The sequence below is a fragment of the Ochotona curzoniae genome, unplaced genomic scaffold (genome assembly GCF_017591425.1).
Source record: "Ochotona curzoniae isolate NIBS_2020 unplaced genomic scaffold, NIBS_Ocur_1.0 contig_64, whole genome shotgun sequence".
NCBI classification, from domain to species: Eukaryota; Metazoa; Chordata; class Mammalia; order Lagomorpha; family Ochotonidae; genus Ochotona; species Ochotona curzoniae.
The window spans coordinates 9,245,382-9,822,097 of record NW_024466502.1 but is presented as its reverse complement, the minus strand read 5'-3'; the positions used below and the strand labels follow the sequence as shown (position 1 = coordinate 9,822,097).

The following is a 576,716-nucleotide window of genomic DNA, read 5'->3' as shown; positions in this document are numbered from 1 at the left end:
CTGAAGGAGCCACTGTTACCGTAGTCCCAGGGCTTGGCTCAGAACCCTCTAAGCATGCAGACTACCACAGAGCAATGCCACATCTCCCAGTCAGTCACAAGCCAATTGACACTGTTTACACTGACTCGTTCACCATCAGCACGCTTAGGGAGGGGTAAGGGGAGAAGAGAATTCTCTCTTAGTCCCTGCTGGACCTCTACCCAGAATGCTCCCCAGAAATGCCCCCACCATGCCATGTGGCACGCTTAGGGAGGGGTAAGGGGGACCTCTACCCAGAATGCTCCCCAGAAATGCCCCCACCATGCCATGTGGCACCTCGCTGCTGTTCCACACAAACCCTGCTTTGCCTACATCATCCTGAGCTGCAAACCTCACATTCTGTGAAACCATACTCACAGCTCCGTCCCAAGGTCACCTGGAAACCAATGTCCCTGCTGCCTCCAATACCTGCCAGCATCAACAGGAAGATGCCATATACCCCTCTCCTAGCCTGCCAGACCCCAAAACACTGCCGCCTGGGCTACAGTGCTTGGCAGACAAGGGCTCCCAGCAGAGCCTCAGAGAGTAGCAACAAGCGGTGGGGGTGCTTCACACAGCCTCAGTCCTCAACCCCATGTTCCCAGACAGCCATCCCAGGCTGCTGGGAGCAGGGGGAAGGCAGGGGATGACAGCCACACCCAACACTGGACACTCTGCCATCCCAGCACACACATAGCGCCGCAGAGCCACATCTCAAGGAGCGTGCAAATCAGTGTTATAAAATTTATTTGTGTAAGCATTCAGACATTTTAGGTGGCAGAGATGATATGCAGATTCTACTGCAAGGTGCAACAGAAAATCGTACTGGAAAAGACAGCACATCTGGCGCAGGCCGGCAATAGCCTAACCAAACGAGTGTTAGACGAGAGCGCGTCGTCCAGGAGAAAGGTGAAATAATAATAATTTAAAGCTCCATGAGACAAGATAGGTTCTGATTTAAAACACTAAGAAATCATAGTACCATCCATGAGACAGGAAATCAACGTCTAAGTGTACCAAGGGGACGTGGGCCTGTGCTGAGGTACAAAGAGAAGTGTTCCCTACAAGGGGTGTTAATTATTATTCATGGCAAACCCTGCAAGTACAAAATAAAACCCAAATCACTGCTCACAGAATTCAAAATTTACATGTAATAAAGGCAAGGCAATAGACTCAAGTTATGGCCTGTCAAATATTTACTCCACTGACATTATCTACAGAAGCACTTGGCCAGTGTGTGCACAGTGACTCCTTATGCACGCCCAAAGGGGTTCCGTAAAAATGACACTATATACAGATCTGTACACCGACCCGCCAGAGCGATTCTCCGTCTCCCAGGGGAGCTGTCAACTTAAAGCAGGATACCTGAGGTTTCATGTCTGTAGTTGCCTTCTCATAATCCCAAATATACACTTTCAGGTGTGTGTGTGTGTGTGTTGTGTGTGTGTGTGTTTAAAGACACTTTCCTTGAATATGTGCACTATGGTGAAAAGTAAAACAGGAATAATAAAACGATCGCTTGCAGGGGCTGGCCCTCCCACCCCATCTATCCAAGAGACTTCATCTGGCCGGCACAGCGAGGGCCAGGCACCGGCGGCTAGGGGATGGCTCCTCAGTGGCGCATCTGCTCAGCAGCCAGCAGAGGCTCTCCTTGACTTTGAGAAAGGAGGATGAAGAAGAAGAAAGAAAAACCCCAAACCCATAATGCCACGGCGTTTCAGTGGGATGAGGTTCCTCCACCACTCAGAGAGTATCTGGAGAGAAGAGAAGAAACAGGGTGAGTGGCACATTTTGAGGCCCCGCACAAAGATTCCAAAGACAACAAAAACCCAGGCCACAGGAAACAGATCAAGGGCTTCAACATAAAAATGAAGACCATCATGATTGCAACAGGAAAACAACTTCATGGCACATGGCAGTGAGGGGCCAGTGTTTGACCTTACTGGAGAGAAATTGGGAATAAAACTGGAAATGACCCCATGTGCTCTTCCGTCTCCAATGTTGAAAATGGAGGAGACCCAGTGCTTCAGTAAAGTGGTTGGGATGCACAGCCATGGCTGGTCGGAGGCCACGTGCAGGCCACCACCTCCAGTCACAAAAACACTGATGCAACCCAATTTGCCTGCTGCGTCAAATGGTCCCAGAAAGCCATACGAACATCAAGCCATGCAGTTAGACAAAGACTCGGGAATCTTCTGTGACCATAATAAATGCAGAAACATGCCTCCTGCCCAATAGCAGTTAAGTCAATTATGCAAACAGACTTCTAATGATCTGGATCTATGTGACATGAAAAATACACCCAAGTGAGAAAGTGTCCTGTACAAGAGCAGGACGTGCACGGTACTTCTCCTGAGTGATTGCAGGTGCTGTCCAAGAAGCCTGCGCCCGCTCACCTCGGACCACCGAGTGCACCAACAGCTGCGCAGCAAGGGAAGGCAGAGCCGGTGACACTGGGGGGCTAGCGGGCATGCCTTCTGTTTCCCACTGTTCTCTGCTGCTGGCTTCCTTTACTGTGAAACGCGCCTGGGGCCCATCCTCGGCCCAGCTCCCAGCTGACCTATTGGATCAGCACTGGCCAAGGTCGCGTAAGGTGCTTATCTCAGCCCTTTGAGCCTGGAGCGCCTCTTGGAAGGCACAGGAAATACTCAGTGCTATTGCAGACCACAAGTGCTTATGTCCAATCACTTCACAGCACGTCCCAGCTACAGATCCTGCAACTCCAGGCTCCAGGCCTTCTAAGACTAGATCATGGGACAAGCTGACATCAGACAAAAAATCTCCACAAAACTCAACTCAAGCAGAATAGTTTTGGAATGTGTCACACTCGATCCATTCTCAGTTCTGAGGAGACCCCCCTGAAGGGAACATGTCGAAGCCAGAGTGAGGCCGAGCCACTGATGCTGTTAATTCTCGGTACCACAGCAGGTGCATTTCTGGAGCGTGCGAGCACGTCAGGCTGTGGGTGCTCGTTCTCTGGTTAGTAACTGGGACTGTGCCCAGAGGAGGGGGCAGCTATTCTGGCATCATCCTTTCCTTCTGTGACAAAAGCTACAAAGGCACCGAGTCCCGTGGTCCTGACCAGAATCCTGTCATTGACTCTCCTGACTTACACAGAACTGGGGTGAAGTCTTCCCTAACTAGATCTGCCCTGACCTTGTGGCCTGGAAGACAATGGATGGAAATAGCACCGGCACGTTACCTCTGCAGCCGCTGCACCAGCTGGGCCACCATGGTGTCGGAGATCCCGGGGCAGGCCTCCTCTGCCAGGTAAATGGCGCCACGTAGCTCCTCAATGGAACCCACGCTCCCGCCGCACGCCTGGCTCTTCTCTTTCAACTGCAATAGCACAGGAACACAGCAGTGAGGGAGGGCACGGGAGGACTAGCAGCACGGCCGCTAGTGGCCCCGTGCCAGTGACTCCCTCGGTGGAGTGTGGAAAGCAGGCAGCAGGGACCCATAGCTGCCCATGTCCCCTCCAGCTCTGATGGTGATGCCACTGTCCTTGCTGGCTCCAACCAACGTAGCAAAAAAGGTACTTCAAATCAGTTCAGAAACTACTCTCGTTTCAACAATACAGCCAAATGCTGGGTCCTAGAAGTTAGTTCCTAATGTTCTGAACACTTCCAACCCAGAGGAAGCACTTCTCAAGTGCCCAAAGTCACAGCCCTAGACTCCAGGAACCCATGACGCCCAGACACTGCCCCAGGCAGAACCCTCAGTGGAAAGCCAGCTCAGCCTCCAAGTGGGGTGCATGTGATGCCCGCCGTGTGAAAGCGAGAGCTGCCCAAGTCTGAGCACAGGGCACCAGAGGCTGCTGTAGCCACTGCTGGGGAACAGACACCTGCCACTTCCTGGAGGCCCCACTTTTCTTTTTCCTATTTTTTAATCTTTTATTATTATTATCAGCATCATCATTTTATGATACAGCTCCATCGGCCCCTGGGCTTCCCTTATCCTCTCCTTATCCTCCATACCCGAGTTCCCCTATATCATTACTATAGTTCTTCATATAGTCATATGTCCATTATTGTAGGCATAGACAATGACAGAGTCCACCATCCTATTGTCATATAGTAAACAGTTTCACTGGGAGTCCATCTTTGTCTGGAAGCAGAGATGCATACTGCATTGTATCCTCACATCTGGAAACGTGGGTCTCCACTTCACAGACTGTACATCCCTCTATTCCATCATTTTGATTCTTGGGCCCCACCTTCACGGAACAGCTCAGAACCACTCCACTGTAGCCTTGAGGGCTGCTGTGAACATGCGCTGTCACTTCTAGAAGCTGGTCTCACCCCCAAAACAACAGCTTCTCTCTCTACTCTGAGAGGGACTAACAGCAGGCCTGGGAGGGGCTGCCTTTGCGGGTGACCAGGCCCCAATGTACAACCCACCCCACCCCACACAATGCAGACCGCCCAGTCCCAGCCCAGCAGCCCTCAGTCCAGGCCTTCCTGGGGAGGTGAACGGCCCGACAGTGAGCTCAGGGAGTGGCAGCTCAGCACCGCCCAGTGCATCCTTGGAACGGGAGGCTGTGGATGGGTACCAGTGATGTAAGCATGCAAGAGAACCAGCTGGGACTCAACCTGCCAGTTAGCCAGGAACATCCCAGATACACTGTCTTTGGGGTAAACCCTGAACAGTAATTTTGGTACTTCCTTCAAGGGCCTCATGACAAACCAACAGCCTCAGGAAAATGATGTAACTCAGGTATTTTTCAATGCTTGAGCCTAGGGAGAGCAGACACCCCAGGAGATGGCCGTGACAGAGTCCTACAATAACTCACCCAATCCCGGAGTCTAGTGGGCCCAGGCTACACTGCGGGGGAAGCTTCAGGCCCAATCCGCGCCACCCTCATGCGTGGCTGTGACCTTGGGCAGCCATGTCCCCAGAAGGTAATAACCAGGGAGGAAGCAATTGAGTGTGCTAAGGAAGGGCACTGCCAAGCTGAGCAGGAGGCAAGGAAAGGGGGTGGGCAAGAGCCTGCATGTCACATCACGCCCTACACACACCCCACCTCCAATTTTTGTCCCAGGACCCTGCAATGCAGCTGCTGCACAAAGTGGCCCAGAAGCCTCAGTGACCACACACAGAGGCACTCGCTCAGGACCATCTTCAAGCCAGCCAGGGGACCAGGGCCTGGAAGGGGCCTGACTCAGGGAGGAGGGCATGGCAGGCAACACAGGGACAGCTCCCACTCAGACGGCCACAGCAGGAGCTGAATGACACCAAGAACGTTGCCCCAGCCTTCCAGCCTGTGCAGTGCAGGAGTCGTCACCCGGGGTAGGCGGGCAGGGTGGGTCGGGGTGCACATGGACAGCAACACCTGGTGCCAGCGCTGCCACGAGGCACTGTGCAGACCTGCCACCCACAGGGTTGAGTTCACTGCTACCCCTCACTTCCCCCCAGCTCCGGCAAGAGTTTCTTACCTCTGCAAACAGAGGAGAAATTATTGTAGATAAACACTGGGAGAAAGGCCTCTTTGGGATGTCTGTCATCTAAGGAGAAACAGAAGGTCATCAGAAAGAGCTAGCACACCTGCGGCAGTGCACGGGGCGCGTCCACACACAGCGCACAGGCTGCCAACCCAGCCCAGGAAGCGCTCTCCGCTCCCTGTAGGAGACCCGCCCCAGTCCTACAAAGCCTCAGTGTGCAGTGAGAGGCAAAGCCACGCAACCTGGGAACACAGAAGGCAACTTGTTAACTACCATGGAGACACTGCTGTACATACGTAGAAGTAATTAACTGAACCAGACGAAGCTGGTTTCCTCAGTGGCCATCCCAAGACATGCCTCCCTTCTACATGTGTGACTCTGTGAGTGCATCCGCTTACAAGGCAGCTCACAGGGACAGCCACCGGTCACAGCGCCTGAGCAAAACTACACTCCTGCACTAAGGGACTGACACTGCAGAGAAGCCACCAGCTGCAACAGACATTCCACATGCGGGCTGGTTTCAGTCTCGGCTGCTCCACTTCCAACTTAGCTGCCTGCTAATGCACCTGGGCAGAGCGGACAAAGGCCCAAGAATGCGGGGTCCTGCCATCCATGCGGGAGACCTAGGTGGAACCCCTGGCTCCCAGCATCCACCTGGCCCAGCCCCAGCTAGCTATTGTGGTCATTTGGGGAGTGAACCAGCAGGTAAAAGATCTTGCTCTTTTACTCTGCCTTTCAAGTAAATAAATAATAAATCTTATCTTTATAAAAAGACTGACAATAAAGTTTTCCATCCATTTACACAGGCATTTAAAACATTTCATCAAAATTAGGTTTCAAATTCAATCACACCATCTGGAGCATCGCAGGAGTAACTCCATTAGCCAAACAGACAACGTCTAGTGAGGAGAGCTGCGAGGTCACTCCGTACTGAACCCCTGCCCACTGCCTGCTCACAGCACAGGGCCAGTATGTGGCAGCCGACGGGGAGGGCACTGCTGGGGACAGAACTCAGTCCCATGGAGCAGCCGGTGCCCGAGGCACAGTTCTGGATCTCTAGAAGCCCCGGGAGGAAGAACCCTCCCCACTCCACCAACCCACCACAGCAAACATCCTGGACAAGCAAACACACATTTCTTTCTTTCTTTCTTTTCTTTCTTTCTTTCTTTCCTTTCTTTCTTTCCTTCTTTCCTTCCTTCCCTCCTTCCCTCCCTTCCTCCCTTCCTTCCTTCCTTCCTTCCTTCCTTTCTTTCTTTCTTTCTTTCTTTCTTTTCGAGGCAAAAAAAATTTTTTTTATTGATTACATTGCATTATGTGACACAGTTTTATAGGCTCTGGGATTCCCCCACCTCTCCCCAAACCCCGCCCCCATGGTGGATTCCTCCACCTTGTTGCATTACCACAGTTCAAATTCAGTTGAGATTCTTTCAGAAACGCACCTTATTTCTTTCCAGATCGCCTGGTGGAAGAGCCCCGTTCTCCAGATTCTTGGGGTCCTTCTCTCGGATGGTGAAGATCCAGTCTCCCGAGTCACTACCTCCAGCGGCCTGGCCATCTGTTTCCCTTAACACAGAAGCAGGCAGGGTCCACCGAGGCACGGCCACTCACCCTTGCCCCATGCCCTCGCGACTCCCAGTTCCCCCGCCCAGTCCCTTAGGGAGTTTCTGCAAAGGACAGCAAGCGTCAGCCAACCGTGACAGCAGTGACAGCAACTTTCACCCTAACGGGGAGGGGCTGGATCCACTCCCAAAGCCCTGCCCCCGCCCCAGCAGCTCTCAGTGCCTCAGCCACACTCAGGTGTGCCACCTGCACTCACTCCCTGTTTGTTGCCACTCACCACCCAAAACCTACCTGTGTCCCTACACAGACTCCCATCCAGGGCCCCTGGTCACCCTCACTAAGAGACATCTGTCCAGATAACTTATCCTGCTAGAACCTCATCTACAAAGCTCCTGGCTGCCTTCCATCTCCCTCAGGCACCAGCTGCACCTGCTGGATCTCCCACACAGGTGCTGTTCCCCTTTCACTGGTTTCCCTGGCGCCAGGGCCTCCAGCTCTTCTCACTCCACATACTTGCTGCGAGATGGCGCATGTCCTTAAGGCTCTACGACCTAAATTTGTACACGTTCCACTGTTTTGCCTGACCACCACACCCAATGTCACTTCCTGTAACAAAGCCTGGACATCCTCTCCTCCCCCATTCAAATCCACCCTCTGTCCTGAGTCAGCACTTGTTCCCACACTGTCCACCCTGCTGCTGCCGCCACCCTGGCCATCCAGCAGTCACCATGGCTGGTGATCTCATTCTGGGTCTCACGGAGGCATCACCTGGCATCACATGCCAAGCCTCATGCCAGGAGCTCTCCTCAGTCTGCAAGCCAATGGTCAACGCCAGGCTCTGGCTGAGGAGTGTGGGAGCAGCAGGCATGGAAGCCCAGCTATCTACCAGGAGGTGCCCGTTCTCCCACCTGTTCAAGGATCACTTAGGCCAGCTCCCTGACCTCCCTCGGAAAGCACGCTGGGCCCGTAGCCGCCTCAGCCAACAGGATGCCGACAGCTGCACTGGACACCAGGGTCCCTCACAACACAGGATCACAAACACTTGTGCAAACATCCTTTCCAATCTATATCTAATGTAACTCCACCTGATCGGTCTCTCAGAACAGGACACATAAAGCTAGACAGGAAGCACGCCAAGTCAAACCTGCTGTTCTACCACAGGGAAGAGCTTTGGTGGCAACACCAAAGGGCCAGGCAGCTGCCAGAGCCCCGCAGCATCCAACACAACAATTCTTCCATAAAAAGAAAAACCTGCCAATGTGAGACAAGCCTCGAGTGACCCCGCACACGCCCGTCCTCGCCAACTCACGCATCCGAGTCTTCGGAGCTGGAGTCCTCGTGGCTCTGCTCAGCCTTCCACCTCTTGTACCTGTCTATGAGCTCGGTCAGGTAGGACGTCTTCTTGGCATTGCGGAGTATAAACTTGTGCTTCAGCAGCTCCTTAGCTGTGGGTCTCTGGCAAACACACAGGGGGAGATGAAGGTCACTCTTCATAGCATTTCATCCCATTCCACCTTCACACACAGAGATGGGGTTCTACCTCAAGGCTTCCCTCAGTCTCTAAACACCCCTCCCTAGGCCCCCACGGGGCTCCGCAGACAGGGTGGACATGACGTTTAAAAAGTCGTGGCCTGGGCCCAGTGCAGTAACCTAGTGGCTAAAATCCTCTCCTTGCTTGTTCTGGGATCCCATATGGGCATTGGTCAATATCAGGACAGTCCCACTTCCCTTCCAGTTCCCTGCTTGTGACGTGGGAAAGCAGTTGAGGACGGCCCAAAGCCTTGAGACCCCACACCCATGTGGAAGAACCAGAAGCTTCTGGTTTTGGATTGGCTCAGCTCCAGCTGTTGTGGCCATTTGTGAACCATCAGACAGAAGAACTTCATCTCTCCTCTCTGTAATGTGACTTTCCAATAAGAAAACAAATCTTTACGAAAGAAGGAGGGAGGGAGGGAAAGAAAAAGGAAAAAAAGAAGAAAAACAGAAAGAACGAAAAAGAAAAAGAGCTCCCCCACAAGGCCTGGGGATGGCCCCAGCAAAAGGCACAGACACAGATAACTGCATAGAAGCCACACACGGACCGTGTGTGCCAGTGCCGGTACCCTAGCTTTACAGAACACTCGATGGACAAATGTTGATGCTTTGTTATGACAAATATGTCACTTTGCTAACTTTCTACACAAATACATGGCTGCAGCCAAAAAAAAAAAAAAAAATGATGAATGTTCATTGGCAAGCATGTAAAGGAATTCAGAAAGGAGCCAGGAAAGCCCTCTGCTCCATAAAGAGCATGTGGGTCCGTGCCACCATGCAGGGACAGCCCCCTGGGGACGAAGGTCAGGCCTTCACCTCGCCCCGGTCTCAGCAGCCTGCTTTTCCCCAGGGCTGACACAAGTAGGGGTGTGCTTCCTCAGGAAACCAGCACAGTCCAGGCCAGATGGACAGCAGGGAACCCAGCAATGACAAACAAGCCACACCACGCACCCACCAGCTCCAAATGACAGGAGCTCAGTCCTGCCCTTCTCCCTGAGCAGGACTGCACCACAGCGCAGGTGGAGAGGTGTGTGCTGGGGACAGAGACCATACAAGGGACCTGTCTCCCATGGCATGAGTCAGTGTGCTGAACCTAGTCAGCGTCACAATGAGAAACTAAGGGAGACGCTCACTGCCTGTGATGCCTGACCTGCCAACCCAATGCCCACTTGCTGACCTGTGGCCAGCATCCCAGAGGCACTCAGAAACACTACTTTGCTTTACCCAGAGCAGGTACTGTACCAGGATCTAGGGAGCACCCACAGAACTCACCCCCCGCCCCAGTGCTAAGTCAGAGCTCATGAAAATGGGATTCTACTAACTCTGCAGAGCTGGTGCCATGCTTCCACTGAAAGCAGGAGAGGCGAGAGGGCGTCAATCTGTCTCCTAGAACAGGCGGACTATAGAAACTCAGCCAGCCCATGTTTTCCAGGCCAGCCTTTGCCATTACCAAAATGCCTACAGCTGCATCTCCTCTAGACATTAAAATCATACGAGCACATACAGCAGGAAGAATATTCAGGCTTCAGGAAGCACAAGATGCTAGGAAGCCCCAAACACACTTGGCAGATTTTCTTAAATCCTCAAAAGGTGAAATACCAATTCAAACAGATCTGTGATTCAAAGACACTCAGCACACTCGTTCAGAAAAAGACAGGAGTGGACATGGGGCAGACATAAGACGGTCGGGGAACTGCAGGGGCAGGCAGGCCTGGCCAACTCACGAAGCTGGGCTCCTTGTTGAGACAGGCCTCCACGAACTCCTTGAGCGGCTTGCTGTAGTTGCCCTCCAACGTGGGCGGGTTGTTCTTTGGGATGAGGAACAAGACTTTCATGGGGTGTAGCTCTGAGTGAGGGGGCTCCCCCTTGGCCAGCTCGATGGCGGTGATGCCCAGGGACCAGATGTCTGCCTGCAACAAGAGCAGCACTATTAGCACCTGCTCAAAGAACATATGCAGATGCCCACACCTGGGGGCAGGGTGATGCACCTGCTGAATGTTTCCCTAAGATTTGGGGAAAGTTTATTATTGATAACTAAACATATTCAACCACTAGCAAAGGAAAGAATTCCTAACAGAACTTCAAGGTGGGCAGCAACAGAACAACACTGCACAACCCAAGTATTACTAACCTACTACTGAAGAGTAGTAAGTGCCCCCAGTTAGCCCTCGGCAACACTGAGAACTGAGACCCACTATAAGAGAACTGGGTGAGAATGCCAGCTCCATGCCCCCTACCTAGTCAGACAAGACAGAAGAGTCAACTGTGAGCTGGTGTCCCTGTCTGGGCAAGAGGTACAGCACTCTGTCAGGGCTGGCCCGTGCTGGTTTAGGGCCAGGCAACAAACCTGCGGGGAGTTTGCACCCTCTTTCAGTGCCCATGCACCTGATGCCCAGGAAGTTAGCCAGGAAGGGAGCCCAGGACAGCCTCATCAACAAAGCAGGTCACCCCCCGCCCAAGCAGCCCTGCAAGTTGGGGCCCTTCCGGACCCTCCTGCATGCATACACTGTGAGAGCGGCTCCTGAACTCCCAGTGCCCTGGCATCCCCTCCCCACCTCCTGTCCCTCACAGCTGTACCCTCTCCACAGACTGGACTTCAGCCAACAGCTGCCAACTGGTGTGGAAGTCAGAAGTCACAAAACACCCAGCCTCCTAGCCACCGCTGAACACCATGTCTGGGCATCTACTCTAAACCAAAGTCGGGTGCTCCAAAATGCAGACACTGTAAGCATATGAGCAGAACCAGCCCCGGGCACTCACTGCCAGGTGCATGCTGGCGAGCGAGCACACGGAATCAGTGCTGATGCTCAGGGACTGCCCCAGCCAGGAGGTGAGAGGGAGTAGCATCCAGCAGCCTCCTGAATCCTGGCAGCCACCAACCATGCAAAAATCAGACACAACACAGTTTACACAACACAGCAACTGCAGACAGCAAGCAAGTCTATAAGGAACCACAATCAATCTCCTATAATCAAGGCAAAGAAAACACAGATGAACCAAATTCACAATTTAACCAGTGACAAAAAAATACAAAAAAAAATTAATATAAGCTCTTAATCAAGTGTGATACTTTATAAGCACATTTATTACATGGCACTGAAGCGTGTAAGAGCTTATGACCTCAAGCAGTCCCCACATCACTCAGCTAACACAAGGCCACAATCAGCTGCCTCCCTCCAGGGCTCACTGCCACCGGCCGGGCTGTGAACGAGTCCTGCAGTGTAGATGGGGAACAGGCAGGTGAATGCACAGGTTCCAGCAGCCAGCAGGTAATCCAGCCAGGTGTATTCATCTTTCACAGTGTTATTTACCCCATCAGTACATCACCTATTTCCATCTTCACCATGGCTGGACTGCCAACAGCTATTTCAGGAACGACTGAACACCTGAAGAACTTGGTTCGGACTCAGCAGCAGGCAACCATCTTCCAGATCACCACTGAAGAATGTAGACACTGCTCCCGAGGCCAGCAGTGGGGAGGCTGGCAAGCAAATACTGACACCAGCTGACACCAGCCCTCAGGGAGACATTCCAGTATCTTTGGCCTCACTGGCCACAACTTATAGTTCAAACACAATTGTCTGCCCTTCCCCAACACATCCTCCATCTTTCTCCTCATCCTAGGGTACTGAAATACAATCACTGAGGCCATCTGCAGCTCTCTCCAACCTTCCCTCACTGGGCCCCGGGGCCCCATGTCCCTGGTGGGGCAGTGACGTGACTCCTGCTCACTGCAGAGGCACAGTACTCAGCACAGCCATGACTAAGTCCAGTGAAAGGGACATGAATTAGGAAATGTCTATACCCAATCTCAACCCGCTTACTAACAGGACATCATGATCTCATGAAGACGAAAGACTCCAGCAGAACCAATGCTCTCACACGGAAGAGCACGGACACCCACCTCCCTAATCCACCCTGGAAACACTAACCAGGAGGAAGAGTCCAAGGCACGCAGCAGTCAGGACCCAGCAATGCTCCTCTCAGAGCAGAAACAGACTCCCAAGCAGCCCTGTGCACACAAACCATTCAAACAGCTGAGCAGCCCAGATCAGCGACAAGGAGTGAGAAAGGGGCTTTGATGATAGAGAAGGTTCCAGACTCAGAGACGTCAACCAGGAGAAGCTGTGTACCCCTGTCCTTCCAGAAACAGCAGTGGACACATGCAATCCTCCACTCTGACACAGTCCAGTCACCCCGGGTGAGGCTCTCCATCTGACCCAGACGAGGAGTGAGGCAGACACCCACAGTGTACACACATAAGAGGGCAGGCAGACTTGGAGGGAAGCCGGTCTGTGTGTCAGGAGGCAGAGCAGCCAAGAGCATCAATTGCCCCAGCAGACACTGGACATTAGGACAGTGACTAAACACTGAGAACATTTCCATTTTAATAGACAGAATAGAGTGGGTGTTCGGTACAGCAGTTAAGATGCTGCTGGGTCGCCTGCATCTGAGTGCCAGGGTTTGAGTCCTGGCTCTGCTCCTGGTCCCAGCATCCAGCTAGTGAGCACCCTGAGAAGTAGTGGTGATGGCTCAAGTACTTGGGTCACTGCCACCCATGTGGGAGATCTGGAGGAAGATCCAGGCTCCTGGCCTCAGCATGGCCCATCCCTGGCTGTTGTGGGTATTTGGGGAGTATATAAGTAGGGAGAAGGGTAGATGAAAGGGAAGGTGGGTGTGTGCCTGCCTGCCTTTAGATAAATAAATATACACGGCCCCCAAGATAAGATGTTAAAATAATAACATTCACGAGAGGCAGTGTTTGACCTATACACCCACCTGAAGTTAAGCATTTGCTAGAAACTCCTGGCTTAGAAAAGCCAATTCTTTGGATCATGCAATATTTTCACTGTGTATGGGCTGCTTGTAAGAGCAGGTGATGGAAAATTATGGTCAATCAGAGACCCTGGCAGCAGGCAGCGCCCAGGACTTTGGATCTGCCCTAAAAGGCTTACACACCAGGAATGCAGAGAACATGAGAAAGTGAGAGAGGACAAACAGCCACAGTGGCCAGACGGAAGCACAGCCGCCTGGCGTGAGGGCCTCAGCAGTCACCAAGGTATGGCTCGCTCCCAGCTCGGCCCTGTGGCTCTGTAGCCATCCCATCTTACAGGCCCCTCTTCACACGGGCCTTAACACTCAAAGAGCCCTGTCCATGGCCTCACCCGCTCCACTCAGCCCTCAAAGCCACCTGTACCCTCTGTGGACCAGGCCTCCATAGACACCAGGCTGGCATTTCAGAGGCCGGCAGTGCACATTCTCGCAACCCCTAGCCCCAGATACCAGTCACCATCACACATGCTCTGTCTGGTATCCCACCACCCTCAAACTCACACTGCCCATGCTACATAGCCCAGTCCAGGGCACACAGCACACCGAGAGGGGGCAGGAGAAAAGTGGCACAGTCCTGGTCAAAGAACCACCCTTTGCAATCTGACCAGAGGGGAACGCCAGTCTTGGCACCTGCCTGGGGCTTGGCCCTTACCTTTGAGTCATAAGCTGACTGCTTGATCACCTCAGGTGCCATCCAGAAGGGGGTGCCCACAAAGGTGTTCCTTTTGATCTGGGTGTCTGTCAGCTGGCCCGCCACTCCAAAATCAGCCAGTTTCACAGCCCCATGTTCAGACAGCAGGACGTTGGCCGCTGTGAAGAACCAAGGAAGAATGACATCCTTGACAACAGCAAAAGGACAGCACATGTGCACCCCTGTCCCACCCACTCCCCACTGGAGCCTGTGCTCTGTCAGAGCCCCCTGACACCAACCCAATGTGCACAGGTGCAGGGTGAGCCCTGGCAGCCCGGCCCCAGGGCAGGAGGATGGGCGGCACACCCACCTTTGATGTCTCTGTGGATCTTCTTCTCTGAGTGCAGGTAGTCGAGCCCTTTCAGGATCTCCCTTAGGATGGTGGCAATCTGAGTCTCGTCCAATGGGCCAGGCTCTAACTGACAAGAGAGGCAGACACCACTGTTACTTACATGGTCACCCTCCTTGGGCCAGGTGACAATGATACAACAGAGGCAATGTGGACAAGGAAACATAAAACAGGAAAACATCTTGCTTACAACAATTCAAATCTATTAAAGACCCCCTAAAAGAACCATTTGCTGGAAAAGCAGTCTGAGAACCACCATGGGTCAAAGCATACTCCGTTTGAGTGCTGACCCTCCACGTGGCACCTGCAGATGTGACAGTGACAGCCAGCCCAGCCCTCACTCACACAATGTGGGGGGCAGAGGCAGAACCTCAGGAAGTTCCCTGGAGAGTGTTCAACACGAAGTCAGCTTGCTCTAAACTACAAGGAATGAAAATGCAGGTGCTCCACTTGGGGGCGCTGTGATTGACTCACACCCACTTCTTGGAGAGACATGAAGAGCCTTCCTTGTATGTCTCAGGAATTCCAGGGTGACACCCAGAAGGGTTAGTGGGGCCCACTGCTGGGGTGGGACGGAAGGTGAAAGGCTCCCCAGATGCCTGCAACTGCAGCCTGCCTCACACCACACTGTTTCCTGGTTCACCATCAGCAGGCTGTGCTGTCTCCACGGTCAGACCCACTGCTGTCTACACCACAATCCTCAAACTGTGGGTAAGGGGAGCACTTGCCTCCTCTGACACTGGACTGTCACTGTCACCAGGACTGGACACTCCAAGGCCCAAGCTGGGGATCCCTGGCATTCCTCCCACTTGCAGAACAGGTACAAGAGCTGGCACCGGCTGTTCTAGTCTGATTTCCTATTAGCTGCTCAGATGGTGACAATCACCTGGAGCCACCACCTTGCTGGGAGCTACCTCAAAGCCTAGGCATGAGCCACCCCGAGACTGACAGCATGAGGACACTGTCACCCAGAACCAGTGTCTGCCAGAGCTTTCCTCCAAGTTTTACTCTCAAGAAATACAATAGGGAGAACCCCACCTTGCAACCATTCAGCTTTTCCCAATGTGTTGGGAGCCACAGACTTAATGGGCCTTAGTCTTGGCCTACCTGACAGCCTGTTGCATTGCAAAGCCTGCCTTGGGCAAGCAGGGCCACAGTAAGCAGGATCTTAGGCCAGAACATCCTGTGTAAAGCAAGCGAAATAGAACCTCCACCCTTGTTCCTGTTCAAATAATTAGTTCCTCCCGTTTCAATATAGGTGATTAGTTCCTTCCCTGCTTCAATGAAGATAATTACTTCCAGGAAACCCGTCCCCTTCTCCCCCTCCCCTAGAGAAGAAGGTATATATATGGGGAGTAAAGTAAAGAGCATGAGGCACTCTTTTCCACCAACTGCGTGTGTCTGTGTGTTTCCTGGGCCTGCAGCCCAGCATTCCCAGTCCACCCTCAGGGTTTGAGTGTCGTCTCCTGCAGGTCCGGACACCAATGTGCATTTTTCAGTGTGCACGAAAGGTAGAAATTCTAGTTCTCTCAATAAGGAAAACACAAGTTTCTCACCACCTAAAGGACAAAAGGAAGAAGAGAGGACAGAGCCTTTGTGCTTATTCACAGTGCCTCACTCAAAAATCAAGTCACAGGGCCGTGTCTATCACCAGATTCCTAAGGGGGAAAACACTGAGCCAGCAGCACTGCCTGGTGTTAGCACCAGGGGGGATGGGCGGGAGCCAAGGGAGCTGGCATTGTGCAAAACCAGCTCACGTCCTGACTGCTCCACTTCCAATCCAGCATCCTGAGCGTGGCCTGGCAAAGGCAGCAGAAAATGGTCCAAGCACCTGTGCCCCTGCCTCCCATGTGGGAGACCAGATGAAGCTTTCAGCTCCTGTTTTCACCCATGCCCACCTCTAGACATTGAGGCCATGTGGAGAGCAACCAGAGATTCAGTCTCTCAGTCTCTCTCTCTCTCTCTCTCTCTCTCTCTCTCTCTCTCTCTCTTCCTCCCTCCCTCCCTCCCTCCCTCCTCCCCCCTCTAAAGCCAAGAAAAAACGGACTTCAGACTCTTACCCTGGACAATTAAGAGCTGTCTCCACAATGAACAGACGTATGGTTACACCTTCTGAAACCTGTCTGGCACTGAGTCCACTACTGACTGACATGCCATCAGAGAGGGTGGGATAAAAAAACACACTATTTGGTGCTTACAGCAGCTAACACGCCACAGCAGGGCCAGCATCTCATCTGTTGTGTTTGGGAGGGTTTCCCAAAAAGACTGGCATTTGAACACTAGACCAACAAAGCCAGGTCCAGCCTCACCCAACACAGTGGGCGCCATCCAGTAAGTTGGCCCATGTCTGGATGGAAAGCAAGCCACAGGCAAGGGCTTCTCCCTCCGGACTTGGGACTGCCTCCTCCCCTGACCATGGGCATCAGAACTCCAGGTGCTCTGGTCTCCAGGTTCACAGACTTGCGCCTGCAATCCCCCAGGCACTTTGGCCTTCAGACCTGGAGTTGGCTCGGTCTACAATTTGCACACAGCCTGTTGTGGGACTCAGCCTCCATGATGACCTGAGCCCATTGCCCCGGAAAGCCTCCTGTGTGCCCCTGCCCGTCTCCTAATGTTCCCGACTCTGACAGCCCCACAACTGGGTGTCAGATTCACTGAGAGGCATCAGCTGTTCTACATACCACAGTGTTCCTCCCTAGCAGGCCACACTGGGCTGAGCCGTGTTCTCCGAGTCACACACCAGTATTCTATCACTGCTGAGCCTTTCTTCACCTGCCCCCCCCCGCCCCTCTGTGTGTGTGAGAGCGCAGGTGAGCAAGTGACAACACACTGGCCAGCTTCCATCCACCTGCTCCTCAGATCTTCCCAACCGCCGGCTGAAGCCAGGAGCTTTACCTGGATCCCCCTGCACATGCGCTCTGGAGCCCATGCATTCAGGCCAGGTCCCACTGCTTCCCCAGGTGCATGAGCAGAGAGCTGCTTCGGAGAGGAGCAGCCAAGACTGGAATGAGCAGCAGCTCTAACCCACTGTGCCACAGTGATGGCCCTCACTGCCATTTCTAACCAGCATAAACATGGAAGACTCTCTCATTAAGAAGACCATGAACTTTTCACATTGAGGATTAAAAGAGAGCTGCCAGAAAACAAGAGTATGTCGTCATCTGTAGGTGTCTTCCGGGCTCCTCTGCTCTGCGTACCATCAGGCAGAGGCACCCACCCCGGGCACAGACCACATGCCCAGGCTCTGCAGTAGTAAGCTGGGGCAGGTGATGGAGCTCTTGATACAGAACCTAGCAACAGGACACACAATCTTTCCTGGTCTTGGCTTTGAAATACTGGTAGCTTACTGTGACAATGGCTACAGATCACAGAAGCCAACAGCTACAGATGTCAGAGCCACCAGTACAGTCCCATGGCAAGGGCGAGGGAATATTGTCCTGCAAGTAGAAAGAAATCAACCTTGAACTTGTATGAGACAGGCACCACAGCAACAGCAACTTGACCTAAGTAATGTTGGAAACACCACTTCGCTGTGCAAAACTCAGGTGTGTACTCCTAAGTTTGTCAAACATCTCTGCCTGGGTGTAAAAGGCACAGCTCCTTCTTAATTAGATTCCAAGGTCGGCCCTGGCAATGCTAACTGATATTCAACCTACTAATCCTGCCAGTGTCAGGTGCTCTGCCCCTCTCCTCAGGCCTGGCTTTATCCTCCACCGGGCACTTCTCGTACACAGGGCACAAGGGACTGACTGTGTGTCCTCCCCAAAGGGGGCAGCCTGCGAGAACACAACGCTCTCCACTCTGTTCTATATGGCAAGAGCCCCAAGCCCAGCGCAGCTCCTGGGGCGGAACGGGCACACAGCAACACCATCTAGTGCTTTGCTCATTAGGCAACAAAAATGTAAGGTCCCAGGACTAGAAGGGTCCTCCTAGAAGTAACGGAGCTGGGGAAAAACTCATGCAGTGCTTTTCAACAGCACTCAGGTTCCCTCAGAGGGGCTCATTTAAAGTATCATAGCATTTACAGTTTAAAAACCAGCAACAATCTAAGTGGACTCCAATGTGTACACTGAAAGTATGACGCATGCTCTAACAACGTGCTCTCGACAACTACTCTTACTCTTTAGAGCAGACACAGAACTGCACTTCACCGAATCAGGACGGCGCAGCACCAGGGGCTAGAAGGGCAGGCTCCTAAAGGACACCGCTTGGCGTACTTGCAAGCATGCTCAGCAACCAGGGCCATGGATGACCAGCATCTCAACACCTACCCAAGCAGAAAATGCCACCCCCTCCCAAACCCACAGGAGGCAAGCCAGAGAGGTCAGAAGGCCTGGCCTGCTCTGAGGCGGCCCACCTGCTCCTCAGGGCAAGGCCACAGCCCTCAAGGCCCACCTGGGAATCTGCAGAACAAGGAAAAATTTGCATTTTCCATTCTCCTCATCCCTGATCTGTCGCCAGCAGATGGCACAAGTTCAGCAGCGTGGACATGAGAGAGAAGTAAGAACCCTGACAGTGGACAGCTCCCAGGCCAACATCCCGGCAGTTCTCTCCATTCCACAGCCATCAGACATCCTCATGCCAGACTCTCACATGTGCTCCAAAGACAAGCCTGGAGGACTAAAGCTGCCTGCATCCCACATCTGCAGACCTGGGTTCGAGTCCCAGCTCTACTCCTAACTCGAGTTTCCTGGGACGCAACAGCTGATGGTTCAGGTACTTAGTGTTACAGAAAGACAGTCTGAGATGGGAGTAAACTGCACCAGCCTTGAATAAAAAGAATGAATTCAGAGAAATGAGGAACAAGCCAGTAAGACCGTTACACAGCAGGGATGGTAGAGTCTGCCACCTGAACAAGATACACAGAGCCCTCACCCCTGCTCACCACGGAGCACACAGAGCCCTCGCCTCTGCTCAGCACGAAGCACACAGAGCCCTCACCCCTGCTCACCACGGAGTACACAGAGGCCTCGCCCCTGCTCACCACGGAGCCTAACAGTTCCCTGAGTGCAGCTCCTGCTTTGGGTTTCAGCTCCCTGCTACTGCAGCCTGGACGCCAGGAGGCAGCAGTGACAGTTCAGCTAACTGGGTTCTTGATGCCCATGTGAGAGCTGGCACTGTATCCCCAGCTACCAGCTTCAGCCCCACTCTGGCAATGAAACAGTTAACCAGGAAGTGACAGCTCTCCCTCATCTGTCTCTCAAATAAACCTTATTTTAAATATTGATTAAACAATTATGGAAGTATTTCTTTATTTTATTTTTATTGGAAAGGCAGATATGCAGAGAGGAGAGACAGAGAGGAAGATCTTCCGTCCGATGATTCACTCCCCAAGTGAGCACAATGGCCGATGCTATGCCGATCCAAAGCCAGGAGCCTCTTCCGGGTCTCCCACGCGGGTGCAGGGTCCCAAAGCTTTGGGCCGTCCTCGACTGCTTTCCCAGGCCACAGGCAGGGAGCTGGATGGGAAGCGGGACTGCCGGGATTAGAACCAGCGCCCATATGGGATCCAGGCACATTCAAGGTGATGACTTTAACTGCTACGCTATCACGCTGGACCCTCTTTCTTTCTTTCTTCCTTCCTTCCTTCCTTCCTTCCTCCCTCCCTCCCTCCCTCCCTTCTTCCTTCCTTCCTTCCTTCCTTCCTTCCTTCCTTCCTTCCTTCCTTCCTTCCTTCCTTCCTTTCTTTCTTTCTTTCTTTCTTTCTTTCTTTCTTTCTTTCTTTCTTTCTTTCTTTCTTTCTTTCTTTCTTTCTTTCTTTCTTTCCTAGTCAAGTGGGAAGGGAGAAGAGAGAGAAAGAAGCAAAGCGGAAGGCAAGGGTGGGTATTTGGCCTAAAGATTAAGGTGCCCACACCCCATGGCAGGGCCTGTGTTGAAGGCACTACTCTTCTCTCGATTCCAGCTTCTTGCACGGGCCAGGGGAGGCAGCAGGACATCACTCCACACCTGGGTGTCAGCCACTCCCCAAGGGGACCAGGGGAGGCAGCAGGACATCACTCCACATCAGGGGGACCAGGGGAGGCAGCAGGACATCACTCCACACCTGGGTGTCAGCCTCTCCCCAAGGGGACCAGGGGAGGCAGCAGGACATCACTCCACACCTGGGAGTCGGCCACTCTCCAAGGGGACCAGGGGAGGCAGCAGGACATCACTCCACATCTGGGGGACCAGGGGAGGCAGCAGGACATCACTCCACACCTGGGTGTCAGCCACTCCCCAAGGGGACCAGGGTCAGCTCCCGTCTCACGGCTTCAGTGCCCGCACTGGAGGCCAGCTGAGTAAAGCAGGGGATTCTCCCTCTCCAGCTTTCCAATAAACAGGTGTAAACAGTGAACAACAAACATCCTTAAGGGTAGGACACCACAGGCTCAGGGTGTACCCCTGGATCTGCGGTGGGCGTGGGGAGGTCAGCCAGGCTCTCGCTGCGGAGCTGGCACACCAGCCTCAGGCTCCCTCCCTGAGGTCAGCAGAGGACCAGGACAGGCACCCCAGCACGGCTGGCTCGGGTCACGAGAGCGCTTTATGCTGCAGCTAGATGGGATTTGCTGGGGCTTGCACACTGTATAGTAGTTTTCCAATGGTGAGTCCTGCACTTGCTCTAGTAAAGCATAACATTTCAGACTACTGCAAAGCTCCACCAGACCACAGAATGACCATAGCAACAGACTGCATACACCTGCATTTAGACAAGAAATGCCACTCTTAAGTATTCAACATCAGAAGAGAAACCCCTGTAAATGATCCCACACACAAAAACTCACTTAAGCCCCACTCACTCTAGCCATGCCCATAAGGTGATTTACCATTTCCCTGCAGCGTACCCCAGAGCGGTATGTGCTTCTATACTCACGGAAAGGAGCAGGGCAGAACATACAAGTTACCCAAATATTTTGTTTTCCCTGGGTCAATTAAAACTTTTTTAAAGTTTGTTTTTTGTTTTTTGTTTTTAATTTGGAAGGCAGAGTTCCACAGACAAAAGGAGTGACACAGAAAGAGATCTTCCAAATGCTGGTTAATTCCCCAAGTGGCTACAATGGCCCGAGCTGAGCTAATCCTAACCCAGGTCTCCCACGTGGGTTCAGGACTTAAGACTCTGAGCCATCCCAGGATTTTCCTGGCTAGAAACAGGGAGCTAACTGGAAGTGGGGTGGGATATAAACTGGTGCCCATATGGATACTGGCACCACAGGGTGCCTACCATGCCACAGTGCTGGCCCCCAGGTTAATTTTTTACACAACATCCATTTTTGTCCTGAAATCTTACATCTTGATACCATGGTTTATGATAGCTTGTCATGCCCTGAATCAGGTATACGAGCCGCCTCAAGGTTGAGAGCCCCCTACTCAAAATGCTGGGAACTGGGCGAGTCTCACATCTCCAGTCTTATGGAACTTGGGGATGTCTGCCTACTTATGATGGGCCATCTTGGGAATCGGCCCCAACAGCTTCAAGGACATGTTCAACGTATTAGCTGCAGGCAACAGCACAGGATTTGTAACAAGGCTGCACTTCTGGTGTGACCCGCCACACAAGCCAGTGTGGGATATTTTATGGTGGTATTCCACTATGCTCCACTCTGGAGCACCACGGACACCAAACCTTGAGATCAGGGACATTCAGTCTGTATCACTGTGAGCTAGAGGCGAGCCCTCCCTTACAGAGAGCAACTCTGCACTCTTAACTGCTGCAAACCACATGTCCTTCCGCTCAGCCACACAACTTTTCACAGGCAAGACCCATTCACTCATCTACACGAAAGTGATAGGCTGCCTCGGGATTCACTGCTTGCATAAGAGCCTAATTGTTACAGGAAGGGCTGTTAAGGAAAGCTGATGACATGAGCATTCCTGCACAGGCGGAGCAAGGACACCATGTCAGGGCTGAACAACGGTGTGAGCGCCTTAAAAACACAGCCTGTGTCTCAGGGATGACATCATATGTACTCAATACTGCGAGGCTTCCAATCCAGCACAATTAAAGTCAAGTTTTAAATGAGTGTTTACTGTGTGTGCTGCCTGCATGCGTGCTACTCCACATGCACAGTGTGAGCCTCCCTGTGTGTGCACTGCCCTGTATATACTGGCTACAAAGCCCTGCGTGTGTTCAGCCCTGCGTATGAACTACCCTGTTTAACTACTGTGTGTGTGCTGCGTGCACTGCCCTGTTTACACTACTGTGTGTGCTGTGTGCACTGCCCTGTTTACACTACTGTGTGTGCTGTGTGCACTGCCCTGTTTACACTACTCTGTGTGTGCTGTGTGCACTGCCCTGTTTACACTACTGTGTGTGCTGTGTGTACTTCCCTGTTTACACTACTGTGTGTGCGCTGTGTGCCCTGCCCTGTTTACACTGTGTGTGTGCTGTGTGCACTGCCCTGTTTACACTACTGTGTGTGCTGTGTGCACTGCCCTGTTTACACTACTGTGTGTGCTGTGTGCCCTGCCCTGTTTACACTACTGTGTGTGTGCACTGCCCTGTTTACACTACTGTGTGCGCTGTGTGCACTGCCCTGTTTACACTATTGTGTGTGTGTGTGTGCATGGCTTAGATCTGGTCCTGTTCTAGCCAGTTATAAGCCATTTTGGGAGCAAACCAGTGGATGGAAGATCTATGTTTCTCCCCCTCAAACTTTTTTAAAACACAAAAAATATCACTTTTATCAACATGAATACAATACTAAGCAAAAATCTTCCATTATTTCCAGTATTCATTAAATTCCCAGAAACCAAAACCTAAAAAGCGGTCTCAAAATTAAGTTGATGATTTTCAATAATAATAACAAAAATATAAAAGAAATAACTGGGCTCCTTTTCCTTATAGTTTAAGAGGGAAGTTGATGCAGGCATGCAGCGTCCTGCCAAGGCCTTGGCACCTGCATGCCAGCATGCCACTCACCAGGTCCAGGGCCGAGCCTCCGCCAAGGTACTCCATGATAATCCACAGCTTCGTGTCCTGGAGAAACACAACGAAAACACAGGCAACTCCTTAAAATCAAATAAAATCAGGAAAAAATATTTTAAAGAACCAGAAGGCATTTTCACTATTGCTTTTTTTAAAAAAGATTTATTTATTTTACCACAAAGTCAGATATAGAGAGAGAAAGATCTTTCATCCAAGGATTCACTCCCCAGGCAGTCGCAACAGCCAGTGCTTTGCCGATAAGAAGCCAGGAGCCAGGAACCTCCTCCAGCTCTCCCTCGCAGGTGCAGGGTCCCAACGCTTTGGGCCGTCCTCGACTGCTTTCCCAGGCCACAAGCAGGGAGCTGGATGGAAAGTGGAGCTGCCGGGATCAGAACCGGTGCCCACATGGGATCCCAGTGCATTCACTGTGAGGACTTTAGCCGCTAAGCCATGGCGCCAGGCCCTCACTGTTGCTTTTGAAGTGGGAATTCTATAAACACATATGAGCCAGGAAGATTGGGCTGAAGGTACCCAGGCGAGGGTCAGGCAGGATGCACATCCCATGCCCTCAGGCTCAGATGTTCAGGGTTGAGGGATCGAGGTGCCACTGTTGGGCACTAGAAGGTGGGAACCCGACCCTGCCAGGGTCACACTGCTCTGGCAGGAGCATGAGGTATCCCCTGGGCTTGGACTTGATCTGTACGTGGAGGGGGATCGCAGAGGGCAGCGTGCAGGTGATGCCTTCTGCGGCTGCCAACCTCCCAACATCTATGGCTGCTGCCAAGTCCCCAAGCTTCAGCAGGCCCGGACCCACCCAATACCATGTCCATGTCCCTTCAGCCCAGGCCCACCACAGGGCCCCGATCTCATGGCTTTCCTCCTTCCCCGCCACCTCTCTTGAAGCCACCATCAGCCCTGACTGCCAGAGCTATTTAAAACAAATCCTGAAGCACCACTGCCTCAGCAGCAAACAGGCCAGCCAACACCACCACTGTGCAAGGGGTCCAGAGCTGGGCCTAGAGATGAACCCTGTGAATCATCTCGTTTCAGCTTCAGAAGCGTCTGGCCTGTGGTCAGCCTTCATTGAGACAGCTGGTAGCACATGTCCCAGTCACGGTGGACAGCTGGTTCTGTGTGTCTACAGGCTCTGCACAGGCCAGCCAGCCAAGAGGGAAGCACCACATGTGTCCTGAACATGCTCAGATTTTTTCTTCATATTCCATGAATGATACAGTTCTTCAACAATCTCTGTAGCCCCTGCCTCAGGGCAGGGACTTGCAAATAACCTGCAGATGCTTTGCAGGACAGGTCAAGGGGGCTTCCCGCAAGGCAGTAGACTCCTTTTGCCTCTCGGGAAGCCTGCAGCCCCCTGCCAGCATGCAGCCGGGAGGCAGCAAGGACGGCTTGGGGCCATGCAGCCTACCAGGGACAGCCACACAGTTCTTGCCTCCTGGTTTTGGCCTGGCTTAGTCCTGTCTGTCGCAGGTATTTGGAGAATGATCCAACAAATGAAAGATCTCTCCCTTTCCCTCCTGTGCAAATAAAATACTGCTGTGAAGTGACAATATTGCAAAAAAAAAAAAAACAAAACAAAACAAAAAAAAAACTTTAAGGGGACAGAGTCTAGCACGCCACAGCTCAGGAATGCCCCCAGTGGCCCTTGGCCACCAGGCATGGACACTCAGGCTGTCTGCCCTTCCACCTGCAGGGGCACTGCTGTCCACACAGGATGTGTAAGAAAAAATGCCTCTCCAGTTCAAACTGAGCTCTCCCCTTTATAGTCGATTCTGAGACAGTCCAAATAAGCAGCCCAAGAATTGATGGAGACAGAACACTTTCTCTAGCTTCTATTCGACCCGGGTTACTAACATAGAAAGGAGGCACGGTCAGTCTGGGTTGGACAAGGCACAGAGGACTCCTGACGTGCCTCAGGTCTGCCCCACAACTCTGTCCCCCATTCAGTAACTACTCCCCTTGGGCAGCTGCCTTGCAAAGGCTCTGCTGGGTCCCCCTCAGAGAGAGTTCCTGAGCCCAGCACCTTCTTCCAAATGCACACAGGGGGGGGCATAGACACGCCCACACCTGCCCTGTTCTTCCTGGACAGCCTACAAGCACCCTGTCTGACTACAGGGAAAGCCCATGACCTTTCTGGGCAACAGGGGAGTGTAAGCTACTGTCGGCATCGGGACCTGGGACCCTTTTACCACCACACCCCTTTCAGGGCAGCGGTCTCCCTCCACCACCACCCCTCATCCCTGGCAGCAGGGTGGGCTCTGGCAGTCTCTCTGCTCTGCAGCCCGCCAAGCAACAAAATACCCAGGAAGGAAGCAACTTCCTGTGCACACTCTCCACCAGGGCGGGCAGCCTCTCCCTACCAGCCTTGAGTCGTGTTAGCTTTTCCTGCTAGGGAGTGCTACAGGTCACACTGTCCTGCTCTCCTGTATCTCCTGGTTCCTGCAGCCGTGGAAACAACCACAAGGCGCTCTCCAGCTGCACGGCTACAAGCCCGTCCTCTCCTTTCTGGACAGGAAGATGGGTAACGAGACCAGAGCTGCCCTTTTCTGCCCAGCTCACCCAGGCAGTAGATGGGGTGGTAGTGGGGAAGGTGGGGGCCTCAAGTACACACAAGGTCCACTGAGTTCAAGGACTTGGCAAGATGTTTTATACCCTCCCCGAGGTCACTGTTCCTTAGACCCCTTGGCTAGGTCCTAGTACTAACATATGGGTGTGTCTTTGTCCTCACTCCCTCAAGGTGTCACCAGGGAATTGGACATCACATTACACAAAGTTCTACACCCAAGTGAAAACAAGTGGAACTTGCCTAGCAACCTCACTCCCTGGCAGCTAAGTCACCCTGGGAAGCTGGATGGAGCCCTGCAGTCCCAGGCAGCGCCTCTGCGGCCACCTGCAGTCCTAGGCTCTCCCCCAGACCCTCAGCACACCAAGCAACCAACCAGTGAAGATCATGGATAGCTCACAACTGCCTCAGAGGGACAGCAGGGGTGGCCCGTGGCCTACAGGAAAGCAGCAGAGAAGGCTGACCTCACAGCCCACTGTCACCCTTAAAGGCAGAGGGCATCCCAAGAGCCCAACAGGAGCCCTAGAGCTGTGGGTCCCTACTTCCCAACCCCACACACATACTGTCAACCAGCACAATCAAACTGCTTGGCTGCCCATCTTTTATGGCTGAATTGCACTTCCATTACCACATGCATAACTGGGAGTCCTAAAGCCCGGTACTTCAGAATGGGACTATTTAGAGCTTGAAAGAGGTAATTAGGCAAAAATGAGGTCATTGAATCCAGCAAGACTGGTATCTGTGTAAGAGGAAGAAATTAAGACACGGCCACCCACAGAGGGAAGATCTCTGGTGTGCACACAGGGTGGAGTCAAGGGCCAGCCCAGGAGTGAGTCCACAGAACAAATGGCCCAGCCAGCACAGTGAGAAACTAGAGCTCTGTTCAAGCCAGAAATGTGAAAACGTATCAGAACTGCTTAGGACCAGAGGGTTTTAGATTTGGGGGTTTGGAATGTATTTGTGCAACTTATACCCAATAAGAGATTAAAGATTGAACCCAAGTCTACATACTAAAAGTATGTATGTTCAGATACATCTTAACCACATCGCTCAAAGGCAGTTTTACAAAGCACATTGAATGTGTTTACATTTATCTCCTAAGACAAGGTGTGGAATTTTCCTACTTGTGCAATGCTGGTGTTCAGAAAGTTACAGATCTGGGGGCATTTTGGATTCTTGGGAATGCTCAACCTGTACTTGACGTGGCTGCCCCAGTAAACTAAGACAGCAACCACTGGTGACGGAAGGGGCGCCGCTGCACGTCACACAGTGCACACCTCCTTGGCTTATGCCCTTGTGTCCACCCTCCCACTGAGCACCAACCTCCTCCAGAAGCAGAAGCTTTTAACGTATCAGGGAGGCGACTCCTCTGCAGCTGAGCTGCCAACACAGCACTCCCCCCATCTACACTAGCCTGGCTGCTTTTGTTTGCAAAAATTAATCTAATGCAGAGTAGAGTAACAGTAATGCTTACAAGCAAACATACCCTCACTGTGTGGAAGCACTTTTCCGAGAATGGAGGAGACCAGTAGAAGCCAGGATTTCCCACCATTAACAAAGGGGCTCAGGGAGGGTGACAGGCTATTTAAAAAAAAAAGAAGAAGAAGAAGAAGAGAGAGAAAGAACCAAGAGGCAGATTACCCACCCTTGACAGCTGGGCAGTATGTAACACACCCTTGACGGCGGGCGTATTTCTCACCTTTGCCGTTGGGGAGTATTTCATGGCAAAACTTCAAAGTGGGGAAAGTAGGGTGCTGCTCTGCTCCTGCTGCACATTCAGGGGCCTTAACTGACATACAAGGCTGAGACCCAAAGGACAAGTCACACCAGAGGTGTCCTTAGAACCACCTCGGGGCCCAGACCCCTGAAGTTACGGCTGTTTCAGTTCTGTGTTTGAAGTTCCTTCCTGCTCATCTGACACAAGGTGCTCAGAACCCTGCCTGGGCTCCTGCCAGCTCCTTGAACATCCCTAGGGGAGCCCTCAGTCATACCCAGCCTGAAGTTAAGAGCATCCAGACTCAGGGCTGACATGATGGCACAATAGGCTAATACTTCAGCTGCAAGTGCTGGCATCCATATGGGTACTGATTTGTGTCCAGCTGCACCACTTCTGATCCAGCTCTCTGCTTATGGTCTGGAAAGAGCAGCACAGGATGGCCCAAAACCTTGGCATCCTGTGCCCATGTAGGAATCCTGGAAGAAGTCCCTGGTTTTGCATCAGCTTAGCTCCGGCCATTGTGGCCACTAGGAGAATGAACCAGTAGATAGAAGATCTTTCTTTCTGTGTCTCCTCTCTGTAAATCTGCCTTTCGAATTAAAATAATTTTAAAAAACAAGAGCATTGGCTCAGGGAATTGTTGGGAACACACACACACACACACACACACACACACACACACACACACACACACACACACACAGAGTACATCCATGCCCTCCAACTATAACACTAGGCTGAGGGTCCCCTTCAAAGGCCAAGCCTGTGGGGGCCCGTGACTGAGAGCCACACGGCCCCCCTCCCCAGGCCCTCTGTCCTCAGGGGGTGGAACACCGTCCCTGATCTCCCAGAGCCTACCTGCTGCCCCTCTCAGTGAGTCGCCAAGGACACAGCATAGCTACCACACAGTGTCTCAAAGGGAAACGACTACAGCTGGGCTCTGCCTACGGACAACAGGGAAGGGAGCAAACAGCATAGCCAGCCAGTGGAGCGTCCCAGGAAGAGACCTGCACCACTGGGGCCAGCATGAGGAGCTGGGGTGACAGCTGTGTATGGGAAGAGAAGTGGCTGGAAGTGGCCCTGTTCAGCTAATGAGCAGGAGATACCTTTGGGGTATCAACTGATACAATGAAAACATTTAAGTAAGCCACAGGGAATCACCAGAAGTGTTGCTCTTAGGGCCAGTAGCCATCCACAACACATCTGACAGAGTGAAGGGGAGAGGAAGCAAGGCAGAAGAGCCAGCAGAGCAGCAGAGAGGGGCAGGTGTGTGGCAACCACATGGGTTATCACACTGCTGTGTTCACAGCCCCAGCTGCCTGCTGGTGCCACCATGGGAGGCAGCAGGTACGGGCTCAAGTACTTGGGCCCCTGCCACCCACCTGGGAGATCAGATGGAGCGCGAGGCTCCTGACCTCATCCTGGCCCAGCTCCAGCTATTGTGGACATTTGCGGAGTGAACCAGTACATGGAAAAAGCTCTCTTCCTCTGCCTCTTGACCTTTCACAAAAAAAATGAAACAGGCATCTAGAAAAAAAGAAAGAAAAACAAAGCAGGCGAGGACAAGACCAGAGACACCCTGCAAGCAACACTGCGGAGCACTCAGGGGAGAGCAGTCACAGCCAGACATCTCAGTGTCCAAGCCCAGGACCAGAGGGCCAGGACAAGTTCATGCAGTCAGCGGGGAGGCAGGGTGTGGGATGTGTTCTATAGACCAGCAAAGTTTTGGGATTCAACAACTAAGCACAGCTGGCCAAGTTCTAGAGATAAAGACACCACATTCAACAAAGGGGTAGGGGGTCCTACCACTCTGTAACCCACTGCACAGAGGTAACAACACACCCTGCACAAATCCCGCCGACATGTGGCAGTCAGCTGCACAGCAGCCACTTGCTCTTCCCTTGGCCTCAAAAGCGCAGCACTGCTGATCTCCACGTCCGTCAGCAGCAGCCCGCGAGTGTGTGGCGCCTTCCAGTTCCACCTGAGGTCTGTGGCATTTCTCTCCAGATCATCAGTATGGCTACTCAGATCACCAGTTCTACCCATGACAAATCTGACGTTCAACTGCATCTACTCCAAGGTCGCGGGTTGGTCTCAGCCATCTCCTTAGTTCCCAGCTTGGTGGCGACATCTCAGACCCACACCAAGCATTCTGGCAGGTGCACCTGGGTGCAAGTTGGACACGTGATTTCTGAAGGTCAAGAGAGAGGCTGGCACCAGCCAAGGTGCTCTGTGCATGAGGTGTCGTGCTCAAAACTCTACAGGTTACTGTTTTAATATGAAGACACTGAGATTCAGCAGATGCAGAGAGCAACCTCCTGGAAGTTTTCCTTTTGTGACTCAAGAAGGAGATTCCCCTCCCTTCTTCAGGGATTCCTAAAGCCCAGAGGACCGTGGACAGACCACTCACCCCTGTGCACACATCATCACAGGCTCTTCCTAAAGAAATTTCTTTGTTCCTAACAGCCTTTTCTTCCCGACCTTTCCAAGTGAAGCCATTTCTGTGCTGGTCTCCATCATTTCAAAGTGCAGGAAAATGTACCCACTTCCCCTAGGACAGGTTAGTTACACTTGGGGCCACTGTTCAACGGCAGGGGCAGGCAGAGGCTCCTGTGACATCATTCACAGAGATTTAGGGATCTCCCGCTCTGGCTTCACCACGCACTCCTACCGTGTGCTCCCACTGCACAGTGCCAGACCGACGGAGTCGCAGCAGAGCCCACACTTGCACACAAGCAATCCTTTGGCAGCTGCGCTCCCAGGGGGCCACCAACAGGGACCCGCAACTCAGCAGGGTGAGCTCCTGACAGTGCCACGGCAACACCAGGATCAGGAAGGTGGGAGGCAGGTTCACCCTCATGCTGTTCTTTGCCACACCCAACGGGGCACGCAGTCAGGGTAGCTCCCAGCCGTGGACAGAGAGAGGACTCACCATTACAAAGACCGAAACTGTGTAGTCAATCAAGACTGTCAAGCCCTGAAGGGGCAGGATGGATAAAGAGGAAGGGAGCACGCAAGGTCACCGTCACATGCACAGGAGGAAGGTGCGGTTCCTACAACCCAGGACTCACTTGGCTGGGCCAGAGAGGGAGCTACCGGTGGCTCAGTACCTGTCTGATGTCAGGCCGGGGAGTAAGAGAGGGACAAAGGCCTCGTGGCCATCTCACCCGCCCTCCGGGCTCCCAGGGCTATAGGTGGAGTGCTGGGGTCCATGCAGTAGATGTGGGGGACATGAGGGGGTGAAGAGTGTTCCATTGCAGGCAGTGCCGCGAGGAACTTCCTGCTGATCGGCAGGGCCCATCCAGCGGATGTCTCTACAACCACCAGAATGCAACTCCACCTTCTTTTGCATGGACACTGGAGCGCCCTGGGGAAGAATTCTAATCCATCCTGACATTTGCTACTGCGAGGTTAACCTTTTGCTCAGCCTGAACTTGGAGGTCAATGTCTTGCAAATGGGGCCTTTTGTCATTCCTATTATCTTAACTGTCCCCATTGAACCTATGCTAATCAAGGGACCTGTATTTAGGCTTTCATTCTTTCCTTGACCTTTAAGTTCTCCTTCTTTGTGATACAAGATTGAGTTGTAGGATAAGAATCCTAGCAGGAACTTCTATTGTTTCTAAGTAAAACTAATGGCAGAATTATCCTTAGAAATATCCATTTGTTCATGACGTAAAAAGTCTGAGCCAGAATTTGACTGATTTTGTATAAATAAAGCGGACAGCTTTCCTGCATTGTCCATTATGATCATGAAGTCCTAGTGGTCCGTCTCTTTCTTTCCTCTTTGCGCCTCATCCACGCACCCTTCTCGAGTTCCGAACTCAGCTGGAGCTGGACTCCGGCAAGTGGCGCCCAACGTGAGGGCTCGACGAAGGTAAGTCTTTTCTTTCTCTTTGCGGCGTGGATAGGACTTCACCCAGGGTGCTGCAGGCCCACTGACAGAAGGTCAGGTTAGGAGGGGTGAATAGTCAGAACTTATATTGAGAAGTTGTGTACCCTCTGTGCTGTAAAAATGGGCCAGAGCGATTCTAGTGAAAGAAGTTTATATGCTGATATTATTAAACATACCTTACATAGGAAGGGCATTAAAGTTAGCAAGAAGCAATTATTAGAGTTTTTACAATTTGTACAAAAAGTTAGTCCGTGGTTCATTGAGCAGGGCACTTTAGAATTAAACACATGGGACCAGGTAGGAAATGATATGAAAAGGTGGTATCGGAGTAATGGACGAGTGGGCATGCCATCCTCTGCATATGCCATTTGGAACGTTTTACGGCAGGCACTAGATGTGGGACCTGAGCCTTATCCCGCGCCTTCAGCTCAGCAGGGAGAACATACTCTTCTTCTTGATCCTCAGAAGGGAGGCTTAGGCCTTAGTTATAGCTCAATGGAAAGTGTCTGTCCTGAAGATAATGTAAAATATTGTAAAACTGATCATGGAGGTTTAACAGATGAGGAAGAAGATTTTTTAAAACCAGAAATATTCAGATCAGGAGTTAGAGATTGTGAAAAGGGGCAAATGGCTGAGTTACATGATAAGCCTTCAAGGTATTCTGCTAAGCCTTGTGAGCCGCTTCCAGCAAGACCAGATTCAGCAAAGGTTGGCTTTAGAGGGGCAATGCAGCAGGCACATAAGGAAGGTGATTTTTTCTGTTTTCCTGTTGTTTATGAATGGGATGAACCTGAGTGGGAGCCGTTGCCTTATAAGCTTATTAAAGAACTTAAGCATGCTGTCTCTGACTACGGGCCAAACTCCCCGTACACTATGGCAATGGTGGAGGGACTAGCTGCAAAGTGGATGACTCCATATGATTGGTTTCAGATTGCCAAGGCTTTCCTCACAGGAGGAAACTTCCTTTTGTGGAAAATGGAATATGAGGAATTGGCTAAGGCAGAAGTAAAGTCTCAGGGATCTGTGAGGCGTGGCAAACCTTCTTTTACCTTAGACATGCTTTTAGGACAGGGCACTCATCTTGGCGTTTCAGAACAACTTACTCTGCCTAAGGAGACATTACAGCTTATCTCCTGCCTGGCACTAGGAGCATGGAGACGCCTGCCATCTCCAGATCAAAAGTCTCCAAATTTTGTAAATGTTAAGCAGAAGCCTAAGGAGCCTTTTGAAGAGTTTGTAGCTAGACTCACCGAGGCAGTGAGCCGGACAGTAATTGACAATACAGCTACAGATCTCATAGTTAAACAGCTAGCTTTTGAAAATGCTACTCCAACTTGCCAGACCTTAATTCAGCCAGTGAGAAGGACAGGAGATTTGTCAGACTATGTTCGAGCTTGTGCTAAAGTAACTCCATCTTACATACAAGGGTTAACTAGCAGAATCCCCAGGGAAAACCGTTGGAGCCTGGGGCTGACCCAGCTGTCAAGCAAGTATGACAAGGTAGCAGATACCAGCTTCTCCTTGTCACCACCCTGACCCTTGGCATGCTCAGAGCTGCTCTGAGGGGGAGGTCATACCCAAGGTGCACGATTAAAGCAAGTCAGATTAAAGCAAGTCACAATTCTGGGAAATACTGCCTCCTACAGCTCCCCAGGAGCACCCAAAGCCCTGAAGGTTTGCACAGATACCTACTGAGCCCAACAAGTCCTAACTCCCTTGGTCAGCAAGGAGCCACGTGGATCCTGCAGGATGGACTCAGCTACAGACAGGCCACCAGAGGGGGAGCGCAGCCATGATGGCCCAGCAACTCAACCCAAGGCGCCTCCCCCTGACACCTGTCCACTGCCATGCAGTTGTGCAGCCCGGCCCTAAGTGGAGCTCACGTGTTGTCATCACATACCGGGCCCACCTTTTCTTATAACATCCAATGTGTAAAACAAGCACATCCATCAAAGGTAACCAACTCAACCTCTGTCTCAGAGCCAATCTGCTCAAGCATGTGATTGCTTCAACTCTGAAATGAAGATACAAGACAGACAAAAACAGAAAAGGAACCACAGCAGAGAGTTCCAGCAATATTTATATCACATTCTTCACACCTCTCATGTGTGGCTTCAGACGCTGGAGTCTGTAATTATCCAAAGTGACTATAAACAGTTGAGTTTTCAGGAACCCAATTGGGGTTGCCACGCAGCTTCACTGTGGGGCTCTGGAGCAGGCTGCCAGGCAGCCCTGAGATGTGCTGGACACCTCCAAAACCTCTGGTCCACACAGCCCTGGGGAAGCCCTGAGGGGACAGCCAAGAGGGACAGTGGGAGAAGCAGGACCCAGGAGGTTGTACCCATGTCTGTCAAACTCTCAGGATAAGGAGGTTTTGGGCGAAACGTCAATCCGTCTGCCTGTGTCCGAGTTGGAGCTCAACTTACAAAGAGAAATGCAGGTCCGCCAGGGGGCACAGGGGGTGAGGAAAAGGCAGGCTTCTGCTGCAGCTAGGCACGGCATGCCCCTCAGAGCCCTCCCTCAGAGAAGACTCTCCTGCCAACTCCTGCTTTTGAAGCACCAATGTTTGCTATCAAACAGTGCCACATAAACCAAATCTACACCTCAGCACACTTGCTTAACAACTTGAAAATCCTTCCCACCCTCCATCAACCCCGTCTGAAAGCTTGAGAAAAGGCCTGTGTGCAAGTACGAGCTGCAGACAATGGGTGGCTCCGAGTAGCAGGGGGACAGCAGGAAGCCCAAGCACAGCACAGACGCAGAGCCCACCTCCCACTAGGGCAGTGGGGCATAATGCAGATTCAGCAACTAAGCCAAGGGCCTAATCCACAACAGCGTATGGTTTGCCTAACAGCCACCAACGTCAAATGCATCCACACCTCCGTAGTCACTGCACACCTAGAAAACCCACTTGTGACCAGTCCCTGGTGTGTCACTTGTCTTCCTTCTCTCAGACAGGAGCTGCCTGCAGGTATGTGCCTGCCTCCGCGCCTGTGGGAAGATCTGTGGACAGCTCCCCATGCGTCACACAGAGCGACCACAGAATCTTACTCATCAGAGTCCAGTGAGGGTGAGTGGCTCTACGTAAAGGGTGGGTTCAAACACCTGTCCTAGATAGCCAATCAAAAAGAAAGACAAAAACCATCACCCACAGATTAACTTCTCCAAAGAGAAGCATCACAACAGGGGCAAAAGGACTCTCAAGAATGTGCATAAAATCCCTAAGGCTCAAGATTTCAACATACAAAATCCTAACTCAGTAATCCCTATCTGGGGGAAAGAAAAGGAACTAATTCCATCCTCATCAGCCCACCCAAAAAAAGAGCTCAGTAAAGAGAGGCAAGGCAGCTCAGGAGTTGCTTTCTAGGCAAACACAAGGACCAGCCAGCCACAGGAGATGAATATAGCATCGTCTTGATCAAGACCAAAGCGAACAGATTAGAAACCACTGAATTGTTAACATCTAAATGAAAATACAAACTATAGCTCACTAAATTTTCTTTTAAAAACAAATGAAACAAAACAAAACATAGAGAGAGAACACAACCCACCCACTGTGCCCTCCCCAAAACACTCCTGTGTGCTGGGAGCATGAACTGGTCAGGCCGAGGCACCAACCAGACAGTATTTATCTGGGCTGAAAACCCTTCCCAGAGGGAGAGCAAGGCATTCCAGTGTAGCACAGAAATAGTCAAGGCCTTATGGGAAGTTCTGTACACTCCAACTCACCATGGACACACAAAACTACAATGAAATGCCAGTGCACACTCACTGAACTAGCCAAAAAGTACTGCCAATCCCAGTATTAGTGATAACATCACAGGACACAGCTGCCCTGGAGGTGGATCTGAGCAATTCCACCTGTTAGCATTCACACTCCAGAAATGAAGACCTCACACGCCCATGGAAACAGTATAGGAATGCTGGTAGTAGCAGAGACCACTGTCGAACTCCTGGCACAACCCAGCATCTCAGTAAGTCAACGTGCTTTGTCTAAGTCCGTAGTCCAACTGTGCACCTGCCACAGTGAAAAGCAGCAAACGACACAGGCCAACCCAGGGCACCAGTCCCAGACACAGCACAATAACCCGCAGGAAGCAGTACATGCTGCCCACTCTGACTCCAGGGTGGGGGCTGTCTTGGGAATTCAGCGAGAGCTTGACCTGTTCTGCAGCCTATGAGTGGTACTATTTATAAGACTCTACACACACGTCAAAACACACAAAACTGATCACTCAGAGGTGGCTTTTACTGCATATAAACTTTATAAATAATTATGCAGTAGGGAAAAATAAACCCACACGCAGTACACCAAACTTAACCTCCTGTGAACAAACACATTGCAGCAGAAGGATCTTCCAGAGAGATGACTCCATGAACCACAAAAGCTGAACAGCAACACTCACCAAGAGCCCATAAAAGGGAAGTTGTTAAATGACCAACAACAGAAAAGACCAAAACTGACCTGAAGGAGTAAAACAAATCCTTCTGTTGGCTGAGCAGCTCACCCGAAGCTCAGAGGGGAATCAGTAAGAAGGGGTCCCTGCTTTCATCTAAGAACAGCACATCATGCCATGGCTGCTCCACCACTGACCCAGCTCCCTGCCCGTGGCCTGGGAAAGCAGTAGGAAAGGCCAAGGCCTTGGGACCCTGCACCTGCATGCGAGACCCAGTAGCTCCTGCCTCTTCCCTTTAGACCCACCTAGCTCCATTTATGGTTTCCATTTGGAGAGAGAACCAAGATGGAAGATCTGTTTTTCCCTTTCCCTTTGTAACTCTACCTTTCAAATAAATTGTAAAAAGGAAGAAAAGGGCAGTGCAAAGAAAAGAAAGATTGAAAATCAAGTAATTACTTCTGACATTGGTCATCAAGTATGCCAGAAAACAGATCCAGGTCCACTTCTCTACTCCTGGAATCAAAACCCACCTGTAAGTATTAAAGTTTAGGGCAGGAATACAGGGTTTAAGGGAGAACCAAGAACTGCCCATACTGAGAATGTGCAGGGAGGGGCTGTCTCTCCCATCAGAGCATACTGCATTCTGGGAATACACAAGGCCACGTCTAGCACCAGCCCAGATACAGCCTCTAGTGGGACACAGGGCTACATCCAGGTCCAGCCCCAGCCCAGACACAGCCTCTAGTGGGACACAGGGCTACATCCAGGTCCAGCCCCAGCCCAGACACAGCCTCTAGTGGGACACAGGGCTGAGTCCAGCAAGAACATGGGCACAGGGCCACATCCAGGTCCAGCACCAGCTCAGATATGCCAATAATCCCTGCTGTCAACACCAGAACAGAGGTGACCAAAAGCTTCCGGATGCTGCCACCTCCACGTGCTGTTGGAAACTTTGCTTCCCAGCCTGTGTGCGCGGGCTGCCTTTGCAATAATCACTGAGCCTACATAAAATCTCGCTGGGCGTGATGTGGTTCAAAGGGTCCTTTAGGGTGGTTACAGAATCCCATGTACCACCCAGCAATGTCATCTAGCCTCCTGGGCCCAGCATGGCCCCTCAGCCCACAGGGCAGTTTCTTTTCTTTTTTTTTTTTTTAGATTTATTTTTATTGCAAAGTCAGATATACAGACAGGAGGAAAGACAGAGAGGAAGATCCTCCATCCACCAATTCACTCCCCAAGTGGTCATAATGACTGGAGCTGAGCCAATCAGAAGCTAGGAGTTTCTTCCAGGTCTCCCACATGGGTACAGGGTGCCAGAGCTTTGGGCTGTCCTCAACTGCTTTCCCAGGCCAAAAGCAGGAAGCTGGATGGGATGTGGGGCCGCAGGGATTAGAACCAGCACCCATATAAGATCCTAATGTGTGCGAGGTGAGGACTTTTAGCAACTAGGCTACCACGCTGGGCCCATAGGGCACTTTCTTAAAAATGGCCCTACTGACACATGGGAGGGTCAATTCTCAGCCACAGCTGCCTTGTGTGCTAGTGGACAGCCCAGGCCACCCCCTCATGAGTAGCGACACTCAGACCGTTAGTGAGGGAAGGTACAGGTTGTGTAGCCAGCACGAGTTAGGGGGTCTTGTTCTCTACTACATCCATCACTCCAGACCCTCTTCTCTGGGCAGCACGGTCCTTCTCTAGTGCTTTGAACTGGGCTTGGTGATTCCAATGCAAATACAGTCCAAATCATATGTCTAAATATACAATATTAAAACAGCATCTCACATTATCCACCTCAGTGAAAATACTGCTGAGACTCTGGTGAAGGCAAAGTATAAATGAAAGAGAAGTCCCTTTTTGTAAGCAAGTGAGGCATACAACACTCCAGATACAGCAGGCACATATATGAATTAAAATGTTTATGGAGGAACCAGTGTTACAGCACGGCAGCTTAAAGTCACTGCTTCTAACTCTGGCATCCCAAATGAGCTCCAGTTCAAGTCCCAGCCACTCCACTCCACTTCAAATCCAGCTCCCTGATAATATGCCTGGGAAAGCAGCAGAAGATGGCCCAAGTGCTTGGGTCCTTACCCCTCGTGTGGAGACTGGGATGGAGCGCCAGGCTCCTGGCCTTGGCCTGGCCCAGCCATCCGCAGCCATTTGGGGAGTGAATCAGTAGATAAAAGAACTCTTTCTGTCCCTCTTTCTCCCTGGCCCTCTGCACTCTTAGAAATAAATTCTGTTTTAAGAAGATGCTTTCAGAAACGAGAAATCAGCTGAAATTCTACAGAGGTTGAGACTGGAAATCATTGAAGAAGGTGCTGGGAGAAAGGATTAGCAGTGAACACTCCTTCCAGCAAGATGAGTTCACTGCCACGCAGCTAAGCTAGGCCAGGATTTCCTTTCTGAGACAGTCAGAGATCACGACACTGTATATAACACAATACATACTGGCCCAGGTAGAGCATCCTCATCCGCGAGTTTTTCTGGCAATAACACACAGAAGGCTCTCGCTCATCACTGTCTGAACAAGACTGTGTCACAAAGCCAACGGTGCCCATCAAGCCAGGCTGGGCCCAGAGCAGGTGCATGCACCCACACGGCAGCCTGGTTCAGAGACTGGGCAGCCACATGCACCAGCAAGCCTTTGACTCTCTCCCCAGGGAGAAAATGTCTGGGTTTCCTATTTCAACCAGAGCCACTGTTTTCCAAGAAAAGATGAGGGACAAATGACAAATCAGAAGGTGCCAAGCACATCACTTGGAAAAATTTCTCTGAGATGACTGTAGATCTGTAATGTTACCACACAACCTCTACTCCACAGCAGAGTAACTCAATGTGGGAGAGTACATGACTTTTAAAATTCTTCAAGGGAACTGCTGACCTCAGCTTGCTGTAGAACTGAATAGGTCAAAACTGCCCTGACCAATTTAAGGATCTGAAAAAAAAACCTGCTCATGAGTCAGGAAATGCACCATGAACACACATCTCCCTACTAACAACATACAGCCATGACACCACTGCTAGCCAAAATCGGAAAAGCAGACCTTTTATCTTCTAGCCTAGTATCTGATTTTCTTTGGTTAAACCAGCTTTCTGCTTGAGAATATTGAACAGTATATTCAACTTTAACATGTTAATCTGGTTTTCGGACACAAGAATTTTGAGTCAGTTTGAGAGCATGGATAACCTTCCCTTTATTAAATTTGCTACAGCTCTCTGACATGCCAGGCACCTTACACGCACACCCATCACCTTAGCAGCCCTGCATGGTTTTGCCATGTTGCTGTGGGGGCCCACTGCCCACGAGCACCCAGACAGTACAGAAACCACGGCAAGTGAGGAGAGACGCTGGACCGCAAGTCCAAGACGACTACAATGTGGCCATCCCGATGGGCTGGCAACCTCAAATCAAAAATATCCAGGGATTTACACTGATGATGAAAACAAGCAAAACTTGAGAATTGCTGCATAAGAAAAAGCAGGCATAAATACCCGCACTGCACCACAGTGTTCTGTTTCTATAATTCATTTATTTGAAAGGCAGAGAGAGAGCAACAGAGTGAGAGCATACTCTCTCATCCACTGGCTCACTCCCCATTGGCTACAAAAGGAAGGTCTGGGCAAGGCCAAAACCTACAGTGTCCCCTGTGGGCCGAATGGACCCAGATCCCGAGGTACCATCAGCTCTCCCCCTGGGATAGGCAGCAGCAGGAAGCTCAGATCTGGAGCAGAACTGCAACCTGAACCCCGACACTGAGCCATAGGATGTAGGTGTCCCCTAGAGCACCAAGTGGCCCCGGCCCCACAATGTCCCTTCAAACGCTCTTAAGAGCTTTGAGTCTAATTTTAAAAGAAAACCAAAGAAGTGATCTCTCCTGTACACTACCCTACAGAGCTTCATTCTGACCCTGTGGGTGGCATTTCTGTGGTAGAAAACTTCAATGGTGTGTGACAACTGGGACGTGGTAGCTTGTAAGTAGTCAAACATTCTGGCTGATTTAACTTCCCCCAAATCAAATTACAATGAAGGAGCATGATCATTTCTAGATCTTTCTGCCCACATATCAGTCAATACAAACATGGACTGCCTTGTTGCACTGTTCCTTCTCCCCTCTCCCTCCCGCAGCCACCACTCAGTTGTTACTCACAGTTTTGTTCTTCATCTTGGGATGGAAAATATGTGGCAAAGCAATACTGTGATCACAGTCACATGATCAAAATTAGCTCTCCCCTTTTCCCGATCCTCGGCAGCGGCCAGCACACTGTTGTGGCCAAGCCCCTTCTCTAGACCAGATGAAGGCAACACAAACAAAATGAGGCCCGTGAATGCTGACCCAAACAGTGAGGAAGCCCGTTTCTGGTAATCTCCCCTCAGCCGGGGCTGCTGCGGACCGTCCTTAGCCCAGGTGACACCCTAGGGCCTTCCCCAGTCTCCTCCCACAGGACTGCACACGCTCCGCGAAACACTTCCAAAAGGCAATGGAGATCACATTGGACACAATTATTTCAAACTTCTGGTCAAAGGTTCGTCTGAGAATTTAGCATGTCTCACTTGGCAGCTGATTTTAGCTTCCTGAGCCTTTCTGCCTGATGAGCAGTCTCTGCCCTGTCAGATGGCAGAGGGCCGAGGGTCCTGGGCCACTCTTGAGGAACCTCTCGGAATTCCAGTGCACAAGCGTGCAGGCCTGCCTGCACCACGGCCTCACCCCATGCCATGCAGTGGGGCAATGGATAGCTTTACATGTTCAAGAGATCAACAGCAGCCGTCCACAGTGGTGATGCTATTCCTGACATTCCTATAACACTCACATTTCCAAAAGGACAATGTAATCTGCCCAGGAAAACATACGAAGCACTTTAGAGAAATTCACAAACCTGTTCGTGTGAAGGGAAGGCAGGCAATGGAGAAAATGAGGCCCACATGACTCCATGTGCTCACAGAGCAAGGGCGCTGGGCAGACCGGCCAGCTGGATGCCAGGCCCATTTCCGCCACCCAGGGAGAACCAAACCAAGGATATCCCCAGGCTGAACATGGTCACCTGATGGAGCTCTGGCTGGGTGGCATGGACAGAGATAAGGGGGAACATTCTAGGCCTGGGCATGTGGAACGTCCCCCTACAGGAGACTCCAATTTCCCCGCACACTGACCTATGACCTAAGGCCAAGCAGGTCTGCGTGTGGAGACAAAGAATGACAACACGGAAGGGCCTGAGTTCCCAACAGAGTGCTGCTCAGAACCATCTCCAGTCAGCGAGAGCCAGGCTGCCCACGGGCTTCAGGACAGCAGCTGGGCTGCAGGGCCAAGCTTCACCAGGGAGCCCTCAATGAAAGCCCTCTGGATCTGGAACCTGATGTTCTAGAAGGAAAGACTCGGGCAGGATGAAAGCTCTAGCTGGGTGCGGTCAAAGTAACACTATTCTTGGCCACAACTGAGCTATTCAAGCTGAGATCTCTGAGTCACTGACGACAGGTGTAAGTCAGCAAAAACCCAGGAGGCTCGGCCACATCTCCTGTCCCTGAAATTGTAATTCAAAGTGGTAAAGAAGCATGAGCACAGCGCATGGACAGCAGCTGGGAATCCACTGGAGCCTGGTGCTGAGACCACTTCCCAGAGCACACCGACAGAGTGGATGGCCCAAGCTTCGTCAGCTAACTGTTCCTCACCAGCCCATCTTGGCATTCCTTGGGGAAGTACTATATGCTCGACAGTGCGTCCCCCCTGCCCTGTGAAGATGCAAACTGACTCCTCACCATAGCAACACTTCTTACTACTGGCAGTCTTCCTCTTCCTCATCCCTTCCTTCACACATCACTGGGTGTTACAATCCAGCCTGATCCTGACCACCACACATTCGGCCCTCACAGAAACCAGTGGGAGCTGCAGCCTAGTCAGGGTGACTCCCAAAAACCCCCACCAGGTCCACCCCCTGCCCTGGTTCCTGTGCTTGCCAGTATGCACGGCAGACTCACCCAGTCTGTCACATATCCCATTTAGCTCTTGTACATGTCAATGGGTACTGAAGCCTAGTTCAACCCAACCTGCCTCACTATCCAGCCCACACACATGCTGGTGGGTGTCATTCTGTTTAGCCATTCTGTCCCAGTCCTGGTTTTCATGATCTCCTGTGGGAGTGGTAACTCAAGAGGGAGGTGCCCACTATTTCCCTCCTGGGCCCACTCCTGGATCATGAGCTTTCCAGGTGGTTCTGCAATTTAGCTTGACAGAATTAGCACCCAGTGCCAGCATCTGCCAGCTCATGCTGTGGCATAGTCCAACCAACCCTCACCCACTCTGATCTATGCTTGCTGTCAATCCAGCCTGGCTTTTCCCTGATCTAGTTCACATGAGGCACACAGGTGTTGCAGCCTTGCCCAATCTGGTCTGCCCCCATCCCAGTTCATGCTTTCCAGTGGGAGTGACGTTTCAACAGGGGAGCCCTCTACATTTCCCCTACCCCCGGGTCTTACATGTGTTGGTTGGGTGCTGTATCCTGGTCTGCCATGGCCCACCTCACCTTAGCTTTTGCCAGTGGGTGCTGTAGCCTGGCCCAGCCCAGTGCACCCCCAATTCCAGCTCAGGTTGGTGGAGGCTAAAGGCTAGCCCAGCCCAGCTGGCACCCAGTAGAAGCCCTCATGTGTACTGGTGTGTCAAAACAGTATTTTCAAGTCCAGTGAAACCAGCCCTCATCAAGGCCTAAAAACCTAAGAGACATTTTCAATTTTCTCTGTGGTACAGAAGGATCACCCTACATCTAAAATGGCAAAAACATTTTCGTGTAGGGCAAGAAAGCTGTTTGATTATTAAATCTATTAAAAACAACTGAGTGACGGTATGGGAGTTAGGCCTAACAGCCAAATAGCAAAACCCCACTCAAAGCTGAGTTTCAATTGCCAGCACCAGTTCCCTTGCCAATACAGACCCAGGAATGATTCAACTAGTTGGGTTCCTGCCTCAACTGCGTTCTCATCCCCCCGCCCGGCCCGGCCCGGCCCGGCCCCGGTGTGAATACTGAGGGAACAAACTAAAAGGTAGGAGGGGCTTCCTCTGTTCTACCCCATCTGTGCTTCTCAAAAAAGCAAGCCAAAAGCAAATCTTTCTTTTAAGAACTGCTTCAAGGTCAAAGGCAATCTGTGGTGCCTTATCAACTATAACTGCTACTTTACTGGTGATTATTTATTTAGTTTTCTCAAGATTTTTCAGATACATTCATCATTTGTCAGCAGCAATTTCTAAAAAGAGCATCAAATTAAACCATGTTGATGACTTTTCCCACCAATCATAAATTATCCTAGAATCACACACTGATTTAATAAGAAACTAGTTTTGGCGACCAAGTCTTACTCAGAAATACTTCATCATATGAAAAATAATTTCAACATCACATGTTTTCATCAAAAAAACATTCCCATAGACATTTCAGATGACAGAACTGAAGCCATATCCCAGCATCTCTCCTTCTTCCAATAACGTGCTAGTCCTTCGCGGGCACCAGTCAGGACGTGGTCCAGCACAGCATCACGGGAAGCAGGCGCAGTGTCTTTAAGCCTACCTTCAGATAAGATCCGTAGTACTTGGTTACGTAGGGACTGTCGCACTGACTCAGCACGGTGATCTCTTGCTGGATGTCCTCTATCTCATCTTCTGCTTCTTCCAGATCAATGATTTTTATGGCAACTACTTTCTGAGTCCGATTGTCAATGCCCTTGAACACCTCACCGAAAGAGCCCTTCCCAATTTTCTCCAGTTTTGTGAAAAGCTCCTCTGGGTCTGCTTTCAGATTCTGCAGAAGAGAAAGAGAAGAGGAATTGAACACTTTTAGAGTCATGGGTAATGTTGCGAACGTCACAGCCCACCGTCTCCCCAGGACAATGTGCTACGTGGGTCATGGGCCAGCCTGGTGTGAGCATGGTGCTTCAGGCTTGCCCGTGGGGTTCCTGGGCCTTGCCCACTGTGTCACAGACAACAATGAACACCCATCTAGTTAGAAAAACTGGAAAACTCTCCAACTTCTCTACAAGGCAAATAAAAATCTAAATGTTTATTTGAATTTGTTAGGACAGATTTATGAGTTTATCTTTAAAAATACATTCTTTTCTGAAGTCCTCTTTTCTCCCCTACTGTATCTCCATATTTTCCTCAACTCCACTGGGTATTTATTAAGCCATGGCCTGTCTTATATAAAACACTATGTAACAGGATAAAAAGGCATAGCCTATATCATTTCATGGCTGGCCATGTCTTAAAGCTCACTCGAAACAGACAGCCCTGTAGCAGCAGTCCCACCACATCTCAGGGAACAGCAGAGGCCTCTTTAAGTGTCACACAAATGCTGTGCCCCTGAAACAGCTTCTGAGGACTCCTCGCCATCAATATGATCAGGCCAAACACACCTGTCAACACCTGTGGTTCCACCTGCAATATTCACTACCAAGAACATCAACACACCATCCCAAGGACCCTAGCAGCTCGTGGAGATTCAAGCACCCATCCTGAGCTCTGCAGGCAGTCCAAGTGGCCTGCAGGGATGATGGAAGGGGCTTCCTGTCACCAAACTGAGGCTGGGCCCCAGGAGGCCACCCACCTGTGACAACCTGGCACCCACAGGACAAGGCAGGCTCAGAGCCACCAACCCCAACACACTCCTCAGAACTATGCTCACAGAAGAGGCTGCTGGGCCAACTTGCCAAAATCTGTCACTCCTCCAAAGAAATGGAAATAAAAAGGGACACGAAGAGAGGAAAGAAAGACAGCCATGAGGAGCAGGAAAGCACGGGGTTGTCCCCAGAGCGGTGACCCAGCTGGGTCACAGGCACAGCATTCTGGCAGCCATTCAAGGCCCCATGAGTGACATGAGCTAAGCCCTTGCTGGCGCTCCCAGGGCTCCCGGAAGTCAGGCAGCCCATTTCTCACGGGAGACCCTGCTGCGCTTTCTGCACTCCTGGACCCCCACAGACAGGACACCATGTCAGGCCATGCATGAAAACCACATTCATGAAACCTACCATCCCTCTCTAAACACAAGCAGGGAAATATGCCTAGGGCTTGACAGGAAGAAAGGATCCCTAAGACAGTCTGTCCCTCAGGGGAAGGGGGCAGCCCTGCAACACATACCCTCACAGGCAGCCAAGGACCACAGTACCGCAGTCTTACTTGGCCTTGACCCTCCGTCACTTAGCTCCTAAGAAACTAAACAAGCAACCACTGAGTTAAAAATGAAACTGTTGACCTTTATTCATACTTGAAGTACTGCACTACAAACATCAACTGGGTGATTTTTCTGAGCCATTGTTAAACCACTCCCTGTTGTGGAGTTGAGTTTCAAATGTTTTTTTTACCAGCATACTCAGGAAGGTTGAACGGCTACTCCAAACCATAAGACACCATCCAAGCCCCTGGCCAGGACAGTGAACAGCCAGCAGCCAGAGCCCAGGGTTATTATCTCCAGTGAAGACTGTTCATGAAGTTGTGGGCAGCCCTAAAATGCTCTCTGTCTTCAAGCTTCCTGAATACACCTGCTGAGCACTCTTCAAAGTCACACTGGGAATGTCTGCAAAGGATGCCAGAGAATCCCGGGTGGAAGCCTCAGATCCCACTCAACCTGCACACCCCTGGAATGTGTACCTGCATCCTGCTCTCCAATGACAGCTGCTGGAAGGAAAAGATGCCAGGGACACCCCATTCACCCCCTTTTTCAAAGGTAATGATAAAGGTAGTAAGCAGCTGCTGTCCATTTTCAGCAGCTGTGAACTTGGCAGTCCTGCACCCTTCCCTCACCACCTCCCCTCCCTCCAACCGGAGGCAGGGTGGGCCTCCTTTTCTTCAAGGTCAATCCCAAAAGCTAGGCTTTGGCACTCATTCTTCTCTCCTCCATGAGCAGCCTCTCCTCAGCTCCCTCTCCTTGCGCCCCAGCAACATGCTAGGTTTCTCCCATCTTGCCCTGCTGGACCCGACAGCCCCGCTTCGCCACAATCCCCTCCCTTGGCGCACCTGCCTGAACCTCCCTGAGCTGCAGTCCAGCTCTGTTCTGCCTCTGGCCACTAGCAGGGCAGAGCCATCCCTGTGCATTTCAATCTCAACCACGCCTCCCACCTCCTGGCAACCTTCTAGCACTCTGGCATCCACAAGACCAGCTTTCAGCTCCTCTTCTCCCATCACTTAAGAATCTCCACGCAGACTCTCCCCAGGTCAGCCTTTAACACAGGACATGCCCCCAGGGTTCCTTCTAGGCTCCCGCCCCTCTACTCAGGAGCAACAGCCAGGCCAACACCAGGGACAGTTCCCAGTCATGCCCAGGGCAGACCCGGACCAAGAGCCACCTGCCCTTAGGGAAAACATGAGTGTCATAACTGCCAAACCACTGGCTCCAGCCCTGCCAGAGATGGGCTGCAGTCAAGCATTGTCACTTCTCCAGCCCAAGGTCAATGAACAGAATTCACCCTTCATCTGCTGCCCCTGCCCCAGGACAAACTGCAGCGCTGTGAGAAGCAGGTCCTGCTCACCTCTGCAGCCTTGCACCTGGGCACAGCGGACAGCATGCAACTGATGGGCAGTGTCCGGAGTGAGAGGAAAATGCTACACTGACAGCAACAGACAGGACTCCGGTCCAATTCTGCAAGCTGAGCATCCTCAGAATCTCAAACACTTCTGGCCCCAAGCACTTCAGCTAAGGACAGTCACCTTGTACAGAGCACACCCTAACTCAGAGCTCCCGAGGCCTGGAAAGGCGCACTCAGGGTAAGGACTGGTTCCAACCTGGTGAGCAGCAGAATCCCCAACAAGGCCTGCTGCGCCCCAATCACCCAGCTGCACCCCAACTCCTGACTCACTCCATCTGCTGTGGGGGATAAGGATTAGACAGCTCCTGAGCAATGCACCCCCGCTCCAGGGCCCAGGCCCATCCCTGGAGAGCCACTCACTAAAGAGCAGCACCACGAGGGAGGTGGGACAGTCCTGCCCAGGCCCCACCAACCACCCTACCCCCAGGACCTTCACGAGCCAATAACAGAAGAAACTGGCGGGAGTTTAGCTGATCTCTTTCACCATAGAAGCGGACAATGGCAGTGGCAAATGCAGAGCTCAACTCCCCAAACGCTAGGGCCTGTGACTGCACAGCCCCATTCCTCCCTCTCTGAAAGTCAGCACCTAGGCAGGGTTCTCTTCCTGCTTGTTGCTGCTGGCTGAGGTGGTAGCATTTTCAGGGTACAGTTCTCCTAGGGAGAGAGGCCAGCCAAGTCCCTGGCAGCTCCTCCACATCCAGTCCTGATGCAGGCAGACTGGCCCAGGAGGACAGGCAGACTGTGAGAGAGCAACACATCTCACAGGAGGTGGGCAGGGGTGGAGGGGGCTCCAGCATGTACCCCACCCCTGTGCCACACCCCTTTCAACTGTGCCTGCCGCTTCGAGCAGGAAGCAGAGTCTAACTTGCCTTCCTTCCAGGCTGGCTGGCCAGGCCTGAGAGCTCCTGTGATGTCATACGTTTCCAAGGCTGAGCCTCAAGAGACCCCAGTTTTCACTTACAGCCTTGTAATGCTCCCGTCGACAAGCCTACTGGGCAGGCCACATGGGAGAAGCACCAAGGCCTATTCAACCCCTGGCCAGCTGCAAGACGTAGAGAAGTGTCCCACTGTCCTAGCTCTGCCCAGAAAACCCAGGCCTGGGCCCTCCTACCCATCACAGCCACATGAAAGGGCCAGGAACACTGTGAAATCCCAAATCACCGCGGCTGAAGATTACTGCATGAGGGACTTCTTGCCCCCACCATGGTAACAGGGTTCAACAGAGCCCACGGCAGCAGGGAAGTCCCGGCTCGGGGAGGGTGGTGCTAACAGGCATGCTTGGGAGAAGCACTGGCTGGCTCATGAACTGCCTCTTTCCCTTCCCCCTGGTCTAAGCTCAGAAAAACAGCAATTTTCAGTCTTTCGCTATCTCCCCAGAAGGCTGCCACCTGCACAGTTAGTGGTCACACTGTGGTCTCCCATGCACAGTTGCAAAGCTAGCAGATGTTCCTACAAGAAGGCAGGCACCTGCCATGAGCAGGTCACCAGGGCACTACACACACCCCCTGGCAGTGCTTCAGAAGCTCCTGATCGCTGTGCCACCCTGAGGCCAGCAGGAAACCAACGCCAGGGAACGCCCACTTCCAAAAGGGACCTCCAGTCTCCACCACCGGACTCTGCTCTCAGAGGTGACAGATCGCTTGGCAGCAAGGGTGCTGCTCCACCAGTCATGGGTTCTCCAGAAAACTCCACGCTGAAACAAAGCACTGGCCTCAGTCTCAGGTTACAATCCTCCCACCCCAGCCCAGGGCCACTGCTCCCAAGGGGACAGCCTCCTGTGATACAGGGAAGCCAGGCCACATCCAACTCCCTTCCAGAGACTCACTTCTCGTAGAGCAACAACCCTGGGGTGAAGAACATGGAGATGTTAGTGGTTTGGGGGCCCTGGCTTCACACTGAACAAGTCACCTACTAGTCGTTTGCAAGGTACAGCTGGGGGATATTACCTCTCCCACCAAGGAAGGGCAGCAAAAAAAAAAAAAAAAAAAGTTGGTTCAGCTGTGGGGGGGAAGGAAAGCATGAACCCCAGGTGACCTTAAAAGCCGCTTCCAACTCTAAGGGAAGGTCTGTGATAGAAAGTGGAAACAATTAAAATTTCTAAAATAGTGTCTAACCAGGTGAAAGGCAACCAGAAGTTGAAAATCTCATTCCTGGCACAGAGTTCCCTGGCACAGCCAGTGCCAACAGGAAGCAGCACCTGCTTCTGACGAGGCAGAAGGTTCTCAGCACGGCACTGGCACGAGAGGGGCGCCCCCCATGAGGCCCCACCCTGAGACGGGTCAGGGGGCCACTGCTGTTACTGGGGGGGCTCCTGCCAGAAGCAGGGGTTCAGCTACCTGCCTGCCCTTCAGCACGGAAGCCCCACCCATGCCAGCGCCACGCTCCTGGACATCTCCAGAGTGGTGAGGCTCAATTCATTTCTAAGCTAGTCTGTGCTACTGTTGGAGGAGCCGAAAATGGAGTCAGGCAGCACCCAAATACACAATTCCACCAAGGCCATCCCCCCTCCATTCTAAGGAACACCCCACCCTGCATATGGGCAGAGCTGGGGTCATGAAAAGTGCCGGGCAGGGGTGCCCACTGTAACCCTGCACATCCTCCTCACACTTTTCATCACACCCCTGTAAATTTTAGTTGGCTAAATTCTGAGACTTCCTACGTACTCAGAGTTTGTTTCTAATTGTAAGATTTGGAAAAACCATACTTAATCAAAGCTAAGTTCAGGATACTAAATAGTGGACAGAATGGGCACTTCCCCGGGGGCGAGCCTGCACTTGGCTCCCTCTACCTCTCCAGGGCACCCGTGAAAACCTGCCCTGGCCTTGAGCACCCAAGGGAGAGCCCACTCAGCTCCTCCCCGCGGCAGCCCGACCATGGGAAGGCAACATCCAGGGCCCCTGGCTCAGCACCCTCAAGCTCTTCACACAAGGCTACCTGCAGAGAATGGGCTCTGAACTCCAACACAAGCTCCGAGGAAAAACAACATCACCCATCGATCGACTCTGAGGCTGAGAAATCAGACTCAAACGACAACTTCAATGGACCAAATTCTCATGTGACATGTGCTGCTTCTACTTTGTTTAACCCTGTGTCTGCTTCATTGAGCACAGAAACCAGCCCTCTAATTTTTAGATGGCTTTTCTGAATAGCCGGCCGCTTCTTGCGGGCAGTGACACCTGCATCCAGACAAGGTGGTGATGAACCATAAAAAGATGCTAATGAAAACCACAAGGCAAACCTCCCCACTCCAGTCTTGGCAGATGCAGGTGACAGTGACACAAACAGCAGGAGAGGCCACAGCAATCACCCTGCAGACACGCAAGAAGGACAAGGGGGCCCTCAGAAGGGCCGTGGATTTCAACAAGGCAGCAGCATCAGCTGGCACCACCTACCCCACCCACATCAGTACCACATCTGTGCCCGGGAAGCCACCCATGCAACATTCCCATCAAAGCTCCCAAATCCAGGTGGAGAGAGGAAAAGGAATTCACCCACCCAGTAAAAGCACATAATCGAAATTACTTAGGAAAAAAACATTTAGGGACCATCACAGCCACACAGTAGGTTTAAACCCCAGCCTGAGTTGACAGCACTCCACAAGGGCACCAGTTCGAGTCCTGGCTACTCCACTTCTCATCAAGCTCCCTGCTAATGACCTGGGAAAGCAGTGAAAGATGGCCTAAGTCCTTGGACCTCTACACCGATGCAGGAGCCCTGGAAGAAGCCACAGGCCCCTGGCTTCAATCTGGCCCAGTAATCTGGCTGATTTACTGTGGAATAAATCAGCAGATGAAAAGTATCTCTTGGACCCGGCGCTGTGGCCTAGCAGTTAAAGTCCTCACCTTGAATGCACCAGGAACCCATATGGGCACAGGTTCTAATCTCAGCAGCTCCACTTCCCATCCAGCTCCCTGCCTGTGGCCTGGGGAAATGGTCGAGGATGGCCCAAAGCCTTGGGACCCTGAACCCACGTGTGAGAACCAGAAGAGATCCTGGCTCCTGGCTTCGGATCGGCACAGCATCGGTCATTGCGCTTGCTTGGGGAGTGAATCATCGGATGGAAGATCTTCCTCTCTGTTTCTCCTCCTCTCTGTATATCTGACCCTGTCACGGCCTCTGTGGCAGCATTCACCATTCACCTCAGCCACCATAGCTCTCAGAGATGTTACACGAGACCTGCGATTTGTTATGGCAAACTATTTCCTCGCAGTGTGCAGTTTAAATTCCACCCGAAAAAATATTATCATCTAAGAGAAAATCTGAAGAAACATTGTAATGTATTTGACAAAACACAAAAACTGGGGCAAACAGATGTCAACTGCTATACATTTCAACACCCAGGTCACCGTTTCCAACCAAGGACAACTTCTTAGCGTTCTCTTTCTTAATAGTTAGAGGAATCTTAAAAGCAGCATCTATTACTACCTTTAAATGAATGTTTCAGATAGAAACTGCTGGGGCTAACAAGAAATACATAAATTACCTATTTTTAAAAACATCAAAAATCAAAGAAAAAGTTCCTACACCATACCATTTAGGTGAACCTACTGCCCTGGACCAGCAGCATCTGATGCACCTGCATGTACACAGCCCACTCCCAGGCCTCAAGAAGCCCTGGCCGGAAGCACTGCGAGGTCAGAGTTCAGGGAAATGTGACCCTGGACTTTATGGAGACAGGACAGCCACATGGCTCTGCCTCAACAGCACGGACGCTGGCCAAGCCCGTCCAGGTGGGCGGCCCCCAGGACCCACCGGGTGCCACACTTTTCCTTGGCACCACACAGAGTGGACAAAACGCGTGTCGGTTCCCAGAGTCCTCGCACCAACAGGCCTGGCCCTCTGCCCGGTCATCTCAGCCACACACAGCTTCATCTTGAGAGTGCAGTCCCAAGGAACCAGGCGTCCTCGCAGCACAGCCCCAAAGCTCAGGGCACGTCCCAGTCCAGCCTGAGTGCCTCCCCTGGGCTCCAAGTGACCACTGCAGCCTTTGTTCAATGAAAGCTCCTGAAGGGCTGACAGATGAAGCCCAGGCTCCTGTGAGGTAATGAATAGGGCAGCTTTCTCAGTGGGAACCCTTGAAAAACGCACAATGTGTTCCACATAAATCACACACTGTGCTAGGAAATGAATACTGGCACCTCCTTTATCAAAACCAAAAACACAAGAAGCCAAGGAGAACATTCTGGCCCGTACCACAGGGACAATGTGCACAAACCAACATTTGCAGCTCCCGGTTCCAAAGCTCCACACCCTCCAAGAACGCAGCAGGTCAGGCCGCAGGTCTCACAGCAGCTCCGTGTGACAGAAAACCAAGTTTCACAACAGAGCCAAGCAAAAGTGGGTACAAGTCCTATACAAGACGCCCATAGTCAGCAGGGGGGGGCTGTGCAGACCCATGTCTGTCCGTGCACTGTGGGGCTAGCCCCTGGAAATGAAGGTATGCCAAAGCTACAGGTACCTAACAGGCAAGGCTCACCCTGGTTACCACACTGGAACACCATAACCAGCAGATCAAAATCTGACATGGCCTCTGACTCACGGCAGGTGCACCTACCCAGCCCCATTAGTATCTCCAATAACAAGTGTGAGTTATCAGGAAACTGTGACCATCCTAGGAATCCATTCTAATCAGGTTTCAGTCAATAAATTTTGTTTCCTGAAAATCACAGGCTTTGAGAGGCTGACACAGAAACGCAAAGGTCATGGACAAAAGTGAAGTGCCAGACATTATCCTGCCCAGAGGAAAAAGAAAACCATCATCCAGTATTCCTTCCTCCTGAGGGGGTCCCGCTTCCCACAAGCCCTGCATGCTCCAGGACACGCAGGTCCCGCGGCAGCTGTCCTGTGCCCACAGCATGGTGACCAGCAGGGCAGTTCACAAGCCCGAGTCCTAGCTGGATATTCTCTCAAGTCTTTCAAAAATCTAAAAACCACTCTTACCTCACAAGCACAGCCCTTAGCTTAGACTGTCAAAAAGACCGTGCACTAACCCTGTGTGCATAGCCCGCAAAGCTGGTGACAGGCCCAGCATGACTCCCCAAGCTCCCCCCAAGGACACAGGGCGGCTTCTCAGTGTCGGCAACATGCCTCCTCCTCCTCCTCGGTCACAAATGGAGACACCCAGGCTCCCTCTCCCACCCCCAGCTGTCCAACATGACCACATGGGCACCTGAACGTCACATCAAGGGCACCCTTCCTCAACAACTCAGCCAGTCCTCGGCAGAAGCTACTGAGCAGGAGAAACAGAGAGAGGCTCACTGGGGTGGCAGAACAGGTCGGTGGCCTCCCTGCTTTCCATTGAGGCCAGAGTCCCAGCATGACGTGGAGAGAGGAGGGAAGGACAGGCTATCCCCCAGGATGTGGGTTCTTACCGTCCTTGGCAGGCAGCACACTAGGAAGGCTGCAGATAGGGAGCCCCTGCTTGTCCCCAGGCAGTGGCTGCTAACACCCACAACAGGCACCCAGAGGATGCCCTCAGGCCTGAACTTGCCCTGCCCTCATGTTTCCTGCTACACAGCAGCTCTGCCAGGGGGCTGTAAGCCAAGCACAGCAGTGAGAGGAGGCCTCCCCTGGGGCAGTGAGCAGCCAACACTGCCAGTGCCTGAGGGCTGGCCTTGCTGCCTGCAGGGGGCAATGCACAGACACACCTCCCACACCAACAGCTAGAAAGCAGCAAGCAGGCAGCCTGGGCACTTTTAGGTCAGCAGTGCTGGCCAGAAGCCACACCAGGCAAGGACATTCCTATTTGTCTTCACTGTCTGCATTTCTACCAGCTGGACCACCTGGCAAGTCACTCCACCTCTATTCCTTGGTCACCACCATCTGCCAAAGGGTCCCTGTGTGGCAGTGAGGATGGAAGGAGTGATCAGGTACCCTGCTCATGCGGGGTCAGCTTGAGGTCAGAGGCAGCTGGCCCTGGATGGTGGTTTGCCCCTGGTTTCCCATCAGCATAACTGACACATGCTCTCAACTGCTCTTCATTAACTCCACTAATCCACAGAAACCCTCACCAAATGCTCATCTCTTCCAGAACACTCCTCCTAAGGATGACAGAAACTTCAAGCGCAGTGCTGCTCTACAGCCTACCCTGACCGCTTTCCCTGACCCTTCTCTCACCACTCTCCGGTCTGCAGCTGCCTGGCTTCCCCCGCCTCCCTCCTGCACCCACAGCAGCACTGCAGACCCTCGTGCAGAGCGTCACCTCCCCACATTCAGCCATGGGACCCCTTTCTGGCTCCCAAGGAGAGAGCAATCCAAGTGGAAGGAATGTGGAAACCACATAAGGGATGAAACCTGTCACCACTGCTGGGCAACATCAGGGATGGGGGCAGAGAAAAAAGATTAGCAGTACACACGAGGGTCATTCTACAGGTCCCAGCACAGCAGGCTGCTGCCCGCTTGGCACACTGCTCCTCCGTGGCCAGGTGAGCCAGCCTGCCCTGCCTCCCACCAGGCATGGTGGCATCTCCTGCTCTCCAGTGCCGTGGTCCCCTTTCTCATACTAATACAGGAACACAGGCGTTAGGCAACAGTGTTAGGGCAGAGATGAAAACCACACACTGTCCCCTCCATACTCTCTTCCTCTCCTCAGTGTCCTCAGAGGCTGTGGAAATAATGCTACAATAGGAAATGCATAAAACATAAAGGGGAGAGGGGAAGGACATGAGGCCTGGCTTGGCGGGCTCGCCCAGCACCACGGGGCACAGCCACGACAGCCACACTGTGCCAGACTATGTTTAAGTCCCACAAGGAGAACCTTCCTAAGTGGTTACAGACACATTTTAAAAAATACAGCCACTTCAGAAGGTGGCTTGGCAACTCCTCATCAACACAAAACCACCATGGGACCCAGCAATCCCACCCCCCAAGATGCATACTCCTTGTTCACAGGCGTGGCATCACACGGAAGCCAGTTACTACAAGTCACTTGAATGTACCCCTGAAATGAGCCAGCCTGATGACTCGGAAAACACATCTCAACAAGACCATTTATAAGAAACACACACACCGTAATCTTTACACATCTGTCCCCCCCTCAAATGACTGCAAGGGTTTCAGCATGAAGACGTTGCAGTTCATCTCCCCAACAGGGCACAAAGTGAGGGCTGAAATGTCCAGTGGATAGAAGCAACAAAAAGGAAACACGTGGCTCTCAGTCCACAGCTTCAGCACGTCCCTCTGCCTCCCAGCCATGTCCCCCAGTCAGCGCCCCACACCAACCGGGAAAGCCACAACACGCTGGCCACGGGGCTTCAGGCTGACCAACTGTGTCCCAAGTTTAAAGAAAGGCATGTCCTCCTATTAGCAATACTACGAAAACCCTGGGGTGGCTGAGTGAAGAGTAAGGAGAATCATGATACGGATACATACACACACACACACACACATACACACATATAAGTATCAGCAGGTGTGTGTGTGTGAGAGAGGGAGAGAGAATTCAATAATTTCATTGTTACCTCTCCAGAGATAAAGAAACTATTCTGCAGACAGATGAGCCACCAAGGTCACAGAGCAAAGCTGCTGCTGGGCAAGATCTGCGTGCACGCACATGAACACACGCATGACACCTTTACCACGAGGACATGTCCCTCCTGGAACAGACACAGGTGCTGCGGACCCAGCAGGAAATGGTGTGTGGAAGGTATTTTCTGCTCACACCTTCATTACCACCGCTGCCATTCTAGCTAAGAAAACAAAACCCAGCATCCCAAGGCAAGATTTCTGTAGCTCAGGTACCAAGTGTGGTCTAACACAGCTTTTTCAGCAGCCCCCAGGAGCCAGAAGATGCAGGTGCCAGCTAGCGAAGCTCTCCTCGCCTCGTCCACACACCCACAGTGCCTGGGATCCACACAGGTGCTGGGTGCTGGCCCAGGGCACAGCTTCCTATTCCTGTTCCCAGTGGGAGAAAGGAGGCTGATCTGGGTGGATCGCCAGCTCTCAGGACATCAGGATTTCCTTGGCCCCACAGTCCCAGAGCTGCCTGGCACCTGGACCAAATGGAAGCACTTAGAGCAGCAATTTAAACAGGCAGCCTTTGGGAAGGTGTGCAGCACTAAATAAGCACACTGAGTAAGGGCTGGGGGACAAAGGACCAAGGATGGACGGAGAACAATGCCTTCACCCTTTTTGCACACGCTCCTCCTCAGCACCTGCCTGAATGCCTGACAGACAGGAATGAAGACAGAGCAAGCGCAGCCCTGGGGTTCAATGCCAAGGGCAAGAGGATCCCACACACCCCCACAGTACCCTCTGCATGGCTCCGACACACAGCCTGCATAGGAGCTCCTCCACTCCAGACTGAGCAACAGGCATGTTACAGATCCCATGCCTGGGCCAACAACACGTGTGTCCATGACAAGGACTGGTCCTAATTCCCTGAACCACCCCCACTCTGGGGCGGGGCGGTAACCCAGCGCCCCTGGGAGCACTGTCCCTGGGGTCACTCTCCTCAGGACTTATCTTTCACTGCCTCTTCTACCTACATGCCCAGGAAGGCACAGCAACTCAGTTTCAATCCAGACCCCACAACTCAGGATGCAAACACAGAAGCTGACAGGATGGGTGTGTGGAGACAAACACCACATAAACCATGTTGCTAACACAGCAAAGCTATTTCACTTTGGGGCCCTACCTGACCCCACAAGTGGCAAGACTTACAAGTAGGAATAACCTCACTCCAACTGAAAAACTCCTCAGAGACCTGCAGTCACGGGCCACTCTCTTCTAATACACTCCGAAACCAACAGAACAAGAATGAGGAGAATAGCCCACCACAACAACACACAAGGACAGAGTCCCAAACCCAAAGCTCAAGAGACAGCCATCATCCCTGGGCTGGGGGCGGGTGGAGTCAGCTCCACACCTCATGGCCTAGTTGGGTCTGCTGAGCACACTGCACCTGGGTCATCCTTCACCGAGGGCAGCACCAGGGGAGGTGCCCAGAGGGCAGCCATGTCTCTGGGCCAGTCCTGCTCCTCCAGGAATGGCTGAAAAGCCACAGGCAAGCAGGGAGCCTGGGAAGGGTCCGGGGACGGGGCAAAAGGGCAGCCTCCATTGCAAAGCGTGAACGGCAGAACTCCCGAGAGAGGAAAACCTGTCACATAAAGGCTTCTCCGTCCTCTGGAAGTGAGCCACTCTCCACTGCTTCCTTCAAAGGTCTCCAAAGCGTTAGCACAGTAGAGATAGAAACCGTAACAATCATCACCAACATAAGCACGTTAATTAAAAGCAACAGGGAAAAAACAGAAAAGGATAAACACTACTGAAAATAGTGACATAAAGAAAGGTGAGGATGGGCACCACCCAGGACACTCCCACCCCATCCTGGGTGCTTCCCATCCAGTTTCCTACTAACGCATCCCTGGGAGGCAGCAGGTGCTGGAGGAGCCCCTGGCTCCTTATCTCCTACACCAAAGTCTCAGGTTCTTGACTTCACCTGGCACAGTCCTGGGGCTCATGTGCTGGGGAGAAGGGAGTAAGGGGGAGAGGAGACCAGTACAGAAGCTCTCTACCTCACTGTCTTCCAAACAAAATGCAACTAAATTACAATTTCTAAAAAAGAAAACACAGGCTACAGCCCCGAGGCATAGGAAGTAAAACTGCTGCAAGCTGTGATGCCAACACCCCACACTGTGCTCCTGCCCATGGCAGCTGCTCCTCTTCTGGCCCAACTCCCCGCTAGGCCTAGAAAAAGCAGCGCAAGTTGGTCCAAGTGCTAGGACCTCAGCTACTCCACGTGGGAGACCTGAACAAGCGTCTGGCTTCACCTGGCCCAAACCTGGCAATGCAGCCATTTGGGGAATGAACTAGGAAATGCAAGATCTCCTTTACGCCCCTTGCCCACTCTTTAAATTAATTAATTAATCTTATTTTTTAAAAAAAGCTCATGCAAGGGGTCAGTGCCATGGTGTAGTAAGCTAAGCTTTTCACCTGTGGTGCCAACATCCCTTATGGGGGCTGGTTTAAGTCTTCTTATGGCCTGGGAAGGCAGCAGAAGAAGGTCAAAGCCTTTGGCCCCTGCACCCAAGCAGAAGACCTGGCAGACGACCCTGGCTCTTCTAGGAGGATGGAAGATCCTTCTCTCTGTAAATCTGCCTTTCAAATAAAAATAAATAAATAGTTTTTCTTTAAATCTTGGGTAAAACTATATGTATCTATCTATCCATCTATCTATATGACTATATATAAAAGAAACTATAAGGGCAGGTACTGTGGCATGGCAAGCTTAGCAGCCATCTGCAGAACCGGCATCCCAGAGGCACACCAATTCAAGTTCCAGCTGCTCCAGTTCTAATCCAATTCCCTGCTAACAAGTGTGGGAAAGCATCAGAGAATGGCCCACCTGGGAAAGCATCAGAGAATGGCCCAAGTGCTTGGGCCCTCCATCCTGTGGAGAGCTAGAAGAAGACCCCGACTCCTCACTTTGGGGTGTGTCTCTCCCTGTCTTTGCCTTTGAAACATATCTTTAAAGAGAAAGAAACCAGAAAGATGTTAGCTGGAAGCAAGACGCTGTGTACACCTGTCTACTGCACCTGAAAATGAAGCTAACAGAAAAACTTCCGCCTGCAGAGGTTTAAGGACGATGACAAGGCTCATCAGTTAAATTTCCGTGGTTTCTGAAAGCCTGGAGCTATCTGGGCAGCCATCAGTGCAGGACACATCACAAGAACTGAGTCACTTTGCGCCACTCAGACACTAAGACCAGGAGTGAACTCCCAGTTTATCTCTGCTGCCTTCTTATCCTGTCCCAACTGCAGAGAGCCCATTTTACACCTGTGAACTTCAAGAAGAGCAGAGCTCGCTAATGACCCCCAACCCCCCCCACACACACCCTCCACAGAAACCTCAGAGGAGGCCAGCCTTGACTTCAGGAAGGCTTCAGGCTGCCGCGTGGAGCCAGCCACCTGGGCTGCACACGCTGGTTACTGAACAGCCCGAACCCGTTCCTCTCAGTCACCCTTGGGAAGAGTGAAGAAGCTAGGGCAGCAACTGGCTTTCTGCAGCGGAAGCTGGAGTCCATCAAACTTGCACTGCTGCACTGCTTCTAAATACCTCTCCACAGAGAAATCAACAAAGTAATAAACACACTAAAAATCATCTGAAAACTTCAGGAAACAAGTATGTTTAACCCCATTAAAAACGGTGGGAGTGCAGGCTAGTACAACCACAATGGAAATCAGTATGGAGAGTGCTTAGAGAATTGCAAATAAACCTGCCATATGATCCAGCTATATGGCTCCCAGGAATATACCCAAAAGAAATGAAAACTGCATATGAGAAGGGGATCTGCAATCCTGTATTTACAGCACTAAAATCTACAATAGCAAAGACACGGAAACAATCCAGACGCCCATCCAAAAAGCAGTGGCTAAAGAAACTGCGGCACATCTACTCCATGGAATATTTATTATTCAACCATTAAAAAGAATGAAACTATACCATTTGCAACTAGATGGTCCCAACTAGAGATAATTACGCTCAGTGAAATAAGTCAATCCCCAAAAGACAAAAACCACATGTTCTAATATAAAGAAACCATATGCAAATTGAAATATCTAGTGATGGAGTAATGGAGACTACCATATCCAGATGTGAAGACACAATGCAACATGCATCCCTTCTTCCAAATAAGATGGACTCCCAATGAAACTGTTGGATATATCTAGACAATGGGATGCTGGACTGTCTGACATTGTCTGTACCAGCGATGTCCAGGCACACTTAAATAACAGACTGATGTAATTATAACTCCTTATGGAAGACTACACTATTGTAACAATATAGGGAAAATCAGTCGGGGGGGGTGGAAAATTGGGGGTGGGGGTAGAGTCCCAGACTTTACAGAATTGTATCATAAAATACAAAGTTCAAAACAAAAAAAAAATTTTTAAATGTTATTCTGAAGCTGAAAGAGAAACAGGAAAATTTAAAGAAACAGATCATGAGAATGTCTTTAGAAATGGAAATAGGGCCCAGTGCGATGACTCTATTGCCTAATGCTCCCCTCTTCAAGTGCCAGGATCCCATATGGGTGCTGGTTCATGTCCCAGCTGCTCCACTTCCCGATCAGCACCCTGATTGTGGTCAAGGTAAGCAGTAGAGGACGGCCCAAGGCCTTGGGACTCTGCACCCATGTGGGAGACCCAGAAGGAGCTCCTGGCTCCTGGCTTCGGATTGGCTCAGCTCTGGCCATTGCAGCCATTTGGGGAATGAACCAGCAGACGGAAGACTTTTCTCTGTCTCTCTTTTTCTCTGTAAATCTGATATGCCTTTCCAATAAAATATATAAATCTTAAAAAAAAAAAAAAGAAGAAGAAGAAGAAATGGATATAATACTACTCATCAAATCTCTGATGGTCTGGGTTTAACTGAAGTAAGCTAAGAGACAGAAACAGCTGACATACGAAGCTGTTCCATGTGAAACGCAGTCTATAAGGTGTTCGGCTTGGCCAGGCTGGGGCAGCAACAGGCAGGCTGAGCGTCATGGTGACAGTGGAGGAGGTGGAGTCAGACCCAGGGACACTGCAAACCACCCACCCATTAAAGAGACCCCAGTCCCAGGCCCTGCCTTCATAAAGGCCCACTTATGTTCTAGACACTAAGTTAGTAAGAAATAAGAGACCAAGTAACTCATTTTAACTCTTTTGTATTTCTAGTTTCATTTTTCTTTATGATACAACTATCAGAGCAGACACCCACAGAACAAGCACTCCTTGGTACAGGGACCCAGCTGTGCTAAGACCACAGGGAGCCGTGCCCTGACAGCCCAGGAGCTCCTCACAGCTGCCTGGCCAGCACCAGTCACCCTCTCCTGCCTGGTCTCCAGCTCAACCAAAGACCAGCAGGCCAGCCTCTCTCTCCACGCATCCCTGCAACAGGCCTTAGCTCCAATACCACAGTCCAGGAGAGGTGACCAAAGACACAACACCAAATTCCCATTTCCCACTTCCCACTTTCAAAAAGGTGTTAGCCAGCAGACAGCAGGCTCAGAGCCAAGGTGAGCTTCTCACTCACAGAGAACATTCCAAGATCCCTTCCAGTTACTCCACACCAAAGGCCCTCCAAAGTCCAACACTCCCCTGCCCTGTCTTGCTCTAATTGTTTCAAAGTGTAACTGCCTGTTTAAGAAGGACTTAAAAGATGGTGCAGCTTAACCTCCCGTGTTTGTTCCGAGTTTATGTTGACAGCTCTTGCACACACCAGGTCTGAGTGCTATGGGGAGGGAGACAAGGCAGCTCCCAACTCCAGCGGGCAGCCAGCACCAACCCCAGGAAGTGGCGCTGGCTGAGTGGGCTCCTGCCACCCTGTGAACCACCAGGGCTGAGTTCCTAACTGCCAGCCTAGGCCCTGGCTACCACGGGCTTTATGCACTGGAGCCAGCAGATGAGGAAGCCCTTGCTAGCTCTCACCTCTCAGATTAAAAAAGGACGAGGAAACACAGTAGAAGAACAAGACTCCAAGTCTCTGAAAAATGACAGTTTTTCTAAGTCCTCTGGAGACAAGACTTGAACTGATCTAAAACCGCTTGGCAGCTAAGGCTAAGGTGACACAGGGCGACCACAGCCTAATGGCGAAAAGGCGCAGTGGCCGGCCCCAGCCCAGACCTGGTGCATCTTAGACACATCCACTGAGCCTCACCTCCACTCACAGAAGCACACATTCCAGGAGGAAGGAAGAAACGTGGCAGGTCTTAGTTCAGTGCTACCACCCTGCCACCCAAGAAGCCAGGTTCCTTTCAGCAGTAACTGTTCATTCCCAAGTCAGGGTGCTTCACCTTCTGCAGCCCTGCAGATTTCCCCTGCATCTGAAACACTCAACTAAATCAAAAGCATACACACAAAACAGGAGACATCTTAATACACAATCCATTTGAAGGACAATTTAAAAACACAACTCAGGGGCCCGGCACCGTGGCCTGGTGGCTAAAGTCCTCACCTTGTATGTGTCGGGATCCCATATGGGCACCGGTTCTGGTCCCGGCAGCTCCACTTCCCATCCAGCTCCCTGCTTGTGGCCTGGGAGGGCAGTCAAGGATGGCCCAAAGCCTTGGGACCCTGTACCTGTGTGGGAGACCTGGAAGAAGTTCCTGGTCCCCAGCTTCGGATCGGCACAGCACCGGCCATTGTGGTCACTTGGGGAGTGAATCATTGGACGGAAGATCTTCCTCTCTGTCTCTCCTCCTCTCTGTATATCTGCCTTTCCAATAAAAATAAATAAACAAATAAATTAAAAAAAAAAAAAAACAACTCAGAGGCCCAGTGCAATGGCCCAGTGGCTAAATCCTCACCTTGCATGCGCCAGGATCCCATTTGGGCACAGGTTTATGTTCCAGCTACTCCACTTCCCATCCAGCTCCCTGATTATGAACTGGGACAGCATTAGAGGATGGCCCAAAGCTTCAGATCAGCTCACATCCAGCCACTGCAGCCATGTGGGGAGTAAACCAGCAGATGGAAGATCTTTCTCTGTCTCTCCTTCTCTCTGTAAATCTGATCTGTTTTTCTAATAAAAATAGGCAGATCAGATTTATGGAGAGGAGAAATAAAATTTCCATCCGCTTGCAAGGTGAAGATTAGTTAAATGGGTCATTGGGCCAGGCCCTACAAAATATATTTAGAGAAAAATACACAATTCAGGCAGTCAGAATTCCAGGGGTCTACGTTCCTCTAGTCTCTGCATGTGCTTCAAAGTCAGCAGAGCCTCCAGGCAGCTGAGAAAGGAGAGTGGTTTGGTTCCTGTCCACACACACACACTCACACTTGCTACACTGCACAGACACAATCACAAACACACACATTCACCTACTCATACTCACACTCATTTACCACACTCACTCCCACCACATATACAAATCACACATGTTCATATACACTCACACCTACTCATATACATACTCACTCATTTACCACACCACATAAACACACATCACACACTCATACACCCACACTTGTATACATACATACTCATACAAATATTAATATGCAAATTCACTACACATACACACTCACTCACACACACACATGCACACATACTCACCCCCACACAGGAGGGCCCAGGTTCCATGCACTGGCCAGCACCAATGGGCGGCACCACTGGGCACCTGCCTTGCAGATGTTGGCACAGCAATTAACCACAGAGGATTACGGCAGGAAGGTAAAGCTTGCCAAAACACTACTAGGCAAGCAGGAAGGATTTTTTTTCTTTCTCCAAAGATAAAAACAGCACAGGCAAACAGGGATGTGCTCCTACCTAGAACACATCTGTCCTAAATACAAGACAGCTGTGCTTTTAAAGGAGGCACGGCCAGGTAGAACATAAGAACAACCTCCCCAGGGTGAATGCTGTGGTGCAGGGGGTTAAGGCGACACCTGAATGCTCACATCCCATGAGCACTGTTTCAACTCCTGGCTGTCTTGCCTTTCACACAGCCACCTGCAAAAGCAGTGCAAGGTGGTCCAGGGCTTGAATCCTTGTCCCCACATAGGAGACCTGGAGTTCAAGGCTCCGGCTTCAGCTTGGTCCAGCCCTCAGCCTTCTGGAGAATGAACCAGTGGAAGGAAGATCTCAAACTCTGCCTCTCAAATAGTAAATAAAGCCTTATATGATAAATAACCTCACAAAAAGTGGGTAGAGTATAGGACAAGATTTATGACACAATTTGCGATGAAAAACATGAAAAGACCTACAATATCATGCAATGAAAGATAATACAAATATGCACATGCAGACAGGTGGAAAATAAGCAAAACAGAAAAAGGTAAATTCGAAAAATGGCATTAGAGACACTGCTGCTTTAAAAGTCATGCAAGGGGGACTGGAAGATGGGGTGAGCACGGGATGGGGGAGTCCTGCTTCTGGGCCCATCGTGGATTCAGAGTGTCCCGTTACTTTTTCATGACCCAGGCGCAGCCAGCAGGGCCAGGGCAGGAAGCAGCTCTCAGTCTGTAGCAGATAAGCAGCTGCCCACCCCTCACCCAGTTTTCAAAGAGCTGCGTTATCACTGCCCCTCCAGCAGAAACCAACAGAATTTCTGCTGCCCTGCCACTAAAAGCAAGATGCAAGGAGGGTCATGCTCACAGACTTTCCAAGGCGGACTCATCTTACTGCTCTTGGTAACACATCAGAAAACAACCTCTACAGTGTGCCGTACGTAAAACTGTGTGGCGGAGGGAGTGTTCTTTTTTAAATGCTTAAAATACTGCATCATGTGAAGTAACTTTCACTCTATTTATTGGGATGCTGAGGGTAAACTCCTACCCACACGTATGTTTATGATACGCATTTTCCACACATGTTCTGCAGGGGCTTCCCCAGCTGCACTCAGGAGACCATCCACCGCACACATGCAGCACTGGGACGCACACATGCAGCACTGGGATGGCGCATGACCGCAACAGCACTGTCAACTCAGCACGGCTCTCAGGGCTTTGGCCCTTGGAACCTACAGCGCTACTCGGCGACTCCAGGGAAATGACATGCCGCCTGTGACACCTACACGCACATCCCCAACAGGCCACATGTTACCCCACGCAGGGCATGGCCGCAGTCAGCCCAGCCACATCCTTGCTGCCACTGAAGGGGGCTCCCCACCAGAAACAGCACCAAGATGCGGCTTCTGAAGAGCCCCGATGATGCTGGGAGAGACGATGACAATGATGGTTGAAGGAATATGTATGGGGGGCAGGGAGTGGACTGGAGGGAATCCTGAAAACACCAACACCACTATCTGCCCTGACCAGCTAGCTGGGTGCACAATTTGGTGTCAAGAATGGGTGGGGAGTGTTAAAGTCCTCACCTTAAATGGCCTTGAATGTGCCAGGATCCCATATGCGTGCCAGTTCATATCCCAGTAGCTCCACTTCTCTTCCAACTCCCTGCTTGTGGCCTGGGAAGGCAGTTGAAGACTGCCCAATGCCTTGGGACCCTGTACCCGTGTAGGAGACCCAGAAGAGGATCTGGGCTCCTGACTTTGGATTGGCTCAGCTCCAGCCATTGTGGCCACTTGGGGAGGGAATCATCGGACGGAAGATCTTCCTCTCTGTATATCCTCCACTCTGTATATCCACCTTTCCAATAAAAGTAAAATAAATAAATCTTAAAAAAAAAAGAAAGAAAGAAAGAAAGAAAAATATCAGTTTTGGGGGCAGCGGTGGTGCAGGTGAGACAGAGCTGCCACCTGGATGGAGACCTGCATCCCACACTGGAGGGCTGCTCGAAGACCTGTTTCTCCTGACTCAGCATCCTGCTAACATGTCCTGGGAGGCACGCAGTGATGGCTCAAGTGTTTGGGCCCATGAGGAGATGCCAAGGCTCCTGGCTTCGGCCCTCCCAGCCTTGGCTTCACAGCCCTGCTGGAGGAGGGGAACGGGGGTGGGGCGGAGGTGCTGTGAACCAGTGCACAGAAGATTCTCTCCCTTTCTGTCACTCTACCAAACAGGTGAAAATAATTTTTTTTTAATTTTTCTCTTTTTTAAAGCAAGAACTGGAACAGCAATATAAACAAATGTGCTTGCTTTAGCGAGGGAAGCTGGGAAGCCCACCACCAGGGACGGACACTGGTTGCTGTGTCACCCAGGCAGAAGGCGTCACCTGAGCCTGTCACCTCAGCTCTCCGCATCCATCAGAGCCCCAGCCCCACGGCCGCTTCTATCCCCAGAAAGGTCTTGGAGGAACTCGGGGCAAAGCCCCACACACGATCTTCAAGGGAGGCATTCAAGCCACTGCAGAAGCACCTCTCAGCCACAAGAATAGCAGAGTGCTAACCCCGATGCAGGAACTTGCAGCACCATGTAGCTCAGCAGCCGTCAGCCAAAGCAACTGGGGTCCTTTAAAGAAGGGCTAACAGCCAGGTCACTGTCCTACTCTTTGCCACCAGGTAACAGTCCCCCAGCCTCTCCTGGTCAAGGAGACAACTAAAGGGGCACTGCACTGTGGCAGAGGGAAAAGTCAATGCTGCTGATGCCAGCCTTCCACTTGGGCACCAGCTGGTGTTCTGACTGCCCCATTTCCAATCCAGCGTCCCTGCTCCTGGCCTGGGAAGAGCAGCAGGAGGTGGCTCAAAGGACATGGATCCCTGTCACCCACACAGGAGAACCAGCTGAAGCTCCTGGCTCAACCCTGGCAGGTGTAGCCATCTGAGGAGTGATCCAGCAGACAAAAATCTGTCTTTCCCCCCCTTTGTAAACTCTGATTTTCAAGATAATTGGGGTGGGGATGACGGCAAAAGGGAGAAAACGTTACAAGCAGCTGACAGCCGCTTGCCCGCTGCCCTGTGCAATAGGAATCCTGGCCACGAGCACGGAGCTGTACTTGTGCCACCAGAGGGCTTGAGGCTGTACCCTGCTACGAGTGCACAGGGCAGGGTGCTCCCTGCCACAAAGGATGGAGACCAAACCCAGCAAGGGGAATCACGCGTGGGCAAGGAGAGCAGTGACTTCTCCAGAGCCGAGAACACCTCAACAAAGAATTACCAAGGAGCCAGGTGCTGTTGAAGTCGCCATGTTTTTCTCTTTCCCTAAACATTTGGCCCTGGGACTTTTAATACATTCCATGGGGGAGGATGGCGGGACAGGACTGAATAATAGGAAATGAGGGCGAGCTGAGACCAAGGGCAGAGGCCGGTCCCACTGAGTCTCACAGGGCTAACAGGGGGCAACTTCTATTTCCTGCACTCAGTCCTGCTACAAATATTCCAGTAATGAGAATCAAGCCGAGCTACAGGACTAAAAAAAGCCACACAAGAGTGGACAGGGTGTGGACCACTTCCTGCAGGTATGGAGTTTCCAAACGGGCAACTCTGAATCACAGGGAGAAGTTTCCCAAAAGCAGAGAGCTCAGTGCCATGTTTCTGAAGAAACCAGCAGACGTGAGCATTGGAGTGTGTGTGCCTGTAAAAACACACCAGAGAAATACCGTCCCGGCCTGACTCCTCCCACTGCCTCTTCCACCAAGGACTTCAAAAACACTGGCCAGCGACAGGTGTTTGCCGCGGCAATTTTGACACTACTTAGCAGGCCCGCATCCCATTCCTGTTCAAGTCCCAGCTCTATCTGGATTACAGTTGCTTATGTACACCCTGGGAGGTAGCAGGTGCCTGACCCAACAAGTGCTTAAATTCTTAACACCCAAGTGGCAGTCCTGAATCAAGGTCCCAGCTCCCATCTGATCCTGGCCCAGCCCAGCTGTTACAATCATTTGGGACAGCAAACCAGTGGACAGAAGGTCTATGTGTCTTTCTCTGCCTTTTAAATTAAAATACTGCCCAACTGACCATCCATGTCACCTGCATTAAATGAGGCAACCCAGGTCCACGCATTAGCTCAGCGGCTCCAACACCACCACACACAGTTCAGCAGTGAGGTTAGCAACGCTGCGTTTGCAGCACTGAGCTGCCTCAGCAATCAGGAATCTCACGGGGAACTCGGCGCCATAGCTCTGTGGCTAAATTTTCACCTTACAACCACCAAGATCCCAAATGGGTGCCAGGTTTATGTGTCTGCTGCTCCACAGCTCCCTGCCTGTGGCCTGGGAATGCAGTAGAAGATGACCCAGAGGATGGCTTGGGACCCTGCACCCCCATGGGACACTGAGAGGACGCTCCTAGCTTCGGATCAATTCAGCTCTGGATGTTGTGACCACTTGGGGAGTGAGCCAGCAGATGGAAGATCTTTCTGTCTCCCTCCTGTCTCGGTAAATCTGCCTTTCCAATAAAAATAAATCTTTTAAGAAATTATCTAAAAAAGAAAAAAAATTTTTTTAATTAAAAGAAATCTCATTGTACCAGGTTCAGCTTGAAGGTCGCTTGGTCCTAAGTGAAACACTATTAAGAATATCCCAAGATCTGGGATTAGCAACACCATGTCCCAGACTCCCCCAAAAAGTTATCTCTAATTGAAAAAAATTTTTTTCTGGTCGTCCCCATTCCAAAAAATGAGAGAAGCAAAGTAAAAACAAAGTCTTAGCATAGCTACACCTAGTGCTAGAGGAAGGGGAGAGACAAGCATGAAAGCAGCAGCGGGCACTGCAGACGTGGGTCAGTCCTGTCAGCGGCACAGAGCAGCAGAAGGGACAGGATGCAGGCGGGAGGGCAGTGTGTGAGCACAGAGTATAACGTGTTCACTGAGAGTTCAAGTCAGAGGGGCGTGAACCTGCTAAAAACCGCACCTCGGCTACCCAGTGACATCTGAGCCTCCTCCACTCAGTCAGCCCGGGCTGCTTCTCGCCAAGCACGAGGGCAGAATCCAATGCTTTCCCTTCTCCCATCACCTCCACCCGAGCAAGCCAGGGGCCACAGCACACGATGCCCACCTGCTCAGCAGTGTGCCCTGTGTCCAGCTACCGCCCCCACTGGAACTCTACATCTGCAGCCTTGCTCAGCCACTACCACCTTCTCCAGGCCACTTGCCCTACCACACTGCCCACCCCCATGGCCGGGCCTCTGGGGGAGCCCTCTCTGCTGCAGCTTCAGAAAGTGGGGGACAGCACTCGGTGGTTCAGCCCTTCTGCTCCAGGTGGCCTGGAAACTTAAACCTCACAGCTGTGCCGAGTGTCCACTCGCTCTGTCAGCTGACCTTCCCCTGAAGGGAACAGCTGGTAACCGGGGAAACTTGGGCAGGCACCTCCCAGGCAGGCGGCAAACACTGTGAAAGTGTGACGCAACAAAAAAAAAGGTCCCAGAGTCTATGCCACAATCTGTTGCAGCCGCCCTGTGATTGTGTCCATTCCCCACACTTCTAGAGCACCCAGCTTTCCCCAGGGTGCTTACAGTCCTGGGGGAAAAGTTCTGTCCACCACAGGGGGCAGAGGGCACTCCCAGCAAAAGGCCATTTCCCAGGCCGCTGGTATAATGGAGGGGAAGGAAGGGCAGAGATGAGGTCAGCAAGTAGAAGCTAGACTGAAAGTTCTTCCATCATCTGTACAACAACCTCAGAACATGTTAAAGTAACTTGGGCCCCACATTACACCATTTAAGGCAACTCAGTCTGTTCCAACTGTGGCTGACAAGCGAGGGACTGTGCAATCCATCCAGTGTCGTAACCAACAACCCAGGGACACACACCCCAGCAGAGCAAGCTGGAAGGATCATCAATGTCTCCTCAAACTCCTGTGCCAGGGTTGCAGGCCTGCCACGGATCAGCATCCCACAAAGTTTTCCAAGTGACTGCCAAAATTTCATAACAAATTCCTAAGTAAAAACCCTCATTCGTTTACCATCACCATAACATGAGCTCAAAGCTGACAGGTGCTCTGTTCTGCCAGCCGGAACTTGCCTTGCCTTCCACCTGAATTAAACCGAGGGGGCCAGTGGGTGTGCGGGGAGCCCCAGGTCCTGGTGGCCACAAAGCAGCTGGGCTTTCTAATCATTATAGCTGCTCCACTCAGCTCACCAGTTCCACTTTTTCCTCAAAAACGGGGCTGAGGTGGAAGACCCCCCACACACACACACTTTCACTGTGTATTTGCTGGAAACAGTAACAAGGTTTAGTTAGCCATCAACCTCTCACCTAGGGCCTAAGGGTTGCTGGGTCAGTGAATAAAACAAAGAGGGCATATTTTCTAATTGTGAAAGGAAGCCAACTTGAAGCTCTGCAAGAGTAACAGTGAAAGCAGGAGGCAGCAGGGTGGGGAGGAGTGTGCCCCTGCCCCCAGCAAGGAGCGGGTCTGCATCCCAAGCTCACCCAGGGACACACCATCTCACCAGGGTCAGCTTAATCACACTACACAACAACCCCTGCCCCAAGCACAAAGAATTATGGGGCATCCAAGGGGGAAAAAATGCCAGACATTGAAAAACATTGTTTTTACTAAAATGTTCATTCATCTGGGTTTTTCTCCCCCTCCCCCCCTTTTTTCTTCCTTTTTAAAAAAGCAAGCTTGCCTACACTACGAAAACTCATCCCCCACAATTGCACAGAAATTGTTAAGCCAACTGTTTGCAACCCCTGGTTGGACGCAAGGACAAACAACAAGACAAGGGGCTGCCCAGGCGGGGTGCACAGGTGTCCCCACCAACAGTGAGAGCCAGGTGTGCCTTATGGGGTCCTCAGCCACCTTCCAGAGTAGCCCAGCCGCAGCTAATTCCAGAAAATAACCACGTTTCTTGTGGTCCTCTGGGGGAAGGGAGAGGCAAGGAATGTGCTTCCCCAAATGGCGTCCTGAAAATCAACTTCAGCCGGCAGATGCACCTCAGGCAGGGATGACGGTCCCAAGCCACTGTCGCACCCCGAAACTGAAACCCACCCCTGAAACTGAAACATGGGGAACCATAGCCAGAAAAATCATCATACTGAGACACCTGTGGGCATGATGTATCTTGATTACAGCCTAGTTAGCACTGTGAAACAACCCAAAGGAAATACTAATAGATTTTCTAAAAAATCATTACAAGAAGCCCTTCTTACTCTACTAAGAAGAAACCCTTTTTGGCCCAGTTCACTCTGACCTTGATGGTTGTGAAGTTCAAACCAAAGCTTCAAACCAAACCAAAAAGATACATATCTACTTTCTAACTAGTGGCCAACACACTTAGAGGCTGTAAATTTAAGTTAAACAGATTTGGGGAGAGGCACCCTGGCCACCTTCCCATCCTAAGATACTGCTGCTCCTTCAAAAAAGAATAATAATTCGAGCTGCCACTGAAGTGGTCAGTTTGAGCTCCCTGTCTGCCAGATTTTAAACCTGAAAAACGAAATCGAGGTTTCTTTTTATGGTTGGGTGTGGGGGTGGGTAATGGGGAGGTGAATGGGGTGACTTCCCACGGAGGGACGGGGGAGAGGCCCAGGCTGAGAAGCTGAGATCCTCAGCCCTTGATGTCTACAAAACAACAAAACCCATTTGCATGTTTCTGGCTGATTTCTGGAAGCTCCTGCATTCGCTCCGCTCTTCCGGGAGAAAACAAAACTTGAATGCCACACTCTACGGTAACGTGCGGCTTTAACCCTATCGTCACCATCTCTATAGTGTTTGCAGACACTCCAAGTCAGCCCAGAATGGTGGTTTTGTTTTCCTCCACGAAGTGGGGGGAAAAAAACTTTCACACATTCATATACAGCTGAAACCCAACTTCCCTCCCGCCCCCCGCTCCGACCCCGGCCCAGAAAGTGACCGCTAGGCCCTATAGCCACAAAGCACCGACGGCGGGGTCCTCGGCGAAGAAACTAAATTTCACGAAGTCTCCAAGCTAAGCTCCACAGCGCCGGGCCGCCCTCCCAGGCCAAGTAAGGGCGCGCACTTTGCCCCGCGGCCGGGCCCGGGAAAAGGGGCGGCTGGGCGCTCGCTCGGCGACCCGGGCTCCGCGCGCTCACCTTCCTGCACCGCGCCCAGCCCGGGCGCCCAGCCGGGACGGGTCAGGGCGCGCTCCCCGCGCCCCTCCCTCCACCCGCCGGCCCGGGGCCCTCCACAGCCCCGGGCTCGGAGACCAGGCAAGGCCTCCAAGGGCACGTCTTCGCCTCCTTTCTCCCTGGGCCTGCACAGCTCGGTGGGACTTGGGGGCGAAGCGCCGGCGCCCCACATCCGGACCCAGGCCGCGGTGCTCCCCACCACCACACATCCCTTAGCCGGCCTCCGTGGGCAGCCAGCAGCCCCGGAGCTGGGGCCCGACCCCCCGGCCGAGCGGGGAGCTGGGTCGTGCGGCTGCGGCGCGACCCCGGAAGGGAGAGCGTGTCGGGGGAAGGGGGGCCGTGTTTACACCGCCAAGTTGCCCGCTTCCGCCCCAGCCCGCGCGGCCCGCTGCTGCCTACCTGCATGCCGGGCAGGCCCGACTGCACCGGGGAGTGAGCCATGGCGCTCAGGACGTCCACTTCCTGGGACGGGACGGCCGGGTCGCGGCGATCCGCGCGGGCGAGCAGGCCCGCGGGCCGCGCCGGATCCCGAGGCCACCCCAGCCCCGGCGGGTCCCGGCGGGCGGCGGGGCTCAGCGACAGGCGGCGGGCCGCGTCTCCATGCACGGCGCCCAGAAGCGGAGCGGGGCGGGGAGGAGGGGTCCGAGCGAGAGCCGCTGCCACCGCCGCCGCCGCCGCCGCTTCTCGGAGGGAGCCAGGCGGCCTTGGGCCCGTACGCTCTAGCCGCCCGGACCTGGAGTGGGCGCGCACAACCGGCGGAGCCCGCGAGCGGCGCGAGCGCCCCGCCCCGGCCCGGCCCCCGCGCCCGCCCCCGCGGCCCGGCCGGGGACCCCGCCCCGCGCTTCCGGGAGGAGGAGGCGGAGGAGGAGGCCCGGCGGCCGCCCGGGCGCCCTAGGCCGCAGGCGCCGCGCCGCCGCCTGCCGGCCGGGCCTGCGTCCCAGCGGCTCCCGCGGGCGGCTGAGGCGGCGCGGCGCGGCGGGGGCCTGCGCTGAGGCGGGAGGGCGGGACGTCGCGGGAGCCGCGCTTGGCCGAGCGCCTGACGGGCCGGGACCGGAGCGGCTGGGCAGCCTTCCTGCCGGTCCCCCTTTGGCGCGGAGGGGACGGGAGCCCCGGGCGGCTGTCCAGGACAGGGGCTCGGCCCGGAGCCTCCGTCGTAGGGCCTGCTCCTGGAGACCGAGGCGGAGCGGCTTCTGGCGTCTGAGGAAGTTTCAGACCGACCCGAAGGGGGAACCCGAACGGGGAGAGCACTAGTGGCCTGACGCTTTTTTGCTGACGGAACACAGCGCCGCTTGGACGGCCGGGCGCCCAAGACCTCGGCTGCGAAAGCCAGAGGTGACCCCCGCGTCCGCGCGGGGCCGGGAGGAAGGGAGGACAATCGGAGGAAGCGGCGTCTAGACTTTGACCGCTCCCTGCCTCGGGCACCGCCATCGACTGCCACTGGGCGCCGGAGGATGGAGGGACCATTTTATTTGCAAATGCAAACAGCCTAGCCTCTGGAAGTCCGCGGGGCTCGCTCATCCCAGGCACCTCCCTTCATCTCCTTGAGGCCTTTCCAGAGGGAGCTAAGTGGAGTCTAAAGTGTCAGCTATGTGACCCCAGTAACTTGGCCGCTCTCGGGTGGGGGTCCTAACACCCAGTCTCTGCTTTTTCTTTGGGAGGAACACGGTGTTTTGCACAGAGGTCCCCGGGGAGACCTTCGGCTGCCTTCTTGGCTGTCACACTAACAGAGATGCCTTCGGTGACACTGAAGAGCATGTGACAGATACAAATTAGAAAAGCAGCGGCTCTCAGTGCTACATCAATTTTGTGTCCCTGAAAGCAAAACTAAACAAAACACGGACCTAACGAAAAGACAAGTACGAACGCGACTCTTTCCAGGGCCTGTGGTCTTCAACGCCGGCATTCTATCCAAAGTCACACACCCAAAGGATCCAACTAGGAAGGTCCTGAAGAATATAGACTAAAAGATACAGCAGAGTGACATTTATAATCACAGGGAATTTACAACGGAAAAGCGTTCACAGATTCAATAAACAGTGTTTTCATTACACACTCCTGCTTAAAAAAAAAAATGCAGCGACTAGAACAACACACAGGTGCTTCACAAAGTTTATGGAAAATGCATGTAGCCCTTGACCCTTTGTGCCATAATCAACTAAATAAAGATTATCAAAGTAAAATAATAATGATAATAAGTAAATCCTTAAAGAAAGAAAGAAAAAGTTTATGGAAAATGGAATTCAGGGGTAACTATGTCGCAAAAATTACAGAAATCCAGGCAGTTTTTCACAAGATACATTATCTGTGAACTTCTTAAAGAGCCTGTATAGATAAAATTTGAACTCAAGCTACTGTGTATTTGTGAAGAGATACAGATCTCCAGATATGTTAGAGGACAGCCTAGACGTGTATACACCAACATTTAGTAGTCTGAAATTAAAGATGATTTTTCAGTCACTAATCAGAGCTGGAGGAGACCAGCATACTACGAGACACAAGTGGGCTGTAGCCTTTGGGGACTGACCTGAGGCAATGCCATGGCAAGTGCTGACAGAGTGCTCTGCAGTGGACCAGTGTCCAGCAAATAAACTCCTGGAGGATGGAACATGACAAGAATGGGACACTGGAGCATAATATTCTGGGTATAAAAATAATCAGCATCACATTTATATCCCATAGCTAGTGAGGCCAAGAACATGCGGTGGCCCGCAGGACGTGACATGTCTGGACATACATTCTTTGGCTGATCTATTTTCTGTTCTCTGTTCCCTGTTTATCTGCATTCCTTTCATTGACCTGGTTCATGATAGCGAGTGTTGTTCTCACTAAAGAAGAGCAAGAGGCAAGCTGTGCTCGGTCCTACGCAGGCATCACTCAGCATGCCCAGGGCAGTGGGTCTCTCCCTTCTTTGTTTTCCCAGCACACGGATGAATAACAAGGACTGAGCTAGGAGCAGATCCTGTGTGGTTTTGCATATATGCATGGCACGTTTTTGAGTGCCAACTGCATTCAGACATCAGTCCAGTGTAGGGCGTCTACACAGGACCCCAGGTGCCTATGATGCCATCCCAGGGACCATGTCTTCCACAGTTGTAACTGGAATTTTACAGCACCATAATTGATGACACTCAGAGTGACAATAGATCGCTTCGGCAGGGAAAGGAAAGGACCATCCTTTCACTCATCCTCTTCACTTTCCCTCCGCCACCACTATGCAATTACAACCCATCTTTACTACTGACATTGCAGAAAGACACAAGCTGAGGGTCTCCATAGAGATCATGCATTTTCTTGTCTCCATGGAGATACTAATCTGATGAATTATTTTCATCCCCTGGCCCTCTGTCTTTGTGTTTGCTTACAGGACATGGATTGGGTAATGAATTGTGCCCTGACATGTATTCTGGACCACAAAAGACACTTGTGTGTCCCTACATGGAACCCCTCTAACCAGAGAGCCACTATGAGTTGACTTGCCCAGAGCCACTTGCTAGTCTGAGCTGAGCTCAAAGCGCTCAAAGCGTACAGCAGAAAACAAGAATGCAACAATCAGTCCCTTTACTTCTCTGTCTCTGAGTTGAAAAGATAAACACCCCCAAATGCCACTTGATAAAGAACAGCTAGACAAGTAGCACATTTGCAATTTAAATTTGCAGATTAAAGAAAGGGACTTGCATGGTGAACTTTAAAGAGAAATATGAGTAGCTTGGGTAAGTAACAGAAGGCTTGACGAATTTCTACACATGTTTAGTAGGTGAAGACAAATTATTAACATCGGCATAGAGAGGCATGTCAAGGAGTCGTCAGATGACATGACAGTGAAAGGCCTAGGGAGCTGTCCTAGCACGATAAGAAACGGTGTGTGCAGTGTGTTGTTCTGGCAGTATGGAGCTCACAGGGCAGGCTCTCCTGGAGCTCTCGCTCGAAGGCAGCCTTCGGTGGCATTCTGCTTGCTAGAGTGGCCTTTACAGAGACCCACAGCCTGGGTATTTAGAACCACAAAAGTGAACTTCCTGTCATTTGCAGAAGCTAGAAATGTGAGGTCAAGTGTCAGCAGGCCCGCCTCACTGAGCCCACTCCCCCTGGCTTGTGGTCACTGTCTCTGCACTTGGTCTTCCCTCTGCTGTCTCTGTCCTGTCCCCCTCTTCACAGGAGGACTCCAGTCATACTGGGTGAGAACTTGAGCACTGCTTCAGAGTCCCTGTGTCCAAGCACAGTCACGTTGGAGGTACTCGGGGTTAGGACTTCCATGTAGCAATTCAAGTGAGGGATCCGGCGGAGGCCTTACACGCTAGTTCTCTGTGGTTTGAGTTCTGGCCACCCCCATCATTTATGCCTCCAGGACTGCGAGCTGCCTTCTGCCCTCCCAGGCCCATAGGACTTTCTACACACTTCACACTGTACATTTTTGCACAACAGGCATTTCTTTATATTTCCTTGGGTGTGTCCCTACACCATATATTGCACAGAAACCAGAGCAGTAATCTGCAGTTACTGGATACCTAAAGCAGAAACAAGGAATCTATGGGTGTTTGCCTGATATTTCTAATTAAGAAAAATCGCCTGGCATGCATACCAAAATCTGCCAGGAAGAGCTCAGAGGATTGCACAGGTCTGTACACACTCATCTCAAGAAAAGGATGGCTGGAGTAAGATGCCTCTCCCTCCTGCGTCCTTCACCCAAGCATCTATGTGTAGGTGCAATTTGCCAGGAGACCTGGAGTCTGAGTCTCCAACCAGCCAGGGGGCTCCTGGTTGTGTAGTGGACTATGGAAGTTCTGCTGGCTCAATACCACCAGGGAACTTCAGGCTATTTAGAACAAGCTCACTAGAACTTCTCATGTGTGATTTGGCTTGGCAGAGAGCCGGTGAACAGGGCCTGGAGCCTGCTGGCCAGCGGCCACTTGACCCTACCAATCAGCCTTTACAGGCTGCCGTATGCAGGGCCTCATCAAGGATCTTCCTGCTTCCTCAGGCTCCACTGGCTTTCTGCTGCGTCTAGAAAGGGCACAAATGAGATCATCTCCAGACAGCTGATGTCACCCATCCTACAGTCGCAGAGCTGCAGCGTGGTTCTTAAAAGCTCTTGGTCCTGTTTTCTGACATGGAAGACAGATGATGGAAAATGATTTTGATTTTCACTTGCAGCAGATTCAGGGGATGATGTGCTTAAAGAACATTGTATAACCACTGAAGGTTAGATGGTGCTGTCAGCGGGAAACAGTGTTCCAGAAGGCGTGTGACTTAATAAGCTCAGAATCCTCTTGAAAATGCTGGTCCAAGTACTACAGTCAAGGATTCAACTGCTTAAAGAATAAGCAGGTAGGGTCCTGCGCAATAGCCTAGTGGCTTAAGTCCTGGCCTTGCATATGCCAGGTTCTCATATGGACCCTTCACATACTTATTATGGAGGAGAAAATGTTTGAAAACTACCTCCGATTTCAAAGAGGAAGGGAACCCAGCAGTTATAACTGTTAGTCTGTAACCTGAGTTGATGCCCTCCTGCAAGATGAGGCAGGAGAGGTACACGGATCAGGGCCTGCACTTAGTTCTGTCCTTTGGGAAATGCTCCCTTCCCTGGGCTGCTTTTTTTTTTTTTTTAAGATTCATTTATTTTTATTACAAAGTCAGATATACAGAGAGGAGGAGAAACAGAGAGGAAGATCTTCCCTCTGATGATTCACTCCCCAAGTGACCGCAATGGCCGGTGCTGCCAGGAACCAGGAACCTCTATCGGGTCTCCCACATGGGTGCAGAGTCCCAAGGTTTTGGGCCGTCTTCGACTGCTTTCCCAGGCCACAAGCAGGGAACAGGATGGGAAGTGGAGCTGCCAGGATTAGAACTGGCACCCATACGGGGCAAGGACTTTAGTCGCTAGGCCACGGTGCCAGGGCCCCCCTGGGCTGCTTTGTAACTAGCCAGGCCAGAAGCCTGGGTCACAGTGGCCTGTGTGGAGGCTGCAGCTCTATGCCAGCCTTTGGTGAAGATTTGGGACCAAGTGAGGGGTTGTCCTGATATTCAGGCCCCCAAACTTTCTCCTTAGTAGCACCTTTATGTTTCAACCATTTTTTCCCTCAGAGCATCCCAGGGCCAAATGAAACACCAAATAGGCCAATTAATTAAGAAGCAAGGCATAAACATCTCAATATGTCCTTCTGTCTTTATAACCTAGGAGCCACCCGAAGAAATCTGTAAATCTTTAAAGAGTTCGGTTTTGTTCTTAAGTCATCACAGTGACTAATGGGACACGTGTTCCCGTGGAACATTGGGCAACTTCCAGCCTTAGACTGGACGCTCCATCTTCATTTCTTCTTCCACCTTGACTTCTGATTTTTACCACAGCAGCTGCCAAAAATGTAAGCAACTGCTTTGCAAATAATATGACATCATTGGAAAGAATCAAGCATGATCTAACGTTTAAAGTGAACCGCTCATCCATGTAGTGCTGACAGAGGTTCAACCCTGCTCCTTTTCCTTGAAGATGTGAAATACTGTACTTCTGTGAATTCTCTGCAATAGCCAAGGGCACCTTGGGGTAGAGTGTGGGAACCAGAGTTTAGGAGATTAAACACACCAGTTTATGATTGCCCTGGTGACATAACTCCTGCAAACAGTGCAAACCAGAGCCCTAAACCTGTTGAAGCAGTCCTTGAATCTAAACCCTGTCGTTGAAAGTAAGACTCTTGGTTTACTCTCTGTATGGTTCTCTGCCTCTGAATGAAGTGGTAGGCAGGGTTAATCTGACCTTTGTGCCCGGATGGATCGGTGACTGGCAGTGGAGAAGACCACGCCGCTGCCAGGAGGGCAGGCCCTGCAGGCTGAGGGAGCATCCTGCCGGTGTTGAGGAAGCCTGGAGAATCTGGGTCACTTGGTGTTTTGACTTCTCTTAAGTCTCAGGCAAGAGTGGCAATTTGCCAACGCACGATGAAAATGGAGCATTTCTTGTTCAAAATGTATCAAGAGTTTCAAGACAAAGTCAGTCAATAAAGCAAACACAGGGCCCTGGTAAGCGTAGGACCATGTGGAAATGCACACGCTACCGGATCAAGCCAGCCTGGGCCCAGCTTTCTTCCTGGCTGACTTGCCATCACCGGCTTTAACCAGGGAGAGTTAATACAACTTTTGCATCCTCTTCCTGCTGGCACAGGCTGGAAGGATCTCCTTTAAAGTGGCTTTCATCCAAGACTGCATTGTTTCCTGATGGGCCAAGTTGGCTGAAGTTTGTCTGTTTCTTCTTGCAAGTTACTGAAATCCACAAAAGTAGCCAGCACACTTGGGCTGACCTTTCCAGTTTAAGAGCTTCCCAAGCGTGTGGCACACACCAGGATGGCAGATGTCCAGCCTTAGTCCTAGGCAGCTGGGCAGCGCCAGAGTTACCCAGAGCCCAAGGGCAATTGCCTCTGGCAGGGAACAGCCTCAGCTATTTAGATCATCATGCCTTGCGAAGACCATGCTCTCTGAGTGGCTCTGGGTCCAAAGGTACAAGAGAACAGCCCGGCAGCTTTGGCTCAGGATCAACAACCTCCCGAGACAGATTCCTGCTGCCTGCCACCCAGCCCTGTCCTTGATGAGCACTCGCTCGCATTTTCCCCTGGCACCTTTCACTCCTGGTCCCAGTTTTCATATTTGTCTGCACTCTTACTTTCATGCAATAGAAGCCCTTTCAACACAACTTTAATTTACTATCTCGTGGGACTGAGAGACCTGGTCTTTACGATTCAAACTGCAAAAGGGAAAGGAAGCTTCTAGCAGCTCAGTCCAGGGGTTCAAGCAAGGTCTTGGATTCGTGGGCTTCTCACTCTGTCGGCTCACCGGCCACTGCCCGCATTCCAATGGGCTCTTTCTAAAGGGGAGCAGGATGTTGGTGTCAGCCTGGCGCCTTCATCGTCCTCACAGGCTGGAAGCCCAAGTTCAAGGGCACCATCGTTCATGACAAAGCTGCCAGAGTCACAAAGTAGACTCTGATTAGCCTGAGATATGGGAGTGGGCAGATTCCTCTCTTCTGAATCCAGGCATGAAAGATGAGTTCTTTGAGAGAAAGGAGCAGTGCACCCGAAATGAAGTGACACTGAGCAGACAAGGACCTCCTGAAACGGGGGAGCCGGGGTCTTCGTCAGTGCAACTGCTTCATCTGGCAATGGGCTAATTTTTTTAAGTTCAAAATGTTTATAAAAAAAAAAACTAGAATTTTTTTGTTTGCTTGTTTGTTTTTTGGGTTTTAAAAAAGATTTATTGGGCCCGGCGCGATGGCGCAAGTGGTTAAGATCCTCGCCTAGCACGCCCGGGATCCCATATGGGCGCCGGTTCTAATCCCGGCAGCCCCGCTTCCCTTCCAGCTCCCTGCCTGTGGCCTGGGAAAGCAGTAGAGGACGGCCCAAAGCTTTGGGAACCTGCACCCGCGTGGGAGACCCGGAAGAGGCTCCTGGCTTCGGATCGGCATAGCATCGACCGTTGCGCTCACTTGGGGAGTGAAACATCGGATGGAAGATCTTCCTCTCTGTCTCTCCTCTCTGTATATCTGCCTTTCCAATGAAAAAATAATAAAAATAAATCTTTAAAAAAAAAAGATTTATTTTATTTTTATTGCAAAGTCAGATATACAAAGAAGAGGAGAGACAGAGAGGAAGATCTTCCATCCGATGTTCATTCCCCAAGTGAGCGTAACAGCTGGTGCTGCGCTAATCCAAATCTAGCAACCAGGAACTTCCTCCTCTGGATCTCCCACATGGGTGCAAGGTCCCAAGGCTTTGGGCCGTCCTTGACTGCTTTCCCAGGCCACAGGCAAGGAGCTGGATGGGAAGCAGGGCTGCCAGGATTAGAACCGATGCCCATATGGGATCCCAGCAAGTTCAAAGCGAGGACTTTAGCCACTAGGCCACTATACCGGGCCCCAAAGTTCAAATTGTTCTTAAAGGAATTGTGAGAGTGGCCAGCCTTCAGACTAGATATTGCAGTTTTTCTGTCATGGGCCAGATGGTAAACACTTTAGAAGCCATGGCCCATGCGATCTCTGTGGCAATTACACAGTTTCATTGTTGTGATGCCAAAGCAGCCATAAGCAACACAGATACAAATAAACGTGCTCCTGTGGAATGCCATTTTTCACAAGCAGGTGGCAAATCAGATTTGTACCAGGGGCTGTAGTCTGTTGACTTGTGACCCAAGTGCAAGATCTGGGTTGTTGACTTATTAGTCACGACTACCAAACAGAGTTCAAGCAGGCTGGGTTTCAGGAAGTACACAGAGGAAGAAAGCAGTCACCCCGTAGAAATACGCAGAGTCAGCCCCAAGGCCAAGGTGCCGTCCTGCATTATGGGTTGTTACTAGGCCCGGACTACATAACTGAAGTTAGGGGCAGGACCAAACGCCTACATAAGCGCTGGGACGTAGGGAGGCAAACATCCACACAGAGGATTCAGGATTACCATGAACGTTCATCGTTCAAGGGAGTCATAAAGGCATAAAGACCAGGAGTCATGAACTTGACGAGGGCAGGGTCCAAGTTTAGACTCTTTCCTTGTGACGTCTGGAGTGTTCCCAGTAAGTGGAAACTCAACAGTCATTTAGTCAACCCATGCTATTTGTGAGTTAGAAGAAGCAAGCACCCAAATTACAATTCTATTATTTAGAAAATGTTTAGAAATAGAAGCAAACTGGCACTTAGATACACCACTGATGGAAATGTAAACTGTATGATTTTCCTAGCGGGACCTTTAGAAATACAGCAAAAACCTTCAAGTGTTCATGCTTTCTGATCATATATTTTTATTTCAAAATATTCGGCTGAGGAAATAATTACAACTTCCCTGGAGAGTATATAAGAAGATGAGATTATAACATTGTTAATGCAAGAAAAAAAGGAACAGATGAAATCTGCAATTATAAGCATGATGTACTCACAGGATGGTATGAATTTTACATGGCAGTTTTAAATAAGTATGCAAATTAATATTGACGTTATTATTAAAGATGTATATGAATAAGTGAGACAACTGAGTTTAGGAAAGTATATGTTTTTTTTGATTGAAATAGTGTATAAATCTGTCTCTGGCAATGGCTGATATATCTGAGCATCCTATAACCAGAGGAGCAGGCCTTGAGGGACAGTTATGACACGACTTCAGGCACTGGCAGTCAGATGGGAGGGCCTGCATTCAAATTCCAGCTCCACTTAGGAGCCACCTACCTGCCAGTGTGCACCCAGGGAGGCTCAAGTACATGGGTCCCTGGCGTGACATCTGAACTCCTTCCTTCAGCCTGGCCCAGTCCACTTGTTGTGGGCATTTGAGTGATCCAGTGGATGGAAGATATCTCTGTCCATGGCTCAATCTCTGCCAATAAAAACAGCTTTTTAAAAAATGGCTGGAAAGGCGAAATGAAATAATTAACAAGGGATGGGGGAGGGATGAAAGCCTATGTGTTTGAAGCCATCAGAGACATAGCAAGGCAATCTGTGGAGCAAAGAGCCGCAGTGAAGCTAGAGCCTGGGACTGGGGTAGTTTTTCTCCTTGAACCAGCAGCTAATTAGAAAAGAACAGCTGGGCCTGGCGCCATGGCCTAGCAGCTAAAGTCCTCACATTGAACATGCCGGGATCCCATATGGGCGCCGGTTCTAATCCCAGCAGCTCCACTTCCCATCCAGCTCCCGGGTTGTGGCCTGGGAAAGCAGTCAAGGACGGCCCAAAGCTTTGGGACCCTGCACCCGCGTGGGACCCCAGGAAGAAGCGCAGCACCAGCCGTTGCGCTTACTTAGGGAATAAATCGTTGGATGGAAGATCTTCCTCTCTGTTTCTCCTCCTCTCTGTATATCTGACTTTGTATTAAAAATAAATAAATCTTAAAAAAAAAAAAAAAGAAAGAAAAGAACAACTAAGTTGCAAAATAAATAAATAAATAAATAAAATGAAGAGTTGACGTTTTGACGGGACCAGGTGAGCTAAGTTTAGATTCCAGTGTCCTCTATGGACAAGATCTGGGTGGCCTGTACTATGACACAGCAGGTTCTGGTGTCCCATGTGGGTGCTGGTTTGAGTCTCAGTTGCTTCACCTGGAGAAGCAGCTGAAGATGGACTGGGTTCTTGGACCCTATACCCACAGGGGAGAGCTAAAAGAAGTTCTTGGCTTCTGCCTGGCCTGGCCTCAGCTGTTGCAGTCATTTGGAGCATTAAACAGTGTGTAGGAGATCTCTCTCTCTCTCTCTTTAATTTTTACCTTCTTTCTATAACTGTCTTTCAAATTAAAAAAAAAAAGAATCTTTTTAAAAGCTGTGCTCTTAAAAATAATAAATTCCATTTGACAGCAAAATAAAAGGAAATGGAGCTGGGTCCAGTGCAGTAGCCTAGTGGTAAAAGTCTTGCCTTGCACTCACTGGGATCCCATATGGGGGCTAGTTCTTTGTCTCGGCAGTCCCACTTCCCATCCAGCTCCCTGCTTGTGGCTCGGGAAAGCAGTTGAGGATGACCCAAAGCTTTGGGATCCTGTACCACATGGGAGACCCTAAAAAAGTTCCTGGCTCCTGGCTCTGGATCAGTGCAGCTCAGGCTGTTGCACTCACTTGGGGAGTGAATCATCGGATAGAAGATCTTCCTCTCTCTCTCTCCTGCTCTCTGTATATCTGACTTTCTAACAAAAGTAAATAAAATCTTTTAAAAAGGAAATGGAGCTTACAGGTGGATTAAAAGTTGTTCAATAGAGACACCAGTGGATTATTCTTCCCCAGTAACCTTCAAAACAGTAATCGGAAGTTCTTCACCTCTAGTGTGGCTGTCGACCAGGAGACATACAATTCAATTTACATCTGTGACCCTGTAGTGTTTTGTTTTGTTGTTAGGTTTTATTGGGAAGACAGAGAGGAAGAAAGAGAGGAAGATCTTCCATCCATTGATTCACTCCCCAAGCGTTAGAGTTGATGTGCCTTCCGAGCAGTATTCTCGGGCTGGGAGATCACATAGTCTATCTCATTCCTATGATATAGATAAAAGGTAATAAAGTGAAATAAATGTCACTCATTAACAATTATGAACTGTACCATGAGTCAGATTCTGACTGAGGGGTTGGCATGTAGCAGCAAACAAAACCAAACCCATGTTTCCCTGAAGTGTTGGCCTGGGTAACACACAAGCACATGACTCACCGTACGGGGACAAGCTCAAGGAGAAACAAGGCAAATGAACCAGAAGGATTGCTGGTCGGGTCGACTGTGCAGGTTGAGCTGTTTGACAAACAGGGAGAGACGGGCAGGCCTCCGTATTTGTGGACATTAGGCACCACCTAAAGAAGAGGGCTAATCCCTGTGGCTTTGTAGACTTGAGTAGTCCAGGAAAAGAGAGGATTCTGGAACATTCCCAAAGTAGTACAGAGGCCAGTATTGCTGCAGCAGTGTCAGCAGGCAAGAGAGAATGAAAGAATAAGGTGGTGTTGGGGCCACACCGGCCGAGATCCACTGGAGGATTCTGACCTTTACTGTTGGGAGATGGAACCACGGGGCCTTCGGGCAGAGGCAGGAGACAGCCTGAATGAGGTCTGGGTTGTGCCACACAGCCTGCTAGCGGAGAAGGGGCAGCTGTGGCTGTCAGACCACCAAGAAGGCCCAGGCCCTTCCAACGGCGAGACTTGCTGGTAAACTGGAGCACAGAAACTCTGCAGGGGTTTTGATCATGACTTTAGACATAACATCTTCCATTCCACCTGTTTTTAGTGTACAGACCATTGGTATTACGTCTGTTCACCTTGCTGTGCAACCAGTCACCATTAAGGTATTTGTTTATTTACTTGAAAGGCAGAGTGAAGAGAGGGAAAAGCAACACGAGAGAATCTTCCATCCACCGAGTCAGTTCCCCAAAGGCCTCAAAAGCCAAGGCCGAGCCAGGCTGAAGGCAGGAGTCCAGAGCCCCACGCAGGTCCCTCAGAGGCGCAGTGGAGCTCCAATGATCTGGGCACCAGCCAGTGCCTCCTTAGGCACATGAGCACGGTCCTGCATCCCAAGTGCAGCAGCAGGGACTCGGTTAGGCACCTGGATATGGTGTAGGCTTAACCCACTGCGCTGCAGAGCTCCTTTCCCAGATGGAACGCTGCTGTCACAGTTCTCTGTGTGTCTGACTTTGACCACTGTGGAGATCTCATGTACTAAATTTCAAAACCTGTTTGCTGGGACTGCTGTTGTGCTAAAGCAAGTTCAGCAGCTGCCTGTGATGCTGGAATCCCATGTGCATACCAGGTCAAGTTCTGGCTGCTCCACTTTCAATCAAGTTCCTTGTTAAAGCACCTGGGAAAGGAACAGAAAATGGTCCAAGTGACTGAGCCCTTCCAACCACGTGGGAAGCGCAGGTGGAGTTCCGGGCTCCTAGAGTCAGCCTGGCCAGCCCCAGGTATCGCAGCCATTTGCAGATGAACCAGCAGATGGAAGATCTCTCTGTCTCTGTGTAACTGTCTTCCAAACACATAAAGACACTTCTTTATTTTTTTAAATTGTTTTATGATGAAACACTGGGGTCTCCCTTCCCCCTCCCCACTGTTCTCCCCTCCAGTCTTACAATGGGTGTCTCTTTGTGAATTTTCACAAGTCCGTCATGCTGCCACTGAGCCATCTTCCAACAATGCAGGAGATTATTGTGAGTCCGTCCTTGTAGTGCATGTATGGGGACATATTTTTCTGTTTCCACCTATGAGCATATTAAGTTCCTCTCCAGTTCCGTTTATAAAAAACTACTTGTTATCAATCTCAAATTGTTTTTCATTTTTAAAAAATATTTTATTGTGGCCAGCATGTGGTACAGGTTAGGCCACCCACGTGCAATGCCAGCTGTTCCACTTCCAGTCCAGCTCCCCGCTAATGCCCCTGGGAAAGCAGCAGAACAAGGGCTAAGTACCTGGACCCCTTCACCCGTCTGAGACCTGGATGAAGCTCACGACTTTGACCTGGCCACTGCAGCTCTTCGCATAATGAACCAGTGGATGGAAGATCCTCTCTCTAACTCTGCCTTTCAAGTAAAATAGACAAACCTTTTTTTAAAAGCTCCATTTCACTAGGGTCGCCGCTAAAGCAAACCATAATCGCTTAACTCACACTCATCTTCCCCCTGGCCTTTCTTCTCCTTCATTTTCAGCCCCTCCCTCCCAGAAGGTACCACCCCTTCCAGAAAGATCTCTCTTGCATCTTTACACTATCATACTTCACTTATTTATTTGAAAGGCAGAGAGAGACAGAGACAGAGAGAGATATTTTCCATTTGCTGGTTCACTCTCCAAATGCTGGCATCCATGCCTCGGTGAAGTCATGGTCAAGAGCCAGAAACTCCATTCAGAAACTCCATTCCCACGTAGGTGGAAGAGAGGGATCACCTGCTGTCCCCCAGAGTACGTGCTAACAAGAAGCTAAACTTGAGAATGGAGCCAGGACTGCAACCCAGGCACTCCCAGTAACCAAGCAGCACCTTAACTGCTACACCCAACGCCCTCTCTCTCACATTCCTTCCCCCAAACCCTTTATCAAGTCTCCATTTCTCTGACTCCCTAAGTAGAGAGGTACATATTCCATATCTCAAGAATATTGGAAAGGGAGGAAGGAAAGCAGGGATGGAAGGCAGGGGAGAGGGGTCTGTAATACATGTTTTCTTCATTACGTGGAGATGACTGGGTTGTAACAGGGCAATGTTGGTTCAGTTCATTCCTGATCCATTGGGCCAAAGGAGAGACGGATATTTTAGAGATGTTTCAGATGTGATTAATTGAAAAATTACTGTTACATGATGACTTCTCTAAGCATCTTAAGATCATGTCACTATTGGGCCCAGTGCCATGGCGTACCAGCTAAAGTCCTCGCCTGGAATGTGCTGGTATCCCGTATGGGTGCCGGTTCTAATCCTGGTAGCCCCGTTTCCACCCAGATCCTGCCTGTAGCCTGGGAAAGCACTTGAGGACAGCCCAAAGCCTTGGGACCCTGCACCTACGTGGGAGATCTGGAAGAGCTCCTGGTTCCTGGTTACGGATCAGTGCAGCTCTGGCCATCGCAGTCACTTGGGGAGTGAGTCATCAAACAGAAGATCTTCCTCTCTGTCTCTCCTCCTCTCTGTAGATATTACCATCCAATAAAAAAATATAAATCTTAAAAAAAAATCATCCCACTATTGCAATTGTTCCAAGGCCGGACTTACAGACCACAATTGTCCATGGAAACCATACTCAGTAAAGAAGCCTGTAGCCAATATGGCTCTTGAACACTTGAAATGAGACTTGTGTTGCTGAGAACTGAACTTTTAATTTGATCTAATTTTCATGAAATGAAATTTAAATTTAAGTAGCCATTTTGCCTATTGGCAGTCATTTGGATAGTTTTGTTTCAGGGGTTTCATAACAGAAGTCACATTTTCTAATTTGCTCACTTACATAAGACATTCTGCCGTGTTCTTTGTCCAACTTCTTGTTCTCCTTTTTAAAAGTCATTTATTTATTTTTATTGTAAAGGCAGATCATACTTATGGAGAGTAGGAGAGACAGAAATCTTCCAGCTGTTGGTTCATTCCCCAAATAGCCACAATCACCAGAGCTGAGTCCGTCCGAAGCCAGGAGCCAGGAGCTTCCCCTGGGGCTCCCACATGGGTGCAGGCTTCCAAAACCAGGCCGTCCTGTGCCGCCTTCCCGAACCATAAGCAGGGGGCTGGAAGGGAAGTGGAGTCACAGAGACTCAAACCAGGCACCCATTTGGGATCCTGACACTCGCAGCGTTAGGGTTTAACTACTGAGTCATCATGCCAGGCCCCTTTGCCCAACTTCTTAATTCGTTGTACTAAAACATATTTTTAAAATTTTGTCAGCACTCATTCCTAAGGTGATCTTTATGTTGAAATAAGCTTTCAGAGAACAACCCAAATGTAATTCTTACACAATAATCACAGTAATAAGCCACACTAAAAATAAAAGCAACCTTAAGTGCAAGTGTATTTAGAAAAATATGATTTTCCCAATAAGTCTTCTTAAAAATTATTATGATCATGTAAAATTACATACCATGTCTCATCTAATTATTACTTCTCATTTTGTGAGCCTCAGAATTAGGAGCCTATAACCTTAACCTAGTGGCAAACTGAATGCCTGAACAAAGAACCCAATTTTGGAGACTTTACATTCTCACCTAAATAGTAATGAAATGGAGACAAATAACATAACTGAAAAATGACTGAACACAGAAAACAAATGTCACTTCTACTTCCTAAAATACCCTCACATTTGTATGAGTCCAGTTCAAGGGGGGATGGAGTTGTGTTCCAGGGTGGCAGTGGTCAGGCAGGGGCAGGGAAGGTCTTCTCTCTGATGTCAACATAGTTCTCAGGAGTATACCATGTGCCTGGCCCCACAGCCCACAGAACACTGAGCAACTCCAGTGGAGCTCTAATTCCTATTGTACAAGAAGCACGTCCCCCGAGGAATTCCCAACCCTCGTGGATTGACTGTCCAACCCCTGCCTTCTCTCCCCGGGCAGCTGAGCACCAGCAGACAACGCCTCTGCAAGGCTGATCAACTGTAGATTTGAGGTCAGTGGCCTCCCACGGGCCCTGCACACCACCGGCAGCTGCGTCTGCTATTCCTTGCGGTCATTGTCTGCACTCTCCTTGTGGCCCAACACTCCCACCCCATCGCTCTCAGCAGTGACCTCCGCCTCTGCTTTGTTCACAACAGGAGCCATTCGAGGACTCTGGGCATCTCACCACACCTACAAAGGTAGCGAGGGGGCGCCCAGACCCCTCTTCCCGTTAAAGCTGGTTGGTCCGCTTGCATCTGAGTCTACTTCCTCCACCCCTCGTCTCCTTTCAGTGACCTGCTCTCTCTGGTTTCCCATTACTTCTCCATCTTCCATCTCCAATTTTGACTTCATCTTTCCATCAGCATTTACACTTGCTTGTGTCCCTTCTATTTTCAAAGAAATAAAATCATGAGGCCCTTCATCTACCACCACAAATCTCTCCTTCTGTTGCCAGCCATATCTGTATATACTGGTTACATGCCGTACCCAAAATGGCGCCGGCCAGAGAGGCTAGATCTTGGTGCCTGGTGGATAGTCACGTAGCTTTGGCAGTACCACGCATGCGCCTAACGCATGCGCAGTGAGCTGCGGCGCGGCAGGCACGTAAACACTGGGACTGACGAATCCAGTCGCCCAGAACCCTGCGTAATCATGACGCCGACCTATCATCGGCGGAGGCGGGGCCAGACAGCACATAAGAGTAGAAGCCTGCCGGGATTCACGCTTCCTTCCTCATGTTAGTGTGCACAATAAATTTTACCGCAGGAGACTTCACACGCGTCTGCGTCTTATTGCTGGGCGGTAAGACACGTGGGCGCGACAACTGGTGCCGAGAACCCGGGACCTGGAGGGAGCCTCCCGTTCAAAACGGGACGGAGTCAGAACTGCGGCCATAAAACAGGTAAGGAGCTCTGAGAGGGAGAACTTTCGGGTGACTAGGAGCATAAATCGGAGGTATATGAGCCGCCGCTTCTGGTTATAGACATGGGCGCACAGGTCTCTCTGGTGAAATTTTTGCAGATGGTTTATGCCCCGCATAAGGGAGCGGTCAGAGAGAGTGACGAAGCCCTTCAGTCTGCCCAGGATAGTCTCTCAGAAACAGAGCGGGAGAGGAGAACCGGTTTGAAGCAAAAAATAAAGGTGAAACTTAAAGCAGTATCTTCCTCATCAAGTTCGGAGACTTCCGACGCTGAGGAAGGGTATAAGTGGGATAGGCGCTTAGAACGTAAACCTGCAGGAAATAGACAAGGATTAGAAAAGGAGAAGAAAGATAATGACGGTGCTACTGCGCTGGCCACGCGTGGCCCATGGCCTCAGGACTCTGGAGCCATTTCATCAATGGCTCCTCCTCCTGTGACGCCATCTGCCCCGCCCATGAGTTATGGCGCCGGCTCTTCCTTCATCGATGCAGCCGCGCGCCGGGAACTTCAAGATATGTTCCCCGTCTTAGAAGAAGAAAGGGAAAGAGTTCACAGACAGGTAGATGCAGCATTAGTGCGAGAATTGGCCATGTCTGTAAAGCAATACGGTCTTCATGCCAATTACACTTTGTCCCTGTTAGAACGTATGGGGGGAATGAATATGACTCCCTCTGATTGGCAATTTGTGGTGAAGGCTGTTCTCTCTAATATCGGATCATATCTAAATTGGAAGAGCCTATGGCAAGAGCTTTTGGCTGAGACCGCCCGCGCAAATCAGCAGCGTGGCGGTGATGCTTTGACCTGGACTTATAATATGCTTTCCGGACAAGGCCAATACTCTGATGATCAAAATAGATATCCATGGCCAGTGTATACCCAGATCTCTGCTGCAGCTATAAAGGCTTGGAAGGCCCTTTCACTTAAAGGGCAAGAGAAACTGGGCATTACACAGGTTAAGCAGGAGCCAGATGAGCCCTTTGCTGATTTTGTGGCACGCGTAATGCAGGCCGTGGAAAGGACCTTTGGAGAGGGAGATCAGAAATCAGCCTTTTGAGCTATGTGTATTGCCTACAGAAGTTTTCCCCACTGCTGTATTATGGCAACAGGGCCCGTTACTTTGGATTCATTCTCAGGTTTCTCAGATTAAGTCTATTCAATGGTATCCATCTGCGATCGCGTCAATAGTGTTTAAAGGATTAAAATTAGCCTTAATTCATTTTGGGCGTCATCCGGACCGCATAATAGTCCCCTATACTGTTCAGCAATTACAAGTGCTGAGTGGGTGTAGCAATGAGTGGTCCATCTTAATGTTTATCTATCAGGGAATTTTTGATAATCATTTTCCAAGGCATCCATTACTACAATTTTTACAGCGACATCCTGTGGTTTTTCCGATAAGAACCAGTGCCTGTCCTCTCCCTGGTGCTCTTACAATTTTTACTGATGGTTCCTCGACAGGAGCCGGAGCCTTAGTTGCCGGAGATACTGTGATAAAAAAGACCTTTGCGACGGTTTCTCCTCAGAGGGTAGAATGCCATATGGTGCTTTTTGCCTTACAAACCTTTCTAGAACCTTTGAATATTGTTTCTGATTCTCAATATGTAGTTAATGCAGTGAATGTTTTGGAGGCCGCTGGCTCTATTTCAGGGTCCGGCCCAGTGGCGGATCTCTTTAAACAAATTCAACAGGCCATCTGGCATAGAAGCCACCCCTTTTATATAACCCATATCCGAGCTCATTCAGGTTTACCAGGGCCATTAGCTCGAGGGAATGCTCTTGCCGATGCCGCCACCAGAACCCAAATCATGATTATGATGGTGTCTCCACCATCCTCAGGGGAGAAAGCCCGCCAGTTTCATTCACAATTTCATGTTTCAGCCCAGACCCTCAGACTCCGATTTGGGATCACTAGAAAGGAAGCGCGCCAGATAGTTCTTGATTGCCCTGCCTGCTGCGAATTTAGACCTGCTTCACATGAGGGGGTCAATCCCAGGGGATTGAGACCCAATCAATTGTGGCAGATGGATGTGACGCACGTCCCATCCTTTGGGAGGAACCAATTTGTTCATGTATCCGTGGACTCCTTTTCTGGTGTGCTCTTTGCATCAGTTCTAACTGGGGAGAAGGCCATCCATGTAATCCAACATTGCTTAGAAGCATGGGCCGCATGGGGTAAACCTGAGTGTATTAAGACTGATAATGGCCCCGCCTATACTTCAGCCAAATTTCGTGATTTTTGCATGAAGATGGGCGTTAAATTAGTGACTGGCATCCCTTATAATCCACAAGGTCAGGGGATAATCGAACGTGCTCATCGCTCTATTAAGGAATTGTTGCAAAAACAAAAAACCACCTGGGAATCGCTTGGCCTCGCCAGTCAGAGCCCTCGGGCCACTCTAGCCCTGGCTCTCTTCACCATCAATTTTTTACAGCTGGATGAGAAAGGCCTCAGTGCTGCAGATCGTCATTCCCTCAAGACGGCGCAAGAGCAATCTTGGGTCAAGTGGAAGGATGTTCTGGAGTCCAAATGGAAGGGCCCAGACCCAGTTATTAGGCAGGCTCGAGGAGCCATTTGTGTGTTTCCACAGGACGCCCCAGTTCCGGTTTGGGTTCCAGCTCGATTGACTCGTTCCTGTCCATCACCGCCTTCTGACGTTTCCGCAACCGCTGGAGCGCATGCACGAGGATCTGACTTGGGGAAGATTCATGCAGACCCGCAATCAGAAACTCCTCCTACAATCCCACAGGACAGTGGTGCCCCGCCCAGTGCAGACACGGCTGATGGTGCAACTAATGGTCTGTATGGCGCTTGTGAGGATCGTGATTGCTGAACCACGATGAGGAGTTTTGAGTGTTTTTCCACGACCCTTACCGGTCGCCCACTCAGCCCGAGTGTTTCCTTGATTTTTCCTTCTTTGGATTTGCCTTTTCTCCCTTATGATGATATTAAGGAGAATGTGAGTAATTTTTTATTCTCCCTACAGGACACGCTTTGTTTTCAAGCGTCTCCTGAGAATTTTAGTGTCAAGGTTTATGTGTTATTCCTTTTCAAAATGTTTCAATGACTGCTAATCTTTCTTGCCAGCTTTCTTCCTATCTTTTAGGAAATTGGACGAGAGAATTTGATATTTTACAGTCGGAGTTGAGAATTGCCATTGTCCAGATTAATTCTACACGGGTGGATCCTGTTGTTGCTGAAACCCTGGCTACTTGGATTTGGAACATCACTTCCCATATTAAGGAATGGGTGGGAATGGTTGTGCTAATTCTGCTCTTATGTGCAGGCTGTGCCTTATGCCTTTTTTGCCTGTGTCGTTTGAGACACCGCGCTCAGCGAGATTGTGTGACAATACATCAAGCCCTACTAGCCATGCAGTATGGTGACTCCCCCATGGTATGGTTGAGCATGCTTCAACAGGCTAAGTTAAGAGCATGGACATCATGGCTCCTGCACCTCAGGTCATTATGGCATTGCACTGAGTTCGAGCATGATGCATAATGCACCTGACTAGCCCTTGCACCTCGCAGGTCTTATCCATTGCACGCGAGAGGGTAGTCAATCTTATAACTAACTTGTCGAGACATTGCTCTTTACAACCACCGCGGTTGTAGCCCATGACGGGTAAGATAGACCCAGACAATTATCGGTCTAAGACAGGGACTACGTCAAGCCACGCAGCCTCCCTATGACGGATCGTGCGCCTTGAGTCTACAACCTAAGACAGGCCCATACCAGTTTATTTTTCTATTGTATAAGAAGGAGGGAGATGTTGCCAGCCATATCTGTATATACTGGTTACATGCCGTACCCAAAATGGCGCCGGCCAGAGAGGCTAGATCTTGGTGCCTGGTGGATAGTCACGTAGCTTTGGCAGTACCACGCATGCGCCTAACGCATGCGCAGTGAGCTGCGGCGCGGCAGGCACGTAAACACTGGGACTGACGAATCCAGTCGCCCAGAACCCTGCGTAATCATGACGCCGACCTATCATCGGCGGAGGCGGGGCCAGACAGCACATAAGAGTAGAAGCCTGCCGGGATTCACGCTTCCTTCCTCATGTTAGTGTGCACAATCAATTTTACCGCAGGAGACTTCACACGCGTCTGCGTCTTATTGCTGGGCGGTAAGACACGTGGGCGCGACATCCTTCCCTCTCTGGATGAAGACTCCTCTACCCAATCTTTCTCTCTCAGTCCTCTCCAGCTTTCTGCACACTCAGCATGCTGCAGAACTATGCTCAACTCAATGATGACCGAGGTAGGTTGCATGGGCAGGTTGCAGCCCTCCGTTTTTCATGTTGGCACCTGACATGGCTGACAGAGCTATCTTCTTGACATATCCTCCCCTGTTGGGCTGCTCCAATAGAAAACTCAAGATGCAGTAGTTGATAAACAAGAGATTAATTTCTGATAGCTCTGGAGGTTGGAAAGTTCCAGGCCAGGGTGCCACGTGATGAGGACCCGCTTGCTACATCCTCAAAAGGCAGAAAAGCAAAAGAAAGCAAAGTCCCTCCACAATGGAATCCCATTTACGATGAAGGCACCCACCTGACCCAATAGCCCTGAGAAGTCCCCACCCCTTGGCAACACCTGAACGTTTCAGGGCATGTCAAACCACAGCACCACCTATATTATAACACTCTCCTGCCTTCTTCTTATCTTGTAGGTTTCTCCTTTATTGTGTCCCCAGAGAGCATGGCCTACCTTACCCAACTATTAAACACCACAAGCATGCAGGTCCAGTGCCAGGCCCCTCACCCTCACACACCTCTGCTCCCTTGGGTCCTCTATACCAGTTAATTATCCTCCTAACTCCCAATGGATACATCTCTAGCTCTGTCTGTTGAACTCCAATGTGTCAATCCAACCCTCTCCCTGAATCTCCACTTGGATGCTACCCAAGGCCAACACTTCCCACCTGCAAGCTTCCCTCTCTTCTCATGTTCTCTGATCTTGTGTCCAACTGATCAGACTACACGGAGCCGGGACACCTGCTTGGCCTATGCTTCTGCTTCATTCAAGCACGGGAATCCATTCACTCTCTCCATCTGTGTTGTTACTTCCCTACTCTCAGCCCTATTTAAGGGTGGTTCACAACCATACTGTAATGTTCACCCAGGAGCTTGCTAAAAATACACTCTATTAGTCTGTAACCCAAACCTACTAAGTAAGAATCCACATTTAATTCTGTCAAGTCCTCTGGCTAGCTCACACAAGTTTAAGCTTAAGTGCAAGCATGAAGCACTCTAACCCACTGCTATTTTTCCATCTGGTCTCCCTCCCTCTGCTCTTACCCCTCCAGCAGAACCTTCACACAGCTAACCAGATCATGTCATTCACACACTAGAAGCCTTTCAGTAGCCTCCCAGCTTCTGTAAAATCCATTCTGTATAGTTTTCTTTCTATATGCTAGTGATAAAAGATACTTTCGTCCTTCATCTAACTTTTATCTTTCCTTAATCTCTTTTAGGACAAAAAAATTACAGCTTTAATTTTTAAAAAGAATCTTAAGAGATGTTTCAATTTTGTTCATTTTGTACAAACGTTATACTTACTCTGCAAAGGGTCTGGCTCTCAGTTCCTATACGTCATACAATCAATGTAACAGAAGTCACTCAATTATTAAAGAAGTGGTTTTCTTTGGAAAACCTGATAAACTGTGTTTTGATGGACAGGATTAAAGTTTAATGACTCAAATTTTATTTCTTATGAAGGTATGACATAGCCACTTTATCTTTTTAAATGCTTATTTATGGAGTTAGCACAGTGATATAGTAGGTTAAACCACTGCCTATGGTACCAGCACCCTGAAATGGGCATTAATTTAAGTCCTGGTGATTCCACTTCCAATTCAGCTCCCTGCTAATGCACTTGGGAGAGCAGCTGAGGAAGGACTAAGTGCTTAAGCCCTCGCAGCCATATAGGAGAGACTCAGAGGAAGCTTCTGGCCCCTGGCTTTGACCTGGCTCAGCCCCAGTTATTGCAGCCATCTTGAGGATTGAGCTAGTGGATAGAAAAATAATTCTCTCTCTGAATTTCAAATAAAATCAATAAATCTTTTTAGTATATGTGCTGCCAAAGCAAGCACAAAAATAAATAAATGTTTTTTAAAAATCAGATGTTATTAAATAGATACATAAATAGAATTAGGTGTTTATTTATGTTTTCATACATTTGAAAGGCAAAGTAATAGGAGAGAGGGAGGGGAATGGAGAGACACAGAGATGGATCTTCCATCTGCTGGCTCACTCCTCAAATGCTCACAACTTCCAGGGCTGAAGCCAGCACCCTGGAACTCCACAGGGGTCTCTGCTGTGGGCGCAGGCACCTAAGCCTTAAAGCCATCTTCCATTGCTTTACCAGGCACATTAGCAGGGAGCTGGATCAGAAATAGAACAGTCAGGACTCAAAATAACGGAAAACCATTTTTTTTGCTCAAACAAAAACACCAACCCTGGATCGAATAAAAGTAAATCTTTAAAGTAGTACAATAGATGCTTACAGGAAGTAGGAGAGGCTGGGCCTGGCATGATGGCTCAGCAGTAAATCCCTGCTTTGCAAGCACTCAGATCCCATATGGGTGCTAGTTTGTGTCCCAGCTGCTCCACTTCCCTTCCAGCTCCCTGCTTGTGGCATGGGAAAGCAGCTGAGGGCCTTGGGACCTGCACCCACGTGGGAGACCCTGAGGAAGAGGCTCCTGGTTCTTGGCTTTGGACTGGCTCAGCTTCCACTGTTGCGACCACTTGGGGAGTGAACCAGCATATGGAAGATCTGTCTGTCTCCCCTTCTCTTTGTAAATATACCTTTTTAATAAAGAAAACAAACCTTTTTAAAAATGGAGAAGGCTGCCTCCAGAATCAGAAGCTTGTTTAATGCGTTGGGTGGCCAGCTCTGGGACCAGGAGAGGAGAGACCCCGGCACAACGGGCTCCCCCAGGATAGCTCCATGGGAAAGGCAGTTGGCTCTGCGAAGTGGGAAGCAAAGGGGCTGAACCTTGGGAATGGATGTGAAGAGACAAAACTTGGGAGAAAGAGGAGGATCAAAAGTACCCCAAACCCCTAAACCAAAGAAGCCAGTCACAAAAGGACCACATAGCATATGATTCCCTGTTCAGAAAACATTCAGAACAGGCAAATTCACAGAGCCATAAAACAGGGCAGTAGGGGAGGAATGCAGACTGGCTGTGGACTAAATGCAGGTTTCTTATGTCATGAAAACGCCCTGCATGTGGGTATAATGATGATGACCCGAGTCAGAAAGCACTGAGTTGTGAACTCTAAACCAAGGGTGAGAAGCCTTTTCTGGCCTCCAGGGGCATTCGATGAGTTATAGCATCATCTGCAGGTCATAAAGAAATATCAACCTAAAGATTAGCCTACTAGATTTGGTCAACCATTTCATTATCTCACCCATGTGATGGCTGGAACTGCTTCTCTTTGGTGAGGTGAGTGATGTCAGCTGATATGGATGCTGCAACTGTTCACAACAGCTTTTCTGGGTCATACGAGCCAGGGGAAGCACAGTCAGCTCATTGCAATGATAAGGTTTTTGTTTTTTATTTAAAAGGCAGAGTTACAGTGAGACAGAGGGCACAAGAGAGAGAAAAATCTTCTATCTCCTGGTTCACTTCCCAAAAGGTCACAGTGACCAGAACTGGGCCAGGATGTAGCTAAGAGCTTCATCCAGGTCTCTCATATGGGTACAGGGGCCGTTCTCCACTGCTTTCCCAGGCCCTCAGCAGCGAGCTGGGTGGGAAGTGTGCAGCCCAGAGTCCAGCCAGCGTTCATGTGGGATTCTGCAGGTGCAGGTTGTGGCTTTTCCTGTTATGCCAGTGCTGGCCCAGAGAGACTTGTTTTACCCACAAAAAACTTGAGCAAACATTTTGAGTGGGGAGAGGGGGAGGAAGGAGCTGTGATTACAAGCAGGACCTGGCAGCACCTGTGAGTCCCTGGCTGGGGAGGGTAGCAGCGGTGGGCAACCTGGCCAGGGGCAGGGGGGTGGGGTGGGCAGGGCAGTTGGTGTCTCAGTCTTGATCCAAATGATTTCGTTATGTTCCATTGCATCACACGCGAAGACCTAGAAGGAATACCTAAAAGCAGCTCCTGGATGCTGGGTCTCGGCTGTGGAGCAGCCCAGTTCTGGCCTTGTGGAGTTAGGGAGTGAACCAATTGATGGAGGATCTTTCTCCCCCTCTGCAATTCTATCCTTCAAGTAACAAATAAACTTAAAAACAAACAAACAAAATCAAGTTTCTCAAACAGTCCCTCACCTTTTGTAGCATCATGCCTGGTCTCCAAGACAGCAGCTGATATGGCAGCTGATTCTCGTGTTTTAAGGTCTGTACTCATCCTGTGGATGGCCATGGCCAGGTGAGCAGCATTTGCTGTCTCCACACAAACCAGAGAGGAACATCAGAAGCTGCGTGCATCACCCTTCGTGGGATTGGCAGGATCTTGTGCCGAGTCATTAAGCCAGTTTGCGATGGTTCTGTCCAAGCTAACTAGCCCTCTACGGCGGCTGTGCTTCGGTGCCAACGCCTCACTGCAGCCTGCATGGCCTCTCCCACATGCGATGTCAGCCTCTTACAGCACAGCTCATCCAGAACGCTGTCTTTGTCGCGTGAGGCCTGCTGGGATTCCCAGCTCCGTCGAAGAACCTTGCTTTTATCCAAATGCTCTGGCCTTACTAACTCATTGGGTTTAGCATGTTTGAATCGCAAAGATGCTTCAGATTGGCTTTTTTTTTTTTAAGATTTATTTATTGTTATTGCAAAGTCAGATCTACAGAGAGGAGGAGAGAGAGAGAGAGATGAAGATCTTCCATCCCCAAGTAGGTGTAATGGCTGGAGCTAAACCAATCCAAAGCCAAGAGCCAGGAGCTTCTTCCAGGTCTCCCACACGGTTGCAGGGTCCCAAGCTTTAGGCTGTCCTTAACTGCTTTCCCAGGCCACATTCAGGGAGCTGGATGGAAAGTGGGGCTGGATGGGACATGAACCAGCACCCATATAGGATCCTGGTGCATGCAAGGTGAGGACTTTAGCTGCTAGGCTACGACGCTGCACCCCAGATTGGCTTTTGTTCATTACTGATAACGGGTCACTACCAACAAGGCACATGAGTTTGTCTTTGACTTTAACAATAGCAAAAAATAACCACCGTACATTTCTGCTGGAAAGATCGACCTTCTGCGTCAACTTTTTGCTTGCTTTGGAGTTGCCCTTTGTAGGATGTTGCACCATTTAAGCTTTGTTAACGATCCAGTATGTGCCACCATTATTTTGCTTTAATCGCTGCTCCAATCCTGAATCTTGTATAGGGAGCATACACATGCTTGTCTCTGACTCTTGAGATCTTTTCTGTGTACAATGATTTCCCTGATCTTCACCCGAGATTTGGTTTATGTGAGGAATGTTGATGGTGGATGTGCAGCTAAAGGTTGGATTGGAATCACTGTCTGTGTTCACAAGAAGTCAGCACGACAGCTGTCAATCATCAGAGGCGAGGCCACCAACATCCCAAGGAACCTCACGCCTTTGGTCTCATCATCACTAATCATGTTGTTTCACCACAGGCTGTGAACACTTTGGCGAGGTGCACACCTCTGAGTCGCCGTACCACGTGGATGGAATGTGGGGCAGGTGACAGGAAGGACACAGGCTTGTCCCATCACATATTCAGATGTGTCCTGCCTGACCCATTAGACACCCCTTCTTTGTCCCTTGAAATCCATGTTACTTTTGAGTCCCACTTACTACAAAAGGATGTTTCTGTATAAGAAGCTCCTAAATGTTTTGAATTTTTCTGCCTGTGATTGCCATGGCAGAACCAGACCAAGTGACTTCACAGCATTCATATGGTCCCAGGCTGCTCTAAACCTGTGAGCTGTGATGTATATGAATTATGCCTCAATATACCTATTGCAAAATAAAAACTCAAATTTTTAAATACTCCATCTTGGACTTCTTCCTTTGCTGCAATAAAAAACCCTGAAGCTGGGTACTTCATAAACAAGAGGTTAGTTCAGTCCGCAGTTCTGGAGGCTGAACAGCATGGCTCCAGCAACGGCAAGAGCTCCCTGCTTGCTAGGTAAGACCAGGGAGGACGCCGTGGTGGGTGGGTGTGCACAGGAGAAGTTGTGGAGTGACAATGGCAGGGACCAGGCTTGCTCTTTTTATAGCAACATGTCTTCCTAGGAAGTCCGTGGGTCCCTGAAATGACCTGAGCCCCTTCTGAGGCTGGTGCTCTCAATGACCCATGACAGATCCTCCCTGGCCAGCACTGCCACACTGTGGACTAAGCCTCCAGCATGTGACAGTGAGGGGACAGACCACATGCAAACTCTAGTGAGCAATCATTGACCCCCTGCCATGTAGGATGAAGCTTCTTACACATGTCCATCCCCTTGTGCTACCCCCAAATGCACACGCACACACACACACACACACACTCTCCCTTGGCCCACCATCCTCCCACTAGAGCTGATTTAATTTTGGGTAGGATCGATAGTAAGTATTGCTGACTTTCCAGTTTACATCTCCAGCAGAGTTCATTCTAGACTCTGGACCATACCCAAGTGCTTTAACACCAACAGGCCCCTCAAGCTTCAGTCTCCAAAACGGAGCTCTTGATCGTGCCCTACAGCTGCTGCTTTCCTGACCTTTCCTGAATCAGAAGCAGCATGGCCTCTCCCAGGGGTTCCAGCCAAATGCCTCAGAGGCATCTTTGGCAGTGCCACCTGGCAGCAAACTCATTTAGCTCGCCCTTCAACATACATTCAGATCCTGGCACTTTTTCTTTGCAAGACACCATCACCCCCACACCTCTCTCCTGCATCGCTGCCTGGGTCCTGGGTCTCCCTCAGGGATCCAGGAGAAGACGCTCCATCAGGCCACTTGCCTGCTTCAGAGGCTTGCAAACACCGGCTGGCTCACCCCCAGCCACTCCCTGCGCCCTCTCCCACACTCCCCTGCCCAGGTTCTTCTCACAGTCACTGCTCAACAGGCCTCAGACACTCAAGGAACGGGCAAGGTGACTCTGCAACAGGGCGAGAATCTTGCTAACAACTACCCATACTTCCTGACGCAAATGTGACCTTGGAGAGATTTCTCCTGGTGACCAGATGTGAAACTGTGACCACCACTCCCAGGTTCTCAGTCCCCTCCTGCTTGATTTTTCTTTTAGTGCCATAGTGTATATTAGGCACATGCAGATATACAGGAATATATATATGCACATATATATATATGCTTTAACTGTCTCATTTATTTTCTGTGTACTGGAATAGAAGCTATCTGGGGGGCCTGGTGCAATAGCAGAGTGGTTAAAGTCCTCGCCTTGAATGCACCAGGATCTCAGATGGATGCCAGTTCTAATTCCAGCGGCCCAGCTTCCCATCCCTGCTTGTAGCCTGGGAAAGCGGTAGAGGATGGCCTAAAGCTTTGGGACCCTGCACTCGTGTGGGAGATCCGGGCTCCTGGCTTTGGATTGGCTCAGCTCTGGCTGTTGTGGCCACTTGGGGAGTGAATCATCGGACAAAAGATCTTCCTTTCTGTCTCTCCTGCTCTCTGCATATCTTATTTCCCAATAAAAATAAATAAATCTTTTTTTAAAAAAAGAAGCAGCTCTTTGGGAAACCCACTATCTGTCCAGTGCATGAGGCAAAGTACATCCTTAACTAACAGCTGTTAGTAAACAAGAAAAAGTTGTTAGTGAATTTTTGCATTAAGATGATTATAAGTATGATTTTGAATGTGTTTCCAAATCCTTATTATGAGCATATTAATACTATTTGTCTTTTTTACGATTTACTTGGTATTTATATGAAAGGCAGAGTTGGAAAGAGCAAGGCGTTCCATCCACTGGTTCGTTGTCCACACGGCCATGGTGGCCAGGGCCGGTCCGTGCCGAAGCCAAGAGCTTGGAATCCCACGCAGGTGTCCCTTGTGGCCCCATGCTCTTGGACCGACCCTCGCTGCTTTCTCAGCTGCATCAGCAGGGAGCTGGACCAGGAGTGGAGCAGCTGGGCCTCCTATGTGGTGCCAGTGCTGCACAAGGTAGCCTAAAAACTACAATGCCGGCCCTGGACCATACATCTGTATTGCTTGGCTTATTCCGCTTGATCAGCAACTCCTTGGGAAGCCTCCTGAGAAAGTGTTAAGACTTTGAATATCTGACAATGCCCCCGATGTCTTCTCTCTGTTGATGATTTGAGCACATCTCCCACCCCCAGAATTTTAAAGGCAGCCCTTTGATGGCTCCTAGCTTCCCCTGCTGAAGTTAGGAATCCAATGCTGCTCAGCGTCCAGAGCCTTTGTACTTTCCGTGTGTGTGTGTGTGTGTGTGTGTGTGTGTGTGTGTGTGTGTGTGTGTGTGTGTGTGTGTGTGTGTGTGTGTCTCCTTCTGGGATCTGTCAGTCTTTTCTCTGGCTCAGTGCTCTGAGCCTTCATGCTCATAGGCCTTGGTCTAGATCCTGGCTCCCATCTGTAACGCTGGTCACACCATGACTTGGCTGATCTCAGGAGTTGTCTTTGATGATATCTCTGGTAATTTCTCTCCACCTGCTCGCAGCCTCTCCCCCGGAACTTCTGAGATCTGCAGTTGGCACTTTCTGTTTGGATCCTCTCTTGACCTCTCCAGTTTCTGTTCTGTTTCCTGGGAAGGTGTCCTGCATTTTGTCTCCTCAGCTGGCTGCTGGGCTTTTGAGTTCTGTTACCAGATTTTTCTCCCCAAGAGTTATTTCTGGCTCACTCTGTGTTCATTTTGTCCTTTCCTTTTAGTTCTGAAACAATCTCAAACACAGAAAAATCACATAAGAACAGTACAAAGAATATTCTTTTCCAGAACTGCTTGAGAGCAAGTTGCTGTCAGGGTGCCCTATTATCCGAAAATTATTTTAATATAAATGTTCTACAGGCAAGGACATTCAGAACATTAGCATTAATATTTTACAACTGTTAAATCCTCAGACCCTCTCAGGCCTGGCCAGTTGTCCCATTAGCATCCTCTTTTAAAAAAGCATTCAGTCCAGTATGGCACCATTTCGTTGCCATGGTTAACTGGTTGTCAACAATCTGGAAGAGGTTCTTGCAGCATCTTAGGGTGTTCATACTGGCTGAATCTGTTCATGAGAGCATCTCAGACGAGAGACCATCTACATCCTTTGAGAGGGCAGTGTCCACCCAGAGCTCCTAAAGGAATACCTTGCTGTGGAGTTAACTTTCTCCTCATAAACATTTTGTGAGACTTTAAAATTATAAAAACATAAGTCTATCAAACTTTCCATTTATTCTTTGATTTCTTTTAGCATGAATTCCTATTTTTTCATTAGGAATAATGCTTTGTAATTAATTAGGGGCCCATGCTGTGGTGCATCAGGGTTAGCTACTGCCTGGAAAAACTGGCATCTGGGCACTGGTCCCGTCCTAGCGGCTCCGCTTCCATCCAGCTCCCTGCTAAAGCACCCAAGGAAGCCCCTGCCACCTGTGTGGAAGACGCAATGGAGTCCCAAGCTCCTGGCTTTGCATATGTTTTGGGAGCAATCCAGCAGTTAAGTAAGCTCCCTTAGTAATTTAACTTTCAAATAAATAAACTTAAATAAGAAATCCTTTTGCTGTCACGTGAGCCATGCCTTAGGAGTAAGGGAAGGAACGGTATATTCACTCTGAAGTTAGTGCTTCACAAAGAGCCCTTCATACAGTTTCATCTTCCATATGTGCAGGAGCTCCTATCCAGTCTGTGTGTCACAGTCCTTCCTGGTGGCGTCACTTGTCGTGGAGTTCTAGGCTGAGACTGAGCAAAGAGGTGTTCTGCCTTCCTGCCCCAGATTCTATAAAAGGAGCCCTTTCCCCCAGTCTCCTTGGGTGATGTGCTCTGCAGTGGTCCCAGACACAGTGCAGGAGGACCATCAGTGCCCTTGACCCCAGTTAAGTTTCAAAACATCATGGGATAGGCTTCACTGAGGCATGGGCCGCGGTGCTGCTGGCTTCAAGTTCAGTGTGAGCGAGTCAACAGAGGGAATGAAATAGTGTGTCCCTACCCAGAAGCACGTGACAAACAAGGTCACGTCTGGATCGCCTGACAAGAATGTTGTGGACAGAGGCTCCCTGGATGCATGGGTTCAGGATTTGCTATGTTCAGTGTCTGTATATCTCCTTGAATTACAAGCACCAAATGCATACTTTTAACATTCTGATGCTGATTTCATGTAACTCATTCATTCATTCACTGGTTCTCTTCTCTCCACACCTTTGTTCAAATGTCTGGCACACACAGAAAGTGCAGCATTTGATACGCTGACATAGACCTACACGTGGGAAACCATCACTAGAATCAACATAATAAATGGATCTGCCACCTCCAAAAGTGTTTGGCTTGGTAACCCCTGCCTAAAGCAACCGCTGAGCTGGTTCTATCACTGTGGATAATGCGCTTCGGTTACTGTAAACCCTAACCAAGACGGACTTAGCCTACCTGATAGAGAGCGCATGACTTCTTAGCTGGATTGTAACTCAGCAACATGTTCACTACAGAGAGGATGTTGCTAGCAAAATATGTGGTCAGACTATCTCAGCAGTGTCCTGGGTTCCCTGAGAAACTCGATCCTATTCCAGGAAGCCATGGGCGCTGCTCTCTTCCCATCTTCCTTTGATTAACATGATGGTTTTTAGATTCATCCATTTTGTGGTGTGTATCAATGATTGATTTCCTTTTTTTATTGGTGGCATTTCAGGGTATGACAATTTGATGACCCATTCACAGCGGATGGACTTTTGATACATTTCCTGCTTTAGGGGGAGGTGGTAGTGTTAAAAATAAAACAAGGCTGACAATTGGCTGGGTAACTAAGACCCTGGTGAGGACGCCCAGAGCGCCTGGCCTTGACACCTTGATCAGTTTTTGAATCCAATTTCCTGCTGATGTGGACAGCAGGAATCAGCAAAGATGGCTCCAGGAGTTGGGTCCCTGCCACCATGACACTAGGAATCTGCTCTGGGTTCCCAGCTTCAGGTCAGGCAGTGGCTACTATGGACATCTGGGGACTGTATCCACAGATGGAAACTTTCTTCCCACTTTCTCTCTGATAAACAATCTCATAGGAGGTGCTCTAAGCATCCATATATGAGTTTGTGTATGATACACACTCATTTCTTTTAGGTAAGTATCTTTTTTTTTTTTTCATAACACAAGTGTTTTATTTGCTATTCATTCCTTCATTTGAAAGGACATTTAAAACATTCCTGTTTCAGCATTTAACACTGCAAATATCCACAGCTCTAACCCCAAACTTCCTGGACTCCTCTTCTTTCAGGTAAATATCTAAGAGAAGACTTGCAACTGATGGTATATTTTTGCTTAACATTCTAAAAACTAAAATGTGTTTTGAAAAATACTTATAACTTTTTTTAAAAATTAGCTTTTGTTTTATTTGAAAGGGGGAAAGAGATTGAAATCGGTTTTCCATCTCCTGGATCACTCTCCAAATGCCAGCAACAGTCGAAGCTTGCCCAGGAGTGTCGATTTTGTTTTTAACATTTACTATTATTATTACTATTATTATTGAAAAGGCAAATTTACAAAGAGAATGAGAGAAAAAGAGCTCTGTCCACTGGCTCACTCCCCAAAGGGCTGCAACTACCAGAGCTGAACTGATCCAAAACCAGGAGCCAGGAGCTTCCTCCAGGTCTCCCTCGTGGGTGCAGGGTCCCAAGGCCTTGAGCCATCCTCCACTGTTTCTTAGACCATAAGCAGGGAGCTGGATGGGAAGTGGGCAGCCGGGACTTGAACCAGGTGCCCACAGGGGATTGAGCAGTCACACTAGGCCAGAGTGTGGATTTCAGTCGAGATTTCTCACATGCATGACAGGGACCCAAGGACTCAACACATCATCTGTTGCCTCCCAGATACGCATCAAAGGAAAGCTAGAATCAGGAAGAAAGATGGCAGTTGAACTCAGCCGTATGATGTCATATTCTCACCAACATTAAGTATGATCAGTCATTTCAATCTGAGTTATTCCAATGGTTCTGTGGTAGATGTAACTGTGATTTTATTCCACATTTCCTTGATGGTTAAGAACATTGAATAGGGTCCAGTGTGGTGGCCTAGCAGCTAAAGTTCTCACCTAGCACACATGGGGATCCTATATGGGTGCTGGTTCATGTCCCGGCCATTCTGCTTCCCATCCAGCTCTCTGCTTGTAGCCTGGGAAAGCAGTAGAGGACGGCCCAAAGCCTTGGGAGCCTGCACCCATGTGGGAGATCTGGAAGAGGCTCTGGGCTCCTGGCTTTGAATTGGCTCAGCTCTGGCCTTTGTGGCCACTTGGGGAGTGAATCATCGGACAAAAGATCTTCCTTTCTGTCTCTCCTGCTCTCTGTAAATCTGACTTTCCAATAAAAATAAATAAAGCTTAAAAAAAACTTCTATTCTAAAAAAATTGTACATGTTTTCTTGTGCTTGTCAATGACCTAACTTCTTTAATGAGTTGTCTATTCAAATCTTCTCTTCCTTTGAAGACTTTCTTATGCTGTTTTCAAAGTGTCTTCTATCTTCTGAATACAAATCCTTTGTCAGATTTATTCTTTGTAACTATTTTCTCTCACTATATGTCTTGTTAATAATGTCTTCCAAAGTACAGAGGTCTAATTTTGGTAAAATCCAATCTACAACGTTTTTCTTTTATGGATCATCATTTTGGTATCATAGCTAAGAAATCTTTACTTTACCCAAGTTGTGAAGATGTTCAAAGTTTTATATAGGTCTGTGGTCCATATTGACTTAATTTTACATAAAGCTCAAGGTTTATAACAAAATTCACATGGTTTATATGTAGATACCCAATCTTTTCCACACCGATGATTGAAAGCCATTTCCTTTTTGCTCTGAATTATCACTGCACCTTTGTTGAAAATGAGTTTTTCATTGAGAGGTAGCCCATTTTATTGATCCATTTGCCCATGTTTATACCAACACCACAGGGTCTTGATGACTGCAGTTACCATTTAGTCTTAAGATCAAATTACTTTGTCACTGGAGATGGCTGGATCAGAGGCGCCTGTCTTTCTGTAAGGAAGGCACTTCAGATACGAGACAGGGATGGGCAGTGAGCAAGCCGGTGAAATTCAAGGAAGAAAATGCACTGGTAGGCCAGGCGGACATCTCAGTGAAGAACCGAGAGCCCGGGCTGGGGTTGTACGGGAAGAGACCACAGTTTCTCCTCCCCATTTCCTCCCCACGTCCTCCCCACTTCCTCCCCATGTCCTCTCTACTTCCTCCCTGTCTGAGATATTGCTGGATAGAGAGCTTTCTAGTAGAATGTATACAGTTCCTCCTAGGACTTTATTAGCATAATGTTGTTAGACCCAATGCCCCCCACCCTGCAAGGCATGGGAGATTTCCCCTAAGATGGGAAGCTGAGACCAAGCCAACAAGGCTAAAGGACTCATTCAACCACACAGAATCCCTGTTGTTCTTGGACTGTTCTGCATATCGGCTAATGGCTATCTTCCTACCTAAAGAAGTTGGCTTGGCTGTTCCTTTGCATGCCTTCATGAATATCAGAAACCAGCTTTCATGCTCCACGGAGGAGCCTGCTGGAGTTTTGACTAGGATTTCAACGATGGGCACTTTTGAAAGATGGAGTTTCTGTGGTAGGACAGGAAGCAGCTCCAGGATTCACTTCCTGGTCATCTGTGGGGAACAGGCCCAGTGCTCCATGGCCTGGCAATGTGAGGCCTCCATTGTACAACCAGCTTGTATGCAAAGCAGTGTGCAGCCAGGTCTTGTCCTGTTCCTTGTCCTGGCTTAGCCCACACCCTAGATCTCTGCCTAGGCAAGGGGCACGTCCAGCTCATTCACTGGCTGGATGGGATTCGCCAGTGCCCATGCCAAACAGCAATCTGCTAGATGTCAGGCAGATAATCAGACAAAAGGGAGGGAGAGAGGCCACAGACCCTCCTTAAGGAGTGAAACCAAGCACTTTGAATCTTACCAAACCCACCAGGATCACCCACTTTGCAGTTTAACCTGTGATTAAAGCATCCTGATAGAATGGAAGCTCAGCTAAACCGGAAAAGCCCAGGTTACAGTCACATGCTCAGGGAGCCCGAAGCCACGTGCCTCCAAGGCGCCAGCACAAATGCCAATCATGAGTGCCATGGCCACATTACCACTCAGCACCCTTAAGCTTTAGGGAGGCAAGTCCCAAACCAGGAAGAAAGGGCGCCTCTTTCCCTCCCTCACTCCTCCCTTGGCCACACACTTTAACCAGCTGCTTTGCCAGCCGTGTATCTGACTCTCTGAGCTGTAATTCATTACTCCAATGATGGAAAAAGAACCGAAGCAAGCCAAGCTGGCCACCACCAGCAACAAAGACATTTGTCAACGTAATGAACACAAGTCTGCATATTGCCCTGAACATGGGACAAGGACTGGGGGACAAGTCAAAACGCTCTGAAGCAAATTTAGCTCTGATGGCCTTAAATGGGGCACAGGACAGACAGCACTCCCTACACCCTAGGGGTCCTCCTTTCCTGAGCCACCACACAGAGCATCCACAGCCTTCCAGGGTCCTAACTCAGGCTCCACAAGGAACTCTGCGGCGTCAGGGTCAGGGACCCATCTATTGAAGCCATTCTCTGGACGTCTCGGTTCTTGATTCCTTCTATTTGTAGAAGGCCTGACCCTGATCATCACACCTGACGTTCTTGATCCTTCTACTGTTCTATTCATCCACACTGGTTGTCTTACTCTGGGAACTCCAATTTGGTTAGACAGGATGTAGGAGCTGGGAGATCGGGTTTCTCCCAGGGATCAGAGCAAAGTGGCTGGAAGCTGGAAGCATGGTTACAGAAATAATCTTCAGCTTTCTTTCTTCCTCTGAAATGACGGGAGGGGGAGAGTGCACCGATCTCCCTCGTGTGCAGGGGCACTGGTCTCTTCTCCCTCGTGTGCAGGGGAAGCGCCTGCTCAGACCTGCTGCCGGTAAAGATACTTCCCGGTCCCCAGGCTGCTCTTCATCCAGCTCCTGGTATTCATTCACACTCTAGACTCAGCCTTTTCTTTTTAACGTGCTTTTATTGATTGATTGATTGATTGAACTGGTCCACGGCAAGTGCCTATGCACGGAGTACAGCGTGCCACTGCTCTACGTGTGTGCAACGTGCAGTGGTCAGGTCAGAGAGATTAGCATAAATGTCACCTCAGACGCTTACTGTTTCTTTATATCGTGAATATTCAAAATCCTCTGATCAAAATAGATCTTCAAAATCTATTTTGAAATAGACAGTTGGCAACCAAAGTTACCCTGCTGTGAGTTAGAACATCGCCCTCCACACCCAGCTGACCCTGTACCATTAATTATCTCTGCTCCACGGCTTCTCCCCCACGCCCTTCCGAGTCCGCTAACCGCTGTTCTATTTGACACTTTTAGGAGATCAACTTTTTAGCTTCTACATAAAAGTTGGAGCATGCAGTTCTGTGCCTGACTTATTTCACTTAATGTCCTGCAGTCCCAACCGATGTCCAAGTGAGAGGGAAAGAGGCCCGCTGGTGTTGTCCTTCAACCCTTCCAGCTTCCACCTCTGCTCACAGCCTGGTGCTCCTGAGTCACTTGCAAGCTGTTCCTCTTTTGCTGGATTCCTCCAGCAGCACAGTCTGAGACAGGGCTTTCACAGGACAGGTTACTGGGGCTAGAGGTCCCAGGGAACTGGGGGGACGGGGAGGAACTGGGCAGAAGGAAGAGCCAGGGGAGTGCACTTGGCAAAGCAGTTGAGACTCTGCTTTGGATGCCTGCATTCCACACAGCAGTGCCTAATTTGAGACCCAGCTCCACTTCTGATTCCCTCTTCGTGCCAGTGCACACCCTGGAAGGCAGAAGTCTCAGGCTTAATTTCTTCTGCCACAATACTGGTGGCAAAGCAAATTACTTAAACTTTTTTCAACCGTTTAAACTTTTTTTTTTTGCACCCAAATAAGCTTATCTTTTGAGCCTCTTTTTCCGTGAACTTCCTGAAATATTCTTATGCCAGTAATGCTTTGGGTCCCAAACATTTACATCTGACACTCCCAAAGTTCACTCTGGTTAAACGCCAACCACAAGTCTAGAGGACTTTCTCCATAGCACCTGCAGGAACTCAGCTTGCTAAACTCAGGAAATGGTTGCTAAACGGATGGCAGGAAGCAGAGAAAACACACAGAAGTCTTAATTCAGTTACCGCAAGAATTCCAGGAGGGAGGTGTTATTGACTTCAATCCTCACAGTGGATAATATGCATTTCCTACTGTCATCTCAGAACCTAACACGACGTACAGGCTTCATCTTTTTCTAATCAATACTTGGCAGGAAGCGGCACCCTGCATTTGTCTGCTTGTGTGTACGCCTGCTTGGTCACTGCTGTTAACATTCACGTTTTGACTCTGTTCTGAGCACGGCTGGGACCACAGGTACCCAGCCTGACGCTTTATTAGAGGTTCTCAAAAACACTGCACTGTCACCCAGCATTACGGTGAAGTGTTAGAGTTCAGCAAAGCAGAAACAGCTGGAGATGTGGAGTTGCCTGCAACCACCACCACAGGCCTTCACGGACTCAGAGAAGGAAAAAGAACCTGTCAGGGTCACCGCTGGTTACCAAGATGTGTGTCCTAGGGCAGATAACGCAACAGCAGGCAGAAGTTGCCAGATTGCTGGTATCAAAGCAGGTGTTGGGGCAGCAGCTAGGACACCACGGTCCTACCTGAGACCCAGTTCAGCAGTCCAGGACGGCCCAAAGCCTTGGGACCCTGCACCTGTGTAGGAGACCCAGAAGAGCACCTGGTTTCTGGCTTCGGATTGGTGCGGCACCAGCCATTGCGATCACTTGGGGAGTGAATCATCAGACGGAAGATATTTCTCTCTGTCTCTCCTCCTCTCTATATATATCTAACTTTGCCATAAAAATAAATAAATCTTTAAAAAAAATCCATGGGCCCAGTGTGATAGCCTAGTGGCTAAGTACCTGCCTGGTGGCTGCATAGATCCGCTGTTCCACAGGCCATCTGTAGCCAGCTCCATCCATGCCCACCTGGCCCCATTCCTATTGGGATCTGGGCACACAGATATGTTCTTGCTGCCCAGGTCTTCCTCAGCTTGATTTAAGTGGAAGAATCTTCTAAGCACTCTATTTAAAAATTATAAGCGATATTTTAATAGCTGAAGATATTTCATTCAAGAATTTCAAAATCAGACCTCGCCACTGGCTATGTTGTGCCCAGAGATTCAGCGTTACAAGCAAAGTACGCAGTGGGAAGAGGATGGGTGAGAGGGAACCCGCGGGGCTTCGGCCTGCACCTGCGCCCAGAGCCTTCATGTGGTTTGGGATGAGCTGTCCCGGTGGTGGGCCAGGCAGGGAGTTGCTGAGGGACAAAGGAGCTGGAAGGATCCAGAAGTCTCTGTTCCGGAAGTCCTGTATTTCTTAAAAACCCAACCCATTTTCCACAGCACACCCAGTCTCCCACCTCAGATTTGTCCAGAGGCTCACAGAGGATGCTGCCAAGGCTTCAGCCCGGCGAGGACCAACAGAGCATGCGTGACAACGGAGGCATCTACATAAAGGCATACACAAAACACGATGCCATTTCTACAAACCAGATTTTTCCCCCTGAAACAAGTGGCTCTTCACTAAAACGACATCACATTTCTCACACTGTTAATACATAGTTGGTAGTGTTACTGAATTTTTCATGTAAAGAAGCCAAGGCACAGAGGGTCCTCGTGCTCAGAAATGATAAAGATGAGACGCAACCTACATTTGCTTCCTCTTTGGTACAGCTCACTTTTGACTACACGTCACAGACCTGGAGCCCTAACTCTTACAGCACAGGAAATGAAATTAAAAATCCCCCCTGGGGGCCGGCAAGGTGACACAGCAGGCTAGCCTCCACTCTGCGGCACTGGCATTCCATGTGGGTGCTGGTTCCATATGCTGGCTGCTGCACTGCTGCTCCAACCCCCTGCTCACACGCCAGGAGATGGCTCAAGTGCGTGGGACCCTGCAGCCAGGTGGAGATGCAGAAGCCCCTGGCTCCCAACTTGGCATCAGCTCAGCTCGGCCTTTGTGGCCATTTGGGGAGTAAGTTGGCAGATGGAGGACCTCTTTCCTTCTCTCTGCTCTCTGTCAAACCTGCCTTCCAAATAAAACAGATACAGCTTTAAAACACATAGAAAAATCTAAAATAAATCCCTCGTGAAAATGTGACCAAGCTTCCTGTCTTGGTTCAGCTCCTGCTGCTCAGCCAGTAGGACAAAGATGGAGTCATTTATAAAGGGCAGACACCTGCTCCTCACAGTCCTGGGAGCTGGCAAGTCCGGCAGCAAGGAGTTGGTGTCTGCTGAGGGTCTCCTGGCCACTGCCAGCATGACAGAGGAGGGTTGCTGTCCCTGGTTTCTCTCCTCCTTTTAAAGCCACTAATCCCATCACAGGGTTCACACCCCATGACCTCATCTGAGCCTGTTTACCACTACATAGCAGCAACTTCGAAACTGACATGAAGTTTCTAGAACATCAGCTCTGGGCACATAGTCAAACTCCGACCCTTCCCTGCTAAGGTGCAGGGTTCACCTTGCCCTCGGCTCCATGGAGGCACCTGGAGGGCAGGGCCGTGACAAAAAGCCACCCCAATTCCAGGAACCGGGAGGCCCAGGGCTCCTGCCCAGTCCTACCATCCACTCTTTGTGCTTCCTGGCAGAAAAGCCATGTTACCTGGGCCGCAGCTGGCATATCTGCCCAGTGATAACACTGGCTGATACCTAAGGTCACATCTTGTTGAAAGTTTGGTTGTCAGGTGGAGTGTTACAAACATGAGGAATCAAAGCGTCCAGTCTCACTCAAGCTCCTCTCCCACGAACAAAGCTACGGCAGGGCCAAGTGTCGCCACGGGGCAGCCGTGGTCACCTTCTCTCACAAAATAGTCTCGTACACTGACTGAAAGGACCCTTCGGACATGCGGTCGCCCACAAACCTTGACCAAAAGCCAGATGGGATTTGAAGTTGGCCTATTCCAGAATTTTCTGTTTGTGTGGTGAGTGACTGGAAGATGACCAAAACTTAAAGATCATCTGATTTGGGGAGTGGGTGGGAGGCCTGAGGGTAGAGCTTTGATTTTGTGCCTAGTAATAACATCATCAACAATGGAAAAACACACACACACACACACACACACACACGCACGCACGCACACACACATCCTCAAAAGCCAAACCAAAGCAAAGTGCCTTGTGATATCCTGCTGGTGACTCTGGCATTGAGGCTCTGGCTCTGGGAGCCTGGAAGAGCAGAGCCTCAATCTGAATCCCTGATGAGTTGAAGCTAGCAGAGGCGAGGCTGCTGCAGGGGCCGTGAAACTGCCGGAACCCACCAATGTGCGTGTTTCTGTGCAGAGCAGGGGTCACGCCCCGCTGCACAAACAAGGTCTGGGGGCACAGATGCCATGGGCAGGAACAGTCCTGCTTACACACTCATATTGTCCTTCACCCCACCTGCACCCACACAGTTGGAGGCCCCACGGCACACCTCCCTGCCTCCCAGCCCCACATCTCCATTCTCTAAAAGCGCAATCCTTGGACCTTAGCACCCAACCATGAGCCTTCCCCTCCCCCACGAGGGTCATTTGCAAGGGTCTGGAGGTATCTGGGGACACCGTAGGCCCAGACGAATTTTTGATCATGGCATCTGAAGGGGAGAGGCCAGGGGTGTTTTGAACTGTCCTACTAGGGGCAGCTGCCCACAGTAAGAATTACCCAGCACCCCATGTCCATAGCACCAATTCCCCGACACCCCACTCTACAGCTAAGAGAAGCCAAGCCGGGGTGGAGGCGTCTCCTCGAGTCCCTGGGGTGGTGGCTTCTTCCGAAGGGCACCGCAGGTCAGCAGGGGACAAGGCAGAGGCCGGTCTGGCAGGGCTGCCCCATGACATCACCAGCCCTGCCTGGTGCCCACGAGCTCTGCCACAGGAAGACTGACCTTACCACAGTCGGCTCCACCCAGGGACACAGGGAGCTGCCCTTTGCCCCGGAACGTCCAATGACACACACTCCTGCCTCCCCATCCCTGCCCGCCCTCTGCCTTCTACAGCAGGCTTCCCACAAAACCAGTTCCTCAGGCTCACTCTTCCCACGCAGTTTACAAATCACCTCTTCTCACGGGGCTCCAGAGGACATTCTAGGCCAAGGAGGCCCAGGTTTTAGGGAGGCGAAGTTGGCATAACGCCCAAGGAGAGACGTCATCAGGAGTGGCCACGAAACAGGTTGCCAGGATGCAGTAGAGCAGATACTGGCCAGAGAAGACAGCAACACTCCTACAGCCAGCAGGTGCACCAGGTCTACCTGGAGCACCACAGGGGGCACAATGAGCAGAAAGGAGCCAGTCAGAGACACAGGGCGCAGAGAGAAGGTCTCAGAAAGCAGGCGACATTGCCATCCGCCTCCTGCTAGCAGGCCAGCTGAATGTATGTGCCAGCTGCAGCTTAGCACAAATGCCCAGTTTGTTACAGCACCTGGCTGCTTCGACTTTGACTCCGCGTTTGCCAGGGATCCCCGAGTTCAGAGTGGTCCTCTAAGGTCATGATGCTCTGCTGATCTGCCGACATCCAGATCTAATAGCATCTTAGTGCCAGGGTAGCCGTCCACCGCCTGGCTTTGTTGAATCCCGCCTATGTAAATGGCCTGTTGGCCTTCAAGTGAGGGGGGGGAATCATGGTACTGACCCGGGAAGGGTTCTAGAAATAGGTGGAAACCTCTGGCAACCTCCCCAGCTATGGGATGAGGGGCTGTATCCTGTCAACAGGAAAGTCCCATCAAAGGAAAATAAATGGCTGGGTCCCTTGATGGAAGGTTCTATTTCTTCCAACATATCTCAAGCCCTTACCTGAGATCAATAAGACCGGAGAAAGAGTCTGAGCTGGCGTGGCTAGGAGAATACTCCCTGCTGTCCCCACCCCGTACTGTGACAAGTGGAATACCAAGATGCATGGAAGCACAGGCCTACAGAGCACAGGAAAGATGCCCATGAAAACAGGGCTTGGTCAAACAGGCAGGTATGTGCACAAAGCCAGCATCACAACCTGACACAGGGACAACGCTACCCAACTACCAGACCCCTAACCACACTTCTGCTGAACTGGAACATTATAGCTCAGGAACTCAAACTTCAAACTTCCAGGATACCTTTGTCCTCCAAAGAAGAAACAGCATGTAAAGAACTGTAGGCTCAGGCCATATTACCGCACGCAGGAGCTGCCATGCCAGAATAAAGAGCTGAGGGAGTTGGCCTCTTCCACAGGCTCCACGGCTCCTATTGCCTTTACAAAACAAAACAAAATAGAATAAAAATTCTACTTGTACAATTAAATGTGAGTTAAAAGAGAAGCAACGTGTACAAGTTAGAAATAAGGAGATATAAATACAAAGGAGGAAAGATTGAGGCCAGTGCAGTAGCTCAGCAGGCTAATTCTCAGTCCTGTGGTGTTGGCATTCTGTACAGGCACCGGTTTGTGACCCAGCTGCTCCACTTCCAATCCAGCTCTTTGCTTAGAGCCTGGGAAAACAATGGAAGATGACCCAGGTCCTTGGGCCCTTGCATCCAGGTCCCTGACTTTAGATTGGCTCAGCTCTGGCCATTCTGGCTATTTGGCGAGTGAATCACACGTGCCACACAGCTCCAGGGGAACTGGCTCCTGCAACTGGAGCTTGGGTTTACCAGCAGATAGATCATCTGGGCCCGTCCCTCTCCTGCCACCTGCTGGCATCAGGGTTGCTTGCAGCTCATCTAACCTGCAGGCTTTCAAACCTGGCTGTTAAACTTGGAGAATGACAAGGGGAGGTGGTGGGCAGGAAAGAGCCCCCGAACTGGTTCGCACATGCACCTGGCATCCTGAGGAAGCCTGCAGACTTTGCCCTGCTTTTGTCTCCTGATGTGTCCAATGGAGACTCCCATGATTGTTAAGACATTTCCCCATTTGCACACAAGTCCAGAACTGGGTCATCTCCAGAAAGTCAGTGGCAAAACTGACCCAGGCATGCGCAGGTGTCTTCCACACCACAACTGTCCTGAACACCGTTCCCGGCACCTGCGCCAACAGATGTGCTGGGGGTGAGATCGGAACGCTCCTAACAGGGTACATCTCTCCAGATCTGTTATACGCACAGGTATATTTGAAAGTAGATAAATATTTCTCTTTTTAAGGCCGGGTTATATGCTCCTTTTTGATGGCTACTAGGCACATGAAATTCACAAGTCAGGCCCTTACCTCTAGGCCCAGGGATGCCCGGCTTCAGGCCAGCCTGTCAGGTGACTGGGGTCACAGGTCTGTGTGCTGAGGCGCACTGGTGACACGGGACGCGAGGTCACAGCACCTTGGCCTCCCTGAAGCTCCCATTTCCAGAAGACTTTGCCTCTGCTTTCTGGTGTCTGGGGGACATCCTGAGATGGTTCTGCAGTCCCAGGACAGTGAGGGCAGGGGGCAGCTGAGGGCTGGGAGCTCCCACAGCCTTGGTCTGACCACAAGGAGCTGTGCAGAGGCCATGAGGTAGTGAAGTCTTGGTGGGACTTCTGGCTTAAGTCTCCGGGTGCAGTGGGAGTACCTGGAGCCTGATCAAGCCCAGCCCACTGCACATGTGCAGAGCTGCTGACTCAGCCATGGGCAGGATGAGAGCAGGTGTAGTCTCACCAGGACACTTTGCCAACCAGAGGACCAGGCACAGCCACCATCACTTGGTCTTGTGATTCCAACAGTGACGTGGAGCCTGCCGCACACCTGGCCTGGCACTTGGGCTCCCATGCTCCTGGGACACACAGGAGGGTTTGTGCACACTGCAGAGGGTCAGTGCCCAGGCTGCTCTCTGAGCCACAGTTCTGTGTCCACATGTTGCAGGCCACAGAAAGCACCTTCCTCACTCGTGGACACTTGGTTCAAGCGGGCAGCAGAGCCCAGGTTAGGCACGGTTCACCATGACCCCACACACAACTCCCTGAGCTTCTCCCCAGCTTGCCCATGGGTCAAATGGGCTCCAGTGAACTTTTCCAGAACACAGGAGAAAATAATGTGGACTGAGCCTTAGAGTGGCTCTTTTTACCAAAGAGAAAAGCTGTACTTACTCTTCTCAATGAAGCATATCCCAGACCACCGGCTCTTTGACGGGCGACCTGGTTTCATCACAGTGTTGTTGGAGGCCATGGTGAGTGTGGAAGGCACCAGAATCCGCATGGAAGGCAGCTCCAAGCCTTCACTCCGAGCCCCGCTGAGCCTGGGGGCAAGATGGGGGCATCTCCATTGGCAAACACATTCCTGTATTCTTCCTCCTCTTCTCCAAGATTTACTTATTTGTTTGAAATGCAGAGTTACAGGGAATGAGGATGGACACACACACTTGCATCCACTGCTTCACTCAGGGAATGAATGCAAAAGCCAAGGCCAGGCCAGGCTCTAGCCAGCAGCCTGGAACTCCAGCTGGGTTTCCCACATAGGGGAGGGTCTCAAGCACTTGGGCCGCCCCCAGCTGCTTGCCCGGGCGCACTGACAAGGAGCTGGATTGGGATTGGAAGTGGAGCCACCCATACGTTGACCCGGGCTGGTATGGGCTACCAGCGTCACAAGTGAGTTTAATCCGCTGTGCCCCTTTTCTTCCTAGTGGAGTTCCAATTGCATTGAGGACGGTGTTGGCTACAAGGCTCAGCAATAGACGGGAAGTAACAAGAGGCCTAAGCGAGGAAAAACTCAAACGTGGGGCCTGACAGGGCCAGGAAAGGGTGCTGGGGTCCATGCAGTGGGTGTGGATGACACAAAGGTGTGAAGAGAACAGCTCCCCTGTGTGGCAAGGCCCGGGGGAGCTTCCAGCTGTTAGGTGGAAGTCTCTCTGACCTCCTTGATGCTGTTTCACCCCCTGGCTGCATGGACACTCAAGCACCCCGCTAAGAATGCTGTAATTATTGAGGCATTGCTGTTTGCCCCTGTGAGATGGGTTTTTGCAACCGAGGAGAGCTTGAGAGTTAATGGCACTGATAATGTCTTGGTGAGAGGGCCTTTGACAATTTACACACAGGAGCACAATGAAACCCATGCCATTTCTGGACACCTTATTGTGTGCTAACTATTGCCTCAGAACCTGTGCCTACAGCACACCCTCTGGGAAGGGGCTTGATATACATGTCTCAAATACTAATGCAAGTGATGGGAGTGAGAGCTGAAACTGCAATGCCAATAAATATAGTTATTGTTATCTCAAAGGCTAGCTTGTCTTTGCAATTTTCAGGAGTGTAGAAAATGTAATTGTTTTAGCCACTTTTATAATTTTTAGCTAGAGGAATTAAGGATGCTTTCATTAAAGAAAAATGCTTTTGATTATTGCTTTATTGTTTATAGTTGTAGGGGAATTTAATATTTGAAACTTTTGTCTTGGATTTTAGGCTTTTCCCTTGTAACCTATTTTCCCATCAAATAATGGGTGAATTGTAGAAATAGAAATGTGGTAGGAATATAATACTGATTAGCAGATGATCGCATGAGCCTTGGCCTTGCAGTCCTGGCTGTCGCTCCATGGCTACTACTGAAGAATGAATAATGGCTTGCTTTGAAGAATATGAATACAGTATTTTGCAGAATTATCTTTAGGGGCACCTGCTTAGCCCTGAAGTGCAGACGGAGTGACCAAATGTCTGTACCTGCCCCCTTAGTCTTGAAGTAAAAATAGAATAATTAGTTGTTTGTGTAGAGGTTTGTAATGTGTCTGAGTAAATAAAAAGGACAGTTTTTTCCTGAGCTGTGGCGAGAACACACTAAGCGTCTGTGTCCGTGTCTTTCTTTATCGCCGACTCCACACACTCTTCCCGAGCTCCGAACTCGGCTGGAGCTGGACTCGGGCAAAAGGGAGCTTCCTGGTGCCGGTAAATGGGCTCTGATACAGCACCCCGGAAAGGGCTTGGGAGCCCAACAGGAACCACCCTCGGCTCCTCTCCTCGCAGTCATGCACACGTTCTCCCTAAGTCCACAGAGGCCCAAAGAGGGCAAAACCTCGGCGTTCATGTGGCGGTGCGTTCACGGAGCACCCCGCGGCCGGCCACACCACACCGTCAAGGCCCCGTCTCAGTGTCTGCCCCCTGTCCTTGGCTCTGCCGACTCCTTTGTCCCTGTCCCTGCCCTTCCACTGCGTGAGACCTTCTGTGGACAGCCAGGAAGACAGACATAAATGAAGGATGACCCTGGGGCTGGCAAGGGCATCGGAGTCTCCACGGGTAAGGACAGGTGGGGGTCAGGCTGTGGGGGCGTTTCTCTGTACCCCAGATCATCCCACGCAGCTGACCACTTGCACTCTGCATATCTGGGAACCTCAGAGCCTGTTTTCTGTGCAATGCGCAAGCTCAGTCTCTCCCGAAAGGTGCTGTGCACAGCATGCCCACAGAGCCGATGGCACCATTGTTGCCCGGACTCCTGCCCAGACCCTGCCTGCACAGGAGGTGGCCTGGTGGGTATCTGGGGTAAGCGGACTTTCAGACCAGCAGCCAGCCCTGGGGGAACTCCTCTCCAGGGGACAGAACGGGGATCCAGGTCAATACCACGAAGAGCAAGCAGGGTGCCCTTTAGAAGTGACCTTGACCCCACCCAACCTCTTCTCCATGCCCTCCCCCAGAAGCCCTGTAGCAGACACAGGAGGGACAGTGCCTGCATTGCCTACCAGGTGACTCTGTGCCTGCCAGAGCCAGCTTTGGGCTCTGACCTGGAACGACACAGGGTGGGGAGTGGCTCCATGCTCAGGGAGGGCCTCTCTCATTCAGGGGTGGCTGTGATGACAGGACAGCCAGAGCTCCCTGGGGTGGCACAATTCAAGGAGTGTCTCCATCCCCATGTAGAACCCAGCAACAATTCTCCCTGTTCACCTGTGTGGTTCTCTTCCTGTAGCTAGAGGCTCCGCACTGTCCCCCTCATCAGGATGCTCTACCCACGATGCTAACTCTGTGGCTAGGAACCTGGGAGAGAAGCCATGGGGTACCACTCCCCACCCCTGTCCCCTTATCCCCATCAATCCTAAGTTATAAGCAAGGACCTTGTGTCACCCTCCTTGGCTTTGGGGAAATAGAAGTAGACACAAAACTTCTCCCCAGGGTACAGAGGCCACAAAAGCCCTGAAGTCACCATGTGGCAAGTGCCATAGCAGCCACCTGCTGCAATGGCTCTGACCCCTCCATGGGGCAGGCGTGCAACGTGTCCCGGGGGTTTCCTCCCAGTGCCCCAGGAGATGGGGGATCCTACTTCCTGGACTGTCCCATTGCAAAGAAGGTGCTCCCAGGCCTGACAGGAAGGATTCCCCACTGGGTGAGCCTGGCAAGGGGCTGGTCTCACCACCGAAGAGACACAGTTCAGAGGCAGAAATCCTGGAAGAACAGGTCGGCGGATGGAAGGGGGAAGAGTTGGTTCCATTCTTTGCCTCTAGGGGGAGATTTTTGCCTCTCAACCTGAGTGGCCATCGCCCTGGCACCGTGCAGGTGTGGCTTTGGGATCAGCACTGGGTCACGCAAGCCCCACCTGACTCCCCAGAGCATTCCAGGCTACCTGCCTCAGATGCTGCCGGGAGCCCGGGCGGGCACCGGAACAGCCTCTTTAACAAGGGGCTTTGCATCGTCAGGCTGTGTGCCCTGTCAAGGTGTCTCTGCTAGCACGGCAGCCACGCTTCCAATCCAGCCCGTGGTAATGCCCTAGGAAGACAGTGGAGATGGTGCAAGCGCCTGCGCCCTTGCCACCCACAGGGGAGGGAGACAGGAGGAGTTGCAGGCTCCTGGCTTCAGTTTGGGTCAGCCGCAGCTATTATGGCCATCTGGAGAAATAATGGAAGAGTCTGTAAATTCGTCTTTTAAATAACTAATGAGGGCCTGGCGCCGTGGCCTAGCAGCTAAGGTCCTCGCCTTGAATGCACCAGGATCCCATATGGGCACAAGTTCTAATACCGGCAGCTCCACTTCCCATCCAGCTTCCTGCTTGTGGCCTGGGAAAGCAGTCGAGGATGGCCCAAAGCCTTGGGACCCTGCACCTGTGTGGGAGATCTGGAATAAGCTTCTGGCTCCTGGCTTCGGAATGGTACAGCACTGGCTGTTGTACTCACTTGGGGAATGAATCATTGAATGAAAAATCTTCCTGTCTTTCTTCCTCTCTGCCTTTCCAATAAAAATAAAATAAATATATATATATATATATTTTTTAAAGAGAGTCAAGTCCAAATTCAGGGCAGGATGACCACCCGGGGCCCAGAGCAGTGTCCATGTCACGGCTCAAGTTTGAAGGCCATCTGGGGGAGCTCAGCCTGAAAAAGTCCTTACTGTGATGTTTCAAAATGGAAAATTTTCCAACTGTATTTTGCTTCCACATTACTAACTTTTGAAAGTCAAAATGGTGGATAAGGTTAAATTCTCCTTTCACTTGCCTCCAGTGGTGTGTGTGTGTATAAAATTTTGATATGTGTATTTCTGTATTTAAAAAGCAGATTTATTTATTTTACTTGAAAGAGTTACAGAGAGAGCGAGAGAATCTTCAACCTGCTAGTTTGCTTCCCAAACAGCTGCAACAGCCAGAGCTGGGCCTGTCAGAGGCCAGGAGCCAGGGTCTTCTCCCGGCACTCCCACATGGGTGTGGGCAGCCAAGGCTTTGGGTCTTCCTGTCATTTTCCAGACAATTAGCATGCAGCTGGATCAGAAGTATAGTAGCTGGGATTTATCCTGTGTCCATTTGGGATGCCAACACAGCAGCTGGAGGATTAGCCTGGACTATCCCAGCCCCTACGTGTCCCACTTTTAAAATACTTAAATCTTTGCTTCATCTGGAACTTATTCTGAGCACTGCATAACATATGGAGCCAAATTGACTTTTCCATGGAAAACTACCTAATTTTCTATTACCATTTGTTGAGACATTCATGTTTTCTCCCATTTGAAAAAAAAACAACCTTATCAAGTTCTAAATTCCCACGTGACCTGGGCCTATCCCCATCTTGTTCCCTGTGCCTTTCCTTGCCCCTGCGTTCACAGAGGCTGTGTAACAGGCTGGCTCCCCGGTCAGGGACGGTGCCATGTGTCTGTCTGGCATTTCTTTAAGAGCTGAGGATGCCTTTGTCCTCCATGACCTTTGCATGGGTGTGCGCACGGCCAGCAGCCCTGGAAGCTGCAGAAACCCAGGACAGGCACGTGACCGCCTGGAACAAAAGATGCGGGCTCCTCCCTCTGCGTGTGACCCACAGAGCATGCCGTGCTCACGTGGCCCTCTTCATGTCACCGTGTGGGAATCGGAGCCTGGAGGATCCACCCCAGCTCTCGCATGGCCTCGGGAGCTCCTGTGTGCTAGCAGCATCCCGGGACCCAAGCAGCAGGACTCAGCCCAGGCTGTACTCAATCCTTCCCACTGTTCTGTAGACAAGCCCCTCCTCACTACTCTTGGATGATTCCTTAATATTCTTACAGGATGTTTATTCGTCTTTGTAACTTTGGAATTGACTAGACTCAATTGAACCACAAAACATCTGTTATTTTTATGTTGCGTTAACTTTTTCAGATCAGTGAGGGGGAATGTATAATCTCGTCTTCAAATATTCCTCTTTTCTACGCTCATGGTCGGTTTCGTAATCCAGCTCCTTGTGAATTTACACTGGAAGTAAAGCCTCATTTTAAAATTAAAATTTTAATTAAAATAGAGGGAGGGATGGAGGGAAGGAGGAAGTGGTAGAGACAGAGAGAGAACAAAGCAGCACAGGAGCCTGCCCAGAGGCAGGACCAAAGGGATCTGCCACCAGCTGCATAACTGCCCAAGTGGCCGCCGTGGCCAGGGCTGTGCAGCAAAAAGCCATGAGCCTGATCTACACCTGGGTTCTGTACATGGATGCAGGGGTCCGAGTGGGCCATCTCCGCTGCTCTCCCTGGCGCCTTAGCAGGGAGCTAGATCAGAAGTGGAGCAGCCAGGACCCGAGTCTGTGGCACTCTTACGGGCGCCAGTGTTGCGGGCGGCACCAGGATAGCCACTGTCAAGTAAGATCTTGGATTTTGTTTTCAAATTGGCGAAAAGAGCCAATGCAAATGTCAGGACGGGAGTGTTCACAGCGGAAGAGCGGCTTGTCGCATGGAGCCTGGGACCCGTCTGTAAAAGGAGTCGCAGGGCTGAGCCCATAAAGCTTGCTGGGAAAGTTCAGTGAGTTCCCACCCGGGGGCCAGCATGGTAAGAGCTCAGCACACGACACTAGTTAGTATCAGAACGTGCTTCCTTGTTCTAATTGTGATCCCTCCTCTTATTTGGCCCTGAACATCCAAAGTCTGTGCAAATCTGCATGGGGGGCATCCGGGATAATTCTCACAGTATGGGTGATTTATTGAATACCTCTTGAACAAGGACTCATCAACTTGACTAACAAGGTGGTTGTTATCTAAATAAAATTCTCTCCTTTTAAACCTCTCCTTGAAAAACCAGTGGTCTGGCACAATAGCCTACTGGCTAAGGTCCTTGCCTTGAAGGTGCCAGGATCCCATGTGGGCACTGGTTCTAATCCCGGCAGCTCCACTTCCCATCCAGCTCCCTGCTTGTGGCCTGGGAAAGCAGTCAAGGACGGCCCAAAGCTTTGGGACCCTGCACCCATGTGGGAGACCCAGAAGAAGTTCCTGGATCCTGGCTTCGGATCAGCACAACTCTAGCCGTTTGATGCCAATTGGGGAGTGACTAATCGGACAGAAGATCTTCCTCTCTGTCTCTCCTCCTCTCTGTATATCTGACTTGACAATAGAAATAAATCTTAAAGAAAGAAAGAAAAAAGAAACCTGGTTCACAAACAGAGATATACACAGACTAAAAGTGAGAGGTTGGGAAAAGATGCAGTAGACAAATGGGCCCCCAAAGCCAGTAGGCACAGCTGTGCGAAGAGCAGATAAAACAGACTTTATACCAAAAAGCCATAAAAGATACAAAGAAGGACATCATATTTTGATAAATGGTTTAATTCAGCAAAGAGACATAAATAATCATAAACATATATGCGCCCACACCCAGAAACACATACAGCACATGGTACTAGACCCAAGGTGGGAGTTACACTCTAATACAGTAATAGTGATTTCAAGAATCTACTGTCATCAGACAGGAAGTTGATAAAGATACACTGGGGCTGAAGCCACCACTGAACAAAGGGACCCAGCGGACACGCGCAGGGCGCTGTGCACAACGGCTGCAGACCACGCGTTCTCTGCATCAGCACAGGGAGCGTTTCCCGAGTACACCATAAACGAAGCCACAAATCAGTTTCCTGAACATTTAGAAAGATTGAAATCATACTATGTATCTTATCAGACCATAAAGGAATAAAAAATTAATAAGAACAATAAAACACTCATAAATACTTGGAAATTAAACAGCATGTTACTGATTCAATGGGTCATTGAAGAACTTAAAAAGGAAATCCAAAGATTTTTTAAAACAAATGAAAATGAAAAAACAACATAGCAAAATCTGTGAGATACAGCTAAAGCAGTATTAAGAGGGAAGTTTATAGCATTAAGTGTTTACATTTTAAAAAGTCTCAGCTTAAAGATGTAACAGTAATAATGACCAAGAACACAAAAAGTTGGATTTCTTGAGAAGATACATAAAACAAATTAAACATCTAGCCAGACTAACAAAGAACAAAAAACCTAAAATACATAAAATTAGAAATGGAAAAGGAGACATTACAATTGACATCCAGAAATACAAAGGATCCTAAGAAACTGCTATGAAAACTATGCTAATAAACTAGAAAACACAAATGGATAAATCTCTGGGTTCACAAACCTACCAAAACGACAACAAGTGGATGCATCTAGACCGAGCCGTAACATTGAGGCAGAGAGCCAGAGTCTTCCATGAAGGCAACTACAGGCCTCATGGCTTTACCACTGAGTTCTCCAAAACAAAGGGCAACCAAGTCCACACTCGTCCAACTAGTCCAAGATGAGGCCCGTATGGCTTGGATAGCAAACTAAAGACACGACACCAAAAGCCAGCTGCAGGCCTGCATCCTTAACGAAGGCAGATGCAAAGATTCTCAGCAAGATACAGATTGCAGCCCAAGCCACTAAAATCAGATCCCGCACCATGATCAAGTGGGATCGATCCCAGAAATGCAAGGGTGGCTCAACATCCACACATCAGCTCACAACCACATCACCACAAAGAAGAACAAAAGTACTTGACCACGTCAGTGGATGCAGAGAAAGCTTTGGACAAGATTCGACACCTCCTCCTGATAAAAACATCCTCTCGTTAGGGACCGTTAACCATCAGATGAATGGACAGAGAAATGTGGACTAGATACACAATGGGCTAGTACTCAGCCATAAAAAAAAATTCTTCCATTTGCAGCAAAATGAATGCAAGAGGGGGACAACACATAAGCCAGACCCAGAGGGGCAGACAGGAGGGGCTCCCCTTACATGTGGGAATCAAGTGTTTTTTCTGTATCAGTGTTGCTACAAATACAACTTTGTGCTACTTTTATATCTTTGTCAAGCCAAAGGCTAGCAGTGTTTGACTACTGTAGTTGTTTATTATTGTTGTTGTTGTTGTTGTTATATGTCCTATGATACAGCTTTGTAGGTAGAGGGATTCCTCCTCCCCACTTCTCCCCACACTATCACAGTAGTATAGTCCATTAATAACAGGTACTACCACAGTTTTAATCATTTGCATTATAAATGGCTCACGGAGGCTTCCCTAGAGTGAATGAAGACCCCAACCTTAACCATGAACAGTCAGTCACTGGACAAGATCCACCGTTTGAAAAACATGCTAAGAAATCAGCAAATTGGAGGAAAAAGGCCAGACTGGGAGAAAAAAACTTGGAAATTCTTTCAGCAAAAGTGAAGAGAAGGTGGCAGAAGCATGTCGTGTAGGTTGCACACGGAAGCACACTGCCTCTCGGAACACTGGAAGAGCCCAGGACTCCAGATCGGACAGCAGACACCGAGAATACGAGAGACTATGGAACACCAGCGGGGCACCCTCCAAAGGAGCAACAAAAAGAAGAAAATTAAAGAGCCTGGCAAGGAGGACTAGCGGAAGGACAGTAGGAGTGATGGAGAGCAGAGGATATGGAAGGGACAAAATGAAAAGCAAGCTGCGTGAGAATGTTCTGGAATCGGACCATGGGGTTTTCACCTGAGTAGTCAGTGTGACGGGAACACCAGGCTCTGAGCACTAACATTCTTTTTAAAAGATTTATGAATTTATTTGAAAGGCAGAGTTACAAAGAGAGGGAAAGGAAAAGGCAGGAAGGGATGGGGAGAGATGGGGAGGGAGGGTGAGAGAGAGAGAGGGAGGGAGGGAGGGAGGGAGAGAGAGAGAGAGGGAGGGAGGGAGAGAGAGAGAGGGAGAGAGAGAGAGGAAGGGAGAGAGAGGGAGAGAGAGAGAGGGAGGGAAGGAGGGAGAGAGAGAGGGAGGGAGGGAGAGAGAGGGAGGGAAGGAGAGAGAGAGAGGGAGGGAGAGAGAGCAGAGGGAGGGAGATCTTCCACTGGTTTATTTCTTCCCCAAGTGGCTGCAACAGCTGAGGCTGGGCCAGGCTGAAGCCAGGAGCCTGGAACTCCGGCTGCATCTCCTGTGGAGGTGGCAGGGCCCCAAGCACTCGGACCATCCTCTGCTGCTTCCCAGGTACATTAGCAGGGTCCTGGATCAGAAATGGAGCCGCTGGGACTCAAAGCCAGCACCCATGTGGGATGGTGGTAGCCCAGGCTATGCTGTGCTACAACTCTGGTCCCAAGTAATCACTAAATTTCAGAACAGATCAAATACACCCAATCTGAGTTCTGAAATGTACCCAAATCTGAAACTTTGACTCCAGACATAGAAAATTCCATCCCTGAACTCCTAGGACAGGTCAGAGTCAGACCACAGGTGTGCCACAAACAGTGCAGAAAATTGCTTCCAGCTATCTGTGTGAGGGTCTATGCAACACATGTGAGTTTAATGTGCAGACTTGGGCCCCGCCCGAAAAACATCCCATTGTATATATATATAACTTTCAAAACTCTGGTCCCAAGCGTCTCTGATAAGGGCTAGTCCAGCTGTCCTGCACACCAAGACTTGCTCCTACTCTCCTGGAGAGGAAAAGAAAAAGCATTCTTAGCCAAAGAGCACCAAACTGAATGGCTGGGCCTCTCCAGATTGGCACTCAAGAGCAAAGCAGTAGAGTAACACTGTCAAAATCCCCAGGGAAAGCGGTCTACAGCTGGAATGCCACACCCAGCCAACGCTCAGTCAAACGGTAGGAGAGAACAAAGACACGGTCGGATATGCAGGACCCTAGGAAAAACGTGCCTGCTGCGTTCCATCTCCCAGGAACCACTACTAGGGCAGGTGTGTGGCACAGTGGTTAGGTCGCCTCTTGGGATGCTGCATCCCGTGCTGGGGTGTCCAGCAACTCTGCTTGTTATCCAGCCCACCTGGGAAGGCTGCAGAAGAGGGCCCACGGACTTGGGTTCCTGCTGTCCACGTGGCAGACCAGGTTGCAGTTCTGGGCTGGCTTCAGCTTGGCACAGATCCAGCTGTTATGGGCACTTGGGAAGTGATCCAGTAGATAGATGATTTCTCTTCATCTCTCTGTCTTAAAATATAGATAGATAGATAGATAGAGCGAGCCATGAAAGAAGGGCAGTAAACCAAGAAAAGATGACATAGGCCACAGGATACAGACGCTGAGAAAAAGGAGAGGTGCATCCCAAGACCCCTGTAAATGGGTTTCTTTGGAACTCTATTCATTGCACATCAGGCCTCTAGGTTGGAGTCCTCCAGAATATTCCAGAAGGGGCAGGAGCTGTGGCATATCAGCTCACAGCGCGGCCTGCAAGGCCGGTGTTCCTTACGGGAGCTTTGGCTGGATCCTGGCTGCTCCACGCCCAGTGTAGCTCCTCGCTAACGCTGCCGGAGACAGCAGGTGAAGTGTGGCCCACATGGAAGACCAGACGGACTCCCTGGTTCCTGTTTCGGGCTTGGTCCTGCCCAACTGTTACAGCCTCTTTGGGAATGAATCAGCCAATGGGAGAAGATAAAAAATTTTAAAAGAAATTGGTAAAAGTATAAATAAGATATTAATGTTGGCAGGCGTTCGCCTTACGTGACGTCACATTATACGTCATTCCTCCCAGCTCTACTTAACAGTTATCAACACCTGCCAGTGTGTGTGACCCATGCCAATAGTAATGCTTGGTGAATATGTGTATTTCTTTTTAAATGTTTATTCATTTTTTTTTATTGGAAAGACAGATATACAGAGAGCAGGAGAGACAGAGAGGAAGATCCTCTGTCTGTGGATTCACTCCCCAAGTGGCTGCAATGGTCGGAGCTGAGCTGATCCAAAGCCAGGAGCCCAGAGCCTCCTCCAGGTCTCCCATGCAGGTGCAGGGTCCCAAGGCACTGGGCCATTCTTGACTGCTTTCCCAGGCCACAAGCAGGGAGCTGGATGGGAAGTGGAGTAGCCAGAATTAGAATCGGTGCCCAGATGGGATCCTGGCGCATTCAAGGCTAGGACTTTAGCCAGGCTAGGCTACCATGCCAGGCTCAAGTATGTACACTTCGATACAGCTCTGTGCTAACGAGCCTGGAAATGCAGCAGAGGGTGACCCCTGCACCTGCATGAGAGACCTAGACAACACTCCTGGCTCTTGGCTTCAGACTGGCCCAGCTCCAGCTGTTGTGGCCATTTGTGGAGTGAACCCTGTCCCTCTCTGGTCTCCCTCTTTCTTTCTGTAACTCCGTCTTTCAAGTGAATAAAAAATTTTAAATAAATCATTTAGGGCCCGGCGGTGTGGCCTAGCGGCTAAAGTCCTCGCCTTGAACGTTCCAGGATTCCATATGGGCGCCGGTTCTAATCCCGGCAGCTCCACCTCCCATCCAGCTCCCTGCTTGTGGCCTGGGAAAGCAGCCGAGGACAGCCCAAAGCCTTGGGACCCTGAACCTGAGTGAGAGACCCGGAAGAGCTCCTGGCTCCTGGCTTCAGATCAGCGTAGCACTGGTAATTGTGGTCACTTGGGGAGTGAATCATCGGACGGAAGATCTTCCTCTCTGTCTCTCCTTCTCTCTGTATATCTGACTTTGTAATAAAAGAAATAAATCTTTTAAAATATATATATCTTTTTAAAAGAAGTCCAGAGCCATTAAAAAAAAAAAGAAAGAAAAAGAAAAAAAACTTCCTCAATACAAGTCAAGTCAGCAGCTGCTATGATCCTGTCCTGAGGAACAGAGACACCTGCTGACGTCTCTGCCTGAATGCAGACAGATTAGAGGCACATGACAGCCAGTCCAAAATGGAAACATCTAGAAATACAGACAGTAGGTATCTAAAGCTAAATCCCTTTAAGGTGTTTCTGGCATTTACAAAAGTCCTTTTTGTTTCACAGGTTGCACAACAATGTACTCTTCTGCCATCTTGTGGCCAACCTGAGGAACTTCCAGGCAGTCCAAGGAGGGCAGCTGGGTGGGCCCAGCCAGAGCAACTCGGCAAAAACACCGGTGGACTTTTGACACCTCAGTTCCCCAGCCTCCCACCTTTTTTTTTTTTTTTTCTGCACACAGCCCCCGAGGCCATGAACCCACGGATGGACTGGGGGCTTTGTAAAGGCCTGGGAACTGCACAAGGGCCGTGTGCAGTCCACTTTGTGCCCCAGGGCACCACACGCCAGCAGCACACAGTAGCAGGTTAGCAAAGCCTGCTGTCTACTTGCAGACCCCAAGCACTAGCCGCACCTTCTGTTCCCCAGTTAAAGTGACAGCCTCGGCCCAGTGAGCCCAGGGCTGTCCTGGGAATGCCCTGAGCCGCAGACAAGAGAACGCCAGGCTGCTCACGTTAAATCCCCGCCAGGCCTCCATGATGCTGACACTCCCAGGAGCCCCGAGTTTCAGACCAGCACCCTCAGGATGCTCCCAGCTGGTCCACCAGCACGGGCTCCTGGGAGCGGAGGTCCTTGTACACAAATCTCAGGTTCCCCTCCTTCCGGAAGGCCTCCTGGGCAGCTGCCGGGCCTCGCTCGGCTTCTCAGAAGCTGAGCCTCTCGCCAGGTGCTGCACGTGGAAGCCACAGCCTCTCGCCAGGTGCCGCCCGTGGAAGCCACAGCCGTGTCGTGCTCACCCACGCTCGGACGCACCCGGACCAACTCCCGGAAGACACCGGACACAACCCGCGTCCTGCCTTCATGTGGCTGTCCCTCACAGCCTGGTTCTAGGTCCTTGACTCTGTGGCCAAACAGGCTTTCCGCGCTTCCTCCAGGCCGCCTCCCCTGAAGGCTCTCCGGCCTCCCCAGCTGCGCCCCACAGCACTGCCACACCTTCCCCGGGATACACGGTACCCACACCCCCCAATTTTCACACCCAACGCCCAGGGCCGCCTCCTGCCCACCACTCGGCTGGGAGTGCACGGCCCACGATCCCACACAGTGCCTCCAGCCTTGAGTCGCTGCCCCCTCCCTTGTCTCTAGCCTCTGCCTGCAGGCCAAGTCCACCCCCGAACCACCCACTGGATACCTTTGTCTTGCTCTCCAGAGCTCCACCTGCCCCAAACCCCTCCTTCAGCCCCCTCCAAGCGCAAGGAACTCCGCTGAGGCTGCAGAGTGGCACTTACTCAGCCTCACTGTCCCGTCGTCCCTCTAGCTCCATCTTTCCCGCAGGCTCTTGGGGGGAAAGTGGGCGTGTGCGCCCCAGGCTCCTCCCGGCAGGAAGGGTTATGGGACACACCTGCGAGTGCCTGCCAGCCCCTAAGCCTGATCATTACACATTTCCCCCAGGTGTGCACTCAAGCCAAGCACTCCTACACCACTGGACACTGGACTCCAGCCTGAGCAGCCGGGTGCATGTGGCTGACCCAGCACTCGCCCAAGGGCACTGCTTGGGGAAGGGGCTCCAGCGCCCTTGGTTGACCTCCAAAGCCACGGGCTGTGCACACCAGGTGCTGAGATGCGTGGCTGCTTTCACCTGTCTCTTGCGGGCCGCGCACTGGGCGAGCAAAACTTGCAAAGTGGGAAGTGTGGGGTCCAGCCGCAAGGCTAGGTGGCTCCTAGGCAGGGAAGCCACCATCTTCTCCAGTTCCCACACGGTGGGTTCCCCGCGGGCCTCCAGAACATTCTGCCTGAAAGATTGAGTGACTCTTGATTCTAGCCGCCCCACCCCTTCCACCGCTCCTGACTGTCGTCACCTGCTGGCTCTGGTTCTCATTCTGGATCTTTAAATGCAGCGTGGCGTCCTCACAGACGCACAAAACATCAAATAAAAACCCAGGCGGCTGCTCGAGCTGCCCGTTCGAGGCCAGCAGGATGAGGGGGATCAGAGGCCAGCAGGATGAGAGGGATCAGCACTCCTCCCGGGTGCTTGCCAGTGGCCAGAGAGCCCTGCGGCCTGGGCCTCTCCCTCTTGGCTGCCCTGCACCGGGTCTGAGACACAGGTCCTATCTCCGGAAAGCCCGCAGGCCCGCTGAGAATTCTGTAACTTACTCAGGCATTGGTCACTGCTTCAGGAGTTGGTGTTTATTATCAATGTGGAAGTTGATGTTGCTGATAACGGCCTTTTACAATTCCTGCCCCATTGACCTTACACTAATCAAGGGATCTCCGCTTAGGGTTCTTTCACTCTTTCCTTGATCTTTAGGTCCTTCCTTCTTGCATTTCTTCCCTTAACTGATTCAAGATTAAGTTGTAGCATGAGGATTGCATAGGAATGTTACTGATTGATATGCACCGTCTATTGAGAGTTTTAAGGTGAAACAAATGGCAGAATCCATGGAAACATCCACTTGATCCCGTGCCAGAGCTTGTGACTGCTTCTGTATAAATAAGGGGGACAGTTTTCTTGCATTGTCCATTATGATCATCAAATCGTAGCGGTCCATTTCTTTCCTCTTCACGCCTAGTCCGCACACCCTTCTCGAGTTCTGAACTCAGCTGGAGCTGGACTCCGGCACGGCTGTGAGGTGCCAGTCACCGGTGCTGTCTCTTCCACAGGAGAGGAAGTGAGCTCCGGGAGATGGAGAGCTGCTCACGGTTGCCCCGGATCGGGGTGTTTCGTGAGGGTTGTGGTTAGTGCTGTTTGTGCACTGCGTGGAGTGAAGCAGCATAGATGCAGTGCTGGTGTTTGAAATGCCATCTCAGGAGGCAGAAGTCTGTCCTTCCACTGGAGTGGGGAATCAGCCTTCCACTGGAGTAGGGAGTCATACTTGGAGTCACTGCCAATCGTTTATTCAGTTTTTTGCTCCTCCCAGCTCACTCTTTGCAGCCCAAGAGGTTCCAACCATCTACTGAGAGGCAACCACAAACTGGAGGGTGGGACATGAGACAGGATGCTTGCAGAGTTCTCAGGCTTGGAAAACCAGACACTGTGGTAGGCCAAGGTGGAGCAGCGGGAGATTGCTAGGTTATGAGAGCTTGGAGCTGGGGTACAGCCTCATGGGGTAGGGAGTGTGGATGGGAGAATTCTTGGGACAAGGGGCCAGAGAATGAAGAGCAGTTAGCCAAGGGGAGGGCTGGAGGCAGTATTCAGGGCTGGAGTGTCTTAGAGTCTGATTTGTGTTTGAACGTGTTGCGTGGCAGCCGTGAGAAGAAGCTCGGTGCTGGTGGGTTGCGACTGGGTGCGAAGGAAATGAATCCAAGGCAAAAAAAAAAAACCAAAAAAACAAAAACCGAATGCACTGAGTGATTTCTGACTTGAAGCAGAGGCTAGAGAATGCGCTGAGCCAAGACTGATCACCCTGGGGGACTTTTGCTATCCCCCTTCAGAGCAGCCTCCACCGTGTGATGCTGAGATTTGCACCCTAAGCTGTCCCTCCTAGCACAGGGCCAGTGTTAATCCTCACAGCTGTGTAGGAAGAGGCTGGAACTGCCGCATGGTGGAGTCTGGCTGGGTCTGACACCTGCAGTGGTTAAATGATGACCTAGAGATGGGCGCATCCCCACGTCACACATGTGTGCGTTTCAGTGCCAGCTCCACACCTGGTGATGGTCTCCCTTCCCGAGTCCCTGCCACACACACGAGGTCTGGATTAAATTCCTAAGCCCTGGCGGTGGCCTGCTCCACCCCAGTCATTGAAAACCTCTGGAAAATAAACCAGCAGAAGCGATCTCCCTCTGTTCCTGTCTCAAATAAATACAAAAATGTCTAATATGCACAGAATGAATTAGGCTGTAGGTGCTTACAATGTTTTAGAAGGCCCTTTTCCTCAAGCAGAGAAGAGCTTACACACACGGAGGAAACACCCCGAGCTGGTACGCAGACCTACCCACAGAATAAAAGAAATCTTTCCCTGGGAAAAATAAAACCAAGAAACACACTTTGGTGTTTCGTGTCCTTGGCATTTATCACATATGGACGCCACTTTTGTTAATGTTTCTGTCAGAGGAAAGCTGCGTGAGCAGGTGCTGATTTTGTGGCCGAACAGCAGGTCAAGGAGCTTATACTCTACTCCAAGACATAGAGACACTCTCAAGAACACATTTGATTTTATTCCATCAAAACTGCAACCAACAAACACATACAATTCTTTACTGGCCTTTATCCAAGTGGTCCCGTTGAGTTATACACAATTCACAGACAGGGGTGGAAAAATCAAAACAAAACCTCAAAGTCAAGGTTATTGGTACCATTCTAACACCTGGAAATTCAACTTTTTTCTTGTCTTCAAGATTTAATTTTTATTGTAAAGTCAGATATACAGAGAGGAGGAGAGACAGAGAGGAAGATCCTCTGTATGTCGATTCACTCCCCAAGCGGCCGCAATGGCCAGAGCTGTGCCGATTCGAAGCCAGGAGCCATGAGCGTCCTCTGGATCTCCCACATGGGTGCAGGATCCCAAGGCTTTGGGCCATCCTTGACTGCTTTCCCAGGCCACAGGCAGGGAGCTGGATAGGAAGTGGGGCTGCTGGGATCAGAACCAGCACCCATATGGGATCCTGACACATTCAAGACGAGGACTTTAGCCCCTAGGTTACTGTGCTGGGCCCAGAAATTCAACTTTGGTATTGCCTCCTGGCTAAATTAACATTGTCCTTATGAGTGCTAGAACACAAATGCAGAGCTTTGTTCAAAATTAAGTTAGCCCAAAATGACATCATTTGTAGGATGGAGAAGGAGTTAGATGAGGCGTGCGCTGTCAATGTTGTAAGATGTATGTGTTTTAAACAAGACTTTAAACCAGATTTCAGAGTTTGGATTTGTGAATGGCTGTCTAGAACAGTTTTCTTGGTTTAGTTCACAGTTCTGGAGTCTTCCCCTTTGGAGGCCATCCAGGGGATGTCCTGCACGCCAGCACCACGGTCAGAGGGCACACTGGGCGCCGTCCATCCTCTGCTGGCGCCCCAAGCCTCAGAATGGTGTCTGGGAGACGGACTCCAGCGTGGAATGGAGCTCGTTGTTTTCTAGATGCTTTTTCTTTTCATCCTTATCAAACTGCGCCTCCACCTCGGCAGGATTGACGTACGTATAGAAGCGAGCCATGATGGCGAATATGACACAGACCACCAGCAGCAAGGCAGCGAAGAGCACGTACTCGGCCCACTTAGGAGTCGGAGTTGGTGCAAGGACAGAAACAAGAAAGGGTGTGTTAGGGGCCAGCTTGCACGTGTGCTTGCTTGCTAGGTCCAGACAGAAGGTACTTTGAACTTAAACTTGTGTGGCATGTTGGTGGGCCAACACACAGCGTTCCCTGCATCTCCAAGTCAACAATAGACAGATAACCTTACACCCCCCCCCCCCCCGCCAACAGTACTGGGGTTTACCAATATCAGACTTTTGGAAAAAGGCAATTTCTGAAAAGTCCAAGCCACAGGACACATTGCTGGTCCTTAGGGTAAGGGGGCCAGGAGAATGCTAAGCCATACTCTAGAAGGGGAAAGAATGTGCTGGATGTGGCCAAGACAAGACCCCTTGAGTTCATGAGCATGAAGTCTATCCTCCAAGGGCACCTGTTGCAGGAAATGACGGAGCCGATGGTACCACCAGCCTTTCCCAGGGTCACCCAGGCCACGGTGCTGAGGAAGGAGTGGCTGGAAGGCCGTCATTTAATTGTAGATAGAATGATTGATCGCACCCACCTCCAGAATGATTTGTACTTCAGGTGTTATGGAAGTTTCTGGATAACGGGCTTGGTTTGGTGCTGTTAAGCTGCATCCATTGATGTAAGCCACGTTAGGATATGTGTGTGTTAACCCAGTCTCACTACTTCATTTGTCAGTTGCCCACCGAATGTCACCAAGTAGAAATAAGCAGAGTCAGTCACACCTCCCTGACCCGCCTGTCCCCACTGACCATGTCAAGGGCTGACAGGGAAGACAGAGGTGCACACAGATCCTCACCTGTTCGTTGATCTGGCCTGCCCCTGCCACGATAAGCACAATGATGTTGCCAACGGCCACAGTGAACTGCCAGCCAGCCTGCAGCACCGACTTCATGTTGGAAGGAGCCTGAAGGAGCGAAGCACAGTGCATCCCAGGAACTCTGTGCTCAGCGCTCTACTCTCAAAACGCTGTGTCAAGTCAGGTCAGTCTCAACACCCAAGGGTCGTCATGGGGTACCAAGACCCCCAGAGACACATGTTGCATGCACAAGACATGCGTCTGCACAAACATGCAGCTCTTGGGCTTGCCCTCCGGAGCTCGCAGCTGTCCTCTCTGCTAAGTGCATGCAAGGATTCTGTGTGCAGGGAAGGCGCTCGGCAGCACCACGCACGCAGCATGTCCTTCTGCCACAGGGAGGCGCCAGCTGGCCTGCAAGCTTCTGCCCCACAACCGGGCATCCCATCATCTACTCTTCCTAGACAGTGAGTTCATCTCAGAAATGGATCACCCGGTTCTCCTTTGCTTTCTTTACCCCCAAAGTGGGAGGTGCTTACCATCACTGGGGAACAAATGTAACTACAGTTCTGACAAGGTTGTGCAGAAAGTGCATTTGGCCATCAACACAAGCTGCCTTGTGAATACACTTAAAGCAGTAACACTTTTGAACTGATCCTCCAGGCAGGCTCTGCTGTGTGTTCTGGAGCTACCTGAGAGCTAACGAGACACAGACACATCCTGCACAAGAGCCCTTGTGAGCAGCTGGCACAATGGGGTTGTTTAGGAATGGGCTTCTTCTGGCCCAGAAGACCAGAGGTGATCATGAACACAGCCTGCATAGGATCTGAAATCTCTAGTGTGTGGATCGTAGGGCCGCAGTCACAGCTGCCTACGAGCAGACAGAGCCACATTTGGTGGAGATGGTGGATCTCAAAGGGGGTGTTCTGCAGAAGATGCAGAATGTTCTCTGGAATTCTCTAAAGCCACAGGGGTGCCACGATCCCGGATTTCCACAGAGCTCCCGCGGTATTTTAGGAAGGCAGGGGTAGAGCCAAGGGGCAGCTGGAACGACAGAGATACCTGCGAGTAGGAGAACTCCAGCCCCGTGATGGAAAAGACCACCTCGCCGGCGGTGATGAGGAAGTACTGGGGGATCTGCCAGGCTATGTTGACCGTGTTGGGGGCGATGTCCTCAAAGTGCGTCACGTGGGGACAGCCGTCTGCCTACACCCACAGGGCAGAAGGGGGAGAAGCTGAAAAGCTCAAGCTGAGACGGCGTAACCAGCAATCGTTCAAAGCAGATCAGGTTTCACCTTGTAGGATTCTATCCATCACGCGAGTGCATACTTTACCTGCAGATACACTCGCAATGGGATGGCTTGGGGAATGTGCATACACCAGAATTTTCCTCTTAAATAACAGAGTAGATTGGAAATCGAATTTGTTTAAAATATCACCATCTTTTTAAGTGATAAGGTCTTAAAGTCTAAGTTAGTAATCTCTAAGAAAGCACCTGATACTGGCCAACATTTAGTCTGAGTAAGTCAGCCTGTTTAATTTTAAATTCTAGCAGTTCACTTGAATCTGATGTTAAAGACTGAGCGAACAGTCAGATGAATTCCCATCGTGTTTAAAATAAAGCTTCGGCAGAATGTATACTAAAACTCAGCTACTAGGACTAGTCTAGTTAGAGCGTAGGTGTGTCCTGGGGGGGCGCTGTGAGGCTGGAGAAGACTGAGAGCCACTGACCTGCTCGGTGATGAGGTAGGTATAGGCACTGCCGTACCCCAGGGAAGGTGATTCAAAGTCACGGTTGCATTGCTCGTTGATGCCCGGAGAGTATATGGTGAAGGTTTTTCTGTTACAAGAGACCATCACAGGTTAACGATCCTGGTATTTAAAAAGCCACACTGCGTTTTTTCACAAAAAGAACTTGGAACTCTTGAGCATTGGAGCCATGTGTCTGGTAAAAATACTCACCGGCCCGAGGTAAAAAAGTAATACTCGCTGGCATTGTGGCTGTTGATGTTTTCATAAACGCTCCCACTCATGGTGACACTGATGGTGTCATTGTAACCGTTTACAAACCTGAAACAGAAAGCCATGTGTCTTGTCAGTGGGCAGTATAATAGTTTGTGCAAGGCCACAGAGCACGCATGTGAGGCTGGTCTGTGCTCTCTCCCGGAGGGATTGGAAGATGCCCCCAGAAGGTTTCTAGAGCAAAGTTAGGAACCCTAAGATTGCCCTTCAATCTCATCAGAATCCAGCTGAAGACAACTGATTCAACACGTGTACATGCCAAGTACTGTTCTAAATACTTCACAAGTACTATCTAGCTTGATCACATTTGATCTCGTCTCTGGTCTCTATGGTAAGTCACAGCCCTCAGGGGGTAGAGATCTGTGTGACCCCAGAGTACTAAGTGACCAGCACCCTACTAGGCCCTGGCAAGGTTCCTGAGTATGTCTGGGACCTAGGTCCCAAGGCTTCCATTCTTGGCCAAGGCCCCTTGGCATGGACAGGTGTGGAGAGTGCGGGCAATTAGAGACCTGATTCTCACATCTTTCAGGTCATGGAAGATCCCAACTCTTATACTTTCCTGGGGGAAAATGAGGGTGTTGCCCAAAATAAGATTCTTTCTTATCCAATGAGTGAGGGCTTATAGCAAAGAATCCAACTTAGGAACAAGAATTCTAATGTGTACATTTAAGTAGCATGAAGAATAATTTAACATTTACATTCAACATGTGGTCAAGTTTTATCAGCTTTGTGGCAACATGTTACATTGGTCAAATTCTAGCTATTAGGGGGAAATCTCTAGGAACAGATTCAAGTTCAGAAGTCCCAGAGCACTGCCTGCTGCAGTGTGATGGTGATTAATGCCGAAAAGGAAACTTGACTTGGGTCAATTCAAGCTTAAATATTCATGTCTATTTAATACTCACAGTTCTCCAAGTTGTAAGAGTTGCCTTTGTCAAACATTCAGATCACTCACTCAAAAGGAGTTGAGCAGGCACAGAATGAGATTAGATAAAAGATTAGTAATCCTAGGGCCTGGCTTTATAACTCAGAAGGTGCAGACTGCAAATGCCTCCTGCTGTAACACCTGGAGACCACTCCATCTCAGGGCTGGTGGGTGAGGAAAACAGACAGAATCATCTGCACGCTGTACCCACGGGCCGCGTTTCAAAGGAACACAGAAGCAGCACTCACACTGCAGGAGTTCCGGAAGATGAAGACAGCAACTCGTCTACCACCTTCTCATGAGACCATGAGATCAGGGGCAGGAGCCCCAGGATTGAAGGCCAAGGTGACTCAGAGGGCGAAGGCAGGAGAGGGGCAGGACAGAGCCAGCTCTTCAGAGACCGACAAATGCCAGGAACTCGTAGCCCTTCTCCATCTTTGAAGAGCGGCTTTATCCTGCTCCACTTATGTGTTCCACCCACTTAAAAAGCATGCAGTTCAGTGAGTGTAGCATATCCACAGTGTGCCCATCTCAGCAATCTAATTCTCACCACTCCAAAAGCAAACATCACACCATTAACAGTCACCTCCATTCCTTTCTCCCCTCCAGCCCATAGCAGTCAACAACCTGCCTTCTGTCTCTTACGACTTGCCTGCTATTTCATTTAAATGCAAGCATCGTCCAGGTCTCCTCCTAGGCAGCAGGGATCCAACCATTACCCACCACCTGATGCTTCTGGGGTGCTGGGATCAGAAGTGCATCTACCAGCCAAACCCAAGCACTCCATCATCAGATGCGGACACGCCAAGCAGGGCCTCGGCTGCTGCCCCTCAGCTTCCCCCAGCATGCTGTTCTTGAGGTCTGTTCATACAGACCACTTTTCTCCACATTTTGTGTTTGTAATGTCACCATGAGCATCCACATTCAAGCTTTAGTGTGGACACAAGCCTTCATTTCTTTTGCTCTTGCTGAGTTATATGGTGTCAGCACTTTAAGAAACTTTTTCCAAGTAGCTGTTCCATGTTTTAATTCCTCCAGCAGTGTGCATTATAAAAATTCTAATTTATTTCCATCCTCAACAATATATGGAACTCTCTCTCTCTTTCTCTCTTTTTAATGTTAGTACCCAGTAAGTATGCTTTTTATTTTCTTTCAGTTTCTATTTCCATCAATGCAACAATGAGTGCCTTTCCATGTTTTGGACAATTTGTGTCCTTTCTGAGGGGGAGAAAATTCCTTCTATTCCTAGTTTGCTGAGGGTTCTTATTAAGAATAAATGGTGAAATTTCATCAACTATTTCTTCTGCACCAAGTAATAAGATAAAGTGGATTTTCTCCTTTAGTTTATCAAAATGATGGAATCTATTATTGTTTTTGTTTTAACAGTGAACCAGCCTTACAATCTTAGGACAAACCCAGATTCTCATTCACGCCCGCGTTGCTGCTGGACTTCCAAGAGAAGCTGGCATGACTGACGTGTGGAGAAGTGCACCTACCTGATTCCATTTTCTCCTCTGTCTGGCTTCTGGATGAGGCCATCATTGACCTGAGAGAGGAAAGAGTCTTGTAAAAGATTTGCAGCATCAGCTTGGCAGGACTGGATCCAACATTTATGCCTTTTGAAGTCAGTGCTGCTGACACCTGTCCTGACAGCTGGGGCACAACGACCACGTTGGGACAGCTCCACGTCCTCGGCCCTGAGGCTCCTTTGATTCTCCATGGACTTATCAAGCAGCGCTCTCCAAGAATGAGAACAAGCCACACAAGCTCCCTGGGGAGGCGCTCGCAGCAGCCTTCCTGGCATCCTGCAGTTCTGTAGCCACTCACTTCATCTCATTTTACGACTCTGATGTTTGGTTTAACTTCACCCCCGGAGCCTCTTTTTTGTACAGATGTATTTATTTGTTTGGAAGTTAGAGTTACAGAGAGAAGCAGGGGCAGAGAGGAGAGGGAGAATCTTGCATCTGCTGGCTCACTCCCCACATGGCCTCAACAGCCAGGGTTGCTAGACCACAGCCAGGAGCCAGCAGCTTCTGTTGATCTCTCAGGGAATTATAGGGGGGATTATAGGGGTCCAAGGTCATGGATTATCTTCTGCCACTATTCCAGGCCTTTGGCAGGGAGCTGGATGGGGAATGGAGCAGCCAGGACTCAAACTGGCATTCATTTGGGATGTCGGTGTCGTAGCAGCTTTACCTACTGTACCACATGCTGGTTGCCTCAGAATGTCTTTATGTGCCAAGTGGCATATGCAGATAACAATATTTTGTCTTAAGACATTTAATATGTATTTTATGGCTTTCATCTGATATATCCAGTATATATATTTTAAAGTACTCTAATTTTTCAATTACCCAGTACAAATTTTTTAAATTAACATAACTAAAGATATATTTAAAGCCTGTCATAAAGTGTCTGAGAATGCACACATGTGATACATGCATGGAGTGTGCATACACACACACCACAACATATAGAGAATTTTAATAGTATAGGTGGGCCCAGCACAGTAGCCTAGCGGCTGAAGTCCTCGCCTTGAATGTGCCAGGATCCCATACAGGCACCGGTTCTAATCCCAGCAGCTCTACTTCCCATCCAGCTCCCTGCTTGTGGCCTAGGAAAGCAGTCGAGGATGACCCAGAGCATTGGGATCCTGCGCCCCCGTGTGAGAAGCAGAAGAGTTCCTGGCTCCTGGCTTCGGATCGGCATAGCTCCGGCTGTTGTAGTCACATGGGGAGTGAATCAACAGATGGAAGATCTTCTTCTCTGTCTCTCCTCCTCTCTCTATATATATATCTGACTTTACAATAAAAACAAATAAATCTTAAAAAAAATAGTTTAGGATCCAGAGTTGTGGCATAGCAAATTAAGCCACCACCCATGAGGCCAGCATCCCTTATGGATGCTGGTTCTAGTCCTGGCAGGTGTACTTCCAATCCAGCTCCTGCCATAACCTAGGAAAGCAGCTGAGAATGGCACAAGAACCCACGTGAGAGACCTATGACACTCCTGGCTCCTCGCTGGCCCGGCCTTGGCTACTGTGGCTATTTAGGGAATGATTCAGTGAATGAAGATTCTTTCTTTCTCTCTCATCTTCTCTCCAAAGCTCTGTCTTTCATATAAAGAAATGAATTTTTTTAAAAGTTTAATGAATGGTAACTATTCTTACCAATTACTGGAAATCAAATGACTTACATTGTTCAAGAAGGAAAAAACTGAGGATTATGTATAATGTCAGACGACACAGTAGTAAAATAAAGTCATACAAGAAAAAAGCATCCCAAATAGCCAAGAGCCACCTACGGGTGCTCAGCCACTTACCACTATAGAGTTATTGGGGGCCCACACCAGGAGAGTGTGGCGCTGGCCTGGCTCGAAGTCATGTTTTACTGTGCTGTCTTGTGATCCATAAGAAATGTTTATGCTTGTCAGCGTGTTTGCATCGAAAGTCATAAACTCTCTTGTCTATGGAGGGAAAGAGACACAGTTAACACCAGAGGCTTGTGCTGCACTGTGCGTGCACTTGAACCTTACATGATGCTCCGAGTTTTCAAGTTTATGTTCGCTCACATCCCACAATGCCTTGGTGTAACTTGGCATTTGTTTGCCTGAGCTCAACACCCACCTGCTGGGCTTTGTCATTAACTTTTTCATATGACTCCCAGAATGAAACTCTTCAAGGGTTTTTGCTTTTATTTAGTTTTATGAAGAGAAGCGTTTTGGAAATGATTTCCAACATGGGCAAAGCAATATCCCTGATGCAGATTAACACTGGTTTCAGTCTGGTGAGCTCTAAGGTAGTGGTTCTCAGCCATGGCTGAACCAGTTAAATCCAAGCATCGGTTGTGGGATCCGGTTATCAGAATTTGCAAAGTCCTCCAGATGATTCCGGTGTGGACATCAAGCGAGAACCAATACTCCAGAACAGTGGCCACCCACAACAGGGCTTTCTGCTCTTGGTACTGTGATGTTTGGGCCGGATAACTGTTGAGCAAGGCTGTACCCCAGCATCCCTGGCTTTTGGAGCTACCACATACTCCGAGTTATAAAAACATCATTTTTCTGGAGAATGCCAAATGCCCCTTGTGGGCAACAAACCTATGAGCGTGGTTCGCACGCATTCGACAGCTTTCCAGACCTGCTGAGGCCCAGCCTGCCTCTTAGCAAACTCCTCGGGTGACCTGCAGGCCTGGGGAAGCTGCACACCACACTAGTAAAGAGAGTGAGACCAGGGGCCAGCATTGGTGACACAGAGGATCAAGATGCCCCCTCGGAACACTGGCATCTCGTAGCGGCAGCAATTTGTGTCCCAGCTGCTCCACTTCTGGGTTTGGGAAAAGCATTGGAAGATGGTCCCTGTCTCCCACATGGAAGGCTCATATGAAACTCCTGGCTCCTGGATTTACTCTGGCTCAGCTTTGGCTGTCACAGCCAACTAGGGAATGAACCAGCAAATGGAAGAGCTTTCTGTCTTTCCTTGTCTCTGTAACTTTGCCTTCCAAATAAACAAATAAATCTTTTTAAGTGAGTCAGGGAGACAGAACAAAGCCCTCCACGGTCAGGCTGGTCTTGGATAGACGCAAGGAACAAATAATCTGCTTCTCCAAACGCACTTCTAATTCAGATCAGAAGACAGACGGGAAGGCGGCACTTCCTGCTACTCACTTGAGACATCTGGCCGAGTGACACCGTTTCTCCAGGAAAAGATACTGTCATGTCTCCAGTTCCTATATTCAAAACCTTAATTTGGACTTCATTGGCTTTGGGGAACACTGGCAGAGTTTTCTGAGTGAAAGGAAAGTGACAATGAGTCCTTCGGCATGGCGATGAGTCAACCTGCCCCAGGCCCTGGAGTCACTTTCTCTCAGGCCACCAAAAGCTGTGAGGGTGGAGCAATGACCCCCGCTGTGCAGCCCTGCTCCCACCCCATACCTCAGGATCACTTACATCGTGCAAGCCACGGGAAAAGCTACTGGTGCAGAAATGGAAGTCATCGGAAAGAAGTGCCCTTGCGCTTATGTAGCTGGCCCTTCTCCAAGGCAAAGAAAGCTAGAATAGGAAGCTCGGGGCCTGAGAGGGTCAAGGCTACCCACAGCCCACCTGAGCGACTCCAGTGCCTGAGCCCTGGACCTGGGGCTCCACCCAGCCCTTCCCCAGTGCTCCAGTGCTCCATCTGCCTCCCTCCCATGCTTGCCTTAGGTCTGCCTGTCTCTCAAACCCAGTGCCTCGGGGGCTGTCTGCATCTCCTTTGATATATAATCCCCCTTTCCTCAAATTTGGCCTGGCACAAGACAGAGCGGGCACATGCTCATGCCCAGGTTTGGTCACAATGGCCAGGTGTTTGTGGACAAATTCCCAAACAACCTGTGGTTGGTCCATTCAAGGGAGGGAGCTTCTGGATCCTGGCTCCGATTGGTTGAACTCCAGCTGCTGCGGCCATTTGGGCTGTGAACCAGTGGATGGAAGATCTGTCTCTGTCTCTCCTCTCTGTATAGCTGACTTTCCAATAAAATAAATAAATAAATCTTATGAACATTCACTTGTGAAATTCAAGGACAACAAGCTGAGTGAAATAAGTCAGACACACAAACACTCCATGATTCCATTTCCGCGGGTTGTCTAGGATAGTCACATCCACAGAAGCAGGAAGTAAACTGGGGGTGCCCAGGGCTTGGGGGTGAGATGGGGAGCTGATGTGTAAGCAGAGCAAAGACTCCTTTAACACAGTGGAAATTCTGGACACGTTGACGTAACAACGTGCATACGTTGAACACTACCTTTACAAGTGGTTAAAATGGAAAAGCCTGGGCCCAGTGCGATAGCATAGTAGTTAAAAGTCCTAGCCTTGAACACACCAGGATCCCATATGGGCACCGGTTCTAATCCCAGCAGCCCCACTTCCATCCATCTCCCTGCCTGTGGCCTGGGAAAGCAGTCGAGGACGGCCCAAAACCTTGGAACCCTGGCTCCTGGCTTCAGATTGGCTCAGCTCCAGCCCTTGCGGCTGCTTGGGGAGTGAACCATTGGACAGAAGATCTTCCTCTCTGTCTCTCCTCCTCTCGAATAAAAATAAATAAACCTTTTTATAAAAAATGGAAAAGCCTGTGTTACATCTATGGTGAGAGCTAGACATTTGGAAAATGTAAGAAAATTAAAAGAGGGGGTGGGTGGTTAGAGAGATAAAGAAAAGAAAGACAAGGAGGGAGAAAGACAGGAAGGGAAAGAGCCTGAGGTTCTCACTCTCACCTGCCCCCTGCTCACCTCCTGTCCCACGCTCGCCTCCTGCCCCCGTGCTCGCCTCCTGCCCCACTCTCACCTCCTGCCCCACGCTCGCCTCCTGCCCCACTCTCGCCTCCTGCCCCCATGCTCGCCTCCTGCCCCACTCTCACCTCCTGCCCCCATGCTCGCCTCCTGCCCCACTCTCGCCTCCTGCCCCACTCTCGCCTCCTGCCCCACGCTCGCCTCCTGCCCCACTCTCGCCTCCTGCCCCACGCTCGCCTCCTGCCCCACTCTTACCTCCTGCCACATTCTCAGCTCCTTCCTGACTTTCAGCTCCTATTCTGTTTCTAGGATCTGGTTTGGTCTCAGACTGGCAGCATTCGGAGTCTGACTTATCCCACTGCAGGTTCCACAGTGAACTAGCATGCGAGCAATGGAATTTAAACGCGTTTTCCCACTCCAAAAGACAAGTTGTGCCTTTCTAATCAATGTTAGTTTGTGAGTGATCTAACCCTTCATCACATTTCCCAGGAGTCCAAATGCAAAAGAACCAAGTTTCTAAACTGCACCCACATTGCAAGCATGGGGTTGTGATTGCAAGCTATTTATGGCACCTTGCTCTCCCAGGGAGGCCTACCCATTGCCCCTGTTCCCCATCACACCCGAGTGGCTGTTGGCAACATGGGAGCCTCTTGGTCTTTGGCTCACGCTGTCACAGGGGTGGCCTGGCCTTCGCTCTTCTCAGTGTCACAGAGAACTATACATGCTGCACCTGCACCCGCCCTGAGCCAACCCTGGAGGGACGGGGGAACTCACATCAATTTCCACCTGCACGATGGTAGCTGCCACAAAGGCCATGGAAGCCAGGAACATGCCCACTGTCATCTTCTTCAGGGAGCTGAGAGGGATGTGGGGAGAGCTCCATCAGTCTCCCCAGGGACTCATGCCTCCTGCCCCCGCCCCGACCAGAACCAGCTGCCTGCACACACACAGACGTGAAGGTGTCTCCAGCACTGAAACTCGACAAAGACGGAGGGGGCTGAGTGGAACGGAGCTTCATGTTTGCATTTGTGTATTTCATTTCTAGAAGCCACAGCTACCTTGGACGGCAGCTGACATCTATGTGTTCAAGCTTTTTCTCAGAGAGGCCTTTCTAGACGACCATGAACAGCACTTTTGTCTTGGCCCGTAAACATTCGTCCAGTATATTTCTTCCAACACTGCCCCTTCCTGCAGGTGGTGCTGTGTGCAGTCGAAGGCATGAACTCACTGGCAAAGCCCTAGGGGGTCAAGGGAGCAGCACCCCATCCCCAGCCCCGACCCACAGGTCACCTACGTGAATTTCAAACCGCATTTTGCAATCAGAGGGTACACCAAAGTATCCACGATGGGGACCAGGATAATAATCAGGATGGTGTTCACCGTCTGTGGATGGAGCAGAGGCCACATGACAATGTCTCCAAGGGACCTTGAGCTCAGAAAGCAACTTAAAGATTTCCCCCTACCTGCATCTGATCTGGCTGGATCTCAAGGGCTCCCTAGAACAGAAGCAAAGGAACCTGCTTAAAACAGGAAGAGGAGAAAAGGACTAAAAGCAGCTGGGAGAGACCCAGAAGGGAAAACACCCCAACCTCCCCAACTTACAATTTTCCCGTTCATGGTCGTTGCTTGCAGTGTCCATCTGGAACCCTATAAAACAAGAAAGCCTCCTCCATCATCCGGGAATGGGGGCTTCCCAGATTTACAAGTCAGTGGTGAGTCCTTCGCAATCAGGAATGAAGTCAGAAATGTCACGGGATTCAAATATCTCTCAAACCATCAGTCGCCCAGCTCCATTATAATACTGGGTTCAATGCCAGATTATGCAGTAGGTAAAAAGCAGCAACACGAGGTGAATGCTAGGTAGGAACAAACAAGTAGTGTTTCTCTGGCTCCTGGAGCACCAGACAGGACCAGGCACTCTCAGGGATGCGCAAGGCAACGCAAAACCCAACTGAGAACAGCTGCAAAGCACAACCGGGCCTGCCAGGGGACAGTGGTCTCCTGTCCCCTAAGGGACTGAGTGTCCGTGGGCTTCACCGTTTCCATACACTTGATACAGACCCGGCTGCCAGGCTAGGAGGGCCTGAAAGGGACTGTCTCAGAGAGAGTGATGGTTTGAAATGCGGGTAGCCCACTGCAGGCAGCCTATTTCAGGGTAAAGCTGAGCCAGGCAAGAGCTTGGGTCACTGCACATTTTCATGCAGATGAAGCCACCCTACCTGGTGGACATTCCCAGAGATTCACCACTGTCTGAGTCTGTAATATCCAACAGCTGTTGAGTGCTGGGGCTAGGTTCACTACAGGCTGGATACGGGTTCTGAGGACGCCCGCAAAGGGTTAAGAGTTACTACCAAGTCACCCAGCTACTCAGAGTTAACTAGCCCAAAGCATCAACACAAAAAATTTTGAAGTACTCTTGTAAGTTCAGTGTTATCCAGAAACCACATTAGTGACCATAAAGAGGAAGCTGGAAGAGACTGCTATGAGGAGCTTCATCCAGAGGAAGGCCTAGGACACAGTCCTCCCCATGTGTGCTTGCACGGTGTCTCCTGGTACCTGCTGATCGAACAAGGCCCAGAACATGGGCAGCGGGATGAACAGGAACAGAACCTTCGTCACCATCTTCACCTGCGTGATAAGGCGCTCCTGCAATTGGAATAACGGAGACCCACATCAGCCCCACTCCTGTCCCCCACAGCTTTCCATCCAGGGCCACGCTGGAGAGGACAGGCTACTACCAAGCATTTCTTAAAAAAAAGAAAAAAAAAAAACCCCAGATATTTCCAGGCTACTTAAAGCATGACTGGGAACATGTGTGTAAGAGGTAAAGGACTTGAGTTTCACTAAAGGTTAAGTAGCACTAAGTGCAAATCCCACTGTTGCCACCACTATCACCCAAACCATCTGTCTTCAACATTATAGGATCCCAATTACAGGTAAGCTAATCGCAGACTTTATGGAAATGATGAAAAGTTATGAGAAAGTTACACTGTTTCCCAGATAAATTAGACAAGTTGTTTACCAAGTTCTTTACAATTTCGAAAAAAACACACCCCCACACAGTGTATTTCACAAGCTAAGCCTGGCCAGGAGGCGACAGCTGTGCAGATAGGCTTGGCACTCTGCCATGAGATGTGGCAGGGCACCAAGTGTGGCGGCTGTGCCAGGAACAGTGACTTACATCGTATTTCTCCTTGGCCCAGTCCAGCCAGTGCTCCCTCTTTGGATACTGCTTACTGCGGTGCCGAAACCTGTTTTTGATGGCAAACTAAAGGAAGGAAGAACGACATTCACACAGAATCAACTGCTTCATCAGGAAAACATATTTCAATCAAATCACCTATCCTGGGAAAATGCATTTGGGAGAAAAACAAAATATAAAATGGTAAAAACTAACATCATGGGAACACCTGGAGGGTATAACTAAAGTTTTCACTTCTAGTCTCTACAAGCGATTGAGTTTGGGTAAACTGAGTCACCACCTTACTTTTTAAAAGATTTATTTTACTTTTTTAATTGGAAAGGCAGATACACAGAGAAGAGAGAAAGATCTTTGTTCGCTGGTTCACTCCCGATGGCTGCAACCGCCAGAGCTGAGCCAATCCAAGGGGACCAGGAGCGGCTTCCGGTTTTCCCACATTGGTGAAAGGTCACGAGGCTGTCCTTGACTGCTTTCCCAGGCCATAAGGAGGAAGCTGGATGGGAAATGGAGCAGCTTCATGGTGTTATAAATTTCCATTTTTCTTCCTGTTGTTGATTTTGTATTGCGATTTTTTCAGTTAAGAGGATGTATGGTGACTGTGTAATGGAGACTATCACGTCCAGATGTGAGGATGCAGTGCATCTCTACCTCCAGATCACAGCTGGAGTACTAATGAAACTCTCAGCTGTATCTTGACAATAGCACACTGGACTCTCTGCCATTGTCCATGCCCACAATGGTGAACATGCGACTGTTTATGAAGAGCTATGCTATAGTAATAATATAGGGGAATTTGGTGGGAGGAAGGGCTTGGGAGAGGGGACTTGGGAAATCCCAGGGCTTATGGAATTGTATCAGAGAATGATAATAATAATTTAAAAAGAAGTTGAAATAAAACAAAATTAAAACAAGCAAAAAAGAAAGGGGAGCAGCCAGGATATGAATCAGCGCCCATATGGGATCCCGGCACATGCAAGGTGAAGAGTTAGCCACTAGGCTACTGCTCCGAGCCCACTCTCTAGATTAATTAATTAATTAATTAATTTGTTTATTTTCTTTTTCTGTATAGACTGGGACTGCCCCCCAAACTCCCACCCCCGACAGATTTTCCCATCTGGTAATTCATAAGGAATCATAATTCCATCAGTCTTATTTAAGTGCACCCTGACATTGCTGGTACAGACAATGAAAGACAGTCCAGCATCCCATTGTCTACACATTTCCAGCAGTTTCATTGGGAATCCACCTTTAGTCTGGAAGCAGGGATACATGTTACATTGTATCCCCACATCTGGATATGACAGACCCCAGTACTCCACCACTATACATTTCCGCAATTGAGAAGCCATGAAACAAGGTCAACAACTGTTATGAGTCAGAACAACAGCCTCAACAACAACAACAACAAATTACAGCACCATGACAAAACATGCCACTGAGTAGCCAACACATGGGTGACAAAAAGGAAACACAAAAGTGTCTAGGAAAAAACTGATGCCACCGTGTAATCTGAGACCCAGTGATGAATTCAACAAGAGAAAAGAAAGTATTTGGAATAAATAAAACTGAAATAAAAAACATCAAAATATACGGGATGCAGGGAAAAAAAAGCAGTATGTATCGAATTATACAAGTTACACTTTCCATGTTGGTTTTCTTATATAAGAGAAAATATATGGTATTTGTTTGTTTGTTTTTGTGATTGACTCATTTCACCTAACTTAATGGTCTCTAGGTGGGACCACCTAGATATAAGTAGTATAACTTAATTCTTCTTAATAGCTGAATAATATTCCATGGAGTAGATGTACATTTTCTTTAACCACTCTACTTTGGATACACATCTGGATTGATTCCATGTCTTTGCTATTGTAGATTGTGCTTCTGCAAACACAGGATTACAGATCCCCTCCTCATGTGCAATTTCATTTCTACTGGGTATGTTTGTAGGAGTGGGATAGCTGGGTCATATGACAGATTTATTTGCAATTCTCTAAACACTCCCCATACTGATTTCCACAGTGGTTGTACTAGCCTGCACTGCCACCAGCACATCCATGCCAGCAGGTGTTGTTAGTTAAGTTCTGAAAGTAGGCCAGTCTAACTGGAGTTAGGTGGTACCTCAACGTGGTTTTCATTTATATCTCTCTGATGGTTAAGGAGCCTAAGCATCTTTTCATAAGTCTGTTAACCATTTGAATCTGTTCTTCTGAAAAATGTCTGTTCATTTCATTTGCCTAATTTGTTACTTTTTTTTTCCTGTCTCTGGGTTTCTGAATCTCTTTGTAAATCCTGGATATTAGTCCCCTATCACTTGCATAGTGTGCCAAAATTTTCTCCCATTCTGTTGGTTGCTTCTTCACTTTGTTAATTGTCTCTTTTGCTGTACAGAAGTGTTCTAGTTTGATGTAGTCCCGTTTGTTCATTTTGGCTTTGATTGCCTTTGCTTTTGGCATCTTTTCTAAGAAATCCTTCCCTGTTCCGAGATCTTGGAGTGTGCTTCCTATGTTTTCCTTTAATAGTTTAATGGTTTCTGGGTATAGATTTGGGTCCTTGATCCATTTATGCGGGGTCAGCCCCACAGATGCTTCTAGCACCCCGTTGTTGGAGGTGGTGGGCCTGCTGCCCACCACCCAGTCTCTCAGCATGTGAGAGACAGATGCGACAGGGGTTTCATCTAAGCAGTTCCAATTTATTTGGGAAATTCAGTTTCTTATATAGGGAAGTGAATAGCCTCAGGCCAGGAATCCCAGGAATTCCAGGAGGGGAGAACTAGGAGCCAATTGTTACCTACATGACTGTGGAAATCACCTCCCGTAGGCCAAGGGTAGGTGAGCAAAATGGCCCTGGGAAATCAGTCTTTCTTTAAAACAACTTGACCCCCCCCCACCCCCCCCACCCCCCGGTTCAAGCCTACACTCCCACCATTGGCCTCTACCGTTGGCCACCATCTTGTTCACCATGTGTTAACACAGTGACCTTGACTGTTAGACACCATCATATTGAATCAGTGACCCATTTGCCCTTTGAGGCCCACACATTTAGAGCTGATTTTCATATAATTTGACATTTGTGGGTCTTGCTTCTTAATTCTGCAAGCTGCTATCCAGTTGTTCCAACAGCATTTGTTGAACAGACCAGGATTTTTGCCTAGATTGTTTTCAGTTTTCTTGTCAAAGATTAGTCGACTATACATGTGTGGGCTCCCTTCTGGTGTTTCTATTCTGTTTCACTGATCTTCTTCTCTGTTTCTGTATCAGTACCAGATTGTTTTGATAACCAGTGCTCTGTAGTATGTCCTGAGGTCTAGAATTGTGATTCCTCCAGCTTGATTTCTATTTTTCAGGATAGCTTTGGCTATTCATGGTCTTTCGCGATTCCAGATGAACTTTTGTGTCATCTTTTCTGTTTCTGAAAAGAGTGTTGTTGGGATTTTGATTGGGATTGCATCGAATCTGAATAGTACTTTTGGAAATATGGTAATTTTGATTATGTTGGTCCTGCCAATCCAGGAACATGGTAAGCTTCTCCATTTTTCAAGGTCTTCTTCTATTTTCTTTTAAAATGTTTTATAGTTTTTGTCACAGAGGTCTTCTACATATTTAGTTAGCTTAATTCCCAGGTATTTAAGATTCCTCTCCTCTATTTTAAAGGGGACTGCACTTACAATTTCTTTCTCACCCATGTAATTATTTGTGTACACTAGTGCCATTGACTTGTGTTCATTAATTTTGTATTCTGCTACTCTGCCAAAGTCTTCTATGGGTTTCGATAGTCTTTTAACTGAGTCTTTTGGTTCTCCTATGTAGAGAATCATGTTGTCTGCAAATAGAGATACTTTCATTTCCTCTTTTCCAACTTGGATTCCTTTAATTCTTTTTTCTTGCCTAATAGCTCTGGCAAGGACTTCCAATACTACATTGAAGAGGAGTGGTGACAATGAACATCCCTGTCTAGTTCCAGATTTTAGTGGGAAGGCTTCCAATCTTTCTCCATTTAGTATAATGCTAGCATTAGGTTTTTCATAAATTGCTTTGTGTTGTAGAATGTTCCTTCTATGCCTATCTTGCTTAGGGTTTTCAGCATGAAGTAGTGTTGGATTTTATTAAATGCCTTCTCTGCATCTATTGAGAGGATTGTATGGTTTTTATTTTTCAATTTGCTGATGTGATGTATCACATTTATTGATTTGCAGATGTTGAACCATCCCTGCATGCCTGGAATTAATCCCATCTAGTCTGGGTGAATGATCTGCCTGATGTGTTGTTGGATCCTGTTGGCTAGTATTTTTAACGATCTTTGCATCTATGTTCATAAAGGATATCGATCTGTAGTTCTCCTTTTCTGCTGTTTCTCTAATTTTGGTATTAAGGTGATATTAGCTTCATAGAAAGACTTTGGAAGGATTGTCTCTCTATTGTTTGGAAAAGCTTGTGTGGGATTGGGGTAAGTTCCTCTTGAAATGTTTGGTAGAATTCAACAGTGAAGACATCTGGTCCAGGACTTTTCTTAGTTGGGAGAGCTTTAATTACTGATTCAATATCAGTGCATGTTTTTAGTCTATTTAGATTGTTAATTGCTTCTTGATTCAATTTTGGTGGATTGTATGTGTCCAAAAATCTATCCACCTCTTCTAAGTCTTCTGATTTGTTCACATACATTTGCTTCTAATAGTTCCTGATGATTCTTTGTATTTCCATGGTATCTGTTGTTATATCTCCTTTCTCATCTCTGATACTATTGATGTGTATTTTCTCCCTCCTTTTTTGATGATATGGGCTAATGGGAAGTCTATTTTGTTGATTTTCTCAAAGAACCAGCTCTTTGATTCATTGATCTTATGTACTGTTCTCTTGGACTCTATTTGGTTTATATCCTCCCTTATTTTGATAATTTCTTTTTTCCTACTAATCTTGGTACTGCTTTGGTGTTGTTTTTCTAGTTCCTTCAGCTGTAAGGTTACCTGATTTACTTGATGCTTTTTTAGTTTCTTGATACAAGCATTGATCAAAATATACCTTCTTCTTAGCACCGCCTTGATTGTGTCCCATAAGTTTTGATATGTTGTGTTGATGCCTTCATTTGTTTCAAGCAATCTTTTAATTTCCCCTTTGATTTCCTCTCTAACCCATTGCACATTTAGTAACATTTTATTCAGTCTCCATGTCTTTGCAATTCTTCCTTGGTGTTTTGACTTCTTGGTCTCTAGCTTCACTCCATGATGGTCTGAGAAGATGCTTGGTATGATTTCCACTTTTTTTAATTTGCTGAGGCTTGTTTTGTGGTCTATAAAATGGTCAATTATGGAGAAGATTTCATGTATTGATGAAAAAAGTGTATTCTCTGTCTGTAGGATGAAAGGTTCAATAGATGTCAACTAAGTCCATTTGCTCTAGAGTTTGGGTGAGATCTGTTGTTTCTTTGCTGAGTTTCTGGTTTTTTGATCTGTCCATTGATGTTAATGGGGTATTAAGGTCTCCCACTATGACTGTACTGGAGTCTGTTTCTCCCTTTAAACCCATTAATATTTGTTTCATGTAGCTAGATGCTTTGGCATTTAGCGCATATACCTTTATTGTGATGATCCCTTCTTGCTGAATGGATCCTTTTATCATTATTTGGTGTCCTTCTTCATCTCTTTTGATGTTCTTCACATCAAAGTTTATATCATCTGATATAAGAATGGCTACACTTGCACGTTTTTCCTTATCATTTGCTTGGAATATCTTTTTCCATCCTTTCACTTTCAATTTCCTCTGGTCTTTGTTGGTGAGACGTGAGACGTGTCTCTTGTAAGTAGCAGATAGCTGGTCTTGTTTTTTGATCCAGTCCTCTAATCTATGACATTTGACTGATGAGTTTAAGCTGTTCACATTCAGAGTTATTATGGATAAGGGGCAGTTTGGTCCTGTCTCCAGATTCTTTTTTTTTTTTTTTTAGCCACTAGACCACCACACCAGGCCCCAGATTCTTGAGAAGCAAGGTTAATATAAATATAATACAAGGGTTCAGCGCAGTAGCATAAAAAGCTAATCCTCCACTTGTGCTGGCATCGCAAATAGATACTGGGTTCAAGTCATAGCTTCTCCACTTTTGATCTAGCTCCCTGCTAATGCTCTAGGAAAGCAGCAAAAGATGGCCCAAGTGCTTGGGCCCCTCTGCACCTATGTGGGATACTCAGAAGAAGCTTCTGGCTCCCAGCTCAAATGGCTCAGCTCTGGCCATTGTGGACATTTAGGCAGTGAACCCTACAGATGGAAGATGTCTCTTTCTGTCTCTCTCTCCCTCTGTGTAACTCTAACTTTCTAGTAAAATAACGCAATCTTTGTGTAAAAAAAGAACTATAGCACAAGACACGCTTGCAATTTCAGTCTTCTTATAGCCATTTAAAAATAGAAAAACAATCAGGACTGCCTTGGTGGCACTGTAGGCTAGTCCACCTCTTGCAGTGCTGCCATTCCACATGAATACCCGTTTGTGTCCTGGCTGCTCCCCTTCTAATCCAGCTCCCTGCTCATGACCTCAGAAGACAGAACAGGATGACTCAAGTCCTTGTGCCCCGTACCTACATAGGAGATCTGGAGAAAGCTACAAGGCTCCTGGTTTTGACCAATTCAGCTCTGGCCACTGCAGCCATCTAAACGGTGAACAAGTGACTGGAAGATATCTCTGACTCTCCTATCTCTGTAAAAACATGCCTTTCCAATTATGAGGACTTTTATATTCTTTTTTCATGCCGAGTCTTTGACACATTATCCAGAAAGCATGTTATACTTATGATATAACTCAGTTGGAAAAAAAAGTGAGGCGGAGACAGACAGAAGAGTTCCCATATGTTTGTTCCCCAAATATCTGAAAACATGGCACCCCAGGCCAAAGCCAGGGTTTCTTGAAGGAGTGGCAAGGTCCAAACGCCACCCAAGGTACTCCTTAGTAGGAAATAGGGAATGGGGCTGGAGCTGGGAATTAAACCCAGGTACTCCCATAGGGGACTCAGCACCTGTCCCAAAGATCTCAGTCCAGTGCTAAACATCTGATTTTCTTCTTGTTTACATAAAGTTTGTGCCTAAAAACTAGATTCTTATACTCAGTTATTCCAAATGAGAGCTTTCCAAGAACTGAGTTGAGGATCAGTGTTTAAATTTAAGGATGAGAACCCACTACATGCAAAATCATGTAGGAGAAAATAAAAGTTATAGTTAAATGTAACACCAATCAGAAAAACATACTGGCCCATCTATGGTGAAATGAAAGGCTATGAAGATTCCTGGGTCCTGCTGTTTAGAAGTGACTTTCAGAGCAAGCAAATCGTGTTTACAGGAAGTGGCAGCAGAGGGGTCATCACAGCTGGGGTCATGCTTATGACCGAAAGGAAAGAACTCAAGGCTGATTTGGTCAAATTGGGCATTATGCTTCTTATGGCTATATAACAAAGTAATTTTTATAGAGTTTGAGCAAAATTGTCAGTTACTTATTAATGGGGAACTTGGGGTGACTCCCTCTTTGATTCAGTGGGACAGATTTAAAGTTACAGAGAAGGGGAAGAGTTTTACCTAAAGGAAGTTTTTTTCTCATAGGGAGAGAGTACATTTGTTTCATAAAGCAAATACATAACCCATGGTACTAAGCCAGCTCAAGAGACAGCAAGAGACCGATAGTTACATTATGGTTGCCTTAGCTTCCAAAAGGTTATTCAATTGGCTTCAAACAAGAGCCACATTCTCCCTGGTTATACTGTACAACACTGATGCTCACTAACATAGGAAAAACACACAAAGGAGAGTTTCATCTGATTCTGTTTCATAAATGTTCTTACTCTCACTTATTTTTGCTTATCAATGAACCTGCATGTATGCATGCCAGCTAGGTGCAGAGAAGAAAACAAACTCTGCACATTCCTATTGCCAAATATCCAATGAAAACCATACTTCTGCTGGCTGCTTAACAACAAAGATGGCACTGTATGTTGAGCGCTGCTTTCCTCTTTTTAGCAATGAAATAGATGCACATTTTTGCTGTTAAAAACATTACAGGCTATGTTTGGTGAAGCTGTGTTCATTTCTAAGGATCATTTTCTCAGCCTTAATTTCTGAAATTGGCATTACTGACCCCAAACATCTGAACGCTTCCGGTTCCTACTACACGAGGCTGGCCAAGCCCCAGTGCCACTTGGACTTGCTCTTCTTCTATCACTGGTCTTTGTAAACTCTGAGCCTTTTCCATTCTTCCTTCTTAGAATTCTGTTTGTATCTTTTCCCATTAAATGACTTTTATCAGAAACTTCAACTTATCAAAATGAAAGACACAAAATTTTGTTTAAAGCAAAGTCAAGACTTAATTTGCACTTTCATAAGGCGGTAGAAGGTTCTGGGATGATTCAATGTCATGAGAGAGTTACTGAGATACTCACGCCAATGCACTTGGCCACCTTACTGATGATGTTACCTTGTGGCTTCACCTTCTTGTACATCCTGCTGCCAATGACAAATACGACTAAATGGGGGAAAAGAAAATATGTCAACACGTTTGCTGCCCATGGCCTTGAGGGACATGCATTTGGGTTATGGCTTTGCTTCAGGAACAAGTGGATTACCTGTAGAATGAGTTTACCTACCTACCTCCCAATTCAGAAAGCACTTCCATGTCTAACACACACCGAGTCTCTGAGTGATAGTATATTGTGTCCTAAGACACAAATGCTTCCATGTCACACCAGCAACTCCCAGAACTGGGGGCGGCTCAGACACACTTAGCACTAATATTTAAGCACAGTGCCATCTCTATCCAAATGAACACAAGGAATAAATGCCTTCACATGAATGTGCTATTCCACAAAGACCATCCATATAGCTTTTATTTTCTGGCGGCAGTGGCAGGGGAAGTCTCCCTCCGCTTCTTAACACCCAGAAAGAAGAGAATCAACCTGTAGAAACCTTGACTTAACTCTTGACTTAACTATATGTGGTAGTCTGTCTGGGTTTTTTTTTTTTTTTTTTTTTTTTTTTTTTAGTCACTATGCTGAAAGGCAGTTGTGATCAATTACATCAACAATTAGGGATTTTACAAAAATGTTAGGAACAACCTTGAAAAAACACCAACCTTCCAGAGACCTTCTTAGCAAAAAGTGTGCTATGAAGATAGGAAACAGCAACAAACAACAACGGGCAATTCTGCAAGAGGCTCTAGAAACACAACCCCTATGGCAGGCATTCTGACCAATCATAATTTAATCATCTGAAGATGACAATGCATAGCTTGAAATGAATTTGCTCTTGTGATTTGACAAGCATGTGCTAGCTCTCCAAATATGTGCCTGTACCAAGGATGCCCTTTACAGCAACGAAAGAGACACCTGCTCGTATTCTTGCTCAGGGCAGGCCTGGGAGGAAAAGACAATCAGTAGACTGAATCTCCAACAATACTCCAACAATCTTTGAGCTTCTAGTTTAGTGAAGTTTAATGCAAGCACAGAAAACTCCAGAACTTGTTTATAGCATTCTCAATTCCTCCAAAAGAGAAAGTCCAATTTATGATATATGAATGACTTATATAGACCAAAAGCGAATTCATCGAGACTTTGTGAAGTGTTCTGTATCCAAACCAGAATTAGCGAGAAAGCATCAATGAGTCTTTTAAAGGATGGTAGCAAAATTTGAAGCTTCATAGGGGGAACAGCCACATTAAAAATTAGAGACTACCAATGTAGTACTTATAAGTGAAAGGACAAAGCTAAATTGCTAAAACATGGACAGAAGGGGTGGAAAGGGGTGGTAGTGGGAAGAATTGAAGAAACAAACCCAAACCAGAGCCAGTGATGTCATTGCCGGAGTGCAAAGCTGACAGCTATCCCAGCTGAGCAGGAGAAAAGGCCCTGAGGAGCGACCTGCTTCCTGCCTGTCATACTACCCCGAGGAGAAAACACCACGTCTTCTAGCAACCAATGCCAGGAACGCATGCACAAATGTAAGCTTGTACACATGTGTACCTTCTAGAGAGAGGGAATTCTAGTCAAAATATTAGGGATGAAGATATTGGACAATCAGGTGTTCATGGCACAACTGAACCAGGTTGTCATGTCCTCAAGCAGATCATAGATAAGCACATGTTGACAAGGACAGCTTTCACCCATGGGTTCAGGCTAATCTAGCAGCTTATCACCCTCGCTCCCAACTGCCTAAAGTATCAAATTCCTCAGTGTCCTATAAGTTGCTTTCTTATCTTTCAAGCCTTCTTTGGGATCCTATCCCTACTGACACAAGCTGCCCACTCAGAGTGCTCAGAGTCAGGGTGACATGTGGTGACAATTCTTCATGCTGCAGTCTGGTGTATCTTGTCTCATGAATCTTCAAAAATGAGGCACAGTAATTCAACCAGAGCCTGACCTGGTCATCAGCTCAAATTAATGTAACCGATTTCTACTTACTCAGGGAGACAGCCATGAGGATAGCAGGAATCCCAAAAGCCAGTGGGTAGCAAGCCTGTCGAACATGAATCCCACACTGTTGAACTGGGAAAAGAGCAAGATAAAACATTCATTCTGGCATTGGTCATGTGCAGAGAGCACCCCTCTCCAGCAGCCCTTCACTGCCTGCTTCCTGTTTTCACCTGACATCACAGACCTGTGCATTGGGTTTGAAGATGTTACTGGCGGCTGAGCAAAGCCGCACCGCAGCAGAGGGCAGAAGGTAGAGACAAGTTCTAACCTCAGCCCCTTAAATTCAAGCATGCCTGATACACAGGCCAGCAGAACCCAGAGGTGGCCAAGATCAGAGACCACAAGAAGAAAAAGGATGGCATTTTTATACAAAACAGCTTGTGATGGGGTTTAGCTGTCATCTTCAAAATACTCTATGCAGAAATACACGTATCTGCCAAAAATATATTATTTCATCATTAATCAAAGTGTGGACACCACAGTTTTGTTCATGCGTGCCTACTAACTCCAGATGCTCCATTCATGTGGGAGTCCACCCCATCACCACAGCCGCGGTGGACACAAACATCTGTTGGTGTCAGACACATGGTCTCATTCCCATCTTGGGGCATTTCTTTCAGAAACACTTGAGATGAAGGAGAAGAAGCAAATCCCAAAGGCTTCCCCCAATATATTCTTCCTAAATCCCCAAAACTTCAATGGGCAGCAAAGCCTGACAGCTGAGACATCAAGCACAGCCCACCCCACACCTGCCCAGAGAGCTTCCTTTCACTGGTATCGCTCACCTTGAATCAGGACTTCGCAGACAGAATGAATGAAGGAGACCGACGCCTATGCTAAAAGCTGATGACAGTGACTCTTCAAGACAAGGGATGGAATGAGTTGGAAAAGGAGGGAAAGCTGGAAAGAAAAGAAGCTTGCCTTCTGGACTTCAGTGTCCATCTCAACCTGTGTCTGGTGGCTAAAGTAAAGAGAACAGAGGGAGAAGACAAAGCAAGAACAATGTCTTTTGGCCTGACTGCTTTCCTCACCATTGAACAGAGATAAACAGAACCCTTCCAGGCATTGCTCACCTCGGACCATGGGGGTGATGATGGTGGACAGCAAACTTCCAGCATTAATGGCCAAGTAAAAGATGGAAAAAAACCGGTTTCTTTGCTTCTCCTGTCATGGGATGATAGAGATGGTTAACTGTTCGGTCACGGAGCTGACAGGCCAACGCACCCCCAACTCAGGTTAGCTAGGAGTTTCCTCCCAGGCACATTTGACAGGACTCCGACAGGGAATGGACTTGATAGTCCACAGCCTGTGGTTCTTGCATGTGCACTTAGGAGCGTGGTCCCCAGGCAGGTCACTGCTCTTACCTGGTTCTCCTCAAACTGATCGCCACCGAAGGCTGACACACAGGGCTTGATGCCGCCCGTGCCGAATGCTATCAGGAGCAGGCCGATCAAGCACACCGCCCTAGAGGGACACGCGCATTTAGGGCTTCTGGCAGCAGAGGTCTTCTCTACCCAGGTCCTTCAGAGGGACTCAACCCTTTACAGGAGTGAGAGCTCAGGGCACATGGGAGCTCATGGGCCTTCAAATTCCTCCCACTCTCTAATTATTTGCTATCTAGAAAATGAAAACAGCTGGAAAGTGGAACTTAGATTCATGCATAGATTTCTTATCTCCTTATCATCAGCCAGGCTGTGCTCCAGGGGCTTCACCTGGCCTAAAGGACAGCAGTGGTGTGGCTGCTGCTCCCACAGGTGTGACAGTGGAGGCCCCAAGGTGAAGGAACTGTTGTGAGTGGCCACGATAATGAAGGCTCACAGGCGGGATATGAGGCTGGCCTGGGCTCTGAAATCCAAGTTCTAGAAGTGGTGTAACCGGTTAGGAGACTGAGGCGCGGAGCAGACAACCCGGGCCCGTCCTGTGGCTGTGGAAGAGCTGGGGGAGGGGACAGAGCAGCCTGTGCACAGGGAACTGAGCTGTGGAGCAGAATGACAGCTGGGCACCCGTCTGGCCACCATCCCAGCCATGGACAGCCAAGCCAGACACACGCGGATGTAGATACCATCATGATTCCCCATGTTATTTCCTAGCACGTGAGGTGCTTTATGCATGGATCCATGGACTGCGGCATGGAAACAGGGAACAAAAAGATGTTTACAAGTAGTCCACATAGGGTCTGATGCAATGGCTCAATGGTTAAATTTTCACCTTGCAAGCACTGGGGTCCCATATGGGTGCCAGTTCTTGTTCCGGATGCTTTACTTCCCACCCAGCTCCCGGTTAATGGCCCGAGAAAGCAGTAGAGGAAGGCCCAAAGCCTTGGGACCCTGCACCTGCGTGGGAGACCTGGAGGAGGCTCTGGGCTCCTGGCTTTGGATCAGCTCAGCTCTGGCTGTTGCAGCCATTTGAGAAGTGAATCATCAGACAGAAGATTTTTGTCCCTGTCTTTCCTTCTCTCTGTAGTTCTGATCTCCTTTCCAATAAAAAAAAAATTAAATAAATCTAAAAAAACAGAATAACTTCACATGTTGTCTGCTCGGCAGGGTTATGGGAAAGAGGGGAGGAACCCAGAGGAGAGACTGGCTGTCAGTCACACTGAACCCAGGAAGAGATGAGGGGAGGGACTGCCAAAGGAGCAGCAGCATGTCGGAGGTCAGGGGGTCAGAGGTCAACGTTAACCAGGGGGTTAACGTTCCAGTTTCAATGCAAATTGGGTCCTAAAACATCAAGATGGATGACAACACCTGCCTCCCGACTGCACCTGTGTGGAAGTGGTGACTGGAGACACACAGGTCCCAGGGTATACTGCTTCCCAACAACCAACAGGGGGCAGCTGACCACAGACCCCACCCCTAGACCACCAGCTGCTGCTGAGGGTGGAAAAGCCTCCTCTCACTTGGGGTGAAATTCAAGGGGAAAGAGGAAGCCAGGAGGGCTGGGGAAAGGCTCAGCGGCAGGACCACCCACTCACACATGCGCAGCAATGTTGTCAGGGGTCCCGTCGTGGTTGTTGTCTGTGAGTTCATTGATGGAGCTGATAGAGGTGATTACTTGTCCAATGGTGTAGACAACAGACAGCCACACAATTGTCCTGTGTTTGGAAGGGGTAAGAGACCGCGAGTGAGCCCCACATTCCCCTCCCCGACACACCTTCTCCTTTCAGTCATAACCTGTGGGAGCCCAGTCCTGGACAGGCCCAAGTGAGGCTGACACCTCCTCCCTAAGAGCTTAGGGCAGTTTCAACCAGAAGGACAAGACTCACTGTCTCCATTCTTTGTGAAAACTCCAGGTGTCTGTTCTACCTAACCTTGGAAATTGTCCCAACAAGAAGAGTCACTTATCTTGTGACAATATTTGGCTGTTGGTTATTTTTGCAGAGCTCACTGGGGATGGGGAATACGCTTGCTACAGTCATGACACTGATTCCTTTGGCCTGGAAGAGCCTCCATTTTTCTGTTAAGTGCTGAGAAACTTGGCAACAATAACAAGGCAACCACTCACTTGAATTTGCCGAGCCATGAGTCAGCAATAATGGCTCCAAGGATTGGAGTCAGGTAGCAGAGGGCGACAAAGGTGTGGTAGATGACCGTGGACAGGTTGTCGTTCCAGCCGATGAAGTTTCTGAAGTACAGAATCAGGAGTGCTTTTTGCAGAGGGCAGGGGGAGGGGGAACAGAGTTATGACTGGCCATGGTGCCCACCTTCTGTCTCCCCTCCCACCCCCACACAGGCCAAGGGTGGTGCAAATACCTCTCATGCCATAGTAGGAGAACCTTTCACAAAACTCATTGACCACAATGAAGAAGATGCTCAAGGGGTATCCGAAGCAACTCTGTCAAAAGGGAGCAGCAGAGTCAACATTTGACCCTCGCTTGTCTTGGGTCACAAAGCTGGTAACAGCGTCGAGGGGGAGGCGGGTAGCTGATATCTATTTAGCCACTCATCAGCAATTGCAAAATGCCCATCATTCCACAGAGAACAAGGATTTGCTGCTGGTCTGGGAAGCACTTAGCGCAGCATCAGCACCTCCCAGGTGCTGGCAGCAAAGTACCCACTGGTCCAAAGTACCCACTGGGATGAGGCACAGGTATGAGCATGTGGGAATATAACAGACTGTAAACTTGACAGAAATGAAGACGCATGGTGAAGGGAAACGGATGCTCACCTTGGACTTGGATGTTCCTGAAAGAAAAGTAAAGTATCCATGTTAAGGTTGAGTCATTCCAGTATCGCTTGCTGTGTGCAAACTCACACCCTCTGCTAGTGTCGGCAGCCAGCAGCATGACCACCAACCACGGAAGCGTGCTCCAGCCCCCTCCAGCCCCCTCCAAGCCAGAGTCTAGCCTCCCAATGTAAGAAGCTCCCGGGAGCAATTCTCGGCCAGGGCTTCAGAGAAGGAGGCCAAAGCCACTTCCTCCTTCAAACACCTCAAAGGCAGCCAGACACTATGACCTCCCCAGGTCACTGGGCTTTTGACAAACAAAGTGCTTGTGGGGGTGCCTGACACACTAGCAAGGATTCACCCCTTCCCTCCCCTGGCCCCTGGACTGGCCTTCCCTCCCAGCTCTTCTCCCCAGAGGGGTCCTGCAACAGCCAAGTGGGGAAACTTGGCAACAACAAGTCTGTAACACACGCGGCTGCAGCCACCTCCCACACCTGCTCCTTTCAAAGCACCTCTCCAGGCGTAGCACCCAAAGCCATCTCTAGCCTTCCTCCATGAGCAAGGTGCAATTATGGCACGTTCCTATCTTTGTCCCCTTTCTAGACGAAACGTCTTCCGCGGAAGAATTGTGTGCTACCTGTCACGGCAGCATCTCCACGTCCCAACATCTGTGTACAGTACCACTAGTAGAAGGGCAAGGAGACACAGCATGAGTCCAGTGGGCTCTGCTGTCTACCTCTGGGCAATGCCCTTTCATGCCCATCCTCCCATCAGCTCTGGCTTTCAACAAGCACTGACCCTGAGGCCAACACACTGCCCTGTGCTCTGCCTGTTCCCATGGGGAATCCGTCCCCTCCCACTCTCAGCCCCTGGTGATCTCAGAGTTCTTCCTTGCCAGGGCTCCTGGGCATGTTCTGCCTCCCTTGAGCATCAGGAACCTGACAGCAGTTGTCTCGAATGTGAGCATGCTTCAGGGTGACCAGAGGGCTTGGGAGCGAGCACAGATCCCTGGGCCCCACTCCCAGAGCTGCCGACGCTGGACATTTGAATTTGCATTTCCAACAAGTTCCCTGTGGCTGTTGAAGCTGCTGCTAGTCTAGGCAGCAAGCTTTGAGAACCACTGCACTGGAGAATTAGAATAATCCGTAAATCCCAGTAAGTTAGTCACATGTTGCTCACTGCAGCGGAGACAACTATTTGCAAAGCAGCCCAGGGGAGCCAACGCTGACTTCTCTGCATCCCAGGGTCCCACGGTCATGACCACTCCTGCTTGTCCAGGGGCCACACCGGCTGCATTGTTTTGGTTGATGGGTCTCCATTAGGAAGCTGTGCCCGCAAGCCTGGACAAGAAGTAAATGCAGAGATCAGGTGGCACGCCCAAGTCTCTACCTCGGCTCCCTGTCTGCATCCCTTACCCTGTTCCCTCTTTTCCTATTTGTCACCTAGTGTTTTCATTATGTGCACATCTAGGGCTCCGCCCCACAACACAGAAAGCCACACAATGTTACGACAGATACTCGCTGTCTGAGCCAGACTCTGCTCCTCCCACTGCATTCACACTCTGCGTGAGCAGGTGCTGTCCTGCCTGGTCCTTGTCACACAGGCCTGGGGACATTTCTGCCTCTCAGCAGGTGACCTTGCATGTTTGCCCACTTGGAAGTGTTTTAGATATTGTTTGCTTCCTTGTCCTAAGGAGCAAAGGAAGCTGTCCTGGTCTCTTAGGACCCCCGTTGCCAGCTCCTCCTGTTATTCAGATTCTGGGTGAAGATACCTGAATTCTTATGCGTGGTTTCTCCCCAGGTAGACTTCCTCACATGAAGGGGCAGGACATGGCAAATGAGGGCAAAGACCCACAACTAACTTAGCTCTGCCATCTGCCAGCTGTGACACGGACAAACATATCTTTCTTCCAAAAAGCCCGAAAACCCACAAGATGCCCCCTGCACCCCCAAGCCCAGCTTCCTCCAAGAAGGGCTGCAATGGGTCACATGAACGCTGTCTGGAGCTGGACAAGTCTGAGTGGGGAGAGACCCCACCGTCTCAGAACCATGAGCTCCCTGCCTGTGCTGGCCGTGCAGTGCCAACTACATGTTTGCTGAGTGTCCACCAGATCAATTGCATCAGGCACTGAGTACAAGGTTCAGTTCTCAGCTTCTACTCCCTTCTGCCCCTCTCCAAGCCCAGGTGAACTCTTTCAGCCCCACACAGCTGGCATGACCATGTACTTCAGCCATGTCTTCAGGTCCTGCTGCCCTGGTAACCACTGTGTTTGGCCAAAGCAGAGCCCTGGGGAGAGCAGGGGGCAGTGTGGGAAAAACAGGGTCTTTGTTTTGCTGGTGCCCTCCCTGACCGAGCCATCTGATTCCTAAGTAGTAGCCAAAGCTCCTTGTTGGCTGACCCTGACTATGGGAGTCTCTCTCTCTCTCTCGACCCCCTTTATTCTGCAGTAACAGCGAAGCCTCTCTCTGATTCCCACCCCAACTCTGGTCTGAACAAACTCTCCTTTGCAGAGGGCCCCATGCTTGCTGGCAGGGAGTGGGAGGCTGAGCACCCATTGCAGATGCTCACCAGCACCAACTGGGATGAATTCCTGTTGCAAGAGAAATAGAAAGGACCCACCAGGTGCACTGGGTTTTTTAAAGCTGGGTGCCAAATGATGCTGTTGGTACAGCTTGAACATCCCTGGTCCAAAGTGCCCAGGGCTGAATATGTTTCAGATCTCAGGGCTTTGAGATTTGGGGATATCTGCAGAACTGAAAATCCAAAATCCTAAAATGCTTTGAAACCCTCCATTTGTTACCAGCCTGCTTCAAAAGAACATGGAGATGCTTATCCTGAAAGATACATGGGGTTACCAATCTCTTGCACCAAGGTAAACCTTCCTTGTAATGACCTTTGGACACCACAAGTAACAGTCTTGCAAAATGACAGTTTCCCACACACTTTTGGTAGTCCCCTCGTATCAGTCAAAGCCCTGTCCCCTGGCAGTGGTGTGTCCCAGACTGGAGAACGTGGCAGTGCCATGGGATGCCCTGCCTGAGATGAGACGCTGGGGCCTTGCTTGGCCTCACACACACCAAGTAAGGATTGAGGTCCACATTGATCTCATGGTATAGTAGCTTGGGAAAAGCAGGTATGAGGGCAGAAAACCAGCCACCACCAGGGTGTCCTGGGCTTCCCTGTAACCATGCCCTCCTGCCCTCCTCAGCACTATGGTTGACAGTCAGCCACGTCATCTTTCTAGGCTGACTGCCGACATTTGCCTGCTGTGGCTGGCATCTAAATGATGATTGCTCAGGTTTCATTTGCTTCAAACACAAATGAGGTCAGAGACCTAACTCAGAACTGAATTTCAATAGTCACAAGTGTCTAGGCCCTGACACAGTTATGCTGCTAGCCAGTGTCCTGATTGCAAATATAATCGGCATGTCTGAGTGACTGGATGTCCCAGCATTACTCTAGGGTCACCTGGATTTAACTGCTGATCAATCAAGCCTAGCTTTGGATTCACATCTTGCCATCTAGCAAGCCTAGCCAGGGCCCTTACATTTGATCACTCACAGAATGGTGTTCTGGTTTTTTGTTGTTTAGTATTTTAATTCTTTATTTGAAAGGTAGAGTGACATGGGGAGGAGAGGGGAAAACAAAGAGGATGTCCATCTGCTGGGTCACTTCCCAAATGGACACAAAGTGACCTGGAGCCCCATCTGGGTCTCTATCTGGATTCTTGGGCCATCTTGTGCTACTTTGCCATGTCCATTAAACTGGACCAGAAGCAAAGCAGAAGGGGGTCAGTACTGTAGTAAAGTCAGCTCCTACAGCACCAGCGTCCCATAGGGACACCGGTTCGAGTCCCGACTGCTCCATTTCCAATCCATCACCCCACTAGCAACCTGGGAAAAGTAGCAAAATGACCCATGTGTTTGGGCCCCTGCTGCCCACATGGGAGATCTACATGAAACTCCTGGCTTCAGCCTGGCTCAGACTGGCCATTGCAGCCACATGGGGAATGAACCAGAGGACGGAAAATTTCTTTCTCTCTGTCCCTCTCTGTAACTCTGACATTCAAAACAAAACAGTGGAGCATGGGACTCGAACTGGGCACCTTGCAGAATGTTGGTAACTCAAGTGGCAGTTTCAGTCACTATCCCACAGTGCATGCCCCTCCTACTGTTATCCCAAGCTGAGCAGTGGGTTTTTTTTCTTTCAGTTAAATAATTTAACAGTAGATGTATTTTATACATGTCTATGATTATTGACTTGGGGTATCAATGGCAGGGTACACAGGGAGAACAGGAAAACACAAGAGACTACATTTAATGAAATCTCACTAATTTCATATGGATACAACGCATGTTTCATATTTTGAATCAATTAGGGATGGAAACTCAAAATTTTATTTTCTTATGATATAGAAATTAATAGTCATGAGCTGGCATTGAGATGTAGCTAAAGAGCTGCAACCAAAGACACTAGAATCCCATATGGACACTCCACATTAGATCCAGTGCCCTATTAATGGCCTGAAAAGACAGTGGAGAATGGCCTAAGTGATTGGCCCCTGCCACACAGCTAGGAGACCCATGGAAGCTCCTGGTTCTAGGCTTGGGTCTGGCTGTTGCAGCCATCTTTGGTAAACAAAGGTCTCTTTCTGTCTCCATCATTCCCTGTAACTCATTCAAATAAACAAATCTTTTTTTAAACAGCCACCCATCACTTAATGAGGCTACATTGCATGAGATACTTCCGTTGGGGGATTCTGTTATCACATGGACATCACACAATCCCACAACCCTAAACAGGATGACAGGCTGCCCACCCCTCGAGGCTGTGTGACAATCTAGTGGGACCACATGAGCTATGCGATCCTCCTGCTGTGATGCCCTCAGCAACATAGGGGTGGGGAAGAGCGAGAATATGTAACACATGCCCAGGATGTGCACTTCTAAAGTTGAAAGGAAGGAGGCATTTCTCTGAGGTCTAAGAGAGATTGCTCTCACCTTCCCAGATGCAGGTCTTACTTGGGAAAATGTCATTTTTGTTCTTTTTTCCCCTAAGCTTTATTTTTTCCTCCCCGAGGCTTGCAGCCCCTGTTTTCTCATTGGATCCTGCAGAACCTAGCCTGGGTGCTTAGTGCATCCCTCCCAAAGACTCCAGACCCTTCCCTGCTCAGCATGCCTGGTGGCCATGGTGCTCAGAGGAGGGCTGCCCTCAAGCAAAGCAGAAAGCGAATGGGACTGACAAAGTAGATCTCCGCAGTGTCCTGCGGCAAGGAGGGGCCTCCAGACATAGCCTGGCCAAGCGGTTTTGGGTAAAGGAGAGAACCTCCTTCCCATTGCCTGTATCCACAGTCAAGAGGTTGAATCTGGGCATGGCTTGGGCACAGAACTTGTTATATGGGCTGCCATTTCCCCAACTAGGGCTGCTGCCAGCCCCAGTGCAAGTTAGTTAAGACAGAGCCAAATGCAGACTGTCATTTCCTGTGGTGCCACAGGTTGGCTCCAAAGTGATGCTAACAAAGTGACATGCTGGGGGCGGGCACTGGCAGGTGGTGAGACACCTGCCCAGCCATCACCTCGTCCACTCTTCATGTCTGTTCTCCTGGTTCCACCTCATCACCCATCCCTACCCCGTCTGCCTCCACACTATCATTCAAGCAGCTGCCGTCGTCCCCACAGCACGGCCAGTGGCATGGGAGTCCTTGCAGAAGGAAGAAAGTCAACACAGCCCTGAGAGCTCGAAGACGCTGGCGAAAGGCGAGGACGTGGGTGCTAAGGAGAGGGTGGGGCCTTTTTACACGACTTTGGGCTGAAGTCACTGTCCTGGGGACCTCACCTCTGTGCAAACAGACCACCACGGGAAGGCTCGTCCTGTGCTCCAGAATATGAGAGGAGGGGAGGTCTGAGAGGAGCTTTGTCACTGCCACTGGGGTCCCACCCAGCATCTAAAAGAGAAAACAGAACATCCCTGCCCGACGGGTCCCTCCCACCTCCTTTTGCTGCCATTAGCCCCATGGGCCTGGTGGCATCCCCTCTGTTGAGTGAGGCATATTCTCCCTGAATCTTTCTCATCTAATCAGGCCATGTAGTGCTGGGTGCAAGGCTCCTACCACCCATGACACCAACATCCCATTAACAGAGCACCAGTTCAAGTCCTGGCTGCTTCACTTTTGATCCAACTCCCAGCTAATGCACCTGGGAAAACATTAGGAGGATGACTGAAGGATTTCTACCCCTGCCACCCACAGAGGAGACCCAAGTGGAGCTCCAGGCTCTCGTCCTGGGCCAGGCCAAGAACCAGTGATTATGGGCACTTGGAGAGTAAAACCAGCATATGCAGGACCTTCCTCTACATGTTGCCTTGCAAATAAATAAATAAACAAACATTTTAAAAATATAACTACTCCAGGCCCAGCACAACAGTATAGTGGCTAAAGTCCTCACCTTGCATGTGCTAGGATCCCATATGGGCACCATTTGAATGCTAGCTGCCCCATTTCCCATCTAGCTCCCTGCTTATGGCCTGGGAAAGCAGTTGAGGATGGCCCAAAGCCTCGGGACCCTGCACCATGTGGGAGACCTGGAAGAAGCTCCTGGCTCTGGCTCCTGGCTTCGGGCTGGCTCAGCTCTGGCTGTTGCAGCCACTTGGGGAATGAACCAGTGGACAGAAGATCTTTCTGTCTCTCCTTCCCTCTGTAAATTTTCATATAATACATATAAAACTTCTTCACCCTTATTTAGTGTTGCTCAGGTATGGGGTGAGAGCAGGCAGTTAATGGCCAGTGTATTGGTCTTCCAGGACTGTTAGGCTAAGTACCTCCCCCAGACATGCCTTAAAATTAGGGAATATTTATTATCTCACACTTCTCAGGTCAGAAGTCTGGTTGCTTCTAAGCCTCTGAGGAGAGCGGGGAGGACTCTGTCCCTGGCTTCTGCCTGGTTTCCAGCCACCTTTTGTGTCCCTGGATTTGAAAAGTATCACTTCCATCCCAGCCTCCATCTGCACCCAGCAGTATATCCGGGCACAAGCCCACATCAAATGTCCTCAGTTTAAAAAGAGAATGTCATATGGAACCAGGATGACCACAACTTACAGAATGATTTCTGCAATTCCCCTATTTCCATGTAAGGCCACATCTGGAGGTTGGAGGTTCAGACTGCGAACATGTGAATTTCCGGGCTCCACAACAACCTGTAGCAGCAGCAGCAGCCAGAGCCATCTGCAATGCACAGCTTTCTGTTGCAGGCCACAGACATCATCTGCCTTTCAGCAAGGGGCCCACACGCAACTGCCCATCATCTTTGGCTTCAGGGGTGCAGGACGGCCACCTTCTGTGCATTTTCTGTTCCTGCGACTTACAGCATCTTGTCTCCCTCACTACAGATGTGTCACTCTGCACACCACTCCAGTTTTCTTCCAGAAAGAAATGATCTCCCCGGGTCCTGGGAGCCAAGTACCTTTGGACAGTGCCCAGACACTGTTTATCTCCATTCCACTTTTGGCCAAGAGAGCCTCAGAGTTAATGTGTAGCAAGATGCAAAGATCTTGGCCACAGCCCAAGTTCTGTGCTATGGGGCACACCAGGAACAGGTTCTCAGACGAAATGATTTTCCTCATGCTAAAACACCAACTCTCGTGCTCCAAATTACTTCTTAATTTCTATTGGAGAAGAGCACATTTTGTTTAAAACTTAGGGGCAGGCACTCTTGATGCACCTGACTGCTGAACATCAAAAGCCAATTGCATCCTCGGGTAGAAGAGACTGGAAAGCCATTCTCCAAGCAGATGGAGGACAGGGCCCGGCGCAGTGGCCTGGTGGCTAAAGTCCTCGCCTTGAATGTGCCAGGATCCCATATGGGCGCTGGTTCTAATCCTGGCAGTTCCACTTCTCATCTAGCTCCCTGCCTGTGGCCTGGAAAAGCAGTCGAGGACAGCCCAAAGCCTTGGGACCCTTCACCTGCGTGGGAGACCTGCAGGAGGCTCCTAGCTCCTGGCTTCGGATCAGTGCAGCACCTTTGCCGTCACTTGGGGAGTGAGTCATTGGATGGAAGATCTTCCTCCTTGTCTCTCCTCCTCTCTGTATCTCTGACTTTGCAATAAAAATAAATAAATCTTTTAAAAAAAGAGCGAGATGGGGACAGACATGAAGGGACAGTGCCCTCACCCTCCTCATGCAGTGGCACTTTCCCAGCAGGCATCAGAAACCAGTATATTATTAGCATCAGTATTAGTACAGACAGCATATCTAATCAACACAGGATGACACTGCATATTCTCACAGGATAACACAATGATAAAGACCCGGAAATGGCACCAGATTAAAAGGAATCAATACTGTGGTGTTTAGGGACAGTTTAGTTACAAGCGATTAAGGTACAGATGCCGCCTTTATAAGACCTTTCACTCTTACACGGTAAATCATTGATACAAAAAAATTTATTTATGATCACATTAGTACGGAGTTAGGCTATAGAAATACATACAGAACACACACTGAATAGTGCTGTCTCGATGGCATGTGCCTCCATCCTATAATCACAAATACGCATAAGCAAAGTTCTAGAAGCAGAATGTTGGTAAAATACCATGTGTCTTGTAGATTTTATTAGCTGTTATATTAAACTCTGCATACAAGTATTAGTAACGTGTTATTTCAGTTGTTACTGAAAATTTTGGATGGCAAAGAGGAACGGCTGGATCAAAAAAATCAATAAGAGGGCCCAACATGGTAGCCTAATGGCTAAAGTCCTCGTCTTGCATGCACTGGTATCCCATATGAACACCGGTTCTAATCCAGGAGGCTCGCTTCCCATCCAGCTCCCGGCTTGTGGCCTAGGAAAGCAGTTAAGGGTGGCCCAAAGCCTTGGGACCCTGAACCCGCGTGGCAGAACCGAGAGAGGCTCCTGGCTCCTGGCTTCGGATCAGCTCAGCACCAGCCATTGCGGACACTTCGGGAGTGAATCAGTACACAGAAGATCTTCCTCTCTGTCTCTCCTCCTCTGTTTACCTGCCTTTCCAATAAAAATAAAATAAATATTTTTTTAAAAGTCGTAAGAGTAGGAAAAGTTTAATGCTATGTGTAGAAAGATGCCTGGAAACTGTATCCACAGATGCATGGGCTAATATCAACGGAGAAAGAGCATTTTCTTTCTCTGATTGGAGGTAAGTTTACAGTCTGCCATGTCATGCTGAGTGTTTCTGACTATACCAATAGCTGAGAGCCTGATCTGCTATGCAAACAGGCTCATTGTGGATGAGGTCATATGGGGTAGGACACCCAGCAGAAGCAGCCTGAGAACAGGAGGAGAGGAGATAGGTGCACGAACAGGGAATGCCACGTGGGGATGGAGGCAACAACGCACCTGCAAGCCAAGAAATGCCAAGGCCTGCAGGAACCCTGGACGTGAAAAGAAAGCATAGAACTGCCTTTCCCAGGGGGCCTTCGTGGAGAGCCTGGCCCCAAGTCAGCTTTCCATGTTCACATACTCTACTTTCATGAATCCAACCACAAAGCAAAAACACTTCAAAACTACAGCACCTGTACCAAACATATGCAGAATTTTCCCCATGTCATTATTTCCCCCAAATAACCCAGCACAACCAGGTATGCAGTATTTGTCTCAAGCTGTATTTACCTACGATCAAGAGATGGCTTAAGGTAGACAACAGAATGTGTGTAGGTCACACACGATCACCATGTACCTTCTGCTGAAGACTGACACCTGCAGCTTTGATCTCTGCAGGGTCCTAGAACCATCCCCTCTAGATTCTGGGGGACAACTCCGTCTGGATTTTGGATTGTGAAAACACATTTCTGTGGCTTTAAGATGTCATAGGAAATGAATGGATTGTGTACCTCCGTGGGTTTTGGGCGAATGGGAAAGTTGGTTCCCTCAGAACGTATCAACTGTGCATCATGAAATAACAGGCCTGGTATGAGGGACTCCATTTTGAGCTAGCTCCACCTTATGTGAGGTACCTTCTCTTCACTGCTTGGAAGAAAGCTTGAGCCCTTAGCTGGGTTTTTCAAGCATGATTAGGAGAATCATGAGTTTCATCTGGAACAGCAACAAAAGCTTCAAAGTGAGTACTTTTCATTCCGTTCCACATTAGCCAGTTCCCCTGAACTCCTCACAGTTTGTAGTTTTGACTTTATAAACCCCACTGTTCTGCAATGCAGGATCAAGAGCCCAGTTTAAGGACCTTGAATGGACTTTCTTATGTCAGTACCTTTGATGAATTTGTTAGCATTCACTGTGATTCCTGAGTCAAAATTTCCTTGAGGGCATCTGCTTGCTGTCATAAACTCTCCATGCTGACTGGATGGCTCCAAACAGCTTTCCGATGAGAAACTGCTTCTGGCAGTCTGGGTGTGTTGGACAGTGGTGAGCCTTGGTAGTTTCCGGTATAGATCCCTGGGAGGAACTAGACCTTTCTCCTTCCGACTTCTCTGTGGAAGACTTTGTCCCTTTTGCACTCAGCTATGGCACTTTCCAGCTCATGGATTCTCTCTTAACCCTGTACCACCTGCTGATGTTAGCTGCACTTGTAAACCAGGGGACAGAGTTACAAAACAGTGACCCCCTGGCTCTCTGTGTTGCAATCCCAGTTTTATGAGGCAATTATGTCAACTCATCTCCTAATAATATTGCTTCTTTCCTTGTCACCACACAAGAATGTGCAGATGTTCCTCAGACCTCACCCTTGTTTTTATTTCCTTATCAGCTCACCTGGGACACCCACCCACCTTCTCTCTTGCAAGCAGCAGCATCATCATAAGACAGCTGCATTATAAGACACGGCATACAGCTGACTGGGGAGACTCAGCTCCAAGGTCCTCTGTCACTAGGACCTGTACCCTAGGTGCTGTCCATTTCACTAGGGCAGTCTCCTAGGAGCTTGTCCTTAGCTAGTAACTGAACAAGTCCTGTATCTGATTTTATTCTACCTGAGATGATTCAGGAACTTGAAAGGCAGTAGGAAAATTCTTAATGAAGAAACGCCAGGGATCAGAAAATGGAACGATTCTACCCAGGACATTCCTGGAGGTGAAGGGTCTCATACACACACACAAAATGTAACATGAGGATAGCAAATGCTCTGACTCTAAAAGACAATACCAGCCACTGTTTTTACTGGCTTCATGGAATGCAGTTGTAACTCAAAGTGGCCTTGTGTTTCTGGGCTTCAGCTCTTGCCCACTGAGGACCAGTGTCTCTTGCAGACAGGATTGTGTCTTAGGTAAATAAATACCTTCATAAATTTAAATGATTTAGGCTCACCCCTTCTGTCTTTATGGGGCCACCTTTGTTCTTCACTCCCATTCATTTTCGCCTTCCACCATCCTTCGGATAGTATCTATAGGTTGACTTCCAAAACTTACCAATGAATGTGCCTTGGCCTTGGACTGGTAGGCTTCGCTACATCATCCTAGGATCTAAATTTTGGGCATAACAGTAACATCTGTACATGGGGAAAAGTCAGGAAAGAAAGTCCTGTGGTTGACAGGGACTTGGTGCTTTGGTTCTCCAAGTGTGGTCCTTGGACTGGCAGCATCAGCATCACTGGGGGACCTTGTCTAAATGGGCATCCTTGAGTTCCCCCAAGTTGAGCCAGAGACTCAAGCAGTCTGCTAGAACAAGCCCCAACCAGGCCAGTTTCAAAGCCATCAACTTAGAGCAACAGCAGCTGAAGGAAGCCAACTGTGTAAGTTTCCCTCCTCCCACTGCCAGCCAGAAAAAAATGGTCCCTTTAGACCACTTTAGAGATCAAGTTTAGAGATCAAAGTCCCCTCCCCAGCACCGGCCCTTTAGCATATAGGGAGCTCATCTCTAGCATGCAGCAGTGACACCAGCTCTCCTGACCCATCACCACTGTGCTTTGGTTGACCCAAGAGCTTCCAGGAAGAGGAAGACTGTGGAGGGGATTCTAAGTGGCCAGCTGTGAGGCTTCTTCACAGCTCTGGTCCATCATTCCATACTTGGGCAAGGGTCAGAGTGGGAAAATCCCTCAGAAACACACACTTGGCAAAGGGGAACAGAAGCTTGTTTTCCAGATCCTGCAGCCTCCTACCTAATGCCCAAATAACTGGCAAAGAAAATAAAGGAGCCAAGGTCTTCCAAGGTCAAAGCATGAGATGTACCGTGTAAGTGCAGGAGATGCAATGTAGACTCTTGCTAAGCTTTTAGGTTGGGGAGCGGGGTGATGTAGAGGAAAGAGATCAGCTGCCAATGGCCTTGGTGGCATCGCGCTTTTTTCTCCCCTCACTGGAGCTTCTCTCCAGCCTGCTGAAGTGGTCACTAGAGATCTGAGAGAACCCCACGTTCTTGGGGGGATAGCTTCTCTCACCCTGACTCTGTGACGGGTGAGTAGACAGTTGACAGCAAAGCTCAGAGCTAACACTGCCACAGAGAACACAGGTATTCCCTGGCTAGCCCGTGGCGGGAAAGGCTGCTAACCTGAGTTTTCAAAGGCTTTGTGCTCAGGATCCCAACTGTGGCACCACAGCCAGGGTTGACCAAGCACTGCCACGCCCAAAGCAGCTACTGTCCTGTTTGCTATTAGGGGATCCTTGCAGCTTCTGTTCCACATTGCTGCTAATTGGCATCCTGGCCCTTGCTTTCGCAGTCATTCAGATCCACAGCTCTGAGATGCCCAGGGAGCCTCCTGCCTGGACACCCCAACACCCCAGATATCTGCTGCCTTCAGTTCTGGGAGGCCCCAAAACAGGTCTGGCTTCACCTGAGGGCTAAGATCTGTTCTAGAGAGGGTGAGACACTGCCATTTCTTCATTTAAAAAAAGCACATAAATGACCATTTTTACTTCCTAACACAACCTTGAAAAGTTGGGGCTTCAGAAAAAAACAACCCAGTTTCTGATTGAAAATGTTTCAGGCCCAGCACAATGGCTCAATGGCTAAATCCTCACCTTACATGTGCTGCTGGAATCCCATATGGGCGCCAATTTGTGTCCCTCCTGCTCCACTTCCCATCCAGCTCCCTGTTTGTGGCCTGGGAAAACAGTGGAGAGTGGCCCAAAGCCTTGGGACCCTGCACCCATGTAGGAAACCTGGAAGAAGCTCCTGGATCCTGGCTTTGGATCAGCTCATCACTGCCCGTTGCAGCCACTTGGGGAGTGAGCCAGTAGATGGAAGATCTTTCTCTCTCCTTTTCTTCTTCTCTCTGTAAATCTGCGTTTCTCATAAAAATAAATAAATTGAAAGAAAGAAAGAAAGAGAAAGAAATAGAGAGAGAGAGAGAGAAAGAAAGAAAGAAAGAAAGAGAGAGAAAGAAAGAGAGAAAGAAAGAAAGAAAGAAAGAAAGAAAGAAAGAAAGAAAGAAAGAAAGAAAGAAAGAAAGAAAGAAAGAAAGAAAGAAAGAAAGACTGGCAGCAGCACTGTGGTGTAGCAGGTTAAGCCACTGCCTTGATGCTAGCATCCCACATGGGTGTTGGTTTGAGACTCGGCTGCTTCCCTACCTCTGATCCAGCTCCCTGCTAATGCACATGGGAAAAGTAGTGGAAGACGGCCCAGGTGCCTGAAGAAGCTCAGAGCACCTGGCTTCAGTTTGGCACACTGGTGGCTACCACAGCCATTTGGAAAGTGAACCAGAGGATGGAAGAGCTCTGTCTCTCATATTCTTTTTAACTGTGCATCTCAAAGAAATAAGGACTATACCTTTTTTAAAAAGAGAAAGAATGCCCGGTGCAATGGCCAACAGCTAAAGTCCTCCCCTTGCATGCACCATGATCTCATGTGTACCAGTTCATGTCCTGGTGGCCCCACTTCCCATCCAGCTTCCTGCTTGTGCCCTGGGAAAGCACCCAAGGGAGACCCAGGAAAAGCTCCTGGCTCCTGGTTTCAGATCGGCTCAGCTCTGGCTGTTGTGGTCACTTGGGGAGCGAATCGGCGGTCAGAAAATCTTCCTGTCTGTCTCTCTTTCTCTCTATATATCTCACTTTTCCAATAAAAATAAATCTTTACAGAGATAAAGAGAGATAAAGATGTGCTAATTGTAGGTCCCAGAATTCCAGTTTACTACAGCAACTACCCAGGTATTTAGTGCCTGAAGGCCAAACTAAATACTTTGGAGCAGCTTCTAGGAAAGTTCCCTAGTGAAAAGTGAATGGGGTTGGAGGGCAGGACCCAGACTGCCACCTGTATGCTGCTGGGAACCCGCTGTGGACCAGCTCCACCCTGCACGGCAGTTGCCACATCTCTGTAGAACAAGCACATTTAGCTGGGAGGAAAAGTCCAAGGCAGGTGTCACTCCATGCCCCTACTTGGAACTGTCTCCTAGTGTGGTGTCAGGGGACAGCGTGCGACTTTGGGATTGAGCCATGTGGCCAGCAGGGCGCACACATCACCTCACCCGACTAGGGCAGTCACTGCCATTTCCATTAGTGAGGCAAGATCATGGAACTGAGCTCCCGGCGTAAGCTCACGCTCCCCTCCACTGGCCACAGCTGCTACTCAGTTCTCAGGCTGGCCTCCCCATCAGGCTGCGCTGCCCTCCCCATCAGCTCTGCGTTAGATCCTCTCCTATCTGCTGTGCTCACTCTGTACTCATCAGCAACACCTACCTAACTTCCTGCCTCTTCCTACATTCCCTGGGTTAGGAGGAGAACCTAAAGGAGGAGTGATGGGGCGCGCCAGGATTTGGCCCAATTCCTCTTGCATCAGATCTTTCTGCAGAGCGCGCGGCTGAGAGTCCACTACGGCACGATCCAGTCAAGTTGTAAGGCGGCTGGACGGGAACCAAGGACCGAGACTTGCCCCGCAGGCGGGCAGATCGAGTCCTTTCGGTCTCCAGCCCGTGCGCCGCTGGAGCACCGAGACCACCCCGCAGCGAAGAGGTGCCTTCCCCAAATCCCTGAGACTATCCCGCAGCGAAATCAGCCTCACCAGCTCCCCGGTCCCAGTGAATCCCAAATGGCCACGCGCACCAGCCCTGCCGCTCTGAGCGCAGGTGGCCCCGCTGCACCCAGGATGGCGCCCCTGCGCCCAGGGCTTTCAAGCCGCCAGAAGGTGACCCGCCCGGCGCTTCCCGGTGCACTTACCCATGGTGGCTGCTCCGAGGGACCACGGCCACCGGCGAATGGTGAGCAGAAGCCCGACTCCTTAGATTTTGTTTCCAGGACCTGCTCAGCCAGGTACCTAGGGGAGAGCAGGATTGCAAAAGAGGCGGGGCTGACTCGGACTCCACCCCCCACCCGAGATGGCGGAATGATAGTTAACGCCCCCTCCCCCACCGCCTGGAAGTCTTGCCTGGGGCCACCCTGGCCCCAAGGCGTTTGAGGAGAAAAAGACTCCAGGACCTGCCATCCTGCCCTCCTCCAACTGCCCCCATCTTCCCAAACAAGAGCATGGATCAGTTGTCTGGAGGGCTTGTACAGGTTGTCAGGTCTGCCCCTGACTCAACAGGTGGGGATGAGCCAGGAAACTGACAATCTGAGGTGATGCTGATGCCTCCTGGCTTCGGGGACCTCCCAGTACCTGCATGTACCGGGTGGCAAAACTTGCAGGAACACCAGGCACCTGCCAGTGACATAGCATGGGCAGAACACCATGTCATCTGCAAAGGGCCATTTGTATATTTCTTTTTTTTTTTTTTTTTTAAGATTTATTTATTTATTCATTGGAAAGTCAGATATACAGAGAGGAAGATCTTCTATCTGATGATTCACTCCCCAAGTGAGCGCAATGACCAATGCTATGCCGATCTGAAGCCAGGATCCAGGAACCTCTTCTGGGTCTCCCACATGGGTGCAGGGTCCCAAGGTCTTGGGCCATCCTCAACTGTTTTCCCAGGCCACAAGCAGGGAGCTGGATGGGAAGTGGAGCTGCTGGGATTAGAACTGACGCCCATATGGGATCCTGGCACATTCAAGCCAAGGACTTTAGCCGCTAGGCCACGCCGCCAGGCCCCATTTGTATATTTCTAACATCATGCACGGACCATACAAAATTGTCAAATTAAAAATTAGCCTGCTATAGATTTATTGAGTTTCAATTTCCCCTGCAGTTGCCCTGGCAGGGCCAGACAAAATGATTTCAGTCCATGGCAGGTGGATTGGTGGATCCCCAAGCCCTGATAGAGTTTGAACTGCCGAAAACCTCTCCGGAAGATTCTACATTTCCTTTCATTAACAGAACAAGGGCCAGGCATGTGCAGCAGTGGCTGAGACCCTGCTTGGGATGCCCACATCCCAGGTGGAATGACTGGCACTGAATCCTGGCTCCGCTTCCATTCCAGCTGCCTGCTAATACACCTGGGAAGGCAGCTGTGGATGGCCCAAAGGCTTGGGCCTCTGCCATCCATGTGGGAGACCCAGCTAGGGTTCCCAGCTCCTGGCCAAGCCTTGACGGTTGGAGGCATTTGGTGAGAGAACCAGGAGATGGAAAACGCTCTGTCTTTTAAATAAAGAAAAACAAATGATAGAGAATCAAGATGGCAGAATAAGGTAAGGATATGTTTAAACAGACAGAGAAACATTAGCCAGTGTGAAGCAGAGAGGACATATTCCAGGAAACAGGAGAGGACAGAACAACAGTAAAAGTGTACCTGGAGACTGACTGACACATGAAAGCAGTGGACACAATGGTGTGGTGTTGCAGTGACTGATACACCAGCGGTATTCAGCTAACCGCGATCTGAACTCCACCAGCAGCCAGAACTCCACCAGCAACAAGGTGAAAAGGGACATTTACCGGGAGCTCAGGATGTGAACCCTGACAAAGAATGGTCCTGCTGTCCTGTTTGATTTGACCAGGAGCAGAGACAGAGCAGCAGGTCCCAGAGGAGCACTGCAGGAACAAGGTTGATTTCGCAGCCTAGTCCGCCACCTAGAGCCAAATCGAGCACCATTTTGTAGGGTGTGAAAAAACAAGACTGCAGGGACAACAGTGAGATGTGCATGCGCTGAGCTGTGAGTGAACTCATTGACCTCAGTGCATTGCAGTGGTTGCACAGAGAAAATACTACTGATAATGGCATCGTACATGTCAAAATAGGTCTGTGTGGCCCTCAGACCTAATGGCAAACAGGTTCCGGCAAGATCAGCACCATCAACAACCTAGCTATATGGGACACCTGGTGTCTTCCCTAATCCTGGGACCTGCTCCTACTGGCAGTGGGAGAAAGGTTGCAGAGACAATGGTGCAGCCTCAACACGGTATAACAGGAGGTGGAGACTGGTGAGCCAGGAGCTGGGACTACAGAGACCATCGTGGAAATCTAACATAAGAACCCAGACCTGGAACTCACTGGAGGGAGTGGCACAAGTGGCTGCAAGCAAAGAGCTGTGTACCAACTGCAATAAGTGAAATCGTACTGAGACCTGTGGGTGACACAGCTTAGAAACCTGCCCCAAGGAGAAGAATCTGCTAACCAGAAGTACAATGACCAACAGCAAAAGAAGAGACAGAGGCACAACGAATATTACTGAAGACTTCCTGTAAAGGAGCAAAAGCTTTTGCCAACCTCAGAGTTCAGTGAGGAAGACATCAAGAAAATGAGGATATGGAATTCAAAACACGTGTTGTAAAGCTTCTTATCAACAACAAGAAGCACGTAAAGCGGGAGTTCAAAGAATTCAAGGAATATGTCACACTGGAAATGAGTCAAATGAAAGCTGATATATCAGAAATGAAGAATACAGTGGAGCAAATTAAAAGTACAGTGGAGAGTTTCCAAAATAGAATGAAGGAGGCAGAAGAAAGAATCTCATTTTGAAATTTCCTGACCCCAAGGAGAAGCAAACAAAAAGCTGGAAGCAGAGTTGGATCAGGCCAAAAAAAGTATTCAAGAATTGAAAGACACTATTAAGAGGCCTAATATAAGTCATGGGAGTCCCAGAAGGTGCAGAAAGAGAAATTGGTTTTACAAATATATTTAATGAGATAATAAAAGGAAAAGTTCCCTAATCTGGAGAAAGAATTGGGAAACAACATCCAGGAGGGGCACAGAACTCCTAACAGGGTTGACCAAAAGCGATCTTTATCACGACACATGATCCTCAAGTTCTCTTCAATCAGACATAAGGAAAAGATCCTTAAATGTGCACGTGAAAAAATCAATTGACATATAAAGGAATGCCAATTAAACTCACAGGAGACCTCTCACAGGAAACTCTACAGGCCAGAAGAGAATGGAATAACATATTCCAGACTAAAAAAGGAAAAAATTGTCAGCCCAGGATAACGTACCCAGTAAAACTTGATTTTTTTTTGTTTCATCTCTTCAAAACTGATTAAATTCTTCGATGACTCATAGATCATAAGGAAGCATCATTTTCTTCAAGAAGGTTCTTGATTTTCTTTTTCACTTCTTCAGGGACACATTAGTCATTCAGTAGCATGTTATTTAACTCCATGGTGTTGTTCATTTCTTTTTTCTTTCTGTTGTTGATTTTGTTTTGTGGCTTTTCATTTAAGTGGATGTATAGTAACTGTGTAATGTAGACTATCATATCCAGATGTGAAGGTACAATGCAAAGGTGGACTTCCAATGAAAACATTTATTATATCTTGACAAGAGGAAGCTGAACTCTCTGCCATTGTCCATGCCTGCAATGACGGATTTATGACTGTTTATGAAGAACTATACAATAGTAATAATACAGGGGAACTCAGTGAAGCGGGGAGGGGATTCGGGAGAGGGTAAGGGAAATCCCAGGGCCTATGGAACTGTATCATAAAATGATAATAAAAAAGGATATGAAATAAAAAATAAATGATAATTAAACTAATTGAAAATGATAAAACAAAATTGACAATTCCATAGCAATGATCTCAGACCATCTTCTTGCTTTCTTATTGACTTGAGGCAGTCCCTGCTCTGTGAACACAGAAAGAAACATTAAAATGTAAAATCAGGGCCCAGCACAGCAACCTAGTGGCTAAAGTCCTTACCTTGCACGTGCCAGGATCCCAAATGGGCACTGGCTTGTGTCCTGGCTGCTCCACTTCCATTCCAACTCCCTGCTTTTGGCCTGGGAAGGCAGTAGAGGATGAACCAAGGCTTTGAGACCCTGTACCAAGTGGGAAGATGCTCCTGGCTCCTGGCTTCAGATCAGTTCAGCTTCAACCATTGTGGCCACTTGGGGAGTGAAACAGCAGATGGAAGATATTTCTCTCTGTCTCCCTCCTCCCTGTAAATCTGACTTTCCAATAAAAATAAATAAATCTTAAAAACAAAACAGGAAATCAGGAGAGTTATATGGGCTTTTGGGGGGGATTGTGATTTGTAAACTGGGAATAGTAATTCAGAAATAGACTGGAGTTGTATATATTAATACCAGTTTCTATAACATGCCCCGGATACTCACCACCCAGGATATTCCACCCCGCCACACGTGGTTCCTTGATACTTGAGGGGCAAGGACATAAGTGACTCTCCCTCTAGACTCCCCAAATGCAGCCTCCCCCATGACCCAGGCCTCTGGTTTCTGCAGCCCTTTGATCAAGATCAGGCAGCCACATGAGGGCCAGGACTGAGGGTTGGCTGCACTGGGCTAGGCTGTAGTCACTACTAGTGTAACTTGGAATTGGGGGTGGATCAGGACTGGCCAGACTACAGCACCCACTGGCAAATGCTGAGGTGATGTAGGCCAGTCCAGACTGGCGCACAGCACCCAAGCAGCACATGTGAGAACCAGGGAGTAGGGTGGAATATAAACCTGGTAGTGGGGCTGCGTGGGGCTCCTCTGTTGGACCACCACTCCCAGAAGTGAGCATGAGAGTTGGGATGGAGATAGACTAGGCTGGACCAGAGAAAAGCCAGGCTGGGCAGACTGTACCTACTGGTGCATGCATAAGCCAGGGTGGGTGTGGGTTGGTTGGGCTTTGCCACAGTATCAACTAGCACATGCTGGCAGAGGGGGCAAATCTGTCATGTTAAACTGCAGTACCATCTGGAGAGTGCAAGATCCAGAAATGGGAGTGGGCCCAATAGGGAAACAGTAGGCACCTCCCTCTTGGGCTGCCACTCCTACTGGTGAGAATGAGAACCAGGACTGGGACAGGCATGGCTAGACAGAGAGTGGAACACACCAGCACATGTGTGGCCTAGATAGTGGGACTAATTGGGTTGAACTAGGCTTCAGTGCCATTGACATGCATAGAGCTGAATGGGAGGTAGGACAGACAGGATCCATCTGCCATACTTACTGCCAAGCACAAGAACCAAGGCAGGAGGCAGGCCTGGTAGGAATTCTTATGGGTTGCTCCAACTAAGCTATAACTCCCACTGGTTTGCATGAGGGCCAAGTGTGCGGTGGGCAGGATCGGGCTGGGTTGCAAACACCCATTGATTTGTGTAGAAGGCAGAACTGACCCAGCAATTGCAACTAATAGTATGTGCATAGGCCGATTTGGGCAATGGACTGTGCTGGACCTTGTATTGGCAAGCACACAGAGATCACCTCAGATGAAGTTTCTTTGGGGATCTGCCCAACTGAACCACTGGACTCAGAACCCCATCCATGAAGAGAATTCAGGTTCCAGAGTCTGACTGTGGAGTGCATGTGTCAGAGCTGGGCCTCCTCAGTTGCTTAGACAGAGCAGGTGGACAGCATATCCAGGTGCACATGCAGTATACTGGAGCCTGCATAGGACACCTGGTACCATAACAGAGCTCAGAGAACAGAATAAATTGATCAACTACTCCAGCAGAGTTTGCAGTGAATACCTGGGCAAATGGAGATGCTAAGGTGGACTATGTCAGCCGGTGCATTCTGGAGATATTTCATCTTGCTTGGAGTGGCAAGATTAGCAGCAATACAGAACTGTTGAGCCATCAAAACCACTTGAGCAGCACTCTTGGAACATGGCCCACATTAGGGGCCCTGAGATGGTTGGGTAGCTGGGTGGGGCTTCTCAACCTTATCTCTCTTCTGCCCCTAGATAAATGAAGGAAAAAGAAGAATGTAAAAACTATGGTCTTGGGTCCAGCGGGTAGCCTAGCGGCTAAAGGTACTTCCATGGAAGGTGCAGGGATCCCACATGGGTGCTGGTTCTAATCCCAGCAGCTCCACTTTCCATCCAGCTCCCTGCTTGTGGCCTGGGGAAGTAGTCAAGGACGACCCAATGCCTTGGGATCCTGCACCTGCGTGGGAGACCTGGAGGAAGTTCCTGGCTCCTGACTTTGGATTAGTGTAGCACCTGCCATTGTGGTTACTTGAGGAGTGAATTATCCGACAGATCTTCCTCTCTGTCTCTCTTCTTCTATGTATATTTGGCTTTGCAATAAAAATAAATAAGTCTTACAAAAGAAAAGAAAACAAAACAAAACAAAGATCTCACCCACTTTCCTTTAGTCCTTGACCCTTCGCACCCTAATCAAATATGTAAAAATTATCCAACATAAAATGTATACAATTAAAAAAACCTGTTGAACTATCAAAACCTGTTGAGTAGGACCCTCAGCACATGCCCCACAGCTAGGACCTTGGGGTGGTGTCAGGTGGCTGTCCTCCATCCCGGGTACAGAGGCATTTGGGACGCTGAGTGTGGCTTCTCCTCTCATCTCCCCCATTGCCAGATACAGCAAAGAAAAACAAAATATGGAAATAATGGTCTCACCCACCTTCCTGTAGTCCTTGACTGATCCTTATCATGATAATCAACTATGTAAAATCATCAAAAATAAAAATAGTTATCTTAAAAAAAATCAGGTAGCCATATGATAAGATCTGCTTAACATTCCTGCATTTCTTTCCACCTTGGTGGGGGAAGAGGACAAAACCTATCAAGTTTGAAAACACTATTCTTTTGAAATGTTACTCTTTGAAAAGTTATTTTAGGCCTATGCATGTGCCCATTTCTTTGACTCCTTATCCTCACAGCATCCCAAGACCCTAAACCTACAAAAGGCGCAGCCTGCTGAAACACTGGGGCTTCTGCCACCTGCTGCTTCACTTTGGGCTTATTTCTTTGCTCTGGCAACTCTTTCCCAGCAATACTCATTCGACCACCTACCATAGGCCAGGAAAAGCACAAATTGAGTCTACAGGAATGCACTCAACAAAAACCTTAGTTCCGGGCCTAGTGCCATGGCCTAGCGGATAAAGTCCTTGCCTTGAACACCCTGGGCTCCCTATGGGTGTCAATTCTAATCCCAGTAGTCTCTCTTCCCATCCAGCTCCCTGCTTACAGCCTGTGAAAGCAGTCGAGGACGGCCCAAAGCTTTGGGACCCTGCACCCATGTGGGAGACCCAGAAGAGGCTCTGGGCTCCTGACTTTGGATCAGTTCAGCTCCGGCCAATGCGGCTGCTCAGGGAGTAAATCATCAGACGGAAGATCTTCCTCTCTGTATATCTGACTTTGCAATAAAATAAATAAATCTTAAAAACAAATACAAAAAAACTTGATTCCAATATGGTAGTGGGGTACCAGTAGCCAGGACATCCCTGACAGTAGCAGCAGGAGAGAGGAAAGGACCTTCAGAAGCTCCTTAAAATTCAGCATAGGATGTGGCCTGTGACATAAATTTACAGTCTTGATTAAAAAAAAAAAACGCTGAATTTATTTGAAACAGTTTTTTGTTTAAAGATGTATTTTTTTTTATTGGAAAGGCAGATTTATAGAGGGAAGGAGACAGAGGGAAAGATCTTTCATCTGCCATTTCACTTTCCAAGTGGCCACAATGGCCAGAGATTAGCTGATCTGAAGCTAGGAGCCAGGAGCTTCTTCAGATCTCCCACATAGGTGCAGCATCCCAAGGCTTTGGGCTGTCCTCAACTGCTTTCCCAGGCCACAAGCTGGGAGCTCGATGGGAAGTAGAGCAGCCAGGACATGAACCAGCGCCTGAATGGCATCCCAGCAGCTGCAAGATGAGCATTTAGTGACTCAGCCATCACACTACTGTGCCAGGCCCTATTTGAAATAGTTAACAGAGAGAGACAGATCTTCCACAGGCTGTATCTTAAATGCGAAGTGCCACAAAGCTATCCCCGCCCTGCCCAGGGCTCGTCTAAACTTATTGCAGAATGACAATTGTGTACAATTATTTTTTGCTCTTTCCATAAATAGAGGTGAGGAAGTATCTGAGAGCTTTTCCTTCCCCTGCCTCCAAGTGGCAAACAAGTGGCTTTGCCTAGAACAGTAGCGTTCTGCCTAGAACAAACTGCTGTGAGTCAAGGGCCTGGGGTTCCGGTCCTAGTTGTTCCCCTGCTAAAGTGTCTGGGGAAACAGGGATGATGGGTCAGGTGCTTGGCCCCTGTAACTCACGTGGCAGACCCGGATGAAGCTCCTGGCTCCAGCCCTAGCTGTTGTGACCAACTGGGAAGTGAACCTGCAGAGGGAAGATGTCTCGCTCTTGCTCACTGATTCTCTGTATCTCCACATTTCAAATCATTCACACTGGGAGGGAACAAAAAGGAGTATCATAATAAGGCGACCGGATGCACCTCTGGCACTTGCTCTTCGCAGCTCTTGGAATGTCACTGCTTCAAAATAAATGAGAAACATTTATTTGGAAAAAAAAATTTTTCCCCACATCATCAATACAAAGGACATGGGATCAAAGTTAACAAGGAAACAGGGACCCCTGTAGAGTGCTTGATTCATTTTCTCTCTTTTGAAAATAAATAAACTCCTGGACCCAGCGTAATAGAGTAACGGTTAAAGTCCTCACCTTGAATGCACCAGGATCCCATATGGTCGCCAGTTCTAAACTTGGCAGCTCCACTTCCCATCCAGCTCCCTCTTTGTGGCCTGGGAAGACAGTTGAGGACGGCAAATAAATCAATAAACTCCTTAATGATTGCTCTGAGACATCAGCCCAGGTTGCCAGGCCTTAGCATGGCAATGTCTCTCATGTTACCGGCTGAGGTGCCACTGATATTACAGTTTATCATCTGATGTAAGGAGTACGATGCTTCCTCACATCTCCTTACTGACTTGGAGTTTACTTCTACAGCATCAGAATTAGACAAAGTGCAAGCATCTGATAGCCACCTTGATGCAGCTTGGAACTAGTTCCCCTGTTTTGTTGTTTGTCTCAATTCTTTACTATTTCTTTCTGCATATTTTGATGATGCTCAGTTCATCAATTTTTAAAAAAGATTTATTTATTTTTATTGGAAAGACAGATATATACAGAAGATCTTCTGTCCGATGATTTACTCCCCAAGTGGCCGCAATGGCTGGAGCTGAGCCAACCCAAAAGCAGGAGTCAGTAGCCTCTACTGGGTCTCGCACTTAGGTACAGGGTCTCAACACCTTGGGCTGTCCTCAACTGCTTTCCCAGTTCACAAGCAGAGAGCTGGATGGGAAGTAAGACCGCAGGGATTAGAACCTGTGCCCGTATGGGATGCTGGTGTGTTCAAGCCAAGGATTTTAGCCGCTACTGTTGTGCAGTGCTCAATTACTCTTAGTTAATGGATCGTGTTTTTGTTGTCATAGAAAAGATTTTCTTTCCCAAAATCACAAACACTTGGTCCTAGTTTTCTCTGAGAAGCTTTGTGTAGTTCTTATACAACTCATTTGGGTTCATGATCCATTTTTAGTTAATTTTAAGATATGGGCTGAAGTTTACTGCTTACAAGTATTGTATATTCCTAATACCATTTGTTGTAAAGATTTCTTTCTCCCACTGAACTGCTTGGAGATTGTGGTTGAAAAAAATCAAGCCTTTGGACTTCTTCTGTTCCATTGAACCATATGCCTGTGTGCTAATATCACAGCTTCTGAGTTACTGCAGCTATACAATGTATTTTGATCTTGAATCAAGATGGCAGAATAAGGTAAGGACACAGTTAAACAGATGGAGAAACACTTACTCAGGATGAAGCAGAGAGGAAACATTCCAGAAAATAGGAGAGGGCAGAACAACCTGGAGACTGACAGACACAGGCAGGCAGCAAAAACAATGGTGAGGTGTGGCAGTGACTGATACACCAGCAGCATTCAGCTAACGGTGATCTTAACTCCACCAGCAGCTGGAACTCCACCAGCAACCAGGTAAGAAGAGACTTTCACTGGAAGCTTCAGAGGTGAACCCAGAGACAACGAATGGTCCGTCCTGCTGGTCTGTTTGATTTGACCAGGAGCAGAGACAGAGTGGCAAATCTCAGATGGGCAGTATGAGAACAGGGTGGATTTCACAGCCCAGTCAGCCCCCTAGAGCCGGACTGGGCGCCATTGTGCGTAAGGAGGCAAAGGCAAGGAAAAGGACTGAGCACACGCTGAGCTGGGAGTGAACTCTTTTCTGACTCAATGAACTGCAGCAACATGGCATTCTACAGGTTCCACCCAAGACAGGTCTGGGTAGCCCTCAGATCTGATGGCCAGCATGTCAAGAACTCTAGTAGTGGCATGTCAAGCGGCATTTTGCACAGTGTGGCAAACGTTTTAGGACTGGAGGGCACAACAGTGAACTGCGCATGTGCTGAGCTCGCAAGAGTTCAGTGGATTGCACTGGTCCCACAGGAAAAAAATACCAGCTGTGGCAACATATGGGTCAAAATAGGTTCATGTGGCACCAGACCTAATGACAAACAGGTTCCAACAAGATCAGCACCATCAACAACCTAGCTATATAGCACACCCAACTGTCTCCCTAATCCTGGGACCTGCCTGCTCCAACCAGAAGTGGGAGAAAGGTTGCAGAGACAATGGTGCAGCCTCAACACGGTATCACAGGAGGAGGAGACTGGTGAGTCAGGAGCTGGGGCTACAGAGACCATCGTGGAAATCTAACATAAGAACCCAGACCTGGAACTCACTGGAGGGAGTGGCACAAGTGGCTGCAAGCAAAGAGCTGCGTACCAACTGCAATAAGTGAAATCGTACTGAGACCTGTGGGTGACACAGCTTAGAAACCTGCCCCAAGGAGAAGAATCTGCTACCCAGAAGTACAATGACCGAAAGCAAAAGAAGAGACAGAGGCACAACGAATATTACTGAAGACTTCCTGTAAAGGAGCAAAAGCTTTTGCCAACCTCAGAGTTCAGTGAGGAAGACATCGAGAAAATGGGGGACACAGAATTCAGAAAATTCATTATACAGCTTCTGATGAACAATGAGAAGCACATACAAGAGTTCAAATAATTTAAGGAATATGTCACACAGGAAATAGCACCAATAAAGCAAATCAAGGCTGATATATCAGAAATTAAGAGCAGCAGTAGGTCAAATTAAAAGTACAGTGGAGAGTCTCCAAAATAGAATGAAGGAGGCAGAAGAATCTCAAAAATAGAAGATATTTCCTGTCACCAGGGAGAAGCAAACAAAAAGCTGGAAGCAGAGTTGGATCAGGCCAAAAAAAGTATTCAAGAATTGAAAGACACTATTAAGAGGCCTAATATAAGAGTCATGGGAGTCCCAGAAGGTGCAGAAAGAGAAATTAATGAAATAAATTGTCAGCCCAGGATAACAATTCCAGCAAAGCTTTCTATTGTCTTTGAAAATGAAATAAAATAAAATTATTTAACAGTAAAGAAAAGTTAACCTGCCCAAACCTGCCCTACAAATGATAAAGATGTTCTCTTGACAGAGAAGAGGAACAGCACCCACCAAAACCAAAGGCAAATGGGAAGAACATCCCAGCAAAATGACAACAGAAGACTAAATCAATGAACAACTCATTCCTAAACTGACAAGACCAAATTACCACCCATACATATTAACCCTGAGTGTAAATGGCTTAAACTCAATGAAACGTCATAGAATAGTAGACTGGATTAAAAAACAAAACCCATCTATTTTTTGCCTACAGAAGACACATTCACCAACAAAAATCAGCAGAAACTATATCTCATGGATTTTGATTCTTTTGTTTTTTGTTAGTTTCATCTCTACAAAGCAGTTTCTTCTGACTAAATTCTTGAATGACTCATAGATCATAAAGAAGCATCATTTTCTTCAAGAAGGTTCTTGATTTTCATTTCTTCAGCGACACATAAGTCATTCAGTAGCATGTTATTTAACTTCATGGTGTTGTTAATTTCCTTTTTCTTCCTGTTTTTATTTTTATTTTTATTTTCATTGGAAAGGCGGATATGCAGAGAGGAGAGACAGAGAGGAAGATCTTCCGTCAGATGATTCACTCCCCAAGTGAGCCACAATGGCTGATGCTATGCCGATCCGAAGCCAGGAGCCTCTTCCAGGTCTCCCACATGGGTGCAGGGTCCCAAAGCTTTGGGCCGTCCTCGACTGCTTTCCTGGGCCACAGGCAGGGAGCTGGAAGGGAAGCGGGGCTGCCGGGATTAGAACCGGCGCCCACATGTGATCCCGGGCTTGCAAGGCGAGGACCTTAACCACTGTGCCACAGCGCCAGGACCTTTCTTCCTGTTGTTGATTCTGTTTTGTGTCGTTTCATTTAAAGGGATGTACAGTAGCTGTGTAATGGAGACTGTCATACCTAGTAACATGTTATTTAACCTCATGGCGCTGTAAATGTCTGTTTTTCTTCCTATTGTTGATTCTGTACTGTGGCTTTTCATTTAAGGGGATGTACAGTAACTGTGAAATGGAGACTAACATATCCAGATGTGAGGATACAATGTAGTATGCATCTTTACTTCCAAAGAAGGACTCCCAATGAAAATGTTTACTATATCTTGACAATAGGATGCTGGACTCTCTGCCATTGTCCATGCCTGCAATGATGGACATACGACTGTGTATGAAGAACTATACTTTAGTAAGGATATAGAAGAACTATGTGGGGGAGGGGTTTGGGAAGAGGATAAGGGAAATCCCAGAGCCTATGAAACTGTATCATAAAATGATAATAATAATAAATAAATATTTTTAAAAAGAAAAAACTATATATTTTGATCTGGTCATATGTGTCCTCCAGTGTTGTTCTCAATTTTCAAGACTGTGTTGGTTCCTTTCCATATACATTATATGGTCAGCAGAGTGAGAATGGGCAAGCACATAGTTATGGAAATCAGTAACTGTTTTCACATGTCAGAGGTTCAGGAACATGTGCCTTCTTTATATGTTAAGCTTCTAATAGTATAATATTTGTAGAATATCCATATGCATCTATTGTTGTTGCTAAACTCTACAAGTGCCCCTAAAGACTTGCCTTATGTTTTTCCATAATGTCTGCTCAGATTATAAGCACATATGATTATTTCTTCAAGAAAGGAAAACATGGGGTAAACAGTATGAACCTAAAGGGGTGAAAAACACTCAGAATTGCAGGATGAAACACTTCCCCTGAGGTGCTATCTGTTACCCAGGCAAGGAGAAAACTTTTTGTAGCACAACAAAATGAAATGATGAGAAACAAGTCATAAATGAGTAATGTGAAGGTAGCATTATTTTGTTACAAGGTTCACTACACATGTGTCTCTTGCATGATTACATAAGCTGCAGAATCACATAGCTATTTGTAAAATATATTTGTTAAAGAATATTCTTTATTGTTAAAAACCTGTCAATGTGCCTGAAACCATGATTTAAATCTTGTGTGATGAGAATCTACATCCCATTTGACCAAACACAGCCTTTGGGTTACTGATCTGTGGTTGGGAAAAAGAAAGAGGACATTTAGGTTGTCCTTTCTCTTTGCTTCCACATCATCACTCTTAGGGCGTGCCATCAGCTGACACAGGGAAAAGACAAGAAGAAGACAGGATAAGATTGTTCTGGTTAATTGTGCTTCTTCGCACCTCATTCCCACTCTGGATGTTCCAAGCAAGTTGTACCTGGGGTGGAGAGCCTGGGATCCCTTGGTGTCTTGCCCAGTGGACCTGCTCACCTTGCCTTCACTCAGGCCTGATCCCTCGTGTCCTCAAAGACCCTGTGCCTATGGGGTATCGCGAAGATTCCATGCCAACGAGGTAGCAAGGAACAGCAGGGCACATGACTGTTGGTGGCTCTCACACACATGCAGCAGCCTCTAAAGAGACTTTATAAACACTACAAAGAGGAAGCTATTAGCAAGTTCAAGATGGTGACAGCAAAACATTAAGGAACACACAGGGTCCTTCCTGACTGACTACGCAGGTTCCACGTCCTTGTGGCCAGCAATGGTTTCTTTTCCCTACACTAACTATGAAGCACTTCATGACTGATAGTCTGCACAAGGTTCATTTATACCCTCACTGCGGTAACATACTGGTTACACCCCAAGTTTAGGGTGTAACCACCTCTGCCTGGCATTTTGTGATGTTTCTTCTTTTGTGTGATATTGAACAATTTACTTTGCCTTTCTTCACCTCAATTTCCTTAAATGTAAAAACACAGGTGGATGATACCTGGAAGAGGAGATACCATGATCACAAAAGTGGTTTCCCCAGGGCAAGGCTTATCCACTGCACTCCGGATGCGGACGCGCTGACCCCCGCAACTTCCCCAAATGTGGGAAACTCAGCTGCATAGTTTGTGGTAGTGGGGGACTGTATTCCCGCTCTCGCCTGTAAATAAATAAATAAATAAACAAATCACAGCTTGATAACAGCATCTGCTTCAATAGAAGGCACAGTTGTGGCCACTTCTTGCAATGAACAAAGAAGTGCCTGGAACAAAATGAGTGGGGGGTTTTTATAGCAAGTATCTATGGGAGAATAAATAGTTACATGACAGTGAACAAGTATGCATTGAGAGGCATTTTAAGTGACACAGAGCAGAAAGCAGGCAATAAAGATTTACAGTGCATAGGCTCGGGATTCTGATCCTATCACTTCAATGCAGACAGTAGTAAAACAGCATGCCTCAGGGGGAGCTGTCCTTCCCACAGATCTTTAAAACTCCAAGATCCTACCTAACTCGTCTGCTTCCTGGTGTTGGAAGGAGCAGAGTTCTCTCCTAACAGGGTGCAGGCGTTTCTTTAGAGATTCCAGACTTCCAGGGATACAGTTACCTTTACAATTAAGCCTTCCACACAGTGCAATTGTGGAGAGCAGGGGCAACAAACATCCGGTTCTAGGAGTTCTGCAGCACACCGAATTGCTCAGAGATGGTGGCCACTTTTATTTCCCAAGAGGAAGAATGACTTTGATCAGCGCATTGTGACCTGTTCTTGCAGGATAGTTTCTGAGATATCAGGATGGGAGAAATGGCAGCGAGGTGCAGGAAATTGAATGCACGTGTCATGCAGCAGCTTGGGCAAGTCACCTTCACTCTGCAAGGATGGATCCTCTGGCCAGAGAAGAGTAAAGGTATTACCCATCATCAAACTAGAGGGAGATTTTAATGAAATGGCACACATAAAAGTGTCCTGCAGTGAAATTAAGAGATGGTAAAAATACATATGAAAAATAAACTCCAGAACCCAGCACCTACAGCCTATTGGCTAAAATCCTAGCCTTGCATGCGCCAGGATCCTCTATCTGCCCTGGTTTGTGTCCCACCTGCTCCACTTCCCATCCAGTTCCCTGTTTGCGGCCTATGAAAGCAGTAGAGGATGGCCCAAAGCCTTGGGACTCTGCACCTGCCTAGAAGACCTGTAAGAAGCTCCCGGCTCCTGGAGCCTGATGGGAAGTGGGGTCTCTGGGATTAGATCTGGCATCTATATGGGTTCCCAACAAGTGTAAGGGGAGGACTTTAGCCACTAGGCTACCACGCTGGATCCAGGTGTTTGCTGCATGCATAGGAAAAGTGCATTGGGAAATCGCCTTTATCACTGTGTAAATGGTTGCTCTAAACCCAAAGGCTAGAAAAGCTAACCTTCCTCAGGTAACAGCATTCCGGCATCAGCAGAAGCAATATGTTTTCATTCCAAACTTTTTGGGAAAGTTCTGAAAAAAAAAAGTGATATCTTAAATTAATACTTTATTAGACTTCTTTGTTGACTTTTTAACCTTAGCAGGTTAGCTAGGATGATACATGTTGTTTCATAACTTCTTCAATCTTACCTTTAACATTTCCCTTCATGTCAGTAAGTAGTTTTAACATCCTTTCTTAAAAAACAAAAACAAGAGAAACCAAACTGCTGTAAGAATCTCATTTTAGCTAGATACCGACTTCCATCTATTTCCTTTTAGTCAGACCTTGCAGTGAGTCCCTGGTCTGGGGTTACCATAATTACACCACAATAAATATCCGGGCATAGAGATAACTGCGCTTCTTTCCTATAACTTCTCCAGTATCAATTCCTAGAAGTTGGATTTTCCTGGTCAAAGTCTAGGAAAACAATTTAAACCGCGCTTTGTATCTACCGCCAAATGGCCTTCCAGAAATACTTTCCCTCTCACTCGCAGCATATGAAAGAGATGAAGTGTGCTGAACATAAAATAAACAAACAATGTAAGAAAGCACGTGCATGTGAGGATAGTGTCAGGGGCTTGGGAGGCCCTGCTGGGAGCGAGCGGCGCCTCCCCTGGGTGGGACCCCTCCTGGCAGACGCGGCTGTATTGCTTGCGCTGTCCTCCTTCTCGCCCCTCCTCCTGCAGGACAGGCAGTCCTTCCTGCAGGTTACCTTCCTGGGTGTCCCACCTGGCCTTAAACTCAGGCTACATGGAACTCAGTAGTTAACCTGTGACCCTAGCTGAGGAAGGGAGGCTGCCGTCTTCAGGAGTCCACAGACACCCTTAACCTCAGCAAGATACTGTTTATTTATTTATTAAAGATTTATTTATTTTATTGGAAAGGCAGATATACAGAGAGGAGGAGAGACAAAGAGAAAAATCTTCCGTCCAATGAATCACTCTCCAAGTGACTGCAATGGCCGGTGCTGCGCTGATCCGAAGCCAGGAGCCAGGAACTTCTTTCCAGGTCTCCCATGCGGGTGGAGGGTCCTAAGGCTTTGGGCCATCCTCAACTGCTTTCCCAGGCCACAAGCAGGGAGCTGGATGGGAAGTGGAGCTGCTGGGATGAGAACCGATGCCCATATGGGATCCCAGCGTGTTCAAGGCTTGGACCTTAACCATTACACTAGCACACCGGGCCCGAGATACTCTGGCAAGAGGAAAACAGAAACCCCACTTCACCTAATGGAAGGGGATGCAGGGAACTGTGGCTAGCAACTTTCTCTCTTTAATCCTTGTTTCCTCCTTTCCGCAAACGGGACACAGTGTAATTTAGGCTTGTGCAAGAAGGAGACATATTTGCTTCCTATGAGGCATATTACAAGTGCTATATAGTTTTAAAAAAGGGTTAATCATTGAATGGCCTGTCTGGAAACACAAGTACAGAATCTAAAGCAAGTTGAGCCACTGTTTTCAGAGGAATTGAACTTCTGCTGTTGTTCTTCCACCAGCTACATTCCCCAAATCTAAGAAGCAAACTGTTGCTGAAGTACCACTGGTGACTCAGGAAAGATGCTTCCAAGTGTGCTGTGACAAAGGATTTCTGATCATGGATGGCATCCGAATGCAGAGCCGTGTAAACGGGTAGATGAGGGTTTGTTGGGCTTTTGCAGATAATCTCTGTGACTCTTGGACCCTGACCAGGCAGAGATCAGGGGAAGGAGACTGGGTACAGGCGGGCCGAGAAAACCCAGGATGCATAGCCCAGACAAGAGGATGGCCATGGACAACCGGAGTGGGTATTACTTTGTAAGTGTCAGGGTCTGGAACTGTGTGAAGCTACTGCAGAACTTCTGAGGAAATGGAGTTAAAACTTCAGGGACAGACACTGGGCACAGTCGTTAGGCTGCTCCTCCCTGCATCCTATATCAGGATTCAAATCCTGACTCTGCTTCTGCTGCAAGATTCCTGCTAATGCACACCCTGGGATGCAGCAGGTGGGGCCCACGACTCACAGGAGAGAGCTGGATTAAGCTCCCAGCTGCTGTTTTTGAGAAATAATGAGGACCTGGCACGATGGCTCAACAGCTAAATAAATCCTCATCTTGCAAGTGCCGGGATCCCATTTGGGCGCTGGTTTGTGTCCCAGTGCCCCTGCTTCCCATCCAGCTTCCTGCTTGTGGCCTGGGAAAGCAGTCAAGGGGTCCTGCACCTGCATGGGAGACTCCTGGTTTCAGATCAGCTCAATTCCAGCCATTGCAGTCATTGGAATGGGTGAACCAGTGGATGGAGGTCTTTCTCCCTGTCTCTTCTTCTTTCTGTAAATCTGGTCTGCTTTTCCAATAATGGTAAATAAATCTTAAAGAGAGAGAGAGAAAGGAAGAAAGAAAATGAATGAAACATTTTGCCTTATCCTAGCAAGTATAAATGCTATGAATATATCACTTAGCTTTGTAAGATCATTATTTTTTCCATGTTTGATTTTTTTTTTAAAGACAGTCATAGAAGGCCCTTGCACACACGTGGGAGACCCAAAAAGAAGCTCCTGGTTCCTGGCTATGGACTGACTCAGCTCTGGCCATTGCAGCCATTTGGGGAGTGAACCAGTGAACAGACGAGCTCTCTCTCTGACTCTCCTTTGTTCTTTGTAAATTCTTCCTCTCAAATAAAAATAAATTAAAAAAAAAAAAGACAGCCATAGAAATTCAGTTATTTTCTAACTTCTGCTATTTTATTTCCTCTTATTTTTCTTTGAGCAGACTCAGAGTTGAAGACTAAGCATTTCAAGACACAAACTAGTCTCCAAGTGTTGCTTTAGCTAAACCCTACAAGTTTCTTCTTAACGTTTAAAACTGTGTTTGTTTGTTCATGAGGGGTCACTCCCATCTCCTGGGTTAGTCACCAAGTATCCACAGTGGCTGGCTGAAGCCAGGAGCCGGATACTTCACTTACGTCTCCCACATAGGCAGCAGGTGTTCAACCATGATCTGCTGCCTCACAGGGTATGTATTAGCAGAAAAATGGAATGAGAGGCACAGCCAGCACTAAACTTAGGCATCCCAACTTAAACCTCTAGACCAATTATCCTTGTGGCTTACACCCGCCATTTTTATTATTAATTACTTTTCTTGGCATTGTTCCTAACTATTTTCAGATTCCCCTTATGACTTCTTTCTTTATCCATAAGCTATTGAGGAGCAGACTTTAAAATTTCAAATGTGGGGGCCAGAGTTGTGGCATAGTAGGTAAAGCTACCAACTGTGACACTAGCAACCCATATGGGCACCAGTTTGTGTCCTGGGAAAGCATTAGAGGTCGGCTCAAAGCCTTGGGACCCTGCACCGTGTGGGAGACCCAGAAGAAGCTCCTGGCTCCTGACTTCAGATTGCCTCAGCTTCAACCACGGTGGCTGTTTGGGGAATGAACCAGCAGATAGAGATCATCCTCTCTATCTCTCCTTATCTGCATAAATCTGATCTGCCTTTTCAATAAAAATAAGTATTTTTTTAAAAAAAGAAAACAAATTTCATAATTGAAAATAAATGATAATGAAATGAAATATTCCCTAGATGGGGCCAATAGTCGATTTCATATATTTGAGAAGATGAAGAATCTCCATAAATTCGAGGCTGGACTAATAGTGATTCTCTGGTTTGAGACAAAGAAAAGATGGAAAAAATATAGACCAAGTTTCAGAAACCTATAAGATAAAATCAGGGGTAGTGGGCCAGGAGCAGTAGCCTAGCAGCTTAAGTCCTCCCCTTGCATGTGCTGGGATCCCATATGGGCACCGGTTCTAACTCTGGCAGCCCCACTTCTCATCCAGCTCCCTGCTTGTGGCCTGGTGAAGCAGTCAAGGATGACCCAAAGCCTTGGGACCCTGCTCCCCTGTGGGAGACCTGGAAGATCTCCTGGTTCCTGGCTTGGGATCAGTGTAGCTCCAGCTGATGCAGCCACTTGGGGAGTGAATCAACAGACGGAAGATTTTTCTTTGTCTCTCCTCCTCTTTGCATATCTCACTTTCCAATAAAAATAAAATAAATCTTTAAAAAAAAAGAGAGAGAGAGAGGTAGCAACAGATGCCCAGAGAGCTGAGAAAGACTTGAGTTACTGACGTGAAGACTAAAGGAGGGGCTTCATTGATGACTTTATAACAATGAAAAGGACGACATGGCAATAATATAAACAGGTGCATGCCAACCAGTTTAGTTATCTCAATAGAGAAGGCAAATTTCTACAAAGACACAAACTGCTGAAATTGACTCAAGAAGAAATTGAAAGTCTCAAAAGATTATAATGAATATAAAAATTCAATTAGTAACAAAAAATGTCCACAAAAGGAAAGCCTATGGCAGACAGCCTCATACGTACAATCTATCAAACACTTAAAGACATGTTAATGCCAATAACAGCAGAGGAGGGAACACACCTCGACTCATGCTAGGAGATTGGAATTTCCCTGACGTCAAAAACCAAACACATCACATGAAAAGCAAATTGCAGTTGCAGGCCAACATCCCAAATGAATACAGAAATCTCTTCAACAATTACTCACGGAGTCTACTGACATACAAGAAGATCTTACACTGGCTGGAATTTATCCACAGAGAACGAACTTGTTAAATTCAAGAAAATCAACTTGGTATGCCATATTAATAAAGGACATGACCTATTATAATTTCATTAGGCACAAAGAAAGCCTTTGACAGAATGCAATACCTTTCCTTATTAAAAACACTCAATAAATGAAAAAAGAACTTCGACCTGACAAAGGCTGCTTTGCTCCTAAGACAAAGAACAAGACATGAAGGTCTGTTTCTGCCACTGGAGTCAGTGTTGTCTCCAGACATTCAGCCACTAGATATATCTTAAAGGAACTGAAAACCAAAACTTGCACATGCATCTTCATAGCACTGTTTACAGGAACAAAGTGAGCCTATTAACATTATCCATTGATAGACAGACGTTTAGCAGTTAGCATGCTACCAGAAAAGCTCAGTGGGTTCTTTCCTTAGTTTTGTATAGAAAACAACAACAACAACAACAAGCAAAAACCCTGGGAACTGGTTGCAGAGAAGCTTTATTTGCACAGTGACCAGGTAAACGTAGAAAGGAGAGGGAGGGGGAAAGCACCTCCCACGAGAGAACCGGACGGTGAAAATGCCTCTTGAAAGGAGAGAGGGAGAGACAGCCAGGGTTTGAGGAAGGTTTTGATGGATTGCTCTTCAGCAGGAGCTAGCTCGGGACCACGTCCGTGTGGTGGGGTGACAGCTGCCTAGGGTATACAGCACTGGGCTTTTATACATTTTGGATGTGGGAAATGGAAGTTGGCTGCGCTCCAAGGCGAACGAGTGACCTAGTAGCCCAGGGTCTGAGACATGATGGGCGGTTTCTGAAAGGCACTGCAGACATTTCTGCATAGATAAAGCCAGGATGACCCATCAGGGACTCCTCTCACTGTGCCTCAGGCCAGACCCTGCTCAGCCCAGCCTAACATAGGTCAACACAGTTGGCAATATTGTATTTATCAGATTCACTGCCATTGTGGGAGAGTGTTCCATCGTGTAACATTCTACTGCAATGGAAACCTTGGGCTGCTTTTAGTTTTGACCTCCAAGTGTCGTGAACACCTCATAGGTGTCTTTGATAGATGCAAAACACAAGCTCTTCTCTTGTGTAAGGTCTGTAGAATGCTGGGCTGAGTGTACTGATGCTTCTTATAAAGCATGGTTATATTCTCTGCAAGATGAACTCAAATAACTAATATAGAAATCAAATTTTAACTGGGAGTTGCCAGTAGGTTCCAAAAAGTAGTTCAGTCCTTTCCAAGCCTTCATTAGACATGGAAGGAATTTGAATGTTTGATGTACTGTGAAATACTTGGTGAGGGGGTGTGTGTGTGTGTGAATACCAGACACTATCAGTGTGTCAGAATTTTTCATTTCACCTAGATTTCTGTCTGGGTTATTTATGTCCTTACTTGAAAAAAAATCAAAGATTTCCCATTAAATGGTATGTAATTTCCAGTGCCTTTTTCAGATTGTGTTAAAATGTAGCCAAGTTTCTGTTTCCTGCCATGGTGGCATTAAGATAAGCAATATTTCACTGGTTAATCTCATGGTGTTGCGGGGTTGATTATCAGGGAGAAACCTGGCAGTGTTCTTGCAGAAATAAAGATTTATGAAATGCCAAAAAAAAAAAAGCATGGTTATAGAGGCAGGAAAAAAGAGAAAAATGCATGTAGGGAAGTAATGAACATTGCTTTTTGTTTGTAAGACTTGTTTTACTTATTTGAAAGGCAGAGTGACAGAGAAAAAGAGTGATTTTCCACCGGCTGGTTCACTTCCCAAATGGCCTCGATGGTCTGGGCTGGAACAGACCAAAGTCAGGAGCCAAGAGCTCCATTTGAGTTTCCTATCCTCCAGTGCCTTCACCAGGGGCTTTTATCAGGGACCTGGATTGCGAGAAGAGCAGCTGGGACTCAAACCAGCGCTCCAATATGGGATGCCAATGTCTCAGGTGACTTAGCCCACTGAGCCACTTGTGAGGAGTGATTCAAACGTCTCACCTTGGACCCTGAGCCATTTCCTGCTTCCCCTTCCCCACAGCTTGAGAAATCCACACCTTTCTGATCATCCACCAATCAGATGTAATCTGGTGCCTTACCTGAGAATCCTACCCCCAATACTTCAGTTGCTCCATTTCCCTGCTTGCAGCCTGCACAAAGCCTGGGACCCTGCACCCATGTAGGAGATCCAGAAGAGGCTCCTGGCTCTTGGCTTTGGATCAGCTCAGCTCCAGCCATTGTGGTCACTTGGGGAGTGAATCAGCAGATGGATGATCTTACTGTCTCTCTCTCTGTAGATCTGCTTTTCCAATAAAAATAAATAAATCTTTTTTAAAAATGTGTTTCTCAACATGTCATGAGAGATGAGCATTTAGCACCACCTGCACAGAATGTTTGGTGCAACTGCACCATCCTGGCCTCTGCATCTTGCATTGACAGACTTCCAGCTTCTTGCCTCAAAAGAGTCTCTTACCAGATGTATATCACCAGAAGCAGGCAGGCCCCTGATGGAGGGTGCACCTGCTGTGTCCAGTTAGTCCCTGGGTGTTTAGGGAGCTCCGGGTTTGGCCTTAGCACACAGGACCAGCAGTGGTCCAGGATATAGGTCATGGGACATCTGTGTCCAGGCATGGGAAATCAGACAAGGGAAAACCAGCAGAGTTTCCACAGCCTGAGGGGATAGAGATCTGGTCATCACCCCACATTTCCCAGGCTACAAGATGGAGCAGAGTTCACAAAATATGCCACCAAATACAGCTGGCAAGACAGAGGGCCAGAGCTCCTGGCAGAGAAGCAGTCCTCAGCAGTGTCCCCCAGGCCACATGGACCCAAAGAGTTTCTTCAGGAGGAAGTATGAGGAAACTTCAAACATTTTCTAGAAAACGGAAGGCAAGATACATTTACTTTGGTGCAAAATATTTCTGAAATCCATGTGCTTTTTGAACTGTGTTATGCATGCTCTGCGAACTCTCTGAAATGCCTTCATGTGTCGTCTCCATTGTTGCACCCACAACCATGGTTGTGTGTAAGTCTACCTGGACCATGAGTGCCATGGCAGTTGGCTTCATAGATGTGATCATAGGTCTGCCTCATGGGCAGGAGTTGCCCCTCTGTCCTATGAGTGAGTACACCCAGGGTGCCAACACCCAGGGAGCCAGTTCCCAGGGCTCGATGGTGGACACTTTCTGCACACACGCCCTCCAAGCTTCACTAAGGCAAACTTCACCTGCACAATCACACCGTAAGGTGAGATACAAACAATTTGGCTCTAGGCTCCCAGAGCACCTCCAAGTATCAGGCACTTGGCAAGCCTCTAATGTAGCAACGAGGTTTGGAGGAGGCTGCCGGCATTGGGAGAGTGATGACTGGCCACCACAGGCCTGTGCAGAGGCACTTGGCATGACCAAGGATTGGCTGCTCCTTTCTAGGACACAAGCACCCGGTTCAGGCTTGGGGTACTGTTCCACTTCCCATATGTTTTTGCCAGTCTTTGAGTCCTTCTGCTTTAATATGGATTGGCTACATTTCTTGTGCTGGAGCATTCTAGTGACTGGATGCAAGGCCTCCTGATGGAGCAATGCAGCACATTCCAAATAGAAAACACAGGCTCCAAATTTCAACTTGGGACACAGAGTGCAACTCTAAGAGGGAGCTTACAGAGTTGATGGTGAGAGGGATTTAAAAGATAGGTCTATCTTGAAGCAAAAAATTTTTTGAAGTCCATGCAGAGCTTTTCCCCAATACATTTTCCCACAAACTTTCAAAGACCTCTCATACTTTTTTTCCCACATGATAATCAGTTTATAGGAGAAAATGTTTCTAGAACTCTAGTGGCGACACACAACAGTTAGTTTGAACATAACAGACACCTAGATTAGAAGGCATTTTCCCTTCGGAATGACTGTGCTTTCCTGTGGCCACTCATCATTACCAAATCCTTGCTGGAAATGACCTGAGTAAAATGGCAAATGCCACAGTGGTTGTAGTCCTGTTGGCTCTGCTCCTCTTGTTACTTTTCAGAGCTCAGAGTTGGACTGACTCCCTCTGCTGCTAACCCTATTAGGAAGCCTTCTGGAGATGCCCATTGGGCCCTGGATAAATCCCAAGCCTTGCATATGTCCTGTAATGGCCTTCTTACTGCATTGATTGGCTTCCAGCAAGGCCTCCTGGCATCTGTCTCCAGGTTCCTCCCAGAACAACCGTGCTCTGTAGATCTCAGAACTAACTCTACACAGGTTGCTGTCCAGTACCCACTCCTGTTCTGAAACACCTGTCTGTTAGGTTGACCTGGCTCTTGCTGGTGCTGTATTGTTCTGGGCCAGGCACTAACGACACTGACAGCATTGTCACGGGGTCGTCCCCTAAACAGCACGGGAGGTGGCCCACAGTGGGTGGACAGTGTATACTGATTGTAGCTGGGAGGACAATGTGGGGAGGTTGATGCTGGGATCCTCTGGTCAACCCATGGCTGTGCCAGTGTGGGTGGTTCTGTTTCATTACGATCCAAGCTGTTTGCCTCTTCTGGTTTCCTTGTTTGTCTTGAGAAAGGGTGGTAAGGACAGAGCATGGCCAGATGAAATGGACGGCCTTCAACACAGCATCATACCTTCCTGAAGTGATCAATAAATGTGAACACAGTGACAGTGCATTACTGATCATCATCAATAAGGCATGTTAACTATTTGCCCAGGCAACTGAGTGCTTCTCAAATAGAAGGGCTGAACAGAAAAGCAGGTCACATCCAAGGTCACAAACTCATTGCCTTTGATGACAGCTCAGAATCTTGCCCACATTCTTTTTTTTTTTTTTAACTAAGTTCCCTATTTATTCAAGATGCAGTAAACAGAGAATTGCAGTGTTGTGTGTCATGATGTGAAGTCCTGGTGCCCTCAGGGCCCAGGTGGGCAGTGCCCACCGCAGGCCCAGGATTCTGCACTCGGGACAATGAGCAGCAGTTCAGCAAAGTCCTGAAGAAGCAGCCAGCTGCAAGGCGGTGGGAAGGAGGCCGCTGGCACAAGGGTCAGGCAGGGAACAGCGTGGGGGTGGACGATGTCACGGCAGTAGGGAGAGTTTGGGTGAGGCCAAGGTTACAAGGGCGAAGAGGAGACAAGGTCAAGAGCATGACTGGAGGTTTCACACACTGCCATGCAGTTGTTCACAGGAAGCCAGGTTGTATAAAATATCGAGACATGGCATGGCCCCATTTGCACCTTAGAAAGAACAGGGTGCAAGCCGGAGGGAAGAGGGGAATATCACTATGCTCTTAGGATTGTACCTGAAATTCACATTGGATCTGTAAAATAGTCACTAGAAATTAAAGAGAAGAAGAATTCAAATAAACCTTTAAAAGAAATAAATGAATGAAGCAGAGAAAGGCAATGCGGAGGTAGGGACATGCTGGGAAACAATTGTAGTATTTCAAAAAAGTGATGGCTAACCTCAAAGCAATAGTACTAGAGGCGCCTGCTGCAGTGGCTTAGCAGCTAAAGTCCTCACCTTGCATGCGCCGGAATCCCATATGAATGCCAGTTCTAATCCTGGTGGCCCTGGGATTTGAGTCTAAGGAAATCAATGGTCTCGTGTCAAATGAAGTGGTTCTGGGTTAGGCCTGGGGCTAAGTTCACTTGCTGTTCCTCTTGGCTTGACTGTCAGCAGTGGGCAGGGGGCTCGCCACAGTCTGGTTTAAATGTGAGAAGAAGCTTTGCTAGAATCCCTGGAGCCCCTTCTGCCTGAGAATGCATCAGTCAAGTACACATTTCAAGGTCCTCAATGCTCAGAAACACAGGATTATTGTGAGCTCCTGGAACTGGCCTAGTCCTATCTCATCTCCTCCACTTCAAGTGGGAGGAAAAGCTGCTTGAATACAGCCTGAATTCCACTGACCAGTATGGAGGAGGAGGGAGGGAGAAGGAGAAGAGAGGTGGGGAGCTCCTAGCTGGCTGCCTTGCCTAGGCACCGCTGCTGTCATCCACCCATTTCCAGGGCATTGGTACTGCAGCTCTCCGGCATCACTGTTAATCTCTCATTTGCTTAGATGATGCCTTCATGCTGCTTGTTGTTTTTATTAATGCTTATATTTCCTTCTTTCTTTCGCTCTCTCTCTCTTAGAGAAATCTTCTGTTGATTCTGTATCCCACCTCACCCCAAACCAAACAGCCAGGAGGCAGCCTATAAATGGAGATTCAGTCACAGCAGGGTTTTTTTTTTTAAGATTTATTTTTCTTGCAAAGTTAAATATACAGAGAGGAGGAGAGACAGCGAGGAAGATCTTCCATCTGATGATTCACTCCCCAAGTTTCCGCAATGGCCAGGGCTGCACCGATCTGAAGCCAGGTGCCAGGAATGGCCGGGGCTGCACCGATCTGAAGCCAGGTGTCAGGAACTGCTTTCGGGTCTCCATGCAGGTGCAGAAGATCTTTCTGTCTCTCCTCCTCTCTGAATATCTGACTTTCCAATAAAAATAAATCTTGAGAAGGAAAGAAGGAAAGAAAAGAAAAGAAGAGAAGGGAAAAGAAAAGGGAAGAAAAGAAAAGAAAAGAAAAGAAAAGAAAGGAAAAGAAAAGAAAAGAAAGGAAAAGAAAAGAAAAGAAAAGAAAGGAAAAGAAGAAAGTAAGTGAGTAGGGGCAGGTGTCTGGCCCAGGAGTTAAGCTGCCACTTGGGATGCCTACATCCCAATCTGAGTCCCAGTTCCTTTGCTTCTGATCCAGCTTCCTGCTAGCATGCATCCAGGAAGGCAGCAGATATTGCCTTAAGAATCTGGGTCCTGTAGCCCCCTATCCCCAACACCCCTACTCCCCATGTGGGAGACCAGGATGAGACTCTGGGCTCCTCCTGGCTTTGGCCTGGCCTAGCCCTGGCTGCTGGGGGCAAAAGGTTTGGATTGGGGCCCTGACATGTGGCTGATGGTCATGCTTGGGTCTACTTGGTTTGTACTGTTCCTGCAGAGGCAGGTACCAGGGTTGGGTTGCAAGGCCCTTAGTAAAGCTGCTCTTACTGAGTCACCCTTAATGGGCTGCCCCTAGACTTTGTCACATGCCAGCCCATTGTGGAGGATGCCAACTCTTTTGCAACCCTGAGAAGAAGTGCAGTTCCCAGCTTAGTTCCAGGATCTTCCATGAGTTGGTTTTCTCCCTGGTAACTAAGAAGCCAAATGCATGTCTTTTCAAGGGCATTCATCATGAGTGGCTTGCTCCCATTCCTACCTGTTTTCTGCTCCCAGCCTGACTTTTCTTTCCAACCACCTTCCACATTCACCTCACAGTCTGCCTGTGTGGGATAATGCCACTGATAACTGAACTAATGCAGGAATGTGAAAACTGCTTTTTCCTTATCAGCTCTTCAGCAGCCCCCAGAGCTTAAGTCGCCCTTCCCCCTCTCCTGCACAAGACCCTTGGGCCAGGGCTGGATCAGTTCTGGGACTGGCACAAGTACAGAATGAGTGTCCTTGCTGCAGGAGGCCAGCCCTGGGCTCTCTGCCTCAGAGTCCCTTGGGGGCAGGTCAGGGGTGGGTAAGGGGCAAGGGTAGTAAGTGGGTAAGAGTAGGGGTGGGGCTGGAGCAGCTTGGGGTCAGGTCCCATTTGGTGCTGGCCTGCCTGGCAAGTTACTGTTCTAGAAGTGGCTATAGGTGCAAGTGAGAAAGTCAACATTTTGGCTGGGGAGTTGTGACGTAATGCTGAGGCTGAATGCCCCTCTAGGGCTGCTTGGCTCTGGCTGCCACTGCTTCCCAGCCACCCCAAAGGTTCCAGAGACCACAGGATTCCAGGACTTCCAGTTCTGTGACCTAATGTTGGGGAGGGGAGTGGAGGCTTCCTGTCTTCCTCCCTACCTCTCTCCCTTCACTGTGTGAAATTTATATTTACAACAGGAAAAGAGAAGACATTTGAAGGCGGTTTTCCATTGCGGATAGTAGGAAAGAATACTTGGGGGGAGAACAGGCTCAAGGCCTTTTAATGTCTCTCCTTCCAGGTGTAACTGATTTGGAAGCTGTGTGGTATTTTTCCCACGTGAAGGAAGGCATCTTCCCTCTTCTCTCTCCCATTAATCCAGCACAGGAACATTCTTCAAAAAGGGCACGGAAAATGGAATTAGAGGATGCGTTTATTTGGTACAAAAATTTCTTGGTGCAGTTTTTTTTTTCAAAATACTTGGAGAATATCTATTATGAAATAGCTGTGTGCCCTCCCATCCGGTCAGCCCTGGATGCTCATCTGCTTGGGGTGCTGGCCTGTAGACCACACCATGAGCACGGAGCACCTGGACCAGGCTTCTGGGCCTGGTCCTGCTGCTGGCCTCCTGGGTAACAACAAACAAATGCCCTCCAATGCTGCCAGTGTGCCCTGCTGGGAACATTGTTTCCAGCTCAAAATCAATGTGTAGCTTGTGTGATACTCAAAGATGTAGGTTCCTGTGATCAAAATCACTTAGTTCATAAACACACATGCCTCTCTGTCTAAAGAAAATGACTCTAGAGATCAACCTAAATGTCTTTGTAAAAATTCAAAATTCTGCATCAGTCTGTCTATTCCATAGCTACAGGAAGCAGCTTCAGCGGGGGCTGGGTGTTTTGGCATTTGTAACCCTAAAGAAACCCCACGCACTGCGTGATGGGGAGGTGACAGTGAAAGGACACCAGGTATCTCTGCTCACATGCTCTGGCACGTGGAACGGGTGCTATTCTTATTTAACAGAGACTTCCACCCAAGGCAAAAGGGTGACTCATCTCCTACATCAGCAGAAACCATCCCTTCTTTACAAGGGCACACAGGTGTGTGTGACAGGGCTATAAATGGGGCTGCACCAACAGTCCAGTGACTCAGTGCTCATCAGTATCCTTTAGTGCCCAAGATTCCTGAAACCAAAAGGCAACAGTTGTGCAAGGCCACTGCATACACTGATGCCCGTTGATCATTAAGATGGGCTCTGTTTATTGCTCTGACAGGTGTCTCCACAGTCAGCTAAAGCACTGTGCTAAAGGAACAAAAGCAAGTTTCAGGTCCAAAGTCACATGTGTCATCCACTGTAGACAAGTGTTCCAATAGAATACTACACAGAATGGTCTATGTGCTACCATTCATCTAAGTGAAGGAGGTATGTGTATATGTGTGTGAGAGAAAGAGAGAGACAGAGAAAGGGATAGAGAGCAGAAGGATAATGGGTAATCCAGGCAACTTAAATTCCTTTCCTCTAAGGATCTGTAATGGTAAAAGTTAAGTTTCATTAAAGGTAACTTTTTCCTTACAGAATTGACTTTGGGACCCAGAATGGTAGCCTAGCGGCTAAAGTGCTCACTTTGCATGTGCCAGGATCCTATAGGGTGGTCGGTTCTGATCCCAGCGGCCCTACTTCCCATCCAGCTGTCCCTCTATTTTCAAATTCTCATACTTCATTGGCTGCCCAATTTGTAACCCAGGTCTGGAGCCTAAAGGGTCATTCATGACAGCTCCAATTTGGCCAAACACTTTGACAATTACACACACAGACTCTGGACCTACTTGCTGTGGGAGGGTTAGGGGGAACAGAGGTCACACCCTAAGGAAGTAACAGTTCACCAGCATCCAGATTAGCCCATGATGAGGGCTGTGATGGTGCCAGGCCAGGGGCCACGTCACATGCCAAGGAGCAGAACTCTGAAAGAGCAGGGCAGGCTGAAGTGACAGTAAAGAGCTGGCTGGCCACAGGAAGGACAAATTCCATGGGTTCTTGGGATGTTCGTGAAACTGCACCCTCAGGAAGTCCCGGAATGGCACAAACGTGACCTTTGCCAAGGGATGTACTGTATGTCAGGCCCTTTATGTACCCCACTGGAATCTTGTACCCCGTTGGAGCTTGGCAAGTAAGTGGCTGAGCTGGCATTGGAACCACAGTCCTATGGGATTTAAAGCTCTCTGGAAAACTAATGACTTTCAGCAGATCCTGCTGGATCCTGGGCAAATCAAACCATAGCTGTGCATATAAAGTCTACATTTTACCTCATATTTCTATGGCAATGCCATCAGCTGGGCTGAGAATGGCTTTAGGTGAGGACCACATGCTGTGTTGATATATGTGGAGTCTCTAATCCATTTCTAGGTAGGATTGTCAAGTAGGCAGACAGCTTCAAGAGTGTGGAGTTCAGAGAGACAGACATAAATTTGGAAGACATCATGCAGATGACAGGAGCCAGCACATAGATGAAGCATGAAGATGACAGAACATGTCACGCAGTGAGCATGCAGTTGGTGGAATCATCACACAGTCAGTGTAGGGATGATGCATATAGATGACAAGGGTCATCAGATCACCCTCACCCAGTTAATCAGTCATACGGCTGACATATGATTGGTGGAAATCATCACATAGATAACGGAGGTCATCTTAATTCTCATACAGTAGACGTAACCATATACTCAGCACATAGCTGAGGAGTTACACGATCCACCCAGAACTGATGGAATTTATTGTATGGTCAGCATGGACAGGATGACACAGTCCGCACACACTTGTTAGAAGTAGTGCTCAGCCTGCAGATGAAATCAACCAAGACCACTAAGATGGGAAAGAAGGCAAACAAAAGAAGCCACATGCTGAACCTAGGGCATTCTTGAAAGGGACATTGGAAGACACCGAAGTCCCCTGTGAGGGAAGGACCAATGAGGGAAGAGAAAGCAGGAAAGGAAGCCAGCACAGCCAGAATGAGCACGCACTTGGATCAGGTGGTGCTGCTGATGGGGCTAGGTGAGAACTGAGGACTGAGCTTGGGAAGGCTTGCCCAGAGCCCTTTGGGTGCATGGCAGGAACCAGTGTCTAGAGCCTGGGGAATCACTTGTGACTGCCCTGAGCTGGCAGAAGCATGATGGTTAGGACATCCTCCAGCAGTTCTGCAAAAGGATTTTCTGCCAGTGAGCAGTAGGTCTGAGGACCTTGAAGGACAGAAAGAACTGAACCATCTCCCAAGACGGATCAGGGCAGACAAGCACGGAGCCTGGGTTCCTTCCTGACAGTAAGGGGCGCTGGCCCATCCCAACTGGAGCTGAGCTGGATGTGCAGGTAGAGCCTGTGGAAAACGCAGGGCCCTGTGGCCTGCCACATGATCACTTACCATCCTCTACCATCCACCACTCCAAGCCACACACTTCCTCTCAGGGAAACAGCCTCCAAGAGTTCAGGGTGCCCAGGGAAGTACATAGCCCCAGGAAGACGAACTGCTCTGGGGACAACTCAGGGTGGAGGAGAGCAGCACTCTTGTCCCATGTAAAGGAAAGGGAAGAGACTGAGGGAAGGGATGGGAAGTCCTGGGCCTCCAAGAAGGGCAGAAGGAGAACTGGGCAGGGTCCTTGGCATCTCTCACCACACTGAATCCTGGAGAGGGGCCATACTCTCCTGGAAGAACCTGCACAGGGGATGTGCAGGAATGACTTCTCAGACTCTCCACCACAAGTTTGCTCTTCTTGGTGCAATTCGTGTCACACGTGAGCTGGAAGAAAACAGATCACAGCACCACTGAATTGTCTTGGAACAAGGTGTACGAATAATGTGTTTCCCTTGTGTGAAAATGGGGTTGGTAGAATTTCAGTGACCTGAAAAAGAACAAAGGGGTTCAGAGAGGTGCAGGACACTTTTTTGAGGGGAGCATGGGATGATGAGGAGGCCACTCAGCTTTTCTCAAAGCCACCCCATGTCCAGGGAAATATTCACGGAGGAAATAGGAAGATGGGGTAAATTCCCCGACAGTAGCTTGGAATGAAGGTTCTCACTAGCTCTCAGGGGCCTCTTTCCATTTACAAATTAGAGGCCATGCTAGAATGGATATTGTCCAAGGGCAAGTTGTCCACAGCCTCACTCCCCTGGAGACAGCTGCTGCCTGGAAGATCAGCCAGGCAGGAAGAGGGAAGGTGGCAGCAGGGGCAGACTGCTCAATTTTTATTTTAAGGAGAATGAGCCCTGAATCTGGGAGGAGTTGAAGAGCTGGTAATTCTAGGTGTTAACCTGGAGCATAAACTTCTACAGTTGAGGCAAGCTGGGATATGTGGGTCAAGGGACAGAGACTCAAAACACATAGAAAATGCTGGAAGGAAGTCCATTTAGACATTGACAGTTATTATATGGAAGGGATGGGAGAAGGGAGAACCATGAGGATTAACAGATATCAATGCCTGGGACAGTGTTGTGGTGATGTGGGTTAAGTCACTGCCTGAAATACCAATATTCCCCATATCCTAGCAAGGTTTGAGCTCAGCTCCTTTGCTTCTAATACAGCCTTCTGATCATACACCTGGAAAGTAGCTGGGAAAGGTCCAAATACTTGGGACTTTGCCATGAGATTGGAAGTTGCAAGAGATTATAGCAAAAAAAAATTATCTATTCTGAGACAAAAGTCTAGGAAATCTAAAACATCCATGAAGTTTTAGTAGAGACCTTGGCAGGATTTATATTTTTCTTTATATTTGGAATGCACTTAATGAAATGAGGTTATCATTTCAAATATTATGTTAACTTACCTTATTTTTTATTTTTTAAAAATGATTTGTTTTTATTGCCAAGTCAGACATACAGAAAGGAGAGACAGAGAGGAAGATCTTCCATCTGATGATTCACTCTCCAAGTGATTGCAATAGTCGGAGCTGAGCTGATCCGAAGCCAGGAGCATTTTCTGAGTCTCACACAGTGCAGGGTTCCAAGGCTTTTGGGCTGTTCTTGACTGCTTCCCTAGGCCACAAGCAGGGAGCTGGATGGGAAGCAGGGGTGCCAGGATTAGAACCCTTGCCCATATGGGATTGCAGCATGTTCAAGGCGAGGGCTTTAAGCACTAGGCCACCGTGCTGGGCCCTAGTTATCTTTAAAAAAGTTATAGTGCAGGTCCAGTGTGATGGCCCAGTGACTAAAATCCTCATCTTACAAATGCCAGGATCCCATATGGGCACTGGCTTGTGTCCCGGCTGTTCTACTTCCCATCCAGCTCCCTGCTTATGACCTAGGAAAGCATTGGGACCCTGCACCCACATGGGAAACTTGGAAGAAGCTCCTGACTCCTGGCTTCGGATCAGAGCTCAACTCTGGCTATTGTGGCCATTTGGGGAGTGAACAGTAGATTGAAGAGCTTTCTATTTCTCTTTCTCTCTTATAAAATTTGCCTTTCCAATAAAAATATTTTTTTAAAAAAAAGAGTACAATGTCTTAAACTTCAAAGTTGTTTTTTTTTTTTCTCTACTATTGGAAACGTTCCATTTTCCCCCTTGGCTGCCAGGATGCTAAGAGCTCAATTTTAGACTTGGTCCATTTTGATTTGTGTATTATGTGATCATGTCTCCCTCTTTTAAGTCCTATTATTTTATGCTTGCATGGATGATTTTACTGAGAATACCTTTTTTTTAAAAAAAAAACAGATTTATTTATTTTTACTACAAAGTCAGATATACAGAGAGGAGGAGACAGAGAGGAAGATCCTCCATCCGATGATTCATTCCCCAAATGAGCACAAAGGCCGGTTCTGCGCCAATCCGAACCCAGGAACCAGGAACCTCCTCTAGGTCTCCCACACAGGTGCAGGGTCCCAAAGCATTGGGCTGTCCTCCACTGCTTTCCCAGGCCACAAGCATGGAGCTGGATGGGAAGTGGAGCCGCCGGATTAGAACTGGCGCCCGTATGGGATCCCGGCGCGTCCGAGGCGAGGATCTTAGCCACTATGCCATGCCGCCGGGCCCTGAGAATATCTTTATTGCACACCTTTATTCACCCTTTTGGGAGAATATATACAGGCATAAAAATAGTAAGTGATTTGAGAGAAAACCCTTGTGAATCTTGAGCAATAGGGCTTTTTTTTTTAGTCATTTACAAACGTCAAAGCTGAAGCTCCAAGATGGTAATGGCATCCATTTCTATCCACTTGATTAGCACCCAAGCCGCCTTGGCTCCTTACCCACAGCACAACTTCCAGGCTAATCAGTGAGTAGCAGCATGGCCCCAGAACCACCTTCAGTGGTGGCAACAGGGAAAAAGGCCATGTGGCCTTCACTGCCGGTCACTTCCCCTCTGGCAAAGCAGAGTGTGGCTTACCAGGCCTCAGTGGACACCTGTGCCTCCACTGCTCCACTGTTGGGAATACGTTGTTTGGAACCAGTCAAGCAAGACTGTCCAGGCCCATGCCGGGAGTTATTGCCCAATCTTGGTTTCAGAGCAAGAGTTAGTTCCTCCAAAGACTTACTGTCCTCCCGTCTGTCCTGGATGAGTGACATATCTGTTCAAGTGTTTATCCCTCTGAATCTCCCCACACATGCCTGGGGAAGCTGGAGCTGGCTGCCCTCACACTGGGAACGTGGTCATGCTGGTCCCCTTCGGCTGTCACAACAAAGCACTACTGATTGGGTGGCTCAAGTGACAGAAAGCTGTTGTCTCACCGTGCTAGAGGTCACACATCCAAGGTAGAGGTGCCTGCTGGGCTGTCCTGAGGGCCATGTGGGAAGGGCTCATTCTAGGCCTATTCCTGTAGATACCATTGGATCCTGTGTCATCCTGTTGTCTTCCCCGTGTGTGGGTCTGTGTGGGTTGGGATCCATCACGCTTAGGTGAACAGTTTTCTCTGTGAAGATAGTCTTAGAATACAATCATATGTTAGGGTGCTACTGGGAGCTGGGGCTTCAACACAGGAATATTCAGAAGTTGTTAATTCTGCCTAGAATGCCTGCTTCTGTCCATCTCCACCTCCCTGGGTTGTCCTCAGCAGGTGTGCCACCAGGGAACACCCACCTCTCCTGAGCGGGCAGTGATGCCAGGTCAATCAAGTATCCATGAGAATGCCAGCCCCCCAACTTCCTGTGTGACCTTGGGCAATGTTCTGCCTTTCTCCGGATCTGGTTTCTTCACATGAAACCAACCCCTCTTGCCAGCTGACAGGATTGACAGGCAGATCAAGAGCAACAATGAGGGTAAGATGCCGGCACCTGGGACAGATCTGATAACAGGTTCCAGTTAACATGTACACACACTGGTCTGTTTTGGCAAGGAGGGTGTTCAAAGCCTGTAGCACCCCTGAGCTGATGGCTTAATTGCACCTAGAACATAGTTTTGCCCAGGGCTGTCCTCGGGCATCCTTACTTGGTGGCACCCCAGTGTCTATTAAGCATAATAGAGCTTTGGACAATATCTATGTCCAAGGGTGCCACCCCATTGGCTTCCCAGCTTCTCTCTGGGTTTGGGCAATGGTTTCAGTGGTGGTGCTGTCCCAATTACAGGGCCTGGCATTTCAGGCTCATTTCCTTTACTGTGGTTTCCCCTTTGCAAAGCACAGAAAGCAACTAGGCCAGGTCCAGGTGACTACCACCAGCATATCTGGAAATGCCACCACCTTGTCTCAACCAGTGGGATCACATTCCAGGTAAAGTCAAATTGCCAAAGGCTTCAGGGAACTGCTGTCACTATTGTTCTTGCTTCTTCCATAAGGAAGACCCTCCCTTCTTGCTCTTGATGGTTGTGTGGATTGAGGGTCCTCTAACACACACATCACTTCCTCCTTCCTCTTCAACTCCTGGGTAGGAGACAGTATAGGACAGGGTGTGGCTTTTTCCTGACTTGCAATGAGCAGAGTGAATTCTAAGTCACACGTGGGACAAGGCAGGTGCAAGATAAGGCACTCAAGCTGTGCTGTGTTCAAGCCGCAGACCAAGCCTGGGCCTTTGCTGTATTTCAGGCTGATCTGTGGCCTGCCACATCTCACATCTAGCGCATGGGCTCAGCCCTTCAGGGTAGGTGATCTGGCCCCGCTTCAGTCACTGTTCCTGGCCAGGGGGAAGGAGGTGGCCGCTGCAGTGGAACAACTGCTGGGGTTACTAACCAGCAATCCCAGGAGCTGCTCCTGCATACACAGTGTGGGAGGAGCAGTAAGACGGGCTGAATCTGGGATGGGCTAGAGGAGTGCTTCTCCGAGTGTTTTGTGGGACAATGGTCCTTGGAAGCTTCTAGAGAAACAAGAGTGCCTCAGTCAGTTTAGAGAAACGTTGCTAATAAAGACCTTTTTAAAATGTTCTGGAGTTCAGAAAAGGATACCCCAAAATACCTTAACTCAGGAGCAAGACAATCGACTTCAATTTTCTCAGGGACATTTCATCAACCAAAGGAAGACTGAATTTGGATGACAGAGGAAGACCACACCTGGAACACGTGGCACATAGTCCCCGGCCGTTGTCTGCTTTCCATGCCCATCAAGCTGCTCTAAAAATCATTCACTCTTCCTTAAAAATTGCCCACATCTCCCCTCCCCTAGAAGGTTCCTAAGCCTCATACATCAGGCCTGTGGCATTTGGGCCACATGCCTTCTGCTCATGTCTTTCGCCAGTTTATTTCATCAAAACCAATTACTGAACCTTCAGAAGGAGAAGCTGAACTTCCCAACAAAAACAAAGTCCATAAAAAAGGCTTTGAGTCATTCTTTCGGGAGAACCTGCTCAATGTATCACACCAAGCAACACTCCCCCTGCTTTTAACATTTGTTTCTCGACTTCTTCTCATAGTATCAATTAAAACTCCAATAACATTCCACAGAACATACATAGGAACATATCGGTCAAAAGGATTATGGAGCATGAATTGATGCTGAATTTTCCTCTTCTTTCCTCATTTGGGGTGAATTGTGGTTTAATAAAGAAGTGGGGATTGATGCTGTGGCGTAGTGGCTAAAGCTGCTGCCTGTGGTGCCATATGGGTGCCAGTTGGAGTCCAAGCTGCTGCACTTCCAGTCCTGCTTTTTGTTAATGTGCCTGGGAAAGCAATGGAAGATGGCCCAAGTCCTTGGGCCCTTGTACCCATGTGGGTGAGCCAAAAGAAACTCCTGGCATTGAACCAGCGTAGTCCAGATGTTGCAGCTATTTGGGGAGTGAACCAAGAGACAGAAGATCTCGCTCATCCCCTCAGTAACACAGCATTTCAAATAAATCTTTTTAAAATTAGGGTGATGGGGCAAGGGGGGTAGGAACAAACTAGAAAAATTAAAAAATTCAAAGTGAGAGAGATGTTAACTTGGGGCTTACCATGAATCATCAGTAATCTGAACTGATTTGACCTTGAGGGTCTCCCTGGTGCTGAAACTATCGTTATCCCCTTTGTACAATGAGCACTCTGAGGTAAAGGAAAATTAGTCAAACAGCTGAAATCAAAGAGCTGGTTGATGTGGACTGAATTATGTTCCAGTTCACCTTCAGTGGCTTCATTTCCTTGTCTATTTGCTCACATCCAAGTAATAGCATTAAGCCACACCAGTCATTCTATAGGTTGTGAAAGTGCACAATAAACTGTGATTGTAGCATTTGTCATAAAACCCCCAAATACCACCATTGCCAATGAAGATTCTGTTTTAAGGAGACAAAATGTCCAGCTCTATAACTGCCCTTGAGTTCTGTGCCCTTGAGATCTGGTGATGCTGGCTACATTTAACCTGCATATTGCACTTGGATCTAGCAATTCCTTGGAGATAGAAACGCTGTGCAAAAAGGAAAACACAATTTGCACAGCATCTCTCTAAACCTTAACACCCCATATCCTTTCCTGCAGTGGGTGTTCAAATCTGTGATCTGCTGTCATTGAGCGTCACAGAATGGGAACCTGAAAGGGCTGTTTACCACAAGGTACCGGAGGCTGCAGAGCCTGAGGACACAGCACTGGCACCCGCTAGGTCAGAAACAACTGTGTGCAGCTCCAATCCCGCTTGAAGTCACTAAAACGATCTTGGAGACTCCATCCTTATAACCTTAGCTAATCCTGATTGCTTTCCTAAGGTGCCACCTCCATATATCACCAACAACATCTGTCAGATTTCCAACACAACAACTTTGACAGGACAGAGTCAATGCATAGTACTGGAAGAAGAAAAGCAACCCCACACCCCCTCTCTGGAGGTACTGCCTGTCTCCCTGCTCTATGGATTTACCCACGGATGCTCCTGTCCAATCCTGTCTTGGATCTTCTATCACATGACTAAATAAAGGCGTTTCTTTTTAAATATTTATTTATTTTTATTGGAAAAGCAGATATACAGAGAGAAGGAAAGACAGAGAAAAAGATCTTCCGTCTGATGGTTCACTCCCTAAGTGACCACAATGGCTGGAGTTGAGCTGTCTGGAGCCAGAAACCAGGAGCTAGGAGCAGGGAGCTTCTTCCAGGTCTCCCACATGGGTGCAGATCCCAAGGCTTTGAGCCATCCGCCACTACTTTCCTAGGGCACCAGCAGGGAGCTGGATGGGAAGTGGAGCTGTCAGGATACAATTCAGTGACCATATCGGATCCCAGCACATGTAAGGTGAGGATTTAGCTACTAGGCTACCACACTGGGCCCTTGTGTGATTAATTGTTCCTTTCTCTACTGGACAGTTTTCAAAGAGCAGTGGTTACTCTTGGAGCGCACTGAATCTGACTGGATTCAGCCGGTTATTTCCGTGTTGAAATGCTTCGTTCATGTGGCTTGCAGACACTTTTCCCTCTTGATCCTCTTATGTCACCAGCTTCCCCTTCAGGGTTTTGTTTGTCAGCCGCTCCTCTTGTTGGCGGTCTCCAGATGCTGGGGACATCCAGTCGCCACTTCAGCAGCTTTCTGCCCAACATCCACTTCCAGAAGGCCTTTCCTACTGTTAGCCTGGAGGGCCCAGGGGCAGGCGGAAAGTCCCTGACAATACACACCTTTACCTTAAGCCTTGTCATCACCACTACTTAAGTTGGGGTGCAACTTCAGCGGCCCGTTCCCTTGCAGACTGGTGAGCCTTGCCTGGGAGCAGACCCCCAATAAAGCCTGGTTTATCATCGTTTTGAGCTTGGCAGCCCGCTTCCTTGTGCACCCCCTTACTTCCAATGACCTTCACCACAAAAGGTCAAGCTGACCATTTGAACATCCAAGTCTATTGATTATCCATTTGCTTTTCATTTGCTTTCCACTTCAGCGGAAACGCAGTCTTACGGTGGCCAATGGGGGCACTCTATGGCAGTTCTTCCCTCAGCCCTCATCCCCTCTCCTCTAGGCTGCTCTGTTAACAGGCCACACCACCTCGGCCGCTTCTAAGAAAATTTCTCTTCCCTCAGGTCCTACAAAAGCTTGTCTGCCACATCTCTCAAATATACTTTCATCAGAAAGCACCCCACATCCAACACCAGAGCCACCTCCATCCTAGCACTGCCCACTTTCCTGCATATCTTGGGCACTGCTGGAAGTTCCAGGTACACTGGATCATCATTTGTTTCTCATCTCTAGATCACAGGCCTCATAAGGTGGGACTCGTTTCGATCACGGATGAATCCCTAGAGCTTAAAGCAATGTCTAACGAGGCAGACACTCGACAGACACATGCCGAGTGAATGGAGGATGCTTTTCTACTGCTACCTATTGCTGTGGCTTTGATATTTGTCCATTCCAACATTCATGTTGAAGTTATATTGCCACTGTAACAGGAGATAGTGCCTTCTGAGCATATTGGGTCATAAGGATTTCTCTTTCATGAGAGGGTCTAACATCTTTAAAAAGAGGTGGGGAGAGATTTTCAGGAAGGACTTTGTTTCTGCGTTCTCCTATGCTATGTGAGTAATGGCATCTTCCCACTTGACAGGATGCAGCATTCAAGGCACCATTTTAAGAGTATAGACAGAACTCTGATCAGACAATGAGCCTTTGAAGGTTTTCCAGCTTCCAGAACTGTGAGAAATAACCTTCCATTCTTTAAACATGACTCAAGTAATCCATTACAGCAGCACAAACAGGAATATTACAATTATAAGTCTACAAGGATAAAAAAAATGGACTCTAGGCTAAGTGAGTTTTCTATGCTCATTTAAGGTAGGCTGGCTGTTATAAGCCTGGTGTTTGATAGGCTAGAAACATTAAATGATGTTTTCTTTTTAAAAAGATTTTCTTATTTTTATTGAAAGGCAGATATACAGAAAGGAGGACAGAAAGAAAGGAAGATCTTCCATCTGATGATTCATTCCCCAGGCAGTCACAACGGCTGGAGTTGAGCCAATCAGAAGCCAGGAGCCAGGAGCCTCTTCCAGGTTTCCTATACAGGTGCAAGGTCCCAAGGCTTTGGGCCATCCTGGACTGCTTTCCCAGGCACAAGCAGGGAGCTGGATGGGAAGTGGGGCTGCTGGGATAAGAACTGGCATCTACATGGGATCCTGGCATGTTCAAGGTAAGTACTTTAACTGCTAAGCCACTGTACCAGGACCCCATTACCCATTTTCATACTTACCTTCTATAGACTTTCTAGACTTCTATTTATCTTACTGTGTGGTAAGTTGAATTTCATAGCTTCTTAAAGAAATTTTTAGGAAGTCCAGCTCAATGACAGACTCTCAAAGCTATGATCACATGAATCAAGGCCTGTTACGTGAGGCTGAGATGGCATCCCTTTACTAGGTTTTTCCTAAGACGTAAGTCTGAACAGACTCATGGCTGGGCTATTGAATCATCACAGCTCTTCACCATATTCAAGGTCTCTTCTTTCCACCGATGAACAGAGAATGCTTCAGAGGCCCCCAGATCCTCGGCCATGCGTGCTGCAGAGGAACTCAGCACTACAAGCTGCCTTGCTGTGGTTGCTTGTGTGCGCCAAGACAGTCTTTCCAGACCTTCAAGTAGAAACTCAGTTACTTCTAAGGCTCCTCTTCCTTCCAGGACCTGACCTAGATGGGACTGAGGACCATGGACTCACTTACCTGCTGGGTCCCGTGGGCACCATGGACTCACCTACCTGCTGGGCCTCCTGGGAGACCATAGACCTACTTAGCTGCTAGGCTGCCTGGGTGACCATGGACCCACTCACCTGCTGGGCACCCTGGGTGACCACGAACCATTTCACCTGTTGGGCACCCTAGGCAACCATGGACCAACTTACCTGTTGGGTCCCCTGGGAGACCATGGGCCTACTCACCTGCTGGCCCCCCTGGGCACCAGAGGCATGATTAGCACCTGCAAACTGGACCAATGCATGACCAGTTCAGTGTTTGGGGTGGTGTTGAGGCCCCAGGGGTATGTGTGCATATGTGGTCCCCTGTGCAACTCTGGGATAAATGACCACTTTCTTTAAGAGTATGCATCTCAGAAACAAGAAAGGAAGACGATAAAGATGACAGTTTTGATGTGGCTGACAAAGAAAAGCCAGAGGTAACAAATAAGGGGTGTGTCTGTACTTGGGAATATGTGGGGCAGACCATGGCAGATCACAGGCAGACCATGGTACTATGGAGCTGTCACTCGAGTTCTCTGGAAAACATGACCCTATGGCTGCCTTTTGAAATCTGTATCATGGAAACTTCTACCAAAGCTGAGACACTGGTGTTATAGTTTCCCATGGAACAAACTTCAGCTTTCATAATTATGGACATTGCATCAATCTTGTTTGATTTACCCACCTTCTTAGCTGTCTCTCAAGTATTTGGAAGGAAAATTCCAGTTTACAAGTTATTTCATCTTCAAGTGTTTCAGCAATTTATCTGTCCCAGGATTGTCACACAAAAAATACTCAGTATCCACTACCAGAAAATCAGCAATATTATTTTTAATACATACATGGTACAGAATGTTTAATTACAGCAGGGCAGTGGTTCCAGTTAAATAAAATTAAAAACCTTTCTTTCCCCAAATATAAAATTACTAAATTAATGTCTTTAAAAGAAAATATAACATGGTGAAAGTTTTAAATTATACCACTGTTCATCACAGGATTTATGATCTATCAATTACACACTTCACCATTTTGGCAAAAGGATGAAGATTTCTTTTTTAAAACAGTTTATAAACCTAATTTAGCAAAGACTGTATACATCTCTGTATTGCACTTTCTTATGTACAAGAATAAAACAGTCAAGTCTATTTCATATACTAAGACCAGAACTAATCTGTCACAATTAAACCTAATGGAGAAACCTCATGTGGATATTAAAAATGTAGAAATGTGATACATGTATATACAGAATGCTGACTCTGCATTAACAAACTATATACAAAGTAATAGACCACTTTTTTCTTTTTAGTTAGTTGTGTTTATTAATACAGGCCTTTGGTTCTAAACTGCTTGACTAGTTTTAAGCCCACATAATGTCTTAAACTTTCATATTTTTTTAAATGCAAGGGAATGCATATAAAAGCACTAACTCTCCTGGTTCGCCGGTACAAAAATTATAACGGTCAGTTCCTTTAGTTCATCAAAAACTACTCACAAAAATAGTTCTCATATTCAACCTGAATGTGCCACAAGAAAGAAAAATATTTTCAAGATTCTCCAGCTTAGCTGAAAGGCCAAAGGGCCCCTTCTCCCTCTTGAGCTGCTGCCACCACTCTGTACCCTCTGGGACACTTTTACTCAAGGCCCTTCACTGTCATCAACTCTGGAAGGACAAATCAAAGTGACCCCCAGCTTCAGAGTGCCCACCAGACTCCTCTATCAGGACACAATGAAAACTGAGTATTGCCAGTGAGATTTAAAAAAATACATGCAGCTTTCTTCTGATTCCATAGAAAACCTACCACGAAATACCACAGACCTTGATTCCCTTTTGCTCCCAGGCCCCATGGCTTCTCCCTGTGCTCAGTCTCCCCAGTGATGAGCTTGAGAAATCATCCTGAGTTTGCAAGCGATCAAGTCAGTCCCCAGTGCGCTCCCCGAGGCATCATCACACGATGGAGGACGAGCTGGTCAGCCCGTGCACCATCGTGCTTGTTGGAGTCCCGCTGATGGCGTTGAAGATGTGAAGTGAATTTGGTAGCACGTTTGCCTTCTCCTCCAGGGGGCAGATCTTGAGGCACAGAAACACAACATCAGAACAGTGCAAGGCCCCACACAAGCATTTCTCAAACCATGCACTGCACCTGACACACCCAATTTGTCATCCGTAACTGTGGGCAATGGTGCCTGTGGACAGCTTGGCTCTGGTGCTTTGCTTCAGCTGATCTAGTAAAGGACTGCTTCCCAGACAGGACTGTTGCGAGAAAGTAAAGAACGCACATCTCGCTTCACCGATAGGGAAAATGGAGAGGCTCTGGACTCACCGGATCTTAAGGTGACTTGAACTTTATTTTACACACATTTGACTGGGCCATGCCTTGGGCCCGTCCCTTGAAAAAGCCTTCTGAGAGTATTTGGAACATTTGTTTCTCTCCTGGACCCTTCTTCCAGGGTCTTCCAGACTTCCACCCCGGGAAGGGAGACTCCATACTCTGTGTCTGCTCCAGTGGGGGCTGGCAGGAATCTGAGTGCAGGGTTTCACTTCTGGCCAGGAGGTGACTCACTAAGCAAAGATCCCTAGGCAAGGGCTCCTGGAGACTCTGAAGGCCAGCCTATCTCTGCTTCCGCTTCAAAGAGGTCCGAGCTGCAAAGTGCTGCACGGAATGTTCCCACAACCTGAGACTTCAACACTTCCGGCCCATAGTTTCTTCCTACAGTCATCTTTTCCAGGGCCGAATGCTGCCTCTGTTTGCGTTCCAGAGGCCCCATGGGTAAGAGCTTCTGTTTTCTAAGCAAATGTGTTCCCAGCAGACCTCCCCTCCTCTGCTGTTTCATAATTCATACATTCATTTTTTAAATTGTTTGATTTCCCCCCCTGCTCTTTAAATAGCCACAAGAGGCTTGCTTTCCTTGAAGGATGCACTGCCATGACACCAATGTCTATGGTTGCTCAGTCAGAACTTTATCAAAATCAGTGTAATCAGAAAAAACAAAATCAAAACATGACATTACCATCCCATCTGAACGTGTTAGCATGGAAAAGAAAAAAAATGCAAATGATTTAAAACTCAAAGTGGCTGATCATTTCTTACAATGGAAATTTCCTAACGAAATCATTGCATGACAAACAGGCAGTAACACAGGCAAGTGCTGCATAGGGGCTAAGATTAAAGACAAAGACCACAACAGCAACTTGCATGGAAGACACACCACAGTCTTGCGTGTTAAAAGCAATCATGTTGATGCCATTCTGGGTGCTATGGCCAACTATCGCTCAGGTGACAGCTGAGCCCACATGAGAACCCTACTGGAGAAATTTACAAGGGGAGGAGAAGACAGCAAAGCAATCAGGAAAAACACCCTAAAGACAGAAAAAAAAAATAAAGCCAATAGAAACTGCCCGGGGCATGCAGGTCAGCTGTCAATAGCTAAAAGTGGATTAGTTCTATATTCACACAGCAAAAGAGATTTATACAATAGACAATTCCTTAAACACAGCAGAGAAAGCCCTGCCCCATCCTGGCCCTTGCTTCCCCCACTCAAGGGACTGAGTGCGTAAACTTGTAAGGGCTGTGTGTGTAATACCAGTTTTAGGGTTGGGAGGTGAGGATTTGTTTGCTTTGATTTTGTTTGAGATGGGGGAGGGGAAGGGTCAGATCTTAGGAAACAGAAGGACTGCTCACACAGCAAGGAGGTGAATGCTCCGCCCCTTGGAGGACTGTGACGCCACATGCTCTGAAGGCTTGGCTGTCACAGCCCATGGACTAATCCTGATTCCCTAACTGAGAAGAAGCAGTTAGGCAGCTGGCGACAGGAAGGCACCTACCTGCTCGTGCATGACCTCAGAAAGCTCCTTGGCCATCTCCCTGTAGTTGGCTTTCATTTCTTCCTGATACTCTAATTGATCTTCTTTAATCAGACGCTCATTTACTGCCAGGGCTTGACCACAAGCTTCCACAAATTGCCTGGAATGGTGTGGGAAGGGCACAGAAGGGCAAACAGAGGACCAAGAGTGAGTCTACCTGGCAGAATTTCTTTCCTGAATGAACTTAGAAATGGTCCATCTTTGAAGAGAATGAGATATTTCCAGTGTGCTTTACCTGAAAACTTCTTTCAGCAACTTCACTTTGTTGTCAGGGTATCTTTTCGTGTTTGTGTCATCTAAGAAAGCTCGGGCATAGGCCAATGGACCGGCATTGACCTAGATAAAGAGCAAAGATTCACCAGTTTCAGATGGCACGCACTAAAAAGCTGTTTGAGTTAATCATGACTGTTAATCATGACTCCGCCACCCCAAGAAAAAAATAAGTTGTAAATAAGGTTTACACTGTTACTTATATGTCTCATAGGGCACTGTCAAAATGGTTAATCCTAATGAAGAAATCAATGCTGGAAAATGTAAGGACCCGTTAGCAGTTGAGTAACTAATAAGCAAAACATCAGAGATCGGGGTGGGTGCAGTGGTTTGGATGCTGTTTAAAATGCCCTTGCCCCATACTGGAGTTCCTGGGCTTGTATTCCTGCTACTCGCTCGATCCAGTTTTCTCCTCATGTGCTCTCTGGGAGACAAGAGGTGCTGGCTCTCCTGGACATGGGTCCTTGCTACCCCCATGGAAATCTAGACTAAGACCTGGGCTCTTGTCTTCAACCTAGCCCAGCCCAGGCTGTTGCAGGCATGTGGGGAGTAAATGAATGGATGGAAGATCTCTCTCTCTCTCAGTCTTTTCAATTTAAACAAACAAACAAACAAACAAAAAAAGCCTAAAACCAGAGATCAGAGATTGTATTCTAACTCTGTATCAAGTATTATTACTACTACCATTGGAATAGTAAAAAATGGAAAAAAAAATTATGCTAGTCAACTATTGGCTGAGTGGTAGAGACAGTAATGAACAACTTGCTCTCTTAGATAAAGCAACTGTTTGAGGTGTGTTCATAAATCAAAGGTTAGAGGCATTTATCAATGCCTCTCTTCCAATTAACTGACAAGTGTTCTCTGATAAGTCAGCAGATATAGGAATACAGCAAAAACAAAGCTGCATACAGTAGATAGGAGAATGTTCCAGACATCTCAGGTAGCTTGGAAAAGGACTTGATCATGCGGTCATCACACAACTTTTCCTACAAGATCTAATGGCTTTGGAAAGCAAGGATCAGGAAGAGCTGTCTGTAGCTCTGAGAGCCACCGTGTATGTGACCTTGGGAGCAATGCCAGGAGGGCTGGGCCCAAGACATGGGGAGAAAGGAACAAGTAGCCAATCTATGATGATGATCCTGTAAGGATAGGATTTGATGAGGCTCAACATGTGTAGCAGCCATGGTAATAACCTAAAGATGACAGTCTCAAATCATATAATTTTATGTCCTATTTTAGGAAGCTATAAAGGGGGAAACTTAGGGGATTTCATGGGGTCTAAGGTAACATGCTCTTTGGTACCAAGAAGCCATCAACGTAGTAGCCCTGTCCTTTAGAGTAGCAACCCCAGTGAGCATGCTGCTGAAAAGAACTGTAGAAATACATAAATACAGCGAACTTAACATCTTCTGGTTCCAACTTCTTTGTTCCAATTAGTTCTTTGTTTGGGGGGCATAAGTGTGTGAGTGCTTCAAACAGGGTTAAAAAAAATCAAATTAAAAGAAAACATGAATTTCCCATGAGGTCTTTGAAGACTATTTGTATAAATCTAGTCTTATTATTTGAATAAGAAATTCTTTGCTTTTAAGGATGACTGAGCATTTTATAAACCATGAAGGTCACTGTCAAATGGCAGGGCCAATTCTGCCCATTAGAAGGTGCAACTGGTTCAGCCCCACCTTTCCTGGCACCCATACCCTTTGCTGGTCTTCTGATAGAGGATGGGTGTTTGCAGGCTGCCTCACTGAGTGGTTTTGTTTTTAGCTACAGAAAATTTTGGCCTCAGACCCCATTATGAAATCATCTACACTGCTGGACTATTTATATTCATTGGCTAACTTCTTTTGCCCCCTTAAGTCTTTTAGGCCATAAGAGGAGAAATTGAAAACATCTGAAAAAAACTTCATGGTGAATGACACTTAGAAAAATGCAGGGCAACAACTCATACTTCTTTAGTGCAGTTCTGATGAAAAAAACGAGCAAGAACTGAGTTCAGAAAATGAACCAGAATCCCAGACACATATTACAATTTGCCTGTAATTTTTGTAAGCCTAATTCTTTCTGTAAGAGAAAACAAAACAACAGGGCAGGGATGTGTGATGCGTGCATCTACTAATCCATCTATATTGATTCAGCCATCTAGATGGATGAGAAACAAACATGAGCTTGAATTATTTATAGGTATTTAAAAATATTAACAAAAGGAAGAGGCATACTGGTCACGGAAAAGAGGTGATTAACACTTATCAATCACTTAGAAAACTGCAATAATAAAAAGTTTGAGACCCTCTTGTTGAAGTAAAATATGCAAAGAGAAAATCATGCTCATATGCACACAGACTGATGAAATTTCACAAACCGATGTATGAACTAATCACAGATGGTCTTTTCAATATATTGTACATTACTGAGATGGTCATACGGGCAAAATGCATGTATTTTCTAGAAGTTTATAAACTTAACAAATTTTGCTAAATTATTTGAAAACCAAGTAAGAGAGAGAATTTTCCCTCTGCTGGTTACTCTGCCAATGCCTGCCACAGCCGAGCAGAGTCCAGGAGGCAGCACCACCACCTTGGTCACCTGTGCTGTCTTCACAGGTGCGTCAGCAGGAAGCTGGGGCAGAAGTGGAGCAGGAGTCAATCCCAGGGACTTGGATATGGGATGTGCAGTGTCCCAAGTGGTAGCTTAACCAGCTGCATGGTAACAGTGATTCCAACAATATAGAGATCAGTACACTGATCTTTAGTCTATATCACATACAAAAATCAATTCTGGATAGATTGCAGGCCTGAATGCAAATCCTGAACAAAGGAGAAAAATACCAAACACATTTGAGAACTTGGAAAAGGCACAGATTTAAAAGGACTCCAATGGTGCTACCTTTGAAACAAACAAACAGTTGGGTTATATCAAAATGAAGACTTTCTGTTAATCAAAAGATGTTGTTAAAAGACTGAAGCTTACAGTGCTTTTCCAGATACAAGTTTCTTTGAAAGTAGAACACAGTTTCATAAAGAAATCTACTGCCATCCACACTTCCCTATATTTGAAGAGTCTTGATGTTTTAGTGAAGCGCCTAGAATTTCCCCTAATGGCTAAGAAGCCAAGGAGTGCACTTCCATGTTCCCAGAAGATGATGTAGTGAGAATGATGTCTCAGAGCGGGTTGGCAGGAAGCCCTGGGGCTGCCCCTTTCTGGTACCAGGACAAACTGCCTGGAAACTCAAGGAAGGTAGCGGGGGTCGCACAGTAGTGGCCCAGGGAGTGCAGCCAGACATGAGAGCTGTGAAGGATGTGAATTTTGCAAGGTCCCAGGGTGACCTCTCCCGCTTCCGGTTGGCTCTGCCTTGCTCACCTGGACGCTCACACTGCCCTGCAGCTTAAGCTGTAGCTTGATCATGTCCACCTCAGCCGAGGAGCACAGCTGCCGGAGCTCAGCCACCTTCTTACTCATCTCATCAATGGCCACTTCGATGGGGTTCAGGTCAGTGTGGTGCTGGTACATGACGGGGATGCGCTTCTTCACGTAGGGAAAGCAGTGGATGGCTGTGGAGGGACAAGGCCAGAGTTCAGCTACAGCTCAGAGCCCTTCCTGGTATGGAGGCAGAACGCGTTACCATGCCCATTTTACAGAGCTTGCTAGAGGCATGTGCTTGCACTGTGTCCAAGCAGACTCTTCCTTTATACATGTGTATATTTAATGACAGGAGTTTTCTATAAGGCCAAGAGTACGGGGTCCTGATTACCCATTCGCTGTGAAGTCTGCCTCTGAGCAGGGCTGGGCACTAGGCAGCCTAGGAAGTTACTTGGTCTGGCCCTGCCAAGACAGCTGGCAGATGGGACCTGAAATGCAGGAAGTCACAGTAGGCTAATTTCTAAATCGACAATTTGTGTGTGTCTCATAAGTGATGTCATTAAGTATCTGAATAACCTTTGGCAAATAAATAAGTAAATAAATAAATCCCCCCCCAGCCACTAGCTAAGCGATCGATCATTTGGTGAGCCCTTGCTCTATCTTTTCATCCATGAATACCCCACATTTCCCTTGGAAGTTCTGAGACCTGAATGTAGGTCTAAGAGAGAGCAGACTCAACATCCTGAGGGGCTGCTGAGCAGATCACGCCCAAGAAACAGTTTTGAAGAACCTCAAAATCAGAATCCAAACCATTTGCTCATTGCAATATTTTCTGCTTTTGTAACTTCTGCTTTGCTTGTTTGGCTAAGAAACTGTGCAAGCTTGCAGACCTAGCAGCCTAAGTGACATATGAGTCACAATGACAGGACACTCTTCAAGGCAAGGTCCCCTAGTATGCCTTTCAGATAACACTTGCTTACTCATAGTGTGCCTTATAAAGATATGACTTAATTGCCCAAGAGCCGTTGCCCCACAGCCCGCCAATTTGCTTGTTTGAAACTTGCTTGCTGCACCAAGAGAAACCTGCAAACTTGCACTTTTTAAAAGTTAAGAGTGTAACTGTAAAGAATCCCTGAATTGTATAAAACCCCCTGTGATACTCGGAGTCTCAGCCTAGAGCCGCTCTTGGGATCCAAGCTCGGACATGCCGAGCTTAAGTAAACCGCCCTTGTGCGCTTGCATCGACTTCAGACTCCTGGTGATTTCCAGGGATCTCAAAATCCGGGCATAACAGTTCCATCAAATACCCTGAGGAAACTCATTTTTCTCCACAGAACAACTCTGAGTCTTTTCTTAAATCAACACAAATGTGACAACTTAAAGACAGATAACTAAGAGCAAACTTCCAAGCAAAGTTTTTCATGAACCATTTCTTTTCAGGTTGTTGGAGCTGCAGGAATAATAAAGGTATTTAAAAACTAACAACAATGAGTAAGCAATAAAATATTTACTTTTTCTAGATGTTTTAACAAGAAAAAGCTAATATTGCTTTCATTGATCATAAGATACTTGTCTCTGTCATTCAATGTATCTTCATATACGAACAGACATATAGACACACACTTCCCAACTTCTCCACGCCTGCCTGTGGGGATCTGTCACGGGGCTTGAGAGGAGTGATTCGAACACCCCATCTTGGACCCCGTGCCACTTCCTGCTTCCTCCTTTCCACAGCTTGCAAAATTTGTGCCATTCTGGTTGCCCACCAATGAGATGTAACCTCATGGCCTTACCTGGGAATCCCACTCCACCAGTCCCTGGGCCCGCCCACAGCCCCTCCCCACGCCCCCCACACCCTGCAGGCTCACCTGGGTTGTAAATGAGCCTCCACGTGCACCCCCTTTCCTTCTCCTTCCCCCCTTCTTCCTCTTCTCTTCCCTTTTTACCTGGCTCTCCCCTGTCCTTTACCATCCCCTTGTCCCCTTCCTCTGCCCTGGCAGCCCCCGAGCCTGCTGTCATGGCAGCAGATGTGTCCCTTCTAGTTTTCTTCCCCTCTACCCCTACTTTTGTCCCTACCCTGCTGGAATAAAGGCCCTCCTAATACCTCACTGTGTCTTGTATTTCAGCTTGTGGTAAACTTACTGTGAAAAGCAGACTTGGCTATGGGAATTAGCTGCATGTAAGAACCTGAAGTATGCTTTAAAACCCAACTGGGCTCACTGAGGTTCCACTTAACTCCAGTAAGAATGGCCCACATAAAGTACCAACAACACCTGTTGGCGAAGTTGCAGGGAAAAAGGAACCCTACTCCACTGCCGGTGGGATTGCAGGCTGGTACAACCACCATGGAATATGATATGGATAATACTCAGGAAAATGAAAATCCACCTGCCATATGACCAGCAACTCCACTTCTAGGAATATATGTCAAAGACACGCTACAGGAGAAAGCAAACTGCACCCCTGTGGTGAGGTAGGCAGCTAGTTCAGGGTCATGAGCTTGGAAGTCACTCCCCCACCACCTAAGTGTTCCCTCCAGCCCACCTGTGACTCTCACCTATCACCTGAGAGGGGGCGGCATTGTATTGTTGTGCAACCACTCCCCTCACAAATCCCTCTAAAGGCTACTGAAAAGGAGGGGCTCCCGTGCTTCCCTTGCTCTGGCACTCCAACTCTTAGCTTCCCCAGTACCTCTGAGTACAGGTGTCCCCTGAGCATGGCCCCTGTGGGTCTCTATTCCTTACCCTCCGTTCACTGCTTAGGTGGGATAATGAAGATAGCAACATTAAGATGCTTTGTATTTCTGGTTTGTGTGCTGTCAGGAACTCCAGGAGAGGCAAGGCCTAGCAGTAGTCGAATATGGACAGAGAGGCCAGGGAGGGGTGAATGTCTGTAGCTTTGTAAGTGTGCCCAGGTTATTCGTTGCATGTCTCTTAGGATAACTTACGTTGTTGGGGAAGCTGGGACATAGGTCTTCTGCTTAACAGATGGACTTGAGGGTAATGACCATTTATTCCTCATGGGGTTATGGCTGATTGGATTATGATTGGCTGGATTGCCATATGGACTTGTAATTTGCTATTTCTAGTGGGCTCTGTTATCACCAAACTTGGTTAATAAAGACTCCTGAATAAACCTTAGACATGTCCGGTGTGATCTCACTCGCACCCCGTAACACCCCTATGTTCATTGCAACACAATCAATAATCGCAAAAACTTGGAAGCAACATAAATACCCATTAAGAGAGGACTGGATAAAGAAACTGTGGTTCATCTACACTACGGAATATTACTCAGCTATTTTAAAAAATGAAATACAGGGGACCGGCATGGTAGCCTAGCAGTTTAATGTCCTCACCTTGAATGCACCAGGATCTCATATGGGTGCCGGTTCTAATCAAGGCGGCTCTGCTTGTGGCCTGGGAAAGCAGGGGAGGACAGCCCAAAGCCTTGGGACCCTGCACCCCTGTGAAAGACTGGAAAGAGACTCCTGGCTCCTTGCTTCAGATCAGTGCAGCATAGGCCGTTGCGGCTGCTTGGGGAGTGAAACAACAGATAGAAGATCTTCCTTTCTGTCTCTACTCCTCTCTGTGTATCTGACTTTTCAACAAAAATTAAAAAATACAAAAAAAAAAAGAAAGAAAAAGAAAAAGAATTGTTTGTGGCCAAGTGGGCCAAACTGGAGACCATTACGCTAAGAGAAATGAGCCAATTCCAAAAGGTCAGATACCATATGCTTGTTCTAACATAAGATAATACGATGTCAAATCTAAGGGTGTTAAATGTGAATTTTACCTTATTGCATTTCCTAGTTACTTGTACCTTTCATAATAAGATCTTGTTGTTGTAAGATTGACGCAATATAGGGTATCAACCTCAATTCTTGTCTTGCAGGAAAGAATTTTCTTGTAGATAGTTTGGTTTCAAAGCAAGATTTGAACAGGAAAGTAGCTCCTGTCCTAGTGATGGGAGGGGGCTTCTAGAGAGAAGAGACCCAGACTTCTTGCCGTAGTGGCAGGAGGAAGGAAGGAAGATTCTAGACCTCCTGCCTCTATGGTAGGAGGAAGGAAGCAAAAACCCAAGTTAATCCTCGGGACAGTGTCTTTTAAAACTTTACTTCGGGCCCGATGCAGTAGTCTAGCAGCTGGAGTCCTTGCCTTGAATGCTCCAGAATCCCGTATGGGCACCAATTCTAATCCTGTAGCCCAACTTCCCATCCAGCTCCCTGCTTTTGGCCTGGGAAGGCAGTCGAGGACGGCCCAAAGCTTTGGGACCAGGCACCCGCATGGGAGACCTTGGGAAAGTTCCAGGCTCCTAGATTTAGATTAGTGCAGCACAGGCCGTTGTGGGCACTTGGGGAGTGAATCATCAGAGGGAAGATCTTCCTCTCTGTATGTCTGCCTTTCCAATACAAATAAACAATTAAAAATAATAATACAAATAAAACTTCATTTCAAAGGAGTTTCCCCATAAACAAAGGAAAATTCCTGGTTTCCATGGTACCTGGTTTTGGGACAAAAGGCCCAAAAAGGTGTTACTGGTTAACTTCCTCAGTTTCTTTCTGATGATAAACTGAGGTGGCCATTCCTTTGACAGTGACCAAGCTGGGCCAGTCTGCTTGCTAAGCGATGGGGATTAAGATGTTAATTTTACCCCTTTGTTCTCCCTCAAGGAAGAATGTGTTACTTAGAAGGACGAACCTGCTTTGGAAAAGTTGAGAAATGGGGACAAATAAAATTTATATTTGAGAAAAATCACTCGGGGACCCAGAAAATCCTAACTCCTCACACATTATGATGTAATTCATTAATCAATCATCCATAAGAGACTGTAATCACCAAAAACAAAATAAAACAAAAACCTAACATGGCTGTTAGACAATACAAGCAGGCACTGTTCTTCAGATAGACTCCAAGAGCAGTGCTGGCAAGATGCCCATGGACATGCCCGTGCCAGTCAGTGTAAAGGCACCTGGTGCTTGGGATGGGGAGCAGAGGTTTCAAGTGGTAAAAAAGAGGTCACTAACCTGACTCAGAAAAATCTGGAGTTTTTGCCAAGCATAGCAGGTCCCTGGGTTCTGGGATTTACTGCTGGTCTTTGCTGCGCCACCACAAGGAACCCTCACCAGCTCCCGGGCTTTGCCCCAAAGTCCTGCCAGATGACTCATTCCTCACCTCCTGTCTAGGCTCAGATGTTACCCCAGTCACCCCACTGAAACTTCAACCATCTCCTTCCACCTCCCTTCCCCAATCTCCTGCTTTTGTCCAGAACACAGGTTCTGTTCCAGCACAGCCATCATTTACTCGTTACACTGAATGCCTGCTGCCCATCTCCTCTTGCCAAGATGGGAGGTATCCAATGTCACAGAGCTTTGTTTGTGAGTGTGCCACATAACAACGCTGCCAGAGCTCCACGCACTTCTGCCCAAATGGCTATCGAAGAGCAAATTTGCCTGGAAGGCAGCTGGTGAGATAACCGAGGGAGCAGGTTGCTTCTTTATTCTAGACAGGCGCACAGAGCTGACCTGTGGCCCTCTAGGCGGTGTGGTGACTGTGTGGCTGCTCAGCTGAACAGAAGGCAGTGGGCAGGAGGCCATTCCCCCCATGGGTGAGAACCTAGGCTTTTCAAATAGCAACACAAGCACAGTCAATGGGCAACCATCCAGAGCAGTGAGCCTTTGCCTGGGTGGGAAGGTGGGGAGTCTGGGGCTACAGCTTGGAAGGCCAAGGGTCACAGTTTGAAGCAATATACCTGGAAGAGAGACCCAGGATTAAGAGAATAACCAAAGGCAAAACTCTCAAGTTCAAAGTCTTTGGAATGTTGCAATGTGCATATCTTAGAGTGGACATTTTAGTGGCATATTTAGAATCTATTCTTTTTGTTGCCAAGTACCTAGCTGCGTATTTCGAGGTGTTCTGGGCGCCTGCCCCTTTTCTTAGTGTCTTTTTGCATGATAATCTCCTTTTGTTCGTCATCAGCTCTAAAAGCAAGGGATTCCTCAGAGGGAGAAGAGATCTAGCAAAATGAGGTAAATTCTTTCCCTACCTGGTTACAATTTACAAAACTGCTTCCTACAGTGAGATGGGTGCTACAACTGTTACTCAGCAGGTCTGGGGGTGGGGCCTGGGCATCTCCATTTTTATCAACTCCCTAGGAGTCCCTGATACTGCAGCAACCACTGGCAACCACTGACCTAAGGAATCAAGGATGAAGCCATCGCTGTTGCCCACATAAACCCAGTGAACTGGTAATTCTCCTAAAATGAATCTCCCTAGAAACTCAGAAGTCTCCCTGAGCACTTGCTACTGAGAAGTGCATTTGGAAAAGGTAGTACTTCCATATGGGGAGAAAGCCAGTGTCTTCAAGGGCAAGGTTGCTTGTATTTTACAGTGTTATCTCACTGGAAAGCAGGAGCAGTAGGAGGGGGCATTTTGTTTGTTTGTAAACTTTTATCTCACCAGCCTCAAATGGAAGTTGAAAAATGCCCTGTCACATGCTAGGGCTGGGCTGCGGGCTGATCCAGGAGCTGCTGGTCTCCCCTAGGTTTTCAGTCATCACCTGCTACCTTCCAGGATCTGGGATCAGGAGCTGGAGTGGGAATCAACCCCAGGCATTCTGACACGGGACACGGTCCTCCCTTCTGGCGTTTTCATTGCTGGGGCTAATGGCTGCTTTGGACTGAGGTTTTGATGGTTACCCAGAATATTTTATTTGGTAATAGTGTTACTGAGATAAATCACACAGCCAGCATGCACAGTTTACTGGCCAGAAAGAGAACTAGCTGAGATGCGGCGTCCTTCCTCAGCTCTTTTTATTCACGACAAAGCTGCAGAATGAGAAGTTCTACCCGACTGCCTGCAGGAGGGAAGGCTTGCCAGAGAAGCACTGGGTGCTTGCTCAGGCTAACTCAACTCCAGCCACTTCGGAAACTGAGCCCAGTGGCGGCATTCTGAGTTTGGCTGTAGGTCACTCCAGTTCTGCTACAAACCCTAAGAAGGACCACATGAAGTTCATCCACAGAAGGCAAAGTCCCCCTTGAGGTGACTGGACACTTGAGGAACTTGGAAATGGTGCAAAACACATTGCTAAGAACGGGCTGTCAACAGTGAACAGGATTAAAGGGATCAAACCAAACTGCTTCCGCTTCAGGTGGAGGCCATGGTACAACCGGCTAAGCTACCACCCATGGTGCCAGCATCCCATATGGATTTTTATTGGAAAGTCAGATTTACAGAGAGGAGAGAAAGAGAGAAAGATCTTCTGTCTGGCTGTAACAGTTGGAGCTGAGCTAATCAGGAGCCAGGAGCTTCTTCCAGGTTTCCCACATGGGTGCAGGGTCCTAAAGCTTTGGGCCATCCTCGAATGTCTTCCCAGGCCACAAGCAGGGAAGGGAAGTGGAACAGCCAGGATATAAACTGGCGATCATATGGGATCCTGGCATGTACAAGGCAAGGACCTGAGGCTCTAGGCTACCGTGCCAAGTCCTTGTGTCTACTTCTGATCCATCCCCTTGCTAATACATGTGGGAAGGCAGCGACTCCTTGGGCCCTTACACCGCAGCTCTGGAAGCTGTGGCCATCTGGGGAGGGAATTAGCAGATGGAACATTTTTTTCTCTCCCATCTCTTCTCTCACTGTGAATTTGCCTTTCAAAATAAAAAGTACATAAAACAGTTTCAGCAAAATAGGCCACTTCTGCATGCAGTGAGCTTCCTGGAACTGGAGTTATTACTGCTGGGGGTGACCAACCATGGTCAGAGACAAGGTGGAAGAGACCCAGCCCCTTGGGCTAACATATTCACTGAACATGTCCCTGCTGGAACACAGTAGTAAATGTACACGAGACAGGTTCTTCCCATGAGGAGACTGGGGGGCTGTGTGTAGAGTTCCCCTAAAATCTTAAAGCATATTCTAAAAAGGGTAAGTGACCTTGCACAGGAAATAAAATCTGGTCTGTGAAGAAGAAAGTATGAAGTGGCCAAGTAAGCCTTGAAGAGATGCTGACTTGAACCAGGTGTAGGGAAGCTAACCGAGGGTCTCCTGTGGCTCTCGAGGCTTCTGGATCCTTTCCCCAGAGTTCTCTGTGCTGGCATGGGGGCCGACATCTGGACACAGTACCTGTCAGTATGGTGCGTCGCTTGCACTGCTCCTCCACCCCACCCTGTCTCTTCCCGGTCTGGGTAAAGGGCATCTCGAACATGAAGCGGCGAATGTTGTGTGATCTTTCAAACTCCGTCCTCCTTTCTTGCAATTCTTTCTCATCGAAGAATGGGATCACATGAGTCACCTGGATATATGCATACTTGGAATCCAAGTCCTTGGGGTTGACCTTGAAATGAATAAACAATACTGAAGGTGGATTGCAGGACTCTTTGAAACCTTGTCAAAGGCTGACATTTCCAACATTTTATTAATAAGTATTTTAGAAAAAGTCAGAAAAGATGTAAAATACAGTCCAATGAACAGTCTGTTGCCACCACCCTCATCAACAGTTGCTAACATTTTGCTATGTCAATACAAGTACACAAACACATCTGCTTCCTCCACCACACATGAACATACGGGCTTTTTGGCTGAACGATTTCAGTGTTACACATTAATATGCTTCAGCTAGTTTCTCCTGAAAATGAGGATATTCTACTGTACAACGCAATATATGGTCATATCTAATAAGACCAACAATAATTTTCTTATGTCAACAAACAGCCAGTCTCTATTATCATTTTTGAACTGCTTCTGCCATCTTATTTCTAGCTGTGTGGGCCTGAATCCTAATCTAATCATGGACCACAGTTTATACTGAGTCACTATCTCTTTACTCTTGTTTAACCCAGAGCGCTCCACTGGCTCATGACATTGATTTTTCTGAAGAAATCAAAATATTACTGGTAGGTGTATCTCTAATTGCTTCTGAAACTGCAATTATTAATATTTATCTTACAAAGATATATATGTTAGAAATGATGGTTGAAAAGTAGGCCCCTAATCTGTAGCCAGACCAGATTAGATGCAATGAGTTGCAGACTAATCAATTTAATACGGTACAGATTAAGTTAGTCATTAAATAATATAATGGTAACTTTAGTTAGCACATAAATGCTTTGAAAACCACATTGTCAGAAGTGACAATGCTCTAATTTCTGTGACATGACAAAACATTAAACATGGGCATTTCTTATCTGAAGCAAAAATCAAACTCAATAAATTAACAATTCAATTTTGCAGTTTCTGTTTTAGCATTCTCTAGTCACAAAAGCGGCCAAGGAGAAATGACTGCAGAGAAAGGGACAGTTACATTGGTAGGAAGCAGGCAGACATAAGAGAACAGCACAGTTTTGCTGCTCTGACGGAGATGCTGTGAAGGACAATGAAAACCACATGAGCAAGTTAAGAACACACACAATGCCACAGAAAGCCACTATGTGAATTTCAGAAAAGGTCCTCCAGCCAATCATTATAACAGTATTGGAATCTATTGAACTTGACTTTCTTTAGCAGAAACAATCTAAAAGCAGTAGAAGTCTCACCTGAGTATTAATTTCATTTCTTTACTCTTCATGTTCAAAGTTTGTAAGCAAAAGATGTCTTCAAAGAGTTTGTGGAAAATGTGTGTTATGAAGAAACTATGCACTAGTTTCCATTTTTTTTCCTAAAAATTTGCATCAAAATAAACTTATCTTCTATTTCCATTTCTCCATGAACACTTTGAATTACCTTCCTGCCTATCAGGAGAAGGAATGGGGAATGGCTTCTTGGTACAGAAGGTGGCCCTGGAACTCTCTCAGATTCTATATCAAGAATCACAAGGTAAACAGGAAAGAATGGCTGAAAAACCTAGAGAAGAGACTGTAATGTTTAAGCTCCTTATGTGATCCAGACCAAGGTTTTGGATTTAGAGAAAAAGGCCTGAGTAATACGGTCTGTGGAGTAAGCATATCTCGAGGTTTCTGCTTAAAAATGAACTAACAGTGTTCACTGATCCTCTTCCTTTCTCACAACTCTCAACATGTCAAGAATTAGCCTGAAAGGACCCAAGAAAGAGGACAGAGACAACAGTGGGTGAGAAACTTTAACGCATGTTTGGAAGGCAGGTGCATGGAGGTATGCTACCTTGACTAGCAGGAAGAGAGTGGACTAAACCCACGTTTCTGAGGGTAGGGTAACATACTCCTCAAAAGCCTGTGGAGCACCAGCACCTGCAGCCCCAAGCATCAGGCCCATCAAAGAAGGTGTGGTGGTGGAAGACAATTTCTCTATGAAATTGGGAACTCCAGGTTCCCTTCCCTAGGCTTCAATCTAAACAAGAGCACAGAAGAAACTATTCTGAAAGGTTTAAGTGAGCCCACTAGTCTCAGCAGAAGACAGGGACAAAGCCACTGAGCGGAACAAGGACAGGTCAGTGAGAGGCTGCAGGCTAGAAGCGGGGTCTCCTAGCCTTTCTGCTGCTGCATCCGGAATCCAATTTCAGGCATTTACCCTCTTCCTTTCTGGGCACGAGACCAGAGGGTTCTTACTTCCTTGGAGAAAATTAAGAGTGCCAAGGAAACAGACTCCAGATGCTGGGGTCTGCAAAAGTAAAGGCAAAGGAACTATGAGTCACTCCAAAATGGTGTTCTGACAGGGATGCAGGGCTGGTCACTGCTGGAGGTCTGAGAAGCAGGGAACTTTTTAGACAAAGAAAATTTTGGCCTGATTTATAGGAAGCAGAGGGGTGTCTAACTTCCGGGAGACATGCTGGAGCAGGGAGGCCAATTAACTGTCCAGGACAATGGCAGAGGTTCAGACAGGGTCTTCAGGGGCTAGCATTGTGGCACACTGAGTTAGCCGCACTTGTAATGCTGGTATCCCACACTGGAGCAGCATTTTGAGTTCTAGCTGTTCTATTTCCAGTCTAGCTTCCTGCCAATGTGTTTGGGAAAGCAATAGAAGGCTGTCTCATTATTTGGGTCCCTAGGAGCCATGTGGGAGATCTAGAGGCATTTTAAGCTCCTGTCTTCCTCCTGGCATAGTTCTGACCATTCTGGTTATTTGTGGGATGACCAACACATGAAAGATCTCTTTCTTTCTTTTTCTATCACTTTTTCAAATAAATAACATCTTAGAGGGAGAGAGAGAGAATGAGGCTTCATGAGAAAAAAAGCAAAACAAAACAAAAAAACAGAGGACGTTTCTCTAAGTGGAAAGTAGAAAGTAGATCTGCAGATCTTCCTGCCGCCACCTGTCTGGTGAGTTCATTCCTTGGTTTGTCGAGCTGACCGTCTATCTATCCACTCAGTGACACAGTGTCAGTTCACGTGCCAGGCACCAGCTCAGCACAGAGAGAAAGGACAGTAAAGACCAGAGATATGGACCCTGATCTCTTAGGTTTCTAAACATCTGGATTAAAAAAGATGCTCTTAAAATTATGCAATGAAGATTTGTGTAGTGTTAAAAACATAGTGGAAAGCACAAAAAGGGACTAAGAAGGAAAAACACACTTGCCCCTCAAAGTCAATCATTCCTGCATTTCCTTTTTTTCCCTACAGGCATTTGTGAATATATAATATAACATATAATCCATCACATATAATCCAAACAATATCACATGGCTGTGAACCAAGTGCACACTCACCTTGCCAGAATCCTGTATCATCTTGACATTTTCAGAACCAAACTTATCTGAGTAGAGTTTAAGCAGTCTCTGAGAAATTTCTGACAAAGGTGTGAGCTTGGGTTCTTTGTAAATATACTCCTTTCCATCTTCATCTTCAAAGAACCCCTGTGGCATAAAGCACAATTAGAGCTGGCCCGCAATAAGAGCCCAAAATTCACCACACAGAAAGGGTTCTCTTGTTAAAAGGGCAGGGGAGGAATGCTTCCAAAATAAAATCCTAAACAGGGTTTCTGAAGACAAAGGAAGATGATAATAATGTGAAGTCTGGATGCAAACATTCAAGAAAAACACACACTTGAGAACTCGTTCAAGAATGCCCTCATTCAGTGTGGCGTGAAATCAAACTCTGGGACTCAAGAGTGTGTCTCAGTGGACTCTAACGATGGGAGTTGAGCCTGTTTCACGTTCCCAAGAAGTGGAATTCGCAACACATGACCAGCAGCCTGGGAAAGGAAGGCTTCAGAAACGCACATGCGTCCATTCCCTGATGTCCCCCATTCACACAGGATGTGGCAGCACGAATGGAATGTTCATCAAGTTACACGAAGTCTGTGCAGACCGTTTTTGATTCACTCAAGAGGAAAAAATACTCGCGGTCTATAGCACAGTGGCAAGAAAGTACACTTATTATCACCTATCACCACCTGCTTTAGCACCAGTCATGCTTGACTACATGGCTACCGACTTGCATGGGAAGTGAAAAAGGTTGACAACTTAAAAAGTCCAGATGGTGGTTAATATTTGAAACTGAAAAAAAAAATCTAAAATAAAAGAGAGAAAATGGTGCAAAACCAGGACATATAAAAGAATGCAGGCTAATATGAAACAAAAACAACCCACATCAAACTAGGCGTATAGATGTAGTCATTTCACTACATTATTTGCTTTTTAAGCATTGACTGTAATTACCTCCACATCTGTTTCACTGTCTGTAAACTGGTATTGCTATAAAGTTATAAAAGACAATAACAGAATTGAAGGTTATATAGTATTCATAGAAAACCATATCCCCTAAATAAACAGATTATACTACTTAATAATGTTAGAGATTTGAAGGTTAAGATTTAAGTAAAATTGTAAAAATCCCTTCATCCAGGGAGTCTGAGATAGTATAACGGTAAATATTCTTGTGGTGATATTATATTACAAAACATAAAGACATAAAGGCACAAACAAAACCAGCAAGTCTTAATATTGGTTTAAAACATGCAATACAGATGCATAAAGAAATATGATTTATTTCTGTAAATGGAATACAATGTTAATCCTTTGTTTTTGAGTTTGTAATGACTAGACAAGTAACATGTAGACTTGAAAAAGAAACTTGTAAACCACAGTGAAGAACCAAAGATGTCACTAAGAATGTCTTACGGAGGGAGAACTTACCGCTGCCTTAAGAAAGTAAGAAAGAAAAGACAAGAAGAAAGAAAAAAAAAAGCAGAAAGTTTACTACCGAGGGAGGTAAGAGCCACACGAAATTTGATAAATTCATCATACTAGCATTTATAGAAAACAGAGCATTTAGAAGTTCTAAAGCCAATTTTAGCAAGGAACTTGGGGCAGCCTACAGAATGGGGGGCGCACCTGTCCGAAGAAGGCCACCCGGAAGTAGGTTCCCAGGAGCCTGCGGCCTGAGTGCATGACTTCGGTGACTTTGCTGTAGGCCCGGTGCAGCGTGTCATACAGGTGGGCTAGTCTCTGGAAGGCAGAACAAAACCCATTTAAAAATGACAACCAAGCCTATACCAATAGCTGAAAAGTCCTTCAACTTGAGCTTAAAAGTCTGCATTCTGATGGCCAAGCATGTGGTGATCATTTATGAACTGAAGTGCTTCCCACACGAAGGGTGAACCGACACAGGAGGACACCTCCAGTTTTCACAGTAAAGATACAAGCTGCTATGTGATGACAGAGGTGATCCTCGGAAACCATTCTGAGTCTTCGCTTGTCGTGCTCCATTTGATTTTCTCAGAGCACTTGGATGATCTTTCAGCTGGGAAGCGTGGAAAGGACACCTTTTGCAGGTGGGTTAAAGAAGAGTTCAAAGAAAAAGACATCTGGTGACTATAACACTGTGTGTGGTGACCTTTTGCAAGGAGAGGACCTGGGCGGGAATGCCTAAGGTTTGAGACAACTCAAACCTGCATGGTGCCTGAAGACTCTGGAGGAGTCCGGTGGGCACTACAAGCTAACATGTGTATCTGCGATGGCAGTAGGCCTGCGGATATGCACACCGACAAGGTGAGATACCTCAAAGTCCCTCCGCTTCTCGTAGATGGGGATGATAAGCTTATAGATGTCCGCGATCAACTCGTAGCGCTCAGCCTTCCACAGCCCGTCCGCACACTGCTCCAGCAGCTCCATCAGCACATCCTGACCAAAGAGGAAAGGCCGCCGAGAAGTGGGTTACGGGGAACGCGACACTGTACTACTTACAGAATAATGCTTAACTGGAAGACTGCTAGGAGGCAAAATTCAAAGCATGCAATATATAAAAACACCAATGTCTACGTTTGCAACAAGTCATCTCTTATGGAGCCATTATTTTTGAAGATTATCTTCTTAATTGGAAAGGAGAAACAGAGAGAGATCCTTTGTCTGTTGGTTCACCAGGAGGCCACAATGGCTCAAGTTAAGATGACCTGAAGCCAGCAGCCAGGAGCCCTATCTTGGTCTCCCACGTGGGTGCAGAGTCCCAGGGCATTGGGCCATCCTATACTGCTGGCCTAGGCCACAAGCAGGGAGCTGGATGGGAAGTGGAGGAACCATGACATGAATTGATGCCCATATGGGATTCCAGTATATATAAGGTGAGGATTTGGCCACTAGGCTATTGCATTGGGACCAGGAGAACCATTTTATCATTGAGAAACAATAGTTACACAGTCTGGCTTTGTGATAATTACTTGCCTACAAAAACTGACATTAATAGCTTCTCATGAAGCCTCAACTTTTTCTAAGTTCTTTTTTTTATAGGACTTCTTTTCTGGGAGCAATGAAAATGCTGAAACACATGTAGTTAGCATAACTTTGGCCCACATTGAACATCCCAGAGGAATCCAGTGTGCTTTTTGCCTTGTGTCTATCTTGAAGTGCCACTCTTAGAGGGAGGAAGGTTACGCCTTCCGGGGTCTGAGGATGGTCACGTGCTTCAGGTTTAAACTCGTCAGTCTGAACCCATTTCCAGGCCATGGTCATGCTTCATGTTGCCTCAGCAACCAGTCAGGGCAAGTTTTAGGACCCCAGCTTGTGTCAGACATGACAAGACATGCATTAGGGACTGGCATTCAGCTCTTGGCCAGGGCAGGGTCTTGTCAGTAAGCCAATTAAGGGAGAAACGATGTCTTTACAACATAAAGACTAATTATATTGTTGGTTTTCTAATATCAAACCAATAAAGCATTCCTGGAATAAACTTTACCTTCCTTTGCTGCATATAACTAATCAATTTTATTAATATCTTGCTGAGGTTTTACAGACAGCTGTTTTCAACATGTCTGCACCCTTGCTAATACTGTGAAAGAAATACAATCTGTGTATTTTTACTACAGGGATAACCTTTTATGGCAGATTTGATGCCTGCAGTTTACAATTCAAAGGAAAAGTATTTATAAAGCAGTTGTAAATCAATTTACCAGAAAATTCTAACAAGACCATTTAAATTATATGTCAAATTTATGGCATACAAAACATAAAAATGCTATTTATGTGACTGAACTCTGTACTCATACATATCAGTATAGCTGCTATCTCAGGCTTTTACTGTACATCCCATTAAAACAATCAAAAGAACTATAGAGAAGAAATCAGAGAAGTTTCTAATGCTGTCTCTTCTCCATTGCGATTATATCATGAAGATACATGCCCTTCTGACTTTTCTCATACCTATTTCCAAGTGGGCACTCTATCCACACTAAATATAGAATGTTTTATAATTTCCATACCTGTGTGGTACAAAGATAGAAGAGCAGGATAAAAATAAAACCACACACTTAAGTATTCTGTACTTGTGAAAAGAGCAGTGCATTTCAGATCTTACCTAAGTTGGTGTTTGTGAGGATCAAATATAATTTCATCCACCAAAATGTCCTAAAAACTGTTCATTGTGGACAGTAACTCACAGGTCATTTAAAAAGCTACAAATTTACCTTATGCGTCCTGGGGAGGAAAGTGTCCAAAAAGAAATGAGAGGGGGCAGTGTTCTCATGGGCAACTGACAGAAGTTTATTTCCAGGGTTCCAGTTTTTTTTTTTTTTAAGATTTATTTTTTATTGGAAAGTCACATTTAAGCAGAGAAGGGGAAACAAAGAGAAAGCTCTTCCATCCACTGGTTCACTCCCCAGTTGGCTGCAATGGCTAGAGCTGAGCTGATCCAAATCCAGGAGCCAGGAGTTTCTTCTGGATTTCCCACATGGGTGCAGGATCCCAAGGCTTTGGGCTGCCCTTTACTGCTTTCCTAGGCTATAAGCAGGAAGTTGGATGGGAAGCACAGCACCTGGGATATGAACTGGTGCCCATATGGGATTCTGGCACGTGCAAGGCAAGGACTTTAGCCACTAGGCTACCACACCAGGTTCCAGGGTTCCAGTTTTTACACACTTAGTAAAAACAATAGTTGAAACATAACTCAGGTCATGTTTGTAAACAGGGAGTTCAAGGAAAGTTAACAAGGCACCTTGGCCAGAGCACTATTGAAATGGAGGCCAGATAAGCAGTACTGTCTGTTCTTGGCTAGCTGACCAGACAGAGGTTCACCTTTCATCAAGCAGAGCATGAGAACAGCTCCAAGGACTCATTGGGAGCAGCCATGTGCTGGGCAAGGGACCCTCCGCCTTCCCCTCCTGCAGCCTGTTCTCAGCAGGGTCTCAGCCTTGCACCTGTCACCTCAGTTCATCTTGTTGGACGCGTGACAAGAAAAACCTCTTGCATTTCAATGGATTCTTCCTTTTTTCTTATTAAAAAATTTAATTCTATTGGGGTATCTACTAGGCCCCGGTGCCACATACTGCCCAGTAATGGGTCCGTTTACATCTCAGTAATACTGACAGTATCACTAGGCAGTAGCAACTGTTGTCTGCTGTGGGGAATTGAGTTGAGCAGGATTCTCCTTTAAAGTCCTGAGCTTCCTGTCTCCTAGGACAAAGGAACCGTTGGTAAGTGTTCACTCATGGTGCTGTGGGACAGCAGAGGAGGTGGAAACATTTTCTGAAGATTGTTTCCCATGCAGATGAGAATACCAAGCACACACGGCATTCTGCTAACGCAACAGTCAAGGGCATGGAAAATTTCTATCTTAAAACTGCCCTTTGCTTTAATTTACGACTCATTTGTTTCTTTATGATCTCACTATTGGGCTTCATTTGTGAAAAACTACAACTGGTCCCACTAGTATGCTGAGCTCCACACTGTAGATACAAATACAGAGTAATGACACTTTGCTTATTGTGGATGAGATCAGATCAACTCAGGGTTCTGCACTGCATGCCACAGCAACTATAACAAACCATCTGAGGCAGTGTTAATGTAATCCCACAGAAAACTAAAACGGCCTCCAAGAGTTATTAAGTTGTAATGTTACATACATATTTCATTTAACCATTCATTCAAACATTTAATCAAGCATTTACAACATGTACTATGCCGTGCTTGACTGAGACTACAAAAAAAAAATCTGCATAGGACCTGGGGTGATAGCCCAATTGCTAAATCATTGCCTTGTGTGTGTCAGCAGCCCTTATGGGCACCGGTCCGTGTTCTGGCTGCTGCACTTACCATTTAGCTTCCCGCTTGTGGTCTGGGAACACAGAGGAGGATGGCTCAAAGCCTTGGGACCCTGCACCCATGTGGGACCCTGGAAGAAGCTCCTGGCTGCTGGCTTCCGATCAGCTCAGCTCCAGCTGTTGCAGCCACTTGGGGAATCAAACAGTGGATGGAAGATCTTTCTCTGTTTTTCTTTCTCTCCATCAATGTGACTTTCCAATAAAAATTAAATAAATCTTTTAAAAAAATCTACATAAAGAAAATTAAGTTTCTGACATTTACTATTTTTTTTAAACTTAGTCTTTATGAAAAGTGGAGTCCAAGTTTTGAATGGATCATTAAACCTAAATGAAATCTGCCTTGAAAAAGAAGTCTCAAGCATAGATGCATCCTTCAGAGCCAACTGGAACCATCACCCAGAGAGAGGTGACCTCCACGTCAGCCTGTCAAGGACAGAAGAAACACAGTGATTTCAAACAAGTTCCTGCCCAAATGCAATGAGAGTAGCGTGGGTTGCTTTATTTCTCAGCAGTTAATGAGTTTCTGGATGTACAGAGAAGCTCAAACATGCAGCTTTCATGGGACTCAGCACTCCCTGCTACCCCAAGCTCAGAGTCCAGTGTGGCAGTCAGATCCATAAAAGATGGCATGAGTGCATTAATAAACAACTGGGCAGAGAACTGGGGATGCCGAGAGGAGCAGTGACTGTCCAGAGGAGGGGAGGAAGAGGCACAGGGGGCTACAGACAGCCGTGATGGTCCAAATCACAAAAGGTGATAAAGAATCAGGCAGGTGAAGGTGGATGGTAGAAGCAGCAGCAGGAAGGAAAAGAGTGGCGATACCGTGGACAAAGGCGGGCAGTGTGGCAATAGCCTGGGCAAAGGTGGGGAGTGTGGCCATAGCCTGGGAAAAGGCAGGCAGTGCAAAAAGATGGGGAATGCGGCCATAGCCTGGAAAGGTGGGGCGTGAAGACAGCTGGGAAGTGAGGCAAGGGCAGTTTCAGGGTTTGGAGAATAAAATCCAACCTCCACAGTGGCAAGACAGGAGACAAGGATGTGAGGATTAAATGCATGCCTACAGGACACAACACTTTAAGGCAAAAATAATCATGTGGAGGCAATTTCCTGCCATGAAAGTACACAAAGACACATATTAACTTCCAAGAATACATTACAAAGTGGTATACAAGGAAGATGGTCTGTATATTCATGTAAAGTGTTTGTCAATAGAGGCCTTTTAGATACATTTCAAACAGCTCGAGACGTAGTTGCCTATTACTTGTATGTTACTCAAGTAAGTCTAGAGCTAGTTTCCCAGCTCCTATATTCCCAATTGATACATTAATATCTAAATAGTATATGTTATTTTGTAAAACTAGATACAGGTGAAAATTTTAATAATAAACTGGAATTCAAGTGACACAGAAGTATATATGACATGACATGCCTGAGTTCATTATGCAAAATAACTTGTTATAATTGATACAAAATATTATGAAACAAGTACCTCAATTTGATAGTTACTAATAACCATGAAGCAACTCAGCATCATCTTTGACACTTTGTTGGATACTATTTTCTTTTCTGATACGGGAGGCATTCATGATTTGAAATGTGAGCATGATTTATTGTAAAGAAATGGCAATATATCATACAAAATCCAAATTAGCATAAAATTTATCTAGAAATATATAGAAATGGTTTTTATCACAAAATATGGGGCTGGTGCTGTCACTGTGATGTCAGCATTCCATAGCAGCCCTGGTATGAGTTCCAGCTACTCTGCTTCTGATCCAGTTCCCTACCAATGTGCCTGGGAAGCCCGCAGAAGATGGCTTGCGAGCTTGGGCCACTGCTAGTCATCTGGGAGACCTGGATGGAGTTTCAGGCTCTTGACTTCATCCTGGCCCAGCACCACTCACTGTGGCCATTTGGAGAGTAAGCCAGTAGATGGAGAGTCCATCCTCCCATAGCTCTTTATTTCAACTATATAAATATTAAAATAACAAATAAAAATAAAAAGGTAATTCTTTGTTCATAAGAGTATGGATTACAGAATATCAAAACTATTTGGTGAAGCAAAACATTTAAACTAATGTCAACTCTATAGCTAGACAGATGATGTAATTCAATGGAAATAAACATAGTAAACACAGACTGTCAAATGAGAGACCATATGTCATACAAAATTAAAGTCAGAAGAACCAAGATAGTATCTAAACATTATTTAGTACGTGAATGTGAATGACAGTCTCAGCAGAAATCTGCTGATTTACCTTGCATTCTGACCAATCATGGCTACTACAACTAGAATGATCCCTGGCAACGGTCACATGGTGATAGTGCTCAAAGGCTATCAGATAAAACGAAGGACAATTGTAGCACCTTGTTTACATGCTCTGATGTTGTCCTCTCTGAGGACCAGCACACTGATGGGGTCTGTGATGGCTTTGGCTTCATTTGCCATCATTTGGAAATAACTGTTAACATGAGTTGGTTTGAGTGCTGAAGTGGTACCATGGCCTAAATCATACTTCTCTATCATTTAATCATTTCTCAAGATAGAGTTTAGGACCATTTGTTTCAAAGTAACCACCTGTGTAGGATCAAAACCAACCTCTTTCCCTTCAGGTGATCAGGGCAGAGGCACATGAAAGGGAATCTGCTAGTAACAGGGCTACTGCACAAAGTGGAACCCTCTGAGGCAAGGTGCTCACTCTCACGTCCCTGCACTAGCACGTGGCATTGACTTCTAAGATTACATTACAAAGTGGTATACAAAGGTGGCTAGTTTATGGAATGAATCAACAAAGTGCTCAGACAGCTTCTGATTCTGCTGTTAAGAACAGTGGTTCCAGTGTCTCTCCTGAGCTGGAAGGAATCACCAGGACTGTTATGGTTTTTATGGCAGGGACCATTCTTACTTCCATGTCTCCAGCACCAAGTTCAGCCCCAGTGCAACTCAGGACATTGGCAAACCAGAGTGGCATGATGTGCTCTGGTATCAGCAAAGGACAGAGCAGTTACACACTCCACTCACAACTTCCCTACTAACTGTTATCGCCGCCCTGGAGAACCTCCCTAATGGTGTGGATGTGCTGTATGTTTCTCATGGTTCTAAGAACACCCCAAGCCAGGGAGAAATGCATGGTTAGATAGCTCCACAGGGTTACAAACCCCAGTCTATGCGAGATACAAAGACAGCTACCATTATTATGGAACATTACATTTCTGTGCTTAGGGACCTGCAGGCAAGTAGTACTGTAGTACCTGGGTGCTACACTTGAGATTACTGCAGTGCATTCATTTTAAAAGTACAAGAGCTCCCAAAGCAAGAGCTGAAACAAGAATAGAAGAGGGCTACCTTGGCTCAACCTCAGCTGGGAATATGTTTACTAACTGGCTCAAAGTTTGGGCCACTTTATAGGTATCGCTGAGAGGCTGCAAAAGCTGCAGGAGCACTACTGTGGAGTTGGCAGTGAAATCGTAGAAAACAGGTGAATGGAGATTTCTGTACTTTCCCTTCTCCTTTCGAGTTTCTTTTGGTCCTGTCCTTCTGGAAGCTGATAGGAGGATGGCTGGGCTGCAGGATAGGCTCCAGGATCTCTGGCTCTAGCTGTCTGGACAATGGCAGACTCCAACAGAGATGTGCAAGGTGAGTGAGTAGAAGAATCCTTTACCTGCCGGTGGCCTCTGTGTGTAGTTTCTATTCTTCTCTCTTCTTCAGGGGCACTGTGACTTTTCTTATTGGTTTCTCTAAACTCTGAACATTTTTAAGCACCTCTTTCATTAGGCTTCCTTCATTTTCCTACGTATGTCTATCTAGGCCCCTGAATAAAAATCACAAAACTGGGGCCTGAGGCGATAGCTCAGTGGCTAAATCCTCACCTTGCAAGTGATGGGATCCCATATGGACAACAGTTTGTGTCCCAGCTGCTCCACTTCCCCTCCAGTTCCCTGCTAATGGTCTGGGAAAGCAGCAGTGGATGGGCCAAGGCCTGGGGATCCTGCACCCATATGGGAGACCTGGCGGAAACTTCTGGCTTTAGATTGGTTCATCTCTGACTGTTATAGCCATCTTTGGAGTGAACCAGCAGATGAAGCATCTTCTGCTCTGTCAATCTGCCTTTCCAATAAAAACATATAAATCTTTAAAAAAAATCCCAAAATTGAATCTAATACCACAAGGACTGTAGAATTCTTCTGTATACACAGACTCAGACTCACAAAATCAAACTTTAAATACGAATTGCAAGTTTCTCTTATGTAAACACAAGCAGCTGGTGAGAGTCCACTCTCAGCGAAGGTGGAATTGATGTCAATAAAAACTTCCATGAGACCTGCAACTATGAGAATTTTGTGTACTTTTAGATAGCTTTCCTTGAAAAAATTAAGAAAGCATCCCAGACATTTAACTTATTTAATGATGTAAATTAAGAGGATGATTTTTTTGTTTGTAGTTTTACCATTGGACAATGATTTTTACTGCCCCACACATATTGCCCGATAACTCCTTCATATTTTTCCTTCTCTTGAAACATCCTGGTTGGCAATGCAGTGACTAAGTGGTAGATCATTTCCTGTCTTTCAGCACATGGTATTCATTCTACTCCCTGATGCAGGGCTTGTTTAGGACTTGACAAGCATGACTGCAGCATGGTACGGCCTAATCATTACAAATCATGATGGACCATGGACCCTGTTAAAGATTTACCGACTTTATGATTCAATGATAGGGTGGCAAAAGTCCATATCCTAGAAACAGCTGATACAGGGGTCCTGAGTGATTAGTTGGAGAGGGTGCCATTCACACCCAGCGTCCGTCCGACACAGGCTGGTTCACTGGGCTCCAGCGGCTGCTTCTGCTTTTTATTTTATCACATGCGCAAACTCAAGATTAATTTATCATTCCCGTGCGGTGCATTACTGGAAACTTGATTTTTCCATCTTTAATTGTTCTTGGCATCACTGCTTTCCTTATCTAATTCTAAATGAAATACAGGGCTCTTGAGGGCTCACTTGGCACAATGATGCAAGTATGGCTTTCTGTGAGGAGACTCTACAGGCATGCATGCCTCCCATCAGGGGAAACACCATTATTATTTGCCTCGAAGTGAGGAATTCGAAGCCAACAGTATGTGGGTGGGCTCTGTGCTTTCAGCGACAGGTTTCACGGTTAATAATGAAAAGCATAAATAAGGTGAAATTGATGTATCCAGGTTATCTCCCGGTAGAGATGTCACAGAACTGTTAACACTATGGAATAACCAACTTGTTTCCCCACTTAGATACATAGAGAGCCTTATCTAATGTGGTTAGGTTGACTTTAATATTTAACCACTTAATATTTCAGCTTAGTTTTTTAATTTTGAAGGCATCTTGGGACTTTGAATATAAAACTTCTTCTAAGGTGTCTTTAAAATGATTGAGGATTCCAAAGATTTTCTGTCTCTGTGATTGAGCTTTCTCGATATTTAATGTTAGAAATGGAAATTGAAAAAGCAAAAAAAAAAATTTTGTAATACGCAACAAGTATTACACATTTTCAAAGATAACATACTTTAGTCATTACTGAAGTAAAATCAAGGCAGAAGATATTCACTCTCATTTGTTCTCTCTTACATGAAGAAATGGACAACTGCATTTTTGTTTAAAAATTGGGCTTAACACAATGATGGACATATGACAGCTTATGAAGAACTATAGTATAGTAATAATTTAGGGGAACTCAGTGAGGGGGGAGGGAATTGGGGAGCAGGCGTGGGAAATCCCAGGGCCTATGGAACTGTATCATAAAATGATAATAATAATAGTAATAATAATAATAATAAAGGCTATGAAATAAAAATAAATTTAAATTAAATTTTAAAAAGTTGGGCTTAAGAAGGATTAACAACCTTTCCCTTGGCTGTCTCAGTCGAACCCGTAGTGAGGGGATGTAGCTCCCGGGACATGGTCAATACAAGCCAAGAACTAGTCTTTATCCAAATTCTTGGCTTTATTTAAAAACTGCCTAGTTACATATAAGGGGCTACAAGACTATCATATTTGGCAAGAGACCTACTGTCAAATTTTATATCCCTGTGGGGGTGGGAGAGGGTTGTCCTAGTTTCTAATGTGCCACAGAACCCAGGTTACAGGCCCCAAGCAGAGGTAGGACTTAGGATCCTGATGGGGTGGGGGCAGCAAGGAAACTCATGAGCTGGAGAAATTCAGTGCTAAACAGAATGGGGACCTTATGATCACTCTGCAGGATTTTACCTAGCTGTGCTCAAGAATGCAGACTCAGAGAGCTGCTGCTCAGCCCCGCAGATCCTCCAGCCAGAGCGGAGGGTGCTGCCAGTGGCCAAGGTGGGAGCTCTAGCCATTTGGCCTGGTGCCTGGAGACAAGCGCTGGGTGGAGGTCCTGGCAGAGACACCTGGCACAGGCTCCTGCTGTGGGGGAACTGCTCTGAGGGTTGGCTGCACTGTTGTGGGAGCGTGTTCTTACACAAAGGAGGACGGATTCAAAGTCAGCAGGTGACTCGCCCCCACTGTCTTTGAGGTCTGTTGCTGATTCAGGCATCTCCCGCACTGCCCAGCTGCACTGGAATGCCACTCACCTCGTTGAAATGGACATCCTGCATTCCCACGTCTTCCATCATGGAGGCCTCCTCATCGATGTTTGGGGTAATGACCCTGAAGGCTGTGCAGCCCTGTCTGAACATGCCTAAAATTTGGGAGAACAGAAACAGCGATAGTAATGCAAAAGCAATGGGATCTCAAGGCTTCTTCCTATCCTGTGTGTTTTTATACCAAACAAAAACCCTTACGTGTAAGACTGCATGTATGAAGGAGCCTGGGGGCCACTGTGTGCTTTTTCTTGATTCATTTCCTCATTCATCATCCACAGTTCCCTCACTTGGCTCCGTGTTCCCATCCCTTTGTAAAATTTTAACTACATTTTATTAATGTGCATTCAAAATATACATTGTAGGTAAGTTGACAAAATAGACATTTTGTCGAATTAATAAAATAATGAGTGTTGGAAAATGTGATTTAGTGAGATGACCCACGAGACTCCAACAGCAAGAAAAAATAAAGCCAAAGCCAATGAAAGAGAAAGCCATGTCTCAGAAATAGCTCTGTTGGGCCCGGCGCGATAGCGTAATGAATAAAGTCCTTGCCTTGCACGCGCCACGATCCCATATGGGCGCCAGTTCTAATCCTGCAGCCCCACGTCCCATCCAGCTCTTTGCTGGTGACCTGGGAAAGCAGTTGAGGACGGTCCAAAGCCTTGGGATCCTGCACCCGTGTAGGAGACCCAGAAGATGCTCCTGGCTCCGGATGGGCACAGTACCGGCCATTGCAGCTGCTTGGGGAGTGAACCATCAGACGGAGGATCTTCCTCTCTGTCTCTCCTCCTCTCTGTATATCTGTCTTTCCAATAAAAATACATCTTTAAAAATAATAATAATATATAAAAAGATAGCTCTGTTTCCTTTCCTCTTTCCTGCAGTCCAAAGCAGAGCTTCCTGCTTGCCTGAGTAGACCACAGAGCTCGGATGTGGCTTGAGAGTACCACAGGAGCCGAGCGCCCTGACTCCCCTCAGGTCTTGGCCACGGTGGCGACAGGCCCTTCTGCACATGACCCAGGAGTAACAGGGAGCGTGGCACTCCCAGGGCCTCCAGGGGCAATGGTAAAAGGTTGCAGTAAGCTTGATGCCTGGGATAACAAAATCCTTAGGCAAGCAGCTCACGTTGGGGTCACTGGGAGATGGTTTTAACTCAGCTTAACAATGCCAGCTCTGCAACAGGCTGAAAAGAAGGACTTGAAATGTTTTGCTGCTCTATTCTGGCAAGGCCACTCATAAATTTTACTTTAAAATCCCCAGCTGAACTGAGACCTCCCATACTTTGGGGGTGGGAGAAAGAGGAACAGAGTATTTTGAAATCAAGCCTTGAAAAAGTCGTCTCTAAGTCAGGCTGCTTCTGTGGTTTTGTTCGTTTAGGCTCCCAGCGTCTCCAGGGTCACGGAGCGTCTCTACTGCTCTCCTGGATCAGCCTTACTTGGATCCTGTTTTACAGAAACTAAAGAGGCCCCAAGGAAAGCATTAATCTAACAGCTGGAAGATATATTAATATACAGAAAACAACATGTAGAAGCCAATCGCTCTGGCTCAGGCCACAGAACACATCAAAAAAGACTTAGTTTCAAGGCAATAACAAAAAATGGTGACCAAAGTGCTTTCCTTTCGTTGCCCATATGAACAGACTGCCAGCCAACCAGAGAGCCCAGAAAAAGAAGAGAATGGAAGAAAGCAAAATCTCTCATGCAAAGTGGAACCAGAAAGTAAGTCCCCACTCCATTCAGTAATGTGAAGAGAGCAGCTTGGGACCCCTACAGGCTGGGTGACCCTGGGGCTCACCTCCCCGGCTTCTCCTCTGGCAGGTGCTAGAGTTGCAGGAGAAGAGGGATGGTTCCCGCCGGAGTGCTAGGTCAGCTTCTAAACACGAGGAAATGTATCTCCTGATCAAAGGTCTCAGTGCAAAGCAGGGCTGGTATTAAATGAATATGGAACCCATAACTCCTTTCTCACTCAGGCCCTCAGATGAGAAAAATGTGGGCTCCAAAATGCCATCCCAGTCAGTCAATCCAGAAACACACAACCTCATGGTCTCAGCAGCCATGACTTACAGGTGCCGCTCACCAGCCCTGAGTTGGTGCTGCTATTCCCAAGGATGATAAGGCAGATGACCAGCCTTTCTAAGGACTAGGGGTCCTCAGAAACAAATGCTACCATTTGAGGCTGCACTGGTGTTGAACCACAAGGAATACATGAATGGCTGCACGGCCCGCTCTGCTGGGAGCAAGTGTACAGGACACACATGAAGCATCTCTCCTGGCTTCTCTCCATTCCAGAAAATGTGTCTAAAATTTCCCATTATGTCTGTCTTTTGATCCAGTAAAGAGGAAAATCAGAGCTTCGCAAGCTTTGACTCGTTGGCCAGGATCACCCCTGATGCGAAGGTCCTAGCTGGTTTCCGCAGAACGGTGCTATCAACAGGAAGTTATACAACAGCTTGTGGTCTCCTTTTCTTTTTCATCCTGACATTTCTGCTGTGCAGCCAACTGAAGTATCTGTCCCATCAGGGAACAAAGCAATAAACCCGCTTCATTCACACACTGATACCCTGCTTCCACATCTTCTAGAGTGGTTCTCAGGTGTCTCTGTCTTGCTGTATAGCTTTATATTCATTTTGCATTTATATTCATTATACTCATTTATATTCATTATACTCACCTTTCCGTGTGAGATACTCTGCCACCAGTGCTGTTACGTGGACATAGCACATTGCTGCCTATAATAAAAGACAGGGCTCAGCATCACTGTTTTCAAGGGTGTGTCACAAAACTCATAGAAATACATGCAATCAATCAGCTCTCAAGGCCTCCACCAACTGCTATATTTAACAGCTAACATCTTATTGTAAAAACGTGAAACTACACACAGAAATCAGAGTTTGGAAATTAATTTGGAATTGAAGCAAATGTTAACCTTGTTTCTATTTAGAATTATTAAATTTTAATGTAAGGGGCTGGCACTGTGGCATACTGGGTAAAGTGGCTGCCTGCAAGCACCAGCATTCCATTCGGACACTGGTTCAAGTCCTGGCTGCTCTACTTCCAATCCAGCCTCCGCCTGGGAAAAGTGGCGAAAGATAGCTAAGTGCTGGGTCCTGTCCACCAGTATGCAAGAGTGACAGAAGCTCCTGGATTCTAGCTTCAGTCTGGCTTAGATGTAGCCATGGCAGCCTTTAGTGGAATGAATCGGCAGATAGAAGATTTTTTCTTTCTCTATAACTCTTTCAAAAAAACCCAAATAAAATTTTTTTAAAAGTCTAACATAAAGGAATAAGAAAATTTGTAAGGGCCTGACATGACAGCATAGTGGCTAAAGTCCTTGTCTTACATGCACCAGGATCCCATATGGGCGTTGGTTCGTGTCTCAGCTCCACTTCCCTTTCAGCTCCCTGCTTGTGGTCTGGGAAGGCAGTCAAGGATGGCCCAAGGCTTTAGGACCCTGCACCCACATGGGAAACCCAAGAAGCTCCTGGCTCTGATCAGTGCAACTCCAGCCATTGCAGCTACTTGGGGAGTATATCAATGGACAGAACATCTTCCTCTCTGCCTCTCCTCCTCTTTGTATATCTGCCTTTCCAATAAAAATAAAATAAATATTAAGAAAAAAAAGCCATCTGAGGAAGAGGTGCACTTCTCCAATGACTCTGAGAAAAACGTTAACATTTAACTGCAATTATTTTGTTTTTTAATTTAGAAAAAAGATGAAGCTGTATTTTTCCTAAACCTATAATTCTAAATAAAAACTCTAGGTCAACACTGTTTACACTCCTGAGTAGGACCCTTGGAGCGTGCCCCACATCAGGGACCTGAGACGGGTGGGAGGCTGGGTGGGGCTTCTCTCTTTGTTTCTCCCCTGACCCCAGATACAGAAAAAACTGGTGTGGAAACAATGGTCTTACCCACTTTCCTGTAACCCTTGACCCTTTGTGCCCTAATCAACTATGTAAGATTATCAAAATAAAAAATATATTTAAAAAAACCTTTTTTTTTTTTTTAAACCAAGATGTCACAATGTTGGAAAACACCAGAGACAATAACTGTTGGACGTGAAGCCCCCTCCTTGTCAAATGCACGAGCAGCAGCACACAGCGCAGTTCCCTGGGAGCTCCCCCTCAGTGGAGACAAGCTGCACGTGCCAGGCCTCGTGACACACCTGCTCATGTGAACACACATATCAGTAGTACAGCATGCTCCCTGCTCTGTGTCTAAGGTGTGCACAGAGAAGCAGCACTCACTTCTTACACCGTCAGTCTCTTGCCAAAGAGCACAGCGGGACGGCAAGCGCAAGGCAGACACACGGGCACATGGTGGCTTACAGGGTGAGTCGGCAATGTCTCACATGGCTGGAGCAGTAAGGAATCTTGGATGGCAGCTGTGTCAGTCCCTTATTCACAACTGTACCAGGTGGGACAGTGTCTCTACCTGGATGCACATTTTTTTCCCCCTTGAGACTTCACAGATGATGTTGTTTGGAAATAGTTTTTTTTGGGAAGACATAGTTAATGTGGGGTCTTACTGGTATAAGGTGGGTCCTAATCTCTACATGAATGTGTTATACCAGGAAAGAAACATAGGGACCCAGACACAGGAGGCAGGAATTCTGAAGACCACAGGAATAGGGGTTGGGATGATGTGTTCACGAACTGGGGCACACCAAGGATGGCCAGTGATGCACGGGGTACAGGAAGGGCAAGGAACAGAGACTCTTCTAGAGAGAACAGCATGGTGCCATCAACACCTTGACTTTGGACTTAATGCTCCTGAGCCATGACAGAATATTTTTGTTGTTTTATGCCACTAGGTCTGCGGTACCTTATCATGGTGGCCACAGGACGCCAAAACATGGAGGTATAATGAAGCTTAGTGGGTGGTCTTTTAAAAAGTGATTTGGGCTTCACAGATAATTTTTCAAACAATTTAATTCCGAGAGTGATAGAGAAACTGCTGTGGTGGGTAGCTGTTACTACCACTGCCACTATCAGCACCGTCATCATCACTCCTAATTCTTTTTCATTATGACTAATGTGTAGGTTAGGCTAAGTTCATGGTCACAGGGCCTTGTCATGCTGTATCTTTAGCACTCTAGGGCTCCTTGAATAATCAATATATAAAAACAGTAAGGTCAGCTGCTTGGACTTGGAACATAATCTTGCTACTAGTCACAGAAGTTTCTAGGTCCTCATGTGCTGGCTTTGATAACGTATATCACACCTACATGTCTCGGGCAGAAACCCCAGACGGGGCGTTCATGAGGACAGGGCTTGTCTTGGAGAGCTCCCCACTTCACAAGGAGCAAAGGGGTGGGAAACGGGCCGATGTGCATTCAAAGCCTGTCTGTAGCTCAAATATCCTATTGTAAATAGCTCAATTTTAGAAACAGGAATTTTTTAAAGATTCATTTTATTTTTATTGGAAAGTCAGAAATACAGAGAGGAGGAGAAACAGAGAGGACGATCTTCCTTCCATCCAATGATCCACTCCCCAAGCAGCTACAAAGGACAGAACTGAGCCAACCCAAAGCCAGGAGCCTCTATCGGTTTCCCATGCGGGTGCAAGGTCCCAAGGCTTTGAGCTATCCTCAACTGCCTTCCCAGGCCACAAGCAGGGAGCTGGATGGGAAGTGGAGCTGCCGGGATTAGAACAGGCGCCCATATGGGATCCCAGTGCGTGCAAGTGAAGGACTTTAGCCCCTAGGCTACTGCACCAGGCCCAGAAATAAGAATTTTGATGTGGAAGCAGATTTGAACTTTAATTAGTAGGTAATTATCTGAATTACTCTTAGGAACTTTCAAGCAATGCTCCTTTGTGACATAAATATTCCCTTACAATCTGTTTTAAACTATGAAAACATTCAGATAACCATGAAGGCAGTCTCTGAGCCCAACACTGTTTTACTTCCACTAACTGCCTCAAAGTGCTGAACAAGCAAGCAGCCACAGACATTTTCTAACAGACATCTGAGTATGAGATTTTTCTTATTTATTAGAAAGGCTGAGAAAGAGAGAGAGAGAGAGACAGAGTTCCCATCTTCTGGTTCACTCCCTGAGTGCCTGCAATGGTGAGGGCTGGGCCAGCTTGAAGCCAAGAGCTGGGAACCTGAGCAAGAGACTCAATCTATATTTCCCACATGGAACCTAAATGCTCAAGTCACCAGCACTGCTTCCCGGTATGCAGTGGCAAGAGGCCTGATAAGGAAAGGACACGGGACTCAAAGCCAAGTGCTCAAGGGAAGCGCTAACATTCCAAACAGTGTCTTAACCAGTGTAACAAATCCTCACTCTTGTTTTTTAATAAAAAAAAGTGTGGATTACCATATAATAGCTGTCCAATTTTTGGGGGGTATGGAGCAACACACACACACACACCCTGATCAAATCAGTGCTAGCATTTCCATCTGTATTGCGAGACTACCAGCTCCTCTCTTGGGGTTTTTTAAGTGACTATCCTGCAGTGTTGTAAACTATTAATTGGCATTTTTTGACTAGTGGGACAATTTTCCTAAGAACTGGTAAACTTTCAGTAAATGCAACATAACCAGTTTCCTGTAAAAGCTGGAGGAAGAGGCCAGCAGGGCTACCTCCGAGAGATCTCCATTCTTAACGTGAATCCGGGCCATGCTGTCGAGCCACGTCTTCCTGAGCTCGGGCGTGCTGGCGTAGGACTTGGCCAGGCTGTACTGCAGGTCCACCAGCATTTCCGGGTCATTCTCATGCTCCTTCATCTGGGCCGTGGCCATCAGGACTGTGCGTATCCTCTTGGTCAAATCCTTCACATCGGAGGAGAAACTGGTGTGCTAAAACAAGGGTGGGAGAAGGAGGGAAACATGGCTTTCACTTGCTTTCTGTGTGACGTCACATATGTCTGGGGATGAGGCAGAGTACAGGGGGTAAAGAGTAAAAGGGAGAGCACCCACCTTGATGAGCCGGTCACTATTGGCACAGTTGTTGATGATGGACAAGGACTGCTGGAATCTGGTCCCTCCAATGCCAACGACGTCTGCTATCAGCTGGCTGACTGAAATAATGACCTACGGACACACGGACATGAGCAAATCAATCTACCATGAGGGACCCCTAGGGGCTCAGCTACTGTTGGTATGTTTGGGCACGAGCATGGGACAAAGGTAGTGGGATGTTCAGGGATGTAGGAAGTGACACATGAGCGTATTTTTCGCTTTCAGAAATTATTAGAGAAGGCAATCTTGATGCACTTAAGAATTTCTCTTGTAAAGCAAAATGCAACCTGGCGGACTATGAAAGGATGAGAATGACATTACCCGCCTCTAGAGTTGTCACCTGCTTCCTGCTCCAAAGCAAAGGGAGACCTTGCCATCCGCCTCCCTGGCCTTGTCTGGATGAAATGTTTTGCATTTTATTTTTTGTTAGAAGGTAGGTACAGCAAGTCAGCGTGCACTTGATCGACTCTTCCCTCTAACCTGTCACTGCCCAGGACACTATCGTTGTCCCAGACTTGACAACTGCTTCTCTAGTTGAGTCTGGAGGGTCCCTACAAATGCTCAACAATGTGTCCTCCCAATTTGTCATCCACACTCTAAGCTTTACTCAGAAACATCTCCAGCTCCTGTCATAGGCAATTCCCACCATCACATGCTTAGGACAACCTCATCCATCCTCAACTGCTAACCCCTGCTCACCCTACACATCCCCAAGGAAGCCTTTCTTGGTCCTCGGCTGCTGCCCCTCACCCAGACACTCAAGCTCCTCCATGGCAGCACCAGCCACACCACAGTGGAAGGGCCCTATGGTTGATCTGTGACCTCCAGGAGACTGTAGGCTCCATGAGTGCCAAGAAAGAGCTGTGTTTGGTTCACAGCTGTATCCATGAATCACAGCAGGAAGTAGATATCACTGTTTTAAAAGAAGGAAATAAGTGCAGAGGTGAAAAGGAACTCTTATGCATTTGTACAAAGAGTTTCTACAGAAATACAAATCCAGCCTGGTTCTTACAGCAGAAAATTTGGGATGTTTAAACACTGGAGAGTCACTATGGGCTTTCTGCTTCTCACCCAAGACGGTTACTATTGAATGTTGCTGCAATCCTTCTTGATAAGACAGAATTTCAGTTAGCTCAATACTGAATCAATACCAACAGAAGTACATCTCGGGCCCACATCTTCATTTATGGTGCATGAACTAAACCAAGCCAGTAAACGTGAGTTTCCAGCTCTCGCGCCAGGGTCAGACCATGCGGTACATGTGAGGAGGGACCCTGGTGAACGTGACAGCCAATTTGACAGATTGAGTCTGCACTGGAAAGCCAGGCCGTACGCACCTGCAGGTGTGTCCGGACGAAGGACTTCTTTCCAGTGTAGTCGAAGTTATTCCTCATCAGGAAGTAGAGCAGCTGGGAAGCCTCTGTTCGGATGGAGCTCAGCTTGGAGTTACAGTACTTGAGGATCTCATAGCACAGCGCGGCACACATGTCCGCTCTCCCTTCATAGAACGTTGAGGGAAACTAGAGGCAACAGGCAGAGGCAGACACAGTGAGGTCAGCGCGTTGGGGCCTCCCCTAACTCCACAGTTACCAAAGCCGGCCTCCCCGGGGAAACGGCTCACCTTATAAATGAGCGATCTTAAGGCAGTGAAGACATTTTTTAAAGCTGTTTCAGACTGATGTTTTTGAAGAAAACACAGGTAGACATCAAACACTTTTTTCATGAGAGGATTATGTCCATGGTCAGCCAAGAGCTGGTTCTTAAAACACATTGACAGATTTGTTAGTGACACCGCACGTATCTAGGCTTCACACAATTTTCCAGCTGAAAGGTTTCATTTTCCAAGCATTCAGATAACTTAAAATGTTAACAAATTCTGTCATAAGTCCTCTCAGAAAGTACAGAATTCTCTTGTAAGACAAACCGACACTTTGGGAATGAACTTTGCAATAAACTGTAACGCAGTTGAAAGGACCACTATCTTCTTAGTAAAGGGAACCCTTTAGCCTCCTCAGGAATTAGACAGCTAACTACGGATCAGCATCTTGGATTAGCCAGGCAGCATTCTTGGCTGTCAAACGGACACTGCACACGCACTGCAGACTGGAGGGCGAGTGCAGAAAGCCTCCGACACCTGCTTCGGTCCCATTGGTAAGTGCTAGCTGGTGGGATTCTAACATCTCATGGACCTCATTCTAACACAGATGAGGACCACAATGGCTTCCAGTCAAGGTTTCCTGAGGTCAGCAGAGCATTCACAGCAGGGAAGCACTCTGGCAGTCCAGCTGGCTAAAACGCTGTGCGCTGCCAAATGCAGCAGTAAACAGAGGCACAGCCCAGGAAGGAGCCCGAGTGGACCTCTGTGTCCACATGCGCACACAGCTAATGAGCACAAACTCCAAGTAGGGACACATCTGTCTGAACAAAGGTAGCAATGATTGTAATGTTTTCAAAAGTATCTCAAACCAAACTCACAGTTTGGTCCAAGGAACAGAGGTAACTTTTGGCGAAATGATCCCAGTGGCTAGGAAATCCTGCCTGTTGGCCTCTCCCTCCTGAGAGGGGATCTTCACGCTAGGTTTCTCACAGCTGTGGGAACACCTGGAACTCGCAGGGATCCTGGCATCGTGAAATACACGGGTGCCACACTGAATTCTGTTGTGTGAAAGAGGGCACTCAAATGAGCAGGAAATGTGACAAATGAAATGAAGAGGATGTAACTGAGCAGCTGTTTATCAGAAAATTTCATGTTGTGGGAATCAGTTAAATGTTTCGTTGCCTGTGAACACTGCTTTCCCTGCAGTTTGAAAGTCTTGCTTTTCACCGCGCATCTACTTTCCTAATTACAGCTGGACCAAAGTTTGGGAGAATCAGGAACTGAACTTTTGACTTCTGCACTCCGGCTGGAACCATGCAGAGATGCAGTTCCTGCAGACGTGCCAAGGCTCCCCAGCCTGCTGTCTGAATTGACTTCCGTGTCCAAGTCCTTACTACTTGAGTGAAAATGCTCCTTTCTCTCCTTGTGCTCCAGACTTTCCTCCTCCTCAGGGTCTGGGCTCTGATCTCAAAACTCGCTTGCAAGGGAGGATGTGAAAAAACCCCCTAGGCCTAGAGGCAAAGGGGGAAATCTGGGTGCCAGCTGCTCCTTCATTTCCCAACTGGCTTTCTTTCTGAGTTCCTCATTAGTTAGAAAGTAACATATACCCAACTGAAACACATCTTTGAACACCCAGAAAGGCCCATGGGGGAGAAGACAAGACACTTAGAAATAACCACATACAAAATAACAGCGTATGTCATTTCTACCTTTATTACTTTTGAGTCTTACTGAGGCTGGGAAATTAAATCAGAAATTAAAACACTCTAAAGGCACTGTTTATTTCCAGCAGCAAGGTGGAGACTCATTCTCCAAGGATTATCTGCCAGTCAGACTTCACTGTTGCAACACAGTCTCATAGAGCTGAACTAGGAACAGGTTGTTTAGAGTGAGCTCTACTAGGGCTGTCTAAAGGTTCAAGAATAAACAGGAAAACAAGCTTAAACCCAGGGCGACAAATGAGATACTAGATACTAGAGATACCTGGGATGGCTAAATATCCCTAAGGCCTATGGTATTTATCTTTAATAGACACTGATTCAGAAATAAGGTTGAAGAATTCTACTTGAAGAGCTGTTTCACTTTCAGATGTGCCACTAGCCATGATGAACTAAGCCTTCCACGTCTTTGAAACCAGGTTCACAATTGGGCAAAGCAGATTGCAAGCCCCTGGGCAAGGCTCCAACCACCTGTGTGTGTGCTTTGTCCTTCAAGTTCCTACTGCTTTTAGGATTAAGGATTAGTTCTCATGGTGCAGCTGCAAATCACGAAAAGGCACTCAATAGCATTGCTGAAAAGATATTCTCAGATCGAACTGCAAACACATTATAAATGTGAGAAAATCAAGAATCAAGATGGCGAATAGGGTAAGGACACTACTCAGGATGAAGCAGAGAGGAAACATTCCAGAAAATAGGAGAGGGCAGGACAACCTGGGGACTGACAGACACAGGCAGGCAGCAAAACAATGGTGAGGTGTGGCAGTGGCTGATACTCCAGCAGCATTCAGCTAACGGCGATCTCAACTCCACCAGCAGCTGGAACTCCACCAGCAACCAGGTAAGAAGAGACTTTCACTGGAAGCTTCAGAGGTGAACCCAGACAAAGAATGGTCCGTCCTGCTGGTCTGTTTGATTTGACCAGGAGCAGAGACAGAGTGGCAAATCTCAGATGGGCAGTGTGAGAACAGAGTGGATTTCACAGCCCAGTCAGCCCCCTAGAGCCAAACTGGGCGCCATTGTGCGTAAGGAGGCAAAGGCAAGGAAAAGGACTGAGCACACGCTGAGCTGGGAGTGAACTCTTTTCTGACTCAATGAACTGCAGCAACATGGCATTCTACAGGTTCTACCCAAGACAGGTCTGGGTAGCCCTCAGATCTGATGGCCAGCATGTCAAGAACTCTAGTAGTGGCACGTCAAGCGGCATTTTGCACAGTGTGGCAAACGTTTTAGGACTGGAGGGGACAACAGTGAACTGCGCATGTGCTGAGCTCGCAAGAACTCACTGAATTCAGTGGATTGCACTGGTCCCACAGGAAAATCATACCAACTGTGGCACCGTATGAGTCAAAATAGGTCCATGTGGCACCAGACGTAACAGCAAACAGATTTCAACAAGATCAGCACCATCAACAACCTAGCTATATAGCACACCCAACTGTCTCCCTAATCCTGGGACCTGCCTGCTCCAGCCAGAAGTGGGAGAAAGGTTGTACAGACAATGGTGCAGCCTCAGCACGGTGTAACAGGAGGTGTAGAGTGATGAACCAGGAGCTGGGGATACAGAGACCATGGTGGAAATCTAACATAAGAACCCAGACCTGGGGGCCCGGCGCGGTGGCACAGTGGTTAAGGTCCTCGCCTTGCACGCCTGGGATTCCATATGGGCGCCGGTTCTACCCCGACAGCCCCGCTTCCCTTCCAGCTCCCTGCCTGTGGCCCGGGAAAGCAGTCGAGGACGGCCCAAAGCTTTGGGACCCTGCACCTGTGTGGGAGACCCGGAAGAGGCTCCTGGCTTCGGATCGGCATAGAATGGGCCGTTGCACTCACTTAGGGAGTGAATCATCGGACGGAAGATCTTCCTCTCTGTCTCTCCTCTCTGTATATCCGCCTTTCCAATAAAAAATAATAAAAATAAATCTTTAAAAAAAAAAAAAAAGAACCCAGATCTGGAACTCACTGGAGGGAGTGGCACAAGTGGCTGCAAGCAAAGAGCTGCGTACCAACTGTAATAGGTGAAATCGTACTGAGACCTGTGGGTGACACAGCTTAGAAACCTGCCCCAAGGAGAAGAATCTGCTACCCAGAAGTACAATGACCGAAAGCAAAAGAAGAGACAGAGGCACAATGAATATTACTGAAGACTCCCTTGCAAAGGAGCAAAACCTTATGCCAACCTCAGAGTTCAGTGAGGAAGACATCGAGAAAATGGGGGACACAGAATTCAGAAAATTTATTTATTTTTTTTTTTTAAATTTTTTTTTTTTTTTTTTTTTTTTGGAAAGGCGGATATACAGAGAGGAGAGACAGAGAGGAAGCTCTTACGTCCGATGATTCACTCCCCAAGTGAGTGCAATGGCTGGAGCTGAGTTGCTCTGAAGCCAGGAGCCTCTTCCGGATCTCCCATGCGGGTGCAGGGTCCCAAAGCCTTGGGCCGTCCTCGACTGCTTTCCCAGGCCACAGGCAGGGAGCTGGAAGGGAAGCAGGGCTGCCGGGATTAGAACCGGCGCCCATATGGGATCCCGGGCGTGCAAGGCGAGGACCTTAACCACTGCGCCATCGCGCCGAGCCCCAGAAAATTTATTATATAGCTTCTGATGAACAATGAAAACCACATACAAGAGTTCAAAGAATTTGGGCCCGGTGCCGTGGCCTAGCGGCTAAAGTCATCACCTTGAATGCGCTGAAATCCCATATGGGCACTGGTTCTAATCCTGGCAGTTCCACTTCCCATCTAGCTCCCCGCTTATGGCCTAGGAAAGCAGTCGAGGATGGCTCAAAGCCTTGGGAGACCCGGACAGAAGTTCCTGTCTCCTGGCTCCGGATCGTAACAGTACCGGCCATTGCAGCCACTTGGGGAATGAATCATCGGAAGAATCTCAGGATTGGAAGATATTTCCTGTCACCAAAGGGAAGCAAACAAAAAGCTGGAAGCAGAGCTGGATCAGGCCAAAAAAAGTATTCAAGAATTGAAAGACACTATTAAGAGGCCTAATATAAGAGTCATGGGAGTCCCAGAAGGTACAGAAAGAGAAACTGGTTTTACAAATATACTTAATAAAATAATTACTGAAAAATTCCCTAATCTGGAGAAAGAATTGGGAAACAACATCCAGGAGGGGCACAGAAGTCCCAGAGGTTTGATCCAAAGCGATCTTTATCACGACACATGATCCTCAAGTTCTCTTCAATCGAACATAAGGAAAAGATCCTTAAATGTGCACGTGAAAAAATCAATTGACATATAAAGGAATGCCCATTAAACTCACAGGAGACCTCTCACAGGAAACTCTAGTCAAGAAGAGAATGGAGTGACATATTCCAATCTTGGCCAATTTCCTCATTCATCTGAGCCTCAGTTGACTTGCCTGTGAAATGGGGGCCTAAGATCCATGAGGCAGGGATGCTTTGAACATTTAAGCCTGAGGCACAGAAAATTCTCTCAAAAACAGCAGGTCTAACATAAGAATAGCACTCAGGATTCAGGGCTTAGATTTCCCCAAAGTTCCCTCCTAACTAAGCAACTGGTTTCTGGATTGTCTTGGGCAGGTGAATGGGTGTGGGCAGTTAGACATGTAAGTATGTCAGTGTCACAGCGCTCCACCTCTAGCACTGCATCAGATGGTACAGCCAACCCCACGCTGCAGTCTTCCTGGTACACTGCCCTGACGCCTCCGTGAGAGCATCCCAGTGGTGCCTGCACCAGGAGCCCCCTAGCAGGGTGAGCCTGAAGTGCCACTTACACTGACGTTTAGTCAAGCTACAGACCACACCGCACACCTGCCTATCTCTGTACTTCCGAGGACGTGCTGAGCTGCACCTGTAGGTTTGACATACAGGCTACTGACTGTGACGGAGATCAGCTCAGCTCTCAAGCTGTCTTCCTGGGTTCTCAGGGAGCAGACCCCGGGAGGAATGCGTGTAGTCACAAGGATCCAGTGCACACGTGAGTCCTTGCTAGGGCATTAGACCCAGGGCAGATGCTTCTCCACAAATCACAGCAATCCATTCATGCCTCCCCTGATGCAATAGGCTGCATCACCGACTGTTAGGTAAAGCAGTCAAGACAGAGCCAGCAAGGGCTGACACACCGGCTGATGGTGGGCTGCAGTCTGGGCAAGACCTCCACCACTCTGTCTCTGAGTCCACCAAAGCTGGGACAGAACAGGCACATAGAAGGCCCTTCCAAGCAAGGGTCATCTCCCCGAGGGGCTAACAAGCCCTGCATGCCCTGGCAGATGCCCTCCCTGCAGTCGGGGGGCAGCTGCCTGCACAGTTTGCTTTCTGCCAGCCCCAGGTCCCCAACGCAGGCTGACCAGCTGGGCCTCAGTGCATGGAGGGCAAAGGCATTTACAGGTGCACGGCGTCTTAGAAGGAATTCAATACACGTGGTTTACTTACAGCAGCAGCCAAAGTAGGGAGTGAAAGACGCCAGCGGTCATCTATGCTGGTGAGGCTTGCCGAGAACACAGTATCGCCCGGCAGTGACTGGCCAGCAGCGCCGGTGCGTACTCACCTTGAACGCCAGTGTGAACAGGGACAGTGTGTCCAGAGCCGTGAGGCAGACCTCGGTGGCAATGTTGGCTTCCAGCAAGGACTGGTGAAGGACATCAGCGTCCGAGTGTCCATAGCCTGCGTGGGTCACAACATGGCATTAGTGTCTGCAATTCAGACGGAAAGGAGGCTGGTGGGATGGGAGAGCCACAGTCAACTTTTGATTACGCACAGAAGGTCCCCGCTTAGAGCTCTGTCTCCCTGTTTGCATTTTGTGCGTGAAGAGGAAGATTAACAATGTTTCCACCTCAGGAAGGAATTTTATTCCACCTCAGGAAGGGCAAGCACCACCCCACAGGTTCATGGTGTGCTTGCCCTCATCGGCTGTGCTTCTGGGAAGAGCTGCCTCGCTTCACCCCTCAGCAGCACTGGGCGGCCGGGCTGCTGTCAAGCTCTCTTTGCAGGCAAGAACAAAGGCACATAAAGACTCCACAATTTGCCTTAAGTCACACAGGAAGTGCATGGTGGAGCCAGGACCCCACTAACACCGGCACTGCCCGATTAGCTCCTGGACTCTGGCGAGGCCCCTGCAGGGGTTTTCCATGCATGTGGAGGTAGCAACACAGCCCCGGGTTAAGAGAATCATGTGAGGGGCTGGTGGTGTGGCCTAGCAGGTTCTACTACCATACCTGGTCCCTGCTAACGTCCTGAGAAAAGCTGTGGGGAGGCCCAAGTGCTAAGCCCCTGCCCATGTGGGAGACCCGGTGAAGCTCCTTGCTCCTGGCTTTGGATTGGCCCAGTCCTGGCCATCACGCCATACGGGGAGTGAACCAGTGGACGGAGACTCCCTCTAAATCTGACTTTCAAATAAGAAACAAATCTTTAAAATAAATAAATAAAAGGTGGGGTTGAGCCCAGCTCTGCCCTCACCAGCTGTGTAACCTTATACAAATTCCCTGGCCTCTTTCTCTGTTCATCTGTGGAATGGGGATAAGAATGGTGGTATCTACCTTAGAGGGCTACAGGGAGGGCTAAATTCTGTAACACCTGTGCAATGCTCTTAGAAGAGTGCCTGGCACACGGGGCGAGTGAGCTATGAAAGTGTCCTCTGAGTCACCTGTCAGGTAATCAAGAGTTGACTGTGTGGCTCATAGTATTCTACTTGCTTTCATTAAAAAGCATCAAAGCCAGGATGTCTGAAAGAAATGCTTAAGAGGAAGAAAGGACTTGAAGGAGCTACCAGGCACATTTAGCTGAATGGTACATAATTCAAGTACAAACTGCAATCTCCTACATGTGACTGCAAAACCAATTCAGTGCTGATACAGATGCGGGTAGACACGCAACTTGAGAGAGGAAGTTATGAATGGTTCGTAGCAGCAGAGGTATGGACAGGGATGCAAGGGGTTATGGAGCTGGCCCAGGTGACATGGAAGGAGGGTGGCTTCATGAAACACCATGGGATGTTTCTCTCCAAGGAGCAAGAAAGGCATAGACCCTCACTGCTTGGGGAATCAGCGTTTCTTTAGCACTCAGAGAGGAGGACACTCAGTGTTGATCAGGAAAATGCAATACACAGCACTGGGAGCTGCGGAGACCGGGAGCGGGCAAAAAACTCCTGAAGCAGCTCATGATGTCATTAGCAGAAAACAGAGTGAACTAGCCTGATGTCATTCTGAAACCTGTAACGGACAGAATGACGGAATGGATTTTAGAAGGTTACAAAAGAGCCTTTAAAGAGCCACAGATGAACTTTTAAAACAACGGTGAAACATTGTCCTGTGCTTTGGTCCAGTTCTTCTTTCTAAAAGGGGAATCTGATGCTTGTGCTTGTCTGCATCACAGTACATTGCCCCTCTGGTGAGGACATGCTGGTTCTGTCTGTGTCTGTCTGCTTTTCGTGTGCGCAGTTTCTCAGAGGAGATGGGGGAGACGGAGGGGCTGGGAGGTCCACTGAATTGGGTGCATTTGGAGAAGATGGCTTGGTAAGCTGCAGAGGCTAGAGAAGAGGATAACAGATTGAGAAGTATTGTTAAAGCACTTGGTCACAAATGGTGGGAAGAAGGGACCAAAAAGTCAATCAAAATTTTCCATGAAGTCTAAGGGACCCATTCTTGATGGCGGCCATTTACTTAAAATGGGTCTCGGCACAGGTGAAGTTTTCATGAGGCTTTAGTAACGGTTTTCGGTTTCTCTTTCTAGAAAACGCACTGGGTCTGTGTACCCAGGTGACGGCTGTAAGCGAGATGGCCTTCACAATGAAGAATTTAAACAGAATTCACTCACTCCCAGCTAAAAAGCACAGAATAGCTCCAGATACAGAATTTGGCCATGTACTTCTTAAAAGATCCCATGTAAGTGCTAGTTTGACACCTAGTTGCTCTATTTTTTTGTTTGTTTGAGAAGTATGTATTTTGAGCATGGCGTAGTGCCTCAGTGGCTAAACACTTGCTTTGAACACACCAGTATGTCATTTGGGCACCAGTTCATGTCCTGGCTGCTCCACTTCCCCCCCAGCTTCTTGCTAGTAACTTGGGAAAGCGGTGGAGGATGGCCTAAAGCCTTAGGACTCTGTACTTGTGTGTGAGACCTGGAGGAAGCTCTTGGCTTTGCCTAGGCCTAATTCTGTCTGTCGGTGCCATTTGGAGAGTGAACCAGTGGATGGAAGACCTTTCTCTTTGTCTCTCCTTCTCTCTGTGAATTTGCCCTTCTAATACAAATAAATAAATCTTAAAAAAAAATCCCTAAAACTGGAATAGCAGCATAGAGCGGCTGTCCCAGCATTAGGCTGGAGTTGGGAGACTGCATGATTAAGGAACTAGGACAAAGCCGAGCACACAAGAGGACTTTCATCCCAGGCACAGAAAAACACCACGGAGCTGGTAAAGCCAAGAGGGGCATCGTAAGGGACAAGAACACTCTTAAGCAATCTGATTCTGAAGGAGCGTGGTGTAAATTACACTGATACCCGCCAGAGGGCAACAACCATGTCCTTTAAGGATGTTTTTCAGATTTAAGACAATTTTCTATAGTGAAATTTGGCTTTGCAATTTTCATGATTTGCTATCACAATAAATATCAGGGGTAATGAGTCACTGTTGGACTTTACGCATATGATGTCTTTCCCCATGTCCTACTATTAAAGGGTGCTGGTGACAATGTGGGGAGAGGAGTGGTGTAACACCACAGCTGGAGGACCCACAAAGGGTTAGGTTGCAGCATGGATCTCCGCTGCCCCCTAGTGGCCACACAAATGTCTGACAAGACCATTGCTAGTCAGAAGTGGGTAACACAAGTACAAAGACTTTCTATTTTTATTCTTTTCTGAAATGAATTCACTTTGGACTCCAGGTTATCTCTGGCAAGTCCCTCACATACTGCATCAATGTCACATGGGTTGATCCAACAGAAGGTACTGTATTTGTTATACAGGATTTTTAGAAGAGAGACATGTGGCCATACATGTCCTGTAATCTAGCGAGGTACTAGTGTAGACAAATAAGGCTGAATATTTGCATATACATATTCACAAGCTTACAGTCTATGTTTCCTTTTCTTTGCACCTTTTTTTGGTCTGAGCTGACAAGCTGGAAGTTGACAGAGATGGCCAAGGGAATGGTGGACACCATCCCAGTGCATCACCTGAGAGAGAGGAGATGACGGCTGGGTGCTACATAAGAGCAGGACTGCAGGAAGACGGATGGAGGCAGCAGCAGAAATGTGACTGAGGACCGAGAGCTGAGGGAGGCAGGGAGGATGGGCCTTCCTGTCGGGACTGACCGTGCTGACAAGGCTCCTGGCAGCTGTACCCAGCCAGCTGTCCCCCTTCAATTCAAGCTACCACCTCAAAATCTTTTTGTAGTGGGAGGGGATGTGCACATGGGGGAGGCGTGTGATGATTTCTTCATGCGCTGACTGTTCTGTTTTCCTTTTCTGTGTTTTTATGATGACCTTTGAAGGTGGGGCTGGGTCTGCTTAAGTTTCAAAGGTTAAATATTCATTTCGAGGGACAGTGAGTCCCAGAAATTCTTTGGGCCAAGTGAGTCCAGCAGCTCCTGCCCACCACTGGGGACTGCATTTCTGTTGCTAAACAGGAAATGGAAACTAAAAATAACAAAGCTCCTCCTTTTGTTGGTTTCAATGTCTGGTCTGCAGAGCTGGAAAAAGCCCCACCAGACAAGACAGGGAAAAAGCAAGTGTTGGAGCCTTGAGTGTGCTACAAAAATGTGTATTTTATAGCTATGCACAAAAGTGAGAACTGGCATTTTAAGGCTACCAATTCAGCATGTGGCGTGCTGACATCATATTGACCTAAACGAAGCCTAGGAATTTCATAAAGAAAGGCTATCACCTATCACATGTACCCTTCCTGGACTGGAAGAATGGGGAGATGCTGTGTTTTGGTCCCTACAATCAATGTAAGACGGTGGACATGCTGTCTGTCTTTACTCTAGGCCTGCATTGAGAAAGAGCTGTGACCATCACAGTGAATGGAGTTCTTACAATTGGAAATGATGGGAGGGTATTAATAACTATGCATTAGAGACAGTTCTTGGAATGAGAACAAATAATTGTCTAGAGAAAACATTAGCCATGTCATGCTTGGAGAGGAGATGGAACCCCACCAGAAATGGGACTGTTATAAACCATCATGCAAATTTTCATGTGCTGCACAGTTAAAATCTTTTAGGGTTTCTTCTCTGAGAGACCCCTGGGAAGATGCAACAATGAAATTCTAGTAACAGCACACTTTCTCGTGTCCCTTCTGGTGACTGATTAGAAACTACATTTCATATATGCTCCCATGTTTTGGCAGAACTTTTATTGTGAAGTTAGAAAGCCCCAAAGTTAGGAAGGCAAGATGAACACAAAGGTCTCGGTTTGCGAGTGAAGCAGCCGGCCTTGTAAGCAGACTCCAACCTGATTAAGTCTTACCATTGTCTACAGAAATTCCAAGCACACTTGATATCTTTCTCACACTGAAAACACAGAAAAAGTCACTTCGTTATTGGACGCTTTTCCACACCCTCATACACTGATTCACGGGCTCTACGTTTTCATGGCCAGGAAGGATCAACACGCACTCGGAGTGGGAATGCCAGAATGTGGGTGCTCGGTCAATTACATGCATGGGATCAGGAGGGCGAAAAGGAATCTGACCCTGATATGTACAGCAGCTGCTGCCAAGGCTACAAGCCACCAATCCCCAGGCCGTCTTTAAGAGACTGAAATATGTGGCTATGGAGCCTTCCCAATTTTGTTCGGGGGTTGGGACAAAGGGACTTTTAGGTTGGGTGCCGCATTTGACCGTGCTCCACATTATGTCACTCCCGTGTACGCTCTTCGTACTCTCCTCCAAGGAAGGGAACTGGGCCGTGAGCTCTTCCTCCTACTTTCCTGAGCTGGAAGAGAAATCAAGTTGGTGACGTGGCATGGTGTGGCCAGGGCTCTCCCTTCTGAGACGGCACAGAGACGCTGGCTGTTACGATGGTATGTCATGGGACTTACTGTGGTTAAAAGTGAGAGAGTTATCCAGGCTGCCCAGCTGCTGCAATCTGGCATGCATCATTCCTGTTCTGTTACGGGAAACAGGCAATGTCTGAGACTTTCGATCATGAACTATGGGTCCCAACCCCTCCTGGTTCCTGCAACATGAGTGAAATGGGATAGAAGCAAAAGTTAGATGTGTTACACCGCAGCGAGATGGGGAGTGTTAGTGAAGACAGCACGTGGCACAAGGGAGACAGGCCACATACTGACCGAGCCCAGCAGGGCAGCCAGAGACAGACAGGCAGCAGCTCTTAACTGTTCATGGCAAAGCACCTGATGATGAAGAAGCAAAAAACCACGCCAAAGCAGAGACCCCTCCATGTCTAGAAGTTACACTAGAGACGCCACTTTTAAAAAGGCGAGCATCACTTCAATGTGGTGCTGAAGGCTAATGTTCTGACCACTGTCAAACACTACACACCTCCTTACACACATTACAAAAGAGTAAAAAAAAAAAATCAACAATTTCCTAATTAAAAAACACATTGGAAGAAACAGAGCACAAACATGCAATGGAAGGGATTACATGAGGCAGTTTTAACACCTTTATTCTTACCCAAGCAGGAAGGAGAAGAGCCACACACTTTGTTAAACTTGTCAGCAGTCAAGTAGAGAAAACAGAAAAGTGATCTGGGTTAGCAATCAGACAGCTAACTTCCTACTGTGTGCCGTCACCGGAGCAGATGGGGAAGGTGACCAGTGCTGGAGTGACCCACGTCCCCCGTCCCGGAGCCCACAGTTCCCTCGTTGAGTTATTGTGTAGGGGTACAGGGACATGCACGGGCTACCATCAACAGCATGCTGCTGGGTGATTTCAAAGTGACAATGAGAAGGCACAGTGTTTAAACACCCGGCCACCGCGGGACGGCCAACACTGACGACATTCACACGCACAGGTCAGGGTCTTTGTTGCATGCAGCAGAGACGGCGGCCAGTTTTGAACAAAGCAGGGCAAATCTTTTCACAGTGCATGGAACAAAGTAACAGCATCTCCACTTCTGCACTCCTCTGCCTGTCTATTTTTAAGACAGTCCACAGATTTATATGCAAATATATACAGGATGCTTATGAAGTCAGATTTTCTCTAAAAAAATTTTTTTGAATTTATATCTGTTGGGGGGGCAGGGAGGAACTAAGCTAACCCGTTCACAAAGTCCAATTTTAAAATATTTTGTCAGGAAAGAAATCTTTAGCTTCCCACATTCACTGTTTTAAGCGCTGAGGCATTTTTTCCCATTGGCACTAACTCTCCAGATATCATGCCACGAGAGAGGTAGCAATTACTGCAGAAGGCTCAGAGTTCTTGTAGGCTTTCTAACTTCAGGACACACTGCTGGCCACCCCACGAGCAAGGCCAAGTGTGAGTGTGTGGCTGTTAGCATAAAGACACCTTGTGTACAGTTGCATTCAGTACTCAAGAAATCAGATACAAATATGACTGTTGTGATAAAAAAAAAGTTAAGATTTGAGAACTTCATGTATTCCCACATTTCAATTAAAATGGAAAACATTAATAGGAGGAAAGTGCAAATCTGCTTATTTTTGAAATAAAAGATTTGTATTACATCACATAAAACATGATTCTGAAAATCCCCCAGACACTTCCAGAAGAGAACAATGTTAACATAAAAAACAAATCTTTATACTGGACTAGAAAGCGTTAATTCCTGTCATGTCTACCAGAGCAAGAGAAACAAACCAAAATTATAATTTGAAAGGTTTTCTTAAAAACTAAGCATACTTACATATGTTAAAAAAAATAGAAAACTGTGACATTTAGACTAAGAACCCATAGACACAAATAACACACAATGGCACACAACTCAGAGAGGGTAAAAAGCCAAATACAGACATGAGTGGTAGCAGGTGGGAGTCAGAAGATGAGAAAGCACCATCCCCTCCCCCCACAAGAAAGAGGTACAGGACACACAGCAAGGAATTCCCAGCTCTGCTGGAACTCAAAGGGAGTGTTAACACTCAACCGAGTCACAGAAGGATGCTGAGCTGCCATGGATTAGTCCCAGTAAGGGAAGCAAAGGAAAGTTTGTGCAAGTTCACATAAATTGGGGATGGAGTGCAAACATTGTTTCATTAGGAAAGAAGGAAGGTAGGTGAGAGGGTAGGGTGTTTGCAGGGATGTGGGAAGGGTAAAAATACCCTGTGAAAGTCAAACACCTGGGAATTCCTTGAGGAAGGAGAGGAGAAGAAGAGCAAGGGAGAATAGACTGAGGAGGAAGACAGCATGGGATGCAGGGACAACTTGGGAGGAAGTGTAAAGATGTAGCTACAAGCCTCTAAAGAAATCTTTCCAAGAGTTATGCATGAGATGAGGCAAGACAGAGAGGACACAGAATGCAGAGAAAGAAGGGAACAGAGGCTATATGGCAATTGAGGGCCTGCCAGCCGCCTCCACAACTGCTGTGGGAACCCTGTCAATCATCATAGGTGGCTTTTCCCATGCATTTGGGTCCAAGTACCATGGAAAGTTACACAACCTCTCAAACTAGAATGCCCCACGGTACCTGGCTATGTATCGTTTCCCCATGTACTGGAACTGGTGCAAGCAGACTCTGCAGAGAAGATGGAAAAATTATTAGGCAACTTGAAGATAGAACTATTTTCAATGCACTGAAGACAAACTACCTCTAGTCCTTTATTTTGGTTTTCAGGGATTCTCTGAACTCAGAGAGAATGATTAAGTGTTCGTGTTGTATAGTGGCTGGGTGCCAGGGAACAAGGGCCCGTGACCAGCAGAACTGCGATTGACTCAGGTAAGGGACTTACTCCAAGGCTGTCTGCCTTAGAACTTGGGGTGGAGGCCATGCACACAGCTCTGAGTGGCTTCTTCACACTTACTGAAATCCATACAGAGTTCTTTCTTGTGGCTCAATTGTATGGATTGATCCTTTAGGAATGTCACGTATACAGTGTTCTTTTTATATATTCACAACACTGATTTTTCTTTAAACATGATGTATTTCCTAACAGATAGCTAGGATAATGTCTGATGAATTCCTTTGGGTGCTGAATTTCAGTTTAGCCCAGGACAACCAGGCCTCTAATCACAGGGACTGGTCATGACACAGGAACCCAACCTGTAAACTACTCCCCCTGCTGGTAACATGGCCACAGCCTCTCCCCTGCCACTCCCAAGGGCATCCAGCTTTGAGAATTGAGTTCCTGCAAATACATCAGGCACTAAAAACATGACCTAAAGTAACAGAAAAAGCTACTTATGGCTATGACTTAACCTGTTGTTGTGAACAGTGTCAGTACAGTTGAAGAAGGCTTTTTTAAACTACAGAACAACATGCTTGGTAATGCTGAGGTGCGGTCTGGGATGTGGTAGGAATATTATGGGACATACCCTCCATGCACATGTGCTTAAGTTGGAGTCAACTCAGAGAAGCAGATTCTGCCCATTGTCACGTGTAGGTTGTCTGTTACTCAAATACCTTTTACACATCACGAGTTGCTTCTCATTGCTAACCACCACCATGCCTGCAGTAACAGCCTGGGCATTGCTTTCTGGGTGTGAAGTACCCCACAAAGGTACTGGGGTCAGGTCAGGCGAAAGAACTTCAGGAGTAAGGCACATGTGACCCACATTCCATTCCTGGTTTAACTGTACAGTGTTTTCCATATCTGTTAATTTCCTCTAGGGAAAAAAAGACAGTGGGTGAAGACAAAGGTACTCACTCAGATATTGTGAAAAAATCCATAAGTTCAGATGTTGAAGACTTGTTCCAATAGGTAAACAGAGCATCTAGAAGACAAACATTAATACTTACTATGTACACGATGGAGAATCTATATCAAAGCGGGGAGACGCCTGAGTATAAACACCCAAAGAGAGCTGGTCAAATGACCAACCAAAGTGACCAATCTATAGCGGCCAATACACAGAACAGGCTATCCCAGTGAAAACAAACCAGCTGCACTGGAATGCCTGAGCTTTAACTGGATCACACTGGGTGCTCTGTCAGATCATACAGGATAGCTCCCTGGCTTTCTGTGCACCATACATTGTTTTTATCCTTTGACTTTTCATTAACTAACACAGCTTAAACCTATCCCAAACCTTCCCAGGCTCACAGTATTGAGTTAGCCATGTTTCCTATTGAAACATTTATTGACTTTCTCCCTAGCCTTTTGCTATAATCTGTATGCTTCAATAAATAACCGTCTACATGGTCTTTGCACACATGTCCAGCTCCCTAGCACAGATGATCAGAAGTAAAGTGGCCTATTAAATGGTATGTACATTTAGATCTCTGTGAATGTACTCTTTTTCAAAAAATTTACTTATTTTTATGGGAAAGGCAGATATACAGAGAGCAGGATCTTATGTCCGATGATTCACTGCCCAAGCAGCTGCAATGGCCGGAATTGAGCCAATCTGAAGCCAGGATCCCGGAGCTTCTTGTGGGTCTCCCATGCGTGTGCAGGGTCCCAAGGCTTTGTGCCATTCTCAATTGCTTTCCCAGGCCACAACAGGGAGCTGGATGAGAAGTGGGGCCTGCCGGGATTAGAAATGGCATTCATATGGGATCCCAGAGCATTCAAGGTGAAGACTATAGCCACTAGGCTACCTCACCGGGCCCTGTGAGTGTACTCTTAACAGTTTAGTGTTTAAACAAAGAGTGCCAATATCTGGTAGTGACATATTTTCGAATTGCTTTAAAAATTTTAATCTGCTGAAAGACAGAATGTCAGGGGTAAAGGGAAAGAGAGAGAGAGAAATGTTCTGTCCTCTGGCTGACTCCCCAAATGTGTGCAAAAGCCAGAGACCGAATTCATTCTGAGTCTCCTATGCAGGTGGCAGGGGCACAGCACTTGAGATGTCACCGGCCGCCTCACAGGATGCACAGCAGAGACAAGGATCAGAGTGGAGCAGCTTGACCAGCACTCCAACATGTGGTGCAGGGGGCCCAGGCTGCGGCTCAACATGCTGTGCCCCAATGCCCACTCGCCATTCTTGCATCTTATATGAAGGATGAGAGACCAGTGAAGAGATGTGATCCAGGGAAAAGCTGGCTGAGTCTTTAGGATCTGAGATGAGCTGTGAGGGTGGCTGCAGGGATGCCTCCAACTTGGGAAGATGTACAACTACGGCCTTTGGCTCTACACTTGTCCAGGAGCCTGACCGGAAGGCAGGGGGCCTGTGTCCAGACTGTTCAGAACAGCACATTGTGGCAAGGACGCTCAGGACTCCTTGACAACCGAGGCTGACCTGGAGAAGTTAGCAATTCTGTCACTGAGCTTCTTGAAGAATCATGGCTGCAAGGGAAGTTAAATCAATCAAGTGCACCTCATTCTAAAATGAGAGCAATGCTTAGGTCTTCTGCCAACACATTTCTGATTTAAGCAACTAGTAGCTAAAGGCAGCCATCATAATGCAAGTTGCCACGACTGGGAGAGCTGGCATATCTGTTCCTTTTCTTTAAAAGGGCCATTTGAATGTAACAAATCACCAGGAGAATAAAGCTACCTGGCCCTTCAGCAGTTTAAGGACAGGCAGGCTGTGCCCACCATCGGAGTGATCAAGTCAGGCTGCAAACGCCGCTGACGCGGCAGCTCAAGTTGAAAGAAACATGACTTTGGGGCAGAAATATCTCCAGCGGATATTTCATTCTCACACCTACTCCCACCAGGCACAGGCGGCAGAGGAAGGTTTTGGGCTCCAAAAAAAAAATGGCATTTTGCTTTGTGAAGAGCTCATTTAATTCAGTTACCTTACTGGAGCTCAGGGCACACTTTCTAATTTGCTGTGGGCAAAATAAATGTCATGTTTTTCACCTGGATAAGAATGGTAACACTGTATCAGAATATGGTATGCCACATGTTACACCACACCGATGGTCCTGTCACACACGCTCAGGAGCTTGACTGGCTTAGAGATAGCAGTCCTGGGTCTGTTCACTCCACTCCATAATGAGACTACCAAGTCCTTAACCAAAAACACAATCCACTGTGATGCCAGTGTCTGTTCCAGAAAACTAAAACAACACATCTCTCTTCCACGCAGAGCAGGAATCTCAGACATACTCTGAAAGAAAGGAATGCACCCAGCCCACCCTAAACGGGAGGAATTCCTGCTTAGATCTTCCGACAGTACGTGTTTCTGATTTAAGCAACTAATATGCCAGAGGCAGCAATCATAATGCGAGTCGCCAGTATATTTGTTGGACAAATAAAATCCTAACAACAAATCCCAAGCTATTTCTGTCAGCCTCTGTGCTCTTCAGTTAAGATGATGGGTCCAAGTTCAACAGAAATCTTAAAAAACAGGCCTAGTCAAATTTCGAAACTCATTTTCTAGGAAAAGAAAACAATAAACAAAACTGCATTTACACATTAAGGTGTCTGTTTCTACTAAACTCAGTAAATTAACTTACATTTCAAACAGGAGAGACAATTCTTTTAAACATGTATCCTTTCAACACTTTCAAACTCAGTCCGGAGCTGAAACTAAGCAAAACAACTTCCTTTCACGTACCGTCGGACATGCTCTTCAAGATGTAGAGGAAACACATCAAGAGGCTCTTAATCTCAGACTGGTCAAGTTTGTCACAGCGAACCACAGAATTTCCCAAAGTGTTACTCTGTTGATGCTGAAAAAGAAATACAGACGATTTTTCTCTTTCAGATTCCAGGGAGGAAAATATCATTTCATTGTCTTCCTTGGAGGGGAACATTCTTAAAATGGAGATGAATCACACACACTGGAAGGTTCCAGCAAACTGCTGACTGTGAAGCCACCCAAGCCGAAGACACGCAAATGCTGCTCCTGGGCAGCACTGGCTTGTCGCTGCTTCACACTACTCCTGAGGGAAGAGCCAGAGGGCATGACCTGGTCCAACTGGACAACCACGGGGAGAGTCAGGCACAGTCAAGGCCTCTGAAAAGCCCAGTAAGACCTCATGCAAAAAGGCACGTGTGCTAGGAGCAGAGACAGAAATGAGGACCCAAATTCATCACACCGTCTACCGCCCCTCAGGCAGCTGCCGTGGCTGGAGCCAGCAGAGCCTGCGCTCCTGCTGAGAATCCACCACGTAAGCCTGCAACTGAGGTACTGTCATCTGGGGGCCACAACAGGCAGGGGGGCTGGCAGGGAGTGGGGGCACCTCAGCACAGCACTGCCAGACTCTAAACTGATGAGGTCACACCAGCATCAGCTTAGCTGAACACAGCAAACGTCAGGAAGTCTGGAGCAGAGAGGGAGGGCAGTTTTGCCACTAGCCAACAGGTGCATCTTTAAAAGAAAATACTAGGACAAGAAGCTTCTTTCATGATTACAAAAGCAGGAGGCTCAAACCTTGCAAGTTGTATTTTCAACTGAAATAAAATAAAAAGATTTTTTTTTTCTGGCCAAATATCAAAATAGAGAAAAAAAAGATGTTTCCTTCAAGATGTTGGGGCCAACTGAATATATGGGAACTTCAAAGAAGTTGTGGAAAATGGAGTTAAAAGATAAGTTTATTTTGGTCCCCCAAACACTGTGAAATTCACACATCTTTTTTTAAAAAATAATACACCTTTTTCATACGTAACAGGCAAGCTGAACTTAAGGGATGAATGGATATTTTGACTTAAGTAAGAAACGTGCGCGCTTAGTGGCAGAACTGGTCGGGGTGGGTGCACCATCTCGGCGCCTGCTTCACCAGGCCACCGGGAGAACTCAGTACTTCTTGCGGTGGTAAGGAGGGCGCAGCAGGCAACGTTTCCTCTGGCAGAGATGGGACGGTTAGAAGGGAGAAGTCCACAGTGACCCGGTTTCTCCTGGCCGACTGGCAGCTCTCCTCCTCCTCCTCTCCAGCACTGCGTACGACACAAGCCGAGTGCCTTCGGAGCAGCTTTTCCCTCTACGCGGGGAGGCATGAGGAGTCAAGGGGAAAGTTCAGCACATCATGACACACCCTTGCCCTGACAGAGTGGTGTTCAGAGATAACCATGTCACGGCCAGGCACACGATGTGCAACAAGATAACCAACCTGATGCTGAGAAGGATTGCGTTCCAGATAGTGTTTGAGAACCAGGAATATATTCCTACATAGGTCACCTGGGATTGGCACAAACACTGGCCTGTAACTTGAAATAACCTGGGAAAAACAGCTTGCTCTACAAGCTGACACATGGTTCCAGACTCAAGTACAAGGCTTAGCTTTTCGCACAAAGTCCCAAGTAGTCTGGGCCCTCGGTAATCTCAAGGAAAAAGGATGAGTTGTCAGGAAGACCAGTTAGGGTTAGGCTCAGTGTGAGAACAGTAACTTCAAACCAAGCCATATCTCTGCCTCAGTATGGAAGAGGAATCTCTTTGGGAGCGGACTTTGTTGGGATGGGTGTCCAGCTGCGAGAACTGTGCTACAAAGAGCATTCTCTCGCACGAAGGCTGCAGGGATTCTTAATGGTACCATGTTAATTCTCCCCAGCTACCCAACCTGCCAGAATCATGTGCTCCAGGTGCTCTATTACAAACACAGCCCTGATCTGAAACCCTGGAAATAGGGGTCGGCACATTTCAGGAAATGGGACCCAATGTTGGGTTAAGTTCTGATCATCTATTACAGGCTTACTGACGTGTTTAAACACACACACACACACACAAATAGGTCACACAACAGATACTACAACATGAAGCATATTTACTTTGGGTTAAATGTATTAGTTCTATGAAACACTTATGTTACGTGAAAATAAATTACCTTATCCAAGGAATTGGTCTTCTCACTGTTCCTTTCCGGAAGGCTGTTACCCGAGTCTGTGCTTATAAGAGACCCTCTCGAGTCAGCATTTCTCACGCTGTTGATGTTTGGAGTTGAAGTTGTATACGGAGAAGCTACATGGAAATCAAACCAAAACAAAAGCTTAGGTAAAACAGAGTAGAATTAAAATAACTAGTAAACCACACGGGGAGTTGCTTTCATAGCACTTATAACTTCTGTTTGGAAGCTGGGTCAAGAGTGGCATGGGACAATAACCTCACGGCATAGTGGTCAAAGGGGGTTGGGACACCTGCATCCCATATTGAAATACCCGAGTTGGACTTCTACTTCTGCTTTTGATCCATTGTCCTACTAATGTGAACCATCGGAGGTAGCAGGTGATGGCTTAAGCACCTGGGTCCCTGCCAGGAATCTCTGTAAGAAACACAGATGGAATTCTGGGCTCTGGCTTCTGCTTGGCTCAGCTCTGGCTGTTGTGGACATTATGAAGATAAACCAGTGAGGAACTCTCTCTCAAGTAAAATAAAAATGTCTGAAATATTTGGATGCAAATATTAATTCACTTATCAGAAACCACCTTTGATTGCCAAATTGAAATAGGAACACTGTTTTAGAATTGGATAAAAAAAGACTAAAAAGAAATGTACCCACAACTACCAAATTAAACAATGGAACCACATAACAAACCAGTAGTATTCAAACTATGCTGAGGTGTCCAAGCAAACTCTGAATGGTAGCATGGGTATATAATTAAGGCAAAACACAATGACTCTGTGGCAACACTGGCCAGAAGTTGCAATTTCAATATAAGATTATGCTAAGTTCCTTCTGATGATGTCCTATCATTGTGGCTCTAGACATTTGGTGACAGCTATGATGAAAAGGTGAAGATAATATAGCACAAGAAATGGGGGCAGTGGTGTACATCTGATTCCAAAGTTTGAGAAGCTGTGAGAGTCTATCAGGCACATACAACTCACATTAATAATTCTTGTCATTAAAAATGAAATTCAAACTAGTCCTGGCATGATAGCCTAGTGGCTAAATCCTTGCTTTGCATGCACTGGGATCCAATATGGGTTCTGGTTCTTGTCCCAGCTGCTCCACTTCCCATCCAGCTCCCTGCTTGTGGCCTGGGAAAGCAGTCAAGGACAGCCCAAAGCCTTGGGACTGTGCACCCGCGTGGGAGACCTACAAGAAGCTCCAGGCTCCTGGCTTTGAATTGGCTCAGTTCTGGCTGTTGTGGCCACTTGAGAAATGAACCAGCAGACAGAGGATCTTTCTCTCTGTATCTCCTTTTCTCTGCAAATCTGCCTTTTCAATGAAAATGGAAAAATAAAGAAAGGAAAAGAAAAAATATTCAAACTTTCCTTCGAATCTATGCAATTATATTATTTTATCATATGCATATTAGGTTGACAGTGTAAAAGTATTTAGGTTATTTTGCCTTAAAAAATCTAAAGACCAGAACTGATATTTTGAGCCAGTTCTGTTCAGACATCATGAAAAAATTATTGTGACAATAAGGATACTGTGAATACCTGGGAATCTCTGATGTGAACAGTCCCTACCATAAAGGAAATCTTGGAAATAACATTTGTATTGTCCAGATGAAAAAAATAGTACTGAAAGGCATATATCAGACTCTACCTTGTTACAACAGACATTTTAGAAGTAATAGATTGGCCTCTTGCCTAGATAAAACTTAATAAAATAGTATAATTAAAACCAACTCTTGAGACCTGCACATCGTATGCTGAGCCAAAGGCATGCCTCCAGCCAAAAGGCCTGGTTCTGCCAATGGCAGGAGACTTCCGGTCATGGCGTGGTGGCTCTTAGCACAGCCTCCTAGCCCCAAGCTGAAGATGCCTGGTGACCAGCACCTCATCACAGGCTGACCATTTTCAGATTTTGGTAAGCAAATCAGTTGTCATGAACTTGAGACAATTCTAAATTCAGGTAAATAAAAGACTATAGTCAGCCCCAGCACTCACCAAATGTATTTTTCTTTTCTTTTTTATCTTAAAGATTTATTTTTTTGATTTTTATTACAAAGTCAGATATACAGAGAGGAGGAGAGACAGAGAGGAAGATCTTCCACCCAATGATTGACTCCCCAAGTGGCTGCAATGGCTGGTGCTGTGCCGATCCGGAGCCTGGAGCCAGGAACTTCTTCTGAGTCTCCCACGCGAATGCAAGATCCCAAAGCATTGGGCTGTCCTCAACTGTCTTCCCAGGCCACAAGCAGAAAGCCAGATGAGAAGTGGAGCCGCCGGGATTAGAACAAGCGCCCATATGGGATCCCAGTGTGTTCAAGGCTTGGACTTTAGCAGCTAGGCCAAGCTGCCGGGCCCCCAAACATTTTTCTAAGTCACTCAGTCACTTTAGATTTAATGGGAGTGGTGCAAATTTATCATTTCTCAGCCAATATCAAGATAATTTTTAGCGTTAGAAGGAAGACCTGAAACTTCAAGGTCCTAAATCCTTCTGCCTACCAAATGTTTAGGTCTATCCACTATTATCCTTAAAACTCACTCAGCATCTTAAGACCAGAAACATAAGGGCCAGAGGAATTCCAGAATACAAAGAAAGGCTGGGACATGTAAATCAGCAGGCCTTACCTCTAGGACTAACTATCACAAGGAGCAGGTCCAAATCCCTGAAAACATTACGGGCATTTTTATACATTCACACAGAAAAGAAAAATACATTATGGCCAAATTATAATTTTCCTAAGGTAACTGCACTTCGCACTTGATTTAGAACGCAGCATTCAGGAGAAAGGCAAACTATGCCTTCAGTTTTCAAATTTTTAGGAATAATTTCCAACTAGAGCCACAACTTAAGGGAAACAGATGGAAATGGGATCAGTCAAAACAAACATGCTTAGTTTCTTCATGTGTGTTTTTATTTAATATACTCAATATACTCATCCATGTAAGTGAAAAGTTTAATTCACTTTTCTCCTGTACAAAGGTACTAACAGCCCAATGTATTTATTTTATTTGAAAGTCAAAGTTAGAGAGAGAGAGGGATATCTTTCATCCTCTGGTTCATCCCCCAATGACTGTAAAGGCCAGAGCTGGGCCAGTCTAAAGCTGGGAGCCAGGATCTTCTTTTGGGTCTCCCACATGAGTGCAGGGGCCCAGGACCTTGCACCATTCTCTGCACTTTTCCAGGCTATTAGCAGAGAGCTGGGGCTTGACCAGTGCCTATGTGCAGTGCGCACCACAGGCAGAGAATTCTCAGCTATGGCACCATGGTGGTCCCCAGTCCAATGTATTACAGAGTAACAAGAGGAACCCTGCGCCTCAGATGCTGATTTTTTTTAAAAAAAAAGATTCTTAATTAATTAATTAATTAATTATATCATAAATTCAGTTATACAGAGAGGAGGAGAGACAGAGAGGAAGACTTTCCGTTTGTTGATTCACTCCCCAAGTAACTGCAATGGCCAGGGCTGCGCTGATCCAAAACCAGGAGCCAGGAGCTTCTTGTGGGTCTCCCACATGGGTGCAGGATCCCAAGGCTTTGGGCTGTTTCCGACTGCTTTCCCAGGCCACTAGCAGGCAGCTGTATGGGAAGTGGGGCTGCCAGGATTAGAACTGGTGCCCATATGGGATCCCAGTGTGTATGAGGTGAGAGCTTTGGCTGCTAGGCTGCCATGCTGGGCCTGAGTTGCTGAACTGTTTTTTTTTTCCACATGCACATTCAGCAGTATGTGGTGCCATGATGCTGATCTTTTAGAAGTGAATCTCAGAGTAGCTTTATCCAGGTAGTGGTTCAGTTCTAGGAAATCTCACGTTCTCTGCTCCAGCGGCATTAAATTGGTAAAGGAAATATTCTCAGTGTGCATGTGCACACAGGATTTCTGCTAAATAGACATAAGTCCGCTCTTGAAAGACAAGCAGCAGGATCATAATGAGCTGAAAGTTCCTGATGATAAATCAAGAGCTGCCAGAGTTTCCAGGAAAAACAAACCAAAACCCCTCTAAACCATGAAAGAATAAATCTAGTTCAAACATAGGGCTTTGTAGAAGGAATTCCTAGAAGGGACTATAAAGATAAGTTTTGTAGATGGGAAGAAACACAGTTGAATGTGGTTATAATAAGGCTGTCATGAACTCCTTGAAATTTAAGAGAAAATGAAAAGAAACTGTAGTCAGTCTCAAATCCTTTTCCTAACTGCACCATGACCCCAAGCAATCGATGCCTATAAGGCCTTCTGGGTCTTGCTAAAAATAATCCCTCATCTCTTTGTTCTCAGGGAATCCTGAAGCCTAATTAGATGAGTTTTGAGGCAGATACGCGTCAGGTAGTCATACTGTCCCCGCACTGTGGTTTGCTAATTTCTACAAAGTGCTGGGTACTTCTCTAACAGTCCTACAGATTGGCCAGAGAAGACAAAGCCTTAAGATTTCCAACACATTCTCTTCTCCAGGCTTCATCCAATTGGCTACTGAAAAGACCATAAATCACAGCTAATGCAAAAAGACTGTTTGCAATAATGAGCGTCAAATAGCAGCACAGGGGGATAGCCTTGCCAAGCACTGCACAAATCGCATGAACTGTTTTGGAGATGTGGACAGGGAGGCATGGCAACCGGTCAGTGGCAGAGTCTAGATCCAAAGCCACATCTGTCTCCCTTCAAACAAGCTCCCTTCCCCACTCCTGGAGCAGTGGCTGAGCATGTGGGGAGAGCAGGACAGAGAGTGAGGGCCCCAGATGACAGGGGGAACACCTGCCAACATCTGCTGAGTGTCCACTGCTGAGAGCACCTCTGTGAACTAGCTCCTTCAGTCTCCACAATGCCCAGTGATGGATATATAGTTATGAAAATATACAGATTCAAATGCGATTGAGGATTAGTGTTAGAACTGTAGGATAAATTTTTATACTGGTGAAGGTTCCTGATTTTATATTCTACCCCATTCTATCACCTACATAAAAGTGTATATGAACAATAACAACAATCATATAAAAGGTAAGGACATGCAACTCATGAAGGGTGATAAAGACATGAATTAATTAGGTAAAAGTGTGTTGTTAATTCTGCGCCATAGACCTGCCCCTTTCCTGGGTAGCCTAAGAACTAGGCATATGAGGGTGTCTGATTTATGACACACACATACATATACATTTATACATGTATTTATAGCATTATCTTTATGAAGATGCTAGACAGGACTCAATGTGAATAGAACATAAATACGAAGATTTTCTCATGGAGAAACTATTCCATTTAAATCTTGACGTATGTCATGTATTTTCCTGCACAATTTTATACCAAAAAATGTTGTAGGACAGATTTTTTGAAAATTGATTTTGAGACTGACTTCTGGCCACAGAATGCTATCTCCTTTAGGAGTGATCCTGTCACATGTCATCTAAATCCCAAACATGACCCTCTTCTACCCTTCAGCACCTGTGCAGACTTGACGTTCTGAAAGCATAAACCATTCAATGAAGGTTTGCTACGGCAATGACAATCAATTTAGCAGGCACTGAAAAAAAACAAGCAGCCCAGCCAGTGAATTACAGCACTATCATTAGGATTCACAAGATTCTGGGGACATGGTGACAAGCTAGCTGAACAGACACCTCGAGAAGCAGCAGTGGATGGGAGCCTGTGAGAGCACAGAGCATTACCAATGCCAGAGATGGCGCCCAGGAGATCTTTGTGCAGGCTGTTGTCCAATGTGCTGCCCTTCTGTGGTGTCACGAGCGGGTTCACGGCTGGCAAAGCAAGGGATTCCTCCTTCAGAGTCTGCCAACGGTGGAAGAGAGGAAACATCAGAGATGACTGAATGAGACTCACTGAGTGATCTAGCTGTGTGAGCACGAGTGCATGGGAAGGAGACAGAACGGTCTGGCACGGTCAACACAGCTGGGTGGGAGAAGTGACACCCCCTCTGCTTGCTGTGTGCTGGTGAGAGTGGCAAAGGGGTTGGAGAAGGGGCAAAGTAGGGGGCAAGGGGTGCAGGCTATCAAAGAGGGGGTGAGAAGTCTTGTCCCATAAAATCATAAAATACTTGCTTCTCCTTCGGCAAAGACATTCAGCATTTCTTTACATTCACTGCTGCCCTTTCTGCTTGGCCACTGGCTCTTCCTCCACCTCACAGAGCAACGGGGAGTTACAACAGCAGCAACACCAGTCAATGTCTAGAGTGTCACATGAACTTTCAATGGAGCAATTAGGCTAATTTTTTTTAAACCAAAAACGAATATTTTACTTTGGTGACGTCCAAAGAATGGCCTTGTGTTTGTTTTTCTCAAGACTGCAACAATACAAAGATTACACATGTGGCCCCGAATTCTGTACTCTGGTTAGAAAAGTCGTTACAGAACATTTGAATGTGAAGTACAGTGTGTTAGAGGAAGAGATGGGCGAGTTTTGTGTAGCATAATGAAAATTTACAACTTTGAGAGCAGCAGAAGTACTTTTAAACAGATTAAAGATAATCTAAAAAGCATGGGTCATCACAACGGGACATTTCTTAGGGGAAGAGTGGTGTGGAAATGGGACCACACATCAGTGGGCGAGGAGAGGGACAGACACAGGCCTGGGAATTCACTGCATGCCACAACAACAACAGAGCCAGTTCACAGTCTAGAAGGAAAGGGAAATTGTTGAGTTGGTCCAAAGTAAAGCAGGTAAGTCCTCTGGGGCTATGAAAAGAGGTTCAGAAAGACAAAGAATATACATTTTAATTGATAGAACTTCTACCAACCTAAAAATATACATTATTATGAGTTAGTATTTAAAGTCTTTTGTAATTGGAGAAAGTTGTACTGTTAAAATGACACTAAAAATCCTTTTTGAGTAAGACAAACTAGTATGTATTACAGAGTAAAAAAAATTGTCAACCAGAAAGCTTAGCAATAATTTCTGGGGTCATCCTTCCCCTAATACATGTTTAATTGACTGTACAAAGACAATATAAATCAAAATGTTCAACTCTTGGGTTGACAATCTCATGCCCCTCACTTTGGCACTACTGAGACTGTAATTTTCTAATTTTACAGATAAGAAAGGAACTGTAGCCACAGAAGTGGCTTTGCTAAAAATGCAGAACAGATCACTATTGCAAATGGGGCTAGAATGAGCTCCTGCAGGACACAGGTCAACATAGCTTGCTTTGCCTTTCCTCCATACATTTTAATTTAATGTACACATGAAAATGCTAGGGCTTTTCAAGACACCGCGGCAGCAGGAAAGCAAGATTTTAAATAAGAGTTGAGGAAGAAGGTTTTATCCACTGACTCCATTTCCGCCAGAAACACCACTTAAGAGGAGGACTATGAATTACATAATGGCTTTATTGCCAAACTGAAAATAAATAAATAAATAGATAGGTAAATATAGAGGGGGCTGTACCCTGATTGAATAGTGTTCCCTGCCTCCTTCCCCTCTCTGTTAGTCCGTGTCCTTCTGGAACCTCAGAATGAAACTGTATCTAATGCAGGTTAGCTGTATTAGGTTAAGATGAGGCCAGATTGGATGATCCCTAAACCCACAACTTAAAAAAGGAGATGGCACACAGAGCCAGAGACACAAACCATGAGAAGGCCATGAGAAGGCCATGTTGGGGTCAAGGGAGACAATGCCCCAGGGATTCCAAGGGCTGCTACAGATAATGTGAGACACCAACTGGGAGGCTCAGAAGAGATTCTTCCAGAAGAACCACCAAACTCAACCAACACTGTGATGTTGGCCATGAAAGAACACATTTGTTCCAAGCCAGCTGGCTTGTGGCATTTCCTTATGGCTGCCTTAAGTCATCACACTGCTGCGTCTACAGGACTATGCTTACGTACATTGCCTGGGTTCACAGGGAAAGGAGACACATCCCTCACGTTGATTCGCTGGACGTTTTCTATGAGCAGGCCAAACAGAGGCAGGTAGAGAGTAGCTATCCTCGCCTGATGACTCTGAAATGAAGACATTTCCACACGGTAAGTTCATGCCCAGGCTCTTGGGACCAGCATGGCTATGGGGAGCGGTGCGCCTGAGCTGACCCAACGCATATGATAGGCTGTCACAAGATGGTGTCTGGCCGAGGGCCAGGAGGCGGGGTTGGTCCCACCAGTAGGCAAACAGGAAGTCACAGGGATAGGCTGATGCCCTTGCTGCAATTATATCATTGCTACTGGCCTATCGGGTAGCACCCAGTGTACCCACGGGGAGAAGTGACCGGTGGAGAGCTATATATAAGCAGCCTGCTTTCGGCAAGAAAGGTTCGTTCGTCTTGTGTTCCAGTTGCGGTGGCAGTTCCTGTTTTTCCAGACCCTCAAGAGTGTGCCTTGTTATTTAGTGCCACTGCTGGTTGGCAACACATGGCCAACTCAGCTGGCACTGGCCACCTCTTTTATTTGTCTGCCTATGAAGACAGACATCGGATTTTATTTCAAAATCTGACGGGAGTCTTAGTTAATCTGACCACAGGTTTTCTGTTTGGTTACTTTCTTCATGTCCGTTAAAATAAAGGACACTGAGCACACACGTCCTTCTGCTGGGTCCCACTCACCCTGGAAGCATATCTGTCATCAAAAGCATGTTTTATCAACAAGTTCTTGAGCACGCTGATGGCAATCACACGGACTTCCCGAAACTCCTGCAGGGCGGCACCAACCTCCCTCAGCAACAGTCCCACCAGAAAGTGGTTCCTGCAGAACTCGTCTGTTAAGGAGTAGTCAAGCTGGAGGTCTGAAAGGAGGATGGCAGGTACTTTAGTTAAGGAGGTGACAAGGCTCTTTGAATACAAACTATAGCCCATCCCCTGCACGCCACCCTCCCTGGTGTCAACACAGGGTTAGATTTGGCTTTAACTCAGGAAGGCTGATTTCATTACACAGCTCTACTGAACACCTGAATGCTCACACAAAAATCAAATTTAAATCCATATATTTGCAGATTTAGGCAACCTACATGATTAAAATTAGCCAATAGCTTTGGTAACAGTTTTTGGAAAAGAACAGTGTCTGTTACATTACAAATATAATTCTGTATAAGGTTAAAACTGAAGCTGCTGCACAGTTGAAAGAACTGTGAAAGAGTGTAGCAAACAACTGTGACTAATGAAAGAATGCATACGTATGCTTGATGATGTCATTCTTTATTACATGAGGTTGCTGATCTGTTTCCTGGCTATTAACAGTTTAAGTGTTTACAATGAAAAAAATTAGCATAATCTATTTGCTCCGCTATCACTGACTGTAAAGTTGATTTAATGCAATACTTTACAAAATATCCCCCTAATACTTCTGTGTTTCTAGATATAAAATTAATACAAACTAGTAAATCAGCAAGCTAAATAATGAAACTAAAAGCCCTTCAGACAAAGAGATAGCAACAAACATGAACTCTAGTGAGGAAAGGTAACTAAAGCAGCTAGACCTCACTACAGAGCTGGACGGGTTCACATCTTCAGGAAGCTGGCACTACGAACTGAACGGCTGGACCGACTCCATTCCATAAGACACTCTCTGGAGCCCTTTTTTGACTTTCATCCCATGTGAGATGGTTACATCTAAACCTACTCCAAATATTGACTAAAGTCCCAAACACTTGAACATAGGGGGAACAATGCTCATCTTTTTTCAGAATGACCATATTTACCATTTATAATTATTAAACACAGCTTGTTCAAGCTATAGTCCACAGCTTGAATTCACATATAATTCTCTTAGGAGAAAGCTACCTGAGAATTAACTGTGCATATACTCACATCCTGTGTGTGTGTATGTACATGTATGTACAGGGTGTGCATGCATACACAGGCCTGTACCCATGTAGGCAGCTGCACATGCACATGTTAAGGCAGAGGGTCAGTAAGGAGGAAGAGAGAAAAAGAATGTTGAGTAAGATGTATTCTTATTGGTGTAATAAGGTAAATTATCCATATATGACCCATGTCTACCTGCCTAGATCAGCCCCTCTTGCTACCAAATACCCTGATATTCCACAGAAAGCTTGTGAAGGTCCGATGAGTACTCAGTTACACAGACAAGCAACTGGGTCCTCTTGGGTCAGAGAACAAGACGGGCATTAGAGCATGTTCTCTGCCTAGTCCCTCAGCTCTTTACCAGGTAAGAAGAAGGCAGAGTCACAGTCCTCAAGTACAGGTGCTGTGAGGAGGCAAGTGTGTGTGTGTGATGACGACATACTGAACAAAGGCACTGGGGGAGCCAACTAACCCCAGTGTAGCACTGAAAGATGATGGAGAGCCTCCCCCAGCACCCAAGGAAGTTGTGGTGTGTGGGCTGTTGAGGAGGATGAACATAACTGAGCTGGAGGGGTGTCAGGGTGGCTATTCTTCAAATAAGCAGGGATGCACCAAAATGAGAAAAGCGGGTTTGAGACTAGAGGTGTTAGGGTTAGATCAGGGAATGTTGGATCACTGGCTATTTCCACAGCTCAGAGAACCTTCTGGAGAATACAGGAGTGCTTGGTTAATCTCTCATTTCCTCCAACCATTCACTCCTTGGGAAATTCCCTTTCCTAATGTTATTATTTCTTGTTAGCATTTGTCAATCTCTTAACACCCTATGGATTTCATTATTATATAGCCAGGAATTTTCCTCTGGATTGTCCACAGCTGTATCCCAAAACTTGACATTTGGTGCTGGGTAAATATTGGTTAGATGCACACATGCCAACTCAGGGCCACAGTCTCCCCTGTTGTCCTCTGAAAGCTGGAACAAGCCTGCCTGGAGGGAGACATCCATCTGTGAATGAATGTCCCTACAGTTACTTCTACCTTTCCTCCTCCAGCATAAACAAACCTGAGCAGATATGAAGCATTAAATGCAATAAATCTTACTTGACACCAGACAGACTAATTTATTCACTTCGATCTATTCAGTGAAGATAAAGTAATCTCCATGAACTTGACTCTCTTCCAAGGATACACAACAGTTGATAAAGACTCAACATGCAGACATAAAAAGCAGGTGACAAAGCATGCCACCACCATGGACAAGAGCTATGGAAAGGGTGGAATGCACTTTTGGGGTGAAGTAGGAGTTTTTCCATTTGCTTTACTTCTTAAACGAATCTAGGTACCAGAATACCTAATGATCCCAAGAGCAAAATACCAGATGCCTTACTGGGATGCTGCAGTAAGTGTCTTGGCTACAGAGAAAACAAATCCATTTGCTTATCATGACTTTAAAAATTCATTAAAATGTTTAAGAAATGCCTAAATGAATAGCATATGCAAGCATTTCAGCAAGCACTTGCATTCTTTTTTCTTTTGGAGAGGGAAAATGCAAGAAAGCAAGCATCACGCCCCATACCTACCTATAGGAGTGTCAATTGACTCCACAGTTGGTGAAAGAAAAGCTAATTCATAAGAAAAAAGGAAAATGAAACAAATAAAAAAATAAAGTACAATAAATAAAATGAATTTCTATTGTCAAACCAAAGGAGTTTTTCAATGAAAAAGAAATTATATCAGTATGATCAAATCTGGTATGTTTGGAAAAAAGGAGGTTTCCAGATAATGTTTATTAATACTTGTTTAAAACGAAATTTAACATGAGTTTATCTATTAGTGAAAATAATCATGAAACTCTAACATGAGGTTTGAAACAATTCTCTTATTAAAAAGACAAGCTCTGTTTGTGAAAAAGGCAATCCCTGTGGATGAAGTTACCTTGGTACCTCTGAATCCGACCTTTTCCAAAGGGCATAGGTAAGTTGAGCGGGATGTAATGCTCATGACTGCACACCACACGGAGAAACTCAAACTTGTACTCAAAGAGGGTCTGCGGGAAAAAACACGCTTAGTCATAACCCAAATACCACACTGGGCACTTTACACAGGTCCTCAAAAACCGGTGAGAAATAATATATCCACTCTTTAGCTTCCGAAGAACTCCACTGCAAAAGGGTTGTAAGTGTATTTAAAAACTGAGAACATATTTCATAAGACAATGTCCTTAATGGGTCTTCAAGACATTTTTTACTTATGTTTCTCTGACTTCTATGACGAGCTTCACACTCAATGCATTTTTAGTACTGCAGGCAAGAAGTCATTTCAGGTGTACAGGAGAAAATCAATGGATATATTTGACCAAGTGTCATACTGTTTTTCTAATAACTCACATATATTCATCCAATGCAGCACAAGTATTTTCAACAGAAGGACATTAAGTTTTGCCTCTAGTATGGAAAAGAAAACACAGGAACAGATAGGCTTTTAGAGGTATCACAGAACAGCCAAACAAGAGGAACAGTGTGTAAACTGCACCCTACCTTGGGGTCTCCAGGAGCAAAGCAGCTGATGTAGTTATTGATCTGCTTAAAGACAAAGCCCCTGTCCATGAAGGTGAAACATCTCTGCAGAGGAAAACAGCCAGCAAGGATCAGTACTGTGAATACTTTCATCCTTCAACATAAACACACGTACAGTACTGCTGGAGAGTCTACACCACACGGGTCCCTCTACTTAAACAACCTCTTAGGTCCGTGAACAACAGCCTCTCCCCTGTGGGACCCACCTTGATGAAGACAGCGAGGCTGTGATTGGCATTCTTTGAAGCCTCTGGGTTGTCTCGAAACTTCTGAGTGATGTGTGGCATCAGCATATTCACAACAGTTTCCACTGCATGATGATAGGAGGCAGGAAATCTCTGGTTCCTCAACACCTAGAAAGAATTCGTAGCATATATATATATATATACACACACACACACACATACTGCAACCTTTTGTGACAAAGAAATCTCACCTTTTTTATTTTTTAAAACTCACTATTCTAACTGTATTGATTTTAAATTAGTTAAAAATGTATTATTCTCCCTTTGGTGAAAGTGTTCCAGTACTTTGGATATGGACCATATTAGGCCTGGATCTCAACTTTCGGCATAAAAGCCACCTATCTTGCAAGTTTATAAAAACGAGGATACTTGGCCTGTAATCAGAGATTCAGATTTAGCAGCCCAGCAGGGGTGCAGAGAAGGTGTAGGCCTCTGTATTATTATTTTTTAAAAATCTGAGCATTATTGATGATTCTGGTGCCTAAACTTCTTATTACAAAGAATAGGATTTTTAAAAATCTTAATATTCAAGTATGCAAACTGAAAATATACACATTGATTACTGCATAAGCAGTTTATTTTTTTTAACTTATTCAAAAATTCTTTTAATTTTTTAAAATAATCTTACATAGTTGATTAGGGTACAAAGGGTCAAGGGCTACAGGAAAGTGGGTAAGACCACTATTTCCACATCATTTTTTCCCCTGTATCTGGGATCAGGAGAGAAACAAAGGGAGAAGCCCCACCCAGCCTGCTACCCATCCCAGGTCCCCAATGTGGGGCATGCTCTGAGGGTCCCGCTCAAGCAGTTTTGATAGTTCAACAGTTCTGAATTGCTGCCAATCTTGCCGCTCCAAAAATAATGAAATCTATTCAGAATCTATTCGCTGACATAGTCTTTTCATGGTTGGGGTTCTGAGATCAGCAGTTCAGTTGGAGGGATCTCCAAAGAAACTTCATCTGAGGTGATCCCAGACCTGATTCTTGTGTGTGTTTGCCAGTACAGGGTCTGGCACCATCCGTCTTCCCAATCAGCTTTTGCACATGTTGGTTGTTGCAATTGCTGGGTCATTTCTGTTTCCAGCCATGTCTTCCACGCGAACTGATGGGTATTGCAGTCCAACCTGATCCTACCCACTTCATACTCCACCTTCATGCAAACCAGTGGGAGGTGCAGCCTAGTTGGGGCGACTCTCCATAACCCCCATCAGGCCTGCTCCCTACCCTGGTTCCCATGCTGGTCAGTATGTATAGCAGACTTGTTCAGTCTGTCCCACGTCCCTTTTAGCTCTTGTACATGTCAATGGGCATTAAAGCCTAGTTCAACCCAACCAGCCCCACTGTGTTGCTACCACCAAAACTGGGACAACAGGCTATGTGCACATACATGCCTTCTGATATAATGCAACAGTATCAGCCACAAAGTATCCTTGTGAGACAGAATCAAACCTTAAGCAAATCAACACGGCTGGATGTAACTACACATCCTACCAGCTCTTGAAACACTTCCCCAGTCTCCCTTGTAATCACTGGACCTAATAAAATCCCACGCATGGGTAATGCTAACTGGGGGCCCAGAAGAATATAATCTTTTTCCCAGAAAAATAGCTTGTGCTTATGATCTGCGCAGATTGGTACTCCTAAACCTGTTTTGCTAGTTTAGTCTGTTCTCTTCACCCACTGTCCAAGCCTGCATGTCCATCAGCTCATGGAAATCTGTTTGGGCCATCTTTGTCCTTGTATTAACAGCCACTGGTCACATTCCAATGCCTGTTCTTTCTCACTCATGGTAATAGAAACGCAGCTTTACCACAATGCGTGGATACTCAGCAAAAGTCATATCTTTACCAACATCTCTAGCAGCTACAGGTGGTCATGTGACCAGGTCTGGCAACTAGGGAAGCCGTGCAGTGATCTGTGTGACTTTTAGGCTGTACCCTTAAAGAAAGAAGTCTTCCTCTTCTTATTGACCACAGTGAGGATATAGAGGACCCAGTGAGATCAAGAGGAGCACCTCTCAGGGCAGCAAAGCAATGAGGCCGAGTCTGGGAACCTGCTCACATATCTCATATGAACTCAAAATCTTTTTCCATTTAAAATACTGATTAATTTATTTAAAAGATAGTTATGGAAGGGGCGGGATGACAGGAAGAAGAGTCGGAGACAGCAAGATTTCTTCCATCTTCTGCTTTACTCCCCCAAATGGCCTTAGGGCCATGGTTACATCAGGAAGCTAGAAAGCTGCAACTGCATCTGGGTCTCCCATGTGGGTGGCAGGAGCCCAAGCACTTGAGCCGTGAGTTCCCATTTACTCTCTCAGGATGCTCTAGTACGTAGCAAAGTAGCCAGTATCTGAAACCACACCCTAATATGGCCTGCAGGTGTCCCAAGTAGCAGCTTAAAGTGTTGTGCCATATCGGCCACATATCTGGATAAGCAAGTACAGCTGTGCGCCCATCATCACACTTCAGTCATCTCCAGCCTCCCCCAGTTACCCCTACAGTTTCTGGAGACCACTGCTATTTTTCTCTCCATGTCATTTTTCTCTTTCTAGACTGTCATATAAACAAACTCATTTAGTATGTGTCTTTTGTGTTTGACTCCTTCCACATAATATAATGCATCTAGGATTCCTTCACGTTGTTCCAAGAATGAGGACGCTGCTGCTTTTGTTACTAACTGGCAGCATCCAATTACATAAAGTTAGTATAAAGTGTCTAACTGTCTACAGCCGAGGGACATGAGTTCTTTCTTGTTTTTAATTATGAATAAAACTGCTACAAACATTTGTATGTAGGTCTGTACACATGCTTTCATTTCTCTTCAAAAAACAGCTAGAAGTGGAATTTGCTGGGTTATCTTGATCCCTTATTCATTCATAATCTATCTATTCTCACCCCAACCCCACATCTTCTCTCTACTGTTACCTTTATTGACATCACCATGAAATATCTTTCTATTTTTTTTTGGTTACTGAAGTTAGTGATGGATTTAAAAAATTAATATTTAAACAATGATGGGTAAATAAATTTGTTCTGTAGGATGTTTGTGCCAGATGGATACAGACTCATTGGCAATCGCTTCTTGGCCTTTTGGCTAAGATCAAGTGTAGTATCTGTTCTTATCAGACTCACGGGCAGAAAAGTTTTCAAGTCACTCTACTAATGCACTCTCATCTTGGGGCCCAACTCTGTGTGTGTGATTTTTACCAAACTCTGCTGTCTGGTTTCAAAGTTTCCCATGTGCTTTGGTTCTGGCTAATTTTGTCTTTTCACTCTTTCCCTTTCAATGGCAGTTCTGTCAGTATGAGTTCTGCTCCCATGGTAGGCCAGAACTGTGCCTTCCACCCTGCTGGCATCGTGCAAGGCTCAGGTCACCTTCCGTCTCTATCCCCACATTAACCTCCTTCATTCCTGGAGCTCATGCAAACATACTTCCCTGCACTTGGCTCTAAATCCCAACTGCACGTCATCTTTCTTCAATGCCTATGTAAACTTGAAAGGTGAAGTTTCATTCTTGACTCCATGTGCATTTTTCTGTGTTCCAAATATCATAAAAACCTGAAAACACTCATAGATGGAAATACAGATATGAACATTCTGCATGTGACATATGTACAGTGTTTACAAATTCAGTTTAGGGACTGTCCAAACAGTCCATTTAGAAAAAGAACCATATCATCTTTCTTCCACATTACAAATGAAAGTCCTGGCTCATCTAAGCTAGAAAATGGTTCAAGACTAAACAAATAACACTGAAGGGTGTGTATTTGTCCCATTCTATGCCAGGGTTTCCCAAATGCTTCTCCTGAAATACACCTGTAGAATGCCAGCAATTAGCTGGATTCAGTGTGGGAGGAAATAAAATTCAAAACAAATCTACAGAAATTATAGTTGCTAAATATAAGTGCCAGCAAAGAAACACCCAAAGACTACTGACTATGGAAGTCTCAGCTGAAGGAAGACTTCTTAGCAGGCCTTGATGAGGTCTGCTTTAATGTTTTCCTCAAAAATCACTTACAAATTCCAAGCTCCTGCCACCTACAAAAACCAGAGTCTGCCACAGCTGTAGTTCATCAATCCAGGCCTTCAGATCCATCTGCTGTAATGAAGAAGCTGCTTATCCCAGGAGAGAGGCTCTGAGGCACAGCCTCCCAAAGTGAATGTAGCAGTTAGTTTGGGGAAGGGCAAGGTGAACCAAGAGAGAGCTGCAGTAGAAGCTAACGTAGCTGCGTGCAAGGTAACCCCTCCATGTAAGCATGCTGCTTTCCCCTTTCCCAGTGGATGTTCACAAATGTATCCTGCATGGAGCAGCCTGACAGACACCACACCTCCAAATGCCAATCTGGGCTGCACACTCTTGTTTGGAGTAACAATGAAAATGTTTGACTCCTAGACTAATTCAAGGTTCAGGTGTTCTTACAGGATGGGTGCATACCTGGTCATATCACTTCAAGAAAGACTCACCAATGAGGGCTTAAAAAAAAAGCCCCACACGATGGCCTAGTGCCTAAAGTCTTCACCTGGAAAGCGTCAGAATCCCATTACAGGTGCTGGTTCTAACCCTGGCAGCCCTGCTTCCCATCTAGCTCCCTGCTTGTGGCCTGGGAGGGCAGTCAAGGACAGCCCAAAGCTGTACTCGGTAGGAAACTTAGAGGAAGTTCCTGGCTAATGGCTTCGGACTGGCGCAGCATCAGCCAATGCGGTCACTTGGGCAGTGAAAGATCTTCCTTTCTGTCTCTCCTCCTCTCTGTATATCTGACTTTGTAATAAAAATAAATCTTAAAAAAAAAATCCAGCCTTGTATTAGAGAGTAGAGGGACTGACACAATGGTTTAATGGCTAAATCCTAGCCTTGCACACGCAGGGATCCCATATGGGTATATCCCGGCTGCTCTACTTCCCTTTCAGCTCCCTGGCTATGGCCTGGGAAAGCAGCAGAGGATGGCCTAAGTCCTTGGGACCCTGCATCCATGTAGGTGACCCAGAACAGGATCCCAGCTCCTGGCTTCTGATTGGCTTAGCTCACGCTGTTGTGGTCACTTGGGAATGAACAAGTGAAAGGAAGCTTCCTCTCTGTATCTTCTTTGTAAATCAGATTTTTCAAGAAAAATAAATAAAATCTTAAAAAAGTGATATAATAGCTAACAATCTTCAGACGAGACCACAAAAATATAAAGGGGTTGATCATAGTTTTGGAAATCATGAATAGTCACAGGGCTGAAAGACAGAAACTTATTTCCTAAATTCGGAAAGTTGGAATCTGAGAACAGGACATGTCAATTCTAAAGATGCAAATTCTGAGTACATATAAGACAAAAATGAAAGAACTAATTCATACACATAAAACTCTATTAATCTAAGTTACCCAATTAAGGTTTTGAGGGCATCAGAGAAGCTCCCAGACCAACAATGTATGACTCAGGGGAGAGAACAGCACAGCATCTGCAGGGACAGTGGGGCAGCAGCCAAAGAGGAGCCTCTCAAAGTGGGAATGGTCAAACACAAAGGGAGGCTTTCAAGTCTTTTTGTAGTGAATTACATTAGGGTTAACTTTTCTGCTTTCAGAAGCCAATGTTTCTTTTTAAGTAGATGGATGACTTTTTCTTTTTTTAACACACCTACATACTGTGAATATTATTTTAGGACCAACATATAATTAAGTTACGGAAAAGGCTTTGCACGGGAGCCATTTTAGTGGTTTGGATACAGTTTCAAAGACAAACAGACGGTCTTGTGGTAATGGAGGTGTTGCTGGGAATGGCGGAGCTCTGCCAGAGGCTGACTGTAACTCTAGCATGCGCTCCTGACTGGTTAACTGATCGGCTGTGACTCTGGGCACGCCACTTTAGGAGCCTATGTCTCCACCTGTACTTCTGAGATGAAAAGGGGAGCTAGACAGAAAGTATCTTCATGTCCCTACCGTCCATAAGGTGTTATAACTTACTCACGCATCTGAGAGCAAGAATGTACACTTAGATTTCTTCACTAATTTTTCTAGCATAGTTCTTATTCCTGGGAAGATGATATTAGTGCCTTCACGAAATAAACTTCTTGTGAGTGTTGCCAGAAGTTCACTCCTCTGCACCACCCCTCCTGTGGCCTTCATGGCATTTCTAAGGCAGCAATGGGGCTGTTGGAGTTGCCTGAGTGTGTGGGGCTGGTTCCTAGCCTTGGCTCACCCCAGGTCTCTTCATTTCTTCACTCTCTTTCAATACACAGCTGAGGGATTTTCTTTTGCACCCCCATTTCTAGTCCCTGTTTTCCCCAATATCACTATAATAGTTTAGTCCTTCAGTAATGGTTGCAAAACCCAATATTCTGCCATTGAAGTGATTCAAGGCATTGTAGACATAGACAATGGTAGACAGCCTAGCATCCTATCTACCCTTGCACACTTATACTCCTGAGCACTCTGTGCTCACCACTATCAGGTACTCCTCATGAGGTAAGGCAACTGCTGAGTTAACTACGCTTTGTCATAAACACACAACCTAAGATGCATTTAATGCTGTAATCCCTGAGTCTGTTGCATTTTTTAGAGCCTAAAACAATGAGAAATCCAGCAAAGCCTTGTCTTGAGCTGAATTGTGTTCCCTCCATGTTCATATGTTGAAGTTTTAATCCCTGATGAACCTCAGAATATGACTGCATTTGAATCTTTGCAGAGGTGATTCAGGTAACATGAGGTTGTTATGGTGCACATTAATCTACTAGGACTGAGATATCCATGGAAAAAATAGCAAGACACCAAGATGCACAAGAGAAGTCCACCAACTATGAACCAGAAAACATTGGTAGATACCTCGACCTGGGACTTTCAACCCTTCAGTTGTAAGAAACTACATTTCTGTGACAAGAGAGTCTAACAAGCTGATAGGGGTTATTATCCAACTCTGTATGTGACAATAATTTGAACAGAAAAATAATCGAGCCAAAGGACACATCTGTGTGTGAGTCTGTGTGCGTGTGTATGCAGGCACATCCACTTAGCCGCCTGCTGCCAAGTGGAGGATCTGCTAGATATTTCCTTGGCAGGCTGTACTGGCATGATTAAGATGGTGCATTTTTCTGGGGAAAGCAGGGCCCACTTCCATCTGGCATCTCCTCATGCAATGGAATCAGAATTTTTAAACTGGATTTAAAAAGAATAAAAAAATCAAGGGAAACCACCTGGTCAGGCATCAGCACCTACTTTACTGGAAGAAAGGATAGCCTAGGCTCTGAATCACCAACCTTCTGCCCAGAAAAATCTATAGCCTTTCTAAGGCAGCCTCTGAAAGCCCAGCACCTTTGTGCAGGAGGTCTAAATCTCGACTCCCCTTGCTAGTCACTTCTTTCTCCTACCCACAAGAATCATGAAAAAAACACTGACTTTCAGAGCATGCCCATGCCTGGCACCATGGCAGATGAATGATTTCTTTAGCAGCCCCACCATTCCCAACCAGACCCCACCTCTACCAGCTACCATATGGTGACAATTCACTGTTGCTAGGGCAACTCCAAGACTGTGAATCTCACCAAGAGTTCAATCTTCAATCTTCAACAGGATAGCCACACTATCCTCTGTGTTTACAGCACTGGGACTTTACAGAAGTTGTTCACCTTGAGCCTGAGACAGCCAAGAAGGGACATTTGCTTGTTCACAGGTACCAGTACACAGATGAGCTCAATAAGCTCAGTGCTGAGTTCAGCACCAAGAACCCACAGGGCTGCAAAAACACACACGAAGAGAGACAGGATCTCAAAGACTACTCACGCGGTTTAGAAGATTTGAAATTTGTGAGACCTGAGGAAGGCCTACAATGTTCAAGATACTTAATAGTGCCAGGTAAGGACAATTTCAATTTGCTTAAATATTTCCACTTTACTTCCAAACTAGTCAAAGGAAAAGATACTCTGTTTGTATGTGTGAATTCAATAGCCTAGTGGTCCAGGAGTGTAAGCTTTGGAGTCAGAATAGTGGCCTCAACTCCAGACAAACAACTGAAGCTCTCTAGCCTCAATTTCCTCATCCGTAGAAATATTACTCACACTGTTGTTAAGAAGCTAAAATGATTTGCTACTTGTAAAGCAGTTATCACAGCCCTGTAATCCGCACCCAGAAATCATTTACAAATGTCACAAAGCATTGAGAGATGTTCTCCTTGGAAAACACAAGTTCCAAGTGCATGCCGTACCATACCTTAACTTTGCAGTTCTCTATCAAATGCTGAGCCATGGATTTTATCAGCACATCAAAGAAAAACCATGAATACTAAAAGGAAGAAAAAAAGAAAAGACCCTAGTAAGAAAAGCAACAAACCAGGAGGTTATACATGAATTCCTATAAGCTAGCTGCATTACTGACTTAAAGCAGGCTTGGTTCTAAAATGTAGCTGAATCTCAAGGCAAATCATCATCAGACTCAAGAGGTGAGTGGTAAATGGCTTCTGCTAGCACATATCTGACAACAAACATTGCTATAGGGAAACTGAATGTGCATATTCAGCATGGCACAGTCCAATGAGGGGCAACGCTAGTGTCTGTGTAGGCTTTGCTCTTTCCTGATCTCTTACTTGGTGACACTGCCTTAATTATCAGTGAACTAGTGTCTTCCACCAACTTGAATAGTGACTTAGGAGCTGGTGCCTTGGCATAGTAGACAAAGCCACTGCCTGAAGCACTGGCATCCAGTGTGGGTGCTGGTTTGAGTCTTGGCTGCTCCACTTCCAATCCAGCTTCCTGTTAATGCACTTGCGAAAGCAGCAGAAGATGGCGCACCCATGTGGAAGACCCATAGGAAGCTCCTAGGTCCTGAATGGTCCAGCTCTGGCCATTACAGCCATTTGGGAAGTGAATCAGTGCATGAAAAGAGCTCATTTTCTTTGTCACTCTTTCAAATAAATAAAGACTTTGAAAAAAAGCCAGAATGACTTCAAAATATTAAAAAGCCAATGTAACTCTGAATACAACATGGTTTTGTAATTTCTGTTTCCTAATATTTTTCTATTTCCTAATGTGCAAAGTTTTTACTGGAGAAGCAATGCTATTAGCCATTTTAAGAGTGTTGTAACACACTCTAAAGGCACACAAAAGGGTGAATTGATGAGGCTCTGAGTTTTCATTAATCTGTTTCAATAACAAAGAGCCACACTGGCTCCTGACATACCTTAAGTAGTTTGTTGCTGGTGAGGAAATCCGCCGAGGGCTTGAGAATGGTGGTCATGGATTTGGTTAGTTCTTCATGCACTGTCTTATATTCAGAAGCAACATATGGCTCAGCCTTATAAGCATACTTTCAAGAAAGGGGAAAAGAAGACTTTAATGTACTGGCTCTCCAACGAGACCAAAAGCTTCATATGCTCCAAAGGGCAGAGATCAGGGACCGATATACAATTTCATGAGTGGGAGAGAGACACAGAAATAAAGACTGGAAGGGTGATTGTCATGTCATGGGAAGAGAGGGCCCAGGATGTTCTCCAAGAGCCCATCAAAATAGGCACATAATCCAATCAGTGACCATGGGTTCATAACTTCATTTGTACCATGAATTCCAATATGTCCAAAAGAATCCAAACCTTATTTTTGAAATGATCATGTAACTGCAACTCATGAAGGTGTTTGAGACTGAACAGACCAGTAACCATTGCTGTTACTTCAGAATAGAAATCATCATCACACATACTGCATGTTGTGCAGGAATAAAAGACTCATTGATACTGATCCTAATGACTTCTGCTAGTCCACACAGCTATCTAATTAGAATATGCCATAGAGTTATTAGCCTTCTTATCTTGAGAGAAGCAGTTTTGCTGAGAATTTCAGAAGAAAAGTAAAGACGATTAACTCCATCAGAGGTCTAATAAGAGCAATTGAAAATTCTTCCTTAAACTTCCATATCATGTGAGTCACATTATTTTGAAAACCTACTCAAACAATGTAATTGAAGGGATGAAATTACACAAATTAAGGAGTGGCCGCCCTTCTTTGTACTTCCCTTTGCTTAGGTAGAAGCAAGCACCGGCTACAAGGAACAGAATAAAATGCAGAAGTACTTATGTGTAAAGTATCCCAGGTAATCCACAACTGGAAAAAAGTAAGTACTCAGAAGGAAAATTGGAGAGCCACGGATGGGAATGATCAGAACAGTTTGCTTTACATACCTTAACATAGGATCTCAAGTGGCTTTCCAATCCTTCCTCATGGCACTGGGCGACCACATGAATAATGACCCTACACACCACGGAAATGAATAAAGCAATGAATAGTAATGCGGAAATGGAAACACTTCATTATTATCACAGCAGTAGAACAATGACAATGCTATGGGCATTCAGGAAACAAGGAGATGAGGAATTAATGGGGTCCCTACATGTGGGATTGAAGACATTTTGTAAGGATAATGTTCAGCACAACTAGCACCCCAGATAGGCATGGCTGTGTTCCAGATGAGAACAGACTGGAAAAGACCATCCATTCGTCTACCTCCCTTACCGCGTCACATTGACTGCAACTTCCTCCTGGGTGGCCCTGGTGAGGACGCGGAAGAGCTGGTTCAGGATGGTGGGCAAGAAGGCAATCATCACATGGCCTTCCATGGCATGGAGACTCTGCATACATGAAATGGCAGGGTTCATGTTACCTTTTATAAGGTGAATCAGCCCAGTGTACTGTCTGCTCAGTTTCAAAGAAAGAAAACTGTGGTGGGACAGAAGGCAGCCATGCCCGTGCCAACTACACCCACCTTCTAGATATCTGTGTCTTAATGTTGAAACCTCAGAGTATGTTGCACAGCAAAGGGGACTTGAAGCTGCTAATCAGCTGGCCTTAACCTGGGGACAACCCAGCTGAGCTCCATATCATCACAAAGCTGCTTACAATTGGAAGAGGGAAGCAGGAAAGGGCACATGGGACTCAGGAAGAGCAGTCGGTGAGATGCCGTAATGGTGAAGTATGTATAGACACACACACACCCCATTTTCCTTGTTAAACCAACCACCTCTCTCACCCAGTCCTCACAGTCTAGAATCCCCCTGCATGTACCCTTCCTCCATAAAATGCTGCCTCCCACAATCACGTGGTAGAAGAAATTATCCAGACAGACTCTACCTCCTGCTCAGAGCTCAGGAATTTCAAGAATCTACCTAGTCCCTCACACAGCTGGGAATGGTGGCATACACTACTTCATTGTTTAATTCATCCACTTGTAATCTTGTCTAAATTATTTCCTACCAAAAAAAAAAATAAAAACCCAAAATTAAAAGTTCCTTAGCTGAGGAGTAAAACAGCTTTCTTCCATAACCATTCCTGTACTTGATACCCCACGGCACTCAAAGATGCCTGAGCTGAGCCAGCGGCTTTATGTGCACAGCAAACAATGAGTTTGAGAGATTGAGTCTTGAGAAACAACATTCAGAACCAGAACAAAAATGAGAGAGGTGCTACTTCCAAGTTCAATTCCCATCATTATCTAAAGCCACAAGGAAAGTATGTGAGGTAGCACAGGCAAGAACAAGTAATAACACCACTACACAGAAAACCCAACCTATCCCCAATTCATTAAAAAGGAGCTACCACAGGTGCGATCTGTTACCTTAAGGTATTTTACGAGTTCATTTCCTAAAGCTTGGGCTCCAGATTCAGTTTTCTGACAGTACTGGAAAAAATTGTGCAAATGCTGATCCTGGGGACAGAACAAAGAAGAAAGTCTATTAGTGCAGATGCTGTGGGAATACAAATACTTACTTCTTCCAGCATTTGTAGTTCTCAAGACTACAAAATGGGTCATACAAAAATGACAACATACAAAACTGCCCAGCTAAAGTGAAAAATAGCTGAAAAATGTTGCTTCTTGGACTAGCCATTTGTAACAGCACACAGCAGTACCATATGTGCACTTTGCCTTCTCCCAAAAAGACCCACCGATCAAAGTATGTTCCTAACAGGTATCAGGATTTTCTTCTGTAGAAGTGAAACCTCAGAGCCACAGCGCCAATTTCAATGAAACAGCACATACCTGGGTATACACTGTAGAAACCAGATGAGTGGAAACTTTTAGCAGTGGCTTGCCTCCGTCTACCCATTTAACTTCTGGCCCATAATGCTGAAAAAACAGAGAGGAAAAAAATATCCCAAATCAGCTATTACGGTTTCTAACATGGCCATCCCTGAGGGTACTGATGAGGGCCCAACAGCCCAAGAACTCCAGTGACTAGGCAGAGAATGTAATCCAGGGATCCCAGTTTAAAAATCCGTGTTACACTTAAATGTCAGAAATCCATAATGGCTGCATCCCTGCTGTGGGCCACAAAGGCTGCCAAGTCACTGAAGCTCCTGGGCCTCGAGTCCCTCGCTGGTACTGTCAGCGATGGCAGCAGGAACCAGACAAAGGGCCCTGGCACAAGCTTGGGGCTGATCATTTGTGCTATTTGAAACTCTGAAAGCTCCTCGCCCCCCGCCTTTTTTTTTTTTTTTTCAAACTAAGTTCCATAACCGCAACTTTTACAATTTAACTTTCTTTTGGACTATTTTTAACTATCCATAATATGATCCCACATTTGGCATTATTCAAACACAACATTAAAAAAGAACTTTATCTAAACATGTTATAAAACTAAAGCTTATAAGATTTAAGATGGCCAAAAAGAATATTGGAAAAGGCTGAGAGAAAAATCAGGTCACAAATCAGAAAACATACAGAATGTGTCACATCAGTTGAAAGATGTGCTTGCTAGAATTATATTAAACTGGAAGTCAATTCCTGATCCATCTTTATTTGAATGGGGCTCATCTGTGGAGACACACGTTTCCCTTGTCTCCATGTCCCTATTATCCTGCTGAGGCACTGATAGTTCCAGTCTTATAGACGCCCACATAATTCTGACCATGTGGTACCAGCACTGATTACTGAAAGCCCAAAGTTACTCTATAACAAAAAACTAAAATCTAAAGTTTGGAACTGATAAACATACTGTATGCTTTTTGTGTGTGTTATTTTTGTCATTTTTGTTTTAAACATCCTTTAATGTTTTGTGAAGGAACTGGGGACAAAATGATGCTAAAATCCTATACCCTGCCCATTCCAAGTTCCTGGTAGCCAAGGTAGCCAGAAGGAAGATTCGCTGAGACAGGGATGTGCTGCTCATTGGTCACCACCCTTCCGTCTTTCAGGAGAGGAAGCCAGGAATATCCAACTATTAAAACAAAAGCAAAAACAAAACTCAAAACTCACTGTAAGTGAAAAACCCATGGAAGAAAAGAGCAGTTAGTAGAAATCAGAGTGAGAAATCTGAAAGCCCCTGAATAAGGACTCTATAAAACACTGTATACAATAAACTTTCACATCTTGCCTATTAGAATTATAAAAGTTTCTTTTATAACATTTACATGTGCAATTCAGGCATGCTACCTACAAACTTCATCTAAAAACTTCTTTATAAAAGAATGCAATTTCATCATCACGATACAACAAAGTACAATTTGAGAATTCAATAGGCAAATTATTTTAAAAAATCAAAAAGAAAGAAAATTTCTAACCTTGTGTTTCAACTACATCCTTTTTCTTGGTGCTTCCTTTACTTGTGTTATCGCAGCTGACATGGAAGAAGGTGAACAGTAAGTGGTGCTTCTCATGTAGTTGTGTGGGCAGTTCTATTTTAATCTGCAGGAAAGACAAAATAATAATCATTCTATTACTCCAAAACATGAAACAGTCCCTGCAAAAGTAAGAGACACGCATCACATAATGCACAATATGTATCTGTTCTCCTGTTATGGACATTTGTATTCACAGAAACCAGGGATGGAAAAGGAAGAAACAGACCTTGACTCCACTGACCAAAAAAAGGAGGACTGATCGGTATTTCAGCCCAGAAAGAGCTGAAAAGATGCATGACAGTGCCCACTATACTATGCTACCTCAACACAGTCAAGATGATATATTAAAAACAAAAAGTCAGTGCAGGACATTTCAAAGTAGACTGAGGGGTAACTGTTACAGAGTAGGTGTGTAAGCCACTGCTTGGGAAGCCCTTATCACGGCACTGATCTGAGTCCCAGCTTCAAAACCAGCTTCTTGCCAGTGTGTCTGGGAAGGTGGTGAATGAGGACGTTAAGTGCTTAAACCCACTTGAGAGATCCAGAGGGAGATCCAGGCTCACGGGTTTGCCTGGCCCAGGCCTGGCTGTTGCGGGCAATTGGGGAGTGAACCAATGAATGGAAGTTCTCTTTCTCCTTTTCTCTCCCACTCTGTTACTCTTTCAAATAAATAAATTGTTTTAAAGACTAAGATATAATTCATATAGTACTTTTAATAAACTAATAATTCTATGTAAACAGACGTAATAATAAAGAAGTTAAGATTTGTTGTGGAACATCCGGTGAATGTGTCATGATGCCTGCATATCATCTGGCATCTTGACTCCGGCTACTCCACCTCCAATCTAGATCCCCACTAATGTGCTTGGGAAAATAGCAGAGATAGCCTGGGCCCCTGCTACCCAAGAAGGAGGACTGCAAGAAGATCCTGACTTCAGATCAGTTTGGCTACAGACACTAAAGCCATTTGGGGAATGAACCGCAAATGGAAGATTTCTCTCTTCCTGTCTCTCCCCTCCACTCTGTAAACTCTGACTTTCAAATAAATAACCCTGCCTTTCAAATAAATAGATTTTTTTTGTAAAAAGATTTTCATGTCCCCTAACCACATGTAAGTGGCAAAAATACAAACCAGAAAGAAAACAGGGGCTGTCAATGAGGTTCAGCAGTATTGCATAGGAGTGCCATTAAAATCCCAGTTTTTCTACTTCCAATCCAGCTGCCTGCTGAAGCAGCAGAAGAGGGGGTGAATGCTTGGACTCCTGCTACCCACAGGAGAGACCAGGATGGAACTGCAGGCTCCTGGTTTCAGCCTGGCTTAGGCTGCTGCGGCCCTTTGGGAGCAATCTAGAATGGAATCCCCCCTCCACTCTGTGTCTCCCATTCTTTCTGTAACTCATCCAGTCAAATACACAAATACTTCTGAATGAGAGAGAAAGTAAGCAAGCCAGAATATCAATTGTGGTAGTAATGCCACTTTTTACCATATTATCTACATTTCCAAAGACTTTTTAAAACTTTTTATTTGAAAGATTTATAGACAGAAACAGAGAGTAAGAAACTTTCCATCTGCTGGCTCACTCCCCAATGGCCTCAACAGCTGGAGCTGAGCTGATCCAGAAGCCAGAAGCCTCCTCCTGGTTTCCCATGTGTGTGTAGGACCAAAAGGCTTGAGCTGTTCTCTGACACATTCCCAGGCCCTAAGCAGGGAGCTGGCTCAAAGAGCAGCTAAAACACACACCAGCATCCACATGGGGTGCCAGCAGTGGAGGTGGAAGATTAGCCTGCCACATCACCATGCCAGCCCTCAAAATTTTATTCTTAGCAATGGATGTTACTTTCTTTTTAAATTTTATTGGAAAGTCAGATCTACTGAGATATCTTCCATTCTAAGTGGCTGCAGCAGCCAGAGCTAAGCCGACCCAAAGCCAGGAGCCAGGAGCTTGTTCCAGGTCTCTCACGCAGGTGCAGGGTCCCAAGGCTTTGGGCCATCTTCGAGTGCTTTCTCAGGCCACAAGCAGGAAGCTAGAAGGGAAGTGAAGCAGCCGGGACACAAACCAGCACCCATATGGGATCCTGGTGCATGCCATTAGACTATCACACTGGGCCTGGATGCTACTTTCATAATCAGAAAAAAAAAAGGATGTAAACAAATATCTTTGCATATTAGGCAGCTTCCCTCAAATTTTGATTTACCAAGCAAATAATTCAGATTGTCCCATAAAATTGGTCAAATTGGGTTCTTCCTTTACAACAGCACTCACCTCATCATAAAATTCTGGGTTTTGCTGATGGTGTAAAACTGCGGCAAAGGCGCTTCTCGTGAACACTGGTCCACCGGGTCTTCCATAAATGCACTGAAACAAAGTTCATGAAGTCAAACACTAGTGTCTACTTAGTGGAGCGAGAAGTTATACTCAGCTGTGCTGTAAACAGAGCAGTGTGCTCACAGCATATCCTTACCCAAACAGATGGAGTTCTTGCACAGGTTCCTGTCCTGCAAGCCACCTTCCAGCTCACCTCCAGCTATGCTGGTCTCCTCCCGTGCTCACCCCTTCACTTCCTAGCTCTGGACAATGCCTTGTACATTGAGCTCAACCTCATACTTCTGCTTATCCAACTGCTTTCGTGGAATAACATATACTTCTATGTATACCAAAGATGATCTTTTGTTTTCCTTTAAGAAATTATCAACTCCTTCCTCTGTGTGCCTTCAGTATTTCTCTATGCTTATTATTCAGGCGTGTCCTAAAGCTATTTCTGTGCCCTCTGTTGGCCAGGACTGCCTTTCCCGCTCACTGTGGACTGTATTCATTTTTGTATTTCTGTCTCCATCCCTTCTGGGAAAACCATTTTCACATAGTTACAGCCAGAGTGCCTGCTCTGAGTCTCATGAATGCATGCCTTCACAGGCTTTAAGTTCAATGCATCAGTTTTGTTACATGAAAAATGAACTTCATAACTGCATCCAACTCAAGGACTGTTTGGAGAATCAGAAAAATTAAACAAATGCAACAGTGATGCCTGCCTGTGGTTGAGCAGCATTTAACACACTGATATATACTCCTCCACTATCATTCTACAATAAGCATTTAGTAACTATCATCCTTGATCTACTTTCATTATTTCTATTACCAATACTATTCACACTCTAATTCTTAGTACCCACAGAATACTTCTTTCATGGTTGGTGCACAATATGTGATTGATGAATTGGATATACATAACAATATTAACTCCTTACAAAAACAACAAAATAGTCCCTCAGAAGCAAGAATCAGTCAATAAATATTCTGTGAAGTTCAGCCTATATGGTGACAGGTTACAGTATATTTTTGACTTGTGTCAATTCAGATGTGCTAAACTGCTTCAGCTGCCCAGTGTCACGCAGGTGTTAGAACATGCAGATGAACATCAAAACAAAACAAACCTTCAGGGGTTGAGAATCTTCCTCATCTGATTCTTTGAATTCAATGCAGATGGCAATATTTCTGGCCTGTGGCAATATGGATAGTAAGAGAAGAATAAAGGGGACAAAAACCAACAACAAGTCAGAATACGTACATGTAAGAACAAGGCAGGCCAAATCCTAAGGCAGCAATTTGATCTCTAAATTGAAACCTCAATGTCCAGTTACCTTGGCAAAAGACTTCTGACTGTCATATTTCAAGTACTTGGGGTAAACGTAAAGGTGATTGTTGTAGACAGTGTAAGGCTGAGTGTGTTTTGGGATGCAGGGCACAAATTCCTCGACTTCGAATGTGATTGGAATTTTAGCACAGGCTTCAAACTGCTTCATGGGAATGTAGGATGAGTTAACATAATCTGGAAAAAATATCCCAAACAGTCCAAGCTGAAGTAAAAAACCAAAAATCCAAAGAATCTTTGTTTCTTACACAGAATTTGCACTTACTAGGAAAGTCTGAGGAAACATTATCAATGGTGATGTCTAGATTGCCTAAAATCACAGGTAGCTTAGCCATCTTCTCAGGTCTACAAACAAAAGAGAAAAATCAAACACCTGTCAGGTCAGGTGAACCTTAAAACCTGAATACCAGAGCAGCATCTCCAAGAGAAACAGAATGCAGCACGTGAAAAACAAAACATTACAAAGAAACAGGTAAAATTCATTTCCACAGAATATTATATTTAGCCCAATAGATCTAACTTATTATCATTTGGTATATAATCAATACCAAACTGTGTGTTCTTTTAAAAACATGAGTGCATATGTTAGACATAGAGTACATCTTCTGTACTTTCAGCACTCAGGTTAGCCACCTGCCTAGTGGTCCTGGGTTGCATGGCACAGGTACAGAAAGACTACAGTACTCCCACTATCCATAGGGATTATGTTCCAAGTTCCCTCAGTGGATGCCTGCAATTGCAGATACTACAGAACCATGTAAAACTATACTTTCTTCTATACATACATACCTACAATGTTTAAATTAGGCACAGTAAGAGCCTGGTAACAATAAAGAATAATTGTAATAAAAATGCGACCATTACTACCCTTGTACTTCAGTGCTATTATTAAATAAAACAATGGCTAGTTGAACACATGCACTGGAGTTCCATCACAGTCGACCTGGTAACTGAAGTGGCTGCTGCATGACCAAGGGGGTGCAAAGTGTAAACAGCATGGTCACACCAAGCCAAGGGATGATTCAGGTACAACAAGGAACAGAGCTACACGGTTGAGATGTCATCATGCTATTTAAAACATAGATTGTCTTTTTCTGGAATTTTTCTATCTAGTATTTTCAAACAGTGGTCCACTACAAGTAACTGAAACTGTAAAAGTGAAAGAGAAGGGAAGGCTACTGCACCAGTAAACCAGGTAAAGCATTTCCGATCCATTCCAGTCTCAGCTCAAATCATCGATATCTAGAACCTGAAATCATGGTATTTTCTTGGGTATGGCAAGCTGCTGAGAGGACAGCAGGAGTTCAATTAAACCAACACTGCTGTTTATATTTGGTCTGACTTGGTCCAGTAACAGAATCTCCACTCACATATCTGATACACTGACCTTCTAGGGTCAGGTGAACTTTCAGCAAAGCTGTTTTCACACCAGAATGCTCCTTCTCACAGAATAGTGAAATTTGCTTCTCTGCAGCTTCTGCTCAGCAAATGGTCTTATGTTTCTCTGTTAGTCATCTACATGAAGCAACCACACATTCAAAAGTCCTCCATTTTAGCACTTCTGCACTTTCCTCCAATGCCACTTTTATTCCAGAAGGATGTACTATTTGAATCATTAGACTCAGAACCTGGTATGGTCTGGCTGGCTTGGGGTGGAGACATCGTCCAGTTTCCTAGGGTATACTCTTCTACTAACACAGCAAGTGCTATCATTTTTGAATACTCATACCACTCTAGCGACCCACATTAAATTCATGATTACCTCATATCCTTAAATCCTTTTTTCCATATCCTTAATACACTACATTTCTTTATCCTGTATTTATGCTTTTGGAATGTAAAGTAGGATTCCAATTTTTTTCCTTGTGAAATTTTATTTTCCAATATTTAGGTTACTCCTAGTTGATCAAAATTCTAAGTCCAGATGTGAATATCTATTGAAGCAGATGCTCCTTAAGACTTATTTCACATTTAATCAGTACGCTATATACTCATATGAATCACTGCTAAAAACAGAAGCACCATACAGAATATTATGAAGAATGGACCTTTCTCAAGCTTATGCAAGTTCATTTCCACACTGACACCAGCCCATGAATCACAATTTCTAGCATCTAATTATTCCAGAGGTTAAACAAATTCACATTCATGTGGAATCCTTTTCTGGATTGTTCATACAGTATCATGACATAAAATATATAAAATAGATTTTGCTAGTCTTTATTTTTAATTGCACCAGCATAGCAACCCAATTTAAAACAGCAGAAGTGTGGTTAAATGACTTGTTCAATATGACACACTTATTCCTAGAAAACAGAATGTTACCACATGGGTCTTCATGAGCCACCTGCTTAATATTTCCTCCTTGAACACTGCCAAAAAACATGAAAGCTCAGAGGCCAATATATTCGGCATTTGTTTTTCTCCTATTGAGAAAGGTTCCTATCGTTTTTTTTTTAAGATGTATTTATTTTTATCGAAAAGTCAGATATACAGAGAGGAGGAGAGACAGAGAGGAAAATCTTTCGTCCAATGATTCACTGCCCAATGGGTCACAATGGCTGGAGGCAAGCCGATCTGAAGCCAGTTGTCAGGAGCCTCTTCCAGATCTCACACATGACTGTGGGTGCAGGGTTCCTAGTCTTTGGGTCATCCTCTACCTGGCCACAAGCAGGGAGCTGGATGGGAAGCAGGCTGCCGGGATTAGAACCGGCACCCATAGGGGATCCTGGCGTGTTCAAGGAGAGGACTTTAGTGGCTAGGCTATCATGCTGAGCTCCTGGTTCCAGGCTTCTGCCATGAGTGTTGCTGAGGGCTTCTGGAGAGGTGCCAGCAGGAAAAACATGAATGTGTGTGCATGTGCAGACATACACATCTGTCTTCAAATCAAAACAAGAAGAAGGAGAAAGAAGGAAGAAGAAGAACAACAACACAGCAACAAGGAGACTAAGCTAGAAGTCCAGCAGTCCATCCCAGCCTTCCTAACACAGCACTGTGCCACAGATTTGGCTTTGAAGGATGAGTGAAATTTCTCCAGCAGAAACAAAGAAGGGGCAATGTACACACCGTGCTTGTGATTTGCATGGCCTGATGGTGCGCAAACGGAATACAGTGGGGCAGACACACAAGCTTGGTGGAATCTAGGTCCACAGATTTACAGAAAAGCCATGCCATTCCCATGACTTGAGTTCAGCCTCATCAGAATAAAATGGGACTAAGAATGTAAAAGTTGCATGCAAGAAAATGAAACTATAAATACAGGTGCACTAAGTAGTGGATGCAAAATTCTTAGCACTTTTATAACTTAAATTAACATAGTAGCATCTTCAAAAAAGGCTAACATTTTAAAGCAATCTCTGCATTCACACACTTTGTCATACCGTATGATTCCCTAAGTTAGAAAAGATACCATACAATGAATAAGTATAAAATATCAAGTCTTCCTTTTTATGAAAAAATATCTTGGAAGACACATGTCAACAATACCTTCTATCTGACAGAACTGCTTTCTTATTCCATCTTGGAACACAGCCTTGGATAATGACTGCAAGGGAAAGGAGAATGTGACTAATGAGCTTTGGCAGCTATTTCATGGAGAATGAAGCAGCTTGAGAGATCGGTCTGATCCATTATTGGCATTTTGAAAAAAAAATCACGGGAGCAGAAACAATAGCTTTGCCAGGTCCCTGACATGAAATTATTTTCTGTGAAAGAAGAAAGAAAAGCAAACAAGGTAGCAATGCTAAGGTCTAAAAGAACATGGAAATTGCTCCTTCAGGGTCCTAGCCATCAGCTGTAGAGGATGGCGTAGACAGCAGGGCTCCCAGAGGGTTTTCAGGAAAGCAGGGTTCCACTAACACTGCTACTGCTTCTGATGCTATGCACATCAGACCCCAATTTTGGGACTGACTGTCTCTACCTGGCCACCTAGAGCGCATGCTCTGTGCTGTTTCATCAGGCCTAAGCACAGGCAGGAGACATAGTGGCCAGGTCAGAACCTGCCTGGCTGTGGGCTGTCCGCCCAGGCCCTAAGTGACAATGTGATGCCCCTCTGTCCAACATCCACTGAGGAAGAAAGGATGGTAAGCTGGGGCTATGGTAGAACTGTCACTAGGGGCAAGTCCCAGGAACCTGCCTAGAAAGTAACTTTCGAGGCAGGGTTCCAACCTCCAATATGTCAAAATCTTTTAAAAGCAAACATTTGATTTTTTTAAACTTCATGTAAGTGACAGAACTCTATAAAGTGGAAAGTGAAGAATCACCTGTAGACTCACTGTTCAGAGATAAGCATAACTGATATTTTGTTACATATCCTGTACAACTAAGTTTATGCCTGTCTTCCATCTAGCTAGTTAGACCTGCTCATTTCTTCATATAAAAGGAAATATATAAAATACCTCCTCCAAAATATTAGGTTTCACAGATATATTCTGCCCCCCCACCCCAGCAACAGAATGTCCATTTTCCTAAATCAGCATCATCATGATTATTATGAATTGTATGACAGTCAAGTGAGGGAAAATACAGCAAGCAATTTAAGTGTAACAAAGTCTTTTTTTTTTTTTAAAGATTCATTTAAAGATTCATTTTACTTATTTGAAAAGAGAAAGAGGGCATGAGGGTGGATAAAAAAAAAGGTCTTCCACCCCTTAGTTCACTCCCCAAATGGTTATAACCACAGGGGCTGGGTTGGGTCGAAACCAGGAGTCAGGAGCTTCTTCTAGGTCTCCCAGGAGGGTATAAGAGCCCAAGTACTGGAGCCATCCTCCTTTGTTTTCACAGGTGATTTAGCAGGCAGCGAGATCAAAAGTGGAGCATCTGGGAATCCAACTGTATTTACAGGGATACTCACTGTGGGTATTCCTCTGTGCTGCAGGAATGGTTTAATTCAGTATGCCACAGAACTGGCCCCAAATGTAACCAAGCTAAAATTCCTACAAGGAAGGCTGAAAGTTTCCTGGAACTCATATTTTAAAATGATAATAACTACTGTATAGGAATATAGTACTTGTGTGCATGATAATATACTACAACCTATAATAAGGGTTTTTTTTTTTAATGCTAACTGTGGTTTACACAAGAATACTTCAAAAAAGTTCATGGGAAGTAGAATTAAAAGTTACTTACTTTGGTGCAAAAAAGACTTAAAAAGCAATGGATATGTTAAATCTTAAAGAATTCATGGAAAATATATACTACCAAAAATTGTATATGGATTTCCAAAGATTTTGTGCAAAAAATATGCTTATCTTTTAATTTTATCTCAACAAGCATTCTAAAATATTCTCGTACTTGTAATTTGAGTCAGAAACAGTGTAAATGTACAAAAATGGGAGAAGAGTTAATAGTAGACAAGCACTGGGTGTTGCAGGCATTTGTTATCATGTGGGTAACAGCATGCTCTTTCTCCTTCTCTGACTTTCAAATAAATTTAAAAAGAGACACAGAAAAAATGAAAATATCCCCTTTCCCCAAAGTCCAGCATGGTCCTCTATGAAAGGTAAAACTAAAAGTAAGTCATTTGTCATCCTTTTATTCTTCTGTATGTCTCAAAATTTCTATCATAAACAGATAGTACATTCACAAAGGAAAGAATTCCCTAGTATGTAGACATAAAAATGAAGCACCATTCTCCTAACTATCCTTCTACAAATGCTAACAGATTCACGATGATCCAGCTGCACTCTGATCACACCCTTTGACCTCATCCAGGTGCCTAAATGACACACCCCGTGTGTGGTTCAGGAGCCCAGGAAGGCTACCACAGCAGACCTCACTCTTCACCCACCTCTCTCTGCTAACTGCTTAAGTGAGCTGGGATGGGTTCTTTCACAGTCAACCCAGCGAAAATGTACACTGCTTGGCTGGACTGGCAGACCTTAACGACACAGGGAAGTGTACAACCTTAGTGACAGTCTAACCAAGGCTGACACTTCAAGTTCCCAACAGGGAAGACATCAATACAGCAAAAACTGTAGAAATGCCTAATTGAAAAGGACCTTGACACTTCATCACTTTCTTAAAGACTCCTTGATCCATCTCAGACTTTCCACTTCTTAAAATCTTGATAAAGGATTCTGTCATGTTGGCTGCCTCTTAACATGGACATGATTAGATGTTTACTAACAACACATCTACAGGTTTTCAGACCTTATTGAGCCTAAAATCTATATCTCTTCTATCATGAAAGAGAAGAAAAAGACAAAAAAATTGAAGTTTAAAAAAGTAACACAGCCAATCTTGTGGTCCAGGCAAACAAGTGAGAGCTCCATTTTGACATCTATTTTTCAAATAACAAAGTTAAGACTAAAAGATATCTGGGGCATAAAATAATTAATTCACATTGCTTGGACATTGTTTTAACTTATCTTCTAATGCCCTCAGCACTTGTTCCCAGAATTTACTCAGAAAAACTATAGATTTCATGCCCCTAGGAAGGGAGACCAGTGGCACAGTTTTCCATGCTCAGATAGAGCAGCCAAACAGTACAGTGGCTGACAGCCCAGGCACTCAGACCACACTCCATCAACCGCAGGACAGTGGACACCTGACTTAGTCCCATGTGGCCTCATGATGTAGGCTGAGCTGTGTCCTGCAAGAAGTGGTTGGTGTTGCAACCTCTTGCATCCATCAATGTGGCCTTATTTGGGAAGACACTCTTTGCAGAGGTGCTCAGTTAGGATGGGGTCGGTCAGTGGAGCTGACATTGATCTGGCATGACTGGCATTCTCATATAAAGAGCATTTGGACAAAGTACTCAGGAAGATAGCCACGTGAAGACCAAGGTAGATCTCGGAGTGATGCTGCCATCAGTCAAGGCCAGGAAGGATCCTCCCTGGAAACTTCAGAGGGAATGAGGCCCAGATACTGTGGTGATTTTGAGTTTTTGCTACAGGGAACTAAGAGACAATGAATTTCTGTTGCTTTAGAATACATGGCTTGTAGCACTTGGCTACTGCAGTCCTAGGAAACGGATAGGCTCATTAATGTAGAGAAAGCACTTAGAACCACGCCTGCAAACAGCAAGGACTATGTGAATTATCATCTTCCCCACCATCCACTTGACGGCACCACAAATCACTCCATCTTGCAAGTCAGAAGCCTGGGAGCTACTTATCCCAGATGTCTACTCACACCTTTCTCCTTCCACACTCCCCTCTCTGCCACCCAAGTCAGGATGCCAAGACCTAACAACCTTCTCTCCCCTGCATATCCTAAATTAGCCCCTTCCCATTTCCACTTCAGGTGCTTTGCTGAGGCCTTACCTGTCTCTCAATAAAGGTCCTCAGGTAGGCTGCTCTCTTTCCCCAAGGCACAGCACCACTCAAATAGCCTGTATATCATTCAAATGAACCAAGTGACTATTCTGATTCTGCACTCTTTCTTCCTGCCCTAGGACTTGAGGAAACGATCTACCCCCATGCCTCATACCCAGAGACATGAGTTGAGCAATTTACACGATGCTGCCTCTTTCTCTTCCCATCCCCACCACACAATCTCTGGTATTTAGGTGACCTTGAAACTCACTTTCGAAAGTCTGCAAGTAACTTGAGCATGTCGTCATTTGACAGTTTATTGCTGTCTTGCTTGTAGACGGCAGAAAATCTGGCATTTTTGTCAAGGTTTCCAGATGCATCCTTGAACAATGTCCTAGAATAGCAAAACAACATTTTTTAAATGGGTTTCCAGAAGACTAAAATAAACCTGCCATTTAGCTCTGGCTTTGATGCATAGACTAATTGTTATTCCACTGGTTACTGCCAAGAGAAATCTCATTATCTAAAAACACAGAAAACATTAATGAAGATGAACAGAACTAACTCAGTTTACATAGAAACCAGTTTCAGCAAACAGCTAATGCTGAGGAAGCAGCATACACAGTCAAACGCCACTGCAGACCTTCTTGGTTGTTACCACTCACAGCGTGAGTGGCTCATCCCTGGAAGGTCAGTTTTGCAGCAAGCACTCCTATCCACCTGCTGGTTATAGATAGCAATTCTCAGACTAGCATCTTTCTTCCCTGTGGTCCTATTAAATTATTTTTTCAGATTTAGAGTTTATTTCTCAGTTTTACAACTCAAATCTTTGATTCTGGCCCCCCGGAATATGCACTTCTACCTATCTATGCATCTCTCTTCATCTACAGAGAGGTACAAAATATTCTCTTACCTTGCTGCCCAAGCAAATGGCATTCTGTACTGGCCTAGTCTTTGGCAAGCTTGTTTAGCATTCTTTAACACCTTCTGAGCGACCTTGAAGACAACAGAATGACACCATGAGACACAGCATCCTCTTTAGGGGAGACTTACCATCTAAAGAGCCACCATCAAACCCTCATAAACAAGCTCTCGCTGTGCATCAGGCATATGGAAATGGACATCACAGAGTAATCAGTATGGCTGGACTCATACTCATTGGACAGTTCTCCATTAAATGCATTCTCTGTGATTGATGCTTGAAGAACACTGAGTGAAGTCTGTTTGCCAAATGTAAATCTTTTCTGTAGCGCAGTACCCTACTTTGCAGTTTTCCTACTTCTTTATGACTAAGAGATACTTGTCATAAACCCAATGAGTTACTAATACATGCTACACTTGAGGCCAGCATTGTGGTACAGCAAGTCAAGTCACAGAAGTCACTGCTCACAACGCTGGCATCCTTATCAGAGTGCTGTTTTGAGTTTCTGCTGCTCCACTTTTGATCCAGCTTCCTGCTAATGCACCTGAGAAAGCTGTCATAAAGACACTAAACTCTCACAGCTCCTGATGTGCATCAGCTTGTACAGATGCCCACAAAGTTGGAGAAAAGCACTTGTCTTTAAGACATTATTGGTACTGATTCAGATTGGGCCAGGATTCTTTAACATCAATTTTATTTCCTAGTGATTACTTCCAGTTTGTTGTAGGTTGACTGATAAACCCCACAGTGTACAACAAATCATATTTACTTTTTGTATGTGAATTTGTGTGTGGAAGGTCTTGGTCAAGCAGATGACAGCTTTCTGAAATTCACCTGTGTTATGCCAGTATACTATTATCAACACAGGTTGCTTGTTCCCAAAGGAAAAATGGTAGGCTGAAGGGTCTGGCATCATGTGAATGCATATAGGTCACACTTCGGAAAGGAGCTTTAGCATCTGAAAGTCCAAGTGGGCTCTACCGATCTGCAGCTCAGCATCACTGTTGGGAACGTAGAGTAATGGGTGCTGACTCAATCCTTTTGCATCAGAACCTGCACGCTGGGGCTAGTGCTGTGGCACAGCAAGTTAACCCACTGCCGGTGATATCAATATCCCACATAGGTACTGGTTAGAGACTCAGCTAACGCTCCTGGGAAGGTCAAGGAAGATGGCCAGGTGCAGGACCCCTGCTACCTACATGGGAACCCCCAAGCAGCTGCTGGCTCCTGGTTCTGGCTGTGGTGTTGCAGCCATCTGGGTAGAGAGCCAGTGAATGGAAGATTCCTTTCTCTAGTTCTCCCGCTCTCTGTAACTTTCAGATAGATGTCATTAAAACATAAAATGAAACAAAATAAAATAAAATAAAAGCTGCACCTTGATAGGCTCTAAAGATCTGTGTGGACTACCAGGCCATTAAGTGCTATCTAGAAGACTTGGGAATAGAATGATAAGCCACCTGTCTCTAAGTCAAACTGCAACCTGTTTGCACTTTGTTCATGTGAAAATGAAAGGCTTGAGCTCTACATCTCATGGTCCCCTGTGGTTACAAAATTTCATGATCCTGTTCTAATCATGTTGTGGGATTCGATGCCTTTGTGAGTAAATCTGAAAACACACCTTGGTTGAAACAGATGCCAGGAAATTATCTAGTTTCTCATATATATATATATATTTTTTTCATACTTATTTGACAAGCAGAGTTGGAGGGAGGGAGAAAGGGAAGAAACAGGGAGCTCTTCCGTGCACTGGTTCACTCCCAGGAGCACCTCCCATCTCCACTTTAGAGGACATGTCCATGCCTCCCTGTGGGACATGGTGGTGTCTCAGGTATACGCCCTCATAGGGTACAAAGGCCTACTTTCCTAGAAAGATTTAAGGATCAATATCATTAGGTTTTAACAGCAATGTGTTGCTACATGAAACGCAGCATTTGCATAATCTTTAAAGCTAAAATGCAAAGTTTTGAAACATTTCAGTTTTCCCTGTAGCAAAGAATGGCTCAGTTCTAACTTACCAATGGTATAAAATATAACAGAATGTTTGTGAAAGAATGACAATCATGTTTTTCTCAACTGGTTTTTTTTTTCCCCTTTACTTTTAAAAGACTCTTCACAGTAAATACCTACAGACATACCATAAAAATTTCCTCCAAAGTGAAAATTGTACTTCACATGAAGTTCTAGATTACTGAGAAAACAAGAGACAAATTGGACAGAAAAAAATCTCATTGTAACATCTTTGCAAAAAATATCTCTGTTGCTGTAAGATGATCGTGCCTTTATCCCTGCTTTCATTTCATGCTCTGGGTGTGGCAGGAAAATGAATACATGAAGAACACACACAGAGGAGCTTTACGTCCCACAGTGAGGGAAAAACACAGACTTCTACAGATGCTGTGGACCCTGGTCACTATGCAGAGTGGTTTAGTGCAGGATTAGCTACCAGACTCCAAACTGTGCATGTGGTGGACAGAAATGACACTGATGGTGTCCGGGCCTCAGAGCAGATCTTATCTAAGGCCTCTGCTCATTATTAGTCAAAACATAAAAGAGTTAAAAGGGTTTCTCCTCCAAGGTTTTACAGACTTGGTTGGAAAAAAAATAAATAAAACAGCTCCTCTCCAAAGACCAAACTTTACTCAGCATTTATCAATCAAAAAGGCTTAGGGTTTGAAGCAAAGTGTCTGGGTTAATGGGATTTTTTGTGACTGGAGCTGTAATAAATTACAACATCTTCTATGCTTTCCGTGATTTATGGTGTCCATGGCCCTGCCTTGTGGACTGTCTGCTTCATTCCAACATATCCCTGTGAGGAAGGCAGGCACAGGAAGTAACAGCATTCTTTATTTTTCACAGGCACAGGGGTCCAGAGAAGTGACATGATTTGTCCAAAGCATCCTAGTTTGTAAGGTATATAGCATCTGGGACTTCTCACTCAGCAGAACCTAAACTTGGGGGATACCCCTGTGATGTATGGAGAGCAACAGAGAAGAGGAAGCAAGCTCCAGATCAGTATAGTTAGAGTGAGTCTCTTGGGTGTCCCTGTTGAAGTACCTCTAAGCCATCTGACCCTAAGGCATCTCTCAGAAGACCCACTAAATAGGTCAAAATAAAACTAAAAAAAGTATTATAAAACCGATAAAGGACAACAGCACTCCATGGGTTGTTATTAGGTGACACAAGCTGCTACAGAGTGACAATTAGGTGTTTTTGGGGTACTCCAGCTGTGGGACACCGATCAGAAAATAAAACCTTTGCCATGCTTTAGATCTGAAATACGAAAGGGGGCTCTGAACTAGATAGTGTCTAGTTTTCAATAACTTTATAGTATGTCCTGGGCACGACCCCTAAATGAATAGTGGCTTGAAATATAGCAAACATGTTTCCCTCTCTACCTAAGGTCACGCCATCATAATCCTGCCTACTCTAACAAAACTCAAGTGGACCTGAAGCACTGACACTATTGTCCAGACTGCCTGGGCCAATCGCATTCCCCAGCCTCAATCTCTTATGGAAACACAAACAGACCAACATGTAACTCGAGAACCAAAGGACCAATCATAGGCAAACTGAATGATATCCCTTGGTTGGAAAAAATTAAATAAAACAGCTTCTCTCCAGAGACCAAACTTTACTCCGTATTTATCAACCAAAAAAGCTACTGCTTAGACAGAAAATTATTAAGCAAGTCATTTTTTTTACAAATTATTTTAGAATGTCAAAATAGACTAGCCAATGTAGTATTTTACTTACACAGAGGCCAACTTTTCATTAAAAATCAGACATGGGGCAAGTATTTGGTGTTGCAGGGACACCCCCATGTCCCACTAAGGCCTGGGTTTCAGTCCAGGCCTGGGTTTCCTCCACACCAGAGTCCAGCTTCCTGCTAATGCACCCCTTGGCAGGCAGCAGGTGATGCTTTGAGTACTTGGGTCTCTGTCAACCAAGTGGGAGATTCAGCCTAAACAGCCCTGGCTGTTGTAGACATGTGGGGAAATGAGCTAGCAGATACAAGATCTCTGTATGTCTCTTTGCCTTGCAAAGAAATAATAAATGCAAAACATTTTAAAAATCAGGCATAAAGTTAAACACATCACTACACATATTTTACGTCTTTGAGATTATAAATCAAGCTTAGTTTTGATTCCGGCATTTTCAGACTGGTTGCCTCTGCAAAGCCTAGAAGTCACTCATACCTTAGAGGAGTCCGAGCTTCTCATGTACGGTTCAGCGCAGTGTGTGATGCTTCCCTGAAGGACTTTTTCAATTCTCGCTACTAGAAATATATCCGGATGAGGACACGTGACAGAAAATATTCCCTAGGGCAGAAATAATTTTCTTCCATAAGCCAAATTCAATTTATGGCTACGTTAAACATATCCCATGAACATTAGAGCAGTAAAGGCCAGTGAAACACTGCAGCTCATAAGAAACATGCAGAGCTAAACTGGTCAGCGTTGTCTGCTCTGAAAGTCCGTGGAGAAAGCAGCGAAGACAAAAGTGTAGACAACTGGCACAAAACAAACAAAAAAACCCCACAACTTTCTCCCCACTTGCATTTACCGTCTAATTCCATTTACTATCATTACAATCCACGGCCAACGTTCACTCCACTTGTGCATAACATGGCTACATTTGGCATTGTTGATGTGCATAATAAACATGGCAGTGCAATCACAGGCTTCCTACACCTTACCTGCTTCGGATACTGCATGGAGGCCTCATGAAAGGTGTCCTGATGGGCGGGGGGACTATGCCCACCATTGACTAGAACTGGGGACGAGGGGGCCAACATCTGTCGCACGGAGAAATGGTTCAGATCCACATGGAAATCAGAAGAAATCTTTCGGTTGTATTTTATGTCAAACAGCGACAGAGTCACAAAGAAAGGCTCTACCTGAACAAAATAAACAATGCAGCTGTTTCACTACGGGAAGAGGAAAAAATGCTAGTGAGACCTATTCCTGACTGACATAACTGACTCAAGAGGGTCTTGTACTTTGTCAAATTGAGAATTGGATTAAAAACATTGCAGGAAACACAAAAGCATAATTTTACCTCATGTGCTTCACTACTTAATGTGAGCTGCAAGAAAACAGACAACCCCGCCCCTCCCCCCCCCAAGCATCTCCTGGAGCACCGAACTTGAACCCACCACCCTTAACCTTCGTCCAGAACACCTGCCCCAGCAGGCTCAACAGCCGCCCAAAGCCTGATGCGAACACTGCCCCTCTCTGATACTAGGAACTAGGATTCCATGTCCAGGCTGCACTGCTGTGGCACATCAGAAACCTCTGAGTGCTCAAAGCCTTATTTTTCAAAAAGGAAGATTACATTTGTAGTAGGTCCTTCTTCATTTTCAGCCACACAGCACTGCAAATTAAAAGATAAATCATTGCACTTGACAAGAATCCTTTTTCCAAACTTCTCTTCAAATGGCTTCACTTCTGGCTCAGCTGATGAGAAGTCGAGTTTCTTTAAAAGAAAACATAAAGATGTAAATGCATTAAGATGCCAGTCAAAAAACCTCATTCTAAAAGTATCCAACGGCAACTTTCTAACCTAGGAAAAAAGCTATATACATTCATTTACTCACAATAATGCTCCTATTTTATAATAAGCTCATGTAGTTCCAATAGTTGATAATGTTGGTAAGAATTGGTTCATAATGTTGGTCAATGAACGAGTACAGAGACCTGAAACATCATGGTTCTGAATAACCTAAGATGTGTAAGGACACACAATAGATGTATATGGATGCATAAAATGAAACATACGCCTACAGTGGCTTATTATTCAACCAAAAAAAAAAAAAGGTAATTCTGGCACCTGCTACAACATGGATATTCCCTGAAAACACTGGTAAGTGAAAGATGCAGTGGTGGAGTCCCTTCCCAAAATAAAGTGTGTGTGTGTGTCGGGGGGTTAGGGTCATTTAGCCTGAGAATAGAATGCGGTCATTATCTACTTCCTGGTAACTGGTTCAGCTTCTACTAGTCAGCACAGATCAAAGGTGCTAGCCAGTGCCAGAGAGCATACAGCTCAGTTTGTCGGGGGGGAGAAACAGTATGTGTATTAAGGGAAACTAGTTAAACCTTATCAGTAACTACGTACACATGTAAAGTTTTCTATTGATTCCAAAGCAGCATGTAGTGCTAAGACAGCTAACCAAAAATATGTGTAACTACATATGAGAGACAAAGAGGTTAAAAAGATATACAAGGAAATGCTCTTCTGGGTTCGGGCCTCATCACAAAGGGCTGGGTTTCCTGGGTACACAGGTACGGCCTGCAGGTACTGGGAAGTATCACTGTGCCTTTGGACATACAATCCTCCTTGCTGTCTCCTAATAGCAACTAGATAAATGATGTGTTCTTGTGTACTCATGGCTGCATTAAAATTTTTAATAATCTGAATAAATCTCAATTTTAACAGATTATTACACTATCAAGTTTCACAATAGTTATGTAATAGTGATAAGATTACATGTTGTTTTTATTTATTCTCAAATTTTCCATGTTATTATATTATTTGTCAATCCAAAATAAAGCAAACAAATAAACATATCAAAGACTTTTTCCCTCCTCCCTGCTTAGTTTTAAATTTTTAACTTCTTTTTTTTACCTGGGTATCTGGATCCAAGTAAAAAAGCTTAACTCTGCTTTCATTTTTCAGTTTGATTTCTGCATCTCTGGCACTCTGGTAACAAAATAAACAAAAATTACATTTAACACAATCCATTTTTTAAAAAGAGGTATTCAAATATCTTTGAAAGTTACTCTACCTTGAAAAGTCAGACCGACAGATCAGTGGGCAGCTATGTGTCCATAAACAGGCCTGCACACAGGCACATAACACACAGTTTGAAACTTTGGGAGGGGGAAGAGTTAAGATTTACTCTCTGCCCTTACCTAGCTGACAATCCATTGTGGACTCAAAAATACTACAAGGAAAGTAAAAAAGAATGAAGTGTTAAACTGTCAAAAGAAGGCCTCATAAGGTCAAATCATACAGAATCAACTGTGAATGAAGGGGCAAAATTCAGAGAGCGAAAAGGAGAGGCCAGGAGCATTCTGGCCTCAACAAAACAATGGACAGAGACAGACAGTGAAGATAGAAATGAGCTCAGATCACAGAACGGAATGATTTGGGTCAAGCCTAAAATTGAAGTTATAAGGGCAAAAGGAAAGCTACGTTCTGAATGGTGGGATGGAAAAAGTTATGGCAGCTCTGCTAGGACAAAATGTTGAATCATCCAATAAATATCCCTTGAGTACCTATGCTGGGCTGACACAAACATCAATGAACGAACACAAGCTGGGAAGACCAGTGCACACACTGATAACAGGAATGACCAAGAGAGACACATGTGCAGTGTGATTTCACCTGCACCAGGGAGCAGTAGTCAGGAAAGTCCTTACAGGAGAAGGCCCAACCCTGAGAGTGACAGTGTTTGGCCAGCAAAGGAGAGAAGGGCATTCTAGAGGGAAAAAGTTCAGGTGCGGCGGAATAATCCACACTTGAGCAATGGCCACATTATTCATGACGACTGAAGGGTTGGGCTCAATGGAAAAAGCAAAGACAAATGAGTTTGGAATTTGTATGCTAAGGACTAGGGATTTCACTACAAATCTAAAATATTCTGCATTGTTTCAGACAAGGAAATAAAAAATGAGTTCTTCATTTCAGAAGCATCACATGATTAGGGATAATGCAATGGACCAAGCCAAGGAGGCCTAAAAGTTATTCTTGGGTTATTTCATAAGCCTCTCAGGCTCACCAACAGGGTCCATAATAAATGCCCCGTTTTTGCCTTGGGTAACCTGCTGATTCATGAACCCATTAACTTAGGTAATTCAGGAAGAGGAGTGAGTTTGTGGAAAAGATGATCATCCAATGGAGTGCGGACATGCCTATGAGGTTTTCAGTCTGGAACTTCCTGCAGAAGCCTGGGGGATAGGACCTGACCACAAAGCAGAGAGGACAGCAAGAGAAGATCAGCACAGAGGTGGAACTGGAGGTGTGAAAGTGAGTCTAAGGACAGACTCCCAGGGGCCCCAACATTGATGAGATGGACATAAAAAGACAACCCACAAAAGAAATCAGATAGGAACCCAAAGCACCCAGAGCTCAAAAAACACAACAATAAAGAATTATTATCCCAAAAACTATACAGTTGAGCACTTCTCAAAGTAAGAGAAACTAGATCTTCTTTTAAAATAACTGGGCCAACAAGAAAGCCTAGGGGCTGAAGTCCTCGCCTTGCATGCGCTGGGATCCCTTATGGGCGCCAGTTTGTGTCCCAACAGCCGTGCTTCCCACCCAGTTCCCTGCTTGTGGTCTGGCAGGGTAGTAAAGGACAGCCCAAAGCCTTGGGACCTTGCAACCATGTGGGAGACCTGAAAGAGGCTCCTTGCTCCTGGCTTCAGATCAGTGCAGCTCTGGCCATTGCGGCTGCTTAGGAGTGATAACCAATGGACAGAAGATCTTTCTCTCTTTCTCTGCTTCCCTATGTATATCTGACTTTCCAATAAAACAAAAAATCTTAAAAAAACCTAAGGCACTCCTTATCATGGTAGCAGGAAGAAATGGCTCCTCAAATAGCTTGTCACTAACAACCTGCCCCATAGCCCATAGAGTATCTTGGGTTCAAAGGAGAGGAAGAGATAAAAAAGAAACAACAGCAGGTCCTTCTCTGTAGAAATGTATGCTTACTCAGAAAATAAAGAATTATAACACAAAGGCTATTTCTTTGTTGCATTCCATTTAGTAAACCCTAAATTCAGCCACTGGCAACATAGCTTAACAATGTTTTCTTCTTTGTCTTAAGAAGTAGTCCTTGACCAACCATTCAAGAGTTTCCAGAAAGATTGCTACCACCTTCAGGTATACTGTGTGTCTGAAACTCATTTGTAAGCAGACAGAAAGTCTCCAAGACTCAACCTGGAGGATGGGATACCATAACAATACTGCTGATTGTTGGGTCATTTAAATAGAATGGATTGGAATAGGAAGACAGAGCAATATCTTTCTATACTTCTTAAAGGGCTGTCATAATTAATCCCCACTACTTCCAAGACATCTAGCTATTCAGGTACATCTCTCAGCCTTTATGTCACAAAGATAGAATAAGGCATTACAGAGTAAGGAGGCCCAGAAGTGGAACGCCAGCTGACCCCAACCACAACCGGCCAACTGCTCTGTATTCTAATGCACACTGTTTTCTGAACTGGGATACAGGAAAGCAAATACTTATATAATTGGTTTTAAAAATCAGAAAAGGTATCTGTGAAAACAACTCGGGTTTGACCAACTTTGCTAGGCTTGCCCCTTGCCCCTGACTCAATCCCAACGAGACTATGAAGTTTGAGTCACTATATTCTGTCCTGTGTTCAACTGTAACATATCTGGGAAGCTAAGTACATTGACATAAAAAGAAGTCACAAAGTTAGAATGTGAGTAATTTTGGGTTTACATGAAACTCTGTTTCTCTTTCAGATGCACATAGGGGAGGACCATAATAAGACCAATCTGCTATTCTTTGTGTACCAACACCACCGCCTCCTCCCAAACAGAAAAGCTGTGGAGAAAAATATAATGTTCTTTTCATATTCTCTTTATGTAAGGAGATGATAAATATATTTCAGTGTGACCTAAGATAAATGTAAAAAGAACAAGATTATCAAATAACTAGCAATGGTTTGTATAATCTGGTCATGTTACCCCTTGACTTTCTAGGGAAGGAATCAATGAACTTTAACTGCAGTCAGCCTACTTAATAAAAATGCAAGACTGATGGTTTTACAGTCAATGCCATGCCTCCCCTAATCTGAAAACAATGAGGACACTCAGTACTGAATGCATAAACACACACTCCAAGACCATATAAAGTGTTCTGAAAACCTAAGGATGTAAGAAAAGAGCCCCACCATAACATTCCAGAATGAAACAGCTGTTATTTTTGCACTACAATAACTTCCTGCCAATCCTATCCTGTTTGGCTGTCCCAGTGCAGGGAAACAGAAGCCTGGACAGAAGGCTCAGTGAGGCGCAAAGAACAGCAGACCCAAGAGGAGCCTGCAATGGAATGACACCTGGCTGCCGTGGCCTTCCCTCGCAGTTCAAGGGGTCTTTGCCGTCTTACCTACCCGTGCCCCATGCTCTGGTCAGTGTCTCTCTTGCACCTTCCCTCCCCAGCATGGATCCCTTTTGCTCTTTATGCCGTGATTAAACACTACCTCTTTGTACATTTTGTGCCTCTAGCTTCCCTCTCCTTACTCTTATCCCCTTCTGTTACCATGAAATTCACTTCTATAAAAAAGATGAGCAGTTACCACTCCCTTTCTCAATAGGTACAAATAATGGCCCATCCAAGATACAACGGAGGGTGATGGTAAGCAACTCAAACCAAACTCTCGCTCAAAGGACTGGATTGTGAAAGGACCAAGAGTCAGGTACAGTTCTTCAAGTAGTACCCGGGAGCCCTCACAATGCACACTGTTGAGGAGTCCATTAAAAGGCACAGCCAGGGGCTGGCTTTTGGGGCAGTGAGCTAAGCCTCTTCGTGCATGCTCATATCCCATATCAGAGTGCCTGGATTTGAGTCTTGGCTCTGCTTCTAATCCAGTATCCTGCTAAGGTACACACTGGTTAGGCAATAGATGATGGTCCAAGTATTTTGGATCCTGTCATGTATATGGGAGAACCTGATGGAGTGTCTGGCTCCTGGCTCCAGCCAGGCCCAGCCCTGGGTGTGGTAGGCATTTGAAGAGTGAACAAGTGGCTAAGATACTTCTGTCCGTTCAACACAGGACATCTACATAGCACTCAGAGTGTTTGGCTTGAATTTTGTTCTATTTCCAAATCCAGTTTCCTGCTCATGTGTGCATCTGGGAGGTGGCAGTGATGGCTCGAGGACATGGATCCCTGCCATGTGGGAGATCTAGAATAAATTCCAGGCTTCCAATTTGATCCTGGTTCAGTCCTGGCTCTTGCAAGCATTTGGGGAGTCAACTAGCAGATGGGAGATACCTCTACTCTCAATTTTTCTGCTTTTCAAATAAATATAACTAGTTATTTAAAAAGCAAAACATCAGACACCCATTTACAATATTCTTGATGCATAATGATGAGTGGCAATAAATCTTTATTCTTTATTATTCTTCTGCCCTTTGAAAAACTGCCTTCTGTCTTTTGTTATCGTTTTAAATAGAAATACTTTAAAAATATTTGAGAGCTTGGAGAAAAAAAACAGAAAACCCTTTACACTGCTATATTTTTAAAGCTTGATTCAAGGAAAAAATTAGCTCTCCCTCTGTGTGTGTGTGGTTCTGTAAGTCTCCCCATCCTCATATACACACAAACATACACATACATGTGTCTACACAATCTGTAATTCAAAAATAACTTCACATACTTAACAGATATCAGTATTAAGGGCAGAGAATTTTTATATTATATCTTTTACCCAATCCTGTGGCATTGGATTATTTTTGTAATATGGGTCACGTAATCCTGAGCTAAAGGGTACACACTGCATGACTGTATTTTATAAGAAGGTCTAGAACAGTTACAACCAATCTTTGGTCATGCAGATCAAAACAATGAGGAGAGCAGCTGGGAGTGGGTAGAATGCAGTCTGCTGGGCTGCTCTGAGTGTTACATGTTCATCTGGTTGGTGGCTTAGTCTGTGTGCAAATGTGAACCCCATCATGCTATAAACTAATGCATGAACATCTTGTTCTATATAAGTTGCACCTCATTTTAAAAAATTAAAATTGCCAACTAAAATGACTTCAGTTAATTTGAATTTACTATGTCTCTCTATCAATGAATGGACAGATAAACTTCCTAGAAATAGTATATCATACTGGCCAGTGTATTAGAGAAGGAAGGAGCGGACAAGTCCTGAGTGTTTTCATAGCAAAAAGTACAGATTAGGCTCAAATTAGAAATCTTTTCCCAGGCAGCCATTCTGTTCACTCATTCAGCACATAAAATTACTTTCTGAATTCCAGAATAAATCAAATATATTATTTGCTTCAACAAACTGAAACTGAAATACGGGTAAAAAATTTGCTTTCAGAAATTATGAACCTGCAGACATCCCAAAACACAAAAGCAAACCTCAATGCAAACAATGCACAGAAGTCCACAACACAGACACACTAGCTGAAATGTCCCAGACTAGGAGGGGGTTACAGTGTGGCACTAAAATTAACTGTAATAGGCAGGTGCTAAAAAAGATACTGTGGTAACAGTCAAGTCCTAAAGAAAAACAATGCACTGAAGGCCCAGCTGGACAGGGAGACTTTATACTGAAAACAGCCATGTTGTCTTAAAATAAAAGTCAATGCTGAATGCTAGTCTATTTATAATCCTATACAGATAAACCATGTTTCTATTACAGTGTTTAAGATACAGGCATGAAGGGCGACTATTTCACTGCATTGTCAAAAAAAAAAGAACAGAAAAGTCAGTAACAGAGTAAGAATAAAAGGACTAGGGAAGACAATGGCATTCCTCTCATTTAAAAAAGAATCGTTCATAGATGCAGAAAAGACAAGCACAAGGATACTCATTGTAGCATTGTTTGTAACAGAAAAAAACTGAAATAAAAGAATAGCTAAAATAAAATGTTTACATAGTACAATGAAAGTTATGAACTAGATCCACCCAACTTGAACACATTTCAAAAACAAGGCTGAATTATGAAATGAAATACAGAACAATAGTATATAAGAATTTATATAACTTTTTTGAAAAAATATTTACATGTTAGTTTGAAAGAGGAAGAGAGAGAAACACACACACACACACACACAGGTCCTATATCCACTGCTTCCCTAGCCAGCTAGCTACAACAGCCATAACTGGGCCATACCAGGCCAGGAGCCAGAACTCCAACCTGGTTCCCTATGTGGGCAGAAGGAATTCAAGCACTTGTGTCGTCATCCACTGCCTTACAGGCACATTACAGGCCGTCAGATCAGAAACAGGAGCAGGGATGTGAACTGACACTCTGAAATAAGATGTGGCCCTTCCAGGCAGCAGCTCAGCTTACTGTACCACAAGATTTACCCTGCAGAATATTTTCACAAAACAATACTATATATAGAAGGAGAGATCCATTTGCATGCCTGCAAAATGAAACAGAAGTAATACCCGTAATTAGCAGTTGTCTCTGGTTGGGGATACATGGAAGTGCAGAATGCAAAACAGGATAGTGTTTGCAAAGAACTTCAGATATAACTGATGCTTGTTTTGATATAGAAGCTAAAATGACAATATAGCAGCATACATGAATCTTGGTGGTGGCAATATAATTGCTTTGCTATTGTTTGCACTTTTCAGTAACTTATGTTTCTAAATAATTGTAAAACTCGGGCATAGCCTTGTTTTCTGTTTGTTTCATGCCACGGGAACCAAGAACAATTTTACAACTCAGGCAACTGCTCCTCGATTTAATGGCAAGATTACCATTCCTATCATCACGAGAACTGTATCTTAACTGGAACAAGAGGGAGCACTTGTGGAACACAGAAGGTATCTGTGATCACCAGAAAACTTACCTGTGAAGTGTAGTTTATTCCTTGAACAGTTTTTTTTAACATACTTTTATTTTGAATGTTTGAATTATGTGGTATAATTTCATATAGACCGAGATTCCCCTCCAAACTTCTACCCCCCAACAGATTTTTCCCATTTTACTACAATAGTGTAGTCCTTCATAAGGAATCATAATTGCATCAGTCTCTTATTTAAGTGTACCTGACATTGTTGGTACAGACAGGGTAAGACAGTTATGATGTAGTATGAAATAGCATGATGGCAATGGGGCTCAGGGAGCACTTCAAACAATTTGTAAAGTGCTCTTTGGAAAACAGCTTGAAGTTTCAGAGCAGTGGTGTATTTCATGTCACCTCACATTGATGTCAGAAAACCAAGGCAATCACAACACAACTGCAATAATTTCTTTGGATTCCATTTGGGGAAAACTCAAGAACGAGAGAGATTTCAACAGAAGACACTGAAGCTCAAAGGATCTTACATAATGTTACCTTGGCAAGTTCAGGCAGGTAGCTGTCTACACCAGAACCAGAACCTTCCAATTTGCTTTGGTCATCATCTAAAACGGCAAAACAGATGTCCTGAGAAACTTACAAGTGAAAATATGTTATTGGAGACAAGAGGAAGGAGGCCAAATATCCAACACTGACTAGCTGGAACGGCAGGAACCTGGTCAAAGGTGAACTGCTCCAAGTTGGGAACAGTAAGTAGTCCATGTAGTCACATCTTTTGAACTGGTAAAAGATGGACCTGCCCAGATCTATTCCAAGTCAATAAGTCAAAATCCCTGGTGATAACAAGGAAATACTGTTCTTGAAAGTCCTAGACAATTTTAGGAGGATTCAGTGTTGGGAATCACATAATGGCTTTGAGATGCAGCATGCTGTGTGGAGAAGAGACATATATTTTACTGCATCAATATTACCTACTCAGATGCTTTCTTACAAATTCCAAAGGCCATTGTCAATGATAACGGCAATAACTGTAATTAATAGTCAGTGAAGATTTCATGTCAGGTACTTGAGATTCATTTCCTTATTTATTCTTCCCACCAGATTAGCAAGGTTTGTCTTTCTATGCATTCTAACAGGTGAGCAAACCGAGACTCAGAAAACAAATACAGCTTGTTCAAGGTCACATGGCTGAACACTGGTGGTGCCGAGACTCAAATCCTGGTCTTGCTCTCTGCTTCCAAAGCTGTGGTTCATTCATTACATGATTTCCATTAAAAATGTCAGGGCAGTACATTCTAACATGACAGGATCTTGACTGACAGGTGACTTGTAACAAAGCTCACATCTGGAACCAGCAACATGTCATCAGGTAAAATCCAAACCATAGAAGCACAGGTTAGCATCCCAGCTGCTGTATTCCTATCCTCTGCTGATGTCCTGAGAATAGCAGCAGAGGATAGCCCAAGTGTTTGGGTCCCTGATACCCATGCTGGAGACCTGGATGCAGCTTCTGCTCCTGGTTTTGCCTTGGCTAAGTTCTGGCCTTTGAAGCCATCTGTAGGGTAAATTCGTGGATAGGAAACCTCTCTCTCCTCTGTACCCTTTTCTCTAACTCTGACTTTCAGATACAAAATATATCTTTAAAGAATGTTAACATCTGTCTCCCTCTCATGGACCTGTGCAACACAGGTTTTCTGGGTAGGGGTTTAATCTAATGGTTAAGACACCTGTTAAAGTGCACACATTCCATCAAGTACCTGGGTTCACTTCCCAGACCTGGGTCTGACTCCAGTTTTCTGCCAATGCAGATGCTGGGTGGCAACAGTGACGGCTCAAGGAGGTGGGACCAGAGGGGATCTGAGCTAACTTCCACACTTCAGCTTTGGCCTGGTCTGGCCCTAAGTATCACTCTTATTTGGACAACAACCCAAGGGACAGGAGAGGTGTGTGTGTGAGTGTGTGTGTGTGCACGCACATGTGCAACTCTCATTTTTTCTCAATACATAGATCTCTTTTTAATATCCACTTGCCAAAAATAGATACCTGCAGAGTGTGTGTGCCTACCTTCATGAGAATCTCCATTCCGCTTTTCTTGCATGGCAGCTTCAAAGTTGAGCTGGAGAATCTTGTTGAGAATCGTGATCCATTCTTCCATTTCTACTTCACTGTCTGCTGCCAAAAGATAGCTACTTTTGTCCTGCATCTTGAGCTCAAAAGCAAAACGCCTGACTTTGTTGTTCTGAAATGCAAAAAGGCAAAGAGACATGTTTTAAAATAACTGAAACTTCCTTAAAAGGTTTTCTTTCTCTTATTTCTCGATGGGTGTTTTCTAACTAGCTTTTTTTTTTTTTTTTTAATTGGAAAGGCAGATATACAGAGAGGAGAGACAGAGAGGAAGATCTTCCATCCGATGATTCACTCCCCAAGTAAGCGCAACGGCTGATGCTATGCCGGTCCGAAGCCAGGAGCCTCTTCCGGGTCTGCCACACGGGTGCAGGGTCTCAAAGCATTTGGGCCGTCCTTGACTGCTCTCCCGGGCAAGGGAAGCGGGGCTGCCGGGATAGAACTGGCGCCCATATGGGATTCTGGGGGTGTGAGGCGAGGACCTTAACCACTTGTGCCACCGCGCCAGGCCCCTAACTAGCTTTTGAACAAAACTAAATGAAGCTGTGAACTTCTTTCCAAAGAACCAACTCCCCTCCTTTATTATTTCTCTTTTCTTTTGTTCAACGCCATATACTTAGCTCCTAATACAAGTCCGGAACATACTGGGCATCTGGAAAATATTTTTGAATTGAATAAAATTAAACAGAAAAATATCATGTTCATCTAGGTTATTTTGTTTTTAAAGATTTATCTATTTTTATTGTTAAAGCAGATCTACTGAGCGAAAGAGACAGTGAGAAAGATTTTCTGTCTGTTGGTTCACTCCCCAAGTGCTCACATTGGCTGGAGCAGAGCCACTCTGAAGCCAGGAGCTTCTTCCAGGTCTCCAACATGGGTGCATGGTCGCAAGGCCTTGTCCATCCTCTACTGCTATACCAGACCACAAGCAGGGAGCTAGATAGGAAATGGATTAGCTAGGACACAAACTGGTGCCTGTCCAGGATTCCAGTGCAGCCCAGGTGAGGATTTAGCCATTAGGCTATCACATTAGGTCTCTTCTAGCTAGTTTTTTTGTTTTTTGTTTTTGTTTTTGTTTTACATTGCATTCATTTATTTGGGATGAGGGGAAAAGGAAAGGTAGAGGGAGGACTCTCATTTCCTGGGACCAGTATCATGCTGGGACCACAGCCAGAAGCTGACAAAATCATCCAGGCCTCTTATGTGGGTGGCATAAACCCAATTATGCAAGCTACCACCACTGCCCCCCAGGGTCTGCATTAGCAGGAAGCTGGAGACGGGAACCAAAATTAAATTCAGGTACTCCATGGAAGGGACATGGGCATCTTAACCACTGAATTAAATAATACCAGTTTCCTCTTAATTGTTTCCAATAAAGTAGTATATAGTATTATACTTTAAAAAGCAAACCATTACATATCAATATGCTTCCCATCTCTGGGATGTTCTAAGCAGCTACAAATCCCAAAAGGTACTTGGACTCCCTCTCTCTGGTCTGGCTTCATGGCTCTGGCTTTCATGTCCATGAGCAGGTAAGACTGGCTCAGCACAAAAAGAGTGGTCCAGGGCCCGGCATCGTGGCCTAGCGGCTAAGGTCCTCGCCTTAAATGCCATGGGATCCCATATGGGCGCCGGTTCTAATCCTAGCAGCTCCACTTCCCATCCAGCTCCCTGCTTGTGGCCTGGGAAAGCAAGTGAGGATGGCCCAAAGCCTTGGGACCCTGCACCTGTGTGGGAGACCCGGAAGAAGTTCCTGGATCCTGGCTTTGGACCGGCATAGCATCGGCCATTACGCTCACTTGGGGAGTGAATCATCTGGCAGAAGATCTCTCCTCCTCTCTGTATATCTGACTTTCCAATAAATAAATAAATAAAAAAGAAAGAGCATAGAAACAAAAAACAAAAAGAGTGGTCCATGTGCGTAAGGGATAGAGGGGAATGTTGTGCTAGATCAAGGTTTCTCAACTTGGTACTACACACATTTGTCTTATTCTTTGTTGTGAGGGTCTGCCATGATGCTGGATGATGGTTAGTGACACTGTGGCCTCAACCCATGAGGCACAAGTAGCACAGCTCTTAAGTTCAGACAGTTGAAAATGTCTCTAGAGATTGCAAAATTGTCCCAGGTTCCCCAGAGTTCTTGCAAGAGCTCCTTGGTGTAGGTCTCTGGGACTGGGTGACCCTTCCATCATCTCTGTGGTTTTTAGAAACGAGGAGCCAAGTACAGTTCCTGCAAAGTCACATAGGCTGCTGAGCACAGACTGGCTGCTGGGCTTGGTTTAACTATCACCTTGGCTCTCAAACTTCAAGGCAAGACTCAGAGAAGAAGTCAAATATGAGTTCTCTCTTCCACATGTCCTACTGGTCCTAGTCACTTTTGAGAAGTCAGACGTGACACCACAATAGACCCTGGTTCTAAGTCATTGCATTTTCTGAGCCTCACTTTCCTCATCTGCAAAATAATGGGTGAACTAAAAACTGCTGAAGTGTTTTTAGGGTTTAAAATTTCTATTTTATTTTGTGGGGATCTTATTTTAAAATTTCTAGTGAGTCATTTATGTGAAGTCAAGGCACTAATCAACACTTTTTATAACATGAAAAAACTAACAATTTTTAAAGGATACTTAAATGACAACTTTTGATGTTCAATTTGCAAACAGACGTGTGAAAAATGATTTTAATATCTAGAGCTTTAGGTGCAGTGCATTAGCTGAAAAACAGCATCAGCTGCATCTGCAAAAAGTATTTCAAGGAGACTTTGATTGAAGTCAGGATCTTAGATGTTGAAATATACCTCAGAGACTAAATGATAGCTCAGGGATATTACACTTACAAACATTTGTAGGGCCCGGCGTGGTGGCGCAAGTGGTTAAAGGTCCTCGCCTTGCACGCCCGGGATCCCATATGGGCGCCGGTTCTAATCCCAGCAGCCCCACTTCCCTTCCAGCTCCCTGCCTGTGGCCTGGGAAAGCAGTCGAGGACAGCCCAAAGCTTTGGGAACCTGCACCCGCGTGGCAGACCCGGAAGAGGCTCCTGGCTTTGGATCGGCATAGTATTGGCCCGTTGTGCTCACTTGGGGAGTGAATCATCGGACGGAAGATCTTCCTCTCTGTCTCTCCTCTCTGTATATCCCCCTTTCCAATGAAAAAAATAATAAAAATAAATCTTTAAAAAAAAACAAAAAAACAAAAAAACATTTGTACACTGCACCAAAGACATGAAACAAAGCTTACTTAAAAAATACAAATAGGGCCCGGCGTGGTGGCACAAGTGGTTAAAGGTCCTCGCCTTGCACGCCCGGGATCCCATATGGGCGCTGGTTCTACCCCGACAGCCCCGCTTCCCTTCCAGCTCCCTGCCTGTGGCCTGGGAAAGCAGTCAAGGATGGCCCAAAGCCTTGGGAACCTGCACCCGCGTGGGAGACCCGGAAGAGGCTCCTGGCTTAGGACCGGCATAGTATTGGCCCGTTGCACTCACTTGGGGAGTGAATCATCGGACGGAAGATCTTCCTCTCTGTCTCTCCTCTCTGTATATCCGCCTTTCCAATAAAAAAAAAAAAACTAATAAAAATAAATCTTAAAAAAAAATACAAATAGCTGTGTGCTTTAAAAGTGAGGCTGCAAAATCTATTTAGTTTGGCTTTAACTTTTCATTAACTCATTGCCAGGAATTTCAGCTAAAGGCCTCTCAACCGAAGAAAACAAATGCAATTTCTATATTGGAATCCTATACAGGGCACAAGTTCACTGTCATTGATAAATTCACTCTGGTACTCTGTAGTTTACCATTTCAATATGCATACTCTGATATAGGAACATTATTCATAATGGCCTCTTTCAGCAGAAGGTGGGCTGTTAGCAGACAGACATCCACATGTTAATAAGCTGTTGATTGCACATAATTTAATTTTTTTTAATTACTTGTTTTTGAGGCAGAAGGACAAAGTGGGTTTCCATCCTTGGTTTACCTCTCAACTTGCCTGCAATGACCAGGACAGAAAGACCAAAGCCAGGAGGCCCAAACTCCACCTAGCTCTTAAACATGTGTAGAGAGGGACCCAATTACCGGAAACCTCACAACTGCCTCCCAGGTGCTATAGCCGTCAGCTACCAAACCCAGGAACTGCAATGTGGCCGTAGTCATCTTATTTAGAAAACAGGACAAAAGATGGAAGTGCTATTTTAAGATAAGGGACAGAGGCAGGAGGATCTTTGGCATAAGGAAAATAAAGGAGGTGATTTCCTGCCAGTTCAGCCTTCTAATTGCAGACACTATCTGGACCAGGGCTCTCCCACCCAGTCAAAGAGAAGGAGCTGGAGCTGAGGGCAACTAAAGTGGTCAGAAAACAGCAGACAAGTCTCCAGAAAAAAAGTCAATTTCAGCAAAAATTCAGTGGGTCATACATTCACTGTGTGTATATTTTATTTTTTTTTCTTACAGATTTTATTTTTATTACAAAATCAGATTTACAGAGAGGAGGAGAGACAGAGAGAAAGATCTTTCACCCGATGATTCACTCCTTAACTGACTGTAACAGCTGGTTCTGCACCAATAAGGAGCCAGGAACTTCCTCCAGGTCTCCCACGTGGGTACAGGGCCCCAAGGTTTTGGGCCATCCTCACTTGCTTTCCCAGACCACAAGCAGGGAGCTGGATGGGAAGTGGGGCTTCTGGGATTAGAACCGTTGCCCATATGGGATCCTGGCACTTTGAAGGCGAGGACTTCAGCCACTAGGCCACTGTGCTGGGCCCATGTGCATATTTGCTACCTGTATGTTACATCTTATTAAGAAATTTACAAGGGCTGGCACTGTGGTACACCAAGTTTGACTCCAGCAACCCACACAGGCATTGGTTTGAGTTTTGGCTGCTCCACCAAAAACTCAGGTCCCTGCTACTGTGCCCAAAACAACAGACCCTACACCTCCAGGGATGACCCTGATGGAATTCCAGGAACCTGTTTTTGGCCTGTTCCAGCCTCTGGCCACTGTGGTCATTTGGGGAGTGAATGAGCAAAAGGAAGAGCTTTCTTTCTATCTCATTCCATCAAATAATGTCTTATTTTTTTAAGTTTACCAAAAAATTAAAGTGAAGACACCTGGTCTAAATTTCACAACATTAACGATAAAAGAGAAGCTCATGAGTAACCTGAGTAAGAACACCACCTTCCACCAGACACAGACATCTACTTATTATTGAAATGCTCTTGAAGTTGCAAAGGGAAATCATTTTTTTTTTATTTCTATGTCCAACCAAACTAGGAATCAAGTACAAGTGCAAAAACAATGATAGCTAAGGACACACTAACTCTCAAAAACTTTACACGATACATGGCTTCCCAGGAAACTACAGGAAACTACTACAGGTAAACCTGAAATAAGAAAGCAGAGCAAGACGGCCAAAGACCTAGGATCTTGGAAACAGGGCATCCAAAATGGGGAGAAAGCTTATTGGTTTTACAGGAGACCATCTAGGAAGGGCAGGGAAGGCAATCAACCCACACTGGAGCATGAAAGAGAGGAACAGGAGCTAAAACTCTATCACTTAGCAACATCCAAAACTGAGGAAGAAACTGCAGCAAACTCTAATCACCCGTCACATGAGGACAGATGCCAGATGAATACTGAGAAAAGCTGAAGATGACTATTACAGGGGGCTGAGGTGGGGGTCACTCAGGGGAGATGTGTGTTTAACGTTACCCTGAGGCAATTTGGCTCTTTCAAAGTGATGAAACATATCCTTAGGATGCAAACACAATTTTAAAAAGATTTATTTATTTTTACCAGAAAGGGAGATTTACAGAGAGAAGGAGAGATAGAAAGATCTTCCATCTGCTGGTTCAAACCCAAATGGTTGCAATGGCTGGAGCTTCTTCTAGGTCTCCCACATGGGTGCAGGGTCCCAAGAGTTTGGGTCATGCTGCACTGTTTTTCCAGGACATAAGCAGGGAAATGGCTAGGGAGTGGAAAGGCTGGGAAACAAAATGGTCCCCATATAGGATCCCAGTGCTTGCAGGCAGTTTAGCTAATTAAGCCATTGCACTGGCCCCCAGACACACAATTTAATTTTAGGTACATATGTAAATATATAAGCCACAGAGCTGTCTACCTGACATTAATTATGCTGATCCCATGTAACAATCTCCTTACAGAATCGTGCCCCAGACTGATGTCATCAGCCAGTATAGAGTCATCTTAAGGGAGAATTCTCTGATAATGGTGAATCCATCTATTGTAAGGAGTCGTCAGGGAGACTGTTCATGAATCACAGAGCTCTCTGTCTGAAGGCTTGCAAGAGAAAGGCCGGACTGCAACTCCTTAGCAAGCTTCTTGTTGTCAGTATCTTACATGCACTGTGCATTCTGATGCAGAACAGGTGTCCAAGAGAGCAGGCAGTCCAGTTGTGTCTGTTTTCCTCAGTCCCATTCTATCTCACCTCTGCCCTAAGCACTGGTTCATTTTCTGCCTCACTTCCACTTTAAATTCATGCTACCTTGTGTTATAGATATTTGTGTAAGCTGTTGATTTAAATCTTCTTGGGAAGTGGTAAGGAGATGAAACAATGGATGGATGGACGGACAGATGGACAGGCAAAAGGGGGAGAATCAGCAACTGCTTTTTACAAAGATAATTTAAAAAATACATGAAAGGAAGATTTCAAAATTTTCAATAGCTCTCTGTGTAAAGGAAAGATGGGAGGAGAGATGCAATCTACAGAGATTTTTACTTTATCTGCATTGTCTAAACACACTCAGGTTTTAGGAAGAATTGTAAGAGTCATTCTATAAATGGAACAGCACTGCGATAACAAAAATACCTGACTCCTGATCAAATGTCTGCCATTGGCAGGCACTGTTCTAGCCCCTACTAAGTGCTGGTAAGCCCACCTTCTCAGCAACTATGTTTCATGATATCATTATCCCTGTTTAACCAAAGGGAACCAGACCCAGATACGCTAACATCACATCTCTGCAGGTGCTACGAGCTGGTAAGTGGCAGAGCATCTGCATGGAAAGCCCACGCTCTCAGCCAGAACACTGCACCACTGCTGGTGCCATGATGGCAGGGACTGACGTCCTCACTGAGACGCTGCAAATGATCTTACACATTTCATGTCTCCGTGCGTGAAGCCATCCAGCCATCTCAAATGCTCTACCAAGGAAACATCATCGACTGAATTCTGTTGATGTGGCCTGTTCAAACTTGCAAAGCTAACCCCAGTTGAGTCGGGGGCCAGAGTGCTCACGCCTACCGCAGGATAACCCTGCTACAAGTTACATCTCTCATCATCTAAGATGATCAAAAGCAAGTTCCTACTTGTTTCAAAGTTATGTATTCTATTTTTGCCACCAACATTGTCATTTAAAACCGTTAATTCACACACAGTACTACTACTTTAAAGAGAACTTGGTGAGAGAAAGTTTGTCACATTTACCTGAACCACACCCATGCAGGAGTCCAGAAATATTGATCCTTTTGGTTCTTTGGAGATTTTTTCATCTTTGTAAAAATTCAAATTATAAGATCCATCACCAAGTTGAATTAGGTGAAAAAATCGTCTCTTGAATGACTGCAAGAAAAAAGTTATGCTTTCAAAGATAAAAATTACAAACTCCACTGATAATAACTGCATGCATACATTTAAAAAAAAGTCTATTTTAGTTCTCCCTAAAATAAAACCGCCACCTACAACACCAGCATCCTGGGATTGTGTCCCACCTGCCCTACTTCTGGTCTAGGTCCTTGCTAATGGCCTGGGAAAAGTGGTGGGAGATGACTCAAGTGTTTGGATCCCTGTACCCATGTGGGAGACCTGAATGAAGCTCCCAGCCCTTGGGCTTGGTCTGGCCATCCCTAAACATCTGTAGCTATGTGTGGGAACAAACAGTGGACGAACAATGAATGGATTCTTTGCTCCTTCTCCCTCTGTTTCTCTCTCTGTTTCCCCCTCTCTTTCTGAAAGTTTCTCAAATTTTAAAAATAAAAACAAATCCTAGCCTTCGCTCTAGGTGACTTCCTGTCATTCCTACCAGTCTCACTGCGCTTCAGGTCTAAGGCTGGGGTTCATTGAGCATGCACAGACCACTTTCTTACCTACAGAACTTATGGTTTTCTATAACTACCCAAGAGCTGCCCAGGGAGGCTCACTTTGAGATGAGGCACAGAAGGATGGACTTTCAGTGCCCAGGGCCTCTGGCTTGCATAGAACTATTTTCTTCTTTGGGACACTGAATGATTTTCCAGCCCCAGGACTGTGATAGTCAGCATTTCTACAGGCTTAATTTTCATCTCCCTGTTTGTCTAACCTCCCATCCAACGCTTCTTTTCTCTTTATTATTTATTAATCTCAATCTTTCTCTGGTCTTCACTGTCTAACACTCTAGCTTAGGCTTGCTCTTTGCAAGCCTCTTCTGATGTTTCCTTTTAGTGCTAAGTGCTTTGTTGCCATATACATCTACAAAGCACCTGGGGTTAGCATGAAACACAGGCCTTTGGTGAGGCTCTGTGAAGCAGTCAAGACAGAGATTAAAGTCTACATCAGCAAGTGTATATTTGTACCAACCCAATGAGGGCCTCTTTATGCTGCCATGGGAGGGCAGCAGGGGATGGGAGGTGGACAGCACCGTACCACAGTGCCACACAAGGGAAGCATCTTAAAGCAATATTTCTTCTCTCAGAAACAACAGCACATGCATTTGTCTTGAGTCTCATGCTTACGCCTTCAGCAGAAAGGGATTCACAATAAAACATGTTGATCCTCCTTACCCTCATGGTCACACTGATGGCACTGTTCATGTTGCCTTTGTACAGCCACCCGTGCTTGGTGATTCCACCTTTCTGAGATCCAAGGGAGGCAGCATCCTAGAAGGCAAGGCAAGGTCACCACTGACAGTTTCCCACAGTTACCTATGGTATTTGCCACAAGCCTGGTCTACAAGGAAATCATTCCACTGTGTAAATTCATCTTGGCCATTTTACTAGAGCAACCATTGATATTTACCTAGAAGTTGTGTTAAACGTCCACTTAGCAATAAGAAAAAAAAGAGCAGCCAATATTTCTGAAAATCTGATTGCATTAAAGGTAAAGCTAGCTCCAGTCCAAATTTTTTATTTTCAACTCTTTAATGACACACAGAAAGTACATACCACACTTGACCACTCAAATTGTAAGGTCTCTCCTTGTTTCATGAAAAACGTTCTCAAATATACTCAGAGGAATAAAGCAAATTCCTGGAAACCTTCCCAGAGGCACAGTTCAGAGAAAGGTGAATAAAGAAAGGGAGGAATTGTGAGGCAGTAAGAAAGGAGAGATCAAAGGATGGGACAAAGGAGAGGAGGAAGAAAGAATACAAGCAGGAATACAGAAAAACGGGGAATTGAGAGGTCAAGATATTACTATTCTTCAAGTTTAAACCCACATTACCAGGGCTGAGTTTAAAGAGGTAGGCATGGAGCTGCCAGCTGCTCTTAAAATCATGTGAGGCATATATTCATATACATAACTGATGAAATGTGTATACACACACTCTACTTCTTTTGTGATAGGACAGTTACAAGAAGACCTATTCTGTGCTTCATTTTAGATCTGATACTGGTGGTGTTCATTATAGTTGTTATTACTGGTAATAACAGAAACAACTTCTCTTTAATTTCACTGTGTTCCTATTTCTTCTGCATCAGCACCAAGTTCTTAATACTTGACTTATTTTAAGTGACCGTTCAGTTTTCTCAGAAATATTTTAAAATTCCTGAAATAACTTGTGACATGGACATCACTGTAACTTGTAAGTAGCTGGAGTTATGAACTAGGCTGACAATCTTTTGTTTTTAAGGAAAAAACCTTAACTCACAATGGGGCGGCCAATATTTAACGGGAAGAATTAAGTGCACAGAAGTGGTTAGCATCACCTTTTCATCAGGTGTCCCTGGCTGGACAGACCACTCCCCTTTTAATGCCCTCTCTCTGCCATACTTCTCCAGGTCTAACTTGTCTCCAAGAGGCAGGGAGAGGGTTTGTTAACATCTATGACCTAGAAGTTTATTTAAAGATATCCTGCTGAAAAACAATCTAAATTTAAAGTCTAAGTTAGCTAGATACCTTTTCACAATGTAGCCAAAATCCAACCCAAGTCTTTGAAAGGGATCTTAGAACAAACAGGACCAAAAAAACATGAAATTCTGAGTGCTCAAGTTGAAACAGAGAATTTATTTCTATCAATCAAATGGTACATTTGAAAAAAAAATTCTTCCTTTGTTTTGTGAAAGTTAACACTTCTTGTTTTTGTCTAACTCCTCTTTCTCAACCTGTAAAATCAATGTTTAAAATTAAGCTGAAAAGGAGAACAGTGAACAAGTAACCTACCTCATCTTTGTCTACCTCTTCATCAACTTCATACACGTGAACCGGAAGTTTATCCAGCTTTGCCACTTTGCTTTAAAAATAAGAAAGCGAACCTGTGTTATAATTGCCTAATCGAGTAATTTCTTCATCTCAAGAAGCAGGCTTTAAGAGATTCCAGACTGGACCACTCAGCTGAAGAAGAAAACAGTACGTGCCACTGCTTTTCAAAAGAAGTAAGCCGACATATTTAGAAAACTCCAATGAGCTACTATGTGGAAATGACAGCTTTTGTGGAGTAGTAAATATATCTAAAGTAGGAAAGTGGATTAGTTGCTATTAGTTGTGATTAATGATAATGGTATTAACAACAAAAAGACAACAGTTAACAACGGCAGCCAGCATTTATTAAGCAGTTACTAGTGTAGAGCTTGTGAACTTTATATGCATTATCTCATTTAATTACAGGGATTTAATTGAGTCATTTAACAGGAAAGTGAGGTTTGCAGAGAGGCAGTTGACCTAGGCAGAACACCTACTCTGTCATTGGCCACTGCTACAATCTTTTTCCCTCTGGCACCACACACCTGGAAGTTCCTACTAGTGCCAAAAGGTCATTTCCACTGGCAGTAAGTCCATCCCCTATCAAGTGCACCAGACCTCCTTATCTTTTTATCTTTCAACCATGACCCAGCATGAACAAGAAAGTCAATGAAGATGAGTTAATCCAGGCAAACAGGAAAAAACCCTCCAGTGAGTAGTGGGTAAATAGAGAACTAAAGCGTGCACTCATCTGGAGAAGATAATACTTGCAGGGAGTGTTCTGGGCTGAGCTTTAAAAGAGGCTCCTGGGGAGCTGGCTGAACACTCTCAAGGAGTGGCTGGGCCACACAAATAGGAACAAGAAACAGGAAGGAGGCACAAGGTCACAGATGCAACAGACAGAGAAAAACATTAATCAGGTTCTAAGAAAAAAAATTTCTTGGATGATGTTAAAATATAGACTGTCACAACCTGTTTTCAACTATACTTTACTTGGCTGAATGCATCACTTCACGATGCAACAATTTGTAACAGACAAGTTCTCCACGCACAACTGATCACCCCTTGTTCACATTCCCCAGTGATCCAAACTTCATCTACTGAGGTTTTATCAGTGACACATGAATAGGATTCCTGAATCTAGACATGAAGAGAAAACCCTCCATGTGCTAACTACCACCTACTTGAGTCTTATAATCAAAGGTTCTATAAGTAAGAGCTACACCATACACACATCTCCTAGAAGTACCTTCCCCAGTTATGCTGAGTGCACATGATGCTCCATTCCTCCCTGAGCATCTCCAGCACAAACCTTCCCACTGGGGATATCCCCATCTTATGTGGTCTGACAGTTTACTCACTTTGGAAGCTGTCGAAATTCTCCTGAGTAATCTTCATATTTGTAGTTCACAATGTGCCAGTCAGAGTTGTAGGTTTTGATGCACTGCGGGGGAGGGAGTGGGATTATAAAAACATTGAAAGGATAAGAGGAAAATAGACTTCTAGAAAGCACTGCAGCAGATTTGGGAAGACAGACACAAACAACCAAAAATGCTTTCCCACTAACTGTTAATGCCCCAAGTTCCATGACCACACAGCCCTGGAAGCTGGAGACTGAGTAACTGAAACATCACCCTGAGAAGCACCACTTTAAGTTGTCATTACAAATGACCTGAGAGCATAATATGAAGACAAACGTCACCTACACCTGGAGCATACACAGAACAGTGTACTCTTTTGAACTTCAAGGCACTTGATTCTGAAGAAACTATATGTTGTCTACTAAGACATGAAAGTCTAGTAAGAAATGTAAACCTAAAAATACTGTCCGCGTATTCCCTGACATTAGAATAATAATACTGCCATACAAATGGGCCCTCAGTTTTCCTTTATTCATAAAGGACAGAGTCAGGTTATTAGGGAAAAATATCTGGGTTTCAATTCATAGTGGCATGTGACTGCTGTGTGTATGCAGACTGAACAATGGATGCAGCACTACACTGCCAAGTAGCCCACTGGTAACACAGACCTACACAGACCACACATCAACTGCCTTACTACCTGACGAATGTGACAGACCAGCACAGCATCTTTCATTCTCTCTCTGTGAGGAACTTTCCAGTAGTATATAGTGTCTTAGGATAAGAAGGCTGTACATCCACCAGATCTTCACATGTGAATGAGTCAAAGCTCTTGACAGCTGTTACACAAACTTCAGCATGGCCAAAAAAATTTACATGAATATACAAAAACCCATGTAGATAAAAGATCTATGTCCCACCTTGTTTACTCATCTTTGAAATTTAATTACACAATGACTAAAGTTTCCATTTAATTATTTCACTTAATGGTTTACATCATCAATCTTTTATCAATGACATAGTTTATGGTTGAAGGCCTTCTGAAATAAACTCCCTCCACCCCCAAACTCATGCAGTCACAGCAGCAATAGCAAGTGCTTATTTTAGTGCCCAGCTCAATGATGAGCATTCTGCTCACAGTGCTGTGTGCAGGGAAGATGGTGGAGGTGAGAGAGTAATTGGTGGAGAGGGGCTAAGAGTAACAACAACATGCCAAAAACAACACAACACTGTAGAGGTTTTCCTACAACTGCTACTAGCTCCACAGGCACAGTTAGGTGGGTCTGACTACATATACTGTGTTGAATGCCAGTTCAAGTTCACCTACTCCTAATCCAGCTGCCTCCTAATAAACTTAGGGAAACAGAAAAAGATGCTTGGGCCTCTCCACCCAGGTGGGAGACCTAAATGAAATTCCAGGATCCAGGCTTCATTCTGGCCCAGCCCTACTCATTGCAGGCATTTGGAGAGCTAAACAGTGGATGAAAGATCTCTTTTCCTCTGTCTTTCCCTCTCTCTTTTATTCTGCTTTTCAATAAATCTTAAAGAAAAAAAAAAAGCACACAAACTCAAATATCATGAATGCATCAATTAATGGAATATTTGAGTGGTTGTATTTTTAACCTTAGGAAAAATGGGAAAGAAAGATGATTTTAATTTTCATATATTTTAAATAATAATTAATTTTTAAAAATTAGATGGCCATGTTAAGTTCTCTGAGATTCATTGAACCAGCTGTAGTTGTTACCTGTAATGACTGCCCATGGCAGGCTTCTAAGGCTGAAGCAGAGTCAGCCAGAAACCTGGCTCCCCAATGGATGTATACAATCTAGGAGCTACAGGTTCCAATGACAATCCTGACTGGAACAATGCATCTCCAAAAAAGACAGGGACAAGACCAGCTGGTTACATGACAAAGTTTTCAAACTTGGGAAGTTTAAGTAATATTTGGAAAGGATTTTGAAGTTTTTTGCTTTTGTTTTCTTAAGCCATTGGATCATTCTCCTCCAGATCACAGGACAAAGAGGAAGTAAGTGATCCACCCAAGGGGAAAGGTCCCAGGAGGGTTGAGTTCTGTTGGCTCCAGTACCACAAGAACCAGTGTCTGCTCAAGCTACAGTGACTACAGTGCATGAAGGAAAGTAATTATCAAAAACCATATCTTCTTAATCAGGGGAGAGACTCTGGATTAACAACTAATAATTTTGCCACAGGCTCAACAGTTTTTTTCTGTACAACACCAGACAACAAACATGTCTGGACTAGTGGTTCATGTTACCTCTGCTGCAGCTCTTCAATTCAGAGTTGTATGGTAACAGTAGCCATAGGCAATATGCAAACAAGCGGGCATGGCTGTGTTATAATAATACTTTATTTATAGAAAAGGCTGCAGGACAGGTTCTGCGTGTAGGTTACAGTTTGTCTTCCTCCTGCTTCAAATTAAACAGGTCAAATTTCATAAACATATCTGGCTGACTTGTCTGGGATTAACTTTATTAATACAGAGGGAGGAAAGACAGGTGGCTTCCTTTTCAGAAAGATGAGAACACAATTAAAATTCTTAAACATGTAATTTTTGAAGAATCTAGTGGAAAATATAAAATTTAACTGTTTAACTGATCTAAAGCACTGAGCATCCTCGTAGTAGGCAACTACACTCAGAAGCATATTTATCCTTTAAATACAACTAGAAAAGTGAAGATGAAAAACTCATTTTTAAGTGAAAGAGCACCCCTAGAAAATCAAAACATCGGATTACTTCACACTACTTGGAAGTATCTGGAGCAACAAAAACCCTTGGCCCGGGGCCAGTCCCAGTGGACAATCACCCTAAATTGAAGTAATTTCCTGAGACCATCCAGGCCTGCGGAGACCTTGGCCACACCCCCAAGTGGGCGGCACCAGCATTGCCCACCCATTTCCTCACTGATTAAGAAACCACCAATGGGGAACATCTTACCTGTAGGTTCCTACCCAACAAGGAGGGGCCAGGGAATGCTCAAAATCCCAAGACTTCCTCAAATGGTTTCTTCTCCCATCTCGAGAGGCACCCCACCTCCTGGCTTTCTCTCGGGAGGTGCTTCCCCTTCCCTCTCCCTTCCCTGTTCACCTGGACCCTTTGCAAATAAACTTTTCTGTCTGCAACAGAGTCCTGGCTTTTTATTTCTATAATAAGCTGAGGAAAGAACCCACTGGGCTTTTCTGGTCACATTTCCCTTCCCTCCACAGCTATAGAATGTTATCTGTGCGTTCAGACAAGAGTCATATAGTCACTCAGCAAACCTGGACAGCTAGGCTCTGTTCACTTCTCACCAGGCCCTTCCTGAATATTAAAACTACTCTTTGAAAATACCCTACAAATAGAACACCTAAGTGTGTGATAAGCCACTATTTAAAATAAAGACTGAAAAAAATCACTATCAAGGTGGCCGAGAGAGATTTCCAGTGAATTCATTTACAAGTTACTCTTTATTCTAAGTATGATAGGAAATAAATTCTGTCAAATTCACTTTTTTTAAAAAGAACATTAGAAATTATCCCAGTGGACTTTTTGTAAGTTTCTGGTTTGAAATACAACGTTACTCTCCTGTACAAAAAGAGCAATGGCTTCGCTGATATATCCTTGAGGATTCTGAAATGTTAAAAACGGGCAAACAGAAATGAGTGCAGGAAAGCAGCCTGACCTCTGTGACGAACAAGCTCTGGGCTTCCTCTTCTGCATTCCGGGGAACTGTTGAGTGCAGGTATCGCCCCTGTCGTCTCAGGATGGCTGTCTGCGAAGAAAAGCACAGCAGAGGCCAGGGTGAAGTGCAGCTGGAAGGCCCCAGCCTCACAGAGCAGGACAGCGCCTTGCAGCAGGACCAGCATCCCGCCCCTGGTTGCGGCGGGTAGCTGCAGCCAGCTCATCAGATCCCACATCGTGGATTCCACTGGGTTCCCAAGCCAGGCCGGAGAACAGTTCCTTTTCTTTCAGGATCAAGGGCTCAACTATCCTCCAGGATCTTTTCCCCCAAGGTAGGGCAGAACCCGTGCCCCCTGCATAGTTCATAACATCCCACTGCTTTAATTAACTTCCACCAACATACATAAAATAAAAATACTCAAAGCATGGATTTACCACCTCAAGCATGTTAAATACACAACTGAGAGGCATTAGGTACATTCACTGGTTGTGAAACTATCACCACCACCCTTCTAATTGTTATTCACATCTGGTTCTTGTTCCTCCACACCCTTATTGCCTAAGAGCACAGGTGAACACACAGAAGGTTTTCAATCAGGAATATGCACACTGCGAATTCCACCTACTCTCTGCTGAGCATCTGAACTGTTCCTGCTTCATGAGGTTTAAATGCAATTTTTAAATAATAAAATGACTTTAAGGTAGCAAGACATCTACTACAGTAATTGGGATTCAAGTTTCAGAAACAAATGTTTTCCTTTTTTTTTCTTTTTGCATTGACTATAATCTTTGTGTACTATTTACAGATCACAGGAACAAGATGAAGCATCTTCCTAACAACTGATCCTTTTGCCCCTTCAGGGATCATTACTAAGCTACGATCCGGGGCATCTGTCCCGGCTGCTTCTCTTCACTCATTACTACAGCAGTCCATTGTAGGAGAATTATTCATTGCTTAGCCTATGGGAGGGAGGGCTTTTATGATCCTAGGTCTTGATTTCTTTATGAATATTACAAACAAATGGTGACCTTTATTACACATCTGTTCTCATTAAATGCCTCAAAGATAAGCAGCCATAAGTGTGGAAGACAGGCTTTATATGTATATATATAAAGCAGCATGCCTAATGTATAGTTTTCAAGATTGTCTTAAACCAGTGGAATGTATTTAGCCTAACAGTTAAGATACCTGTATCCAGCATCAGATGAACTGGTTTGATTCCTAACTCTGTCTGCCAGCTTCTTGTTAATGCAGACCCTAGGAATCTGCATTATGATGGCTCAAATGAACCGGCTTCTGTCACCCGGTGGTGGGGGGGAGACCTGGCCCACTCATAGTTACTGCTAGCGTTTATTTGGCTCTTTCTTTCTCTACCTCCCAAACTGGGGGGCAGGGAGTGGGGTGGGGTGAGTTATAAATTAAGGGTGATATCAGTAAAGGAAAATTATTTATGAATTCTATGCAGCTAAAAAAAAGGATATCTGCCAAATCCCCATTGTGTCCTTCTCTTGATTTGAGTCAAGATTTTCGAAATTAACTATACTTAAAAATCCATTAAATGGCTTAGATTAAGAAAAGGATTATCAGGTGCATTTCTAGTCCATTTCTGATTGTAGCATGAAGAAAAGTTTACTACCAAATTTTTCCAGTGTAATTACCAACTTTTCCATACACTCTTCTGGTAAAAAAAAAAAAAAACAATAGGAAATAGAACTTTTTAATCCTCATGTGCCAAAACACCATTATGTTTCCACTTGAAAAACGAAGTAACTTTAAATCGTTACAGATTCAAGTTTTAACAAATTGGACAGCATAAAGATTTGTTTGTTTGTTTATTTATTTGAAAGCGTTACAGATACACAGAGAGGGAGAGACCCTTCACCTACAGGTTCACACAGATGGCCACAGGGGCCAGGGTTATGCCAGGCCTGAATCAGGCCAGTGTCAGGGCCTCATCTGACTCTCCTATGTTGCTGGCAGGAATACAACTACTTGGGGACATCTTCCATTGCCTCCCTCGATCCATCAGCAAGAATCTGAATCAAAAGTGAAGCAGCTAGGACATAAATCTGAGCCCATATGGGATGCAAGAATCACAGGAGGCATGTTATAATGCTGGCCACAGTGGTTCTCATTTTATTAATTTTTATTTGAAAGGTAGACTTTTAGAAAAAAGGAAAGAAGAGAGAAGGATCTTCCATCCGCTGGTTTATTCCCCAAATGGTCTCAATGGCTGGAGATGAGCCAATCTGAAGTCAGGAGTCAGAAGCTTCCTCTGGGAATCCCAAATGAGTATAGGGGCCCAATAATTTGAACCACTCTCTGCTGCTTTCCCAGGCTACAACCAGGGAGCTGGATCAAAAATGGAGCAGCCAGGACATGAACTGGTGCTCACATGGGAGGCCAGTGCCACAGACAGAGGCTCAAGCTACTACCCAGGGCACTGGCCCTAGTGGTTCTCATTTAAACTCAGCTTTACACATTAACAATAAGTGATCATTTTCTGACACAAATCGTCATTTTCTGAACAGAGTCCATGCAACCCCTCACAGATCTCATCTAAATCAGCTAAACTTGATATGTTTATTTAGCATGTACCTTAGCCTTCTACTTTCATATATATGTATGTCTTGACTCACATAATGGCTCTGGTTTAGAAAACCTCCAGGATTGCCATAAGACAAGACAGTGCCCTCATGTATTTGTGCATATAAAACTAGTGGCTGGAGACACAAGTTTTAATAAAATGTAGTTGCTGTTCATACAAAACTCATAGTCTTATAGAAGAGGACAAAGAGGGAATTACTAGGATGTAGGATGTACTACAAAGTGTATAGGGAAAAGAACTCAGAAGCATAGGGTGGTAAGAGAGAAAAGTCCAGGATGTGTGTGTGTGTGTGTGGTGGGGGGAGACGGGGCCTCTAAAATCAGCAGAGAGAAGTGGACAGGAAAAAGTGCAATAAAGGAAGACACTAAGCTAAGGTGTAATGGATGAGTAGCAGTTGTATTCAGTACAAAGGGAAGAAAACCAGGAGAGAAGCTTTCTCCTTGGTGGTTAGAAAAATAAAAGCAATACATAGTAAATGAGATCCTTTGACCTAGAACTAACCATATATCATAAGTCATTGGAACACCTGCCTAATATTTTAATGCCTCTGGATAAAATACTAAAATTCCACCAACCTACAGTCTATCAGTGGTAGTGGCTTCAGCAATTTTGTCACCGTCTCTAATAATATTTAAATGGAAAGGCTGGGGCTCCCAGTGGACTACTGGACTTGAAACCAATAAGGTAAGGTAGCAATCACTATTTGGTGCTACCAGTTGCCAAAGTCTTCCCATGTGTAGCCCTTGCTCAGAGTCTAATCTCATTGGGTCACTTGTTATTTATAAGACGCTTTCATTTAGATTTTGCTACTGGGGAAAAAAGCAAAGCTAATGAAGATATTGTCATCTGATTGTTCATTCTATTCCTCAACGCACATTAATAACATGGTAATCTGATGTCTTCTAAGGTGTTGGCTGCTATGAGCCAATTCCTCTAATCCTGGACCACTCTCGTCATAAGAACTTGCAAAATTGAGATCTGATCCTATATTATGTGATCTTAAAGCCAACCCTTTTAGGATCAGCACAGCATCTCAACAGGTTTATCCTCTGCTTGCAGCGATGATATCCAGTTTGGGCACCAGTTATAGTCCTTGCTGCTCCACTTTTGATCCAGCTTTGTGCTTATGATCTGGGAAAGCAGCACAGGATAACTCACGCCTCTGGGTTCCATCACCCACATGGGAGATCTGGAAGAAGTTCCTGGTTCCTTGCTTGTATTGGCTCAGCTCTAGCCACTGGAATCACTGTGAACCAGTGAATAGAAGATCTTGTTCTGTCTCCTATAAATCTGCTTTCCAAGTAAAAATAAATAAAATCTTAAAATAAATCTGTTTGAATAGCAAGGCAATCTCTGACTCCATTATCTAAAACCCTCCTGCCAACAGATGCCCTGCTTTCGCCTACAAGACTGTGAATTACCAGGAGGATAAGAGATCTTTTTATTTGCATTTCTGTTCTGAGTACACGATAAATCTTTTAAGAATGAATGCATAAAACAGTCAATGGTGATAGAAATAGCAACCCATCAATATATATACATGACCTGTATGTAGGGTTTTTTCCTATTATTAGTACAAGTTGTCTGATCCATTTCAGATATAGACAAGGGAGGACTATGGCGTAAGTGACTGCTCCATTTTAATTTCTTCAAAGATTTTATGCTTTAAAAGTCACATTTAGATAATAGTCTACTTTATGGCAAGCTGATTCACATTAAATTTCTGTAGTTTTATCTGGCTTATAATACAGAATAAATCAAAACCAGGAGATCTCTACTCACTCCAAAGCAGTGAAGCCCTTCTTGACAATGAACTAAAATATTTTGTTTTGTTTTGTTTTTAAACAGGGTTGTGGCATTCTTTTCTGTTTCTGTATCAGCTACAATGATATTAACACTGAAAGATGAGGATGCATGCACTATATATAAATCAATATCAAGGTAAACATCCAAACAATATCAGTCCCGACATTTGGAAGCAACTTACATGCATTCCTCACAGGATTATTTCCAGAATCCCAAGAGATACAAAAGTCACAGATTTGCGCACAACCTATGCACTTCCTCCCAAGCACTTTAAATCATCTCCAGATTACATAGCCCCTAATACAATGTCAGTGAAATCATGCCACATTACTTAGGAAATGAGAAAAAAATTCTGCATGGGTTTAGTATAGATGCATTATTTTTCTGAATGTTTTCAATCCAAGAATATTTACAAACACAAAACCAAGGGATCTAGAGGGACAGTTACGGTTCTAGGCTAGAAAGCTGTACATCTGAAAACAGAAGGGGAAGAACATTCCATACCATGAAGTTGTGATGTGAAACTGAAAATTAAAACACAATTAGCATCTAGAATCACCATGGGGATAGAAATCTCGGCACAAAACAAATAAAAGGTCTCCTCTAGCTTCTCAATTATTTTCAGAAAATACCATTTAGGCGCCAGTAGTCTTTGACAAAGGAACCCTGAGTGAACTTGGCCACACATGGCTAGGAGTCTTAGAAGGAGCTTCCCAGAGTAATAGAAAAGAGACAGGCCAAAGTGTCCTTCCGATGGAAAGGACACACAACACGGAAGGAAGCACAGATACTTCTGGGCCCCAGATCTCTCTACAGCATTTTATATTAAATAAATAAATAAACTACAATAAAAAATGAATTTAAGAAGGTGCTGAGTTGCCCCCAGAAGCAAGAAAGTAAAATTTATAACTGCTTCCACTGTACTTTGGAATGATATATTTCAAACTAAAAACACCGCTTTCTCTCAGGTGAGATGACTCCTTTAAAAACCGGGGTTGGGGCCAGTGCTGTGGCGTATTGGGTAAAACTGCCACCTGTGGCGTCAGCATCCCAATTGGGGGCCGGCTGGAGTTCCAGCTGCTCCACTTCCTATCCAGCTTTCTGCTATTGCACTTGGGAAGGTCTGTGTGGTTGGGCCCCTTCATCTCATGGGAGATCTGGGAGATACTTCAGGCTCCTGGCTTCAGGATGGCCCAGCTCTGGACATTGCAATCATCTGGGGAGTGAACCAGCATATGGAATACCTTTCTCTCTCTGTCTCTTTAGCTCTGTTTGTTAAAGAAATAAATACATCTTTAAAATAATAATAAACAAAACCGGAGTCATTTTGGTGTTGGCTCAGAGACCTGTGCAGAAAGCAGGCAGCGCAGGGCTGGGGCTTCCTCCTTGCTGCCCGTGCCCACTGACCGGCTGTACTCCTCTGCCGCTGAATCCTAGAAACCCTCTCAAATGACTCCGTTCCTGACCCCTGTCTGGCCAGGTGGCCACCTTCACACATGACCTTCACTTCAGTGAAGCTGGGGACATTGAGACGCTCATGTTTCCAGCCACAAGAAACATGAAGCGAATCATTTCATTAAACTTCCCGCGGCAGAATCGGAGAAGGAGTTTTGAATGGAGAGCCAGGAAACCTGACTCCCCAGCGGAGCTCTGCCTCTCAGCTCGGTGATCTGGGGCAAGTCTGGCTTTTCCTCATCCATGAAGAGACAGTCTTCCAGAACCTCTAGGTTTCCTCTGTGGTTTAAAAATTCCACAGCTGTGTGAACATGGAATTCTGAGGCCATCTCTATCCAGTGGTTTCTCTGACTGGTAGCAACTGTTCCATGGGAAACAGATATAAAATGCATCCATCCAGGAAGAAAAGGAACACTGCACTAGCTTTGCTTTAAACCTTTCTTATTCTCTGCTTATTCTTCTTCATGGAAAAAAAGGAAGGGAAGATTTGCTAAATATACTTAAATAAACACAGTTGTGAGTACTAACAAAATCATGCTTCCATGTCTTACTGTTCAAACCTTCTCAATTTAGGTAGCACTGGGTTTTTTTTTTTTTTTTAATTAATCACTGTACAATAGAAATTAAACCCTAGTGAAACAATCCTCTTAATTCTTGGTGGGAAGTATGCATATCCAGTAGGTCTTGAAAAGACCATTTTTTACAATATCTGCACGAAAGGGCTGAAACAAAATGTTTCGTGTGGTCTTTCCCCTGGGAGTGCAGGAACAATGAGCTGCAGACAGTATCCCAGAGAAGTGGGTGGGCTGTAACCTTAGTCTGTTGCAGTGAACTGGACCAGCAAAGGAGCAGCGAACTGGGAGTGTCCTCCCTTGGACAGAAAAATAAACATCAAAGACAGCCTGAGGAGGAGTGTGAGCCCCGAGACAGGAAGAAAAGCGGAGGAAACAGCAGCATCTCCTGGGGCGTCCCTAGGAAGATGGCCAGGGACAGGCGGGGCCGCTGTGTGCAGCTGAGGAGCTTGAATCAGAGATAGGAAGCTGCCTGGCTCAGCCAGAGTTCACTGTGAGAACAGAAGGGCTGCTCTGGGAGAGCTAAGGACATGTCTGCAGGTGCCTAGATCTCACCTCCAGGATGGGCTACCTTTTTAGACTACAGTGGAAGTGGCCCCAAGGCCCACACTAACTATTTGCATGCCAGGACAGCCCACACTGGGCTAAAATGATTCTTCCTCCTGGTAATCTCCTATAAAGCATCCCACAGTTTACTTTCGTGTTTTCATTTGCTTAGTAGAACTATCCCTTCAATCTTTTTAGGCATTTGTCAGAGAAACTGTACTTTAACCAGCTGGGAGAAGGACAGCCCGTCAATGAGGGTAAAAAGTTGTGAGAAGGGGGAGAAGCAGATGCAGTCGTAAAGCAAAGCCCACAGACAAGTCAGTCTGATCAGGCTCTTTACTCCAACAAGCCTCAGGCCTGAACCAGAGTCCTCAAAGACAATAAACTCTTAGGGTGAATTTTATTGTGCTAGCTGGGCCAAATGCTAATGTCCACTTCCATGCTCTAATGTTAACTCAGCTTTCAAACTTCTCTCTTAGATGGATGGCTCCGACAGCTCTCTCCCTTCACCTCAAGGCCTGAGCTCAACTGCACAGTGCCTCACGTATCTGCTGAGTTCCACCCTCTGGATATCTGCTGGGAACCCCGCTTGGCTGCGCTGATGGGTGTGTTCAATGTTGTGTAGCCAGTGCAGTATTGAACACTGCTATTGGACAACCCCGGGAACTGGGCTGCTGCTGAGTACAGAGGCGATGGAGCCTTTCCAAATATCTGGCAGAAGCAAAGGGCTTCAGAGCATATGACTTGCTTTCTGACAGGGCTCAGTACTATGCGAGGCTGGAAACTAACATTCACCCAGGGCGTTCCCACATTGCACCTCATAGCTCATGTCTTGGCAGCTAAGCCCACAGTTGTCTATTAACGTCAGACAATTCCATTTGAAGGGGAGTAGTTGCCGGAGGAGCAGCAATGTTTAACTTGGTAATAATTAAGAAAATGAACAACACATGGGAGAGACAAGGATCTGGAGAAGGAATTCCATTTAAGTTTCTAGAGGGATTTAATGAGAAGCAACTGCCAAAAGCTAATTGAAACATTACAAAAGCCGAGCCTTGATATGGGCAGACAAACACACCTTCTTGTGGGGTTTCTGCTCCTTGGCTCACCTAAGAGAGGTTCTATAAAGTCCCCTTCTGAAGGGTTGGTGGGGATTTCTCTACCTGCTCCTCCAGCTTCCCTCACTGATGGTCTGTCTCTCTCACTCAGTGGCGCCACCCTTTCACCCTTGTCTGGAGCACTCCAACACAATGCAGTACCCTCCCCGCAATGCCCACCTGCTATCCTCCTGTCAAGATTCTCTGCTCAGCAGCCTCCAAATTCTCACCGCTGCCACAGTCAAATCCAAACTCCTCAGCCAACCCAAGCCCTTTGGTCATCCAGTGGCCCTTCTGGACTTCTGCCCATTCTCCAGCCCTCCAGCACCTGCGGGGCGCACCTGATTTCCCTAAGACTTTGGGCCCCTTTGCTGGCTCTGCCCTCAGGGGTCCTGCAGCACACTGCCCCTGATTAGGGCCTGTCTTACTGCAGAAACTACCTGCAACACTTCTTCAGTTCCTAACACAAGTGAGGATACGGCTCTTCACCTCTGCCTATTCAACACCATAACATGTGGCACAAGGAGAATGTGGGGCGCTTGGATGCTGGAGGCTTAAGGCTGGAAATTGAGCTGTTTATATGTGAGATCACAAGGGTTGCCGATAACACAGTGTCCCCAGAACTGGTGACACATCAGGTTGTTTCTACTGGCAAATAATGTCTTGTTTCCTTAAACTGTCACATTTCAGTAGGCTTTGGAATATTACAAAAGTTTCATTTTGTAACCATCTCAAATCCTGAAAACTGCACGGAACATACTACAGTGCACTAATAAACACAGTAAATATGACTAAATAAAGGGAAAATATGTCATTTGAAATTATTTATTTATATGAGAGAGGTCAACAGAGTTCATTCTAGCAAGGCCCACAATGACTAGGACAGGACCAGATCAAGAGCTGGGAACTCAATCCAGGCCCCCTACGTGGGCGACAGGGATTCAGCTACTTGAGCCATGACTGCTGCCTTTCAAGGTCAGCATTAGTAGGAATATGGAGTCAGAAGCCAAAGGTGCGGGACTCAAATGCCCAAGCCCTCTGATGATCCAGCATAGTAACCACTATGCTACATGTTAACCCCAAGTCCCTTTTGTAAGAGCTTCAGCCTGCTCCACACCATGTCACTTTGTAGCTAAAACCTGCCATCTTCCAAATCAGAATCATACTACCTAGAGGACAGGATGGAGGTGTATAAGCTTCCGGCTCCCCTAGCTGCCTCCAATGACAGCATCAGCAAGAGTGTGCAAAGAGTTTCTCTGACAGTTCTTTGGATGCTGACAAAGTCTCCAGTTCATTTGTTTGTACAATAAATGTTAGGCGCCCACTGCTGCAGGAACTTTGCCAAATACAAGGAAAAATTTTCAAAAATCTACAGTTTGTAATTTAAAGTCAACTATTTTCTATTGTCATGGAGATTTTATTTTCAATTTTGGAAGATAAATAAGCAGTAGCAAGATATGAAGTAAATATTACAGATAGAACATGTTTTTTATAAGCAACCATCTGCTTAACCGTAACATCAGATATTATCCTTGTTTCATTTCTTCCTCTTCTCCATGTCTTCTGGTCATCTTTAAGAATCCAAGATTTATAAGAACGCATTCATCAAAGAGACAAAGCTGCCCTCATCTCTCTCACAAGTATGGTCTTCATTTATTCATACCTCCCTATTATAAGATTTTTTTATGATTCTCTCTGACCTAATTAACATATGAGTTGAATGTTATTTAAAAGTGGCAGAAAGAGAGGAGGCAGTGGAAGGAGAGCCAGGCAGGAAGCGAAGACAGGATGAAGGATGGAAGAAAACGTGACTTGACACTGAGGGTACCAGCATATGGGATTGACTACTGAACTCACCTATATCTTTTATTCTACAGGGTAGAAGAAAACCTTAGGTTTACTTCCTTTGCACTGGTCATACTATACACATTTGTTCTGTTTCATCTAGCAATTTATGTAGTTAATCTTAACTCCCCCTGTTACTCCTAAGATTTTCCTAAGCAGTGCATGGAACAAAAGCTGGATCACACAATGTCTGCTCATGAAAAAACAAAATACTCTTCTTAGCAGACTGAGGAAAATATGAAGAAAATGATGAAATACTGAAACACTTTATAAACATGAAAACCAAGATGACCATCTTTTCTGTCCTTATTGTAACAGGAGGTACCACAGTTCCACTGAGTCACCCCGTGGACACAGTCACATGGAGCTCTGTGTGACAGCATCAGACATGTTCCCTAGAGTCATACGGCATAGGGCATGGCTGCCCACACACTCTCTCCTGACAAATGGACCCCCTTTGCCCATAGCACAGCATGGAGCTTCCAGGGCCAACCTGGAAAACCACATCAACTGAGCCCACTGAAGGACAGAGGGCATGCTCAGCTGGGCCCCACTACACCTGTGTAGCTACCACCTATGTTTAGAAAGCCAAGCACAAACACAACTACGCTTCCTTGAGATGTTTTTCTGGCTGCTGATTTTGACCCCGCTGGCAAAGCTGAGAAGCAATTTGTATTTCAAAAAACATTATTCGGGCCTGGCGCGGTGGCGCAAGTGGTTAAGGTCCTCACCTAGCACGCCCGGGATCCCATATGGGCACCAGTTCTAATCCCGGCAGCCCCGCTTCCCTTCCAGCTCCCTGCCTGTGGCCTGGGAAAGCAGTCGAGGACGGCCCAAAGCTTTGGGACCCTGCACCCGCGTGGGAGACCCGGAAGAGGCTCCTGGCTTTGGATTGGCATGGCATCGGCTGTTGCGCTCACTTGGGGAGTGAATCATCGGACGGAAGATCTTCCTCTCTGTCTCTCCTCTCTGTATATCCGCCTTTCCAATAAAAAAAAATAATAACAATAAATCTTTAAAAAAACATTATTCTTCTTCCTTCAGTTTGGGAAAAGAACAGTACATTGGCAGAGGCTAATACAGCTAGCTATTCCTTGAGTTTGATGAGATCAGCACGATGGTTGTAGTTACACAAAGAACAAATAAAACAGTCAAAATAATAATGATTTCAAATGCTCTTGAGTCATTTCTTTTCCTGGTATATTTCCAGTAAAAGGAAACACATCATGTGTATCTTCAAGGGGCCTAGAGACCTATCTTATTACTTAGTCCACTGGATTAAATCCTCAAAATCAGTCACTGAAAGAGGCTTGTTCCTAATTTTGTATTTCAGTTTGATTTTTACCTAGATTTAGTGCCCTGTTAGTCGGGCTCAATGTTTATATATTTACTAATACTCTACATTTCTGCCAACAGGTTAATGTTCTGTTACCAGCTGCTTCACCCTGTCCATGAGCCATCCACAGTCACCCAGCTATGCTGTGTCGTCTACCAAATGTTCTCAAAGCACTGTAATGTCCGTCCTGCATGCCACTTGGGCTCCCTCCAACTGCGCTACACACACACCAAGTGGTTCTGCTCATTCATCCTCTGGCTCTCTAGGGTCGTTTCTCAGGCTGCCTTGCAGCTCCAAAGACTGTCAGTGCAGACACAAATCACGAGTGGTCATTTCAGGACCACAACTCCCTCATCCTCCTCTCCATCCCATCAACACAAGCCCCATCCTTTTGTTTTTTCCCCCTATTCCCAGGCTCTTGGTTCTTCAAGTGTAATTGTTTTCTAAGATTTGTTTACTCGCAGAGTCATGGAGCAGCGCCATGGCATAGCAAGCTGAGCCTCCACCTGTGAGGCCGGCATCCCATGTGGGCACCAGTTGGAGTCCTAGCTACCCTACTTCTGATTCAGCACCCTGAGGATGGCCCAAGTCCTTGGGCCCTGACATCCATGTGGGAGACCCAGATGAAGTTTCCGGCTTTGGACCAACCCAGCTTCAGCCATTATGACCATTTGGGGAGTGAACTACAAATGGAGACTCTCTCTGTTTCTCCTTCTCTTTCTCTAATAAATGTGCCCTTCAAAGAAAAATCTTTAAAAAAATTAGGAGAATCAAGATGGTGGAATAGGGTAAGGACACATTTTAAGCAGACGGAGAATTATCAGCCATGGTAAAACAGAGAGGGCACATTTCAGGAAATAGGAGAGGACAGGCTAATAGAAAAAGGGCATCTGGAGACTGATGGACACAGAAAAACAGTGGAGACAACGATGTGGTGTTGCAGTGACCACATATCCCAGTGGTAGTCAGCAAGTGGCGAATCGAGCTTCACTAGTGGCCGGAGCTCTACCAGCAGCTGGGGAATACACCGGGAGCTCAGCAGATGAACCTGGGCAAAAAACTGCCCATCCTGCTGATTTGCTCAATTCAACAAGATGCAAGAGCAGTAACATGGTGGATTTCATAGCCCAGACCCCCACCAAAGCTGCACTGGGTATCATTTTTGTGTAAAGAGGCAAAGGGATGGGATAGAGCATGTACTAAGCTGGGAGCAAACTCATTTCTGGCTCAGTGCGTGGCACCAACATGGCATCCTACAGGTTCCACCCAAAATAGTTCTGGGTAGCACCCAGAATTAAAGGCCAGCAGATCCAGAATTTCACTAGTGGCATATCAGGTACCATTGTGTATAGTGCAGCAAAAGATTTAAGACTGAAGGTACAACAGTGAGCTGCACATACACTGAGCTGGAAGTAATCTCACTTCCAGCTCAGTGCATTGCACTGATCCCACAGGGAAAATAATACTGACTTTGGCATCCTACAGGTTAAAATAGGTCCAGGTGGCCCTCAGACCTAAAGGCTAGCAGGTTCCAGCAAGATCAGTACCAACAACAGCTTGGTTATTTAGGACACCTGGAGTCTCCCTAATCCTGGGAACTGTTAGAACTGAAAGTGGGAGAAAGAGTGTACAGACAACGGTGAGGTCACAGTATGGGATCACAGGAAAAGAAGAGTGGTGGGCCATGAATCCCTATCTGAAACCTGCTGGAATGGCACGAATAACTGCAAAAAAAAAAAAAAAAACCCAAAAACAAACAAAACAAACAAAAAACAGCTGAGTACTAAATACAATAAGCAAAACTGAACTGTAGACTTGTAGGTGACATAGCTTAGCAGTATGCCCTAAGGAGAAAAGTCTGCTAATCAGAAGTACAATAACCAAGAGCCAAGAAGAAACAGAGGCATAATGAACATTATTACTAAAGACTCCCCTGCAAAGGGGCCAAAGCCTTTGCCAACCTCAGAGTTAACTAAGGAATACATCAAGGAAATGAGAGATAAGAAATTTCGTAGCAATTTTTTTTAATTCATTATCAACAATGAGAAGCACATGCAAGAATTTAAGGAACATGTCACACAGGAAATAGCAGTACTGAAAAAGAATCAAGCAGAATTATTAGAAATGAAGGACACAATGGAGCAAATTAAAAATGCAATGGAAAGACTCAATAATAGAATGAATGAGGCACTAGAAAGAATCTCAGAATTGGAAGATATTTCTCATTGCAGTGGTGAATCAATCAAAAAGCTGGTAGAAGGCCTGAGTCAAACTAAGAAAAATATTCAAGAATTAAGGGACAATATAAAAAAAAAATTGTAAGAGTTTGGGAGTCCCAGAAGGTGCAGAAAGAAATAATAATGAAATAATAAATGAAATAATAATTAAATAATTAAGGAAAATTTACCTAATCTGGAGAAAGAATTGCAAAACAACATTTAGGAGGGGCAAAGAACTCCCAACAGGGTTGACCAAAAGCGATCTTCACCACAACACATAATAATCAAACTCTTTTCAATTGGCTATAAGGAAAAGATCCTCAGATGTGCTCATGAAAAAAAATCAATTGACATTTTGAAGAACCCCAATCAGATTCACAGCTGACCTCTCAGAGGAAATGCTACAGGCCAGAACAAAACGGAGCAACATTTTCCAGATTCTAAAAGGAAAATAAATTGTTGGCCCAGACTACATATCCAGCAAAGCTTTCCTTTGTCTTTGAAAATGAAATAGAATTCTTCCACAGCAAAGAACTGAAAGAATACACCTCTTTCAGAGCTGCCCTACAAATGATACTTAAAAGATGTTCTCCTGGCAGAGAAAAGAAATATCACCCACCAAAATCAAAGGCAAATGTGAAGAACATCCCAGTAAAATAACAAGGAAAGGTTAAATAAATTAAAAAAATGAACAACCCATTGCTAAAAATGACAGGCCCGGGCCCAGTACAGCAGCCCAGTGGCTAAAGTCTCATCTTGAATGTGCTGGAATCCCATATGGGTGCCAGTTTTAATCCCAGCCGACCTGCTTCCCATCCAGCTCCCTGCTTGTGGCCTGGGAAAGCAGTCAAAGATGGCCCAAAGCTTTGGGATCCTGCACCCACTCGCATGGGAGACCTGGAAGAGGCTCTAGGCTCCTGGCTTCGGTTTGGCTCAGCTCCAGCTGTTGTGGCCTCTTGGGGAGTGAATCATCAGACGGAAGATCATCCTTTGTCTCTCCTCCCCTCTGTATAGCTGACTTTTCAATCAAAATGAAATAAATCTTTTTAAAAAATGATAGACCGAAATTACCATCTATTCACAATAACCCTGAATGTAAATGGCTTAAATTAATCAACCAAAAAACCCCCATCTGCCTACAGAAGACACATCTCACCAACAAAGACCCATGGAAACTATAGCTCATGGATTCTGACGTTTCAATTTTTGGTTTCATTTCTTCAAAACAGTCGTTTTCTCATATTAAATTCTTAACTGCCTCATGTCATGTCATACAGTAACATCATTTTCTTCAAGAAGGTTTTCGATTTTCTTTTTCATTTCTTCAGTGACACATTAGTCATTCAGTAGTATGTTATTTAACTTCTTGGTATTGCAAACTTCTATTTTTCTTCCTGTTGCTGATTTTATGGCTTTTCATTTATAGAGATACATAGTAACTGTGTAATAGAGACTATCATATCCCGATGTGAACATACAATGTAGTATGCATCTCTACTTCCAGATCAAAGATGGACTCCCAATGAAACTGCTCAATGCATCCTGACAATAGGATGCTAGACTCTCTACTATTGTCCATGTCTGGAATGATGGACTTATGACTCTTTATGAAGAACTATACTATTGTAATAATATAGGGGAAATCAGTGGTAGTGGGGAGAATTGGGTAGGGGGTAAGGGAAATCCCAGAGCCTATGGAACTGTATCATATACAATAATGATAAAATGGGGAAAAAAAAAAAACCACACTGAGAAAGGTAGAGACAGAGGGGTCTTGCATCTGCTAGTTCACTCATCAAATGGCCACAATGGCTGTAGGTAGGCCAGGTTAAAGCCAGGAGCCTGGAACTGCATCCCAGTTTCCCATGTGGGATTGGGCCCCAAGTACTTGAGTCATTTTTCTCTGTATTCCCAGGCATATTAGCAGGGAGCTGGACTAGAAGTGGAGCAGTCAGAACACAAATCAGCACCCATATGATATGCAGGCATTATAGGCAGCAGCTTAATCTGCTTGGTCACAATGTTCCCTCTAATTGTTTTAATCAAAATCTCAGGAGGAGCTCATTCTTGTTGATAATTTAATTTTGTTGTTGAACACTGCACCATGAACACGGTTGTTGCTGAACACTGCACCATGCATTCTGAATGTTTAACTAGGATCTACGCTTCATGGAGTTTACATAAACAAACACCAATATACACTCAAAAGTATGTTAAAGGCTGATAAAAGAGGAAGAAAAAGCCAAAACAACCAGGTAAAGAGGACCACAAGTGCTAAAAAGGGTCTGAGAAGTGACAGTGCTTAAGGGCCTCACTGAGAAGGTATAATTCAGAAAACAGCTTGGAGGAGGTGAAGGACATCATAGAGAAAGAAAATTTTCTACGGCAAGAGACTGCCTGGAGGGAGACAGGACCCCAAGAAGCAGAAAGTGGGGAGATAGGGTGGAGGAAACCTGAGGTGGACAAGCTCAGGGACAGGATGTTGGGTCCCTGGATGGCCTTCACTGTGGGATTCTGAACACAGATGTGATGCTGTTGACTGGCCTTTGAAACCATCACTCTAACCAAGGAGGGATAGAGATGGGACAAGGGCACAGACAGAGTAAGAAGACTTGAGGTTACTGCATTATGCAGGTAAGACAGAAATAAGGGGTATGGGCAGGGTCACAGCAATGAGAACTCACCCATGACCCTGCTGACATGACACCTGCCTCCTCTTATCATTCCTGAAGCTTCCCTTGCCTTGGGCCAGCCTCATTAGTTCCCTCAGCCCAAACCAAGTCCAAATGGATCAACACACTTGCCTCTGCTTGTTCCTTAGAAACAAAAGCATCTCTCATTCTGTCAAAACTGCCCCCTAAGACTTGATTTCAACCCCTCTAGATGCCTAAACAGCCTTGCTTTAAAACACATCCCTGTATCATTTTGTATCTTCAGTCTCTTGATGTCTAGTTTTCCTCCCTAGCTCATCTTCCTGTTCTAACCCTGACTAATACCTCTCCTGCATCTGGTCACTGTAGCCAGTGATTTTGATTCCCTCTTTCTCATCCACTGGACCCGAGCCTCAGTCCCCGAGGCAGCCTGTCATGATCCTGGCCCCCAGGGCTCCTGAGTTTCACATTTCTCTAAGTGAGTCCAGATCTTCTTCTGTAGTTCTGTGTTCTCTCTTAGCCTGCCAGACTTAAGCATTTCCAGCCACTTAAGAGGCTACCAGCACGTGGGTGAGCCATTGAGCTCTCAAACTTAACATTCCTACAAGATTCCCAAGGGACTCTGTTTCTGTCCCAACACTGGTCACTGCTGCTCAGTGTTAACATTGGTCCTGCCTTTTCCTCCTGCATTTTGAGCACACTGAAAGCAGGGACCATGTCTCAACCTTTACAGTTCCTGAGTTCATGAAGCTGAGCCCTGCACAAGTGGCCTAAGTATACATAGATACACCTGACAACTTGGTGCTTCTGGAAAGTAAACTTTGTGAGGAACAAAAAACACATTACTGATCAGTGTCTTCTGTAAGAGGCATTACTTGAACTTGAATTAAAATTCTCATCTCCTTAAGGTTTGGCCAGTGTCAATTCAGAAATATTACTTCTCCAACTTTTTCAGGTAGGCCCAATCCTAGACATGTACTAATATCTCAGAAACCACAATGTTGATGGAAAGTTGCATTGTTGGCCACTGAGTTCAGACTAATAAAAAACTTCGAGGAATTTGTAAAAAGAATGCTTTTCAGTAAAAAGCCAAAAACCAAAATTATTTTTTGGCAGCATTCAACAGAAGAAAATAAGCAAGGGCAAAACACTGTGTAAAAAATATTTTCTTTTCAAAAGGACAGATGGGAAATGAGATCAGAGACTTCCAGGCCTTTGTGAGTGGAGGGGCTTGGCTTCCTCCCCAGGTCGCTGGTTTGTAGATCATTATCAGCCCATGTAAGCCCGAGAGGAAAAGAACCAGAGGAAAAATAAAAATCAGGATGTTATTGAAAGGGAAATGGAGGAACCACATTTTTCTGCACAATGCTGAGAACCTCTGGGATTCTCCTGTATCAAAAATGTCTCCAAAGGGGAAAATGTCCAGGACTTGCCATCTCAAATTCTCTTTGCACTGTATTCCCACCCTTCATTTAAAATCCTCATGCTAAGACACTGCTGACACACACTTAGAGACAAAGGCAAATCATCGGAGCAACCTTTCTGCACTCTGACTCTGCCCGAAGTTCTAATGATTTGGATAATTTCACACAGAAATCCTCCAAAGGAGTGCTGTATTTTCAAATTTGTAGCCAAGAACACAAAATATGAAATGTGAAGTCCTGGCTTTTAAGGAGACCCTTAAAAGGATGAAGGACCTTCTGATGTGCAACCCTCCCCCCATTCAGCTCCAGAACTTTTCATCTTTCAGAACTAAATGCCATACTCATTAAGCAACTTCCCATCCTGCCTGCTCCTAGATGCTGGCAAACACTGGAACCTTTTGTTTCCGTTAATATAATTACTCTACGTACCTTATATAAGCGGAGTCACACAGTGTTTTTCGTTTAGTCGCTGGCTTATTTTAATTAGCATAATATCCTCAATGTTCACCCAGTTTGCAGAAGATGATAGGATCTCTTTCTGTTTAGGGCTGAATCATATTTGTGATATGCATTCAACTGGGGAGGGCGCATGAGGGGCTTCTGTCTCTTGGCAACTGTGCATAGATGCTGTGAGTATCTTCCAGGTTTGGCTTTCCAGATTCTTTGGTATACACCCACAAGGGAAGGCATCAGGCTCTTTTTATTCTCCCATACAAACACTGCCCTCGATTGGCCCCCACCAGACACTAAAGGCTGACTTGTACAAATGTGAACCATATTCATAAACTGCCCTCCACCATCCCACTTTCACCGTTCACCACCACTGTCTGCCACTTTGCATAAACGCATAAACATTAGTGGGCTATGTAACAAAATCAGAATACAAGGACCGTGAAGGCCAGATGCATATTCAGTGGCTTGATCACAAAGATTAAGGGCTGTCAGCTACCACATCATGACCCATTAAAAGGATGTCCACTTGGGGGCTGTCACTGTGGCTCAACTGGCTAATTTCCACCTTCAAGTGCCAGCATACCAAATGGGTGCTGGTTTGTGCTCCATTTTCTCCACTTTGGGCCCGGGGAAAGCAATACAGGATGACTCAAGTCCTAGGGACCCTGACCCACATGGAAGACCCAGAAGAGGCTCCTGGTTAAGAGTCAGCTCTGGCCATTGTGGCCATTTGGGGAGTGAACCAGGGACTGGAAGATCTTTGTCTCTGCTTCTCTCTATATCTGCCTTTCCAATTAGAGAAAAAAATTTCCATTTGAAGAAGAATAATGATTAGGAGTCAATATTAACCCATGTCAAAGTAGGCGTCTTGGATATTATATTCAGCTATATAAACATTTGCCATTGCATAAGTGGTGAGTCAACTTACATCTCTTGATCTAAACCACATTGACCTAAAGGTTATCACTTCTAATTGTTAAAATGTACCTATTTTTTGCTTATGAAATAGCTTCTCAGATGTTTCCAAGAAAACTTGGAGCCAGCACTGTGGCTTACCTGGCTAATCCTCCCCTTCAAGTACCAGCATCCCAATTGGGTGTCAGTTTGTGTTCTGGCTATTCCACTTCTCATCTAGTTCTATGCTTGTGGCCTGAGAAATCAGCAGAAGATGGATCAAGTCCTTAGGACTTTGTACCCATATACGAAACCCAAAAGAGGCTCCTGGCCTCAGATGGCCTTAGTTCTGGCCACTGCAGCCATTTGGGAATGAAAGAGATGGAAAATCTTTCTATCTCTCCTTTTTGTAAATCTAACTTCTTAACAAAGATACATAAATCATAAAAAAAAGAACCTGGTAAAACCACAAAACTCCAAGAAAAATAAAAGTTCATTAACTATCAGAAAAGTGTACTTTTTTTTTTTTAAAGATTTATTTTTATTATTTTGTTATTGGAAAGGCGGATGTACAGAGAGGAGAGACAGAGAGGAAGATCTTCCATCCGATGATTCACTCCCCAAGTGAGCGCAACGGGTCGATACTACGCCGATCCGAAGCCAGGAGCCTCTTCCGAGTCTCCCACGCGGGTGCAGGTTCCCAAAGCTTTGGGCTGTCCTCGACTGCTTTCCCAGGCCACAAGCAGGGAGCTGGAAGGGAAGCGGGGCTGTCGGGATTAGAACCGGCGCCCATATGGGATCCCGGGCGTGCAAGGCGAGGACTTTTAACCACTTGCGCCACCGCGCCGGGCCCAGAAAAGTGTACTTTTTAAGACTCCACTTCAACTACTTTTTTTCTCCAGAAATTGCATAGTTTCTATCAAACTAAATGAACCAGCACTCACTTTTACAAATCTAACCACTGGGACTTTCTCGTATGCCACAAGATGTTAATATTTACTTCTTCTTCTCTCTCTCTCTTTTAGATTTTATTTATTTGTTTGAAAGGCAGAATTACATAGAGGAGAGGCAGAGAAAGAGAGCTCTTCCGTCTGGTTCACTCCCCAGATGGCTGTAATGGCTGGAGTGAAACAGATCTGAAGCCAGGAGTCACTTGAGTTATCTGCTGCTGTCTTCCCAAGTGCATTACTAGTGATCTGGATCAGAAGTTGAGTGCTGGGTCTTGAACTCGTCTCCTCAGGGGTGCCCAACACTACAAGCAGTAGCTTAACTGGCTATGCCATAGCACTGGTCAAAACAGTTAATTCTTACATCAAACAAAAATAACCTGTTGTCCACAATAATACTAATTTTTAGATACTCATCTGAAAGGTAACAGCAGATATCTGAAATATAGTAGTAGATATTTAGCCCAGCACCCACCAGGGTGAGAGGAGGACACAGATGTATACCCCTGGGGCCTGGGGCCTCCTCAGGACCATGGCACAGACAGTAACCTTGAAGAGAAAAGGTGGATATGTGTTCAGATGAAAGGTCAAGGCGATGCGCTTTAGTATTAGTGTGGACAATAAGTAAGAGAGAACATAGGAGAATCAGAGGGGGAAATTCAGCAGTTTCAGAAGACACAGGATGTCACAAGGCCTCTGATGGAGAAGACAGCTCTGGGACAATGGACATGAAGAGAACGCTGGAGCAGAGATGGCACAGACCCCAAAGCTCCAGGGCCTACCTCTGAGTGTCCAAACACTGTTGCCAGTGACAGGGCAGGTCCAGCACTGCTTGCTTTAATTTTATAAAATCTACATTTATTTCACGTCTGACTGTTACACATTTCTTTCAGCCTCAGGCAAGTATATCCAACTAATGTTTTTTCCATACAACTCATTTCCAGAGAATCAGTAGATGAACACAGGGTCTGACAAGCACTCCATATCAATGCATGTCCTACTCACGGAATGTACAAATGTAACATTACTACCCATACTTATATTTTGGTAAATTATTTTTATTTATTTTTTTATTAAATTGGAAAGACAGATATACAGAGAGGAGGAAGAAGAGAGACAGAGTGGAAGATTTTTTGTCTAATGGTTCACTCCCCAAGCGGCAGCAATGGCTGGAGCTGCACTAACCCAAAGCCAGAAGCCAGGAGCTTCTTCTGGGTCTCCCATGCGGGTACAGGGTCCCAAAGCTTTGGCCCATCCTCAACTGCTTTCTCAGGCCACAAGCAGGGAGCTGGATGGGAAGCAGCGCTGCCAGGATTAGAACCAGCACCCATATGGGATCCTGACACATTCAAGGTGAGGACTTTAGCCACTAGGCTACTGCACCGGGCCCAGCCCTAAATTATCGTTTTTAATACTAGGCTTAGGTTTACATAAAATTCTATTATTTTAATAGTTCATTAATATAACTTGACTATTTACGAGTAGTTCTGCAAATCACTCTCTGTAATCTGTTCATCTGACCATCTCCTACTGACTTGTCTTCCTTGGTTATGAAATAAAATATGGCCCCTGCCCTACTGTGTTCCCTCTGCATCTAGTAACACGACGATAATTCTACCTATTGTCTGCCTTAGAAAACAGAATGTGGCACTGCTGGTGCCCTGTCCTCATCCAGATAATCTGACATTGAATAACATCCCCGAGACAACGTAGTAAGAAAACAGAGTAAAAATCGTTTCCCTTGATGAGAAAGTGGAAGCCTGTCAGAGAACAAAGCCCAGGACCCACACTGAGAACCATTACGATGACTGTTATGAGGATCAAAGTTGAAATGTAACTCCATTTATCTCTGGCAAAACTTTCCCCAAACAGAAAATAACCGGTTCATTCATCTTCGGCCAGCAAACGTGGATGTGTTCTTTGCCTTTCTTAGAATATCTGCGCCTGGTATCACCAGAGAAATAATTACAGGCAAGAAGGACAAAGCGTTTTTTGCAAAAATCCAATCACCTGACTGCACAAATGCCAATACCCAACCTGCGGGTCCTTGGGCTAAAAATGAAACTAAATTAACTTTATCTTGCTTTTTGGTTTGCCTCCTAAGCAATGTTATCTCAGATCTGCAAATAAAACTTTGTAGTCTAAGTTGCAAAGCTCAAAGCAAAAATAGAAATGACTTTGTGACTCTCATGAGTACCAAGAACATGTCCATCATGCCCAGGGAACCCTGAGATAACCTTCTGCTTCTTCAGAGAACACAGGAAATTCTGTCAACATGCAGCATAATTTGTAATCATTTTATTTTGTTTCTCATTTGCTGCCAAATCACAGCTAGGCAGTATCATTCAGGAAAGAATGAACTCATTTTTCCATCCCATGTCAGAAAGAGAGAACATCTGTGACAATTCCCACCTTTGCTCTAAACTGAAGTCTCTGAAAGGTGGTGGGAGAACTAGGAGCAGTTATTTCACAGGTCACAGGAGGGCGACAGAAGTAACCACGCCTCCAACTACACCAGATGGCTTCCAGGCATTGCCCAGCACGGGCTTTCCTGGACAAGGGTGCTACCCTCACTCCTTGACTCCTGTGTCACAGCATCACCAGGAACTCACAGCACACACTGCCTCCAGGGAAGAGCACGTTACCTACCTCACCCTAGAGAAGCAGACCTGCTGGCATTCCTGCTTGATTCCAGGAGCACGCACTCTGGGCAAAGCCTTTCACTGCAAGCAGGATGCCCCTCCTGTAGACTCTACCACTGGCCAAAAAAACCCTGAACACAAACCTAAATCAATTTCTTAACACGTGTGCCCACTAAATCAAACCAGAGTTGCAACTTCATGCAATCTCCTCTCTCTCCCCCGCACCCGACCTTTTCTCTCACATACACTTCTTTATGTTTTTGTGTGTACATAATACCTTATGGAAATTATAAAAATTTCAACACACAAAGGACATATAATGACAAGTATTATCTCGTAAATAACATTTTTTAAGCATCATGAACAATAAATCAATAGACAGGAACTGTGAAGCCCCAGCACTGGGTTCCACTGGCGGTTACCTGGAAGTCATCGTAGGGGAAGAGCAGCATCTCCCGCAGGCAGTCATTAAGGATCTGAGTCTTCTTCTGGACGATGACATTTTCATAGTCCAAGGGCTCAATGAGCTTTGGCTTGGCCTGCAACACATAAATGAGTGATTGCAACATCTGTACAGATGTACATTACTGTATTGTCTTAACATTAAAGACCTTTACACATTCTGGTCCACAAGTTTAGTGCTTCCCAGGTGTTTCATAAGCAGAGTGTATTATTTTTAACCACCAGCAAGGAACAGAAACAGGTGACAATGAAAGTTGCTTTCAAGAAAGACAAAGAAGGTTTGTATGCTGTTAGGACGTTCGGCCATTCCTTCAGTAACTTGTAGTTCTATCTGTCCCTTTCAAGGCTCCGGGTCTGCCTGGAGTTCCCCAACACATAGTATGGTGTTCCCTCACCAAGTAAGGGCCAAGGCGACCTGTTTCGGCTTCCCTGTCAAGCACAGTTTAAAAAGCCCCTACACATCTCTTCTGTGCTCTCCTTCCTCTGCAGCCCACTACTTCACATGTCTATTTCTGCTGCACTGGGAAGGGAAGCCCGTGATCGTGGTGAAATAAAGGCCATCTAAACTCTTTAGATATTCAGTGGAGTTATTCTTTCCCTGGTGGTCAACGAGTCTAACAGCTGCAAGAGTTTAAAATTTATTTTTTATTTCTGTGAGAAACAGAAAGAAACAGCTTCCATCTCCGGGTCCACTACCCCAGATGCCTGAAACAGCCAGGGCTAGGCCAGACAGAAGCCAGGATCTAGGAACCTAGCAGGTTTTCCACATGAGTGGCAAGAACCCAACTACATGAGATACCACTTGCTGCCTCCCAAGGGCACATAGCCAGCAAGCTAGAATCTGAAACAGAGCTGGGACACAAACCCTGAAACTCAGATAAGAGATGTAGGTGGCCCAAACCACATCTTAACCACTGCAATGAATGCCTGCCCCACATTTTTTAAACTATTAGTGGAAAAATCTCAACAAATGTTATACGTATCAAAAGGATGATTTACATGCAGAAAATACATTCAGGATATCTGATAAGGCATCTAAACTGGAATTTGTAACTAAGATTCCTCAAAACCTTCCCAATACAGCTAGACTGGCTTTTGGTAATGTCAAGAGATGTGACACGCCCTGCCCTCTGCCAACTACATACCCAGGACTCAGCCATAGATTCCAAAGCCCAGGAGAAAGTGGAGCTCTGAGATGGAAGGAGACTGGCCCAGTAAGTAACCTTGCACAAAGCGGCCTGGTTCAACCCAGGCCAGAAGCATTCCATGAACAAGAACTGGTGTCTACTATGTTTAGTTGCTAAGATTCTGGAGTTGTCTGCCACAGTAGTCAAGGTTCCTCTGCCTATACATGTATATACCTAGGAAGGGTCTTCAATGAGTGCACGGAAAACATGTGGTCTGAAAAAACTACACATAGATTCAAGAAACTTTTGGAATCAAACTAATGTTTCAATTCCACTTTTCTATAATTTTTTGGAATATCCTTGTTAAATGCTCAAGCTTAACTTCAATTACTTGATTCAAATAGAATCTTTAGAGATGTTCTGACAAGCTAAGGGAAAAAGGCAAAGCCAAGACAAGTGCACAATTATCCTAATGTGATGAAATGCATTCTGGAGAGTAAAAAACAACCTGCAACATTGAAAACATTAAGGCTATACAGTGTACACTGAGGTAAAGTATAACAGATAATTATAAAAATGGAGGCAGCTCCCACAAAATGTGCATAATTTCAAAATGTGCATTCAAAAAGGGCAAAAAGATTTTTAAGAGGTAACCATTTTTCTTAAATAAAAACTGCCATGGAATTTTCCAATTTAGTTTAATTCAATCTTGAACATGATTCATTCCTATTCCATTTCTATTTGTTACACTTCATAGAGTAACCAGTCAGTAAATGCTTGTTGGCAAAATGAAAGAAGGTCATGATTAAAAACAGTCTCCTTAGGAACCATGCCTGTATTCCAATACAACCCAAATACGCACATGTAGCTTTCTGGAGTTCCATTTCACAGAGGTCACATGGAGAAGCACTCAGGGTGGGACAGACACTTTCTCTGTCGCGCTCTCTCCTGGCCTCTATATGGCAACTGTCAACTCACAGCAGGCCATAGAAGCCATTCTTCAACAGACAGGGCTGGATGTGTCCCTCCTACCTGTTCATGCGGGGTAAAGATGCTGCTGAGGAAGGCCTTTCCTGGGTTCGGGTTCTTTATTGATTTGGGTTTGGTTTGGTTTGGTTTGGTTTGCTGCTTTCGGGGCCCTTTGGTGGTACTTATCTTCCCTGACTTTCACTGGCACACTAGTGAATAGTTTCTTGCCCACCAGTTCCAACCTGCAGTACCTTGCACATCTTGATACCCTTCTGTAAGCCACAACAATTCTTTCAACTACATCTGATTCTTAGCCTTGAATGAGAATGGGAACTCTTCCAAGTGTGTTTCCTTGGGTTCCAGTTTCTAGGCCCAGCAGGCATGCAATGCCATAGCCACTGTTTCTGATACAAACATGCACCTGTCACTCCCTCTCACTATGACACCTAACAATACTCCTCGAGCCCTTATTTTATAAACATAATTTAGCAACAGATTCTTTCCTCTAAAACCAAGTCTTAACCCAATGCAAACATGACATACAGTATTATTTCATCACAATGGGGACCACGTTCCTCAGCCCTTTGAGGCAGCCTTTGCCTTCCTGAGAAGTACATGCCTGGTTAGTCCTAGTCCTGACTGCGGATACATCTGACCAGGCACTGGGTGCGGGAACAGTCCATCTCATCCACTATCAGTGCCTTCAGACAAGCCTAGGTTTTAGTATCTGCGTGTCTCTAACCCAGGATTCAAAGATATATTTACTAGGGGCTAATCCACCTTAAAGGCCCTTACCTGTATGGCTCCCTCTCGGGTGGCTTTGGTCACTGCTGCACACCTGGGTCTAGTAATATTTCCAGGAGCACACTCACTGTGTCAAACCAACACTGGGATTCAAGGCCAAAAACAGAGGCCAAAGGGCAATATAGCCATGTCCCAAAGAACTTGATCCTAAATTATTTAAGGGCATATTAAAATGAGTCACTTCATAATGATGAATTCCCCAAATCATAACCATTCACATAAAAAAGAAATCCAAGACCTTTCTATAATCCTAAAATGTCTGCGACATTACCAGACATGAAGCTAGCAGGAGCTGTTCTAAATAAAAGGCAAATTTTTGCTGATTATATAAAAGAATTATCTGCTCTTGCTGTAAAGAATGATAATACAAAATCATGATCACAGGAAGAGGTGAAAAAGCAATATGAAATAATATGGGGAATAAAGAATTAGAGTGGTGTGAAAGAAGTTCACTGATTTAAAAAAAGCGTGTTTCTGTGGTCTTCTGGTAACTGTGGCTTGGGTTAGCTTTTTAAAATCTATTTGCTGTGATTTCTGTTCAAATTCTAAATAAATGATGACTGACTTCCATTACTCAGTTGATCAAATTCTGAATTTTTTCTTAAAGAAAGCCTCCTAGAGTCTGTAAGCTTCGTCTCTCACAAGCCTTGGATCTGATCTGATTATACAATGATATAGATCAAATAGAGGCGGCACAGCAGTGGTCAGGGAAGCTGAGCTGTCTGGGCTCAGTGGAATCAATGCATGTAAAAGGCATAAACTGGAAAAAATCACAAGCAAATATATAAAATAAATGCAGTTCTTATTTAAATGTTTGTATAACAGTTTTCTTTCAAGACTTTTTGAGGGATACTCCCCCACACAATCAATTTTACCAATGTGTTCACAAAAACTTCCCTCTACCCGCCAGGAATATATGAAATGAAACAAACCATAATGGCAGGGAAATGTACAAAGAAAGAAAAACAAGACCTAACATAGAGATAACTGTGTATAAAAGGTGGCACTGAACTTCAGGAACACAGCCCAAAGAAGACATAACCAGATGTGGACATTATAAACAAAACCAGACGCTGATGTAGCTTATGTGTGGGACGATTGAGAGGAACCACATGAGGGTCAGGCTGTCCAGAGGCAGTCCCAAGGAGGCAGCTCTGTGCAAGCCACAGGACTTGGGGTTCCAAAGGAGAGAAGAGAAGGCAGGAAGTAACCCACAAGAAACAATGCTCACAGATGTGACACTATGTGGCACTTCCCAGGAAAAAAAGACAGAGGCAGTTCAGCAAGGAATCTGAGAGGCCCAGGGCCCACAGAGTTTCTAACAAAACACAAAACCTTGGCTCCAAGGAGACTGGTGGAACTGCCGATGGCAAGGATCATATGATCAGCACGGTCAGGGAGAAAGAGGGCCTCATCTCAAGGGACAACATGGGCACAGCTTACTGACAACCTGCCAATCCCCACATGTGGAACACAGTAGCTGGTGGTACAGCAAAATTCCAGCCATCACACCTCCCTACAGGTCTCATGGATGTCCAAGGGTATGATCCACAAGGTCCAACCCCCCAAATCTCTTAGAGATTTTCTAAACTAACTCCTCTGCCAGTGTTTACAGCTTTGGGTCTGGCAGTCCACATCATGCAAACTGAAATTCCAGGTCACAAGGGAATCCTGGGCCCGGCGCGGTGACACAAGTGGTTAAGGTCCTCGCCTTGCATGCCCGGGATCCCATATGGGCGCCGGTTCTATCCCGGCGGCCCTGCTTCCCTTCCAGCTCCCTTCCTGTGGCCCGGGAAAGCAGTCGAGGACGGCCCAAAGCTTTGGGACCCTGCACCCGCGTGGGAGACCCGGAAGAGGCTCCTGGCTTCAGACTGGCATAGCATCGGCCGTTGCGCTCACTTGGGGAGTGAGTCATCAGACGGAAGATCTTCCTCTCTGTCTCTCCTCTCTGTATATCCGCCTTTCCAATAAAAATAAAATAAATCTTTAAAAAAAAAAAAAAAGGGAATCCTTTCAGTGCCAGGAAAGTGAGATTCCTTTGGAATCCAGCAGACGCGGAAAGCAGCCACTCAGAAAATGTGTTCAACTTCAGCAAGCTATGTAGATGCATACAAAATCTCAAAAGCTATGGAAGAGCTTAAGCTCCAAGGCACCCAGATTCCACTGCTCTTCCTTTGGACATGTCAGTGTCACATGAACTTACTAGCTGCTTCTTGCCTTTGTGTCTGTGCTCATTAAATATTAACACCAGCTGAAATCCTGAATGTCGCTCCTTGAAATAGTAGACTAAGGAAATGGGCAGGTCTGGGACATTCTATTTTAAGAAATGAGAAATATTAAATCCTGCTTATAAAGAATTTAGGACTTCCTTGATTCATCTGCACAGCTATAAAAGCTACTAGATGGGCTGAGACAAAATAGTTCATGAAATTTAGTTTACTTTCAAAGTCTTCCTAATGTCACTGACGGTACACCAGCACCTTTACCGGGGACAGGGACCAAGAAGCCCACAATCAAGAAGGAAGGAGCTGAGCAGGTGCTGTGGTACAGGAGGTTAAGTTACTACATCTGACACAGCATCTAATATTAGTGTAGTGCTTTGAGTACTTGCTGTTCCATTTCTTTCTTTCTTTTTTTTTTTTAATGTACTTATTTTCATTGGAAAGGCAGATTTACAGAGAGAAGGAGAGACAGAGAAAAAGATCTTGCATCTGCTGGTTGACTCCCCAAACGGCCACAACAGCCAGAGTTGATATGATATGGAGCCAGGAACTTCTTCTGGGTCTCCTATGTAGGTATAGGGTCCTGAGGCTGAGGGTGTTCCTCTACTGCTTTCCCAGACCACAAGCAGGGAGCTGGATGGGAAGTGGAGCAGCTGGGACATGAACCAGTGTTGCCCATATGGGAAGCCTTATGTGGAGGTGAAGGATTAGCCAATTGAGCCATTGTGCTGACCCCTATTCCACTTTTGATCCAACTTCCTGCTAACGTGCCTGGGAAGTATCACATGATGGCCACCCAGAAAGGGACCTGGATGGAGTTCCTGGCTCCTGGCTTCAGCCTAGTCCCGACCCAGTTGTTAGTCATTTGGAAGAAAACCAATGCACAGAAGATCCATCTCTCTCTCTTTCTGTCTCTATCTCCCTCTCTTGCAAATAATGCTTTAAAGACAGGTTCTTTGAAAACAACTGCTAACGAGTAAGAGCCATACAAGCCTTGCTACACTACCATTTTGTACACAACTCTTACTATATACTGCCACCAAGAACTTCCTGAAGTTTTCAGAGCTGCCTCCTTCCTCTTACAAAAATGCTACCACTAGTTACGGACTCCTTCTCTCCACAGGTATCACTAAGCCTGCCAGTATGTACTGTGCTGGGTATTGAGGACACCAAGATCAAAGGACACAGCCTGCCCTAGAGAGCCTCCAGTCAGCAGAAAGGCAGGTGTGCAAAAGACGAGAGCAGCATGGATAGCAGCAATGGGATCCAGGAGTGGCACAGGCCCACTTGGTACACAGGAGCTCCCCCAGCTGGATTATGAACTCTAAAGGCAGAGAGGTCTCTATGGTATTAATTACTTTTCCCAGCACTTGACACACAACAGGCATGCAGCCACTACGTGTTGGCTGAGTGGAGGAACTTGAACGTACAGCAGGTTGTTGGGACAGAGTCTAAGAGAGAATTAAACCACACAGCCCTGTGATAATGGCTACTGTGAAGAAGATGAAGGGTTAGGCGTAAAGGATGCGACAAAACTTAAAGCCCATCTTGTGGAAGTGTAAATTTGTACGGCCATGATGTAAAACAACATTGACACTGCTCCATCTCCTAAAAATCAGAATGAGCCCATGAGCCAACAGTCCCACTAGGCAGTGAAATCAATACTGAAAGCTATCATCTCCCCCTGCAGCCACCAGAGCGATATGCATGTAGCCAAGAAATGAAAAAAACTCAGTATTCATTCATGGAAGAATGGATCAAGAAAACATGCTGCGTGTGCATTATGGAATACATATCAGCTACAAAAAAAGAACTGCTTCTAGCACTAGTGACAATATGCATAAACTTATGGTGGGTGAAATAATCCCAGGCACAGGGATACACGTACAATCTTAAGTTCATCTCACAGTCAAGAGTAATTCTCAGAGTTTGGGGAGGGTGGTGGACAAGCACAAATGGGAAGACACTGGTTAATGAGCATAAAGCTACAGTCAGAGAAAGTTCTGGAGATCTATGGCATGGTAGGGGATCAGGGTTAATAATAATGCTTACAATTCAAAAAAGCTAGCAGAAAGATTTTAAAAGTTCTCTCCATAAAGAAATAATAAATGTTTCTAGTGATGGATATGCTAATTATCCTGACTTGATCACATAAAACATACACATATCAAAGCATCATTGTACCCTATAAATATGCAAATTATTATTTGTCATTCAAAAACAAAACTAGAGACAGGGAGATGAACCAATCAGTCAAGATCCATGGTGAACTGAGGATTCCCTATGAATTAGTGAGTATGCTCAAAAATAGGACTAGATTTTAGGGGCCCTGAAACTTGCATAACAGAAATGAAAGCAGAGTTTAACAATGCAAAATAATGAATTAAAATATTTGGGGCCAGTTGGACGTGGACCAGGCTAGTCCTATTCCTGTGGTGCCAGCTTCCCATATAAACTACAGTCTGAGTCACTGCCACTTCAGTTTCAATCCAGCTCTTTGCTTAGGACCTGGGAAAGCAGAGGAAAATGGCCCAAAGCCTTGGGACACTGCACTAATGTGGGAGACTCAGAAGGTGATCCTGGCTCACAGTTTGGGATCGACCCAGCTCTAGCCATTGTGGCCATTTGAGAAGTGAAGCAGCAGATGGGAAGATATTTAAGTTTTGTTAGCTCTACAATAAAGCCTTCTGGATACTGGTGGGTCACAGCTGCATACAGAGGTAAGAGGGATGGAGAGGTCAAAGACTTGGGAAACTGGGCCCTGGAAATCAGGGAATCCAACATAATAGAGAAAGACAGGACCTATGAGAACACCTTTCTGAAAGGAGCTGCTCCAAACGGTCACTGCCTGAGGTAAGCACCAGCACTGCACAATGGATACTCCAGAGGAACAACGGTTCGTCAACCATGGGGCTATGGTTCCTCTGAATAGAAGCACAACAATGGCACAGAGGAAGGTTCTGCACAGGGGTCCCTGTTCCACATTTGTGCAACAGCTCGTATGCTCCCTTCTAAAACAAGAAGTATGTTAAGGGTATTCACTTGAGGAGTACTGCCAGCTCACTTGAGCCAACCATCCCTAGACTACAGTCTGCAGGGAAAGATGAGGTCACAGTGCTATGTGGGCCAAGATGCAAAAGGCAATGGGGAAGCCAGCAACCAGGAGGAACAGCACGGGGACTAAGAGAAACAAGCCCACATCGCACATCGTCCTCTAGCTAGCTGGAGGAAGGGGATCTCATATCACCTTGTAATAGACTCTTCTGGCCTTCCCTGAGGACATCGAATCTATGGGGCTGATGGCAATCAGGCCACAGGCCGATTCTCATTCACCCAGAGACTTGTACAGATTGCTAAGTAGCATGTGTAGGTAGAATGATCTAGAGGCTATTTGGAAGCAGTAATTCCACACATTGCAAGCTTGTGCAGACATCCAGCCCTTGCCTTCAGAGGACACCCAGGGGTCCCAGGTGAAGGGCCTGGCCAGGGGTTCCTGGAGGAGCTGCCCAAGCTGTGGCCCAGGCTCTTCCTTGAGCTCTTACCAAGACAGTGTCCATATATTGCTATTTGCCCTTTCATTGACAATGTGCATGGAACAAAAATAAAGGGGGATGTGCAGGGCAGTCAAATAAGCTCAATGCTGAGCACTTATACAACAGCTGATTTAGACAGTGTTTAGAGGAAAGCAGAAGGAACATCCAAATCTCGGGCCTCTAAATCTATTTCTCACACTGCAGCAGGACAGCATCTGCAGAACAGACTAACAGCAACAGTGACACAATTGTGAATCCAGCTTCTTATATTATCAACACTAATAAGATGCTCAATTCCCTTTTTAGACAGCACTGTAAAATGCACTCAAATTAGAGATCAGATCGCTGAATGAAAATTTTATTGCATAAAGTATGTCTACATTAATAAAATTTGGACACTCAAAGTCAATTTGACCAAAGAAAGAGTCTGGATTTTGTATTTGTCATTCTAATAACAACCCTGGCTTTGCAAAAAAAAAAAAAAAAACTATCCCATTGCTAACGTGAGTAAAGACAGCAAAAATGTCAAATTCATAGCATTGAGAAAACATAAAATACAAAAATAAAAATTAAGTTAACAACAAAGGCAGTAATAACAGTTATAGTGATTCTACTTAACTAAAATCTACAAAACCTCTCCCAGTTGGTCGCCTGTGCTCAATGGGGATGCTGCAGGAATGCTAATGAAGAGAGGAAGACAAGACAGGAATTTAGGGGACTCCCTCCATGGCCAGTGCCCATGAGTCACATGAGGAGAGCGCTGGGTACACTGGAAAAGGCTCCTTTGCAAAGACAGTGCTCCGAGTGTCTTCGTTCTATGTGGACAGAGGCATGGACCACGGCCAGGCAAGGAGGGGTGTAAGAACAGAAAGATAAGGAAACTGAGCCTGAGGGTTGGCGCAGCACGTGTCACCCACACACACGTTCCCCCAGCTTCTAATTCTGCCCACCTTCACTTCCCAAGTGAGACATAATCAAGAAAAAAAAAAAAGATGCACCACATGCAGAGTCATAGAAATAATTCTATCTTGAAATCATACTATGGATTCTTTTCTGGAGAATACTTTCTTTGAATTACGATCTAAAATCGTTAATTTTGGCTGTGGAACTGACACTGAAAATGCCAATGCCAGGTGAGTAACCGCATTTAGTCATATTTCAGAACAACTTCCTCTGTTACTTGCTTTAAGAAATTGAGGACAGGGATGGAATATTCATAACACAGATCTGGTTCACAAAGGAACTTCTGCTGACTTAATTACCACACAGGCAGTACATAGACTGGGTAAGGGCAGGTGCGAGGAGTTATACTGTAAATCCTGGAGACCAAAACACTCACTCTTATTGGAGATGGTGACAGTAACGTGTGGCCCAGCTACCACTCTGAAGTGAAGGAACATAGCATCAGCCTCACCTGGAAGTGTCAGAAATGCAAATTCATCCCAGATCCCCTGAATCAGCAGCTTCGGGGACGGGATCCAGCCACTGTGTACTTCGGCATCCTCGAGTTACTCTGGGGCCCACGCACACTTCTGAAACTACTGTGCTGGTCCATGTGATTTGGTATGTATGCTAATTTTTCTCAAAAGTTCCTGGCATATTGGCTCAGAGACCTTGGGGGTGAGTTGCTTATTTAACCTCTAAATCTGTATATCTACATTTGAAAAGGGAGGGAGGTAACAGTGGGCTATCATCATCACAACCTTACTGAAGGGTTTTAACAGTAGTGCCTGATACAGAGTCAGAACTCCACTGAGGTTACTAATGATAACTTAATCCCTATGCTGGATCTTTTGGCTGATCACACACATATGACTTCATTGAACCTCTCCCCAACTCTGTAATCTACAGATTAAAAAAAAAAAACACAGAAACTCAGAGGAGTTAGATCACATACGTAGGTGATCCTATGGGTTACCCAGCCTAAAACCAGAACCTTCCCAACATGCATGATGCAATTTCCATCTTTCTTGTATACCCAGAAGCACCTCCACAGAGGCTCCATTCCTCCTCGTATGAGAAATGCTGAACACTGTTACATGTCAGAATGTTGCCCCTTCCACTACCAATGAGGACAGAAATTCAGGGCTTTCTGCCCAGCTTTGCACTGTCTGGCTACACTATATTGCCAGAGAACACATAAAAGGCAGAGTCCGCCCAAAATACTTTTTTTTTCCAGACAGAACAGTTTATTTTAGAAGGGACCAGGTGAGCGGGGAAGGGAGGAAAGCACCCCCAGGAGAGAAGTCCATGAGGTGGGGTGCCTCTCGAAAGGGGGGGAAGAGAGAGACACCAAAAGTTTGAGGAAGGGTCTTGGGATTTTAAGTGTTCCCTGTCCCCTCTTTGTTGATCGGGAACCTACAGGTCAGATGTTCCACATTGGTGGTCTCTTAATCACAAAATACTTCTTTTCTACCTCAAGGACATTAGATATATTCGAATGCTATTATATGGCGTAATTTGCATGACCACCAAATGTTTCAAGGCTTGATCATTGCAAGGAAAGCTCAATGTGACACTTCAATTGTGATGCTACTTACCTCCCATCAGTTCATAACTACAATATCCCATCCAGCAGTTTATTCCTCAAAATAACAACGTTGAGGCCTTTACCCTATGAAAAAGTTTACAGACCTGCAAGGTACCAGCTAATAGGCACATGAGACTATTCAGCACAGGCATAAAAGTAATATCAAATATCAAGGATGGGGCCCAGCATGGTAGCCTAGCAGCTAAAGTCCTCACCTTGAAAGCATTGGGATCCCATATGGGCACTGGTTCTAATCCTGGTGGTCCTGCTTCCCATCCAGCTCCCTGCTTGTGGCCTGGGAAAGTAGTTGAGGACAGCCTAAGGCCTTGGGACCCTGCACCTGAGAGGCAAGTGGGAGAACTGGAAGAGGCTCCAAGCTGCTGGCTTCAGACTGGTGCAGCTCCAGCCATTGTGGCTGCTCAGGGAGCAAACCAATGGACGGAAGATCTTCCTCTCTGTCTCTTCTCTCTGTATATCTGACTTTGTAATAAAAATAAATGTTTTTTTTTTTTAGATTTATTTTTATTATTGGAAAGGCAGATATACAGAGAGGAGAGACAGAGAGGAAGATCTTCCGTCCGATGATTCACTCCCCAAGTGAGCACAACGGCCGATGCTATGCTGATCCGCAGCCAGGAGCCTCTTCCGGGTCTCCCACGCGGGTGCAGGGTCCCAAAGCTTTGGGCCATCCTCGACTGCTTTCCCGAGCCACAGGCAGGGAGCTGGAAGGGAAGTGGGGCTGCCGGGATTAGAACCGGCACCCATATGGGATCCCGGGCGTGCAAGGTGAGGACCTTAACCACTTGCGCCACCACCCCGGGCCCAAAAAATAAATGTTTAAAAAAAAAATCAAGGACGCTGTGGTGAAGCAGGTTATTCGGAAGGCTTAAATGGTAACATTTTAGAAACACCAGGATGAAATTAGATTATTAAGATTAATAAGACCTTTTACTGTAACTTGGCCTTGGAAAACTTAAAACTTCACCTGTCATTCATATTGTATTTCTATTAGCTATCAGAATTACGGTAGATTGTATGAAATTTTTAATACACATAACCTAAAACTTCATGACAAAACAAAAGGCAGCTGACTTTCTGAAATTTTTACCCAGAAACGCAATACTTATGGAAAAAATGTTACATTAGAGATGAAAAAACAGTGCCCAATCGGGTCTTGGTCATCTAAAGCAGGTAACCTGTTTCGCAATGTTTCTGGCAGGCCTGCCTTTTCTAACTTCCTTTATCCCCTTCTTTGTCCTCTATATTTGGGATCTCTAGAATTTTCTGGGAAACAGCTGTGATAATGTCACACTATGATTACTGCAGCCACACTCTGATTACCAGTGATGACATCAGGGCTTCAGCTATGGCTACCAAGAAGCCATAGAGGAGAGTTGCAGTGCTGCCAACAGAAGAGGTGCTGGTTAAGAGAAGCAAAGAGAGAGGAGTCTGTGGAACCCAAGATCCCACTTCTGTACTCAAGGACACCCCATAAAACGGGAATTAACATTTTAAATAACATTAGTGCAGGAGCGTGATGAAGCACACTACGCATGCATTATATAAGTCAAGCAGGTTCCTATGGTTGTCTTGCTTTTTACTTTTTGACAGCCCATTTGGACACTGATGGCTTACTCTCCGAAGGCGGCAGTGATAGAACAAAAAACAGAATGAATTTTGGCTCCAGTCTCTCTTGGAGACCCTGCCTGCACTCATTCTTTGCTAAGACATTCCCCAAAAAGTCACTACAAGCAGGCAGAGAACAGCAGCAGCAAAAGGAGCTTTTGTACTACATCAGAGATGAGATAGTGGGGTAAAAAGACAGCAAATCCTCTAGGGGGTTCCTGGCAAACACAATCCCCAAACCCCCATCAGTGAGGATGACTTAAGTGCAAACCCTAGCTTCCATATGACAAAGATGCCTAATAAAATGCTGGAATTACAACCTTGTGACTGGCCACGGGACACATAACCTACTGCGGGATGTGGGAAGAGGGATTTAAAAGATTTCTGGAAGAAGCTGGCAGGTGAGCTGGGGCTTGAGGCAGAATTTCCTCCTTTTATCCAGAGCTGTGAGTGCAAGCGAAGCCAGTGCTTAGCCCTATTGTGACAGGCCCTCCAGGTGGAGTGAAGAGCACGAATTGGGACGTGTTCTGGAAACCACCAAAGATGAGGCCAGCAGAGGGTTCAGAGCCAGTCTCTCCAAATGAAGGAGGTCGTGCTTTGAATTTTCCAAAGAGGACAGTCACAGGAGGCAAACCATGAACAACCATCTCTGTGTTTCAGAAGCAGTGGCATGCAGCTTGATGGATCATGGCTCTGTCTAAGCAAAGCCTGTATGTCGGCAGAAGCAGGAGTGGGCCAGGCAGTCCTGAGACTGTGCAGATGCAAAGGGGTCTCCAGAGCACCCCTTGCTGCTGCCTTTCCACTGGCAGTGAAAATTCCCACAGCAAGGAGATCTCCAGAACAGGCCCCCACCCCTGCCACCGCTAACACTAGTTACTCCCCAAGAAGTTGGCAGAACCCTCACCGACCCACTGCTAAGTGGTATACACAGTTGAAAGAGTGCTGACAACTTCCAAAGCCTCCAGACATCCTTCTCAGAGGCATGTGGCACTTTTCTCTACCACATGGCAGGATACTTTAAACTTCTGCAAAGTTGAAGAAAGGCTATCATTTCTAAGCCTTCTAGGTTCTAAAATAATCCTCACAGTCAGTCATATGCTATCTGCTTGCTCAAGCGAGGGCTTCTTACACCTCCCGTCTAGTGTTCCCTGTTCACATCACTGGACTTATTTCCTACACTAAGTAGAAACCCACATCCCGTCTTGCAGCACACGTGACTTAAAACTCCACCAATATCATTTTTTAAACTAACCTTAAGATCTGGAAGTCACTCTCCAGGATCCTACGGGTTATTCTGGGATCAGAGGCACTCACAGGGAAACACGGAGCTTGAGCCCCAGAGGGACCCTCACACATTATTTACCACTTGCTTCTCATTTAACAAAGAAGAAAGCTGAGGCCTGGGAGGGAGAAGGATGCGGTGGTGATCCATGGAGATTAAGAGGCAGATCTGGAATCAAAACTGCATCTCTGATATCATGGTGCTGGGTGCCGGGCCACCTGTGCCAACAGCTCCTGAGCCTGGAGCCTGAGCCTGGAGTTGCCCTGCACGGACAGACCTGGGCCAATGGCAGCATCCTTCAAACACTTCAGAGATCGCAGGGCCCATTTCTGATTATCCTGCATCATGCTATAAATAAATCAAAAACAAATCGAGGAGAAAAGGTCAAAATGGCTCCAGATTCCTCTTGGATATTCCATCATCCTACGCTGCGGCCTTGTAATGCTTGGAAAGATGACAGCAAAGAAAATGGAGACCCTCACACAATTCTGTGGGGTTTTCCCCTAATTCCCAACTTCTTCACAAATAACCATCCTCCTCTCTGTGCTGCTCAACTGTTGCAGCTCTGACACCTACAAAATGAATAGTCTCTAAAAAGGCTTAAGTGTCTAAAAGGTAATTATGTTTTTGCTTTTCTTTTTTATGGCCTTTTAAAAAAATTCTCTGAAAACCAGACAGAGAGAGAGGAGAGAGAGAGAAAGGTCTTTTATTATATCTGCTAGTTCACTCTCCAAATGACTTTAACAGCCAGGATGGACCAGACCAAAGCTGGGAGCCAAATCTCCCTCTGGGTCTCCCACACAGGAGCAGGGGCACAAGTATCTGGGCCATTTCCTGCTGTCTTCCCAGACACTGATGTTAGCAGGAAGCTGCTTCAGAAGGAGAATATTTGAGATTCAAATCAGCCCTCCCAAATGGGATGCTGACATCTCAAGCAGTGGCTTCACCCCTACGCCACAATCTCAGCCCCATGTCTACACTTTTTTTTTAATTTATTTTTATTGGAAAGTCATTTATACAGAGAGGAAGAGAGACAGAGAGGATCTTCTGTCCATTGATTCACTCCTCAAGCAGCCACAATGGCCAAAACTGAGCCAATCTGAAGCCAAGAGCTTCTTCCCAGTCTCTCACGTGGTTTCAGGGTCCCAAGACTCTGGGCGGTCCTCTACTGCTTTCCCAGGCAACAAGCAAAGAGAAGGATGGGAAATCGAACAGCTGGGACCCGAACCAGTGTCCATATGGGATCTGGGTGTATGCAAGGTGAGGCCTTTAGCTGCTAGGCTACTCTGCTGGGCCCTCATGTCTACACTTCTAATGTTGAACACAAATGATTGTTATTTCCATTAGCAAACCGTGCATTTATATTCAGGTACAGGCTTTTTAAAACCTGATGAGGAATCCATTATTCTGCTCTGCCACTTCCTAGAGGTGTGCCCATCCTGAGTGCTCAGTGTCCTCACCTGTCCAATCAAGTTCTGAGGACCATCCGAGGTAATATAGCTCAGGGCATGAAACACCGACTGGTATGCGCAAAGCCTTCAGCGTCTGCTGAGCTTGTTATTGACCCAGAAAGAAACAGACACGCAGAAAAAGACAATTGGCATGACTTTGCTATTTAAAAAAAAAAAAAAGTGACCAGCAATTCTGCCTCCACACTGAAGACAGAACATGAGCAAAGAAAAACACGGCCAGACTCCCAGAGCTGGGCAGCCAAGAATCCCAGAATGTGAAAGCATCTCAGCATTTTAAAAGAAAATTAATACAAGGGGCCTAAGTCCCTTCTCTGGGATAATTTAACTATAGTAATTAATAAAACCAAGTCTTCTTTAGCCTTTCAACACAGGGTACAAATGTTGCTATTCGGCCAAAATAAACATGTGTCTGCACAGACATTTAATAACTTGTCATGGCTATTAAATTCACATACACACACACCCTAAAGGTTCCTTCCACCAGCTAGTGCACACAATAAGTGTGACTAGGTACAGCCTTGCTGACACAAATTTACAAGATAAGCACTGCAGAGTTTCTGTAAAGCTTGACCAACCCTGCATTATGTGTTAAAAAAAAAAAAACCAAGTCTCTTCCTGGAGCTGATGATGCTCTAGCTGCTGCCTCCCTGAGCATCTGGAAAAGGAGGGTGAGGTTAACACCGTGTAATCAGCTGATGCTGTTTCTAAATGATGAACATCTTCCCGAGACCGAGTCCTTGCTGCCGGGGGACAGGAAGTCTCTTACCTCCTATGTGCTTTACAACAAGTCTGCCAAGTCTGTACTTCAGTGTGGGTTCAATGAACTACAAAGGAACAAAGGGAAAACACAGAGCACAGTACTGAAGTCTGTGGCTCTGAATAAATGCCTCAATTTGATTGCCTGAGATGATTACTACACAAAGTTGGCGAACTTCTTTTATCATCCAGTAGTTTTAAAACACACACACACACACACACTACTTACCGTATATCAGTAGAATAACATTAATTTTGTCTATGAGAATGTGGAAAGGCCTTCTAAATCTGTTTAATGAACTCGATCACAGTCATCTGAAGTCTTGCAGAATAACGACACCATGATCATTACCCAGAAACTTACACTTTAGATGCCTTAGCTCACTTAGTCTGCTACTTCTAGAGCAAACAGAACTTCAGAGATTAAAAACATGTTCTAGTGTCTTCCCTCTGCTTGGGAAAAAGAAGAGTTTGCAACTTCTGGACTGACCAGTCCAAACTGAGGCCATGTCCTTTCCAGAAAGGGTACACATACTGCTTTCTGATAACTATTTAGCTAGTATATATAACCATGTGTTTATTAAAAAGTTGAAAGAAGAACCAAAATGCAAAGAACCCAAAATATGTCTCTTGAAAGATAACTTTTCCAAAAAGAGCCAAGGAGTATGCCCAAGATGGGAAACTTCAGCTCTTCTCTAATTTTCAAGATTAGATTTTAAGATCTGCCCTGCAGTCCTCAGCTGCTCCCAGAGGGCAACCGGGAAGGGGTCACACAAGTGACACAGCACCCAGTCACGCGTGACTGTGAGGCCGCACCCTTTCCGTCTACACGGTGAGCAGAGACAATAAACTATTTCCTGGAACAACTTTGGAGTTTTGAGGGGCAAAGACAGGTATTCAAATGTGAGCAGGGCAACTAACAGAGACATTAGGAATATCCTGATTGTTCCCTTGTTAGTCATTCACAGTCCACAGAGTCATTTTGCAATAAGTCTGGCAGTGAGCCTGGACAGGAACGGGGAAGTTTCACCACGGGCTTCCTCCCCTACTTTCTGTCACAATATGGAGGATAAGACCCTCCTACTAGGGGCCTGTAGTTGAACCCTGCAGTTAGGAGGCCCCAGTACACATTTCTCTGAAACTCTGGTTTTCCCTAGCACTGAAGCAGCAGTTACTTCAGGGAATCTTTTTGCTTTTGCCCCAGCAGAGGGAAAAGAAACATTATTGCCAGATGTGAGGGCAAGAGGAAACATCAGAGAGAAAGGCTGTGGAACAAGTAATACTCTGGCTCACGGACCCCTTTGAGATGCATGTATCACTACGAGAACTGGGGCATTGGCACTAACTGCAACTGCAAAGAATCAAAAGCAAATCAGGTAGCTAGAAAGTTACAGTATAGGCATAAACTGGGACTGCTATGTAATCACAATAATAGGACATAAATCAATACATAGTAACAAAGAAAGATGTTCTTGATGTGTTTTGTGAGAAAAAAAAAATCAACATGAGATTTATTGTACTATTATATTTTCCCAAAACATACACATCTTAATACGTACAAGCACACACACATAAAGCTGTACTTCATATGCACAGGAAAAAGCCTAGACATACATAAACCAAGTGAGTAATAGTGATCACGTTCGGAGAGTAAGGATAAAGGTGCAGTGTGCTTCCCACTTACATGATATTTGCATTTCTTCTTAGATGCATAAATTGCTTTATTCTTTCTATTTCCTCCCACAAAGACTATTTGTGCAGATAATACAAGTAAAACTTGATATCAAAACTCTACTTCCTGCATAAAGTACACTTAAATGTCTCTTGGTATAACTCATTCAAGTAATGGACAAACTTCCAGTACATGGAGTCACTGACTTTATAAAAAGGACAGGACTACAAACAGCTCTCACAGCCGTGCCTGCATGCTTTGTTACCCTGAGAAACAAGTCATAGTGTAGGCAGCTGGAGTCTCAGTGGCAACGTGCAGCCATAATCACAGGCCAGGGAGACCTGCCCTGGCAGGGGCTCCTGCAGACACAGCCCTGCTTCTCTTATCTGATATTGGCTCTTTTTCTCCTGCTCACCCCACTGAAGGAAGAGAAGCCCTGTCAGATAAGAGAACGCTGCTGTATCAGTATTGTCTTGGCCTCTCCCTCCTACCTCTCTGCAGGTGCACATAGCCTGGGCCCTGCATCTGCCAGGAACATCTGGGCTCACACAAGCTTTGGTGCTGGCAATGTCACAGCAGCACAGTCTTATTCACTGCAGGGAAACGGCCTGGAGTGGGACGTGACCTAAACAAATAACTGAATGTGGACAACAAATTTGTTGGACTCTAGAAAGCAACAAGGTCTTTAAAAGCCACTGCGTGTTTTTTTTTTAAGAAAAAAAAAATCACACTGCATCTTTTATAGTGTATTCAGTTCTCCAGACAAATATTTCTACACATATGGAGAATTACTGACAGGACTTTTCTAAAAGAATATTCCCAAGGAAACAAACCACGCAACTTTCTCCAAAAAAACCACAGGCTATCTCAGCTGGGAGTTGTAAGCAGTTAAATCTATAAAGTACCTAAGTGGCTGAAGTGACTCAACAGATAAATGAGCTGTAATACTAGCAGAAAGGAATCTGCAATAATGAATAACATTTCTAAGCAATATACCATTTCTAAACAATATACCAGGGGGTGAAAAGGGACCAAATCTAACTTTCTCTAGTGAAAATCTTCAAGTGAAAAAGACCAAGGTCAGAGTCAGCAACGTAACTCTGAAGGTAAAACAGTATGCAGACAAGGCAGTCTCACGTGTCACAGAAGACAGCAATTTGGTTCAAATCAAATGTGTTATAACAAAGTCTTTATTCAGATTGCTAAAAAAATTAACTGTAATTTAAGGAAATTAGTAGCCAAATGTTTTATGGTAATAACATATTAAGAAAGAATAACTACATAAAAGCACTAAGTCCTACTTTAACAATCGCTTTAACAGATCATTTGAAAGGCTCAATTGTCCCCCTCAGCAGAGCATATTGGTAATTTTTGCAGTTTGCTTAAAAATGTATGTGCTTTTATTGTACCAAAGAAATTCCAAGAGAGAATCACAACCTACTCATGGATGACAGCACAACCATTTTTCACATTCCTCCCTTGCAAAACCCACTAAAGCACTTGACTGTATCCAAACTGCTAAGAGTTTAGCTAATGTGAAGAGGAGAAACTTTTATGTTAGCTGGTTTGTAGTTTAAGTTCTTTCCTACTCTGATCAAGGCAAAGTTGTTGCTAAACTGACTGAGAAAAAAACACATGTAATTTGAATAGCTGGGTTTCCTTAAAATGCCCCCGGGGGCACCTGCCTCATTTTCTCAATAACATAACACAGAAAAAGTGTTTAATTTTGCACAGCACATATTTTTCAACTGTAGAATATGCCTTCGTCGATTCCACTTGAAAACACTGCAATTAGGTGGGTCATACATTACAACAAGACACAACTTTTTAAAAAGAAATCTCCTGGAGACCATGTTCTCCCACAAAATAACAACATTTCCTTCCTGACAAAGAAAAATCAAAGTGGGACTGAAATTGACCTACGGGGAAAGAATCAGAGGGAAGGGTTCACAAGAAACAGGAGGAGCAATTTCTGAAACCAGAGGCAAGAAACATCCAATACACATGAGAGAGAGAGAGAGAGAGAGAGAGAGAGAGAGAGAGAGACAGCCAGGCTGTGGCAGCACTCTCTTACCAGCACTGGGCCAGGGCTCTCAGCCTCCACCTCTCCCTGGGTTGCATCCTTGTACTGCAGTGGGGATTCAATCACCAACTCCTTTTTGACAGTTCTACTACTTGTCCTGTATTTATCAGCCTGCATTCTCCGCTGAAAACCCAAGTCAGAAAGTCTGCAACGGGGACAGCTGCAAGTCCCTGGCTGTGCCAGACACACACATGCCAGGAGCCCAAGAAAGCAAAAGAAACTGGCTTCCCAGGCACCAGTGAACCCCCTCCGACTGGGTCTGCAGAGCCTATGGGGTGGGGAAGCATGACAGCCAAGGCCAGCCTCCAGGGGTGTTACTCCTGCTCAGAAAATGGGAGGCTCCCACTTGCTGGCCAAAGGAAAACAAGCCCGGAGCTGAACAATACACAGTGTACTGCCTCTCCGATAAAGACCAGCCCTATTGTGTCTGTTCCATGTGGCGTGGGCCAGATCAACCTGAATCCAAACAGTGCAGTGTTTAAAGGAAAAGCAGACACAGTCAGGCTTCTTCACAACTACTGCTGAAATGTGAAGCTCATGGTACATAAAGAGCCAGCTAGGTTCGTGCGGCTGTTCTAACATTCTGCAGTCTGTACTATGACTGAACACTGACAGAAGAGGAGACAAGCAAGCTGCAAAGAAGTCCCTGCTTCCCGCCCCTCCTGGGTCCAGGGAATGAGAGAGAAGTCTCTTCCTGCAGGACCAACCACAGTACAACCACATTCATTTTATCTGCTGATTCATGCAGGAACAATGAGGTCATTAAGCATTTTTATGGGATACTACAAATCACAATAGCACCTAAAATGTGTTTTCCCAAAAAGTTTGCTTTTTTTTTTATTATCTCCTCACATTAACAGTGGAGTAATTTCTAAAAATTATCTCATAAGGGAAAAAAAATCTTCAATAAACCCCTTAAGTTTAGTAAATCCTTAAAGAGAGATTTATTTTAAGCATTTCAGGGAGAAATCTCACTGAAGATGGGATTAAGTCTCGCCCTGCTCTGCTGCTGTAGAGCTCTCCCACTTCTCTGCTTACCTGCCCTGGTATGAGTGGGGCTGCGGGGGAGCATTTGGTAACAGGAGAGAACAGAAGCGGTGGCAAGTTATCCCGGAGCAAGCACAGGTGCCGCACCTAGGGAAGCACACACTCTTCTATCCAAGATACAAGTCTGCCACTTTCCAAAGTAACTGAGGCTGGGCAAGTTCAAGGGCTTCCCTCCTTCTTCCCACCAGCACCAACTGTGGCTGCTTCCCTTCAAGAACTAACCTATGTCTCCGCCATTTGCACACCTGGAGTGTGAGTATCAAATACATAAGGACAATGAGTCCATAGGGCAAATAAGTGGTCTCTATAATCATGCCTTCTAAAAGTATCAAAGTCCCCATCTTTCTTCTACCAAATCTGTGATCTAAAATGAGCTACAAATTCTTGAAATTTATTTGTATATGACTACAAGAGGGTATGAAAAACAAGCCAAAGAGTCTCAGGTATTTCACATGTGTAGAATTTAAAACCAAACCTTGGAAAAACAGCCTGTATGTAAATCAGAAAAGCAAGAAAGGATGCAGCAGAACAGATAAAGTGGGCCTAAGTAAAGGATTGCACAACCAACTCAAAAAATTCTAAACAGGGCCCGGTGCGATAGCGTAGTGGTTAAGGTCTTCACCTTGAACGCACTGGGATCCGATATGAGCACAGGTTCTAATCCCAGCAGCCCTGCTTCCCATGCAGCTCGAGCCTGTGGCCTGGGAATGCAGTCGAGGATGGCACAAGACTTTGGGACCCTGCACCTGTGTGGGAGACCTGGAGGAGGCTCCTGGCTTTGGATTGGCTCAGCTCCAGCCGCGGCTGCTTGGGGAGTGAATCTTCCGATGAAAGATCTTCCTCTCTGTATATCTGACTTTCCAATAAAAAAAAAAAAATCTTTTTTTTAAAAATCACAATTCCTGAACTTTAACAAGAGAAATGTTATCCTGTCTGGTTAAATATCTTGATCTTCATAATAACTGAGCAAGAACTCAGTTACTTATTGACAAGTACTTAAGTACAGAGTAATTATACAAGGACTTGGATATACTATTTATTATGTATCTTCTTTACTTGAAAATTAGAGTAACAGATGAAGAAACAGATCTTCTATCTGCTGGTTCAGTCCCCAGATAGACATAGCAACTGGGGCTGGGCCACAGGGAAGCCAGGAGACTGAACTCCATCCGGGTCTCCCACATGGGTAGCAGGGGTCCAAACACTTGAGTCATCTGCTGCTTTCCCAGCAGTGTTAGTAGGGAGCTGGATTAGAAGCAAAGCAGACTGGACTTGCACTGGTGCTCTCACAAGGGATAGCACCACACCACATTGTTGGCCATGACACTAATTTATTTAATCCACATAATGTTTCTAATAATCACGCCTCTCCCAATATCACAGACAAAACTTACATACAGAAATGTTAGATAGCAATAAAGCCCCAGGATACATATTCTCAGCCATAAAACTACCTTAAACCAGTTGTTAATCTAAACTAGGCCCAAATAGTTTATAAGCAATGCTGGTTACCAGACAGCTATTAAAGATCATGGCAGAATCTACATATAATTCCTTCAAGGGACTTGAGGGGAGAGGTAAACAGGTCTTAAAATCTTCATGTGGTGGTCCACGCCAAGCGTCCTTTTGGTGGTAACAATTCCTGTGTTGCTGTTATTACTCCTTCAGCTTGAAGAAATGCACTTCATTTTCAATTCAGGACTTGGTGCGATTTAAAATGACAACCCCAACTGTGTCGCTACAGCACATTACAAAAGAGCTTTAGCAATTAAAACTCCACCAATCGCCCTTCTGTCTTTACTGCTTCATTATGACAGCTGCCCTCAGTCATTTGAACCCACACATTCATGCCAACAGCCAGCCGTCTTCTTGAAGCTTTTCTCTGGTTTTCAAAAATTGGAGCAATGACTTCAGATCTCTTACACAGTTAAGGAAAAAATCTCCCAGTTGCTTGAGCTGTTGAATAGCCAGGACAAATGATTGCTTCTCATAATTTACCTCCTCAAAAGGAGAAAACACACCAAATTATAAAACAAGTAAATTTAAGTTTGTTACACAGACATCTATCTAAAGGGAACTGGTTAATGTACAAGACAGTTTTCAACATGTTCACAGGAAAGTGACAATACACTGTACACAACTGCTCTTACCCATCTCAGAACATCATACTCCATCCCAGCAAAGTCAAGCAACCTGAGAGCAAACCAGCCGTGCGGATCTATCACCTTCAAGTGGTCCCACTTAGAAAACAAGGAAATTCTGAGAGCTTAACTCAAGAGATGGAGATGCAAACGTCAGCTTTCCACTCTAAGTTCTCAGGCCGCTCAAACCACTCATGTTCTGTATGGCTCATTTTAGCTAACTCAATGCTTTGAAATCTGATGGTCAAGGAAAGTCACAGGGTAGGAGTTGCAACCTCAGACCCTAAACCTCCAAACAGGCTGTGGTTTCTCTAAAGGGCTCAGGAGAGGGACGTCTGAGGGCAGGGTAGCCTCTGGGGGAAATGCTGCTTCAGAGGAGCAGCAAGGTGGTGGCCAAGTTTTCTATACAGCAGTTGAAACAAGAAGGTCCAAGTTGGACTTCCGAACACGTGCTGAGCTTCTACTAACCTCCACCTCTGTCATACACCAACTTGTGTGTTGAATAACAAACTCCTCTAGGAACAGGCAGTAAGGGGATGAGGTGATAGTGTCAGAACACAGTAAACCCCGTGGGGAAGCAAGAATGCTCCAAAAGCAAAAAGTAATGAACGCCTTTACATACAGGTTTTAGTTCTCAAATCCTAACACACATACAATTTATTCTGTTTGGGAAATCTGATGACTGTCTGACTCTGAGGAAACCTAACTTTAGACTCTAAAACCCCAGGCCTTCTTACTATAAAGAGCAACCAGCACTACACTAGGAAGGCTCTGCACTGGTGCCCAACACCCAGTTCCAACGGCCTGCCCCTGGTGCCTCCCACAAGGGGAATTTGCTCCTCTGGTTTCCCCTCTGGGCTCCACTGTCACCTCTCTTAGGAAGATTTTCACAGCCTGTCTTCTTTGCACTGGCCACCATTAACCTCTTCAGTGAGACGAGATTCACTGAGGGCAAGGACAGTATCTGAACCACTTTGAAGACTCCAGTTTCTCAGAGACCAATGGCACTCAAAACACACTGGCTCACTGATCACCTTCAGCCCTAAAGGGAAAGGGGGAGTTTGTAAAAATATTTGTACACATTTTCATTTGTTAAGGGCCCAAATTAAAGCAGGAGCTTTCAACCACTCATAAATCAACTCCCTGTGGGTCAATCGGTAACAATTAAACATTCCTTTCTTCTCACTACAGAAAATGTTTGTCTGGAAAATTTGTTAGACTTTTTAAAAGGTTTATTTGGAAACAGCACAACTGAACCTTTAGAAACTACAAATAACTTGTTTTTAGTAATGAGTTTTGACAAATGTTGATGTATTTTTTGCTATAACTAATAACCACAATGAATAACTGTATAGGGAATGAATATCAATTATGTCAACCAAACAGAATATTTTTCTCTATTAAGGACTCCTGGCATATTTAAATTATAATTATATATTATTTAAAAGATAATTTCAAAAGCACGAGAAAAATACCCCCCCCACACACACACATACACATAAGACACACACAAATACATTGACATCTCTGCCCCAAAGTGATCATTCTTGTTTTCTTGATCTGGGAAATTACAAACAGCAAGTAGAAATTGATAAAAACTGTAAAAAGGAGTGTAAAAAGGAGCAAATAACTAAAGATCCTCCATAACGTATTGTTACTGCAGTTTGCTGGCAAAAAAAAAAAAAAAAGATTTCAGGAAAACAAGCTGTCCTCTAAGATAAACAAAAAATGGTAGAAGGTACCAAAAGCAGGGGAACAGAGAAAACAAGACAGCACCAGGGGCAATGGATTCAGGAAGCAAGACAGTGAGGAGTCAGTTACAGCAGAGTGCAGATGAGGCAACAATAGAAGTGGGGGCAGGCAGAGGTGGGAGAGGAGAGGATTTCTCAATGGAAACCCTCTGGGACCTCTGAGTGTGCCGTTCACCTCAGTTATTCTATCACTAGAGATTTAATCAAACAACCACAGGAAGGTATTCTACAGTATCATCGAGAGTTTTTAGCCAGGAATTCAATGCTGAATTTGGGGCAGGGGAGGGAGGTGGGCGGGAAGGTGAGCCATGCCCTTTCTACAAGTTATACACCTAACTTTGTGTGCCTGTTGAGTTCAACTAGTTCTCAGAGAGCGCACCAATGAAAGACCTTCCACTCAGAACAGGCTGGAAGGAAGAGCTGGAGAGCCTACCCAAGTTTTGAAATACAAATACCTCCAGGCTGGCAGGCTCAAATTCCACTTCAGTATGGATAACATCAGCAACTTAAAACTCTTACATGGCAATCAGCAGTGGCAACCTGTGCACAGTCTCGTTACCAGGTGGCTGAAGGCTAAGCCAGCTCGTCAGCCCAGATAGACAACTCAGCTCCAAAAACAGGGCCAATCTGATAGCCAGTAACAATTGCCTAGACATTGAGAAAATGCCCCAGATATCACAGACATGTGAGACAACAAAATGTAACTATCAATCACCTCTGATCCATGAGATTATTTACAATTTCTTCTTGCCAAAGCCTTCTCTAGTTTGCACGTTTTCTTGAAAAGCTTTCAGCAGGAATCAATGTGCTGGATGACGAAATAATGGTATAGATGAAGATCACACTGAGGTTCTATCCTCCACTGTGTTACTCAACAGAGGTGTGACAACAGACAAGCCACTTCACCTTGCCGGACCCCACCGGACCTAGAAAATGAAGGACTTTACTCTGAAACACTGTTCCAGTTCTAGATATCACTAACATTAAACTGTGAACTTGTCTGTGTCAGCATTTGGAAGAAAACAAATCACCCAGTGGAATGTTCACTTTCAAAACCATATTGCATTGTTATACACAAAACAAAAAGACTGAGAGAGGATATTATTCCTGCAAGCGTCAGACTCAGATTTCCAAGGCAGCATAGGGCAGAGCTGAGAAGTCCAGAGAGAGGAAGCCTATGATACTGAAAAAGGAAGCAGTGGGAAGCCCACAGCCCTTCTGTGACTGCTCTCAGGTGAGTTCACGCTACCAGGAAGACCAAAAATAGGAAAGAAGTCTGTTTCCAGATGAGGACGCTAAGCTCAGGAGACTCCTGTTGATTGTGAACGTGCCCCAGGATGCAGAGCAAAAGCCTGTGGCTACGGGATGTTTAAGAAACTTCTCAGTAAGACAGTCCCACGCCCGTCTGAAATGTGTTCTCATTTTTCCATAGCCTCTGTCACTACTCGGTATTCTGCACTTTTTCAAAATTTGCTTAAACTTCCTTAAAACCACCCTTACCCCTTAAGAGAAAACAGCTCCCGGAGGCATGAATTCTTTCCCCTGGTTTTGGTCCCTGCTCTGTTTCCAACCCTAAAGCAGGCTAGATGTTCACCAAAGCACTCAGATGAATTCCCTGGCAGGTGAGCATTCCTTCAGCCTAGAAAGACCTTGTAGGCTCTGTACACCAAGAGTTTTTCCATAAACTATCAATTCATTTTTTTATCATGATAATTATAATTCAACCTACAGTACTGGTAATTCGTTTTCAAGTAAAAATTTACAAAGCCAAGGAAAACATTACGTGCCTGGGGTTTTTCTCAGGAAATTAAACTACCAGTGTGGGTTACCAAAGCCTGGCCTCAACCTTGTCTGGCAGTTTGTTCCCCTCCTGTGTGTTTCCCTTTTGCCTGGCATGGCACTGTGTATCTGTAGACAATTCATAAGTGTATGCTTCTAGAATAAATGACAAGGCTGCTACACTTTGGTATAAGTTATTACGGACCTGATCCTCCTGGGACCTCAGATGTGCTGGAATTCTCTGCCTCTGCTTAGTACACCTCGGATATCGATGATGGAGGTCAACAAGTGTACTCTTCATGAGAGAAACAAAAAATTTTAAAGCAAGCATGACTTTCTAAAAAAAAAAAAATGCATCATTTGATCATAGCTAAAACAAAATATTCATTTTATCACTTCTTCCCACATCCATCTCCCAAAACACCCCAGGAGAAAACACAAATTTACACAAAGTTTTATAAAATCTTCACTTGTGTTTCTTTTCCTAAAACACACTGTATCAGAGTTTACAAGGTGTCGGGACAGTGGACCATTCTGACATCCAGGTGATGGCGACAGAGCAAGCTGTCCAGCTTGGATAACTCCTGGGAGACACAGCTTTTGGCAGTCGGGAAGTAGAAGAAGGTGGGATACCAGGCACTGGATATCCAATTTCTACAAAAAGGAAAGCGCTCTGGGCCTCAAGGGGAAAGTCGACGAGGAGGAGATTGCACAGGGGGCTCAGGCATTTCCCCCTTCTGCCTTAATGTGCTTGCTTTTAGAAGACCATGCTCAAGTACAGGGACATCAGTCCCCAACAAAAATCGGGAAGTCCCCCTCTTAGAAAGCTCAGTGGGTTACATCCCTTCCAGGAGATAACATCAGCAGCAGCAAAGGCCATGTGTCCCTTCTCATCCTGTGGCCTCAATGGGGGGCCGTGCACTTCCTCCTCACTCATTGTGACTGACTTCCTAAGTGAGCCAGTGGGACAGCACAGGGAAATCAAAGCTTCCTTCTGAGAGCCTAGACACCTTTAAACTACATTAACTTCTTCACTGATACGCAACATACAATGGGCACAGTTGGAGGAAAAAACAGTGGAAGGAGAGGGTGAGCATCATGGAGGCTGTCAACATTTCCCTCTCCTTGGCTGCCAAATTAAAACAAATGTGAAAAGTTTGACAAGGTGGAAAGGTGACAAGAAGCAGGGTGGTGACAGTGATGGTGGTGCAGAGGACCTGGAGACCATCACTAACGCTGCCCAGCAGCTTAAAGCTACCCCTGCCACAGCCCTAACTTCAAAGTCACGTCATGGTTAGATTTTAAATTCCACTCAGAAATGCACAAACGTGTTAAGCAATGGATGTGTTAATCAGCGTGCTTTAATCATTGCATCATGTAAACATATACCGGAAGTGTCTTCCTGAACCCTAAAAATAAACATTTATTTTCATCCACTGAAATAAATTTTTCAAAAGAGATGATATGCAACACAGCAGGCTTTGCCTTTCTCTTCTCTGACAAGGTGAAAAACTTGTCCAGGAAGTCTGCTTAAAAACCTGGGGATCTGACAACCAGGAAAGCAGTGGCTATGAATGCTAAGGCCAGGTCCTAAAGTGGCCTGGCCATTTCTAAGACTGCAGCTAAATATAAGAAATGAGGCATGGACTTCACACAGAGCATCAGGAACTTAGCAGGCCCGCTCACCTGTTTACACTTCACCCATGCTAAAAGCTGGAAGCTCTGCTTTAACTGGGTAGAAGGGAGTAAGGAAAACATTTACCAAATCCTTAGGTGGTTGACATATATCTTACTTAATTTAGGGCATTATATATAAAATTGTAATCAAGTACCACTGATTACAGAAAACTAAATAGCCTAGTCTAACTTCAGATAGTCACTACGCTTTAGAAATCTGCCCCCAAATTAATACAGTATTTTAACTTTCATTTCAGACATAAGCTGTATCTTCTTTCAGAAAACATCTGTGTGTGTGTGTGTGTGTGTACACATACAGAGAGATACAGAGTATACTGAATTTGTCTAAGCCCTAAAATATTAAAAATATAAAAGAGAAATCAACATTTCCTGTGATTATATCTGAAATATGGAATAAAAGGCTTTCATTTTCCCCTTCTTTCTACTTATATGTGTTGCTTACACTTTCCCTAAGAAGCATGGATTACTTTAAGCTAAACACATGACCACAAAACCCACTCAACTTTTGAGGTCAACTTTTCCCCACTTGGGAAATAATGTCCACAAATGCAGATAATGCTTACATAGTGCATGCTGTGAGGCCAGGATGAACATCAGGTGTGTAAGCCACTGCCTTCAGAACCAAATTCAAAGGGCTGGTGAGGTGGTAAAGCAGCATAAGCCACTGCCTGCCATGCCAGCATTCCATACAGACACCAGTGTGAGACCTGCCTGCTCTACTTCCAGTCCAGCTCCTTGCTAATGCGCCCGGGAAAGTGCATGGGCCCATGCACACATGTGAGAGGCCCAGACAAAACTCTGAACTCATGGCTTCAGTGTGGTTCAGTCCCCTGCTGCTGTGGCCACTGAGGAGGGCACCAGTGGACAGAAGGGCTCTCAACTCCTGGCTTCAGTGTAGTACAGCCTCAGCTGCTGGGGCCACTAGGGAGGGAATCAGTAGATGAAAGGATTGAGACTTTGTTCTCTGAGCAATTCTACCTTTCAAAGAAATCCTGAGCACCAAAAGTTCAGTAGACAAGATAACTTCCAATGAAATAATTAAATAAAAATCAAAACACAGTGTGCATTTGGCATGGTGGCTGAGATACACCTTGGGACACCCACATATCCCTTCTCAGAGTGCCTGGATTCCCATCTCAGCTCTGCTCCTGATTCCAGGCTACCTCAAGAGAAAACAGATGATGGCTAAAGTTCTTGGGTCCTTCAAAATCATGTCAGAAATCCAGATGGAGTTCTTCACCCCTGGCTTTGGCCTGCCCCAGTTCAGACTGTGTAGACATTCGGGTAATGAACAGAAAAACCTCTGTCTCACTGCTTTCCAAATAAACTAAACTTCTATCAACAGTAATACCTTAAAAAAAAAGCCATTGTAAGTCAAAATTCAAAGACAGGATTAAAGAGCCTGGTGGTTAAGAAACTGGTGTTTAGACATCAGAGTGCCTGGATTTAATTCCTCGCTCTGGCTCCTGATTCTAACTTGTGGTCAATGCAAACCCTGGGAGGCAACCATGAGGCCTCAGCAACTGGGCTTGTACCACTTGTGAGGCAGAGCTGGAATGTATTCTTGTCCTTAGTTCAGTCCCAGCCCAGTCCCAGCTCCATCCCAGCCCCAACCCAGGCCAGGCTGTTGTAGGCATTTGAAGAGTGAACTAGCACATAGAGTGTTCTTTCTCTCACTCCTTCTCTCTGATCCACTTTCACATGTGTTCTCTCTCTGTACCTTTCAAATATAAAACAAAAAAGGAGCCAGCATTATGGCACAGTGATTTAAGCCACCACTTGCAATGCCAGTATCCCATATGGGAACCATCTCAAGTTCCAGTTGCTCCACACCCCATCTAGCCCTCTATTAATACACCTGGGAAAGCAGCTGAGGACTGCAGGTGTTTGAACCCCTGAACGCCCTATGTGAGAGACATGGATGGAGTTCCAGGCTCCTGGATTAGGCCTGGCCCAGGCCCAGCCCCAGCCTTTGCACTCATTTAGAGCAAAACAGTGGGTTATATGGAAGTTCTCTCTCTTCCCCTCTCTCCTCTTATTTCCCTCCTCTCTCCCTCTCTCACTCACTTTCTCTCTGCCCCCCTCACTGCATTCCCCCTATGGCACAGTGTGTGTAACTCTGCCTTTTAAAGAAACAAATCCTTAAGAAAAAAAAAAAAAAGGAAAAAATGGTATCAGATAAATTCAGTATTATCAACTTCCTTCTGCCTCAACGTCCAATACGGCTTTCCTAACTAGTTACTGGGGGATAAGCACTTTGCTCACACCTATGCCTACCACGATCAGGACACAGCTCTTTGATTTTACAGATGAGGGAACTCCAAGGTTAAAGTCCTACTCCAAGACCAAGTCCTACTCCAAGGCTGTTACATGACAAACTCACTGAACAGATCACTGAGGGGTGATTTTTCCTTTCCTCAACCATAAAGATAAAATCAATACCTATTTTAATTTTATTTTAGGGGGAAGAGAAATAGAAATACTGGTTGGTTGGTTGTTTTTGACTGGTTCACTCCACAAATGCCTGTGATAGCCAGGTCTGGGTCAAGCTGAAACTAGAAGCTGAGAACTCAATCTTGGACTGCTACATGGCTGGCAGAGACCCAAGTTCTTAAGCTGTCACCACTGTTTCCCAGGGCCCGCATTAGCACCAAATGGGAATCAGGACCAGGGGCAGAACTCAAACCCAGGTAGTTACTCCAATGTGGGAGACGGGCTTCTTAAACATGCATCCAATACCCACACTATATCTCTCTTTTATTATTATTTGAAATACAGAGTTACAGAGAGAAACACACACAGAGAGTGAGAGTCAGAGAACTCTTCCATCTGCTGGTTCTCTCCCCAAATGGCCATAAAAGTTGGGGCTGGGCAAGGACAAAACCAAGAGCCCAGAGCTTCTTCCAGGTCTTCCACATGGGTGTATGGGTCATGGGTGTATGGGCACTTGAACCATCTTCCACTACTTTCCCAGACATTAGCAGGGAGCTGGATCAGAAGTGGAGCAGCCAAGTCTCAAACTGGTGTCCATATAAGATGCCAGCTTTCCAGACAGAGACTTAATCTGCCATGGCATGATGCTGGCTTCCCATACCTATTTTCTAAGCTATAAGAGGATCAGGATCTCTATATAGCACCAACAAACTGGAAGATTTGAGACTCCAACCCAATATACATTCCCCTTTCTCCAAAGATAAATACTTCTGGAGCAATCTTCATTGAAACCTTTTTCTGTGATTTGCTCTGTGTGAACCTCCTAGTGGATGAAGTAAGGGACCCTAAGAGGAAAGGGGACAAAGAAGGACTAAGAGTTTTCTCTAACTCCCTGAAGGAATTTACAGGCAGTGGGTCTCACCTCAGTCAGCAATTCCAAGACAGAGCTGTTTTCTAGGTGCTGAACTGCCATGTCTGTCCTGGGTCAGCTTCTCCCTTGGTCCTCAGGGCTGGCATGGCTGCCCTCCTCACCACTCTCTGCCCCAAGCCTGTGCAGAGGAAACCTGTACTGCCTCCGGTCACCTCATCTGCATGTCTCCAGAAATGAGTCAGTCTGGAATGTTCCTCCACCTCCTTTTGAGTGTGACCAGTCACAGGATTGCTTGCCTCTTAAGGTTTGGCTGGAGGCCTCTTTCACAAGGCCGTGCCTTGAGAATACTCAGTCCCAAGGAATGTCCTCCTGTCTCCATGCTGGACTAAAATGAGATAGGGCCAGGCAAGACCCAGACAAGGCCTTGCTGCCTTGTAGAAGCTGCCAAACCAGTTGTGCATCAAGTCTTTTGGGGATCTTTAAAATAACAATATTACTATATAATACAGGTGCCAGAAACCCACCCCAGAACTTCTGCATTGGAATCCTAAGCCAAGGCCCCAGGACCTACATTTTTCACAGCTCCCAGATAATATCTGTGCTGCAGGCTTCTGGCCATCTATGATTTGGAATCACTGATCCTAATTAGTTATTTCTGACACAGAAAGAACACCTACAAAGTTAAACATAGAAACAATACAAGGAAACATGGATGAGTTCCCAGGAATCTCTTGGTACAGGTAGGACACAGATGACGGCATTTGGCTGGAAGAAGGGGTGCAGTTGGGTGGAGACAGAATCTCAGCGCTCACTAGTCCTGCCCCAGGATGGATGGAACATGGTAGGCTGTGCCTCAGTACTGACTGGCCATTTTCAAATTTGCTGACATTTTTGGAAAAAAATAAAATTGTGGGTTCTTCTCCCACCACCAACTGTCCCCTACCTTCCTTGCTCATCCCTCATCCCTCAAACAAAATACGTTTCTACCTCATATCCATAAGGAAAGCCCTACAGGGCAGTACCAGCTTTTCACATCTCCGGAGTCTTTCTAATGTGATGTTTGGCACTCAGTTTCCTAAGGAGGATCTAGAATCAAGCCAACCCTGGCACTTCCTTGCCTGCAGTTCATTCAGGAACGCCTCACTGTTCACAAGCTAAGTGGTCAGCTTTCATTCAACTTTAAACTTGTGAGCATGATAAGATGAATGTTAACCAAACCCAATGAAGTGAACTGTTTATACAAAAAGTGCATTTCTAAGCTTTCTTTTCTCCTTGCCTAAGTGGAATAAAGGCCAAAGTCACATCCTCCATATGCATGCTCTGTAATGCACTGTAACAAGGGCTGGGATGAAAACACACACACACTGTACTAACACTAGCTCAAGGAACCGCTACAGTCCTTCTATAAGGAATTTGTTGGTCAGACTACACACTGTAGTGATACAACTTTTATGAGTTTGCCTACTTTCTAATCTAAGACTTGAAGACAGGGGCAGAATTTTTCAATTAACATTGTGTTAACACTTTCCACAACATCTCATTCGTAAATCACCGGGGCACATGCAATCATAGGAATTTATTAATTAAGGGGAAAACACAGGGCTTTGATTTGCTGCAATAGAATAAAAATAACCAAAAGTTGGCAGATTGAGGTCCCCAGCGTTTCGGTGCCACCTTCAACTCTTCCCTTCTCTCAAGCACATACATCTACAAAACAAGGACAGCAGATCATCGACTGTCAAGTTCATTTCAGCTCAAGCTCTGCAATTCTGTGATACATATGAACGCCACAGCTCATGGTGACACTTTATCCTTCCTTGGTGAAGTGGATTTTGTCGTATTCCATGACTCAGTACTGAACACAAAAGAGAACATCTTAGAAACTTTCTGAGCAGAGCAAAGAATCAGAGTGCTCTTCCACATTTACTCATTAATCCATGTATGCATGAGCCGATTCAGGTACTAAATTCCTCTCCTGCTTAATCACTCATCAAGCATTTCTTGACCACTGAACAAGAAATGAGACATAGGGGTGTAAAATTAAGTAGGGAGAGTGGGCTGTCTGAAGGCAGTCTAAAAGAGATGCAAACAATTTCAACACTCAACGTAGCAGGGGCTGCCGGGAATCATGCTGTCAGGTATGAGAGACAAACATATGGCTAGGCAAACCAAATGGTGCTGAACACACTGGGTTTCAAAGGCTGTGCAGCACGAAGAATCCAATAAACAGTAACAGATTATTATTTTTTTTTTACTGATTACATGTTTAATAATATTATGAATATAATCTTATTCCTTTTTTAAAGACTTTATTGGAAAGTCAGACCTTCAGACAGAAAGAGAGACAGAGATTAAGATCTTCCATCTGCTGGTTCACTCCCCAAGTGGCTGTAATCAGCTGTAATCAGCTGAGCTGATCTGAAGCCAGGAGCCAAGAGCTTCCCCTGGGACTTCCAAACAGATGCAGGGTCCCAAAACCTTGGGCTATTGATGCTCTGCTGCTTTCCTAGGCCACACGCAGAAAGCTAGATGGGAAGTGGGGCAGCCAGAACACAAACTGGGGCCTATACGGGATCCAGGCACATGCAAGGTAAGGACGTCAGCCCTATGCTACCAGGTTAGACCCGAATATAATAAAGATAATATTTTACTTAAAAATTCCATTTGCTTTTATGTTTTTTATGTTTTTTTCAGCTACCTGAAAGGGTAAAGTTACACACATAAAGATGCTTATATAAATTAATGAACAATTACATATATGTGAAAGTACATATATTAAAATAGTAAACTTTTAAACTCCATAATCCCCCAATTCTATCTGTTCTTACTGCTCAGACAGAACACATACATAGGGCTGGCCTTGTGGCCTAGTAGGTCAAGTCAACACTTGAGACACTGGCATTCCTTATGGGTGCTGGATCAAGTCCCAGCTCCCTGCTACCATGCCTGGGGAAGCACTGGAAAGTGCCCTAAGCACATGAGCCCCTAAACGCACAAGGGGTACCCAGAAGAAGCTCTGGGCTTCTGGCTTCAGCAACCATTTGAAGAGTGAATCAGCAGATAGAAGGGTCTCTCCACCTCTTCTCTCCATAATTGTGTCTTCCAAATAAAAAAATTTTTTTTTAAGTTTTAAAGTCAAATTTCCAATCATCTTGGTGGTTGAAACCATAGAATAAATCTTGGTGAAAGGAAAGCAGAATACATTAAAGCAGCAAAGCTTAGTGTAGTCTCAGGACCAGCTGCCTGGTCATCCCTGCTGCTTTGTGAGGCAGCTGAATACAAAAAATCCAGGAGGCTTCCAGGGAGGTCCTGGCAACAGATGTCCTGCATCATGACATGAAAGACCACCCAATGTACACCCACTTGGAGAGTTTCACAAGTGAGAAGCAAATGTTTATAGCATGAACTACTGCAACTTGGCTTCAGCAGTTAAGCCTATGCCTTGTCTAATTAGTACAGTATGAAGAAACAACGCTACAACAGGAAGAAGACTGACTGCTCAAGTTGTCAGGATAAACTTCAGAGATGTGGTGCCATTTGAATGATGTCCAAAACTGGTGACACTTCACGTGTCAAGATCATCCAGAGTGTGCCCCTATTAAACCCCTGCTGCTCATATGGCTAAGCAGGTCAGTGTGGGTTCATTAAGGGCATTTAGATTTCCCCCTAAGCCCCTCCAAAAGCTCTCTTCAGTCTCCCTTCTCTCACCCACCCTGCTCCAAAGGGATGACTCGGTAAGTCTGGAACAGCATCTGACAATGTGCATCTCTACCAGGTTCCCAGGTGCTAAAGCTGCTCCTACTGCTCCAGGAAGCACACAAGGCAATCCCTTAAAGGATAAGCAAGATTTTGTCAGGCAGTGAAGACAAGACATTCAAGGGAAAAGAAACGACACATAGAGAAAGGTCTAGAGGATTGATTGGAAGAGCTCCATGTATCTGAGAATCAGCATGACGGCCAGGGGAGCAGCTCAACAGGAAGGGAACGGAGTAGAGGAGACAGAGGCCGAGTCAGCATTACACTCTGTATGTTGCCTCATCCATGGGAACTCACAGGCAGAGCTTTCCTTCCCATGGCATATGCAGTAATAAGAACAATTATTATAAAGTGAATGTGAACATCCGTTAATCCTGCATTTACAAAATTCCTGGGAAAATGGAAGGTGTGCACGACGGTAACTTGATCATTATAGACTCATTAAGGAGACTTCAAAGTCATAATTCTATAATCAACCAACCACTCAAATTATTATTATCTCGTTTTGTGACCAGAGAAGCAGTTTAACTGGTGCATAACTGCTATGTGTGTGTTCTAACTGGGGTTCACACTTGCCTTCAACCTACAAAGATGTTTGAGCAAAACAGGTGAGTAAGTTAAAAAAATAAAAAGAATCTGTTCCTAAGAAGAGACATGTAATTCATACGCCCAAATTGTCTACTTATTAACCAGGTTCTGGTCAAAACAATGAAACAGGAATGATTAACTACCTTGGAGACCTGACAAACTCTGAGGAAAAAAGGAAGATAAATGGGCTTATGAGAAGTTAAGACAGAGGCTAAGAGGAAAAGCATGAAGAGGAATATTTTGCAGCTGTTTAACTCTGAGACCCCCATCTCCTATTCTGCAAGACAAAAACAGAATCGCAACTTACCAAATTGTATTTAAAGCTGGATACTAATGTCCCTTGATATCTGCAAGATTTGGCAATGAAACAGAGAACCTTTAAATTCACTGTCAAATATATCCTGGAAATCACAGTCTCGTTAACAACAGCCAAGTTTCTACCATCACCCCAAGTGATGGCAGACACAAGAGAAACGGAAACACTCGATACAGCTCTTTCATAGGGAACAGTCCTGATAGCAGGCCTATGTCAGCATCTAGCACTTAGTAGGACGAATCTGAGCTAGGTATGGTCTTTGCTTCATACAGAAATCTGTAAGTCCTATTGTGACCAATTAGAGGGAGAACAAACTGATTGAAATTGCTTATTAAACTGTACCTATGGAATGCACAAAATCAATTTCTTTTATATAAATAAAAAAGCTTAGTTTGTTACAAGTTTATTAAATGTTTTTTCTCACTATTGTCACAATTTTACATCTAATACATGGAATATGATTACACTGAAAGTAAAGGAAATAAAAGAATTTTACCTTAAAGAAAAAAATTGATATTAATATCAAGTTGTGTTAACATATGCCTTGTCAGAGTTATAAGCCAGTTTGGACTATCCTAAAATTTGCCAAGTTCATTAAAAATTATGCTTCAACACTATAAACTGCTAAATACTAAAATGAAAATAGACATGAGACAGCTATAGCCATTTTAAGGTGTAGAGCAGCCAGCTGTGTACAAACTAAAATAGAAATGTCAATGAAGAAGTCACAGGATATGGTTAAGAACTTGCATTTTCTAACATATTGGTCACTCAATACCATGTCAACTAACTCCATAATGCTGTAAATTGTTGATGTTACGTTAAGGGTTTTAATTGGTTGGGATGATATTCTGCCAGATCTGCTTTCAGACCAGAGATGGTCTCCTCAAGAAACTGTTGAATTTATCTGGAAAATAAGATGCTGGACTCTATGCATGGTACATGCTTGGAAGGAAAGAATCATGACTGGATTTGAACTGTAATACTGCAACAAGATGGAGGAATCCACTATGGGGGGAGGGTATGGGGAAGTGTTGGGGGAATCCCAGGGCCAATGAAACTGTGTCATAAAAAGAAATGAAATTAAAATTAAAAAAAAAAAACAAGCTACAATGCAAAGTATCTTTTGATACTCTCAAAGAAGTTTTGTGTATATTATTAATTCAATTTTATCAAGGTTATGATATAGGTTTCCAACATTTATTTTGCCAAGTAATATTAAACTACAAACTGCAAATAAAACCAAACATTAGCCATTTTCAGTGTTTATTTATAAATAAGTGTTATCAAAACCACACACACACACACTCACACAAGAATGGCAATCAAATTGTTAAGAACTCACAATATTTTTTCTTATTTTTCTAATTACTGTAGAGATTAAGAGAAGTTTGGGAACAGTCCAAGAGCCAGCACTTGGCCATCCTGCAGTGAGGAAGGCAAATGCCCACAGGAGCAAACCACAAGGAGACTCCCTGCAAAGGTGCATTTGACTAGGTTCTTAAAGCACACTAAAATTACGTGGTATATTACCTTATACATATATACATTTGTAAATTTATATACTTCTAGTCAAGATCAATTCATTCATTGCCTGTATATCTTCTTTTAAGCTAAACTATTAATATAATATGTCTTTCATCTATCAATAAAGCAGCACTTCCTCTCTCCTTTGACAGAAGAGGCTTAACTAGCTGGAGGCTAAATAAGTTTTTTTGAAGTGGCTATTTGCAAATGTACCTAGATGGAGACATGGATACTGAGAGAGAGAGAAAGAGAAAGAAAGAGAAAGGGAGAGAGAGGAAGGAAGGAAGGGAGGGAGGAAAGAAGGAAGAGACAGACAAGTGCTCTCCTCCCACAAGGTGAGAAGACAAAAAGGGGCCTTGATGTGGGCAAAGTGTGTGACAGACACACACAGGACACTTGCTCTAAAACATACTTGTTGGGCCAGCGCTGTGGCACAGCCAGTAAAGCCATGGCCTGTGACACGAGCATCCCAAAGGGATGCCAGCTCATGAAGCTCCAGGCCCCTGGCCTTTATCTGATCCTGACTGTTGCTGCCACCTGGGGAGTGAATCACAAAAATACGAAGATTTGGGCCTGGCACAGTAGCCTAGTGGCTAAAGTCCTTGCCTTGCACGCACTGGGATCTCATATGGGTGCCGGTTCATATCCCAGCTACTCCACTTCCCTTCCAGCTCCCTGCTTGTGGCCTGTGAAAGCAGTAGCAGATGGCTCAAGGCCTTGGGACCCTGAGCCCATGTGAAAGGTTTGGAAGAAGTTCCTGGCTTCTGGCTTCAGATCAGCTCGGCTCCAGCCATTGCGGCTACCTGGGGAGTGAATCAGCAGACGGAAGATCTTCCTCTGTCTCTCCTTGTCTAAGTCTGACTTTCCACTAAAAACATAAATAATGAAAACTTGGGGTAAAAATGAAGTAGCCCACTGGGCTCAGATTTCTACTAAAGCACCCTATTTGACCTTCTCAATCCTGTTGACCACTCTTATTTCAGTAAAAATTGTGAAAAGACTGGCCTGAAATTTCCTGTAAAAAGACTTCCTCAAGGGCTGGATAAAATGTCTCCTGACAGACCACTCTATTTCCCCACATCCACAATAAAAGCAAGTCAGTAACGAGGTGATGTCTACTGCTCACTTCATATCACTATTTCCCAGACTTCTGCCATCCCTGTTTTTATGAGAACTCTTTCCCTGTCTCAGTTCACTGCTGATTCGTAATTCATCATCAGGACGAGATGGTTCAAGTCCTGAGTGGTCAGGAACACTCCGGTGCTCCCTGGATGGGTACATCTTCGTTTATATAACCAAAAAGATTTGCACATAAGGATCTCAAGAAAATAATTTAGAAGCGTTCCAACCTCACAGTTAAGGAAGTGATTTGTCCGGGATTGACACAACCCCATCATTTACCAACATGACAAATTCCTGATAAGTTCCAAGGATCTGAAGCAGCCACTTTGTGTTCCCAAGATGTGCTACAAAGTCCCCCAAACATGTCCAGGATGGTGGTCAAAGTAACACCACCGTACCCAACCTGACCTTCTCCTCAGCTTTCCTGTACATTTGGCAGGACCTCTGTGAGGAACAGAGAAGAATAAATGTGGGGCCTGGATAGATGAACCCTTAGGGAAAGGAAGATTTGAGTTGGCAGCAAAGCATCAGTGGAGAAAAGCCAAACAGAGTGCAGCAAGGCCTGGGAACCCACACATCTCCACATGCGTGATTCACTTTATCAAGGCAAATGCAAGCCCTCTGAAGGGAGAACCCTCTTCAACTCAACATGTGCTCACGCTCTGGGTATCAATCAAGTCTCATCATTTGGCACATAAATGAAAAAATGCCTGCCACCAATTATATGCAGCAACAGCTGAAGGCGCTTGTTTTGTTTTGTTTTTTAACCTCAAGAGTGCTTACAGTGCACTCCTGGCTTTGGTTTCCATCTGATTCATGCAGGCAGAATCCCAAGCCAAGCAGCCAAACCCTTTCTTTCAGAGCTTCTGACTCAAGAGACTTGGTAAGATCCATAAAAGAGGACGAGCTGAGGTAACAGGAAGCAAGGGTTTGTTTAGCGTCTCCTCCATCAACCTCCCCAACCAAACTCCTCCAATCAGTCTCCTATTCCAGCGCAAGAACATCACTTTCAGAAAGTTTTCACATGGCTGTGACTAACCCAACTGCTTAAATACGAGGCACATACACTCTTCTAGATTTTCATCTTACTGTTATTTCCAAGATAGTAATGGACAGAAGAGACAGCAGACTGCCCTGAGATAATCCAAAGCCACTAGACCTGCCTATCCCAGCAATCAGATTCATCTTTCTAATGATGTTTTACTTTGGGCTATTATCAAATATAGTTCAAATCACAAATACACAGCAATTGGTTGCTGAAGGGAGACAGCCTAACGTCCAGGATGTAGGCAAACTCAAGAATCAATGTTTTTCCATGCAAGTCCTCTAAACACAGATAACAAGAGTAAATAGGAAGTCAAAGAGAAAAGGACATCAATTCCCTCTTTCAGTTTTATGATTAAGAAAAACCAAGGTTTTTTTTTTTTTTTTTAAGTGACTGGTGCTGGAAAGCTCACGAACTGAATATTTTGGAAACGAAAACCTACTGTAGCAATTTCCTCAGTCCCTGCGACATCTGCCCAAATAATCTTGTTCATAAGCTCACAGGGCGAGTGTGTGACCTGGGCCGTAGGTCAGAGGAGCAGCTTCTGGACTGCAGTGTGCATGCACACATCTGTAGGTGAACAATTAGAAGACCCACAAATCATTCTTTTTTAGTAAGGAACGCAAAAACAGTTAAAGTCTGACTTTTAAATCCGCTCCTTAACAGAAGGAATTCATGAAATGATTCATTCTTTTTCTTGTTTCAAGACCATCTGGCTTTCTCTGGAATTCTCCAATTGTCAAGTCCTTCATGTTTAGGGCTGCAGGACAGACAACATAAACAGTCCTAAAACTGACTCTCAATGTTGCCTGCTTTCTCCATGTTTCTTTCTTTCTTTCTTTCTTTCTTTCTTTTTTTAACCAAAAAGGAGATTAGGAACTATAAAAATTAATAAAGTTTTACGTTTCTGATGAGACCATTTCTGTATTGTTCGCCTTTGGACCACATCCAGCATCTTTCAGATAAACATGTATCTGCACAAACTATCAGAGTTCCCACTTACTTTGTAACACTGGTCACAGAGAGCATGCTTTGGGAAGCACCCTACATCCTCTGTAACACTGCAGCACAATCTGAAAGTAGCTGAATCCTAAGCTGAAAAGCGAAAACTGGCAATTGTGCATCAAACTATTGCATCCCAGTTCCATCAACCTGCTCTTTGTTCTTTGGCAAAGAAGAACTGGTGAAACACCACAAAGCCAATGGGACACACAAGGCTCTGCCTGCCTTCCAGATTTCATGCTACCAACCCACAGTGTCCACTCTGGAAAAGGAGGGTAGTCTGGTCTGACTTAGGTTCTGAGAGAGAACAAACATGGAGAGGATTCCTGCCAACCGACTTGAGTTGTACATGTGCAGCTCGCTGGATTTTCCCCTGCTCTGTCATATCCCTTAGAAGATGCAAGTACTCAGTTCCAAACATGCAGTCCAGAATACCAGCAGGCCACAGATCTGAACAAGAAAGGCACAGAAGCTCCCAGGCATTTAGGGCCAGGAAGAGAATCTGTAGATATTTTCAGTTCGCAAGAAGAGTAGCCAACTTTTCCACAGAAGGTGCTAGATTCTTAAACTCATCTTCCAGGGAGCAAGGGAGAAAAATTTGGTACAGCAGGGCCTTGTGGAGAACTGAAGTAAAAGCATTCTTCCATCCAATAATCAAAATAAAATCTCAAAGTCACACCCGGAGCTCACAGGCATACAGATTCTGTTCTACAAATTGGGAAATTAATGGCAAAACTGTTTAAAATCTTCCACAGGCATCTTCAGTGCCATCCTTAGCTATGAAACTCCCCTCTAAAAATGCAAATATTCTCTGGCAGATATCAGTCCATTAGCTATTTATACCATAGTGTGACTGAAAAAACCAAGTAAGAACTTAACATCCAGCTGAGCTCATTCACACACAGAAACTGTTAAATTCTGACAGTGAAAAAAAGGAAGAATGAGGAGGCAATGTTTGGCACAGTGGTGAAGACAGCTCTTCCGATGCTCACATCTCGTATCAGTGTATGCGGGTTCAAGTTCCAGCTTTGCTTCCCATTCTAGTTTCCAGAAAATGTATACCCTAGCAGAGAGCAGGTGAGGCTTCGAGGACTCCAAAATGGAGTGCCAGGTTCCTGACGGGGCCTGGCCCAATCCTGACTGCAATGGTCATTTTCTTTTCCTTTTCAAGGTTTGTTTATTTGAAAAACAGAGTTACAGGGTTGGGGAGGGGACTCATTTTCCATCCACTGCTTTACTCTTCAAATAGCAACAGCAGTCAGGTCTGGGCCAAGCCAAGCCTTGATCCAGGAGCTCCTTCCTGATCTTCCAGATGAGAGGCAGGGTCCCAGGGAGCTGTCTTTCATTGCCGTCCCAGGTATAAAGAAGGAAGTTTGAATGGAAGCAGAGAAGACAAGACTCGAACCAGCTCTCTGATATGGGATCCTAATGCTTTAAGCAGTGGCTTAACCCATTACACCACAACTCTGGTCCTGCTAAGGACATTTCAGAAGTGAATTATTGAATAGAAATTCTCGTCGTCTTCCTGGCTATCTCTGCCTTTCAAAACAAAATTTTTTTAAAGGAGTGAGGTGAGCACTGATGGATAGGAGAGTGGCTATGAGGAAGACACCACAGCTAGATGGGTCCAAAGCCATGGCCCAGCAGGAGGGTAGAGGACACAGAAAGAGGTAGAAAGGGTCTCCATACATTGATCCAAATAAAATCTTACTCTTGGCAGTGCCAGCAATTACCTCACTGCAAGCAAAGGCGTTCCAGCCCGACTAGTCAAAGACACAGACTAAACCACAATGCTAGCACTCTCTTCCACACTTCCATCTTGCTGCTACACAACTGATAAGAATTATTGGGATAATTATCTAGTTGCTGGGCCTTAAACTTACTAACATGCAACCACTTTTCATCTCTATTCGGAAATTACTTAAATTTGTACTCTAAGGTTTTGGCTCTAAGTGAGAGGCCGAAAGTAAAGCAGCTCCCAGACCTCTTCCATAACAGGAAATGCTGGAAGATGACTGTTGGCAATCTGCAGGCAGAGAGTATTTCTGCATTCCCTGTCTGACCCAAATGGTGACAGCAAACCTGAGGCTTCATTGTCCACAGGTCCTTGATGGCATTTTCTTTTGGCTTCTCTCATGTATAAGGAAGGTACAGCAGAGTACCTTTTCTAAAGAAAAATAGGCATATTGGGAGCAGGGGATCAGGGAGTCAAGTAGGTGGGAGGGAGATGGGCACAAGTATTCCGGTGTGTCACACAAAAAGTACCCTTGGATTAGCCAGTGCAAACAAGATAACGATTAACCATCCCATGACTGACAGAAGAACCAGAGACTGGACACCCAGCAGCTCAGCATGGAGGTATCAAAGTGGGGAGGGCACCTCAGAATTCTGTGAAACAGGAGCAGGCTGAGGATGAGTTAGCAAAGCTTAAGATTCAGGACCCTGCCCAGCAGTGGTTCCTCGCAGGGTCCAGTACCTAACTTAGCATTTGTCATTTTCCATTCATCATCTTCTTTTTCTTAATTTTTATTTTTGATAATGCTTACATAGTTGATTAGAATGGGAAGGATTAAGGGTTAAGAAAAAGTGGGTGAGACCATTGTTTTTAAATTTTTCTTTTTTCTATATCTAGGGAAAGGGCAAGATAAGGGGAGAAGCCACACCCAGCTTCCCAACCTCCCCAGCACCCAAGGATGGAGAATGGCCACTTGATATCAGCCCAGGGTCCCCGATGTGGATCATATTCTGAGGATCCTGCTTTAAGTGGTTTTGATAGTGCTGAAATGCTGTCAATCTCGCCAATTCAAGGATAAGGAAATCCTTCCAACGTTCATTGGCTGACATAGTCCACCTTAGAGTCCCCATTTGCCCAGATATTGTCATCACTTTGTTGAGGTAGTTGTCCAATTTGTTCTGCTTTCCTTCCTCTGCTATGGAACCCTCATGAACCCTCATGTCCCTGCACGCTCCACCTATGTCATTTCCCAGACCTCCTGGAATCCCATACACGAAATTCATACTAGCGTGCCACCAGGCAGCCATTGGGCTTCCCGTAGCACCACTGGCCACAAGGGTGCCCAACCTGAGTCCCTACAGACCCCTTTTCCCCAGGGCTTATGGACTTGACACCCACTGTGCAGGCAAGCCTAAATACCCAGGCCATGAGACCCAGGCCTTGCTGGACTCCTGGCTCCTGAGGCTCCCACATTCGGCATCACCATATGTATCTTTAGAAGGAAAAAAAAAAAAAAAAACAGAATAGGCTAGGCGACTATGCTGGCATACTGGTATGGTTAACATAGATTTCCCATTAACCAGGCCAGGGATGCCTACCAGTTATTAGCTTCTTTTCTCCCAACAGTGTGACACTTGCCTAGGTACAATGCAAGGTAAGCCACTGCCCACAGTTGGGGTCCTTTCATCTTCTTAAAGAGGAATCTTGACTTGCTAAAATATCAGGGACCTACATTTGTTGGATGTCCTGACCAAAAGTTCCTGAGGTTCTCAAACTTTGCAAAACCAGAAGTTGTGTCTGTTTATTCCACCTGCATTTAAAGAGGCCCTGTTGTCTGTGCCTGCATCTATCTGACCAATGGCACACGCACCTCCTGAGTCAGAAGACTGGGTGTTGTCAATCTCGGTTCCCTCTTCCCCCTTCTAGCATACAACAGCCAAGGAAATTCTAGCTCCACAAGAAAATCAACCCTGATGACCCCTTCTCCTTTGTCTACTCAGTGGTACGGAAGCTTGGAAAAGGTTGGAGAAGCTTGCAGTTTCCACTTGGGTCCTCTATTTCCATCTATGCTTCTGATCCAACTCAATATAACAGGAAGAACTGAGCTTCCCACCCTCCAAAAAACGCGGCACACATTCAAACTGGAACAAGGATTGCCCAGCACCTGTGGGCAGCTCTTGAAACTCCATCAACAGCTATGAGCATATCCTGCCGACTTAGGTGTCTCCATTACAATGCATCATACCACCAACTCAGGAAGCCTGGACCGGAAACCATCTCTTCCTTTTGATGACCCTACTCAATGAGTCCATGTTCCACAGCTCAGTAGAGGTGCCCAACATGGAAACATGGACGCGCTTGACACTTTTCTGTCACTGAATTGCCAAGTCTCCCACTGAAGTATCACTTAAAGCCAGCTACCTTGCTTCATCTCCACAAGCGCCTACACTCAGGCCATCATCACCTTTCACTATGCAAGGACGACCTCCTCACTAAGATTTGTTTTCAGTTTTCCCCTTTCTCTAACGCAACATCCTTTCTTCAGTTTGAGGAATTCTGAAAAACATGAACCCGACAGTGCCTTTCCTGTACTGAAGCCCGTGGTATTCCCCTTGGACGTTAGGGTAAAGGTTCAACTAGACCCAGCATGTTCTCGTCCCTGCTCAACACTTCAGCCTCACTGATAACCCTTCTGTCCCCACCAGTGTCCCCTAGTCCTTTCAGCACCTCAGCACTGTGCAATCAGATCTCAGCTCTCCCTTCCTGAAACGTTAATCTGGCTGAAGAAATGTCTCTTTGTAAACCCTTCGGTGGTTGAACTCTTCTGTGGGAGGTCCCCTGCTTCTCACCACACCCATGCTTGCCCACATCACAACCCAAAGCCCAGGTCCTATGGACTTTCAGGAATCCAGTGGATATTTCAGAACTGAAGAAATGATGCAGGGGTAGGGGGCAGAGGACAAGGAGAAATTTTCAGGTTTCTTGTCGGATTGTTCAATAATAATAAAGTATAGAAAAAGAGGAATAACTTCTAAGGATGATTCTTCAATATCTATTTCATTAGCTTAGAAAACACTCCAGGCATCCCAAGCATTCATAATGCTAAAACTGTTTTTGCAAGACTATTACCAAACACACATCTGAGAATTCTATAAACGAACTACCAAAGACACAAACTCTGCAAAGGTGGAAGCTATTGAAAAAGGCAAGAGAAAACCTGTGGATCACCACTGAACCTCAATTCCTTCTGCTTAGGTTCACAGGCACATCTACTTGAGTCTTCTAGAACACAAAAAACTTTCTTGGCTGGGAAGCAAAGGTTGAACTGAAGTGCATCCTAGAATAAAGTCTTCAACCACACTGAGGTTCCACATAACTCTAGTAAGAATGGCTTATATGCAGAAACCAACTAACAAGTGCTGGTGAGGATGTGAGGAAAAGTTACACTACTCCAATGACTCTGGGAATGTAGGCCAGTGCAGCCACTATAGAAGTCAGTATGCAAGCATGCTCAGCCAACTGAAAACTGATCTACTATCTGAGCCAGCTTTCCAGCTCTGGGGAATATATCCAAATGAAATGAAATCTGCAAATGAGAAAGTAGCTTACAACTCTATATTTATGGCAGCACAATTCATAATAGCAAAGGCATGGAAACAACCCAACAGATGACTTGATAAAGAAACTGATACATGTACTCTTGGAATATTACACAGACATAAAAAAGACCAAAATCTACCCTTTGTAAAAAAAACAGTCTCAGTCAAAGACTATAATGTCAGTGAAATAAGCCAGTCCCAAAAGAACAAATATCATATGTTCTCTCTGATAAAACATCCTTCATGCAAAGTACAAAAAAAGAGATAATGTAGGTAATCAAGTGTGTGTGTGTGTGTGTGTGTGTGTATGTGTATGTATATGTGTGTGTATACGTGTGTGTACACACACACACATTCTCATAGAGGAACTGTGTAACAGAGACTAGTAAACCAGGAAGTGAAGATACACTGCAGTATGCATCACCACTCCTGAATAAAAGGAAGTCCCTCAGTGAAACAAATATGCTAGATTATCTAACTTTGCCTATATCTACGATGTCATGAAACACTTAAACAGCAGAAAGTTAAACTTTGAACTGTTACTAAAGGATGATACCACAATGGTAATAAGGGGTAATAATAAGGGGGGAAATGGGAAGAGAAAAAGGGATGTAGGAAGGAGGAGGGAAGAATCCCTATACATACGAAATCATTTCATGGAAAATAATCATAACAAAATAAATAAAAGAAAAATAATTTTAAAAATTCAAATACCTCTTTAATCCAATATTTATTCTAGCACTGAGCTGACAACAAAGACTACACACACACACACACACACGCGAGTCACATGTTCTTTCAAGCACACATATTCATATCCAAATATTCATATCCACATGTAGAAGCTAGCAGAGGAGTATAATTTAGAATTTTATATAAATAAGAAGTAAATTCACTCTTCATTTATAAAGATACAGATATACTTCCTGTCAGTCTGAATAGTCTTTGTTTGGAAACTTTGGCAAAACCTCTGTTTGCATTTTGCTGGGACTCTTTCTGTAGGCAAAGACCGGATCTACAGAAAGTGCATGTTCTAATCAAGGTTACCTGAGGATGCAGCTGTAACACTGGAATTCTTCCTTCATCAGAATGTACCATAGATTCCATATAAAGGCAAGCCTGATCTATTGCATGCACGGGCTATTTCCTGAGAAAACAAATTACAAATACACTGAACTCTAGACTAAGCTTTAACCTTTAGCTCCTGAATCTTAAACAATATATGCTTTGTATGACTACTTACTTCAGCAACTAAGGCAGGATAGCCTGTTTAGTCCATCTTTAAAACGTAGAATTTATACATTTCTGTAAATCTGTTTCTGTTTTTCCTGAATTAAAATAAACTGACAGCTGGTTAAGAACTCCGCTTCTGCAGCGCACATGAACAGTGCTACAGCAAAGCCTCTCTCCTGAAAAAGGACCTAAAATATAATGAAAGCAGCGTTGCAAGCCAAGTAAGGAATGGGCTACTTAATAGATGGAAATAGGAGAAATGTTCACCGAGGGTAAATTGGGAATCAAATGAGGATCACAAATAAAACAATTTATACAGATAAATTCTAAACTACTAAAGCCAGAGTTGGTAAATTTTCCATAAAGAGCCAGGCAGGAAATATTTTAAGTAAGCTGGCAAACATAGGTGTCTGTTGTAATGATTCGATATTGCCCTGAGTAAACCAGGCAGATACAATACATAAATAAGTATATGTAGCTATATGCCAAAAATTAAATCCACAAAAACAACTGGAGGGTCAGATTTGGCACAAAACCTGTAGTTTACTGGCCTCTGGATGGAAAGGCGGAAAAAAGTAAACAAACAACACCAGGAGAAAATGCTGGTGAACATCAGACCACAGGTAGGTAAGAACTTCCCAGCTGAAAACAGTGGAAGCAGCCACAAAGGAAAGATGGTCATAGGCATTACACTAAATATTCATGCATCTGTTAAACAAGTGCAGTTAAGGAAAACAACAAAAACTAAGAAATACTCATTCAAAATGAGTACATCAAGTCAATGTATGTCAAAGATTTGGTATGTGGAAGTTTTATGTTCTTTCTCTCAAACTAATAAAAATGCTGTATTATCAACGGTGATATGGAACACTTAGCACTAAGAGTCACTGTTGCTGGGATGTAATTTGAATCATATCAGACAATAAGAAAAAATTCTTACATTAAAACATTAACTTCTAGGGCCCAGCAGCTAAAGGCCTCGCCTTGCTTACAACAGGATCTTATATGGGCGCTGGTTCTAATCCAGGCAGCCCCACTTTCCCTCCAGCTCCCTGCTTGTGTCCTGGGAATGCAGTCATGGATGGTCCAAAGCTTTGGGACCCTGCACCCACATGGGAGACCCAGAAGAAGCTCCTGGCTCAGGGCTCCTGGTTTCAGATCAGTTCAACTCGGGCCATTGTGGCAGCTTAGGGATTAAATCAAAGGACAGAAGATCTTTCTCTCTGTCTCTCTTCCTCTCTACATATATCTGCCTTATCTAATAAAATAGTAAAAAATAGTTTTAAAAGAAACATCAACTTCTGTAAGTCTGGACTACAAAAATAATTATAAAAACACGCAAGGATTATAGTATCTTCTGTAATCTTAATGTATAGCAACTCAAATGCCTAACAAGAGGCATATGTAAGTAAATTTAGTGCATGTATTTTTATCTATGTAGTAAATAACATTTAATACATATATCACATGTACATGGAGTACTATCTATATAGTAAATCATGTTTTAGCAAAACATGACAGGCATAAAAAACTATGCATAATAAAAGGTTACATAAAAAGGGCATCAGAAGCTGTTGATGAGACATTATCCCAATTTTAATATTTGTATATGCCAGGAAAAATACTAAAAAAAATAACACATTAGTGAGTGATTCTAAGAATACAGATGGTTTGTTTTCATCTTTATTCTTCTCTATAGCTTCTAAATTTTCTACAATAATTATGTCTTCTAAATATGAAACAACAAATTTTACTTTTAAAGAGAAAAAAAAAGGTTGTTGCTTGTCACTCATGCCATGAGAGACACGTCGATCAACAGTCTTAACTATCTTAAAAAACAGGACTTGAACAAAGCAGAAAAAGCATTGCTTGTCTGTTTCTACTCAATATTCCTTCTGCTCTTTCCACAAAAAAGCTACAGCAGCTTTTCAAGAGTGAAGACCTCCCGGAAACACATTCCAACCCCACAATGGAACATTTCAGAATCCTCCAGGGATACTTAAGAATGCTGCTTATCATAATTCCAGAAGTTGAAGCAAAATTAGTGCAAATTTAAAGTCTGCTATAATGACATTATTTGTCTAGTGTACTGCCATCTAAGTCACTGTATTCTCTGTTGAGCAAAATCCCGAAACAATAAAGAACAACGATGAAGGCATGCTGCTCGAAGACAAAGGGAAAACATACTTCTTTTGTTGCCTTTAACTTTTAACTCTTTCAAAATACTCTTTTTGGTGAGGAAAACAATCCAATTATATCATAATATGACAATGTGCATTTTCCATGAATCTTTTAAAGACTCTTGTATGTACCAAAACCCTTCAAACTAAACATACTTGGTGTAACTATTCAGGTTTAGAAATCTGCTAAGAATATAACATAACAAGTTGTTAAAGTACTTATACAAAGATGTTTATAACAGCGTTAATATTCAGGAAAAACAAAAAGCAAGGGCTGATGTTTTGGCATAGTGGTAAAGCCACCACCTGCAGTGCCAGCATCCCATATGGACACCAGTTCATGTCCACACTGCTCCACTTCTGATCCAGCTCCCCGCTAAGGGTCTGGGGAAAGCAGCATAAAACACCCAGAGTGTGTGGCCCCTGCCACTCAAGCAGCAGGCCTGGATGAAGCTCTTGGTGCAGCCTGGCCCAGTGCTGGCCACTGCAGCCATGTTGAGGTGAACTGCTAGATGGAAGATCTCAATCTCTGTCTTTCCTCTTGTCTCTGATTCTTTCAAAGTAAATTAGAAAAAAAAAATTTTTTTTTAAAAATAGTGGATAAACACAGTTATCACCTTCAACAAAAGAAATGACACCTTTAAGAGTGAAATATACATGTACAATGACACATAAAGATCTGATACACTGTGGAGTTTCTTTACAGTAATGTAGAAGACTACATAACATAACATTCTTATCACACTTGTGTAATAGCCTGGACTTCCAAAACAAAATACCATAGACAGGTGACTTAGAAAAACAAAATTTGGGATGCATTATTTGACATGGCGGTCAAAACACCGCTTGGAACCCCCTTTCAATTCCTGCTTCTTGCACCAATTCCTGCACCCTGGGAGGCAACAGGAGACAAATAGCTGATTTCCTGCCACTGGCAAAGACCCAGATCACATACCCAGCTCCCAAGCCCTGGGGGAAGGCAGCAACACACGTCATATCCGTCCGACTGTCTATCTTTCAGTCTTTCTCTCCCCCTCCTTCTCTCTTTTTCTCCCCCCTCTTTCTCCCTCCCAGCTCCAAAGCACTAGGGAAGTGAACCAGCAGACAGTAATTTGCCCATCTCTCTCTCTCCCCACCCCGTTCCTCCCTCCTTCTCTCCCCTTTTTCCTCTTTCTGAAATAAAAAAAAGAGCAATAGAGAACAATTTATTGTTTGTAAAAGTTCAAAAAGAGAGGCATACATTCATTTTCTCACAGTTGTGGAGGCAGAAGTCAGCTGGAGGTGCTACAGTCAGGTTCTGATGAGGGTTCTCACACTCTCAGTGTCTCACGGGGTGAGGAGTGGAGCAGGGAAGGCGTGGAATCTTTTTATATGAAGCCAGAGGCCTAATAGATCGAGTTTATGACCTCATTTAATCTTAATTACCTCCAATACACTCTATTTCCAAATACAGCCACAAGGGGATAAAAGTATCAAGGTACTAGCCGGGAGCTAGCAGGGCCATGATTCAGTCTGGAGCAAGTTACAGTGTATATTTTATGAACAGTGTTATATATGGATGACATCCTGGAAGATCTTGCCACAGATTGTTTAAATCAATTGTTATCTCTATGTAGTGAACAGGAACATTCTTTGTTCCTACAATAGGTGTCTATTAATGCCATGAAATAGATGGATCTCACCAATACATAAGATAGGAGATCTTAATGAACGCGAAGGAAAGGCCCAGCCTCTGACCCCAGCTCGCATCGGCTGCACACATAAAAAAACAGCTGCAATAGAACAGGACACTCATCACCATGCAGGAAGCGGATCCAGGAATCACTGCAGTCTGTTCCTTGAAAACATCAGCCCAATTTGCTGCTGTGATCAAAACAATGAACTCTGCTGGGCATCATTAGGAAGGAGATGAACAATAAAGCATACAGCACAACATACCCAAAGCCACAATTCTGTGACCAGAGCTGAGACCAAGGAGAATCGCCTGGTGCCAGAATGAAGCCGGGAAAATTCCTGCCTTCAACATCTCGAGACAGAACAAGCAAAACAGAGCAACAAAAAGGCATGAGAGACACCTGAACTATGCAAGAGATAAGCTCTTAATTTCCTCACCTGGCACAAGCAAACAGCTATCACACCATGGACACTCAGCCACCCCTCCAAGTCCTATGCATTCTTCCACACACAGACATATACTAGCCAGACTAGGGGTTTCTATGAGTTAAGGAATATAAACTCTGTCTTCAACTATGTTCTCTTTTTTTAAAGATTTATTCATTTATTTGAAAGAGTTTAGAAAGAGGAAGAGAGAAAGAAAGAAGTCTTCCATCTTCTGGTTCTTTCTCCAAATGGCTGCAATAGTGAGGGTTGAGCCAGGCAAAAAAGCCAGGAGCCAGGAACTTCTTCCAGACCTTCCAAATAAAGTTCAGGGTGCCATTTTCCACTGCTTCCCTCCAACCATTAGTAGGTAGAGAGCTGCACTGGAAACAGGGCAACCAGGACACAGGGGATGGATATGGAAAGCCAGTACCACACGCGGTGTTTTAACTTGCTACACCACAATACTGGTTCCTTACTCTGTTCTCTGTATACAATGCAGAATCAAATGTTACAGAAGTATGTGATCAATCAAAGGGGTTTTACAGCTAAAAGTTTTTTTAGTTAGGAAGGACTGTTTGGCCTAGATAGACTACAACAGCATAAAATCCCATGCAACAATAAAAGCTGAGTACCCATTGAAGACATGTAGCAAATTTTGTAATACTCTGCTTATAATCCAGCTTCCCAGAACATCCCGGTAGGCAGCAAAGGCTAGTTCTCAAGAGCTTGGGCCCCTGTCACCCACACGGGAAAACCAAATTGCTAGTTTCTAACTTCAGTGTGGTTACTGGAATCAGTGGAGGAATGGACCACTCAATGGACAGAAGATTCACATTAATTCATTCCCATTCATATTCTCTCTCTCTCATTCTCATCCAAGAAAAAATTATTTTTAAAAGAACTCTTCAGTAGGACATTGCACAGCCTCATGCTTAAAAAGCTACAGACCACTGGTGGGCATTTCGCTTACCTATTGAGACACTTCTCCAACACTGCAAAGTAACCTGGGTTCAATTCCCAACACCAGCTCCTAAATCCAGCTTTCTGACAAGTCAGACTCCAGGGGGCAGTGGGAATGGCTCACATAACGGTTTCTGACCCTCACCTGGGAGATGTGGCCTGACTCCAGGCCTCTGATCCAGCCCTGAATGTGAAAGGGAATCTGGGCAGTCAATCAACAGATGGGAATTCCTTTTTCTCTCCTTCTCTGCTTTTCACATGAACAAGATACTTTTAAATCTGCACCCAAATCTGCACCCAAGATTTCTTTTCACTTCAGACGTATCTTTAGTGCATCTAAAAAGGCTTTTTCTTCATGATATAATTTTCTATTCACTTAATCAGCTTATACTTTTTTTAAAGTTTTATTTATTTGTTTTAATTGTTATTAACATTGTATTATGTGATACAGTAGCTTATACTCTTCTTGTTCCCAAAGAATTCAAGGTGATTTACATACATACACACGTAACAAGATAGAAGTTATTTTAATAAGCAGATGAGAAAAAGTAGATTGTAATAAAATGGGAAATACAGGATAACAAGAAGCAAATTTTATGGGCAATTATAGAAAATCATTTTGAAAGTGACTATGCATCGTTAGGACTGTGTCATATGTTTGGAACTGAGAAATCTTTTACCTGTGAACTGAAGAGAAAGAAACCAAACACATATAAAATGAAGACAATACAATTCCAGGAAAAAGCATGACCATCCAGAGTGCAGAGGAGATACTTCTGAGTTTTTCATAAAAGAGATACTTCAAAAAATAAATAAGACAAGCATGTCAACAATCAACATAGCGGACTTACAGTACTTTCTGGGTGCAAGACACTGCCCTAAGACTTTGGACATACTTGGTCATTAAATAAGCTATGTGTCACTAACTGAATAACCCAGCTGCTATCTGTATACAACAGATAAGCACACTGATTAGAAAGGTTAAGTCAATTGCCCGAAGTCACACAATGAGTAAGATATGGATTTATGATTCAAAGCCAGAAGCAATGCCCTCGTAACATCCTCATAGCAGGGTGTCCCTTAAGATTTATTTTGGGGCAGTGTTAAGTGCAAAACACAAACCTCAGTTCAGAAGCAGAGAGGACACACTGAGGGGGGTCAGCACGGTGGCACAGCATGCAAGTCATCTGGAACCACCAGCATCCCTATGAGTGCTGGTTCTAGTCCCAGTTGCTCCATTTCCCCAATTCCCTGACAAAGGCCTGGGAAAGCAGTGGAGGATGGCCCAAGGCCTTGGGCCCCAGCCCCCATATCGGAGACCTGGAAGAAGCTCCTGGCTCTCAACTTTGGATGTCCTCAGCTCTGGGGAGTAAACTAGCAGATGGAAGATGTCTCTCTCCCTGTCTGTAACTCCGAGTTTGAAGGAAAACAAATCACTAAAAAGAGAGAGAAAAGAACACTTAGGCCAAAATGAGGCCATCCTGAACTGGGGCTCTCACAGCAATGGGCAAATATTTGGGATATCCAGATGTTCAGGAAGAACAGGTGACCTCAAGCCTAACCTTGCACAGGTTTTGTAGGCAATGAATAACTGAGGTGGGATTTTGCACTCTAAGAGCAGGTTCCACAGGCTGGAACCACCACCTGAACCAGAGATAGGAGAGACCACCCCCAGCTAAGGCTAAAGACCCTCACCTGCCTGGAGAAAAGACCAGCATACCTTGGCATGGAAGTGACCAAGAAAGTGGAAGTAGGCAAGAATCCCTTAAGAAAGGGTTTGCACTACTCATACCAAAGGCCTTGGAATAGCACCCGACAAAGGCAATCTGGGTAGGCAAGCAAAGAAAATTATGATCAACTGTCAATCATGGTGAGAGCCAACCCCTGGAGCATTCAGTCTTGACCACATGACTTCTTGGAAAACCTCAGTCATCATGAGTGTTAATACTGCGCAGTGCAGCCTAAGGAACATTACTAACTACTATTTACTATGCTTATGGTCTGAGCTAGAAGACATCAGGTGTAGATAAGTATTACCAAGAAATTACATGGGGAATAAAGAAGGGGGTGGGCAGGGCATGAGGATGGAGGTGTTGCAGGGTTAAATTGGGTTTAGTGGCAGCTTCACCAAGGAAGGGATCTGAGTAAAGATCCAAAGAAAGATAGGCAATGACCTGGGCAATGCTTGGGTGGAGAAGTCTCAGGAGGAAGGAATGGCAAGGCAGCCTGTGTTCCAGAGCGGGTGAGGAATGAGAGGACGGGAAAAGAAGCCAACAGATGGAGAGGAGACAGGGAGTGTGGTCTCTACTAAAGCTGGAGACCATGCAAGCATTCTGCATTTGACCTCTGACCCTGAGACAGTAAAGGGTTCTGGGCAGAGGGAGACATCCTCTGACTCTCCCTCCCCTAAGGCCAGCTCTTTCTCCTGCAGGGGGAGGAAACTGTGCTGCAAAGGCCAAAGTGGAGGCCAGTGGAAAGGGGGCGGCGCCTCTCTCCCCCCAGGAGCAGCCTGCACTTGCACATCCATCCTGCTGGAACAGATGAGCGTTGTGAGCAAGGTGCAGCTGCACAGGAGCTCTGACAAAAGCCTCCATTAGACCATCACATCCCGTGCAATCAAAGGAAAACAGGTCTCCAAAAGTCAAGGTAACCAAATACAAGTCAGCCTGGCCTCAGGGTGCAGACGCTGTGGCATGGGGAGGGGCAGGACTATGTTGCCATCATTGGCTCCAGGAGATTATGGGCTATCAGGATACAGATATGCTAGTGGGACAAAGAACCACAGCAAGCTGGTCTTTGCAATCTCAGATGTCAGTCACTTTTTGAAGCACATTACAACATACATCAGAGCTTAAAATATTTAAGAGTTAAAGAGCACCACTCAAACTGCATATGGCATAAAACACTGACTTGCAAAACACATCACATGCCTCTGCTCTCCTTTCCTACTCCCGAGTTCTGCGAGTGCTCACGCCACAGAAGCCCCTTCAGAAAACACATCCTCTCTGTATGCCCCTGCCAGGCCAGGACAACGGGATCTGACCCCGAGCTGTACAGGGCAGCCAACACCCCTGTCCAGTCTCAGACGGCAGCCCCACATCAGGAAAGGTCTTGATGTCTCCTATGTGCCTCGCCCTCCCCAGCAGCTGCCAGCAAGACTGACACACATGCAGATTCACATACGTATCCATTGCCACTCATTCCGATGAGAGCTATGAGAGGAACAGAAGGGGAAATGCCAAGGCATTCTGACGGAGGAGGAGACCCACATGCAGCTTGCTAGGCAGCCCCTACTTAGGAGCAGGCCGTGGAGAGGCACACCCATCTGTGACTTGACACCTCCTGGTGCCTCGCACAGGGAGGACAGAACCCAGAAGGCGTGTGTCAAAGTAAACCTCTTGGTCACCCAAAAGCACAATAAATAGTTGAATTTTTAAAAAGATGAAACTATAAATATTTGTCTCATTGCCATTACAGTTTTCTTTCATGCTCTTTAAATTTCTCCCCCTGAATCAAAAGTCTGACAACAAGCTATTAGTAAAGAAAAAAAGCTCACCAAGTAAAAGACTCAAATGTAAAGGGACTGAATAATTCGCCATCCTGGGCAAGAACTCACACATATAATGCTCTAAATAGTCATTTTGTCAAGTATTATTTCTATACAAAGAGCATGTTCAGGAAGCTACCTCGGAAAACTATCCTGTAATAAAATCTTACTCTAGTCTTTATGTATGCATTTAGCTTTGATTAATACATGGTATTCCCAGACATACAAACAGGTACCTCATAATTTATATCTAAGACCACTACTTAGCATTTACATGCACAATTTTCATATCCAAGCATATTAAGATAAACAAATATATTTGCTTTATAAGAAAATACCAGCGTATCCTAATAACATTAGACTACTTGTTAAACAAGACAGCATTTACCAGGCAGGAGGAGATCAATAGTTCTGAATCTTCTTTTGTCCAATTGCATGCTGTATATTCAAGGGCATTATTCTCTCCTTGCTGTTTGCACATATAAGCACAGTTTCTTTCAAAAACGGTGCGGATGCCTTTAAACAGAATCACACTAGTAGTGCAACCCATCCCCAAGGTGTGGATGTTCAGATGTCTAGCAATCTCTGTTCCGTTTCCCCATCATCTTCCTTAGCTCTTCAGACACGAGCTCCCACTGTACCATCTTCATGACAAGCAGTTACCGGGACCGGAATAGAGGCAAGCTCCAAGCTGTCGCATTAGAATCTGTTCCTGCCCAACAGTCTGACCAAAAAAAAAAAAAAAATCCAAGCTCCAAGTGTCAAACAGGAGGGGTGGGTGGTGCAAAGCAGGACACACCTCAGACGCCCCAAGACCGTGAAGGTGCGTTTTCCAGTGGATTGCTTCACTGTTGACTCAAAGAACGAACACGCAGAGGATTTACACAGGGTTACTGGAAAACTGCCGGCTCCTGAGATTTGCTTGGGATTGTTCTGAATCTCAGAACCTGCCCAAAATGAAAAAGACAGTGCCAGACAGCCACACTGCTGCAGATGCTGCTGGAAGGCACAAAGAATGTTCATCTGCTGCAAGAAATCACTCTCCCAGAATGCTTAGCCTAGCATCTATATTAGCAAACATCTCTTGCCTTGACCTAAATATACCGTTTGTTTAATCCTGCATCAGCAAAGAACAGAGAAGAAAAAGGAAAAAAGTCCAAAAATGAGTGAAACCGCTAAGATGACTGCTGCTATGGAAACATGGGTAAGTGTACTTCAAACAACCTCTGCATGTATGGGTAACAGCTTGCTGACAGCAAATCACAGGGGAACATTACTATGTTGATTTTGATTGCTGCCCACCCACCCTCACTCTGCTACAGAGGACTAGCAAGTTTTCACTGCTTAAAAAGATGATTCCACTGTAGGTACTCAAAGACGCAAATGATAACACTGAAAAAGGGTACCCGGTCTGCCCAGACGCGTGCCTTCTGAAGCAGACCTCCCACAGGTAATGTCATACAAATCAAAGTCTTGCAGGCTACATGATTATTATTTTGATGTATAAGTAATTCAGGATCTTTTCCACAGACTGACATCCATGGCACTATACTATTGCATGTGAATCGTGGGGAATGGTTAGGATGGAAGCTTGTCCTAAAAAATGAAAGGCTGACTATATAAAAAGACCATGAGACACACACAAGGAATGTCCTCCTACACATAACACGCATCTAGAAAAAGGTAATTCTCCTAAAACCTGCTCTGACACTCTTCTTATTTCACAAGACAATAGATAGGCTTCCTTCGCTAGTGACCAATTCCAATGTTGGTGTGAGTTAGAAGAAGGGCGGGTGTTACGGCACAGAGGAATAAGCCAGCTCTCACAACACCAGTATCCAATATGGGTGCCAGTTCCTGTCCCTGCTGCTCCACTTCCAATTCAGTTCCCTGATAAGGGCCTGGGAAAAAAGCAAAAAAAAAAAAAAAGGCCAAACAGCTTAGACCCCTGTGGACGTCTTAATTGAGTTCCCACTCCAAATTCCAGTCTGGCTCACTCCCATCCACTGCGGGTATTCAGCCAGTGAGCCAGCAAATGGGAGCACTATGAAACCATTTATGTCCCTGTCTCTCAAATAAAAAATAAATTAATTCAGACTTTGAAATATTCAGTCTAGGGGTGCTTAACTCACAAATCAAAGCGTAGTGGTTAAGGACCTTGCCTTGAATGCACCAGGATCCCATGTGGTCACTGGTTCTAATCCCAGCTGACCTGCTTCCCATCCAGCTCCCGGCCTGTGGCCTGGGAAAGCAGTCGAGGATGGCTCAAAGCCTTGGGACGCTGCACCCATGTGGGAGACCCGACCCAGAAGAAGCTCCTGGCTCCTGGCTTTGAATTGGCTCAGCTCCAGACACTGCAGCCACTTGGGGAGTGAACCATGGGATGGAAAATCTTCTCTGTCTCTCCTCTCTATATATCTGACTTTCCAAATAAAGATAAGTAAATCTTTAAAAGAAATAAAAGGTTAAATTTGAACTTTACAACAAATTAAAAATTATAACCAACCAAATTTGAAACTGCCTACATATACTATTTGATTTGTTATATAGACCCTTAGTGTTTAACACTAGGATCTTCAATGCACTCATCACACACAAAAGAAAGGGTAATCTGGATGTTAAAGAACTTGATTGCAGTAATCCTAATATGAAATCATACATCGTCACCTTAAACTTATAAAATCTTATTTGTCAATCATACCTCAAAAAGGCTAAAAAGAAACAAAACAACGAGAGAAAATGAAGGATTTTTTAACAATCGTTCAGAGGAGACGTTTCCCAGTGATGTATTAGTAACATTTAAGGTATTTGTGTGTGAGTCATCTTCCAACCAACAATATCAATGACCCAGAAAAAAATATTCACAGCAAAGGACTTAAGGCTAAAAACCAAGTGTCATGCTAACAGAGGCATGACAAACAATTTAAAATATGCATTCACTGATTTGGTTTCACTGATATTTCTGCATCAGAATGATCTTGGATCGGTCTAAAAAGATAACTACTACAATATTCATTGCAGAACATGAATAGATGGTTGGTATCTAATAGCAACCAACGCATCAAGAGTATATTTCAATTTGGAGATCACATTTAATGTCACATCTTTAAATGTCACCTCCAATTTATACAACGTCCAAGGCTGGATGTCTGCTTCTGGCTCCGTTTTGTGGTCCAGACCTGTCTCCTCCTCTCCCGTCAATAACAGCACTCAACTTTCCTGGTACTATGTCATTCCTTAGAGGTTCTAAATCAATATTTTAGTATGACAAATCCATGCAGGACACCCACACACAAAACAATGTCCAGCTGTGAAAAGATACAAAGTACCAAAGAGTTAAACTATATCAAAGAAGCCAGCCACAAAAGACTTCCCCCCACCCCATGGTATGATGACATTTAAGTAACATGTCCGTAACAGGCAGATACAAATAGAAAGTAAAATCCTGCTTATCTAGGGCTGGGGAGAAGGACATACCAGACAGTTACCTACAGGTTTAGGAGGTTTCTTTTTGGGGAAATGAGAATATTAGAAATTAAGCAGTGTTTCTAACATATAAGCTGCAGATATACGCTACTGCCTGTATCTTAACTAGAAACCATCAAATTGAACATGTTACACAGGTCCCTTTCAAAGCATATGAATGGAATGAAGAGCCTGACTCCACTCGCACTTGTAAGGATGACCTTTCTTTAATCTCATTCTGTCCCATGCCAAAACTCCCTCTTTTAGCCGCAGCAGGAAATTCAAGTCACTTGTAGGAACCCTCCTCTCAAGCCCCCATCCACCTGACATCTCCACGCCATTCTCCTTTCCCTGACCTCTCAGAGCTGCCCTGCTCTCCCCAGAAAGCTTCAGTAGTGGGGAGGTTGAAAGGAATTGATATCATTAGTCTTCACATCCTAAGCAAATTTTGGGTGAGTGGGAGAGGGGGACATTTCCTTTGTCTTTGGAGAACCCCAACAGTGAATTCTATTTCAATAAGTCACTACTAAAAATACCAATTACTAAAAGCAATTACAAAGTCATTACTAAAATTAGGGGAGGAAAAGAGGATGACACCTGCTCTACTCACCATACAGGTAACCCAGTTCAAATAAGATAATTCAACCAAGAAATTGTTACAAACACATAAGCACCTACTGTCGATATTCAAAGAATTCATGGATAGCTTGAAACAACTATTTTGTTCCCTGAATGTAACAACTTCTCACTCTGCTTTTGACCATACTTCTCAGGAACACATTAACCACCTAACAAGAGGTGGCTAGCGCTGACCATAGAGTGTACATTTCAGATCTGGAAATGCATTCCATGCCATGCTAACTATCAGAAAGCTTGTCCAAACAGCAAGTTCAAGTTAGGAAAGACAGCAAGTGTTAGCCTTGAGACCAGGTCCCAAGCTTTGAGCTTCCTCATGCTTATCCATTTGGAGTTACTGCTCCCATCTGCAGCTCTCTCCTTGCCAACTGTCTTCCTGTTTTAAATGTCTTCTAAAAGTCAAATTAGTCTGCTTGGTGGATGTACTTATATACGCGCTCAAAAAAGAAAATGTGGATAAAGAGGACTCAAGTGACATCTAAAAATCTAAAATTACAAACTGGAATTCATGCTGTACTTCAAACAGATACAAGTGTTCTATGTAGGTCAGACCAGGGGTCTACCTTAGGAAACCAGGAAAGGACTAGAATCTCCTCCCCTCTGCAGTGGCTGAAGCTCTCACATGATAATAATAGTGCAATATGGTCACACTTCACAAAGCCTAAATAAATGGAGTATGAGTAGAAATCAATCAAAATGTCATTAAATTTTTTTAGATAGCACTATAATAAGCATTCTACATAAGGAGTTTCTTTCTACTCCCAAAGGTACACAATTTACATGCAAGTGCAATGAATTCTGCTGAGCCGAGAAACCTTAGGAAAGTTGACTTCTCAATGTTCTATTGAATTTATATTCCATCAATGTAATCAAACATAATGAGGGTTTCTGGCATAGGCCCTATTACATGCCACAAGCTCAATAATAAATTTTGGTCTCTTTCCATTTTGTCCTGAACTAAATTTTTTCTTTTCTGACATTAAGACAAAATAAAAATATTCTTACAGTCCTTCAAAGATGTAAGAATTTCAGATCTAAGAAATTCTGGCTACAAATTATTTCTGATGAAAAGAAGAATGATTGTAAGGAGGAAATGGAGGTGTCAGAATATCAGAAGGCAGTTAGGTGATAACAAAAAAGGGCTGAAGTTTCTGCAATGATCATTTTCTAAAAATAATGAATTAAGGTAATGTTATTAAATAAGGGCCTTAAAATGTAAGCATAAGGTCAGCATTGTAGCACAGCAAGAAAAGCCTCTGCCTGCCACACTAACATTCTAAATGGGCATTGGTCTGTGTCCTAGATGGCTGACTTCCAATCCAAGTCCCAGTCAATGGCCTGTCTCCAGCGGAAGACAGTACAAATGCCAGGTCCTCTGTCACCTATATGGGAGATACGAAAGAAACTCCTCACTCCTGGTTTTCACCTAGCCCAGCCTTGGCCTTTCTAGTCATCTGGGGAATAAGCCAATGGACAGAAGGTCTCTGTGTGTGTCCCTCCTTTTGTGTGACTTGGCAGGTAAAAAGAAAAAAAGCAAATCTACAGGAATAAGAAAGTAAGCAAATGATGGACCCTGTGTGTTACATGAACACAAACCTGAAAACTTGGATTTGCACAGATCTAAATGTCCTCACCATCCATTAGCTGCATCTCAAAACAGAAACAGATCCAGAGGGCTCCCAAGGGCAGTACCATCAGGTGAGCAGAGACAGCAGGTCAACCCAGAGGGCTCCCAAGGGCAGTACCAACACGTGAGCAGAGACACCAGGTCAACCCAGAGGGCTCCCAGGGGCAGCACCAGCACGTGAGCAGAGACACCAAGTCAACCCAGGGGACACGGCTGCATGGACAGGAGCTGCAGACCCTGAAGGCAGTGTGGTTTGCACTCCTCTCTACCACTACAATGAAGCAAATTAGCTTTGATAAGCTGGATTTCTAAGCCACAAACACATAAATTACTGGAGTCAGACTTATTGTTAATGGTCATATTTAAATATTTTTAAGGAAAGAATGCAGGGCTGGCATTATATTAAAGTAGATAACATTACGACCAACGATGTTAGCATCCAACATGGATCCCAATTCAAATCCTAGCTGCTTAACTTCCATTCCAACTAGCTCTCTGCTGATTCCCTGGGAAAAGTAACGGAAGATGTCCCAGAAATTTGGGCCCCCAACACCCACCTGGGAGACCCAGATGCAGCTCCCCACCCTTGGCTGTAGTATAGGCAAGCCCTGACCACTGCAGCCATCTGTGGGGTGTGAACACTGGACAGATGCTCTCTTATTCTTCCTCTCCTGTCATTCTTTCACATAAATACTTTGAAAAACACTAAATTACTAAATGCTTTGCTAATACATATATAAAGTAGTGCAGCCACTGTGGAAAACAGTATGAAAATACCTTAAAAATTACACATAGAATTATCACATAATCCAGCAGTTCTCCTTTGGGGGATTTACAGAGAAGACCTGAATGCAGGCCAGGCATGGTGGCCCGGTGGCTAAGGTCCTCACCTTGCACACACCAGATTCCATATGGGCTTCGGTTCTAATCCCAGCAGCTCTGCTTCCCTTCTAGTTCCCTGCTCTGGCATGGGAAAGCAGTTGAAGATGGCCCAAGGTTTTGGGGACCCTGTTCCCCTATAGGAGACCCAGAAGAAGCTTCAGGCTCTGGCTTTGGATCAGCTCAGTTCTGGCCATTGCGACCACAAGGGGAGTGAATTAACAGACAAAAGATCTTCTGTCTCTCTTCCTGTCTGTATATCTGACTTTCCAATAAAAATAAATAAATAAAACAAACCTTAAAAATTTTTAAGAAGACCTGAAATCAAGAGCTTAAGGAGAAAGCACATCCATGTGCTCTCCAAGCAGTGGAAGCACCCAAGGGTTCACCAACAGATGAACAGATAAACAAAAGTGACATACACATATGGTGGGTTATTATTCAGCCTTAAAAATGTAAGAATTTTTTACACAGGTTAGACCATGGATGAAGCAAGAGAAAACTAACCAGCCAGATCAATAGTCCGTGGTTCCCTTTCATGAGAAGGTACCCAAAGCAGCCAAACCCACAGAGATAGAAAGTGAACAAGTGAACAGTGGCTGCCAGGCACTGAGGGACGAGAAGAGGAAAACAGTGTTTAATGGACAGAGAGATCCAGTTTGCAAAGATGAAAAAGTTCTGCAACAGTCAGGAACCCTGAACGGTCCTCGGAATCAGAAGAATAGTAAACTTTCTTCAGAACTAGGGAGAGGAGCTTTCTCTGGTCCTTACTTAGTTCCAACTTTGGCTCCCCACCCTCTCTGCAATGACCATCAGGGTCTCTCCAGAGCCCCTCCCCCCAAACACACATACACACACAAACAAACTAGAATAGATAGGCAGAGAACAACAAGGAAAGCTTGGTCAGCATGGACACTTACATATACCTTACCAGGTAGGACACAAAGAGTAAGTACTCCTTACCAAGGTATTGAAGATCTCTCTGCACACTCCTCCATAAACTGTTTTGCACCTCAATTGATGAAATGTCAATGAAGTAGTCACAGGATGTGGCTAAGAACTTGCCTTTATTTTTAACATGTTGTTTACTCAATACTATGTCAATTAATTCCACAACGTTATATATTGTGGTTGATGTTATGTTGGGGCTTTTAATTTGATTGGGATTTTACTGTTAGCTCTACCTTCAGACCAGAGAAGGTCTCCCCAAGAAGACGTTGAACTTATCTGGACAATAAGATGCTGGACCCTACGCTTGGTATATGCTTGCAATGAAGGAATCTCAACTGAACTTGAACTGTGGTTATGCAACAAGGTGGAGGAATCCACCATGGGGGGAGAGTTAGGGGAGGAGTGGGGGGAATCCCAGTACCTATATAACTGTGTCACATAATACAATGTAATTAATAATTTAAAAAAAAAAAGATGAAAAAGTTCTGGGAACAGATAGTGGTGAAGGTAATACAATGCACTTAGTGCCACTAAACCATAGTCTTCAAATTGGGAATATGAGAACAAAAAAGAAAAAAAAAAAACTTCCTGGGTACTGATCCACTTTTCCTTCTGAAAACAGATGAGGTGTAACAACAGAAAATCTGGAGGGCGTGAATACATCTCCACTTCTCTCTTGTAGTCCCTGAGCTCCTCACAGACAGCAGAAAAGTTGGGAGGCATAGCTGTTATAATGTTTAATGTTTAGTTCCTCATTTCACTTGGTGCTGAATTTCTTGGGAAAAGCTTTCGCATTATAGAACCCAACAGAGAAAGAATAACTACAATTTAAGTTTCTGATTCATAAGCAACTTCTACCACACTGAGAATTATAAAATGAAGCCACCGAGTTTATGCAGGTCCGAGCGACCTCCTAGCCCAAGGGGCTGCAGGCAGGGGCAGAACTTCAGAGATTGCTATGGGAGGCCCATGGAGCAAAACCACAGCTTCCAATGAAGCTCTGACATTCAGAAGAAACCAATCAATCTATAAATGATCCGGTATCAAGCATGCAAAGCTGCTTGTGGAGCACCTCCCTCCACACACCTAGAGGGGAGGGGCCAGGCAGAGAGGCTGATGGCACCCAGGATCACAGCAACTGCAGGGATTCCAAGCGTCCGGCAGCATGGCAGATGGCAACTGCAGAAGAAGGCAAAGCGAACTGCGAGGGGTAACCTCTGCATGACCTCCACCTGCCTCTTCTGAGGAAATTCTCTTTTAGGCAGATCTGAAAAATCACCTAACAACGTACACTGAACTGGTACATGCTCCGGCCAGCAGAGCCAGTACCGTGGACAGGGAGACGGTCTGGGGATGAAGCACCGACAGGAGACCAGTGATGGTGGAAGTCTCTGCAAAGCCTCTCTTTCTTGCTGCTTTACCTCCCCTTATATATGCTTCCCCATCCTCATTTAGCAGGATATTGGATACACATGAGTCCAATTAGTCTAGGTGTTTTTAGCCACAAGCCCAGTTCCTGTTCCTGCCCTGGCTAACAAGCACTAATCAATTGCTTAGCCCACAACAGGTACACAGTATAATTCTCACTCAAATGCACTCAGTCTGGGTGCTTGAAATATGAGTTAAGGCTGTTAAAAATTTCTGACACACAGAGACTGAAGTTCTGATTTTGTATACTTCCTTTAGTTGTATCCTACACTTAAGTAGTTGATTATTTGAACTCTTACTGTCAATGTGGCAAAACAGAAATATTGTCTCAGCATGAATAAATATTCCTTGAGGGCAAAAAGGAAAACATGAAACATGCATAATATTTGAGTCTGACTTTTTTTGAATCATGAATCAGTCAGATTTTCAATGAGATTGACCCAAAGGTAAGTAATGATAAGGATACTAAAGCTGTTATTTTGCTTAAATATAGGAAAGAAAACACAATTTTCCTAAGTAGTCCTGTGTTTTAGAAAAGTGACATAAAAAGCTGTAGGCACTTAGCCTAGCAGTTAAAAGGCCCACATCCCACAGGAGGGCCCAAGGGTGCTTCCTGGCTCCATCCCAGACCCCAGTTTCCTGTCAACAGACCCAGGGAGACAGAGGTGACAGCTCAGCCGGCTCCAGCTGCCCTCACTGGAGACTCGGATCACACTCCTGTCTCCTGATGTTGCTCACCCCCCTCCTGCCTTCCCTCTTTCCTTCTCAAATAAATAAGGACAATAAAATATGCACTCCTCTGTCCAAGTTTCTAACTGGGTCAAAAGGAACCAGATGTACTACACATCCCACCTTACAGAAAGTCATAAACTACGTTCTTCACCTGACTTCTTACAAACTTTCATTTCTTTTTTACAAAGACAAAAAAATTTCAGAACCTTCCCAAGACTCTCTTTCACACACAGCAAGCAGGCTGATTTATAGCTTCAGTGCAGCTGTTTCTTAGTGCCTCTTCAATCAAATTCTCCTGATTCTTACATGTACTTAAGAGACGTGGGATAATTTTAGGAAAAATCTGTCATCCCTAGTTGCCAGTTAAAAACATACAGATTTTTTTTCAAGAAGGCAAAAAAATGAAAAAATGGTTGGAGAAATTGAAATCAAAGCCACCATGAGATACCACTTCACACCCACTAGATGGTGAAAATCAAAAACAGATAGTAGCAAGTACTGGTAAGGAGGAGGAACTGGAACCTCCTACAGTACTGATGAAATAAGGTAGCTGCACTGGAAATGAGCTGCACTGGCTCGTTCTTTGAGCCATCAGGAGTCACCGGCTCAAACGATGCAGCAATTTCATGCCTAACTAGACATCTGACACTTGAAAATACACATAGGTGAGCCAGGCCTCCGCCTACAGCGCCGGCATCCCGTAAGTGCACTGGTTTGTGTCCTGGTTGCTCCATTCTTGATCCAGCTCTCTGTTCATGACCTGGGAGGGCAGCAAAGGATGGTTCAAGTTCTTGGGTCCTTGCACCCATGTGGGAGACCTAGAGGAAGCTGCTGGCTCCTGGCTTCACAAAGACCCAGGTGTAGTCATTGCAGCCATCTGGGGACTGAAATGGCACATGGAAGATCTCTCTCTGCTCTGTAACTCTATCAAATCAAAATAGTTTTTAAGAAGAAAATATATGTAACACACAAAACCTGTACGTGTTCTTTTTTAAGAAAGATTTATTTATTTTTATTGGAAAGGCAGATTTACAGAGAGAAGGAGAGACAGATCTTCCATTCCCAAGAGGCCACAACAGCTGGAGCTGAGCCGATCCACAGCCAGGAGCCAGGAGCTTCTTCTGGGTCTCCCATGTGGGCCAGGTGCAGGGTCCCAAGGCTTCGGGCCATCCTCGACTGCTTTCTCAGGCCACAAACAGGCGCTGGATAGGAAGTGGAGCAGCAGGGCTGCAATCCGGCACCCAAATGGGATCCCAGTGCATGCAAGGCAAGGACTTAAGCCTCTAGACTACTACGCTGGGCCCATATAAATGCTCTTAGAAGCACTATTTATAATAGACAAAATTAAAAATGTGCAATACAATGGAATACTATTTGGCAATAAAAAAAAAAAACCTGATCAGCATGGTACTTAAAACCAACATGCTAAGTGAAGGAGCTGGTCACAAATGACAACATATTGTATGGTTTCATTGGTGTGAGATGTCCAGAACTGGCATACCTGCGGAGACACACAGTAGATTAGAGGTTCCTAGGGGTAGCAGCTGGACAGGTGGAGTTGAAAGTGATGGCTAAGGGGTTCCAAGTTTATTCTGGGAAGTAATAAAAATGTTCTAAAATTTACCATGATGATTATATACAATTCTGAATACACTGAAAATCCCTGAATTGTGCATGTTAAATGAGTGGATTGTATGGTATGTGAATCACGTCCAGGTAAAGATTGAAAAGACAGAATATGCCAGGAGTGTATGTTACAAAGCTAAATTTCCTTAAAGGTGCCCTAGCCTCAATGCAGGTTACCGTTCCAAAATACGTCACTACCTCTAATATCGAGAATTCCAGAAAACATTCCTAGCACTAGAGTAAAGCAGAGAAGACAGACGAGAACAGCAGGACAACGTCTCCATCAAAGGTCAGGTGAGGCCATTCTGCTCTATGTGCCCACGGCTTCAAGAGAAACCTTTCATCTGGCCCATAACATTGGCTCATTCATTTTGTTAGGCAAGGTCTGGGCCTACATCTAAGCTGTCTGTCCCAATTCTTTCAAGGAAATTTATTTCACAGATAGTTTCCCACAAAATTTTCTTCTCTCCTTTCAACCACAAGGCTCTCAAGATCCAAAGGGGAGAGATGGGAATATCATTTTGAACAGAAAAGTCAGAGAAGAAATGGAAAGAGGTTAACATGGAATACAAAATTGTATTCAGACCAGAATTGACCCTAGGTAGGTCACCCTACTCATTTGAACAATGTAGGAAATCTCAAGTTTTAAATGTAAAATGTTTTCACATTTTTATGTGAAAATTAAACATTAGCACAAAAACGCAGTGCTGGGTGCATTTTTGCTTAACAACAAAGTACATGAGAACTAATTCTTGCTATATGCCAAAGCCTGGGCACAGAATTTAATCACATGGTCTTACTTAATCTTCTAAGCAACCTGACACATTCTATTTTGTAGGTGGCCCCACTCACAATAGTCACCCTTGACTTTATTTCAAGGATACAAGATTTCGTACTTGTTAGGCCCACTGAGGGATTACAGCCAACACTGACACCATGTGGGTCTGAGATGGCAGATCCTTCTAAGCTGCTGAGGATTGGAAATAAGGAAACCCCAGGCTCATGTCTCCATGGATCAGTGGTTTTTCAATGTACTATCCTCATGAATCATATAAAAATACATTTTAAAGTTATGTTAAACACATTAAAAAATATTTACTCTTGCAGCATCTGTTATGCTACTTGCTATTCCAGCCCCTCTAGTATGTTGCAGTTCCCCAGTAGGAAGGCATCGAAGGGAAGAACAGGAGGAAGATTAGAAATGAGCCACACATTTTCAGCCTCTAGCAACAGTTCCGAGCTACCATGAGAAAACCACTGCACATACCTGTTATTAACTTAAAAACATGGAAGTACAGTCTTACTACATATCCTGTCACCTGTAAGTAACAGACTGAAGAGAAGGCACAGTCTGCTGAAGACAAGCTGTCACACAGCATCCTCAAAGATATTCTGTCCCTTGTGATGCAGAGTATGATTTCAATCAGCCTTCTCCCCAAGCCAGAGAAGAATCCAAGAATCACCAGACGGAGGTGGGAGCAACCTTGCTTTCTATTACTCTGTAATCACTCCAAGAATTTCTGTGTCCCCTTCCTATTACTATAGATAGCAATGTTTCCAGGGAACTGGAAGGTAAGAACACTGCTAGGTCATTTGAGATGTTTGAATAGGCAATCAAGGAGGACACAATACCAGCCTGGGAAAAGGAAACTTGGTTTCTGCCTTCTACAAGAGGAAATGTGAATATGAAAAATAGATCAGAATGTAAGCTGGGCTTCATAGGAACAGACATAGTGCAGACTAATATTCTCCCATAAATTATCTACCAACTAATGCTGCCCTAAAGAAGACAGGCTTTTGGGCATTGCTTATGCACAAGCTAAAATGCCAGCCAGCAGTGACAGAAACATCACAATGTCACTAAATTTATGCTATCAAAGGTCCCTTGGGTCCTGCAGTGTAGTTCTCTGCTGTACAGCCACTGGCTATGAGAACAGTTTTATCAGATGAAATGGGAGTGGTGCTCTGAAGCCTAACACACCCAGAGCGTTTAGGGCACACTCACACATTACCCAGCACAACATCACTGGAAAGGGGGCTAAGGCTCAAGAACAGTTAATAAAGCATGATCAAGCCACAGCGTACAGACTGACTGCACTAGATCAACTCTCCTGTCTCCCGATTGCTGGATCAGAATTCTTTCTACCATGCTGTCCCTCAGTCAGACCGGCCAAAAACCTCCCACATGGATTGCACAGATGTGATACATAAAAGTTTTGCATCTGGTTGCAGCAGCACAGTGGTGGGGAGAATGGCATGCAGATCAAAATACCTAATCAACCTCAGGGTCCCACAGCATGCAATTCTGAAGTAAAAACAGACTGGCTTCCACTCATCATATATTTAACCCAGGTGCTCCATCTAGTGGATTAGTGGAAGATCCTCAGAATGAAAATGTACTTGTTGAATTCACACAATCTGAAGCATTCATTTGCTACCCCATACCTCACACCCGAAACCATGAAGAGATTATGAGATCATAAGCTCTACACCCCACACCTCAGAGCACATACCACAAATAAAGGCAATATAGAAAAAAAGACACGATGATTACAAACTACCAGCTGTCAAGGCTGAATTTTTATCCCAACTGTTTACAATTTTATTTTAATAATGTGCTTCCTTCCCCATTTCCCAGGTTTTCCCCAGCACAAGTAGAGGACAAACACAGGCTACTCCTGAGTCAGCTAAGTCACTGCTCGGCAGTGGCACTCATCCAGCAGGTGTAACTCTAGTCTGACTTCGAAACTCACAGAGGTTCTACAGCCCCTTGGGCTTTCTGCTCTTCACGGGAAGCCCGAGAGCAGACTTTTCCATCAAAACATACGTAGCATGCGCAGCAAAAACCCAGGCCCAGAAGACAGCCAGATTTCCTGGTTCTGCCACTCTCTGACCATTGCAACCTTGAGTAAGTTACTAATTTTTTGTCTGTTTCTCAGTTGTAAAACGTGAATCATAGTATATCCTTCACTGTGGGGACAGACAGGAATAAGAGCCAGGAAAGTCCCTAGCACACACATCTCTCAGACCACTGGAGCATTCAGTGCACAGCTGAGAAGGACAAATGCACCTACAGTGCTTGCTCCTCTCACGTGCTCTTTCCCAATCTTCACCCCTAAATTTCTACTTTGAGGATAATTTGTATCACCTGTCTTAATTTTATAGGTCAACAGGATGAGGCCACAACCTATACCCATTTGGTCACACATATATGGATGTCACTGTGAAGGTCTATTTTAGATGGGATTAACGCTTGAATCTGTAGATTTTGAGTAAAGCAGATTGCGATCCATAACATTAGTTGGAATTCATCCAATCATTGAAGGCCTTGACGAGAACACTGACCTGCCCCAGGGAAGAGAGACTTCTGATGGCAGACTGCCTTTGTATCTTGAAACACTAACTCTTATGGGATGGCATAGGAGGTGTGTCCTCAGGGAGTAATTAGGTCACTAGGTGGAACATTCATTAGGATTTGTCCTTACAGAGCAGAGGCCAGAGAGCTACCTAAGTCTTGCTGTCACATGAAAATTTAACAGAAGTCATCTATCTGCGCTCCGAAAAAGATCCTTCACCAGAACCAAACAATGCTGGTACTAAGGTCTCAGGCTCTGTTAAAAAAAAAAAAAAAATCTCTGTTGTTAAAAAAACAGCCAGTTTATAAGTTTCCATTACAGCAGCCAAAGCTGAATGAGACACTAACACTGAAACAGTCAGGAAACCTGAAAAAAAGCATTTTGTTCACTCAACAAATATTTACTAGGGATCTACTATGTTCCAAGATCAGTCCCGTGTCTTAAAGAACACCTGGTTCAGCTGGCCCTGCAAGAGAGTAGTTTATGCCTCTGCCTGCAATGCCAGTATCCTACATGGACACTGACTCATGTCCTGGCTGCTTCACATCCTATACAGCTTTCTAGTAATGCAGATGAGAAAGCAGCAGCAGATGGCCAGAGTACCTGGGCCCTAGGAGTCCTGTGGGAGATGCAGATGAAGCCCCTGATTTAAAGTGTGCTTCAACCCAAGCAGATGTAGCCACTTGGGGAATGAAAGCAGACGGATTATCTGTGTGTGTGTAGGTGTCTCCCAATCCATTTGTAATGTTAACTTTTAAATCAATCATTCTTTCCATGAAAAAAAAAAATCCCTGGTTCAATTCCTTGCTACTCTGCCTCTGATCTAATTTCCTGCCACTGTCCAACCTTAGAGGCAACACATGATGGCACAAGGACTTGTGTCCCTGCTGCCCTTGTAGGAGACGCAGACGGAGTTCCACGCTCTCAGCTGTTGTGGGCATTGGTGGAATAAACCAGTGGATGGGTGAGCTATTTCTGTTTTTATGTGTCTCTCTAACTTTCAAATGCAACCAAAACAGATTTTAAAATTTTAAATAGATAAACGATACACTTTATTATCTATACCACAGTAAAAAAAAATACAATAAATAATTCAAAGAATTAAACATTAAGTCAGTGACTAAAGGTTTTCAAACTCATGTCACTACATATATAAATTTTAAAATTCAACAAGAAAAACAATAGTAAGCTTTGAATAGAACCTTCATCAAAACAAATCAAAAAGGGTTGGCATTGTGGTGTAGCAGTTTAAACTGCTGCTCCCAGTGGCAACATCCCATATTAGTGCCAGTTTGAGTCCTGGCTGCTCCACTTCACATCTAGTTCCCTGCTAATATGCTAGAGAAAGCATCAGAAGATGGCCTAGGTGGTTGGGCTCCTGCACCACACGGGAAACCCAGAAGAAGCTCTTGGCTCCTGGCTTCGAGCTGGACCAGCTCTGGACTTTGCAGCCATTTGGGCAGTGAACCAATAGATGGAAGACCTCTCTTGCCCTCTCTCCCTCTCTTTGTAACTCTGCCTTTCAAATAAATCCATCTTTTTAAAACTGTGGAAATCAGTAAGTGTATGTAAAGATACTTATTATCAATTAGGAAAATTTGATTTACAAACCAATAAGCTACCCCTCCTATTTTTATGAATGACTATGGAACAGATGAACACTCATCTTCTAGTGACTGAAATACAAAATGGTATAACTACCTAGGGAAAAAAAATCTGGCAGGTTCTTAAAATGTTGCTATTTCCTAGTTACACCACTCAATTATTCTACTACTAGATACTTACCCAAGAATAAGAAAATAGACATCCATACAGATATGTGTATACACACAAAGTTCACAGAAGGCAGGTGTTTGACCTAGCCATGAAGTAACTGTTTGGACACAGCATTCTGGCTCAGAGTACCCAGGCCTTAGTCCCCACTGCTCCCTGATTCCAGCTTCCTGCTAAGCAGCACCGTCAGAAAACTGCAGTGCTGGTCAAGCAGAGCTGTCCTTGTCATGTATGTGCAATACCAGTCCCAGTCCTTGCAGGTATCTGAGGAGTAAACAAAAGATGCCAGCTTACTTGCTCTCTCTCTCTCTGTCCTTCAACAAAACAATTAATTAACTCATGGCAACTTTATTTGCAATAGTCAAAACTACAAACAAGCCCAATACCCATCAGTAAATAAAAGTTATCTGCCCACATAATCAAATGGACTTAGCAATAAAAAGGGACTGTTAACACATACAACATGGGTGGATCTCAAAATAATTACACTGAACTAAAGAGGCAAGACAAAAGCTGAAGTCCATTTTTATAGAACCTAATTTATGAGGCCATCTAGTAATTAGACTAGTGATTAAGATGTCAGCTAAGACATTCATATCCCACACTAGAGTATCTGGGCTGAATTCCTGGTTGCAGCTCCTAACTCCAGCCTCGTACTAATGCAGATCCTGGGAGCTATTGATGAGGGCCCCATTAACTGGACTTCTGTGACCCGCATAAGAGACCTAGTTTGAGCTGCTGGCCCAGCCTTAGCCTCAGTCCAACCTACTCATTCCTGCTTGTTGCAAGCATTTGGGTAGAGAAACATTGCACTAAAGGTCTAGCTGTCACTCACTCTCTTTCACTGCCTATTTCATAAAAAAACAATCAAACAAAACAAGTAACTTACAGTAACAGGAAACAGATCCATGATGACTTAGGATCAGGAAGAAGCAGGATGAAACGACAATAAAAGGCAGAGAAACTTGTAGAGGTGGAGTGTCTTGGAGGTAGTGATGACTTCACAGGTTTTGGGGTGTGTGTGTGTGTATTCAGTGATCAAACTGCATATTTTAAATAAATGTTGCTTAATGTAAATCAATTATCAGCAAGGCTATTTGGAGGGAAAATAATCTATGATAGTCACACAACAGACTTTCAGATATAAACTCACTTGATTTAGCTTGAATCTATTCAGACTCCAGAGTTACTAAAATATCCCAGTATTCATAATGAAGAATTAATAATTATGTGAAAATGTTGGATTTATGCCACTTTCATTTTTTAAAAGATTTATTTATTTTTATTGCAAAGTCAGATATACAGAGAGGAGAGACAGAGAGCAAGATCTTCCTTCCACTGATTCACTCCCCATGAGGCCGCAACAGTCAGAGCTGAGCCAGTCCAAAGCCAGGAGCCAGGAGCCTCCCCTAGGTCTCCCACATAGGTGCAGGGTCCCAAGGCTTTGGGCCGTCCTCAACTGCTTTCCCAGGCCACAGCAGCAAATTGGACAGAAAGTGGGGCCACAGGAATTAGGACAAGTTCCCATATGGAATCCTGCCATATGCAAGGCAAGGACTTTAGCCATCATGCTATCATGCTGGGTCTGGATTTATGCCACTTTTAAACTTTTATTTTTAAAGATTTATTTATTTATTGGAAAGTCAGATATACAGAGAGGAGGAGACACAGAGGAAGATCTTCCGTCTGATGATTCACTCCCCAGGTGAGTGCAACGGCCGATGCTATGCCGATCCGAAGCCAGGAGCCAGGAACTTCTTCCAGGTCTCCCACACGGGTGCAGGGTCCCAAAGCTTTGGGCCGTCCTCGACTGCTTTCCCAGGCCACAAGCAGGGAGCTGGATGGGAAGTGGAGCTGCCAGGATTAGAACCGGTGCCCATATGGGATCCCGGCGTGTTCAAGGCAAGGACTTTAGCTGCTAGGCCACGCCGCTGGGTCCCACTTTTAAACTTAAAACAAAATTGTCTTCTGTATAAAGAGAAGAACTTGCATATCACACTTTGTTCCTTGAAAAACAAGATTCCAGTTTCCCCACATTCCATTTTTGGCATCTCCCAGGGAAAAGATATCCACACTAAACAATGCTCATGCTTATTTCTTAGAGGAGGATTTTAAAAAAGGAAAAAAATAACTGCAAATATAATAATAATGTGCATCTTAGAAACTATGCTATACCACATTCTGCTACAAACTATGCTTAGAACCATCTGCTACACATTATACCACATCATCCTCTGGATAATTATAAAGCTTAAAATGATAATTTAACTTTTCCACTTGATTTACATTTAATCATTTTCCTAGAGGATTTCTAAACAAACAAACAAACAAAAACACTATGCTATTGCATCCAGCATGGACCACAAAAACTATGGAGAATCATCTTTTATAGACTGATTTTCAATGCATATTCTTCTTTTTTTAAGAAAATCTGTTTGGGTAATAGAACCTATACATAAAGTACTTTAATATTCTGCTTTTTGAAGGTAGAAATTTTATTGTTTGGTACACATAATAATTATGTTAATAAATGTCTAGTATACAAGACAAGAGTCTGAAAGGTCTTACCAGTATAGCTCACAAAATAAAACCTGCAATTTACACATTAAAATAGCTCTAAGAATCTAACTTAAATGACATTACTGCAAACCATGACTCATGGGAAGAAAAAATGTTTTTCACTTATTAACACTTGAGAGTTGCTTTATTTTTAACTACTGAGATATATTTTTTTTTTAAAAAAACTGCATTCTTAAATAGGACTGTGAGAAAATGTTACAAAGAAGAAAATAAAAAGTTGCCCACATAATACTTAACCTGAATTTCAATAATAATAATAATAATAATGAAGCACAAGGATATTCTCACAAAATGCCAAGCAATTACTATCCTTGCCAGGAGTCCTAAGTGGTAGAAATAAGGTGGAGAAGCAGCAGCCCATCCCCACATGCCTCTCCGCCTAGCAGAAGTCTCTCCACAGAGATGATGACAAGCCAGTTCTTGGGAACAAATTGAGAATGCTGGTTTTTTTGCTCACCCATCAGCACTGCAATGCTTTTAAGGGGCTGAGTACCCTTGTATCCTGAGTACAAAATCTTGCTGGGACTGCCCCATGAGTGTTACACATTTCTGACAGTACTAAGCAACCAGGTGCAACCAGACCGGGAACTCCAGGAGTCAGGACCAGAACGTCACAGGCAGCTCCTCCTGTGCTCCAGGAGACAAGGGGGACACTCAGAGACAAGGCAGCACTGCCCTAAGGGAGTCCGGACACCAGAAAAAAAGGGCGAGGACACAAATCATAATGGAATGGAAATGATCATCTCCTTCCTGGCTCCTGCTTCAAGCAGGACTCCCTAAGTTAGCAGTGTAGAAGAAGATGGCTCTATTCCTCTAATGCAAAGTGGACACTGATTTGGTAGTCCAGAGTTCATTTTCTGGCTCCCAGTCATTCTACTGATCACCAAGGTGGGTCCTGCAGAACCTCTCATGCAGAGGCATCTGAGAGTCATCAGTCACCAGTCAGGCTAGGAAGTGTCAGAGGCCCTGGGCACAGGGACGCATGGAGATGGTCAAACAGGACAACACACCGACATCAGCCAATTTCTCCTATGCTGCTAAACTGGTACTGGTAAGCAGATGTGGTTTGCACCTGATTTCTTTCAATTTCTTTGTGTTTTTAAAATGTTCTGCCACAAGCTAAGAATGAACTACATTGTCTAAAAGCACCATCTCTCAGAGGTACAAATTACAAGGTGCCTGTGGGATATTTTCTATGCAAGGATACAGATGGAGAATAACTCTAATGACATCTGGCCTTACAAAACACTGAAGAAGAGAACACTCAAATGCCAAGGAAGAGGCCACGTGGTTGCTTAGTACTAACAGAAGAGGTTGAAATCAGTCACAAGCCAAGAAAAACCACCAGAAGCTGCAGGAGGTTAGGAGGGCTTTGGCCCTGGAGTCTGCAGGAGGAATGAGCAGTTGCAAGAATTTTCTGGTGACCTTTTATGTGCAGTCTAGAATGGATCAGGCACCTTTGCTTCTGTTATAGCCACTACTTCTCAGAAGCAGCAAGGTGAGTAACATCTCCGCTCCAGAAACAGGTACTGACCTGCAGGGTCAGGCTGCAAGCAGCAGTACAGCAGACTCCTGCCCATACGTCCTTTCTTCTTACACCTCCAAACCTTCCCACACAGCCAGGGTCACAGCCTACTTACACAGTGCCCTGCCTCCTCTCTGCCTTCAGCTGCTTCCTTGGGTCCAGATGGACACAGTGACACTTCTCAGACTTCCAACTGGAGGACCTGAGTCCCACAGCCACCCCTGCTACCAACTGAGTCAGGGATGGTCTATGGGGAAAAGACTGAGCTCAGTTTAGGACAAAAATTGGAGATATGTAAGGGACATCTCTTGTAGGGGAGCTGCAATTCCCTGTTAAAAAGGGAAGAAATCTGAAAATATTTTCAAAACTTCATTTGCAATACACTAACATGCATGAGTTAACTATTCCCTAAGCATTTGTATTTTTAGAAGTTTTACTTTCAAGTGTGGCACAGAAAGGTTTGTCTCTGTTATCTAAATAGGCCAAAGATGGTTTTATGGGCCTAGGGCATTTATTTCTTCACTGCAGGCTGAGACCTGCTAGTTCAGAAGCCCACTGACCCCAAACTCAAAATTTTACACATCCAATTACTTTTAAAATAGCTCAGAAAAAGCAGATTCTTACCATTTAGCCTGTTGGACAGACCCTGTGAAAGCTCACCTGACAGCTGTTACCCACTGATAAGTTAGTCGGGCACGTACATGACCCCAAGCTGCTCCAGCCATTCTGCGCCCTCTGACCCAGGAGTTCCCCGCCACAGGCCTGGGTGGTGTCAAGTATGAGGAGTGTCTCCTCTCAAACAACTCTACCCAGACATCCTGCCAGAAAGTCCATGTGTCACTACCCTGCATGATTGTGGGTTGGTTTTTTATTTTTCCCCTTGGTCAGCCACAAATCCCTCAAACTCCCCATTCATTTCAACAAAACATTTAAACAAAATGAAGAAACACAGAAGGTATCACTGGTCTTTTCCTTGCCACACAAATAAAACTTCCTCTTCAGGCTGGCCTGTAAGACAATCAGCCCTGGGAAAACAAGTGCAGGCTACCGGATGCTGGGCACTGCCGGAGTGCAGACTTCCGCCTGCCCCGGTCTTGGGGGGACCCTGTGATTCCCCCACCCTAGCCCAACAGGTCTAGGCAAGCCATCCTCTCTCTATGGGCAGAAAGACCTACAGTCCTGTTTCCCTACAGCATCACATCCTGGATTGTCGGTGCCTTTAGCCTGCCATCACTGACAATATAGAACCAGCTGTGGAGGACTCACAGACCTCCAGGTAAGTGGAGGGAGACAGCCAAACAGGTACACAAACAAGGCCAGAGCAAACACAGGAGGTGACTAAAAGTGTGGTTGCCAGGGCTGTCTACATTCCTTACCCACCAAAGGGAAGTACAAGACTGAGTACATGCCAGAAGGAATGTGGGGTTTAAAGCAGTTCACAGTAGGAATGGAGAAAAGCCAGTGTTGTGACATAGTGGGCTAAAGCCACAGCCTCTGATGCCAGCATCCCATACGGCTGCCAGTTCAAATCCCAACTGATCCGCTTCTGATCCAGCTCCCAGCCATTGTGCCTTGAAAGCGGTGGAAGCAGCCTGCATTCTTGGGCTCCTGAACCCATATGGGAGACCAGGAAGAAGTGCTTGGCTCCTGGCTTCCACCAGGTTGCAGTCATTTGTGGAGAGCCAGCAGGTGGAAGATCTTTCTCTTTCTGTCTCTCTCTCCCTCTCTATAACTCTGCCTTTGAAATAAATAAAAGCTATCTTTAAAAGGAAGAAGAATGGAGGAAGCAGACTCCTTTACCCTGATTCATGGTACCCATATTCCTTCCACACTCAGTCCATCCTTTGAGTCCCTCCATTAACAGGCACAGCTGACTTCCATATTCACCCATCCCTGCTCAGTGACCCTCTGCATATGCTGCTACAGTAGCTGGGACAATAGTGCGGCCATCCCTCCACATGGGCCTCAAAGTGACACCTCATATATCACCTGGCACCAGAGGCCTCTAATAAATGCTTGGCAAATGAATGACCATGAGACACTCACTTGCCATTGACATCCAATTACCATGTAACCCAATTGTGATTCTTATTTATATGACTGATTAGTTCTGCAATAAAAAGGTCTGCTAACAATAGTTCGGGGAAATTTGGTATGGTTTGCCAGTCACAAAGCATGTCCAACTGCTGAAGCAACATTGCTGAACTTTCACAACTGGCAAGCTAAGGCCAACTCTGATTGCTCATTGCCCTGAATTTTCACTAAACAAATGCGTCTGTAATGCAGACACTGAAAAAAGCCACTGGTCTTCACTTAATCAAGAACACTGTCAGCAACTCCTCGACAGACAGTCTCCCTGATGTCTATCCCCGCAGCACCCAGCAGGATACTGGAACACAGTAGGACATCAATAAATGCTTACTGGAAGTTTCCTGCAATAGTAGATGCTTCCTCAGCTAAGTAATTTCAACCTCTGGGGACCACAACTATCCTCCAAACTGGTGAGAGCCCCTGCCAGGCCCAATTCACTCAGCACAAATAAAAGGGGCAATGAGAAAGTAACAATAGACCATTATTATGAAAACCTGGACTGCTTCCTAGTTCTTACTATAAGATACTACAGGCTAACTGCTTACTAACACTTGACAGATGCACAAATTTTACAACATACAAAAGCCTGGAACAATAAACAATTGAAATAACTTAAAAAGACGCATCCTCTGGGCTCCCTTGGAAGTCATTCTGTAATGACAATGAGTTGAAAAGCAAACATTTTCCCTCCACACAACAATAATGTATTTAAAACTTTGAATACAAGTAAAAGCAGCTTTTCTTATATTAACACATGGCTCACAGGAGCAGAACAGGATTTTATCAGACCATCAATAATTCCCATAGACACCATTTAACAGCCAGGGCAACAGACCCTCTTCAAGACAGACCCTTCCACAATGATACAGGGACCAACCCCACACACCGTTGGTGGGGTATCAACTAGTACAGCCAGTATGGAAAACAGTACAGCAGCTCTCTAAAATATTGAAAATAGAGCTGGTATGTGATCCAACACTCCATGACTGCATAGATGTATCCAGAGGAAATGCAATCAGTGTAGCAGGGATTCATCCCTGCTCAGCCATGTTTATTACAGTATGTTCACAACAGTCAACACAAGGACTCTGAAGTGCCTGTTCAAGGACAAAGAACATGTGATGTAAATACAAATACTACCCAGCTTCAAAAAGGAAGGCAAGCTTGTCATTTCTGGCAACACGGATCAACCCAGAGAACACTGACATAATGTTAAATGAAACAAACCAGGCACAGAAAGACAAATTATCACACAATCCCACCTGCGCACATATTCTAAAAAGTCAAGCACATAAAAGTTGAGAGCAGAACTGTGCTTACCAGGCCAAGAGTGTTAACTGACCCAATATTTTAGCAAGCAAGAGGAATCAGCTCAAGAGTGCTGTTACACAGTATGATTACTACAGTAAATAACAGTATATGAGTATTGCGAAAATCATTAAGAGTGGATCTACAGAGTTCTCACCACAAAGTATGTGATGTAGTGAGCTCAATGAGTCCACAGGGGATACAAATGTCAAAACAATATGTACATAATAAATGTCACTACTTGTCAATTACAAGGTAGGGGTCAGTGTTGTGGCGTGGCAGGTAAAGCCGTCACCTGCAACACTAGCATCCCATATGGGTGCCGGTTTGTGTCCTGGTTACTGTACATCCAATCCAGTCCTCTGCTAGAGTAAGGCGGCAGGAGATGGCCCATGTGTTTGGGTTCCTGCCATCCTCAGGGGAGACCCAGATGAAGCTCCTGGATATTGACTCTAGCCCAGCCCAGCCCTGGACAGTACACCCATCTGAGGGGCAAACCAGTAGATAAAAGATCTTCTCTGTGTCTGTAACCCTGACTTAAAAAAAAAAATCAATAAATCATTACATATATATTTTTAAGAGAAAACAAAAATACATTTAAAAACAGACACCTTACTGGATGTTTTTTAAAAACTGAACCAATGTATCTACCACAATAAAAAAAAACAGAAACTAACTAACATGAAGACACAAAAGGCAGGAATGGGTGTATCTCGGCTGGGCTGCAGACACAAGAGGCAGAAACAAGCTGAGTGACTTCTCCGGCCTGGCATTTCTTCATGGCACAGGTTTAGGGAGAAGGATGCCTACCAGCATGGAGTAGGAGGACTCTGACAACCAGGGCTGTAGCATCCCATAACTGAAGGCTTGGCCTCAGCTGGCACTTGCTGGGAAGAGGTTAACAGAGGAAGTCGTTTGTTGGCTTTGAGGTTTTAAAAAAGGAGGAAGGACTTCACACCCAGTGTGCTAACCCTATTAGCAGCACTCCAGATCGCAGCAATTAAAGGAAGGGTTGCCCAACTTGGCAAACCTGTCTTAGCAGCAAGCATTGCGTAGAACTTGGCCAGTTACAGGACCCCTACCTTTCAGAGAGGCTAAAGGTTCACAGATAAAGTGGTCCTCAAAAGCCACTCTTTGTCACTGCTTTCACTGGGTGTCTGTGTTTTATTTTATTTTCACACACACATAGTCAAACCCTGTTTTAGCAGAGTATAAGCTCACACACAGGTTTTTGTCTCTCTACAACTAATGCTGAGTTTTCAACCGTCATTCTTATACCCATCTATTCACCCCTTTCCTCTCCTGAAACGTCCAAAAACAGCTTATGCTTAACTTTAGGTTTGTGCTGGAAGGAGATGTTTCTTACCGTCTCCTCCACTTTAAGATCAATGCCCCAAGAGAAACTTCTCTCACACAGAGATGAGTATGAAGAGAACAAAAGGTAGATGAATCAGTTTAACTTCCCACATCCCTAGTTTAAAAAAACCCGACAAAATATTTATTTAAACCACGCCAAAATGACACTGGAATCTGTGCAATTTTTGGTGGCTGTGATCCACATAGCCACTAAAATAAATGAGTAAGTGAAGTGAGCTAAGCCCACTAGTAAACTCTGCTCAGTGGTAAAATTTCCCAAAATTACGTACTAATTAAAATATATTCCAGACGTTCCTGCAAGTGAAGTTAGATATATATATAAATATATATATATAATATATTTCTTTTTCTTCTGGATTTTCTCCGAAAGCGCAGCCTTTCCTACAGGACCACCTTGGAGACGAATGCTCCCAGAGATTCAGACTCCCCCCGCTGGACTCACGGCAGCCACAGTGACAGACACAGGGTTGGATGGGGCCCAGACCACCCGAGCTCACAGATTTCATATGGGTGGCATTGCTAGTAACAAAGCCCGCAAGTTAGACAGCTAGAATGGGGCCATGATTTTTCTTTTAAACATTTTCCCATTGTTTCTCACTCTTGGATGTCATTTGAAAGTGGTCCAGCAAAATAAATAAATCAAATAAATCAAACATGAACTCTGCGCCAAGCATGTTGTTGGGCTCAGTCATCAGATATGCACAGCAGCATTAAGCAAACAGTTCCTAGGCACAAACTCAACATTTCACTCTCTTCCTCTTGCAGCAGCAGAACTCCTGGTCCAATCACCAGCTCTCCCACAAACCTGCGGCCTGACAGACCCACTCAACGGGCAGCATGAGGGACACCAAGGGCAGCAAACCTGTTACCTTGTTAATCAAACACCGATGCTATTGACAGTCCTCCACAAAAACATACTCCATGGCGTTTCAGCATTCCAAGAGAACTCCATATGATGTGACAGAGTATTCATTTTTCTGCTTCTTTGTTTATGGTTCTGTTTGTTTTGTTTTATCCTGCCACAGAGCCATCCCGTAACAGGATTTGCAGTAATTTCAAAAGATGGAAAAAGCAAACCTGGCAAGAGCCTACAGGTGACCCAGATTCGGAGCTTCGCCAATTATCCCCACTCCTACTGGTCGACTTTTCATCACTTTGCTACTATCTGACCTCTACTCCAGAAAATAAGAGAATGCTGAACAATGCTCATTTCTATTTGCCAAAGTAACATGTTCAGAACGGGAAGTACAGCAATAATGAAGAGACCTGGCACCCGAAGCAAGTGTGCCCTGCTCACCGCACTCCCTCTGAGGCACCTCCCACCAGAGCCAGGCTGCTGCTCCTTGTAGTGCCCCCACCCCCGTTTCCTAACTGTACCCTTTCCAGACATTCCCAGTCAACTGTCTGCTATGATACATGAGAACAGCTCACTTTTCACACTCCCATCCTCCCAAGTCTCTGTAGGATCTCTTCATAACTTCATAAGAAATAATATACCGGGCTCAGTGCAATAGCCTAGTAGCTAAAGTCCTCGCCTAGCACGCAACAGGATCAAAGCAGTCAAGGACAGGCCAAAGCCTTGGGACCCTGCACCCACATGGGAGACCCAGAAGAGGCTCCATGCTCCTGGCTTCAGATCGGCACAGTTCCAGCCTTTGCGGTCACTTGGGGAGTGAATCATCAAACAGAAGATCTTCCTTTCTGTCTCTCCTCCTCTCTGTATAATCTGCCTTTCCAATAAAAATAAATATTTTTAAAAACCTCTAAAACCATTTTAAAAATAAGAAAGAATATACTAGCACCAACAGTTTCTAGTGACTTCCCACCTAACGAAGACGTCAACAAGAAGTTAAGTGCGAATCGCTGAAATTTGGCTTCACAAATATGTTTGGCATGATTTGAATGCCAATTAATCGTTCTGTTCCCTGACACAACAGGGAACATCGCTGGTGGCATTACTTGAGACTTTTGAAGCAGAAATGTATTTGTGGGCCCGGCGCGGTGGTGCAGTGGTTAAGGTCCTCGCCTTGCATGCCCGGGATCCCATATGGGCACCAGTTCTAATCCCGGCGGTCCGCTTCCCTTCCAGCTCCCTGCCTGTGGCCTGGGAAAGCAGTCCAGGACGGCCCAAAAGCTTTGGGAACCTGCACCCGTGTGGGAGACCCAGAAGAGGCTCCTGGCTTCGGATCGGCATGGCATCGGCTGTTGCGCTCACTTGGGGAGTGAATCATCGGGCGGAAGATCTTCCTCTCTGTCTCTCCTCTCTGTATATCCGCCTTTCCAATAAAAAATAAAAATAAATCTTAAAAAAGAAAAAAATATATATATTTGTGAAGCAAAAGTTCATAAACATGGCAGGAACTCTTTCCAACTTCAGAATAGCTGACTTAAGAGCAGGGGTGTGGAGGAAGGAAGAGGGTGATGCCCAAGGTTGCCCCTCACAGCAGGGGCCAGCCCAGGAAGTCTTTCTTCAGGAAGTCTTCTGTGGCCACGGAGCAAAAACCTACTAGAAAAGGACAAATCTGATTTGAGGAAGCCAACTACAACCTACTGATACAACAGCTAAATTTTTGAAAGCATAACTATCTGGCCAGGTAATAATCCTTAACAGATAAAATTCTATTTCATTAAGAAATGAGATTTCCCAAACAGCCAATGCTGTACATACTCTACCAGGTAAACATTACTATCATATCTACAAATTTCATAAGCAATTATGTCATAAGTGAAAGCTCTTAAGTTGATATGTGAATATATTTTGAAGCTCTCAGAGTACCTAATGCTTTCCAGGTTTCGAAATACAAGATGACATCTTGCTTACATGTTGAATCCCGTCTAAAATGCAAAACAGCAGACAGCAAATCAGGTAAAAGCAAATCAAAAATTGAAAGGCACATGGAATAAACAGCTTACCTGTGCCACAGACAAAAAAGTAATACCTCACTAACTCCTTAATTATAATCAAGTACCTATAGTTTACTCCAGGTTTAAGCCTTATAGGAGAAAAATAAACAAGACCATTTTTCCTTGTTTTGATACACAAGAGAAGAAACATCAGAAATCAGAAACCTGAATCAACTACACATGTTAGGAGCTTAAATAACTCACATATTCTCCCAATCATTCAACAAACATATAACAAGCATCCACAACAGCCCAGAGGCGCTGGACCCATTTCCACATCTATCACCCAGAGCAGCCGCCAGCCAACCTACTGCAAGAGACTGTCTGCTCTGCAAGGAGATCCCATTTCACATACATGGCCACTCAAATGCTGGCAACTCTTTGATCCAAACATGCCAGTGCCTCAAAACCAAAGGTCAAAGGTTTCCACATTGTGCTAGTGCATAAAGCCGAGCACAATCAACTCTCCTCCCAGGAGTTAACTTAGGAAGGACAGGGAGCATTGTGGAAGACTTTCTCCATCACCTGCCTCACACCCAGCTCCCTTGCCCAGCTCTGCCAAAGTCCCCCTATCTCACAACACAGAAGGATGCGAGCCACTGTGTTCTGGGTGACTTTTGGATCCTCCACCAACTGAAGCAACTAGAAGCAAACCTCACCAGTGGTGCCCTTGTTGTAACAATAGCCAACCACCATGTGCCTTCCTTGACTAGCTTTGAGTTAACTCAAACTCGACTTCCCAGGCTCTCTTCTTCCCTTATCTTATTCCAGGTCTGAAGCTCAGCCATGGCTCACTAGTTAACTGATTGCCACACGAACTCATGATCCATGTACAACATCCCTGCAACTCCTCCTGGTCCTGAAGCAGGCAGGAACTACAGATACACATCTTCAGCTAGAGAAATTTTAAAACACTTTTTATTCCCCGCTTCTCTTCAATCCCCTAAAAAGAACCTGACATCTTCAGCTTTCAGTCCACATGAAATACCACTCAAACAAAGAAAGAATGTCTTTCCAACACTCAGAACTTAACCCTATCAGAATGTTTACATATTGCTCACGGACACATAAATGTTTCAAGAAAATCAAGGAAAGCAGAAATACAAAACAAAGGGCACAGCCAACCTGACGGCCTCCAGACTGAGTCTGCGCTGTTGGCTACCCGTCCTTTCCACCTTCAATTCCCTAATCTCATGCACCAGAAGTGGTCCCATTATTTTAGGAGGATCCACTCACAACTCAATAAACAAAAATGAGATTTCCAGTTTGGAAAGAACATGTTTCACTCTACTAGTTAAAAAGAAATCAGAACTCACATTTTCTCATGATAAATCTGCCCACAAAAACATAAGAACCACAGGAAGCACCTCACAGGGAGGAGAAATGAGCTGGCTTTTTGAAAAACAGAAGAAATTCAAGGAGCACATAAGCCAAACTGATTCTCAGCCAAGTATCATTCCAGTATAAAGATTCAAAACATCCTTAATAACCATAAGTCATTAGCTGTCAGCATATCCATTTTGCTCCATGAAGTGCTTGTCCTATCAGCACAAAGAGACCTTCTGCTGGGGACTGATCTGCAGCCTGTGCAGCAACATGGATGGGCCAGGGGGAGTGTGCCCTGTCCAGCACCTGCACCTTCCTCCTCCAGAGGCTCTGAAACCGCCGCATCACCTGCTATCTGGCGTGCAGCTGGGTGGAGGAGCCGGGACACGCTAGCAGGGGTCACTTTTCCCTGAACTAGCACCCCAAATCCCCAGACTCCTTGACAAAGAGCTGGTCAATAAACAAAACACTGTGCTACCAAATCAAAGCACCAGGTTCTCCATTCACTTTCTCCACAGAAGACAGAGAATGGATTTTCTAATTATGTTTTTACCCAAGAGGCCTTTCACTTTTAAGACTGTTAGAGGAAGTAAAACTATAGTAAAGTTATTGATAACTACCAATCAAATATTATGTTTAGGAGGGTTTGTAAGTTCAGTGTCTGTGGGTGTCAGATCTTAAACCAGGTGTTTTTTACATTTCATCTTTCACCATTCAAGGTGAAGGTATACAGTAACAGATGCAAGTTGCCAGCAACACTGCTGCCCCATCCTGGCCAGAAACAGCTGCTGAGAATGAAGTTCCTGATCCTCCTGCCAACTCAACCATCAGAGGAACAAGCACAAAGCCTACAAAGCTGTTCTTCCGTTTGGTACCCTCTTCTCAACTCTATTCCCAACCTAACCGTCTGATCTCACAGAAAAACTAATTTACCACTAAGACACAGATGGGTTATTGTTCCCAGAAATAGATATATAATTAAAGAAGACAGCAGGAAGGTAACTATGGTCAACACAAATGAATTTTTTAAGCTTCTTCTGTCCAATGAAAATCATGCGTCCTTTGACCATTACCTCCCCGGTTCTGGCTTATTTAATGATATTCTCCAGGTTTATCCATGTTGTTGCAAACGTCAGGATTCCTTTCTTTAGAGAGGCTAATAGTCTTGCTGTGTCTTACACTGTATTTCATTATCCACTCATCTGTTGGTGGGCACATGGGTTAATGTCCTGTCTTAGCTATAGTGAACAGTGCTGTCACACAAGTGAGGGCAGGTAACTTACACTCCCAGTCACAGGATTGTTAGAGCTTGTGGTCACACTTTTAATTTTTTGAGGGATGTCCATAATGGCTGCACTAATTGACATTAGTATTACAAAATACTAAAAGGGCTCCCTTTCTTCCACATCTTCTCCATTTGTCATCTCTCCTCCTTTTGATAATAGTCATTCTAACAGATCTCAGGTGTGAAAAAGATTGAGCAGGAAGAGGGACTCATGCAGTGGTTTAGCACTCAGTGGATTAATGCTAGGGGCTGCTAGAACATGGCGGACATTAGATCCAATCATGGTGGCTGAGGGGTATGCCCAGTGGGAAGATTGTTTAAGTCATTCACTAGAGGCACATCTTCAAAATATAGTTTTCTCAAAAGGGTTACTTATTGAAGTCAAGCTCAGCCCAACTTCTCTCTCTCTCTAGCTCATGGGCTCCACCATGTCCAGCCTCCAAAGACACCAGACTAATGAGGCCGTAGATACTGACCTGTGAACTGTAAGCGGCATGGAAGCCAAAGTAAACCTTCCCTTTCCCAAGAAGCTTCCCTCGGGTAGTTTAAAGTAATGGGCAGCCGACTAATACAGAAGGATATCTCACTGCTTTGGTATACAATTCCCTCATCATTTATGGGATTCATCACCTTTGATATACCTCCTGGCGATATGGATATTTTCTTTTGGTGCTTTGCCCATCTTTTACCTACACTACCACTGTTTTGTTTTATTTTGTTTTGTTTTGTTTTTTAGTTGAGCTCCTTATGTGAGAATACTTCAAAATTTCATAGAAAAAAAATGTTTATTTTGGGGCCTGGTACAATGGCCTAGTAGCTAAGTCTTCAGTCTACATCTATCAGGATCCCATATGGGCACCAGTTCATATCCTGGTTGTACCACCTCCCATCCAGATCCCTGCTTATGGCCTGGGAAAGCAGTAAAGGATGGCCAAAAACCTTGGGACCCCAAACCAACGTGGGAGATCAAGAAGAACCTTCTGATTCCTGGCTTCCAACTAGCTTAGTTCCGGCCACTGTGGCCACTGGAGGGGGGGGGGGGGCACAGTGGGCAGAAAGTCTTTGTCCCTCCTTCTCTATAAATCTGCCTTTCCAATAAAAATAAATAAACAAATCTTTAAAATGAGATGAGAATAACTGTTCCTCTTTCAGGTAATCAATTAAAAAACAAAATTTTTAAAAATTTAATGTTTATTTTGGTACAAAAAAAAGTTTGCAATCCACACATATAAGGTGGTCTTCAAAAGCCACATAGCAAATATACATCATGAAAAAACTATGCTAGGATTTTAAAAATTCTGTACTAAAATAAATTTATCCTGCCATTCCATTTTTGCCATGAACTTCCTCAAGTACTCTTATACACTCTGGCTGTATGATTAGCAAAGATCTCATCCCATTCTGTTGATACAAATGAATTTCCAATGTTAGAATTAGCAGGTATCAGTAAGGATTACCCAGTGGGGTGATGTTTTTCCCACTACCCTTTGCCAAATTACTCCAGTATCCTATACTTTGTGGTCTCTAGGAGCCCAGCTCATAGATAGTCCTGAAAATATCACTTCTGACAACACCCTCCACTGTCCTCCCAAATCGCTGGCTGCTGACATCCCTCCCACTCCTCGCAGCTGCCACCGCACTCACCTATCTATTGGCCTTTCTAATGAAAATAACTTAAGCTACATAGACCTCAAGAACTTGATTAAATGAGAAAAATTAAGATATCATAAGGCCATCAAAATCTGAAGAAGAGCCAAGAAAATGCTTTTTGTTTTACTCAAGTATTATTTAAAATGAAAGTGATGGGTCATCACCCAGGGTCATTGTCCCACAGGGCCGTTTTGCAGCAGCCATAAAGGGGTGGTCAGCGAAGCAGGGACCTCCTTCCAAGCTGCTTGCCATGCTGCTTCTGCCCACAGGCTGTCAATGCAAGCCTGAATAAGAAGAGTAATTTCCTCCTTTCTTCTACGCTGTGGAGTATCAATTATACAGAAATACCACTGAGGGAAATACTCTTCAGGAAAGTCTGCATGTGCTCACAACAGATCACCTCCCAAATTGCCCTTCAAGTTCTATTTCCATTTGATAAGCCTGTAAACTCAGCATTGGCTCAGCAGGTCTGGGACAAAGTCAATTTCAGGACTCTCAAAATTGAATAATGTTGAATTCAAAGAGGTGACAGATAAAACTCAAAGCAGATAAAGCGAAAATTGTAGACCTTGATGGTAAAAGCACTGGCTCCAATGCTACAGAATGGAGGAAAATGGCAGTTTTAAGTAAGACATCTTCTGTTGCTATTCATTCCTTTTTGAAAAGAAGCATACAAGACACTTTAAAATTTATTCTAGTCTTGCAGAAATGGCTCTACAGCATGATACTATCAGAATTCCAGCAGAAAAAAAAAGCATGTAACTCGATAGCCTCCACATTATTTTTATTATACAGTATGATGGAATAGAACTTTTTAAAACATTAAATCAAAAGTTTCTACCTTCCTGAGAACATTCTTTAATAAACCCATTTTAAAACTCAAGAAAAATTGCAGCACTGTGTATTGCAACTTCCTGCACAAGTCATATTTGCCAAAAAAGGAGGGGAGAAAAAAGTCAGCACCTTGATAAATATTTCACATTATGCTTTAAAGTAGAAAATGCCAGACAGAAATTTAATTATTCAAACTCAATAAATTTAATTGCATTAAATGATCTAAAATGTTTTCTACAATAACTCTTTCTGGAACCAAGGAAATCATCTGGTTTTATTTAAGGCCAATGGTAAGAACTTTCTGAGGCAAAGAGAAACCTCTGTAACTCAAGATACTTGCACAAGGGAATAAAGAAACTGAGCCAGGGTCCCAGGTTTCAGCAATGCTAGGGGAATCTCCGTCCTGCTGGGGCTTGCAGTGAGGATCAGTTACAGTTACTGAGAAACCTCAGATTGTTACCTGGTGCCCAATGATAGTACAAAATGTGGCATGGGCCCTGCAGACAACACCACCAAGAGAAGCAGGGCATCCCTTACCCCTACCTCCACTCACCCACCCTCTATTGCCAAGAATATATCAGGTGGCTCTGGGAACAGGCTTCATTCAGCACTTAAAATAAAAACCAGAAAACAGACATGCAGGGCTTGGACAATCTCAAGAGATTATCTGTCCAAGACACTAAGCAAGAAAAGGAAAACTGTGGAGAGGCTAAGTCAAAATTTCTGCTTAGATCACTTTTCAACTTTTTTTTTTCTAGCGTAAAAGATGCTACAATACCTCCCCCCATGTCTTAAAGGATGTAACTATTCTGGAGGCTCACTCTAACATTTAGTCCATGGGCGTCATCCAGGACTATTTATAAACCCCCATGGCTGCAAAATTACAAACATCAGTGCTCTCACCTAGAAGCAAGCCTTGGTTCTACGCTAAGTACAACATGTAAATATCACCCTCCATTCGCTGAGATTCCCCACGGTGAATAATATGTCTAGCCTCGCTGAAGCTTGAGGCGGCGGCCTACACATCCCAGTGTCCCTGAGAGCTCTAAATCAAGATAACCTCCAGAGCAGGGGGACCCCAGAGTGGAGCAGGCAGACAGGAGGAGGCTTGTATCCCAACCCTGAAGACTCCTAGATCCTCACCAAGAACTATCAGTACAAGCTCCGAGAACTACATCCCAACTGCCAAGGAGACCACGGGGAATTGGAGTGCCTTCGAAGGCCAAGAACTCTGAGGTCACCCACATCCATTTGGATCTCCCACATGGGATGGAAGAAGCCCATAGCCTACCTTGGAGGACCCAAGGTCATCAAAACGACAACCAGAAGCACTGAGCGGTCCGCAGAAACAAAACAATAAATTTCCTTCGGGACTAGGGAGAGGAGCTTTCTCTGGTTCTTGCCTGGTGCCGACTTTGGGTCCCCACTCTCTCGTAATGACCATCAGAAACGCTCTAGAAACCCCTCAAAACAAACTAACAAACAAATAAACAACAAAAAAAAGAATAGATAGAGAACAGCAAGGAAAGCTTAGAAACAGGAAACTGGCAGTGGGTATGGGACACAAAGATTAGTTACTCCTCACTAGGGTTTTGAAGATTTCTCTGCACATCCCTCCTAAAACTGTTCACCTAAACTGCTGACATATGTCTTGTTAGAGTTACAGAGTTAGACTACCCGAAAAACAGCCAGGTTCTGCAAAATCATGCTTCAACGCTATAAACTGCTAAATATTAAAATTAAAATAGACATGAGACAGCTGAATAGTAACCTATAGCCATTTTAAGGTGTATAGAACCCAGTTGTATATAAACTAGTAATTGCAATGTCAATGTAGAAGTCATAGGATGTGGTTCAGAACTTGCACTCTGTTTTTCTCTCTCTCTCTCTCTTTTAACATGCTGGTTACACAATACCATGTCAACTAATTCCATTATGTTATAAATTGTTACTGATGTAATGTGAGGGCTTTTAATTGATCGGGATGGTACTCTGCCGGCTCTTCCTTCAGACCAGAAATGGTCTCCCCAAGAAACCGTTGAACTTATCTGTACAATAAGGTGCTGGACTCTATGCTTTGTTGATGCTTGCAATGAAAGAATATCAACTGAATTTGAACTGTGGTAATGCAACAAGGTGGAAGAATCCCCCATGGGGGGGTAGGTTTGTGTGTGGGGGGGAAATCCCAGTGCCTATAAAACTGTCACATAATGCAAGGTAATCAATAATAAATAAATAAATAAATAAATAAATAGATTTTAAAGTTATACAAAAGCAAAAAAAAAAGATAAACTCACCCAGAACCATAAAGCAGCCTCAAAGCCACAGACATGGAGCTCACAACAGAAGGAGTAACACCAGTGACAATAAAGCAGCTTTTACCGGACAGCTAGGAAAACTACACAAGACCACAGTGAAGTTCCTAACAGGGACAAACCTTAAAATAAATGGACTTCTTTGTTGGTTTGTTTAACTGAATCTGAGGGCAACTCAGAGAGAAAGTAGAGGAATAAAGTAATATCTAAACTCTCCTATTGCTATTATTTTACCCCAGGCATTAAGTGTGGGTGGCAGTCTGATGAAACATGCTCCTCTTGGTTCCCTCTTCTACAGACAGAAACCCTGAGGCATCCAGTGTCGCTGCCAGAAAAAGTGCTATCAAAGACACTACCCTGAGCAGGTGGTTTGGCCAACCGTTAAGACACTGGTTAAGACACCCATGTTCCCTATCAGGGTACCCGGGTTCCATACCATCTCCAAATTGATTCCACCTTCCTGCCAATGCCGACCGTGGGAGGCAGCGTGATGACTCAAGTACTTGGGTCCTCCCAACCCAGAAGACCAGGATGGAGTACCAGGCTCCAAACTTTGGACCCAGTTGTAGCCATCACGGGCTCTGGAGAGTGAATCAATAGATGAAAGCTTTCTTTCTTTGTTTCTCTGTGCCTCCCAAATACACAAAAGATAAAACTTAAAAGAAAGGCACTATCCTCTCGAAGTTAAGGGATGACACAAAGGAAACGAGACAGAAAAGATCAAACCACTTTTTATCTGGGCTTGCCTTTACTATAGGCCTCTTTTAAAACCAACATCACAGAGAACACAGAAGATAGCCCCTTAGCCTTCTATGGACTATACAATGTCTTCTCCATGTATTTTTCTGACTCAGGAGAGTTGTTTCATCCATACATTCCACAAACAATGAATCCTGAACTAGTTAGGATCTCCACTGGGAGACATGAAATAGGAAAAGTTGTCATCCATTTACTACACAGAGATTCTGTTATGAAAAATTCTTGAATGAACATATGAAAAGATAAACAAATGATTAACCCATTCCTCTACTACTTGGCAGTTCAATAACTTAGCTGATTCTAATTTTAAATTTTTTTAAAAATATTTCAAAAGACTTATTTATTTGAAAAGCAGAGTTAAAAAGAAAGAGAGGGAGAAACAGAGAGAATGATCGTCCATATGGTGGTTTACTCCCCAAAGGCCACAACAGCCATGGTGGGAGCCAGGCTGAAGCCAGACACCAAGAGTGTCTTCTAGGTGCATCTAAAGGGAGCTGGATCAGAAATGAAGCAATCAGAATTTTAACAGGTCCCTATGTGGGAAGCTGGCATCTCATATAATGACCTGATATGCCACAACTCCAGTTCTGATTCTGGTTAACTTACATTGATGTGTATCAAGAGATGGAGGAGGAGCAATTCCATTCCTAAGTACACAAAAAACAAATGTCTGCACTGATGAACAGATACTCAAAATGTGCTCTCTGTAGACAGTTGAATATTACTCAGTCTTAAAAAAGAAGGAAATTCAGACACATGCAACAATATGGATGAACCCTGAGGACACTGTGCTGGCTTCAATAAGCCTGTCACGGAGGTCAAAGACTGCATGATTCCATCTACACGATACTAGGATTTAGATGTCAGTTTGGAGGTTGACTATTCCCAATCTTTCATGGTTCGTGCTCAAAGTCTTACATCAACAGAGCAGAAACATAATCCAATGACCATACTTGGATTTGGGACCTGTGGGAGATTACTGGATGGACTGGATCTTTCGGATAGAGACCCATGATTAAATCCTGGTGGCTTCATAAGAGACCTCACAGACAACAAATACACAAATACCTTCTTGTCATGTGATGCTGTGCACCACCCCAGGCCTGTGCCACCAAGAATGTCATCACAGAGGCCAACTCAATGGGCTACTAGACCAGAAACTATTATCTCCAAATCCAAGAGCCTAACCAAACCTTTCTCCTCATAAGTAGTTACATCAGGTATTTCATTTTAAGAAAAAAAAATTAATACTTACTGAGCTCCCTAGAAAGTCAAAATTATACATAAAAAATATAAAATTATGTGTACCAGGGGAAAGACATGGGGAGGATAGAGAGTATTTAATACAAAGTGGCAGTTATGCAAAGAGTTCTAGAGACAGATGGCAGAAATGGACACAAAAAATATGACTGGACTTAATGTCACTGAACTGCACACTTAAAAATTATTAGATAGTGAATGTGAGGTTTTATGTATTTTACTACTATCTTCAAAAATAAAGAGCAGCATAATGGCTCAACTGCCTAGTCCTCTGCCAGCAGCACCAGCATCCCATTTAGGCAACAGTTCATGTCCCAACTACACCACTTCCAATTCAGCTCCCTGCTAATGGCCTGGGAAGGCAGTGAAAGCAGTGGGTCCTTGCACCCACAAGAGAGACAAGCAAAAAGCTCCTGGGTGCTTAACTTCAGATCAGCCCAGCTCTGGCTATTGCAGCCATTTGGGGAGTGAATCAGCAGATGGAAGATTTCTCTCTCTCTCTGCCTGTATAACTCTCTCAAGCAAAAATAAAGCTTTTTAAAATTAAAATAGCTAAAATAGTAAATTTTCTTATATTTTATTAATCAGCCAAGTCAGTATAAGAACATAGACCCATACACTTTAACAAAAGTGAACTGTGTAAGAACTGTATCTCACTGAAGGGAATTTTAAAAAGCAGCTGGAAGCCTTGAGACAGGGTGGGGGTGGAAGGAAGGATGATCTTCACCTAGCTGGTAGACACCATCATAGCTGCAAAGCCAATTTTCTCACTTATTCACCTCCACAACCCTTCCTTTCCTCACAGAGAAAAAAGCTAAAAGACTGTCTCCTCTCTGGACAACCTCTTTAATCATTTTCACAGCAGGCGTTGGCAGGATACAAAAGAACCTGTGTGTTAAGTAAGTGAATGGAAGAAACTAAATGTGGCTAAAATGCACAACAGAACTTCCTTGTACTATTCTTGCTCTAAAAAAAAAAAAAAAAGATCTGTTTATTTTTTTTTGGAAAGGCAGATTTACAGAGAGAAAAAGAGACAGAAAGATCGGCTGGTTCACTTTCCAGATGACCACAATGGCCAGAGCTGAAATGATCTGAAGCTAGGAGCCAGGAGTTTATTCCAAGTCTCCAGTGTGGGTGCAGCGTCCCAGGGCTTTGGTTCATCCTCTGCTGCCTTCCTAGCCCATAAAGAGGGAGCTGGATGGGAAGTGGAGTACCTGGAACATGAACCTGTACCCATATGGAATGCGGGTGCTTGCAGGCTGGGAATTAGCCAACTGAGCCATCATACCAGTTCTTATTCTTGCCTTTTCAAAATCAGAAATGAAATGAATGTTCAAAAGGGGAAAAACAATAAAGAGAACAGTCTCCCATCCAAGTACTAACCAGGCCCGACCCTGCTTAGCTTTCGAGATCAGGGGTGTTCAGGGTGGTATGGCCGTAGATGACAACCAGTAAAAAGAACAGTAATATAATAATTTGGCCTCTGTATGAGTTGGGGTTTCATTAAAGACCAACAAACATTAAAAGAACTTTCTGGAAGCTTTCAAAAACAGTATCTTCGTTTCCATGTAAAAGCAGGAAAAGGGGACTCCCTGTGAGAAATCGAAAGGGAAATTCTGTGTGATTAGGAAACGGGAATGTTTGGATTGGCTAGGGCTGCTGATGAGTGGAAGGCAGCCTGTAGTTGATAAGAGAGAGTGATCCAGTGCTTAGCTATGGAGGGAGATGAAAGGGAGAGGTTACAAGAAGGGCTCTGGGGCAAGGACCAAGTCAGCCTCAGAAAGTCACAAACACAGAGCAAACCAGAAAAAGAGGTCCACGGAATCTGGGTGAGGGCTTTAATGAAAAACCTCATGCATCTGTATGTGACATAAACTCTATGTGATTAATTATATTAATGACAACTATGTCACATAGTCCTTACTTTTCTCAGGGCTTCTAACAGCACTCCCTAATAAACCTGGACAGCTTCTCTCCAACCAGAACTGAAAACAGACAGCAGACACAGGCTCCAACAGCTTGTAACATACACTCAAAGTTTGCAGCAACTAAACCCAGGATACGGGGCCTGCTGTAAATTCCTGGCTGAGGACATCTGGGCTTTTTCTGAAATAAGCCCAGCTTTCCAAATCGACTGTCAGAACCAAATATCAGCTGCTCTAGCATGGCAGAGTATTGGAATTTTAATAACAAAAGTACCTTTGTCACTGCGTGAAACACAGCCTGATCTGGTTACTGTATTCCACACCAACTGCTTTGAAGATGACAAACTGAAATTTCAGAAAGTCTCCTTCCAGTTTTGTGAACCTAAAGTATTTCCCTATAACTATTTTTTTTTCCTGTAAAAAGAACACCAAGTAAAAATATACTGGGGTCATTTTCACAATAGGAATTTTTTCACAATATGAATTTAAAAGATCTTTTTGGAAATGCAATTGTGAGTTGTTCTGCCAAACAATCCAGTCACAGGCAATTGAGCTTACCTAGATATCTAATTATCTCCTTGCTTGACACTGTATTCTGGCACACTAAAATGATGCAGACAAAGCTATTCAGAACTTGTCTTTTTTTTTTATTGATTACCTTGCATTATGTGACAGTTTTATAGGCACTGGGATTCCCCCCACCCCTCCCCAAACCCCCCCTCCATGGTGGATTCCTCCACCCTGTTGCATTACCACAGTTCAAATTCAGTTGAGATTCTTTCCTTGCAAGCATATACCAAGTATAAAGCCCAGCATCTTATTGTCCAGATAAGTTCAACGGTTTCTTGGGGAAACCATCTCTGGTCTGAAGGAAGAGCCGGCAGAGTATCATCCCGATCAATCAAAAGCCCCGACATTACATCAGTAACAATTTATAATGTTATGGAGTTAATTGACATGGTATTGAGTAACCAATATGTTAAAAAAAAAAAAGAATGCAAGTTCAGAACTTGTCTTTTAATACAACAAATAGCACAAAATAACATCAAAGTAGGATCTAAACAGTAAATATTCCAAAGCAATACCTGTGTACATGAAAGTCTTTCTGAAGGATTACTGTTTTGCACATTATTAATTCTGAGGAGGAAAAAAGATGCTATTTCTATAATAATTCAGCTGTTGGCCCAGGCTTTGCTGTGAGAAAAACCAGCTTTCAATAGTTCAAGACAAAGAAACCAACAACCCAAAAGTCACTTCTAAATGGGTTTATACTCTGAGATAACAAACTCCCTTCTATTCTGTTTTTCCAGACTAGAATAAGTCCCACAAACACCTGTTGGGGTATCTACCCAGCATTTCCTTCTCCCTCTTTGTTCCAAGATGCCCTCTGCCACTTTGTGCTCACCCTTCCCCTTGGTGCAGAGGGTGGGGACAGGGAGGTTCCAGGAATGCAGAAAAGCTAAAAGACCACCCAGGACAGGTCTGCTCTGGGGCCAAAGAGCAGCACCAGCTCTGTGGACAGGCAGGGCTCCTGCAGAGACACGGGTGCAGCAATGGGCCATGCCTACATAGGATCCCACAGTGCAGGCCACTCTGGAAGCTCTAAAGGTGGGCATTAAACTCAGTGCAGATCACCTTAAGGAAAATGGACAGGATGGGCCTGAAATCTTACAACACAAAACGGTTAACCACAAAACAGGGGGGAAAAAAAATCATTTTAAATCCCAATTTGCAGGCAATGACCGAGCGACCCAGGTAGAGAACATACTAGTTGAATATTGGCTGTCTTTTCACCTCTGATTTCTCTCCTAAACAACTGACTCAAAGGTAACTTTGCATGTGGGGGATTTCCACATCTTGCTGTTACACAATATTCCCCAAATAAAATAATATTTATTTTAACACCTAAAAGTCTCCATAACACCAATCTGCTGCTTTAAGTAAAGAAAAAAGTAATGACAACTTATAAAATAAGGGTTAAAAGTGCAAGTGGAACAGTTTCAAAGCTCTTTGAAACAACTCCTCCACAAGTTAAGCATTCCAGAGCCCCACGCTGGCTTAAGACACACTAAGAGATCAGCAGTCACTCCACTTGACAGGAAACTAACTGACGTGAGTACATTTAACCAAGTTTGAAAATACTGTCATTCATACTGATTTTTCTCATACTGATATTATGCTGTAATTCTGTTATGTAGAAAACCAATGAGACTGAGAACCCTCAGAGAATTACATAACTTTCATTAGACAATATTTCAAAATACAAAGGCTGTGCCAAACAAGGAGGGCGGGAGGGGCAGGACTTTCAAGTATTTGTACAGTATCTCTCTCAAAGCTGCACATGACCAACACACCACAAAAAAAAACATGAAGCAAGCGCCCCAACTTCAAAAACACCAGGCCTCGGCGCCTTGGAGTAACAGCAGTGCTTGACATCTTGACAGCACCAGTGCTGGGGGCCACGGAGCCCTGCACACGCCTCTGCCAGGCCCAGGGAAGAACTGGGGGGACCTTCTGGTGGTGTCAGTAAGACCCTCCCCCCAGCCTCTCTGTGCCCCACAGGCATAAGCCCTACATTCAGGGTTCCTTCTCACCACCACCACCTGCAACCAAGGGAGGTCACAGATGCACTTGTTCAAGCGAGGCCAGGACCAGAATGGAATCCTACAAGGAAACAGGCTGGGAGGCACTGCCCAGCAGCACTTAGTCTCCGCCCCTTGGAGAACCCACAGGCCACAAGGGGCAGTCTCCCTGCTGTAAGAATGTCTTCACACAAAGTCATGACCCTTATTGAAGCCACCACTTTATCAGTAAGCCCAGTACACACTAGTGTCTTAGCCTATTTTGTGCTGCTAAAACAGAGTAATGAGACTGGGTCATTTATGAAGAACAGAAATTTACTTCTTATAGTTTTGGAAACTAACAAGTTCAAGGTCAAGGGGACTGCATCTGGCCAGGGCCTTCTCACAGTGTCATCCCATGGTAGACAGTAGGTCAAGAGAGTGTGAGAGTGCAAGTGAAAAAGAGTAAGCCAGGGAGAATGGGCTTTTCCTTTTATCAGGAACCTGCTCCCACATTGATAATAGTATTAATCACCTCTTAAAAGTCTTGGCTCTCAAAAATACCATTGCAGGGCCCGGCGCAATGGCGCAAGTGGTTAAGGTCCTCACCTTGTACGCCCGGGATCCCATATGGGCGCCAGTTCTATCCCGGCAGCCCCGCTTCCCTTCCAGCTCCCTGCCTGTGGCCCGGGAAAGCAGTCGAGGACGGCCCAAAGCTTTGGGACCCTGCACCTGCGTGGGAGACCCGGAAGAGGCTCCTGGCTTCAGATTGGCTCAACTCCGGCCGTTGCGGCCGCCTGGGGAGTGAATCATCGGATGGAAGATCTTCCTCTCTGTCTCTCCTCTCTGTATATCCGCCTTTCCAATAAAAATAAAACATAAATCTTAAAAAATAAAAAATACCGTTGCAGTGGGTATGATGTCTCTAACACATGAATGGCAGTGGACACAATGAAACCAGAGTACAGCCTTGGCTTCTCTCACCTTACTTGACCTCTCAGACATGGATGACAGCCCTGATCGCTCCTTGCTTTTGAAACACTCTGTTCTGGGTTCCCTGAAACTCCAGCATCCTGGAAGCCTCTTGGTCCTCTAGCCCCTTCCCAGATGCCAATGAAGCCATCCTTCCCACTCCTGTGCCTATAAATGGTGATGGAACTACTTCTCTCCTCTACACAGGCTCCACTGGAAATCACACTGTGATTTCAAGGCATGCCAGTAGGCCTTTAGGGAAGACCCACCAGGACCAGAGACCCTGAATCAGTAGGTCTAGAGTGCAGTCCAAGAACTCGCATTTTTAACCTGCCTCCTCAGGCCTAGGGTTTCTAAGTTTTGCATCAGCTACCTATTCAATATTATGTGTCTGGTCCAGGGACAGCTCAGTTGGACCTACCTACAAAGCCTGAAAAAGTCACCTTTCTCCCTCTCTCCTCATTTAATTCCTCCACCCATGGCTTATGCTGGGAATACTGGCTTATCTCCAATCCCCTCCTCCTTCTCCACACCACACCTGACCAATCACCAGACCCTGCTGAGTTTTATATTTTGGACTGAGTATTGCCACTGCCACCTTCCTACCTTAAGCCCCCAGTGTCTTTCATCCGTATTAATTCTAACAGCCTCTAAATGAAATCCCTGTTTCAAGTTGTCCCTTCCAACTCAATTTCTCACCACAGCTGGAATGACCTTGCTAAAATACAAACCCAATCACATCACATTGTCCTGCGTAAAGTCCTTCAGGGACTCTCAACTTCAGCACAATGTCTACATTTCTTTATACACAGTTTCATTGAGAAACAATTCACACACTGCAAAATTCACCCATTTCAAATATAATATTCAGTGAAAAGACACTCCATGCCCATTAGCAGTCACTCTCCATGCCCCCTTTCTCTGGTCCCTGGAAATCAATAATCTAACTTTCCATCTCTGCATTTGCCTGCTTGGGATATTCACACAAGGGGAATCAAATAATATTTATTGTTTCATGTATCTTCTTTCTTTGCAGACTTTCAAGATTCACTACTTTTCCCTAATGCTACAAACATCCATCACATTTAAGTTTGTTTTGTTTTGTTTGTTTTTGTTTTGCAAATTTTCAATTCTCTTGGACACATCCAGGAGTTGAATTACTAGATCGCACAGCTTACAAATTTTTTAAGGTTATTTTTGTGTTTAAAAGGCAAAAGAGGAAGAAGGCATGGGGGAAAGGCAGAGACGGTCTCCTACACGGACATCCACTGCTTTCCCAGGGGCATCAATGGGAAGCTAAGTCAGCAGCAGTACAACCATTACAACTTGAACTGGCATTGTGATATGTGTGTGGGCATCACAGGCAGTAGCTTTATATGCAGTGCCACAAAGCAGGTTCTACTTTAAACTTTTTGAAGGATTATAAAACTGTTTCCAAAGCAGCTGCACCATTTCACACTCCCTCCAGCAACACAGATGGGTTCAAATCTCTCTACATCCTTACCAATACCACAATTTTAACAGACACGGGGACTACCTAGTGCCATAGCTAGAATCTTGTTTCAGTGTATCCCATGAGGGTTCATGTGTCAGGAGCCTGGTGGGCTTCCAGGAAGAAGTGGCAGAACCTTTGGGAGGTGGGCTGAGTGCAAGGTCATCAGATCATTGAAGGGGACAATATAGTTCTCATGGGACGCTGGTTAGCTCTCTCAAAAGGATTGTTATAAAAGAGCAAGACTGGCTGTTTCCTATCACCTGGCTTCCTATCTCTCTGCTGTATCCCTCCCACGTGCTCTCTTGCCATGATACCTCCAAGAGGCTCTGAATGGAAGACAAACCGAAGGCCTGATCTTGGATTTTCAGTCTCCAAACTGTAAGCTAAATAGACTTCTTTTCTTCATACATTATCTAGCCTCAGGCTTTTTTGTTATGGCAATGGAAACAACACATTTGTCCTTATGTTGGAGCCACCCCAGTGGCTATGAAGCAGTACCTCCTTGTGTTTTAATTTGCATTCCCCTACAGCTAATGATGGAAAGAAGTATCTTTCACGCTCCTGGCCAGTTGTATGTGTTTTTCAGGAAAACATTTGTCTGGGTTCTTTGCTCATTTTCATTAGGTCATCTTTTCATTAATAAATTATAAGACATTTTATACATTCTAGATTATTTTCTTAACAGTACTTTAAATGTCAAAAAAAATCATTCCCTAATGCAAGATCATGAAGATTTACACCTGTGCTGCCTTTTTTTTTTTTACCAAGTATTTTCATAGTTTTAGGTATCACATTTAGGCCCATAATCAATTTGGGGGTTACTTTTTACATATGGAACAATAAAAGATCAAATTTCATTCTTTTCTGAATGAATATCTAGTTATTCCACCACCATCTGATTAAAAAAAAAAAAACTGTTTAAAAGAAAGACTGAAGTATAAAAACAATGGAATAGCCTTGGCACGTCTGTTGAAAATAAACCGATAGTGAATACAAGAGATTTATTTCTGCACTCTCAATTCCAGTCCTGTTCCAGTATCACATTATTTTGATTACTGTTGCTTTGCAGTAACTTTTGAGACCAGGACGTGTAACTTTTTCAATTTTTTTCTTCCTTTCCAATTCCTTACTATTCTGATTTTCCTGCATTTTCGTTTCAATTTTAGGATTAACTGGTCAATAGTTACCAAAAAGAAAAAAAAAAAGGCAGCTAGAATTTTGACAGAAATTACATTGAGCCTGCTGGTAGATCTGAAGATTACCGACAGCAATCAGTCTGCCAACTATGCACACAGGAAATGTTTCCATTTATTTGTATAGTTCAATTTGCCTTTTTTTTAAAGTTTCTTCTGTTTTTCATTTTTATGTATCGTTCAATTTCTTTTAAAAATGTTCAGTGATCTTGAATTTTTGTTAAATTTAGTCCTAAGTAATTTTTTTTATATTGTTGTAAATGTAACTGTTTATTTAATTTCACTCCCACTTTGTTATCTCTGTATGGAAATACAATCAATTTTTGTACTTTGACCTCCTGTCTCACATCTCCACTGAACTCCTAAACTCACACTTTTTAACCAGCTCCACACGTCAGGCCTACTTCCCTCCACAGCCTTCTTTTATCATCCCCACCCAAGATTAGGGCTTTGGCACACTACCCAGCTTTTTGCTTCTCTCTATTACCTTAGCCCTTGCACATGGCCCACATAAAGTTACCTCTTTATCTGGTTCATTTCTTCTATCCCTCCGCTCTCCATCTGGATGTTAGACTCCTTGCTCTAGAGCAGGCGTCTCCCCTGTGCCACCACTGGACACCCCCATGTCTCTTTGATATCCTCATTCCACTAGACTGAAACTCGCTATCCTATGAGACGACTTCAGAAATCTAGGTGAAAATCTAGAAATCTAGGCAGGTGAAAGGTTATGAAAATCTCCCAGGAACTTTCAGAGCCTTCCTTGTACTTGGGTCCTGATTATAAGGTCTGCAGGGTCAGGAACTGTCCCATTTTAGTCAAACTCCCATAGTTTGGCCCAGTAATTCGCATGTAACAACACTCTATAAATAAAATGTTATCAAAACCAGCTATTTATTCAATCTAAGCTTCCACTTTCCTTTCCACATGTTAATGCCTACATGACCTGTCATAAAATAACTAGTAGATGTTCCGGTTAATGTTCGCCTGAGCCCATGTAATCTCACGCCTTATAAGGCTCTCTCTCACTATCTTATAAGCTAACGCTGACTGAGAGTATGCTCTGCTGACAGCTGCTCCATAAATATTTACTGAGATAAAACAGAGGAGGCCAGGCTTCTTCATTCCTCAGAACACCTAAGCAGCTGTCAGGATGGCAAGACACCGAGGGGACAGAGGGCAGGAAGTCACAAAGGATACCACAGGCTGCAGTATGCTTCCTCTTCTTGTTAAAAATAAATAAATCAATAAGGCCAGTATTTTCTTTTCCTCTTTTGCATCTGCTCTTTGATATTCCCTTTATCTCCAACATTCTCAAAGATCACACACACAGACACACACACATGCCACTCACCTACACAAATCTGCCTCTCTTCATTGACACCCATGCCTACCCCGCCTTCCCCTGACTGACTGACAGATGTGAAATGCAGTGAGTTAATGAGCCTTTCAACCAGTCATCCCAAAGCTTCAAGCACCAAACACATTTGGAATGACCGGTCCAGGCCCGCAGCTGACTGGGAGGCCAGCTTTAAAGGCGATCAGGTCCACAAGCGAGGGGCAGCACACAGATGAGATAGTCTTCCTGGGGACCGAGGAGTTCGTGCCTAACCCTCCCCAACCGCACAGTTCCCCAAAGAGCCTGCCTTTCCCCTCACCACACACCCTGATCTCCCACTTCCACATCTCGCTAGCCTATTTCTACTGTTTGGTTGCCTAGATGTATTTCCTAATTCTCCTAGGACAAACATATATTACTCTTATAACAGAAGAGGAAAAAATTAGGTCTGATTTTAAAATGCTCAAAAAGATGGTTCCCTAAGAGTGTAAGTAAGTCATCTTTTTATAAATCTAATTCAGCAAGAATTTTGTCAGCTTTTAACTTAAAAATAAATAAAACTCACATACAGTTTACATTCACTTTTACAGCTCATTGCCCCTCCCAGGCAAACTTAGAATGACCTCATGGGAAATAACAACCAAAAAAACAAAAAGCCTCTCTCATTTTTTTGAATTGTCATGTGTTACCAATCTCTGGTCTGACAAGTTTTTAAGTCATGGAGCATATACACTTGTAATCTCCTGACTAAGCACATAAATAAAAGGAAAACCTTTCGGATGGGGCTCGCAGAGTGACTGATTTCCTCCCCATCGCCTCGTTTTCCTTAAAGACACAGAAAGAAGGAGGTGCTTCTGTCAGCATTCCCCACACAGGCCTCAACAGGATATCTCCATTGGCTGCCTGCCTTTCTGCTTTGTGTTCTCTGCTCCGGACAGGAAAACTCGCTTTCCTGCTTTCTCAATACCAAGTGCGTTAGTCCTACAGGGAAAACATCCCCTCAAAACCCACCCCAAGGCTACACAGAAGGCAAGAGAAACAAAAGCTGGCCCATTCTCTGCCCACATATTCCTCTGAAAGGCAGCCAAGGGCTGTGCCAGTATGGTGGCTAAATATCTTGTCTTTTTAGCAGAGGAGAAAGAATTACGAAGCTGCTGGTCACCACCTCAGAATCGGCTCTGCTGGTATGGGTGTCTTCTGGGCATCCATCATGATTCCCCACAGACAAACCCAGTCACTGTGAGACACGGAAGTCAGACAAAGGATTCCATCAGGTGCACAGCTCAGAGTACCCAAGGTCCAGGGAAGCAACCCACAGGGGCAGCCACTTGCGGAAGGGCTTGGCATGCCCATTAGAGGACTAAGGTTAAAGCTGTGCAGTGCACGGGGCAGAGTCACCACAGGGAAGAACAGAGACAAGCAAATGATAAAAAGTTCTGGGCACAACGAGAGATCTGACTAGTGAGCCCAATGCTACTGCTGCCATAGCCCCAGCAGTCAGGTGCCTTACCTAGGCCAGCAGGGCACACACAGGCTCCTGTCACACATGGAAGCTGGGCCTCATGTGCTCACACTGTCCTCCATTATCAAGCGACAAGAGTCACATCATCAAGCCTCCCTTTACTTAGCGCTGCCAGGAGCACCCACCAGTGTGCTCCTTGTTGCTGCCACCCAAACCTACAGCTTCCAATCAAGTGGGCTCAAACCCGCAATAAGTTCTCACAAGACACGTGGGGATTATCCAGCTTCTAAGATGTGTAAATAGCAATAATCATGAATGAGTGAAATAGGAAGACATACAAAACCAAAAGCCCTAATTTTTTAATTAGATGCAACAGATTTTAAATCACTCTGTCAATTTGTTGAAAGTTTCTAAACATTTGCCCATTGCTTAATTTCTCGTGTCTGGCGGGGCAGCTAAAAGCAGCTCACAAACCAGCCCGCCCCTGTCTGCGGATCTCACACTGAGTACTGCTTCCTTCAATAGGAAGAGTCTCAACACATTCACTTCCTGCCTTCCCTGGACCCCTCGACTGAATCCCGAGAGTCCTCTTCCCTTTGAGGCTCACGCCCATTTATCCTCCTCTTCTGTGTCTCCACGTCCCCTGACCCTCACAATGGGAACACAGACGGGAGGTTCAGTCATCGGCACAGAGACAACAGCTGAAGTCTAGATGGTTAAAGGAGCTTGTCATACCCATTCTCCTAAGGGGACAGCCACAACAGGAAACTGTAAGGGAAAACAGAAAGACGTATAAAAGGAATTGTCATTTCAACCCCGGTCACCATATAGTTTAATAATGAGGCAGTAATAATTGTACTTGAATAGCAAAGGAAGAGTGTTTCAAAGAGGCCAAGAGATGTGTCAGGACGGCCGAGAGGTCTAAGGCGCCACACTCAAAGAGGACAGAGAGGTGTATGGTCACACAAAGGAAAAAAAAATCCCAGAGGAGGAAAACCAAGAATACTTTCCCAGCTACGACTTACCACCACCACGCAGTGACTCAGCTTGTACATGGAAACATGAAAGAGTCCACATACAACCTGAACAGGAGTCCCTGCCTCACGAAACAGAAGCTTTCATTATCTTCTCTTGAACAAGTAAACTACAGAAATATGCAGGAAAAGGGTTAAAAAACAAATTACCTACCTATACAACCTGTCTCTAAAAACTGCTAGATATGAACCTACCATTTTAAATAAAAGGCTTCTTTCATTTTTTCCCTTAAAAGGGGAGGGTGGAAAGACATTCCAGAAAGCTGAGATGAAATCAAATGTCAACTCTGAAGGCTCAGGGATGGACATGGCAGCTGCTGCAGTCCGGTGGTTAAGCACACACTGATTTGGCCTGGGTATTTTAGAGGACTAGACACATGGTTTTTAATGCTGTCTGTTCTCCCATAAACACTCTAAAAAATGAAGTCCTTTCAGAGCTCACTGCTAATCCCATTCTCCAGGGATGGTTTATAGCGGGAGATGAGATTCTCATCTGTCTGCAACGGTTCATCTGAAAGCAGGGAGCAGATCAATTCTACACCTGCCTCACAGGTTGTGTACCAGAGCTGGGGGTTCTCAGGATGGCAGAGGACTGAGACGGAAAGCTGCATCAGAGCCTGTGCTCCCACCCTCATGCAGGAAGGGAGCTCCGTGCTCACTGTAATCCAGAGGAAGGAGGATCATTAATAAGCACTTACTCCATCAATACATGCCCTTGTAGTATCAGATTCAAGTACTCATCAACCTTATCCCAAACCCCTTCCTACACATACCTTACACATTACTCGTTCATTGCCTCTTGCCCACATGACAGCGAAGGCCTCTTAAAGAGCAGCTAAACCCCAGCCCTCTTCCACTCTCCACACTCCAGCTACTAAGCTGCAATAACAAACAAGGCAGTCACCGATTCTCAAGGTGAAGCTGCGATCTGGGGTCTTCCAACCCAGGGTCCCATCTGACCCTTGTCTTCACTCCGTGTTCCTTGTCTGACCCCACTCACCACACTTCATCTGACTCAACTGCTCACTGTTCCTCCGCTACATCCCATCATGTCCAGCCTCAGGCCTCACTGCATGGGTCCCTCTCCACAACAACAAGTCTACTTTCCCATCTCCAACGCCATCTCTTTCAGAAAGCATTTCTCATCCCCTCACTTGAGGCTCTCTCCCACCTGCCACCCCTTCATGTTCTATTGAGATGCACTTAATGCTTCTGTTGCCCTTCTCCCGCCCCTCCCAGGTGTCAGCACTATGCGATGACACCTGTCTACCTCATCCTGGTTCCCCAAAGCACCTAACACGGTATTTGGCACACTGCAGGGTTCTACATAGGAGCCAACACATGTGCTCATGTAACTAATGTACATCAACAACGAAAGGTCCACTCAGATACATATGGGAAATAGTGCCCAAGTATCAAAAACACAAACACACACACACTCGGCAAATAACTGCTCACTTCCAGAGAAATATCGCCATGATCCACACGTCCTAAATGGCAGGAAGCAAAGACAACAATGATAATGCTAAAAATCAAGTCTAAACCCACCTACATACACCTTTTTAGAAGAATTAGTTATTAACAAAGGAAGCTATGTTTTGGCAATTTTGAAAGAAAAAAAAAAGGCCAATACTTTTACCAGTTCTGCTATCATTACCCCATGCAATCTGTTCGTTGTCATTTTTTTTAATTTACTTATTTTTATTGGAAAGGCAGATATATAGAGAGGAGGAGAGACAGAGAGGACAATCGTCTGTCCGATGATTAACTCTGCAAGTGGCCACAATGGCCAGAGCTGACCCAATCTGAAGCCAGGAGCCAGGAGCTTCTTCTGGGTCTCCCACACAGGTACAGGGTCCGAAGGCTATGGGCTGTCCTCAACGGCTTTCCCAGGTCACAAGCAGGGAACTGGACCACTGGGATTAGAACCAGCGCCCATATGGAATCCCAGCACATTCAAAGCGAGGACTTAAGCCACCACACTATCACACTGGGTCTGGCTGTCACTTAACTTCCAAAATCCCCCAAGCGAAGAATCCAGTAGCTTTTACAGTCACTAAGACATCAGACCAGAGTACCATGCAAATCCGTGTTCCACAGAGATTCAAGTCACTAATGCTTTTACATAAAACACAGAATTTTCTTTTCATGCCCTATGCTCACAATCAGTTCAGATTATTTTTATTCTGAAATCTACAGAAACTGGTTTCATTTTCAATTCTAAAGGAAGTAGAGGATTTACAGTTCTTGCACCTTCAACTCTGACATACAAATAGCCACAGTAACATGCTACTCACACTTAAAATAACAAATGTGTTACACTAATGCAATATTGCATGATTTAACATGGCTTTTATTATGGCTTCTAGGGATTAATTAATGACAACTAAAATCCAAATCCCCACATATTTGCATCTTTACACCTATGGAAAATATGCTAGAAACCAAAGAAAAATAAATGTCCTGTTTTCTCTAGTAAGGACTGAAGGAAACTACCTGTTTCTAGTTAATATCTTCTTTTTTTTTATTGGAAAGTCAGATATACAGAGAGGAGGAGACACAGAGGAAGATCCTCCATCTGATGATTCACTGCCCAAGTGACCAATGGCCAGAGCTGAGCTGATCTTAAGCCACGAGCCTGGAACCTCTTCCAGGTCTCTCACATGGGTGCAGGGTCACATGGCTATGGGCCGTCCTCGAATGCTTTCCCAGAACACAAGTAGGGAGCTGGATGGGAAGCAAGATTGCGGGATTAGAATCGTTCCCCATATGGGATTCTGGCGCATTCAAGGCAAGGTCTTTAGCCATTAGGCTACCATGCTGGGCCCCGAAATGTCTTCATTTTTAAAATTTATTCATTGGACCTGGCGCAATGGCCTAGTGGTTAAATCCTCACCTTGCATGCACCTAGGATCCCCTATGGACACCAGTTCATGATCCGGCTTCTGCACTTCCCATCCAGTTCTCTGCTTATAGTCTAGGAAAGCAGTCTAGGATGGCTCAAAACCTTGGGGCCCTACACCCACATGGAAGACCTGGAGGAAAATCCTGGGTCCTGGCTTCAGATTGGCTCAGCTCTATTGTGGCCACTTGGGGAATGAAGAATGAAGAATGAAGATGGAAGATCTTTATCCCTAGTAGAAGGACGCTGTGAGTCTTTTGCCTTGCAAAACCAGAGCCAGTAGCAATTCCTCCAGCGGGCACCAGGAACAAGTGATATGGAAATGAACAAGCAGGAAACCACCAGGTTCACAGATTTAGATAAAGGACCTGCTAGAGGAACAAGACTTGTTTTGGGCAACCGTACCTAACTGTTGAGATGTAAATGGCTCAAGCCCCTCCTTCCTGGATGCCTGCGTGACAACTTTCTTTTCAAGTTCTGAGGCTGATAATAAACTTTTTTTAAAAAAAGATTTATTATTATTATTGTTTTTTATTGGAAAGGCGGATATACAGAGAGGAGAGACAGAGAGGAAGATCTTCCGTCCAATGATTCACTCCCCAAGTGAGCGCAACGGCCGATACTATGCCAATCTGAAGCCAGGAGCCTCTTCCGGGTCTCCCACGCGGGTGCAGGGTCCCAAAGCTTTGGTCCGTCCTCGACTGCATTCCCGGGCCACAGGCAGGGAGCTGGAAGGGAAGCGGGGCTGCCGGGATTAGAACCAGCGCCCATATGGGATCCCGGGCGTGCAAGGCGAGGACCTTAACCACTGCACCATCGCGCCAGGCCCATAAACTTTTGACCACCAGTCAATAGTCCAGGCGTCTCCATGCACCAAGTTGTTCGCTGCAGGACAGCGGCACTCCCTGTCTTTCCTTCTCTCTGTAAATCTGCCTTTCCCATAAAAATTTTAAAATCTTAAAAAAGAGAAAATTATTTATTTATTTATTTATTTGAAAGGCAGATAGAGACATAGTAAGATCTATTCTCCTGGTTGCTCCCCAAGTGCTGGCAGCAACTGTGAAGGGCAGGGCCAGTGGGGGATGGAGGAAGAGACTGAAATTCCAAGCCAGAAACTCCATCCATGTCTGCCATGTTGATAGCAGGAATTCAAGCAGATGAACTACCTGTTTCTTCCTCCCAGGACACATAGCCAAGAAGCTGGACTGGAAATGGAATAGCTGGGACTCAGATCAAGCAGTCTGATATGGAATATGAGGTGGTTTAATCTCATGCACTATAATTCCCATCCCTACATATACAAGCTTCAGATCTCTTTCAGATGGTAACAGCTATATTACCAAAAGTTAAAATTAAAAGCCTCCCCTCCCAGCTCCAAGCCACTCTGACCCACCTTCTCACTGCACTCCTACACTGATCAAAGTTTCCTCTGGGCCCACGGGGTATTTTCACAAGAAAGAAACATTACATCACTAAAATATCCCAGAGCGAAAGACATGAAGGTTCTCATATCTCTCCACTTTCCAGAAAGCTGGCTTCCCATTCAGCACCCTCTCTTCTTCCTTCCAAGGTACAAAATTAGCCAAGCTGCCTAGACTCCCACCTCTGCATCTTTACCACCTCTAGATTCTAAGTGTTAGTGTTTGCTGAGTGAATGAACGATCAGTGGCAACTGAAAGCACGAGAACTTTCAACTGCACTAACCCTGCACTTTTTTCTGTTAGTGTCATCATTAAGAACTCAAAAATGACTCAAGATCTGCTAAGATCTTCACAAGACTCAAGGCAAGATGCCCTAGACTGACACTGTGGAAAAAGATCCTAAGGGAAATCTGGAGCGGAGAAGACTGGCGTGACTACCCCCTTCCACACCACCCCACCCACTAGCAGCACCAAAGGTCACCCTGGCTGGAAGTGGGCTCCAGGCCTGCACCAGGCCAGGCTCCAAGGCTAGTGCACTGGCCAGGAACAAATCAAGAGTACTGCAGCTTAAACCAACTCCGGGCTGCTCAGTGCCTCTCCCAGTTTCAGGTGCCAAACCCAGGCAGCAGAGAGACAACAGAGGACTTCCAGGCAGCACCCAGTTTCTCCCTGCCACTGATTCTCTCAGTAAGGCGTCAGGCAGGCTGTGAGGTGAGGCTGGTTGGGGGTTTACTGCCCAAGGTGAAATACACTCAAGATGCCAAGACTGCACAGTGAAAGACAGAAGCAGATTTTTCTTCTCGACACTGCAGCCTTGGGAAAACACCTTTAATTCCCTCAAAATGAGGGAGATATTCCTTCTTGTTAAGATTTACTTATTCATTTAAAAAGCAAAGTTACAGACAGTGAGACCTTCCATCTGCTGGTTCACTCCCCAGACAGCTTAAAGGGCCAGTGCTGGGCTGAGGCTGGGACTAGGCCAGGAGCCTGTAGCTTCATGGGATCTCCCATATGCAGGCACATTCGCAGGGAGCTGGAGGGGAAGTGGAGCAGCCAGGACTTGAGGGATGCCGGTGCTGCAGGAGGTGGCCTTACCCACTCTGACACAGCACCAGCCCCTGGGGAGCTATACCGAATTTCCCTCCTTCAGATGGCATTTCCCATGCCTACGCCCTTCCCCACTTCTCCACTTGAAAGGCTTCCAGAGCCCACCAACTTCACCTTCCTCTTGTCCATCACCAAAATGCTAGATATGTGGAATTTATCCAAGGTGCCTATCTGCAGCTCAAGAAATCATCATTCCCTCCTAGTGATTCCTCCTCTCTCACTCTACCTCTTACACATGGTGTAACTCAACACCGCTCTGTGAGCACAGCTACAAGTTCATGCTCCCACGAATCTGCAAGTCCTTGGTGATGGACTAAAAGTTCATTTGAAACATCGTTACTAGTTTTTCACAAAATCAGTAGACAATACACAATCTTCAGTTTCAAAATAATTTCATTTGTTTTGGAAAAGATAAATAAGCATTCTCTTATCACATATTACAGAAGGTTCTTTAAAAAATAAAAATAAAATGAACATAGTAAAAGTGACGAAAAGAGAAAGTTAACCTAAACAACTTAATACTCTGCAAATTCTAGCTAGGATAATAGTGAATCTAATACACTATAAATCACCATAGGAACCCTGTCTCTACTTATGAAAAGGCCATGTTAGAATAACAGCTTAAATAAGTCCTCTAGACAATCCTAGAAATGACATTTTTTATAATACAATTTGAATCAAAATTGCCATTTACAGCAACATTTTAACCACATCAAAGCAGCCCGAAAAATACATAACAAGATTGTCAGTACTTTGTTTTCTACCCACAAATTTTAGGTTCATAGGTCCTAGAAGGATTTTCCTCAAGTCACATAAATTATTTTAACCAAAAACCTGTAAAACTAGTAACAATTACTAGTATATTAATTATTGCTTCTTAAATAAGTTATTGTGGAGATTTTTTAAAACAAATTTTATCATTTTTACTTATTTCTTTCTCTGTTCATCCTAATTTCTTAAACAGAAAAGGAAAACTTTGTTGATTTGTGGCAGCACTTATATCAATCTCACAAACTAGCCTGGGATCAATGAAATACAGCTGGTATAATGAGGATCCTTCAGAAAGTTTGTGGGGCCTAGCACAATAGCTCAACTGGCTAATCCTCCCACTGTAAGTGCTGGGATCCCATATGGGCGCCAGTTTGTATCCTGGCTGCTCCACTTCCCATACAGCTCCCTACTTTTGGCCTGGGAAAGCAGTAGAGGATGGCCCAAGTCCTTAGGCCAGTGCACCCATGTGGGAGACCCAGAAAAAGCTCCTAATTCCTGGTTTTAAAACTGCTCATCTCCAGTCACTGCAGCCTCTTGGGGAGTAGATCTTTCTCTGTCTCTCCTTCTCTCTTTCCAATAAAAATAAATAAATACATAATTTTTTAAGCAAAAGTTTGTGGAAACTGCAATTAAAAGTAAGTGTAAGAGCTGGTGTTGGGTCTGGTAATTAAGACGCTGTAAGCATGCCCCCATCCTATATATGACAGTGCCTCCATCTCAGCTCTAGCAACATTCCTAACTTCATTTTCCTACTAAAGGGTACCCCAGGGAGCAGTTCAGGATGCTTCAAGTCATTAGATTCTTGCAAGTCAGTTGGGTCTCTGCCACCTACACAGGAGTTTTGGATTCAGTTCCAGTTAAAAGCTTTGACATCTGTGCAGTGAATCAGTGCATAGAAGTTCTCTTATTTCTCTGTGTGCCTTTAAATTAAATAATTTTTAAATAGTTATTCTGGTACAAAAAAAGTTCAAAATCTATTTTTTTTTTCAAAATACATATTTTCCATCCACTTTGTGAAGTTCTTTAACACAAGCTGGGAGGAGATCCATGGTACAAACAGAAATTCCACATTCTGCTAGTATCTGATTGCCACAGTCTTAAAGATACTTGATGAAACACTAGTGGAAACAAAGTAAATTCAATTATGTGCTACAGTCAAGGAAAATTCCCTGGGACTGGAGGTAAACTAGATTTTGTTCCTGTCTAATACTAACTAGATGTAAAGCCACAGACAAATGACCTTATTCATTGTGAACCACATCTTTCTCATTTGTAGAACTAGGAAACTGGACCAAACGCCCTCCTCTTTTCATCTTCAGAATAGTATGATTTCATTTCCATGTCACGAAGTTCTTTCAACCCACAGAAATCAAGGTACTTTCCAAAAAGATGCATTTATTCAAGTTCATCACATTTAAAAGTTATAAAAACCCCCAATGTTAAAATCATATTTGAAAATCTTTTTAAATTAGATTGTTATCATTTTGAAATTTTTATGTATTTGAAGGGCAAAATTACAGATATTTATAGCTGTAAGAACAGATAAATCTAGAGAGAGAGAGATCTTCCATCCACTAGTTCACCCCCCCCAAATGGCCTCAAATGCTGGGACAGGCAAAAGCCAGCAGCCCACAGGGGTGGCAGTGAGCAACTGGGTCATTTTCCACTGCTTTCTCAGGAGCATTAGCAGGGACCTGGATTAGAAGTGGAGCGCTGGGACTTAAGCTGCTGCTCCTAAGAGATGCCCACATCGCAGGTAGCAGCTTAAACATGGCACAACAATACTGCCTCCAAATTGTATCTTTAACTTGATGCTTTGGGACATCCCTACCACTTTATCAGGAGAGAAAAAAAATGTTGAGCTATGTGACCTTACGAAAATCACTTGTCTTCTCTAGTCTCCAGTTTCAACCTCAAAAACGAAAATAAAGCCATCCTTATCTGTCTAAATTTTCCAGACTCAAACAACATGCCCTTTTTTGAAAGAAACTGTACAGTTTCATGATTTCACATGGGCCTCCTCCTTCCTTTAAAAGCACTGAATGCAAAGATCTTAACTAATCAACAACATTTTTGCTATCAAAATTCACTTACACACTCTCAGTTCAGGGAATTCACTTCACATTATGATGCCCACTGATACAAAGTACTAAGATACAAATATAAACGCTCAAATAGTACCAATTTAAATTTTTTTTTTCTTTTTGATATTGTTTACACAGTTGAGAGGGATACACAGCCATGTGGGCTTCTGATTAAGATGGGGAAGGTCAGGGATGGAGGAAGGTGGGTGGGAAGCATGTCTTAGTCTTTTTTTTCTCCTATGTCTGGGGGAGAGGTCAGGGAAAGGGCCGCTCCTTGCTATCAAACTGCATCAGTACCCTGGGATGGAGGACAGTCCTTTGATGACACTCTAGACACCCTGATGTGATGAAGAAAAATTGCACCAAGTTTTAAAGAAAGATTTATTTACTCCTTTAGGAATTCCAAATCAGATTTACAGAGAGAAGGAGAGACAGAGATCTTCCTTTTGCTAGTTTCACTGCTCTCCCAAGTGGCTGCAAAAGCTGAAATGAGCCAATCTGAAGGCAGGAGCCATGAGCATCTTCCAGGTTTCCTACAGGGTCCCAAGGACTTAGGCCAAACTCCGCTGCTCTCCCAGGCCAAAAGCAGGGAGCTGGATGGGAAGCAGAATAGCCAGGACATGAACCAGTGCCTATATGGATTCCTGGTGCTTGCAAAGTGAGGACTTAGCCATTGAGTCATTGCATTGGGCTCAAAATACACCAGTTCTAATCTCGTGCTTCTAAAGGGAGAAAGATAAAGATCTTCTAATCACTGGTTCATTTCCCAAATGCCCTCAACAACAACAGCTGGGCCAGGCAGAAGCAAGGAGCCTCGAATTCCATTAAGGTTTCCCACATGGGTGGTAAGGAGCCAAGAAACTGCGCTATCAGCTGCTGGGTCTCCAAGAAGCTGAAATCAGAAGCAGGGCTGGGACTTCAAAGCTGTTCCCCCACCCTGGCACCCCAAAAAACATTCTTAACCAGTGCCCTAAAGACTTTTTCCCTTAAATGCCTTATATATATAAAATACCAAAACTTCTCTCCCATGTTTGCCATTTATCCCTTTTTCTCCATATGTTACTTATGAAAGCAAAACAACTGTGAAATATTAGAACACATTAAAGATTCCATCTTTTTGTGTACTTCCTACCAACATTCTCTTACACACATTATAGTTGATGTAACTGTACACATACATATTTCTATACACCAAACGCTGAATTCTAATTTTACCATGTTATAAAATCTCCTTGAGCTACACTTGCAAGGTTTATAACAGGGTTATAGGATAATCCTAGTGGATTCCCTCACAGGAGCAACAGCTTGCACTTAGTGACAATTTACTGTGCGCCAGAGTCTATTGTGTTTTAGATGCAAATACTCTCTCACAATGATCACAGGTAAGTGCTATTAAATGTCTATTCTCTAGCTGAAGACACTGAGAATGCAGAACGAGGAAATGGAAGGGCTGGAGCCCCAGAGTTCCCGTGCTCAGCCACAACACGCTCCCACCACCCCCATTAAGGACAACACCCTAGAAATAGAAACTTATGCCAGTGTGTTTCTGTGCTCCAGAACTGAAGGAATAAACATCTAATACTTACTCCTGAGACAAAAGAGAACAGTTTAAACACATCTGTAAAGATCATGAAAGATTTTCACGAAAAAAAGTTTATTCTTTCTCTTTCAAGTGAATCATTCTCTATGCACTAATTAGAAATATATTCCACGATTCAACTTGTATCTTCTATTAAAAAAAAATAGAGTACATGAATCTCAAACTAAGAAGAGAGCAAACTCAATTATGAAGAAGTATAAAGATGAGAGTTTATAAATCTCAAGCTAAAGGCTTAAACGTTCCATGCCAGCCTTGTGGTGAGGTGAAGTAAGCTGCTACAGGTAATGCTGGCATTCTCATGTCGTGTCCCAGGTGCTCCACTTCTAATCCAGATCTCCAATAATCCACCTGGACAAGCAGTAGATGTCTCTAGTGCGTAGGCCCCCACAATATGTGAGAGACCAAGAGGTGGAGTTCAGGCTTCCGGTTTGGGTCTGGCCCAGCCCTAGCTCTTATGGCCACGTAAGGAATAAACCACCAGATGGGAGATATCTCTTTCTTGCTCATGTTCTTTCTCACCGTTTCTCTAACCCTGCCTTTCAAACAAACTAGGGCCCAGCAGCATGGCCTAGTGGCTAAAGTCCTTACTTTGAATGTGCCGGAATCCCATATGGGTGCTGGTTCTAATCCAGCTCCCTGCTTGTGGCCTGGGAAAGCAGTTGAGGATGGCCCAATGCTTTGGGACCCCGCATCCATGTGAGAGACCTGGAGGAAGTTCCTGGCTCCTGGTTTTAGATGGGTGCAGCTCCAGCTGTTGCGCTCACTTGGGGAATGAATCATCGGACGGAAGATTTTCCCCTCTCTCTCTCTCTCCTCCTCTCTGTATATCTGACTTAGTAATAAAAATAAAACAAATCTTAAAAAAAAAAAAAACAAGAAAGTAAATCTTTAAAAGACACAAAAGTTTTTGAGTAAATGTCAAGAGGTCAGTTGAGATCCTGGGCAAAGTATATGGCCATATCCTTTCACATTCACTTTCAGATTAACATTCAATAAACAAGGGAAGTCTCCAACACAAGCAGGAGACAGAATTAAGCTGCCTTTCAATCTTGCCACACCCAAACACTTTCTTAATTGAATCTATCCCTGTCACCTTCAAGGAAAGGGGAACAGAGAGATTCAAACAAAGTTCTGATCAAACATTCAATCTAATAAGATAAAATAAGATAAGACAGAAATGATGGCACAACCCAAATGTTTCTTGGATGGTAAAACTCATTGTTCAATAAATGAAGAGCACTTTGAAGAGTTTTATTAGTTGCATTTTTGCTTTGTTTTGTTTTCCAATAAAAAGCAGAATATCTTAAGAACTGGATAAGAGGCTGGCATTGTGGCACAGCAACTAAAGCATCTGTCTGAATACCAGCTTCCCATGTGGGTGCTGGTTCAAGACCCAGCTGTACCACTTCTAGTCCATCTCCTTGCCAATGAACCTGGGAAGGCAACAGAAGATGGCCCAAGTGTTTGGGTCCCTGCACCCTTACAGGAGACCTGGAAGAAACTCCAGGCTACTGGTTCAGCCTGGTCCAGTCCTACTGCAGCCATTTGGGGAGAATTAACTAGCAAATGAAAGAGCTGTCCTCTCTCTCTTAACTCTTTCAAAATAATAAACAAATATTTTAAGTGAAATCAATATGCTCTATTATACACTAGGACTTTAACAGTCTGTGTAAACAAAGGACCCTAAATAAGAAAATCTTTGTATCAGAATGTGTAACTGTTTTAAAATACTGCACAATGAACATCTGACCAGCTTTTCCTAAACTAAAGCAGAGTCCAGTCCCAAAGATACACACTGTTACATGTGCAAATATCCTTAATTTATCCTAAATGGCAATGAGAAACCAGTGATAAAGAAATCATCACCCTGGCAGCAGGGGGTAAGTTCAAACGAAATAAAGAGAAATGGGTGCAGAAGGACACCGAGGAATAAAATAAAGAATGAAACCATGAGTAGTTTCAGATACAGAGCCTCTAGGATCTGTTCATTCATGCAAAGAAATACATACCGAGGTTCTGCTAGGTGCCATGCACTGGGAATGGTGAACCAAGAGTCCAATGAGGGACACAGACATTAAACATATGTACACCCAAATGAACCTGGAAGTGCTGTGTGGGAAAGCACAGGCAGGGCATGTTTTAGTCTGGGAAGGCAGACAAGGACATGTGAGCACAGCTCCAAAGATCAGGCTGTGGGGAGTCATTATTATCCCAAGCAGAGAGACAGCTTCTGTCAAGGTCCTGGGATATAGGAGCGGGGCTGACACACAGATCTAAAAACCTGGCCATGTGAGTGAATGGGGAGAGTGGTGCCTGGTAAATGGAGTGTCTTAAAGTGTAAGAGGAGTCTGGATCCCAAAGGTTATGGGAAGTACCGGCACCTTCAGGATTCTAGACTTGAATCCTTAGACAGGGAGTAACAATGGCAGCACAGAAACCACCAAGAATGGACCCTACACCCTGCCACTTGAGGCAGCAGGACAGGCAAAAAACAGTGCAATGGGGATACCTGTGACAGGCTCAACACATTCTAGTTCTCAACAGAAGAACTTTGTGTCACATTCAAGATGATGGCTGTCCCATCAACCCGGGTCACAGGACAACATGGAATTGGAACCCCAACCCATACTCAATAACAGATAGGATGAAGGAAAAAGACATCTTTCTTTTCTAAGTGCCTGAGATGCAGGAGTGTTCAACCATTGTGACTCGTGACTTAACAGAACATGATGGGCGGAATGATGCTTTAATGAGGAAAGCAAAAAAGGAGAAGAACAGAAAAAACATTGGAGCAGTTAGAGATTTCACAGTTGGCGCTAATGAAATGATGAGCCTCCCTGAAGAAAATTAGAAATGAAGGACAATTTAGTTTGGCATGAAAAGAGACAAGTTGGGTATGGAACATGCTGCACTCAGGGACTGGCAGGGCAGTCAAGCACAGGTGCCAAGTGGGATAAGAGAAAAGCAGGTCTGAGCTGAGGGCACAAGTAAGAGCAGAGATGACACTGTGGCAACTGCAGGGAGGTGGGAGAGATTAAACTGTGAGCCCACAGTGGGGAAGAGCCTGACTGTGGGAAGGGACAGAGTGAAGGAGGCAGAGGTGGAGAGAGGCGCCGAGTCATGCAGAGGGCAAGACTGAAGCCACGCCACAGCAGGCGCAGGAGCAGTTCTCAGGTAGCAGAGGAGGGCAGAACACACAGAGTGAGAGGCAGGAAGAGAGAGGCCAGCAGAGGAACACGGCATGCCTGGCAAGGCGAGCTGGAAGCCCCACATCTGCGACACAGACTCTGGCATTAGCCATCCTTCCAGACCCTCACCTCTCCACACCTGCTGAAATCTAAGCAACTTCTCAAACCACCAAAAAGTGCAGGTGCTCAAGTAATTCAACAAACCAAAATAACTCAAAATAACTGGCCTTGCCTCTAAAAACTACATAAATTGTGATGTGACAGAACCCATTTATCACAGCACATTGTCAGCACATTTGTCCCATCTCGTTTCTTCTAAACAACAAAAGTAACACAAGTCAACTACAGAAATTGGGTTGGGGGTTGGGAGACAGAATCCAGGAAACAAAGCTTGAACTTTTCATAGCTCCATATCCAGAGATAACCACTCCTGGCTTTCCATATCCTGGGAGTGGGCATTCAGACCAGTAGCTAAGGCACCCATCTAAGAATTCCCAGCTCCAGGTCCTGACTCCAACCTCCTGCCAATGCAGACCCCAGGCCACAGCAGTGATGGCTCAAGTCACTGGATTTCTGCTACTTCTCCGAGACCTGGATTTCCTTCCTAGTTTCCAGCCCCATTCCCTGTGGACATGTGAGGAGTGAGCCAGCCACTGGTTGCTCTCTTACTCTGTGAATCAGTCTCTTTCTTTCTCTCTCTCTCTCTCATTTTTTTTCAAAGTGCATCTGTATTCTGGTTCACACTGAAGGATAAATGCAGATACAGGGTTATTTCAGAAAATTCATGCATATTATGAAAAAAGCTATGCAAGGATGTCAAAAAAAATTCTGCACCAAAATAAGCTTACCTTTTAATTCTACTTTTACACAGGCTGGTTGAAAATGCCCTCATACATCACAGAGTCAGCCAGTCAACTGATGTGTATGACACATTTCTGCTACAGAAAATGATTCATGACGGGTTTATCTTTAAAAATTCATTCTTACTATACCACATTGTAAAGTTTGTGTCCAAAATTGTACATTTTCCAGTCTTTGCGCTTCTTGAAATAAATGCACTTGATAAAATATTGTGGTCAGTCTTTTTCTCTATACCCTTCTCAATCACTGTTTCCACACATAAACTTTTTAAAAACACAACTGGGCTCATACTGCGCTTATCATCTTATTTAGTCCCAAAAGAGACGCTGTAACTATAACCCGTCACATTCAATGACTGCTCATGTGGCGGTTAGTGTTCTATCTAGGAGCCTGGTAAGAACCCACTCTTTAATTCTCACAATAATCCAGTGAATACACACTATTAGCACTCCTATTTTTATGACAGGTATGACTGAACTCAGAAAAGCATGACCACTGCCCAACTTCATACAGATTAGCAGTCAAGGGTTTATCAAACCCAAGTAGCCTTATCCAAAGCTCCTTTCTCTAGGCCCACGTACCCCATTGCCTCCCAAAACTGCAGTGCAAGAATTTTCACCAGAAATCATTCCTAAAAAAAACTTATCAGCCTCATAAATAGTCCACATTCTGCAACTTAATTAAACTATTCCTACAACATTAGGATAGCTTGCCGTTGGTCTGTAATTCACGTTATCCACCTAGAACAACCAGTTACACCAGGCACTGTGCTTCACGCCGATTTCAGGTCAAAAGGCTGGTATTTTAAACAGTGGACCATGGAACGGGAGCATGTGCAGGTTCCTGCTCTACAAAGCCCGACTACAAACAGCTTATCCCACTCATTATGGTCTAAAATTCCAGGTGACACGATTCTCCTAAAATACCACGTGTGTGGGGCCGCTGAAGCTGCAGAATGGTGTGACCCTACAAGCAAAGTTCCTGGTTCATTAATTGCGTATTAGTGCCCTTTCCTACTTTTCTACTGGACTATTATTTTTCAGACTGATTTCTACAGATTTGAAGATTTTTTGAAAACACTATAATTGAGCTTATTGCTACAGATAAACAGCTAGAGGATAACTATTGCTTCTAAACTTCTTGTTTGACCTTTGACTACAAAGTCCTCACGGCATTCAGAACAGAAGGAAGGCGATCACACATGAACAGGCAGCACACACAGCAAATAATGTGAAGCCCTAGTGCCCAAGTTCAAGACCAACCCTCCACACAAAGATGTGACCTTCAGGTGATTAGGCTCATGTGTGCAACACCTCAAACACCCGAAGACACCAAAGGTGCTCAGTAAAGGATAGCTCCTGCTCTAGGCAGCAAGGTAATCTTTTCTTTAGCTAACATAATAACCAAGCATTTGTTAAGTGCTTACTTTTGAGAGTTTTATATGCACTGTCTTTTATAATCTCAATTTTAAAAAGAACTCTGTAAGATAATGATGGATAATAATTCCAATACTCAGCTGAACCAACTGAGGCTTGGGTCAAGTCCTCAGCTACACAGTGACAAATCCCAGAACAAACAAGCACCTTCAGTCCTATCACATTTAAAAGCCCCTCTCCACATCGGCAGGATTACTTGTCCATGTTTTATGCCATTTCTTCTGTTTATTCTACATTTAACCCTTGTATTTGGTTATAGCTTATTTCAGCACTGATATAAGGTAAAGTTCCAATATTATTTTTTCCCACATCAGTACTATCTTTCGGAATAGTACACCCACAATATCTTACTGCTCCCCACATGGCATCCTAACTGCTTAGCCATGCTAGACTTCTTCCTGGGTGCTTTCTTCCCTGTCACAGACCCTTCTTCCCAACCCTGAGCTTGCATAAAACAACATTCTTTATTCCCAGGATTACGTGTAAGGGAAGCGCTCTTTAAAAAGTATCCGTTCACGTGCTGACTTGAGCTGCTTTTCTAAAGTGTGTTCCAAAAAGGGGAAAAATATGTTTTATGACGTATTTTCAGCCAATCACTGTAGCTGCAAAATTTAGTAACTGTATTGCTCAAAATTTCTCTCCTTTCCTCCTAAAATTTTCCTTTCTGTTCCCAAGATACTCTGTTCCTTCCTTGCCTACCTGGGCATTTTAAACATTTACTCAATTCTTCATTCTTTCCTAGAAAAAAGGAAAGAAGTCATCCTTATCTTTGCTTATATTAAGTCCTCAATTTATCCAAAACCTATTCTTTCCCCAAGACACTCGTTCTCTGTGACTTCCCCCTCCTCTCTTCTCTGAAGCACATGTTTGACTTTAAAATTTTATTTTTATTTGAAAGGCAGAGTTAAAGAAGGGAGAGAGAGAGAGAGATCTTCCATGCACTGATTTACTTCCCAAATGGCTTCAATGGATGGAGCTGGGCCTAACCAAAACCAGGAACCAGGTTCCCCACTTGTGTGCTGGGGTCCAAGGACGTGAGCCATCCTCCATTGCCTTCCCAGGCCATAAGCAGGGAGCAGGACTGGAAGTGAAGCAGCCGGGACAGGAACCGGTGCCCATATGTTCATGTTGAAGGCGGCAGCTTAGCCTACCACACCACCAGGCAGCCCCACACCTTTGACTTTTTTCAACGGTGCCCCTCTGTAGTATTATCCAACTTTTCAGAGACAGCTGATCAAAAACCTTTAGATCATAAAACCTTCATGCTGATACAACACATTCGCTGCACCCAGAAGAAAATTCTAACTCAGAGCAGGCCCACTGTAAGTAAGGATGAAGATTTCGCAATACCTTCCCTCCCTGTTCAAATTCAAGGCATTACTAATGTCCTCGTGTTTCCTAAGAGGCAAGTGGAATAGAACACAAAGAAATTGAACCTGGGGTTGATTATCTGGTTGGAGATGAGCCTCCACCCTGCTTCCTGTATTTGGGTACATTTCTGTTTGTTAGGACTCCACCAGCGGGTGGAGACACACAGTGAGGTGAGCTGCATGCCAGCTCAGTTGTCGGCTCACTAACATATCTGATCTAAAACACAGCCAAAGTGATGGTGGCCCTTACCTGAGGATTTCACCACCACTGGGCTCTCACATTACTTGAGATAACACTGGAATCCTGAGCTGACTGAACAGAGTGGGTGAGGGGCTCCGGTGTTATCATCCCTTGCCTTCTGCCCCACCTCCTCCAGTAACACAAAGGAAAATGCAGCAGGGCTAGATCTCAAAGGGGTGCGGCACGGTGTCATTGTTGGCAAGGGCTTGACATCGAAGGAGAGGGTAAAGCTGAGCGTACCAGGATAAGATCAGTAAGGAAGCCAGGCGGCCAGATGACTTAGATATTAATATGCAAGTGCTAGATAGCCAAGAAACCCATGCAAAGGGAAGTGTCACCGAATTTATAGAAATCTTTCAGAGAAAGGGTATTTTTAGGCCCTGGGTGGTAGGTACTGTTACATCTAGGCCATTCCATTCTGACTTTAATAGATCTGAAAGTCCCAAAGTAAAGTTCCCTCAGGAGTGCCAAAGCAATCACCACTTGACTCTGCTCAGGGAAGGACTTCTAGCTTCTTTTCTTCTCAGCTTGCATACATTTTGAACAGGCTGCCCTTCTGATGATTCTAAGTCACAGGAAGCCAACTCTGAAACTGTGAGGGTCTTTTTTATCAGAAAAATCGCCAATTATTCTTCCCTACGGTTACTAATATTACTAGCAGTATCTCTACTGTTCATTATACTAAATTCATGCTTCAAAATAATTCAGTGCAACCCCTTATTTACCGGGGCAGGACTCAACTGCTAATTGCTCATTCAATCCTCTGAACGACTCTGCAAGGGAAGCCTGATCACCATCTTCACTATACCAACGGGGAAACTGAGGCCCAACAAGCTCAGATTATAAACCTCAAACTGAACAGTTAGTAAGACCTGGCACTACAATCAATTCTCTAAACTACGAGAATTCTAGGACTAAAATCCACAGCTCACAAAATAGAGTTAATGTCACCATACAGTTCTAAGGCTTATTGGAAAACTGCAAAAGTTTCTTTCTTTCTTTTTTTTTTTAAATTCTGATTAGAACAAACTGACAAGATTTGTTTTTGTTTTTGTTTCTGTTTTTTAAGAATCTGGGAAGTGTGAACAAGATACGGATACATTATTAATTTTATCATCAGAGCAGGCAATGTGACATAGCACGTGAAGCACCCCCGTGGTGCCAGCATCCGGGCAAGCACTGGTTTCTGTCCCAGATGCTCCACTTCTGTTCCAGCTCCCAGCCAATGGCCTGAGGAAAGCAGCAGACGATGGCTCACAGGTCTGGGCTCCTGCCTGTCACGTGGGAGACCTGGGTGAAGTTTCTGGCTCCGGCTTTGGCCTGGCCCTAAGTTAACCATTGTGGCCATTTGGCAAGTGAACCCGCAGATGGAAGATCAGTCTCTCTCTGTGTCCTCCTCTCCCTCTGTGATTCTTTCAAATAAATAAATCTTTTCTAAATTTTCATCTTTTTAATAATATACACTAGGTATACAAGGTTGAAATGATAAAAGACCTAGGGCTCACAACCACACACACACAAAAAAAAAATTAAAAAGGAGAAAGCACCAAATTCAGCAAAATTTTGATAACTGCTGAATCTAGATAACGATAATTCATTCTATCTTTTCTACTTTTTGTATGTTTATTTTCAAATCTTTCAAAGTGATGCTAAATCACCACCACCCACAAGCCCGAGACCGTGAAAAATGAAGTTACTGAACAACAAAAATTTTATAAGCATGTGTCATTTTTACATTTTAAAGTTTGTTTTTGATGGTCATCTTTATTACCCACTGAGCTATTTAATTCTGTTGCTTCTGACCTCATAATTTTCCACACATTAACACCTGAAGCATGAGAACTCATTAAATTCATACTTTAATTCTTTTACTTAAACCATCTGCAAAATTGCTGTATTAGTAAGCTAATTAAGAATATTTTCTTTTTTTAAGATTTATTTATTTTAGGGCCTGGCGGCGTGGCCTAGTGGCTAAGGGCCTCGCCTTGAATGCACCAGGATCCCATATGGTCGCCGGTTCTAATCCCGGCAGTTCCACTTCTCTCTCTCTCTTCTCTCTGTATATCTGACTTTGTAATAAAAATAAAAGAAATCTTAAAAAACAGTTTTATTTATTTTTATTGGAAAGGCAGATATACAGAGAGGAGGAGAGACAGAAAAATCTTCCATCTGCTGATTCACTCTTCAAGTGACCACACAGTTGGAGCTGAGCCAATCTGAAAGCCAGGAGCCCGGAGCCTCTTCCGGGTCTCCCACACAGCTGCAGGGTCCCAAGGCTTTGGGCCGTCCTAAATGCTTTCCCAGGCCACAGGCAGGGAGCTAGATGGGAAGCGGGGCCGCTGGGATACAAATTGGTGCCCACATGGGATGCCAAGGCAAGGACTTTAGCCCCAGGTTACAGTGCTGGCCCAACTAACTAAGAATATTTCTTAAGCAGTTACTATGCTGTAGATATTAAATTAACACTGACCCAAGTTAACAAAGACACAGCAAGATAATATTTCCACCGAACATAAACCCACAGATCATTCAATGCCAAACCCTGGCCTGGGCGCTGCTCTGTCTCTACAGAGGACTGGAACTTTCTGCTTAGAGTCTGATATAACAAAGCCAAGCAACAGAACAGGGAGCACAAGCAGACAGTGGCGGGAGGTGAAGGAGTAAGACTCACAAATAAGTTTTAGTGTCTACAAGCTCTGCCTATATTCTACCACTAAAAAGCATGGTAATTCATTTCCCATGTATTACTCAGTCGGGGAGGCCCACCTGCCTTTTAAAAGCATTGCATCACAGATTTCATCAGGCAAGTGACCATGGACACACAAGACTAGGAGTTGAGACATCAGCCAGGCATGTGCTTAAGGGTGTCCAGGGATGACAGATGTGCCACCGCAGCATCCTGAGATGCCACACAGTAGAAGCATGGCACACAGGGAGATAACACCACTAGGTCATTATCAGTAGGCCATCCTGACAGGAAGGGCAGACATGCAAACACTGCCTGCAATGACACTGCTGTGCTCCACCCAATCAGCTGATGAACTAGTGCCTGCTTGTCAGCCAGGGTCTGTCAGCACTGTGGGAATGATGGCCAGGCAACGGCCTGCACTCACTCACTCTGCTTCAAGTCTCTCTTGAGCACAACAGGGCGCAGTTAAAAGATCCACGTTCCACATCAGAACAGAGAAGATGCCTCAGAGGTTACGGGCCTTTCCTTAACACACCTAAACTGGCAAGTGTCGGCAAGATGCAGCAAGCTGAGGTCAGGCGGAACAGCCGAAGTCTGCAGGCCCTGAAGGACCTGACCAAGCTCTACTCCACTCCCAACTGCTCTCCGACTCCTCATCAATGACTTCCCTGCTTATGGCAGACCAAATCAGAGTTTGAGAAACCTGGAGTTGGCAGAACCGGCAAATAAGAGAAAATGCAAACAGAGCAGACTGGATACGAAAATCAAGGAAGCTCTATCTCCAATAACCACAAACATCCTTCACGTCATCCTGCATCCGACCAAAAAGGGGTATCAACCGGCCACCAAAATGACATCTCTGCCCTCCGTTAAGGGACTTGGCCCCCACCACCAGAGAATCCCTTCCAAGGCCCAACTTCTTGCACGGCTCTGACACTACAAATTACCATCCCTCCCCACAAACACGCCCCTTTCCAGAAAGCCTGCAGAGGCCACTCCCCCTCAGCATCCCGGGGAGCCCGGTGTGTGGCCCTAGCAGAGAAAAACTTCATTTACAACTTCATTTTCTTCACACCCAAAGGCCTAATCTCCCAGGATGAAACCTGTCTCGGCCACATTCCTCTTGCGCTGCCAGCTTCAAGAGCGCAAACGGCCCCAGTGAGGAAATGGCCAAGGGTTCCTATTAGGCCCCCCCAAAACCTTCACAAGAGGCGTCAGGCCGCACGGCGCAGACCTGGGGACCAGGGCAGAGGAGACGATGCTGGATCTCTTCCCTCTTGGAACGCAACTCCTCCCAACGTGTCAACAGGCCCCCCTAACTACGGGGCCGCAACAGGGGCTGGTGCTGAAGCCCCCACCTCCACGCCCCGTGCTGCTTGCAGGTGCCTAGCTCCTCCGGTACACAGGGAGAAAGAGGAGGCAAGGAAAGCAAAGTCCCACTTGGCGGAACTCGGGTAAACTGGGAGCTGGGAGACTGAGCGAGAGGGAGATCTCCGAGGAAATTTCCCATGAGAAACGGGCAAAGCGTCCCCGGACAAGAATGGGGTCTGGGGAACTGCGATCCGCCCAGAATTTCCTCTCGCCCAGTTCAGCCCCTTTCCCCTTCCTTCCCACCACCTCCTAAAGCCCTGTACTCGGCAGGGTGGGTCGACCTGAAAAAGCCCGACCTGCACGCGCGGGGCTACCTGCAACGGCCTCCCTCCCTCCGGTCTCCTCCCACCCCGGCCGCCCGGCACTCACCAGCAGCACCGAGCCGCGCACCACCTCCGACACGCTCTGCCGCAGCTCCGCCGCCGTGCCCGGCTTACTCAGCGCCCGGGTGAACTTCCGAGTCTCCGCCGAGGCGGGGAGCAGCGGCGGCTGCGACATCCTCCCGCCGCCGCCGCCGCCTCCCGCTGCCCCCCGGCTCCGGCCGGGCCGCGCGGCCGCCAGGTGCGCCCCGGGCGCCCGGCCCGCTCCTCCCGCGGCTCCCGGCGCCGACGCGCTCCCGCTTCCCCCGCCTCGCGTCCGGCCGCCGCAGCCGGGGCCGCGCCCTCCTCCCGGTGTCACGCCCCGGGCGCCCCGCTCCGCGTGCTCAGCCCCCCGTGCTCGCCGCAGCTCCGAGGCTCGCGGGGAGCGGCAGTGCGTGTGGCGGCAGCGGCGGCCGTTCCATGCCACCAGGCTCCCTGCGCGGCCGCCTCCTCGGGGCGGGGTGTCCGGCGCGGCGCGGGGCGGGGCGGCGGACGGGCAGGCGGGCGGAGGAGGGGCCGGCGCGGCGGGACCGCGGGCCGGGCAGGTCGGCGCGGGGAGCTCCCCGGGGGAGGTGCGGGCCGCCGAGCTTGTCTAAGCCCTGGGTCGCGGCCCCTAAGGCGTGGGTCTTCGTCGCATGCCATCGGAGGGCGTACGTCCCAGGGTTGGGGGGTCCCAGGAGCTGGATTTGGGACGCTGCGCCCCTCCCCTGCCCCCCGGCCCGCGGCTGCTCGAGGCGATCCCGAGGTCCCTGACAGGGTCGGGGCTCGGTGGCCCTGCGCCCCTGCTATGCACCCTGGGCCGCTATGGGCATGCAAGTCTCCTCAGGAAACTGGTTTTATTTGTGCAGCACGGAAAAGACTCGGGGCCTGGCCGTCTCGGACGGAGCTGCCCTGACGGGACCTGGCCTGGAGCAGGTGGCGTTTCTCGGCCCAAACCCGCCACTGGGTGCCCGGAGGCACGAGCTAGCGGGGGAATAGGGACTGAGGCTGGACATGAGAGGCGCGCAGACCCTCACCACAGACGTGCGCACCTGCGCCCCGGTTAGCTTGTCTGTGGCAAGAGGCCAAGGGCCAGCAACCGGCCTAAGGGACCCCCCGGCCGAGCGGGGCAGGAGCGCCGGACTGCTACCGCTCGGCGGGGCCCGGGAGAACGGGGATGCGCCAGCCTGAGTGCGCGCCGGGACCTGCGAAGGGCGCCGCTCGCGACGGCCACGTGTCTGAGGAATTCGTCCTCACACGTCCTTTCCAGCCATCCCTGGGGCCTTTACTCCTTTTCCCCTCGGTTCTTAGGCAACCCAGCGCAGCCTAATCCGGAGAGGGCGCGAGCTCGCGGCGCATGCTCCGTGGCGCGGATTTGGGCGGGTTCCTGAGGCGGAGAGCCTGCGTTAAGGATGGCCCTGCTGATTGGCCAGCCTGCTGAGGCCACACCCGTCGCCTGTGGTTGGCCAGCGCCTTACCTGCCCGCCAGGTCGCTTCTGTAGAACCAGGTGGCTTGTGTTATGTTGGGGCTTTTAATTGACCGGGATTCTACTCTGTTGGCTCTGCCTTCGGACCGGGGAGGGTCTCCCCAAGAAGCCGCTGAACTTGACCAGACAATGAGATGCTGGACTCTATGCTTGGGGTATGCTTGCAATGAAGGAATCTCAACTAAACCTGAACTGTGGTTGTGCAACGAGGGGGGGGTGGGACGGGGAGGAGGAGCCCACCATGAGGGGGAGTGGGGGGGGGGAATCCCAGTGCCTATATAGAACTGTGTCACATGATACAATGTAATTAATATATATATGTATATAAAAAAGAACCCGGTGGCTTGGAAAACAAGGCCCCCAAGAGAATCCTTTCAACCAGTGTACTCTGAGTGGTAGCTGTGACCGCAGTGGGAGAGCCTGCCCTTGGTGTCCCTCCCTACCAGAAAGCCAAACACTGGCTTAAAACGTGACTTTAAAGTGATAGGGGAGAATGGCAATCAAGTGCAGAACGCTAAACACCACTGTTCTGGACTTAATGGGCAGGTGTGGCAAGTCCTAAGACTGGAGGTGAGCATGCAGTCAGCGCTCCGTGCTTGCCGGGTCGGATTGTTTTGCTAGTGAGTTGGGACCACAGGATGCAGCCCTGGCAGTGCCTGAGGGGTTGGAAGATCAACAGAAGAATGTGTGATCGTAAGGGCAATTAGACACTAATTCATTTCCTCTTCACTCCCCGGGCCTCTCAGCCACTGAAGCAGAGCTGAGGCGTCCTGAAAGAGCCATGGACACTGGAGCAGAGGCCAGCCAGCTGTCTGCATGACCAGGCCCAGCTCACACGCAGTCAAAGTCTGAGCATCATAAATGACTGGACTAACTGCCTAAAAAGCCCAACGCCAGTTTGTCCCTAGCTATGTTTTCTTGCCTGTCTAAGCAACATCTACTTCCACAGAAGGCAGATAGAATATGCAGGTTTTTTTTAATTAAGATAGAAAATAGCACCACCCTAGGTTGAGAGCTTTCATTTTCTTTGTTGTTTCCTCCCCCCCCCCACCCTTTTTTTTAAGAGCTGTAGGATAGAGGAATATACACACACACATAGGTACTTTTAAAAGTTTAAGAAAAAATGGAATTGAAAGAATTTTTATGCAGAAGTTTTTGAAAGCTTTGCTTGGCTTTTTTATAATACACATTTTCCAACAAACTTTTGTAGACTCCTCACATACATGGATTTCATTCACTTCAGTCATACATGCTGTGCTTGCTTTCTGACTCACTGTATTCTAGAACTGACCCTTTCCACGTGGGAAGCAAGGGCCAGTGTCCAGGGTGTGAACAGTAATCACAGACAAAGGCTAGCCCAGTGCAAGTGCAGGCAGGCGGAGAAGGAACCATGGCAGTGTGAATAAGCTGCAGAAGATGGGTGCACCCAGCACCCCAGGGTGGAGCCTCTGCTCCCTGGCGATGACAAACAGGACAGACCTCTGTTTAACCTGGAGTACAAGCATGTCTTCCAGATTGGGTTGCAAACCTCCTCCCAGTCCCTCCCTCTCCCACCCATTCCCCCCCCCCCAAAAAAAAAGATAGGTTGAAATAACCCCAGCATCTGTGAATGTAGCTTTCTTTGGACATAGGTTTGTGCAGGTGTAACCAAGTTAAAATAAGGTCATACTGAATTGGATAAGCCCCGTTCACTATAAATGGTGTCCTAATAAGAACTAGAGACAATAATACACAAGCCAAGGAACGACAAGGATTTTCAGGAAGGAAAGCCCCACGGAGACTGCAGAGGGCCATAGCCCTGCCGACACTTTGGTTGCATTCTTCTGACCTGCAGAAATGTGAGAGGAAAAATTCTATAGCTTCTAAGCCACCCAGTTTGTGGGACTTCTCACAGCATCCCTGGGAAACCAGTACACTTACCAAATGCCATTTTTAAAATTCCTGTCAAAATGCTGTGCATGCTTCCTCCCTGGAGAGAGAAACACCTTTCCAGGAAGAGCATCAGCTCCAGAAAGGCCCACCTGGGACTGGGCTGACCTCTGGGCTAACCACATGGATGGCACTGAACAGAAATCCATCTCTGCTTTTCCAAAAGTGCAGCTAAAGCCTGTCTCTGTTGAGGATGATCTAGTAGGTGCTGGAATCAAAATATAATCGCCGCCAGTTTTGAAAAGTTGCACATAAATGACCCTAAGAGGCCCAAATATTTATAACTAGTTTATTTTCCATGTTTTAATGTAAACTATCTTACTATATACCACCAGATCACCATCAGCTGAGCCAATCTGAAGCCCGGCGTTTCTTCCGCGTCTGCTGCATTGTTGCAGGGCTCCAAGGCTTTGGGCCATCTACTGCTTTCCCAGGCCACAAGCAGTGAGCTGGAAGGGAGGCGAAACAGCCAGAACATGAACTATTGCCTATATAGGATCACAACACATGCAAGGCAAGGATTTAGCCACTAGGTTATCACACTGGGCCCTATGCCATCTCTTTGTTAAGTTTGCGTCTTCCTGTCACATCATTACTTCAAATTAAGGTTCAGACTAACTTGAAAGAACATCTTTTTAGCAAAAATTAAAAGTAACCTGTAAAGGGTAGTTACTTCTGAAGACTGTAGCATATTTTATCTTTGCACTTGCCTGGGATTTTAAAAAATAAATATTCATGGAGGGAGGGTTAGAGGAGGGATGGGGGGAATCCCAGTACCTATAGAACTATGTCTCGTAATACAATGTAATCAATAAAAAAGAAAAATAATGACTGCCAAAAAAATAAATAAATAAATAAGTATCCATTGTAGTTATGCTTAATAGAGTTTAATGAGCAGACAGACTACTTTAGCGGCCCCCTCTGTCCAGGTCTGTCTCAGCTGCAGAAAGCACCTTAGCAGCAAATCACCTACTTTCGTGGGACACTTGTGCTAGGTGAATGAAGGAGGGGCAGCAAGGCTTGGCCAGTGCAAGCCTACATGGGGAAAGGCTGACAGTTCATACTAATTTCAAAACCCATGGGTTATTTGTCATTTCTCCTTCAGTCCACATGTGAATCTTACCCTCTCCACTCACTTCATACATGTTGATTGCTGGTAAACATCTTTGCCACCATGCTTCTGCACATGGAGAATCCAGTCTACAACTACCCAGCATGCCACAAAACAATCAGTTGGGAGATAAGAAAAATTTTAAAAGAAATCCACATAAGATTGTTAAGATAAGACAGAAGTAAAAAGAAATCCACCTTTAGGGACATTATAATAACTACAGAACAAGACAAATGACCAGAATGAAGATACCACTCACAAAGATCAATGACAATCCAAAACTACCAGTGACAGCTGAGAGGCATAGTAATAACACTAATGAACGCTAATGTGCTTCCAGAAGATGTCTGCCACCTGAGAATTGTATGCTAAGAGAGACTACCCACCCATGATCTAGGCAAAATGCAAACTACTGAAATAGTATCAGGGAGAAATAGAAATATGAATAGTCCTATCACAAGTAGTGACTGAACTCATTTTATAAAATTTCTCACAAAGACATGAAAATTGTATTATATACAGAAAAGTCTAAGGGATTCATTTTAAAATCTATTGGAGCTAATCAGTGTGCTTAGTAATATTATAGACTATGAAATTAATATACAAAACATGTAATGAAAAGCAATTCCAAAATAAAATTAGGAAAACAGTTCTATTTGTAAAAGTATCCAAAAGGATACAATACTTAGGACTAAATTTAATAAAATAAATTTAGGACTTGTATATGGAAAACTATAAAATATAACTAAGAGAAAGCAAAAATATAAATAAATAGAAAAACATACCATGATATTAGATTCCAAGATGATTTTAAAAAAAAAAAGATTTATATATTTTTATTGGGGAGGCAGATTTACGAGAAGGAGAGACAGAGAAAAAGATTTTGCATCCTTTGGCTCACATCCCACATGGCCACAATGGCCAGCCAGAGCTGAGCTGATCTGAAGCCAGGAGTTTCTTCTAGCCCTCCTACTTGAAGGCAAAGTCCCAAGGACTTAGGCCATCATCTGCTGCTTTGCCAGACCATAAGTAGAGAGCTGGGTGGGAAAGTGGAGGAGCCAAGGTTTGAACCAGCACCCACATGGGATCCTAGCATTTAGAGGTGAGAGGATTAGCAATTGAGCCATCATGTCAGGCCCTTCAAGACAGTCTTGCTAAGGTGACAGAAGTCTCCAAATTGATTTGCACATTAAACACAATTCATCTTGAAATGTTACTTGTCTTTCATGTAGCTCACAAGCTGATCCTTAAATTTGTTTGGGAAGTTCAAGAAACAAAATTTGAGGACTCAAATTTGCCAATTTTAAAACAGTGCAAGGCCATAGTAATCTACACAGTGTACAATGGACACAAATATAGATCAGTTAGGTATGATTCATAGTTCATAATTTATATGGACAAGACCATTCAATAGACAAAGAAGAGTCTTTTCAACAAATAGTGTTGGAACATCTCAATATTTACATAAAAAGGAATGAAATCAGACCTTAGTTTATATGAAAACATGAACATAGGAAAACCTGAAAATGTTTATGGCACCTTTGCTCATCACAGCCCAACAGTGCAAACAGCCCACATATCTATCAGTTAATGAAGGTCTAAACAAAACAGTATATCCACACAATGGAATAGAGTCCAACCGTAAAAGGAAGAAATGTTCTAAAATGAACCTCAAGGGGCTAGCATTTGGGTGCCCCTTGTGACAACAGAATCCCATATCTGAGTGTTTGACTCCTGGTCAGTCTCTTTGGGTCCAGCATTCTTGTTAATGTGCCTGGGGAGAAGACAAACGATGGCGCAAGAGCCTGGACTCCTGCCACCAGTGTGGGAGACTCATGAATTTCCTGCCTCTTGGCTTCAGACTGGCCCCAACTTGACTGTTGTGGCCACTTTGGGGACTGAGCTAGTCCTACTACTAGTTCCTACTACAGGAACTATCATCCAGCCTTTCAAAGAAAGAAATCTTAAAGAAAAAAAATGTGTGAGTAGTCTGACACCATGGCACAGCAAGGTCAAGCTACTACCTGCAGGGCTGCCATCCTGCACGGGTGGCTGCTCCACTTCCCATTCAGTTCCCTGCTGAAGTGCCTGGGAAAGATTCAGAAGATGGCTCGAGTATTTGGGCCCCTGACGCCCATGTAGGACACTCACATGGAGTTCCTAACTTCTGCCTGACCCACCCTACCATTGCAACCATTTGTGGAGTGAAGCAGCAAACGGAAGATAACTCTCTGTGTGTGTGTGTGTGTGTGTGTGTGTGTGAGACACTCTTTCTCTGTAGCTCTGCTTCCAAATAAGTACATAAATCCTTTATAAAAAAATTATGAACCTTGAAAATGCCAAGTGAAAGCAGCCAGAAATAAAAGACCACATATTATGTTATTATTTATTTGAGATGTCTAGAATAAGCAAATCCAGAGACACAGGAAATAGGTTTGTGGTTACCAGCGCCTGGGGGAGAGGAAAATGAGGCATATTTGCTAACAGTTGTGGGCATTCTTCATGGGGTAAGGAGAATGTTCTAGAACTAGGCAGGGATGATGGTTACACAGCATTGTGGACAAACTGAAAATTCCTGACTAAACACTTAAACAGTGAATATGATGGCATGTGAATTATAGCTCAGTAAACAGGAGGGAGGATGTGTTTTTAGGCAAGAAGGTGACCCCCTGAAGGAAGAGGTGAGGCACAAGAAAGAACAATGAGCAAATAAACTAATAAATAAGTGAGCAGATCTAAACAAATACTAATAACATCAAAATAGTGATATGTAATTTGGAGGGCTTAAAAAATACTAAACAACAGTGTATAAAGCGGGATGGTATTTGAAGGCTTTCAGAGGGTTCATGAGGAAAATCCTGATGAATTTTAGAGTTTGTGAAATGTAAACACTAAAATACCTGGAGTGTTACACCTAGAGTGTTGATCTGCTAGACAAATAATATAAAAACTGTAACAGGAATTGGAGGGAATTTCAGTAAAAATAACTTTTTTAAAAAGAGAGGGGATACAAATATAGGAAAGTCCGAAAGAAATATAAAGCAGAAAGCATCCGATCAGTTACCGCAGTAAGTAGATCTGAACTTAATTATCTCATTAAAAGACCAAAGTTGCCAATATGAATAAAGAGATTAAATCTATAAATATGCTGTTTATAAGAGATACACCTGAATCATAGAAAAGGGCAAGTGCAGAAATATGGAAAAATACAAAACTCAACAAAATTCAGCTCAACACAGCTGCATTATTATCAGAGTAAAGAGATTTACAGCAACAGGCATTAAAGAGAGAAAAGAGATTTATTAAAAAGAAAGAAAAGTTTAAAACTTCAATTTTCCAATGTGTATATGTCTGGTATCATCTGCGTTGAAATGACATGAGCCAGCCAGCATGTTTCAGAAAGAACAGTATTTCTTCTAAATTATTAGGTTTTTATCTGACCCTGACACATTAGTCTACTGACTATTTGCATGTACTGGGATCCAATATGGGTACCAGTTCTAATCCTGGCAGCTCTACTTCCCATCCAGCTCCCTGCTTGTGGCCTGGCAAAGCAGTCGAGGACGGCCCAAGGCCTTGGGACCCTGCACCCATGTGGGAGACCGGAAAGAAGCTCCTGGCTTCTGGCTTCGGATTGGCTCAGCTCCAGCTTTTGTGGTCACTTGGCGAATGAACCAGCAGGTGGAAGATCTTTCTCTCCGTCTCCTTCTCTCTATGTACCTGCCTTTCCAATAAAAAAGAAATAAACCTTTCCAGAAAAGTCTCTTGAAGAGGCAAGTGTCAACAAAGGAGCTGAAAATGTTCTAAAAATCTATTTTTTAAAATTAGGGAATGTTTATACTCTGCAAGAAAATGTCAACAAAACACAAATTTTACTAGATTCAAAATCCTTTACACTTTGTATGCATATGTAGTTTTCTCCTACATTCCTTATCACTGTTAGTATTTATAATTCATCTGTGTAAACTCACAATATTGCAAACCACATTAAGTTTTGAGTATCATTTGGCTTTGCTACAAACTTGGCTAAATTATTTGCATATGGAACAACCAGTCATTGCTCCAGACTGTGGCAGGGCTCTTGTAGCCAACTCTGAAAGTTGGGAGGGTGGGGAGAATCCTGGTGCTTCCTGCAAAATTAGCTACATTGACCTTAAAAGCCTGTAGAGCTGCTTTTTTCTCCAGAAATAAGATGGTGTCCAGGCCTAGGTAAGCAATCAAACTCCAACTATGCCACAGCATCGAAGGCAAAGGCTGAGACAGGTGCGGGGCTAAGCCAACTAGGTCAGAGCAACTACTGGCACACGCATAATCCAAAGTTGAGAATAGACTCGGTTGGGGAGCTGTGAGAGTACACCCTTGCTGGGTTGGGATTCCCACGGGAGAGTGCGGGGGCTGGAGTGGGGACTGCATTCTGGTCTGGATATGGCTGTAATCTCCCTTGGCACAATTGTGAACTGGGGCTGGGCGTACCAAGCTGGGCTAGACGCCAGCACCATCTGGTGCTCTGGAGAACCTGGGTAGATGTAGGACAGAGTAGGCTGGGTCTCTGCCCCTACTGAGCCATGTGTGAGCAGTATCTGGGTATGGGCAAACCTTGACTGGGCTGAAACATCCAACACCAAAAACTGGAATGGACTGAAGGCCAGCAATGAGGGCTGACCCATGGAACCACCAGTACACGCAAGACCTGAAGGAGCGGTTCTGAAGGAGGAGTTTGGGAAACTCCTCTGTCGGAATACAGTCCCTACAGGGAGCACAAGAACCACGATAAGAAGCAACCCAGACTAGGCCAGAGGAAGATACCCACCAGCATACATATGGCATAGGTGGGGGGCAGACCAGGATGAACCCGTTCACATCAACTGTGGGCGAATACGAGCACCAGAACAGAGTGTGGGTCAGGCCAGCTTCAGTCGCAACACATACCAGTGCATATTAAGGAATGCCAAGGTGAGGTGAGCCGTACCAGATGTGGTTGCAGCGCCCAAACAGCACACGTGAGAACCGGGGGTGGGAGGAGGAGGCAAAGCCAGCAAGGGAATGTGGACTCCCTTGCTGGACAACCACTCCCATGGGAGGGCATGAGTTGGGATGGGGGCAGACCAGGCAGAGCTACAACACCCTCATGGGTGGGCCTCATGTGAGCTAGATTAGGGAAGGGCCAGATTGGGCTGACTATTCTGACTGCCGCAAACAAAAATTAGATTGGGTGAGGGTTGGGCTTTGCCGCACCATCAGATGGCACAGGCTGGCATTGGGGGCTAATTCTGTCAAGTTAAATGCCAGAACCACCTGGAGAGTGCATAACCTGGGAGTGGGAGTGGCCTTCTAGGAAGATAGTGGGCACCTCCCTCTTAGGTAACCACTCCCACTGGAGATCACGAAAACCAGGACAGGGGCAGGGGTGGCTAGACAGAGAGGCACCTGCCAGTATGTGTGTGCCCTAGATAGTAGGTTGGTTGGGTTAAACTAGGCTTCAATGCCCATTGACAAGTATGGAACAGACTGAACAAGCCTGCAGTACATACTGGCATGCATGGGAACCAGGGTAGGGGGCAGGCCTGGTGAAGGTTATGGAGAATTGCTCCAACTAGGCTGCAGCTCCCACTGGTTTGCGTGAGGACCGAGTAAGAAGTGGGCAGAATCGAGCTGAACTACAACACCCATTGGTTCGTGTGGAAAACAGGCCTGGAAACAGAAGTGACCCAGCAATTGCAACGACCAACATGTGCATAAGCTGATTGGGAAGACGGACGGTGCCAGACCCTGTACTGGCAAACTCACACAATAATCAGACTCTTAATTGTATTTTAATTATTTTCTTGGTCTTTTCTCACTCTCCACCATCCACCACAAATGTATTTCTTACTATTAATGTTATCCCTACGAAATAGTGCTTGGATAATTAGAATGACCTGTAATTTTCATATATAAATCCAAATATAAACTTATTATTTTCCTATTGCCTTTCCTATATAAAATATGTTTTAATTTCTAATCTATCTCTAACCCATCTGCTGATGCACTCCCCCAAATAGCCATAACAGCCAGGGCTGGGCAAGAACCAAATCCAAGAGCAAGGAACATAAGCCATCACCTCCTATGCTACAGGATCTGTGTTGACAGGAAGCTGGAGCCAGGGGCTGAATCCAGACATTTTGATATGGGACACAGCAGTAAACACCCATCCTCATATAGGAACAGTTTTTAAATGATGATTAGCAATAGCATTAGGGGGACCAGCGCAGCGCTCGGTCTGTGTCTCTGGTGACCAAATGGGTGGCACTATGAGTTGTAGCTGCTTTACTTCTGATCCAACTCCTTGCAGGTGGCATGGGAAAAGATCATCCACCCGAGTAATTATGTGAATGAGTCTTCAAACTTTCAGACAGATGATAGCATGAACAAGGACACAGAATAAATCCTCCTGACTGACAGAGTGGAAATGCACATATGTATGGCATACTCACAAACAGAAAATAACAAGTGTTGGTGAGGAAGTGGTGAAATTGAAACCCTGCACATCTTTATGGGGATGTAAAATAGCATAGCAGCTATAGCAAACAGTAGTATGGTTCTTCAAAAGAAAGAAACCTAGAGTTAGCACAGGATCCAGGATTTTCCAAGGTTTCTAAGGAGTATTTGCACACCCGTGCTCACAGTTGGAAATAGTCACAACGGCCAAACGGGGGAAACAAGCGCAAATGTCCATCAACAGGTGAGCAGATAAAGAGGATGCAGCATATCCATTCTAGGGCTATTCAGCTATTCTAGGATGGGTGTTTACTGCTGTGTCCCATATCAGAAACAAAATGCTGACATGTGCCATGAGATGCATGAACCTAGAAGACATTTTGCCAGATAAAATAAGCCAGTCACAAAAATGCTGCATGATGCCGCTTTATGAAGTAAAGTAGACAGATTCCCAAAGACAAAAACCAGGAAGTGGTTGCCAGGAGCTGGAAAAAGGAGAGAATGAGAAGTGACTGTGGTATGGACAGAGTTTCACTTTTGCAGGATGACAAGGAGCTTCATGGAGGAATAGTTACACATGGATGGGAAAGGACTTAATGCCATTGACCTACACACTTAAAAATGATTATGTTGGGCCTGGCACGGTAGCCTAGCAGCTAAACTCCTCACCTTGGGTGCTGGGATCCCATATGGGTGCCGATCCTAATCCTGGCGGCCCCACTTCCCATCCCGCTCCATGCTTGTGGCCTGGAAAAGCAGTCAAGGATGGCCCAATGCTTTGGGACCCTGCATCCATGTGGGAGACCTGGAAGGGGCTCCTGGCTTCAGAATGGTGCATTTCTGGCCGTTGTGGCCACTTGGGGAGTGAATTGATGGACAGAAGGTCTTCCTCTCTGTATATCTGACTTTACAACAAAAATAAAATAAATCTTAAAAAAAGAAATTGTTAGTAAACTTTACTTTTATGGGAATACTTCAAAACACTCATGGAAAAATGAAATTAAAAGCATGAGTCAATTGTACCATATGTAGTACTATGAAGTTAAAAGTTTTATGTTCTTCTAAATGTCAGTATCTCATGTTTAATCTACTAATACCTCTTTCTAAAGTATCACTAGTAGGGTGTATTCCTGAACTCAGCTTCCCTTGGCAAATCCCAGAACCAGCCGTGAAGGAAGTTGACATGGCAAGGCACAATGGGCTTAGAGCCAACCGCAGTCAAAGTATCTTTACTTCCACAAATTGTGTAAAAACTGAAGATCATGTGAACACATTGCCAGGGCCCCCACCCATGGGCTCAGCAAGGAAGGCCAGGCCAGGCAGCTTAGGCAAACCCACTGTACTATCAGCCGCCAGAGCAGCTGCTCCCTAGGAGTGGTATTCAAGGAACCAAGTCAGCAGCTTGCCTGTCGCACCATACCCTCATTGCTTTCTCTTGTTTCATGATCACCTCTTGCCAAACGTCCACTCCTGCTATAATTGAGAATTTATCAGGAATTCCTGGTTGCTTCCTCCCCTCCCCTCTTCTTGTTGGCTGCTTCTTCCTCCCCTTCCGTTCCGGGGAACGCGTGCCGGATCCCTGCTGTCTTTCCGCCAGCTCACATTACCCTGATGACAATGCTTTCCTTGGCCTGCTCCTCCTTGGCAGCTCTCAAATTCCTGCCATCCCATCAACCTGCTGAGTCCCAGGGCTTCAGGTCTACACTGACCCGCTCCTGCCACAGTGATGCTGTGTGTGTGGCACAAATTAGTGGGTGGCAGGCATGTCAATGGAAATTTAGCCATAGGTTTGGCTTTGTTTCATACCAAGAAATAATACTACCTCTCAGCCAAGAAAAATAACAACTTGGAATACCCTGAATTTGATCTTTATTCTTGGGTTACTCTTTGCCCTTTTCCATGTCTGTAACATTACATATGTGAACTGAAGACTCAGCGTGGCTGATGACTTTAGCAACACACCCAACAGTTAGGTGCATTGTCAACATGGCATTGTCACAGTTTTAGCAAATGAAAAAGAGAATTCTACTCCCAGTGGCAGGAACAAATATTTTCAAAATGCAGTCTGCTCAGAAAATTCTCATCTTTTTTAGACTTCACCTTCAGTGTCCTGAGTAGTCTGTGAACAGTCTCAGAACAAAGCTGAGCAACTATCCATGGCAACGAGTCTGGAAGAAAGTCAACACTATCCATGGACTCAAGAAGGTGTACTTTATACAACTGTCTTCAGAGAGTCACTGTAGTACAAAGACCACAGACCAGGAGTCAGACATTTGTGTAATTTGAGGAAAGGTGTACTGAGTCACATTTTCCTCCATTCTGCAAATGAGGGATAAATGTGAAAAAGTGGAGAAGTGGTATGTGGCTGACCTAGCAGTTCAGGGGGTTGGGATGACCACCTTGTGTGTCCAGGTTCAAGTTCCGGCTTCAATCCTGATTCCAGCTTTCTGCTGTTGCAAACTCGGAAGCCAGTACTGATGGCTCAAACAGCTGAATCCCCACCATCCACACGAGAGAACCACACTGAGGTCACACATTTCATTTTCAGGCTGACTTAGCTCGGGAGAGTGCAAGCAGTTGAGGAGCTCTTTGTCTTTCTCTTCTTCTTTCTTTTCCCCTTTTTGTCTCTCTCTCATTTTAAATTTTAAAAAGTAAAGAATTTTTTGAAAATGAAGGCAAGCAGATTGCTAAGGTATTCTAACCACAATATTTGAATTCTATACCTTCCCTCTGAAAGCCCATAGCATTTGTGTTTTACACCTTCATCTTTCGTCTTTTTACCAAATCTGTTTCCAGAGGTCCTCTTTCTGCATTTACCTACCACAGTGGTACAGCATTGTAAAGGCCGAGTTAATCAATCCTAGGCATAGCTTGTAGAATGGGAAATTCTAGGTGCTACTCACAGTACCAAATTTCATTTTCCTGAGCCGTTCAGGCAATAACTGGTCAAATTTTGCTATTGCATAGAATATGGGTTGACAAGCTTTTTCTTTAAAGGACTACATAGCAAACGTATGAGGCTTTTCCATTCATATAGTCTGTTAAAACTGTTCTGCTGTGGAAGTATTAAAGCAGCCATGATCAATCTGTAAATTAATGAGCATAGCTAATGTTCCAGTAAAGCTTGATACACATGGAAATTTCAACATTTTGTAAAAATCATTCTGAAATTAACAGCCAGGCAAAAACAGGTAACAGTATAGATTCAGCACAGTACATATCAAAACTCCAGTTATTGCTTTTATTTGTTTATTTTAATGAACAAAATGATCTTAATTCCCTTGGAAATTCGGGAATCTTACAAAAGCCAAAAAAATTCTGAAGAAAGAAAAAACTTGAATGACTAATATTTCCTGATTTCAAAATTTATTACAAAGCTAAAGTAATCAAAAGTTTGTGGAATTGTCAGAAGATAAATATATAAATCAGTGGAATAGAATTGAAAGACTAGAAAAGAACCCAAAATATCCACTTTTAAAAAGGGGTTCAGAGAGAAGTCATAAGGAACTAATAGTCTTATCAATAAATTGTGGTGGGGCAGAAACCCCAATATCCAAGTGCCAAAGAATCAGGTTGGACCCTTACCCCACATTTGGTGTAAAAATAGTCAAAATGTATCAATGATCTAAATGTAAGACTTAACGCTACAAAACTTCTAGAAGAAACTATAGGTATAAAATATTGATGGCCTTGGATCAACAGTTACTTTTCAGATATGTTAACAAAAGGCTCAAGAAACCAAAGAAAAATTAGGAAGACTAGACTTCACCAAAATGAATGAAAAATATCTGTGCATCAAAGAATACTAATAAGAATACAAGAAGGAAAAATCTCATCAGATTGGACATCAAAGGGACTATGTAAAGAGCCTCTATAACCTAATAGTAAAAAGAAAAATAACCCAATTAAAAAACTGAATTTGATTTCTTGAAAGAAGACACACAAAAGCCAATGAGCACATATAAAAAGTACTTAGCATTATTAGTCATTAGGGCAATGCAAATGAAAGACTTGAGAAATCATATTCATTAGGAAAAACAAAATTAAAAAACAGATAATACAAGTATTGGCAAGCATGTGGAAAAAATAGATCCCTTATATATTGATGATGAGAATTTAACATAATGTAGCTGCTTCGGAAAATGACTGGAGACTCTCCAAATGATTCAGGTCTCACATAGTCCATGCCGTCCTCTCCTAATTACACATGCAAGAGCTGACAACATGTGTCCTCATAAAACCTGAATGTGTCCAGTACCAGTATTCATAATAGCAAAAAAGAGAGAAACAACTAAGATATCTAACCACCGAATAAGTGGATAAACAAAGTGTGTTTTGTCCACACGACGGGATATTACTCAGTCTTTTTTTTTTTTTTTTTTTTATAAAAGCCCATCTGTTTTTTTCTTTTTTCTTTTTTTTTTTTTTTATTGTTCCTTACATTGTATTATGTAGTACAGTTTTATAGGCGCTGGGGATTCCCCCCACCCCTCCCATACCCCTCCCCCCATGGTGGATTCCTCCACCTTGTTGCATAACCATAGTTCAAGTTCAGTTGAGATTCATTGCTTGCAAACACATGCCTAGCATAAAGTTCAGCGTCTTATTGTCCAGATAAGTTCAGTGGCCTCTTGGGGAGACCTTCTATGGTCTGAAGATAGGTCTAACAGAGTAAAGATCCGGTCAGTTAAAAGCCCCAACAAGGCCTCAGTATCAATATACAACATTATGGAATTAATTGACATAGTAATGGGTAGACAATATGTTAAAAATAATGCAAGTTCCATTCTTCGAAACATCTGGGTTGAGACAGTATCAATGACAGGTTCAAAAAATAACCAACAACCAAACAAAAAATTACAGGTTAAATCAAGGCAAACATGTGGTATCTAATCTTTTGGGATTCACTCATTTCCCTTAGCATTATAGTTTCCAGTTGTGCCCATTTAGCCACAAAGAACTGCATTTTGTTTTTTTTAATAGCTGAGTAGTATTCCATGGAGTAGATGAACCAAAGCTTTCTTATCCAATCTTCTGCTGATGGGCATTTCGGTTGCTTCCATGTTTTTGCAATTACTGATTGTGCTGCAATGAACATAGGGATGCATGTTGGTTTGTCGTAAAACAGGTGTTTTGGATATATTCCTAGGAGTGCTATTGCTGGGTCATATGGTATGCAGATTTTGAGTTGTTTGAGTGTTCTCCAGACTGATTTCCATAAAGGCTGTACCAATTTGCAGCTCCACCAGCAGTGGAGTAGGGTTCCCTTTTCCCCGCATCCTCGCCAGCAAGCGTCGTTGGTGTTCTTGTTTATGTGGGCCAATCTTACTGGTGTTAGGTGGTACCTCATCGATGTTTTAATTTGGATTTCCCTTATTGCTAGGGAGCTGGAACATTTTTTCATATGTTTGTTTGCCATTTGGACTTGTTCCTTTGTGAAATGTTTGCCCATTTCCCGTGCCCATTTCTTGAGTGGTTTGTTTGTTTTGGTTTTTTGGTTGTTTTGAAGTTCTTTGTATATCCTGGAAATTAGCCCCCTATCGCCTATATCGTGTGCAAAGATCTTCTCCCACTCTGTGGGTTGCTTTTTTACTTTGTTGATTGTTTCCCTTGCTGTACAGAAGCTTCTTAGTTTGATGAGGTCCCATTTGTTTATTCTGTTCTCAACTGCTATTGCTTTTGGTGTCCTTCTTAGAAAGTCGGAACCTACTCCTAGGTCTTGCAGGGTATTTCCTACATTTTCCTGCAAGAGTTTGAAGGTTTCTGGATGTAGGTTTAGGTCTTTTATCCATGTAGATTGGATCTTAGTGTATGGTGATAGATGTGGGTCTATCTTTTTGTTTCTACAGGCTATCAGCCAGTTGTCCCAACAACATTTACTAAAGAGGCCTTCCCACTTGCTTGAGTTGTCATTGGTCTTTTTGTCAAAGATTAATTGGCTGTATTTGTGTGGGTTCCCTTTTGGTGCTTCTATTCTATTCCATTGATCTTCCTTTCTGTCTTTGTGCCAGTACCAGGCTGTTTTGATAACCACTGCTCTATAGTATGTCCAGAGGTCCGGGATTGTGATTCCCCCTGCTAACTTCTTATTTTTCAGGATGGTTCTAGCTATTCGTGGTTTTTTGTGTTTCCAGATGAACTCTTGAATCATTGTATCCAGTTCCGTGAAGAATGTTTTGGGCAATTTGATTGGAATTGCGTTGAAAATGTATATTGCTTGTGGTAGTATAGACATTTTAATGATATTGATTTTGCCTATCCAGGAGCACGGGATGTTATTCCATCTTTTGAGGTTTTGTTCAATTTCCTTTTTAAATAGTTTGTAGTTTTCTTCGAATAGGTCTCCTACGCTTTTGGTTAAATTTATTCCCAAATACTTCATACTTCTCTCTGCTATTTTGAATGGTATCCTGTTGGTTAGATCTTCTTCCATCTTGGTGTTATTTGCGTACACTATGGCTGTTGATTTTCGTTCGTTAATTTTGTACCCCGCCACTCTGCCAAACTCTCGTATAAGTTCTAGCAGTTTCTGTATTGAGTCTCCTGGTTTTTCTATGTACAGGATTATGTCATCTGCATATAGTGAAAGCTTGACTTCTTCGTTTCCTATACGTATGCCTTTGATTTCTTTTTCTTGTCTTATGGCCTCTGCAAGTACCTCTAGGACTATGTTGAATAGCAGTGGTGATAGCGGGCACCCTTGTCTTGTTCCAGATCGCAGTGGGAAGGGTTCTAGCTTTTCTCCATTCAGTATGATACTGGCATTGGGTTTTTCATAAATTGCTTTGATTATGTTGTGGATTTTCCCATCTATGCCTACTTTGGCTAGAGTTTTTAGCATGAAGAGGTGTTGGATTTTGTCGAAAGCTTTTTCTGCATCTATTGAAACTATTATGTGGTTCTTGTTTTGCAGTTTTTGGATGTGGTTTATAACATTTATGGATTTCCGAATGTTGAACCATCCCTGCATTCCAGGGATGAATCCTACTTGATCCGGATGAATGATCTGTCTGATGATTTTTTGAATTCTATTGGCTAGGATTTTGTTGAGAATTTTAGCATCAATGTTCATCAGAGAAATAGGTCTGTAGTTTTCCTTCTCTGATGGTTCTCTGTCCGGTTTTGGGATTAAGGTGATGTTAGCTTCATAGAATGAGTTTGGGAGGGTTGCTTCCTCCTCTATTGTTTTGAAGAGCTTGTAGAGGATTGGGGTTAGTTCTGTTCGGAATGTTTTGTAGAATTCTGTAGTGAAGCCGTCTGGGCCTGGGCTTTTTTTCGTTGGGAGATCTTTGATGACTGTTTCAATCTCTACCTCGGTTATGGGTTTATTTAATTCTGCAGTTGCCTCCGGACTGAGTTTTGGTAAGTGGTGGGAGTCCAAGAACTTTTCTATTTCTTGGTGGTCCTCAAATTTGTGGGAGTACAGTTCTTTGTAGTAATTTCTAATTATTTTCTTAATGATTGCAGTGTCTGTTGTTATGTTGCCTTTTTCATCTTTAATGCTATTGATTCTCACTTTCTCTTGTTTTTTTTTTGGTCAATCGGGCCAGTGGAGTGTCTATTTTGTTTATTTTCTCAAAAAACCAACTTTTTGATTTGTTGATTTTATGTATAGTTTTTTTGATTTCTATTTGGTTTATCTCCTCCCTTGTTTTGATGATTTCTTGTTTCCTATTGTGTGTGGGACTCTTCTGCTGCTGTTTTTCCAGATCCTGGAGGTGTGAGGTTAGTTCCTGTATTTGGCGTCTTTCTTGGGCCTTGACATGGGCTCCGATTGCGATGAATCTACCTCGTAGCACTGCTTTGGCGGTGTCCCACAAGTTTTGGAATGTTGTATCAGAGTTTTCATTGGTTTCCATAAATTTTTTGATCTCATCTTTAATTTCTTCTCTGACCCATTGTTCGTTTAATAGCATATTGTTCAATTTCCAAGAGTGCCTATACTTCCTGGGGAGTTTTGAGTTGTTGATTTCCAGTTTCATCCCATGGTGGTCTGAGAGGGTACATGGTATGATACTAATGTTTTGGAAGTTGTTTAGATTCGCTTTATGTCCTATCATGTGGTCGATTCTGGAGAAGGTGCCATGCACCGCTGAGAAGAAGGTATAGTCTGTGGCCTTAGGATAAAAAGTTCTATATATGTCTACTAAGTCCAGTTGTTCTATTGTTTGTGTGAGCTCTGTTGTTTCTTTGTTGAGTTTTTGTTTCGTAGACCGGTCCATTGTTGTTAGAGGTGTGTTGAGATCGCCTACAAGAATTGTGCGGGTGTCTATGTCTTCCCTTAAGTCTGTAAGTAATTGCTTTACGTAAGTAGGTGCATTAAGATTCGGTGCATAAACATTAATGATGGTGATTGCTTCTTGATGGATCATTCCTTTCACCAGTATAAAATGGCCTTCCCTGTCTCTTTTGATGTTAGTTAGAATGAAATCTATCTCGTCTGAAATTAGGATAGCTACCCCAGCTTTTTTTTCTCGTCTATTGGCGTGAAATATCTTTTTCCATCCCTTCACTTTCAGTTTCTTTGCATCCTTTCTGGTTAGATGCGTTTCTTGTAGGCAACAGATGGTTGGGTCTTGTTTGATGATCCATTCTATTAATCTCTGTCTTTTGATTGGTGAATTTAGACCATTTGTGTTGAGAGTTAAAATTGAGAGGTTGCAATTTTGCCCTGCCATGTGATTGTGTTGTGTGTGTGTTGTTGCCTATGTAATTGTCTTGTTGGTGCGGCCTTTAGTTTGGAGACCTTCTTATTTGCCAACTTTGTTTGTGATTTGCCTCCTTTTTGTCCGGGACTAGCGCATTTCTAAGGAGACTTTGCAGAGCTGGTTTTGTGTAGACATATTCTTCTAGTTTTTCTTTGCTATTGAAGTATCTGATTTCGTTCTCATATACAAATGAGATCTTTGCTGGGTAGATTATTTTTGGTTGACAGTTGTTTTGTTTCAGGACTTGGAAGATCTTTGTCCATTCTCTCCTTGCTTGTAGGGTCTCTTCGGAGAAGTCAGCAGTGATTCTGATGGGTTTTCCCCTGTATGTGATCTTTTCTCTACTTCGTACTTGTCTCAGGATTCCTTCTTTGTCTTCATTGGAGTAGAACTTGAGCACCGTGTGTCTGGGTGAAGATCTCTTTGGATCATGTCTGTTGGGAGTTCTCTGTCCATCCTGTATGCGGGGTGGATTCGTGTTCCAAGTGTTTTGGAAGTTTTCCTGTATAATTTCATCGAGCACTGCTTGCATCCCAGATTCTCTTTCTACTCCCTCGGGGAGGCCGATGATCCGAATATTCAATTTTCTAAGGTAATCCTTCATCTCTTGCATCATTTTATTAGTTTTGCTGAGGTTTGTCTCCAGCTGTTTAATTCGCTGGGCACTTTCATTTTGTGTGTCTTCTGTTTCAGAGATCCTTTCCTCTGCCGCATTTATTCTGTTGATGAGGCTTTCAATCTTATTATCTTGGGCATCCAGTTTGGTTTTGATTTGTTGTATTTCGGTGATTATGCGGTTCTGGAGGTCTTCCAGCTTTGTGTCCACGTCTCTGAGAGATTTTAGCATTATTTTCATCAATTCCTTTGTTGGTAACACTTCCATGTCTTCATCTCGTATCGTCGATATTGATAATGGCTTTTGGCCCTTGTTTGGTGGGGTGCTGGCTCTTTCATCTGGAGCACAACTCTTTCTGGTGGTTTTTCCCATTGCGTTGGTGTATTCTGGTGAGGCAAATGGACCCGTGTGTTGAGGGGCTGTCAGGTGCTTTCCTGTAGAGATTGGAGCCTGTAGGCGTGGTGTTGCCGGGCGTGGTAATTTTCAAGGCACCGTTGGTGCGTTCTCAGGGCCCGGGGCTGTAGAGCACCACCTTGGGGGCCCAGTGGATTCCAGGCACACTCTGGGCACCTCTTCTACAGGTGTGACACCCCAGGGCGTGGCGGGATGGAGGCGCTCTCTGGGTGTGCTCCCTTCACGGGAATCCGCAGGGCGTAGAAGGTTTTATGTGCTTTCTCCCTGCGTTCTCCGTGTCAGGGACTGCAGGGTTTTTCAGAGCCCACCTGGTGCGTCTCCCACACACGGGACTGTGGGTGAGGCACTTTCCAGGCGTGGCTCTTATGCAGTGAATCCACCACTCGTGGTGTGTGGGTGATCAGAGCCCCTGCTCCCGTGTGGCTCCCCCACACAGGCCCTTAGCGGAGGAGTGGCCCAGGCGCCCTGTTATAATGACTTCACGGCGGCAGGTTCGCACCGTGTCAGTTTGGTGCAGGAGTTCTCCTGACACCTGACACCTGCGCTACGGAGGTGCTGCTGCTGCAGGCGGGGCGCCCAGCCCGCTCGGTGCGGCGTTCAGAGTCCTGGTGGTTTCAAGCACTCACCAGGCAGGATGTGGGGGACTCCAGACCCTCGCCAGCTACCTCTGCGCACCGAGCCGCACTGGTCCCCTCAGCGCAGGAACATCCGATGCGCCTTCCCGGGGCCCCCTCAGCCACCAACACAACACCACTGTGCGTAGTTCCACACAGACCCAACAGTTTCGGCCGTCTGCTCCGCGTTCTGAGGCTGGAGCCTCAGCAGGGGGCAAGAAATGCGGAGGCTGCCACGTCAACCCCCAGCTCACCAAACGTCCGGCCGCTGCAGTCTGCCTCCACCGCTGCCGAAGGCCTCCCGCCGGTGATGATCCCCCTGATCTCCCCACCTCCGAGCTGGCCGCGTCTCCCATCAGGCCGTTTTCAAAAGTGACTCAGCAGGTCTGGAGTGGGATGTCGGTTTCTCTGCCTTTGCCCTGCTCCGTTCTCGTTGTTCTTCCGAGTTGTGTGGATCTTTTTGGCTCCACACTGTCCCAGGGAGCTTCACGGACCTCTCCCTGCGGTTCCCTGCTGTTCCTCTTTGCTGCTTCTGTAGCGTTCTATCCCTCTCTCACTAGACGCTCCCTCACAGCCTTCCTCCTACGTCGGCCATCTTCGCTCTCTCCGATATTACTCAGTCTTAAAGAGGAATGAAGCACTAGCACCTACTCAACACATACGAACATGGAGAAATTCTGCTGAGTGAAAAAAGCCAGGCACGAGGATCAAATACCATGTTTATGTGCAATGTCCACAAAAGGAAATTTTACGTTACAGCAAAGCTGGTGGTCACCCGGGATAGGGTTTAGGGAGAGGAGGTTAGGGTGACAGTTAGCAGGTGTAGGCTTCTTTCCTGAGGTCCTGAAACTCTTCCAATCAACTCTAAGGTTGGATGCACAACTTTGTTCATGTGCTAGCAGTCACTGCATTTTTTTTTTAAAGAAAAAGATCTCAAATTAACAACTTCTATGTTAAGACCTTTTAAAAAAGAGCAAATTAAGCTCAAAGCTAGAAAGAAAAGAATAAAATGTGAAAACAACAGGGAATAGAAAACAATGGAGAAAATTAACAGAACCAGATTTGTTTCTTCAAAAAGAGCAAATTCCCCGGGAGAACACACTGAGGCAAACCATATCCTGGGCCACGAAACAGACCTAAAAAGGGTTAAAATAAAGACAGTCACACCGAGCACATGCAATGATCATGCTGGAATCCTACTAGAAGGCAGTAACATAACAGGAAACTTTCCAAGCATAAATACATAGAGTGAAGTCCTCTGATTTTAAGTTGCTTTCGCATCCATTTAGAATGGAAGTTTCACTTTCTTATAGCAGTAGCAGAGTCCAAGCAACCCTGGGCACAGCTCCAGTTTTAACACCTCTTCCTGTATCCTCAGGGTGATGGGTCCAGATATGTGCCATCTATGGCTGCCTCATGGAGAACAACCACCTCCCTATAGGACAACAAGATACTCCTGCTTGACCCATCTTGGGACCCCACACCCCAAAAAGATGGCAGAGATAGGCTGTGATGACTACTGCTTGGTTGCGCTGTGACCCTATGGAATGTGTGTTTGCTCAAATAAATGCAGCACTCAGTATGCTTTATGGGAAACCTGTTAAGTCATGGACCTCAGCCAAAGCTTTAGCTCCATAGGTGATTGATTCCCCAGCCCCGTCCTCTCCCCACGCGCCCTCCCACTGCAGCAATGTCTGATGTCCTGACGATCTTCCCAACGCGCCCTCCCACATTGGCCCTGTGACCTGTGCTGCCCTCTTCTATCCGATCTGTAAGTAAGAAAACACCAACTGCTTCTCTGAGCCCAAGCATCTCCTGATGCTCCTTGTCAGGCCTCTCCTGGACAGCGTCTCTTTTGGATTACAGTCACAGCCAGGGGGGCATCTCGAGACCAAATTTGAAAGATCACAATACTTTAAACTGAGTGAACTAGGGAACCCAGCATACCAAAAATTGTGGAACAGTTAAAGCTGTTCCGAAAGGGCTATATGTAGTACTACATGCACAGTTACTAAAGCGAAAATACCTCATGTCAGCAATCTACCCTCCCCCTTTAAAAACCAAGAGAGAAGGAACCGTCAAGGTGGCCTAGTGGCTAAAGTCCTCGCCTTGAACACACAGGGATCCCATATGGGTGCCGGTTCTAATCCCGGCAGCCCCGTTTCCCATCCAGCTCCCTGTTTGTGGCCTGTGAAAGCAGTCGAGGACGGCCCAAAGCCTTGGGACCCTGCACCCATGTGGGAGACCCAGAGGAAGTTCCTGGCTCCTGGTTTCAGATCGGCTCAGCTCCGACCGTTGTGGTCACTTGGGGAGTAGGCTGGTGAAGAACGATCTTTCTCTCTGTCTCTACGTCTTTGTAAATTTGGCTTTCCAATGAAAAAAACATTTTTTTAAACAAAGTAAATGAAAAATCAAAACCTTCCAGACTGTTTCCCAGGCTGCTTGCATCACTTTGCCTGCTAACCAGCAACATATGAAAGCTCTAATTGCTCAGCATCCTCGCCAACACTCACTAGTGATCATACTGTTCATTCTAGCCATCGTAATAAATGAGTGATGAAATCTTGTTTTGTTTTGTCTTGAATATTTGAGAGGCCAAAGCACAAAGGGAGACAGACTGGCTGCATGAGAGAGCTCCATTCTCCAGTTCACGTGTCACAGGCCAGCTGCAAGTTCTAGACCAGGCAGAAGGTAGAAGCCAGAAATGTACTCCAAGGTGGTGTCAGGAACCTACTGGAACCTCCTGCATTTTGTGTTAACAGGAAGCTGTACCCTGAGGCTGGAACCAGGAATTGAACCTAGTGACACTGGGCATCTTAACTACTAGGCTGAAGGCCACTTCTCCCCTTATCAGGTTTTGGTTTGTATAACCTCATATCGAACGCTTTTTATATGCTATTTTATGTTTACGTGTATCTTCCCTAGTGGAGTATTTATCTCTCACTTTCAACCTGCTTTTACAATTGTTTGAAATGAGGTTCTCTTTAGGCACACACAGTGAAATTTATGTTTCTTTTTGACAATCCATTGTTTGTGCTTTTTTTTTTTACTTGGTAAGAGTTATTTACATTGAATGGGTTTGTTGATATGCATTTAAGTTTAGACCACTATTTTAAAATTTGTTCCTTTATGTTCCTTCTTGTTTACCTTTTCTTGCTTTTCTTTGGATTTCTTAAACATCTGTACTGTTTCACTTTATCTATCATGCTTTTAAATTCTTTTTTTTTTTTTTTGAATGCTAAAGCTCTCTAGCCATCAGGGAAATGCAAATAAAAACAGCCACAAGGTTTCACCTCAATCCAGTCAGTATGGCTATCACCCCAAAATCAAAAAGTAGTAAGTGCTCGTGAGGATGTGGGGGCAAAGGCATCCTAGCACACCTATGGCAGGAGCGGAAACCAGCACAACACGGTAGAAGACAGCATTCCATGGAGATTCCTCAGAAACCTGAAAATAGATCTACCATATGACCCAGCTATTCATCATCAGGGAAATTACCCAAATGAAATGGAATCAGCATATGGGAGAGTTTTTGTAACCACATGTTTATTACAGCTCAGTTCACAATAGCTAAGACATGCAATCCATTCAGATATCCATCAGCTGATGATTAAAGAAATGTGATAAACCTGCACTGTAGAACACTATTCAGCCACGAAAAAGGATCAAGTCTTGTCTTTTGCAACAAAAGGGATGCAACTGGGAATCATTACACTGAGTGGAATAAGCCAGGCCCCAAAAGACAAATATCATATTTTTTTATATGTAGTAGTTAATATGAATTAAAAAAACGTATAGGAACAAAATGGGCATCTTGTCATTTGATTATTGTCTTTATCCCCAATTTATACTGTGAAACTGTAGCCTTTACTTTTTTACTTCCTGAATATTATGATTAGTGGTACAATAAGATTGTGATTATGACTTAGACTGAAATTATGGTTTTGCAAAAATTAAAACAAGAAAGGAAGATGGAGGGGAATTAACAAAGAGAGATGGTTATATTCTTAGAATTATATCTATGAAATACATGAACTCTGTTTTGTTTATAGTAATAAAAATTATAAATTATATTTCCTTGAGTAGATTTTCAGTATTTGCACCAGTGATTACAGTAAACAAGTTATACTTCTGCAATCTGCTTAAATCCAACATTTTGCCACTTCAGATGAAATGTAACAATCTTACCACCATTCAATCCCCATTTCCCTCTACCATTATGTTATAGTTGTCTCACATATTAAATTTATGCACATTGAGAACCCTAACAGATAGGGATATTATTTTTGTTTTCATCTGTGAAAAACATTTTGAAGAAATCAAGAAAATCGCCTGTTAGATTTATCCTGATGTCTATCATTTTATGGCTCTAACTTTATAATCATTGTTCCCAGGTTTCCCTCTGGTATCATTTCCATCTCATCTGGAAACCTTTATCAGAAATTATTTTAGAGCGTATCTGCTAGCAACATGTTTTCTTACAGTTCCTTCATCCAAGATTATCTTTATTTATATTCATTTATATTTTCAACAAAGATAGAATTCTGGGTTGACAATTCTTATCATTCAGCACTTTAAAAATGCTGTTCACTTCTCTCTTTCCTCCACAGTCTTTGAAGAGAAATATAGAAGTTATTCAGGTTACTGTTCAGCTACAAGGAATGTGTCCTATTTTTCAAACAGCCTTAAGATTTTATCTTTATTTTTATTTTTCATCCACTTGCGTCTGTTGTGTGGATTTCTTTGTATTCATACTATTTGAAGTGTGTTACCTTGTTGAATTTGAAGGTTTGCTTTTCCCACAATGACATTCTCATTTCATCTTCAATCATTTTTCCTGCACCATCTCTTTCTTCTCTCAGGACTCCAGTAATATTATTCTTAGATATTTTGATGTTGCCCCAGAGCTCTGTACCTGAGATCCACTTCATTAAAAAACAAAACAAAACAAAACAACAAAACCTTTATTCTTTTTAATCCAGATCAAATAGTTCATGTTTACCTTCTGGTTTACTGAACTCTCCTCCGTCATGTTTGTTCTATTGAATCTGCTAGTGAGGTAAGGCTGTGTGTGTGTGTGTCTTTTAGAATTTAGAACTTATTCAATTTGATTCTCTTTTCTAAAAGATTGATTTATTTGAAAGGTAGAGTGACAGAGATAGGGAGAAAGAGAGAGAGAGATCTTTCTCAAATGGCTGCAATGTCTGGGGCTGGGCTAGTCGAAAGTCAGGATCCAGGAGCTCCATCCATATCTCCTTCCTGGGTGGCAGGAATCCAAGTATTGGGGCCCTCCTCTGCTCCTTTCTCAGGCCCCTGAGCAAGTAGCTGAGACTTATACAGGTGCTCTGGTATGCGATGTCAGCTGGCATCCCACATGGTGGCTTAACGCACTGCTCCACAACACTCATTCCATATTTAGCTCTTTATTCTATTTCTTCACTCAAATTGCTCTGTCTTTGATGTGTTCTAAGAACCTTCAACCTACTTGCTTTAGGAGCATTTTTATAATAGCTACTAAAAAGATGTCCTTGATAATTCTAACACTTATGTCATCTTGACGCTGGCATCTTTTTCCATGATAATCAAAATTGTTCTTGCTGAGTCATTTGAGATTGTATCTTGGAGTTTTTCTTTTCTTTTTTCTTTCTTTCTCTTTCTGGCTCATGTTGTGAGTTGTATTGGTATTGTGATGCCGCAGTTTAGGCCTGCTGCATGCAACACCAGCATCCCATATTGGGGCACCCATTTGAGTCCTTACTACTCACCTTCCAATCCAGCTTCCTGCTAATATGCCTGGGAAGGCAGCAGAGGACAGCTCAAGTACTTGCTCTAACTGCCACCAGTTAGGCATCTAAGACAGAGTTCCAGGCTGCTGGATTTTCAAGGGCCCAGGCCTGACATCCATGGCAAAGAAAAAAGAAGGAAGCAGAAGGGGAGCCAGTGTTGTGGCATTTTAGGTTAAGACACTGCATGCAGTGCTGGCATCCAATATGGGTGCCAGTTTCCGTTTCAGTTTTTCCATTTCCAATCCAGCTCCATGACAGTGCATCTGGGAGTGCAGTGGAAGATGGCCTAAGTACTTCAGCCCTTGCGTCCACACACAAGGGATGCAGCTCAAGTTCCTGGCTTCTAGTTTGGATCTGGCATCTCATCATTGGCCATTGTGGTCATTTAACCAGTGAACTAGGGGATGGAAGATCTTAACTGCTCCTGTGTCTCTCCTTCCTTCCTTATAACTCTGTCATTCAAAGAAATGTTTCAAAAGAAGAAGAGGAGGAGGAGAAGAAGAAGAGGAAGCAAAGGAGGAGGTAGAGGAGGAAGAGTAGAATTAGGATAAGGAGGAGGAGAAGGAGAAGAAGAGGAGGATGAAGAGAAGGAAGAAAGGAAAGGAAAAGGAAGGAGAATAGAAGGTGCAAGGGAAGAAGGGAAAGTAGAAGGGCGGAAAGCATCATGGTCTTCTTAAAATTGTATAGTGGCTAAAGTCCTCACCTTGCACGTGCTGGAATCCCATATGGGCACCAGTTTGTGCCCTGACTGCTTCACTTTCCTTCCAGTTCCCTGCTTGTGACATGGGAAAGCAGTTGAGGATGGCCCAGAGTCTTGGGACTCTACTCCCACATAGGAGGCCTAGAAGAAGTTCCTGGCTCCTGGCTGCAAACCAGCTCAGCTCCAATGCTTGCGGTCATTTAGGGGAGTGAACTAGCAGATGGAAGATCTTCTTCTCTGTCTTTCTTTCTCTCTGTATATCTGACTTTCCAATGAAAATAAATAAATCTTAAAAAAACTGTATATATGGATTAAGGACCTAAATATGTACCCAGAAACCATCAAACTATTAGAGGAAAAATAGGAAGCACCCTACAGTATATAGGAATTGGGAAAGACTTTTTAGAAAAGTCACCAAAAGCGCAGGCAGTCAGAGCCAAAATAAACAAAGGGGACTACATCAGGCTGAGAAGCTTCTGTACAGCAAAGGAGATGATCAACAAAGTGGAGAAGCAACCAATGGAATGGGAGAAAATGTTTACACACTACACAACTGATAGGAGGCAAATATCCAGGATTAACAAAGGGCATCAGAAACCCAGTGAGAGCAAAGCAAACAACCCTGTGAAGAAATGGGTGAAGGAAATGAACAGGCATTTTTCAAAAGAACAAATTCAAATGGCTAGTGGACATATGAAAAGATGCTCAGGCTCCCTAGCCATCAGGGAGATATAAATGAAAACTACATTGAGGTTCCACCTAACTCCAGCGAGACTGGCCTACATGCAAAACTCTGCTAACACCTGCTGGCATGGCTGTGGGGAGAAAGGTATCCTCCTTCACTCTTAATGGGAGTGTAGGCTAATACAACCACTATGGGAATCAATATGGAGAGTGCTAAGAGAACTGCAAATAAACCTGCCATATAACCCATCTATCCTAGTTCTGAAATTATATTCAAATGAAATGAAATATGCATATGAGAAAGGGATCTGTAATCTTACATTTACAGCAGCACAATCTACAATAGCAAACACATGGAAACAACCCAGATGTCCATCCAAAGAAGAGTGGTTAGAGAAACTATGTTATATCTACTCCATGGAATACTACTCAACCATTAAAAAGAATGAAACTCTACCATTTGCAACCAAATGGTCCCAACTAGAGACCATCATGCTCAGTGAAACAAGTCAATCCCCAAAGGACAAATATCATACATTCTCTCTGATACAAAACAACCTTCATGAAAAATGCAAGATCAATAGCTCTTTTAATACTATTTGTGCTACATCTCAGGGGGTTTGATACTTTTGTTTTTATTTTCATGCATTCAACAAAACATTTTTTTCTTATTAATTTCCTCACTGATTCATAGCATTGTTTGCTTCAAAAGTCTTTGATTTTCTTTTTCATTTCTTCAATGACACATTGGTCATTCAGTAGCAGTAGCATGTTGTTTAACTTTGTGTTGTAAATTCTGTGTTTTTGGCTTTCATTTAAAGGGATGTATAGTAACTGTGTAGTAGAGACTATCGTAGACAGATGTGAAGATGTAATGCAGTGTGCATCTCTACTTACAAATTAAAGATGGGGTTCCAATGAAACTATTGAATTTATCTTAACAATAGGATGCTGGATTCTCTGCCATTGCCCATGCCTGCAATGTCAGGATTCACTTAAATAGCAGAATGATGGCTCTGACTGATTGTGAAGAACTTCAGTATTGTAATGATATGGGGGGAATTAGTGTGGGGATGGGAATTTGGGGAGGGGACAAGGGAAATCCCAGAGCCTATGGAATGTATCATGGAATAATAAAATACATAAATAAAAATTTTAAAACTATATATATATGCAATCTGTTTCCTTTATGTTAACAATAACATTAAATTTTTAATGTATTTTTCATCATGAAGTTGACTGAATTGGTTTTAGGCTCCAAATTATGACTAAACTTTATGTGTGTGGTTCTAATTTCAGATCCCTAGTGAAAGTCTTGACAGTGTGGCTCAGATCTATTCCATGTGTGTGCCATCTATCCCACTGGAAGTTCTCTGAGATGTCTATGTAGTGGCTTGGGTCAGAGTTATGTATGTGCAGCTTAGAGACATGAGCAGGTGTTCTTGGACTTTCCCAAAATGTTTTCTTTCTTGTATGTCTGGTACCTCAGCTCTAAGTGGGTTCATTCTTGTTATTACACTTTTTAAAAATTTTTACTTCATTAAAAACCTGGAGCATTAGTCATTTCAATTTGCTGCACAGTTCCAACATCAAAACTTGGAAGGACAAAGAGAAACAAAAGCATTGGGAGTAGGTCCCCTCTTGGGATCATAACTCTATTGAGTAAACAGGAAGTCTTCCTGCCCTGAAGTTGTAGGCATCGGCAGGATTCCACCACTGCTGTGATGAGCAATGAATGCCTGAGGACTAGGAGCCAGGAGACTGGGGAAAAGGGAAACAGGATTTCACTCCAAGCTCAGAAAGTGTTAGCAACCCAATGTCCAGTTGTTACAGCCAGAACCAGAGAGCTTTACCTGGAGATCCTCTCTCCACACCTGGGACCCACTTCCAAGTCCATGTCTGGGGAGTCCTGGGGGAACAAACACAGGAAGTGCCTTCTAAACTCTTAGGCTTTTTTCTCAATTCACTTGCAGTTATTTAATTTCTCTAAAACTTCTTCTTTCCTTTTCTTTCTTTTCTTTCTTTTTTTTTTCTTTTTGGTAACTTTTTATTTTCATTGGGAAGGCAGAGACAAATACAGAAATCTCATTCATTTTCCAAGTGCAAGCAAGGTCTTGGCCTGGCCAGCCAAAGCCAGGCACCCAGATCTCAGTCTAGGTGTTTCATGTGGGTGGTAAGGATCCAAGCCCTTGAGCCATCATCATCTATTGCCTTCCAAGGTGTACATTAGCAGGAAGCTGGAATGAAGAGTGTAAGAACCAAAACTTGAACTAGGCACTTTGATGTGGGATGTAAGCCAACCAACATCTTAACCAATGTGACAAATTTTCACTCCTACCAGTTACTTTTGTATAAAAGATTTATTTATTTTATTTGAAAGGCAAAGGGACAGAAAGAGAGAGAATCTTCCATCAGCTGATTCAGTCCCCTAAATAAACACAATAAGCTGAATTTAGTTAGGCCAGACCAAATTCAGGAACCAGGCACCCCATCCAGGTCTCAGACATGACGGCAAGAATCTTTATCATGGGACCAATATCCTCTGCCTCCCTAGTACCTTTAAAGGAATCTGATCCAGTGGAATAGCTGGGGCTTGAGCCAAGTTTTCCAAAATGGGATGCAGTGGCCCAACATGAAGTGCCACCCTAGTATCTCCCCACTTTTGGAATCCTCAGACACTCAATGCAGATTTCACAAGCATTTTCAGTGAGGGGAGAGTACGATGTGCTTTCTCTGTCTTACCAGGTCCAGAAACAGAAGGCCATCTTAACATGTACAACACTTTTCAGGAATACAGCTACCATATAAAATCAGCAGATGGTGCAATTTTTTTTTTAAATTATAGAAGAGTGGAAAGCATGTTCGTTATCTGAAGTAACCAAATGCCTTTTGTGGCGTTTGGGTTGCTAACAGAGCACATCTGATTGTTTACTTTTGCATTCTCTGATGATTTCAGATACACATGCCTTCTTCTTGATGCCCTACTTTCTGGCTTTGCTTAAGGCATAAAACTTTCCTGGGTTCATAGCTTTATGGATCCAGAAAAGTATCTGTTCGTCTGTCTGCGGCTTAAACCCCTCATTGCACACTGGAGTTGCTGGAGATTTTTTAAACACCATAAACTCTACCTGCAGAGTGTGATTTGACTGAAGGGTATGGCAATGCCTCAGTGCTGATAAAGAATTGTACGATGATGCCCGTGAGAAGCTGGGGTTGTGTGCAGTGCCCAGGACTTCACAACCTTCCTGCTGGAGGTTATGCTGGGAAGAGGGGGAGTGTCCCTGGGAAGCAGGGATTCAGCAGCTCTGAGAAGGAAACCCAGTTAGCTCTGATCATCGGGGAGGTTTGGTTGATACTGTCTGGTTCCCATCCCTTCCCAGTACTTAATGCAACTTCCACTGTGAATTTAAACTCGACTCTAGTGGCCATTCTGACCTGAACTCTTAATAAGGTGCTAACTCCAATGTCAGCCCCAGACTGAATACTAAACTTTACTGTAATTCCCACTCTCAGTGTCTCCCTCCAGTTTTGACTCTCAAATCCATTCATTCACATCCCTAGGGAAATGACCCCATTTTAAACCCTAATTCTTCCATCTTTTCTCTTTCCCAATCTCCATCAGCTTGTTTCATGTTTCATGGAAATATTTCATATTATAGGGTGTATAGTCTGCTGGAATCCTAACTCCATCACAAACAAATTATTTAATCTCTAATATTCACTGTCCTTGCCTGTAGAACAGTGATAGCAACACATACCTTCAAGGATGTTTTAAAGCATTAGGAAAGTGATATCTGGGAGGCAGTAAAGGGTTAACAGAAGCAATAAATATTCTTGAAACCTGTGTGATGGATCCATGCTAGGTTTCCAGTCCCAAAAATGTCAGTCTCAATTCCTGCTTTCCTAACACTTATTTGGGGCCCATTACGTAGCTCAACTGGTTCAGCCTCCACCTTCAAGCACCAGGATCTCATATGGGTGCCGGTTTGTGTCCAGTTGCTCCACTTTCCACCAGCTCCCTGCTTGTGACCTGTGAAGGCAAGAGGATGGCCCAAAGTCTTGGGATCCTGCACCCAAGTGGGAGACCTGGAAGAAGCTTCTTGCTCCTGGCTTCAGATCGACCCAGCTCTGGCCATTGCTGTCAGTTGGCGAGTGAACCTACAGATAGAAGATCTTTCTTTCTGTCTCTCCTTCTGTCTGTAAGTCTGCCTTTCCAATAAAAACAAAAACAAACAAACAAAAAACTTACTTGGCAATGTTGTGAAGGTTAAATAAGAATCTTACCTAAATATAGTGAGAAAACTTAAAAGACAAGAGTGGTTAAGTGAAATTTCTAGTCTCTTTTTCTTCTACCTATGAATGAAAATTAAGAAAGTAAGTTTTAAAAAGCACACCTTGAATTTGAAAATTTCTGTGGCTGTGTGTGCACGAGAGAGCTATTATCAATAGATTTTCGATATGTGCTTTGACTTCATTTATAAAACTACCATGGTTGGTTATATACATTTTTTTAAAAGATTTATTTTATTTTTATTGGAAAGGCGGATATACGGAGAGGAGAGACAGAGAGGAAGATCTTCCGTCCGATGATTCACTCCCCAAGTGAGCGCAACGGCCGATGCTATGCTGATCCGAAGCCAGGAGCCTCTTCCAGGTCTCCCACGCGGGTGCAGGTTCCCAAAGCTTTGGGCCGTTCTCGACTGCTCTCCCGGGCCACAAGCAGGGAGTTGGAAGGGAAGTGGGGCTGCCGGGATTAGAACTGACGCCCATATGGGATCCTGGGCATGCAAAGCCTTAAGCACTGTGCCATCGTGCCGGGCCCTATACATTTTTTTTTTCTGAAGAACTTTCCTTTGGGTTGGTCATTCTTTTTCCTTAGTCTTTAGGATTTATTGAAAGTTCACATTTCTCTGCTTTCCAAGAAGCAAAAGCCTGTGTGTAGATGTGTGTAGATCTCAGTTTTATTCTCTTCATAATTTGAGAAAACAGAATGATGGATTTTTTATGACAGCTCCTTTTCATGGATTCTTTAGCTTGCATCGGCCCTTTTCCAGAAGTAGGACATAACCTGCTTTATGTAAATTATTAAAAAGGATTAAAATAAAAAGGAAATAATATTCTTAACCTAATTTTAAAAATTGTTCCGTTCTTAGCAGAAGGAAATTAGTGGAAAAGCATTTCTTAAGGAGAAATGAGAAAAGTGGAATGATTGTATATGAAGGAAATATTACACTAAATATGCACACTGTTGGATTCAGGGGGACAAACAAATGTTTTCTCAAAATTGAGATTTGGAGTTTGGTGTTTAGATTAAAGGTTTAGATGCCTGCATCTCACATGGAATGCTTGGCTTTAGTCCCTGACTCCAGCATCCTGCTAGTGCAAGGAGGCATCAGTGGTGACTCAGGTAACGCGCTTCCTGCTGCCCATGTGGGAGACTTGAATTGTGTTCTGCTCCTCTGGCCCAGCTCAGCATCAGCACCTGTGGGCATCTGCAGACTGAGTCAGGCAGCGGGTGTACTCTCTCTTTATCTCTGTGTCTCTATTTTTATCTCTTTGTTGTATCGTTTCTCTGCCTCTTTTGTAAATAACTGAAAACCAGATGACAGATGTGTAAGAATATGTGTGCATATGTTTGTGTAAATTATGCTTTGGAACCATTGTTAATGGAAGCTAAGATTAAAACTTCCTTACCGACACATATGACATGATTCAAACTCCAGTAAAATGAATAAGAACTTGTGAATCACTTTCAAATTGGAAAAAAAAAATTATTATCTATGCTGAGTAATCCCTGTTTCCTCCAACTTTTTTTTTTTTTGGTTGTGCAAGAAAAATCATACCTCCCCCCCTCCTCCCCTAACATCCCCGCCCTCCCGAGCTTCTCTTTTGTGGGAAAATTATTCCTGCCTTTTGTCTCTTTTTGGTGTTGCTGGTTCTTTCTCTTCCTTTGGATTAGCATCTATTACAAGAACATGTCACTTTCAGTTTCTGGGGAAATTAAAAGTAGTGTAAAATTTTTAAAAAATCACTAAAAGAACACAAGATTTTTCAGCCAAAATTTTCCATTGATTCTCTGTATCAGCTAATCACACTGACTCCTGCCTGTAACCATGTTTCAGCATGAGTGGCACTATAAAGCAGAGAGAACAAAAGAAGTAAAGTTGGAAGTCCTAAGTAGAATGTAAGAACAGAGTTGCATATCCTAAGTAGAATGTAAGAGTATCATTTATGCACAGCTGCCAAAATGCACACAGAGAGCAAACACCTGCATCCTGTTGTCATTCTTAGATTTGCTATTTGTGATAAAATAATAGTAAGGCATCTTGTTTTGTTTCTTGTTTTTTTTTTTTTAATTTTCACTGGAAAGTCAGATTTACACAGAGAGAGGAGAGACAGAAAAATCTTCTATTAATTAATAATTGCCTAAGCGGTTACAACAGTTGGGGCTGAGCTGATCCAAAGTCTGGAGCCAGGAGCCTCCCCTGGGTCTCCCACATGGGTGCAGGGTCCCAAGGCCGTGGGCCGTCCTCAACTGCTTTCCCAGGCCACAAGCAGGGAGCTGGACGGGTTGAGGAGCAGCCAGGACATGAATTGATGTCCATGTGGGATCCCAGCAATTGCAAGGCAAGGATTCAGCCATTGAACCATCGCTCCGGGTCTGGCTTCATGTTTTCTTTTCCTGTTGGTTTGGGTAGAATGCGGTGGCAGCTTTGTACTTTCTTGCTGTGCTTTGTCATCCAATACACAGAGTATTTCAGTCTAGACATTCCTTATACTTCTAAGTTCCACATCCTGGAAGGGGAGTGGAGGCTTGTCTTTATTGGTAAGATAGGTCCATGGTGTGGTCAAGTGCGTTCCTTTCACCTGGGAGATAATCTCACCAAATGTTGAGTACTGTTCAGAGCCTGTAGGTGGAACAAACATCACAATAGAGAGAATCGTGCAGTGGGTGTGTCACACAGACCAAGACAAGTGGGAAAGCACTTCTCCCAGAGCCAGGGCCTGTCATGTGAGCCTGCGATGTGGGATGTAGGAGGTCACGGGTGAGGAGCTTGGCAGGAAAGTTCTTCAGACACAACCATGTCCATGGCAGAGTTGGCTTCCTGGAAATGTCTGGAACAAAATGGTCTAGCTAAAATTGGGGAGTGACCATCTGTCACAGCCTTTTTATCAATTTATCACAAAGCACAAATGCCACCCAAAAGGGAGCTATCGACAGCCATAGGCCAGGTACTGTCTTAACAAGCACCTGTAAGAAAGAGCAAGCAACTTCAAAGCCTGCACTGGGACCAAGGAATGAGGAAAGTGGGTGAGGGGGCAGAGGCATTGTAGAGGCTGGAGTTTGCAGCCCTGTGCTGCCCCGGCACACAGCAGCACCCCCAGTGACTTCTGCCTTTCTACATGGCAGCCCTGCCCAGGCTCAGAACCAAAACAACTCACAACCTACTGGACATCAGTCACCCCTCACTGCAAGCAGGTGGAATGAGGCCAGTTTTGGCAACCTCAACAGCATTTGGTCTGGGCAAACTGCTGTACAGCCTGCAGATGTGCTTGCAGCATGCTGGCTTTAGCCTGTCTCACTGGTCTTCTGCCTGGGTCAGCTCACTCTTCTTCCACTAGTGCTCCACAGGCAGGCAGGAGGCCCTGGGAACCTTAGGCAGCAGCCCTGCTCCCTTCCAGCCCATTTGTGCACCGTCTGACTCTGCATGAGGAGTTTTCTGCTCCAGGAACAGCCATATCCCTTAGCCAGACAGTTGCAGGAGGCTGGCATACCTGATGATCTCATTCCATAAAAGTAACAAGTCGTGGCCTGATGTCACTGAAAGCTGCCAACCTTCTTGAAGCTCTTGTGCATCTCAAGCTGCTCTGGATTTTGCACCTGTCCTCGCAGACTGATCGCCTCTGTAGCTCCAGTTTTTTCTTGTTCACTTACGACCATACGTACTCTGAGTGCACCTGGGTTCAAGCAGTGAATGTCCCCTTTACTCCATCACGTCAGAAGTAGGGTTGGGAGTGACATTCTGTCTTCCTACAGGCAGCAGCTGCAGGCAGTGCCTTCCTCCCTCCACCAATCCCTTGGCATTCGTTTTTTCTTATAGCCAACCCCTGAAGCACAGATAGAGAAATAGGGGTTTTGTATTCAAGCGGCCTGGTCCTTGCTTGAATTAATTTTCAGTCATGCAGGAGGAGGCTTGTACTCTACCCCGGAGACTCTGGTACCTCACCAAGGACTATCAATATGGGCAACAAGTACTATATCCCAACTGCCAAGGCGATCACAGAGAATTGAAGTACCGAAAACTCTGAGGTCAATCATTCCCTACTGGATCTCCATCACGGGATGGAAGAAACCCAGAACCCTCCTTACAGGGTCTAATGTCATCGGAACAACAGCCAGGAGCCCAGGGTGGTCCTCAGAGACAGAAGAATAGTAAACTTCCTTTGGGACTCAGGAGAGGAGCTTTCTCTGGTCCTTACTTAGTTCCAACTTTGGCTCCCCATCCTCTCTTGCAATGACCATCAGAGTCACTCCAGAGCCCTCAAAATTAGATCAGATAGAAAAGACAGGAAAAAGTCAGATTTAATTACCTTACTAGGTAGGACACAAAGATCAGTTACTCCTCACTAAGGTATTGAGGATTTCTCTGCACACCCCTCCTAAAACTGTTCTGCTCCTCAATCATTAACATATGGCTTGTAAGTTATAAACCTGTTTGGACTATCCTAAAACTTGTGAAGTTCAGTAAAAATCACGCTTGATACTATAAGCTGATAAATGTAAAAATGAAAATAGACACAAGAGAGCTGAACAGTACCTATAACCATTCTAAGGTTTATAGCAGCCGGTTGTGTATAAACTAAAACTGAGATGTCAATGAAGTAGTTATAGGATGTGGTTAAGAACTTGCACTTTCTAACACATTGGTCACTCAATACCATGTCAATTAAATTCATGATGTTGTAAATTTCCATGTTTCTTCCTGTTGTTGATGTTGTGTTGTGGCTTTTCTTTGGAGAGGATGATATTTAGCTAGCTCTACTTTCAGACTAAGGTTGGTCTCCCAATGAAACTGTTGAATTTATCTAGACAATAAGATGCTGGACTCTCTGCATGGTCCATGCCTGCAATGAAGGAATTGTGACTGGTTATGAGCTGTACTACTGTAATCATGTGGAGGAATTCAATATGTGGGGAGGGGTTGGGGGAATCCCAGAGCCTATGGAACTGTGTCATAAAATGAAATAATAAAAAAAAATTTTTTTCAGTCATGGTTTGCAGAATCCCCCAGTGGTATTGAGCTCTGTTTGCCCACAGTGGGCATCCCTGCTTGATAGCACTTCATTTTATCAGCTTCAATCTCTTTCCCTTTCTCATGCTTCTAGTGTTTTTTAAGACCCTCTTTCTTTCTTATCTGTCTTTTTTGTTTGATTTGTTTTTGTTTTTGTTTCAGTTTTCTTTGTCTTTTTTATTTTATATTTTTAAAATTTTGAATTTTATGGTACGATTCCATAGGGCTAGGACCCTCTTTCAAATAAACTCCTTGTATTGGAATCTTTATCCCAGAGTCTGCTGTAGTGTGGGACTCATGACAACACATTCCAGGCACTCAGTAGGCAAATGGGTTAATCCGCCAAAGCCTCTATCTGTATAGCCGATGGGATTTCTGCCCTGGGAGAGATTGTACTCTAGGGGGCTGGAGGAGTTTTGCAGAAGCCGTCATCTTTCTGCGCAGAAAGAAGCAGCCTTCTGACGAGCAGACTCAGAAAAGGAGCTAAGAGAACATGTGGAAAGAAATCAAGGGAGTGAGTTCTCCCGTCTGTGCCAGTGTGCTCTCAAATGTGAAGGGAGAAGCAAAGCTCAGGTTGGTTATGAAATCACTCGATCTCTCGGGCCAGCATTTTGCCTTTTATGGGCGCTGCCGGCCAGGCTCCAGTGCACGGAGTGATTTTCCATCACATCCTATATAGTTCACAGCAGAGCCAAAAATAATACCAGCTACTTGAACCCTGAAGTGTTTTATTATTAAATGCGTTCGGTCAAAATCGTCTATGAAGTCGTTGTCATTACCCTCCGACCAGCATTCTCGTCAGGCTCTCTTGTGGCAGATTGGCACTGTGTCTGTATTTCTTTGTTACTAGAAGGAAATGAGTCACAAAGAGGACATGCTAAAGACACCAGCTGCTGGCTGAGGAGTCCTGGAAGAAACTGTTCCTGACAGTTCTCCTCCTCTGCTCAGCCTGGAGCAGGCTCTTCATCACAGCGCAGCCTCAGTCTCTCAAGTCCCTCTGATGTGTTTTTATAAGAACTCCCTAAAGGCCATTTGTGAAAGGCAGTTTGACCACATTACACATTGTCAAAGTAAAAGGAGAACGTGACACTGAGTCCTTAATGTGGCTGAGCAAAATACAAATTTTTAGGGCAAAATAACTGAGAGTTTAATATAGAAGAGCAGGTGCAAAATGAGGTTGCTATCTCCAAGGAGGTGCCCTGCCATGAAGACTCTGAATTTCACAACCTCCTGACAGAGAGACCTGGAGGTGGAGTTGAAGGAATAGGAGAGCTCAAGGCGGAGGATCTAGAGCTGGAATCTAGACATGCTTATGAAGGGAAGAGAGACAGTGAAAGAGAGGGGACCCCTACACAGACAGCATACCACCTGCTGAGGGGACTGTGACTGGCAGAGTGCTTAGCAGTTTGGAAATCTAGATAATAAAATGTGGATGTAGAGCCAGCTAAGGTGTGATAAAAGGAAGTGAGTAATATTTGATGATCCACAGAGACTCACAATAATATCTGTCAGTTTCAGGAATGACTAAAGGGACTATTACTTGTCAGACTACACAGGTAAATTCAGGGCCAACACCATGGTGTAGTAGGCTAAGCCTTGGCCTGTGGTGCTGGCCTCCTATATGGGTACCAGTTCATGTCATGGCTGCTCCACTTCTTTTTTTCTTTTTTGGAAAGGCAGATAAAAGGAGAGGAGGAGTGACAGAGAGGAAGATCTTTCATTCATTGACTCACTCCCCAAGAGGCCACAACGGCCGGAGCTGAGCAAGTCTAAAGCCAGGAGCCAGGAGCCTCTTCTAGGTCTCCCACATGGTTGCAGAGTCCCAAGGCTTTGGGCCATCCTCAACTGCTTTCCCAGGCCACAAGCAGGGAGCTAGATAGGAAGCAGGACCACCAGGATTAGAAGTGATATACACAAGGTAAGTACTTTAGCCCTAGGCTACAGCACCGGGCTTGGCTGCTCCACTTCTGATACAACTCCCTGCTTATGACCTGGGAATTCAGTGGAAGAATGGCCCAAGTCCTACACTCACATGGGAAGCCTGGAAGAAGCTCCTGACTCCTGCCATCGGCTCCTGGCTCCTGGCTCAGCTCTCACCATTGTTGCTATTTGGGAAGTAGACAAGCATATGGAAGACATCTCTCTCTCTAATCTGTCTTTTAAATAAATATAAAATAAATCTTCATTTTTAAGAAGTAAGTTCAGCAGTCAAGAACTCTAAGCACTGAGTATTCAGTGAAGGCAAAGACCTCAGACTCTAGAACCAGAACCAGAAAAAAATCAGCAATACAGTAGGCAAGGACTTGTTCCAGCTGCTGAACTAAACTAAGGACAAGATTGACCCTAAAGCAGAACACAGGAAGTTGAAACTGGTTTTGTTTTAAAGTTGATTGATTGATGTATTTGAAAGGCAGGGTGACACAGAGAGGAAGAGGTGTCTTCTGTCCCATGGTTCATGTCCATAATAACAAAAACTGGAATGAAAGCAGCCAGGAACTCTATCAGATCTCCTATGTGGGTGCCAGGACCCAAAGCCTTCGGGCCATCACCCACTACACCCAGGCACATGCGGAGTGGATACAATTCAAACCAGGCACTCCAAAATGGGATGTGAGTGTTCCAGGGTGGGCTAACGTGCTGTGCTACAACACCCAACTCGTGGAAGTTGAAATTGTTTACTTAGCTTGTAGCAGAGCGTATTAGTACACCAGGAAATGAGGGGGCAGCTACAGAGGCAGATCTGTCAGGTTATACCACAAGTGATCCCCAGAAGAGAAAACATCCATTTTTAAGAAGTATAGGGAAAGAGAGTGAGGATAATGAGATGTTGTGGCCAGTGTCATGGTACAGCATCCTAAGCTTCTACCTGTAAGCCAGTATCCCATATGAGCTCCTATTTGAGTCCTGACTAGTCCACTTCCAATTCAACTCCCTGCTGATGCACCTGGGAAACTAGCAGAAGATGGCCCAAGGGCTTGGGCACCTGCCAACCACACAGGAGATGCAGATGGAGCTATAGACTCCTGGATTTGGCCTGCTTCACCCCAACTTCACCCTGCAGTCATTTGGGGAGTAAACTACTAGATGGAAGATTCTCTCTCCCTCCCCTTTCTCCTCTCCTCCTTTGACTTTCTTTTTAAAGATTTATTTTTTATTATTTTTTCATTGGAAAGGCAGATATACAGAGAGGAGAGACAGAGAGGACAATCTTCCGTCCGATGATTCACTCCCCAAGTGAGTGCAACGGGCCGATACTATGCCGATCCGAAGTCAGGAGCCTCTTCCGGGTCTCCCACGCGGGTGCAGGTTCCCAAAGCTTTGGGCCGTCCTCTGCTGCTTTCCCGGGCCACAGGCAGGGAGCTGGAAGGGAAGCGGGGCTGCCGGGATTAGAACCGGCACCCATATGGGATCCCGGGCGTGCAAGGCGAGGACCTTTAACCACTTGCGCCACCGCGCCGGGCCCTCCTTTGACTTTCTATAACTACCTGTCATATAAAAAACTGGATGCTAAAAATGAGATCTTAGGAAAATGGAGGGTTAAATGGAAAAAGTTCCGGGAGGAGAACAAAACTATTAGAAATCAGGTTCTACAGGAATCCTGAGGGACTTGGAACACCAGTGCTGGCAAGCATGCGACGCCACAGGAATGCTCACTCAGTGCTGGCAGAACTGCAAAATGGTACAGCTACCTTGGAGGGCAGTCTGGTGGTTCCTTGCAAAACTAAACATACTCTCTAAACATTCTTAAACTAAACATTCTTATCATATGATCCAGCAATTGTACTACGTGATATTTACCCAAGGGAATTTTAAATTACGTCTAAACAAAAACCTGCACACTGCTATTTATAGCAGTGTTAATCGTAATGCAGAACTTGGAAGCAAGCAAGTTATCCTTCAGTAGGTGAACAATAATAAACTGTGGTACTTCCACACGATGGAAGAATAGCACGAAGAACAGCTAGACATGGAGGATATTTAAATGCATCTCATCAAGTGAAAGAAGAAAATCCAGAAAGGCTATCTATTGTCTAATTTCAATTACACTACACCCTGAAAGACAAAACTGTGGAAGCAGTAACCAGTTGTTGCCACGGGGTAGGTAGGGGTGGGATGTGTTGGGTAAAAGGTGGAGGCTGTGGATGAAGGTGGTATAAGTATTCCATATGGTACATGAACACATGCATATCCTTGCACAGTTCTCCAAATCCACAGGCTGAACTTAGAGGACACCAAGAGCAAGCCCTAGTATAAACAACAGACTTTTGGGTAATGGCATGTGGATGATGCAGGTTCTTCCTTTGCAACAAATGCGCCACTTGGGTGTGGGGCAGATTGATGATGGGGCAAGTTATGGGTATGTGGCAGCAGAGGGTGTGTGGGAAATCTCCGTAGCTTCTGCTCCATTTTGCTATGAACCTAAACTGTTCTAGGAAGTAGTCTTTTCTAAGAGAACTCACGACACAGTTTGGGGGCAAGGCATCTTAAATACCTCTGTCTTCTGCTCCCCTGGCCAGGCAGACAACCCTGAGGAGCCTGGAAAATGGAAGAACAGACTTGGGTTCTGCCACCAGTCTGATAAAAAAGGCTGGTCCCCTATAGGCCAGAGCAGTGGTGACTGGCAGTGAGATGCCAAGACCATGGAAACACACACACACACATGCACGCGCCAAGATTCTTGGAAGAAATGGAACAGAAGAGCAATAACAAAGTACAGAAGCTGGCCCCAACTCCCTCAGAAGTGCATTCCAAAGCTCCATCTTGCGGGATGGATTCAGACAGATGGGGTGAGGGACAGAGTGTCAGGTCTTCCAGAGGTACCACTGTACTCTCCAGCTCCCACTGGTCTTCCGGCATCTGAAGGATCAAAGCCCAGGGGCTCCTATGATATGAATGCTAAATCTTTTGGTATAGTCCCATCAGTCCCCAGAGTTCTGTTCCGTTTTGTTTTTTTCTAGTCTATTTTTTCTTTTTTCTTGTTGCGCCTGTTATCAAATCATTGTCTTATTAGGTAGCTGTCCCAATTTGTACTTTGGTGCTTAAAAAGAACTGTGCCTGACAGAAGTGAGTCACAAACAAAATTCCTTACAGGTCAAAACAACAGATACCTAAATAAATAAATCATTAGGTTAAAAACCAAAGCTGACCCACAGGAGGGAGGTGACCAATCTATCTATCACGTCAAAAATCAAGTCTTTACTGATTTGATTAACATAGCTCAGTGAGAGCGGTCCGCAGAAACAGAACAGTAAACTTCCTTCGGGACTAGGGGAGGAGCTTTCTCTGGTCCTTGCCTGGTTCCGACTTTGGGTCCCCACCCTCTCTTGTAATGACCATCAGGATTGCTCCAGAAACCCCTCAAAACAAACTAACAAACAAACAAATAAACAAAAAAAGCCTAGAATAGATGGACAGAGAACAGCAAGGAAAGCTTAGAAACAGACAGGAAACGGTCAGTGGGGATGCACTTATAACTCACTGGGTGGGACACAAAGATTAGTTACTCCTCACTAGGGTATTGAAGATTTCTCTACACTCCCCTCCTAAAACTGTTCACCTAAACTGCTGACATATGTCTTGTTAGAGTTATAGAGTTAGACTACCTGAAAAACAGCCAGGTTCTGCAAAATCATGTTTCAATGCTATAAACTGCTAAATACTAAAATTAAAACAGACATGAGGCAGCTGAATAGTAATCTATAGCCATTTTACAGTGTATAGAACCCAGTTGTATATAAACTAATAATTGAAATGTCAATGTAGAACTCATAGGTTGTGGTTCAGAACTTGCATTCTTTTATTTATCTATTTTTTCTTTCTCTCTTTTAACATGTTGGTTACTCAATACCATGTCAACTAATTTCATTATGTTAGAAATTGTTACTGATGTAATGTGAGGGTTTTTAATTGATTGGATGATACTCTGTCAGCTCTACCTTCAGACCAGAGATGGTCTCCCCAAGAAACCGTTGAACTTATCTGGACAATAAGATACTGGACTTAATGCTTGGTGGATGCTTGCAATGAAAGAATATCAACTGAATTTGAACTGTGGTAATGCAACAAGGTGGAGGAATCCACCATGGGGGGGACGGGCTTGGGGAAGGGAGGGGGGAATCCCAGTGCCTATAAAACTATGTCACATAATGCAATGTAATAAAAAAAAAAGACAAAAAAAAACATAGCTCAGTGAAATCTCAATAGGAGAAGAAGGACATAAAAGTCACAGGTGGACATAGCACAGCTCAGGAAAATTCATTTTTTGACTTGTTTTCTATACCATTTTCAAAGGAAGGTTAAATATGGTTAAACTGTAGTATACAAAAAATGAAAAATTTGCCAAGAAACTCTGCATATACTTTTGACCAGTGCTCAGTTCCATCTTATCAAGTTCATGAATGACTTTGGTCTGAAGGAGGCTTGGCGTGTGGACAACAAGCCTGTGCCCAGCCCCCCTGGCCTCCTTCACCACCTGCACAGAATGCAAGCAGGTCTAGATCTGGCAAAGTCAGAATGAAGGTCACTACCTCGTGTGAAGTCAGACCTGCAGGAGCCAAGACACAGGGGAGCACCTATACCCAGATCCCAAGGGCCTTTGGGGAAAGCCAGGATCGAAGGTGCTGTGTTAGTTAATGAAAGACTGAGATACTCAGTGTATGGACTCACGAGTTTTTGGCTGTTTGTCTGTTTGTTGACAATAAGTACCTTTGGTCATAACCAATGCAGTGACATGGGAGTCTGAGTAAGAGAGATTCTTGCTCCATGTGCCAAGTGGAGAAGGAAAGACTTGGAAGGTTGCTACAGTTATAATATGAAGGTGAATGATTGAAAGGATGTTGAATGGGAGTGTGGAGGGGTATATGGGTATGTAAAATTGAATAAGGGTTATTGGTGGAATTGGGTAGTATTTTTTAGGGATATTTATATATATGTTGTTTGGATGGAAGGGGTTTGTAATGGGAGTAAAGGTATGGAAAGTTGGGAGATGGAGTTGATGAATATGTGGTAAAAGATTAAAAAGTGATAATTGGTGGTGGTGATTTAAGATAGGATATGAGGAGTTATTGAGAGTGGATTTTGGTTGTGGGAGGTTTATGTTGTTGGAAAAATGTTAGTGGTAAAAGGATTTGTGGGGGGTGGGGAATGTTGTTGAGAAAGGATGATGGAGTGATTAGGTAGGTAATTGGGAGTTGGAATTTTGGGGGTGTTTGTGGGTGATTGTGTGAGGGGGAAGAGATAGGAATAGAGGGAATATAGGAAGGTATTTGATTTTAGGTGGTTTTGTGGTGTGGTGTTAGATTTGGGTCTTATCAATATGGGGTGTAGGATTTGTTGGGGTTTTGTGGTGGGAGTGGTTTCTAGAGAATGGGTGGATGTATATGGGGGGGGGTTTTAATGGAGGATGATAGTATTTATGTTATCAGGATGAATATGGTATGTTTAGGAAAAGTAGAGGGATGGGGTGATCTTGGGGGGTATGGGATTGTATGGGTTGAATGGATTATTAAATGGATTATGTTTTAGAAAGAGGTAAAGGAAGGGAAATTTGTGTAGTGATAAAGGGTAATTGTAAGTGGGGATGATGTTTAAATAATGTGGTTTTGGATATGAAATGTGATAAGGGGATATATGTTAATAAAAATTATGTTTTAATAAAATATATAATGTAATAAGGAAATAATTAAGGAGAATTTGATAAAATGGTAATTTTTGATGTAGTATTGAATAATGGATATGGCATTATATAATGATATGTAAGTAATGTGGGGAATAATTGAATGGATGAGACATAAGGTAAATGGGGTTGGAAAATGGGTGAATGGATAATAAGTGAAATTAAATGGTTTTGGTGCTGGGATTGGTCCAGAAGTCAATGTCATTTATATTCCCTCATTTTCTAAGACTTGGAGCACAGTTACAGAGAGATGACAGAGGATTAAGAAGAATCACACTTGGGCAGGTGTTTGGTGCAACATTTAAATCACCACTTGGGAGGCCTATAGCTCATGTTGGAAAACCTGGCCTCACCTATGATTACGGCTTCCTGCTAAGGCAGAAACTGGCAGGCAGTGGATTATCGCTATAGCACTTGGCTTCCTGCCACCCACATGGAAGGCCCTGGCACCGCAGGCAACAGCTTTCGCACTATGCCACGGCACAGCCCCAGTGCTCACATTCTGTGTGCCAGGACTGAAGAGTTTTAGTACATAACTGTTCCTGAATCCGTGCTTGTGTCTCTTCAGGTATAGTGTAAGCTTCTTGAAGACAGAGGATGTCATCTTTTTTTGTGTTTCCTTTTTAATTTTCTGTCCCTTGTGGTTCCACTCCCTTTTCTAGGTATACCACTTAGCAGGTGTTTAATCCTGAAGTGACAGCCAGAATCTTGACCTTCACCCCGCTACCCGCAAGTAATTAGAAAGAGCAGTGGCCATAGTACTGAAGAGACCCCTGGCTGTGTGGGGCATCTGATATCCAGATAGTTGAGAAATCCAAGGAAGGTCCCTGGGAAGGAAGGCATATGGGAATGCTAGGGCAGTGGCTGTTTACCACTAGTTGATTCTTTTATTTTAGCAATTAATATACAACTTATAGCAGCAAACACCAGTTGAATGTCCTCTCAGAAGAGTGAAGATTTTGAAAAAATATTATTAAAAACTTTATCATCCCCTTATTTTATTAATAAGAACCCACTGAGGTCCATCATGCAAAAGTATGCTCCCAGAAGTGTACAGCCATGGGGCCCGAGGTCAGTGGCTGAGGTTTTGCATGCCTACTGCACTGGGCAGCTCATGGCATGTTGTTGCTCTGCCCCCTTTCCCGCGCCCTCACCTGATCCATTCTACCAATTTTGCCTCATTCCCCTTTGGGGTGCTTTGACTTCAGCAAGCGGCACCTGCTCTCAGCTTTGGTGAAACACACTCTGGTTCCTCTATCCTGCTTGGCTGCAGGTGGAAGCCCACAGCTCCAGGGCAGCTGGGGCAGCAAGGCCAGCCCTCTCAGCTGAGGCCTCTTTCTTTGAGGCCTGCAGCTCAGGCGCCAGGCACAGCCATGAGGCTGGCTGTGGGACCTGGCCTCGCTCACTCCCTTGGTGAATGTCTTCCACTGCCTTTTCTGCTTCACCTATAACCAGTCCTTAGCAATTCACTCCCTTGCCCATGTATGTTCTTGGGAGTTACTCACATTAGTTGCCCAGGCTGCCGTAACCAGGTAATGCAAACTGAGCTTTTGGGAGGCTAAAATGTGAAGAAATTCTTAAAAAATAGAAGTGGCGGGAGAGGGGGCACATTGGCTCAACTGGCTAATCCTCTGCCTACAAGTGCCAGCAACCCATACGGGCTTCAGTTTGTGTCCCAGTTGTTCCACTTCCAATTTAGCCCCCTGCCTGTGGCCTGGAAAAACAGTAGAGGAGGGCTTAGAACCTTGGGATCTTGCACACATGTGGGAGACCCTGAAGTGGCTTCTGGTTCCTGGCTTTGGATCAGCTCAGCTCTGGCCGTGCAGCCATTTGGTAAATGAACCAATAGATGGAAGATCTTTGTCTCTTTCTCTCCTTCTTTCTGTAATTCTGCCTTTCCCATAATAAAATATTTTTTTAAAAGAAGAACAGAGGTGCGTTCTCCCATTTGTAGTCATATGGAGAGTGAGCCAAACAGATTAAAATTCTCTTTTTCTGTCTCTCTGTAACTGTGTTCCAAATTGTCTATAGAACCAGAAACAAATATAACTACTTCCGGGGACCTACAGATTTTCAACATGTGTGTTTTGCTTTCCTATTGTGAAGGATATATTCGCTCTGATAAGCACCTATTTTGAATTGCAAATTATGCACCCTTAACAATTGTTTTGTATGAACCAAATGAGTCATTAAAATCGCAATAAGTCAACCATACAAAATACAGTAATCATGAATGTAGGCTCTGATATCAGCATGTTTAGGATATGGCCAGGCCTTGTCACTCACCAGCTCTGTGAACTTTTCTTCCTTCTCCTTTGGGGAGATGAGGACAGGACCTAATTTGGAAGCACCTCCCACACACTTGCTCAGATAAAACTAACTATTGGGTCCAGCGTGATAGCTTAGCAGTGAAAATTCTCACCTTGAGGGCCCGGATTGGTGGCGCAGTGGTTAAGGTCCTCGCCTTGCACGCCTGGGATCCTATATGGGCGCCGGTTCTATCCCGGCAGTCCACTTCCCTTCCAGCTCCCTGCCTGTGGCCTGGGAATGCAGTCGAGGACAGCCCAAAAGCTTTGGGACCCTGCACCTGTGTGGGAGACCCGGAAGAGGCTCCTGACTTCGGATTGGCATAGTATCGGCCGTTGAGCTCACTTGGGGAGTGAATCATCGGACGGAAGATCTTCCTCTCTGTCTCTCCTCTCTGTATATCTGCCTTTCCAATAATAAAAATAAATCTTTAAAAAAAAATTCTCACCTTGAACACCAGGGATCCCATATGGGCACCAGTTCTAATCCTGGCAGCCCTGCTTCCCATCCAGCTCCCTGCCTGTGGCCTGGGAAAGCAGTCGAGGATGGCCCAAAGCTTTGGGACCCTGCACACACGTAGGAGACCCGGAAGAGGCTCCTGGCTCCTGGCTCCTGGCTTCGGATTGGCTCAGCTCCATCCATTGCAGCTGTTTGGGGAGTGAAACATTGGATGGAAGATCTTCCTCTCTATCTCTCCTCCTCTCTGTATATCGCCTTTCCAATGAAAAATAAATAAAATGTTTTTTAGAAAAACCTAAGTATTAGCAGTTATCTTCTCTGAAGTATTAATTTATACACCATTAACATACATATTGCAAATGAAGTTTAAAAAAATATTTATTTATTTTTATTGGAAAAGCAGATTTTCAGAGAGAAGGAAAGACATAAAGGGAAAGATCTTCCTTCTACTGGTTCACTCTCAAATGGCTGCAACAGCCAGAGCTGAGCCAATCTGATACCAGGAGTTTTTTCTGGGTCTCCCACATGGGTGCAGGGATCCAAGGCTTTGGGCCATCCTCTACTGCTTTCCCAGGCCACAAGCAGGCAACTGCATGGGAAATAGAGCAGCTGGGATATAAACCACTACCTATATGGGATGTTGACATTTGCAGGCAGAAGATTAGTCAATTGAGCCTCTATGCCAGGCCCATTACAGTGAATTACAGTTTAAGTAAAGTCTTACTTTTTCAGAATCTTCCTTTAAGATATTAGAATATAACCAGTTCTTTTCTCTGTTTCAGTGGTTATGTCAACATAAAAAAGATGTATTTTTTATTGGAAATGCAGAGTTACAAAAAAAGAAGAGCAGAGGCTGAGAGAGAAATCTTACATTTATTGGTTCACTCTTCAAATGGCCACAATGGCTGGAGTATGGTCAGTCTAAAGCCTGAAGCCAGGAGCTTCTTCTAGGCCTCCCACATAGGTGCAGGGACCCAAGGCCGTGAGCCATTCTCTGCTGCCTTCCCAGGTCACGAACAGGGAGCTGGATCAGAACTGGATCAGCCAGGATATGAGCCAGTGCCCATATTGGATACCAATGCTGCAGGCAGAGGATGAGCCTGATGGACCACATGCCAGCTCCTGGTTTTAAAACACATATATATTGTTGAGCCTGGCATGGTAGCCTAGTGGCTAAAGTCCTCACCTTGCATGGGCCAGGATCCCAAATGGGCACTGGTTTGTGTTCTGGCTGCTACACTTGCCATCCAGCTTCCTGCATGTGGCTTGGGAAAGCAGTCGAGGATGGCCCAAGGTCTTGGGACCCTGCACCCATGTGGGAGACCCAGAAGCTCCTGGCTCTTGACTTTGAATCAGTTCAGCTCCAGCTGTTGTGTCCACTTGGGTTGTGAATGAGCATATAGAAGATCTTTTTCTCTGTATCTCCTCCTCTTTTTAAATCTGCCTTTCCAATAAAAATAAATAAATCTAAATATATGTATATTGCAAATATATACATATGTATATATTTGGAAGAACTGTAGAGAGATCTTCCACCCAGTGGTTTGTTCTCCAGATGGATTCATTGAGGGCTGGGCCAGGCCAAATCCAGGAGCAAAGAGTTCCATCTGGGTCTCCTCTGTGGGTGACAGGGTACAAGCACTTGGTCCATCTTCAACTTTTCCAGGTCATTAGCAGGAAGCAGGATCAAAAGTGGAGCAGCTGGGGTATGAACTGGTATCACAAGCCACATGTGGCTTTATGTATTACACCACATGCCAGCCACCTGCATCTTGCTTTTTATAATTTAGTGGTATATCTTTAATAATGTGTTTTTTCTTATTAAATCTCAGGTATACAGGTATTATGTGTAAATTTAAAAAGCAAAAATTAAAAAATCAAGTAATCTTGTTTTACATTGTTTTCACTATTGCATAATATTCCACTCTAAGGATGAATCAGAATCTACCTGCCCAGCCTACTACCTTGGGTGTTTGGCCAGTTTCTTTTATTATTACAGTGTTACTTTAGTGTACATTTGTACCCTCATGATTAGGCACAAATATATCTATAATAGAAACTTCTAGATGTAGAAGTAGCATCTCTTCAAAAAATAAAATCGAAAAGCATACACATTTTAAACTTGAGTTAGTACTTAAATTGCTTCAAGGAGGTTGGACCACCTTGCCTGTCCATCTCCTGTATTCCCAGATCTTATCATTGCCATTGGGGCATTTCATTTTCTGAATTCTCCTACTGTTTACTGCATCACAATAAATTCTGAATAAGTATTTCTCTTACTTTTCCTTTTTATGAGCTCTATGGATGTGTTGTCTTGCAAACTGCTCATGTAATTTGTTACTTGAGTATTTTCTGCCTAACTATCCTTTCATAATGATTGGCACTATCTATATTGTAAGGAGTCTAACCTTGGTCACACATGTCTGTGCTACATTTCTTGACATTTGTTATTGATTTTGTTACAGGATTTTTTGTTTTGCAAAAAAAAAAAAAAAGGCATCCTTCTTGTTGGTGGGTAAATGGATTAGTCAGGTAAGGGACTCTCTGGGTAAAAGGAGCAGTTGGCTTGACCAATAAGTCCACACAGAGAGACTATGACACTGGAGCCAAGGAGCCGGGCTGATGTACTAAATGTGGCAGTGGGGAGGAGGAAGGCTGAGGGGAGGGAGAGAGGGATGAACTCGAAGGCTTTGGGCCTGAGGCGTAGGTGGCCACTGATGCCCCGGACAGATGGGTGAGCCTTCCTGAACAGCCAGGCCCTAACCTGTCTTGAGAACATGCTTCCACGTGCCTGCTTTCAGGATGAGTTGTACGTTCAGATCGCGTCCATTTGTTGTCTGCTGAAGTTCTTTCTTCCCATCAAAGGAAAATGTTGAGTCAGACTAAGCATTTAGTGTGCCTGAAACAGTCATTACTGTGTTGCTATATTCCTAGGGAACGAACTTAGAGGCCAAGAGAGCTAGCCTGAAACCTGCTCTGAATGTACTCAACCTTGTGTCTGCTTTTGGTATCTTCTAGGGGCTTCTGCACACCCTGTGCAATAATAAGGGACACACCTGTCCATCTCTGGGTCTGAGTACGACTTTAAAGGAGCTTGACTAGTTTTTCCTGAATTCACAGGTATTTAGCTGACGACTTAAGTCAGTGTAGCAACTTGGCCTGGTGAACCTAAAACAAAATCCTGGACTGGTTGGTACATGTCCGTAAGGCCAGGGTCTGTGAGCTCAGCTGGTGGAAGCAGGGAGCTGAGTTGCTCCTTAATGAGACTCTGAAAAGGTAAAATTCCATGTGCACGCATTCACACCCCTGCACACCATAATGGGCGTAGACAACACTGAAGAAGGGGGAAAAATCCAAAACAATGTTATGAAATGTTTTCCTTTGGGAATTCAAGCAAATTTCATGGGTACATTTGAGAGCCCATTTTAATCCTTGTCTTTTGCATGGGTCTGTTTACAGTAAATTGAGTGCTTGGCATGAGTGGACACGTCTAATACCAGCTGCCAGCTAAGAGCATTGGAGATGAACAAACCAGCTCTGTTATTTTTGTGTGGTCCCTAGCTGTCCTGATGGAGCCTGTCTCATTTCTCGGACACTGGAGCATTTGAAGTAAGCTTTAGTACAGCCAGCCTCTCTGAGTCCGTGGGTTCTGCCTGCACAGATTAGACTGACAGCAAGCTGAAAATATTTTAAAAGGGTCTGGACCAAGCATGTAGTTTTTCTTGTCGTTATTACCCCAAAACAATACACTATAACAGCTATTTACATGTCATCTCCATTGCATGAGGTATCACAAGTAGTCTAAAGATGAGTCAGACTATATATGGAAAGATGTGTGTGGTTATATGCAAATCTTGCACCATTTGGTTTGGTAGATGGAACTTGAACACCCAGAGGAGACACTATCGACAGAGATCCTGGAACCAAGCCTTCCTAGGCATTGAGGGACTCTTAGGAGAAAATAAAGTGAAGGTGAATGAGGGCCGAGTAATCATCTGTAGGTGCACAGAGCCGGGGACTCCTGGAGGTTGTAATGCAGCAGGGGGAAGACATGGTCCCACAATACCTTGCTCTGGCTTGGAATTTACTCCCTATTTGTTCTCTCTCCTGTGCTGAAGGGTCACACATGGGCATTCATTTCTGGCCTGAAGCTGTCCTCTACAGAGGGCTGCTGTTGAAATCCTTTACTTTCAATTACAGGGCACATCTGCATCTATGCACAGACCACAGTGGATTCTCGCCTTGCCTAGCAGGTGTATAACATGAAAGAGCACCTGTCTGAGATATCAAGGACCACAGTTCTAGGTGGAGTGCACCTGGCAGCCAGCTGGGAAGAGCCAGTGGTTCTGCCAGACCCTGTGAGCCTCAAGAGAAGGCAAGCGAGAGACTTCAAATGTTCATCCACAAAGATGGCCTAGGCACCTTAAGCCATCCTTGCAACATAGCAGTGGTCATCACTTGAGCATTTTCTGAATGAAGGAATGTGTGAGTTAGGCCTAAGGATGTGAGGAGGTGTCCCCAAGGAGGCATGGCCAAGGTGGGGCTGCTCAGAAGCCATTCGCTGGGGAGAGGCAGAAAGGGAGAAAAAAAAAAGGATCTGATGAGAGTTTTCATGGGAAAAGGAGAAGAAACAAAATAACTGCAGAAAAAAAAGTTTTTAGGAAGATCAGAAAAAGATCATCTGCAAGACACCTGTTGCAACCATCTTTTTAAAACGCTTTTCTTTTGAGTGAGATAAAATATACTTACAAGTATACTAAGCCAAGGTAAGCGTTTCTCTGAAAATTGTTTAAACTCAATGCTTACTTTTTCTTGTGTGACTTTGCAAAAGTGAGACACTAAGTTTGACCGTCCAGCAAGACGTGCTGTTTTGTTCTGTGGCTTAGAGGATGCCGCCACGTTCACACTGTTTCTTTCCTTTCAGGAGATATTTCTGAAGAGCCCAATGCGCTTCTGGGCCTGACCTTGGGCCAACTGTGTGCTGGAGATTCTACAGAGGTGAGCAAGAAGCCCCTGGGCATAGGAAGGGTTTTGCTAAACAGAATTGCACAGATGGAGTCACAGTCACACAAAGGTAACTAGAACCCTGAAGGTAACTAGAGATGAAGGATCTAGAAGGAATCATGAATAGCTCAAGGGGAGCTGGAGGTCAGGAAGAGGCAACTGGTTGCAGAGATCAAGGGTGGTTCAAAGCCTAACTTGGGGCTCCCCTCCCACAGATGTCCCAGACAGAAAAGACACCCCGTAAATTCACTGCATTCTCCAGCAACTCAACAAGCATTTGGACTCCTGACCCACATATCTACTCATAACATCCTAATCTGGTCCTAAATAACTTTCCAATCTTGATCCTCCCACAGTGTGCTGAGGTAACTTGGGCAATGACCACCCAGAGCAGCGCTTCAGACCTTCCCAGCACTCCTGTAATGCTTTTAAATTCAGGCAAAGAGAGAGAACTGCCATATTCAGAGAGTGGATAGCTCAGTAATGGCACCTCTTTTGCCATCTGGCTGGCTCGGAGCCATCTAATGTTTGCCATTCTGATCACCCTGCTGGCTTTCCTAGCAAAGTCTTAGTTCACCCATGTGCTAGGAAAGCAGAACTTAACCAAAGTGTTTAACAACGTTCCTGGAGAAATGGAATGAAAAGATCATTTTACTTTGTTGTAAACAAAAGTAAAAAAAAAAAAAGTAGACTAATACGCCAGGAAGAGAAGATAGGTTGCAGTGAACCCAATGTGATGGCTCAATCAGCCAATCCCTGGTAAGCACCAGGATCTCATATGGGCATCAGTTCATGTCCCGGCGGCTCCACTTCCTATCTAGCTCCCTGCTTATGGCTGGCAAAGCAGTGGAAGATGGCCCATGACCTTGGGTCCCCATACCTGCATGGCAGACCAGGAAGAAGCTCCTGGCTCCTGAGCTGGATTGGCTCAGCTTCACCCATTGCAGCCATCTGGGGAGTAAATCAGTGGATGGAAGATATTTCTCTCTGCCTCTCCTTTTCTTTGTGAATCTGCCTTTCCAGTAAAAATAAATAATATTTTTAAAGGTTGCAGTATGCATTTCTCCCAAATAAAAAGAGGATTTTCAAAAAACTGTTATTATATCTTGATAATAGGATACTATACTGTCTATCATTGTCTATACTAACTACCGTGATACACTTAAATAGCAGAATGTTGGACTTATGACTGTTGCTGAAGCACTATACTATAATATTATAGGGGAAAACAATGGAGTAAGAATTGGGGTGGTTGAGGGGGAAATCCCTGCACCTGTAGAACAGTGTCATGAAAAATATCAATAATAATAAATGACACACACAAATTCGAAATCAAAGCGAAGTTTTTACATAACATGCATTTTTGGAACTTTTGGAAACCCTTTATGTATGTACTTCAAGGAAGCCAAAATCCTCTAACAGGTAAATTAAAAACCAGTGTGTCCTTAAAATGGGATCATACATGTGACCTCCTGAGTTGATTCTGTTTTCCCCAAGATGCTGGCAGCAGATCCCACCCCTTTTGTGTTCCTCTGAGACATGCTCTTGTCACTCTCACATCAGCTCTTGGGGTCAGGGACAGGCATTTGCTTTCACTGTAAAGATACCACTCGGGATGCCTGCATCCACACTGGAGGACTTGGATTTGAGTCCTGGCTCTACTTCCAATCCCAGCTTCCTGCTAATATGCACAGCGGGAGCGACAAGATGAGGACTCAAGTGTTTGGCTCCCCGACACCTGTAAAACACCTGGAGCTTCTGGCTCCTGGCTGTGGCCTAGTCCATCCTGGCCATTGTGGGCATCTGGAGAGGGAACATGGCATGAGAGCTCTCTCCATTCCTTAAATAGCTTTTTGAATGAGTGTGAGTTGTGTTTCCTCTTTTTAAAATCTGGACCAAGCTAGAGACTTGTCCAAGAGAATATGGTAGAAGTCACATTTGTGGACTATAAGGGTCATAATAAACCTTACAGCACTGCTTATAAATCTTGGAGCCTTCTTTCTTGAAATGTTCCCTCTTACCCAGCTGTCAGGCTTTGAAAACCCACATAGTGAGCCCATGGGTGGATGTTCTGCCTGGCAGACCCAGTGGAGCTTTCAGCCAATAGTCAGTTTCCACTGCATGTGTCACAAGAGTGACCTATCTTGGGTGCTCAGCTCTGCTGGGTTTCAGAGGAGTAAGTCTTAGTGGACATCTGATGGCCACTGTGCAAGAAACTCCAAGTGAGACCTTCCCAGTTGTGTTCCGTCAACATACAAGAAAGCTCACATGGGCCCGGCGCGGTGGCGCAAGTGGTTAAAGGTCCTCGCCTTGCACGCCCGGGATCCCATATGGGCGCCGGTTCTAATCCCGGCAGCCCCGCTTCCCTTCCAGCTCCCTGCCTGTGGCCTGGGAAAGCAGTCGAGGACAGCCCAAAGCTTTGGGAACCTGCACCCGTGTGGGAGACCCGGAAGAGGCTCCTGGCTTCGGATCGGCATAGTATCGGCCCGTTGCGCTCACTTGGGGAGTGAATCATCGGACGGAAGATCTTCCTCTCTGTCTCTCCTCTCTGTATATCTGCCTTTCCAATGAAAAAATAATAAAAATAAATCTTAAAAAAAAAAAAAAAAAAAAAGAAAGCTCACAGCTTGTTGTATAACAATGGATCATTAAGACCACTGCCATTTTAGGTGTGACAGGGGTCAGGGAAAGTAAATTAAGATTATATTGAGCATAATATTGTTGGGAAGACGGAAAGAATGCCCATTTAGTTGAACTGGGGAAATGAATTTTTATGTAAAAGAAAAATAAATGATTCATGATGGCACATGATTCCTTAGCCTGGGTATGTATGGGGGAAAAAAATCAGTAAAGTTTGGGAAATCTTCATGGATGGAAAATAACTTAAAGTGGAAATCAAACAGTAAAGGAATGTATTTGGGCAACAAAAAAGCTCGAGGCCTAGTTGCAGATTTGGTTTTAGAAATGGGCCTAGGTGGGTCCAGCACGGTAGCCTAGTGGCTAAATCCTCACCTTCCATGCCCAGTATCCCTTTGGGCAGTGGTTCGTATCCCAGCTGCTCCACTCCTCTCCAGATCCCTACTTGTGGCCTGAGAAAGCAGTAGAGGATGGCCCAAAATCTTGGGACCCTGCACCCACGTGGAAGTCCTGAAAGAAGCTCCTACCTCCTGGCTTCAGATCAACTTCAGATTCAGCCATTGTGGCCAGTCAGGCATGAACCAGCGGACAGAAAATCTTTGTCTCTCCTCTCTGTAAACTTGCCTTTCCAATAAAAGTAAATAAATATTTTTAAAAAGAAAAAAAATAGGCCTAAGTACAAACATGAAATGAATTGACTTGGCTAGAATAGTTTCTGAACTCAGGTAGCAGGTAATGAAGTTGAATGGACCTTGATTAACAAGCAAAACTGCTCATTAAGAGGAAGGTTAGGGTAAGAGTGGTGGATAGGAAGACCAATTGTGCTGTGATAAACTATCGTTTTCCTAGGGAGTTTCTAATCCTTCAAACTGATCATTTATTTCCCACCTGCCTTGAGTCACCCTATTAGCATAAAAATGATAAAATTAGGAGCCTTTCAAAGCTCTGTGCAGGAGTCAGAGACAAAGATAGTCTCACCTTGACTTACATGGTTCAATTTGTAATTTTTTTTTTACTTGGTAATGCTGTGAAAGCATATTCACACAATCCTATGTCTCATACCCTGTGTATGCATTAGGCAACTTTTTGTTACTGATTCAACCTAATCACTTTCCAGTTCCACACCTTCAAAGTCTCACCAGATCAGGTGTCCATTCTCTGCAGGCAAACATTACGATTCTGGAGTTTCAACTTTTATTTGAATTGGATAGGCAAACATGTTCAAACCACAGCCTTAGAGTATTCAACATATTATGTGAGACATTCAATTTATCATAAAATAAGCTTTGCATTCGATTATTTTGCCCAACTGTGACTTGCTTAGGTTTTGAGTACATTGGAGGTAGCCTAGGTTAGGTGTAAATATGCATGTTCAACTTATGGTATTTTCAATTTATGACAGACTTATCAAGACATAACCCTATTATAAACTGATTAGCAACTGATATATTTTATGATACCACACTCTTACTGTTTTTTATTAAGATAAATTTACTTTTATTGAAAAGGCAGATTTATAGAGAAGAGGAGAGACAGAGAGAATGATCTACCCATTAGTTCACTCCCCAAATGGCCACAATGAGTGGAACTGAGTCAATCCAAAGCCAGGAGCCAAGAGCCAGGAGCTTCTTCCAGGTTTCCCATGCAAGTGCAGGGTCTCAAGGCTTTGGACCATCCTCTACTGCCCTCCCAGGCCACAGGCAGGGAGCTGGATGGGAAGTGGAGCAGACAGGATGTGAACGAGGGACTATATGAGATCCTGTGCTTGGAGGTGAAAGATTAGCCACCAGACTATCGCACCAAGCTCCAGTCTAAACTCTCAAATTGGAAATTTTATCTTCCTACAAATAATCGATATGACTGATTTTCTTTTTGTAAGTAAATAAGCAAACACACTCACCAAACTAAGCATTAGCCCCTGTTTGTAGAGAAAAGTGAACTCTTGGACTTTGGCTGCATTGCAAGTGCCTGGCTTCTACTACATGTAGAGTAGGCTTGTGAGGACCTGGGGGTGCAGGCTTACAGGGGGCCCAGGGAATGGGGATGGCACCAGTTGGGGTATGCAGGGACTCAGGGGCTCCCACGCAGGCAAGCAAAGCATGCCTGTAGGTACACACACATGCTTAACCCTGGAGCAGGGAGGTGGGCAGATGATAGCAGAACAAATCAGACAACCCTACCAGCCAAGCTTAGACAGCAAGTATCTGGGAGAATGGAGACTCCAAGGTGGACTACGGTTTTTCTCATCCTTGGAGCAACAAAATCAACAACATTCCAGCGTCATCTGAACCGCTTGACCAGAACTCTCAGAGCATGTTCCACATCCAGGCCCTGGGATGACATCAAGGGGTTGTTCCCCATTCCCAGATACTGAGGCAGTTAGGATGCTGCGTGCGCCTTCCTGCCTTCTCTCCCTGCCTCCCAGACATAGGAAGGAGAAAAAGAAACTTGGGAACAATAGTCTAATCCACTTTCCCCTAACCATCAACACTTTCAACCCTAATCAGTGGTCCACATGGGCACACATCTTCTCAACTATGTAAGCATTATCAAAAATAAGTCTTAAAAAAAAAACAGGAAAACAAGCTCTTCTTAGTTGTGATTTTGAGTTTACTCCATCAGGCTAGACATGGATATACAGACTCTCCCCTCTGGAATTTCAAGAAAGAGCTTGATGTCCAGCTAGGGGAGCACATGGTCAGTAGGCAGCTTCCAGCGGGCAGTTCTGCTGGAGTCCATTCCAAATATAGAAGGCTACTTCCGCTGAGGTCACCCCTTCCTGGAGGAGGATCTATCCAGGAAGGAGTGAGGGGTAGCTCTAAGTCAGTCATCAATCTGATTGCTCAGGGTATAGCACCAGCACTGGCTCTGCTCTCAAGAGAACCTTCTGGCAGGATGACATAACATGGCATTTAAAAGACATATCAATACGTTTTCCAATTGGAAATTTGTACCACTTCTCTGCTTTCAAAGCTTTTAATTCAGGTTTTATGACAGATATGTTTGGTTCCATTGTTGGCATTTGGCAATTGAACTCAATCTCTAGATACTCTTCATCCCTAGCATTTGGGGTATGGGTCTGAGAGATGTAGATCTCCAATCACAGGTTTCTTGGGCAATCAGTTCCCATCCTGAAAGCTGTCTACATCATCTGCATGTACCCTTCTCGGTTATTTTGTCATAGCCATGAAAAATGAACAAATACTAATATACCAATATACTCTTACACTTGCATTTTATCTCTTAACGTTGAAGAAAAGAGATGTTTAAACCAAAGCAAATGTTGTAGTTCAATTTGTCCAAATTCATATTTAGAAGCCAAAAAGGAGTCTTCAGACAATTACTATATAATGCTAGGAAAAATTGTGACTTTTCTACTGAGAATTGAAGTGTGTTCATCTTCTTGGGATTGTACCTTTGGCAGACACAAAACCTGTTGTTCACTTTATATTAACACAAAAATGTTAGGGCATGGCAGCTAAACCCTTACCTTGAATACCCCATGATCCCATTTGTGTACCGGTTCATGTCCCAGCTGTTCTACTTCCCATCCAGCTCCCTACCTGTGACCTGGGAAAGCAGTAGAGGATGGCCCAAAGCCTTGGGACCCTGCACCCACATAGGAGATCTGTAATAGACTCCTGACTCCTGGATTCAGCTGAGGTCAGCTCTGGCCATGTGCCTAGTTGGGGAGTGAACAAGCGTATGTTCTGCTTCTTCTCTTCTCTGTAAATCTGCCTTTCCAGTAAAATTAATGTTTTTTTTTTATTTTAAACAAAGAAAACAAAAGAATAAACTTAGTTTTTCCTGGAGAGTGTAGAAATACCGGAGTTTCTGGAGATATTTCCCTATGATTGAGGCATGAGATGTCCTCATTGATCCCAAATGTCACCAGCCCAAGCTGCTGAAGAGTTTAGATACAGATAGAGGTTACAGAATTCCTTACCTGAGGTCCTAGAGGAAGATTTTTGGGAAAAAAAAAAGAAGAAATAAAAAAAAAATTTTGATTAAGGTTTTGGATCAACTCAGCCAATGATCTTCATCAAAGATGCTTAGAGTGCAGGTGGCTAGCCCAGTGGTTAGCTAATGCTCCTTCTTCATTTCCCTATCAGAGTGCCTGGGTTGGAGTCGCAGCTGGAGCCTGACTCCAGCCTCCTGCCCACTCAGACACCCTGGGAGGTAATCCTGATGGCTCCAGTAGAGGGCTCATGGGTGACATAAATAGGGTTTTTGGCTCCCAGCTTCAACTATAGCAGACATTTGGCAGGTAACCAGTGGATGGTAACCCTCTCTGTTTCAAATGAATGAATGAATGGACATTTAAGATGCTTACAATTTATGTAACACACGCGATTTTGTTTAAAAAGCAAACAAACAGCATTTTCTGCGTGATGCCCCTTGTCTGAGGTCACTAGAACAGTCAGCTTTGTGGAGATAGCAGGCAAGATGGTGGTTTCACAGGACAGGGCAGGAATGCACAGACAGTGCTCGGCAGGGAGCTTTTGTTTGGCAGATGGATGGTGGTGACAATTGCACAGTGACATGAATGTTCTCAGAGTCCATGAATTGCACGCTGGAAAAGGTTTCAAGTGGCAAATTTTAGCTTCTGTTGATTTTGACAAAATAAAAAAACAAAAACAAACAAACCCCACTTACTGTAGAAATGTAGCTATCATGAACAGTTCTGGAATGGCCTTGCCACCTTGGGAACACCAGACCATGAACTTGATGATTAGGTGTGAATGACTACAAAACTCAACAGCTTTGAAGAGTGCTGCTTGCTGCTGTGGTTTTCCCTTTAAAACATGAATCCATTTTCTGACCTGCTAACAGTCCAGTGAAGACTGCAATTAAGAAGATGCATGCCTGGGTAAAAGGTTAACCATTTGCCCTGAGCCCTCCATCAGCAAGGGGAAGCATGGAAGGAGGGCATTGCCATCTCAAAAGAGCTGAACAATCTCAACAATCCCTTCTTCAAAACTGATTTTAAAAAGCAATGCATCGGGCCCGGCGCGGTGGCGCAAGTGGTTAAAGGTCCTCGCCTTGCACGCCTGGGATCCCATATGGGCGCCGGTTCTAATCCCGGCAGCCCCGCTTCCCTTCCAGCTCCCTGCCTGTGGCCTGGGAAAGCAGTCAAGGACGGCCCAAAGCTTTGGGACCCTGCACCCGCGTGGGAGACCCGGAAGAGGCTCCTGGCTTCGGATCGGCATAGTATCGGCCCGTTGCGCTCACTTGGGGAGTGAATCATCGGACGGAAGGTCTTTCTCTCTGTCTCTCCTCTCTGTATATCCGCCTTTCCAATTAAAAAAAAAAAAAAAAGCAATGCATCATCATCATCCTGTCGGGCGGGGGGAGGGGGGATTGTGCTTTCTGGTGTGGAGAAATCTACTACTTGCCATCCTGCCCTTAGGTGTTACCATTTTACCTCACAGACACTGATTATTTAAACTGACACTGCACTTTATTTCTTTAATTGCCAAAACTGTATCTTGGTTTAAATTAATTGTAACTGGGCCTGGCATGATAGCGTAGTGGTTAAGCCCTCACCTTGCACACCCGGGATCTCATATGGGCACCAGTTCTAATCCTGGCAGCCCTGCTTCATATCCAGCTCCCTGTTTGTGGCCTGGGAAAGCAGTTGAGGACGGCCCAAAGATTTGGGACCCTGCAACCACATAGGAGACCTGGAGGAGGCTCCTGGCTCTTGGCTTTGGATTGGCTCAGCACCGGACATTGCGGCCACTTGGGAAGTGAATCATAGGACGGAAGATATGTCTCTCCTCCTCTCTGTATATCTGACTTTCCAATAAAAATAAATTTAAAAATCTTTTAAAATTGATTCATTAAAAAAATAACTTAATCATAACTTATTTATTTCCATCTTTATTTGAAAAAGACAGATTTTTCTTCTGTTCACACCAGCCGCATGACCAGGTGAGCCCAGGTGTGTAGGAGTCCAGGGCTCCTACACAGATGCAGGGACCCAAGCACTGGCCGCATCAATGGCTGCCTCCAACAATGTACACTGGCAGGAAGCCGGAGCACAGGTAGAGGAAAAGAGACTTGAACCAATGCCATTTGGAAGTCCCAAACTGCAATTTAACTGCTGTACCAAACACCTGCCCTACTAGTGTACTTTAAATCAAAGCCCCTTTAAATTAAAAAATAATAAAAGTTTCTAAAAAAAATATTTAAATAGGAAATTTTACATTTTATTTTCTCAAATACTATATTCAGTTTTTAAAATGGCATTTATTGGGCCCAGTGTGGTAATCCAGTAGCTGAAGGCCTCATCTTGTATATGCCAGGATCCCATATAGGCACTGGTTTGTATTCCAGCTGCTCCAGTTCCCTTCCAGCTCTCTGTTTGTGGCCTGGAAAAACAGTGTAGGGTGGCCTAAAGCCTTGGGACCCTGCACCCACATGGGAGACCTGGAAGAAGTTCCTGGCTCCTGGCCCCAAACCAGCTCAGCTTTGGCCCTTATGGCCATCTGGGGAGTGAACCAGTGGATAGAAGGTCTATCTTTCTCTCTGTAAGTCTGTCTTTCTAATAAAAATAAGTAAATGTTTAAATCCATGTGACAAATGATGTGGTACATTAAAAAACCTGTGAGGATAGGGTAGGTCTTCAATAAAAGTTGTTTTCTAACTATGTTTTCTTAGTCCATTTTCTACAGTTCTAACACAACACCCGGGACTGGATCACTTACAAATGCAGAAAGTTTTTTGGAATCTGTGATGTTCAAGGGCAGGGTGCCGGTATCTGCTTGGCTGGTGGTAAGAGACTGTTGCATCACCACGTGGCACAGGGTGAAGAGCAAAGCTTAAGGCAGGCTGACTTCAGAGCAGCTCACTCCTGCAGTCACTGATCTGCTCCATCAGCCACACTGATTGGCCCTCATGACCCACCTGAGAACCTGAATGCTAGCTTGTGTGTGAGGAGATGGATCAGCCAATCAACCAGGGAGAGGGACATCTGCCCCTTATCTGCCTTTCTGTCCTGCAGTGGATAGCAGATGGAGGTGGGAGGGGACCTCCTGCTTCTCCTCCATTCACCAGTTCCAAAACCACTGTCCTCTGGGAATGGCCTCAGAGACACACCAGAAACAATGTTACATCAGCCCTCTGGGCAGCCCTTAGCCCATTCCAGTTACAGCTAACATCGGCCAGGGCACACACAGGCCCCTGAGCGTTCTTCAGAAGACAGTTCGGTAAGTCACCATTGCTGTATGGTGTGTGTGTGGCGGGGACAGCTTCATATAACAGCCAGTAAAGCACGGATGAGAGCTGTGATATGCGGCATTTCCAGGTCTGATCCCTAAGGAGTTCTCCATGCGTCTTTCTTCCTTTGTCTGTTGGTGAGATTAAGGAAATGATGCACGAGGGACTACCAGGTGGACGCCTGAGTCCTTAAACAACTAAGTAAAATGGAACCAAGTCCTTTGCTCACTACCAACCCACATTGGATCATCCAGCTTGTGTCAGCTGCTCTGCTTCCCATCCAGCTACTTGCTTGTTGCCTGAGAGGGCAAACAAAGCCTCAAAGCCTTGAGACCCTGCACCTGTGTCAGAAACCTAGAGGAAGTTCCTGGCTCCTGGCTTTGAATCAGCACATCTTGGGTCATTGTGGTCACTTGGGGAGTGAACTAACAGTCAGAAGACCTTTCTCTCTGTCTTTCCTTCTCTCTGTATATCCACCTTTCCAATACAAACTTAAAATAAATTTTCAAAAAATTCATTGACTGATTTATTCAAAAGGCAAGAGGGACATACAGAAATCTTCCATTCACTGGCTCACTGCCCAAATGGCTCAATGGTTGGTGTTGGGCCAGACTGAAAACAGAAGCCCAGAACCCCAGCCAGTCTCCCACTTGAGTGACAGGTGCCCAAGTCCTTGGGCCACCATATGCTCTTTTCCAAGTTCATTAGTAGAGTGCTGAATCCAAAGTGGAGGAGCACTCCAGTATGGAAGAAGGGTGTCCCAAATAGGAGCTTAATCTACTGTGCCACAAAGACTTTCCTAAATCAGTTTTGGTTTTCTGGTAAATTAGTGTCAGTCTAACCACGTTAACAAGAGATTGCCCTGAGAGCTGTTAGCTGGAGCCACTGCCAATAGAAGACTTGGATTGTCCAGGGCCCCTAGTTTACCAGTTTATTGCTTCTACCTTCTGCAATACTGTCAACAGGCCCTTGAACTTCACCACCTCCTGCGACGTGCCTGCGATCTTTCCCACGTTTTGTTCAATGTGCACTTTGCAATGACGAACTTTCAGAGTACAGCCTGTCCCACAGCGTCAGAACTGACAGCAACCTTACAGCCCACTGGGTTCCAGAGAATTGGAAATTTCTTTTTCTGTCACCCTGAAACTTTCATTCGGTTGTCCTCAAAGAGTGAGAGAGAAAGAGAAAGAGAGACAGAAAGAGAGAAATGCACCCAACTTATGTTGTGGGATGAGTCAGGCAATAAAATGGCCATTTAAACACAAGTGACCAAATTCACATGTAACAAGCTCAAGTCCCCTCATGACACTTAGGACATAAATGAGTTTCTCTGGATGCTCAGCTCTATATTTTTATCTGCAGAGTTACACAGATTAGTTCAGCAGGAGACAGAGGTCTGGGTATTGTCATCTCTGCCTCTTAGAGGGCCCGGAAGCCAAGTGCACATCTGCTCAATAATCCACTGTATCAACACAGGAGAATTGCCTGCTGGCAGTTAAGAGAAATAAGACCAGTTGCAGTCTTTTACTTCCAGCAAAAAAAAAAAAAAAAAAAAAAGTTGACAAGTGTATATTAAGATGGGTGCATATTTTTGCCAAGAAGAGACATTAAGAACCATTCAGCTACAAAGGCTGGGATTTCCTAAGATTCCACCTTCAAAAGCCTTTGTGCCTGCTTGAGTGTGACTGGCCTGTCACTTCATCAAAACTACATTTCTTTCCCAGGCAACTGTGAATGACAGATGGCAAGGCCCACAACCATCTTAGAGACACCTGCTGAGAGCTACACTAAATCATACATGGAGTAGCAAGCAAAGGGTTCCAAGTTCAAAGTTCTCAAAGGAGATGCTATGGCTCTGCCATTCTCAGGTGCAAGCAAACTCGAGGCATGTGAGAGCGCCACAAGCTGCTGTGGCAAATGACTGGTGTTGCTTCTCTTATCACACATATTTACTGAGCATTTGTATCATGGCAGGCACTGCTCTTAGTCATTTAGATTCAGCAGCAAATGATTCAAAGTCCAGGAGGCACGTGTTTCCATGCTGGGCAGACTATATGCAATAGGTTTTTGACATAAAATCAGGGGGTGGTTGATGATGCATTGACATAACAGCAAAGCAAGTATGCAGAAGGGAACAGGTGCTGCTTCTGATGTCTTGTGGTCAGGGAGGCCTGAGCGATGGGCACAGTGAGCCACGTGGAAATCTGAAGGCAGAGAGTGACAATATGGGTGTGATACATGCAGCACCCAGGGCTCAATCAAGGCCATGGAGCTGGACAAGGTTATCTAGAGGAGCAAGGTCACCTGAAGAGAGAAGGCAGAGAGAATACAGGCAGGCATGAGAGAGGAATCCGATGGTCATCTGCAGGGTGTGAAGAGGAAGAAAAGCCAACAGGTGGAGGAGAAACTCCAAGTCATCTGTGGCAAGAAAAGTAGAACACGTGGTAGCCCTGAAATCAAGCCAAGAAAGTGTTCCAGGAGACTTGAGCCAGCAGTGACCCACATGGAAACACATGCGATGAGCAAGTCTCCCCTTACTAACCTACAAAAGTGGACCCCATCTGAATGAAATACCTGAATTCAGGCAAAACCAATATTTGGGGGGTCTTTGTGCTGACATTTTACAAAGTTGGTGCAATGCGAGCCATCTTTGCCATCACATGTGGACAATCTCCCTAGAAACAAAACTGACTAGGAGAGACCCAGAGCTGAGGGGGACCATCCTGAGGGCACCATCAGGGAGCTGGTTGGCTTTTGAGACATAAACCACTAAGTCTCCTCTCTGCTTTAAAAGCAAAATGTGGTGAAGGAAGTGTAGGCAAATATTCTTGCAGTTTTAGTGAGTGGACGTTTATGTTAAAAAGGTTATCAAAGGGGCCCAGTGGCGCGGCCTAGCAGCTAAAGTCCTCACCTTGAACGCCCCAGGATCCCATATGGGCACTGGTTCTAGTCCCGGCAGCTCCACTTCCCATCCAGCTCCTTGCTTGTGGCCTGAGAAAGCAGTCGAGGATGGCCCAAAGCCTTGGGACCCTGCACCCATGTGAGATACCCGAAAGAAGTTCCTGGATCCCAGCTTTGGATCAGCATAGCATCGGCTGTTGAGCTCACTTGGGGAGTGAATCATCGGACAAAAGATCTTCCTCTCTGTCTCTCCTCCTCTCTGTATATCTGATTTTACAATAAATGAATAAATCTTTTTTAAAAAAAAGGTTATCAAAATACATCCTGCATGTAGAAAAAAAGAATAAATTATACAGATCCCTATTCATCAAAAAATGCTATTAAAAAAGCCTAAGAGACAAACTAGAAGAAAGTTGTAGCACATTTTATCACCAGGAGTTTTTTTCTTCATAATATATTATAAGCCCTTACAAATGAGTCAGACAAAGACACGTAATTCAATAAAACATGAGCAAATGGCATAGATGTTTCCCCTCAAAGGAAACATAACTTGGGAGGGTGGGTAAAGATGAAAGATGCACAATCTCATTAGTGACTGGGAAAAATGCAAACTTAAATCCTCAAAGAGTAATATTTTGCCTCCATCAGATTGGCATAAATTTATAAATGACAAGAGCACAGAACTTGGGAAATAGTGTTCTCTATTGATGGGAATGTAGATTGGTATCACCTCTTTGGGGAGCATTTTTGGTTTAATCTAAAACATATACAGATGTTAATTATCCTATCATCCATCCGTCTCATTTCAGAGAAATTTATGTACCAGGAGGCCTACCCAAGAAGGACTGTGGCACAATGGTTTATAATAGGAAAAATAAAAAAAATTATAAGTGTCAACAACAAAGATCAGAGAGATGCATAAACTGTGATACCCACGTGGAAGCCAGTTTCCAGGATGCCACTTCCTGGTATTCTGTGTCTATGTCACCACTGCCCACACCCGACACAGCTGATGTGTGGCACCAATTGGATATTTCAGAAACGCTGTTGCCAACTTCCCAGAGCAGGACATGTAAGTCACTATGGCTTCTGATTTCTGCTCTGCCCTATGCATTCCTCTCACTGGAAGGAGCTGGCTGCCATGTTGATAGGCTACCCAAACACTCCTGGGAAGACACCCACGAGTCAAGCACCAAAAGCTCCTTCTGACACCCACTGCCAACTCCCAGCTGCAGGAATGAGTCATCTTGGCAGCCAACTCCCAGCCACAGTCAGGCCTTCAGACAACATGGCCTTGGTCAGGGTCTTGGCTGCAATCCTGCAAGAGACCTGAGCCAGGACAATTCAGCTAAGCATCTTGTAAATTCCTGATGACAGAAACTTCTCATTGTTACCTCCAGCTGTCAAATTTTAGGGTATCCAGCACAGAGCAACAGATAACAACATTAGACATTGGACAACAGTGAAAACAAGCTATAGCTAAACTAAAGTGATATGATGAGAAGAAGAAATTTTAAAAGATATACATGGTTATCATTTGCTTAATAAAGTTAATAAATAAAAATTACTATCTTGTTAGAGATAAGTATATATATAGTAAAATCATGTATGCTAGTGGTCAGTGTTGTGGTGTAACACTTAAGGCTGCCGTCTGCCTCACCGGTATCTCATATGTGTGCTGGTTCATGTCCCAGATGCTCTACTTCAGGTCCAACCCCCTGCTGGTGTGCCTGGGAAAGCAGCAGGCTACGGTCCAAGGGCCTCAGTCCATGCACCCACGTGGCAGATCTGGAGGAAGCTCCTGGCTCCTGTTTTCAGCCTGGGTCAGCCTTGACCATTGCAGGCATTTGGGGAGTGAACCAGTGGTTGGAATTTTCTCTCTCTGTGTGGCTCTGCCTTTAAAGTAAATACAATAGATATGTTTAAAGGATGTAGGCTAACAAAGGAATAATAAATACCAAATTCAGGGAACTGATAACTTTCAAGAGGTAGGAAACAGCAAGCAGTCAGAAAGACACATGAGAGTTTCCAGTGGAGATGCTCTACTTAAGCTTAGGGCTACACTGATCTTCACTGTGGTGATCATTTTGACATTTATTTTATTTGTTTAAAAGAGAGAGTTAGAGAGAGAGTGAGAGAGTAAGATCATCCATTTACTAACCAGTTTTCCAAATGGCTGTTGTGGCCAGGGCTGAGCCAGGCCAAGGCAAGGTGCCAGGCACTTTCTCCAGCTCCAAAGATTTGAGTCATGTGCTGCTGCTTTTCCAGGAGCATTGGCAGGGAGCTGGTGCAGAAGCATAGCAGCTGAGACTTGAAGCAACATCCAGCATTGCAGGTGTAGCTTTACCCATTATCCCACAGTGCCAGCCTACTGTATCATTCTTTATAGCTCTTAAAACTATGAAATGTCACAATGGTTTTAAAGAAGGTAGGAAAAGAGGACTGCTTGCTGTTTCCTACCTCTTGAAAGTTATCAGTTCCCTGAATTTGGTATTTATTATTCCTTTGTTAGCCTACATCCTTTAAACATATCTATTGTATTTACTTTAAAGGCAGAGCCACACAGAGAGAGAAAATTCCAACCACTGGTTCACTCCCCAAATGCCTGCAATGGTCAAGGCTGACCCAGGCTGAAAACAGGAGCCAGGAGCTTCCTCCAGATCTGCCACGTGGGTGCATGTACCAACTGTACTTAGCATTCAAAGCTACTGGGAAGTCAGTTACACTAAAAGGACAAAGAATTGTCCTTGGATCTGGAAACATGGAGGTGCCTGAGGCCCCTAAATTGCAGTGCAGATTTCCTTGTAACAGGGTGTTTGCACATTGCCTCCCTTTGCCGTTCAGCCATAGGATGACATAGCACAAAATGCTGGCCCCTCATCTGGGACTGCCCAGTGTCCAGAACCACAGGCAACAGTTTCCTGCATTTTAAGTCTCCCCATCTGTGGTTATATGAGTCAGCTTTCCCTTACTATAATCAAATACTGGAGACAAAATCTGCTGTAGAAGGGAGGAGGTTGATCTGGCTTACAGTCCTAGTGTCTCACAGCCCAGAATCAGCCGGCCCCACTGGTTTGGCCTCCAGGTCAAGAAGCAAGTGCTCTTGTCTGCATCTGTCTCTATAAAGCTACCGGGGTTTGGTCATGATGGCTCTACCCTACCAACCCAATCCAGTTCCATCACATCCCCAAGGCCTCAGTTCTAGACTCCATAGCTGGGTCAAGTTCTTATCCTCTTAACACCATTGACTTGAGACTCCAGGGTCTAAATGATGCAGTTTAGAGGGCAAATAATTTTCAATTTATAGCAGTGGTATCTTGGTTATAGCAGTATTTTAGGCTCTGAACCACTGTTAAAAATGACAGACAAAATAAAGAAAGATAACAGCATAATTAATGCTTCATAACAAGCAGCATTAGAAGTTTGAAGTTCAATATTAAATTTTGATAGCTTAAGTTTTTTATTTACAAAAAGTTTACTTATTGATTTTTCATACTTAGTGGCAGGGTGACACAGAGACAAAGACAAAAGGAGAGAAAGAGAGAGAGGGAAGAATGAGATTTTCAACCTACTGGTTTACTTTCCAAATGCCTGCAATAGCCAGACTGAGCCAATCTGAAGCCAGCAGCCAAGAACTCCATCTGGGTCTCCTGCACAGACAACAGGGACCCAAGCCCTTAAGCCATCCATTGCCTGCTGCCTCCCACGTGCATTGGCAGGGAGCTGGATGAGAAGTGGAACAGCCAGGGCCACAACACAGCACTCCAGAATGGAAGGCAAGCATTCCAAGCAGCAGTGTAGCCCACTGCCCCACAATGCCTGCCCCCAAATCTTTCCTTTTTCATGTCTCATGCACTGTCCTTAAATCCAGTCTGGAAGGGGCTTCTTCTATTGTATCAGGTACCAGTATTTCCATGCCATTATTCCACCTTCTTCAGATCGACTTTGGAACTCCGGCCTACTTTTTGCTAGTCTCACAATATTTTCACAGGATTTTCTTTTGCCAGACATAACACTTGGATAGCTCATCTCTAGCTTCAGATTTGTCCGGTTAGAATCCACTCCAAGTGTCCTAAAGCAAAATTAGGGTCAGTTCACACAAAATTACGGTTTCTATTCTCGCTCCATATGGGGGGAATGGTACAAGTGTGGGGTTCTGTGAGCTGGCTTTCTCTCCTGTTTTCATGCCCTCAGAGCCGGAGAGATCAGAAAATGCGATGGCTGCTCCTGCCTCTGCCTCCAGTCCCTGCTGTTCTGAAACCAAGCAGATAACCGTGTACAGGCAAGGCTGGGCGTGGGGTGGATGGCAGTGCAGCGTGGGCGGATAGAGGACAAGATTCAGACCGGAATGCCAGGTGGTCATCTCGTCACAGCCCACAGGCATCAAGGCAAGACCTCACAGGGGAAAATCCAGGTTAACTGCTGCTAAAATTACACTGGGCACTCCCCACCCTCCTTCACACACACACACACACACACACACACACACACACACACACACACACACACACACACACTGTTTATTGCCATAAGGACAGAAGCTAGACGCTCACGTGGGCAGGTGAGTTACTCTAGGCAAGAGGTCCTCCGGCCTCCAGCAGGACTTCCTCATTCCTGGCCCTGGCTGGCTAGCTGGGTCCCCCCATGGGGCCAGTGGGCCTTACTGGTGGCTAACTGGCATCCCATGAGAAACTCCTGGGTTCCTGTTTTCAAAATGTGACTGTGTTTGCAGATGGGCTGCTAGGTCGTTATGACAGGTACATGGGCCATTGGGGTGAACCCTGATCCTTTGAGCAGCACTTAGGGCTCAGAACTAGCCAGAGGGAAGATTTCAAAGTCAGAGGTAAAGGGGAGTGGGGAGGGAGGGGCAACCTTCCTTCTGTTCACTCCCTAGGTGGCACAATAGCCAGACTCAGCCAGGCTGAAGCCAGGAGCCAGAAACTTCTTCCAGGTCTCCCACATGGGGGGCAGAGCCAAGCAACTGGGCCATCTTCCTCTGATTTCCTAGGAACATTAGCAGGAGCTGGATCCAAAATGGAACAGCCAGGACAGGAACCAGAGCCCACATGGAATTCCAGTGTTGCAGCGGCAGTCTTACCTGCTATACCACAGTGCCAGCCCCAGGCCTGTGCTATTTAAACCTACCCACCCATGGAACTCCAGTATGGCAGGCCCAGCACACCAATCCAAGCTGATCCCTGGTTTCCACCAAGTCATGATTGCTCTCCACTCTCTGCACGTGACAGCCTGTACGAGTGGGCTGTGTTGGGACCATCTCTGCCCTGAACCATGGGTCAATAAACATTTTCTATTGAAAACCAGTTAGTAAACACTTTAGGGTTGGAATGCCAAGAGGCACTGATAAACAGTTTTGATAAATGGTAGCTACTGATACTGGTACCCATGTTAACTGCAGCATTGGTCACTGCAGAGCTACAAGGTTCAAACTATCAAATGTCTGTTCACTGATGAATGGATCAACAAACAGTGGTCCATGAGTTCCCTGGAATGACACCCTGCTGGGCCTGGGTAGACAGAGTGACTGTTTAATGGACATGTGGGATTAGCATGGGCTCAAGGAAAACACCTGCCAGTAGACAGCACAGACTGTTGCCCAACTCTGCAGATGCACTGAAGTGACGCTCAATCACAGACATAAAAATAGTTCTGGGCCTGGCAGCGCGGCCTAGCAGCTAAAGTCCTCACCTTGAACGCCCCGGGATCCCATATGGGCGCCGATTCTAACCCTGGCAGCTCCACTTCCCATCCAGCTCCCTGCTTGTGGCCTGAGAAAGCAGTCAAGGATAGCCCAAAGCTTTGGGACCCTGTACTCGTGTGGGAGACCCGGAAGAGGTTCCTGGATCCCAGCTTCGGACCAGCATAGCATCAGCCGTTGAGCTCACTTGGGGAGTGAATCATCTGGCAGAAGATCTTCCTCTCTGTCTCTCCTCCTCTCTGTATATCTCTGACTTTCCAATAAATAAATAAATCTTAAAAAAAATAGTTCAGATGGTAAGTTTTATGTCATAAGTTTTCCACATCTGATCCGGTCCACTGCACATGCGCCCGGGAAAGCAGCAGCAGATGATGCCAGTGCTTGGGTGCTGCACCTGAGAGGGAGGCCCTGAGCGAGTTCTGGGCTTCTGACCTGGCCATTACACCATCGGAGGAGTGAACCAGTGGATGGAAAAATCTCTTTGTTATTCTGACTTTTAAATGGATAAGCAAATCTTTTTTTATGCCCATGACATCTTAGATGCAATCAGCTGCCTCAAGGTGGCACTGGGCTCCTGGACACCGATGGCGAGGAGTATACCACAGCCGACAGAGGATGCTGACTTCACGCCGTTCCTGAGACACATGCAGTGCTGGGGTTGCTGCAGGTGCTCAGGCTGAAGAAAGGGGGCCCAAGGCGATGGTGGTAGCTACAAGCAAGGCTTTCCTGCCTGCCTCTTCCTGAGACCGAAGGAATTCCTAGAACTGAAGATAGAGCAAATCTGTTCTGCATTGTGGATGCCAATTCAAACTTTCCTAACTTGCTTAATGTAATAGAGAGGACATGGCCCTCCTTTTTCTAAAGATTTATTTATTTTTATTGGAAAGGCAGATATGCAGAGAGGAGGAGAGACAGAGAGGAAGATCTTCCATCTGCTGATTCACTCCTCAAGTGATCATAACGGTCAGAGCTGAGCTGATCAGAAGCTAGGAGCCAGGAGCTTCTTCTGGGTCTCCCATGTGGGTGCAGGGTTCCAAGGCTTTGGGTCATCCTTGACTGTTTTCCCAGGCCACAAGCAGGAAACTGGATGAGAATCGGGGCCATTGGGACATGAACTGGTACCCATATAGGATGCCAGAACATGTAAGGCAAGGACTTTAGCCACCAGGCTATTGTGCTGGGCCCTATGTGGGCCTCCTTGACCCAAGAGATGCTAGTCGGCCTCCTTGATCAGGGTCCAAAAGAGTTTCAGAATCTGCAAGCTTTTCAGTCTCTCTGAGGATGATGTGTACTGAGGACAGGTGTGATGCTTCAACTGGCTAATCCTCCACCTCCCAGCAATGGCATCCCACATGGGTGCTGGTTCGTGTCCAGGCTGCTCCATTTCCCATCCAGCTCACTGCTTGTGGCCTCAGAAAACAGCGGAGGATGGCCCAAAGCCTTGGGACCCTGCACCCCGTGGGAGATCCAGAGAAGTCTCCTGGTTTTGGATCAGCTCAGCTCTGGCAGTGGGGCCATTTGGGGAGTGAGTCCGTGAATGGGGGATCTCTGACTCTCCATTTGTCTGTGAATCTGCCTTTCCAGCAAAAATAAATAAATCCTTTTAAAAAAGATAATATCTACTGATCTGAGAGAGAAAGTTAGACCCAAAGTGCCCAAGATTCAGCATCTCATCACCCCACGAGTATCGGCATATGTACTGCACAGCAACAAGGGAGAGGCCGTGGCCAAGAGAACTCAGGCCAAAGGAGGCCAGGGAGGCTTCACCAAGAGGCACGAGCTTTCTCAGGCCCTCCATCCAGTACCACATGAACACAGGCGTGAAGAAATACAATGAAGGCAGGCACTGGGCCTGGTGGTGAAGACACCCCATTGGGCTGTCGGGCTCCCGTGTCTGCTTCTAGTCCAGCTCTGTTTCTGATTCCAGCTTCCTGGCAATGAGCACTCTGGGAGGTGGCAGGTGACGACTCGTGTGTGTGTGTGTGTGTGTGTGTGTGTGTGTGTGTGTGTGTGTGTGTGTGTTGAGGGGGAGGGTCCCTGCCACCTGTGAGAGTTCAGTGCTGGCTGTTACAGCTATTTGGGGATTATCTCTGTCTCTGCTTCCATCTCTCCTTATCACAATCTCTCTCTTTCTCTGTATCACCTCTCTGACTTCCCAATAGAAGCAAAACAAAATAAAAAACCAGTCTGCCTTGCTCTCCATGGCCAGCACTGTAGGGAACAGCTTGGAGAGCTGCTTCATCCAAGAAGCACTTCCTGGAGCCAGGACGGAGATATCAAGAGTTTCTTTACCACTTTGAGGATCTCCACAAGGAGAGAGATCCAGGAAGACTTCGCACTGTTTCAGGAATGCCACACAAGGACTGATGTGTTGTAACCAACCCATGAGGGTCCTGTGGCCAGCTCTGAAGCCATCAGGGATGCCCCTAAGGGTAAAAGTTCAGGTGCCTTGCTGCTATGCAGGATCACTCAGGCCACCGGCCGCCTGTCACAACACAGTATGAGACTAAGGCGAAAGGAGGAGTGTGTTGTGGACTATGACAGAAGTGGGTGAGGCTCCCACCGTGTCTAAACTGTGGGAGTGGCAGTGCATACAGTGCGTTCCACTAGGGGGAGGTAGAGTCCTGTGGTGAAGGGGACAGGCTCTGAGATGGGACCTGCTCAACCTTTGCTTCTCAAGTAGCTGCTAAGTGACCCAGGGCTTTAGTCTCCTCACGTGGAAAAGAAGGATGTTAGCAGTGTCCAAAACGTGCACCCACAATGTAGAATGTGTTGGAACTTCCTTCTGTCTCAAGGCTGAGTCACATTCCATTGCTGTGTCTGTGGCATTTTGTGTCACTCTCCATCTGTGGCTAGGCCCTTGCAATCTTTCTTAAGTATCTGGAGTAGTCAGCCTTGCATTACGGTAAGGAAATACCTGAGACAAGCTGCTTGTGGAGGAAAGAGAGATTTGTTGAGCTCATTTGCAGTTGTGAAGGCTGGAAGTTCAAGTCCCACGAAGTGGGTTCAGGTGTGTTCTCCACTACAGAGAATGGAGTGTACAGCAGATGGATCACGTGACAAACCAGGACACAGTAATGTTGTGTTCCCTTTTAAAGTCACATACCCCAAGGACCAAGGGGCCTCCTGTGAGGCCTTTCCTCCAACAGATGAATCTATGGGATGGCGGTGGCACAAGCAGTGGGCACTTGCAGTGCACCCCCTCCTCTTTGCACATCATCTCTCTGCATCATCTGCTCCCATTCTGCAAGCCACGCAGGGGCTAGCAGGGAAGGACCAGGAAGATCACACCCAGTACGGATGCTGAGTGAAGAAGAGGTAAGCTCAATCACAGTTCCATGGTGTCTCTGAAGATACGGGGTGGACACTGTGCATGTCTGTCAGCCACAGGTCTTCCTATGGTACTATTTTGATTGGTTTGCAGATTCTGGATGAAATTCTGAAACCCTAGTCTGCATTTCTCCATGGCCATCACTCCTGCCTTCCCACATGGGATCCCACACAGAGCATCGGCACAGCTTCAGATCTTCTAGTGCCCCTTCCACGCGGCCTTGCAACTCCCTGCTGTGGTTAGCACAACAGGGCCTGGCATACCCACACCTGCATCATTGAGCTTAAAAAGATATTTATTCAGAGTACAGTATGATGGCTTAGTGGCTAAACCCTCACCTTACAAGCACCAGGATCCTATCTAGGTGCCAGTTCGTGTGCTGGCTACTCTACTCCCCATCTTGTGGCCCGGGAAAGCAGTGGAGGACAGCCCAAGTTCTTGGGACTCAGCACACACATGGGAGACCTAGAAGAAGCTCCTGGCTCCTGGATTCAGACTGACTCAGCTCCAGCAGTTGGGGCCACTTGGGGAATGAACCAGCAGATGGAAGATCTTTCTCTCTATCTCCTCCTCTCTGTAAATCTGATCTGCCTTTCCAATAAAACTAAACAAATATTTTGAAATATATGTACATGTTTATTTATTAATTTGAGAGGCAAGGAGAAGAGGAGGGAGAGAGAAAGCTCCTGGTTGCATGCTCACAATGGTCGGGGTTGGGAGTGGCTGAAGCCAGGAGCCAATCCAGGTCTCCCAGGAGGGGGTAGGAACTCGGCTACTTGAGTCATCACTGCTGTCCCCCAGAGTCTGTGAGCAAAGGCACGCATTGAACCCAGGCACTCTGATATGGATTGCAGGCATCTTAACTGCTAGGCCAATCATCCACCCCTATATTGTGAATGTTTTATTGGGGTAAAAAAATAACAGACCTCTTCCTTGTGCCTGTGCTGCTACTGAAAGCGAGGAAATGAAAGAGAAGCCGGGCGGGCCTGTGTCTTCAAGCACTGGGAAGGAGCACCTTGTGCTTGTCTGGTGACAGATATGCAAGTGACCACATGTCTGCAGATTCTTCACCTCCACCTGCTGCCCTCATTGATGGTGCCTGGAGACTGCTGAGTGTCACAGGCTCACTGAGACATCCGGCCAGCAAGGGCTGCTGCTGTGAATGACAGCTCAGCAATGGCTGATGGAGGACGATGGGAAAAGGAGAATGGATTTTCCATCCACTCTGAGCATGCCCTGGCAACACCACACAGGGAGAGCAGCCTGACTCCCCAGGGAATTCGGATCACTATACAACTCAGCCAGAAGCTGCCTTTTCAGGTCCTGCATCCAACGGCAGGTGCACGCTCTGATCTGGCTCTTTGCTTCTCATTACCATGTGAGAAACACTCATGAGTCTCAGCAAAAAGGGGTAGACTTGTTTGGTGTGACCCTTTCCATTGCCTTGGCCACACTACAGATTTATTGTTAATGTTATATACCCACCTCCTTAGGATTTGGATTCAAACTCACACCATAGGGTTTGTTACCCTGGCTTTCCAAGAGACTGAACAGGTATCTAAAATGTTCTCTCTCTCATGGAGCCATAGGGAACACTGATGATCTTACTACCTACCTATATTTTACACACAAAGGGCCCAGTGTGACAGCCTAGTGGCTAAATGCTCACCTTGCATACACTGGGATACCACATTGGCACCGGTTCATGTCCCAGCTGTTCCACTTCCCATCCAGCTCCCTGCTTGTAGCCCAGGAAAAGCAGTGGAGGATGGCCCAAAGCTTTGGGACCCTACACCCGTGTGGGAAACCCAGTGGAGGCTCCTGGCTCATGTTTGGCCATTGTGGCCACTTGGGGAATGAACCAGGGGATGGAAGGTCTTTCTCTCTACTTCCTTCTGTCTGTATATCTGCCTAATAACAAAATAAAATAAATCTATATTTTACATATATAACATGTATTTGTGTTCATATTTTAGGATGTTATGTAATATACAATACATGACATCGTAAATATAAAATGCTTCTTTTAAAAAATATTTATTTATTCAAAAGGCAGAGTTAGAAAGAAGGAGAGACAGAGTAGAAAGAATGTCCATTCGCTGGTTCACTGCCACAGTGGCTGCAGCAGATGATGCTGCACCATGCCACAGCTAGGAGCAAGGAGCTTCATGTAGGTTTCTCACGCGGGTGAAGGGACCCAAGTCTGCTGCTTCCCCAAGTGCATGAGCAGGGAGCTGGGTAAGAGGTGCAACAGCTAGGACTTGAACCAGTGCTCATATGGGATTCTGGCGCTGCAGATGGCTTAACCCACTGCATCAGAATCAACACATAAATTATTTCTTTTAAATAGAATTGTTGGGGCCTGACTAGTGGATAATCCTTGTCTTGCATGTGCTGGGATCCCATATGGGTGCTGTTTCATGTCTTGGCTGTTCCACTTTCTATCCAGCTCCCTGTGGCCAGGGAAAGCAGCAGAGGATGGCCCAAAGCCTTACAACCGTGCACCCACATGGGAGACCCCAAGGAGGCTCTAGGCTCTCGGCTTCAGATCAGCTCAGCTCTGGCCTTGAAAGCCAGCTGGGCAGGAAACCAGCAGATGGGAAATCTTTCTCTCTGTCTCTCCTTCTCTTTGTTAATCTGTTTTTCCAATAAAAATAAATAAATCTTTAAAAATTCATTTTTTAGAAAAAGAATTGTTGATAAAGACCTTTAGTTTCATTTTGGCAATCACAAACCACCAAAAAATAATAAAACGTTCTGCTATGATTTTACTTGGAGTGATTTTTAAAAATAATACCTTTTACCTTTAAAGTCCAGGTGGGCTGTTTTCTGTCAATCGGTGCAATATTGGTCAGTGGTGGCCAAGCCTTGTTCCCGTTCCCACGGGAGACCAGGAGCTGTGGATTACATCTTGCCAGGTGGCATCACAACTCTGCCGCAGCCAGTGATATTTTTATGTCTCTGTTTTATGGGAAGAGTCTCATGCTCCCTTAAAACTGATGTAAGAATAGTATGGAAAATTGGAAAGGATCCAAAATAAGAATAAAAATGATCAAAGCTGGTAGAAAAGCTACAGAAATGTTTAGTCTGGGGAAAAGAAGGCTGAAAGGTGTTTGAAAAACTCACTCCAAGTAGACGTTATTGCACAGATGTTTTAGTCATCTGCTGGTAGAGCAGGTTTGGTCAAGGCCATCACACAGAGCAATTGAAAGGAAACAAAATAGGAGAGATCTGGACCAGGGACTCGGGCCAAAGCCAGCAATAGGCAATGTTGCAATTGGAAGGATGGCTGGAGCTCAAAAGCCGTGGCTTATGGAAGGATGCTCGGCCAGATGGACAGATGGTCATCAGGACTATTCAAGGTCAGTGTCGAGTTCTCGTCACCCTGTGTGCTCCTTTCTAGCTGAAGCCTGGCTCCCTCGTGTGGGATCCACTGGAGTCCCACTGCCTCCCTGGCACAGTTGTACACAGCAAGACTCCCTTGCCCCTGCAGGCAAGGGAAAATAGCTGCCAGCTGGTTCAGAAAACCCATATTGTTGTTCATTTCTATCTTTTCAGACCCTAGCAGGGGACTCATTCTTGAATAATCTTGCTATAAATAAATACTGCTATCCTCCCAGTACAGACATAAGAGCATAAACATTGTGAGGTGGGTGCTGTGTGGGCGATGCCTCCACCTGTGGCACTGGCAACCCATATGGGTGCTGATTTGAGTCCTGGCTATTCCACTTCCCACCCAGTTCACAGCTTATAGCCTAGGAAAGCAGTGAAGGATGGCTCAAATTCTTGGGTCCCCGCACCCACATGAGAGACCCAGAGAAGCTCTAGCTCCTGGCTTTGGATCAGCTAGTTTCTGGACATTGCAGTCATTTGGGGAGAGAACCAGTGGGTGAAAGATTCTCTTCAACTCTGCATTTCAAGTAAATTAAAAGAGAGAGAGAGAGAATCTCTACAGTAGGTAGTCTAGAGACTCTGCTGGAACATCATTCCTTTTACAATACTTTTGAAATCCCTTAGCCATTCTAGGGAAAGGTGAGATGGAAGGGAGTCAGGGTCCATGGCCCTAAGAACCAGATGCTAGTGGCAATGTGGGGAGGGAATACAATCAAGCACAGGTGACACCTGTCACAAAACACGGTGACGAGAGTGTTGGTGATCAGAGAAGAGCAGAGGGGAACCAGGTATATACTCTTTTTGGAGAACCGAGTCAGTGGTGTTCTCCCTTCTCACCGAGGCAGCAGCCTTACTGGCCTTCTTAGCAGGACATTGGTCTTGAAGTGCTGGTAGGGTGGGATGCTGTATTAGTGATTCCTACAGATATAGATACTGTGTGTGTGTGTGTGTGTGTGTGTGTGTGTGTGTAGAGGAAGACAGAAAAAGGTTATTTTAAAACATTATTTCAGGCAGCAAATGAGTTCAGACCTCTGCAGGTCTGAAGGCACAGAGTAAAAACAAACAGAGCGCCCCCTACTGTACACGCATGACATGGGTCGCTCCCAGGCTCCCAACCAGGAGGCCAGCCAGTTGGTCCCTCAGCAGTCACATTCCTACCTGGAGTTGGCGTCAGAGCTCACAGGTTGAAGGTTCAGTCCCAAAGTTTGCTGACTATCCACAGCAGAAGATCTGCAAAGGAGGAAAAGGAGCAGAAGGGTTAACAGCCCAGCTTGCTGGCCAGTGGTGTGTTCAACTCCGTCCCCTGAATTCTCTAGATGCTCTAACGCTAGGTGTTCCCAGTTGTAACTCACTCACTATCTGCTGTCCCCTTCCCCACCTCATTCCCAGTTCCTCAGTAGGCTACTTGGGACTACCTTTCCCGTGATTTTTCACTCCCAAATTTCTAAATCTCAAGGTCAGCTTTTGGGGGAAACCAAGAACATTAAAGCCAATACCCCCTTTTATAAGGAGTGTTTCATTTGCTCCAAAAAGGTGGGTGGGCTGGGAAATGAACTGTGGCATTGGGAGGATGCTACAGAAGGAGGCAGGAGTCCAAGCCGCGTTCATCACTGCACGAGGATCATGAACCTCTGTCAGCCAGATCAGTATTACCCTCCAAAAAGAAAAATGGGGGCCAGTGCTGT

At 45.6% G+C, this 576,716-nt stretch overlaps 3 protein-coding genes, 2 non-coding genes and 1 pseudogene across 19 annotated transcripts; 3 read left to right on the top strand and 3 right to left on the bottom strand.

Moving 5' to 3' along the window:
- Nucleotides 1-748: 748 nt before the first annotated feature.
- STK24 (serine/threonine kinase 24) lies at nt 749-71,550 on the bottom strand. 2 transcript variants are annotated; one of them, XM_040991196.1, is made up of 11 exons: nt 71,213-71,550; nt 43,466-43,696; nt 23,322-23,378; nt 14,387-14,495; nt 14,038-14,195; nt 10,277-10,462; nt 8,329-8,474; nt 6,899-7,022; nt 5,454-5,522; nt 3,221-3,357; nt 749-1,772 (listed from the first exon to the last, which is right to left on the bottom strand). In XM_040991196.1, exons 1-11 carry the CDS (start codon nt 71,252-71,254, stop codon nt 1,736-1,738), a joined length of 1,296 nt encoding a protein of 431 aa, XP_040847130.1. In that variant the 5' UTR covers nt 71,255-71,550; the 3' UTR covers nt 749-1,735. The 2 variants fall into 2 exon arrangements, with proteins under 2 accessions (XP_040847130.1, XP_040847131.1); XM_040991197.1 differs by lacking the exons at nt 23,322-23,378; nt 71,213-71,550 and adding an exon at nt 44,807-44,912 and having other exon boundaries at nt 43,466-43,703.
- Nucleotides 71,551-132,606: 61,056 nt separating this feature from the next.
- Nucleotides 132,607-175,660, bottom strand: SLC15A1 (solute carrier family 15 member 1). The gene is made up of 23 exons (XM_040991543.1): nt 175,657-175,660; nt 160,602-160,618; nt 160,187-160,268; nt 159,939-160,080; nt 159,409-159,528; nt 157,802-157,901; nt 157,511-157,601; nt 156,426-156,509; nt 154,413-154,495; nt 145,982-146,068; nt 145,357-145,446; nt 144,403-144,447; nt 144,264-144,296; nt 144,095-144,183; nt 143,575-143,656; nt 141,205-141,324; nt 139,861-140,004; nt 138,036-138,085; nt 135,555-135,662; nt 135,324-135,432; nt 134,655-134,798; nt 133,596-133,703; nt 132,607-132,798 (listed from the first exon to the last, which is right to left on the bottom strand). The coding sequence occupies exons 1-23, from the start codon at nt 175,658-175,660 to the stop codon at nt 132,607-132,609; spliced, it is 2,124 nt and encodes a 707-aa protein (XP_040847477.1).
- Nucleotides 175,661-189,809: 14,149 nt separating this feature from the next.
- LOC121163804 lies at nt 189,810-189,975 on the top strand. Its single transcript, XR_005884963.1, has one exon. It is a non-coding gene; the product is annotated as a U1 spliceosomal RNA (small nuclear RNA).
- Nucleotides 189,976-217,297: 27,322 nt separating this feature from the next.
- DOCK9 (dedicator of cytokinesis 9) lies at nt 217,298-497,052 on the bottom strand. Of its 14 annotated transcripts, none has more exons than XM_040991194.1 (56): nt 496,600-497,052; nt 368,979-369,095; nt 346,065-346,154; nt 342,382-342,464; nt 341,003-341,072; nt 339,406-339,501; nt 338,075-338,209; nt 330,582-330,756; nt 329,055-329,122; nt 321,619-321,693; nt 320,329-320,469; nt 319,691-319,891; nt 319,191-319,313; nt 314,986-315,068; nt 314,344-314,466; nt 307,082-307,161; nt 306,806-306,993; nt 306,599-306,664; nt 305,433-305,525; nt 303,109-303,232; nt 302,644-302,765; nt 301,589-301,675; nt 301,166-301,255; nt 300,067-300,182; nt 299,736-299,805; nt 298,742-298,867; nt 297,776-297,847; nt 289,553-289,699; nt 289,308-289,391; nt 288,706-288,817; nt 285,577-285,755; nt 284,867-284,980; nt 282,698-282,815; nt 277,028-277,161; nt 274,822-274,936; nt 272,022-272,088; nt 270,845-270,892; nt 268,281-268,348; nt 262,795-262,910; nt 256,585-256,722; nt 256,301-256,483; nt 254,922-255,035; nt 254,586-254,801; nt 250,668-250,725; nt 247,986-248,092; nt 237,875-237,997; nt 237,209-237,322; nt 237,011-237,016; nt 236,534-236,569; nt 235,583-235,729; nt 232,090-232,300; nt 223,973-224,163; nt 220,581-220,681; nt 220,307-220,445; nt 219,493-219,500; nt 217,298-218,551 (listed from the first exon to the last, which is right to left on the bottom strand). In XM_040991194.1, coding segments are annotated over exons 1-56 (6,138 nt in total). In that variant the 5' UTR covers nt 496,729-497,052; the 3' UTR covers nt 217,298-218,550. The 14 variants fall into 14 exon arrangements, with proteins under 14 accessions (XP_040847128.1, XP_040847118.1, XP_040847127.1 ...); XM_040991184.1 differs by lacking the exon at nt 219,493-219,500 and adding an exon at nt 249,792-249,869 and having other exon boundaries at nt 496,600-496,742; XM_040991193.1 differs by lacking the exon at nt 496,600-497,052 and adding an exon at nt 425,913-426,259.
- LOC121163806 lies at nt 292,668-292,857 on the top strand. Its single transcript, XR_005884964.1, has one exon. It is a non-coding gene; the product is annotated as a U2 spliceosomal RNA (small nuclear RNA).
- Nucleotides 445,560-459,640, top strand: LOC121163555 (annotated as a pseudogene).
- Nucleotides 497,053-576,716: the final 79,664 nt, after the last annotated feature.

Bases quoted from the DNA above. Each gene is read 5' to 3' on its own strand.
- STK24 (XM_040991196.1), bottom strand. From the start codon at position 71,254: ATGGCTCACTCCCCGGTGCAGTCGGGCCTGCCCGGCATGCAG. The intron at 14,496-23,321 runs GTGAGTGGCATG...CTCTCTTGTCAG, and splicing joins GAGGCTCGGCCCTGGACCTG to TTAGAGCCTGGCCCATTGGA. The intron at 5,523-6,898 runs GTGCGTTTCTGA...GTTTCTCCTTAG, and splicing joins GCGATCTGGAAAGAAATAAG to ATGACAGACATCCCAAAGAG.
- SLC15A1 (XM_040991543.1), bottom strand. The intron at 160,081-160,186 runs GTATTTGCACCA...CTCTGCAAAAAG, and splicing joins CTCCTACTATGGCATGAGAG to CACTCCTGATTCTGTACTTC. The intron at 134,799-135,323 runs GTCAGTGGCTCT...CTGTGGGTGTAG, and splicing joins CCTACCTCATCACCGAGCAG to GCAGACGGCTGTCCCCACGT.
- DOCK9 (XM_040991181.1), bottom strand. From the start codon at position 389,211: ATGCAGGCTGATAAATACAGGACAAGTAGTAGAACTGTCAAAAAGGAG. The intron at 256,484-256,584 runs GTGAGCCGTTTC...TGTTGCCTCTAG, and splicing joins TAAGATCGCTCATTTATAAG to TTTCCCTCAACGTTCTATGA. The intron at 224,164-232,089 runs GTACTGTGTCCA...GTCCCTCCACAG, and splicing joins GCGACGCACCATACTGACAG to CCATCCACTGCTTTCCCTAC.